The 562,286-nt window shown below is 37.2% G+C and overlaps 30 protein-coding genes and 9 long non-coding RNA genes across 63 annotated transcripts; 26 read left to right on the plus strand and 13 right to left on the minus strand.

The window, feature by feature from the left end:
* The first annotated feature begins 1,128 nt into the window (after positions 1-1,128).
* On the plus strand, positions 1,129-2,292 carry LOC131426595 (coiled-coil-helix-coiled-coil-helix domain-containing protein 2). Its single transcript, XM_058589453.1, has 2 exons — positions 1,129-1,344; positions 1,761-2,292. Exons 1-2 carry the CDS (start codon positions 1,298-1,300, stop codon positions 2,176-2,178), a joined length of 465 nt encoding a protein of 154 aa, XP_058445436.1. The 5' UTR covers positions 1,129-1,297; the 3' UTR covers positions 2,179-2,292.
* On the minus strand, positions 2,244-7,342 carry LOC131426594 (zinc finger protein 271-like). Of its 2 annotated transcripts, XM_058589452.1 has the most exons (3): positions 7,176-7,342; positions 6,873-7,103; positions 2,244-6,811 (listed from the first exon to the last, which is right to left on the minus strand). In XM_058589452.1, exons 2-3 carry the CDS (start codon positions 7,088-7,090, stop codon positions 5,185-5,187), a joined length of 1,845 nt encoding a protein of 614 aa, XP_058445435.1. In that variant the 5' UTR covers positions 7,091-7,103; positions 7,176-7,342; the 3' UTR covers positions 2,244-5,184. The 2 variants fall into 2 exon arrangements, with proteins under 2 accessions (XP_058445435.1, XP_058445434.1); XM_058589451.1 differs by having other exon boundaries at positions 6,873-7,339.
* A 1,179-nt stretch (positions 7,343-8,521) lies between these two features.
* LOC131426596 (gastrula zinc finger protein XlCGF57.1-like) lies at positions 8,522-11,217 on the plus strand. Of its 2 annotated transcripts, XM_058589455.1 has the most exons (3): positions 8,522-8,845; positions 8,918-9,092; positions 9,153-11,217. In XM_058589455.1, the coding sequence occupies exons 2-3, from the start codon at positions 8,922-8,924 to the stop codon at positions 10,698-10,700; spliced, it is 1,719 nt and encodes a 572-aa protein (XP_058445438.1). In that variant the 5' UTR covers positions 8,522-8,845; positions 8,918-8,921; the 3' UTR covers positions 10,701-11,217. The 2 variants fall into 2 exon arrangements, with proteins under 2 accessions (XP_058445438.1, XP_058445437.1); XM_058589454.1 differs by having other exon boundaries at positions 8,523-8,845; positions 8,918-11,215.
* A 487-nt stretch (positions 11,218-11,704) lies between these two features.
* On the minus strand, positions 11,705-14,387 carry LOC131426598 (uncharacterized protein K02A2.6-like). Its single transcript, XM_058589456.1, has 2 exons — positions 12,148-14,387; positions 11,705-12,093 (listed from the first exon to the last, which is right to left on the minus strand). Exon 1 carries the CDS (start codon positions 14,080-14,082, stop codon positions 12,562-12,564), a length of 1,521 nt encoding a protein of 506 aa, XP_058445439.1. The 5' UTR covers positions 14,083-14,387; the 3' UTR covers positions 11,705-12,093; positions 12,148-12,561.
* Positions 14,388-19,707: 5,320 nt separating this feature from the next.
* On the plus strand, positions 19,708-23,256 carry LOC131426599 (zinc finger protein 728-like). The gene is made up of 2 exons (XM_058589457.1): positions 19,708-19,795; positions 19,856-23,256. The coding sequence occupies exon 2, from the start codon at positions 19,860-19,862 to the stop codon at positions 21,885-21,887; it is 2,028 nt and encodes a 675-aa protein (XP_058445440.1). The 5' UTR covers positions 19,708-19,795; positions 19,856-19,859; the 3' UTR covers positions 21,888-23,256.
* Positions 23,257-28,962: 5,706 nt separating this feature from the next.
* LOC131426600 (zinc finger protein OZF-like) lies at positions 28,963-30,827 on the plus strand. 2 transcript variants are annotated; one of them, XM_058589460.1, is made up of 2 exons: positions 28,963-29,085; positions 29,164-30,827. In XM_058589460.1, exon 2 carries the CDS (start codon positions 29,168-29,170, stop codon positions 30,743-30,745), a length of 1,578 nt encoding a protein of 525 aa, XP_058445443.1. In that variant the 5' UTR covers positions 28,963-29,085; positions 29,164-29,167; the 3' UTR covers positions 30,746-30,827. The 2 variants fall into 2 exon arrangements, with proteins under 2 accessions (XP_058445443.1, XP_058445442.1); XM_058589459.1 differs by having other exon boundaries at positions 29,167-30,827.
* Positions 30,828-37,458: 6,631 nt separating this feature from the next.
* On the plus strand, positions 37,459-39,484 carry LOC131426601 (zinc finger protein 501-like). The gene is made up of 2 exons (XM_058589461.1): positions 37,459-37,565; positions 37,628-39,484. Exon 2 carries the CDS (start codon positions 37,632-37,634, stop codon positions 39,033-39,035), a length of 1,404 nt encoding a protein of 467 aa, XP_058445444.1. The 5' UTR covers positions 37,459-37,565; positions 37,628-37,631; the 3' UTR covers positions 39,036-39,484.
* A 1,846-nt stretch (positions 39,485-41,330) lies between these two features.
* On the plus strand, positions 41,331-125,590 carry LOC131426606 (zinc finger protein OZF-like). Of its 4 annotated transcripts, XM_058589472.1 has the most exons (4): positions 41,331-41,470; positions 41,537-42,877; positions 42,942-42,952; positions 48,284-48,495. In XM_058589472.1, exon 2 carries the CDS (start codon positions 41,541-41,543, stop codon positions 42,810-42,812), a length of 1,272 nt encoding a protein of 423 aa, XP_058445455.1. In that variant the 5' UTR covers positions 41,331-41,470; positions 41,537-41,540; the 3' UTR covers positions 42,813-42,877; positions 42,942-42,952; positions 48,284-48,495. The 4 variants fall into 4 exon arrangements, with proteins under 4 accessions (XP_058445455.1, XP_058445452.1, XP_058445454.1 ...); XM_058589469.1 differs by lacking the exons at positions 42,942-42,952; positions 48,284-48,495 and adding an exon at positions 120,735-125,590; XM_058589471.1 differs by lacking the exon at positions 48,284-48,495 and having other exon boundaries at positions 42,942-43,076.
* On the minus strand, positions 43,003-48,294 carry LOC131426610 (uncharacterized). Of its 4 annotated transcripts, none has more exons than XR_009229121.1 (4): positions 47,997-48,294; positions 47,631-47,791; positions 46,588-46,698; positions 43,003-43,645 (listed from the first exon to the last, which is right to left on the minus strand). XR_009229121.1 is itself a non-coding variant. In XM_058589478.1 (2 exons), exons 1-2 carry the CDS (start codon positions 47,564-47,566, stop codon positions 43,599-43,601), a joined length of 1,026 nt encoding a protein of 341 aa, XP_058445461.1. In that variant the 5' UTR covers positions 47,567-47,622; the 3' UTR covers positions 43,003-43,598. The 4 variants fall into 4 exon arrangements, 1 of the variants encoding a protein (XP_058445461.1); XR_009229120.1 differs by having other exon boundaries at positions 46,588-46,680; positions 47,997-48,292; XR_009229119.1 differs by lacking the exon at positions 46,588-46,698 and having other exon boundaries at positions 47,997-48,287.
* On the plus strand, positions 54,166-55,811 carry LOC131426614 (uncharacterized). The gene is made up of 3 exons (XR_009229123.1): positions 54,166-54,393; positions 54,770-55,177; positions 55,304-55,811. It is a non-coding gene; the product is annotated as an uncharacterized LOC131426614 (long non-coding RNA).
* On the plus strand, positions 55,918-57,990 carry LOC131426608 (zinc finger protein OZF-like). 2 transcript variants are annotated; one of them, XR_009229118.1, is made up of 3 exons: positions 55,918-56,272; positions 56,332-57,837; positions 57,898-57,990. XR_009229118.1 is itself a non-coding variant. In XM_058589475.1 (2 exons), exon 2 carries the CDS (start codon positions 56,336-56,338, stop codon positions 57,743-57,745), a length of 1,410 nt encoding a protein of 469 aa, XP_058445458.1. In that variant the 5' UTR covers positions 55,918-56,272; positions 56,332-56,335; the 3' UTR covers positions 57,746-57,900. The 2 variants fall into 2 exon arrangements, 1 of the variants encoding a protein (XP_058445458.1); XM_058589475.1 differs by having other exon boundaries at positions 56,332-57,900.
* LOC131426613 (uncharacterized) lies at positions 57,828-59,151 on the minus strand. The gene is made up of 2 exons (XR_009229122.1): positions 58,407-59,151; positions 57,828-58,346 (listed from the first exon to the last, which is right to left on the minus strand). It is a non-coding gene; the product is annotated as an uncharacterized LOC131426613 (long non-coding RNA).
* On the plus strand, positions 72,436-93,990 carry LOC131426603 (gastrula zinc finger protein XlCGF57.1-like). Of its 4 annotated transcripts, none has more exons than XM_058589464.1 (3): positions 72,436-73,288; positions 73,348-75,741; positions 75,802-75,885. In XM_058589464.1, the coding sequence occupies exon 2, from the start codon at positions 73,352-73,354 to the stop codon at positions 75,647-75,649; it is 2,298 nt and encodes a 765-aa protein (XP_058445447.1). In that variant the 5' UTR covers positions 72,436-73,288; positions 73,348-73,351; the 3' UTR covers positions 75,650-75,741; positions 75,802-75,885. The 4 variants fall into 4 exon arrangements, with proteins under 4 accessions (XP_058445447.1, XP_058445446.1, XP_058445449.1 ...); XM_058589466.1 differs by lacking the exons at positions 73,348-75,741; positions 75,802-75,885 and adding exons at positions 91,630-93,479; positions 93,544-93,990 and having other exon boundaries at positions 72,437-73,288; XM_058589465.1 differs by lacking the exons at positions 72,436-73,288; positions 73,348-75,741; positions 75,802-75,885 and adding exons at positions 90,567-91,562; positions 91,630-93,479; positions 93,544-93,990.
* Positions 75,732-76,648, minus strand: LOC131426615 (uncharacterized). The gene is made up of 2 exons (XR_009229124.1): positions 76,311-76,648; positions 75,732-76,250 (listed from the first exon to the last, which is right to left on the minus strand). It is a non-coding gene; the product is annotated as an uncharacterized LOC131426615 (long non-coding RNA).
* LOC131426616 (uncharacterized) lies at positions 77,892-87,046 on the minus strand. The gene is made up of 4 exons (XR_009229125.1): positions 86,412-87,046; positions 86,029-86,200; positions 78,260-81,554; positions 77,892-78,186 (listed from the first exon to the last, which is right to left on the minus strand). It is a non-coding gene; the product is annotated as an uncharacterized LOC131426616 (long non-coding RNA).
* LOC131426607 (zinc finger protein 728-like) lies at positions 87,976-90,425 on the plus strand. Of its 2 annotated transcripts, none has more exons than XM_058589474.1 (3): positions 87,976-88,196; positions 88,256-90,140; positions 90,205-90,425. In XM_058589474.1, the coding sequence occupies exon 2, from the start codon at positions 88,260-88,262 to the stop codon at positions 90,054-90,056; it is 1,797 nt and encodes a 598-aa protein (XP_058445457.1). In that variant the 5' UTR covers positions 87,976-88,196; positions 88,256-88,259; the 3' UTR covers positions 90,057-90,140; positions 90,205-90,425. The 2 variants fall into 2 exon arrangements, with proteins under 2 accessions (XP_058445457.1, XP_058445456.1); XM_058589473.1 differs by having other exon boundaries at positions 88,256-90,117.
* Positions 98,077-99,909, plus strand: LOC131426609 (gastrula zinc finger protein XlCGF8.2DB-like). 2 transcript variants are annotated; one of them, XM_058589477.1, is made up of 3 exons: positions 98,077-98,326; positions 98,411-98,562; positions 98,646-99,909. In XM_058589477.1, the coding sequence occupies exon 3, from the start codon at positions 98,910-98,912 to the stop codon at positions 99,768-99,770; it is 861 nt and encodes a 286-aa protein (XP_058445460.1). In that variant the 5' UTR covers positions 98,077-98,326; positions 98,411-98,562; positions 98,646-98,909; the 3' UTR covers positions 99,771-99,909. The 2 variants fall into 2 exon arrangements, with proteins under 2 accessions (XP_058445460.1, XP_058445459.1); XM_058589476.1 differs by having other exon boundaries at positions 98,411-99,909.
* LOC131426612 (uncharacterized) lies at positions 101,103-105,413 on the minus strand. The gene is made up of 2 exons (XM_058589479.1): positions 104,430-105,413; positions 101,103-101,487 (listed from the first exon to the last, which is right to left on the minus strand). Exons 1-2 carry the CDS (start codon positions 105,397-105,399, stop codon positions 101,441-101,443), a joined length of 1,017 nt encoding a protein of 338 aa, XP_058445462.1. The 5' UTR covers positions 105,400-105,413; the 3' UTR covers positions 101,103-101,440.
* LOC131426602 (zinc finger protein 345-like) lies at positions 109,230-125,590 on the plus strand. Of its 3 annotated transcripts, none has more exons than XR_009229117.1 (6): positions 109,230-109,374; positions 109,435-109,890; positions 109,957-111,006; positions 111,075-117,442; positions 117,502-117,656; positions 125,058-125,590. XR_009229117.1 is itself a non-coding variant. In XM_058589462.1 (5 exons), exons 1-5 carry the CDS (start codon positions 109,274-109,276, stop codon positions 125,120-125,122), a joined length of 2,304 nt encoding a protein of 767 aa, XP_058445445.1. In that variant the 5' UTR covers positions 109,230-109,273; the 3' UTR covers positions 125,123-125,590. The 3 variants fall into 3 exon arrangements, 1 of the variants encoding a protein (XP_058445445.1); XR_009229116.1 differs by lacking the exon at positions 125,058-125,590 and adding an exon at positions 117,740-118,596; XM_058589462.1 differs by lacking the exon at positions 117,502-117,656 and having other exon boundaries at positions 111,075-111,706.
* Positions 125,591-137,002: 11,412 nt separating this feature from the next.
* Positions 137,003-140,171, plus strand: LOC131426605 (zinc finger protein 91-like). The gene is made up of 2 exons (XM_058589467.1): positions 137,003-137,337; positions 137,421-140,171. The coding sequence occupies exon 2, from the start codon at positions 137,425-137,427 to the stop codon at positions 139,702-139,704; it is 2,280 nt and encodes a 759-aa protein (XP_058445450.1). The 5' UTR covers positions 137,003-137,337; positions 137,421-137,424; the 3' UTR covers positions 139,705-140,171.
* A 1,891-nt stretch (positions 140,172-142,062) lies between these two features.
* LOC131428673 (zinc finger protein 83-like) lies at positions 142,063-148,928 on the plus strand. Its single transcript, XM_058592719.1, has 5 exons — positions 142,063-142,193; positions 142,259-143,286; positions 143,353-143,583; positions 143,665-145,746; positions 148,493-148,928. The coding sequence occupies exons 3-5, from the start codon at positions 143,519-143,521 to the stop codon at positions 148,848-148,850; spliced, it is 2,505 nt and encodes an 834-aa protein (XP_058448702.1). The 5' UTR covers positions 142,063-142,193; positions 142,259-143,286; positions 143,353-143,518; the 3' UTR covers positions 148,851-148,928.
* Positions 148,929-149,694: 766 nt separating this feature from the next.
* On the plus strand, positions 149,695-155,153 carry LOC131426617 (uncharacterized). Of its 2 annotated transcripts, none has more exons than XR_009229127.1 (3): positions 149,695-150,118; positions 154,076-154,957; positions 155,019-155,153. It is a non-coding gene; the product is annotated as an uncharacterized LOC131426617 (long non-coding RNA). The 2 variants fall into 2 exon arrangements; XR_009229126.1 differs by lacking the exon at positions 149,695-150,118 and adding an exon at positions 150,230-151,199.
* Positions 155,154-157,860: 2,707 nt separating this feature from the next.
* Positions 157,861-160,785, plus strand: LOC131426619 (zinc finger protein 117-like). Of its 4 annotated transcripts, none has more exons than XR_009229130.1 (4): positions 157,861-158,124; positions 158,509-158,730; positions 158,812-159,941; positions 160,006-160,785. XR_009229130.1 is itself a non-coding variant. In XM_058589482.1 (3 exons), the coding sequence occupies exons 1-3, from the start codon at positions 158,672-158,674 to the stop codon at positions 159,400-159,402; spliced, it is 588 nt and encodes a 195-aa protein (XP_058445465.1). In that variant the 5' UTR covers positions 158,141-158,671; the 3' UTR covers positions 159,403-159,537. The 4 variants fall into 4 exon arrangements, 1 of the variants encoding a protein (XP_058445465.1); XR_009229129.1 differs by lacking the exon at positions 157,861-158,124 and adding an exon at positions 158,141-158,360; XR_009229128.1 differs by lacking the exon at positions 157,861-158,124 and having other exon boundaries at positions 158,141-158,730.
* Positions 160,786-162,206: 1,421 nt separating this feature from the next.
* Positions 162,207-164,253, minus strand: LOC131426618 (gastrula zinc finger protein XlCGF57.1-like). The gene is made up of 2 exons (XM_058589481.1): positions 164,040-164,253; positions 162,207-163,984 (listed from the first exon to the last, which is right to left on the minus strand). The coding sequence occupies exons 1-2, from the start codon at positions 164,144-164,146 to the stop codon at positions 162,352-162,354; spliced, it is 1,740 nt and encodes a 579-aa protein (XP_058445464.1). The 5' UTR covers positions 164,147-164,253; the 3' UTR covers positions 162,207-162,351.
* A 2,817-nt stretch (positions 164,254-167,070) lies between these two features.
* Positions 167,071-168,825, plus strand: LOC131428717 (gastrula zinc finger protein XlCGF57.1-like). Its single transcript, XM_058592766.1, has 4 exons — positions 167,071-167,187; positions 167,251-167,947; positions 168,020-168,592; positions 168,667-168,825. Exons 2-4 carry the CDS (start codon positions 167,268-167,270, stop codon positions 168,734-168,736), a joined length of 1,323 nt encoding a protein of 440 aa, XP_058448749.1. The 5' UTR covers positions 167,071-167,187; positions 167,251-167,267; the 3' UTR covers positions 168,737-168,825.
* Positions 168,826-172,822: 3,997 nt separating this feature from the next.
* LOC131426622 (frequenin-1) lies at positions 172,823-312,537 on the minus strand. The gene is made up of 8 exons (XM_058589484.1): positions 311,414-312,537; positions 277,471-277,805; positions 199,456-199,480; positions 199,232-199,280; positions 196,384-196,473; positions 189,918-189,996; positions 187,039-187,127; positions 172,823-181,497 (listed from the first exon to the last, which is right to left on the minus strand). Exons 2-8 carry the CDS (start codon positions 277,532-277,534, stop codon positions 181,330-181,332), a joined length of 564 nt encoding a protein of 187 aa, XP_058445467.1. The 5' UTR covers positions 277,535-277,805; positions 311,414-312,537; the 3' UTR covers positions 172,823-181,329.
* On the minus strand, positions 190,037-195,288 carry LOC131426620 (uncharacterized). Its single transcript, XM_058589483.1, has one exon. The coding sequence runs from the start codon at positions 193,183-193,185 to the stop codon at positions 192,487-192,489; it is 699 nt and encodes a 232-aa protein (XP_058445466.1). The 5' UTR covers positions 193,186-195,288; the 3' UTR covers positions 190,037-192,486.
* Positions 312,538-363,058: 50,521 nt separating the features above from the next.
* LOC131428726 (uncharacterized) lies at positions 363,059-363,936 on the plus strand. The gene is made up of 3 exons (XR_009229398.1): positions 363,059-363,311; positions 363,443-363,698; positions 363,760-363,936. It is a non-coding gene; the product is annotated as an uncharacterized LOC131428726 (long non-coding RNA).
* Positions 363,937-369,406: 5,470 nt separating this feature from the next.
* Positions 369,407-372,007, plus strand: LOC131426623 (activating signal cointegrator 1 complex subunit 2). The gene is made up of 5 exons (XM_058589485.1): positions 369,407-369,594; positions 369,650-369,727; positions 369,790-369,953; positions 370,010-370,394; positions 370,453-372,007. Exons 1-5 carry the CDS (start codon positions 369,574-369,576, stop codon positions 371,959-371,961), a joined length of 2,157 nt encoding a protein of 718 aa, XP_058445468.1. The 5' UTR covers positions 369,407-369,573; the 3' UTR covers positions 371,962-372,007.
* A 510-nt stretch (positions 372,008-372,517) lies between these two features.
* LOC131426624 (small nuclear ribonucleoprotein Sm D3-like) lies at positions 372,518-373,586 on the plus strand. Of its 2 annotated transcripts, XM_058589487.1 has the most exons (3): positions 372,518-372,591; positions 372,646-373,215; positions 373,301-373,586. In XM_058589487.1, exon 2 carries the CDS (start codon positions 372,689-372,691, stop codon positions 373,136-373,138), a length of 450 nt encoding a protein of 149 aa, XP_058445470.1. In that variant the 5' UTR covers positions 372,518-372,591; positions 372,646-372,688; the 3' UTR covers positions 373,139-373,215; positions 373,301-373,586. The 2 variants fall into 2 exon arrangements, with proteins under 2 accessions (XP_058445470.1, XP_058445469.1); XM_058589486.1 differs by having other exon boundaries at positions 372,522-373,215; positions 373,301-373,582.
* Positions 373,587-376,936: 3,350 nt separating this feature from the next.
* On the minus strand, positions 376,937-379,074 carry LOC131426625 (gastrula zinc finger protein XlCGF57.1-like). The gene is made up of 4 exons (XM_058589489.1): positions 378,914-379,074; positions 378,397-378,858; positions 377,693-378,334; positions 376,937-377,635 (listed from the first exon to the last, which is right to left on the minus strand). The coding sequence occupies exons 1-4, from the start codon at positions 379,033-379,035 to the stop codon at positions 377,059-377,061; spliced, it is 1,803 nt and encodes a 600-aa protein (XP_058445472.1). The 5' UTR covers positions 379,036-379,074; the 3' UTR covers positions 376,937-377,058.
* A 4,377-nt stretch (positions 379,075-383,451) lies between these two features.
* On the plus strand, positions 383,452-385,606 carry LOC131426626 (zinc finger protein OZF-like). Of its 3 annotated transcripts, none has more exons than XM_058589491.1 (3): positions 383,452-383,581; positions 383,640-383,809; positions 383,873-385,606. In XM_058589491.1, exons 2-3 carry the CDS (start codon positions 383,682-383,684, stop codon positions 385,401-385,403), a joined length of 1,659 nt encoding a protein of 552 aa, XP_058445474.1. In that variant the 5' UTR covers positions 383,452-383,581; positions 383,640-383,681; the 3' UTR covers positions 385,404-385,606. The 3 variants fall into 3 exon arrangements, with proteins under 3 accessions (XP_058445474.1, XP_058445475.1, XP_058445473.1); XM_058589492.1 differs by having other exon boundaries at positions 383,502-383,585; XM_058589490.1 differs by having other exon boundaries at positions 383,506-383,809.
* Positions 385,607-387,892: 2,286 nt separating this feature from the next.
* LOC131428733 (zip homologous protein 2-like) lies at positions 387,893-388,893 on the plus strand. The gene has a single exon (XM_058592780.1). The coding sequence runs from the start codon at positions 387,956-387,958 to the stop codon at positions 388,811-388,813; it is 858 nt and encodes a 285-aa protein (XP_058448763.1). The 5' UTR covers positions 387,893-387,955; the 3' UTR covers positions 388,814-388,893.
* A 4,064-nt stretch (positions 388,894-392,957) lies between these two features.
* On the minus strand, positions 392,958-395,058 carry LOC131426627 (zinc finger protein OZF-like). The gene is made up of 2 exons (XM_058589493.1): positions 394,922-395,058; positions 392,958-394,861 (listed from the first exon to the last, which is right to left on the minus strand). Exons 1-2 carry the CDS (start codon positions 394,970-394,972, stop codon positions 393,668-393,670), a joined length of 1,245 nt encoding a protein of 414 aa, XP_058445476.1. The 5' UTR covers positions 394,973-395,058; the 3' UTR covers positions 392,958-393,667.
* Positions 395,059-399,542: 4,484 nt separating this feature from the next.
* Positions 399,543-401,897, plus strand: LOC131426628 (zinc finger protein 260-like). Its single transcript, XM_058589494.1, has 2 exons — positions 399,543-399,837; positions 399,898-401,897. Exons 1-2 carry the CDS (start codon positions 399,704-399,706, stop codon positions 401,828-401,830), a joined length of 2,067 nt encoding a protein of 688 aa, XP_058445477.1. The 5' UTR covers positions 399,543-399,703; the 3' UTR covers positions 401,831-401,897.
* A 79,919-nt stretch (positions 401,898-481,816) lies between these two features.
* LOC131426629 (uncharacterized) lies at positions 481,817-484,193 on the minus strand. The gene is made up of 2 exons (XR_009229131.1): positions 483,728-484,193; positions 481,817-483,639 (listed from the first exon to the last, which is right to left on the minus strand). It is a non-coding gene; the product is annotated as an uncharacterized LOC131426629 (long non-coding RNA).
* A 3,230-nt stretch (positions 484,194-487,423) lies between these two features.
* LOC131428742 (uncharacterized) lies at positions 487,424-494,368 on the plus strand. The gene is made up of 3 exons (XR_009229399.1): positions 487,424-487,547; positions 492,066-492,506; positions 492,575-494,368. It is a non-coding gene; the product is annotated as an uncharacterized LOC131428742 (long non-coding RNA).
* A 4,405-nt stretch (positions 494,369-498,773) lies between these two features.
* Positions 498,774-499,463, plus strand: LOC131426630 (small nuclear ribonucleoprotein Sm D3-like). The gene has a single exon (XM_058589495.1). The coding sequence runs from the start codon at positions 498,901-498,903 to the stop codon at positions 499,342-499,344; it is 444 nt and encodes a 147-aa protein (XP_058445478.1). The 5' UTR covers positions 498,774-498,900; the 3' UTR covers positions 499,345-499,463.
* A 1,771-nt stretch (positions 499,464-501,234) lies between these two features.
* Positions 501,235-519,191, plus strand: LOC131426631 (uncharacterized). The gene is made up of 2 exons (XR_009229132.1): positions 501,235-501,917; positions 501,996-519,191. It is a non-coding gene; the product is annotated as an uncharacterized LOC131426631 (long non-coding RNA).
* The last annotated feature ends 43,095 nt before the right edge of the window (positions 519,192-562,286 follow it).

Consider the following 562,286-nt stretch of genomic DNA (forward strand, 5'->3'; position numbering starts at 1 on the left):
TTGTACGCAAGCAGTTATTTTTATAGCGTTTCTCTACCTTCTCCTTCTGCGATTTTAATTGAAGCGATAAACTTTATCTCATCATCAATCGAGTTCATCTTATATAAATTAGAAATTAATCTTATGCACTCAAAATTTACCCTGGGGTAGTTGTCATTTTTTCAGACGAAACGACATAACATGGAATTTCATCCGATCTTGCATGACACAAGATCAGAGCATACCAGTTAAAGCTTCAAATCGTTTTATGGCACTTTTTGTCTTGCTGTCTAGCAACAACCTACCTCTAGCATGCTACGCGTAGGACTGAAACGTTAGCTATAATTTTGCTTCTATTTATAGATTCGCGTGCTTCCAACAGCTTCGCTTTTGATTCGATTGACCAATCAGAGCAATGCTTTCCCTTTGATATATCGCTTACTCCTTCAAAACCGTCGACTATGGCAGGGAAATCCGGTATGCCGGCGATTTTTTGCAGACAAAATAGGACACTGCTAGATATTAATCAACATTTCAATGATACATAATTAAAAATCTGTTTTCGAATTTCTTCAAACAGGGTTGGAAATCCGAAGAAATGTCTGCGGGCCTTTAGGTCTCTATGCGGCCCTTACAAGATCATTAAAAGCGTCATTACTAAAAAGTAATATCATTTTTAATGAACGTGTAAGGGCAGTAATAATTCCCAACCCGCACATAGGATCAGAAAGATTTTTCTGGTCCGAAGAGGTGATGAATTCTTCCCGGACGCTATAGATAATCTACACAATCAAACATATTCTTGTTACATTTAATTCATACGGCCCACTATCTTCTCATGTACTAAAAAGAAATATTTATAACTGATAGAAATTTTCTCTTGCGATTTTTTGTATTCGATGAACAACTACTCTTGTGCTGAACACTGAATTCTATTAAAAAATATTGAAAAATTAAATTTATTTAATTGCAAATATTATCAAGTATGCAATATTACACTCAGGCACACAATTTTTTGGTGCCCAGCTTGACGGTTTCAAAAAGTGATACATAGGTGGCGCACTAACCGCTTAATTCCAAGCGAAAAAAAAATTGCCTGGGTTTTGGTGCCTGACTTGACGCCGGTACAAACCTGACGTTTCCGTTTGATTTTCAATCAGTCTTTGACAGAACATCGTGCAATTAAGAAGTTAACGTGAGTGCTACAGGAATTGTGGAATAAAATAGTTGAACTAAAAATATTGGTGCACAAATTGCGTCATTTCACTGCTAATTGATCAAATAACAAGCAGCGTAGTACATTGATTACTCAGTGATAATGCCACGACGAGGAAGGTCAGCATCCCCGCCGCCGGCACAGCGCAGGTAAGAAATTGTCGGATGCTTCATTCTGTTTCTAGAAAGGTCGATCTAAAACTTTCTGGATAGGATCACGTTTACGTTATATAACTTATTTTTCCCTTCGCTCAAAATCTATATGAATATGAATCGACTCTCCCAATAATCAGACGACATCGGCCAAAGGTCGGAAAACAATTTGTTTACAGAATAGTACCCTGAGCGTCATCAGAACTCTGTTAGGGCAATGTTGTACCTGTCTTTAAAAATAGAAAGGATGTTCTGAGCTTGATTCACGAAAAAAAAACAAAATTAGCGTTAGTTTCGATGCATTGTGAAATGCTTAAAATCTCTTTTTTGCTGAATCATGCTACAGTCATATGTTTTTGTTGATTTTATGAATACTGCGCTGTGATTGACCTTGAAATTGTACATCGTTTCAGGTCCGCACCGGTTGCAGCCGCTCCGCCCCGTCCGGCACCAAGTCAACCGATGGTACAGCATGCCCCTCCTGCGGCAGTCGGTGCACCGATGGCCGCTCCCAGTCAAGGTCCAGGATTGATGGCTCAGATGGCAGCAACGGCCGGTGGTGTAGCAATCGGTTCCGCCGTTGGTCATACCGTTGGACATGCGCTTACCGGAATGTTCAGCGGTTCCGATTCGAAGGAAGCCGCTCCAGTCGGACAGGCACCGCCGGCTCAGCAATACGCTCCGGCTCCCACCGGTGAGGCTAACAACTCCGGTCCGTGTGCTTGGGAGATTAAGCAGTTCCTTTCCTGTGCTCAAGGGCAAGCCGATTTGACCCTATGCGAAGGATTCAACGAGGCGCTGAGACAGTGCAAGATGCAGAATCATATGTAAAAAGTGCGGGAAACAGCGGGTGGCCAAACCGCACCGAGTGTCGAATTCAAAATTTAAGTAGTCTGAATCAATAGTGTTCGCTTGGAAGATGTTGAATAAAACAGAGTTGGTTTATTTGTTGGACAAGTAATTTTTTGTATGTACGGCATTAGAGTCTAAGCAGTGGTTTAACCAATAATTCACTGGGGTAAAAAAAAAAGAAAGGAACCGGTGTGAAAAAAATAGTTTATTTTTATTCATATGATATATTTTATGTTTTAGTTTGTGCAGCAATAAATTTTAGTTGATAATACAACTTGTGTTTTTCCCTAGTTCTAGTTTCGAATATGTTAACTGGTATGCTCAAAACTTTATCGTGTTAATTTTTGGTAAATTAGTGCAATTTTAACCGAAAACTGCTCAGTTTTCAAACCAATCCAAATAACTCAATTTTTTCTTTTCCAATTCTTCATAAGAACTGAAGCCCTCGTTTGCCATCGATCTAGTAAGAGCAATAGTCTGATGGAACAAAGTCCGGAGAGTACAGCGCGTTGTGTAGGATCTCCCATTTCAGTGTTTTTTCAAGTATTTTAGGTTTCTTTATCCACGAGTTACATTATCGTCTTTTTTCTTGTGTTGTGCGACGATTTTGACGCAAAACTGTCTTTTTTTTTATCTATGTAGGGATTCAATACGGAAAAATACTCAAGTCCGTTTTTTTTTCTTGAAGCACCGACTTCGCTCGACATGAGAGGATAGGATTTTTTATCAGAATTCTCGTCATCTTCGCCCAGTTGAATAAATACCAACTGCCTGTTCATCGCCACATTTAAATCTGCATTTTCAGAAGAAAAATCTGTAAATCTGTATCTGTGTAACCTGTATTGAAAATCTGTATATAGAAGTGATAAGAAATCGAAGCGCAACGGAATGAAAAAGTCTTTCGAACCCAAATTTAAAGAAACCAAAAGTTTTCTTATTCTGAATTTTATGATTTTGTAGTTGAAAAAACGCTGGAAGTTGTTTTTGCGTTGGAGTTTCTCGAAATAATGATTTGACGAAAAACTTTCAAAATCCAATTTGAACGTGAAACTTAATCTGATTGATCAATTGACAATCTTTCTTCTTTACTACCTTACGTTATGGCCGAGGCCATCATCTTTTCATCTTATCAGAAGCAATTTTTGAAAGCATAAGCAATTACGCTACACTAGTTGTAAATAAAAGTAAGCATAAACATATCTTTATTAGCAGAAAGAACATCTGTGTTTACTGTCTTTTACATTTAGTTTTATCGTCTTTTAAGAATTAACACACAATCAGGATAATGTTTTCACTTTGAAAAAATAACCAATACCATTATTTAATATATTTTAACTTGATCTTTATTCAATTGTTAATCCACGCTATCAAAAATCTGTATTTTTTGCCAAAAATCTGTAATCTGCATATACAGAATCTTGGTCACAAATTTATCTGAAAAATCTTTAAAATGTAGATTAATCTGTAAATGTGACAACCTTGTGTTCATGTATCGGCTACAGTGTTGCCATATTTACATATTATTTTAAAAGCTTTTTATGCTGAGGAAAAAATATTAATTTAATTAAACTTTTTAGGCTCGGTCTTTGAATTGAAATAAACGTGAAAAATGTTTTGATTATTCGAACCCGTTGTTGACGTATTAGCGGATCTTTTGGAAACCAGAAATAAGCAAGTTTAAATAGAAATGCTCAGTGTGACAACAACACTTCGTTCTCATCGTAAAAGTAAACAGATTTTTGAATTATGAACTATTCACACATATCCGATCCGGTTCAGTGCCGGCACGGCTACTGATGTCATTTCGTTTGTTTTCTATGCGCCCATTCACACCTCTCCGGCACCGTGCCGTTTCAATGCAACTCGACGTCAGTGTAGCGTCCATCCGAAAAACTCAAATTCGTCGTCACTGATATTTTTTATTTTCACTGTAGTCGGTATGTCATTGCATTTGCTGTGCCGGAACGGAAGGGTTCCGATAAAAAAAGAACACTGACGGCACACTAAAGGCACTTTCACGGAACCGTCACGGAAATTAAGCGTGTGAATAGTCCTTTAACACTAATGTCGTTTTCGCTTGAGAAAACTGAAACTGATTCAGCGTAGTTTCATCAAACAAACACTTTTCACGAAACTGTGTTGGCTTCGCACTTAGCAACGGTGGTTTGAGCAAACCTGATAAAAAAATCACGTTCAAAACTGACTCGATTTTCAGTTCAATGACGTTAAAACTGGATTCGAAACTAACTTCACACAAACGGTTTGACAGCAATTGGGTTCGAAACTGGGTTAGGTTTGCCATCAAACGAAAACGACATAATTCAACAGATCTTTTTTTGGTAACACTTCGATTCACTAAAAAGAAAAACGCTTGATGCTGGTTTTAATCACACACTCTGCCACTATAAATATCTATTATAGATGAGGTTGAAAAAACATTATACATCTTATTAAACTTGTTTTCTGATTTTCTCTATACTTGGCATAATTACTCGCGTACCCGGAATTTTTTTCTTTTTACAAGGGTGAAGATAGCAACATTAAAATCAGCCAATCAGATACTGATCCATTCTGACATAAAATTGGAACAAAAGCAGCCTCCCCATGTCAATCAAAAATGTAAATAATACATACATGGTGCGACCAAATTTCATATACAAAAGTAACAGAAGTGCTTTCTCTCATTCATTGGTCGCGAATACATGCAATTTCTACTTCTTTTTTCATAAAATCTACCTTCGTTTCGAAATATGCAGTTAATAATGCCAATTTTTCGAGCACTTTCCTATACAATTTATTCAATAATAATTTAGAATGATATTATTCTCGGGTAACGATATTTTAATTTCTATCGGACCCCGCTCGGGTTCGGGCTTAGAAAAAAAAGTATTCTCAGGTTCGAGGGAAGTTTTATGTATTTTCAATCGGGTAGTAAAATAGGTTTGGTGGTAGAAAAAAAAAATTCTTGGGTTCCGCCACCTACAATTAAGTGTGAGTTTTCCTCCAATGATCGACCATGTCACTTTTCATCGCGAACGTCTCGTCACAGAAATCACACTCGAACCGATATTTCGTCGGATCCGTTGGGTCTCGGTGGGTCAACTTTTTGTGCTTCGAAACACTGCCTCGCAGGATGTACCGTTTGCCGCATAATTCACAGCAATGTTTTTTCTCCGCCCCATGACGACGCACCATGTGCACCTGCAAGGACGTTTTCTTCGGGAACGTGGTCTCGCATTGGTCACAACTGAAATCCTTCTGATACGTTCCATCATGCTCGTGACGGTGGTGAACCCTCCGCTCGGCGTCGGTAAGGAAGTTTTGCGAACATATGTTGCACACCGCGTACGGGTAATCATCGTTCGAGTGATACATGCCAATGTGATCTTGCAGCTCAACCGCGTTGGACGTTTCGTCTGCACAGAGACGACAGTGATACCTACGCTTACGCCAGCATTGCGTCCGGTGAACTATATTTCGGTGCTGAGTGGCCTCATTTTTTAATTTGAACGAAAGTTGACACTTGTTACACTTGTAAGGTTTTTTACCTTCATGAACTCCCTGAATGTGCTTATTACGATCCCCGGCAGTGCGGAAATGCTGCTCGCAAATGTTACATTGATAAGGCAGCTCGCCAGTGTGAATCAAGACATGCTCCATAAGGTATTTTTGCCTCTCGAACGTTTTCTGGCATATGTGACACTTTGCTCCATATCCTCGTTCGTGTTTCGAAAGCTGATGGTATTTGGCTTCTTTGGCCGTATTGAATATTTTTCCGCACTGCTCGCACTGTTGCCTAAAGTTTACATTACGCCTATCTGGTTTCGGTTTCGGTGGCTTTACACCAACGCCGTGCGCATCGTATTCATGTTTCAGAACAGTATTTTTCGAGCAATACCGTAGAGTGCAGTGGCCACACTGGAAAGGACGCTCCGAAGCATCGTGCAAACCAAGATGCCGGTTGTACATTAGAACCCAAGGGAACTTACGGTCGCTGCATTGCTCACAGGAATATTCTACCTGTCCAGCGTGATCCTTCGCTAGATGAGAGATCAGCCCATCCGAGTCATCGAACCGTACCTTTATGGAACAAATGTAGCAAGTTCTGGCATTAATTGTCGATATTCGCTCTTGTTTAGGTTTTTTCTTTGCTTTGCTCCGTATGCTGTCATATTCCTTCTTGGGTAAAGGTGGCAATGGTTCTTCTTTTTCGCTTTCTGTTTCATCCACTTCCCACTTGATTTGCGGTTTTTCCTCAAACTCATCGATCTCGTTGTGAACTTTATATTCGTCGGCATCGCCAAGGATAAACTCTTCAACAATCTCTTCGGTTGTTTGGTTCATCTGTTTCTTTACCTGCTCTAGACATCGATAGTGGGATTCTTTCAGTAGAAACTGATTCCTTAGCGCTCGAACCATATCCAGTTTAACAAGACATGGCCGACAAATTAACTGTAGAAAATCATTCGGATCGATAGCGATTCCCAGTGTGTTAAGAATCACGGTATCGAAGCTCATTCCCGCAAACTGTCCCTTCAGAGAAAACATTTGCGATTCTAGCCCAAACCGATGACACAGCCGGCAGCTAGCAAGCAAAACTTTCTTGCCTCGGCTAAAAAAAGAGCTCTTTGTTAAAAAGTGAAAACAAAACATATTATGATCGTGCTATTTACCCATTGATAAATATTGACGGTTCCTGATATTCCGATTCATTTGCATCGACGAAATGTAACTCGCAAATTAGTTCTTTACCCGATGCCTGCCAATCGTTACCAAATCCATTAGCGATCCTCACAACTTCCTGCCAGCGTTTTCGGAATTTTACGTCTGTTGGAAACGCGAACAAATTTTCGTTGCCAGGACATGTTTTGATGCAACACGTAATACTCATAATTTTGCTAGTTCTTTAGAAGGCACATTACGTATAAATCATATACTTTCAATCAGTAAAATGAAAAGCGCCAAGAGTGATATACCTTATAGATGTCACAACAGATATTTTATAACAGAGATGCCATGTCAACTTTTCAAGTGGTTGCAGAATGCAAACTGCTCTACAGAAAGTGCTCCATTTTGAATATTCCAAGTCAGTATTGAAAGTATGCAGCTCTTGTTCTGTCTGGTAATAAAAACAAAAAAAATCATAAAAATATCCGTAAAAAGTACTTATAAAAAGTATTTATAAGAATTGCGTTCACATTTACATACAACTTTGCAAACCTGGCATCTCTGCTAATAATACACCGAAGTTTTCTTCTATGTGGTGGGAAACGTGTAACGTCACGATAAAAAAAGCGGAGTAACTTTGGAAATTAACATTGCAAAACCGCGTAACGTCGAGAACGCTCGTGATAAAACCGTATAATTTTGGAAAACCACGTAAAAAAAGAACTTAGTGTAGTCCTTTGGTATCGGAGAATCAGCTGATCGGGCAACTGCACTGAAATATGAGTCTCGGAAATATTGACACGATTGGCATATTGTCGCAAAAATGAAATGTAGAGGCGCTGCTTGTTTAGAGATGATACTTTCAGCAAGAGCAGTCAAATCGGTAGGAAAATTTCTAATTACTCCACCTTTTCAACGATTTCTTATGAAAACGGGTAAATTCATTTGAAAAATCATAGTAGAAGTTGAAGAAAAAGTTTTTACTCTGTGGTGGTAATGTTGATCTTAGTTCATTGTGCGAAATCTACCATTTATTCAAAATAGAGCATCAAACTTGGTTTGATACCATTTTTCAAATGCCTGGAAATAACAAATAAAGCATCCAAAATAAATAGTACTCGATCGCTATACATTCTAGTACTCAAGAAATCAACATTACACTGGTTTCTGTTTAAAAAAATATTGATCCGAAAAAAACTAACCTTACCCAATTTTACACATTTCGACGTGAACATTTCATAAGGGCACAGAGTGAGAGATTCTCTTTGTTTACTTTCTCTTCTGTTAATAACACCTAAATTTTCACGTTCACTTACCAAATTTGCATATAGAATGAAAGAAAATGTCTCCAGCATTGTAATAGTATCATACATGTAACGAACAATTGCGTAATAACGCAGATATAATCGAAAGAGAAAGTAAACAAAGAGAAGCTGTCAATTGTTTTAAGGCCATTTTGAAATGTTCACGTCGATTTCTGAAGATTTTCCATGTTTAATCGAAATTTACACTAAAAAAGTAGTAATCATTTTGAAATCGATTTTCTTCTACTTCGAGTGTACTTTAATTGCTGATATCGAACAAAGAGAAACTGTCACTTGCTCTTACGGCCTTCTGAAAAATCAACCGAGAATTTGAAATTCTCGGTTGATTTCTCAGAAGGCCGTAAGAGCAAGTGACAGTTTCTCTTTGTACACTTTCTCTTTTGAGTATTATTATGTGATTATAAAGATTTCGTGGGGATCAAAATTCTATTTAAAAGTCGAAAGTTTCGGGTATCATTTTATGCAAAGAGTTGAGTGATAAAAGTGGAAACCGCTTGGTAATTAATAGAAGAGAAAGTAAACAAAGAGAAACTGTCACTTGCTTATACGCCCTTTTGAAAAATTAACCGAGAATTATGAACTACATAAACACATCAAGCTGATTTAGTGCCAGAAGCGATCGTTTCTTGTGAATTGATTAAAATCACACGAAGGTGGGTCAATTATCATGTTGCTGATCTTGATCTTTGTAACTTACGTATCTTAAACATAAATTTTTATTCCAGTAAAATGGAATTTCGCCTTGCACGAGATGGGATACTAAAGGAGGAAGTACCAGAAAACAGTCCTGTAACTTTTTTCTCATCTTGCAATCTAACAAACGATTCCCAAATAAAACTTGTATATCAGATTAGTGAGGAGGAATTCACACAGAAAAGTGATCTTCATAAAGACGTCTTAGTACCTAAAGAGGGAGAGGTTTATAGTTGCGAAATTTGCAGAAAACAATTTTCATTGCAGGAAGCTCTGAAGAAGCATATGATGGTTCATACTGAAGACAAAAAATTCAAGTGTAATGTATGTGGCAAAGGATTCCAGTATATTCAGCAGTTAAAGGACCACACAAATATTCACACTGGTAAGCGTCCGTACAAATGCATTGTATGCAGAAAAGAATTTGCCATGAAGGGTTACCTAGCTAAACACATGTCTATTCACCAAAGTGAGGGCAAATATAAGTGCGAGGTGTGTGGCAAAGACTATCATGATGGTGCTAACCTCGCGAGACATAAACGCATTCATACAAACGAGAAGTTTAAATGTACCATATGCGAGAAAGGTTATACCACTAAGTACTATCTCAGCACACACATGAAAATGCATGTAGATGATTACAAATATAAGTGCGATGTGTGCGGCAAAGGATTCATCTGCAAATCACTACTGAAAGATCACGAAAATATTCACACAGGTGAACGGCCTTACAAATGCACTGTATGCGGAAAAGACTTTCAATATAAAATAAAACTTTCTTTACACATGCAACGCCACGAAAGCGAGCGACCGTACAAATGCACCGTGTGTGGAAAAGGTTTCGTCGTTATGGCTGACCTAACTAAACACATACGTATTCATACGAAAGATTATATGTATGAGTGTGATGTGTGTGGCAAAGGATTCCTAACCAGATTACTCTTGAAAGACCATGAACACAGCCATACAGGAGAGCGACCATACGAATGTACCGTGTGTGGAAAAGATTTTCAAGGTAAACTAAACCTTATTCAACATATGCGCCTTCACACAAGCGAGCGATCTTACAAATGCGCCATATGTGGAAAAGATTTTGTCTCTCAGTCTTTCCTACACAGGCATATGTCGGTTCATGAATATGGCTACAAATATAAATGCGATGTATGTGGCAAACAATACGTGACCAGAAAACTCCTGAAGGATCATGAACGCTGTCATACAGGAGAGCGACCGTACAAATGTACAGTATGTGGAAAAGTTTTCGCGACTGAGTATTATTTATATAGGCACAGTTACATTCACGAAAGTGATTATAGGTATAAGTGTGAAGTGTGTGGTAAAGGCATGGATCATAGTTCAAGCTTTTCGGAACACAAACGCCTTCATGCGGACGAGAAGTATAAATGCACCATATGCGGAAAAGATTTTACTACTAAAAATTACCTATCCAGACATATGTCTATTCATGAATATGACTACAAACATAAGTGTGATGTATGTGGCAAAGGTTTTGTGACCAGCAATCTCTTGAAAGACCATGAAAACAGCCATACAGGAGAGCGACCGTACAAATGCACTGTATGTGGAAAAGATTTCACAACTAAGTCTTACCTATCCAGACATAAGTTTATTCACGAAAGTGATTACAAATACAAGTGTGAAGTGTGTGGTAAAGGCATGAATCATAGTTCAGGCTTCTCGAAACATAAACGCCTTCATACGGACGAGAAATATAGCTGCACCATATGCAGGAAAGATTTTTCCACTAAGAAATACCTAAATGAGCACATGCTTAGCCACACTGTATCAGTGTGATGTATGAAGTGAAAGATTGAAAGCCAGTCTACTTTTGGAAGACTACGACCACAATGTATTCGGGCATTACAAATGTAAAGAGATACGGTTTGAACGCTAAGAGATAATGTCGTTTAAAAACACTACACTGCACCGGTGCAGTGACACACCATGGTATGAATAAACGAACAAATATAATGAACACATAAACAGTAACCCTTGACTACAGTAAACGATTCCATTGCACAGGGCTACACCCATACTCGTATATCAGTCCCACATCGATTTTCCCCAATTTTGAGTTAGCTTGAGGGATGAAATCTAACCTCAATATACTATCAGAAATTGAAATAAAAGTTGAGGATTGGTTCAGTAAAATGTGAAAAAAATATCAAATCCTGTCTGTTTCATGTGCAAAGTACCCGCATATCAGTCCCATTCTGTGCAAATTTCAATAATTTTATTTGTTGCAATAATGGAATAGCAAAGGTGTATTACCGATATTTCATGTAATGATAACTTGATTTAGCATTAGGTAGCACAATAAAACCAAAAACTTGAAAATAAAATTTTGATTTTTGAATAAAAATAAACAACTGCCTGCTTTGTTATGTTAGCACCTTAGCATACGAACAATCTTCAAGGCGAGCTGTCAAAAAAGCACCTATGTGATAAAAATTTCAGAAAGAAACATGGTCCTATTTCGTAGGGTCCTAAACTATAAGAACAGACGATGCATCGTGCCCGATAAATAATATACCTGGAAAATGATTACTTGAAGCTACATTTTGGCAGTCATACAACTTTCTCGGCCACTCGGAAATGTTGTGTGGCACTTACTCGAAGTCATACCAATTATCGCGGAACGATAGTAGTAATAAATTGATCTCGTGATTTTTTTTTTCCATTTAAATGAGATGTCTCTGTACTTATCAACATGATTGAGAAATAAATTGAACATAAAAGTTTTAAATATTTTAAGCTCATGTGATTTTTCAAATATGCCTATAACACATGGATCAATAAGTCCCGAGACTAACAATGGAAACAACTTTTTTTTTGCAAATTTTTTTTTATTCATCAACATAATCACCTATTAGGGTGATACAATGGTTCCAACGTTTTTCCATTTTTTAAAATTTTTTTTTCATCTACTCGTTGTTGTTTTTGTTCCATCGAAAGCAATCACGGCACCCACTTGGAAAAAACCATTTTCATGCTCAATTTTCTATGAAGGATAGTAAATACACTTCTATATGATATCTGTGTCATCTCAGCAATCTCACGGAGCTTCACTTTACGATCTTTCATTATAATTTTTGTCACTTCACTCACATTTTCCGGTGTTACGGCTTCCACAGGTCTACCCGAGTGTTCCGCGTCATTTGTGTCGGTACTTTTAAGTTTCACTTCTCTAGAAAAGCCTCAAAAGGCTCCACAATCTTTTTAACTTATAAGTCAAACTCACCTTTATTTTATACCAGTCAAATAAGTAAAAGCGGACTCCAAAGCGAACGACGACCTTAGAGACCCAAGGAGTAATTTCGGTTGAGATCCAGTAAAAAAAACACTTGTTGATAGTTTAGCTTCCAAATAGCAATGCAGTCTCGGACTGCTATATTTTTACTCAGCCCTTGCTGACAGCATATACGTGCGTTACGTAAATAACATGATGTTATATAAAAGGTATACACATCAGCACTTTCCCTTTTAGAGAAAACTAATCTAAAATATTGTACAATAATTATATGTATTATTTGCTTAAATATTTACTTCTGACAATTTTGAAATTCATTTCAAGCAAAAGTTTTCTGGCAATACAATTCATCAGTTTAACTCGACATTACATTAGTAAAAAAAATCTAAATCGAACGATCTTTGATCATTTATAAACAAAATCAGTATCGAAATTTGCTCTTCGCAAACGTTTCGATCTTCTTAATTCCGAATCCGACAAATCCGCCGGCCCGAAGTTAAATTTACGCTTTTCTCCTTTTCTCTCCTGTTCATGCTCAGGAAATCCCCTGAAGTCCTCCTCATTACTCAAACTTTTCCTTCCACTCCTTTTATCTTCACACGGCACCCAGGATATCATCGGGTTTCTTCCTTCGGAGGTATGGCTAATCCGCATCTGGATACGGTGTGCCATTACTGGCACGTTTCCAATTAAAATCTGGAAGGTATTTTTAGAAAAACGTTTTAAAAAATTTGCTTTTAACCATTTTCTGTGGTCGTGAGGGTTATGGTTTTTATACCACACCACATCACCTTCCATCAGATTGTCATAAGGATCAGCATTATTATCAATAGGGGGTTTAGATGACTTTTCATCACCGGGAGGGTGTGGTAATAATAACTGCTTTTTATAATGTCTTTTTGGATTTAGCAGATCAATAAGTTTCATCGGCGTATAATTGAAAATTCTTTCCGATGGGAAATCCCCCCCATTTGTCAAGCAACTATTTCTATAATTGAACAAAAATAAATTTAGTTGATCCTCCCAATTCAATTCCTTTGTTTCTGGTTCCATTAGAAATTTTTTTAATACATCTTTTACCGTTCTAACCAATCTCTCAGCTTGACCATTACTAGACGGATTGTACGGTGGGCTTTTAAAAACTTTTATACCTTGCTTTTCTAAGAAATTTACGAAACCATAAGAATTGAATGGGGGGCCCCCGTCCGAAACCAAAACATCCGGTAAACCGAACCTGGCAAAAATAGCCACCAATTTTCTTAGGACTTTTCCAGAATCCGTACCACTTTTCATGTACTCAACCTCAATCCATTTGGAGAAGCTATCGACTACCAACAAAAATGTTCGATGTTCAAAATAAAAGAAATCTATGTGTAATCTACTAAAGGGTCTTGTTGTTGGCGTCCATTTAGATTCGATTTTTTGTTTTGGTGCCACAGTCATACTACTACAAATATCACACTGCTTAGCGAAGTTTTCAATATCCTTATTTATTCCAAACCAATACACGGATCGCCTGGCCAATAACTTCATCTTTACAACCCCCGCATGGTTGGCATGTAACAGCTTGAGGATCCCGCTTTGCATAACTTGCGGAATCACAACCCTGTCTTGATATAATAGACAGTCATCTATTATTTCTAACTCATGTTGGTTAGAACATACGTCAACAAAACGTTTGTCAACTCTTTTGGGCCATCCAGTTTTTATGAATTTTATAATTTCCATTAGGAATTCGTCAGTTCTAGTTACCTCGGCTATCTTTTTTGAATCTATGGGAAACTCCCTTCCGAAATTAATGTTTCTAATGAGTTCTTCGTCTAGATATTTAGGAACTTCTTCCTTCAATGGGAAACGCGAGCAAAAATCCGCATTTCCCATTCTGGATGATGGTCTGTATTGGATATCGAAATTGTAGATTGACATTTCTAAAACATAACGCTGAAGTCTAGTAACAAAAATTGCATTTTTACCCTCCTTGCCAAAAATCCCCACCAAAGGTTTATGATCAGTATAAACCGTGAAATGTTGTCCATATAAAAACTTATGAAACTTTTTTATTGTAGAAATTAATGCCAGAGCCTCCAAATGTAGGATTGGATAATTTTTTTGCGCTGAGTTCAACGAAAAGGATGTGAAACAAATTGGTTTCTCGACACCCTTCACTATGTGAGCAATTACCCCACCAAGACCGTACCCTGATGCATCCGATACGACAACTATGGGTTTCTTTGGATCGTAAAATTCCAAAAAGTTAGTTTTTATCAATGTTTCTTTACTCTCTTTAAATGCTTTATTGCAGTTTGCATCCCAAATAAATTTTGTGTCCTTTTTTAAAAGATTATATAAATAATATAACTTGGATGATAAATGCGGTATAAATTTGTTGTAATAATTTATTAACCCCAAAAAGGATTTCAATTCCGTTACATTTTCAGGCACTTTCGCATCTTTTATTGTGGAAATTTTGTCCGGGCTTGGTAGTAAACCTTTTTCTCCGATAATGTGTCCCAAATATGGCAGCTCACTTACGAAAAATTTACATTTTTCCCAATTAACTTTTATATTTGCCTCCGATAGCCTTGTTAAAACATTTTCTAATTTGCCTTTGCAGTCCTGTAAGTCTGTACCCGCAATGAGAACATCATCTAAATAGCAATAAACTTTATCCAAACCCTGCAAAACTTGCTCCATTATTTGCTGAAAAATCGAAGCACTAGAGGAGGCACCTTGGGGCAATCTGTTATACGTATACAATCCTTTGATCGTGTTTATAACCATAAATTTTCTGGACTTTTCCGACAAGGAGAGTTGGGTGTATGCCCCCTCTAGATCCAGTGAACAAAAAACTTTACATCCAGCCAATCCGGCAAACAAATCCTGTGCCGTAGGCAGAGGATATGTGTTAGCAATCAAACATTTATTTATTGACACTTTACAGTCAATTACTAATCTTATATCATTGTTCTTTTTTACTACAATTACCACCGGGGATGCCCACTCACTGGTCTTTAAAGGCGTTATAACTTTTTCATTCTCTAATTTGTTTAAATATAGTAGAACTTTCTCTCTCAACCGATAAGGAACGTTATAGGCCCTCTTGAATATTGGTTTGTCCTCTTTTAAGATTAAATCGGCTTCATAACCCTGAATAGGCACAGAGAAGTCTTTGACAAATACACTAGAAAATTTTTGCTTTATTTCATGAACTATTTCAGTCATCCGTTTCTCATTATCGTTTTCAGATATAGAATTTGTGAAAAAGTGCCTCCAATTGGAAAAAAAAACGTCCAAACCATCCCGACCTAATAATGGAATAAAACTATTGTGGCAATTAATAACCACCAGTGTTAAATTGGTCTGTATACCTTTATACATTGTTGAAACATTTATTTCTCCCATTATTTCCAAGTTATCCCCGTTTAACTACCACTAATTTCTTCCCTGATTGATTCAGAGGCATCGAAAAATTAAAATCATATTGTTGTTTGCCCATAACTGTTACCGACGAACCACAATCAACCTCCATTTGGATAGGTTTTCCCTCCATAAAGACATTTATCAAACAAGGGTTATTAATTTTGTTAACAGAAGTTACCAACATACATTGAATATCACCTGCTCCAGGCTCGTCCTCACTGTCCTCCTGCGTTGACATCCGACTGAATATTTCGTTCAGCGATTTTCCTTGGCTCGTTCCTGGTTTTTCATAGGAGTCCACGAATTTTACTGCATCTCTTTTCAAATTTTTTAGCTTGAAACACTTTTTCTTTGTATGCCCCTAATTCCGCAAAAATCACACGTTATCTTTGAATAATCAATCTTTCTTCTCTCCCAGGGTCTTTCTGAAGGATTACTATTTAATTTAGAAGTTTCTCCTCGACCATACGGTTTAAAACCTAACCTAGATTTTACCGGTCCCTTTGAATAACTGGGAGTATCTAAATGACTACTCGATTGTGCCTTGCCCCAAGCGCTTAATAGCTTTTGCCACGCTTTGCCTCTAGGGGAATTCACAGGATTTATTGATGCTACCTCCTCAAATTTATTCCCTATACCAAGCGATTTCGCATTCGATCTAGCCATTTGCCATGTTATTATAATTTTTTCTGTAGCTTCTGCACTCAAATCCTCATCCTCATTTAGAATTTTTTCTTGTAAAGCGGTATCTTTTATACCTGATATAATTCTGTCCCTAATTGCTTGGTCTTTAAATGTTCCAAATGAACAAAACTCCGCCTGGAGCTTGATAGCGAGGACGTAATCCTCCAAAGATTCATCAGGGTGTTGCACCCTATTGGAGAATCTCAAGCGCTGTACCAAACCAGAAGGCTTTTTATCAAGTCGAGCCTTTAATTTTTTTATCATGTCTTCATATGACACATCGTCTAAATTCCCCATAGGGTACTGAAGTTTTAGTTCCGCATATACAAGCGGACCGCCTACAGTTATAAAATGAGCCTTCTTTAGTTTGTCTGCCACCGTATTTGCCATAAAACAATATTCTAAACGATCTATTCAGTCACTGAAAGGAGTGCCCTTTCTATAAGGTTCAATAAGTGAAGCCATGCTCATTTGAGCCATTTCTGTTGTAATTCAAACGCAAAATAAAACCAAAATTAAGCCACTCAGCAAGATAAAATAAATATTCAACGGTACAGTACACAATAAAAAAAAGGAATAACAACAGGTTGACTCACCCTATAGGCACTGAATTATTTACGTTAATCAATATCCTCGTTGTTATTTTAAATCCACGAGCGCCTTCGCCTCCTTTCACTTGCCAAATATATTCCCGTCAGGATTCGAGCGCCTTTGCCTCCTTTATATAAATTATTTGAGTTAACTCCTTGAAATCACCTGAACTCGTCCTTGATTTTGCTTTACCGGATCAAAAAAAAAAGAAAAAAATCAATTAGTCCGGCATATAATAAAAGTTTCGATCGAAATAATGAATGCCTACAATGCCTCAAATGATTAAATATATAATAGATCTTTTGTGAAACCAAAATTTCTTTGTTTTAAAAAAAAGGCATTGAATTATAAAATAGCACACATACGAACAAAAGAAATTTTCTGCAAAATCTTTTCAAATTATTGTTCACCATTTGCTGGTTCTCCCAATTTTGCTTACTCACGCTCCTAGTAATACCAAGAAGAAAAAACAAAATGGCACCACTGCACTTTTGCAACCAAGCCACGCCAAACTTATTGTTGGAGATGAATGCAATCGTCCCCGCGTTAATTGATCCGTATACACTATGAAATGGCATCCGTTTTACTGATTTAAAAAAAATCGCCACACAATTGCCTTTCGACTGAGACAACTAAAAAAAAATGCCGTCCAACGGCGTTGTTAATTCAGTTATTCGTTTATCCTCGTCGCCAGTTTTTAAGTTTCACTTCTCTAGAAAAGCCTCAAAAGGCTCCACAATCTTTTTAACTTATAAGTCAAACTCACCTTTATTTTATACCAGTCAAATAAGTAAAAGCGGACTCCAAAGCGAACGACGACCTTAGAGACCCAAGGAGTAATTTCGGTTGAGATCCAGTAAAAAAAACACTTGTTGATAGTTTTAGCTTCCAAATAGCAATGCAGTCTCGGACTGCTATATTTTTACTCAGCCCTTGCTGACAGCATATACGTGCGTTACGTAAATAACATGATGTTATATAAAAGGTATACACATCAGGTACGACCACGTTTAAACTTGGCGAACCACCGACAAATCGTTGCTTTTGATAGACAAGAGTTCGGATAACATTTTTCAATCCATTGTTTCGCTTGCACGGTGTTTTAAAAAACAATGTTTTATCAAAACACGAAACTCGGTTTTTCCCATTTTTTAAACAAACAACAAAACGACTTCACTCTAACCTCGATAACTCAGCTGTTTCTGGTCGGATCGACTTAAAATTTTGACTCGTTTCAAGCAAAGGTTAGTACTCTAGAAAGACGTGGTTACTGGTTTACTACGAGCGCCATCTCTGCTTTAGTCTCGGGACTTATTGATCCATGTGCTATTATGGGATTTCTTGTTTCAGTGATTTTATAGTCCATCCAACTCTGTTTATAGTCCATTTGAACAGAGTTACCTTACCTAACAGCTATAGGCCTGGGGTGTCCTTTGCTATATCAAGAATACGTTTCCACATAACTCGGTCCATGGCTGCTCGTCGCCAGCCACTCAAGGCACGGATGCTTCTGAAATCACCCTCCACTTGATCGATCCACCTTGCTGCTCGCTGCGCTTCTTCTTCTTGTACCAGTCGGATTAGATTCAAGAAACATTTTCACTGGGCTGTCGTCCGACATCCTTATGACATGCCCAGCCCATCGTAGACGTCCGATTTTAGCTGTCCGTACGATGGGTGGTTCTCCTAGCAGCTGTTGCAATTCGTGATTCATACGCCGTCTCCACGTTCCGTTTTCCATCTGCACTCCGCCATAGATGATCCTCTGCACCTTTCTTTCGAAAACACTGAGGGCGCATTGGTCCTCTGCCAACATACTCCAGGTCTCGTGCCCATAGAGAACAACCGGTCTAATGAGCGTTTTGTAGATGGTCAATTTCGTGCGGTGGCTTACTTTTCTCTATCGAAGGGTTTTTCTGAGTCCAAAGTACGCACGATTTCCTGCCAAAATACGTCTCTGTATTTCTCTGCTGGTGTCATTGTCGTATGTTACACTTCTTTTTATGTAAAAGTTTTTTCACTAGTTGGTTCCCCCTCGTTTGTCAACACCAATCAGCTGCTTGCAGGGATGCCTGATGTCATCATAATATTTGAAAATGAATCGTCATAATAAATTATTGGATTACATTGATAATATATTTAACTTTTTTAGTGATGTTGGAAGATAACCATTTATTTTTCTCAACGTTGTTCATCTAGACTATTTTTGATTGTGTTGGAAATTTTCACCCGAAATTAAGTGGCGGCAAACCAGAAGCAAGTAAATATTGTAACAAAACAGGTTCGATTTTGTATTGCGTTAAAGGATGAGAAGTAGACACAATTGTGTATATCGTTTTGGAAATATGTATTAAAACTGTATCCTGCATGAAATTTGCATGGACGTATACAAATCAATACATAACAGGTAACTCTGTATGAATGGCAACTCTGTTGGTAAATGAAAAAAATAAACACAGTCTAGATGACAGACAGGATATTTTTGATAGGGTAACGTGGCGCCATCGTGACATATGCGAGTACTGTCCCAACTAAAGGAATATTCGAAATGACCGTTAAAATGTTCAAAGAATCTAATTTGAGTGTCCTGTCTGTTAGTCTGTGATCAAACTGCATTTGTTCTATTCAGAAATAGGGCAAACGATAGCACCAATCTATGGTACCGAGAGTATGCATACGAGAAAGGTAAAGCCTTCTATCAGTTTCAGCAAACTGTGAATAAAGAGGCATGGTATTTCAATAAAAATCTCAGTAATCAAAGGCCTTGCACATACCGGGAAACCAAGGTGCAACTCTCGAATAAAAAGCTGCAGGGCTTTATAGTCACAGTCACTCTGCCCTTTAACATTTGTTGTCCAAATGACAGCAAAAGAAGATGAAGAAGAAGAAGAATGAGTTTTGAACTAAAAAAAAACATCGAGCCGATTTAGAGCGAACATTTCTTGTAAATTGACTTAAATCAATCAAAAAAGGTACATTCTTAAGCATATATTTTTTATTACAGTAAAATGGAATTCTGCCTTGAACGAGATGGGATATTGAAACAGGAAGAACCAGAAAACAGTTCTGCAACCTTTTCTCCATCGTCCGCTCCAACAATTGATTCCCAAATAAAACTCGAATATCAGATTTATGATGAGGAATTCACACAGAAAAGCGATCTTCATAAAGACGGCTTACTACCTGAAGAGGAACAGGTTTATAGTTGCGAAATTTGCGAGAAACAATTTTCATTGAAGAATGCCCTGAAGAAGCATATGATCGTTCATACTGAAGACAAACCATTTCAGTGTAATGTGTGTGGCAAAGGATTTCAGTATTATCAGCGATTAAAGGACCACACAAATATTCACATTGGAAAGCGTCCATACAATTGCACTGTATGTGAAAAAAAATTCTCGTCCAAAAGGATGCTTGTTCAACACATGCACATTCACACAAGCCAGCGTTCGTACAAATGCATTGTATGCGGAAAAGAATTTGCCATTAAGGGTTACTTGAATAAACATATGTCTATTCACGAAAAAGAGTACACATATACGTGCGAAGTGTGTGGCAAAGCCTTTAATGATGGTACTGACCTCGCGAGACACCAACGCATTCATACGAACGAGAAGTTTAAATGCACCATTTGCGAGAAAGAGTATTCGACAAAGTATTATCTCAGCAGACACATGAAAATACATGTAGATGATTACGAGCATAAGTGTGATGTGTGCGGCAAAGGATTCATTTGCAAATCAATTTTGAAAGACCACGAAAATATTCACACAGGTGAACGGCCTTACAATTGCACTGTCTGTGGAAAAGACTTTCATCGTAAAACAAAACTCGCAGTGCACATGCAACTTCACACAAGCGAGCAACCGCACAAATGCACCGTATGTGGGAAAGATTTTGCCATTATGGCGTACCTATCAAAACACATGCTTTTTCACATGGGTGATAATAAGCATGAGTGTGACGTGTGTGGCAAAGGATTTGTGACCAGAGCACTCTTGAAAGATCATAAACGCATTCATACAGGAGAGCGACCGTTCAAATGCACCGTATGTGAAAAAGAATTTGCCATTAAGGGTTACCTAACTAAACACATGTCTATTCACCAAAAGGAGTACAAATATAAGTGCGAAGTGTGTGGCAAAGGCTTTCATGATGGTACCAACCTCGTAAGACACAAACGCAATCATACGAACGAGAGGTTCAAATGCACCATATGCGAGAAAGATTATACCACTAAGTATGAACTCGGGAGACACATGAATATTCATGTAGATGATTACGAGCATAAGTGTGACGTATGCGGCAAAGGATTCATGACCAGATTACTCTTGCAAGACCATGAAAACAGCCATACAGGAGAGCGGCCGTACAAATGCACTGTATGTGGAAAAGATTTTGCGACTAAGTCTGCCATATCCAAACACAGGTTTATTCACGAAAGTGATTACAAGTACAAGTGTGAAGTATGTGGTAAAGGCATGAATGATAGTTCAAGCTTTGTGAGACACAAACGCCTTCATACGGATGAGATGTATAAATGCAACATATGCGGAAAAGATTTTCAAGGTAAAATAAATCTTACCGTACACATGCGTCATCACGCAAGCGAACGACCTTACAAATGCGACATATGTGGGAAAGATTTTGTCATTCAGTCTTTCCTATCCAGACATATGTCTATTCATAAATATGGTTACAAATATAAGTGTGATGTATGCGGCAAAGGATTCATGACCGGGGCACTCTTTAAAGACCATGAAAACAGCCATACAGGAGAGCGACCGCACAAATGCAATGTATGTGGAAAAGATTTCGCAACTAAGTCTTACCTAGTCAGACACAGCTTTATTCACGAAAGTGGTCACAGGTACAAGTGTGAAGTGTGTGGGAAAGGCATGAAAGATAGTTCCAGCTTCGCGAAACACAAACGCCTTCACACGGACAAGAAGTATAAATGCACCATATGCGGGAAAGATTTTTCCACGAAGAATTATCTAAATGAGCACATGCTTAGCCACACGGCATCAGTGTGATGTGTGTAGCATAGGATTCGAAACCAGCTTAGCTTTGTAAAACCACGACCATAGTAAAGCCGTTGAAGTGTCAATGAGTTTACCGTATCAAGGGAAATGAACATGGAAATTTCTAGTATTGACGTATGGACCGGTCGCGAAGCTGTCTGCCATTCGGACCGTGCTAGCAGTTGGAGTTCAACAACGCTGTATATACTACCAAATGGATGATAAGACGACATTTCTGCATGACTATGAACTGCGTGAGGAAATCTACACGGATGTTCCTGAGGACCAGAAAGCTCCTCCTGGAATGGTAGTTTCATGTACAATATGATCTCGACTCGACCCGATATCAGCTACCAGGTTGGGTACTTGGTGTTATGGTAGCGTTAGGTCAATCAGGGCTCATGAGAGTGATTGATATTCAAGAGATGAGAGAATAATCTGAAAGAATAAAGTCAGTTATGAATTTTTACCATAGTATATCCTGTGTACTATAATAGTTTCCTCTAATTTGTCTACTCCGTTTGGTTTGCCGCCGGAGTTCTAACACTTGAGACGATTTCAGCAGAAACGGACCACGGAGTTGGCGTTGAAATGTGTAAAAAGCAATAAAAAAAGCCCACTTGCCGGGTGCGTTCATTCCGACCGGTCATTTCACCAAATAGGTTTCTCAAAGATTTCTGTCTGTGTTTGTAATTATCATTAACAGTTCTACCTTTGAATGCTCAAACGAATTCACGTAGTTACTGGCGTTGGAGTTGGTGATATCATCAGATATGAATAATTAAAGGGTTACATACTTAGCCGTCTCCATCGGTGATCCAATGTGTTTTACAGCTAGAGGCGTGTGTTTTACATTATTTACAACATCATATGCTCATGCGGGAAATTAATTTATGTGTGAAAAATATAGTTTTATACCTTTGTTCTTTATCCAGCGCATAAGATTCTGTTTCAAACAACAAAAAATTTTCAATTCTGATTTCAACATGTGTGAAAATGTTATGTTGCTCATTATAAAATTATTTTATTCGTCACACACATTGGCTCTTATTATCGTTCTCATTTCCACTTTCACAATCACTTCACTTAAGCACAATCACAGTATCACGCACAAAATTCTGGTGATGTGATGTTCGTAATAACCACAAGCTCACCTACACACTTAGATTTTTTTTCCCGAATCTCGGCAAAAACTTTGCCGAGATTTGAACAGCCGAGTTGTCGGCAATCATCTCGGTAAACATTAAAACAACTGAAATTATTGGTATTTTGATTTGACATATAATTTGCTTTTACCGAGATTTTCGGTTTCGAGAAAACTATAGTTTACCGAGAACTTCGTCGTTTCTGGAAACAAATTATCAGTGTTCAAGTATGTGAGTTAATGACGCGATTTTAAGCAATTATTTAAAATGAAATTTTAAATATAAAATAAACATTCCAGTTAAAACTCGTTATCATTCATTTATTTATTTCAACATTATGTTGGCTGTTGAGCTAATAGGCTAGGAAATGTAAAATAAGAGAAAAAATGTCCCATGAAGAAAATATTGCCGTAGAATGGATGCACTTCCATGTTATTTACAGTAGAGAACACAATTCGATTTTTCACAGAAAATCAGATTCCGGCTGCAACGAAAGTAATGGCTCAATAAAACATTGAATATTTAAAGAAATAAGTCCAATCAAGCTCATGCAGTAGATAAGCGTTGCGAGGATTTTTATCCCGTAAGCATGCTCTGGGGGATTTCTTGTCACGAATAATCATCGAACATTATTATTGTAAAATCAACAGACACATTGTAGTCCTAATGATAGTTTCTAATACTAAGTAAAAAATTTGCTTGAATTGTTTTCCGTGAAAGGTTGAAGTCAAATCCAGATGATACACGATTGAACGATCTTTGCAAGCCTATAACGGCACCGTTTGTTCCATAGTTGGTGCGACGTAGAGGTAGTCGAAGAAAGGCGTTGTTACGGAGAGCACGGGGACGAACATTAATATTAACCTCACGGAGCAAAGCGGGGCAGTCAATCCTATCACTCAAAATATCAGCTATCATCAAAGCACGCGACAGCTCTCGTCGTACTTGTAGTGTGTCAAGACCAATCAGCAATCCGCGACTTTCATAGCTCGGCAGTTGATGTGGATTATTCCAAGGTAATCGTCGAAGAACAAAACGTACGAATCTACGTTGTATAGATTCTATTCTATGAGCTCCATTGAGGTAAAGAGGGTTCCAGACTACTGAGCAATATTCCAAAGTAGAACGAACGAGTGTACAGTATAGAGTCTTCAGGCAATAAATATCATTGAAGTGCTTAGCCATTCTAAATATGAATCCTAAACAGCGTGAAGCTTTCGCAACAATGTAGTTAATGTGCTGTTTGAATGATTAACTGCTCATCGAGAAAGACACCAAGATCTTTGACGCATGTCGATCTACTAATCATGAATCCTTCAAGATAATATTCGAATTTGAACGGTAACTTTTTCCTTGTGAACGTAATGATTGAGCACTTTTCGGGATTCACTATCATATGATTGGTTTTGCACCAATTCGCAAAGATTTCCAATTGCCGTTGAAGGAATGCCGCATCTTCTGAGCTGCGGATGGTGTTATGGATCTTGAGGTCATCAGCGAAAGAGACTCGTGGTCCATCCAGACAAAGATTTACATCATTGAAGTACAGTAAGAAAATCAAAGGTCCAAGATGACTCCCCTGTGGAATTCCAGACGTTGCAACAAATTCTTCGGAAAAACAATCATCAATTTTGATAGTAAGACGTCGATTGCTGAGATATGATTGTATCCATTGAATGACGTTTGCACCAAAGCCGAGTCGATTTAATTTTGCAATTGTGATGTCGTGATTGATTTTATCGAAAGCAGAAGAGAGATCTGTATAGATAACGTCCGTCTGCAACCCGTCTGACATAGCGTTTGTTATGTAAGATGTGAAAGATACGAGGTTAGTAGCTGTTGAACGCTTCGGCATAAACCCGTGTTGAGTATCATCAATGTACTGCTTGCAATGGTTAAAAATTTGAGTCAGAATGACTTTTTCGAATAATTTAGGAATTGCGCTAAGAGAAGTGATACCGCGGTAGTTGTTCATATCGCTCTTGTCGCCTTTCTTGTAAACCGGATACATGAACGAAGCTTTCCACAAATCCGGAAACACTGCTGTAGTTAATGAGGTTCTGAATAAACGATAAAGTGGTGATATTATTCCAGCTGAACATTTCTTCAAAATAACTGCCGGTATGCCATCTGGTCCTGCAGAACTCGAAGACTTCAATCCAGCGATAGTCATCTGTACCGAATTCACGTCTATGTCAATGGAGTGCAAAAAGCAATTAGATACCGGAACGTTGATGGCCGCTCGTTCGATTTGCTGTAGGGATAATGTTTCAGTAGAGAAAACACGAGCGAATTGTTCCGAAAAGAGCTGACAAATTTCTTGAGTACTCGAACCGGTACGCTCACCGAATCGCATTAACGATGGTAATCCAAATTCCTTTCTTTGCTCATTCACGTGCTTCCAGAAAGCTTTTGGGTTAGACTTTATCCTATGCTGTACCTTCTTTAAATAATTGGCATGGCAGCGCTTCACGGTTTTCTTGTATAACTTATTTATCTGAATATAATTATTGCGCAAAACGTAACCTCCATACTTGGAGTATCGTGTCAGAGCAGCTCTTTTGGATGTTTTCAGATGTTTCAATTCAGCGGTTAGCCACGGCGGATGTTTGGAATGTCGGACGGATCGTTTCGGAACAAAGTAATCAATCGCGTAGATTAGTACATTGGAGAAGGTCTGTACAGCTGCGTGGGTGCGATATCGGTTTTACTGGAGAAGCAAAGGTCGAGCATTCGGCCATTCTCATTAACGATGTGGTTGAATTGCCGCAGCAAGTTGAGATTATAACCATCGAGCAAGGTAGTTATGCCAGCGTGAAATGCTGAAAGTGCGGGATCAGCAAATAAAAATTCATCAGAAGTGGCACACCAATTCAAACTAGGGAAGTTAAAGTCTCCAACAACCAGGATTTCGTCGATGGGCAGCGCTTGATTAGATGCAATTTCATGCAATGACTCGATATGTGACGTAATCAGCGACACATCACGACATCGATCCGGAGGAATGTAAATCACGCAAATGAAAAGCGAGAAATCAGCCAGTTGAACACGAACCCACACCTGCTCGACACAACGTCCCGGTGTGCTCTCAACCAGTTGAGCTTTTAAACGACGGTGAACCGCGATGAGCACTCCGCCTCCTATGCTCTTCGAACTGTTATGGGAGCTGCGATCGGCACGGAAAATTTCATAATTTGACCCATATCCCAGGACGGATATCGTATTTTCGTTGAGCCACGTTTCCGAAAGAGCAATGATGTCGTAACAATCATCCGCGCATGCCAATCGGTAATCGTCAATGCATGTATTAACGCCACCTACATTTTGGTAGTAAACATACAAAGAACGACTGAAAACGGAAAGCGGGTCAGTGCTGGAAGCGTTCACACCAGGCTCATACTTGCCGTCAATAGTGGTTTGGAAGACCCCTTCCACGCTCTCACGCACAGGACCGGGACGACTGGTGAACGCAGGCTGCAGAGGCTCGACTGTGGAGGGCGTATCAGGGGCTTCCATGAAGCAGATTTCAGTGCGTCCCAGTGCAACATCTATTTGTGCGGTACGCTCAACACTAGAGCAAGACGGCAGCAGATTAGGTACCGGAGGATGACAACTGGAAATGCGAAGCAGGTCAACACTGGAAAGCGGCTCATCGTAAATATACTTGCCATGAAGTGATGTTCGGAAGATTCTCTCACCACACTCGCACACAGGACCGGGACGACTGGAGTACGCTGGCTGGAATAGCTCGACTGTGGCAAGGGGCTCGAGAACTTCCACAGTAGCAACTACATCGCGTCCCAGTAAACTCTCCTCATGGTACGATCACAAATCATTTGTTATTCTAGGTGGTGTTCGCAACAACGACATCGATGGCGAAGAACCGGGTACCATTTCTGCGTCTGTAGCATCGTCGGGAGATGGCGGTAGTACACTGATTGGCGGGCACCAGATATTCTGGTTGCGATTGTCCTCAAACTCGCGGAAAAGTACACCTTGGGGCCACGAATCTGGATCAAGTGCAGCGTCGCGAAATTTAGGAAGCAGCCCGACTTTGAATGAAACGAAATTCAGGCTATTGACGTCGATTCCTTTTTTTACCAACGGTACAACCTTAATGTCGTCTTTACAATTGAGACCGTCTCTAGTGATCTGTTCTACCATTTCTTTGGTAACGCTAGGATGAAACCGGGACAAATAAATCCACACTAACGGAGATGATGAAACCGTTTGAATGTTGCAGTTATCAACGTGTTTCCGCCCAGAAAATAAAGAGTTGGCGGGTTCGTATCCGTCTTCGCGACGACGCTTAGCAGTGGGATGAGATAAATCAGTGTTTGTAACACTCTTATCGTTTTTTCGTCCCGGCGTGGAAACAGATACTTTGCGGGTAAGACGAGATATTTGCTGGCTATTTTTCGAAATTTCGACCTTCAGTTCAGCACACACCGATTCCATTCTCTCGGAAATCGCCGAAATCGCACATCCAACAGAAGATATAGACTCCCGGAAACGAGCGAGTTTCATCAATTTGCAGCACTGATCACACATCCAAAACAAATTGGGGTTTTCAGAAAGTACCTTCAAGAACGGTCTGTTGAATCCGGCACACTTCATGTGGACCACATGATTACAAAAACCCGAGCACGAAATGAAATCCTCATCAGAAGTGACGGTTTTAGCACACCGATCACATGCATTGGTCATATCGCAATGATCTGAGACAGATGACATTGAAACACAGATGGCGCTGCAGTCACGTAAAAGCTCTGGGAACTGGATGTCTTACTGATGTGTTGACTATGATCAGTTATATTGTGCACTCAATGAATCACCAACGGCTGCAAAAAACTGATCGAAAAACACTCTCCAAGCACTGCACTCCAGAACCAGACAGAAGCCAACCAAATTAGCAACCGAGTAGCGCACCACAAACAGAATATAAACGTTCAATAACCAAAAAAAAAACAATAATTTACTAGAGCTCACAGCACAGCAACAATGGCGGTAAGTTGTTTACAAAACACTGAACATTGAACAAATTTGTTCTTAAAATCACGAAACATATGGCTATAGTCAGATTCAATTTTTTTGTTTGCAACTAATTCCACATATAAACACATGCACTTATTTACATCACTCAGTTTTGCACTGAAGAAAAATGGCTATTTTGATGAATCACCGAGTTTCGGTTGTCTAAAGTTTGTTTACCGAGATTTCGGTAAGTTGATATCAATAATTTGATGATTTCGGCAAAATGACCAATTGCTGCTAAACACGGTAATTTACAAAACCGAATGCCAGCGTAACATTTTGAATTGCCGAGAAATCGGAAATAATAAACCGAGAAATTAAAAAAAACTGTCTTAGCCGAAATTACAGTAAAATATCGCTTTGCCGTTCGTTTTCAGTATTTTTTTTTTCGCCGAAATCAAAATTAAGTTTTAAGTGTGTAAGTAACTACTATGTTCTTTGAAGCGACTTCCGTAATAAAGACCATGAAATGTCAGGACCGTATAGAGGCTCCAGCCATGCAATGTACACTCTGAATCGGCTGCGAAGTCTGTTGAAACAGAAGATCAAATTCCACTACAGGAATGTAATACCAAGGCACAAGTTTTATCAAATATGCGATATTAGGATGACAAATAAATTTTTATTGCCTTCATACTCCGGATCTCGATATTGTTATATGAAATCAAACATGATTATACGAAACAAAAAACAACTTTTCCTGCAATTTCAAACGAACAGTTTTTGTAACAGCTCTTAAAATTCTACACATTAATTAAAATTATATGATCGTCATCCTAAGAAAGGTTCATATAATGAAATTTAGATGGCGCATTATATAAAATTAGTTCTGCGTTAAAATACCAATTATCTGAAACATTGGCAACTCTGCTTGTAGGCCCATTTGAAATTCAGTTTGAAATGTAAACATCGTAAACATACACGTCGAGTTCTGCCTAATGAGTTATGAATTACAAAAAAAACATCAAGCTGATTTAGGACGAAAAGCGAACGTTTCCCGTAAATTGACCTATATCAATCATCACAAGAAGGTGCGTCAATTATGTTCTGTCGTAGATACTGATTTGACCTTTGTGGCTTACATATCTTAAGCATATATTTAATTTCAGTAGAATGGAATTTTGCCTTGTACGAGATGGGATACTAAAAAAGGAAGAAGCAGAAAACAGCCCTGAAGCTTTTTCCTCATCGTCCGCTCCAACAATCGATCCCATAATAAAACTCGATAATCAAATTTGTAATGAGGAATTGAAACAGCAAAGTGATCATAAAGACGGCATACTACCTAAAGGGGAGCAGGTTAATAGTTGCGAAATTTTCGGGGAACAATTTTCGTTGAAGAAAACCTTGAAGAAGCATATGATCGTTCATACTGAAGACCAATCATTTAAGTGTAATTTGTGTGGTAAAACATTCCGGAATTATCAGCAATTAAAGGACCACACAAATATTCACGTTGGAGAACGTGCATACAATTGTACTGCATGCGGAAAGGACTTTAGTAGTAAAAAAAATCTTTTAGAACATATGCGACTTCACACAAGCGAGCTACCGTTCAAATGCACGGTATGTGGAAAAGAATTTCCAATTAAACGTTACCTAACTAAACACATGTCTATTCATCAAAGTTTGTACAAATATAAATGCGAAGTGTGTGGCAAAGCCTTTAATGATGGTGTTTACTTTACGAGACACAAACGCATTCATATGAACGAGAAGTTTAAATGCACTATATGCGAGAAAGATTATTCCAATAAGTATTATCTCAGCAGACACATGAAAATTCATGTAGATGGTTACAAGCATAAGTGTGATGTGTGTGGCAAAGGATTCACCTGCAAATCAGTTTTGAAAGACCATGAAAATATTCACACAGGTGAACGGCCTTACAAATGCACTGTCTGTGGAAAGAACTTTCATCGTAAAACAAAACTTTCTATACACATGAAATATCACACCACAAGCGAGCAACCGTACAAATGCACCGTATGTGGGAAAGATTTCGCCTTTATGGCTTACCTATCCAGACACATGCTTTTTCACTCGGATGATTATAAGCATGAGTGTGATGTGTGTGGCAAAGGATTTGTAACTAAAGCACTCTTGGAAGATCACAAACGCGCTCATACAGGAGAACGACCGTTCAAATGCACCGTATGTGGAAAAGAATTCGCCATTAAGGGTTACCTAACTAAGCACATGTCTATTCACCAAAGTGTGTACAAATATAAGTGCGAAGTGTGTGGCAAAGGCTTTCACGATGGTACTAACTTTGCAAAACATAAACGTATTCATACGAACGGGAGGTTCACATGCACCATTTGCGAGAAAGATTATACCTCTAAGTATGAACTCAGCAGACACATGAATATTCATGTAGATGATTACAAGCATAAGTGTGATGTGTGTGGCAAACGATTCATGACCAGACCACTCTTAAAAGACCATCAAAACAGTCACACAGGGGAACGGCCTTACAAATGCACTGTATGTGGAAAAGATTTCGCGGCTAAGTCTTACCTATCCAAACACAGGTTTATTCATGAAAGTGATTACAAGTACAAGTGTGAAGTGTGTGGTAAAGGCATGAATGATAGTTCAAGCTTCGTGAGACACAAACGCCTTCATACGGACGAGAAGGCCAACGATTATAACCAGCTTAGTTTTAAAAGGAGTGTTACCAACGACTGAGTAGTTACCTTTATATCATCTGGTTACTGGTGACAACCGTTGAGACTGAACTAGTTGTTGAATAAAAATAAATAACTGCCTACTTTGTTATTTTAACACCATTATACTAGAGTGCCTATAACCAGAGTGACGACATCTCATCCGTAATGTTGGCAACAATTCAAAACATTCCATTAGCTTTACATTGAATTGACAGGTCGTTTGCTCGTTTGGAACTGGTAGCTGTCATTCCAAACGAACAGATGTCGCCACTCTGATTATAGTCACTCTACATTATACATGAACAATCTTGAAGGCGTGATGTGATAAAAATTTCAAAATGAATAATGGTCTGACTGGACACCGTCATACGGACGAACATAGATATAAGTGCGATGTGTTTGTGACTAACGCTTAGATTGCCGTCCCACTTTACAGAGTCCCAAATCCGCAGTAAAAAAAGATCTGAAAAATAATTACTCAAAGCTTCATGAATTTTCACAGTCATACAACTTTCTCGACCCCTCAAAAATGCTGTGTGGAACTTACTCAAAAAGTCATACCACTTATCGCGGAGAGAGAGTAGTAATAAATTGATCTTGTGAATATTTTTCATTTAAACGAGATGTTTCTGTACTTTTCAACATAATTGTAAAAAAAATGGACATTAAAATAGTAGTTTTGATATTTTAAATTATTTTGAAGCACGCGAATGCTTCAGAGCAACACAAAATATCACTAGATTTAGTCATTCTTAAATTAAATAACAAAATTGTTGAGTAGATTTGATTTTTGATGACTTCTGACTAGAAAATGATCGAATTAGAGAGTGCAAATTTTTACATTCGTTCGACCAAATCCGATTCGATCGAAATTCAGAATAGGGGCGACGACACGACCTGCCACTCGCCTACAAAAACTGTACCGCAAATTTAACTACCACTCAGTAACTGGTAATGTCAAAACGAAATTGCTGAAAATCTATTGAAACTGGCAACAAAGGCAGAAATCTGTTGATTTTGAATAACAGTTACCATAACCTTGGTTACGTATGTTGTCTATCTATACCTAAAATATAAATTGTCTATAAAGAAATCAAACGTGATTAGTGCGAACCAAGATAACGATGGTCGGTTGGTCTATACAAATGTCGAAAGGACCGTTGTTTCATGGACCAGAAGAGTCTTGAAATCACCCAGTAAACCCTGAAAATGCATAAAGAATGTACATCATGAAGGGAAAAAATGGCATTTGCGCTTTGAATCATAGTATTGTCTAGTCTCAACTTCTATCTTCCCTTCCATTAGGTTTTGCACGAACATGACATAACCTCACAAAAATGAACAGAATGAACTTTTTTTGACAGTCGACGTGTAATTGTTTACAGTTTAAATGTTCATCAGAAGTTCTTCGTTCAAATGTAAAAATGGCAAGTCGCCTCACACTCAACAGATTCATACATATATCGCTCCTTGATGCTGGAAACACATACAGGGCAATCTTTTTAGTTATTTTCACTGTGGAATACGTTTTTAACAGGCACTTTTTCGTCATTTTTTCAATTTTTAACTTGCAGTCGCAAAACAAAACAAGTACACGGCAACTGTCAAAGATGAACTTGATTCATCGGCAATTCATTTATGTCGTCATCGTGCAAAACCTAATTCTGTACGTCGATCGATTCGAAATATTCCGATCGAATATGCAATTTCCATTCTGCATTCCGTTCGAGTAGGGTATGAATTCGAATATCATTCGTTCGAGTTGTTAAATTTTCGAACATTACTCGATCGACTTGCGTACGTATTACTTCTGTTCGGTTTAGAACCGTTCTAATTTTTTTTTATACAAGTGTGACGGTTTCGTTTACTAAGATATGAATAATATAAATAATATAAAACGTGTAAGTAGTGTTGAAAGCTTTGATAGTTAGTGTTCGAAATTTCAAGTGTTCCCGAACGAATCATACAAGTCGAACGGAATAAAGAATGCAAAATTCGAACTCGAACGAAAATGTAGATTCGTTCGTATCACAAATCCGTCGGATTGCAGAATCGGGGTGGTAGACTCTTCGATATGAACCGATGATTAAGGGCGTAAAATCTATCCCGTATATAGTGATTTTCACTGTCGGCTAGAAAATATTGCGATGCGATAAGATCGTGACAAAATGCCGCAAAGATAGCGAAACTGTCATTCGCATCGATTCAACCCCTTCGGGACCACAAGCCAGAAAAAAATATTTTTAAATTGACCGTTACAATCGGCCCCCTGTCACGACGCCATCTTGATGAGATCAAAATCGGAGCTTCAAAATCAGCTGATTGCAACGTAAACAAACAAATACATTTGTTTTACGCTTTTACCTTGTTTAGTGCACGAAAATTAGTGAATTTTGTGTCGACTCTCTCACAATAACTTGTCGGTTTACCTAAACTACAGCAGAAAGTGTTTTGGGACATCAAGTGGAGATAATTTTCACAATTTGAGAGTCGCGATGAGTATCAAAACATCGCAGTGTTTGGGGCTCGAAACGCGAGGGGCTCAACGTAATCGGTATACTTTAAAATGGCTGGTGCTCACATATCGGTGTCAGATGGGTGGTTACAATAACTAAATTTTTATTTATTATTAAGAAAACTTTAGTCATAATGAATTCATATTGATAATGCGTATGTGGCAGATTACGGCTACAAATTGCACGGATTTTTTAGGCGTGTGTTATTTATTTGACATAATGTACGATTCAGACGATCCACTTCCTTCCGTCACCGTCACCGGAACGTCAGCTTCCTTTAAAATTAGTTTAATACTTTCTTTATCGGAACGTTCACACGCTCCGTCCGTCAAGACGTTCCGTGACGGTGACGTTACGTGTGAATGGCTTCATATGAATGCATGTAATTAATGTTGACGGAGATTGACTGTGACAAAAGAAGACGGATCGTCTGAATCGTACATAATGGTTATTTTGTGCTTAATATGTTCCCTTTTCATTTATATTTTGTATTCATCGACGCCTTGGTTTTCAAAACCTCGTGCTTTATTCGATTGTGCTATTTGTCTACTTTAAAAAGTTGGTCGTCTTTGACAGACATACATTTGTTGATGCTTTCGATGAATAATGAAATAACAATTGTCGCTAAGGAATTTTACCAGTTGAAAATGCAATTGGCCTCAATCCAACAGCTGATTAATTTTTCTATTGGCCTAATGCTAGTCAATTTCAATACAACAGACAGCGAAGGGGTTAAAACAACTGTTCAATTTTCTGGCAGCGATGCCAGGTGAAATTTTAGGCGTCTGCGTATTAGAAATGGTCCTGTGCGACCTCAATATTTAGAAGTATGACGAAAAAACCAAACGAAAACCCTACAGTAATAGCAAAAGTCATTAAAATGGACGATTGCTTATAAAAATTTCGAAAATCTGCAAAAAAAGTCGGCTTAATTGCAAAGTCTGCTAACAAACGAAATTGCAAATTTACATACCAATCTGCAAACCTGGCATCAGTGGCTTTGACGCTCATTATTTCGCTATCCTGCGACGATTCCGTCGCATTCTATGTCCAGCTGAAAACCACTATATTTCGGAAACAGTTTTAAGAAAGCATTTAGTTTTAGTTGTTTGTAATCGATTCTTCGGCAATATTTTATTTAAAGAAATATATTCCTGTCGTTAGATATTCATTCAACAGCGATGTTACGCTCAATGAACACAATTTATCACTAGCGTAAAACTAATAAAAAAACACTATTCTCTAAAGTCACCGCAAAACCATATTTTCACGATACTGAGAATCCCGTCGAGTGATACGATCAGATGAAGGGGAGCGTCTAGCGTTCTACCGAACGAGTTCAGGAGCACTACTTCATGTAGGAACGGGAATGCCTACGTTTGCCAGTTTCAATCTTATGTCGTTTTCGTTTTTAAATTGCACTACACTGGTGTAGCGAAAGCTGCACTGAAACCGTTCGTTTTTACCAATTGCACTACACCAGTGCTACACTTTTTCTGCACCGATACCACTGGTGTAGCACTCATCAAAAGTTTGGTGTAGCTCTGTGCAATGGAATCGTTTATTGTAGTCAATGGTTACTGTTTATGTTTTCGTCATTTTTGTTCGTTTATTCATGCCTCAGTGTAGCACTGCACCGGTGTAGTGCAAATTAAAAACGAAAACGCCATTAATTTCAGCGTTTTTATGGGCGCGATAGAATCACAGACTAACAGACAGGACACTCAAATTAGATTCTTCAATCATTTTAACGGTCATTTTGAATATTCCTTTATTTGGGACAGTACTCACATATGTCATGATGGCGCCACGTTACCCTATCAAAAACATCCTGTCTGTCATCTAGACTGTGTTTATTTTTTTCATTTACCAACAGAGTTGCCATTCATACAGAATTACCTGTAATGTATTGAGTTGTATACCTCCATGCGAATTTCATGCAGGGTACAGATTTAATACATATTGCCAAAACTATATACATAATTGTGCCTACTTCTCATCCTCCAACGCAATACAAAATCGAACCAATATTTACTTGCTTCTGGTCTGCCGCCACTTAATTTCGGGTGAAACTTCCAACACAATAAAAAATAGTCTAGATGAACAACGTTGAGTCAAATAAATGGTTACCTTCCAATATCGCGAAAAAGTTAAATATATTATCAACGTAATCCAAAAATTTATTGTGACGATTCATTTTCAAATATTTTGATGAAATCAGGCATCCCTGCAAGCAGCTGATCGGTGTTGACAAACGAGGGGAAACCAACTAGTAAAAAAACTTATACATATCACAAGGGGTGTACAGATAGTAAATAGTTCGCGCAGTACAATATAGGTGGAACTAGTGCATCACGAAAAATAATTTTTATTAGAATTTACACATACTGTCATGTCTGTTAGTCTGTGATAGAATGGTGCAGCCATCTGACACCGGTATGTGAGCACCAGCCATTTGAAAGTATACCGATTACGTTGAACCCCTCGCGTTTCGAGCCCCAAACACTGCGATATCTTGATACTCATCGCGGCTCTCAAATTGTGAAAACTATCTCCACTTAATGTCCCAAAACACTGTCTGCTGTATTATAGGTAAACCGGCAAGTTATTGTGAGAGAGTCGACACAAAATTCACGAATTTTCGTGCACTAAACAAGGTAAACGCGTTGAAAAATGCATTACTATTTGTTTGTGTACGTTGCAATCAGCTGATTTTGATCTCATCAAGATGGCGTCGTGACAGAGGGCCGGAATTGTCAGATAACATATTTTTTGCCTGGGTACATCTTACACAACGTGTACTGATGTTCTACTATGGTTGCGCCTGCACTATGTGTGACTTGTTGTATGACAGATGATCGAATTCTATGTAATGAAATATCTGTATAAATACCGAAAAATCGGTATACCTGTCAACGTTGTTACACACACACACACATACACACACACACACACACACACACACACACACACACACACATGACATTTGTCAGAATCAGGGATGCCAGGTCCAACACGCTGTGTACGTTTACCTTACCGCTTTGTACTTTTTGGTGCTAAACTGTGCTCGATTTAAAAAATCTGTGATCATTTTCAGAAATTTGTAGAAATCTGTGTCATTTTTAAAATCTGTTCAGAAAATTGAAAATCTGTGAAACACAGATTAATCTGTAAACCTGGCATCCCTGGTCCGAATGACGGTATCTGCTTTCTGTCAAAAGTTACAGTCGGGTACTGGCCAACGTTGCCAGGTATACCGATTTATCGGTATTTATCAGCCTCCTGCTAACTGTGGCCAGCATCATTAGCGGCCCTTACACGTGACAATATTATTGTCAATCCAAAGTATTGTCAATACCGTCAATCCAATTGACTTGGTAACTTGAGTCCGGATTTTTCGAACAAATCAAGCGTTTGAAGCTTCAAATATTGCAACTGAACATTGAAACATTGAGAGAAGAGTTCATTGCACATATTTGACAGTTTCTTCTCTGGAGAGAAAGTATTGTCGGATTGATGAGCAGTTTTGATTTTTTGACAATATTTTCGTCAATCCAATTAAGTTTCCATTACACGCTCAAAAGTATTGTCAATACTCCTTGTATTGACAATAATATTGTCACGTGTAAGGGCAGCTATTCAGCAAAAACCAAAACAAGGAAGAAGAAGGGCTAACAAAAAATTGGATATTAAAAATTACTTGTTTATTCAGTACCCTTTACCGAACTTCTCCGCAAATTATCGATCAGAATATCATCACTACGATAAGGAAATTAAAATTTTACTCGATTTGAAATGCTCGAATGTTTGTTTACCATACTCTGAGCGCTCTGATTGCCCACCAAATGCCCCAGTTGTTAGCTGCGATAGCACTTGCTGAAGCGCCCTATCCTTGCCGCCAGGCTGGTATTTATACAGATATTTTTCGGGTAATTTTTCAAAAGGGCGTATAAGCAAGTGACAGTTTCTCTTCAATCACTCTCTCTTTCGATTATTGTGATGTGATTGAAAAGTTTTTTTTTGTATCACTATTCTGTTTGAAAGTCGAAAGTTTCGGGTATCATTTCATGCAAAGAGTTGAGTGATAAACGTGGAAACCGGTTGGTAATTAATAGAAGAAAAAGTAAACAAAAAGAAACTGTCACTTGCTTATACGCCCTTTTAAAAAATTAACCAAGAAATGAGAAAAATCTGGCATTTGCCAGATAAATCTGGAAACCTGGCAGCGCTTGTCATGAATAATGAACTAAAAAAAATCAAACCGATTTAGAGCGAAGAACGAACGTTTCATGTAAATTGACTAAAATAAATCATCACACGAAGGTGAGTCAATTACTATTATCTTTGTAGCTTGCGTATCTGAAGCATATATTTTTTTATTTCAGCGAAATGGAATTTTGCCCCGCACGAAATGGAATACCAAAACAGGAAGAACCAGAAAACAGTTCTGCAGCCTCTTTCCCATCGTCCGCCCAAACAATCGATTCCCCAACCAAACTCGAATATGAGATTTGTGATGAGGAATTTACACAGGAAGGTGATCTTAAACTAGAATATCAGATTTTTGATGAGGAATTCACTCAGAAAAGTGATCATGAAGACGTCTTAGTACCGAAAGAGGAACAGATTTATAGTTGCGAAATTTGCGAGAAACAATTTTCATTGAAGAATGCCCTGAAGAAGCACATGATCGTTCATACTGAAGACCAACAATTTCAGTGTAATGTGTGTGGTAAAGGATTCCAATCTTATCAGAGATTGAAGGACCACACAAATGTTCACACTGGTGAGCGTCTGCACAAGTGCACTGTATGCGAAAAAAACTTCTCGTCTAATTCGATACTAATTCGACACATGCACATTCACACAAGCCAGCGTTCGTACAAATGCATTGTATGCGGAAAAGAATTTGCCATGAGGTATTACCTATCTAAACACATGTCTATTCACCAAAGTGATTACAAACATAAGTGCGAAGTGTGTGGCAAAGCCTTCTATAATGATGCTAACTTCGCGAGACATAAACGCATTCATATGAACGAGAAGTTTAAATGCACCATTTGCGAGAATAATTATTCCTCTAAGTATAATCTCATCGCACACATGAAAATTCATGTAGATGATTACAAGCATAGGTGTGATGTGTGCGGCAAAGGATTCACCTGCAAATCACTTTTGAAAGACCACAAAAATAGTCACACAGGTGAACGGCCTTACAAATGCACTGTCTGTGGAAAAGATTTTCATCGTAAAGCAAAACTTTCACAACACAAAAAACTTCACACAAGCGACCGACCGTACAAATGCACCGTATGTGGAAAAGGTTTCTCCATAAGGGTTTACCTAACTAATCACATGCGTATTCACGCGAATGATTGTAGGTATGAGTGTGATGTGTGTGGCAAAGGATTCACCTGCGAATCAGCTTTGAAAGACCACGAAAATAGTCACACAGATGAACGGCCTCACAAATGCACTGTATGCGGAAAAGATTTTTATTGTAAAACAAAACTTTCAGTGCACATGCAAATTCATTCAGGTGAGCGACCGCACAAATGCACCGTATGTGGGAAAGATTTCGCTTTTACGACTAGCCTATCCAAACACATGCTTCTTCACACGGATGAGTATAAGTGTGAAGTGTGTGGCAAAGGCTTTTATGATGGTACTAAACTCGTGAAACACAAACGCATTCATACAAACGAAAAGTTTAAATGCACCATATGCGGGAAAGATTTTACCACGAAGAATTACCTAAATGAGCACCTTCTTAGCCATACGGTATCAGTGTGATGTATGTGGCCAAGGATTCAAAATCAGCTTACTTTTGAAAAACCACGACCACAATGTAATCGGCATTACAAACGCATCGTACACGAAAACAATCCCTAACATATAAATAATCTTAAAAACGAACTATCACATAGAAACACCATACGGACGAACATGGATGACAAACGCCGTTCTATTTTAAAGGGTCTCAACCCTGTTCTTTAAGATGAGCGACCCTTCAAATGCATCGTGGACGATAAAAAAAAAATACCTGGCTTGAAGCCGCATGAATTTTCGCAGTCATATAACTTTCTCGGCCACTCGAAAATGCTGTGTGGAACTTACTGAGAAAGTCATGCCACTTATCGCGAAACGACAGTAGTAATAAATTGATCGTGTGAATATTTTTTATTTATATAAGATGTCTATGTACTTATCAACATGATTGAGGAATACATTATACATTGAAATAGTATAGTTTTAAATATTTTAAGTTAAATTTGCTGCATGCGTATATCATTAGATTTACGCATTCTTAAACTATTATGTCTGTGTTTGTTATTATCATTAACAGTTCTACCAAATACAAATAATAATACGCTAGGTCCCATAGAAACGAAACGTTAATATTTGTTTCACCACAGTGTACAAGTTTTTTTATCTTGGCAGATTGTAATGTAATGTAAAAAAAATAATCACCCCGATTCTGTATTTCGTTCAAATCGGATTGTTTCGATCGAATACGAAATTTGGCATTCTGTAGCTCGATCGAGTTCGAGTTTTCCATACAAAAGCATCACTCGATCGAATTAGAGAATGCAGATTTTTTCATTCAAAATACAGAATAGGGGTGAATGTCTGGCAACGTAGCATTGAAATTGCTACGAATAGAATTACCCTGATTGCAACAAAACAATGGAAATAAAGATCCGTTAGGGCATGTTTCGATTAATAATAGATCTCTATACCCTGGTAGGTTGGTAAAGTTTTTGCATGAAAAAAGTAGGCATGATTTGCAGCAAAGTTGTTACTTATGTATTTAACCTTGGCAACACTAAGCGTTGCCCGGTAAATTTGACGTTTCCATCATAAAGTTTGACAGTTTTAATTATTACCATCTTTAGAACATTCTGTCATTTGAAAGCTATTTATTTTGTTTACAGTGAGTTAAAAACTTTACCTCAGCAAAAAAAAATGGAATTGAATCGTGCACATTTTCGTACAATGCCGAGGTAACGCAGTCCGAATCGTCCAATCACTAATCGGAACACTAATCGGAAAACCTATAATCCAAGTGTTTCAGGCCGTTATGTATTTCAACCTTTTAAATTACTCCCAGAATAAAACGAATCAAAAGAAAATATACACAATTGAAATTATGTCAAATGAAAATTATGCCAAACAATAATTATGCCAAATGAAACAGTACATATTTTTTATTTTATGCCAAACGACATTATGCCAAATAGATTTATGCCAAACAAAAGTTATGCCAAACAAATTTATGCCAATAACGTACACCCTTAATTTCAACAACTTGTACTTGCTTGTCATTTTCAATCAATCGTGAGCTGCCACGCTTAGAAAAAGTTACTCAAAGTTTGAGTACTAGTTACTCATTTCAAATGATACATGGAAACGTCAAAAATTGAGTAGTTATCATCAATGATATTGAGTAACTCCTACTCTAAAGTTGAGTTTAACGCAAGAACTCGTTTTTTTGTTACTATTCGCAAGATCAGTCTAAAAGTTGTATTAATCATTTCTAGCAACAGGTTGTATTTTTTGTTAGTGAGATCGCGTTTTTCGAGGATGAGTCGCTCAACACAAACGGTGTTGTGTCTGCAAAAATCGGAATGATAACCTCCGTGCTGTACTTTAGACTGGAAACGAATATGCTCAAATGTCATTTATGAGGAATAAGTGTCTGATTTATGCCTGAGCATAACTAACATGTATGTTAATTTGCGATTGACACACTACTCCTAGCGACCACCACTTGATATAGTATTGAGTTCAATTTCTTAATATTTTAATACAATACAATCAGAAAAGGAGTTTTTTTTTGCAAATTTGGTATACGTGAAATAAAATTTCACTCAAAATTTGAGTGATAGTTACTCTATTTTTTGGCACATGTACAAATAAAGTATTACTCAGTAAATGAGTAGGATTTACCCAAACATCGTTTTCAGTGGAAGAACTCAAATTTGAGTAACTTCGGAGTTACTCTAAATTAGAGTTGTTCCACTTTTTCTGTAGATGAGTGAGATCTTACTCATTTTTGAGTAACTATTTTTAATCGTGTAGGCTCCTTCCATTATTGTCAAAACACAATGAGCAAAACGATAGAAATGTACCCGTCGATTTTTGCCCTGCCTAATTAATTATGAACTACGAAAAGCCGATTTAGAGCGAAAAGCGAACGTAAATGTACTAAAATCAAGCATACTAAGGTAAGTCAATTATCATGTTCTATCGTATCTTTGTGGCTTATGTATCTAAATTTATATTTATTTCAGTGAAATGGAAGTTTGCCTTGAAGTTGATGGGATACTAAAAACGGAGAAACCAGAAAACAGTCCTGTAGCCTTTTCCTCATCGTCTGCTCCAACAATCGATTCCCCAATAAAACTCGAATATGAGATTGGTGATGAGGAATTCACACAAAATAGTAATCTTCATCTCGAATATCAGATTTGTGATGAGGAATTCACACAGAAGAGTGACCATGAAGACGACTTAGTACCGAAAGAGGAACAGATTTACAGTTGCGAAATTTGCGGGAAACAATTTTCTTCGAAGAATGCCCTGAAGAAGCACATGATCGTTCATACTGAAGACAAACCATTTCAGTGTAATGTGTGTGGCAAAGGATTCCAGTATTATCATAAATTAAAGGACCACAGCAATATTCACACTGGTGAACGTCCCTACAGTTGCACTGTATGCGAAAAAAAATTTTCGTCTAAAAAGATACTTGGTCAACACATGCCTATTCACGCAAGCCAGCGTTTGTACAAATGTATTGTGTGCGGAAAAGAATTTTCTATTAAGCGTTACCTATCTAAACACATGTGTATTCACCAAACTGAGTACAAATATAAGTGCGAAGTGTGTGGCAAAGCCTTTAATGATGGTGCTTACCTCGCGGGCCACCAACGCATTCATACGAACGAAAAGTTAAAATGCACCATTTGCGAGAAAGATTTTTCCAATAAGTATTATCTCAGCAGACACATGAAAATTCACGTGGAAGGTTACAAGTATAAGTGTGATGTGTGCGGCAAACAATTCATCTCCAAACCACTTTTGAAAGACCACGAATATAGTCACACAGGTGAACGGCCTTACAAATGCACTGTATGTGAAAAAGATTTTCAGGGTAAACTAAATCTAGCTCATCACATGCGCCATCACTCAAGCGAGCGGCCTTACAAATGCGCCGTATGTGGAAAAGATTTCGTCATTATGGTTTACCTAACTAAACATATGCTTACTCACACCGATGATTACAAGCATAAGTGTGACGTTTGTGGCAAAGGTTTTATGACCAGGAAATTACTGGAAGATCATAAACGCTGTCATACAGGAGAGCGACCGTACAAATGCACTGTATGTGGGAAAGCTTTCGCGTCTAAAACTTACCTGTCCAGACACAGGTCTATTCACGAAAGTGATTACAAGTACAAGTGTGAAGTGTGTGGCAAAGGCATGAACGATAGTTCAGGCTTCGCGAAACACAAAAGCCTTCATACGAAGGAAAAGTCAATGCACCATATGCGGAAAAGATTTTAGCTCTAAGATTGGCCAAGGATTCACAAAAGCAAACATTTAGAGGTAGTTTGGAAACATTGATTGAGGTTTGTTTTTTGGATATCCGTTTGATTTGAGACTTCAAAATGATTAACGTTTGAATTGTTACAGGAACTTCACTCACTATTGTTATGTTCTTGATGATTTCGGATTAGAGATGTACGTCTATCACTTAGGAGTTCACATGCAAAAGTGCCCGCTTTTGCTTAGTCGTATATTTCTTATCTTACGTGTGTTACACATGCGTTATGTTATAGATTGACGTTTGCAGGGGTGTAACAGTTCTTCCCCCTTAACTTATTACTATATAACTGATAAAGTTTTAGTTCGAAAGCTGACAAAAATCAGACAATTTAAGTTCAAAAATCTACTCATACTCCTAAAGCAATTCAAATTCATTCGAAAACAATTTCATCGGTTATTGTTTAAATCAATTTAACAAATATATGACTTGAATTAAATAAAATTTAATTTGAAAACAATTTCATCCATCATTGTGTATAGTAGTTCTAAATCGACATTCATCAGATATAGATAAAGTTTTTTTCAACCCTTTCGGTTCGTATCCTTTTCGAACGCCTTACAATCTTTGGCGTACCAATTGCAACATCATGTTCATGTTTTCTTTTTCTGCACTTAGGAGAAGATTCTTCTGGAAATCCTCGAAATTCTTCATCTTCACTAGTTACTCGTTCCTCTTGTTCCAATCCGGAAGTTGTTGTTATCTTCATATTCGGTTTCGTCATACGGTCATCTAATCCAGAAGCTCTAATTTGATGACGGTGTGCCATGGTAAGCACGCTTCCAATTTGAATCTGAAAAACGTTATAAGAAAACTTTCTTATAAAAATTGCTTTAATCCACCTAACATAATTATATGGATTGTGATTCTTATACCATACTATATCCCCTTCTTTCAGGTTATCTAGCCAATCGTGCTTATTTTTGTCAATAGTTTTAAATGGTGCTAGATTCTTTTCATCATAAGTATGTAAGTTTTGTTTATTTGTTGACAGTTGTCTCTTGTAGTACTTTTTAGGGTTCAACAAATCTAATAATGTTTTAGGTGTATATGAAAAAATTCTTTCTGATGGAAACATACCATCAGACGTCAAACATGTATTACGATAATTTATTAAAAACAAATTTATCTGATCCTCTAAATCCAATTCTCCTAAGTCAGGATCCAACAAGAATTTTCTTAGGACCTCTTTTGCTGTACGAACACATCTTTCAGCCTGACCATTGCTTGAAGGATTGTATGGTGGACTTTTAAAAACCTGGATGCCCTGTTTTCTTAAAAAATCCGAAAACCCAAAGGAATTGAAAGGAGGACCACCGTCAGAAACTAAAACGTCAGGCAATCCGAATCGAGCAAAAATTGAGCCTAATTTTTTCAACACTTTTCCACAATCAGTACCATTCCTCATTCGTTCAATTTCTATCCATTTAGAGTAACTGTCCACAAATAACAGAAATGTGTTTTGGGAAAAATGAAAGAAATCTATATGAACTCTACTAAACGGTCTTATAGTAGGAGTCCAACTTGATTTTATCTTTACGTTTGGAGTAACCATCATACTACTGCAAATTTCACAACCTACTATAAATTTTTCTATGTCTTCATTAAGTCCAAACCAGTAGACAAACCTCCTGGCTAACTGCTTCATTTTAATCATACCAACATGATTGGTATGTAAAAGCTTTAAAATCTTCCCTTGCATAGACTGTGGTATAATTACTCGGTTTTGGTACAATAAACATCCTTCGATGAACTCCAAATCATGTTGATTAGCCATAACATTCTTGAACCGTTTGTCTATCTTGCTTGGCCAGCCATTCAGCATGAATGTGGTCACCTGTTGTAAAAATTCGTCCAATTTAGTCTCTTTAGCTATAACAGAAAAATCTAAAGGAAATTCTTTGCTAAAATTTATGCTTCTTACGTATTCTTTATCATATTCGATAGGTACCGGAGATATTAAGGGGAAACGAGAACAGAAATCCGCGTTCCCCATTTTTTCAGAAGGTCTATATTGAATTTCAAATTCATAGATTGATAGCTCCAAAATGTAACGTTGTAATCTTGTTACATATATTGAATGTTTACCTCCTTTTCCGAAAATAGCAACCAATGGCTTATGATCCGTAAAAACATAGAATTTTTTTCCATATAAATATTTATGAAATTTCTTTATCGTGCACACTAAGGCCAATGCCTCCAAATGTAAGATAGGATAGGCTCTTTGAGCATTGTTAAGCGAAAAGGATGTGAAACTGATAGGTTTTTCTTCTCCATCTAAAATGTGAGCTAAAACTCCACCCAACCCAGTGCCAGAAGCATCTGAAATTACTACGAGCGGCTTATTAGGGTCGTAAAACTCAAGCAACTTAGCCGTTAATAATGAATTTTTACTCTCTTCAAATGCCCTTTGGCAAACGTCACTCCACACAAATTTTTCGTTCTTTCTTAATAATTTATACAATGAAAACAGTTTAGAAGATAAATGCGGTATGAAACGATTATAATAATTTAATAAACCTAAAAACGATTTTAATTCTGTTACGTTCTTGGGCGCTTTGGCATTATATATTGTGGAGATTTTATCGGGACAGGGACGCAACCCCTCTTCACTAATGATATGCCCCAGATAAGGTAATTCTTTTACAAAAAATATACATTTTTCTAAATTTACCCTTATGTTAGCTTCTACCAACCGTTCCAAAACAATATAGAGCTTTTGTTTACAATCCTCTAAACTGCACCCAGCAATAAGAACATCATCTAGATATACGAAAACATTTTCGATATTTTCTAAAATTTTGTCCATGACTTGTTGAAAAATGGCAGCGCTTGAAGACGCCCCCTGCGGAAGTCTATTATATGTAAAAAGCCCTTTAATCGTGTTAATGACCACAAATTTTCGTGATTTGTCAGATAACGACAATTGCGTATACGCACCCTGTAAATCTAGCGCACAAAAATATTTACAGCCCGCCAGCCTAGCGAATAAATCACTTGCTATTGGCAAAGGGTAAGTATGAGGGATAATTGATTTGTTTATTGAAACTTTGCAATCTATAACTAAACGGATATCATTATTCTTTTTTATAACGACTACCACCGGTGATGCCCACTCGCTCGTTTTGATTGGAGTTATAACCTTCTCACGCTCCAACCTCTCCAAATATTTAATAACTCTATCTTTTAACCGATAAGGGACTTCATACGCTCTTTTGAATACAGGTACTTCATCTTTTAAGACCAAATCAGCCTCATAGCCCCGAATGGGAGATGAGAAATCTTGTATAAAAATAGAAGAAAATTTTCGCTTTATCTCATTTAGCACGTCACTAACATTTTGTTCAAGTAATCTATTTACATTCAAAGAATTTTGAAAGAACAGTCTCCAGCTGGGATAAAAAACATCCAACCAAGGACGACCCATCAAGGGAATAAAATTATTATCACCAGTTAGCACTAAAAGTTTTAAAATTGCTTCTTTGGAACCAATTTTGACCGTTACATCAACCTCTCCCTCAATTTGTAATTTAGAACCATTGATTACAATCAATCTTTTATTGCATTTGACTAATGATTTGGAAAAACTAGAAAAATATTGGCTTTTACTTATTACAGAGACAGATGCTCCACAATCTACTTCCATCTTAATTGGTTTGTTTTCAACAATAATATCAAGTAAACAGGGATTACTTATTTTGTTTATTGACGACACAAACATGCATTGTAAATCACCTTCCATTTCCTGATCATCCTCGCTATCCGAATCCTTCGTCTTCATACGATTTAACAGCTCCGACAAACCGCTGCTAGGTTGATCGCTCTCTCCTGGTGAAATAAATTTTACTGAATCCCTTTGATTATTTTTCAACTTGAAACACTTCCTTCTGAGATGACCTTTGACCCCACAATAACTGCATACACGATCCTCATAACTTGATCGCTGTCCATATTGATTTTTCCTCCATTTTGCTGAATGGGCATCCCCATAACTACCCCCATTTCTATCGTAATCCTGTCTGTAAGGCCTAAAACCTAAACGACTTTTTATCGGCATACGCCCGCTATTTTGTTTTCTTGCCAACTCTACCGTTGCTATAAGCTTATCCAAAGCATTTCCACCTTTCCCTTGAATCGAATTATTAGGAAACCCAAATTGAGTATCAAAATGTTCCACTTTGGAAGTGTTATTCAATGTTTTAGCATTACTACTAGCCATCTCCCATGTTGTTAAAATCTTTTCTGCTGCTTCTAATGATAAATTATCCTCATTTAAGAGTCGTTGTTGGAGGGCCTTTTCTCTAACACCACCAACAATACGATCTCTAATAGCTTCTATTTTAAAAGTGCCGAAAGAGCAGAACTCAGCCTGCAGTTTCACCGAAAGAACAAAATCCTCAAGGGATTCATCGGGTTGTTGAACCCTGTTATAGAATTTAAATCTCTGAATTAGATCAGATTCTGTTTTATCTAATCTTGACTTTAATCGACCAATCATATCGGCGTATGCTACTTCAGAAAGGTTTTCATTTGGATATAAAAGTTTCAACTCAGTGTACACCGCCGGGCCGCTAAGTGTAATAAAATGTGCTTTTTTTGCGGCGTCAGTTATATTATTAGCAACAAAAACATAACCCAATCTATCAACCCAATCGGCAAAGGAAGTGCCCCTTCGATAGGGTTCAATAGAAGTCATCAAACTAGACTGAGCCATTTATCACAATCTTTTATAGATAATTATAAGCAACAAAAATTGGAATAAAAATGAAAACGCTTACCGAATTAAACTGCTTTACCATTCAACGCTGACAGTGGCATCAAAGCACAACCGCTTTAAAAACTGTGGACAATATTTATTTTTACAGCATTCCGGAGGGAATTTGCCCAATCCGTTGTCACCAATCAGCGACCACTTTGCTTCGAAATAATAAAATGGTTCCTAATTGTAAAATAGAAATGAAACTCTCTTAGTAATGAATCTTACAATCGATAGAAAAAAATAGTATTGTCAATTGTCTGTACACTCTATTGTCTGTGAACTTTTGTTCTCCTTTCTCTTTGATTCAATGGTGGCCAACAATAAAAGAATATAAAAGAGAAAATAAAATGGCGAACAATAAATTACTTTGTTCTCTAAACTTTACCTTCAACCTCCACTTTTCACCTGGATAAAATCAATTTCACTCCGGGTTGAAGTCTTCCTCGTTGTACCGGATAGTTCCGTAACGATTGTTCAACAGGATATAAACCCAATATAATTCAATCCTCGTTCGTCACTGTTATGTTCTTGATGATTTCGGATTAGAGATGTACGTCTATCACTTAGGAGTTCACATGCAAAAGTGCCCGCTTTTGCTTAGTCGTATATTTCTTATCTTACGTGTGTTACACATGCGTTATGTTATAGATTGACGTTTGCAGGGGTGTAACAACTATGATGAATAACATTCAACGAGATCACATCGAACGGTGTTCGTATATAACGAACCAACGACATCATGTTTGAGGGCACTTGACACTTCTGAATATCCTCCATCATTTCAGTAAACCGTCTCACAAATTTGGGCAAACAGTACTGCGATCTATAATTTTATGACATGACTGATATGTATTAATAAGACAATTTTATTGTCAGATGAATAAATTTAATGAATAAGTAAACAAATTTAAATTCAAAAGTACGTCTTGAAGTATATCATTACGGTTGTATACACGGTAACAATCAAGTAATCTAAGAAAATAAACATTAGATGACACGTTAAACTTAAAATATTCGACGAATTCATTGAATCGCAGGCAAATGGATCTGAATGGTTCATTCTGACCATATAATGTGTTACAAGTTTCCAATAGCAGAAAAGACCGTTGTTAAAGAGGTCTCTCAGGAGTATACCAATTTAGTCGTTAGAGCAAAGCAGGGTAGTCTACAGGGTGCTTCATTTTTTTTTTAGAAATCGTTTGGTACATTTTTCAAGAGCACTTATTTTTAGACAAATTTTGCCGCTCTCTCACATAAGTATTCAACTCCTGGTTGCTACTCCGTTACTGATCCGGATTAGCTGAAATTGTACAGGGAGTTTTCAGATGATCCGACCTGGGACTGGTAAATCATCCTTCAATGTACATCTTCTGGTAACCCCAGAATTCATTGATCAGTACCGGCGCCGGCCAGGCCCGAACGTAGATAGTCTAAGGAATGGGAAGGGATGTTAGTCCAACACTTGTTGTTACTAGAAACCGTATATACTACTGCGCACTCCACAAGTGCCACGGGAGAAGGATATTTGTTAGTAAAAATTTCAGTATTGGTATTATTCGTGCGCGACTCAGTATGTTCCGGTTTCAAGATGCTCGGATGCACCACTAAACTCACTGACTTCCCGAGTGAACGTTTCAACAATATCCTATATTGAAGTCTCGGGAAGTCTTGATTCACAGCTCTTATTCGAGGAAACTGAAGAATAATTTGCAATACTATCGCGTAAAGAATAAAAACTTTTTTTATAAATGAAATTACGTGATACAAAATAAATGAGTGAATAGGATTTAGAAAAAATAGTTGATTCATTGCATTGACATATTCTAAACAGTTTTTATAAAATCATTTTTAATCACCAAATAAAGGTCAACAGATCTCACGCGCGTCTTGATTCTTTATTATTTCCGCTTTATTATTTTAACAATTTATTAAAATTATTAGTTGGTTATATTGGTTGATCTGGGCAGCTGGCTACCGAAAAAAATATTATTTTTTGTTTGAAATATTCATATCGTGTTTATTTTACTATGTTTTCAATATACCGATATATAAGCAAGTGACAGTTTCTCTTTAATCACTCTCTCTTTCGATTATTGTGATGTGATTAAAAAGATTTTCTTTGATATCACTATTCTGTTTGAAAGTCGAAAGTTTCGGGAATTATTTCATGCAAAGAGTTGAGTGATAAACGTGGAAACCGCTTGGTAATTAGAGCAAATTCAGCAGCTGCAAGATTCATATGGGTGGTCTATAATGTAAATGAAACTGAAACAAACGTATCTCCAGCAATCCGTTTTAGTTTTATTTATTTGACCAGTTCTACTGTCAAATTTAAAACTGGTATACATTGCCGTTCTATTTTTTCTATATTTGAAACACAGATAAAACGCTGCTGGGGCTGCCAGTTTATTTTGTTATAATTTCTAGATTTAAATTTTAAAACTGACATAAATTATGCATTTAGAACTAGAACACTCCTGAATATGCCCTTAATAGAAGAGAAAGTGAACAAAGAGAAACTGTCACTTGCTTATACGCCCATTTGAAAAATTAACCGAGAGTTGTCACCCACTTTAACGCGGCGGGCAGATTTCCTTCCGGACGGTTGGCTATGTCTGTCTGCCAAAAGTCTGGCAACAATGCAACAACAGAATTTCGCCTAGCTATTATAAACGGTTCTTTTCTGTCGGATTCTTACCATACAAGATTGGCAGAACCGTTTTGAATCGGTTCTACATTTTAAGCGTCTTGGTTTTATTTTTTCAATAAAAGATACATATAAAAGGCACCCAACTAACCAAAAGTTTGGATAAAAGGGACTGATTTGGCTTAAGCAGCTCTCAAAGTTAATCAATAGCATTCTAAGCAGCCCATTTTTTAAGTAAATATCCACACTTGAAAGTTCGCGCGACGCAGCGGAACGAACTTCTAAGCTGCTTCTAGAATACATTGTTCAGCTTCTATGCAGCGTAAAAGTTCACGCGGAACTTGTTCTGTACTTCGAACTGTCAAAAATTGCCACGTGTTTTCTTAAGCAGCTAGAAAGTTCACGCGGAACTTGATCTGTACTTTCAAGTTCTCAAAAGCTCCGCGTGTACTTTTAAGCAGCAAGAAAGTTGACTTTTTAAGTAATTGTGGAACTTCTGGTTGCTTGGGCAATAAGTTATTGCCCTTCATATATAGTAATCATGAAAAATGTTTTTGGCAATAACATTGCTTTCTCACTACCAAACATACCCATATTTCAATCTCATTTACCTCGTCTCAAGAATCGTTTTTTGTACGTACATGCGGGATTGATGAATATCAAATGAAATCGAATAAAAAAAATAAAAAAGAATAAGGAGGGAAATAAACAAAACACGTACGGCGAGATAATGACGCAATTTCGCCTGGACAATTTTGACAGCAACCGGAATGCTTTAATTGAGCTTCGATGACAAAACACGAGATATCTCATGTTGAACGCATAACCGAATCCATTGTTGACGTATTACCGGATCTTTTGGAAACCGGAAAAACTCAAGTTTGAATAGATATGTGTAGTAAATAGATCGGTCAAGGTGAAAATAAATCACACGATTAAATAAAAGAGTATTAGCAAATACAAATAATAATACCCCTAAGTCCCATATAAACGAATCGCCAATGTTTGGTTCACAGCATGAACAAGTAAGCCTAGCAAATATCTCCCTTTCGTTGCGATAGTGTGAAGATGTGAAAGGAGATCGTTTCTGGCAACGATTTATGCTAGTTGCTACTAGAGGCGTGCAAAACAGCTCATTTTGGTGAACCGCTCCGAACCGATCAGCTCACTAAAGTGAATCGATTCGATGTATCAGCTCATCAGCTCTTTTAGTTTGAACTTAAGGTTCATTTTGTGCGCCGTGCTTCTTATGCACTGGTTTTCTTTCAAATGCATAATCGAAATTTAATCATTGATTTGCAATGATGCAATGCGAATTAGTTTATCTTTAATTGATGCCGACTAAATTGAATCTCTTAAAGAGCCGAAGATCCGATCAGCTCGTAGCGTGTTCTCTTCGTCATAATGCAGTGAACTGGGTAGCAAATGAGTGAGCTGATGAGCTGCGGTTCTTTTGAAAAGAGCTGTGAGCTGTCAGCTCACTTCAATGATTCGATTCACTGGAACAGCTCATGAGCGAATTGCCCATCTCTAGTTGCTACGGTGCAAAACAAACTTGTTTGTTTATCGTTGCTGTATTAAACTGCAACAATCAGTCTAAATATCGCCGGCTAATAAACCGAGAAGCTTTCGAAATGGTGAGAAGTTGCTTAGTAGAGGGATGTGACACACGAACAGGGTCGTCCGAAATATCGCTCCATAGCTTTCCTAAGGATTAAAATATGTAAGTAATATGTTTACATATTTTTCACTATAATAAACAGTAACTATAGTGAACTTGTTCTTACCCCTCAGTGTTGCTAGTTTTATAGGAAATTCGTTAAAGTACATTGTCACTCTGCCAGTGTATCATGACAATGTACCGCACGATGCAAAATGTGTCCTTGAAAATTTGTCGGAGTACTCCGTATTATAATTTGTATTTGGTATTAGTTTCAACCACGACGTAAAATACACTGGTGGCGTGATAAGACAGTTTTGGTTGTGTTGGTAATTTTCTCACGAAATTAAGTATGGCGCGCCGGGATTCAAGCAGGTAAACATAAACAAACGACCATTTCAGATTGGGATTTCACTTCTAAGTTACTCCAGTTATCGCGCAGCGTGGCGAATCTTTTGCACTAATTGAAAATCTGGACATTTTTTCTTCAAGGGCTTGCAAGGTAACGTCGAAATATAGAAAATTTTACACACATCCGATTCTGTTCATTTCGTTAGAGGAAGGATTTGGCGGATCGCACTGTGATATCTATTACAGTTATTATGAATAATGGAGTGATTGTGCTGTGGGTGGCATTTTAAATGCAGATGATGAAAACGATTGAAACACCCCGGAACAAAACACCGCATTTCACTGTCGATATTTTCGCAAACAGAACCAACTCTAAATATTTTCATAAAAGCAACTCCCGGAACGTCATTTGTTTATGTTTTTTCTTCTTCACGTCTCTCTGTTATTCCAAAATAAAATGACAACCGCACTAACACATAGAAAAATGTGATCACCAGGGTATTTTACATCGTGAGTTTCAACTAGCAAACTGTAATCTCCGTGTTAAAAAGACTATGAGCAGGTCACGAAATATTTCTAATAAGTACGCAGCCTGTTAACACGGTAAATTCGAAGTACATAATTAAGTCGAATGAAAATAAACGCAAACGTATATGCGGCTGGTGATCGGAAGCGTTCGAACGGAAGGAAATTGAAAAAGAAAAAGAACGAGAAATTTCAACATAGGCGGTCATTCATTCAGTGTTCGATTTTCAACGAGATCGGTCGCATTTTCGGGATTCAAAAAAAAATTAAGAGAAGTTTTGTTCAGGTCTACGATCCCACGTGCTAATGTTGAGTTACAGCTCCAAACACGACAATATGCTTCATGCGACCACAGTGTTGAACACAACAGTTCATTCTTCTCGTAAAACTAAACACACTTTCGAGTTTACACTAATTTAACAAATCTTTTTTGGTTACACTTTAATTCACTAAAAAGAGAAACGGCTTGATGCTGATTTTAATTACACAGTGCTGCAATTATAATCATTTATTACAAATGAGATTGGAAAAAGTGAGACATTCTCTGAAAATTATCGTTTTCATTGGTGAGCTGAAATAATACTTTTTAATAAACTTGTTTTCTGATTTTCTTCATACTTGGCATCATTGCTCGCGTACCCTGCAAAAGTTTTTTCTTTTCACAATGTGCGGGTAGCAACATCAAAATCAGAAACTGGTCCATTTTGGAACAAAAGCAGCTCCCCCCAGTTGTCAGGTCTTGTCTTAGGGTTCAACTATATACAAGGAAATTCTGACCGAGCTTCATTTTCAGTGAGCAAAAAAAAAATTTAAAAAAAGGTCTCATCACCTATAGAGGCCAAAACCGTTATGATCGGGTGTAAATTTGTAAAATCAGGGGATAATTGTAAAATCTTGCAAAATACCATGCCAGATATTTTCATAGAAAATCTGTATTGCTTCGTATAAAATATCTGTATTTATCTGTATTCGCTAATATAACGAAATTTCTACAACACAATTATGTTGAAAGGAGTTATTACAATATATTATGGTTATAGAATTGTAGTTTCAATTTTACATCTTCATAAGTCATCGCGGTGCTCACAATAATATTCAACGACGAAATTTTATAGCTTTTGTGTTCTTATCAACAACAATTGAATTATGATTCCATATACTTATATAGTTTGAAAATGTTCACTTCATAACTTGAGATTGAACTCCAAAACCCTATATGCAACGTCAAGTCAGGTAATACAACTGTCAGTCTGGCAATAATGTTTCATGATGCCACGACTGTTGTGTATAGATGTTAGTTTTTGTACAATCTTTTAGTTCAGTGTATAATTTGAAATTAGTTCACTTTCAAGAACTGTCAAAAGAGCTAAAATAAAGTTAGAAGATTTCGGATGCTGGCATTCTCAGTTTGACCGTAAAACCGTATAGTTTAGTTTTTCCTTTAAAATGTTCATTCCGAAAGCCTGCTGGAATACTTACCTGGTTACCTGTTGCTGGACCTGTTGGGAGTTCTCGCTGGTATACTTACCTAACCCGCTCTTGGACCTTTGATGTTTCCTCCGGTTGAAAGCTGAATTTGAAAGATAAAGTTTTGTAAAGGTGAGTTGAAATCCTAAGAAAGTAAAATAGATATTTAACAATGGCGACGAGGAAAAGTGAGTTCATTTGATAAAACTTTTCTCTATTTTACGGCCTCAGTTGCAAAAAAAGAGTGTTGAAAAGTTACCGTTGTGGTATCGATTTTCTCACTATTAAGCAAATGCTTTGAATCCAGGTTATCTGCAAATCATACGGTAAAGAGTAAAAAAATATACGTAAGTAGAGTGATACATTTTACAAATTGTTTTCGGGATAATAAAATATTTCGCCATTTTGTTCAGTGGCGTTGGTTTGGCATTGTTCTTTCAATTCAATAATTTGCATGGCAATGGAACTATTGTAAAAGCGAACATATTAAGAGTGTTTTTTTTTGTAGGTTTTGGATTTCGACAGTTCACATATATTCAAGAACGCCAAAGGGTGAATCAAATAACGGATCGACGATTGTCGAAGATACAAGAAAAGAGGAAATTTATATACATAATACGACGGCTAATTGGCTGACGGCTGACAGCAGAAGGAAGTTTGGAAATGCAGCTGAAGTCACAAATGGCACATCATACCACTCTATTGGTTGCAAACAGAGATGAATTCGTGGGGCCGAACTTGGTTCTGACGATTAAACTCTCAACTGGGAGTAGTGATGCAGAAGGCGATGAACGATTGTATGGATTCACGAACAAAACCATGGTGCTAATTAGGAAAAACGGACTTCGTTCTAAGGAGTCGGCGATTGTCGAACCAAGACGATCAATACCTTAGAATACGGCAAGGGCTGTAATCGGTAAGCTGATTTTAAAATATTCTTGGCAAAGGCAAATTTCATTTTTATAAAAGTAATTGATTTTTTCCGTGATAACAACTCGTTCTGAATTTGAGTTGTTAGAATAATTTTTCTTCTATTCCTAAGACAAGACCTGACAACTGGCTTCTTATTCTTCCTTCCGAATCATCCTTCTCGTCATTTTCACCCTGTGGAATAAATACCAACGTATCGGCTACAGTGTAGCCATATTACAGATTTTTTAATAACTATGCTAGGAAAAAAATATTACATATAAATTTTTAGAATTTAGGTTTTTGATTTGAAATAAACATAAAACATGTTTTGGTGAAAGCATTTCTTTAAAATAAATTAATGCTTAAAAACAATTAATTGAGCTTTGATGACAAACCACGAAATATCTCTTGTTGAACGCAAAATCGAATCCTTCGTTGCCGTATTACCGGATCTTTTGGAAACCGGAAGAAGTCAGGTTTGGATAGAAATGCTTAATGCGATCACAGTGTGGAACACAACAGTTCATTCTTCTCGTGAAACTAAACACATTTTCGAGTTTACAGTAATTTAACAAATATTTTTTGGTTACCTTTAATTCACTAAAAAGAAAAACGGCTTGATGCCTATTTTAATTACACAGTCCTGCCACTATAAACATTTATTACCAATGAGATTGAAAAAAAATGTGAAACATTCTCCGAAAATTTTCATTTTCATAGGTGAGCTAAAATTATACATTTTAATAAATATGTTTTCTGATTTTCTTTATTTTTGGCATCATTGCTCGCGTACCCTGCAAAAGTTTTTTCTTTTCACAATGTGCAGGTTGTAACATCAAAATCAGCCAATCAGAAACTGGTCCATTTTGGAACAAAAGCAGCCCCCCCAGATGTCAGGTCTTGTCTTAGGGTATAACGAAGCGAGAAAAAGCAACCTGGCAACGTTGCTAGACTCCTTCCATTATTGTCAAAACAAAATGAGCAAAACGATAGAAATGTACCCGTCGAATTCTGCCTAATGGATTATGAACTACGAAAAGCCGATTTAGAGCGAAAAGCGAAAGTTTTCTGTAAATGTACTAAAATCAATCATACAAAGGTAAGTCAATTATCATGTTCTTTCGTATCCTTGTGGCTTATGTATGTAATTTTTTTTAGTGAAATGGAGGTTTGTTTTGCACGAGATGGGATACTAGAAACGCAAGAAACAGAAAACAGTTCTGTAGCCTTTTCCTCATCATCCGCTCCAACAATCGATTCGCCAATAAAACTCGAATATGAGATTGGTGATGAGGAATTCACACAAAATAGTGATCTTCATCTCGAATATCAGATTTGTGATGAGGAATTCACACAAAAGAGTGACCATAAAGACGTCTTAGTACCGAAAGAGGAACAGATTTACAGTTGCGAAATTTGCGAGAAACAATTTTCTTCGAAGAATGCCCTGAAGCAGCACATGATCGTTCATACTGAAGACAAACCATTTCAGTGTAATGTGTGTGGCAAAGGATTCCAGTATTATCATAAATTAAAGGACCACAGCAATATTCACACTGGTGAACGTCCCTACAGTTGCACTGTATGCGAAAAAAAATTTTCCATGAAGCGTTACCTAACTAAACACATGGCTAATCACCAAAGTGAGTACAAATATAAATGCGAAGTGTGTGGCAAAGGCTTTAATAATGGTGGTAATCTCGCGAGTCACCAACGCATTCATACGAACGAAAAGTTAAAATGCACCATTTGCGAGAAAGATTATTCCAATAAGTATTATCTCAGCAGACACATGAAAATTCACGTGGATGGCTTCGAGCGTAAGTGTGATGTGTGTGGCAAAGTATTTGTGACCAGATTACGCTTGGAAGATCATAAACGCCTTCATACAGGAGAGAGACCGTTCAAATGTACTGTATGTGGAAAAGATTTCTCGACTAAGGTTTACTTAACTAAACACATGTCTATTCACCAAAGTGAGTTCAAATATAAATGCGAAGTGTGTGGCAAAGCCTGGAATAATTGTGTTAACCTATCGAAACACAAACGCATTCATACAAACGAGAAGTTTGAATGCACTATATGCGAGAAAGATTTTTCCAATAAGTATAATCTCAGCGCACACATGAAAATCCACATGGATGATTACGAGCATAAGTGTGATGTGTGCGGCAAAGGATTCACCTGCAAATCACTTTTGAAAGACCACGAAAATATTCACACCGGTGAACGGCCTTACAAGTGCACCGTATGTGGGAAAGATTTCGTCGTTTTGGCTTACCTAAAAAAACACATGCTTACTCACACGGATGATTACAATAATAAGTGTGACGTTTGTGGCAAAGGTTTTGTGACCAGGAATCTTCTGAAAGATCATAAACGCTGTCATACAGGAGAGCGACCGTACAAATGCACTGTATGTGGGAAAGCTTTCGCGTCTAAAACTTACCTATCCAGACACAGGTCTATTCACGAAAGGGATTACAAGTACAGGTGTGAAGTGTGTGGTAAAGGCATGAACGATAGTTCTGGCTTCGCAAAACACAAAAGCCTTCATACGAACGAGAAGTAAATTTATCATATGCGGAAGAGATTTTAGCTCTAAGATTGGCCAAGGATTCACAAAAGCAAACATTTAGAGGTAGTTTTGAAACTTATATTGAGGTTTGTTTATTGTACATACGTTTGATTTGAATAAAATTGACACTCTTTCTTTTTTTAAAGAAATCGTTTTGTTCATTTTTCAAGAGCACTTATTTTTAGACAAATAAATTTTGCCGCTCTATCACCTAAGTTCGATGTTTGGATAATTTTTCTTCTGATGCACAATAAACTACCATGTCTTCTGATGGACAATAAACTACCGACAAAACGCCTTGTAGGACGAGGTCAGGTCCTTTGTAAACTGGAACTTGGTATCAACATGTTTTGCTCGTCGCTTTAACCTTTCTGCTTCCAGTTGACGGATAGTGCTTTGGTTGTCTTCGTACAATACGATGTTACTAATTGGTTCACACAAATCTGTCATAAGCTTCCGCATCCAAAGTAGTGCCTGACCAACTTCAGCAGCAGCAACAAATTCGGCCTCAGTTGATGATAAAGCGCCCGGGTTGGCGGTTCAATGCATAGGGCGCTGGTCTTACAAACCAGTTGTCGTATGTTCGAGCCCCGACCTGGAAGGATTCGTAGTGTCAGTAGAATCGTGTAGCACTAGCCATGTACTGGTTCTGTACACTCTGAATCGGCTGCGAAGTCTGTTGAAACAGAAGGTCAAATTCCACTACAGAAATGTAATCCCAAGGCTTTGATGATAAAGCGACACACGTTTGCTTCCTTGCCGCCCAACTGATCGTACCACCACCAAATGTGATTGGCACATTAGCGGCCCTTACACGATCATTAAAAGTGTCATTACTAAAAAGTAATGGCACTTTTAATGATCGTGTAAGGTCTACGAGTTCAGTAATGACACGAGTAATGATGGAATTCCGGATTTTCCATCATTACCAACATTATTTCTTCTTCTTATTTTTTTGTGTGGAAGTGCTGAATATCTTTAGAACTATACGGTTAGGTTTTCCTGATCAACATTTTTTTTTAACAGAAACCAGTGTAATGTTGATTTCTCGAGTACTAGAATGTATAGCGATCGAGTACTATTTATTTTGGATACTTTATTTGTTATTTACAGGCATTTGAAAAATGATATCAAACCAAGTTTAATGCTCTATTCTGAATAAACGGTAGATTTCGCACAATGAACTAAGATCAACATTACAACCTCAGAGTAAAAACTTTTTCTTCAACTTCTACTATGATTTTTCGAATGTATTTGCCCGTTTTCAAAAGAAATCGTTGAAAAGGTGGAGTAATTAGAAATTTTCCTACCGATTTGACAGCTCTTGCTGAAAGTATCATCTGTGAACAAGCAGCGCCTCTACATTTCAGTTTTGCGAAAATATTCCAATTAAGAAACCGCTTTTACACTCAAAATAATATTCATGTTATAGTTACGTGAAAAGTTATGTGAATACTTTCCACCCTACTTTTCACGTAGATTTTAATGGACTGACATTTAAAAGCTGTTTAAGGCATAATCCAGTAAAAGTAACGTATTTCATAGGTAAAATGTAATGTACTGCTCATATCACATTTACCTATCAGTTCATATCCAATTTAGATACCAGAGAATTATTATTTTATATATTGGTTAAATTCAAAAGGGAGATTTCAGATTCTTATATAAATCTAGGAAATGAAAAATGAAACATTTATTTCACAAAATTAACATAGAATTTTAATGGCTGAAAATAAAAAGCAACTAATAACGTGGGATCTCGAATCGGCAAGCCTTCAGAAATCGTGTTGTCACTGCCATCCAACCGAAGCCGAAGTCGAGATACGAGAACTCCCACAACACTACCAATGCAGGTTGAAGTCGCAATACATGGTTCCAGTGTCTCTAGCTTCATACCGATTTTGAACTCGTTTTTCGGTGGACCAACGACATGTTTGAAGCATTCGGAAGGAGCGGCAAACTTCCGAACTCACGTAGGCACTTGGTCCAGTTAAACACATGGAAACTTTCATACTGGAATGGTCCGGTCGATGTAGTAAAAAATTGTAATTAAATAACATTTCTCGCAAATATTTACACTACTTACAATTTGAGAGCCACTGTTCGCCATTTTCAAAATTGAGTTTTTCACACTGGAAATTCTCGTAGATTGTTTGACGTTTGGTCAATTCACGTAAACCTTATGTGATGACTCTATTCATTTTAGGGGATGTTCGTATAACATTCATTTTCGTCACGTAAAATATTCAATTTCACATTTGAAACCAATTTACGTGATTTTTCAAGTGAATCGAACGTGAATTTTTATTTGAGTGTAGATTTTCGATCTCGATGATTTCCTGCCCAATCCGCACCCACAAATGCTACAAGACCAACGTTTTTTGTTTCCCAAATTTAACTGAAAATGTTTGGTCGTAACAAGATATCCAATCAACTGCATCAGGATCAATCACTTTTCTTCCTAGTAGTGAAACGCTGATTGCTATGTAGAGCAAACCACCAATCAAACTAGAAAACGAATTATTGCTTGGTAGCTTGCTGGTCTCCTCCTCCTTTGCCCGTAGGTAGCCGGGGTCCATCGGGATGTGTGATGGTTTCGCTATGTCAAGGCCAAATCGCGAAGCCAACCGCTGGATGTAGCATTGTTGGTTTATCAAAAATCGACCGTCTTTTGACCGAACAACTTGTATACCCAGATACTGTTTGAAAATGCTTGCAATATATCGCTGTATTCTCGCTCTTTTTTACATACATTAAGCATATTGTCCACGTACAAAAGGATAAAGATTTGCTTGCTGTTTCGGTTACGTACGTATAAACACGCATCTGCACTTGACGGAAGAAAATCTTGCTTTTTTAAACAATTATCAATCATTTGGTTCCAAATTCGTCCTGACTGTTTCAAACTGTATAGGCTTTTCTTGAGATGGCAGACATCATCGGGTGATCCAGTTTCGTACTCTTTCGGTTGTTTCATGTATACTGGTTCTGTTAGGATTCCATACAGATAAGCCGTTTTGATATCAACATCAGTGTTGGTGATTGCCGAAAATTTGACAGAAGCTGCTATATTGCTATCTATATTGTATACAACATTTTCAATCCGGTAGAAGATGCTATAAAAACTCGAGTCATTCAATGCATGAACCGCGAGAGAATTTTTCTACATTTCTTCGCTCCACTTCATACTCTGAGTATTTCACGGCCCATAAAAAAATATACAGTCTGATAATGATCGTTGCTGTGTGGAATTTCCCAAGAGAGAATCGCAAGTTGACAATTATCGCAGAAAATCGAATCGATGGTTCATCTTGATGTTTCTCATACTAGGTTGCAATATTTCAAAACGCTTGTGTGGAGCATTCACATACATTTTCATAGACACAATTTATACAAAGGTTATATGCACATAGTTAGAATAAGCGGCAATAGTAAAATGATTCTATCGCAATTATCCACTGCCCATACAGAATCGGATCGCGAAACGAGAATAAGCGACCGTTTGTTGCTTCAGAGAAGATCCCCACAGCAGCGTGCTAACCTTTGATTCTCAGAAATGTCATCGAGAGAAATTCACTCTCGCACTGGGGTCTATTCTATGTTAAATAAGCCATGCCGGGTGTTTGTTGTTGCGATGTTTTCCATTCCTCTTTGATGGCACTGATTCAATCGTGTGAAGAGTGAAGATTGAACGTTCTATGATACGATAAAAGCCATCCTTGATCAACATGTTTCACGAGAAGTTGACGTCGAGTGGCAACAGTTAACAAAGTACGAAATGTTACCTGTTTGGCAAGTGGAGCGAATACTCGTAGTGGAGGTCGTAGTCAGTGCCAAACTTCTGACTAAAACCTTGCGCGACTAATCTCGCTTTATAAAGTGTGATCACAGACTAACAGACAGGACACTCAAATTAGATTCTTCAATCATTTTAACGGTCATTTCGAATATTCATTTAGTTGGGACAGTACTCGCATATGTCATGATGGCGCCACGTTACCCTATCAAAAACATACTGTCTGTCATCTAGACTGTGTTTATTTTTTTCATTTACCAACTGAGTTGCCATTCATACAGAATTACCTGTAATGTATTGATTTGTATATGTACATGCGAATTTCATGCAAGATACAGATTTAATACATATTGCCAAAACTATATACAAGATGTCTAGATGAACAACGTTGAGTCAAATAAATGGTTACCTTCCAACATCGAGAAAAAGTTTAATATATTATCAACGTAATCCAATAATTTATTGTTACGATTCATATTCAAATATTATGATGAAATCAGGCATCCCTGCATGCAGCTGATCGGTGTTGACAAACGAGGAAGAACCAACTAGTAAAAGAACTTTTACATAACACAAGGGATGTATCGATAGTAAATAGTTCGCGCAGTACAATATAGGTGGAACTAGTGCATCACGAAAAATTATTTTCATAACAATTTACTCATACTGTCATGTCTGTTAGTCTGTGGTATGATATTTCCATGTTCATCTAGTTTTTTTTGTACAACCATTGGTAACCTATAGTCTTTTGTCCTTCTGGGAGTACTCCAACGATCCAGGTTGAGTTCTGATGAAGAGATTGTATCTCCTCCTCCATGGCTGCCTTTCACGATATGCATTCGGATCCGTTTACAGCTTCTTCTTGTTTCGCGGTATCGAAACGGGGCAACTCCTTTGTTTAATCTTTCCGATCTTCGAAAAACGCTTTCTTCCAAAATTTCATAATAGGATTCATCGCAAGAACTGAACTCTGCATCGGTTGCACATGACATTCTACCATCTAGGTAGTTGATTATGTAGTGGTACCATCTGGATTATTAACGACGTTTTGATTCTAGTCTGGTTCTGCAATCCGTGATAGTGGTTTCAGAATGTCTTCATATGATTCCTATATCAGATTTTCAATGTCCTTACCGGGTTCAACAAACTCTTTCTCAAAGAAACGAACATCTCTGCTAATAATCACCTTGTTAGTAGCTATTTCGATAAACCGGTACGCTTTGTGATTATCAGAATAGCCAACGAACGTCATTTCTTTAGCTGTTACTTGCGTCTCGCGGTAACAAGAAAGACCGTAGATGATTTCCAAATTCGTAGCGACGTTTATTCGTTCGAAGTTTAGCCGCTTTAAATTCCTGCATAATTACAATAACATTAGTAATAAGGCATGTTTAGGTTAGGTTTTACAATTGGTTTCTTACGTTTTAGTGCATATACTTGTCTTTCGTTCACTTCAACTCAAATCAGTTTATGTGTCTTGCCTGCTCAATCCAGCTTCGTATGATCCAGCCGTACTACTACCACAGACTAACAGACATGACAGTATGAGTAAATTCTTATAAAAATAATTTTTCGTGATGCACTAGTTCCACCTATATTGTACTGCGCGAACTATTTACTATCGGTACACCCCTCGTGTGACGTTAAATTTTTTTTACTAGTTGGTTTCCCCTCGTTTGTCAACACCGATCAGCTGCTTGCAGGGATGCCTGATTTCATCAAAATTTTTGAAAATGAATCGTCACAATAAATTTTTGGATTACGTTGATAATATATTTAACTTTTTCGCGATGTTGGAAGGTAACCATTTATTTGACTCAACGTAGTTCATCTAGACTATTTTTTATTGTGTTGGTAGTTTTCACCCAAAATTAAGTGGCGGCAGACCAGAAGCAAGTAAATATTGTAAAAACGGGTTCGATTTTGTATTGCGTTGGAGGATGAGAAGTAGGCATAATTCTGTATATAGTTTTGGCAATATGTATTAAATTTGTATCCTGCATGAAATTCGCATGGACGTATACAAATCAATACATTACAGGTAATTCTGCATGAATGGCAACTCTGTTGGTAAATGAAAAAATAAACACAGTATAGATGACAGACAGGATGTTTTTGATAGGGTAACGTGGCGCCATCATGACACATGTGAGTACTGTCCCAAATAAAGGAATATTCAAAAAAATGATTGAAGAATCTAATTTGAGTGTCCTGTCTGTTAGTCTGTGCTACTACTCCGACGACACGACCAGGCACTCCGAACAAAAATTGGCAATGAAATTGTCTGTTAACGATTCACCGCCAGTTACCGCAAATATAGCGACCCCTTGATAATGATAAAAATAATCTCCTTAAGCAACACTGTTTAGGTTGCTACGAAATAGTTACCAAGGAGCTCCAAAGTAAATAAATAAACAATTTAAAAAAAACGCGAAAGATTCGCGAATGGTACACATTTTTACAGATTTTGTTCAATATTTCAGTAACTTCTACTGTGAAACCTAATCAGTCAACATGTTAATTTCTCGATCGAGCGTTTTTTAATGTTCTAACGGTAATGATGTAGAATACGAATACAAAATTAAAAAAAGATGTAGAATACGGATACAAAAATAAAAAATAAATTTGTTCCCGATCGTCTGGATTGAATTCTTGAATGTATCGAGGCCAGCACGCGCCCTGATTCAAACATAGGTGTCACAATTCTCGTTCGGTAGAATGGCGCTCAAATTTCGGGAAGGTCCCGGTACGACGGTTATTCAGGGTAGAACGTGTACGATTGCTACGGCTTCAAAAGAGATAGACGCATCGATCGGCGTGATTCATTTCGACTATTTAGTCGTAATTAAGGGTTTCCTTCAGGAGCAGGAATTCCGCTTGAGTTCCCGGTTTGAATACGTTAACGCACAAAATCTATTTCATTAGCTCGTGCGCCTCGATGATCAGCTGATGCGATTCGCGATCAGTCATGATAACCAGATGTTTCGAATAGGGATTTTTCGCATATTTCTTCGCTTTTCTCGGTGAGCGAAATAAGACCCACGGATTAATGTATACCGAAGTATTTGGTCTGCAATGGAGGGTAAAAAAGAGTGAATGTCCTTGGTAAATTGATGATTCATAGCTAGTACAAGCGAATATGCCCTGCTAGCAACTTTTTTCTAATTAATCCGCGCCCCGATTTTCTACCGCCAGTTCACCATGCGCTACGCACATCTAGTCAAATAGCTGCTATATGTCTGCCTTTTCGGGGTGTTTTGGACGAAAGTCAATACTAAGCTCGTCCTATTTTTTTTTTGGTTTACAGAAATCCGCATTTCTTCTGGTTCACAGAAACAATTTGTTTTTGTTTGGAGATTATTTATATAGTACGTTCCATTGAAAAAAAAAAAAAAAACATTCGTAGCCATGGTTCTGGTAACTGTTATCTAAAATCAACAGTTTTCGACTTTTGTTGCCAGTTTCAATAGATTTTCAAGCAACTTCGTTTTGACATTACCAGTTACTGAGGGGTAGTTAAATTTTCGATACAGTTTAGATAGACGAGTGGCAGGTCGTGTCGTCGACTACTCCGTACTATCATTCCATACTAATGGTCCGTACTACTAGGTTAAGCTCACATGCAATAGGATCTAATTCAAATATATGTACATATTCAGTTGTGAACCAGTTCAGTAATAACGTTATACCACAGACTAACAGACATGACAGTATGAATAAATTCTTATAAAAATCATTTTTCGTGATGCACTAGTTCCACCTATATTATACTGCGCGAACAACTTACTATCTGTACACCCCTTGTGTTATGTAAAAGTTTTTTTACTAGTTGGTTTCCCCTCGTTTGTCAACACCGATCAGCTGCTTGCAGGGATGCCTGATTTCATCAAAATATTTGAAAATGAATCGTCACAATAAATTATTGGAATACGTTGATAATATATTTAACTTTTTTAGCGATGTGGGAAGGTAACCATTTATTTCACTCAATGTTGTTCATATAGACTATTTTTTATTGTGTTGGTAGTTTTTACCCGAAATTAAGTGGCGGCAGACCAGAAGCAAGTAAATATTGTAACAAAACGGGTTTGATTTTGTATTGCGTTGGAGGATGAAAAGTAGGCACAATTATGTATATAGTTTTGACAATATGTATTAAATCTGCATCCTGCATGTAATTCGCATGGAGGTATACACATCAATACATTACAGGTAAATCTGTATGAATGGCAACTCTGTTGGTAAATGAAAAAATAAACACAGTCTAGATGACAGACAGGATATTTTCGATAGGATAACGTGGCGCCATCATGACACATGTGAGTACTGTCCCAAATAAAGGAATATTCGAAATGACCGTTAAAATGATTGAAGAATCTAATTCGAGTGTCCTGTCTGTTAGTCTGTGGTTATACTACCTCAGGAAACAATTCAATATAGTTCACGAAATATGAGATCATCAAAAGTTTTCCATGCAAATTAATCCGAAATAAACCTTACACCGACACGTTTTTCGCACTTACATTAATTTGTTTCTTCTTACTTCCTACCAATATTGTTATTCTGAATTTAGATCTGAAGTATGACATTTCAATTCATCAATCCGCAGTGTTCCCATCTATGTGTTTTTGTCGACAACGAGGGGTTTTGGTGACATTAGCCTTATCTTGAAATTAGCTTCGCTTTTTCTTTGGTACGTAAACGAATGCTTTGCAACCGAATACCTTCAGATGTGAAACGTTCGGTTTTCGTTCGCACCATAGCTCATATGGTGTTGTGTCCAGTGCAGTAGAAGGAAGATGATTCTGCAGGTACATTGCCGTATTAACTGCTTCAGCCCAAAATCTTGTTGACATTCTGGCACCTATTAGCATACATCGACACATTTCAATTATATAGCGATAACGGCGAACCGCCACTCCATTTTGCTGTGGTGAATCCGGGGTGAATTCCGTGATTACGATAGAAATCCATCAACGTTTGGCTCGAATACTCTCCTCCTCTATCGGATCGAATGCGCTTGGGATATTTACCAAATTGTGTGTAGACATACTTGCAGCATTCTTCTATACGATCGACTACCTCTGATTTCTTTCTCAACAGAAATATCGTACAATAGCGACTGTAATCGTCAACTAAAGTCACGAAATAACGAAATCCACTTACAGACGGTATCTCAAGCGGTCCATACACGTCTGAATGTATAAGGTCCAACGATGCGGTAGTCTCTCAGAAAAGAAGACTCAGGAAAAGGAGTTCGAGCTTGTTTTTCTTTTACACAGCATTCGCAGCCTTCACGTATTCCACAGTCGATCATTGTTAATTCACGAACTAGATTATTTTTCAACAACACATTCATTGCATCAGGATCACGATGTCCAAATCGCCGGTGCCACGTGTGTTGACAATCTTTTTATGAGACGTTCTTGCTTTCTATGCAGTTATTTTTTACAGGTGTATCAGACGATAAAGCCTTCTACATTTGGCTTCTACATACACCGATTACGTTGAGTCTCTCGCGTTTTGAGCCCCAAACACTGCGATGTTTTGATACTCATCGCGACTCTCAAATTGTGAAAATTACCTACACTTGATGTCCCAAAACACTGTCTGCTGTATGTTAGCTAAACCGACAAGTTATTGTGAGAGAGTCAACCCAAAATTCACTAATTTTCGTGCTCTAAACGAGGTAAACCGTAAAACAATTGCATGAAGGGGACGGGTATAACGTGATGGGTAAGTCTATGCCTTTCACGCAGCCCACCTGGGTTCAATTCCCAACCCCGCACATAGGGTCAGAAAATTTTTCTGGTCCGAAGAGGCGAATGACCTTAAGGTTAAAACCTCTATAATCGAAATAAAAAAAACAAAACAATTGCATTACTGATTGTTTGTTTTTGCAAACCCACATTATCGAAATAACTCAATTTTGAGTGAAATTTTATTTCACATATACCAAATTTGCAAAAAAATTGCTCCTTTTCTGAGTGTAGTGTATTAAAATATTAAGTAATTGAACTCAATACTAATCAAGTGGTGGTTGCTTGGAGTAGTGCACTCAAAATAATAATCATATTATAGTTACGTGAAAAGTTATGTGAATATTTTCCACCCTACTTTTCACGTAGGTTTTAATGGACTGGCATTTAAAAGCTGTTTAATGCATAATCCAGTAAAAGTTACGTGTTTCATAGGTAAAATGTAATGTACTGTTCATATCACATTTATCTATCAATTCATATCAAATTTAGATACCAGAAAATTACTATTTTATATATTGGTTGAAGTCGAAAGGGAGATTCCAGATTTTGATATAAATCTATGAAATGAAAAATGCCATGAAATATAAAACATTTATTTCAGAAAATTGTCATATAATTCCAATAGCTTAAAAAGCAACTAATAATGTCGTGGTATCTAAAATCGACAAGCCTCCAGAAATAGTTTATTTTGTCACTGACATCCAACCGAAGCCGAAGTCGAGATCCAAGAACTCCCACAACACTACACTCAGGCAAAAAATATATGGAATTTCATAATGATTTCGTATGGTTTTTAGCCACAAGAATTTCGTAAGCGAATCATAAGGCCGCCTTATGAAATCACGAAAATTGGAATTCCAATAAAACGCCTTATGAAATTCATACGAACTTTTTAGGAATATTGTGCGAAATTTCTATAACAAACATAACTTCTCTCATATATTGTGGAGTTCATATGTTGTTCGTATGAAAACTATTATAGTGATAGATGAGATGTATGTTGCAGAGGTATATTGTTCATATTAATCTTATGAAATTATGATTTTGGTGATTTTTGATGCATCATAAGATTTGCCTTATGATTTTTACTACTCAATTTGCTTGAGTGTACCGATTCAGGTTGAAGTCGCATTACCTGGTTCCAGTGTCTCTAGCTTCATACCGACGGCCTGTTTGAAGGAGCGGGTAAACTTCCGGACTCACGCAGGCACTCGGTCCAGTTGAACACATGGAAACTTTCATACTGGAATGGTCCGGTCGATGGAGTAAAAAATTGTAATTAAATAACTTTTCTCTCAAATATTTACACTACTTACACTTCGAGGGCCACTGCTCGCCATTTTCAAAATCGAGTTTTTCACACTGGAAATTCACGTAGATTGTTTGACGTTTGGTCAATTCACGTAAACCTTATGTGATGACTATATTCATTTTAGGGGATGTTCGTATAACATTCATTTTCGTCACGTAAAATATTCAATTTGACATTTGAAACCATTCTACGTGATTTTTCAAGTGAATCGAACGTGAATTTTTATTTGAGTGTGTGTCAATCGCAAATTAACCTACATGTCAGTTATGCTCAGGCACCAATCATACACTTATTCCTCAAAAACGACATTTGAGCATATTCGTTTCCATTCTAAAGCACAACACGGAGTTTATCATTCCGGTTTTTGAGCGACTCACCCTCGAAACACGCGATCTCACTAACAAAAAATACAACCTGTTGCTACAAATGGTTATTACAACTTTTAGACTGATCTTACGAATAGTATAGTGGTTTTCAGCTGGACATAGAATGCGACGGAATCGTCGCAGAATAGCGAAATAATGAGCGTCAGAACCATGGATGCCAGGTTTACAGATTGGTATGTAAATTTGCAATTTCGTTTGTTAGCAGAGTTTGCAATCAAGCAGACTTTTTGCAGATTTTCCAAGTTCTTATAAACATACGTCCAATTTAATGACTTTTGCTATTACTGTAGGGTATTTGTTTGGTTTTTCTCGTCATAATTTTGTCGTGAATACGACTTACTTTACTATGGGGCGCCTTTTCAAAATCAGCCATATGGAAGAATGGGCAGAACTTAATCGTGAATATCTCGACTTGTATTAATGGTAGCAAAATAATTCTTTCACCATTTCATCAAAAATATGATCAGGAATTCAGGATAATATTTTGAACAGTGTGCGATAACCACAAACAAGTCAAAAATTAAGTTTTCTTAAAATTTGAAAACAACGCGGAAAACTCTTTACTTTCGCTTGGGTTTTTCGCGCAAGGACGACGATTTTGAGGTAGTCAGGCACATATCTTCAACTGAATGCGTATAAAAGGGGAACCGTGGTCGAAAATCGATCAATTCTTTTCGTGCGTTCGATGGAAGCAGACGTCGTGGGAGTGGAATCATCAACCAGCAGCGACGGAGAATGCACCTTATGCGTGGTTAAAACCTCAAACGCTCCGGTCGCATCTCGCATTCGCTTGCTGGCCATCAAGGCGAGAACCAGCAGCGACTGAAACTGGATTCTGAGTCTGTTATTGGATCTAAATTTAGGTCTTGAACTCAGGGTCCAGTTCTCTATTCCAGACTTCTATTCGGTTCTTCTTAAAACCATAATAATACTCCTAAAGAATTATGCGGAATTTACTTTACTGTACCTCTATACAACCCATTTTTGTCGTGAATACGACTTACTTTACTATGGGGTGCCTTTTCAAAATTTACCCTCTGAGAGAGTGATAAGTTTTTGATCGTGAATATCTATTGTTGTATCTAATGAATCAACATAATTCTTGCGACATGCCGACATGGAAATATGATCACAATTTTATGATAAAATTTTCAGTTTTGTGACATAGTCTCAAATAATTCAAAATTAAACTTTTCTGAAATGTTTGGTATAAACGAGTATCAAAAAGGATAATTCATAAGGCGCGTTTGCCTTTCTCGTATTTTTAAAGCTCATAGCTCAGTGATCTGTGAAAGGATTTATATAATCTAACTACCAATAGAATCGAAATTTTTCAATTTAAACGTGTATAGCAAAAGCATTGAAGTATTTCAATAGTACACTATTGAAAAACCTGTCTCATTTGCTCCATGTCAACACCATGTCAGAACGCGTTCTAAGGAAGAGAACAAAATATCTGCTGCTGTACAACAAATCGTCCGGGAAAAATGTTCCGAAAAGTGGTGAATATCGCAGTGAGTTCCTCAATTTGGTCCTTGTGAATGCTAGAAACGAATCCCTACAGCATATTGATAGTTTCTTTCAATAAATTATGCAAATCCGAAATGAAATAATCGACAATAAAATTCTGTATGCGGCTATTTTTATAGCCGTTAGGACCGCCCATCACGAAATCACATAAAAGGAAATCTCTTAACAAAAATTCAATCAGTTTGGATTCAATCGCCACAGCGAGCAGATGTGTTTTGTGTCGTCTGCACGCTTTCGACAAGAGCAATTACGTCACAGCTGCCAGTCATTAGCATTGGGAAAAAAAACAATGGTGGAGAGCATTACACAATATCAGCCGTTCTAATGGCTCTAAAATTTTTCTAAAGAACTATTAGGATTTGTTGTTCGCAAATCGTAGGGAAATATCCTCAGATTACTGCAAATCAAGAACAGTTTGCTTAGATTTGTGCACTTTTCACTGTGTGAAATTCACAGTAATCGAGATCAAGTGAAGCTTTCTTTGTTTTTGCGAAAAATGTGAAAAAGGGGAATGCGTGCATAATTCATACAATTGATATTCGGAAGTGTTAAGGAACATGTCAGTTGTTTTCGTATTCACGACATCCAGTTATGTCTCTGACATTACCCACCCGCCTTTTAAATTTTGAGCTCGCATAGAAGCATTTCTAGTACGCGGACGCGCAAAATTTTACCTGACATCTCTGCCAGAATATTGGACAGTTGTTTTAACCTCTTCGCTGTCTGTTGTATTGAAATTAACTAGCATTAGAGCCACAAGAAAACATAATCGACTGGTGGATTGAGGTCAATTGCAGTTTCAACTGATAATAATCCTTAGCGACCAGCATTATTTCATTGTTCATTGAAAGCATCAACAAATATATATATCTGTCAAAGACGACCAACTTTTTGGAGTGGACGATAAGTAATCATTATGTCAAATAAATAACATACGCTTAAAAAATCCGTGCCAGTTCTAGCCGATGGCAGATCACATACGCATTATCAAAATGAATTCATTATGATTGAAGTTTACTTAATAATTATTCTGCTAATAGAAATTTGTTATTGTAACGGTCTATTTGAAATTTTTTTTTCTGGCTCGTGGTCTCGAAGATGTTGAATCGATGCGAATGACAGTTTCGCTATCTTTGCGGCATTTTGTCGCTATCTTATTGCATCGCAATCTTTTCTAACCGACAGTGAAAATTACAATAACAAAAAAAAAACGAGTTCTTGCGTTAAACCAAAGACATCATATTAACAAGATATCCAGCTCTCACATTTCCCGAACAAATCATTGGCAACATCCTTTTTGGCGAGCATGTCGCCCTCAGACGAGTCCGCATCGAATCTCATACATAGAAGTAGGGGAGAGAAATGTCAAATTCGTGCGCGCCAAAATAGCAGGGCTGCGTACCTATACAATTGACATGATATGTGGAATGTGATGCCGTGCGATGGCGTTGTTGAACTGAAGATTGATTTCGCTCCAAGCTGACAGGGTCTGGTTGAACATAAATTTAAAGTAGGAGTTACTCAATATCATTGATGATAACTACTCAATTTTTGACGTTTCCATGTATCATTTAAAAATGAGTAACTAGTACTCAAACTCTGAGTAACTTTTTCTAAGCGTGTATGTCATTTTCAATTAATCGTTTGTTGGCAGGGATGCCAGGTTCACAGATTTTCAATTTTCTGCAGAGCGTGTTGGTAGTTAGACCTTTTTTTTGATCACCAAATTGATTTCGATCTGCTTTTATTGAACCCAGATTTTTGAAAAAATGACCTGGCATCCCTGTTTGTTGGTCCGAAACTGGCTCGGAAAGTGGATTAACAGTTGTCAGGTCCTGCTCTAGGCTCCTTCCATTATTGTCAAAACACAATGAGCAAAACCGAGGACAGGATCAGACAACTGGCTTCTTTTTCCAGAAAAATATTTCTCTTCTTATTCCGGTTGCTCCCTGCTGTAAATAATAAATGCCTCGTGATCACTGTTGCCAGTAGAGATAATTATTCATTCTGAAAACTTTCTCCCCTTATAACATGCAATTATTTATCATTTGAAAACACTTAGACAAATGTTATATCGGTCAAAAATATAGCTCTGGATTCATTTTGATCAGATGTTTGTTTTGAAGAAAACGTTTAGTTGAAACAGCTTAATAAAATTTTTCTAAAACACTCAATTTTGGGTAATTAATTCTTGCAGCTTTATTAACTAAAGTATTCAACATATTCTATTTGAGAAAAATAATAACATACAGAAGTATCCAAAGATTCGGTGCTATTCTCAACCAACATAATCAATATTCTCGTCCATATCACAATTCGTGATTTCAGGCTTTCTCATTGTATCATCCAGTGATTGTTAAATGTACTCGTATACTTTCCACATTGACAAGACTTAAAAACAAATTGAACTTAAATCTTATTGAAATTAATAATTTTGAAAAGATGATCCGAAAAATAAAATATCCAATATCAAGCTACACTGTTACCGACGATACTGACAACACTTTTTCTACCACCCTGCAGTAATATTGATTTCAACAACTTGTACTTGCTTATGTCAATTTCAACCAATCACGAGCTAGTCCGAAATTGGTCCTAAAAGTGGATTAACAATTGTCAGGTCCTGTCCTAGAGCAAAACGATAGAAATGTATCCGTCGAATTCTGCCTAATGGATTATAAACTACGAAAAGCCGATTTAGAGCGAAAAGCGAAAGTTTTCTGTAAATGTACTAAAATCAATCATACAAAGGTAAGTCAATTATCATGTTCTTTCGTATCCTTGTGGCTTATGTATGTAATTTTTTTTAGTGAAATGGAGGTTTGCCTTGCACGAGATGGGATACTAGAAACGGAAGAAACAGAAAACAGTTCTGTAGCCTTTTCCTCATCATCCGCTCCAACAATCGATTCGCCAATAAAACTCGAATATGAGATTGGTGATGAGGAATTCACTCAGAAAAGTGATCATGAAGACGTCTTAGTACCGAAAGAGGAACAGATTTACAGTTGCGAAATTTGCGAGAAACAATTTTCTTTCAAGAATGCCCTGAAGAAGCATATGATCGTTCATACTGAAGACAAACCATTTCAGTGTAATGTGTGTGGCAAAGGATTCCAGTATTATCAGAAATTAAAGGACCACAGCAATATTCACACTGGTGAACGTCCCTACAGTTGCACTGTATGCGAAAAAAAATTTTCGTCTAAAAAGATGCTTGGTCAACACATGCATATTCACACAAGCCAGCTCTCGTACAAATGCATTGTATGCGGGAAAGAATTTGCCATTAAGGCTTACTTAACTAGACACATGTCTATTCACCAAAGTTTGTTCAAATATAAATGCGAAATGTGTGGCATAGGCTTTAATGATGCTGCTAACCTAACAAAACACAAACGCCTTCATACGAACGAAAAGTATAAATGCACCATTTGCGAGAAAGATTTTTCCAATAAGTATTATCTCAGCAGACACATGAAAATTCACGTGGATGGCTTCGAGCATAAGTGTGATGTGTGTGGCAAAGGATTCACCTCCAAATCAGTTTTGAAAGACCACGAAAACAGTCACACAGGTGAACGGCCTTACAAATGCACTGTCTGTGGAAAAGACTTTCATCGTAAAACAAAACTTTCTATACACATGAAATTTCACACAAGCGAGCAATCGTACAAATGCACCATATGTGGGAAGGATTTCGCCTTCATGGCTAATCTATCCCAACACATGCTTATTCACACGAATGATTATAAGCATGAGTGTGACGTGTGTGGCAAAGGATTTGTGACCAGAGCACTCTTGGAAGATCACAAACGCCTTCATACAGGAGAACGACCGTATAAATGCACCGTATGTGGAAAAGATTTCATCACTCGGTATTTCCTATCCAGACACATGCTTCTTCACACGAATGATTATAAGCATAAGTGTTACATTTGTGGCAAAGGATTTATGACCAAAAAACGCTTGCAAGATCATGAACGCCTTCATACAGGAGAGCGACCGTATAAATGCACTGTCTGTGGAAAAGACTTCGCGACTAACTATTACCTATCCAGACACAGGTTTATTCACGGAAGAGATCATAGGTACAAGTGTGAAGTGTGTGGCAAAGGCTTTCATGAGAGTACTAACCTCGCGAGACACATACACATTCATACTAACGACATTCATGTGAATAGTAACGAGAATAAGTATGAAGTGCGCGGCGAAGGATTCAACTCCAAATCACTTTTGGAAGACCACGAAAATAGTCACGCAGGTGAACGGCCTTATAAATGCACTGTATGCGGAAAAGATTTCGTCGTTATGGCTTACCTGACAAAACACATGCTTACTCACACGGATGATTACAATCATAAGTGTGACGTTTGCGGCAAAGGATTTGTGACCAGAAAACGCTTGACAGATCATGAACGCCTTCATACAGGAGAGAGACCGTTCAAATGTACTGTATGTGAAAAAGATTTCTCGACTAAGGTTTACCTAACTAGACACATGTCTATTCACCAAAGTGAGTTCAAATATAAATGCGAAGTGTGTGGCAAAGCCTGGAATAATTGTGCTAACCTAACGAAACACAAACGCATTCATACAAACGAGAAGTTTGAATGCACTATATGCGAGAAAGATTTTTCCAATAAGTATAATCTCAGCGCACACATGAAAATCCACATGGATGATTACGAGCATAAGTGTGATGTGTGCGGCAAAGGATTCACCTGTAAATCACTTTTAAAAGACCACGGACATAGCCACACAGGTGAACGGCCTTACAAATGCACCGTATGTGGGAAAGATTTCGCCGTAACGGCTTGCTTTACTAAACACATGCTTACTCACACGGATGATTATAAGCATAAGTGTGACTTTTGTGGCAAAGGTTTTGTGACCAGGAATCTTCTGAAAGATCATAAACGCTGTCATACAGGAGAGCGACCGTACAAATGCACTGTATGTGGGAAAGCTTTCGCGTCTAAAACTTACCTATCCAGACACAGGTCTATTCACGAAAGGGATTACAAGTACAGGTGTGAAGTGTGTGGTAAAGGCATGAACGATAGTTCTGGCTTCGCAAAACACAAAAGCCTTCATACGAACGAGAAGTAAATTTATCATATGCGGAAGAGATTTTAGCTCTAAGATTGGCCAAGGATTCACAAAAGCAAACATTTAGAGGTAGTTTTGAAACTTATATTGAGGTTTGTTTATTGTACATACGTTTGATTTGAATAAAATTGACACTCTTTCTTTTTTTAAAGAAATCGTTTTGTTCATTTTTCAAGAGCACTTATTTTTAGACAAATAAATTTTGCCGCTCTATCACCTAAGTTCGATGTTTGGATAATTTTTCTTCTGATGCACAATAAACTACCATGTCTTCTGATGGACAATAAACTACCGACAAAACGCCTTGTAGGACGAGGTCAGGTCCTTTGTAAACTGGAACTTGGTATCAACATGTTTTGCTCGTCGCTTTAACCTTTCTGCTTCCAGTTGACGGATAGTGCTTTGGTTGTCTTCGTACAATACGATGTTACTAATTGGTTCACACAAATCTGTCATAAGCTTCCGCATCCAAAGTAGTGCCTGACCAACTTCAGCAGCAGCAACAAATTCGGCCTCAGTTGATGATAAAGCGCCCGGGTTGGCGGTTCAATGCATAGGGCGCTGGTCTTACAAACCAGTTGTCGTATGTTCGAGCCCCGACCTGGAAGGATTCGTAGTGTCAGTAGAATCGTGTAGCACTAGCCATGTACTGGTTCTGTACACTCTGAATCGGCTGCGAAGTCTGTTGAAACAGAAGGTCAAATTCCACTACAGAAATGTAATCCCAAGGCTTTGATGATAAAGCGACACACGTTTGCTTCCTTGCCGCCCAACTGATCGTACCACCACCAAATGTGATTGGCACATTAGCGGCCCTTACACGATCATTAAAAGTGTCATTACTAAAAAGTAATGGCACTTTTAATGATCGTGTAAGGTCTACGAGTTCAGTAATGACACGAGTAATGATGGAATTCCGGATTTTCCATCATTACCAACATTATTTCTTCTTCTTATTTTTTTGTGTGGAAGTGCTGAATATCTTTAGAACTATACGCAAAAAAATGACAAAGTGTAGATTTAAATGGTTAATATTTCATTAACCTTAACGTTTCAATGGCAAATCAAATTTATTTTCAGCTAAACGAAAATAAAAATATTGCTATTGCTTGGAGTAGTTACAAATACTCATCATTAATAATGAACGTGTAATGCTAAAAAGTAATGATGTATAGTAATGCAGTAATGACGAGCGTTTGAGCAAAAGTGTCATTACTTAGTAATGACACTTTTAATGATCGTGTAAGGGACGCTATTGTCGCAAAGCTGATTTATCGGTAGCGACACCAGCCTATGAAAAATGGAACCAAGAAAAGAAGGATTCTTTCGGAAATTTTCATATCGGCAGTAGTGATTTGCAACATTTTTATCGTTTATTCAATAGTACAAATAGATATCAGCAATAAAAGTACACTCGAAGTAGAAGAAAATCGACTTCAAAGTGATTACCACTACTTTTTTTAGTGTAAACTACGATTAAACAAGGAAAATCTTCAGAAATGTGTGAAATTGGGTAAGGTTAGGTTTTCCTGATCAACATTTTTTTTTAACAGAAACCAGTGTAATGTTGATTTCTCGAGTACTAGAATGTATAGCGATCGAGTACTATTTATTTTGGATACTTTATTTGTTATTTACAGGCATTTGAAAAATGATATCAAACCAAGTTTAATGCTCTATTCTGAATAAACGGTAGATTTCGCACAATGAACTAAGATCAACATTACAACCTCAGAGTAAAAACTTTTTCTTCAACTTCTACTATGATTCAAATGTATTTGCCCGTTTTCAAAAGAAATCGTTGAAAAGGTGGAGTAATTAGAAATTTTCCTACAAATTTGACAGCTCTTGCTGAAAGTATCATCTGTGAACAAGCAGCGCCTCTACATTTCAGTTTTGCGAAAATATTCCAATTAAGAAACCGCTTTTACACTCAAAATAATATTCATGTTATAGTTACGTGAAAAGTTATGTGAATACTTTCCACCCTACTTTTCACGTAGATTTTAATGGACTGACATTTAAAAGCTGTTTAAGGCATAATCCAGTAAAAGTAACGTATTTCATAGGTAAAATGTAATGTACTGCTCATATCACATTTACCTATCAGTTCATATCCAATTTAGATACCAGAGAATTATTATTTTATATATTGGTTAAATTCAAAAGGGAGATTTCAGATTCTTATATAAATCTAGGAAATGAAAAATAAAACATTTATTTCACAAAATTAACATAGAATTTTAATGGCTGAAAATAAAAAGCAACTAATAACGTGGGATCTCGAATCGGCAAGCCTTCAGAAATCGTGTTGTCACTGCCATCCAACCGAAGCCGAAGTCGAGATACGAGAACTCCCACAACACTACCAATGCAGGTTGAAGTCGCAATACATGGTTCCAGTGTCTCTAGCTTCATACCGATTTTGAACTCGTTTTTCGGTGGACCAACGACATGTTTGAAGCATTCGGAAGGAGCGGCAAACTTCCGAACTCACGTAGGCACTTGGTCCAGTTAAACACATGGAAACTTTCATACTGGAATGGTCCGGTCGATGTAGTAAAAAATTGTAATTAAATAACATTTCTCGCAAATATTTACACTACTTACAATTTGAGAGCCACTGTTCGCCATTTTCAAAATTGAGTTTTTCACACTGGAAATTCTCGTAGATTGTTTGACGTTTGGTCAATTCACGTAAACCTTATGTGATGACTCTATTCATTTTAGGGGATGTTCGTATAACATTCATTTTCGTCACGTAAAATATTCAATTTCACATTTGAAACCAATTTACGTGATTTTTCAAGTGAATCGAACGTGAATTTTTATTTGAGTGTAGATTTTCGATCTCGATGATTTCCTGCCCAATCCGCACCCACAAATGCTACAAGACCAACGTTTTTTGTTTCCCAAATTTAACTGAAAATGTTTGGTCGTAACAAGATATCCAATCAACTGCATCAGGATCAATCACTTTTCTTCCTAGTAGTGAAACGCTGATTGCTATGTAGAGCAAACCACCAATCAAACTAGAAAACGAATTATTGCTTGGTAGCTTGCTGGTCTCCTCCTCCTTTGCCCGTAGGTAGCCGGGGTCCATCGGGATGTGTGATGGTTTCGCTATGTCAAGGCCAAATCGCGAAGCCAACCGCTGGATGTAGCATTGTTGGTTTATCAAAAATCGACCGTCTTTTGACCGAACAACTTGTATACCCAGATACTGTTTGAAAATGCTTGCAATATATCGCTGTATTCTCGCTCTTTTTTACATACATTAAGCATATTGTCCACGTACAAAAGGATAAAGATTTGCTTGCTGTTTCGGTTACGTACGTATAAACACGCATCTGCACTTGACGGAAGAAAATCTTGCTTTTTTAAACAATTATCAATCATTTGGTTCCAAATTCGTCCTGACTGTTTCAAACTGTATAGGCTTTTCTTGAGATGGCAGACATCATCGGGTGATCCAGTTTCGTACTCTTTCGGTTGTTTCATGTATACTGGTTCTGTTAGGATTCCATACAGATAAGCCGTTTTGATATCAACATCAGTGTTGGTGATTGCCGAAAATTTGACAGAAGCTGCTATATTGCTATCTATATTGTATACAACATTTTAAATCCGGTAGAAGATGCTATAAAAACTCGAGTCATTCAATGCATGAACCGCGAGAGAATTTTTCTACATTTCTTCGCTCCACTTCATACTCTGAGTATTTCACGGCCCATGAAAAAATATACAGTCTGATAATGATCGTTGCTGTGTGGAATTTCCCAAGAGAGAATCGCAAGTTGACAATTATCGCAGAAAATCGAATCGATGGTTCATCTTGATGTTTCTCATACTAGGTTGCAATATTTCAAAACGCTTGTGTGGAGCATTCACATACATTTTCATAGACACAATTTATACAAAGGTTATATGCACATAGTTAGAATAAGCGGCAATAGTAAAATGATTCTATCGCAATTATCCACTGCCCATACAGAATCGGATCGCGAAACGAGAATAAGCGACCGTTTGTTGCTTCAGAGAAGATCCCCACAGCAGCGTGCTAACCTTTGATTCTCAGAAATGTCATCGAGAGAAATTCACTCTCGCACTGGGGTCTATTCTATGTTAAATAAGCCATGCCGGGTGTTTGTTGTTGCGATGTTTTCCATTCCTCTTTGATGGCACTGATTCAATCGTGTGAAGAGTGAAGATTGAACGTTCTATGATACGATAAAAGCCATCCTTGATCAACATGTTTCACGAGAAGTTGACGTCGAGTGGCAACAGTTAACAAAGTACGAAATGTTACCTGTTTGGCAACTGGAGCGAATACTTTGGTCGTAGTCAGTGCCAAACATCTGACTAAAACCTTGCGCGACTAATCTCGCTTTATAACGTATCATATTTCCATGTTCATCTAGTTTTTTTTTGTACAACCATTGGCAACCTATAGTCTTTTGTCCTTCTGGGAGTACTCCAACGATCCAGGTTGAGTTCTGATGAAGATTGTATCTCCTCCTCCATGGCTGCTTTCCACGACATGCATTCGGATCCGTTTACAGCTTCTTCATAAGTTTTGGGCTCTGTCACTAGTACCATATTATTTGTTTCGCGTTATCGGAACGGGGCAACTCCTTTGTTTAATCTTTCCGATCTTTGTAAAACGCTTTCTTCCAAATTTTCATAATAGGATTCATCGCAAGAACTGAACTCTGCATCGGTTGCACATGACATTCCACCATCTATTTGATTAGTGGTACCATCTGGATTATTAACGACGTTTTCATTCTAGCAAAGACATCATATTAACAAGATATCCAGCTCTCACATTTCCCGAACAAATCATTGGCAACATACTTTTTAGCGAGCATGCCGCCCTCAGACGAGTCCGCATCGAATCTCATACATAGAAGTAGGGGAGAGAAATGTCAAATTCGTGCGCGCCAAAATAGCAGGGCTGCGCACCTATACAATTGACATGATATGTTGAATGTGATGCCGTGCGATGGCATTGTTGAACTGAAGATTGATTTCGCTCCAAGCTGACAGGGTCTGATTCTAGTCTAGTTCTGCAATCCGTGATAGTGGCTTCAGAATGTCTTCATATGATTCCTATTGTTGTATCCCTAGCCGGGGAATTAAACGTTGGGAAAAGGTGAGAGCCTTCGGAGAAAGTGAACACCAAGGTAGTTCAGTAGAATGTATCCTTATAGAGGATTTTAACTATTTAAAAAAATGGTATTTCGGGACGATTATAAAAAACACTTTCAACTATGCCAATACTCAGAACTAAACTGACCAACTCTCCTTCGCCAAGTTGCCAGTTATTTTATTTCCTTCACAAATATGTTGTACTCTTAATCTATAATGTGCAATATAAAGTATTCGATGGCACTGTACATAACAGTCCTTCCCACTTGAGAAGGAAATATACAAATTCAAAAAATTATCAATTGAAATAAAATCAACCGTATTTACTTAATTCGAAAGAAAATATTTCCTTTACATTTAATAACTATACAAAATCTTCGAAACGTTTTGCTTTTCTATTCCGTTTTGATCTACGTGGACACTCGAAAGCCGTATTATCGGCTTTTCTTTTCCTTAGCGTTCTCCTTTCCATGCTTTCTTCCGGGAAACCCCGAAAATCTTCTTGGTCACTCGATAAACAGTTATCTGCGGAATTGCCCAATACAGACACCTCAATTCTATTAGGGTTCATGCTCTCATCGTACGTTTGTGTTGTTCCTAGATCTCTCTCAGCTGGTGTCGAATTCATGTAAGTGTTTTTCTCCTGTTGATTGCTGACATTGATCAGCACATTCGGGCGAACCATTGAGTTCGAGTATTTATTGGTCCTCAGCTGAGTGCGATGTGCGAGGACGGGAACGCTTCCAATTTGAATCTGGAATGTATTTAAAGAAAATCTCTTTAGAAAAATTGCCTTAATCCATCTAGCATGAATATGGGTATTATGGTTTTTATACCATAACTCATCCCCTTTATTCAGGTTGTCCAAAACCGTTCCAGAATCTACCGGAAGTGGTTTTGGAAATACATCATGTAGAGGAGTTTGAGAGGTTAATTTAATATTTTGTTGTTTATTTCTAGGGTTAATCAAATCAATCAACAGTTTAGGTTTATATGAGAACACTTTTTCGGATGGAAATTTACCATCCGTAGTCATACAATTTCTATAATTAAATAAAAATAAATTAATTTGATCCTCCATATGCAAATTCACAATTTCTGGATCAAGTAAAAATTTTTTCAATACCTCCTTAGTCGTTTTAACGAGTCTCTCTGCCTGGCCATTACTGGCCGGATTGTATGGAGGACTTTTAAAAACTTTTATTCCTTCATTTAGGGGTTAGCCAAATTTTGTGCTAGGGCACATAACCGTTTTCATTATTTTTACGTTTCGTCTTTGACTCATCAGTGCAGAGCAGTTCAAATTGAACTGCTTAGTGCTAAACTCGGCAGTTCAATTTGAACCGCTAAGCAGACGTAAAGTTTCTGCTACTTACAGAACACTTTTTGTTTTGCAACGAAGTGCAATGTCTTTTCTGACGTGCCGAACGAAAACGTGTTTTCGACTATTTCTGGCCGATGCAGGTATGGTCATTTAGGGGTTAGCCAAATTTTGTGCTAGGGCACATAACCGTTTTCATTATTTTTACGTTTCGTTATTCCTTGTTTTTCCAAAAAATTAGTAAAAGAAAAGGAATTGAAAGGAGGACCACCGTCAGAAACTAAAACTTCAGGTAAACCAAATCTGGCAATGAAACTTACTAAACATCTTAGAACTTTGTTACAATCCGTACCATTTTTCATCCATTCTATTTCTACCCATTTAGAAAAGCTGTCCACCATAAGCAAAAAGGTGTGACGCTCAAGGTGAAAAAAGTCTATGTGAACTCTACTAAAGGGTCTAGTAGTTTCCATCCATTTAGAGGTAATTTTTTTGTTGGGTATAATCATCATACTATTACAAATACTACAGTTAGCAACAAATTTTTCTATGTCATTGTTTATCCCATACCAATAAACAAAACGTCTTGCAAATTGTTTCATTTTTACAACCCCGCCATGGTTGGCATGTAAAAGTTTGAGAATCCCACCATGTAAAGATTGCGGTATTATTACTCTGTCTTGGAATAGTAAGCACTCGTCTACAATTTCCAAATCGTGCTGGTTAGAAAAAACGTTGACAAAGTGTTTGTCAATTTTGTTTGGCCAACCTTTTCGTATAAATTTTTTAATTTGCTGTAAAAAATTGTCCTGTTTTGTTTCTTTAGCCAAAAGCTTGAAATCCATTGGGAAATCATTGCTAAAATTTAAACTATGTATTACATCGTACTCTTTGGCAACAGTATCACTTAATGGGAATCTGGAACAGAAATCCGCATTTCCCATTTTAGATGATTGTCTATAAACTATATTAAAATCATATATAGATAGTTCTAAAATGTATCTTTGAATTCTCGTAACGTAAATAGAATGTTTTCCAGATTTGCCAAATATAGCAACTAAAGGTTTATGGTCTGTGTAAACTAAAAATTTTTTTCCATACAAGTATTTGTGAAATTTTTTTATAGTGCAGACCAGCGCCAGAGCCTCCAGATGAAGAATAGGGTATTTCTTTTGGGCTTCATTTAAAGAGAAAGAAGTAAAACTGATTGGTTTCTCAGTTTCGTTTACTATATGAGAAATCACTCCTCCTAAACCATACCCCGAAGCGTCCGACGATACTATTAAAGGTTTCTTAGGATCAAAAAATTCAAGAAATTTACTTGAAACCAACGATTCTTTACTTTTCTGAAAAGCTTGTTCACAATCCTTGTCCCATATGTACTTCACATCTTTCTTTAATAATTTGTATAAATGAACCAATTTAGAGGAAAGATTAGGTATAAATTTATGATAATAATTTATCAAACCGAGAAATGATTTTAATTCTGTTACATTTGATGGTTTTTTTGCATCATGAATGGTTTGAATTTTGTTTTGACATGGTGCCAAACCCTTTTCGCTTATCAAATGACCTAAATATTCCAATTCGGTAACAAAAAATTTGCATTTTCCAAAATTAACTTTGATGTTTGCTTCCGAAAGCCTCTCCAGAACCACAAACAATCTTTTCCTGCACTCCTCTATATCTTTGCCCGCAATAAGAACATCATCGAGGTAACAACTAACAAACGGTAAATTCTTCAATACCTGATCCATCACCTGCTGAAAGATGGACGCACTTGATGATGCCCCTTGCGGCAACCTGTTGTAGGTATATAAACCTTTTATAGTATTAATAACCATAAATTTCCTTGAACGACTGGATAACGAGAGCTGAGTATATGCTCCCTCCAGATCTAGAGTGCAGAAGACTTTACAACCAGAAAGATTTGCAAAAAGGTCTTGCACCAAAGGTAAAGGGTAAGTGTTTTGTATCAGCAGTTTATTTATTGACACCTTACAGTCAATAACTAATCGTATATCCTTATTTTTCTTAATTACTGCCACCACTGGAGAAGCCCACTCACTAGTTTTAATGGGGGTAATAACTTTCTCCTTTTCTAACTTCTCCAAATAGTCTAAAACTTTTTCTCTTAATCTATATGGTACATCGTACGCTTTCCTAAAAATTGGTGTGTCCGTTTTAATAATAAGTTCAGCCTCGTATCCTTTTATTGGCATTGAGAAATCTTTTTTAAAAGTGTTTAGGAACTTTTGCTTAATTTCCTGAATAAAATCGTTTTTATGCACAATATTGTTTACTGAAACAGTTCCAGCAAAAAACTTTCTCCAGTTAGGAATTAAAACATCTAACCACGTTCTACCAAACAGCGGATAGAAATTGTTTTCGGAATTTATCACTAAAAGTTTTAAATTCACGATTTTTTGTTTGTATTCCACAATAACCTCTGTCTCCCCTAATATTTGCAGTTGTGATCCATTTACCACAATAAGTTTCGTCAAAGTTTTTGATAAAGGTTTAGAAAATTTTGAAAAATAATAGTTTTTATTCATTACTGTTACAGAAGCACCACAGTCGACTTCCATTTGCGTTTGTATTCCTTCAATTTTCACATTTATAAAACAAGGACTATTAACTTTATTCAAAAAGGAAACATGCATGCAAGACAATTCACCTGTATCCGAATCTCCATCTACATCGTCATCCGAGTCCCTGGTATTCATGCGCCCGAGCAGATCAGATATGCTCTCCTTACTGCTACCCGGAATGTCCATTCTATTCACTGAATATTTGTGCTGGTTCTTTTTCTTATAACATTTTCTCGCCACATGTCCTCTCAGTCCGCAAAAAACACATATACGTTGGTCCCACTTCGGCTGTTCACTTCTGTACCCCGCTGGTCTAAAATCCTCATATTTTCTAGCATCGTCAAATCGGACTCGTTTATTATAGTTCGAATCAAAATGTTTGTATCCTAGTCGGTTTTTTATTGGAATACGGTTTCGTTCTTCGAAACGACGTTGTTTAGATTCATGCAAATCTTTAAATCTTTGTAAAATTTGACCTCTTCCCATTCCCGGGAGAGATTTCAATGCAAAAATTTCATCCTCTTTTTCAAAAAATGGTTTAGAGTTAGTCGTGGCCATTTCCCACGTTTCAAGGATTTTTTCCGCCAAAGCGAGTGTCAATTTATCCTCGCTAAGTAATTTTTTCCTCAAATCATTATCTTGTACCCCTGCAACGATTCTGTCTAATATAGCTAAATCTTTGTGGTCCCCGAAACCACAAAATTCTGCCTGTAAACGTAAAGATAATGCATAATCCTTCAACGATTCGTTTGGTTGCTGGTTACGGGTATTAAATCGCAGACGTTGTATCATGTCTGATTCATTTTTGTCCAATTTAACACTTAATTTAGTAATTAGTTCCTCATACGGAACATTGTCAAAATTCCCGGTGGGATAAAGCAGTTTTAATTGCGAGAATATTACTGGGCCACCCATTGTTATGAAATGGGCTTTTTTATCCGTACCGTCTTCAATTTTGTTTATAATAAAAAAATATTTTAGCCTTGCAGCCCAGTCTGCGAAACTCGTACCGGTACGATACGGTTCGATTGTAGCAAAAACGTTTGCCATGATTTATAAATATGCGTAATATATATATATATATATATATATATATATATATATATATATATATATATATATATATATATATATATATATATATATATATATATATATATATATATATATATATATATATATATATATATATATATATATATATATATATATATATATATATATATATAGCAATATTATAAAAAAAATCACTAATTGTCCTGATTGTAAAATATATTATTAAAATTTTCCAAAGTAAAGAAAAAAAATTGACTCACCGCAGTAAATATTCCTACCAACTCGCCGAAACTTTGTCAGCGCTCAGGCCTTCCAAAATGCAGAAATTTTTGTTAATAATTATATCCGTTCGCCAAGTTCTGCGAAAAAAAAATCGTTTCTATCCTTCCGCGAAATTTAGTGAAAATCTGTCGTTCAGGTTGCACTGCCGTTCTACTCACAAAATAGAGAAAGAAAATTATATCAATAATAAGAAAACAAAATGGCTTTCCTACAAAATGGCAGCATTAGCGTGGGTTTTTTCTCAAAAAAGAAAGTAAAAGGAATATACACTATATAGAGTGATTGCATTCACAATAAGCACCATTAACTCCTGTTTTAGCTCTATTTGATAGCTTATTTGTAAAATAAAGTACTTTCTTACTTGTGGAGCCTTCGAAGCTAGCCTAGCAGCTGAAAAGGAATCCGACGAACTGTATCCCGTTAATTTCAATGACCGGTGCACGCTACCGGTTGTCCTCGTCGCCAAATTGTTGTATCCCTAGCCGGGGAATTAAACGTTGGGAAAAGGTGAGAGCCTTCGGAGAAAGTGAACACCAAGGTAGTTCAGTAGAATGTATCCTTATAGAGGATTTAAACTATTTAAAAAAATGGTATTTCGGGACGATTATAAAAAACACTTTCAACTATGCCAATACTCAGAACTAAACTGACCAACTCTCCTTCGCCAAGTTGCCAGTTATTTTATTTCCTTCACAAATATGTTGTACTCTTAATCTATAATGTGCAATATAAAGTATTCGATGGCACTGTACATAACACCTATATCAGATTTTCAATGTCCTTACCGGGTTCAACAAACTCTTCCTCGAAGAAACGAACATCTCTGCTAATAATCACCTTGTTAGTAGCTATTTCGATAAACCGGTACGCTTTGTGATTATCAGAATAGCCAACGAACGTCATTTCTTTAGCCTTATCTTGAAATTTGCTTCGCTTTTCCTGTGGTACGTAAACGAATGCTTTGCAACCGAATACCTTCAGATGTGAAACGTTCGGTTTTCGTTCGCACCATAGCTCATATGGTGTTGTGTCCAGTGCAGTAGAAGGAAGATGATTCTGCAGGTACACTGTCGTATTAACTGCTTCAGCCCAGAATCCTGCTGTGAATTCGGGGTGAATTCCGTGATTACGATAGAAATCCATCAACGTTTGGCTCGAATACTCTCCTCCTCTATCGGATCTAATGCGCTTGGGATATTTACCAAATTGTGTGTAGACATACTTATAGCATTCTTCTATACGTAAATAGTTCGCGCAGTACAATATAGGTGGAACTAGTGCATCACAAAAAATATGTTTATAAGAATTTACTCATACTGTCATGTCTGTTAGTCTGTGGTAGTCTGTCAGAAAAGAAGACTCAGGAAAAGGAGTTCGAGCTTGTTTTTCTTTTACACAGCATTCGCAGCCTTCACGTATTCCACAGTCGATTATTGTTAATCCACGAACTAGATTATTTTTCAACAACACATTCATTGCATCAGGATCACGATGTCCAAATCGCCGATGCCAATTACCTACACTTGATGTCCCAAAACACTGTCTGCTGTATGTTATCTAAACCGACAAGTTGTTGTGAGAGAGTCAACCCAAAATTCATTAATTTTCGTGCTCTAAACGAGGTAAACCGTAAAACAATTGCATTAAGGGGACGGGTATAGCGTGATGGGTAAGTCTATGCCTTTCACGCAGCCCACCTGGGTTCAATTCCCAACCCCGCACATAGGGTCAGAAAATTTTTCTGGTCCGAAGAGGCGAATGACCTTAAGGTTAAAACCTCTATAATCGAAATAAAAAAAAAACAAAACAATTGCATTACTGATTGTTTGTTTTTGCAAACCCACATTATCGAGATAACTCACTCAATGTTGAGTGAAATTTTATTTCACATATACCAAATTAAAAAAAAAATTTTTTGAAAAAATGACCTGGCATCCCTGTTTGTTGGTCCGAAACTGGCTCGGAAAGTGGATTAACAATTGTCAGGTCCTGCTCTAGGCTCCTTCCATTATTGTCAAAACACAATGAGCAAAACGATAGAAATGTACCCGACGAATTCTGCCTAATGGATTATGAACTACGAAAAGCCGATTTAGAGCGAAAAGCGAAAGTTTTCTGTAAATGGACTAAAATCAATCATACAAAGGTAAGTCAATTATCATGTTCTTTCGTATCCTTGTGGCTTATGTATGTAATTTTTTTTAGTGAAATGGAGGTTTGTTTTGCACGAGATGGGATACTAGAAACGGAAGAAACAGAAAACAGTTCTGTAGCCTTTTTCTCATCATCCGCTCCAACAATCGATTCGCCAATAAAACTCGAATATGAGATTGGTGATGAGGAATTCACACAGAAGAGTTACCATAAAGACGTCTTAGTTCCTGAGAAGAAACAGATTTACAGTTGCGAAATTTGCGGGAGACAATTTTCTTTCAAGAATGCCCTGAAGAAGCATATGATCGTTCATACTGAAGACAAACCATTTCAGTGTAATGTGTGTGGCAAAGGATTCCAGTATTATCAGAAATTAAAGGACCACAGCAACATTCACACTGGTGAACGTCCTTACAGTTGCACTGCATGCGAAAAAAAATTTTCGTCTAAAAAGATGCTTGGTCAACACATGACTATTCACGCAAGTCAACTCTCGTACAAATGCATTGTATGCGGGAAAGAATTTGCCATGAAGGCTTACTTAACTAGACACATGTCTATCCACCAAAGTTTGTACAAATATAAATGCGAAGTGTGTGGCATAGGCTTTAATAATGCTGCTAACCTTACGAACCACAAACGCCTTCATACGAACGAAAAGTTTAAATGCACCATTTGCCAGAAAGATTATTCCAATAAGTATTATCTCAGCAGACACATGAAAATTCACGTGGAAGGTTACAAGTATAAGTGTGATGTGTGTGGCAAAGGATACACCTCCAAATCAGTTTTGAAAGACCACGAAAATAGTCACACAGGTGAACGGCCTTACAAATGCACTGTCTGTGGAAAAGACTTTCATCGTAAAACAAAACTTTCTATACACATGAAATTTCACACAAGCGAGCAATCGTACAAATGCACCATATGTGGGAAGGATTTCGCCTTCATGGCTAATCTATCTCAACACATGCTTCTTCACACGAATGATTATAAGCATGAGTGTGACGTGTGTGGCAAAGGATTTGTGACCAGAGCACTCTTGGAAGATCACAAACGCCTTCATACAGGAGAACGACCGTTCAAATGCACCGTATGTGGAAAAGATGTCATTACTCGGTATTTGCTATCCAGACACATGCTTCTTCACACGAATGATTATAAGCATAAGTGTTACGTTTGTGGTAAAGGATTTATGACCAAAACACGCTTGCAAGATCATGAACACCTTCATACAGGAGAGCGACCGTACAAATGCACTGTATGTGGGAAAGCTTTCGCGTCTAAGACTTACCTATCCAGACACAGGTTTATTCACGGAAGAGATCATAGGTACAAGTGTGAAGTGTGTGGCAAAGGCTTTCATGAGAGTACTAACCTCGCGAGACACATACACATTCATACTAACGAGATTCATGTGAATAGTAACGAGAATAAGTATGAAGTGCGCGGCGAAGAATTAAACTCCAAATCACTTTTGGAAGACCACGAAAATAGTCACGCAGGAGAACGGCCTTACAAATGCACTGTATGCGGAAAAGATTTCGTCGTTTTGGCTTACCTAACAAAACACATGCTTACTCACACGGATGATTACAATCATAAGTGTGACGTTTGTGGTAAAGAATTTGTGACCAGAAAACGATTGACAGATCATGAACGCCTTCATACAGGAGAACGACCGTTCAAATGTACTGAATGTGGAAAAGATTTCGCGACTAAGACTTACCTATCCAGACACAGGTCTATTCACGAAAGGGATTACAAGTACAGGTGTGAAGTGTGTGGTAAAGGCATGAACGATAGTTCTGGCTTCGCAAAACACAAAAGCCTTCATACGGACGAGAAGTAAATTTATCATATGCGGAAAAGATTTTAGCTCTAAGATTGGCCAAGGATTCACAAAAGCAAAGGTAGTTTGGAAACGCTTATTGATGTTTGTTTTTTGAATATCAGTCTGATTTGAGACCACAAAATGATTAACGTTTGAATTGTTACAGGAACTCCATTCACTATAATGATTAACATCCAACGAGATCACATTGAACGGTGTTCGGATATTACGAACCAACTACATCATTTCATTTCAGTAAACCGTCCCACAAATTTGGCCAAACAGTACTGCGATCTATAATTTTATGACATTACTGATATGAATTAATAAGATGAATAAATTTAATAAATAGGTAAACAAATTTGCTTAAAAAATTTAAATTGAAAAGTGCATCTTGAAGTACATTATTACGAACGAAAACAATCATGGAATCTAAGAAAAAAAAACAGATTACACGTTAAACTTCAAATATTCGACGAATTCATTGAATCGCAGGCAAATGGATCTGAATGGTTCATTCTGACCATATAATGCGTTACGAGTTTCCAATAGCAGAAAAGACCGTTGTTAAAGAGGTTTTTCAATTTAAATTTTTTAATCTCTCAGGAGTATACAAATTTAGTCGTTAGAGCGAAGCAGGGTACTCTACTGTGTTCTTCATGTTTTATGTCGGTATCTAATAATTGAGAAAAAAGTACGGTTGTGTAATGTCAGAGACAACTGAATGTCGTGAATACGAATAAGATTGACACTCTTTCTTTTTTTTTTAAATCGTTTTGTTCATTTTTCAAGACCACTTATTTTTAGACAAATGAATTTGGCGCTCTATCACCTAAGTATTCAACAAATATTGTTAGGAGAGTGAATAATCAACAACTTATTACTATGGGTCGTAACGATAGACTGAATAAAATTTTATTAATTTATGACATAGGCCTACTATAATGAAAATTCCTATTGATAGCTTCCTATGGTTCAGTTTCGGTACCTCAACAAATATAATTCGAAAATATACTAACAATGAGGTATCTAAGGATCTGGTGGTATACTAAATTACAACTATATCGATATCCATAGCACACATCGTGATTTTAAGCTTTCTCTTTGTATCATTCAGTTATTGTTAAATGTACTCATACACTTCCACATTGACAGGGCACAAAAACAAATCCAATTGAAATTAATAATTTGAAAAAGATGATGCATCAGAAAAGTATTACCGACGATTCTGACAACACTTTTTATACCACCCTGCAGTAATATTAATTTCAACAACTTGTTGCTTGTGTCATTTTCAATCACTCGTTTGTTGGTCCAAAACTGGCTCGGAAAGTGGATTAACGGTTGTCAGGTCCTGCTCTAGGCTCCTTCCATTATTGTCAATGCACAATGAGCAAAACGATAGAAATGTACCCGTTGAATTCTGCCTAATGGATTATGAACTACGAAAAGCCGATTTAGAGCGAAAAGCGAAAGTTTTCTGTAAAATTTACTGTACTAAATGTACTAAAATCAATCACAAAGGTAAGTCAATTATCATGTTCTTTCGTATCTTTGTGGCTTATGTATCTAAAGCATATATTTATTTCAGTGAAATGGAAGTTTGCCTTGCACGAGATGGGATACTAAAAACGGAAGAACTAGAAAACAGTCCTGTAGCCTTTTCCTCATCGTCCGCTCCAACATTCGATTCCCCATTAAAACTCGAATATGAGATTGGTGATGAGGAATTCACACAGAAGAGTGACCATGAAGACGTCTTAGTACCGAAAGAGGAACAGATTTACAGTTGCGAAATTTGCGGGAAACAATTTTCTTCGAAGAATGCCCTGAAGCAGCACATGATCGTTCATACTGAAGACAAACCATTTCAGTGTAATGTGTGTGGCAAAGGATTCCAGTATTATCAGAAATTAAAGGACCACAGCAATATTCACACTGATGAACGTCCCTACAGTTGCACTGTATGCGAAAAAAAATTTTCCATGAAGGGTTACCTAACTAAACACATGTCTAATCACCAAAGTGAGTACAAATATAAATGCGAAGTGTGTGGCAAAGGCTTTAATGATGGTGGTAATCTCGCGAGTCACCAACGCATTCATACGAACGAAAAGTTCAAATGCACCATATGCGAGAAAGATTTTGCCAATAAGTATAATCTCAGCACACACATGAAAATTCACGTGGATGATTACGAGCATAAGTGTGATGTGTGCGGCAAAGGATTCACCTGCAAATCACTTTTAAAAGACCACGAAAATATTCACACCGGTGAACGGCCTTACAAGTGCACCGTATGTGGAAAAGATTTTATCAATCGGCATTTCCTATCCAGACACATGCTTCTTCACACGAATGATTATAAGCATAAGTGTTACATTTGTGGCAAAGGATTTATGACCAAAAAACGCTTGCAAGATCATGAGCGCCTTCATACAGGAGAGCGACCGTATAAATGCACGGTGTGTGGAAAAGATTTCGCGACTAACTATTACCTATCCAGACACAGGTTTATTCACGGAAGAGATTATAGATACAAGTGTGAAGTGTGTGGCAAAAGCTTTTATGATAGTAATAACCTCGCGAGACACAAACGCATTCATACAAACGAAAAGTTTAAATGCACCATTTGCGAAAAAGATTATTCCAATAAGTATTATCTCAGCAGACACATGAAAATTCATGCGGATGGTTACGATCATAAGTGTGATGTGTGCGGCAAAGGATTCATCTCCAACTCTCTTTTGAAAGACCACGAGTATAGTCACACAAGTGAATGGCCTTACAAATGCCCTGTATGCGGAAAAGATTTTCAAGTTAAAATAAAACTTTCTGTACACATGCGACGCCACACAATCGAGCGACCTTACAAATGCACCGTATGTGGAAAAGAATTCGCCATTAAGGGTTACCTAACTAATCATATGTCTATTCACCAAAGTGATTACAAATATAAGTGCGAAGTGTGTGACAAAGGCTTTCATGAGAGTAATAACCTTGCGAGACACATACGCATTCATACAACGTCATCATACGAAAAGTTTAAATGCGCCATTTGCGAGAAAGATTTTTCCAATAAGTATAATCTCAGCACACACATGAAAATTCACGTGGATAATTACGAGCATAAGTGTGATGTGTGCGGCAAAGGATTCACCTGTAAATCACTTTTAAAAGACCACGAACATAGCCACACAGGTGAACGGCCTTACAAATGCACCGTATGTGGGAAAGATTTCGCCGTAACGGCTTGCTTTACTAAACACATGCTCACTCACACGGATGATTATAAGCATAAGTGTGACTTTTGTGGCAAAGGTTTTGTGACCAGGAATCTACTGAAACATCATAAACGCTGTCATACAGGGTGCATGTGATTTAACTGTACAGTAAAGGAAAGCGCAAACATTTAAAGGTATTTTGGAAACATTTATTGAGGTTTGTTTTTAGAATATCCGTTTGATTTGAGACCACAAAATGATTAACGTTTGAATTGTTACAGGAACTTCACTCAATGTGATGATTAACATCCAACGAGATCACATCGAACGGTGTTCCGATATTACGAATCAACAACATAATTTGAAGGCACTTGGCACTGTTAAATATCCCCCTTTTTCATTTTAGAGCGTGAGACATGGTCCATGATCACAACCCGATGCAGAAAACCCGTTTCGTTTCTTGCCGCAATTTCAATTGCTGTCTATCATTCCGCTCATGAGGAACCCATTTTCCCATCTTCTGAATTTTTTCAATAACGTACCAGAAATGATTTGACGATACGTCATCTTCAAATTGATCGGCTTTACCTGTGCGTTATTTGTCTTTCACACTGAAAAAACTCTAAAAATCGTTTAAACCAACGTTCACCAGTCGCAACCGATAGAGTCTGCTCCTCGTAAGCTTCAACAAGAATTCGAGGAAATACAGCAATTCTTTTTCATATCAACACTACCTGTGCAAGTGCTGTTTTCTTGGCAAAAACGTCGACATGTTCGCTTCACTAAATATATTTACTACTCTAGGCCAAAATTAGTAAAACTTTTGAATTATTTTTCGCGCGGAAATCTTACTCGAGGAAATATTTTTTTTCAGGTTGGTATGGCTGTCAGTGACATCTGTGTCAAAAGTCACGTCAAAATATTACTATTATATTATTATTATTACAATGAGTGAAATTATTGAACAAAGAAGTTCCTTTGAATTTTGTGTGCGGAATCAAATTGATAAGATTGACTAGCTTGAGAATACCTGGGGTAGAAGTCATGAAGAATTTTTCCTTTATATCATAAGACAAAATGGTGAAATACGTTTATAATCCTTATGTCTGAAAGTTACAGTTCGTTCTAATGATTTTCGAAGACAATTTTGCCACACCATGAGTGTAGCAGAGATGATACAGATATTGTATACACTGAAAATAATTTGCACGCTAGCATCATGTGCAAAGCATTTGAACTATCACTACTCTTAGAACACATGAAATTCATGAAAATATACACTCAACTCATAAAATGAGTGTAAAAACTGTTGATATTTAGTGGAAATCATGCTACATTTATACGAAATGCACATCAAAACGATGAGATATATCGTTACATTTAGATTCTACATTAATTTCTTACGAATGTCACATTGTTTTCTGCATAGATTTAAATTAAAAGACAGTTTACAGAATCAAGTGCTTTGGACATACATTTGTGCTGTACTCATATCCACTATAAAATGAAATGTTTACCACAGGTAGTTCAATTCAATAGCAAAACACATCGCATCCAAAGGAAAAACACATCGAATGAATTTGCACATGAAATCTTAAAACAAATCGCGTTGGTTATGTATTGAAATGAAACAGCTGCTTTTCACATATAAATCGATCGTTCAAATTATTATCAGTGTATCGATACACTGCTAAAAATCGACACCTTTTTAAAATGTGTTTCTCTAAATTCATTTCAAGTTCTAGATTCACTAGGATATCAAGTATGCTTCAATTGTGCTTCAAAAGTTTAGCGCATAAGTGTTAAGTGTGTCATCAAATAGCTCAATCATATCTCAGCATATTTTAATCTTAAGTGTGAACATGTTGCTATCGAATGCTTCGAACATAGGACTAAAGTGTGCAGCTTTATGACATAGATCAATCTCATAACATGTCAGTTTGAAGTGTCGCTGTATTGATGTATATATGTTTTCTCAATTATCGTTATATTTCCTGAAATTGCAGCAATACTAAATGTCAAGCATATAATAAAAAAAATCGAATAAAAGGGCTGCAAGTATCTTTATGGGAGTGATTTAATCTGGTTTTCTATTACACAGTAAGTATATTCATTAAATTATCAGTGCTATTCGCAACACCGTACCAGCAAGTGACAGATACTTTGTGTTTATTTTCACCTATTTCACCATGCATGATACAAAGCATCAAAACATAAACTATCAGTTGATACTTAAACTTGAAGGAGAAAGTAAACAAAGAGAAAACGTTATTTGCGCCTTTCAAACATTTACCAGAAATTGTTCTTTATTTGCATGACTCATAAAATGTTTGTGTTTTCAGCTAACGGAATTATGGATTAACAAAATAAAACTGTGCAATTCAATGAGGGTGACATTTAAATCATAAAATTATTAAAAATATGTAATTAAATAAACTTGAATAAACAATAACAATAAACAAATGATTAAGCACCCAAATGATGACATTTCAATTTCAAATTCCTATGCACCACATATGAAAATGTTTTATACGTAAGAATTAGGTATAATTCTGTTAAAATCTAAGATTTTTCATTAATTCAAATAAACTTTTATGACAATTTGATTGTAAGTGTCAAGCGCATTGAATATTAAAAGTTGTACATTCAATTTATCTGCCGTTTGGTGTAAGGAATTCAAGTGTATTACCAATAGAATTTAATATGATTACATTTGAATAAGATTTGAAGAGACTTACACTTACAATTAAAGTGTCGAGACAAATGCGGCGTAATTAAGTGTAAAACACTTCGGTCCAAGGTGTCGATTTTTATCAGTGTACATTTTTGCACCGGATAAAGGACTATTCACACATTTCAGTTCCGTGACGGTTCAGTGAAAGTGCCTTCAGTGCGCCGTCAGTGTTCTTTTTTTATCGGAACCCTCCCATTCCGTTTCCGTGCTGTTTCCGTTCCGGCACAGCCAATGGAATGACATACCGACTTCAGAGAAAATAAAAAAATATCGGTGACGACGAATTTGAGTTTACCGGACGGACGCTACACTGACGGCGAGCTGCACTGAAACGGCACGGTGCCGGATAGGTGTGAATGCGTGAATAGAAAACGAATGAAATAATATCAGCATCCGTGCACGGTGTCGTGCCGGCACTGAACCGGACCGGATATGTGTGAATAGTCCTTGAAGGACGGAACTGAAATCTCGGTTGATTTTTCAGAAGGCCGTAAGAGCAAGTGACAGTTTCTCTTTGTTTACTTATTCTTCTATTAATTACCAACCGGTTTACACGTTTATCACTTAACTCTTTGCATAGAATGATGCCCGAAACTTTCGACTTTCAAACTGAACTGTGAAATCCAAGAAAATCTTTTTTAATCACATCACAATAATCGAAAGAGAGAGTGAGCAAAGAGAAACTGTCACTTGCTCTTACGGCCTTCTGAAAAATCAACCGAGAAATGTGTGAACAGTCCTTAAAGATTGGCCACTCTATATCAGAGACGCCAGTTTTTTCTTAAGAAATCTGTATTACTCTGTATAAAAAAATTGTACTTATCTGTATTCACTAATAAAATTAATTTCAACAATTAAATGATGTTAAAAGATGTTATTCCAACACATTATGGATGTAGAATGGTACATTCAATGAGCAATAATTCTTTCCATCTGTCTGTGCATTCAAATACTAATAGATTGCTCATACCAAAAAGCTGTTTTTTGCTTCTTGGGAAATCTGTATCAAATTTAGAAAATCTGTATTCTGTATGCGCGTGTAAAAATCTGTATAATACAGATAAATCTGTATAAATGGCATCTCTGCTCTATATAGGATAAAGCTAAGACAAGACCTGACATCTGGGGGGGCTGCTTTTGTTCCAAAATGGACCAGTTTCTGATTGGCTGATTTTGATGTTACCACCTGCACATTGTGAAAAGAAAAAACTTTTGCAGGGTACGCGAGCAATGATGCCAAGTATAAAGAAAATCAGAAAACATATTTATTAAAATGTATAATTTTAGCTCACCAATGAAAATGAAAATTTTCGGAGAATGTTTCACATTTTTTTCAATCTCATTGGTAATAAATGTTTATAGTGGCAGGACTGTGTAATTAAAATAGGCATCAAGCCGTTTTTCTTTTTAGTGAATTAAAGGTAACCAAAAAATATTTGTTAAATTACTGTAAACTCGAAAGTGTGTTTAGTTTCACGAGAAGAATGAACTGTTGTGTTCCACACTGTGATCGCATTAAGCATTTCTATCCAAACCTGACTTCTTCCGGTTTCCAAAAGATCCGGTAATACGTCAACAAAGGATTCGATTTTGCGTTCAACAAGAGATATTTCGTGTTTTGTCATCAAAGCTCAATTAATTGTTTTTAAGCATTAATATATAATAAAGAAATGCTTTCACCAAAACATGTTTTATGTTTATTTCAAATCAAAAACCTAAATTCTAAAAATTTATATGTAATATTTTTTTCCTAGCATAGTTATTAAAAAATCTGTAAATATGGCTACACTGTAGCCGATACGTTGGTATTTATTCCACAGGGTGAAAATGACGAGAAGGATGATTCGGAAGGAAGAATAAGACTCCAGTTGTCAGGTCTTGTCTTAGGGATAAAGATATTTAGAAAAATGACCTGGCAACGCTGACGTCGAGTTTTGTTATGAACCAACGTTGCCAGGTATACCGATTTATCGGTATACAGATATTTTACCTCTATACCGCAATACAGATATGTACTCCCAAAATACCGATAATTCACGGATCGTACAGATAAATACCGATTTTCGTTGATAGCATAGGATAGACAGGAGAAAAGGTTCATGCGAGACGTTTTTTTTGCTCACCAAAATGAGCTTTGATGACATTTCCGTGAACTTATGTTGACGAGACTCGGATACCGATATGGTACAGATAGAATTTTGCGCCGAATACAGATTTTTGGGAAAATGACCTGGCAACGCTGTTATGAACAACAAAATAAACATCAAGTCGATTTTGAGCGAAAAGCGAACGTTTCCTGTAAATTGACTAAAATCAAGCATCATACGAAGGTGAGTCAATTGTCATGTTCTATCGAAAATGCTGATCTTGATCTTTGTAGCTTACGTGCCTAAAGCATATATTTTATATTCCAGGAAAATGGAATTTTGCCTTGAACGAGATGGGATACTAAAAACGGAAGAACCAGAAAACAGTCCTGAAGCCTTTTTCCCATCGTCCGCTCCAACAATCGATTCCCCAATAAAACTAGAATATGAGATTGGTGATGAGGAATTCACGCAGATAGGTGATCATCATAAAGACGTCTCAGTACCTAAAGGGGAACAGATTTATAGTTGCGAAATTTGTAAGAAACAATTTTCATTTAAGAAAGCCTTGGAGGAGCGTGTGATCGTTCATACTGGAAACAAAACAATTAAGTGTAATGTGTGTGGCAAAGGATTCCGAAAATATCAGCTATTGAAGGACCACACAAATATTCACACCGGAGAGCGTCCGTACAATTGCACTGCATGCGAAAAAAGCTTCTCGTCTAAAGTGAAGCTTGCTCGACACATTCAAAGAAGTCAGCGTTCGTTCAAATGCATTGTATGCGGAAAAGAATTTCATATTAAACGTTACCTAACTGAACACATGTCTATTCACCATAGTTTGTACAAATATAAATGCGAAGTGTGTGGCAAAGCCTTTAATAATAGTGATAACTTAGCGAGACACCGACGCACTCATACAAACAAGAAGTTTAAATGCACCATATGCGATAAAGATTTTACCACTAAGCATAATCTAATCACACACATCAATATTCACGTGGATGGTTTCGAACATAAGTGCGATGTGTGCGGCAAAGGATTCAAAACTAGTTCATTGTTGAAGGACCACGAATACAGTCATACAGGTGAACGACCTTACAAATGCACTGTATGTGGAAAAGACTTTCATCAGAAAAGAAAACTTTCTATACACATGCAACTTCACACAAGCGAGCGACCGTACAAATGCACCGTATGTGGGAAAGGTTTCACCATTATGGCTTACCTATCCAGACACTTGCTTAGTCATACTGGTGATTACGAGCATATGTGTGACGTGTGTGGCAAAGGATTCTTCTGCAAATCACTTTTGAAAGACCACGAAAATATTCACACAGGTGAACGGCCTTATAAATGCACTGTATGCGGAAAAGACTTTCATCGAAAAGTAAAACTTTCTGTACACATGCAAATTCACACAAGCGAGCGAGCATACAAATGCCCCGTTTGTGGAAAAGACTTCGCCGTTATGGTTTACCTAACAAAACACATGCGTATTCACACGAATGATAATAGGCATGAATGTGATGTGTGTGGCAAAGGATTTGTGAGTAGACCACACTTGAGAGATCATAGACGCATTCATACAGGAGAGCGACCGTTCAAATGCAGTGTATGCGAAAAAGAATTTTCTGTTAAGCGTTACCTAACTACACACATGTCTCTTCACCAAAGTGTGTAGAAATATAAGTGCGAAATGTGTGTGGCAAAGTGTTTCATAATAGTAATAACTTCGCGAGGCACATATGCATTCATACGAACGAAAAGTTTAAATGCATTAGAAACGATGTCTGTACTTACCAACATAATTGTTAAATAAATTGGACATAATATGATAGTTTTAAATATTTTGAGTTAAATTTGTACTTGTAATTACTACTAACAATTCTACCTCTTTAATATTCAAACGAACTTGGTAATATCACTTGGTGGGATAGGTAATATCATCAGATACGAATTATGACTTATTTACCGATCTGGCAAGGGCCTTGTCTATAGAACCCATCTCCTTTATTCATCCAACAGCTGTTGCAACTCGTGGTTAATTTGCATGCACCACGTTCCGTCTTTAATCTGCAATCAAGTATGGACGCATTGGCGCCTTGGTTTTCCATGAGCATTGCAAGTTTCCTCTACCGAAAATTTCTTTCTTCCAAACGAAGGGATCTCTTTTCCGTGTCCAATCGTAAAAGAAAACGATTTGTTTCCAGACTGCTTTGTTTGTTCCATCTAACACCTACATGTACATTTCTCTTTTTATTCTATTACTTCGTTTCTTCGAATGAATTTGGTACAGACAGATAGATACATGCTTCTCAGTATAAGCTATGCAAAATTGTAGCCGTGAGCCTTGTAGTCGAGGGAAGGACACGACGATAATTCATTTTATTGCCTGTCTGTCAGGGTCCTAATTGCGGTGTCTAAACAACACTTTTAACTAAACTTACTAATGTAATTTTCGCTTGAGAAAACTTAAAACGCTGCAGGGTAGTTTTATCAAGCAAACACTTTTCACGAAACTGTGTTAGGTTCGCACTGAGCAACGGGGATTCAAGTAAACCTGATATAAAAACCAGGTTCGGAACTGACTCGATTTTCAGTTCAACAACGTTGAAACTAAGTTCGAAACTAGCTTCAAACAAATAATTTCACAGCAGTTAGGGTGGAAACTGGTTTAGGTTTGGCATCAAGCGAAAACGACATAAGTTTTCTAGCTCGACTTATTATTTTAGCATCTGACTGTTTTCCCATGTTTTACTGACGTCCCGTAGACATCTTCTAGTTTTTATTTTTTTTTTATTGTAAAATATTTCCTTTTATATCACTTTCCCTACTGGCTATTTCGGATCGTTCTCAATAGCGAAACACACTTGTTGAAAGTTTAACACTGAAAGAGGACCTGCCTCTGTTTATTGATGTTTTTATATTGTGTATTGATCGACTTTTCGATCAATACACAATAAACACAATACGTGCAATTAGATTGGATTTTTTTCGAACATGTAATGTACAAGGTGGACACATTTGGAGAAGTGTTACATAACAGCTCTTCCCCCTAAAGATCTCGAAGTATATTACAAACAGAGAAGAATTGACATTTATCAATTCTGTTTAATACAAATTTATCAGCTATATATAAAATCATTATCATATTTCTTTGTCTTCAATCTTTTCGAGCGCCTGATTGGCGAAATATTAACTTCAGTTTTCTTCCTTTTTCGAGTCTTCCTTAATTCTTCACTTGGAAAACCTCGGAAATCTTCTTCCGCTTCATCTCTTGCGTTTGCCGATCCTGCCATCGTCCCAGGACAAAATATGTTCGGCCGGACCATTGAGTCCGAATTAGTCACTCTAAGCTGACTTCTGTGTGCGTTGACCCTTACGTTTCCAATTTCCACCTGTGAAATAGTTTTAGAAACTTGTCTTAGAAATGTTGCCTTAATCCATCGGGCGTGGTTATGAGGATTGTGGTTTTTGTACCACACCTCATCTCCAGCCATCAGATTATCCAAAGGACTTGCTACATGAATAGCAGAATTTTCCTTTGACATAACCACATCATTTGGTTTTTCCTGTGGTACATGCGATGTTAGTGTTGTTAAAAAGTTTTTATATGTTTTTCTCGGATGGATTAGATCAATTAGAGTTTTAGGCGTGAAAGAGAAAATTTTCTCTGATGGGAATCGCCCATCACTAGTCATGCAGTTACGAAAGTTAAATAGAAATAAATTTATCTGGTCTTCCAGATCCAACTCACTTATATCTGGTTCAAGCAGAAACTTTTTCAAAACCTCTTTAACCGTCCTTACCAGTCTCTCCGCTTGGCCATTGCTTGCAGGATTATATGGAGGACTTTTAAATACTTTAATACCTTGCTTTTCAAGAAAATGTGTAAAGACTGCTGAGTTGAATGGAGGACCACCGTCTGAAACTAAAACATCAGGCAATCCATAGCGAGCAAAATATGCTACTATCTTTTTCAAAACCTGGCCTGTATCTGTGCCTCTCTTCATCCACTCAATTTCCACCCACTTTGAGAAACTATCCACCAAAAGTAGAAAGGTGTGATGTTGAAAATGAAAGAAATCTATGTGTATACGACTAAAAGGTCTAGTTGTAGGAATCCATTTGGATTGTATCTTTTGTTTTGGTATTATCGCCATGCCGTTGCATGCATCACAATTTGAGACAAACTTTTCAATGTCTCCATTTATACCAACCCAATAAATAAATCGTCTTGCAAGTTGCTTCATTTTAACTACACCCCCGTGGTTAGCATGTAATAGTTTTAAAAGCTCGCTTTGCAGCGATTGTGGCACCATTACCCTGTCTTGATAAAGTAAGCACTCGTCAAACAATTCTAAATCATGCTGATTTGAAAATATGTTTGCAAAGCGCTTGTCAATTCGTTTTGGCCAACCACGTTTCATATAATCAATAATTTGTTGCAGAAATTTATCGTTCTTTGTCTGAGAAGCAATCTTGCTATGATCAATTGGCAATTCTTGCCCAAAATTAATACTTTTGATAATTTCTTTATCATAATCACTTGGAACCAATTGCTCTAAAGGGAATCTGGAGCAAAAATCCGCGTTTCCCATTTGGGCAGAGGGTCTATATTTAATTTCAAAGTTATAAATGGAAAGTTCTAAAATGTATCTCTGTAATCTAGTAACATAAATTGAATGTTTACCTTCCTTCCTAAATATTCCTACTAAAGGCTTATGATCAGTATAAACATAAAAAAATTTCCCATAAAGGTATTTATGAAACTTTTTAATTGTGGACACCAAAGCTAAAGCTTCTAAATGTAAAATTGGATAGTTCTTTTGTGCTGAATTTAAAGAAAATGAAGTGAAACAAATCGGTTTCTCAACTTCGTCAATAATATGAGCAATTACTCCTCCTAAACCATACCCTGAAGCATCAGAAACTACTGCTATGGGCTTCAAAGGGTCATAAAACTCCAAAATATTAGCCTTTAACAAAGACTGTTTACTTTCCTCAAAAGCTTTGTCACAATTACTATCCCAAATATATTTAACATTATTCTTCAAAAGATTGTATAAATGGTACAGCTTTGAAGACAGATGTGGAAATAATTTATTATAATAATTTATAAGTCCTAAAAAGGACTTTAATTCTGTAACATTCTTTGGAATTTTAGCCTTCTGTATAGTAGTAATCTTTTCCGGACAAGGCATTAACCCGTCTTTACTTATTATATGGCCTAGATATTGAAGCTCTGTAACAAAAAATTTACACTTTTCAAAATTAACTTTAATATTAGCATCAGCAAGTCTTTTTAAAACAACGAAAAGTTTTTGTTTGCAATCTTCCACACTATCTCCTGCAATAAGCACATCGTCCAAATAACAAAAAACATATTCTAAACCCTTTAATACTTGGTCCATTACTTGCTGGAAGATGGACGCACTAGATGATGCCCCTTGTGGCAGTCTATTGTAAGAAAATAAACCCTTTATAGTATTTATTACCATGAATTTTCTTGATTTCTTAGAGAGTGATAACTGGGTATATGCGCCTTCTAAATCTAATGCGCAAAAAACCTTACAACCTGCTAAACCAGCAAATAAATCTTGAGCTGTAGGCAATGGGTAAGTATTTGGAATTATAACTTTATTAACAGATACCTTGCAATCTATTACAAGTCTGATTTCATTATTTTTCTTTGCTACCACTACCACTGGAGAAGCCCATTGACTGGTTTGGATAGGAGTAATTACTTTCTCTCTCTCCAGCTTATTTAAATACTCTAAAACTTTATCCCTTAAACGATAGGGAACGTTATATGCTTTTTTAAAAATTGGTATATCTGATTTCAGCTCCAAATCAGCTTCATAACCAAGAATTGGTAAAGAAAAATCTTTTTTAAATAAATTTCCAAACTTTTGTTTTATTTCAGAGACAATTGTGTCACTGCTAATTTCAGAAAGATTATTAATTTTTGAAAAATTTGAGAAAAATGTTCTCCAGTTTGGAATGAAGGCATCCAACCATGGTCTGCCAAAAAGAGGAATGAAACAATTTTTGCAATTTAGTACTTATAGTTTCAAATTCTCATGTTTTTCCCTAAAGTCAACTTTGACTTTAACCTCTCCAGCTATTATCAGCTTCGCGCCATTGACAACAATCAATTGTTTAGAGGATTTTTGTAGAGGTTTATGAAAAAGAGAAAAATACTGTGTTTTACTAATTACAGAAACGGAGGAACCACAGTCAACCTCCATTTCCAGTTGTTTATTCTCAACTTTCACCTTTACCAAACATGGTTCATTTATTTTGTTAATCGATGTCACATTCATGCATTCCAAATTACCTTCGTCTGAATCATCGTTGTCAGACTCCTCAGTCCTCATACGGTTCATCAATTCTGAAATATTCTGCGTGCTCGTACCTGACGTTCCGGGTTTCATTTGTTCCACCAGCTTAACGGCCTCTTTCTTCATATTTTTCAACCTAAAGCATCGTTTCTTCAAATGTCCTTTTACCCCACAAAAATCGCAAATTCTAGTTTCAAAGCTCTCTCGAAAGTCTGCCGGTTTAAAATTGCTATTTGGTTTCCAAGTATTTTTCTGTTGATATCTATTATATCCAAAATGCTTTTGATATCGAGGATTTCCATATGGCCTGAACCCTAGTCTATCTTTTACAGGTAATCTGCTATTTTGTTTCTGAGGAATTGGATTATTTGCAGCATTATATGCCGCTGCCAGTTTACCCATAGCTTTTCCCATTGTATTACCATTTGAAGCCATAGAAACGACATTGTGAATAGAAAATGGTTCAGAAGATAAAGTTTTAACATTGTTTTTTGCCGCTTCCCAGGTCTGTATAATTCTCTCAGCAGACTCAAGGGTTTGATCAGCTTCGCTTAGAATTCTCTGCTTAAGCATAACGTCTTTCAAACCAGCCAGCAAACGATCTCGTATTGCCGTGTCCTTAAACGCACCATAGGCACACAGCTCAGCCTGAAGTTTCAATGCTAATAAAAAATCTTCCGCCGACTCATCAGCGTTCTGAGTACGCTGGTTAAAAGAAATTCTTTGGCAAACACCAGAGGCAGTTTTGTCTAATCTCATTTTCAATTTTTCTATCATGGTAGCTAACGGTACAGCTGCCAAACTACCAGTCGGAAACAAAAGCTTGAGTTCCGAGTACACGTACGGTCCCACCAATGTAATAAAATGGGCCTTACGGTCATCTTCTGGAATCTTATTTGCAATGAATACAAATTCTAATCGTTCCACCCAATGAGTGAACGATGTACCTTTTCTAAAAGGTTCCATTGTGGAAGCAAAACCTTGAGACATCTTTTCAAAATTGAAGCGTAAAATCAAAAATTTATCACAGAAATATCCCCAAAAATTTAAAAAAAATTCAATAAAAAACAACCGCGAGAAAAAAATGTAAAAATCCACAAGAAAAAAAAATATTAGAACAATTTTTTTTAACCAAACAGTTCACTAACCTCGAAATAAACTTGAAAAAGCAATTACCACCACAACAATTTTTCTGTTCACGTATTAATAATTTGCACTTTAATAAAATTTATATATTTGCACTACTTTCGGATCGTTTGTTGTAAATATAATGGGCAAAAATTAAAAAAAAATATGTCAGCCCGAAATTGAAATATAGTTTATGTAATTTTTTTTTAAATAAAAAGAAAACAAAACGACTCACCGATTGATTGCAATCGAACCAGTAGAACTTTTCCCTAATAACTCCTTTGCCTTGATAATTCCTTTTCCTTGGTAATTCCTTTTCCTTGGTAATTCCTTTTCTTTGGTAATTCCTTTTCACTAGAAATGATGAATTTCCACAATTTTTTTTTTGCGCGTGCCAAGATATAATTGGATGGTCGAATTACTCCAACCGAAGAGAAAGAAACTCCAGCATGAAAAGAATCATAAAACAAAAGTATTAGAAAACAATTAAAACAAAAGTTTTTTTTTTTTTTTTTTTTTTTTTTTTTTTTTTTTTTTTAACAATTAAAACAAAAAACCTTTTGTGTTAGTGTATTAGAACAAAACGAATGATCGCTTTTGTAAAAAAAATTGGAAGCAATTTTGCTTTCAAAATGGCGTAAAAAATGTGCTTTTCGCTTACTGTACTCACAATTTTCAATTTCCCCGTAGCCGGTAGTATTGTTGAGAAAAAAAAAACGCCAGAAAATCTCTGCCGGAGACGTTTTACTGCTCCCGGAAATCCGTATTACACCGTGTCTTTAGCCACGCCGGTTCCAAATTATCCCTCGTCGCCACTTGTAAAATATTTCCTTTTATATCACTTTCCCTACTGGCTATTTCGGATCGTTCTCAATAGCGAAACACACTTGTTGAAAGTTTAACACTGAAAGAGGACCTGCCTCTGTTTATTGATGTTTTTATATTGTGTATTGATCGACTTTTCGATCAATACACACTAAACACAATACGTGCAATTAGATTGGATTTTTTTCGAACATGTAATGTACAAGGTGGACACATTTGGAGAAGTGTTACATAACATTTATTTGCTGTGTCACTAACGTGACAGGCTAAGGCCAGTGATGGCCCATTTTCCCAGTGTATTGTTAAATTATAGCAGACCCTGTCAGCTTGGAGCGATCTCAATTTTCAGTTCAGCAATGCCATCGCACGGCATCACATTCAACATATCATGTCAATTGTATGGGCGCGCAGTGCTGCTGTTTTGGCGCGCACGAATTTGACATTTCTCTCCTCTACTTCTATGTATGAGATTCGATGAGGACTCGCCTGAGGGCACCATGCTCGCAAAAAAGGATGTTGCCAATGATTTGTTCGGGAAATGTGAGAGCTGCATATCTTGTTAATATGATGTCTTTGATTATAGTTTAATTTTGTGTTTTAATTTCGATTGTTCATTTATTTTCGTATAGGTAATGTTTTGGTTGTATTGTTATTTTCGATTATTTTATATTTTTCGATTGTAAATTCTTTTACATTGACTCCCGATGATGTTTCGCGGCGTCGCCACACAGATTCACTCTAGGACAAGAAAAAAATTTTCTACCGCGAACAGAAATACACAAAATTTTATCGCACTACTGCGAAACGATATGCTTAAACTGTGAGAGCTTCTCCCGAAGCCCTAGTTTTTATTTGAAATGTTATATTGTCGCTGGTGTACTAGGGGCTGGGGTCCACTAGAAGATTGATAGTACCTATTATCTTTCTCCGGACAGCACCAGCCTAGATGCCGTGTGGAATCCGGCGGAAAAAATTAGCCAAGAATAGATCCACTGGGTTCCTGCTTCCATGTCGTAAAAGACGACAATTGCAGGAGTTCCTTTTTCCTTTCAGTTATTAGATATTTTCAACGTTTCACTTCTTATTACTTTATTTTACTAAATTATCTCTTCAATCAACTGATCAATTTGCGACGTTTTATTTGATATGCTTCCTTCCCCTTCTATGTTATTGCTTGTCTTTCAAGATTATAAATTGAATGGTAAAAATTCCTTAATATTACAAAGCTAATAACAGAGATAACATATATCGTTATATTGAATAAATAGTAAAAAATACTGGTTTGTTTGATAAATTAATGATTTTCTCCCGGTAGCCGGCTGCCCAGAACAACCAATATAACTAATTAATAATTTTAATAAATAATTGAAATAATAAAGCGGAAATAATAAGAAATCAAGTCGCGCGTGAGATCTGTTGACCTTTCTTTAGTGATTTAAAATGATTTTATACAAATTTTAAGAATAGGTGACTACAATGAATCAACTATTTTGTCTAAATCCTATTCACTCGTTTATTTTGTAGCAGGTGAGTCATTTTAAAAAAAGGGAAGTTTTTATTCGTTACGCGATGGTATTTCGAATTTTCTTACTGTTTCCACGAATAAGAACTGTGAATCAAGACTCCTCGGGACTTCAGTATCGGATATTGTTGAAACTTTCACTCACTAGTGAGTTTAGTGGTGCATCTGAGCATCTTGAAATCAGAACATACTAGGTCTCACGTGAATAATACCAATACTGAAATTTTTACTAACAAATATCCTTCTCCCGTGACACTTGTGGAGTGCGCAGTATTATATACGGCCTCTAGTAACAACAAGTGTTGGACTAACATCCCTTCCCATTCCTTAGACGATCTACGTTCGGGCCTGGCCGGCGCCGGTACTGATCAATGAATTCTGGGGTTACCAGGAGATGTACATTGAAAGCTGATTTACCAGTCCCAGCCCAACTAACCAAAAGTTCGGATAAAAGGGACTGATTTGGCTTAAGCAGCTCTAAAAATTAATCAATAGCATTCTAAGCAGCCCTTTTTTTAAGTAATTATCCACACTTGAAAGTTCGCGCGATGCAGCGGAACGAACTTCTAAGCTGCTTCTAGAATACATTGTTCAGCTTCTATACAGCGAAAAAGTTCACGCGGAACTTGTTCTGTACTTTCAAGTTGCTAAAAGTACCACGTGCACTCTTAAGCAGCGAGAAAGTTCACGCGGAACTTGTTCTGTACTTCGAACTGTCAAAAATTGCCACGTGTTTTCTTAAGCAGCTAGAAAGTTCACGCGGAACTTGATCTGTACTTTCAAGTTCTCAAAAGTTCCGCGTGTACTTTTAAGCAGCAAGAAAGTGGACTTTTTAAGTAATTGTGGAACTTCTGGTTGCTTGGGAGGTTCCCAGAAATTCCCCGTACAATTTCAGCTAATCCCGATCAGTAACGGAGTAGCAACCAGGGGTGGTCGCTCAAGCTCAAGCTCAAGCGTTATATTGTCACTGGTGTACAATGAACATTATACAAATCAATACATTACAGGTAATTCTGTATGAATGGCAACTCGGTTGGTAAATGAAAAAAATAAACACAGTCTAGATGACAGACACGATGTATTTGATAGGGTAACGTGGCGCCATCATAACATATGCGAGTACTGTCCCAACTAAAGGAATATTCGAAATGACCGTTAAAATGATTGAAGAATCTAATTTGAGTGTCCTGTCTGTTAGTCTGTGGTTCAAATGCTTTGCACATGATGCTGGCGTGTAAATTATTTTCAGTGTAGATTACTCATTTTTTGAGTACCTTTTTCCAAGCGTGTATAATTCTCTATTCGAATCCCGCCCCTGAAGTATGGAAGAATTCAAGCAAAACAACTGACCGGTTACTTTACTTGATGCTACAATATATCATTCAACATATGCAAAACTTTGCTGATATAGACCAGAGGAAGAGGAATAAACACGGTTTTGGTAGCTGCAGCTACATTTCTAGTAGGTATGACAAATACTGTCGTTCAAATTTGCGATATTTTCCGGAATCTTTATTTTTTCTCAGAAAAATGAAATCCGACCAGATACAGGATGTGATGCCAAATGAGGAGAAGCAATCCAGTAACTACATCATTTTAATGAACGATGCTCCGAATCAATACAAATGTGTGATTTGTGATGAAAAATTCCCCGAAAAGAGTACTCTCAACTCTCACGTCCTATTTCATGATGGCAAGCGACCACTAAATTGTGATATTTGCGGGAAAATTTCTACTTCGAAAAGTCACCTAATCAGTCATATGACCGTCAATACCAGGGACAAAACGTTCACGGGTAATGTATGTGGCAAAGAATTTCAAGACAAACGATCATTAAATTCCCACAATATTACAAATGAATCCACAAAACTCGATGACAGTGAAAGAACAAATGAACAAGTTAAAACTAAGGTCAATAGCGATTCATTCGATTCACAACCAAATTCATCCGATTCTGCTAGCTGCAATGAAGTGAATCGAAGGTAAATTATTTCTTATCTGTCGTTTTGATAATAGTTTCTGTAAGAAATTTGCTGGACATTTTTCAGTGAAATAATATCCTATCATACACAGGATGTTATATCAAACAAGGAGCAACCATCAACTAGCTCAGTAACATCTTCCACACCGGAAAACAATTTTTCAAATCAGTTGAAATGCCAGTTTTGTGATGAACAATTTTCTAACGAAGATTGTCTACAGAAGCACGTTTTATTGCATGGGGAAACGGCACGATTTAGTTGTGATATTTGCAGAAAAAGTTATCCTTTCATGAGAAATTTAAGGAGACATATGATCGCCCATGCCGCAAACAAACCGTTTGCGTGTGATGTATGCGGCAAAGGATTTAGTGACAAGCGAGCCTTGAAGCTCCACAACAAAATTCACACCGGAGAGCGGCCTTACAAATGCACGGTATGTGAAAAAAGTTATATCACTAATGTTCAACTAAGCAGACACATGGCTACACACACGGGTGATTATAAATACAAGTGTGATGTGTGTGGCAAAGGGTTCGGAAGCACAACACATTTAAAAGATCACAAAAACATGCATACAGGAGTGCGGCCGTACAAATGCACTGTGTGCGACAAAGATTTTCACTCTAAACCGAATCTTGCCCAACACATGAACCTTCATGAAGCGAAGCACAAGTGCACGGTATGTGGCAAAACTTTTATCAATAACGTTCTACTAAGCAGACACGTGTCTTCACACACTGGTTCTTATAAATATAATTGTGATGTGTGCGGTAAAGGTTTCGCGTTTAGATCGTATTTGAAAGACCACAGAAACGGTCATACAGGAGAGTGTCCGTATAAATGCGTTGTATGTGGAAAAGATTTCGCTACTAACCGTGCCCTAACCATTCACAAGTATATTCACACGTTTGGTCGACATCAATGTGATATTTGCGGCAAAGAGTACTCTAAAAAATTTGCCTTGAAACTGCACAAACGCATTCATACATCTTTTCCAATCAAACCAACAGACCAAGAACTCGTCATTCTGAACAAAGTGGAAAATATAACAAACGAATCCACAAAACAAAACTCGAATTCATACGATTCTGCTAGCTGCAATGAAGTGAATCGAAGGTAGGTTATTTCTTATCTGTCGTATTGAACATAGTTTCTGTAAAAAAAAACTTTCGCTCATTTTTCAGTGAAAAACCATCAACTAGCTCAGTAACATCTTCCAAACCGGAAAACAATTTTGCAAATCAGTTGAAATGCCAGTTTTGTGATGAACAATTTTCTAACGCGGATTGTCGACATAGGCACGTTTTATTGCATGAAAAAACGAAACGATTTAGTTGTGATATTTGCAGTAAAAGCTATTCTGCTAAGAAGAGTTTAGTCAGACATATGATCTCCCATACCACTGACAAACCATTTGCGTGTGATGTATGCGGCAAAGGATTTCTTGCCAAGCAAGCATTGGAGTTCCACTACAATATTCACACCGGAGAGCGGCCGTACAAATGCACTGTGTGCGACAAAGATTTTTTTTCCCAGTCGAGTCTTTCCAAACACATGCACCTTCATGGAGGAAAGTATAAATGCACGGTATGTGGCAAAACGTGTGTCTCTAACTCTGTACTAAGCAGGCACGTGTCTTCACACACTGGTTCTTATAAATATAGTTGTGATGTGTGCGGTAAAGGATTCCCGTATAGATTGCCTTTGATAGACCACAAAAACCGTCATACAGGAGAGCGTCCGTATAAATGCAGTATATGCAAAAAAGATTTTGCCACTAGACGGGCCATAGCCCGACACATATCAACTTGTTCGGGTAGGTTAGTTAGTTAGTTAGTTAGTCTCCTTATATTACATTTTGGTGAGGAAAGAGTTCCGATCACAGCTTTACAGCTTTCAATACGAGGAAATTATATTGTTACCCAACAGTGATTATTATTTATTTATGTTGATTTCCTTACCTTGAGCCTTGTGTTACCTTATCCCCAATGGTTGTATTCAATGAATTCCGTTCTTCTGTTGTCTGTTGTCATTCTACTTTATTTCCACTCTGTACATTTGTTTCTTTAAATGTATTCCATTTCGAGGAATTTTTTCTTCCATTTTCTGACTGTTTTGAACGATTATTATTATCGTTTTGATGTGGAACACATCTTTTTTTTATATACAGGTGTGCAAATCAGAAACTCAATGAAAAATACACGTAGAAATCTGGTCAGGTTTTAAACACTTACAGCTCAGTCTATTTGGTATCAATTATTAATATTATTTTATTATTTGATTGGAAATATTTCTAAATTTCGATGTGAATGTATCAAGCCACGTATTTTCAATTATAAATGATTGAAATTTTGAATAGTAGCGAACAGTGTTCTATTTTGTCTGCTAAAAACTCCGACATATCGGAATTCCCTACCATGGATGACAGTTTTGGAGGAGTAAGTGATATATCAAAGTGTAATGTATAATAAATGTTAGTTTTAAAATGCTGATTTCATTCAGTGTAGGACGAGATCTGTCAAATGAGATTCAATATATAAAGTATCGTTAGGAAGCTGGGGTTCCTACTTTGAACGTCCAACCATGCAGTTTGATCTTTTCGACTTCTCGGAAAACCCTATCCTATATGGTGAGTTATGTACCTCAGAATAAAGAAAAGGTAGGAACATAATACAAAGGAAAAGCATCGCTCTGATTGGTCAATTGATGCAAAAGCGAAGCTGTTGGGACCACACGAATCTTTGAATAGAAGTGAAATTATAGCTAACGTTTCAGTCCTACAAAAAGTGTCATAAAACGATTTGAAGCTTTAATTGGTATGCTCTGATCTTGTGTCATGCGAGTTCGGATGAAATTCCATGTTATGTCGTTTCGCCTGAGAAATTGCCAACTACCCAGGGTAAATTTTGAGTGCTTAAGATGAATTTCTAATTTATATAAGATGAACTCGATTGATAATGAGAAAAAGTTTATCGCTTCAACCTAAATCGCAGAATGGTAGAGAAACCTAACGTTATAAAAATAACTGCTTGCATACAAAGCTTGAACACAAGCTTGGCGAAGAGAAGCTTAAATATCAAAATCGTATCGCAAGCATGTACAAATATATAACTGGATACATTTAGGATATTGGTGTAATTTCGTCGGCTGTTCGGTTTTGGTTCCTAATCAAGATCAATTTAAGCAGACTCTCGTGCAATTGCGAATCCAAAAGTGTGACATTTGATTGAACTGTTTGATTGTAGATCATTAGAAATTTTGGTTGCGTTGTTCCACATCAATGGCTCGAACAACCCCATGGGGCTGATCCTTGTAGTTTTTATTATTTTTCCTTCCTTTCTTTTTCTCTCCTTTTGTGCTCTTGATTTTAAGAAGCGCTTCTGCTTCATTCCGATTGTTCCTCTCATCGACGATGTGTCATGGGAGCAAAAGTAATAGAAAGGTTAAGGGTTAGTGTACTGTATCTAAATTATGTGTGTTTTGCCACTCCGAAATGTGAACATGACACTAACGTTCAGTGATCTATTACGAAATTTATTCAGCCATAATATTAACAAGATATCCAGCACTCACATTTCCCGATCAAATCATTCCTTTTTTGAGAGCATGGCGCCCTCGTGAAGTTTGTCTTTGTGGAAAATAAATAACCCTGTTCCAGAGCTTGATTATTTTTGCCAGTTCTATAAATATTTTCCGACATTGTAAAACAATCTTGCAAAACATTTTTATGTTTAGATCCTGAGTAAAATTTCCTCTGTAATTTTTTACTCTCACAGTAAAAGAAAATACTCCAATATGAAGTTTAAATCTTTGTTTAAATACCTTGTCAAGCAAATTAAGTTCTTCTTGAAGTTCTTACCTTCCCAGATATTACTTGTTATCATATCATTTTTCAGTGCAAAATGAATCCAAATAACTTTCCATTCGTCAAGTTTTGAACTGGACCGTAGTTTTAGCTAAACATTCCCAACTAACCAAAAGTTCGGATAAAAGGGACTGAATTGGCTTAAGCAGCTCTCAAAGTTCATCAATAGCATTCTAAGCAGCCCATTTTGAAAGTAATCATCCACACATGAAAATAAGTTGTTGAGGGTTGGTTTCGTAGAGTCATTTAGTAAGCTCAATAACATTTGCTATATTCGCTCATGAACTAAACTTCTGCTAGGTACTAATATTAGATCTGAAAGTATCAGCTAGACTTCATACCTGTAATGAGCAACTATTTACCTTAAAATCACTGTGATAAATAGAAGGATCAAAAAAGGATTTCGTCTATGTAGTTCGTTTTAGGTTTTCCAACAGACGCCATATTGCGTTTGCATCCGAGTACAAAATGAACATATGGTTGACATAATGAATTCAGGTAACTACGTGGCACATGAAAAATGTGACAACAGTAATGATTCTGACATACAGTCCATTTCATATTCAATCATGATCCGATGGTTGTGAAGAAACTTTTCTTCGTTATTTGCATATACAAAGTTATTCTTCTTTTTTTTTTTTTGAATGCGCAAAATAGTAATTCAAAATCGTTTCTTTTTTAACGGTTTGGAGTCAAAATAGAATTATTTTGATATTGTTATGTTGGGCTTTTCACTAAGCATAACTGAAACCACAAAACATCGATGATTGACGTTGATTCATGTTTTCAAAACCGGATATAGAAACGGCAATGGAAAACGACGCTCTGAACTGCAAGAAGTATTTTTTTCACTCAAATGTTTAAAAACTCAACGCTTACTCTAATGTATGAATGAATGCTAGAGAACTCATGACAACGAGTTTACTTTACTCAAATCCATACTCAAATTTTGACATATTGTTCCAGTTTATGAATTTGAGTAATCGCAACTCAAACCATGAGTTATGTTCAAAGAGCGTGTACGTGATTTTTTACATAAGATCAGAGATGCCAGATATTTTCAAAGAAAATCTGTATTGCTTCGTATAAAAAATCTGTATTAATCTGTATTCACTAATAAAATGAAATTCTTACAACAAAATAATGCCAAAAGATGTTATTCTAATAGATTGTGGTTGTAGGATGGTAGATTCGATCAGTTATTGCTGCGCTCACAAGAATATTTAACGACAAAACTTCATAATTTTTTTTATATTTTTATCCACAACAATTGAATTGTAATTTCATATATTTATCTAGTTTGAAAATGTTGACTTCATAATTTGACATGGAAATTCAACGCACAATACGCAACGTCAAGTCGGGTCATACAACTCTCAGTTTGACAGTAAACTTTCATGATACCATTACTTCCTTGAATATCAGTTTGAATTGGTTTCAACATATAATATAAATGGATCTTACAACAGATTTACATATTAATTTGTGATTTGTCCGTTGATTGAAAGACTTTTATCTCATCACTGGAATCAAATACTAAAACATAGCTCAGACAGAAAAGTTTAATTTTTTCTTTCTTACTTTTTGTGAGATCTGTATAAATCTGTATTAAATTGAGGAAATCTGTATAAAATGTGTACTCTGTATTAAATCTGTATTAGCATGTAAAAATCTGTATAATACAGATAAATCTGTATAAATGGCATCTCTGCATAAGATCAACGTGTGGATTTTTTGAGTGTATGCAGAGGCTCTCACCCACATTCAGTACATCTCGGAACTATTGGCACATTCCCGCTTGTGAGGAATTCTGGCAACCGTCAGTAGGCTGGCTGCATTCCGGTAGCTGTCAACATTGTCCAGGCGAAATTACGTCATTACCTCTTTTTTCTGGTCTGTTGTCTTGTTTATTTCTCACTTCCTTATTTTTTTCTTTTTTTATTATTCGATTTCATTTGATATGCGTAAATCCCGAATGTCCATACAAAAAAACGAATCTTGAGACGAGGTAAATGAGATTGAAATATGGGTATGTTTGGTAGTGAGAGAACAATGTTATTGTCAATAATATTTTATATAATTAGTATATATGAAGTGCAATAACTGATTGTCTTTCATATGTACTTTTTATTGAAAAAATAAAACCAAGACGCTAAAAATGTAGAACCGATTCAAAACGGTTCTGCCAATCTTGTATGGTAAGAATCCGACAGAAACAGAACCGATAATAACCCCTAGGCGAAATTCTCTGCCGGAAACGGTTGTTTTATTGTTGCCAGACTTTTGCCGGAATTCGTGCAGAACTCCGGCAAAAACGGCTGGCAGACATAGCCAGCCGTCTGGGGAGAAATCTGCCCGCCGCGTACAAGTGGGTAGTAACAGACCGGCGAATACTTCTTTGGGAAGCCAAACGAACCGTCAAATTCCTATGCTACAGCATTGTCCAATCCACGTGCGAATGTGTTGGTGTGGCTATTCTCAGCAGTTGAAATGTTAATGCTAGTGTGAGTATGTTGAAATAACCCAGTGAATTTTTTCGAGCCGCATCGTGCCAATTATTGAAGACATATATGCAATAAAAAGCACTGCAATGCCAAGAGAACAGTTGAGAAAGACATAAAATCGTTCATGAAAAACTATATCACGTAATGGAACTGTCTTCTGTTCATTAGTTCATAGCTTACGAAATTCTATATGCATTTTTCGCAGTGTATGATTATGAGTCAAAAATGTTTTACCTCAGTGTAAAATTGAACCCACAACCAGAGATGCCAGTTATTTTCATAGAAAATCTGTATTACGTTGAATGAAAAATCTGTATATATCTGTATTCACCAAAAAACCGAATTTTGTACAATGAAAATAAGGTGCGGTATTGTTATTCCAACATTTCTTGGTTTTATAATGAGAAATTCAATAATATCCGACGAAATTAAATGTTGGTAAATTTTCATCAACAATCAGAATCAACAAAACGCAGTTTCGATTTCATATACTTTCATAATATTGTCTACGGACCAACGCCATCTGGAAGACTCATGCAACACTCAATTCATCGACCACTGCCGATCGCCATTACGATTTACGAGAACCCGAGATGACATAGTCTAATGATACCATTACAGTTTTAAGTTAGTCGTTAATTAAGATTAGAAAATACCCTTGGCATCTTAGAGTCTAAGCAATGTGCCTAAAATTATATTACATTATTGAATAAAAAAAAATAGTATTGTCTAGGTAAGTTGATGTGGGATCTAAGCGCTCAACTTCAAATACCAACACCTTTTTAAGATTTTCAGATCAGTTTGTGATTTGCCCATTGATTACGAATTTTTTTTCTCGTCTCGAGCTACTGAAGAGAACTCAGATGAAAAAAATATGTGTTCTTTCCATTTTTTTGTGAAATCTGTATAAATCTGTATTAAGTTTAGGAAATTTGTATAAAATCTGTAATCTGTATGAAATCTGTATGCGCATGTTAAAATCTGTATAATACAGATAAATCTGTATAATTGGCATCTCTGCCCACAACAAACTTTGACTTCGGCTCGCACACATTCTAATTTCGTATATGAATAGATCTGCGCACTCTGCATCGGTGTGAGTAACAGAGACGTCAAATTGCTCAATGGGAGTTTGACGGTTCGTTTGGCCCATCTTGCTCAATTCGAATTTTTAAGCAAAATTGTAGGATTTTGAAGTATTTATTGGTAGGAGAGAGAAACTCGATTTGTTTACTTTTGTAGGATTCGTCCTTCTTTGAAAAACAGCTGATCTCAAGTAAGGTGACGCCAGCCAGAAAAAGAAGAAAAAAAAATGTTTAAATAATTCGCGAGGTGGTCCATAGCTTTAGAGGGAATAGCGAATGTTTCTCTTGTATATTGAATAAAATCACACGAAGGTGAGTCAATTATGTTCATGTTCTGTCATAGTTGCTGAATAATTGATCGTAGTAGCTTAGGTATCAACCACTTCTATTTTCAGTAAAATGGAATTTTTCCTTCAACGAGATGGGATACTAAAAGAGGAAGAACCCGAAAACAGTCCTGCAACCTTTTCCCCATCGTCCGTTCCAACAATCGATTCCCCACTAAAGCTCGAATATGAGATTGGTGAGGAGGGATTCACGCAGAATAGTGATTTCCATCTCAAATATCAAATTTGTGATGAATTCACAAAGAAAAGTGAGCTTCCTCAAGACGTCTTAGTACCTGAAGTAGAACAGGTTTATAGTTGCGAAATTTGCGGGGAACAATTTTCAATGGAGAAAGTTCTGAACAAGCACATGATCGTTCATACTAATAACCAACAATTTATGTGTAATGTGTGCGGCAAAGAATTTCGGTATCATCAGCAACTAAAGGACCACACAAATATTCACACTGGAGAGCGTCCGTACAATTGCACTGCATGTGAAAAAAAATTTACGTCTAAAATGTTACTTGTTCAACATATGCACACTCACACAAGCCAGCGTTCGTACAAATGCAGTGTATGCGGAAAAGGATTTCCATTTAAGGGTTACCTAACTAGACACATGTCTATTCACCAAAGTAAGAACAAACATAAGTGCGAAGTGTGTGGCAAAGGCTTTAAAGAGAGTGTTACCCTCGCGAGACACAAACGCATTTATCATTCGAAAGATAAGTTTAAATGCACCATATGCGAAAAAGATATATGTAATAAGCGGTATTTTAGCATACACATGAAAATTCATGCGGATGGTTACGAGCATAAGTGTGATGTGTGCGGCAAAGGATTCATCTACAAATCGCGTTTGAAAGACCACAAAAATATTCACACCGGTGAACGGCCTTACAAATGCGCTATATGCGGAAAAGACTTCCATCGTAAAATTAAACTTTCTATGCACATGCGACTTCACACAAGCGAGCGACCGTTCAAATGCAGTGTATGCGAAAAAGAATTTTCCGTTAAGCGTTACCTAACTAAACACATGTCTATTCACCGAAATGAGGGCAAATATAAATGTGAAGTGTGTGGCAAAGCCTGGAATAATTGTGCTAACCTAACGAAACACAAACGCATTCATACGAAAGAGAAGTTTAAATGCGCCATATGTGAGAAAGATTATGCCAATAAGTGTCATCTCAGGAGACACATGAAAATTCATTTGGATGATTACGAGCATAAGTGTGATGTGTGCGGCAAAGGATTCAACTACAAATCACTCTTGAAAGACCACGAACATAGTCATACAGGTGAACGGCCTTACAAATGCACTGAATGCGGAACGGATTTTTTTCGAAAAAAAACACTATTAGTACACATGCGACTTCACACAAGCGAGGGACCGTACAAATGTACCGTATGTGGAAAAGATTTCGATATTATGGCTTACCTATCCAGACACATGCGACTTCACACAAGCGAACGACCGTACAAATGCAATGTATGTGGAAATGAATATGCCATTATGAATTACTTAACTAAACACATGCTTACTCACACGGGTGATTATAAATATAAGTGTGACGTTTGTGGCAAAGGTTTTTTAACCAGATCCCTCTTGGAAAATCATAAACGCCTTCATACAGGAGAGCGACCGTTCAAATGCACTGTATGTGGAAAAGAATATGCCATCAAGGATTCCTTAACTAAACACATGTCTATTCACCGAAATGATGGCAAATATAAATGTGAAGTGTGTGGCAAAGCCTGGAATAATTGTGCTAACCTAACGAAACACAAACGCATTCATACGAAAGAGAAGTTTAAATGCGCCATATGTGAGAAAGATTATGCCAATAAGTGTCATCTCAGGAGACACATGAAAATTCATTTGGATGGTTACGAGCATAAGTGTGATGTGTGCGGCAAAGGATTCAACTGCAAATCACTCTTGAAAGACCACGAACATAGTCATACAGGTGAACGGCCTTACAAATGCACTGAATGCGGAAAGGATTTTTTTCGAAAAAAAACACTATTAGTACACATGCGACTTCACATAAGCGAGCAACCGCACAAATGTACCGTATGTGGAAGAGATTTCGCCATTATGTCATACCTAATTAAACACATGCTTACTCACAAGGATGATTACAATCATAAGTGTGACGTTTGTGGCAAAGGATTTGTGACCAGATTACTCTTGGAAGATCATAAACGCCTTCATACAGGAGAGCGACCGTTCAAATGTACCGTATGTAGAAAAGATTTCGCGACTAAGGATTACTTAACTAAACACATGTCTAATCACCAAAGTGAGCACAAATATAAGTGCGAAGAATGTGGCAAAGCCTTTCATAATGGTGCTAACCACGCGAGACACCAACGCATTCATACGAACGAGAAGTTTAAATGCGCCATATGCGAAAAAGATTATATCACTAAGTATAATCTCAACAAACACATGAAAATTCACGTGGATGACTTCGAGCATAAGTGAGATGTATGCTGCAAAGGATTCTTCTCCGAATCACTTTTGAAAGACCACGAAAATATTCACACCGGTGAACGGCCTTACAAATGCGCCGAATGTGGGAAAGATTTCGCCGTAACGGCTTGCTTTACTAAACACATGCTCACTCACACGGATGATTATAAGCATAAGTGTGACTTTTGTGGCAAAGGTTTTGTGACCAGGAATCTTCTGAAAGATCCTAAACGCTGTCATACAGGAGAGCGACCGTACAAATGCACTGTATGTGGGAAACTTTCGCGTCTAAGATTTACCTATCCAGACACAGGTCTAACCACGAAAGGGATTACAAGTACAAGTGTGAAGTGTGTGTTAAAGGCATGAACGATAGTTCAGGCTTCACAAAACACAAAAGCCTTCATACGAACGAAAAATCAATGCACCATATGCGGAAAAAATTTTAGCTCTAAGATTGGCCAAGGATTCACAAAAGCAAGCATTTAGAGGTAGTTTGGAAACAGTTATTGAGGTTTGTTTTTTTGAATATTCGTTTGATTTGAGATCACAAAATGATTAAAGTTTGAATTGTTACAGGAACTTCACTCACTATGATGAATAACATTCAACGAGATCACATCGAACGGTGTTCGTATATTACGAACCAACTATTGTATATTGAATTCTTATTACTTACACTTTAGAGTGTATTCAGCAACACTTCGGCGCAACGCGCAACACTGCTGTCATTATGAGCAAACTTAATAAATGAGCCAGAGGCTCACTCACTTCTGTTTTTTGCAACCAACTGTGTTAGACGTGTTTTACACTTCCGGTGAAACTCTCAACGGGTGAGCACGTTGCATCGTGTTAGTCCGGAGAAAATTCGAGTATTTCGCAAGAAAGAAAGGATTTTCAGCCGTGCTTTGACGATTCGACGCAGCCACACAGCGAGATTTTCGCTTGTAGTCAAGTGAAAATAAAGTCCATTGGACTATAAACGAAAATTAACTGGCAATATAGCCTTAGTTGCTGTGCCATCAATTCGGCGTCATCTCAAGTGAGGTGACGCCAACCAGAAAAGAAGAAGAAGAAGAAGACGTGTTTTAAGAACTTAAAAGAAAACCATTATCATTACGAGCCTTCTGGAACATATTAGTGGCGACGAGGAAAAGGAAGCTGATTTCGGACACATTTCTAAGGCGCAAGGAAAATTTCGGCGTGAGGAAGCTGTTGGAGTAATTCCGGGCGCGGATAAATTTCGGAATAGCAGCGGAACGGCGGAATCGATTTCTGGACAATTTTCAGAAGCTGTGGATAAATTCGGTGTCGACGCTTAAGGTAAGCGTGACTTTTTCATTAAAACAAAAGAAACTATTGTGAGGTGGTTTTTGGTTCGCGAATCCGCTTTGTTCGCAAATTATAAGCGATTTTGTTAATTGTGATACGCCATTTTGAATTTTTTTTTCTCGCGGCGTCAGTTTTGTGGACAATTAAAATTTTTTCCTGTAAAGTTTTTGGTGGAAAGAAAAGTTTTTGCACTATATTAAGAGTGTTTTTTCTCTTTATTTTGAGAGTTAGGTACAATTTAGCACAGCAGGAGAAATCTGGCTGCGGAAACAATTTGATTGCTGCTTTGGTTCTTCGAAAAATTTCGTGACTTTGGCATTGCGTTTGTGTGAGTGACGGTTTATTCCGGTGAGTAACAGAAATATTTACAATTTATTGTTTTAAAATTTTGACTTTATATAACTTGTAATTTGTGGTAATTTGAAATTGATAGATTTTTGCCTTATATTTGATTTTGATCAGAATTTTGACAAAAATGTCCTACATGGTGGCCCCTAATATTGAACCTTACCGCAAGGGCCAATCTTTTGCCACTTGGATAAAGCGTTTGGCGGTTCATTTCTGGGTGAACAAAGTTAAAGATAATGAAAAAAAGGATCAGATGTTCATCTTGGGAGGAGATTTTTTGTTCAGTATGGCAGAAAAACTCTACCCCACAGAAGCAATGATGGAAGAAGTGTCGTATGAAATTTTAGTGCAAAAGCTTAAGGAGAGATTTGACAAAACTGATTCAGTCTTGCTCCGAAGATATAATTTCGGCACAAAGGTGCAACAACCGGGAGAATCGGCAAGCGATTTTATATTTTCGTTAAAACTCCAAGCGGAGCATTGCGAATTTGGGGAGCAAAAGAATCGTCTTATTCTTGATCGTATTTTGGTTGGGTTGTCTGATGGCTCTCTTAAGCATCGTCTTTTTACGGAGGATAGCTCCAAGTTGACGCTTGAACAGGCGGAGAATATTATCGCTACGTGGGAAATGGCGGCTACTCATTCAAAAGCTTTAACGAACAGCGATGTCGATTTGGTAGCTTCACTGGGCACTAGGTACCCTTTGACTCAAGGTAGAGGTGCAGTTATTCAACGGATGAGGGAAGCTCAGCAAAATTTTCACGGTTTGGTAAAAAGTCGGCTTGGTGTTCGACCTGAAATACGACCGGCGGAAGATAGTCAGAGAGTACAGTTTCACTCACAGCGTTTTGAACATCGTGATTCGTCGGCTAGTTCAGCTCGTGGTCAATACAAAATGGACGACCAACAATGGCCGATTGATCAGCGTATCTGCTATCATTGCGGACGTAGAGGACATGTGCGAAAGAAATGCTACAAGTGGAAGAACGAGAGCGGCAAGACGGTTAATCGTGTTGACGCACAGGAATCTATTACCAGTGCAAACCATTTAGCAGAACCATTAGATAGCTTGAGGATCCAAGATTCGGACTCAGATGGTAATATCTCAGGTGATTTACAGTGTATGAACGTTTCTTCCATAAACAAGATAAGCAATCCATGTTTATTGGATGTTAATATTGAAAATATTCCTGTACAGATGGAAGTTGACAGTGGTTCTTCTGTTTCAGTAATTGGAAAAGAATTGTTTGTTTCTAAATTCAGCCTTCCTTTATTTGAATGCTCTAAACAAATGATAGTGATAAATGGTTCCAGGTTGAAGATATCTGGGGAAGTTAAGGTTGAACATAAAGGAAGAAAAGCTAAATTGCGATTATTGGTTCTTGATTGTAGTTATCAGTTTATTCCATTATTGGGCCGACCATGGTTGGATGATTTCTTTCCCAACTGGAGAAATTATTTCCTGGACGATTGGATGCCAGTGAGCAATATTACAAAGATATACAATGAAACATTGATTACTGATTTAAAATTTCCATTTTCTGATATACGTGTCAAGAAACTATGTAAACCGGTAAACAATTTCGGAACTGATTCGATTGGAAAAGGTATCGTTCCAAAAATTGAATCAACATATGACGTTCGTTTTCTTTTGAAACAAAAAGTTTTGAAGTGTTTTGATAAGTTAATGGTGATTTTCGATAAAGAGGACATTTATTCAGTATTTGCAACTAGATTTCAAGCTGGGGTGATTATTTCACAAAATAGTCAAACCGATATAATAAAATTGGCAAATAAAAGTAACACTGGTGACGCAAAAATGAAAAGACGCATAGTTTTCTGGAATGGTTTAAGCACTACTATTAAAAGGTTTTTTGCTGCTTGTTATGTTTGTGCAAGTATGGCAATTGTTACAAAACAACAAATTATTTCAAAATTTATTTATTTATTTATTTACAATCAACAGACACAATTTGGTCCTAATGATAATTCCTAATAATATTCAGAAAATTTGTACGTATTCTGCTTCGTGACACATTAAAATCATACCCAGATGAAACGCGGTTGAACGATCTCTGTAAACCAATAATAGAACCGTTTGCGCCATAGTTGGTACGTCGTATAGGAAGTCGAAGAAAAGCACTGTTGCGGAGAGCTCTGGGTCGCACATTAATATTAATTTCGTTGAGCAAAACGGGACAGTCGATCCTACCGTTGAATATATCTGCTATTATCAAAGCGCGTGATAATTCTCGTCGTACTTGTAATGTGTCGAGACTCATTAATAACCCGCGACTTTCATAACTAGGTAGTTGATGAGGATCAGTCCACGGCAATCGACGAAGAGCGAAGCGAACGAATCTACGCTGTATTCCCTCAATTCTATGAGCACCGTTCAGGTAGCATGGGTTCCAAACTGCCGAGCAATATTCGAGAGTTGAACGAACAAGCGAGCAGTAAAGCGATTTTAGACAGTGTATGTCTGTGAAGTGCTTAGTTATTCTCATTAAGAATCCTAAGCTACGGGAAGCTTTAGCTACAATGTAACTGATGTGATGCTTGAATGTAAGTTGCTCATCGAGATGGACGCCATATTTCTCTAAATGGGTGGAGGAAGAGATAATAAGAAAAGGAACCAGTATTCCAGAAGTTTTGATGGAACTGATTGAACTCTTTGCTCGTTTTGGACTGCCAGACGTTTTAGTATCTGACAATGGTCCTCCGTTCAACTCGCATTCCTTTAAAAGTTTTCTGGAAAGACAGGGTATAAAAGTATTAAACAGTCCTCCATATAATCCTGCTAGTAATGGCCAGGCAGAGAGACTGGTAAGAACAGTAAAAGACGTTCTTAAAAAGTTCTTATTGGAACCGGGAATGCTAGAACTGAGGTTGGAAGATCAAATAAATCTATTCTTAATAAATTATAGAAATCATAACATGACGATGGAGGGCAGTTTTCCTTCTGAAAAAGTATTTTCTTATACTCCAAAAATGTTAATCGATTTGGTTAACCGTAAGAAACACTATGAAAAAATGTTAGCGACTTATACTCTAATTGGTGATGATACAAAACCGGATCATGACAATAAGGCGGATCTGCCTGATCTACTAGATACTCTGACACCAGGAGATAGTGTGTGGTATAAACACAATATGTCTCATATACGTGGAAAATGGATTAAGGCATCAGTTTTAAAACATTTATCTAAAAATTTATTGCAGATCATGGTTGGAAACGAGGCGACTACTACGGTTCATCGAAGCCAAATAAGGATCGTTACGAATAAACGAGGTTCACCATATCAGCCAAGACCATCGATGCGAATGGTCAAGACTGGTCGGCCAATCCTGACTGTCGAGGAATCTGTAGTGGCAACACAAGATGGAAGCGGTGTCCGGCAAATACCTGATCGAAATGCTATCCAACCGTCGAATGATCCTAATACACAAATTTTTAGATTTAGTAGGAAACGAAAATTTCCACCAGATCCGGTAGCGCTAACTGGCCTACCTAGGCGTTCGAAAAGAGCTAGAAAACCTAGAATCGAAAATGAATTCGAATATTTTTGAGTTTTGTTGTTACTTGAATTATTGTTCATTCTTTTTAAAGGAGGAAGAGCTATTGTATATTGAATTCTTATTACTTACACTTTAGAGTGTATTCAGCAACACTTCGGCGCAACGCGCAACACTGCTGTCATTATGAGCAAACTTAATAAATGAGCCAGAGGCTCACTCACTTCTGTTTTTTGCAACCAACTGTGTTAGACGTGTTTTAAGAACTTAAAAGAAAACCATTATCATTACGAGCCTTCTGGAACATATTACCAACGACATCATGTTTGAGGGCACTTGACACTTCTGAATATCCTCCATCATTTTAGTAAACCGTCTCACAAATTTGGGCAAACAGTACTGTGATCTATAATTTTATGACATGACTGATATGTTGCTTAAAAAAATTAAAATTGAAAAGTGCATCTTAAAGTACACCATTAGGGTAGACAACACGAAAAACATCAAGTAATTTAAGATAAAAAAAATACATTAGACGACACGTTAAACTTAAAATATTCCAATGAAAAATATGTGACAACAGCAATAATTCTGACATAAGGGTCGTTTCATATTCATATGATCCAATGGTTGTTAAGAACATCACGTGAACTCCGATGACAAAGCCATTTTTGGGATCTACGCGTGATTTAAGATTAATGTGTGAATATTTTTGAGTGTGGTTCTTCATGTGCAGAAATAAAAATAAAAATTCAGGTATATTAGATTGTTTTATTGCGTATGGGTTGATCTATTTTAGATCTACGACTAAACCATGTCAATCGCAACGCTGAGATCTAGTTTTATTTTTTGAGCACAAATTTGAAACAGATTTAAAACTGCTCGACGATTTTATTTCAAATTAATGTAAATTTGAAACACGAATAGATTACTGTTTTATATTTCTTGCGTGAGTGTGTGTAGTGAGGTCTGGCAGGCGAAATGTCAAAGCGTCGAATCACATACCGGAAATTGTCAATAAAAACAGGAAATGTTTTGCACTGAATAATACAGTATCATTTAAAATCGCTGTAGCTCACTATCATCCAGTAATTTTTTCTAGAAGTTTGTGTAAAAAATTCGTATTCTTTTCGAAAGCATTTATTTTGTTTGCTTGTTTCTGTTTGGAAACATCACAGTGAGTTGACATAACACTAATACATTAACAGACCAATATATAAATCAAGCTCGAGTTTTATTTTTGACAGTTTTCGAGCAAATTCAGCAGCTGCAAGATTCATATGGGGGGTCTATAATGTAAATGAAACTGAAACAAACGTAACCCCAGCAATCCGTTTTAGTTTATTCCTAAGACAAGACCTGACAACTGGCTTCTTATTCTTCCCTAAGACAAGACCTGACATCTGGGGGGGCTGCTTTTGTTCCAAAATGGACCAGTTTCTGATTGGCTGATTTTGATGTTGCCACCTGCACATTGTGAAAATAAAAAAATTTTGCAGGGTACGTGAGCAATGATGCCAAGTATAAAGAAAATCAGAAAACAAATTTATTAAAATGTATAATTTTAGATTTTAGATCAAAAAATTTTCGGAGAATGTTTCATTTTTTTTCAATCTCATTGGTAATAAATGTTTATAGTGGCAGGACTGTGTAACTAAAATAGGCATCAAGCCGTTTTTCTTTTTAGTGAAATAAAGTGTAACCAAAAAAGATTTGTTAAATTAGTGTAAAATCGAAAGTGTGTTTAGTTTTACGAGAAGAATGAACTGTTGTGTTCCACACTGTGGTCGCATTAAGCATTTCTATCCAAACCTGACTTTTTACGGTATCCAAAAGATCCGGTAATACGTCAACAATGGATTCGATTTTTCGTTCAACATGAGATAGTTCGTGTTTTGTCATCAAAGCTCAATTAATTGTTTTTAAGCATTAATATATAATAAAGAAATGCATTCACCAAAACATGTTTTATGTTTATTTCAAATCAAAAATCTAAAGTCTAAAAATTTAAATGTAATAATTTTTTCCTAGCATAGTTATTAAAAAAATCTGTAAATATGGCTACACTGTAGCCGATACGTTGGTATTTATTCCACAGGGCGAAAATGACGAGAAGGGTGATTCGGAAGTGAGAATAAGAAGCCAGTTGTCAGGTCTTGTCAGCCCCCTGCTATGATATCTGTAGGCTCCCGGCCGAGCGGTGGCGGGTGGCAGAATAACGAAGATGACGTTTCTTTTAGTTCTATACGGAGTAATACCACGAAATTCACCTTTTTTCTGAGTTTATAGTTTATCTTTTTATGCTTTTCACTTAACAGCTACTTATTCTCAATAGTGCAGGATTAGGCTGTTTTGGGAGTTCTTTCCCACAATCTAACAAAAGTCACTAACGATTGTTAATAAGGCTAACACTTCACGCAGTCTCACTAAGTTCGGCATATCATTAAGTTTACGCACATATGAACGTATGTCCTACTGCAGTACAATCTAGTGCATACTCCACTAGTTAGAAAATCTATTCACAACACTTCATGGTGATCTCAAACACTACACATGAATCTGTTAAATCTCTATTCATTACAGCAATTTTCACTTCTTTAGATGCCTTCCGAAAACATTATTTTTTGCTTGATTTTGAGGTCACTTGATACTTGACCCTCACAATGCACACTATGCATACTCCTACGGCTTACTGTATTACACTCCGAACTAGACTTAACTTTTCACTTAATTCTTCAGAAATTGAGTCTGGTCTGTGCTGAACCGAGCTAAACTCTAACTTTTCACTTAATTCTTCAGAAATTGAGTCTGGTCTGTGCTGAACCGAGCTGAACTCTAACTTTTCACTTAATTCTTCAGAAATTGAGTCTGGTCTGTGCTGAACCGAGCTGAACTCTACTGAACTGAACTCTAATTTTTTTCCGACTAGTGGTTTTTATGTTCCTAACATTTCACTAGCTGTTCGGCCTAAACCCGAGACCATCGTGAACGTTACCGCGGTTGTCCGTGAAATTTCTTTGTTTACGCAGAGCACCTCAGTGTCGCGTAAACAAAAAAAACCTCAGCAACCCCGAGCACATTCCAAGAGCGCGTAAACAAAAACTGCTGCGCCAATGCAAACCAGCAAATTTGCTAAGGACGCTGCATGCCCCCTTACTTACTGAGCTTGATGATACCTTAAGGGTTAGCATCAAGTCGATTGTGATGGTATCGGACTTAGGCGCGAGGATATGGGTACTAAAAAATTTTGTATAGTTTTCATAACTTAATGATAATCTTGGATTGTAAATTTTAGCTCGGCTTATTGACTTTGTGGACAGAAAAATATTCCGATTTTATCTAGTCAGCTGTTATCATCCTCAATTGAAGTATCCTGAAACGGATTGCTTAGGTGTTTTTGATTTCATGTGTTTTCGTTTTGCTCTGTATTTTATTATTTCTTTTGTTTAATAAGGCTAGTATACAATATGCGTTTTTAGTTTTGCTGGGAACAATAAAACGTACAAAGGTTATTTGAAAGTTTAGTATGCTATAATTATAATTTTGAGATACATACACGGCTTGGTTTTCTCCCCTAATAAGTAAAATTTCTTAACAGTCTGATCGGTACTCTAGAAGAAGAAGTTCTCTTTACTTTGTATTATGGGGGGGGGGGGGGGCGGGGACTATTTCGATGGTTGGACGTAGAAATAGGATACACGTACGCAAGAGCGGTTCGAAACACACGGCAGAGAAAACTTTCAAAATCGTAATATTTATTTAGAGACCTACCTACACACCACGTGCAAATTTACAAGCACACATTTTCGATGCGTTTTGTTATGTTTTGTGAGTGGAACAAAAAACAGTGAATTTATGCTTCGCTTCGTCGCTGCTGCTTTAGCTGCCATTCTTTAAATAACGGATATGTTGCGGGTACTTCTTTTTGGTGTTCGTATTGTTTCCGAGCTATTCCCTTTTTTGCTGCCAATTCCTATCTCTCTATTTCTTAATTCTATTATCGTGAACGGTTCCACATACTCATTTTCCGTTTCTGTTTCTCTGTTGGTGCTTTTTTGTCTCGGTTCTACAGAGATTGTCGGTATTGGTTCTTCTTGAGTCTCCGCTATCGGTCGTGCTCTTCCGTTCTTATTCATCAAAATAGGCCCTGATATCATGTCTTTAGTTATGGGTTTTCCTCCCTTACTATTTTCGTTTGTAATCGTTATATCGTACAATTCTATGTCTGAAGTTTTGATTTTCTTTCTTTCGACGTTTCCGTTGCTTTTTATAACTTTCGTTGTGCTACAGCATGAAATTTTTCCTTTATGACAATAGGCACAACCACTTATTATGCTCAGGCTTATTATGATAATCGTGCTTATGCTTATCCATGGGTATTCCAGTGGTGCGTAAGTCATGTTCTGTAATTCTATTTTTCTTTCCTTTAGTTTCTTCACATCTATTCCTATATCAAAGAGGCGTTTGTTGTTTATAAACGTATAGAGCGTGTTCTTTTTATCCAATACCGGTATATCTGTGTGCTTAGATATCTCCTTTTGTTCTATCGGCTCCTCCAGGATTTTCCTGAGGTATATTGGTTCCTCGGCTTCTTCTTTATCTTGGTGTCTGATGATTACCTCACTAGTTCTCAGCATCGTGCCGTGTTTCAATTCCATAGTCCCCACTCCTAATATTTCTTTTCTTTCAATTCTTTCGCCATTAGTTTGCGTTATATTAATTTCTGTTGATCTTGGCGCCACATACACCCATATATTTGGCCGCGCTGTTTCGAACCACATTGTATGATTTAACCTAAGTGCGCGGGCATCACAGGTCCTTGCCTTGTTTGTAGCGAATGCCTATTTCCAATCCTTGTAATTTTAATCGTAACCGTGTTAGCGTTGGCGAAGTTTCCTTCAAGTGCCATATTGAAATTAACGGTCTGTGGTCTGTGTAGACGATGAATTTTTGATTATAAATGAAGTGTTTGAACTTGTTTACCGCCCAGACAATGGCCAACAATTCCTTCTCAATCGTATGGTACCTTCTTTCAGCACCTACTAGGCCTCTACTGGCATATGCTATTGGTCTATCGATAGACTTTTCGTTAGATAGTACAGCTCCAATGGCGTACTCGCTAGCATCTGTTGTGATCACGAACGTATCTTTGTAGTTCGGTCTAACTAACAGTGTGTCGGATGTCAGAAAAAATTTTAATTCCTCGAATGCTTTCTGGCATTCGTCTGTCCAAACAAATTTTACATTTTTCCGCAAGAGGTCGTTCAACGGTTTACGTTTCTCTGCTAGTTGCGGTATGAATTTTCCATAGAAGTTTACCGTTCCTAGAAATGAGCGGACGCCTCTGACCGTTCTAGGTGCTGCCATTTCTTTGATAGCCATTATATTGTCCTCCATAGGACGTACTCCATTCTGATCTATCACATGCCCTAGGTATTTTATTTCATCTTTCAATATCTGGCATTTGCTCGGCTCAACTTTCAAATTATGTTGACGCAAAGCCTTCAGCACCTTACTTAAGTTGTTATTGTGTTCCTCCACGGTAGTGCCAAAAACAATTATATCATCTAAGTATACGATTGCTTTGACGTCTTTTATTTCGTATAGGACAGTATTCATTAATCTTTGGAAAGTAGATGGACTATTTCTTAACCCCATAGGCATCCGCGTAAACTCAAAATGCCCTTTTGGAGTGGAAAAGGCTGTCTTTGCAGCATCCTTTGGGTCGATCGGTACTTGATAAAATCCCGATTTTAAATCCAAAGTTGAAAAATATTTACTGTTCCCTAGGTTGTCTAAGATTTCATCGATCAAGGGGATCGGGTATACAAAGGGTTTTGTCATCAAGTTCAATGCTCTGAAGTCTACTACAATTCGATACTTCTTGTTGCCATATTCATCGTCCTTCTTTGGTACGCATAATACTGGAGCATTCCATGGGCTCTTGCTAGGCCTTATGATACCTTGCCTACGCATTTCTTCGATTTCTTCGTTAATATGCTTCTTTGTAGCTTCCGGAAATCTGTATTGCCGTTTGTTGATAGGCACGTTTGACGTGGTCTCAATTTCGTGCACTGCCGCATCAGTGATAGTTAGTTTATCCCCCTTCAGATAGAATACATCGCTATATGATGCCATAATCATCTCTATATCCCTAAAATTTTCTCTTTTTTGATGATTCATATTTAGTGATTCTAATACTTTTTCCGTTCGGTCTCGACCAGTTATTTGACCGTATCTTTTATTTTCCGTAAGAATTACGTCTTGATTTGTATCTAAATCAAGGAACCATTTGTCTTCCTCGTCATACTCTCTGTCAATAAACTCCTTCTCCTCTTCATTAGTAATAGTAGTTCCACAACCGGGGAGCATACTATCTGAACGATCGTCGTTTTTGTATAACTCATGATTGCTCTGATACGATGCATTATTGTTATCATTTTTATTCACGTGCTTTTTATTTATTTCATATTTATTACGCTTTGATAAACTACCCTCTAAGACTTCAGCATTTAGCACTTCGAGAACTTTTTCTATTCTACGTGATCCTTGTAGTGTCTTAAATTTGTTGTTTTCCACTAAGCTAAGGTCATAGTTGTCTTCTGTGAGAATAGGTTTTTGTTGCCCCGATTTGTTTTCGTTGAATTCGTCTACATCCTTGCATATTGTGGTAAACTTTTCCCTTTTAAAAACTGGTTCATTTATCATTTGTTTGTAATCAAAATCGGCTGTGTCATTTTCATTATTATTCTTGTTATGAACATTGTCATGTACACTATTATATATGTCATAGTTATTTGTTTTGATTTCCGTCTTACCTATTATGTCTACGTTTGCTATAATGAACTCGGTTTGGCAGCTTATGTTATTGGTTTTCGTTCTACTACGTATATTTTCTTCAGTTTGACACCCTTTCTCGGTTACCATTGGGTATTGATTTTCCTTATATATTAGGTTGTTTGTATTTGACTTGTATTCTATATTATCATGAAGCGAATTCTGTGCTCCTGTAATTTTCTGATTATGGCCTTCTGCTTGTCGCTCCGTATCTCCCATAGCATATTGTAGCCACTTTGGTATCGGCTTTGCTTCCATGCTAAATACAATTTGCTTTTCTTGTAAGATTATCTTGCCATTTTGGATATCTATATTAGTAACGTGCTTATTTATAAAGTTCATTCCAAGGATGCCTGCAAATCCTAATTCCTCGACGACGTCAAATTTTATTCTAAATTTTAGGTTATCTATTAAAAAGTCTGCTTCTGTAGTACCGAGACTAATTCGCGGAATATTCATTACTCCTGTGTAATGAATTTGTTCTTTAATATTTATTCTGTATGCACCTATCTCTTCCGCGCATCTTCTGCTTATTAGGTTCGAACTAGCGCCGGTATCAATTAGGAATTTTTTCTTAATGTTAGGTCTCGTTGTGGTTCTCATTTCAATTTCGAATGCGTTGAACCAATTTCTTGCCAATGAATGGCTTATAGTATTCGCTTCTCGAGTTTTACTCGAACTTCTTTCTCTGTTTGAAAGATCCGTCATTCTTTCCAATTGGTGGTCAATTTGTTCCACCTTGTTTTGTATTTTCTTAATTACATTCCATGTGTTATACTTTTCATGGGGTGTTCGGTTCTCTGTCAACTCATACGCCCCATAATTTAGTTTTTTCGATAGTTGGATTGTTGATTGTTATATCTTCTGCCGTTATTCTGCGTGCTATCTTGGTGTCTAATCTGTTGATCGTAGTTTCTGCCATCGTACCTTCTTGCGGGAGACTGGTCTCTATACATCATTTCTCGATTTCTGTCTTCTCGCCATGTTCTGCCCTCAGCTTGGTTATTCACGCCCTGGTTTCGTACTTGATATCTTTCGTCTTGACGATTATATTGACGTCTGTTATCATCTCGGTTTCCGTAGCTATTCTGATAATTTGGCATCATGCGTCCGGATTCTCTATACTGATTACCGCGGTTTTCAGGTTCTCGATAATACCTCCTATTATCGTTTGATCGACTTCCGCCAGGTCTTTCCTGGTTCCAAGAATTCCCCCAATTTGGTTGTCGTGGAGCTCTGCCGTGAGCCTGTTGATGCTGACCTGAGAATCTATTTCTAACATGGCCCAACTGATCTGCAGTTCTATGTTTGTTCTCTGACATCCGACAGGCTTGTAATCGTTGTACTATGTTTTCCAGATGATCACATTCCGCATGTTCATCCTGCAAAAATTGTATCAAATCTCTAAATGCAATACCCTTTTGACTTTTCGCTGCCTGTTTCAAGCTTGCGTTTCGTAATCCCCCAATGAAATGTATTTTCAAGCTCCTTTCTGCGAAGGAACTTTCGGTGTGTTGATCTCGTTGCATCTCTTCGATGCATTCATAAATTTGCAGTGCTCTATCAGCATAATTTGTAAATGTCTCCGACGGTCCTTGCTCTAATGTCTCTATTTTCTGTAAAATGCCTTCAACGGTTATTCTTATGCTGAATTGTCTTTTCAGATTTTGAAACATTTCTTCCCATGTGTTAGCTCGTATTCTGTTTATGAATGACGCTGCCTTCCCTTTCAATTTCATCAACACCACATTCAATAGTGGTTTTTGATCCTCCCCCAATGGTATTTCGTCTGCGAAATAGCTTATTTGTATTAAAAATGGTTCGAGTTCATCCACTGAACCATGAAACTCTGGAATACATTGTATCGCCGTTTGCATCGGAAACCGATATCTTTCGGCGTTTTCGTTCCTATTTTGGCTCATGTTTGCGGTGTTTGAGCTGTTACCGGCGCGCTTGTTTGTGTCTAAATCCACACTTAATTGTAATATGGGCGATTTTAGTTGCTCGGCCTCGATAATAGTGGATTCGTCTAATATTCTAATTGCCGCGTCGTATTTTGTTTTTACGTTTTCAAACTGGTCTGTTAATGTATTCCAACAATCTACACTGACGCGTGCTTCGTAACCACCAATTAGTCTCTCTAATTCCCTGAATGCGTCGAGAAGGGTCTCTCTTTTTGCAATTATCCCAGCTAATGATCGGGGTCTAGTTTTATTTTTATAGAGATTTTCGTACTCTTTCACAATATATTCGCCAATTTCATTAATTCTACCGAGCTGATCCATTTAAGATAATTTCAAAATTACTCGCTCCGGTATTTCCCATATGTGAAGATTAGTTGTAAATATAAACCAAAAATCACTACATAAAACCATCGAATCGGTTCTTTATAGAACCATCGAAAATCTATTCTAACGGGCTATCAGAAATTTTACTCCTCAACGTAAAAAAAAACAAACTGTGTGGTGTAAATAATTTCCCAGCCGTGTATGTAAATAACTCGTCTTTTAGTATCAATGCACGGTCCTGACATTTTACAATTATGCTATCATTAACTTAGGTTTCATTTTTTTTTTTTTTTTTTTCTTTTTGCGAATTTATAGTACTATATTTGACAACGGCCCGATCAGGCGTGGTTGCCCCAATTCACTGTTGAATGTAGATGTCGAACAAAGCGCACTGAATGTGCTTGGATTACTTACTCGATCAACATGATGAACATCCCCCTTCTGCCGATCATCTCCGAATTCTGGTAGTCACTTGGGTTTGCGTTCCGATGATGTCTTCCTTTGCCTCGCAAAGGACCGCCGCTGTCACCACTTGTAGGCTCCCGGCCGAGCGGTGGCGGGTGGCAGAATAACGAAGATGACGTTTCTTTTAGTTCTATACGGAGTAATACCACGAAATTCACCTTTTTTCTGAGTTTATAGTTTATCTTTTTATGCTTTTCACTTAACAGCTACTTATTCTCAATAGTGCAGGATTAGGCTGTTTTGGGAGTTCTTTCCCACAATCTAACAAAAGTCACTAACGATTGTTAATAAGGCTAACACTTCACGCAGTCTCACTAAGTTCGGCATATCATTAAGTTTACGCACATATGAACGTATGTCCTACTGCAGTACAATCTAGTGCATACTCCACTAGTTAGAAAATCTATTCACAACACTTCATGGTGATCTCAAACACTACACATGAATCTGTTAAATCTCTATTCATTACAGCAATTTTCACTTCTTTAGATGCCTTCCGAAAACATTATTTCTTGCTTGATTTTGAGGTCACTTGATACTTGACCCTCACAATGCACACTATGCATACTCCTACGGCTTACTGTATTACACTCCGAACTAGACTTAACTTTTCACTTAATTCTTCAGAAATTGAGTCTGGTCTGTGCTGAACCGAGCTAAACTCTAACTTTTCACTTAATTCTTCAGAAATTGAGTCTGGTCTGTGCTGAACCGAGCTGAACTCTAACTTTTCACTTAATTCTTCAGAAATTGAGTCTGGTCTGTGCTGAACCGAGCTGAACTCTACTGAACTGAACTCTAATTTTTTTCCGACTAGTGGTTTTTATGTTCCTAACATTTCACTAGCTGTTCGGCCTAAACCCGAGACCATCGTGAACGTTACCGCGGTTGTCCGTGAAATTTCTTTGTTTACGCAGAGCACCTCAGTGTCGCGTAAACAAAAAAAACCTCAGCAACCCCGAGCACATTCCAAGAGCGCGTAAACAAAAACTGCTGCGCCAATGCAAACCAGCAAATTTGCTAAGGACGCTGCACATCATGAAACTGTGGTCAGCATCATTCTGCAAAAACCAAAACAATGAAGAAAAATGGCTAACCAAAAACTGGATATTACAAACTATTTGTTTTTTCAGTGCCCTTTAAAGCACCTCCCCGCAAATTATCGATCAGAATATCATCACTACGATAAGGAAATTAAGATTTTACTCGAATTGAAATGCTCGAATGTTTGTTTACCGTACTCTGAGCGCTCTGATTGCCCACCAAATGCCCCAGATGTTGGCCACGCTAGCACTTGCTGGAGCGCCCTATCTTTGCCACCGGGCTGGGTCTTGTCTTAGATTCTTCCTTCCGAATCATCCTTCTCGTCATTTTCGCCCTGTGGAATAAATACCAACGTATCGGCTATAGTGTAACCATATTCACAGATTTTTTAACAACTCTGCTAGGAAGAAAATATTTATTTATAGACTCGGTTTTTGATTTGAAATAAACATGAAAATTGTTTTGGTGAATGCATTTCTCTATTATATATTAATGCTTAAAAACAATTAATTGAGCTTTGATGACAAAACACGAACTATCTCATGTTGAACGCAAAATCGAATCCACTGTTGACGTGTTACCGGATCTTTTGGAAACCGGAAAAAGTCAGGCTTGGATAGAAATGCTTAGTGCGACCACAGTGTGGAACACAACAGTTCAATCTTCTCGTAAAAGTAAACACACTTTCGAGTTTACACTAATTTAACAAATCTTTTTTGGTTACAATTTAATTCACTAAAAAGAAGAACGGCTTGATGCTTGTTTTAATTACACAGGGTTGCCACTATAAACATTTATTACCAATGAGATTGAAAAAAAGTGAAACATTCTCCGAAAATTTTCATTTTCATTGGTGAGCTAAAATTATACATTTTAATAAACTTGTTTTCTGATTATCTTTATACCTGGCATCATTGCTCGCGTACCCTGCAAAAGTTTTTTCTTTTCACAATGTGCAGGTAGCAACATCAAAATCAGCCAATCAGAAGCTGTTCGATTTTGGAACAAAAGCAGCTCCCCCAGATGTCAGGTCTTGCCTTAGATTTCAACAACTTGTACTTGCTTATGTCAATTTCAACCAATCACGAGCTGGTCCGAAATTGGTCCTAAAAGTGGATTACCAATTGTCAAGTCCTGTCCTAGATAAAAACAAATTAAAACAAAACTCGAATGGTGAAAGCGCATTTGGTTGTAAGTGAGCTGTCAGAAAAAGGTCAATTTGAAATTTAGTTTGAAATGTACACCTCGAATGCTGTCTATTGAGTTATAAACTACAAAAAAACATCAAGGCCAATTTAGAGCAAAAAGCGAACGTTCCCTGTAAATTGATTTAAATCAATCGTCACAAGAAGGTGAGTAAATTCTGTCATGTTATGTCGTAGTTGCTGATCTTAATCTTTGTGGCTCTTCTCAAGCATATAATTTTTTATTTCAGCAAAATGGAATTTGGCTTTGACCGAGAGGCAACACTAAAAAAGGAAGAACTAGAAAACAGCACCGCAGTCTTTTCCTCGTCGCCCGCTCCAACAATCGATTCCCCAATAAAACTCGAATATCAGATTTGTGATGAGGAATTCACACAGAAAAGCGATCTTCATAAAGACGACTTAATACCTAAAGGGGAGCAGGTCTATAGTTGCGAAATTTGTGGGGAACAATTTTCATTGAAGAAAGCCATGAAGAAACATATGATCGTTCATACTGAAGACAAACAGTTTAAGTGTAATGTCTGTGGCAAAGGATTCCGAGATTATCAGCGCTTAAAGGACCACACAAATATTCACACTGGAGAGCGTCCGTACAATTGCACTGCATGCGAAAAAAACTTCTGGTCTAAAGAGATGCTTGCTCGACACATGCTCATTCACACGAGCCAACGTTCGTTCAAATGTATTGTATGCGGAAAAGAGTTTGCCATTAAGGATTACCTAACTAAACATATGTCTATTCACCAAAATGAGTGCAAATATAAGTGCGAAGTGTGTGGCAAAACCTTTTATCGTAGTGCTAACTTGGAAAGACATAAACGCATTCATACGAACGAGAATATTAAATGCACAATATGCGGGAAAGATTATACCAATGAGTATTCTTTTAGCAGACACATGAAAATTCACGTGAATGATTACGAGCTTAAGTGTGATGTGTGCGGCAAAGGATTCACCTGCAAATCACTTTTGAAAGATCATGAACTTAGTCACACAGGTGAACGGCCTTACAAATGCACGGTATGTGGAAAAGACTTTCGTCGTAAAATGAAATTTTCTCTACACATGAAACTTCACACAAACGAGCGACCTTACAAATGTGCCGTATGTGGAAAAGATTTCGTCGTTATGGCTTACCTAACTAAACACATGTCTATTCACCAAAGTGTGTACAAACATAAGTGCGAAGTGTGTGGCAAAGCCTTTAATAATAGTGGTAACTTCGCGACACACCAACGCATTCATATGAACGAAAAGTTCAAATGCACCGTATGCGAAAAAGATTTCTCCAATAAGTATTCTTTTGGCAGACACATGAAAATTCACGTGGATGGTTACAAACATAAGTGTGATATGTGCGGCAAAGGATTCATCAGCAAATCAGTTTTGAAAGACCACGAAAATAGTCACACAGGTGAACGACCTTACAAATGTACTGTATGCGGAAAAGACTTTCATAGTAAAATTAATCTTTCTGTACACATGCAAAATCACACAAGCGAGCGACCGTACGAATGCACCGTATGTGGGAAAAATTTCGTTTTCATGTCTTACCTAACTAGACACATGCGTTTTCATACGAATGATTACAGGCATGAGTGTGATGTGTGTGGCAAAGGATTCATGACCAGATCACTCTTGAAAGACCACGAACACAGTCATACAGGCGAGCGACCATACAAATGTACCGTATGTGGAAAAGAATTTGCTCTTAAGGGTTGTTTAATTCAACACATGTATACTCACCAAAGTAAGCACAAATATAAGTGTGAAGAATGTGGCAAAGCCTTTCATAATGGTGCTAACCTGGTGAGACACAAAAGCATTCATACGAACGAGAAGTTTAAATGCACCATATGCGAGAAAGATTATACCACTAAGTATGATTTCAACAGACACATGAAAATTCACGTGGATGGTTACGAGCATAAGTGTGATGTTTGCGGCAAAGGATTTATCTCCAAATCACTTTTGAAAGACCACAAACATAGTCACACAGGTGAACGTCCCTACAAATGCACAATATGCGGAAAAGACTTTCATCAGAAAAGAAATCTTTCTTTACACATGCACCATCACACAAGCGAGCGACCGTGCAAATGCACTGTTTGTGGAAAAGATTTCGCCATTAGGTGTTATTTAACCAGACACATGCGTAAACATACAAATGATTATGAGCATAAGTGTGATGTGTGCGGCAAAGGATTCGTTTCCAAATCACTTTTGAAAGACCACGAAAATAGTCATACCGGTGAGCGGCCTTATAAATGCACCGTATGTGGAAAAGATCTCGCCACTATGGCTTACCTATACAAACACATGCGTATTCACACTGATGATAAGTATGAGTGTGATGTTTGTGGCAAAGGTTTCGCGACTACTACTAACCTATCCAGACACAGGCTTATTCACGAAAGTGAATGCAAGTACAAGTGTGAAGTGTGTGGCAAAGGCATGAATGATAGTTCAAGCTTCGCAAAACACAAACGCCTTCATACGGACGAGAAGTAAAGAATTACCACTAAGCATCAAGATGAATGATCACGAACACATTTATACAGGGCAGTGACGGTACTAATATACTTTCTCGGCTAATACTGTGTGGAACTCACTCGAAAAGTCAAACCACTTATCACTGATCGATTTCATTTAAATGAGATATTGCTATTTCTGTACTTACCAACATAATTGTAAAATACATTGAGTATTCAAATAACAGTGTTGAATATTTTTATTTTAAACTTGCTTGCACTTTAATACTGCAAAACATATTAACAGATTTACCCATTAGCAAACCCTTCTGTCCGGGTTTAAAGGGTAAGGTGGAGCAAGACTGCCAGACGAGCAAGTGTTCCTTCCCATCATTTTTACATAGAAAGAACATTTATTCACAATATAAATATGAGATCTTACAAAATAAGAGTTTTCAACATAGCAATTAAACATATCGACCAGCAGGAGGTTGTGTTGGTGAATCATATTTTGAAACAGTGCCGTAACGGTTTTAGTACTCAAGACCAGCGGAGTAGCGTTTTAATCAGCCGAAAAAAAACGGTATAGATCCTCCTTTTGATCGGAAAACTCGAATGGTTGTGGTTGAAACGCTTTCTCAACTCAAGTTTAAACTTTTACACGAACATGGCATATTCAAGGACGCCGAGAACGAAGGAAAGGGGTTATTCCCACAGACTAACAGACATGACAGTATGAGTAAATTCTAATAAAAATTATTTTTCGTGATGCACTAGTTCCACCTATATTGTACTGCGCGAACTATTTACTATCTGTACACCCCTTGTGTTATGTAAAAGTTTTTTTACTAGGTGGTTTCCCCTCGTTTGTCAACACCGATCAGCTGCTTGCAGGGATGCCTGATTTCATCAAAATATTTGAAAATGAATCGTCACAATGATTTATTGGATTACGTTGATAATATATTTAACTTTTTCTTGATGTTGGAGGGTAACCATTTATTCGACTCAAATTTGTTCATCTAGACTATTTTTTATTGTGTTGGTAGTTTTCACCCGAAATTAAGTGGCGGCAGACCAGAAGCAAGTAAATATTGTAACAAAACGGGTTCGATTTTTTATTGAGTTGGAGGATGAGAAGTAGGCGCAATTATGTATAGAGTTTAGGCAATATCAAAGATAAACTCAAGATAGAGTAGTCTGCGATTTCTTAGGTATCATTTGAATAGGACCCCTCGATGAGCTCGGTTCACTGTCAATTTGAGTATTTTGATGCAAAACAACAAGTGTCTGATCACTAGATGCGTCGTAACTATGACAATGATTGTTTATGTTTGGAAAAATATCAAGTTACAGTATGAACGATATTGAGAAATTTCGCTTTATATCAGTGATTCTTAGAATAAGAAAGTGAAAACTACTTAGAACCATTGTCTAGAATTTATTTAGTTTGTTATAGCCTCATCCCATGAAGCATCAGTTGTGGCAAGAAATCATTATATGCTGAATGTAAACATATGTGTGCTTCCTTTCTAACTTGTATTGTTTCCATGGCATTTTGTCGGAACTAGTCGACGCTTGTTAACGGAGGGTCAATAAAATTACATTATTACTGAACCAACTGGTTCACGATTACTGACCCAACATTTTTCAATGAAACGTATGGAACATTGTAATCTTCAGTTTATCTTTGGCAATATGTATTAAATCTGTATCCTGCATGAAATTCGCATGGACGTATACAAATCAATACATTACAGGTAATTCTGTATGAATGGCAACTCTGTTGGTAAATGAAAAAAATAAAGACAGTCTAGATGACAGACATCATGTTTTTGATAGGGTAACGTGGCGCCATCATGACACATGTGAGTACTGTCCCAAATAATGGAATATTTGAAATGACCGTTAAAATGATTGACGAATCAAATTTGAGTGTCCTGTCTGTTAGTCTGTGTTATTCCCTCCGAGCTTGGACTTTTTCAATGGGCCCGGAAACTCAAAAACTTAAGTGTTTCTTATGCTCCATAGAAAAAAAATCAATAATCAAAGTTTGTATAAAGTTTTTTTTACCGTCACTGCTAACCCACCCATCTGACACCGGTATGTGAGCACCAGCAGACCCTGTCAGCTCGGAGCGATCTCAATTTTCAGTTCAGCAACGCCATCGCACGGCATCACATTCAACATATCATGTCAATTGTATGAGTGCGCAGTGCTGCTGTTTTGGCGCGCATGAATTTGACATTTCGCTCCCCTACTTCTATGTACGAGATTCGATGCGGGCTCGCCTGAGGGCACCATACACGCAAAAAAGGATGTTGCCAATGATTTGTTCGAGAAATGTGAGAGCTGGATATCTTGTTAATATGATGTCTTTGGCACCAGCCATTTGAAAGTATACCGATTACGTTGAGCCACTCGCGTTTCGAGCCCCAAACACTGCGACGTTTTGATACTCATCGCGACTCTCAAATTGTGAAAATTATCTCCACTTGATGTCCCAAAACACTGTCTGCTGTATTTTAGGTAAACCGACAAGTTATTGTGAGAGAGTCGACCCAAAATTTACTAATTTTCGTGCACTAAACAAGGTAAACGCGTAAAACCAGCCCGGTGGCAACAATAAGGCGCTCCAGCTAGTGCTATCGTAACCAACATCTCAATCCTTCGGGGCCATCAAAGCTAGCAAGTCAGTGAGAGCAAGTAAACAAAATGAAGTAAAATACAACACTTCATTGATTGTGAAAGTCAGTATTACAATTTGGCAGCGCACGTTTCATAACGATATCACATTTATAATCAAACATAAAAAAATCAACTTTCACAGCTAAATATCACAGATATTTAGCAACAACGAACTTATATACTTCTTCGTTGTTTTCGTCTTTGCGGAAAAGATGATGGTCACGAAAACATGGCGGCCTAGCAGGAACTTGCGTAAAACAAATGTATTACTATTTGTTTGTTTACGTTGCAATCAGCTGATTTTGAAGTTCCGATTTGATCTCATCAAGATGGCGTCGTGACATAACATGGTGACATGGTTTCGCTATCTTTGCGGTTCAGAGATGCCATTTATACAGATTTATCTGTATTATACAGATTTTTATATGCTCATACAGATTTAATACAGAGTACAGATTTCCTCAATTTAATACAGATTTATATAGATCTCACAAAAAGTAAGAAATAAAATATTAAACTTTTCTGTCTGAGTTATGTTTTAGTATTTGATTCCAGTGATGAGATAAAAGTATTTCAATCAAGGGACAAGTTACAAATTAATATGGAAATCAGTTGTGAAATCCATTTATATTATAATTTGAACTGATATTCAAGGAAGTAATGGCATCATGAAATTTTACTGTCAAACTGAAAGTTGTATGACCCGACTTGACGTTGCATATTGGGCGTTGAAATTTCATGTCAAATTATGAAGCCAACAATTTCAAACTAGATAAATATATGGAAATACAATTAAATTGTTGTGGATAAATAAATAAAAAAAAGACAATGAAATTTTGTCGTTGAATATTCTTGTGAGCGCAGCAATGACTGATTGAATCTACCATCCTACAACCACAATCTATTGGAATAACATTTTTTGGCATCATTTTGTGTAAGAATTTCATTTTATTAGTGAATACCAATACAGATCAATACAGACTTTTTATTTTATACAAAGCAATACAGGTTTTCTATGAAAATATCTGGCATCTCTGGGTAGGAGAGAGAAACTCGATTTGTTTACTATATCCTATAGGATTCGTTATTCTTTGAAAAACAGCTTGAGATCAGTGAGGTGACGCCGGCCAGAAAAAGAAGGAAATGTTAAAATAATAATTCGCGAGATGGTCCATAGCCTTAGAGGGAATAGCGAACGTTTCTCTTGTATATTGAATAAAATCACCCGAAGGTGAGTCAATTATTTTCATGTTCTGTCCTAGTTGCTGATCTTGATCGCAGTAGCTTAGGTATCAACCACTTTTATTTTCAGTAAAATGGAATTTTTCCTTCAACGAGATGGGATACTAAAAGAGGATGAACCCGAAAACAGTCCTGCAACCTTTTCCCCATCGTCCGTTCCAACAATCGATTCCCCACTAAAGCTCGAATATGAGATTGGTGAAGAGGGATTCACGCAGAATAGTGATTTCCATCTCGAATATGAAATTTGTGATGAATTCACAAAGAAAAGTGAGCTTCCTAAAGACGTCTTAGTACCTGAAGGAGAACAGGTTTATAGTTGCAAAATTTGTGGGGAACAATTTTCAATGGAGAGTGTCCTGAACAAGCACATGATCGTTCATACTAATAACCAACAATTTATGTGTAATGTGTGTGGCAAAGAATTTCGGTATCATCAGCTACTAAAGGACCACACAAATATTCACACAGGTGAACGGCCTTACAAATGCGCTGTATGCGGAAAAGACTTTCATCGTAAAATGAAACTTTCTATACACATGCGACTTCACACAAGCGAGGGACAGTACAAATGTACCGTATGTGGAAAAGATTTCGCGACTAAGGATTACTTAACTAAACACATGTCTAATCACCAAAGTGAGCACAAATATAAGTGCGAAGAATGTGGCAAAACCTTTCATAATGGTGCTAACCTCGCTAGCCACCAAAGCATTCATCATTCGAACGAGAAGTTTAAATGCGACATATGCGAGAAGGATTTTTCCGTTAAGCGTTACCTAACTAAACACATGTCTATTCACCGAAGTGAGTTTAAATATAAATGTGAAGTGTGTGGCAAAGCCTGGAATAATTGTACTAGCCTCACGAAACACAAACGCATTCATACGAACGAGAAGTTTAAATGCACTATATGCGGGAAAGATTATGCCAATAAATATAATCTCAGGGGACACATGAAAATTCATTTGAATGATTACGAGCATAAGTGTGATGTGTGCGGCAAAGGATTCAACTGCAAATCACTTTTGAAAGACCACGGACATAGGCACACAGGTGAACGGCCTCACAAATGCACCGTATGTGGAAAAGATTTCATCAATCGGCGTTTCCTATCCAGACACATGCTTATTCACACGGATGATTATAAGCATAAGTGTTACGTTTGTGGTAGAGGATTTACGACCAAAAGACGCTTGCAAGGTCATGAACGCCTTCATACAGGAGAGCGACCGTATAAATGCACCGTATGTGGAAAAGATTTCGCGACTAACTATTACTTATCCAGACACAGGTTTATTCACGGAGGAGATGATAGGTACAAGTGTGAAGTGTGTGGCAAAGGCTTTTATGAACGTAATAACCTCGCGACACACATACGCATTCATACAAACGAAAAGTTTAAATGCACCATTTGCGAGAAAGATTTTTCCAATAAGTATTATCTCAGCATGCACAAACGCATTCATACAAACGAAAAGTTTAAATGCACCATTTGCGAGAAAGATTTTTCCAATAAGTATTATCTCAGCATGCACAATCGCATTCATACAAACGAAAAGTTTAAATGCACCATTTGCGAGAAAGATTTTTCCGATAAGTTTTATCTCAGCAGACACATGAAAATTCATGCGGATGGTTACGATCATAAGTGTGATGTGTGCGGCAAAGGATTCATCTCCAAATCGCGTTTGAAAGACCACAAAAATATTCACACCGGTGAACGGCCTTACGAATGCGCTATATGCGGAAAAGACTTTCATTGTAAAATGATACTTTCTGTACACATGCGACTTCACACAAGCGAACGACCGTTCAAATGCACGGTATGTGGAAAAGAATATGCCATTAAGGATTACTTAACTAAACACATGTCTATTCACCAAAGTGATTACAAATATAAGTGCGAAGTGTGTGGTAAAGGCTTTAATCATAGAACAAGCTCCGTGAGACACAAACGCATTCATACGAACGAGAAGTATAAATGCACCATTTGCGAGAAAGATTTTTCATATAAGTATTATCTCAGCATGCACAAACGCATTCATACAAACGAAAAGTTTAAATGCACTATTTGCGAGAAAGATTTTTCCAATAAGTATTATCTCAACAAACACATGTGTGTGGCAAAGGATTCTTCTCCGAATCACTTTTGAAAAACCACGAATATATTCACACCGGTGAACGGCCTTTTTTATCAGAACAAATTGGCTCAAATGGCACGTTCTCCTTGATATTTGGAGATTTGTGCCTTCATACGAACGAGAAGTAAGTGCACCATATGCGGAAAAGATTTTAGCTCTAAGATTGCCCAAGGATTCACAAAAGCAAACATTTAGAGGTAGTTTGGAAACATTTATTGAGGTTTGTTTTTTGAATATCCGTTTGATTTGAAATCACAAAATTATTAACGTTTGAATTGTTACAGGAACTCCACTCATTATAATGATTAACATCCAACGAGATCACATTGAACGGTGTTCGTATATTACGAACCAACACCATCATGTTTGAGGGCACTTGACACTTCTGAATATCCTCCATCATTTCAGTAAACCGTCTCACAAATTTGGGCAAACAGTACTGCGATCTATAATTTTATGACATGACTTATATGTATTAATAATACAACTTTATTGTCAGATGAATAAATTTAATGAATAAGCAAACAAATTTGCTTAAAAAAATTGAAATTGAAAAGTGCATCTTAAAGTACACCATTAGGGTAGACAACACGAAAAACATCAAGTAATTTAAGATAAAAAAATACATTAGACGACACGTTAAACTTAAAATATTCCAATGAAAAATATGTGACAACAGCAATAATTCTGACATAGGGGTCGTTTCATATTCATATGATCCAATGGTTGTTAAGAACATCACGTGAACTCCGATGACAAAGCCATTTTTGGGATCTACGCGTGATTTAAGATTAATGTGAGAATATTTTTGAGTGTGGTTCTTCATGTGCAGAAATAAAAATAAAAATTCAGGTATATTAGATTGTTTTATTGCGTATGGGTTGATCTATTTTAGATCTACGACTAAACCATGTCAATCGCACAAATTTGAAACAGATTTAAAACTGCTCGATAATTTTGTTTCAAATTAATGTAAATTTTAAACACGAATAGAACACTGTTTTAAATTTCTTGCGTGAGTGTGTGTAGTGAGGTATGACAGGCGAAATGTCAAAGCGTCGAATCACATACCAGAAATTGTCAATAAAAACTTTGCACTGAATAATACAGTATCATTTAAAATCGCTGTAGCTCACTCCCGCATACGCATGGCTGCCAGATGGCTGACTAAACGCTGCCAGCTGGAAAAATATGGCTGGCAGACATTCTGGTGTTCGGCTGCCTCACCGCTGCCAGGAATACAACTCAAACGATACAACCGTATCCACCAGGATTTTTCCACATTGAAATCTTTGACATTTTCAGCTAAGGTGAGAAGATGAAAACGCTCGGCTAACTTGGATACAGGCGACTTTGTTTTGTCAAATTGGATTTGACAACCGTAACTGAATCAATTTTGGTAGCCTTCTGGTGGCCATGGCTGCCCAGGTAGCCAAAACGCTATGCGGGCTATAATCATAAATCAATTAAACATAGATTTCTCACTGTAAGGTGACACTAACAGCACCTCTAGTGACAAACGGGTGTACTTTTTTCCATTAGCTACTGTGGTTGTGTTAAATGCGCAGGCAACTTTTTGCATGCATTTTAGGAGCATTTACGCACCCATTCTCCACCAGACGGTGCTTTTGGTGTCACGGGTTGCTCAACTACATTACTATTACACTGGGAAATCTATGTTTATTTGATTTATGCTATCATCCAGTAATTTTTTCTAGAAGTTTGTGTCAAAAATTCGTATTCTTTTCGAAAGCATTTATTTTGTTTGCTTGTTTCTGTTTGGAAACATCACAGTGAGTTGACATAACACTAATACATTAACAGACCAATATATAAATCAAGCTCAGTTTTATTTTTGACAGTTTTCGAGCAAATTCAGCAGCTGCAAGATTCATATGGGTGGTCTATAATATAACTGAAACTGAAACAAACTGTCAAATTTAGAACTGGTGTACGTTGCCGTTCTGTTTTTCCTATATTTGAAACACAGATTTATTTCGTTATAAATTCTAGATTTAATATTAAAACTGACATAACTCGGTTGATTTTTCATTAGGGCGTATAAGCAAGTGTCAGTTTCTCTTTGTTTACTTTCTCTTCTATTTATTACCGAGCGGTTTCCACGTTTATCACACAAATCTTTGCATGAAATGAAACCCGAAACTTTCGACTTTCAAACAGAATAGTGATATCAAAGAAAATCTTTTTAATCACATCACAATAATTGAAAGAGAGAGTGATCAAAGAGAAGCTGTCACTTGTTTATAAGCCCTTATGAAAAATCAACCGAGATAAATTATGCATTTTGAACTAGAACACTCCTGAACATGCCGTTAAATTATACGATAGCCTGCCATTTTAGAACAGATATATCCATCACAGCGTTGCGAATTGCCTTATGCAAAATCTGACAAACGATCTGGTTTATTTTATTTTTTTGTTTGTTTGTGTTGTCTTATCGACAGGCTAAGACCATAGTTGATCCATCTCGCCATCTGGTTTGTTAGTGACTGTTGGAATTGAAAAAGAAAATCACCTTAATTATTGTTTACAGCCGTATGCGATACATTCGAAGGTATATTGAATTCGTATTCCCGTTTACGTTCGAATCAATCAACTATAGACCTGTAACTTTTGGCAGAGCAACCAGAATATAATCCATCAGGTAATGAATCTGATCGAAGGTAGGTCGGTATTTCTTATCGTTTTTGCCAGTACGGATAGGTTCATAGTCTAATTTTCTATTACCTACAGCGAGGAAACGATTTGCATTGTAAAAGACGAGATGCTGGATATTGCACAAGACGAAATGGAAGACAATTTATCGACACACAAGAAGCTTCATATTGATGAACGACAAATTTACAAATGCGATACATGCGGCGTAGAATTCACCGAAAACTATCGTTTGGTAGAACATCAATGTGTTGGTCAATCTCTAAAATGTCCCGTTTGTGGTAAAGATTTTGCTCGTAAACAAAACCTAATCTCTCATCTGATTCTTCATGCAAGAGAAAATTCTCTGCACAAACGTGATGTGGGTGGCAAAGAGTTTGAACAGTCCGCACGGAATATAGCAGCTCATGACCGTGAACGGCAACAAAACAGGTGAAGTAACATCTGTTCACTTTAATGATCGATATCAGTTACAAACATCTAAGAAAATTTATAACTTTAGGACGCAAAACCCGTCCGTGTGTTGTGAAATCTGTGGCAAAACGTATATGTTCAAGAAAAGTGTCCTCCAACACATGCGTATTCATACGGGAAAATACGATCACGTTTGTGATGTTTGCGGGAAAGGATTTTATTCGTTTTTCTGTTTAGAAGATCATAAAATCACCCATACCAATGAGCGACCGCACGAATGTACCAAATGTGACAAGACTTTCAAACGTAAATGTTTACTCAAATTGCACATGACGCTGCACGAGGAAAACCATCCGCATCAGTGTGATCTATGTGACAAAAAATTTATCCAAAAGCAAAAACTGATCGATCACCTCCCAGCACATACCGGCTGTAATATACGCCCTTTTGCGTATATACGATCGAAAAAGGTTAGAAAGTTAGAAAACTAGGAACACTGTTTATCTGAAGTATAATTAAACAGACGGCTGGACCGCCACTTGTTTTTGAATCCTCAATCTGGTTAGTTGTTTCTTCCTGTGCTCCGAAAGTTCCATAGAATCAACGGTTCGTTTTCTTCATTTGAGTTGAGTCCTTGAACTTATCTCTTTTATACCTGGAAGTAAGTATTATTAAGGAAATACTAAAGTGGCGACGAGGATAAAAGGAAAATATTTGACGGATGTTGATCGTAAGTAAATTCTTGGTTGAGCATCGTTCCCAGTAAATTGCGGAACGTGTATCCATACCCGAAAGGTGATAAAATTGGAAAAATTGCGGTTTGAGGCTAACAAGTGTGGTGAAATACGCCATTTTGTGCGAGAGCGTCAGTTCTCTTTGAATTAAGATATAATAAAGAATTTTTTTTGGTATTGTCTGGGAACAAATAGTTCCATTGTTTTCTGATTTTTTTTCTTCATTTATGTAGTAACAAAAGTTTTAATTATAATTTGTATTTCACACATTCAGGTGATTTGCAGTAGTATCGTGAGACACTTCGTAAATAGGAATTGTGTCGGAAGCGGCTGAAATTTATCATCGAAGGTTTTAGAAGGCAAAGGCTTGAATAAGGCGATACAGAATTTCAAGGAAGCAATTTTAATTAGAAGGTGGAAACAGCGAGTTTGACGTCACCTATTGAAAAGAGAGCCAGTTGATGCAGAGGGCATTAAATAGCAAAGACGGTGCAGAATCTCCACGGCTGCTGTAGTAAATGCTATAAACTAAAAGCAGTAAGAATCTGATAGTCGGGTGAGTCGTTCAATTGATTTTTTTTATCTTATCAATTTATTATATTCAATTAAATAATTGGGTACTAATTATTGGGAATTGTTTTACCTTTCGTCACAAATATATTAGAAATATGGCACAATTATCTATGGCGTCTTCAATAGAGCCTTACCGAAAGGGTACTTCTTTTGGAGATTGGATTGACAGGCTTGAGTTTTGTTTCTTAGCGAACAATATAGATGTAAATTTAAAAAAAGCTCATTTTATAACCCTAGCGGGTCCACTCGTTTACGCAGAACTGAAGCTGCAATATCCGGTTGGAAATTTAAATGACGTATCGTATGATGATATGGTTAAGAAACTTAAGAGTAGATTTGACAAGAAACCATCTAGTTTGGTTCAACGATTAAAATTTTCTAATCGAGTCCAGCAACCGGACGAATCACTCGAAGATTATGTTCTGTCTGTTAAGTTACAGGCTGAATTTTGCTCTTTTGGTACATTTAAGGATCAAGCGATCCGAGATCGTATTATTTCGGGAATAAGGGATACCAGTCTTCAAGAGAAAATTCTCAATGAAGACGAAGAATTAAGTGCTGAGGCCACGGAGAAAATTATTATGACGTGGGAAATGGCCAAGTGTAACGCCAAATCCTTAGGGATTGAAAAAAAAAACTGAGAGTTTTGATCTAATTAACACAGTGAAACCTCATTATGGGGCAGCATTCAGGAAACTAGCAGATACTTTGGATGCAGCTAGGGCCAATCAAGCAGGTCCATCCAAGGGTTCTGTTAGGAGTAGACTTGGTTTCAAGCCTTATAGTCGATACAATCATAATTACATTGGAAATAAATATGAATCAAAGCCAGCCGAATGGCAAGGCCAACAGGATAAATTTAGAAAAGATTACTCTCAATTTATTTGTGATTTTTGCGGTAAGAAGGGCCAATATAAGAAAGAAGTGCTTTAGACTAAAGAATTTACACCGAGATACAGTAAAGTTCGTGGACTCGGACAAGCCTGGAACAAGCACGGATCGGAACTTAAGCGAGATGTTTAACAGGATGAAAGCAGATGACGTCGAAAGCGATGATGATAAAGGTGATATGTTTTGTATGTTGGTGTCGTCCATAAATAAAATTAATAACCCATGTCTATTAAATGTGATCCTAGAAGATAAGGCTATCCAAATGGAAGTTGATTGCGGCTCTTCAGTTACTGTAATGGGGAAACACCAATTTGAAACAAATTTCACTATTCCATTGAAAAAATCAGATAAACAATTATTAGTTGTGAATGGGGATAAACTTAAAATCTTAGGAGAGGTAAAGGTTACAGCCAAAATAAATGATAAAAAGGCAAACGTGTCCTTGATAATTTTGGACTGTAACAATAATTTTATTCCGCTACTTGGACGAGACAGTTTGGATATATTTTTTAATAATTGGAGAAATTATTTTACTATTTCTCAAGTCAATAATATAAACGGGTTTCATGATATGAATTTGATAAGGGATTTAAAGCAAAAATATTCTAAAGTGTTCATTAAAGATTTTTCGTCACCGATTGTAGGATATGAAGCGGATCTGGTGCTAAAGAGCAAACAACCGATTTTCAAGAAAGCTTATAGTGTCCCATACCGATTGAGGGATAAAGTAGTAGATTATTTAACAAAATTAGAGAAAGAAAAAGTCATTACACCGATCAAAACAAGTGAATGGGCATCTCCGATCGTTATTGTTATGAAAAAGAATAATGACATCAGATTAGTGATAGACTGTAAAGTATCTATCAATAAACTGTTGGTATCTAATGCTTACCCTTTACCGGTAGCTCAAGATCTGTTCGCTGGTTTGGCGGGGTGCAGAGTATTTTGCGCCTTAGACCTAGAGGGAGCCTATACTCAATTGTCCTTATCAGAAAAATCTAGAAAATTTATGGTCATAAATACAATCAAAGGATTATATACTTATAATAGGCTACCACAAGGGGCCTCATCCAGCGCATCCATTTTTCAGCAGGTTATGGATAGCATTTTACAGACCTGCAAGATTGCAAAAATAAACTAGAGCTGGTTTTGGACAGATTGTCGACAGCAAATATAAAAGTTAACTGGGAAAAATACAAATTCTTTGTTACAACGTTGCCATATTTGGGTCATATTTTAACTGAAAATGGGTTGTTGCCATGTCCAAGTAAAATTTCTACAATAACTGAAGCAAAGGTACCGAAAAACATCTCTGAATTGAAATCCTTTCTAGGACTTTTAAACTATTACAACAAATTTATCCCAAACTTATCTTCAAAGCTTTATTACCTATACAATCTACTGAAAAACGGAACTAAATTTGAATGGGACGCGAACTGCGATAAAGCATTTCAGGAAAGTAAAAATTCCTTAGTTGATACGAATTTCTTAGAATTTTATGATCCAAAAAAACCGATAGTCATTGTGTCCGATGCTTCAGGATATAGGCGGCGTCATTGCGCATATTATAGATGGAGTTGAAAAACCAATATGTTTTACTTCATTTTCTCTTAATTCAGCTCAAAAAAAATATCCAATTCTGCATTTAGAGGCTCTAGCCCTGGTCTCTACAATAAAAAAATTTCATAAATATTTATATGGGCAGAAGTTTCAAGTATACACTGATCATAAACCTTTAGTTGGCATTTTTGGAAAAGAGGGTAAAAACTCTCTTCTTGTTACTAGGCTACAACGATATATTTTAGAACTTTCTATATATAATTTCGATATACAATACAGACCATCTGCCAAAATGGGAAATGCAGATTTCTGCTCTAGATTTCCGTTGGAACAAGGAATTCCAGAGGGGTATGATATTGAGTGTGTAAGAAGCATTAATTTCACAAAGGAGTTACCTATTGATTACAACAAAATTAGTCAAATGACGAAAAATGATGAATTTCTACAGAAAATAATTACATATATGAGGACTGGCTGGCCAAAAAGAATAGATAAGCAGCTTATTAATGTTTATTCAAATCAACATGATTTAGAAATCGTTGATGACTGTTTATTATACCAGAACAGAGTCGTTATTCCACAAAAAATGCTCAGCGTAATTTTAAAACTTCTACATGCCAACCACGCCGGTATGGTAAAGATGAAACATTTGGCGAGGCGCTCTGTTTACTGGTATGGCATAAATGCAGATATAGAACGTTTCGTTAGAACTTGTCATGAATGTAATAGTATGGCAATAACACCAAACCCGAAAACGGAATCCAAATGGATTCCTACCACTAGACCATTTAGCAGGATTCATATTGATTTTTTTCATTTTGAGCATCGGACGTTTTTACTTATGGTAGATAGTTTTTCTAAATTACTGGAAATAGATTATATGAGGAACGGCACTGACACAGGAAAAGTTCTGAAAAAGCTGGTAGCCCTATTTGCCAGATTTGGGTTACCAGACGTGATAGTATCAGATGGGGGTCCTCTTTTTAGTTCTCACAATTTCATAAACTTTTTAGAGAGACAAGGTATTAAAGTGTTTAAAAGTCCGCCATACCATCCTTCGAGCAATGGACAGGCAGAAAGATTTGTTAGAACTGCGAAAGAGGTTTTAAAAAAGTTCCTAATGGAGCCAGAATTAAAAGAAGTGAGTCTAGAGGACCAAATTAATTTATTTTTGTTTACATATAGAAATAGTTGCTTGACGAATGATGAGAAATTTCCATCAGAAAAAGTTTTATCGTATAAACCTAAAACACTTATAGACTTACTTAATCCAAAATGCCATTTTAAAAGGGAATTGGCCACACCAAAAGCACCTACTGATGAAAAGTCATCTATTGATACTCCCCCTCTTAGGGGAAAGGAGACTACCGATCCTTTGGATAACCTGATCGAAGGTGATGAGGTGTGGTACAAAAACCATAATCCTCATTACCATATGCGTTGGTTGAAAGCAACTTTTCTAATACGTTTCTCTAAAAATACATTTCAGGTTACGATTGGAAGCGTGCCAACTATGGCACACCGCGCTCAGCTGAGGGCTATTGAAGTATTACATAGAAGGCCAAATGTATTATCTAAATACATGCTACCCAACGGGGAGGACCGTGTTGGACTAAATAAGAGCAACGATGAAGAAGAAGATTTCAAAGGTTTTGCAGAGCATGAGTTAAAAAGGAAAAGCAGAAAGAGAAAATTTCCTTCGATATTGGATCCGATGGAATTGTCGGAAATGGAACCTAGACGCTCAAGAAGAAAACGATCCGCAAAGGTGGACATGGATTTCATATACAAATAATTTGATTATCTTCGGTTCTGATATAAGAATATCGAATATGTTTTATTTAAGTTTAGTCAGGATAACCTGATTATCGAATTTGAATTGTATCAGAAGTAAATAATATAGGATTTGATAGGAAATCAAGTTTGATGATAAGGGGAAGAGCTGTAATATACGCCCTTTTGCGTATATACGATCGAAAAAGGTTAGAAAGTTAGAAAACTAGGAACACTGTTTATCTGAAGTATAATTAAACAGACGGCTGGACCGCCACTTGTTTTTGAATCCTCAATCTGGTTAGTTGTTTCTTCCTGTGCTCCGAAAGTTCCATAGAATCAACGGTTCGTTTTCTTCATTTGAGTTGAGTCCTTGAACTTATCTCTTTTATACCTGGAAGTGAGTATTATTAAGGAAATACTAAACCGGCGAGCGGCCCTTCAAATGTGAAATCTGCGGTAAAGATTTCCGCTATCGCTATCAAGTTAAGCCACATATGTCCGTCCATACGGGAGAATTCCGGTTCAGTTGCGATGTGTGCAAAAAAGGCTATAATATCAAATTACTATTTGACAGACACATGCTCAGACATAATCGGTAAGTTCAATTAATTTCAATCTATTTTTGCCACTTTTGTATCCCGTTTTTCTTTCTTCAGACTAGCGGAAATGATGCAGAATAACGCAGAGAACAACAGAGACTTGAAGAGTTCTGCGACAACTTCCCTCTCGAGCGCTGTTCCAAAAAAGCCATTCGAGTGTGAGATCTGTGGCAAACGATTTACACGTCAACAAAACTGCACCGCGCACATGAAGACACATCAACGGCCTATTAGTTGCGCTGTCTGCGGTAACAAGTTCAGTAGAAAGTCACATTTAAACATTCACATGGTTGGTCATACCGGTGACTACCGATATAAATGCGAAGTTTGTGGTAAAAAATTTGCGTCTAATTCTAACTTCAAGGTACACAAACGTAAACATACCGGTGAGCGGCCCTACAAATGTACTGTGTGTGGAAAAGCTTTTGCGGTGTCGAGTAGCTTAACTTCGCACATGGATACGCACTCCATTGAACGGCCGTTTAAATGTTCCATTGAGGTTTCTATGCCCGGTGAAAAATTAACGGTGGCCCTACTGAAAAATGGGTGGCCAACACGTTTCCTGATGAAAACAAAACAATATGTAAAAGCGATTCACACGCAGCATCACGCGGCTATCACCTGAATGGAACGATTACGGAACAATAACATTAAATGTAAGTAATTCATATGAAAGGACGCTACGTCAAGTTCACGGAACTTTTTAACGTCGGATACTTGAGCAATATTCGGCTAAATAAAATTAATAAACCAATCTGGACGTCGACCGAAGTTGATTGATCGTCTGAACTGTGTTTAATGCATTCGTTTCCTGATGAAAACAAACCAATCTCATTCGCATTTGTGGTTGTAAGTGAGCTGTCAGAGAGCCTAATTTGCGATAAAGATTTTACTCAGAAACAAGTCCTGGTAAAGCACATGTGCCTTCATACGGGTGATTTTCCATACAAGTGCGACGTTTGTGGTAAAGTGTACTATACCAAGAGCAGTTTACTGACACACAGACTCAAACATACCAACGAGACAGCTGTTTTATAGCAAACATGTTGAAAAATCAATTTTCATCGACGAACTCAAATGCAAACATTGCTCATTGTAGCTCGATATTACCATAGAAACAGATTGCTTGATTGGTATATTTTTGCAGAACTCAGCTACCGGTAGCGACATCTGCGTATGAAAAATAAATCAAAAAAAGGAATTGGGTTAAGTTAGTTTCTAAGATACGAACATTTTTCAATGTCGTTTTCACTCGATTCCGAACCACTCCCTACGGAATTCCGAACGAAGTGATAAGCTCATTTAACTCACATCGATTTCTCAGAACTTTGAACTCTTTTTATGTTGATTTATTCAGTGGATATAGATGGAAAGTGGTAAAATTTGCATGCCTTTTGAAGATAAACTAACAATTCATCTATTAATCATAAATTGATATGAGAATATATGATAATTTCTAAATGACTGATTGAATCTACCATCCTACAACCACAATCTATTGGAATAACATATCTTAGCATCATTTTGTTGTAGGAATTTCATTTTATTAGTGTATACAGATTAATACAGATTTTTTACACCCTCCTGTTATGGAAGCTGGTTCCTGAAACCGACGCATTTTGTTTTGGTGGCGTTGTTGTCAACAATATGTTCAGATACGTTCATAACATACAATCAAACCACACTGGTGTCAGAAGTTACTTTCTTCAAACCCAATATAAATATAGCTCTGGTCTAGTATTCTCTATAAAACAAGTAATTTGACCTCTTCTTGAATAAGAAAAAAATTGTGGTTTATTATAGTTTGATTATATTCTATCGAAATCGTTTCCTTATGTTGGTGCCACCGCATGAAGAAAAATGTGAACGTGTGAACACTGCCTAAACACAGCATTTGTGACTGTGACTTTGATAGTGAAATAGTGGAATTAAATGGTACATAAATAGTGCAACTATTGAATATATTCCGCTAACAGCTCCAGGCAAAAATAGGAATACAAATTTTCTATGAAAATATCTGGCATCTCTGGTATAGAGGTAAAAAATCTGTGAAAATTCCGAGAAATCGGTATACCCCACATTATCAGATCCGAATGGATTCCGAATCAATTCCGAATCGGCGAGAAATTTTCATTCGGAATTTCATGTGGAAATCATAATGAATTCCGAATCAATTCCAACTCCAGTGCAACAACCGATTCCGAATGAACCGGTTCGCCTACAACCGGTTGATTCGGAAATCATTCGGAATTGAGTGAGAAGATGCGGACTGAATAGTCCAATCCACGTGCGAATGTGTTGGTGTGGCTATTCTCAGCAGTTGAAAGGTTAATGCAAGTGTGAGTGTGTCGAAATAACCCAGTGAATTTTGTCGAGCCGCATCGTGCCAATTATTGAAGACATATATGCAATAAAAAACACTGCAATGCCAAGAGAACAGTTGAGAAAGACATAAAATCGTTCATGAAACTCTATATCACGTAATGGTACTGTCTTCTACTTGGTTCATTAGTCCATAGCTTACGAAATTCTATATGCATTTTTCGCAGTGTATGAATATGAGTCAAAAATGTTTTACCTCAGTGTAAAATTGAACCCACAACAAACTTTGACTTCGGCTCGCACACATTCTAATTTCGTATATGAATAGATCTGCGCACTCTGCATCGGTGTGAGTAAATGAGACGTCAAATTGCTCAATTGTCAATTCGTCTTCTTCTTCTTCTTTCCTGATTTTGCACGTTTTCGTGCTGATTTTCAGTTTATTTTTAAACGAAACCATTATATAACTGAATATACAAATTTAAAACTTCATGTTTTTCGGATATACAGAACTAGTAAATAACCAGTTCTTAGAATCCCAATATAAACTATTGAAATTCGCTGGAAATTAACAAAACGGCCTACCTTAGTCAGCATCATCCATTCCTCTAGCTGGAGTGTAGTGAAATGGCTTAAGTCGCTTAAATTTTACACTAACACATTCATAAAATGAGCGAATATTCAATGACATTTATAATGTCACTGTCAATCAGGTTGATCGAGCTGCCAACTCAGGCGAAAATTCTAGCACTGAACCGATCGAGCACTGAAAAATCATGCAGTCGAGTAAGAATTCATTACGCATTCCGTCATTTCGATAATGTGGGACCTGGCAACGTTGGTAAACAAATGGAATGACAGTTTCGCTCTTTATAGTTCTTTGTCTTACTAAGATTAATGTCGTTTTCGTTTTTAAATTGCACTACACTGGTGTAGCGAAAGCTGCACTGAAACCGTTCGTTTTTACCAATTGCACTACACCAGTGCTACACTTTTTCTGCACCGATACCACTGGTGTAGCACTCATCAAAAGTTTGGTGTAGCTCTGTGCAATGGAATCGTTTATTGTAGTCAATGGTTACTGTTTATGTTTTCGTCATTTTTGTTCGTTTATTCATGCCTCAGTGTAGCACTGCACCGGTGTAGTGCAAATTAAAAACGAAAACGCCATAAGATTTTTATAGAATTCGATTTTTTTTTCTTTGTTGTGTCACTAACGTGACAGGCTAAGGCCAGTGTTGGCCAATCTTTCCCAATTCGAATTTTTAAGCAAAATTGTAGGATTTTGAAGTATTTATTGGTAGGAGAGAAACTCCTTTAAAAAACAGCTGATATCAAGTAAGGTGACGCCAGCCAGAAAAGAAAAAAATGGTAAAATAATTCGCGAGATGGTCCATAGCGGGAATAGCGAACGTTTCTCTTGTATATTGAATAAAATCACACGAAGGTAAGTCAATTATTTTCATGTTCTGTCATAGTTGCTGATCTTGATCGCAGTAACTTAGGTATCAACCACTTTTATTTGCAGTAAAATGGAATTTTTCCTTCAACGAGATGGGATACTAAAAGAGGAACAACCCGAAAACAGTCCTGCAGCCTTTTCCCCATCGTCCGATCCAACAATCGATTCCCTACTAAAGCTCGAACATGAGATTGGTAATGAGGGATTCCTAACTAGACACATGTCTATTCACCGAAATGAGGGCAAATATAAATGTGAAGTGTGTGGCAAAGCCTGGAATAATTGTACTAGCCTCACGAAACACAAACGCATTCATACGAACGAGAAGTTTAAATGCACCATATGCGGGAAAGATTATACCACTAAGTATGATTTCAGCAAACACATGAAAATTCATTTGGATGATTACGAGCATAAGTGTGATGTGTGCGGCAAAGGATTCATCTCTAAATCGCGTTTGAAAGACCACAAAAATATTCACACCGGTGAACGGCCTTACGAATGCGCTATATGCGGAAAAGACTTTCATCGTAAAAAGAAACTTTCTGTACACATGCGACTTCACACAAGCGAGCGACCGTTCAAATGCACGGTATGTGGAAAAGAATATGCCATTAAGAATTACTTAACTAAACACATGTCTATTCACCAAAGTGATTACAAATATAAGTGCGAAGTGTGTGGTAAAGGCTTTAATGATAATGGTAACCACGCGAGACACCAACGCATTCATACGAACGAAAAGTTTAAATGTACCATATGCGAAAAAGATTATACCACAACGCATAATCTCAACAAACACATGAACATTCACGTGGATGACTTCGAGCATAAGTGCGATGTGTGCGGCAAAGGATTCTTCTACGAATCACTTTTGAAAGACCACAAAAATATTCACACCGGTGAACGGCCTTATAAATGCACTGTATGCGGGAAAGATTTTCAAGGTAAACAAAATCTTGCTAAGCACATGCAAGTTCACTTTTAAAAGACCACGAACATAGTCACACAGGTGAACGGCCTTTTTTATCAGAACAAATTGGCTCAAATGTCACGTTTCCCTCGATATTTGGAGATTTGTGCCTTCATACGAACGAGAAGTAAGTGCACCATATGCGGAAAAGATTTTAGCTCTAAGATTGCCCAAGGATTCACAAAAGCAAACATTTAGAGGTAGTTTGGAAACATTTATTGAGGTTTGTTTCTTGAATATCCGTTTGATTTGAGATCACAAAATTATTAACGTTTGAATTGTTACAGGAACTCCACTCATTATAATGATTAACATCCAACGAGATCACATTGAACGGTGTTCGTATATTACGAACCAACACCATCATGTTTGAGGGCACTTGACACTTCTGAATATCCTCCATCATTTTAGTAAACCGTCTCACAAATTTGGGCAAACAGTACTGCGATCTATAATTTTATGACAAGACTAATATGTATTAATAAGACAATTTTATTGTCAGATGAATAAATTTAATGAATAAGCAAATAAATTTGCTTAAAAAAAATTAAAATTGAAACTGCATCTTAAAGTACACCATTAAGGTAGACAACACGAAAAACATCAAGTAACTTAAGATTAAATTCACCCTACTTTTGTCTTCGAAAAATGTTTTTTGAAGATCGGAAATCTGTTTGTCTTTCTCATATAGGACCGTAATTAGGAGGGCCGAGTGTCATATAAACTATCATTTAAGGGGACGATGCAAGCTAAGTGAAAACTGTGGAACTGTGCTAGACTGTTCAAAAATATAGGTCTTTAAGGCTTTATTGATTTACTGTGCTATTTCGATAACGGCAATAGTACTTAAAATTTCTGAGATCAAACTTGTATAAATTGCGTACATTGCCAGTAGTTAGAAAGACATCATCATTAAAATGAACAACCGCAATCGGGTGAAGCCGGGTATAAATAATCGATATGGAAATTTTAAATGTATGAAAACTGCATGTGTAAATAGTATACTACTGTGGGCAAAAAGTGGGAAGACTTTTGATTTATATTATATGTCTCTTTGAATTATTAAAAGGACTATCGGCGATTTTTACAATGAGTGAAGTCATTCAACAAAGAAGTTCCATTAAATTTTGTGTGCGGAATCAAACGTGAATCGCTACGCGCATTGACGGGTATACCGTAAATTGACTTTAACAACCGTTTCGAGGATTATGAAAAAACGTTGGCCCAAGTGTATTGGAGCCGGCAGCATTACTTTCAGGGGGACGAAATAGATTTGGAAGAATAAATCAAGAGCTATGAAATCAAACAGTCTTGCTATTTTTTGCCCACAGTAGTATATTACACAATCGATGAAAGGGTTCCTTCTGGGTACCTGCCTGGGTGTGTGGTTGTGAAGCGATGACATAAAACTGTGTTGAGTATCGACGATGTATTTGCCCCGATTCTGAATTTCGATCAAATCGGAATATTCCGATCGAATGCCAATTTTTGCGTTATGTATCTCGAATGAGTTCGAAATATTCATACAAAAGCATCACCCGATCGAAATACTCATTCGACCGGAATAATCCGATTCAAACGGAATACATAACCGCATCAACCAGGTTTACACCACATCGGTTCGGAGGGAAATCTTGCTGACCAGAACCGCGTGTGAAAATATGCGTTAGATATTTTTGTTTTCATACAAGGAAATAATACATCGGATAGCAGAAAAAAAAGATCTATTATTCATCGAAACACTTTTATTGTTATATTGGCATCGACCAAATACTCCAGCTTTTATTCTATCAACCAACTCACCTATTTTCTTTAAAAAAAAATGCTGCGCTGCTGTCGCCACCATGTGCAACGAAAACAGTCAGTGAGAATGCGCGGGTTACTAGATGACGGTAGAATATTTTCTGTCATTTTGGTATTGACAGCCGTCATACCCGGTCGAGCTCTCAACGTTAGAACACGTTGGTTCGCGGACAGTGCGTTAAAAGTTCGATTATTTCACGAAAAGGAAATAAATAGACGCTCGACGGTGCGTTGCCGCTAGATACCATCGGTAGTTAAAAACAGTAAAGTCCATGTGACTATAAACGTAACCGATGGATGTTTATGTCGTTTTCGCTTGATACCAAACCTAACCCAGTTTCCACCCTAACTGCTGTCAAACCGTTTGTTTGAAGCTAGTTTCGAACCTAGTTTTAACGTTGTTGAACTGAAAATCGAGTCAGTTTCGAACCTGGTTGTTATATCAGGTTTGCTCAAACCGCCGTTGCTAAGCGCGAAAACAACATTAGTCATTCTAACCTTTTCAACCAAACAAAGATAGAATAATAAGAAGAAAAGTGCATAAGGTTTCCAAGGTAGCCAAAACGACGTGCGGGTGCACTTTGTCACTTTTCTTGTGAACATAGAAGGAGCATCCCGTAAGTTGTAGAACAAAAAGTGACATTCGCAATAGTCGACGAAAAGGGAGCAATCACTTTGATCGTTTACAGCACTTATTTTGGAACAGTGATTACAACTTCGATTCGTATTTGTATCATAGTCCTGCGTCTTCTGCCGTAAACTGTATTTAGTCTTCTCTTCCCTTTTGTTAAATTTGACTTGCTACACACATCAAAGCTACGCCACGAAAATCACTCTCGCTCGTCGCGATGAGTCTTCATGTGTGCGGCAAGGTAGCATTCGCGTGTGAAACCTTTGCTACACATGGTGCATTTATAAGGCCGCTCTCCGGTATGAGTGTATCCGTGTACTTCCAGGTGCGATCGGTTCATGAATCCTTTGCCACACACATCGCATTTGTGCAGGTATTCACCCTTATGAATTAGCATGTGGCTGTTTAGACGAGCGTTAGTGGGGTAATCTTTTCCGCATACGGTGCATCTGAAGGGTCGCTCGCCTGCATGAAGCCGCTTGTGAACTTCGAAATAATTTTTGCATCGAAAATCCTTCCCACAGATGTCGCACTTGTACGGTCGCTCGCCTCTATGGATGCGTTCGTGTCTTCTGATATTTGAATTACAATGAAAACCTCTACCACACACTCCGCACTTATACAGATACTCGGTGCCGTGAGCAGATATGTGTTCAGCAAGAGTACGTTTATTGGAAAGATTTTTTTCGCATATAGGACATTTGTACAACCGCTCTTCTGTGTGAGTCTGTAGGTGCCTCACAAGGAATTTCCGGCAACTGTAAGCTTTATCACATGTGGTGCATTTGAACGGCCGTTCGCTTTTATGAACGCGCTCATGGTTTCTAAAGTTTGAACTAAAATGAAATCCTTTACCACAGACATCACACTTGTATTGATACTCGGTTCCGTGAGTGGGCATGTGCACATTGAGAGCACGTTTACCGGAAAAATCTTTTCCGCATACAGTGCACTTGTACGGCCGTTCACCAGTGTGAGTACGTTCGTGTGTCTTTAGAAATGTGATAGTGGGGTATCCTTTGCCACATACGTCGCACTTGTACCGATAATCACCCGTGTGAACAGACATATGGCCAGTAAGAGCTTGATTGGTGAAAAATTGTTTTTCGCAAACGGTACATTTGAAAGGTCGTTCTCCAGTATGAGTAAGTTCGTGGGCATTCAATCGTGACTTGTTACTGAATCCTTTGTCGCACGCAGAACACGTATGCTTGTGAACACCATTATGCGTATACATGTGACTGGTGAGATGAGCGTTAGTGCAGAAATCTTTACCACAAATGGTACATTTGAATGGTCGCTCGCCAGTATGACGACGCATGTGTTCCTTTAGATTATGTTTGTAATTGAAACGTTGGTCACATATGACACAAACCAGTGGCCGAATGGTCCCATGAATGAGTTCGTGGTTCTTCAAGCCTGAACAGTAACGAAAACCTTTACCACACTGACCACAATTATATTGATATTTTTCCGTGTCAGTAGGAATGCGTTCGTGGTTCTTCAAGTCTTCGGAATCCGTCAAAAAGTCCTTGCCATGGGTAGTCATGTGCCCTTTTAGCTCTGTTTCACTGCTGAAACCTCCCCCGCATACAGTGCATTTGAACGGGTTGACACCAGTACCAGTAAGTTCGCTACTGAAAAGATTATCTTCTTCATCATGCTTCAATATGTGTTTGTCAAAAAAACTCTTCCGGGCGAAATGTTTGCCACAGATCTGACATTGATGATTCGTTGGAAAATTCATTTCCGGGGGAGTTACTGCTTCTGGGCTATTTGGTGGTTCTTCCTTAATAAGTGGCACGTCTTGTGCATGGTGAGATTCCATTTCACTAAAAGAACTTAGAAATTGGGCCTAAATTAATCAACATTTTCGACGTGTCTCACCTTTGGAAAATTTTGTTCAATGGAATGGAATTGTAAGCTTTTTGTTCCATCTCGGGTATTTCACTGCATTCACCAACATGGTTTTGTAAAGTTTCATTCACCTGCATGCTACTCGTTTATCTATTTGGAGTTTTGTTTTGAGATTGTTGATAGAGTTGTTGCACTGAAAATAAACTTCCTGAACGTAAACTCTTCCATTGGGCGCATGCAGTGATGCCAGGTAAAAAATTCAAATATTTTCAAGCAGGATTGAATAAGTTTGTAAACTTATAAAAAAAAAGTCTACGGACTCAAGTTCTCTATTAAAAATGGAGCACGAAATTGGTTTAGCCAGTAAAAAAAGATAGCGATGATTGAAAAAGTCTGTAGATTTTTTTGAATATCCGCAGCTTACATTAGAAATCTGGATATTTGCAGACAACTCTGCAGACTTGGCATCGCTGGATGGATGTAATTTTTTGACAGTCTTTTCCAAAGATGCAAGGTATGCTGATTTTACACCAATTCATAGACGTCAGAAAGCCTACATGCTTAGAAAAAGTTACTCAGAGTTTGAGTACTAGTTAGGAAACGTTAAAAATTGAGTAGTTACCATCAATGATAATGAGTTACTTGTACTCTAAATTTGAGTTTAACGTCAGAACTCGTTTTTATGTTACTATTCGCAAGATCAGTCTAAAAGGTGTTATAACCTTTTGTAGCAACAGGTTCTATTTTTTTGTTAGTGAGATCGCGTATTCCAAGGGTAAGTCGCTTAACACAAACGGTGTTGTGTCTGCAAAAACCGGAATGATAAACTGTGCTCTTGGTTATGCAATCAACGCAGATATTGTGATCAGGAATGCTCCGTATTGAGCTTCAGAATAGAAACGACTATGTTCAAATGTCATTTTTGAGGAATAAGTATCTGATTGGTGCTTGAGCATTACTAACATGTATGTTAATGTGCGATTGACACACTACTCCAAGCGACCGCCACTTGATATGATGTCTCGAAGTTAGAAATCAATTGTAAACGGAATCATACATAAACACAGTAGGGTTATTTTAAGTATTGCGTGTCAATTACTCAATATTTATATACAATACACTCAGAAAAGGAGTTATTTTTACGCAAATTTGTCATATATGAAATAAAATTTCACTTAAATTTGAGTATTTAATTTTCGGCTCATGTGCAAATAAAGTATTACTCTGTAAATGAGTAGATTTTTTTCACTGAATTATACAGTTTCATTTAAATGCACCTTAGCTCGTGTTGAGATCATCAAGCTTATATGACAGCCTGTCATTTTCGAACAGACATGCACCAGCGTTGCGAATAGCCTAAGGCCACTAACATTGTCTTAAATACGGATTGAGTAATGAATTTTTAATCACTTGTTCGTTTATAGGTGCTAGATCAACCCGATCGACAGTGACATTATGAACGTCATTGACATTTCGCTAATTTTATGAATGTGTTAGTGTAAAAGTTAATCGACTTACGCCTTTTCATTACACTCCAGTTAGAGGAATGGATTATGCTGACTAAGGTAGTTTTTTTTTTGTTAATTTGCAGCGAATTTCAACAGTTTATACTAAAAATTCCAAGAAGAACTGGTTGTTTACAAGTTCTGTATATTTGAAAAACTTGAAAATATATATTCATATATTCAGTTATATAAATATTTTATTTAGAATTAAACTGAAACACAGCACGAAAACGTGCCAAATCGGGAAATAATAAGAAGAAAACGAATTAATAGTTCGCATTTTCTCATTCGATACAGACAAATATCCGAACCAACCGGTTGTAGGCGAAATTCATTCGGAATCGTTTGTTGCACTGGATCCCGCATTGATTTGTATTTCATACTGAATTCCATATGGAATTCTGAATGAAAATTTTTCGTCCATTCAGATTTGATTCGGAATTCATTCCGAACTGATAATGTGGGACTCTTTTGACTCTGTATGCAGATATTTCCCTTTCTTTCTTGCTATCAGGAATGCCAAGTGCTAAAATATGAAAGCTGGGTCTTTCGAAAGAAAAAGTCTGATAACATTTAACGAACGATTTTAAACGATTTATTCAAATAGAACTGAAAAAAACTAGCATTTCATAGCCATAAAATTTGAAAATCATGTGAAATCTGCAAAATCTGGTAAAAGATCTGGGACGTTAGAGCGTCTGTCGAAATGAAACAAATCAGCATATGCCAGATAAATCTGGAATATTGGCAACTCTGCTAGCAATTAAACTATCGCCCTGTTTGCTGGTATGGAACACGGAGAGGAAACTTATGTAAACAAATGGAATGACAGTTTGGCTTTGTAGAGTTCTTTTTATTATTGAAATTGAGATTATTGTATAATCCGAATTTTAAGGCAAAATTGCAGGATTTTGAAGCACTTATTCGTAGGGACGGGAAAAACGATTTGTTTACTTTTGTAAGATTTGCTCTTCTTTGAAAAACAGCTGATTTGAAATTTTTACTTGGCATTACACTCAGACAAAAAATATATGGAATTTCATAATACCTTCATAAGATACCTTATGAAATCATGAAAATTGGAATTCCAATAAAAAGCCTTATAAAATTCATACGACATTTTTAGGAATATTGTGCGAAATTTTTATGACAAACATAACTTCTCTCATATACTGTGGAATTCATAAGTTGTTCGTATGTGAACTATAGTAGTGATAGATGAGATGTATATTGCAGAGGTATATTATTCATATTATTTATATGAAATGGTGATTTTGGTGATATCATAACATTTGCCTTATGATTTTCACTACTCGTTTTGCCTGAGTGTAGAAATGTCAGGTCTGTTTTGATTGAAGACGTTTTCGCAGACTTTTGAAAATCATGTTTTTGACTTTTGAAAACGCCGCAGTCTTATTTTTTGCTCACTAAATCAACTTCGTGCTCCGAACTTACAGCGAACTTAAGTATGCTGACTTTTGCTTTTTGAGTTTACAGACTTTTCAACCCTGCATGAAGATATTTGAATTTTTTACCTGGCAACTCTGCGTTGGCATCTCTGATTATGACAGAGAAATCCAAACAATAATAAAGGATTCTTTGATCACTGATCCTTTGATCCTGCTCGTTATTGTAAGGATCATAGCAAAATTGTTTCTTTAAAAGTGATACAAGTATGTTGTGCAAGAATTACGAGTAAAAAAGGGAACAATTTAAATATTTTCTTTGTTTTCTAGCTCAAAACATACCAACTATGCTTGGGGCAATCCAGAAACAAGAGCGTCCGCTTGGTAACCTCAAGTCGGAAACTTCCATACAAACCGCCGATTTCACAAGACCATACAAATGCCACATTTGTGATAAACGATACATTTATAAGAGGGGTCTTGCCAGGCATATCGTGCTCCATCGTAAAGAACGCCCCTTCGGTTGCGATATCTGCGGCAAAAGATTTCTCTTGAAGCAATACATTGATAAGCACATGCTTGTTCATACAAGAAATTATCAGCATGTTTGTGATGTGTGCGGCAAAGGATTCTGTTCAATTACCTACTTGACGGAGCACAAGGTCCGCCACACCGGCGAGCGACCGCATAAGTGTAACAAATGTGACAAAGATTTCTCACGTAAAAATGAGCTGAAATTGCACCTGTTGGATCATACGGAAAATTGTTTGTACAAGTGCGATTTGTGTGACAAAAAATTTCTCAACAAGGGACATTTTGTCAGTCACATACGGGTACATAGCGGCGAACGACCCTTCAGTTGTAATATCTGCGGCAGAGATTATCCTGAGCAAGTTCAGCTGACCGCTCATATGTCCGTTCATACTGGCAAATTTCAGCACACCTGTGATGTGTGTGGCAAAGGCTATAACACCACACATCTATTGCGAAAACACATGGTGAAACATGTCACCATGCCATCGGACAGGTACTTTCTGTAGACTTTTTACTAATGAAATCGTTAAGTTTGATGTCGCGTAAATGAATTCTCATTTTTTAGCAAACAATCGTTACCAGAGATCAAAGTGCGGAACGATGGGGAATCCAACAATCAACAATTAGTGCATCAATGTGAATTGTGTGGAAAACGATTTCAACGTAAAAGCTACCTTGCCCGACACTATCAGGCACACAGTGACAGCTTGTCAGTCAGTTGTGATATCTGTGACAAAAAATTCTCCAGCAAGAATAGCTTAACCATCCACATGTTCACCCACACGGGTAATCATCGGTTCAAATGTGATGTGTGCGGTAAAGGATTCACTGCCAATTGTAACTTGATGTCTCACAAACGTGTTCATACCGGTGAGCGGCCTTTCGAATGCACCGTTTGTGGAAAAACTTTTCAACTCAAGTCGAACTTGAATGCGCACAAGTTCATTCATTCGGACGAGCGGCAATTTAAATGTAACATCTGCGACAAAGATTTTACCCATAAACAGATTCTGAACAGGCACATGTTTATTCATACCGGTGAATTCCAGCACAAATGTAATGAATGTGGTAAAGGGTTTGTGGCTGCTGCAACCTTGAGGAAACACATGCTTAAACATGCGGACGGGTCCCTACGCAGGTGAGATGATTCTACCATTTTATTGTCTATTACAACAAATTTGTTGAACCAACTACATTTGTTTTTGTTTGCAGCAAGAAAGGAATTGATAGGGACGAAAAACTACCAGATCCAGGCACAACCAAACAGGAAGTCTTCGAGTAACTTATTAAATCAGAAGAACCAGAAAAAAAACTAAAAGAAATGCTTGCCCGATAAATTTATTGAATGATTAGATTCGTTGAAGAAGCTCACTGTTGTGTTCTTACTATCTCGTTAGAAATTTAACAGACTTTCAATATATACGTTACGGAAAGTGGACCAAGCCATGCTTGTTTTTGGTGGGGCACGTTCACAGAGATTCACACTGAATTTTAATTCGCAAACTAACGGAGCGTTTGACATGTAGAGGGCGTGCTAGCGCATATGACGAAGATGACATCAAAACAAAGGTTTATTTGCCATTTACAGAACTGATTGAGTACTGCCATAATTCCGTGCACGAAGGCTAAATTTTTTAACCTGGACCTTCTTTATTGTCATTGTGAATGCAATTCTTACTATTTTCTACATGATTTTAATAATGTTTTTAGAGGTTGCGTAATCGAAGATAAACTGAAGATTACAATGTCGCATCAAGCGAAAACGACATAATAATGTAATTTTATTGACCCTAACTCGACTAACTCTTGTAAAATGTTATGGAAACAATACAAGCTAGAAAGGAAGGAAGCAATGATTTGCTTATTTTATTGACTCAAATTCTTCTTGGAATGAGACAAATATAAAGAAGTATGGTCATAGACATGACGCATGTAGCGATCAGACGCTTGTTGTTTTGCTTCAAAACACTGAAACTGACAGTGAACTACTTGTCATGTTCTTAGCATTCAAATAAAAACTACCCATTATTTGACTTGACGGAAAATAAAAACTACCCATTATTTGACTCATTTATACTTAATTTTGAGTTCTTTTAAATATTTTTCTTTTCATTCGCTGCTTCCATTGTCAAAATACAAAGAGCAAAACCACCCAACAGCGTGAGTTGCGTTCAATAAGCTAAAACTAGGTAATTTCAATTTCAGTAATTTCAGGTTGAAAATCACGTTTTTCGCAGACATATGTCAAAATTCACGACTTTTGAAATCGACGCGGTCGTGTTTTTTCGCTCGCTAAACTACTTCCGTGCATTTATTATTTATAGCGAACTTAAAGTCCGCAAACTTTTTCAACTCTGCCCGAGCATATTTGTTATTTGCACCTACCATCTCTAGTTTCAACAGACATCGCAGCCCATTCATAGCGTACAGAACCATATGGTATGACTGTTGATACGATCCTACTTACACTATGAATCCTTCCAGGTCGGGCCTCGAACATACGACAGCTGACGGCTTGTAAGAGCCGGGTGGGTAATGTCAGAGACGTGAATATGAATAATTTTCTCTAATTTAATGATGTGACACATGGGCTGAAAAGTTCCGGGCCTAACACATAGATAGCGTTAGTATTATTGCCGTCACCTTTTTTCAGTTAATACAAACCTTTAGAAGACAGCTGTTAAAATTTCATGATAATATATTTATTAGTTTGTGAGTTATTGTTCTAAGAGTGACGCTTACTTACCTTACCTAACAGTTATAGGCCTGGGGTGTCCTTTGCTGTATCAAGCATACGTCTCCACATAACTCGGTCCATGGCTGCTCGTCGCCGGCCACTCAAGGCACGGATGCTTCTGAGATCACCCTCCACTTGATCGATCCACCTTGCTCGCGGCGCTCCTCTTCTTCTTGTACCAGTCGGATTAGATTCAAGAACCACTTTCACTGGGCTGTCGTCCGACATCCTGGATTATGTTGGCAGAGGACCAACGTGCCCTCAGTGTTTTAGAAAGAAAGGTACTGAGTACCAGCTATGGTGGAGTGCTGATGGAAGACGGAACGTGGAGACGGCGTATGAATCACGAATTGCAACAGCTACTAGGAGAACCACCTATCGTACGGACAGCTAAAATCGGACGTATACGGTGGGCTGGCCATGTCACATGTCACATGGCCAGCCCACCGTATACGTCCGATTTTAGCTGTCCGTACGATAGGTGGTTCTCCTAGTAGCTGTTGCAATTCGTGATTCATACGCCGTCTCCACGTTCCGTCTTCCATCAGCACTCCACCATAGCTGGTACTCAGTACCTTTCTTTCTAAAACACTGAGGGCACGTTGGTCCTCTGCCAACATAATCCAGGTCTCGTGGCCGTGAGCGTTTTGTGGATGGTCAATTTCGTGCGGTGGCGTACTGTTCTAGATCGAAATTTTTTTCTGATTCCAAAGTACGCACGATTCCCTGCCAAAATACGTCTATGAATTTCTCTGCTGGTGTCTTTATCGGCGGTCACCAGTGAGCCCAAATACACAAACTCGTCAACCACCTCGATATCGTCACCGTATATTAATATTCGTGGTGGGAGGCGTAGTGTTTCTTCTCTAGAGCCTCTTCCTCTCATGTATTTTTTTTTCGACACATTTATGGCCAGCCCGATACGCCTAGCTTCAGCTTCCACTCCGATGTAGGTTTCCGGCATCTTTTCAAGGTTACGTGTCACAATATCAATAACGTCAGCGAAGCCAAAAAGTTGTACGGACTTTCGGAAGATCGTGCCACTCGTGTCGATCCTCGCTCTTCGAATCACACCTTCCAGGGCAATATTGAACAGGATACAAGAAAGTCCATCACCTTGACGTAGCCCTCTCCGAGATTCGAAGGGACTCGAAAGCGTCTCAGAATTTCGTGTTTTAATTTTACACTGTTTCTTGATGGAAAAAAATATCGTTCAAGTGAAGCAATGGCTTGAAAAGTGTTATGGAGACTCCGCTCCATCAGAAACAACAGGAAAACGTTGGTTTGCTGACTTCAAACGTGGTCGTAGAGACACCGATGATGCAGAACGCAGTGTACGTCCAAATGAGGCAGTAACACCAGAAAACATTTAAAAAATCCACAAAATCGTTTTGAATGATCGAAAAGTGAAGCTGCGTGAGTCAGCTGACATCGTAAGGATATAAAAAGAACGTGTTGGCTTTATATTGCGTTGGACCAAAAGTGTGTTGATGATTCTGAGCAGTGTTTGGCCATGTTTAAACGTAACAAACCGAAATTTTTGCGTCGATATGTGACAATGGATGAAACATGGATTCATCTTTTCACTCCGGAATCAAAACGATCGTCATCTGAGTGAACAGCAACTGGTGAACGTAGTCCGAAAGCACCTCAATCGGCTGGAAATGTTATGGTCTCGGTATTTTGGCGTTATGTAATATTTATCAACTATCTTGAGAAAAAAAATACCATTAAAAGTGAATATTATATAGCGTTATTGGAGCGTTTGAAGGCAGAAATTGCAAAGAGACGACCGCATATGGCGAAGAAAGAAAATTTGTTTCATCAAGACAACGCACCGTGTCACAAATCAAAACAAAACAATGGCAAAACTACATAAATTGAACTTCGAATTGCTTCCACATCCACCGTATTCGCCTGAATCGGCTCCCAGAGACTACTGATCGTTCGCAGACTTGAAAAAAATGCTCACCAATAAGAAATTTTGCACGAATGAAGAGGTTATCGCTGAAACTGAGGCCTTTTTTAAGGCAAAAGATAAATCGTTCTACAAAAGTGGTTAGAGCGGCGCTGGAATGATTTTCAATGAAAAGGCGAAACCGAAAACTGTATATTGGTGCATTCAAAACGGCGACGTACTCAAAAAAAAAAGATTTTTGTCAGTAATATTTTCCTGCACATGGCGCAGTGTCAGAGTTGCCATCTATTCGAGAAGTACAAAACAGTGGAAGATATTTTGGGAAAATTCAGGATTGTCATCACTTTGTTATCTCTAAAGCGAAACAAAACAGCGTACCAAGAATGAATTCCATGTTTTGACAAAACAACAAGACTCAACTGTAGGCTAAAATTTAGACAGGACAAGGTAAAAAAAATACTAGATAAGCGAAGCTAATGAAAGATTGTCTTTGTTTTCAGTTTATTTTTCAACGTAGTTTTATCCATTCGCGTTTCGTTCACGCGTTAGGCCTCAGCAAAAGCGCACAGTTACTAGATGTTGCTATTCTACTGCTAGCTAATTTCTAATGGTAAAAGTCCTACTGTAAGAGTCAACGAGAAAGCAGATAAAATGAAGCAGCTTAGTTTCAGTATGCGAAGGACCGTCAAGAAGCATTGACTGACTGCAGGGGGTTGTAAGTTTTTGTAAGATTTTTTTATTTAATCATGTAACTTTTTTTTTTCCTTTGGTTTGTTTGGTTTTGCTTGAAATAATTTCACCTTTTTCTCTTTGTATCACTTTAAATAATCAATGTTTTTTTTTTCTTATGTTGTTATATTTTTCACTTGAGAAGGTATGCTCGTTTGTTAGCAGGTGAGAGTTTTAAGAGATTTTTATTTGTTTGACTTTCGTTACACACACATATAGGAATCTGAGAACAAGTTTTCTTCCGATTTTCTTCAGTTTTCTGTCAGTTAGTTTAATAGAAACGGATTGCCCATCATCAAGATCTTGTGTTTATGAGAGTAGTGTTGCAGTCTGTTGAACAAAGTTTCTTGATTTATTTTTTGCCTGTTTGTGGTTTATTAAGTTTTTTTTGTGTATTCATTCTATGCTAGGTTTGTCAGGTTGGCGTGAAGTGCGAGTGTTTACTAATCCACAGAAGTCCTGATAGTTACTTATCTTTAATGTTAGCTGTCATTTCGTGTGGAATGTGAAAATTAGGGGAACCACACCATAAATTCAATAGTAAGTGCATTTCCATACCAGAAAGTAGTTTTAGTGTTCCCCTACTTTCCAGTAGATGGCGCCTTTGGCGTGCCTGATATTTAGTTTCCAGAACATAACCCCCCTATTGTGACAAAAGTGATTAATATTGAATAATTATCAAGCATATTCATATTGCTTTTTTATGCATTTGATACAAAAAAACAATACCTCTGACTCATTCGTAAAATAACATTAAAAATATCACTCGCCAAACAGGCATTCCGTAGCGAGCAAATGAATATTTTATTAATGGAATCCACCTACACCACCCTGGGCTGTGCACACAACCTATTCAACAGACCGTCGTGGGTCTCGGGTGTAAATACAAACGAGATTGAAAGGTGGCGCCAAGTGCATCAGGCTATTAAATCCAGCGTCGGTCGGTCGGTCGGTCGGTCGTTCGAGTTCATTCTAGGCTAGCTAAAAAGGCATCGTGGAAATAAAAAGACGAAACGGAAACGTTTCCGAAATTGTACTCTTTCATTTCCGGTGTTGCGAACAAACATTCTCCCACTTCACGTAGTAGAATCCATAGTGTAGGAAGCCATTAGCCAGTTTCCAACCATCGTCGCGACGTCTGCGGAGGAAAATCTATGCGCAACTTTGACATTTATTTCCAACTCGCCTGCCATCTTTAAGGATTATATTACCCCAACAACAATATTTCATTCAGTTATCGATTCCGGTTTTGGATACTCTTTCGTATGTTTCTGCCAGTGGATTTTTTCAATCAATTTCTTCGGAAACGTCGCGACCGCCCATTCACTGCAATTATTTATCACCATTAACCACTGCATTCTCGCGGCCAACTGCGATGTTTCACACGGCGAGGGTCAACAGTCCTATTCTGCCTGACCGGGAGCTGGTTGCAATGAAGCTTTGTGTAGAAGCTCAACAAAGGTGGAAAGAATGCAATTTCAGAAAATTTTTCTCCATGAAACGGCCAAACGGCCGATTGTGGACGGCAGGTGGAACGACACAACTATGGCCGAAAGCCAAAGTGCCGATGTCGGTGTCTGCCGGGCAATAATAATAGCTTTTGTCTGTGTCGCCCCCTCTCATTCTGCTTAACGAGTGTCAAATTTTTACATCCATTCAAGGGTGCCAAAGTTGTGTGCATTTTGCATCTCGCTAGCTAACAATGATAAATTACAGATCGAGGAGCATTTTTTTTTTTAATTTTTATGTTCAATTGTTTCTTATTTTTCTATGGAATCTGGCTGTAATCACAATGTGCGGACTTTTTCAAGCTAGAAGGATGAACTGTTTCAAACCACAGATTCTTTTATTCAGTAACACACCGGAGATGAACTCAAACGCTGTGAACTGGACATGCAGTCAGAATGCTAAATTCGATGGACATAATAACTGAATGCCGATTCGTTAAAAGTCAGTTCACCATTTGACAAAAGGTCGATTCGACATTTTCAAAATTCAAGTCAATTGAACACTCAACTAGTTATCGTGGAATACACTGAAGTCATTTTTTATGTGAGTTTACGTACCGCATGAAAAAACCGCATAACTCTGAAACTTCGCATAAAAAAAAACCGCATAACTCTGAAACTTCGCATAAAAACTGCATAACTCTGAAAATTCGCATAAAAAAAGACCGCGTAAAAAAAGACCTTATGTATGTGTAAACAAACATTGCACAGATTTGTAAGAATGAAAATTTCAAAAAGGTGAGCTGACTCCAATGATTGCAAAGCGTTACATTATAATAACTCTTTGGTGTACCACAATCAACCGGACGACAAATATTTCCGTTCCGATGACTAGCAGCACTAGTCTACCGATGCAAAAAGGTGGGTGGGTAATGTCAGAGACATAACTGGATTGCGTGAATGCGAATAAAACTGACATGCTTTTTCCACACATTCGAATATCAATAATCGTTTGTATTCAGGAACTGGAACTGAATTAAAGAACTAAATTCGGAGCCTAGGACTGGCTTCGAATTTAGTTGCAAAATTCAGATCTAGATTTCAAATTTTGAATTTCGTTTCAGAATTCAGAAGTTGGATTCCTGAATCAGATCCCGGTTTCAAAAATCTAATTCCAGAATCTAGGATTGGGACTTAGTTTTAACGTTTGATACTTTAATCAGGAGCTAAATTTTGAAACTGAATTCTAAACCTTATTAGGTTCAAAATTCAGGTGGACTAGATTCAGAATTCAGCTTCAAAATCCAGTTGTATAATTCAGTTCAGAAGACCCGTCGTTGTTGCTGTTGCGGAAGGTCCTCACAATGACGTCCGGTCCCTTCAAAGCGCACAAGAAGCAATGATCGATCTTCGACCACGGTTGACCTTTTTCACTCGTTCAGTTGGTTGTCCTCATTTTTTTCCAAAATTTTGAGAAGATTAATTTTTTAGTTGTGTATGACCATCTCACACTATTGAAAATCTAATCATAAATTTCTGATCATATTCCTGATGGTATGAAGAAAACATTATTCTGTCGCGTTGAGTACAGTTCGAGATATTCATGATTAAGTTCTACTCATTCTTCAACAGGACGAATTTAGGAAAGGCGCTCCATAGTAAAATAAGACGTATTCACGTCAAAAGCAGGGATGCCAGGTTCACAGATTAATCTGTGTTTCTCAGATTTTCAACTTTCTGCACAGATTTGAAAAATGGCACAAATTTCAGAAAATGATCACAAACTTTCACAGATTCTGCAATCGATTACAGATTTTTTTAAATTGATCACAGTTTAGCACCAAAAAGTACAGAGCGCTCACCAAAATGATTCTGCTCAGCTATTATGACACGGGAGACGTGCACAGATTTTGCACAGACAGGTTTTTGGCTTGATCACAGACTTTTGAAAAAATGACCTGGCATCTCTGGTCAAAATAGCAATTTTACAATCATTTTTTTTACCGTGTAAGACATTTGTCAAATTTATCCTCGGCGAATTGACTCATCCGGCGAGATGTCATTTGACGAATTGACGTTCGGTGAAATGACTTCACAATGAAACGTCATTATGCATCGATTGTAATGGATGTGGAAACTTTCTCGGCTTCATGGTTCCACCCCAACATCGTTAACATTTTCATTGTCACTTCACCAGTGAATTACAGTACGTAAGGTTGTAAGGTAAGGTCCGATAACCTATAGTCTCTATCCTCGAATCATATTTTTTATTCTTTTTCAATTTTTACCTCAAATTGACTAGGAACAACGAGTATTTCTTTAGTAGTACAGTAGGGCCGAGTTTTGCTATGGGAATATTTGTACTCAATCTGGTTAGAATTTTGAAGTGAATTGGGTAGAATTTTATCGTAAATATCTCAAGTTATACTAAATTCAACAACATTATTTTTTCTCCATTTTATTAGAAATAAGATCAGCAATTTATGATTCAATTTTCAACAGTGTGCGATAACCATAAATAACTCAAACATTGTCTTTGGCAACAATGACAAAAACTCACCTCGTATTAGCTCACACTCTTATTTGCGTTGCGAATAGTCGTCTTCAAGCAGTAATAATTAAAACAGACCATCGATATGGTGTGAAACTGAATTCTAGAGCTGAATTTTGGGACTGAATTTAGAACCTGAATTCTGATCCATCTGAGTTCTGTACTTAATTTAAGGTAATGAATTCTGTTCCAGAACTTATTTTCAGAATACAGGATCAAAAGAATCTTGAATTCTAACTCTGGTTACTGAAACTGGTATCTTGACTAGATTTTGAAACTGAAGTTAGTGCTTTAAGTTCGAAATTCGTATCCAGATTTCTGATTCAGATATGAATTCTAGATAAGGATTCTGAAACAAAATTTTAGATTTGAACTCCCAAATAGAATTTTGGAACTGACTTCTAGATCAGAGTTTATTTGCTGAATCCAGTTTTAGAATTTCATCCAGTATTCAGTTTAGCATTTTATTCCTAAATTCAGTTTCAGAATTCACTACCAGAATTAAAAATCAGAATGCTGTAACTTAGGTTCTGGAACTAGATTTTGGAATTGAATTTAGAACTTGAATTCTGATCCATCTGAGTTCTGCACTTAATTTAAGGTAATGAATTCTGTTCCAGAATATATTTTCAGAATACAGGATCAAAAGTGAAAACTAAGAATCTGGTTTCTTGACTATATTTTGAAACTGAAGTTAGCGCTTTAAGTTCGAAATTCGTATCCAGATTTCTGATTCAGATATGAATTCTAGATAAGGATTCTGAAACAAAATTTTAGATTTGAACTCCAAAATAGAATTTTGGAACTGACTTCTGGACCAGAGTTTATTTCCTGAATCCAGTTTCAGAATTTACTTTCAGAATCCAGTTTCTGAATTTAATTCCTAAATTCAGTTTCAGAATTCACTACCAGAATTCATAATCAGAATGCTGGAATTGAATTCGGAATTTCTGTTCTGGAACTAGATTTTGGAACTGAATTCAGTTCCTCAATTTAGGTTCGGAATTTAAGTTCAGTTCCAGAATTCTAGAACTAAATTGGTCAACTTTTCACTTATTCTTGATCTGGAATCCAAACTTGAATTTTGCAGCTGAATTTGGAGTCAGTCTCACGTACTGAATTCATTTCTTTGATTCAGTTCCAATTCCTAAAAATATCCAGAAATTCAGGAACTCGTGTAGACAAATAAATTGTGGCAAAAAGTACAGAACAGTTGTAAACATCGTATAAATTTCACAAATCGAAGTTTCTCGGAACCATCCGCAGTTTTTCACGACTGCGTATATAAATCTACAAAAAAAAAACAATTATAATATTGTGTATTGTATTGTTTTACTCTTTATTTGTGTGATGCATCGTTATAGTTTTGAAAGCGAAGCAGTAAAGGTTGCAAAATTCTTGCAATCAATCAACTAATACGAACGATTATTGATATTCGGAAGAGCAAACAGAAGTCAGTTTCATTTGTATTCTCGTCGTCCAGTTATTTCTCTGACATTACCCATCCGCCTTTTTATTAAACGTTCACTCCTTAGTCTTTATAATTATTCTAGACTTAGTTTCGGCATCATTAGCAAAACTTTCTGTAGCTCTCGCTGCTTACTTTTCCTTTTTTCTCCTCTCCCGATTGTGCTTTTATTGGGAAATCGGTCCAAATTTTGATCAATCAACCTTGACGCTTCTTCGAATCAGCTCGTGCACTCGCTTTGGATAATCAGATGAAAGCGGCTCAAACGGCTCGGGGGAAACGAAACGCCCGAAAGTAGGTCGACACATGATAGATCAATAGACCAATGCGCATAAAAGCCTGTTCATAAGACACTCGATCAACCTGCCAACTTTTTGGCCTCCGAGCCCCGGTCTCCCCTATTTATTAATTTCAGTTCTGTAACGTGCCACTGGAACCAAATTGTTCCCAAACATGGCGGTTTTCTCCTGCTCTGCCATGGGAATTGTGATTGGCTGTTTCGAGTTTATTCAAGTTATCAGCTTCTTTATATCTCACCTTTAGTTTTCAGTTCGTTTTACATTCATAAAGTTACATAAATGAACTAATAATTCGAAACGTTAAACTTACTGATACTCTGTCACCCTCCAGGGCGGATGCGAAGATATTCACTCCATAAACATAAACATAAACATAAAATGTCTTATTCGATGGAAATTTTTCGAAAAGTTCGAAATGCACTCAATACTCAGTGACAGAGATGACACTACAGGGTAAACTAAAGGGGGCTGGACGTGTAGCGCCTATGCCGGACATTATGGTCGTGCAATGTTACTTTTGTGATGTCTATTTTTCCGATATTAATCCTCCTTTTTATTCTATTTCAGGTTCCAAAGTTCAGGAATGAGCTTTTGCCGTTTGGGCTGTTTTCGAAACCGTTCGAAAACTTTCCATTTTCATCACCATCAAATCCGTCTTTATCAAACATTTGCACCTCAGAAACCATTGCTGTTCCCAAGGCAACGCAAGCGATGCCAAATCTGCAACGGCACAAAAAAAAAGAATTGAAAACTTTGGATTCAATCAGCCATCAATCCAAATTGGTGGGATGTTTAGCACCTATCCGTATCTATCCGTATGTCACTCGCACCTTCAACGCCTACCCGTTCGTCGCGGTTATTTATGTTTCACTATCAACAATATGTGGGTGTGTGTGTGGGTGTATGACAGGCGAAATGGTTGCAATACATTTATATTCTGATTTTTTTTTTCTTCATCCTTCTCTGTGGAGTTGAAGTTTGTAACAACGCTTCTTCTTCGAATGCTGTATAAAAATAACATGTTTGTAGTTTTTGTTTGTTTTGCTGTCACCGTCGTCAGCGTTCTATTAACCGGGTTACTTTGATGGGTTGGATTTCACTTGTCTGGCTTTGACTGTCGGTGACGGTATTTTTTTGTTTTTGTTTATTTTGGTTTTCAATAATGATTTTACTAAACACTGACTTTTTTGTTTTCTAATTTTGGTTTTTGGTGTTAGCTAGCTGTTAATATTCTTCGCTGATGTTCCTTCTTCAGTTTCATTCGAATCAAGTTTCCTTCCAAGACTAATCGTTTGCCAAGTTTGATTAAGTTTTTTTTTTCTGTTGTTTTTCTTTTATTGCTTTTGCTTTAACGAATCCTGTCTGGCCGCAGCCTTCTCACTCAATCGACTCAGCGATGGAATGTTATTATGTTACCCGTTTTTCGGGAATGATTTGCCCCACCTATTGGTTAATTTTTAATAAGATTTTCTTTGAATAACAACAATAGAATTAGCGTTTAATATCAATATTGTTTATCATCGCCTCTTTTGCTGTGATTTTCTTTAAAATTTCGTAACAAATAATGCATTTTTTACATGCGGTGCTGCCTCTTGTTTACTTTGGATTCAATGAAATATAATCTAGGTTCCGTTACTGTTACTTTTTGGCATTGTTATTACTCAAATTTACACACTTATCTAAAACTGTTAGCACGACTGTTATCTACTTTCCTCGGTCTGTACTGTCGAGATTACGCGTGTCACTCACCAACGGGCCGAGTTGTAAATAGAATTTCTTCTTTTGCGAAAACTGTAAACATTAGAATGTGCACATTTTGTTCTGATTTTCTTCTTTGTAGTGTGGTATGAGTGTGTGTGTGAGAGAGAGTGCGTTCTGTTCAAGGTAATTTGACGGTTGCAGTTTCCAAGTATGATTGCGTAGTGCTAATTTCCTTCATTTGTTGTGTTGAAAAAACGTATCCAACAGTTCTGCGCTTAGTATGTTCGATGTCCTTATCTCTTACTCTAGTAGCTTCACTATCCAAAGCCAAGCAAACTTAACTTGTATTTTGTTATTAGATTGATTTGATTGCGCTGGACGCTTTTGCTTAAATCTGAGATTGCATAAAAGTTTTTGTTTTTCAAATACGCGAATGTTTATTTTATTAAGAAGAAGCATTTTTCTTAAATAGGATACTTGTAGGATGGTAAATGCTAGTCGATTGTATTTTTATTTTTTTTTTATCTTGAAATTGATTACCCCCTTCCCTTAAGGTTTGTTGTTTCATAAGTCACTTTAACCTTAACTAGACACAGTTAGAACAGTCAAAAATTTGAGAAGATGCTTTTAAGCAAAACAAAAATCAAGAGTAAGAGGAGAATATTGAGCTTCCTCTTACAACAAACAGCCAACGGAAAAGAAATAGAAAGCAAGTGTTTTTTTTTTGGTTTTCGTCCCGTTCCCTAATTTACTAGGGAACACAAAACGATCTCGCGCTCACAAAAGCCACCTAGCAGCAGGTAAGAAATGAGAAAAGAAAACACCACAGCTCTCAATCACGTGTACCCCAGAGTTCACATCGTTCATTTCGCATTGTTTGTTTTCTAAATTCTGTGCTGTTGTCTGTCCTCTAGTAGGCGCTGCTGTTGCCACCCGGCACCGGTCGGATCTCGATATTGTGCTGCTCGTCATACTGATAAGACCGCTGCGGAGGTGGCCCATGATCTCGCGAGTCGTCATTTGGTTAATCGCCCCCTAAACTAAGCGCCTGAACGATGCGGGGGTCCTCTTTGCTACCCTCGCGGAACTCCTCCAGCGTTAGCCGGTCGTCGTGATTTTTGTCCATCTGATCGAAAATTTTGTCCACTCGTTTCTGGGGCGTATTTTCGTCCTCGGTCTGGGGCTGCTGACCCTGTTATTCGGAAAGAGAGAGAAGAACGGTGAAACGAAACGAAACATAATTTGAGCATTGCGCAAATAACATAGTAGTCTGGGAGTTTCGGTTTTGCACCAAACGTCAGTTGGAGTGTTTTTTTTTCTCGCTATCTTGAACTCGTGGAAAAATCTCGTTTGTTTGGACATTTTTGAGAAAGAAAGGAAACGGTATATAATGAACCCAACATACATTTACGATAACAAATCATTTGCAGGAAGCCTTCTGTAAATCATTTATCATTATGAGATTTACCGAATACGGTAACCATGTGCAGACTGCATCGTTCCACCAAAATGATATTGCCATTGCCAGTCAGTGATGCCAGATCTATGGAAATCTTGGCGATTATATTGGTTTCAAAAATATTGCGAACCTATGATTATTTTGGAATTTTTCTTAGCCATAATTTTGTAATTCATGAACGTAAAAGAACATATAGATAACATAACTCGGCGTAGACTTATCTGGAATCAAAAATGTTCTTAAATTTACTTAAAGTGCGAGTTATTTCTTCCTCTTCTGTTGTCCATTTTTATTTTATTTTATTAACAGTTCGTGGGTTATTTGAGCAAAAACGCGATCTTACGTTAAATTTTCCGCAATTTTGAGGTGAAAAACTACCATAATATGACAATGCAAAAATTTCGAAAATGTAGGTGGGACGCATTTGATACCAAGAAAGTATGTTCCAAGTTTGAATCGGTTCAGTACATTTTTACAGGATTTCACGGACTTTAAAAAATTGGTTTTCAGAAAAACGCGTTTGAATTTTTTCTCTCGAAAAGTTAGCAAACAAATATTTTTGGTCACTTACACTAAGTCATCGATCGATATTTTTGGAATGTTGAACTACAAGAAAATGTAAAAAAAACGGTTTTCCGAAACTGTTTATCCTTACTCCCCCGTATTCCATTTCTCTCCATGCTCTCTCGCAAATGTGCAAAATGACTCTCAATGTTGCCGGGTGGCCAAAAAAGTTTTGATATTTTCGGTTACAAGTTTGACTACATTACATAAAATCCAAGAAAGCTGCCGCTTGTGTTGCAGCCTTTCTGAGCCGATTTTATTTCTCTCTCATGTTTCGTTACGTTACCAGGGAACTAAAATGGTGTCGCCATTTAAATTGAAACAGAAAGGCCAAATTCCACAAAAGAAATGTAATGCCAAGACTTTGCTTTTTAAGCTTTCCAACTTACTATGTAGACAAGATCGTCATGAAGGTATTTAACACTCACATAGTGTCACAATTATCAGCACTGGATCTGCAAGATTTCGATCGTATAGGTGCTTCTGAACAACTGAATTTCGATAAGTACTCTTTTCAGTAGTCTGTCTTTTCATCAGTTTTCCTTTAGATGTTTTAAAAGTCATTCTACGAGCTTTGAAGTTCTGTTCTCAGTAGTCTTCTGAAGTTCGTAGCAGATCTATAAAATTTCATTTTGTCTTCAAACATGTTTGGTTTACAAAAATGATTTTTTAAAAATTTATATCCAATCAGCTGCCACATGTAACGGAAATTTTTTTGAAAGATGCTCCAAAATCTCTATCAAAACTCGAGAATGTTTGACAGGAAACCATCGGAATCTCTTGCAAGTTCTTTGGAGGGTAGATTTTCAGAACTAAATTGATCTACTTTAAAGTCAACTGAAGTTTTTATGAGGTTTTCAAATCACCGAAATTTTATTTGAGTTCAAACTTTTTCTCAAATTTTTTGATAATCACCTAAAGCTAGAAGTTTTTTGTTATATCATGGAGTAAAAGAGTCAATGCCATCTAGCCGAAAGCCGTTTCGTTGAATGACATTTCACCTAAAGGGTCATTTCGCCGAATGGTTTTTTCGTTGAATCTTTCAACTGTCTTAATATCGCAATTGAAATTGATTTAAAATAAAGACAAATGAAAGATAATGTTCACTTCCGTTTCGTTGACGAACAATCTTCAGAAATAATCCAGAAAGACTGGAATTATTTTTTTCAGATTCATGATCCTCAGGACGAAAATCCCAAGAAAACTTGTTGACTTCATTTTTTACTAAGCATTAAAGGACTCAAATGTTTGAGGTATTCGTACTTAACTGAAGCAAAGAAACCTAGCTTTTAGAAATCTTGACTTCTGTTTAAATAGATATTTTTGATGAAAAGCTAGAATTTGCATTTTTTTTTATTACTAATGTGATATATTCGAAATTACGCTTTCGACGAAATTACCCTTTCGGCGAAACGACTTTCGGTGAAATGACCCATTAAGCGAAATGACCTTTTCGACTAAATTACTTTTTCGGCGAAACGACTCATTCGGCGGAACGATTTTAGACGAAAAGACTTTCGGTGAGATGGCTTTTGGAGAAATGGCCCGCTTCCGAGTCAAGCTCTGGTTCTGCAATTTTCAAAAAATGCCACGAACTTTTTTAATGCTTTCAAACATTCTATTATACTCACTAAAGTGTCTTTGATTCTAAAATGATTATCAATTCTTCTAAAGCTTTCTGTATTCGAACCTTCTGAATTTCGCTAAATTTAACAACATTTATTTTGAATACTTCTTCTGAAATGCAGGAATTTTGAGAGTAAAAATTTTAAAGACTGTCCCAGAAAGTATGGACGCTCTAAATAATTCACAAGTGTTAGATATTTAAATTTTATTCGATATACTGATAATATTAGACTACAACAACAGAATAATATTCTCAACATTTGCTACTTAGCCATTGTAGACTAGCTGGCGCACCTTCTTGCGATCGTTCCTCATTAAATTCCGTGCAGACGTCTTGGTGACAATTTTTAAACCTTTTTTCCAATCTTTTTCGAACTGTTGAATGGTTTCGGCTGCCGAGACATGTTTCCTAAGATCTGCTTTCGTTAATGCCCAAAATTCCTCAATTGGTCGAAGTTGTGGGCAATTTGGTGGATTCTTTTGGGACGAAAGTGACATTTTTGGTAGTATACCATTCTACCGTGGATTTCGAGTAGTGGCAAGAAGCAAGAGCTGGCCAGAAGACAACAGGATCCTTGTGGCTTCGAATCATGGGTAGAAGTCGTTTTTGTAAACATTCCTTGATGTATATTTCGTTGTTCATTGAAGCAGTGGTAATCAGTGCGGTGAAATTTCATTTTCAATCGAATAATATAGTATGAAAATGAAATTTATGGCCACTGACCGTCCGCATATCCCTACTAATTCATTTGACTTATGCTGCCAATTCCAAGTGAAGCTCCCAGCATTCATCGTCAGTTGAATAATCGTACCTAGTCATTCGAAGTTTTGCTTGCTCAGCTTCAAGTGCCAAGTAGTCTAGCTGCTTCATAGTCTTCGCTCTTGGTAGTAAGCAATTTCGATCGAATAGAATTATAAATGGAGTAAAGTGTTAAAAATGAAAACTTAAGGAGGAAACAATTAATTAATGTGTATTCTGGGATTGATATTTCAGCTGTCTGATTAGTCTTTCATCTATTATCTTGAACCAATTCGAATGTTTACATGAACCTCATTTGAAGGCCGCTCTCACACTATCGAAAGAGATATTTTGTTACTTCAAGAGATCAACTGACGGTGCACACTAAAAAAAAATCCCTGTGATTTTGCATCTTATTAGATGCACATAAATGGAGCGGCGCAGTTCACACAAATTTACGTCGAAGAACATTTAATATTGTGTCTAAAACTCCATGAAATGAAATTCATTGAAATAAAAAAAACTGATAGCAACGCCGCGACTTGAACCGAGAATCATTGGATCGCAAGAACGTCTATTAATCGACTGAGCCACAGAAGCATGCATCTGCTAGGCTGGTAAAAGGTGCATTTGAATTCATACAGTCGCACCTGCTAGCAGAATTCAAGTTACAGTCGAAACCAGTAAAATTCAAGCTCATCTAACATTAAGTCATTACAAATGAGATTTTCTGTCATTTGACAAATTAGGTCTTTATGAATTACATCGTATGAGGAATTAAGTCACCTGTAAAATTCAAATTTTTTTGGAGTGTGGTTAAACTAAGCCTCGATTGAAGAGAAACGAGTGATGATTGATTGCTGCCCGTTCGGGCCGTCAGCAAACATTGTGTGTGTCAGAGAGTGAAGTTTACTGCATTAGAGAGATCGTCAATGTGTTCCACATTCAGTTTCAATTGAATTGAATGAAGTTTTACAGCACTGGTGGTGATGAAGGGTTTCGAAATCTTACCGCAGCTACAAATTGCTTGCCAGACCATGGCTTTCTTACCAAATTTTTCAACTTCAATCGATGTCGCACTGTATAATATTGTGGTCCCGGCAAGGATTTGTAATCGAGTTTCACGTCGTCCATGATTATGCAGTTCAAATTTCCAGCAAGAATCGTATTGTACAGTTTTCGAACCCTTGGTCTGATCGATGCTTCTTGTTTCGGACTACGTTTTGGTTGTTTCTGCTTCTTATAGGTTCGAAGATTCAAACGTTCTTTAGTATGAAGAACATTTGACTTCGAAGTGCCCACGTTTTTGGCCACATCTCGAACTGAAACCGCCTTCTTTTGCTCGAACGCCTTCAGTATACGTTTATCCAACTGAGGGTTAGCAGGACCTTTTTTCGACCCGTTTTCGGTTTATCCTCAAAGGTGTTATCCTCACCGAACTTCCTGATTGCATTTCGCACGGCTTTTTCGCTTACTCCTTCCATTTTTGCTATCTTTCTCTGTGACAGTCCGCATTCTGTACACCATTTGTACACAATCTTTCGACGTTGTTCTGCTGAAAGTGCACGCAATACGAAACAAACTAATGAAAACGAATAAACAACTGCACAAGTGGTTAGAGAAGAGTGTAAACAACAGGACGCAGCCATAAAAATTGACAAATTCTGAACCATTGCGAAATGTCAGCGGTTTTTGGTTGCGTCCATACTTTTTGGAACAGTCTTCAAGCTTCCTTAAAAAAGTTGTGTGAAATTTTCGATGAGTTTATCGAAGCCCAAGATGTCATCTGGAATAAGAGAGTGTTGAATGTTTTCTTGTGAACTCCGAAATTGGATTGAAGTGATCAACTCGATACCTAAATTCCATGATTCCATTGTCGCAAGAGACTTTTCATTTTTTTCTAGTATGTGTTCGATTCTCAGTCTTATACTCTACTAAAATTCTTATCGGTTGGAAACTCTTTGAAACCATTTGTTGTTTATTGAAATTGACTGAAATTCTCTGACTTCAAGGAACTCATACTCAAATTACGAGGTTTATTTTCCCATCCTAAGCTGAAATTCTACTAAATGGATACATTGGAAAAAGTACATAAATTCCTCCCTACAGCGCTGGCATCACTGGCTACCAGCAGTGCCATTTCGCTTCCGGCACATCTACGGAAGACATCTTTATAAATTCCCACAGTGTAAACACCGGCAGAAGTAAATCATTTCAGAAATAGTAAACCATAAAGATAAGCCAAACAAACGAGATTCCGATCCGCTCTCTGTTCACCGTGCAAACCGGCGGTTGCAGAAGCGGCAACAATAGCTCCGATAGCGGCTACTTGCTAATTCACTTACCACCATCTGATAGATGGCATCGACGATGTTGTACATTTCATCCCTCGTTATGAAACCATCATTGTCAACGTCATACAACCGGAACGCCCCTATGCGGAAGAGAAGAAAGAAAGGTGGAAAAATATTAGATAGAGATAAACAGGTGTGAATCATATCTCGATGGACTCCGCTTCTCTTAGATCTATGTATCTTCTAAAACAGATACTCTTCAATCGGAACGATATTTATGGCATATTTATGTTTTCCTGCAGTGCTTCCACTCCTAAAATTCGATCAAGGTGTTTCCACTTGAAAGGAAATCTGGTTTCGATCCTTCGCAGCTGTCAAAATAGTTCCGGTAGAATTTTCACCATATTAATAGCACAATTTTCGGTTGGCAACGATTGTAGAAATTCTGCCAGCACTTCACCCCAAATTCAACCAATTTCTAACAGAGAATTTCAAACATCTCGGGTAAATCTCAAGACAGTGAAGAAATTTTGCATTGATAATTTACTGTGTTCAATCTGATTGCTTTCTGGACAAACAAACGACATAAAGCGTGGCCTTCTTAGTAATGGACCGTTTTTTTTCTGTCTTATGTCGTTTTCGCTTGAGAAAACTGAAACTGACCCAAGGTAGTTTCATCAAACAAACACTTTTCACGAAACAGTGCCGATTTTGCACTTAGCAACGGGGGTTTGAGTAAAACTGATTTAAAAACCAGGTTCGAAACTGACTCGATTTTCAGTTCAACAACGTTGAAACTAGGTTCGAAACTGACTTCAAACAAACGGTTTGCCAGCAGTTAGAGTGGAAACTGGGTTAGGTTTGGCATCAAGCGGAAACGACATTATGCAGGAAGGTTATGCAATCACTGTGAAAATCGACTTTTTAATCGAGACCCAGAGAGCCCAGAGTCATATACCATTCGAATCAGTTCGTGTAACATTTTTGTGCACTTATTTTTCTCGGAAATGGCTGAATCGAATTTTACCAACTTAGGGCACATTCAGGAGTGTTCTAGTTCTAGATGCATAATTTATGTCAGTTTTAAAATTTAAATCTAGAAATTATAACATAATAAACTGGCAGATGTTTGATTGTTGATTTGTTCTTTTAAATTTCATGTTTTTGATAGGAAATTTTAGGTTTTCGACTTTGATTTTTTTTATTTTAGATTAACGATTTTTGATTGAAAGATTTAGAGTTAATGATTTTTTTTGTTTTTGGTTGTTTCTTATTTCAATTTTTAGGCTTTCAATTATTAATTTTTTATATTTTTCATTGAAAGTTTTAGGCTTTCGATTTTTTCATATTTTCTAGTTTTGATTTCAGATTTTTGATTGTTGATTTGTTCTTTTAAATTTCATATTTTTGACAGGAAGTTTTAGGAAGATGTACGATTTTTGATTGGAAGATTTAGAGTTAATGATTTTTTTGTTGTTGGTTGTTTCTTATTTCAAATTTTTTATTGCATGTTTTAGGCTTTCAATTATTATTTTTTTGAATTTTTCATTGAACGTTTTAGGCTTTCGATTTTTTCATATTTTCTAGTTTTGATTTTAGATTGTTGATTTCATATTTTTAACAGGAAGTTGTCGTTACAGTATAGCACCGAATCTCGACGATTTTCTAATTTTGATTTTAGATTGTTGATTTGTTATTCTAAATTTCAGATTTTGACTAGAAGGCATGGGCGAGTTTTGATTTTAGGCAGTGGCATACCGAGGAAACTTGGCGCCCGGAGCAAAATAAGAGTTTTGCCGCTCCCATCGTTGGATTAGTGATAAAAAAACAAAAAAAAAAAGGTTCCAAAGATGACTTTGCCGCCCTGTGTCCCCCCCCCCCCTCCTCCTAGGTACGCTACTGATTCTAGGTTTTGAATTTTCTGTTTTTGATTCTTGATTTTGAATTTTATATTTTAATTTTGTATAGTTTTGATCAGAAGATCTAGGTTCTCAATTTTTGAATTTTTATTTTAAATTATTAACTTTTGATTGGTAGTTTAAAAATTAGAAATTTTTCATTATTTTTGTTTTTTTTTAAATTTTAGATTTTCGATTTTCTGTTGTTCCTAAACCTTAAGTTATCTCTGAGAAATCGATGTGATTTTCCTTTTGGAATTTTATACCGTTACTTCCGAAACCAGTATGACCAAAGTAAGTTTGTATGACAATCAACTAATATAACCTCGCTGAGGCATGTTTCAAACACAGCAGCCAACTTCGGTTAAGGTGAAACACCTGCAATCGAAATAGCAGATATCCGACATAAAGAAGATTGTCTGATTTTGCATAACCCCGCGAGCAGATCCTGGTCTGGTTTATGGAAAAGCCGTTTGCTTTTTATTTTCGTCGGTTCCCGTGCACATTCGACAATCGGCAAATAAAAACCCGTTATCTTAGAAAGGATTTCTGAAACCGGCTTGAAAACCAATCAGAAACCTGGGTAGCAACAATAAAAGCAGCCAATCAAACATCAAACGTAAACATTGCTTGCTTAGGAAGGAAGGGATAAAGTAAAGGAATTGATTTTTTTTTCTTCTAAGCTCACATCGAAACATCGGAAAGTTCCATACGACGTCGAGTATGGTAAACTGCGAACTGCGATGATAGGGAGTGAGAGCGCAGTTTGGTTCTAGTCCGAGTTCAGATTGAATATCAAAATTTGATTAAATTAGAAGAATGGTTTGATTAGTTTTTAACTTATAAATAACAACGCTAGTGCACTGCAATCTATTTATTTTACTGCTAGTTACTAAATGCGACGAAAGCATTTCTACGATATTGGCATTGTTCCATGTATTGATATGTTGTGACGTTTAAAATGTGACCACTTTCTTTAAATACTATACTAATTTTTATTCATAAGAAAACGAAAACATGACCAATACTCACAGTGCAGCTTCTCGTCCAGATTTCCTCTCGATGTAATCGACAGCGCCCGAATGAATTCTTCGAACTCAATCGATCCGTCCTGTGGTGCAAAGCAAGAAAAGAGAACAATAAGCAAAGGTTAATGGAAAACATTGTCCAAAACAAAGATTGTTTCTGGTTCCCCGAGATTCGATATAGCGTTGATACCGACACCGAAGATCGTTAATGACTAATTTCGTAAATAACAACCAACACATGTTGGGGGGGAGAACTGTACCGAGCTGGTATTTCCCGCGCAAAATTCGGATCACTAAACTTTTTATATTAATGGTAACAGTTGACCAGAATCGAAGCAAGCTTCGACACGATTAGCCTGGAGCGGCTGCAAAACAAAAAAGGCGACACAAAACTCTCAGCACGCTTAGATTGTTTATCTTCTTGCTAAATATACGCAATCGGAATAGGGAAAGACTTTTCCCAACGGGGACAAAATAGTACATCGCAGTTTGGGGCTCTGGAGCAATAAAACACTTTGTTTTGGATCATAATTACCGATGTGAATAGACAGTGCGACGCTAGCGCCTATACGTCGGAACAAACATTTGCCGACCGCACCCACGCACGGTGGCACGGGCAAGGTGAGAGCGGAAAACTTTTGCCTTCTTATCAACAGTCATTTTCATTTTATGGTCTTGATTTTCGGTGACGACACCAGCCATAAAATCTTATTTGCATAATGAGCACAAAATGGGAAGTCGTGTGTTAGCAATGGCGGTCTCGTCCCACGTTAGTTCCTTGGAACAAAATCGGGACTCTGGTTGCTACACAGAGGCAAGGACGGGCGTAGCTATCCAGCACCATAAATTTCCGGAAGTCACACGGTAATTTGGCTCCAGCTGAGGTCACGGTTGATAAGTAGGTCGACGGTAATTGCTGTATGCGATCGATTTCACCATTTCAAGAATTTGTATGCCAAGTGTTTTGCGAAATCCACAACGCCTACGATTTTCATTTAAAAATAAGATTCACGCAGAATGATAATCAATTCTAGGATACCCGCTGTTCCGGACAGGTCCATGCAGAGCTTCTAATCGCGTGTTGGAGCAACAAGCGATTCGAAGGAGCAAGCAACAAAAAAATGAATGACGAGCAAAACGCTATACACGTACATATTTATATTTCAATTGGAATGTGAACATGCCATGCTCGGAAATATGAGCTGTGGTTCTTGTGGAATGTCGGGATTGGAGGGAGGGTCCGGAACGTCCGCCCGAATACTTGAAGCAGGAGCACATGTCAGAATGAGTTTAGCTGCATTTTTTTTTACAGTGCTTACTACACTACAGTTTACTTTCCCACGGAAGTTACTAGTTTCGGGGCTTGAGCAAATGTCAAACTCGTAAACTGGCAATTTGGATCATGTTGCATGCGATGCGAAATTCATCGACAAGGCGGTGGGTGTTTAATTGGATAACTTTTCTGATTCGGAGAGGGGTAGTTGAGATTTTGCAGGAAAAGTTTCTCTCCGAAAGCCCTTCGAACTCTAGTTTTCTCGTGTCATTTTCGTTTCAGCGAAGAAAGTGATTAAAATTGTTCACTTTGTTAAGTTTTTTTTCAAAATTAAATCGAAAAGTGTAGGTATATTACCGTACGAAGTTAAAGTTGAACTGCTAAATAACACTAGCAGATAAATTAGAACTGCTATGCACCCACATTTTGGAAACGAAACACAACAAAAAAAAACTAGCGCTCTGTTACTCAGAGCCACTGAAAACTTTCTGTTATTCAAACAGTAAATTTCCTCCACTGATCAAAGCCAGTTGTATTATTCAGTAATTTGTAAGTTTCTCGGCAACTACAACTCCGGAACAAACAATACCAGCATACCGGTTTTTCGTTCTTCCTCCAGAATTATCCTCTGCTTCTGTTAACACCCACCCCCTCACTGACGGATTCAAACTTGTTTGAAATTGCAAAACAACTAAAAGTTGCACGCGGAAAAGGGGGAGCCCATAATTCTTGCATGTTGTCGATGATAATAAAATTAGATCGTTCAACATAACCTGGCACCCTGAGGGCGTCGTCGTAGTACACATGCAATAAAAAACAGCGAGTAAATGGCAAAAGTTAGTTCTCGTAGCTTTGGAAACAAACCCCCTCGGATATTTGAAGCGCAACAAGCTGTCAGCTTGGATCGCATGAGGCGCGCGATACATCACAGACAGACTGTTGCACACACAGAACGTCAGCACGAGACGGGAAGTGACACGAACACGAACTAATGTCGTTTTCGTTTTTAAATTGCACTACACCGGTGTAGCGAAAGCTGCACCTAAACCGTTCGTTTTTGCCAATTGCACTACACCAGTGCTACACTTTTTCTGCACCGATACCACTGGTGTAGCACTCATCAAAAGTTTGGTGTAGCTCTGTGCAATGGAATCGTTTATTGTAGTCAATGGTTACTGTTTATGTTTTCGTCAGTTTTGTTCGTTTATGCATGCCTCAGTGTAGCACTGCACCGGTGTAGTGCAAATTAAAAACGAAAACGCCATAAGAAAACAATATTCAATTACACTAATTGTACGATTTATTTGTCGCTGCTGTCAGTTCGCATTTCTTCATCTAGGCCCGTTTCTGCACTGCTGTTGTACAGTATCGACAACGATGTTGCCAATTTTGCGGCAAACCGTCGCTTTTCTCGCGTTTTGTGACGTCGTTCCCACTTGTACACGCATGATTCCACATCCGTTGTTGCCCTCGAACTGGAACTACACTCCAAAAACAGGCGTAGATTTTCCGGCAGTTGAATGGTGTCGTTCGATTCCGTAACCTTGTTTTCAATTCGTCTTGATTGGCGACTATTTTTGAATTCCCTAATACGATCTCGCCACAGGTTAACGAGAAATGGTCGCAGCATGCCACCACTAAATTCGAAAAGCAAACATCGTCCCGTCACCAGAGTTACGCGTAGCAGTTCTCGTTTTTCACTTGGGCAACGCAGTATCTTTAATTTGACAAATCGCAACGGTAAAATGCAGAGCATTTCAAGGCAGTCCAATTCTGGATCCGAATCTGCCTTCCGGCTCGGTTCAATACGTGTGTTTACGATGAAATCATCGGCTGCTACAAACAGACAATCTTCCGTGAGACCCAACTCAACCGCACGGATGCCGTAACCGCAACGATCAACCTGCACGAAGGGCCCTTCAATCAGCATCTGTTCCGCACCGCAACTTACCCAGCGGTATTCACCCAGCAGAAGCAATTTCTGAATGCGGTGAAACATTTTGTCGTCGACGATGCTGCTGCTGCTGCTACCGCTGTTTGGGTGCACTTTTTAAATGGAAAGTTTGTTTTTATGGTTTGCGAACTGTTTACAGAAACAAAACAAAAAATACGCGCTTGCTACGATTGACACAAGTTTTTCGATTGAAACTTTTTTGGAACGTTTTGGGTCACGGCTTGAAACACTGGACATCCTTGTTCGAATAATAGGAAAGAAGCGTGTTTTGAAGTGCTTGATCTGTTTCAAATTTTAAACACTCGATGGAACCGAGATTAACCAATTATGAGAGGTTTGAATTTGTATTTTTGCCTTTCTCATATAGTAAGATTATACAGTCACTGTGCCGACCGACTTTTGAACCGAGGCCTATAGATCGCTATTGAATTTTATCCCGATCCGACTTCCGGTTTTGGAATTACAAGGCAAATCTATGAGAAAATGCGCAAATTTATGAGAAAACGCGCACTCAATTTTCTCGGAAATTTCTCAACTAATTTGTACAAACTAAAATACAAATGAACGGTCCTAAAAATCTTTAAAAAATCTACAATCCGACTTCCGATTCTGGTATTACAGTGCGATTAATAAAAATTTCCAATTTTTCCACCAGCGATGGCGACACGAGGTGAACATTTTTATAAAATTTAATGGTAAATTCATCTGACTGACAGACCTTGTTAGTTGGTGGATATATAAATCTTCTTTGGGATTACTAGTGCCCGGTTTCCGCTTCCGAACGCACTGGTAATAGTCAAGGAAAGCTCCAAAAACGGACCTCACTTCGATTTCTCAGCCACGGGTAAACCGATTTCCACAAATCATAATTCAAATTAAAGGTTTCAGTGTCTTAAAAAATACTGTGCAATTTCACCCAGATCCGACCTCCGGTTCCGAAATTATAGGGCAATCAGCATAAAAACTTTCGAACTGTCATACAGACGCCCTTATTCTGAATAACGTCGTATCGATTTTACAATCGTATTTCATTTGTATTCCTAATAACGCTAGCAAAATCAAAGGTAGCTAGGATTCGATCGAATTACATTCGATCGAAAAATCAATACCTCATTATTCAGAATAAGGGTGAGAATGATGCAAAATCGGTACACATCGGACGTGCTGGTTTGGAAGAAGAAAACACCACCGCCTAGCACACAGCGTGCTTTGTTCAATTTTGTATAGCGTGCAGGGTTGCCACATTTAAATCTATATTAACTTGGCATAACTGTTTGCGAATTGAAAATGACGGTAGTTTATACCAAAGAAAGTTTTTGATTTTATTCAAGTTTGCTAAAAAATCTTGACAGAATCTTCTAGTGATGTAATATGAGAAAGGCATCATTACACCACTAGGTAGATTAAAAAAGGTTTTATTTCTCTTCATTCATTGTGACTTTAAACTAGAGTTTTAAACGTTGTTTTTTTCAGCGCTGTTGAATTTCTCCAATTTTGGTCTTCTAGTTCGAAGGCATCGACTTGTGAATCGTCTTGATGAACCAGTGGTTTTTTTCTTCTGTGAGGTCTTTTTTCTTCGAGGTTTGCATTCAAACAATTTAACAACGCTGTGTTATATTCACTTGTTGATTGTTTTTTCTTTCTCAAGATAATCGATGAAAATGTATCCCAAAATACTGAAGCCATAAGCTTCCTCGCTGACTGATGATTTGGATTCGGAAGTGGAATGATGGATCCATGTTTCATCCTTTGACACATATCGACTAAAAAGAAATTTGATTTACTACTTATAAACATGACCTAAGATTGCTCCAAATCATCAACAGATTGTTGTTTTTGATCAACTGAATCAACTGAAACTCCTGGTAGTGTTTGGAGAGAAGGAGAGAAATAAAATCGACTCAACAAGGTTCTTAACTACACAGACACAGCGGAAATTGAGGGAACTACAAGCACAAGTCAAATTGCTCACTTACTTCTGAGATATATTAATTCAATAATTAGAAATTATCTTCACCGACTGACAGAGAATTGAGATGAGAATAAGATGAGATTAAGATGAGATTGAGATGAGATTGAGATTGAGATTGAGATTGAGATGAGATTGAGATGAGATTGAGATGAGATTGAGATGAGATTGAGATGAGATTGAGATGAGATTGAGATGAGATTGAGATGAGATTGAGATGAGATTGAGATGAGATTGAGATGAGATTGAGATGAGATTGAGATGAGATTGAGATGAGATTGAGATGAGATTGAGATGAGATTGAGATGAGATTGAGATGAGATTGAGATGAGATTGAGATGAGATTGAGATGAGATTGAGATGAGATTGAGATGAGATTGAGATGAGATTGAGATGAGATTGAGATGAGATTGAGATGAGATTGAGATGAGATTGAGATGAGATTGAGATGAGATTGAGATGAGATTGAGATGAGATTGAGATGAGATTGAGATGAGATTGAGATGAGATTGAGATGAGATTGAGATGAGATTGAGATGAGATTGAGATGAGATTGAGATAAGATTGAGATGAGATTGAGATGAGATTGAGATGAGATTGAGATGAGATTGAGATGAGATTGAGATGAGATTGAGATGAGATTGAGATGAAATTGAGATGAGATTGAGATGAGATTGAGATGAGATTGAGATGAGATTGAGATGAGATTGAGATGAGATTGAGATGAGATTGAGATGAGATTGAGATGAGATTGAGATGAGATTGAGATGAGATTGAGATGAGATTGAGATGAGATTGAGATGAGATTGAGATGAGATTGAGATGAGATTGAGATGAGATTGAGATGAGATTGAGATGAGATTGAGATGAGATTGAGATGAGATTGAGATGAGATTGAGATGAGATTGAGATGAGATTGAGATGAGATTGAGATGAGATTGAGATGAGATTGAGATGAGATTGAGATGAGATTGAGATGAGATTGAGATGAGATTGAGATGAGATTGAGATGAGATTGAGATGAGATTGAGATGAGATTGAGATGAGATTGAGATGAGATTGAGATGAGATTGAGATGAGATTGAGATGAGATTGAGATGAGATTGAGATGAGATTGAGATGAGATTGAGATGAGATTGAGATGAGATTGAGATGAGATTGAAATGAGATTGAGATGAGATTGAGATGAGATTGAAATGAGATTGAGATGAAATTGAGATGAGATTGAGATGAGATTAAATTATAACTGAAATACTAATACTTGATTTACTTACATTGTTCTCGTCGAACACTCGGAACACCAGCGAGGCAAACTTGCTCGGATCACCTTGCGGGAAGAACTGTTTGTAGATTTTGATGAAACCCTGTTGGAAAAGTAAAACGATAAAAATGGTATGAACTAACTGTTCTGCATTTAATTTTTTTTATACTTATTCTCACTTTAATATTTAACAAAAAAAAGAACAGGAAAGATGATAAAAGTTTTAATTATAAAACCACCGTGAGACCGTGTTAGCAGGACTGTATGGAAAAAGACAGTTATGAATGATGCACGCATCAGTCATCAGCATAAATACACTTTCCATTATTGCTAATGAGCAAGCCATAATGCATTCATCTTCTCCCGTCCGCCATTTATAAGAAGTGGGTAACATTTCCTCTGTGGATTTTTAACTGTCTTTCGCTGAATCATGCCTTAGTGGAGGACCGTCGTTTTATTTCTTCTCGGACCCTTGGACGAAAGAAACTACAATTGTTTTAATTACAGAATGTCAGAATGCAGCTCGTGTTACAAAATTAAATAAAGAACGCTGGAACGTTGTTCTTCGTGTAATGTTTGTTAAACAGGCAGAGTTGTAATGATGAATGCCGTAATGAACACTATAATTTAACATCATTCAACGTTCGCACTTATTACCCTTGTTGACTACAGATGGTGACGGTCTCGAATGGAAAACCGTGCAACGCATGACTGGAAGCGGAGAAAAACTAAAAAGCATGAATTTTCACCAACCAGAAATGCGCAAATCAAAAAAATTATAACCACAAAAGAAGATGTTGTGGAAACGTTGGAAAACATTATCGAAGGCAGCTATGAAATAATTGAAAACCCAGTAGCGTAAAATAAGCTTGACAGCTCGCCTACTGAGACTGTTTCGAAATCGAGAGTCAACAAGAACTCGGTACATTGGCGCAATATACACAAATCCTTTATTCGAAAGAAATTCTGTGGGATTCGCGGATTTCTCCGACTAGGGTTGATAAACCATAGCGAGGCCATGGCATTAACAATTCCCCCGGCGGAACAGTAGAAGGAGAACCATAAATCTGCATTCCTTCTCGTGTACAAATAGAAACGAACGTGGATAAGGATAAATTCCCTCAAATTAACAATAGAAGAATGGTACACACGAAAGCTGGTGGTGAAATGTTGTCAAAGCGTTTGTTTCCGCGGTCGTTTGATAATCGCTCACAAATGAAACGAGCAATCCGCGGCTTGTACTGATGCATAAGCCGTACAAGTGACGTTGCTGCAACAAAGCAGTGAGCTCTTGTTTGACTTCTCCCATCCAAAGAACTGTTTACAATCGCGGAAGATAATTTTTCTGAGTTGGTAAGGGGAATGAAGAAAGGAAATCGGGTGATGGTGACTCTTATGCAATCCGGAGGACAGAACATAAATAAATTATTATTCCCCCATCATTCAGATGAAGGGTTATTGTTGGATTTTATGACCGATAGCTGTTACGAGGAAGGAAAAAAAGATGGGATTGCGGGGGCTCGTTGAAAGCCATTTATCACACGATTGTCGCCGCCGGGACTAGGGCTTATTGTATTCGGTACCTTTCTTATGGTCTAGAACGCATACCGTGGCTTAATTATTCATCAACTGGGTTTAATTGGATTGATGCTGAATTAAAACGATAAATAATAATGAACTCTTTGCATTGATTGGGAACAGTTGCAATAATCGTAAATCGATTAATTTTTCAATCACATTCAGAGCAGTAATTTCATTCGCATCATTTCCACATTCGAAATATATGACATTTTGATTGTTGATTTTTAGAGCAAACCAGAGAAGCGTTGAAGACTTGGACGAGGGTGCGAACAGTGAATCAATTACCCCCCGATTGTTGTCTGACTGTAACAAGATTTTATCGTATCACCAAGGAAACAGGTTTTTCATTGAATTTCATCTAGTTATTGGATTTCGTCTTTAACCTGCCGTCAATCTCAAGGTTTGATGTGGTCTCTGGTCCAGTCACACGGTTCATTTACTGTCCCGTCAGGTTGTCTGTTAGCCAAGTAGCATGAAATTGCACCACAGTGTGCGATTTTTATCGGAACTCAATTTCGATGATGGTGTTTGCGCCACCATCAGGTCATCATTCATCGTACCATCCATCTGTGATGTATATCGTGTTTATTACAGTGGATACAAACTTTCTCCCAAGGCCAGACGACATCGTCAGTGGAACAGGGCCGGGAAAGTCGAAAAGCGAAAGTTTTCTCCGCAGTAGAGAAATCGAGCAAGGTGAAAAATTCTATTCTTCTATTCTAAATTTCTCCGAAACAGTACAACTTTTGGAACTGAACAAAACCAGTCTGTGTCTGTATCCGCAAAGTTATTCAATGGTGGGTTCCATTTACTTGAAGGTAATTTCCAGTAAGTTTCTGGTGATTGCATATAAACAAGCTTAATTAATCAGATAATGGCTGTCAGTAGGTTTCCTCTACGACAATTCCGGACGACTACTCCTACCGATGGCAACTGCCGATAATCTGGTGGGCAAGATAAATGAACCTTCTGCCGGTAGCCGGTGATTGATACTAGGGCCAGTGAATAACAGTCCACGGTGGTCATTTAAAACCGATGACATCAGCACAGCTGTTTGTTCACGAGGGTAGGGAAAGTGAATTTTATCAACCTTCATTAATATTTTATCCTCGTGAAAGCTCCACCGGGTCATCACTTTCGGCGCTTAGTCCGTTTGTAAAGCGCCTTGGGTTGGATAAAGGAAGGGTAGGGGGGTTTGCTAGGAACCGACTCTGAAAATGGTGGGAGTGAGAAACAAAATCTCATGGAAATAAATCGATTTGGAAATTAATCCAGCTTACCTGCTCCGTCAGCAGTCCGTTGGGACAGTCTTTCAGGAATCCTTTGTGCCTGTGGGTGGTGATTTGTAGGTACGTTCGGTAAGAAAATCGGCAGACAGCGAAGAAAGGGAAGAGAAGAAAAAAACTTTAATCGAATTCGATGATTGAACGTATAGATAAAATGAGCAAAAAAAAGGCTTCAGGGCTGTGCGGTAAGAATACTTTCAGGTGTGACTACTACTCACCATTGTCGAATCTCTTTTTCTGTGACTGGAAAAAATAGAGAAAACGTTTGGCAGTTAGTTGGTGTCAGAACAGCGTCAGAAGAAAAAGCACGTTTAGGCAATGAATCGGTGTTCAAGAAAAATAATCGCAGTAGGCTTGCGCGTTGGACGCAAAAACTGTTACTCGCTGTTGTCAAAGTTTCAGAAAAGAGAAATTTGTTTACGTTTCTTTTTTGTAGTAAATTGGAGTGCATTTTCGACATTTGAAACAAACACTTTTCACGAAATTGTGTTTGGCTCGCAGTGAGCAAACCTGATATAAAAACCAGGTTCGAAACTGACTCGATTTTCAGTTCAATAACGTTGAAACCAGGTTCGAAACTGGCTTCAAACGAACATATTGACAGCAGTTAAAGTAGAAACTGGGTTAGGTTTGGCATCAAGCAAAAACGGCATTAGAATGGTTCTGTTGGACATTCTAATGACGTCACCTAGCCAGGATTTCAGCTAACTGCAGGTTCGATTGGGAAATTGTCAAACAATAAAAGAAGGAGACAGGTAAAATGTTTAGTTTTCGATAATTAAGATAATTTAGACCATATATATTAAAAACTACCATCCACTGTTCTCTCATGTTTCGTTTTGAATATTTACGTTGCGAAAATTGTAATAATGGACCTTAAATCAATCGCCTTTTCGTCGCCAAAGAAAAATCTATTTTCGGCTATAGTTTTTTTATTTAGCATTTTTCGAAAATAAATGTGTATGAGACACCAATCAGAAACATCGTTTTGCTGAAGATAGTATGTTGCTACGTTTTGGCGTTTTTCGAGTTTTTGTAAGACAATTTGAACACTAATTTACATGAGTTGAAAAAAATAACACCCTCACAGATTTCTCTTCAAACTTTCCTTATTTTATGACCTTTCAGAAACTGTATGAGTCTTTATCGATGTGGCATCTGTTGAATATTTACACTAGAAGATTGACTAGATTTTGACAGAAAAACAATCATAACTTTTGAATGGTAGCTCAAATTGAGAAGCTTTGTTGAGCAAAATTGTGCGCGAAAATTAGCTCGACAAAGCTTTGGAAGACGATTTTCTCGTAAAACTGTTCACAAAAAAGTTAGAACAAAAAAAGTGATTTTTTGAGAGCCACCCTACTTTACTCCGAAAAATTTATGTAACTCGATCAAATAAAGAGATAGGAAGGTAAATTCTTCAGCAAAGTTGCTCAAAATAATATGTCCTACAACTTTGTTGTGAAGTGCAATAATTTTTAAATTCAACTAAGAAAGTTCGAATTCAGATTTAAATCCAAACTTGGATACCCCCCGGGGGATTTATTACATCAAAAGATGCGCCAGTTGCAAACAAGCAACTTTTGTGAAGACACCAACTACAAAAAAAAATATTATATAGCGAAAATATTTTTGTCTCGCTAATTTCCTGTTTCGGACCACTGTGCAGTGTATCCGTTTTTCATGACACTTTGTCTAGTTACGATTTTAGCACGGTTCTTTTTTTGGCAACACAATCGTTCGAATATGACATATGTATTAGAAACATGGGATTTATATTGATTTAAACTTCTTACAGCAATAATTGCTGGATGAACATAACTTCTTCTTCAGAAAATGTGTGTGACAAATAATCTCACTCAATTTTCTCAGATATGGCCTACAAACACACCAATGAGTCCTATGTTCCCATACAAGGTTTCTAAATTTCACTTCGATATCCGACTTCTGGTTCCGGAGCTATACGATGATATACGTAACGAAATGAAAATAATGTTCCTCATTTTTTCCGTGCATGGCTGAACCGATTCACTTCATCTAAAATTCAAAGGAAAGGTGTTAAGATCTTATAAAAAATTCCCATTTTTTAATCAGATCTGACTTCCGATTCCTGAGATACTGAGTTATTAGTGTAAAAATGTCAATTTTACATCAGTTAAACGGGTATGCAAATTTTTTTGATTTTGATAGTCGATGATCAAATAATCTTTTTTCGGGTTTACTGGAATTCGGTTTTCGATTCCAGGAAGTACTCAAAATTTTCTGTTTGGAACGCACTTCGATCTTTCGATGATAGCTACAGTGAATTTTAAAAATTTCGAATCACATGCTATATGTTCTGTAAAAATGTTTATAATTTCCTAAAATAATATGAAAATATGAAAAAGTTGGATTTTTGTGTTTGATAGTTTCAATCGACCAAAAATAAAAGTAAGACTTGAAATTTTCGAAAAATTACCTTGTTTCATATAGTCAAAAGTCAAAAATCAAAAGTCAAAAAGTCCAAAAGTCTAAAAGTCAAAAAGTCAAAACGTCAAAAAGTCGGAAAGTCAAAAAATCAAAACGTCAATAAGTCGGAAAGTCAATAGGAAGTTAAGAAGTTAAGAGGTTAAGAAGTTAAGAAGTTAAGAAGTTAAGAAGTTAAGAAGTTAAGAAGTTAAGAAGTTAAGAAGTTAAGAAGTTAAGAAGTTAAGAAGTTAAGAAGTTAAGAAGTTAAGAAGTTAAGAAGTTAAGAAGTTAAGAAGTTAAGAAGTTAAGAAGTTAAGAAGTTAAGAATTTAAGAAGTTAAGAAGTTAAGAAGTTAAGAAGTTAAGAAGTTAAGAAGTTAAGAAGTTAAGAAGTTAAGAAGTTAAGAAGTTAAGAAGTTAAGGAGTTAAGAAGTTAAGAAGTTAGGAAGTTAGGAAGCTAAGAAGTTAAGAGGTTAAGAAGTTAAGAAGTTAAGAAGTTAAGAAGTTAAGAAGTTAAGAAGTTAAGAAGTTAAGAAGTTAAGAAGTTAAGAAGTTAAGAAGTTAAGAAGTTAAGAAGTTAAGAAGTTAAGAAGTTAAGAAGTTAAGAAGTTAAGAAGTTAAGAAGTTAAGAAGTTAAGAAGTTAAGAAGTTAAGAAGTTAAGAAGTTAAGAAGTTAAGAAGTTAAGAAGTTAAGAAGTTAAGACGTTAAGAAGTTAAGAAGTTAAGAAGTTAAGAATTTAAGAAGTTAAGAAGTTAAGAAGTTAAGAAGTTAAGAAGTTAAGAAGTTAAGAAGTTAAGAAGTTAAGAAGTTAAGAAGTTAAGAAGTTAAGAAGTTAAGAAGTTAAGAAGTTAAGGAGTTAAGAAGTTAAGAAGTTAAGAAGTTAAGAAGTTAAGAAGTTAAGGAGTTAAGAAGTTAAGAAGTTAGGAAGTTAGGAAGCTAAGAAGTTAAGAGGTTAAGAAGTTAAGAAGTTAAGAAGTTAAGAAGTTAAGAAGTTAAGAAGTTAAGAAGTTAAGAAGTTAAGAAGTTAAGAAGTTAAGAAGTTAAGAAGTTAAGAAGTTAAGAAGTTAAGAAGTTAAGAAGTTAAGAAGTTAAGAAGTTAAGAAGTTAAGAAGTTAAGAAGTTAAGAAGTTAAGAAGTTAAGAATTTAAGAAGTTAAGAAGTTAAGAAGTTAAGAAGTTAAGAAGTTAAGAAGTTAAGAAGTTAAGAAGTTAAGAAGTTAAGAAGTTAAGAAGTTAAGAAGTTAAGAAGTTAAGAAGTTAAGAAGTTAAGAAGTTAGGAAGTTAGGAAGCTAAGAAGTTAAGAGGTTAAGAAGTTAAGAAGTTAAGAAGTTAAGAAGTTAAGAAGTTAAGAAGTTAAGAAGTTAAGAAGTTAAGAAGTTAAGAAGTTAAGAAGTTAAGAAGTTAAGAAGTTAAGAAGTTAAGAAGTTAAGAAGTTAAGAAGTTAAGAAGTTAAGAAGTTAAGAAGTTAAGAAGTTAAGAAGTTAAGAAGTTAAGAAGTTAAGAAGTTAAGAAGTTAAGAAGTTAAGAAGTTAAGAAGTTAAGACGTTAAGAAGTTAAGAAGTTAAGAAGTTAAGAATTTAAGAAGTTAAGAAGTTAAGAAGTTAAGAAGTTAAGAAGTTAAGAAGTTAAGAAGTTAAGAAGTTAAGAAGTTAAGAAGTTAAGAAGTTAAGAAGTTAAGAAGTTAAGGAGTTAAGAAGTTAAGAAGTTAGGAAGTTAGGAAGCTAAGAAGTTAAGAGGTTAAGAAGTTAAGAAGTTAAGAAGTTAAGAAGTTAAGAAGTTAAGAAGTTAAGAAGTTAAGAAGTTAAGAAGTTAAGAAGTTAAGAAGTTAAGAAGTTAAGAAGTTAAGAAGTTAAGAAGTTAAGAAGTTAAGAAGTTAAGAAGTTAAGAAGTTAAGAAGTTAAGAAGTTAAGAAGTTAAGAAGTTAAGAAGTTAAGAAGTTAAGAAGTTAAGAAGTTAAGAAGTTAAGAAGTTAAGAAGTTATGAAGTTAAGAAGTTAAGAAGTTAAGAAGTTAAGAAGTTAAGAAGTTAAGAAGTTAAGAAGTTAAGAAGTTAAGAAGTTAAGAAGTTAAGAAGTTAAGAAGTTAAGAAGTTAAGAAGTTAAGAAGTTAAGAAGTTAAGAAGTTAAGAAGTTAAGAAGTTAAGAAGTTAAGAAGTTAAGAAGTTAAGAAGTTAAGAAGTTAAGAAGTTAAGAAGTTAAGAAGTTAAGAAGTTAAGAAGTTAAGAAGTTAAGAAGTTAAGAAGTTAAGAAGTTAAGAAGTTAAGAAGTTAAGAAGTTAAGAAGTTAAGAAGTTAAGAAGTTAAGAAGTTAAGAAGTTAAGAAGTTAAGAAGTTAAGAAGTTAAGAAGTTAAGAAGTTAAGAAGTTAAGAAGTTAAGAAGTTAAGAAGTTAAGAAGTTAAGAAGTTAAGAAGTTAAGAAGTTAAGGAGTTAAGAAGTTAAGAAGTTAAGAAGTTAGGAAGTTAAGAAGTTAGGAAGTTAGGAAGCTAAGAAGTTAAGAGGTTAAGAAGTTAAGAAGTTAAGAAGTTAAGAAGTTAAGAAGTTAAGAAGTTAAGAAGTTAAGAAGTTAAGAAGTTAAGAAGTTAAGAAGTTAAGAAGTTAAGAAGTTAAGAAGTTAAGAAGTTAAGAAGTTAAGAAGTTAAGAAGTTAAGAAGTTAAGAAGTTAAGAAGTTAAGAAGTTAAGAAGTTAAGAAGTTATGAAGTTAAGAAGTTAAGAAGTTAAGAAGTTAAGAAGTTAAGAAGTTAAGAAGTTAAGAAGTTAAGAAGTTAAGAAGTTAAGAAGTTAAGAAGTTAAGAAGTTAAGAAGTTAAGAAGTTAAGAAGTTAAGAAGTTAAGAAGTTAAGAAGTTAAGAAGTTAAGAAGTTAAGAAGTTATGAAGTTAAGAAGTTAAGAAGTTAAGAAGTTAAGAAGTTAAGAAGTTAAGAAGTTAAGAAGTTAAGAAGTTAAGAAGTTAAGAAGTTAAGAAGTTAAGAAGTTAAGAAGTTAAGAAGTTAAGAAGTTAAGAAGTTAAGAAGTTAAGAAGTTAAGAAGTTAAGAAGTTAAGAAGTTAAGAAGTTAAGAAGTTAAGAAGTTAAGAAGTTAAGAAGTTAAGAAGTTAAGAAGTTAAGAAGTTAAGAAGTTAAGAAGTTAAGAAGTTAAGAAGTTAAGAAGTTAAGAAGTTAAGAAGTTAAGAAGTTAAGAAGTTAAGAAGTTAAGAATTTAGGAAGTTAAGAAGTTAAGAAGTTATAATTTAAGTTTATAATTTCCTAAAATAATATGAAAATATGAAAAAGTTGGATTTTTGTGTTTGATAGTTTCAATCGACCAAAAATAAAAGTAAGACTTGAAATTTTCGAAAAATTACCTTGTTTCATATAGTCAAAAGTCAAAAATCAAAAGTCAAAAAGTCCAAAAGTCTAAAAGTCAAAAAGTCAAAACGTCAAAAAGTCGGAAAGTCAAAAAATCAAAACGTCAATAAGTCGGAAAGTCAATAAGAAGTTAAGAAGTTAAGAGGTTAAGAAGTTGAGAAGTTAAGAAGTTAAGAAGTTAAGAAGTTAAGAAGTTAAGAAGTTAAGAAGTTAAGAAGTTAAGAAGTTAAGAAGTTAAGAAGTTAAGAAGTTAAGAAGTTAAGAAGTTAAGAAGTTAAGAAGTTAAGAAGTTAAGAAGTTAAGAAGTTAAGAAGTTAAGAAGTTAAGAAGTTAAGAAGTTAAGAAGTTAAGAAGTTAAGAAGTTAAGAAGTTAAGAAGTTAAGAAGTTAAGAAGTTAAGAAGTTAAGAAGTTAAGAAGTTAAGAAGTTAAGAAGTTAAGAAGTTAAGAAGTTAAGAAGTTAAGAAGTTAAGAAGTTAAGAATTTAGGAAGTTAAGAAGTTAAGAAGTTATAATTTAAGTTTATAATTTCCTAAAATAATATGAAAATATGAAAAAGTTGGATTTTTGTGTTTGATAGTTTCAATCGACCAAAAATAAAAGTAAGACTTGAAATTTTCGAAAAATTACCTTGTTTCATATAGTCAAAAGTCAAAAATCAAAAGTCAAAAAGTCCAAAAGTCTAAAAGTCAAAAAGTCAAAACGTCAAAAAGTCGGAAAGTCAAAAAATCAAAACGTCAATAAGTCGGAAAGTCAATAAGAAGTTAAGAAGTTAAGAGGTTAAGAAGTTGAGAAGTTAAGAAGTTAAGAAGTTAAGAAGTTAAGAAGTTAAGAAGTTAAGAAGTTAAGAAGTTAAGAAGTTAAGAAGTTAAGAAGTTAAGAAGTTAAGAAGTTAAGAAGTTAAGAAGTTAAGAAGTTAAGAAGTTAAGAATTTAAGAAGTTAAGAAGTTAAGAAGTTAAGAAGTTAAGAAGTTAAGAAGTTAAGAAGTTAAGAAGTTAAGAAGTTAAGAAGTTAAGGAGTTAAGAAGTTAAGAAGTTAGGAAGTTAGGAAGCTAAGAAGTTAAGAGGTTAAGAAGTTAAGAAGTTAAGAAGTTAAGAAGTTAAGAAGTTAAGAAGTTAAGAAGTTAAGAAGTTAAGAAGTTAAGAAGTTAAGAAGTTAAGAAGTTAAGAAGTTAAGAAGTTAAGAAGTTAAGAAGTTAAGAAGTTAAGAAGTTAAGAAGTTAAGAAGTTAAGAAGTTAAGAAGTTAAGAAGTTAAGAAGTTAAGAAGTTAAGAAGTTAAGAAGTTAGGAAGTTAAGAAGTTAAGAAGTTAAGAAGTTAAGAAGTTAAGAAGTTAAGAAGTTAAGAAGTTAAGAAGTTAAGAATTTAAGAAGTTAAGAAGTTAAGAAGTTAAGAAGTTAAGAAGTTAAGAAGTTAAGAAGTTAAGAAGTTAAGAAGTTAAGAAGTTAAGAAGTTAAGAAGTTAAGGAGTTAAGAAGTTAAGAAGTTAGGAAGTTAGGAAGCTAAGAAGTTAAGAGGTTAAGAAGTTAAGAAGTTAAGAAGTTAAGAAGTTAAGAAGTTAAAAAGTTAAGAAGTTAAGAAGTTAAGAAGTTAAGAAGTTAAGAAGTTAAGAAGTTAAGAAGTTAAGAAGTTAAGAAGTTAAGAAGTTAAGAAGTTAAGAAGTTAAGAAGTTAAGAAGTTAAGAAGTTAAGAAGTTATGAAGTTAAGAAGTTAAGAAGTTAAGAAGTTAAGAAGTTAAGAAGTTAAGAAGTTAAGAAGTTAAGAAGTTAAGAAGTTAAGAAGTTAAGAAGTTAAGAAGTTAAGAAGTTAAGAAGTTAAGAAGTTAAGAAGTTAAGAAGTTAAGAAGTTAAGAAGTTAAGAAGTTAAGAAGTTAAGAAGTTAAGAAGTTAAGGAGTTAAGAAGTTAAGAAGTTAGGAAGTTAAGAAGTTAGGAAGTTAGGAAGCTAAGAAGTTAAGAGGTTAAGAAGTTAAGAAGTTAAGAAGTTAAGAAGTTAAGAAGTTAAGAAGTTAAGAAGTTAAGAAGTTAAGAAGTTAAGAAGTTAAGAAGTTAAGAAGTTAAGAAGTTAAGAAGTTAAGAAGTTAAGAAGTTAAGAAGTTAAGAAGTTAAGAAGTTATGAAGTTAAGAAGTTAAGAAGTTAAGAAGTTAAGAAGTTAAGAAGTTAAGAAGTTAAGAAGTTAAGAAGTTAAGAAGTTAAGAAGTTAAGAAGTTAAGAAGTTAAGAAGTTAAGAAGTTAAGAAGTTAAGAAGTTAAGAAGTTAAGAAGTTAAGAAGTTAAGAAGTTAAGAAGTTAAGAAGTTAAGAAGTTAAGAAGTTAAGAAGTTAAGAAGTTAAGAAGTTAAGAAGTTATGAAGTTAAGAAGTTAAGAAGTTAAGAAGTTAAGAAGTTAAGAAGTTAAGAAGTTAAGAAGTTAAGAAGTTAAGAAGTTAAGAAGTTAAGAAGTTAAGAAGTTAAGAAGTTAAGAAGTTAAGAAGTTAAGAAGTTAAGAAGTTAAGAAGTTAAGAAGTTGAGAAGTTAAGAAGTTAAGAAGTTAAGAAGTTAAGAAGTTAAGAAGTTAGGAAGTTAGGAAGCTAAGAAGTTAAGAAGTTAAGAAGTTAAGAAGTTAAGAAGTTAAGAAGTTAAGAAGTTAAGAAGTTAAGAAGTTAAGAAGTTAAGAAGTTAAGAAGTTAAGAAGTTAAGAAGTTAAGAAGTTAAGAAGTTAAGAAGTTAAGAAGTTAAGAAGTTAAGAAGTTAAGAAGTTAAGAAGTTAAGAAGTTAAGAAGTTAAGAAGTTAAGAAGTTAAGAAGTTAAGAAGTTAAGAAGTTAAGAAGTTAAGAAGTTAAGAAGTTAAGAAGTTAAGAAGTTAAGAAGTTAAGAAGTTAAGAAGTTAAGGAGTTAAGAAGTTAAGAAGTTAGGAAGTTAAGAAGTTAGGAAGTTAGGAAGCTAAGAAGTTAAGAGGTTAAGAAGTTAAGAAGTTAAGAAGTTAAGAAGTTAAGAAGTTAAGAAGTTAAGAAGTTAAGAAGTTAAGAAGTTAAGAAGTTAAGAAGTTAAGAAGTTAAGAAGTTAAGAAGTTATGAAGTTAAGAAGTTAAGAAGTTAAGAAGTTAAGAAGTTAAGAAGTTAAGAAGTTAAGAAGTTAAGAAGTTAAGAAGTTAAGAAGTTAAGAAGTTAAGAAGTTAAGAAGTTAAGAAGTTAAGAAGTTAAGAAGTTAAGAAGTTAAGAAGTTAAGAAGTTAAGAAGTTAAGAAGTTAAGAAGTTAAGAAGTTAAGAAGTTAAGAAGTTATGAAGTTAAGAAGTTAAGAAGTTAAGAAGTTAAGAAGTTAAGAAGTTAAGAAGTTAAGAAGTTAAGAAGTTAAGAAGTTAAGAAGTTAAGAAGTTAAGAAGTTAAGAAGTTAAGAAGTTAAGAAGTTAAGAAGTTAAGAAGTTAAGAAGTTAAGAAGTTAAGAAGTTAAGAAGTTGAGAAGTTAAGAAGTTAAGAAGTTAAGAAGTTAAGAAGTTAAGAAGTTAGGAAGTTAGGAAGCTAAGAAGTTAAGAGGTTAAGAGGTTAAGAAGTTAAGAAGTTAAGAAGTTAAGAAGTTAAGAAGTTAAGAAGTTAAGAAGTTAAGAAGTTAAGAAGTTAAGAAGTTAAGAAGTTAAGAAGTTAAGAAGTTAAGAAGTTAAGAAGTTAAGAAGTTAAGAAGTTAAGAAGTTAAGAAGTTAAGAAGTTAAGAAGTTAAGAAGTTAAGAAGTTAAGAAGTTAAGAAGTTAAGAAGTTAAGAAGTTAAGAAGTTAAGAAGTTAAGAAGTTAAGAATTTAAGAAGTTAAGAAGTTAAGAAGTTAAGAAGTTAAGAAGTTAAGAAGTTAAGAAGTTAAGAAGTTAAGAAGTTAAGAAGTTAAGAAGTTAAGAATTTAAGAAGTTAAGAAGTTAAGAAGTTAAGAAGTTAAGAAGTTAAGAAGTTAAGAAGTTAAGAAGTTATGAAGTTAAGAAGTTAAGAAGTTAAGAAGTTAAGAAGTTAAGAAGTTAAGAAGTTAAGAAGTTAAGAAGTTAAGAAGTTAAGAAGTTAAGAAGTTAAGAAGTTAAGAAGTTAAGAAGTTAAGAAGTTAAGAAGTTAAGAAGTTAAGAAGTTAAGAAGTTAAGAAGTTAAGAAGTTAAGAAGTTAAGAAGTTAAGAAGTTAAGAAGTTAAGAAGTTAAGAAGTTAAGAAGTTAAGAAGTTAAGAAGTTAAGAAGTTAAGAAGTTAAGAAGTTAAGAAGTTAAGAAGTTATGAAGTTAAGAAGTTAAGAAGTTAAGAAGTTAAGAAGTTAGGAAGTTAAGAAGTTAAGAAGTTAAGAAGTTAAGAAGTTAAGAAGTTAAGAAGTTAAGAAGTTAAGAAGTTAAGAAGTTAAGAAGTTAAGAAGTTAAGAAGTCAAGAAGTTAAGAAGTTATGAAGTTAAGAAGTTAAGAAGTTAAGAAGTTAAGAAGTTAAGAAGTTAAGAAGTTAAGAAGTTAAGAAGTTAAGAAGTTAAGAAGTTAAGAAGTTAAGAAGTTAAGAAGTTAAGAAGTTAAGAAGTTAAGAAGTTAAGAAGTTAAGAAGTTAAGAAGTTAAGAAGTTAAGAAGTTAAGAAGTTAAGAAGTTAAGAAGTTAAGAAGTTAAGAAGTTAAGAAGTTAGGAAGTTAGGAAGCTAAGAAGTTAAGAGGTTAAGAAGTTAAGAAGTTAAGAAGTTAAGAAGTTAAGAAGTTAAGAAGTTAAGAAGTTAAGAAGTTAAGAAGTTAAGAAGTTAAGAAGTTAAGAAGTTAAGAAGTTAAGAAGTTAAGAAGTTAAGAAGTTAAGAAGTTAAGAAGTTAAGAAGTTAAGAAGTTAAGAAGTTAAGAAGTTAAGAAGTTAAGAATTTAAGAAGTTAAGAAGTTAAGAAGTTAAGAAGTTAAGAAGTTAAGAAGTTAAGAAGTTAAGAAGTTAAGAAGTTAAGAAGTTAAGAAGTTAAGAAGTTAAGAAGTTAAGAAGTTAAGAAGTTAAGAAGTTAAGAAGTTAAGAAGTTAAGAAGTTAAGAATTTAAGAAGTTAAGAAGTTAAGAAGTTAAGAAGTTAAGAAGTTAAGAAGTTAAGAAGTTAAGAAGTTAAGAAGTTAAGAAGTTAAGAAGTTAAGAAGTTAAGGAGTTAAGAAGTTAAGAAGTTAGGAAGTTAGGAAGCTAAGAAGTTAAGAGGTTAAGAAGTTAAGAAGTTAAGAAGTTAAGAAGTTAAGAAGTTAAGAAGTTAAGAAGTTAAGAAGTTAAGAAGTTAAGAAGTTAAGGAGTTAAGAAGTTAAGAAGTTAGGAAGTTAGGAAGCTAAGAAGTTAAGAGGTTAAGAAGTTAAGAAGTTAAGAAGTTAAGAAGTTAAGAAGTTAAGAAGTTAAGAAATTAAGAAGTTAAGAAGTTAAGAAGTTAAGAAGTTAAGAAGTTAAGAAGTTAAGAAGTTAAGAAGTTAAGAAGTTAAGAAGTTAAGAAGTTAAGAAGTTAGGAAGTTAAGAAGTTAAGAAGTTAAGAAGTTAAGAAGTTAAGAAGTTAAGAAGTTAAGAAGTTAAGAAGTTAAGAAGTTAAGAAGTTAAGAAGTTAAGAAGTTAAGAAGTTAAGAAGTTAAGAAGTTAAGAAGTTAAGAAGTTAAGAAGTTAAGAAGTTAAGAAGTTAAGAAGTTAAGAAGTTAAGAAGTTAAGAAGTTAAGAAGTTAAGAAGTTAAGAAGTTAAGAAGTTAAGAAGTTAAGAAGTTAAGAAGTTAAGAAGTTAAGAAGTCAAAAGTCAAAAAGTCAAAAAATCAAAAAGTCAAAAAATCAAAAAGTCAAAAAGTCGAAAAGTCGCAAAGTCGAAAAATCGAAAAATCGAAGTCGAAAAGTCGAAGTCGAAAAGTCGAAGTCGAAAAGTCGAAAAGTCATAAAGTCAAAAAAGTCAAAAATTCAAAAAGTCAAAAAGTCATAAAGTCAAAAAGTCAAAAAGTCAAAAAGTCAAAAAGTCAAAAAGTCAAATAGTCAAAAAGTCGGAAAGTAAAAAAATCAAAAAGTAAAAAAATCAAAAAGTGAAAAAATCAAAAAGTCAATAAGTCAGAAAGTCAAAAAATCAAAAAGTTAAAAAGTCAAAAAAGTCAAAAAAGTCAAAAAAGTCAAAAAAGTCAAAAAAGTCAAAAAAGTCAAAAAAGTCAAAAAAGTCAAAAAAGTCAAAAAAGTCAAAAAAGTCAAAAAAGTCAAAAAAGTCAAAAAAGTCAAAAAAGTCAAAAAAGTCAAAAAAGTCAAAAAAGTCAAAAAAGTCAAAAAAGTCAAAAAAGTCAAAAAAGTCAAAAAAGTCAAAAAAGTCAAAAAAGTCAAAAAAGTCAAAAAAGTCAAAAAAGTCAAAAAGTCAAAAAGTCGCAAAGTCATAAAGTCAAAGTCAAAAAAGTCAAAAATTCAAAAAGTTATAAAGTCAAAAAATCAAAAAGTCAGAAAGTCAAAAACTCAAAACGTCAATAAATCAGAAAGTCAAAAAATCAAAAAGTTAAAAAGTCAAAAAAGTCAAAAAAGTCAAAAAAGTCAAAAAAGTCAAAAAAGTCAAAAAAGTCAAAAAAGTCAAAAAAGTCAAAAAAGTCAAAAAAGTCAAAAAAGTCAAAAAAGTCAAAAAAGTCAAAAAAGTCAAAAAAGTCAAAAAAGTCAAAAAAGTCAAAAATGTCAAAAAAGTCAAAAAAGTCAAAAAAGTCAAAAAAGTCAAAAAAGTCAAAAAGTCAAAAAGTCGCAAAGTCAAAAAGTCATAAAGTCAAAGTCAAAAAAGTCAAAAATTCAAAAAGTTATAAAGTCAAAAAATCAAAAAGTCAAAAAGTCAGAAAGTCAAAAACTCAAAACGTCAATAAATCAGAAAGTCAAAAAATCAAAAAGTTAAAAAGTCAAAAAGTCGGAAAGTCAAAAAATCAAAAAGTCAAAAAGTCAAAAAGTTAAAAAGTCAAAAAGTCAAAAAGTCGGAAAGTCAAAAAATCAAAAAGTCAAAAAGTCAAAAAGTTAAAAAGTCAAAAAGTTAAAGAGTCAAAAAATTAAAAAGTCAAACAGTTAAAAAGTCAAACAGTCAAACAGTTAAAAAGTTAAAAAGTTAAAAAGTTAAAAAGTTAAAAAGTTAAAAAGTTAAAAAGTTAAAAAGTTAAAAAGTTAAAAAGTTAAAAAGTTAAAAAGTTAAAAAGTTAAAAAGTTAAAAAGTTAAAAAGTTAAAAAGTTAAAAAGTTAAAAAGTTAAAAAGTTAAAAAGTTAAAAAGTTAAAAAGTTAAAAAGTTAAAAAGTTAAAAAGTTAAAAAGTTAAAAAGTTAAAAAGTTAAAAAGTTAAAAAGTTAAAAAGTTAAAAAGTTAAAAAGTTAAAAAGTTAAAAAGTTAAAAAGTTAAAAAGTTAAAAAGTTAAAAAGTTAAAAAGTTAAAAAGTTAAAAAGTTAAAAAGTTAAAAAGTTAAAAAGTTAAAAAGTTAAAAAGTTAAAAAGTTAAAAAGTTAAAAAGTTAAAAAGTTAAAAAGTTAAAAAGTTAAAAAGTTAAAAAGTTAAAAAGTTAAAAAGTTAAAAAGTTAAAAAGTTAAAAAGTTAAAAAGTTAAAAAGTTAAAAAGTTAAAAAGTTAAAAAGTTAAAAAGTTAAAAAGTTAAAAAGTTAAAAAGTTAAAAAGTTAAAAAGTTAAAAAGTTAAAAAGTTAAAAAGTTAAAAAGTCAAAAAAAAGTTTTTGAATAACTATTTTCGTAACCGGAATCGGAAGTCTGTCACAGTTGTAATTGTAGTCGTTAAATAGCCAGACCTACAAGTTCGAATAGTCTCACAATCTGTTTCGGAATTTTTTTCACTCTTTTGTGTTGTTAACTATAATGAAGGTTAGACATTTTTATTTTTCATTATTCTGTCTTTACCTCTCAGCACCGTATCCAACAAAAATCACACACCGGTAACAGACATTCTCGGTGCCAATGGACTCGCTTGTGTTTTCAAAAGCGAGCTTCGATGTTGGGTTCCGTTTCCTTCATCGGGTGTACGGAATCGAACACCACACACAGCGTGCTTCGTTCGTAGAGGCGGTGTTGTGTTTTATTTTTTCCATACCAACGCATGTACGTACCGGTGCTGTTTATAAGACGGTTTGAAATTTTAGGCACTCAACGGGGCATCAATCATAACACCATATGCCATCGCTGAGAAAAAAGTTTGATCTGTCACTTTCAGAGTTTGTGACCACTATTTTCGGTACTTTCGGAACCATCAACTGACAAAGTCTATGTGGCTCTATGTAACTGCTTAAAATGTTCAAATGTTTAACCTGTGATTCTAGAACCGGAAGGCGGATCCAGATCAAATTCAAAAAGTTTTGTATAGATCCATCATTTGAATCATAGCTTGTAAAAATCCGTTACGCCATCTCTGAGAATAGTGAGGAAGTAATTCGAAATTGAAATTTTTACACTAATCACCCTGTAATTCCGGAATCGGAGGTCGGATCAAGATGAAGTTCAGAAGTTTTTTTTTCATGGGATCATAAGACCTTTCATTTGAATCTAATTTGAATTATTCGCTTTGCAGAAAACATGAGGATTTCAATGTGCAATCCGCCAAGACCATCGTTTTTCGGTTTTGAAAAGGCTGATTTTGTGAGAATTTTTAAGAACATCGGTAGAGTGAGAATAGCTATCTTGGATGAAGTCAATCCGGTTTAAAAATTGCTAATTTCATAACAAATTTCATTTCCGGTTTTTGTTTCGTAGCTCTGAGTAGTTCCATTGTGTGATTTTTTTTTGCCAATAGATACATATTCTGTTATGAGTGGCAGATTTCACCAACCGATAAATCATATTAATTCTGTGATAAATTGAAAAGAACTGATTGTATACGGAACATATCATAATAATCGTATCAACTCCAAATCCAATAATATGATTCCACCAAACGACAGAATGTAGAATAGAATTCATGCACCGATAAATATTAACATAACAAACATTCGATGCATCTGTGACAGTTTAGGCATCAGTCCGTTTGCCCACAGCCATTATTGATAGCGTTAAAAATGCAGATATAATTTGTGAATGTTGACTTTGGCTGATAGCAAATCGAGCTCGATTATCGATAAAAATATCCAAGCATGGCCTTCTTGTCTGCAACACACAAAGCTAACAGAAGGAGGCAGCGTAAGCGCCACTCTCATTAAAAAGTTTGACGTCACGTTGTTTTACCTGACGGTTAGGCAATCAGCGGCGTTGATTTCGTTTTTTGTGTGGGGTTCAAATGACAAATCGATAATCGAATGATTATGGTTTTATGTTGATACTTTTTTTTGTATTTAATACTCAAAAAAATTTCCGTTTAAAGTTGACTCTTTTCTGTGTGGTATGGACCTCTCAGCACTGTCCGCTAACAAATAATGGTCTTTTCAGGGTTTTTCCCCCTACGACAACCCTAATTAAATCCCAAAAGTTTCGAAGACTGAACTGCAAAAATCGTTGATGGAAATTGTTTTTTTTTATTTAATTTCATAACGGCGATCAAAAAAAGTCACAAAGTTGAGTCTGCCGGCGCTGTCAAAATTCACAAGACAGAAGGAAATGAAACACCAAGAACAGCCGGAAATGGATCTCATTTTGCGAGGAAAACAGTTTGTTAACATTAAGCTGAATCTGCGGGATGTTTTCTGTCGGATTGAAGAAAACCGTCGCTCGGTAGAATGCAAAACCGCCAGTGGAGTGAGATGCAAAACGTTCCATTCGGGAATTATCAGATCTGTTGCGCAACAATGAAAACAAAGCTACTATGATGGAAGGCCATCTGAAAAATTTCCGTGGTAGCAGAAAAAAAGGCACAGCCTACTACTACCTCAATCACAATAAATTCCGTGACAAACAGTTGCCATGTTGTGGTGACACCAAATTCCACCACCAGCTGGAATCTATCGAAGGGACTTGCCGTTCGAGAGCAACGAGTGAATTGTAATTTTACATGTAAATAATCCACCCACAAACAACTGACACGTGTTTTGGTCTCAAAAAAAAAAACAACATTTCCTATTTCTAAATTCTATTCCGGGGAATGTCCCAGGCGGTTCGGGTCAATCTATCCAACACACATAGTTTTTACTTGTTTTAAATTCGCAACAAATTGTCCCAAGCAAACTCACGGCTCATCCGGAGGACGCTGGTTGAAATTCACACTGCATCAGCCTTTTTTTTTTGCTCGCTAAAGAAGAAAACTTTAATCGAGTCACGATCGGCTCGCAGTGAGCTGTGAATTTAGCTTGACAACATCAAACAAACTACCGTAGACCGGGTCGTTGTCCCGGTGGTTTATCATGGCATTCAGTTCTCGGTCGCTGGTCGGTCAGCCACGTCGGTTAGGATCTAACCGGTCAGGTCCGGTCGTCTGTCGTTTCGATGGCAAGCGACAACGAAAAAGAAAAATGGAATGAGTCAAAAAATACTCGCACGTGATTTTTTTTTCTGTTCATCGAAACGATCGGAGCTAAGCGATAATGAACTGACGGCTCATCAGTCGGATACGGTGGTATTATTTTCAGACAAATTGACGAGTACGTCAAACCTCGATTGTTAGATAAAATGTTGAAAGGGTGATAATGACTTGAGTGGCCCGGAAATTGGATATTTGATAAACTTCCGCTAGGAGTAGAAACGAAGAAGAATGTAGATTGTACAACATTTTGGCAACAACATTACGCTACAGCAGGTTTCGGCAGGTATCGTTTCGAGTCAAAAGAATCAAAAACGTTATTTGCAAAAATTCAAACTTTTTAAAGAGCCACCAAATATTTTTTTATCAACAATAAATAGTACTTGGAGATTTTTTTTATTTAATAAAAAAAAACTAACTCGAAATGTAATGAACAACGTAGATATTGTTACTATCAATGTTGACAGGATTTACTACAAACTTACTCAAGTTCACGAACGAACACAGTACGTACATTGGTTCAAGTTCCCGTGCCCGTACATCGTGTACGTATACCGGGCACATGATGGATTCGGTTGAACCAGTGAAGAAAGACAGAATAAAGCAAAAGTAAAACAGATTCGGTAGTAATCAGAAGGAGAGAAGGGTGAATGTTTCGGATTTAAGTAAATGTTAAATCTAAAATGACATTTTCCATGTTTTTACTTGAAAATTCATTTGTAGATATTGCTGATATACTTGCCTGTCGATAATTTCCGGCATGGAAATTGTGATAATCTGGAATCATTGTTCAGTAGTAGGCGAGAGAACATCGAGTCCGTACACGACGTACATGTGCACACGTTCGTGTACAATGAGTATGAGTTCGGTTTTGAACATGACTTGAGAACTCGGTATGAGAACAGAACTTCCGCGAAGACTGCTTTTCAGTTGTCAGTGTTTTCGTTTGGAGCAAAACCCAACCAAGTTCGGATTTTAACTGTTACTAAATGTTTCTAGTTGAAGAAGCGCAATTCCAGAAATATTCAGCAGAAAAAGTGACAAAAGCAGGATCATCTTGTACCGTGTTGAATGAAACTTTGCACACATCTTCACTATGACAAACGCTTTCGTTTGCGCCAATTTTACTCAATACTAATTTTTAAAAAGGGGAAAGTTTTTTTGTACGAAAATTTCTTCAAATCGGTAACTATTCTTCGATTGAGCATTCTAAAATGAATATACGCTGTAGAAGAAGTCGATAGTTTTTTCCGAGAGTGTTAAAAAATACCAAAATAATCTATTTTTTTCAACAAACGTTTCTTTAATAAATATTTAAATATTTCTTTGAAACCTGTTATTGTAAGCAACACGTTGACGTTAATGCAAATTTTTTTTTATTCAAAATAATCGATTGTTTGACAATTTGAAGTTTTTTCTCTTGCGTATCTCGATTTATAAATGGGAAATACTTTTATGCTTTCACAAATAGAAAGGCTATGCAATGTTTTCGATGTGCATTTCAAAGTGTCTCAAACCTGTTCTAATTTGTAGGTCATAATAATCGATGGCCTTATAAACTTAGTTTGACGATTCCCGGTTTTAGATTCCGTCCGGAAGTAGCGGCTCGAAACTACAAAATGAAACTCTTGGCTTGACGTTTGAGAACAGATAAGCTCAATGAACTCGTGATAGTTCTAGGAAACCAAATCGTGTGAATAAGGTGGATGGGGAAGCAATTGCAGTCCTGTACACGGTACCTGAATTTCATCCGGATCCGATTTCCAGTTCCGGAATTGCAGGTTGATCACACTTTTCTCTAAGTAATGTAAATCGGTTGGGCCATGGAATGAGTAATGAATTCTTTCAATTGGTTAATAAGTTTCTCTAGTTTGCAGGTCATGGAATCAGGGTCATTTCGCCGAATGCCACTTCGTAGACAGATTTATTTCGCCGAATGTCATTTCGCCGAAAAAGTCATTTCACCTAATTCTTTATTAGTCTTAATATCGTGATTGGAATTGATTAAAAAAAGACAAATAAAAATATAATTATTTTTACTTCTGTTTTGCTGACCTACAATCATACTTCTGAAAGGGAGCGGGTCATCTCGCCGAAAGCCATTTCACCGAAAGCGGAAGCGGCGGCCTCTTGCATACAAACCGGTCTACTCAAAGCTAGATTTCTTGGCTTTAGTTAGGTCCGAACGAGCGGTAGCGAGGTCGGCCAGCACACGACTCAAATCGATGTGGGGAAGCCGCATTAGATATTTTTTCACTTAGTAAACGGAAAATACCACATTTGCTTGGTACACCTATGCAATTGCGTTGATGGTTAGTGGCTAATAGTCAACAAGTTTCCTTGGGAACTCTGTTCTTAGGTTCATGAGTCAATCTTTATTCAAGAGTACAAGAATCAATCTTTTTTCAAGAAGTACAGTTGTAGGTCAACAAAACGGACGTTAATGTATTATCATTCATTTGTGCTTATTTTCATTTTCAAATCATTTCCAATTCTAATATCAAGACAATTGCAGAATCGGCGAAATGACCCTTTCGGCGAAATGGCTTTCGGTGAAATGACATTCGGCGAAGTGACTCATTCGGCGAAATGACTAGATATTTTTTATAACTAATCAGAATTTGCAGTTTTCTAATAAATTATTATATGTATTCAAAATTACGATTCGGCGAAATGGCCCTTTCGACCAAATGACCTTTTCGGCAAAACGACTTTCGGCCAAATGGTCTTTTCGGCAAAACGACTTTCGGCGAAATGACCCATTCGGCGAAACGACTTTCGGTGAAATGGCTTTCGGCGAAATGACTCGCTCCCCAGATCATGATAGTCTATGACGAAATAGACTTAGAGAAGATTTTCATAAAATCACACAAAATTTTCTGAATTTTTCCTAGTCCGACTTCCGCTTCTAGAATTACAAGATGATAAGTTTTTTCAAGTTCAAACCGTCATTGAAAAACGAAAAAATATTCTACATTGGGCTCAAAACTGTTTCGATGTGTAGTTCATATTAGCTTATGGTTGAATGAATCTAATTTCGCTATACCGTAGTGGTCGAAACCATTCGATTTTTACCCTAATTCAAATATAAGAAATTTTCAAGACTTCTTTAACTTGTTATAGGTGCATAAGTAAATATGTGCCATTTTCTAAACGTTAAAATGATCCGAAAGGTAGGCAATTCGGTGCCGTATGAATGGAATAATGTATTTGAGCTGAGCATTACGAGAAAACGATCACAATACTCCGATATACAGGACAAAGTAATTTTGCAACATAATAATGATGGCTCACATGTTGTACAGCCGGCGAAAACATACTTAGAAACGCTGAAATGGAAAGTCCAGCCCCACCCGTCGTATAACCCAAACATTGACCCTTCCGATTTTCGATCGATGATGAAGTCATAAAATAGATCGATTCATGGATTGCGGCGAAACTGGTCAAATTTGTCCAAAAAGGGACTTCCCAGCATTTCTAAGACATTCGGGATCAAACAAAAATTTTTCTTCCATTTAGCGGTTTTTTTCTACGCGGATTTCCGAAGTCCCGAAACCGATTTTTACGTTTCATGCATTTCTAAGATATTTGGCATAAAAAATGTTTTTCTTTAGTTTTGAGTTTTTTACGCGGATTTCCGAAGTGAGAAGGGCATCATTACACCATTGGATTAAAATAGGTTTTCGGTATCAGGTTTTGTCAACAGTTATCAACCGACACCAAAAGTCCGACCGAATCATCATCAGCATAGCTAAACATGCCTTCGAAGTGCGCTCGCGTTCGCCTTTTTAGTCTCAAGGCTTCCAGCCGGCAAAATATTTTTCTCAACTGCGGATTCTTTATCAAACTATGGTATGGAGCGAAGAATTTCATTTCAGATACGACTTTTTCACAATGCGGACATGCAGTCAATTGGTAAAACTCAAGCTTCATTTTCATTTCAACACTCTACAACTTGACACAAATCGTTCAAAATTACTCTTTGTAATTGAAGCAGATATGCTATAACTAGTAAACTTAAAACGTTCCCTACGATTGATGTGAAATAAGCAAAGAGGGACCTAATGAATGGTCCTAATTTTCGTAATTGACTTTAAAAATTCATCAAAACCATAAAAATCGCTACGATCCGCATTCGACGGGGGGCCGTTGATGGTAAGAATTTTATCATTCCGAACGGTTGAGGCGATAATCGTTAGCTAGAACTGCGCCAACCAAGCCAGCGGGCTGGCAATTTTCGAAACGATTTCAATTAAGACTTTATTCGACATCAGTTCAACTCATTTCCGTCTCTAGTGTCGGTAACACGAACGCTACTGCCATCGCAGCATGCCATTAAAGTGTCACATTTTCTTCCGAAAGCACCTGAGGGAACATCAAGAACCATTCCCGCCCATAGCTTCTGTCGGCTGGTCTCCGAATCCATCTTTCCTATCCGATTACCACCGTGCCAGTAGAACATCATTGCCTCCCGGGTATCATTTCCGTGACTGATGCTAAGTAGGCTCTGAACACTTTCTGTACCGCATATTTTGTTTGCCATAGCGATAGTGATGAAAAGAAGACTTTGCAATTACATAATTTTCACGCTCCATGAGGTGTTTTTAGCCCGAAACCAAATCCACTGGGATGGTAAACATCCAAGTATGCGAAGAAATCATTCTCCTTATTACTGCTGTAGTATGAATTTTACGACCCACTCGAATGAAACATCTAAAACCCTGTATTGATCACGTACCTTCGTAGCCTTCTTGGATCGAGCTTTCCTTTTTGCCGTCACCGAATTAACAGCAACAGTTACGAGTGGCTGCCTAATGACCAACTACTTAAGTGTTCTGTTTATCGTCATTATGTTTTTGGCTCGTAAATGACATCAGTGAAGCTACCGCATCGTGCTTTCGGACATGGCTTATCACTGGAATATCGACGCTAGTCATATATTTCTGAGGGTAGCCATTGCCAGAAAAAAAATCCACCTCAAAGGAATCCCTTTACTCAAGATATTCTACGATTTGAACAAAATTAAATAAATTATGCAGCTATAATTTCAAGGTTAGATTCAATAAATCCACCGTATCTTCTGCTTGGTTTCGAATGCGGACTTCCCTACGGCTGTCGCGAAAATATGAGCACTTCTTTGGGATTTATGGTCGGAGTGGAATCACTTTTTTTCCCGGGTGTCGGATGCCGGTAGAACCGCGGCGACTGGTGTAACCACATTGTCACTGTTTGCTTTCAAACTTGGTACTACCGGGCACGGAAGGGTGAACCAGCGAAATAACGAATGCCATAAATTCTTCTCCCTCTCACAAACACACCAACACATATTTTCACGCCTGGGTGCACCTCAGGAAACCACAGAAAAATGTCTGAATATGCGGGAGAAAACAAATTACATGTTAGTGCTGGTTTATGTTACCTTAAAGAGTGAATGCAGCAGCTCCCGGTGACGTGCAATTCAATCTTGAACTTGTATTTCTGAATTGTTGCATTTTTATACTTAACTCAATCAAAAGGTTTCATTTAAAAAAAAACAAATTCATTAACTAATTGACAAATTAAAAAATACCGTTCAGGCCCTTAAGCTCGAATGTTGTACGATGCGACACGAGTCGAAACAAGGGAGCCACATCGGACCATTCCTTTTCATACTGTTCGTAAATGACCTATGCAGTGAATTGTTGTCATTTAAAGTAAAATATATATGCAGATGGATGATCTCAAAATATATAGTTTTATCGCAAGTTTTGTGGATTTTGGTGCTCTACAAATGCACATTGAGAGGATCTTATACATGTGTGGCCGAAACGGTTCCGAAAGTTTGTGATTTTAGCATGGTTCGTTTTTGGCAACATGACATATGTATTAGTAATATGACAGTATTTTCAAAACATTCAAAACAATTTCATATTTAGATTGATTTATACTGCTTGCAACAAAAATTGCTACAAAAACAGAACTGCTTACACCCTTTAACCATCCGAAGAAGTGCGTCGAGATAAGCAAATTTGTGAGTGGAAAATAATTTCATTGATTTTTCTCGGGGATGGCTTAACTGATTTCTACCAACTTAGACTCATATGAACATGATTTCTGAATTTCATTCGGATCCGACTTCTGGTACCGGAGCTACATGATGATATATGTAACGACATTATAATAATGTCACTCATTTTGCTAGTAGATGGCTGAACCGATTTCGTCAATCTAACATTCAAATAAGAAGTCTTAAGGTTCGTAAGATTTGTTTTTTAATCAGATCCGACTCCCGTTTCAGGAGACATAGGGTGATTAGTGTAAAAATTCCCCATGAATATATCGCATTTATCGGGTTCACAGATTTTGACACCCAAATAAACTTTTTTCAGTTTTACCGATATTCGGTTTTCGATCCAGAAAGGTATGTGGTAAAATTTTATGTGGAATGCACTACGATTTGTCTAAGATGACCACACTGATTTTCAAAAATTTAGAATCTGTAGAAGTGGTTAACAATGCACAGTGGTCCGAAACGGGAAATTAGCGTGACAAAAATATTTTCACTATTAAATTTTTTTTTGTAGTTGGTGTCTTCACAAAAGTTGTTTGTAATCAAATGGCGCTCCTTTTGATGGAAAATTTTACTAGGGTGGTCCTCATTTAGATTGAAATCAAAAATCTAACTTTCTTAATTGAACTCAAAAATGATTTTGTTGTACAATGAAGCTGTAGGAAATTTTATTTTGAGCAACTTTGCTGAAAAGAGGTGCTTCTAGCTTTTCATTTGATCGAGTTACATCAATTTTCCCGAATAAAAGTAGGGTGGCTCCTGAAAAATCACTTTTTTGTTCTAACTTTTTTGTGAAACGTTCTACGGAAAAGTTGTCTTCAGAAGAGTTGTTGTACTAATCATTGCGCACAATTTTGCTCAACCAAGCTTTTTCATATGAGCTATCAGTAAAAAGTTATGATTATTTTTTCATCAAAAACTAAAGCTATTTTTCATCAAAAACTAGTCAAACTAGTGTGTGTCTCATTTCTCGAAAGGACAATGCATGAACCACTTGTAGAACTAATTTGATACTATTATTTTGCTGCAGGAAGTATGTTGATAGGTTAAGGCGTTTAAGAGTTATGCAATGTTTTTGAGTTATTTGAAGGTATTTTTAAAACTAATTTAAATAAGTTAAAAAAATAACACCCTCCCAATTTTCTCTTAAATTTTTACTTATATTATGACCTTTCAGGAACCGCATAGGATACATTTTTATCGATCTGGCATCTAATGAATATTGATATTTGAAGCTTGACTAGTTTTTGATGAAAAAATAATCATAACTTTTTACTGATAGCTCATATGAAAAAGCTTGGTTGAGCAAAACTGTGCGCAATGATTAGTACAACAACTCTTCTGAAGACAACTTTTCCGTAGAACGTTTCACAAAAAAGTTAGAACAAAAAAGTGATTTTTCAGGAGCCACCCTACTTTTATTCGGGAAAATTGATGTAACTCGATCAAATAAAAAGCTAGAGAGGTGCTTTTTTCAGCAAAGTTGCTCAAAATAAAATTTCCTACAGCTTCATTGTGCAACAAAATCATTAAGAAAGTTAGATTTAAGATTTCAATCTAAATGAGGACCACCCTAGTAACATTTTTCATCAAAAGGAGCGCCATTTGATTACAAACAACACCAACTACAAAAAACTAAAAATATTTTTGTCACGCTAATTTCCCGTTTCGGACCATAGTGCAATGGAAGCGGGTCATTTCGCCGAAAGTCGTTTCACCGAATGCCATTTCGCCGAATAGGTCATTTCGCCGAAAGGGTCATGTCTTCTGTATGTTATGTCTCTTGTATAACTGATGTGGCGCAGCGGGCTCTTGCATACAAACTTGTAACGGTAACGAGGTCGGACAGCACATGACCTAAAACGATGTGGCGTAGCCGCATTAGATATTTTTTTCATTTTCACTTAATAAATGGAAAATACCACCTGGTAGATAGACCTATGCAATTGCTTTGATGCTTAGTAGCAAATAGTTAACAAGTTTTCTTGGGAACTCCGTTCTGAGGGGCGTTAACGTTATCATCTTTCATTTGTCTATTTTTTTAAATCATTTCCAATTACGATTTTAGGACGATTTCCGGATTCGGCGAATTGTCCCTTTCGGCGAAATGGCTTTAAGCGAACTGACTTTGGCTACACCGATTCCCGAGTTCTGTTTCCGAAAGTATCGAGAATAGAGATACTAAAAGAAGGCTAAAACGAATTTGATAAACAAAAATTCAAATTAAAATAAACTCATGGTCCCATACCAAATTTGTGAATTTTATCCGATTCCGACTTCTAATTTTGAAAAAGGTCATGAAAGATGACGATACCAAAAAATCTCCAAAGTTGGACTCTATTCGTCATACTAATTAATGGACATACGAACTATTTTTGGTTATGCTGGTCTCTGAATCAGTCACGTACCCAGAGGGGAGGGAGGGGGCTGGCCCCTCCCGAAATCAAAAACAGATATGTAATTATTTAGAAGATCTCAGACATGTGTTACAGAAATAATAAGACAGTTAACGTAAAGAAATGTAATACAATAACAGTTCCAGTGTAAAAGTTGAGAGTGTCTGTTAAAAACAGCTGTAGCAGGCACACGAAAATTAGGTACATCTTTGGGCCCCTCCCGAAATGAAATCCTGGGTACGGAACTGCTCTGAATACCGGTTTCTGGAAGTACCATAAATAATGACAAAAACTTTAGAGAGGAACTCACTTCTACATCTCATGGAATGCTTCATCAATTGTCACACGTTTAGATTGAAAGGAATAATTTGAAGGTTTCGATTCGTCCTGCAGTTCCAAAATTTTAATTACAAGTCATTTAAAACGACGGCCACTAGAATAATTTATTAAACTAAACACAACGAAGAAAACGCTGATTGATAAAAAAATGTATCATCTCACTGCTAGGTGGATTAAGCACGGTTTTTTCTATAATTTTATCTAGTTGTTTATACTGAGAGAGTTCCGTGTTCACAAAAGCGCTCGATAGATCGCAACTTCGGTCAGTTAGGTGAATTTACCTCTTTCGGTATAACAACGTCTTTGGTGTAGTGGCAAGATGCCAAATCAAGCCAAAATTTGCTGCTGGTTCAATCCAAGATGCATTTTTATTCATTTAATTCACTGGTTACAGTAACCTAATTAGGCTGCATGAAAAAAACTACGAACTTTTCAGTTCATTCCAGTTATTTGCCAAAGAATTTCAAAATTTGCTTTTGCCCAAGATTTTCCAAATTTGTCTACAATTGTAACATCTTTGTATTGAGAGAGTTCTTTGTTCACGAGAGCCCAATACTCGTAACTCCGGGCAGTTAGGTAAATTTGCCTCTTTCGGTGTAACAACATCGTTGGCGTAGTGGCAAGATGCCAAAACATGCCAGAATAGCGAGGGATCCGAGATGACTGCGTATGAATGGTAACAATTGCTGGTAGCGATGAAGCTTTGGCTTTTTCGTCCACAGCTGCAAATTGCCTGCCAAACCAAATATTTTGTGGACACTTGATCTTATTTTTCCCCCGCGTAAAAAAGACCTCAGTCTATTGTTGTAGAGACTGTCCCAGAAAGTATGGACGCAACCAAAAACCGCTGTCATTTCGCAATGGTTCAGAATCTGTCAATTTTTATGGCTGCCTCCTGTTGTTTACACGCTTCTCTAACCACTTGTGCAGTTGTTTATTCGTTTTCATTAGTTTGTTTCGAAATGCTTGGACTTACAGCAGAACAACGTCGAAAAATTGTGTACAAATGGTGCACAGAACGCGGACTGTCACTGAGAAAGATAGCAAAAATGGAAGGAGTAAGTGAAAAAGCCGTGCGAAATGCAATCAGGAAGTTCGGTGAGGATAACACCTTTGAGGATAAACCGAGAACGGGTCGAAAAAAGGTCCTGCTAACCCTCAGTTGAATAAACGTATACTGAAGGCGTTCGAGCAAAGGAAGGAGGTTTCAGTTCGGGATGTGGCCAAAAAAGTGGGCACTTCGAAGTCAAATGTTTTTCGTGCTAAAGAACGTTTGAATCTTCGAATCTATTAGAAGCAGAAACAACCAAAACGTAGTCCGAAACGAAAAGCATCGATCAGGCCGAGGGTTCGAAAACTGTATAATACGATTCTTGCTGGAAATTTGAACTGTATAATCATGGACGACGCAACCTACGTGAAACTCGATTACAAATCCTTGCCGGGACCACAATATTATACGGTGCGAGAAGGGCAAGTGTTAAACCAGTCCGAGACATCGATTGAAGTCGAAAAATTTGGTAAGAAAGCTATGGTCTGGCAAGCAATGTGTAGCTGCGGTAAGATTTCGAATCCCTTCATCACCACTTCTTCAATGAACAGCGAAATATACATCAAGTAATGTTTACAAAAACGACTTCTACCCATGATTTGAAGCCACAAGGAAACTGTTGTGTTCTGGCTAGATCTTGCTTCTTGCCACTACTCGAAATCAACGGTAGAATGGTATACTACCAAAAATGTCACTTTCGTCCCAAAAGACATGAATCCACCAAATTGCCCGTAACTTCGACCAATTGAGGAATTTTGGGCATTAACGAAGGCACATCTTAGGAAATATGTCTCGGCAGCCGAAACCATTCAACAGTTCGAAAAAGATTGGAAAAAAGTGTCAAAACTGGTCGGCAAGAAGTCTGTACGGAATTTAATGAGGAACTTTCTGGGACAGTCTTTATACCTTTAGGTTCGTCTCCGTCTCGTCAGTACACAACAGTTTATGGAGAACTGTTATGTCACTTAGCAGTTCAACATAAGCCGTTATACAGACATAAATTTTCCGCTACTTTCAGAACACTTAAATCCTCAAATTTTGCCTTTTTATATTAGGACGAATCTGACTCGAATTTGGGCTCATTTTTGTATACAATTTCATTCAATTTGATTTGGATAGTTCACAAGAGCATGCTCTAGCGCATACGTCTTTTATGCGGCAGCATTCCTCAAACCAAATGTATCAGAACTTGATCACTGGTCAAATTGATTTGTCGGTTACGACACTTGTTCGATTATATCTCCGAAATTTGAACTGTCAATCATATGATCTTCGAACTCGAAAAGTATGAGTTTCGAAAAAGCCTAAAATTGTTGACATCGGTTCATCCATATCCGAGAAAATTGAGCGGTAATGAGTTTTGTCGTTTAGGTCACTTATACGATTATATCTCCGGAACCAGAACTGACAGCCATTTGATCTGCGAAATATAAATATAGGACTATTTATCTGTGCAAATTCTCATGCTCATTGGTATCAGACTTTGAATGCAATCATTTCACTTGCGAAACGAGTGATCTACTGATACTAGAAGCGCACCAATCAACTGAACACCTGTACGAACATAAAACATTTCAAAGTAGACCCCGAATTCTCCGCAAAAGCCCGTCATGACCCGTTAAGCAATTTTCCAGTTTTTCATCCAACTGATCCCAGTAGAAGTGGCACCTTACCTCCACACGCAGACTCAGTTCCGGTGCAACAAGTTATCTGAAAGTTTCGTTTCCCTTTGCTGTTGTTGTCGGAAACGAGAAGTCGAGAAAAGCACCGAAGCAAACAAACACGGAAGTGCCATTCGAATGCAATGGAGCTGCCTCAGCTCAATTTACAACTAAAGCCACTGAATGTGTGGTGCAAAGGTGCCAAGTGCCAAGCAGGACTGGTTATGAAGAAAACGGAACGACCCATTTGAGAGTTCGGTAGCTTCCGGATGCTGTTTTCGACTGGATGTTATCGGATCGAGGGTTCCGCTGAGTGTGAAGATGAAAATGGAATCGGAATTGCAACGGTATTTATTGTGTGGCGATAAAAGAACGAAAATTTAACGATATTTTAGACAAAAGAATCTGTTAGGGATCTCTTGTCACAGCCTACTAGACTTCATTCATGAACGAGTAAACTCCCATGCACCTTCACGACAGTCATGGCCACCCTCGATGCACTTGTGAAAATATATTATATTCTCAATCATGTAAACGATATAAAATAACCACAATTCACCGTGTTTGGCATGGCAACGAACCGGGCCAGTCTACAAGAGTTAACTCCCCCCCTATGTCGGCTTTGTCGGTCGGTAAATTGTGCATAATATTCTATCCGTCAGGCGGACAAGAACGTGGGAATATGTGGGCTTGCTTGTCAACAAATGCGACTATCGGTGGGTGCCTTCATTTGTCTAGAGCTGCACAGATTTCCCGACTCCCACCCCTCCCTCACTGTCGAGGATCACAGTCAAGCTGCGTTGCATACCGTAAATAGCTGAACGAACGCTAATGGAGAAGGAGTGGATGGGAAGAATTGTGGGGCGTGACGACATGCGGGCTGGGCAACAACGGGAAGAGAAGGAATTGAAATTTAAATTTTTCAAGCGTTGGACTTTTTTTTCGGTTCCTCATTGAAAAAAAATCCCTATCTCACTTTCCATTTTATTGTTCACCAGGATAGTGCAACCGGTTGAAGAACGCTGTGCTCCTGTTTCCGCCCCCCGCCGGAGTAGAAGAACAGTAGTGATGGCATTTCCAACATCCCTCAGGTCGTTTTGCACCTGGGCTGTCAGTATCTGCAGGTTAGTTTTCATTCATCGTGCGATGACGACGGACGAGAGGGAAAAGAGCTACCCTGTGGAGAAAAAAAAAACTAAGCAGGCGCTGGGGTTGCAAGTTGGCAGTTCGGATAACTACTCTTTCCGTTGCTGTTGGTTTTTATAGTTTCGTTTACCATTTTCGCTACAAGTCAGAGTTTTATTCAGGCTGTAGGGATGAGTTTTTATACTTCACAATAGTGTACATTCGTGAAGGCCACCAGTAGAAGTAGAAAATATGGAAGAATGCGGACGAGAGCTGATGGTTATCTGGTTGAAACTGGCATTTAACCTTTCTCCAGAATGGTTCACGGTATTCCACCGAACGGACTTTTCAGTCGATTTACGCAATTTGTTTACTATCTCAGCATGGCCGATGTGAACTCAGTTCCTACAGTATTCTAGAGAAAATGCAATTGTAATAATTCTTTTCGCGCCAACTCGAACAAATGTTGGCAGCACCCTCTCAGATTTTAATGAAACTTTGTCACAAAAAGGCACTTTCCAAACTTCGTTTTTTCAAAAAATTTCTAGACTGTCTTTTTAAAAGGACCAAACCTTTTTAACCCATTTTTTCCCAAATATTGTAAAATAGTTGTAAAAACCAAAAATCCTACTACACCCAAACCTCCATTTACGTAATAATCCGGGGTTCGTAAATCGAATTATGACGTAAAAATAGTTTACTTTGTTTAGAATTTTCAATGTAAAAAAAGTATATGTAGTAAATGCAAGATGGCGACCCATCAGAATATGGGAATTTTCGAAACGGGTTTGATGAGTAGATGTTTGAATTGTGGTTCTGAATTCCAAGATGGCGACTTCCGATATTCCTTAAAAACTCTTACAATATTGGTATTTTTGGAACGGGTTTGATGAGTGGATGTTAGAAAACGATGTTTGAGGTGGTTCGGAATTCCAAGATGGCGACTTCCGGTTTATTGATATTCTTTGAAAACTCTTAAAATATTGGTATTTTTGGAACGGGTTTGATGAGTAAGTGTTGGAAAACGATGTTTTAGGTTATTCTGAATTCCAAGATGGCGACTTCCGGTTTATTGATATTCCATAAAATTCCTTACAATATTGGTATTTTTGGAACGGGTTTGATGAGTAGATGTTTGAAAACGATTTTAAATGTGGTTTTGAATTCCAAGATGGCGACTTCTGGTTTATTGAGGTTCCTTGAAAATTCTTACAATATTGGTATTTTTGGAACGGGTTTGATGAGTAGATGTTGGAAATCGATATTTGAGGTGGTTCTGAATCCCAAGATGGCGACTTCCGGTTTATAGATATTCCTTGAAAACCCTTTTGATATGGTTATTTTCGGAACGGGTTTGATGAGTAGATGTCGGAAAACAATATTTGTGGTGGTTCTGAATTCCAAGATGGCGACTTACAGTTTTTTTTTATATTGTTTGAAAACTTTTTTAACCGGAAGTCGCCATCTTGGAATTCAGAACCACCTTAAACATCGTTTTCCAACACTTACTCATCAAACCCGATCGAAAAATACCCATATTGTAGTAATTTCCATGGAATATAAATGAGCCGGAAATGATTTTCATTGTATGTAACAACCTCTTTTTACAAAGTAAATTTGTAAAAAAATTATTTTCTCTTTGGTATTTGGTTCGTGAAAAAAGAATACGTTATTTGGGATTTTGCTCGCAAAAAAATTTATTGCGTAAAGTTTGGGTATAGTGATATGCACAAAACCAGTCAAATTTTCGAGTGAAAAACTGAGGATTTAGTCCTGCACTGAAAAAAATTGACTTTAAAAATTTAAAATCGATTTACAAAATAAACCCATTTTTGATTTTGATAAAAATTTGTCCCAAGATTTCATGTAATAATGCTCCCTACCAACCTTTCATACATGCAAGAAAAAAAAAGGTTTCCTCACAAAAACTATTGCTTGTCCTAACTACGTTTTTTATCCAGTGTCTTTTAATCGAAAACTAAACTAAACTGCCAAATATTAGCAGCAAGTATCAGGGAGCAGAAAATAACAGAAAAACTTTTTTCCTTCGAAAACATAATTATCTATTTTCGCGAAATTCGTCTATTCGAATCCTACACTGAAAAAAAAAACGGTTTTCAAAATTTAGAATCGATTTACAAAAAAAAACACCATTTTCTATTTCAATGAAATTTTATTCCAAGGTAGGTAATTATTTCCTTGTCAACCTTCTATATGTAACACATGGACTGAAAAGTCCCAGGCCTAACAAAGAGAACACGATTTTTTTTGGTTCAAAATTAACTTTATTCATCAACATAATCTCCATCAAGAGCAACGCAATCATTCTAGCGCCGCTCTAACATTTCAATACCATTTTTGTAGAACGATTTATCTTTTGTCTTGATGAAACAAATGTTCTTTCGTTGTCATATGCGGCCGTTTCTTTGCATTTTCAGCCTTCAAACACTCCACCCTAAATACCGAGGCCATAATTTTTCCAGCCGATTGTTGTGTTATCGGGAAGAGGTTCACCAGTTGCTGTCCACTCAGATGACGATCATTTTGATTCCGGAGTGAAGTTATGAATCCATGTTTCATCCATTGTCACATATCGACGAAAAAATTCCGGTTTGTTACGTTTAAATATGGCCAAACACTGCTCAAAATCATCAGCACGTTCTCGTTTTTGATCAACAGTGGAAAAACGCGGTACCCACTTTGAACAGAGCTTTTTCTTAGTCAAATGCTCATGCAATATAAAGCCAACACGTTCTTTTGATATCTTTACGATATCTGCTAACTCACGCAACTTCACTTCTGAATCATTCTTCACCTCATTTGGACGTCCTCTGCGTTCTGCATCATCGGTGTCTCTACGACCACGTTTGAAGTCTGCAAACCACCGTTTTATTGTTGTTTCTGATGAAACGGAGTCTCCATAATACATTTCAAGCCATTGCTTCGATTGAACAATATTCTTCCCATCAAGAAGCAGTGTAAAATTAATAACAAAAATGAACAAACAAACAAATGAAAATAACAAAAGTAGCGTAACTCTTAGCACAATAACTCACAAACTAATGAATAGAATATCATGAAATTTTAACAACTGTCTTCTAAAGGTTAATGAAAAACTTGACTGCAATAAAACTAACGCCATCTATGTGTTAGGCCCGGGACTTTTTAGCCCATGTATTATCAAGATTGCAAATACTTTCATATGTAGCAAGATTGACTTTTTTAGAAAAAAATAGTTTGGCCCCTTTCAAAAGACAATCTAGATCAATTTGGGAGAAACAAAATAAGCAAAGTTGCTTTTTGTGACAAAATCTCTACATGCCCAGAAAGTTTCGTTCAAATCTAAGGCAGTGTTGCCAACTGCGAATACGATTTGCTACGTAAAACTTTCGAGTGATTTATAGTTGAACAAGAATATTTGCACCACATAAATCATGCTAGATTCTTCGCCTCTCTGGTGACCAGTAGAGCAGCTACCTTTGCAACGAATTTGGCCAAATGTCGAATTGCGAGGAGGCAATATCTTTCCTAAAGGATTGACCAACAAAAAAAAACGGGAAGCTTGGTACAACAAAGAGTATGTAATTATTGTCCTTGGTTCTGTCCGTTTAGTGATGCATGTGGAAAATTAGAAAACTTTGTCGTACTCTCTTCCGGTTTTCCATGTGGGGCTAAAATGTTGATCCGTTTGAGCTTGATGGTAAAAGATTTTAACCCTGACGAAAAACAAGTTCTCTTCCCGTTCAATCTCGTGTTCGACGTTTCCGAAATCACAGAAAAAAAACATCTCAATTAAAACTAAATTGAAATCTTCGTTAAAAGTTTCCCCCATTTAGCTTATTGCAGTGGTGAGTTTCACCGACCGGGTTGAAAGTTTGTTTGTGCACAATTTTTCTGCAATCATCAAAGTAGTCCATGGATGCATTTTCTTGCGTAAACACAAGCCAATCGGAAACCCCTATTGGAATGGGATATCATTTGGTCTCGGGTAACGTCAGGCGGAGAAAACGTAATGGCATTGAAATTTGCACTCCGACCAATCCGGCAGGATAAACGGAACCGCACCGAGAACCACCGAAACTTTCAGATTAATTAGTCGTTAAATTTTATGAGGTGTCTGTCGGCCTGCAAGTGTCACGGTAGTAATGTAGCGCGAAACCCGGTGAGATTTAAAATTAAGTTTTACGGCTTGGTAGAATGAAAGCGAATTTTTTTTTACCATCTCGTTGAGTTGAGATGGGTTCGAAGCAGCGGACAATTTTTTATTGCAAATTCAATGATGATAGAATGAATTCGGTACGCTGTATCTTGGGGACACCAAATTGTCAACGAACGGTGGGAGTTTAGTGAAAAGTTTAAAAGTGTTCTCCTTGATTTTACTCTTACCATCGACCGTGAGAAGTCTGATTTTATCACCGATTTTATAGGATCACAGCCGGGCTTAGAACAGGAACACTGTTAGCTTTTATGCTATTACAAATAAAATATTTTAGCATAGATAGGTTTTTTTTGGACAAGTAGGCTGTGTCAAGTAGACAGTCAGCTACTCGCCAACGTTCGTATATTTGAAGCATTGCACTAGCCGCAGCAACAGCAGTAGGCCATGGACGAACACATTCGCTTCGGTTGAGTGACATCACAGCTTTGTTTATGACTTTGTTGGTCGCCAAAATTGGGTTCCCTCCTCGGAGACCCAGTTTAGCCTTGAGCCTAGCAACTACTTATCGACATTGATTTTTCAACCCAGTGCCTTTGGTGGACGGAGAGCTTTGGTTTCCTATTTGTGTCTATTTATAACTACCTACCGAGGATAATTCTGAAGACACATCGGTTTATTTGTACACATTCCCCGAGCAGAAAATCGCCGCCAGCTAGACAATTAAGTCTGCCTGTTTGTCTCGGCCCCGGACGGTTCGAATGGACCCTTCGGATTGATTTGTTGTGATTGGGCTGAATGACGTACGTGTGTTTTCGCTACGTGCTGTGCTGGTGGTAAAAATAGTGGGAACTTGGAACGAGTGAAAGATTGCTTTCTTCCAGATAGCAGAATTGAAGCTTAGTTTAATAGTGTATGTTTTTCACGGTATAATAAAACCATTACTGGAATGATTGTTTTAACGAGTACGGCAACCGAAGACTACTTGGACAGGAAACAAGAGAATTAAGACTTGGGATTAGAAATTATGGAGAAATTCCAAGTAGACAGAAAATTGGAGGGTGGCGAGTGGAGGTTCGAGTACAGAAAAAGAAATTTTCAGGATCGGCTCGGGTACGGATAAACGTTTTGCACTTTATTTCTTACCACTCAATTTTACTGGAGATTGCAAGAACGATTTCAATAAACCTAAGCTCGTTTGAAAACTATTTTGGACTCATTAATCAAATTTGAAAATCAAATGGCTATGATTTTTGACTCAGTAGATATAATGGTATAAGTGACGTAACCGACAAAACGCACATTTTTTCACTCCGCTCAATTTTCTAGGAGATGGCAGAGCCGATTTAGGTAACCTTAGACTCGTTTGAAAGATACTATTGAGTCAGTGATCAAGTTCGAAGATCAAATGGCTGCCACTTCCAATTCCGGGGATATAATGGTATAAGTGACGTAACCGCCAAATGCGTTGTTTTCTAGCCGCTTAATTTTTTCATAGACGACTGAGCCGATTTTTACACGCCTAGGTTCGTTTGAAAGCTACTATTGAGTCAAGTTAAAAGCTCAAACGGTTGGGATTTCTGGTTCCAGAGCTATAATATTATAAGTGACGTAACCAACAAAACGTATTTTTTTGTCTGGCTCAATTTCATCACAGAAGGTTTGACCGACTTCAACAAGCTAAGGTTCGTTTGAAAACTACTGTTGGGCCATTGATCAAGCTAGAAGATCAAATGGCTGTAATTTCCTGTTCCGGAAATATAATGGTATAAGTGACGTAAACGACAAAACACGTTGTTTTTCACCGTTCAGTTTTCTCAGTCGATTTTAACAAGCCTAGGCTTTTTGGAAAGCTTCTATTGAACTGTTTATGAAGTTCGAAAATCAATTGGTTGTCACTTCTGGTTCATAAGATATAATAGTATAAGTGACGTAACCGACTACCGACGCACATTGTTCATCGGCTGAATTTTCTCGCAAATGACTGAACGAATTTCGATGAACATATTTGAAAGATAACAATGCCAATCGAATTTGGAAGGGTTGTTGCGAGCATTTCCGGCTCGAGAGATGTAATGTTATATGTGACGTAAACGACAAATCCCAGTATTTTTCAGTGCAACGAAATCGATTCCGAAAAACTTAGACTCGTTTGAAAGCTACTATTAGGTTATTTGATAATTTCACAATGACCGAGAATAGAATTTTATAAATGTTTTAGTAATAATATTTATATATTTATAATTTTTTAATTTCAATCGGATCGTGTTTAAAAAATTGCTTACCCGACAATCTCCAAAGGCTAAAGACAGGAAACTGTGGTCTGAAACTAGGAAACTAAATATCGAAAATACGGTACTCAAGACTGGCGTTTGATTGCTAAAGACTAGGAAGTGAAGACTGAAGATTAAAGACTTGACAGTTGGACCGAAAACTAGGTTGAACAAAACAGGTTGAAGACACTAGCATCTAGACTAAAGACTGAAAACTGATAACTGGAGTTTGAAAACTAAAAGCTTGAGAACTAGATACTGAAAACTGAGAAAAGGAAACTAGAGACTAGGGACTAGAGGCTGGTGACTACTGGAGGCTAGAGATTGAAGAAAGGATAAAGACTGTTCCAGGAAGTATGGACGCAACAGTCACTGAGAAAGATCGCAAAAATGGAAGGAGTAAGTTGAAAAGCCGTGCGAAATGCAATCAGGAAGTTCGGTGAGGATAACACCTTTGAGGATAAACCGAAAACGGATCGAAAAAAGGTCCTGCTAACCCTCAGTTGGATAAACGTATACTGAAGGCGTTCGAGCAAAAGAAGGAGGTTTCAGTTCGGGATGTGGCCAAAAAAGTGGGGACTTCGAAGTCAAATGTTCTTCTTACTAAAGAACGTTTGAATCTTCGAACCTATAAGAAGCAAGAAGGACAAGTGTCAAACCAGTCCGAGACATCGATTGAAGTCGAAAAATTTGGTAAGAAAGCTATGGTCAGGTAAGCAATTTGTAGCTGCGGTAAGATTTCGAAACCCTTCATCACTACTGCTTCAATGAACAGCGAAATATACATCAAGGAATGTTTACGAAAACGACTTGTACCCATGATTCGAAGTCACAAGGATCCTGTTGTCTTCTGACCAGATCTTGCTTCTTGCCACTATTCGAAATCAACGGCAGAATGGTATACTACCAAAACTGTCACTTTCGTCCCAAAAGACATGAATCCACCAAATTGCCAACAACTTCGACCAATTGAGGAATTTTGGGCATTAACGAAGGCACATCATTCAACAGTTCGAAAAAGATTGTAAAAAAGTGTCAAAACTTGTCGCCAAGAAGTCTGTACGGAATTTAATGAGGAACGTTCGCAAGAAGGTGCGCCAGCTAGTCTACAATGGCTAAGTAGTAAATGTTGAGAATAATATTATGTTGCTGTAGTCTAATATTATCAGTATATCGAATAAAATTTGAATATCTAACAGTTGTGAATTATTTACAGCGAAATCAAAGTGCGTCCATACTTTCTGGGACAGTCTTTACTGGAGCCAGCGCCAGTCATTATAACAAAATTATTTTTCAAAAAAATACATGAATCAACCCTTTCAAATAAATGTACAATCATTGAGATCTATCAAACCGTTTTTTTTACTTTTGAATTTTTAAATTCGAAATTTTTCGTGGGACACTCTGTATATCTGTGGAAATATTTCATCAACGCGTGAAATATTTCGCAGACTACTTCTTTATGTAAAATCAATTTTTGGTGATACTACAAGCTTTTAGATCGAAAATGGCGTCCAAAGAAGAGCACATTCGAAAATCCAGATCAGTTAGTAAAAAAACATTTTCCTACAAGCTCTGTCCATAACCTTCCTAAATCCTTAGATACATGTTTGACAACAGCCCGGAAGACTGAAAGCGAAACAAAAACGGATCTTAGGAACCATAATACCAAATATTGCAGAAGAGACCTGCTCTTTTGATACGTACTGTGGCTAGGAAAATAGAAATGTCTTCAACTTTTGTGCATACACCCAATCACCGCCAGTGTATGAAGTCGTTCAAGATGAAAACTGCACCAAACCGTAATAGTAAACAGAATGTGATAGCTAGAACCCGAGCCCGCGAGTTGTATTGTGAATATTAGTGGAAGCTTTCCTGCGTGAATGTGCTGGAAGATTTTAAGCTACTTTCCGGAATGTCTTTTCATATTGTCATGCAACGGAACAGCCTGGAGGAGCATTTCAGGCCAAGTTTCTCAAAAAATATTTGGTTTGGCAGGCAATATGCAGCGGTGGTCGAGTAAACTGAAGTTTTATTACTATTGAAAAGGTAAACAAAGAAATATACCGTGAATAATGCCAGCAGAAGCGATTGTCATTATTCCTATTCGCTATTCTGGCTTGAATTGGCATCCTGTCACTACAACGAAGATGCCAGATCCTATAGATCGTAGTTTCTTCATGCAGCCTAGTTAAGTAACTGCAATTAGCTTTAAATAAACTAATAACAAAAAACTGAAGACAAAGAAAAACAAATCGGTTAGGCTAAGTGATAGAAACTGGAAATAAGAAACAGGAAAATGAAGACTGGAGAAAGGAAATTGGAAACTTTAGACCGATAGTTAGGGTCTAGAAACCGGTAACTGAAAACTGGAAAGAGAAGACTGGAGACAAGAGACTAGATACTGAAGGCTATCCAGTTTTCCTATTTCTTGTTACCAACACGAAACGAAGTCGGGTGAAAGCGACTTTCGGTAATTTTCTGAAGGTTTAAATTTAACCGGTAATCTTTTTTGAAAACCATCAAGAACCATCGAGTAAGCTGAGGAGGTATGAATCTTACATTTGAGACGATACAACGCACAGAAATTTCACCATACCTCGAATGATTGAATCCAAGCTGTAACGCTAACTAGCGAAAGGAACTTCCGTTCCGTTCCAGTGCGAATAACCCTTGGCAACCGCCGTTGTAGGGGAAGCAGTTCTTGGGTTTGTTTCCCGTCGTAAAAACTTGTGTCGTTAAAGTTTAGTCAGATTCAGGAGGTAACAGAATTTTCCGTATGAGTGTAATTTTTTTTATTAACGTTTTCTTCTTCTTCATTTTACGAGTGTTGAACGTTGAACCACGCTTTTCAAGTTCGGTAAAGTTGCAAGTTTGTTCGTCAAGTTTTTCTTTCCTTACTGGGTTCATGAATAATTTATTTTTTTTGTGGCACATATTAAAAAAACACACACTTATGATCACTCTCACCATCTATGTAGTTTAATTTCAACGAATCACTTCTATTTGGAGAAGTATATGCAAACAATCTTAGAATGCCATGACGAAACGAAATACTATTTGCGTGTTTGTGAAGTTCGAATCAAGATGGCGTGAGCCATATTTGAAAACGTTGCCATGTCTAATATCAGTTAAGAGCAAGTTGGAATGAATTGTCCAGTACGTGTTTCAAATCTTGATTACAGTTTTAGTGTCGTTCGAATTTGCTTTGCGTGGCGGCGCTTACCGAAAAAGCAAAAATCGCTATTCACAACACCGTGTCGTGTCGGTTAAGGAGGAACAGGATCGACGTTACGCTACAGAGCCGCATGTGACACTTTCTTTTTGCTTCGTTTAGTGCAAAACGAAAGTGCATAAAAAATCACTTTTCGCGTCGGTACGTGCTAACGGCCGATTGACTATGGGAATTTTCAATTAGTACCACATTCGGTATCGATTACGGAGCTGTTACCACTATTAGCGTGAAATTTGCGGTGGCATTGTGAAATTTGAAACTGTTACTACAGCAAAACACCAAAGTAAACACTGCTCAAAATAAGTTTTCCCACATATATTCACACCCCAAAATACAACGGAACCCACCAGTGAAGTAGTTGGTAAATAAAGCGGGTGACATGTTGCGGAAAAATTCTTCACGACACCGTCGTTCGTTCGTCCCATCGTCCGGTTCCGCCGTCGACGACCGAATTTGTTATTTGTTTGCGCTTGCGAGCTTAAACGGAATCTGAAATAAGTGGTATAAGTTGGTCTACAAACTACGTGTATGGCTCATGGAAGTTTGCTGCTCAGGAAGGATTGTGTATTATGGTAGTGCATCGGTGGAACTTCATCAAACTTCGGTACCTAACGCCCACCATGATTAAACGTTTCCAAGGAAATGTGCAGGAATGCGATGTGTCACATTTTAATATCGAAGCTTTGAGCAGTTTGGGATTGAGTTAGCTTGAACAGTACAAGTTAATGAAACACTAACAGGTTGCTTGTCGTATTTACTTCTCTTTAATACATCATCAAGGGAAAGGAAACTGGAGAGGAGAACTTTACACAAAGAAACAAAGTCAACTATGCACTTTTCCTAGAATCGATGATGAAAAACGCTCGTTTCAGACGTCACTCTGGGTTACATATCTAAACAAACAACTCCAATTCAATCACAGCAGGCCAAATCCATTTGCGAGATTGATTTGTTCGATTGTGCCATTCCGAAATGCACCGATTGCTTCGATCGTAAAAGTTACGAGAGGGTCGAATTAATTTTGTTCGAATCTTAGCGGGTTCTCTGGTTGCGATTTACTACCCATCGTAATATTTAGACAAATTGGTATTTTATTTTTCGAGCTGCTGAGGGTCGTTTGACCGACAGACGTGGATAATTCGAGAGCTATCAGTTGACCTTTGCTAAAGCAATTCTTTTGACACATTCACTTTGGGAATACATGTAACGATTTGTAACGGTAATGAGACAAAATGTATAGTAACCCTTGTCAATCCCATTCAAAAGTAACACAATTCTAGAGTATGAAGCGCTGATCCCGAAACTCATTTGTTGAGTCTTGAGCTGGAAGGAATCCTCATACCAAATGTCATGTAGGACTTTTTCTTACAAGTTGTGCACCAAATACAAGTTCCCATTTTAAATTCGGCTCAATAATTATTTTCAGCTTCTATATAAAAAATTGTTACCCATTATTATGTAAATCATAACGTTCAAACATATGTTGCGGCTTCGGTGAAAAATCATTAGTCTTATCTGTCAAGGTCGTCAAAAGGTGAGATAACTAAGTGCTCACAAGTTCCTATGTCATGCCTCCCCGTGAGAACATGACGAAGAGGCATATTTTTATGACTTTCGTATTTAATATATTTCTTCACCTAAGCCCAATTTCGCTCGATAGGTCGCAATTCTGGGCAGTTAGGCGGATTCACCTCTATTTCGGTATAACACGGATTCACTTTACACCAATCGAAAACAATTTTGGCGTAGTGACAAGATGCTAAATCAGGCAAGAATAGCCCAGGAGTGCCATAGCTGCGTAGAAATGGTAACAATTGCGTTTTTAGGTATTCTTAACGATACATTGCCTTGTATACCGTTCCGATAATGATGAAGCTTTGACTTGCTCGACTACAGCTGCATATTGCCTGCCAAACCAAATATTTTTTGGGAAACTTGGCCTTTTTCTTCATCCTGAAATGTTTCGCTACGCCGTTCCGTTGCATGACAGTACAAAAAGACATTCCGAGAAGCTGCTTAAAGTCTTTCAGCACATAAGTTCAATCGTCCATAATCACGCAAGGAAATTTCGTCAAATATTTGCGATACAACTTGCGAGACCGGGTTTTAACCGTCACGTTCTGTTTATCATTACAGTTTTCATCTTTTTGAGGTCAAACAGTTTATTTGCGACTCTTAAGAGACGACTTTTCACAGGGGAAAATTAACGACAGAAATAAGTTTTGGTGATAAAGATGTACATGACTGTGTTTTCTTACATTTGTTATTATTTGGATCTATGATTGTTAGAAAAACTCCCAAGTCCTCTCACCCAGTAATAACTAAGCGATATCTAGATCTGGGATCTCGTCCTGAGCACTGCTCTAATTCATCGTACAAGGTTTCCGGATCAGGATACTGAATCTGAACCTGAATTCTTGAAAAAAATCTTCATCCGAATATGGATTCTTAACTTGAAGAAGAATTCAGTACTTATATTCGGAACATGGATCTGGATTCTAGACCAGGAATTAGATTGTGAATCTGAACTCCTGATACAGACCTTAACCTAAATTCTGAACCTGGATACGGCGCCAGAGTTCTGTTTTCTGAACTTTTGACAGAGTTTCCGAAACTAAACTTTGAATTTATTTTGCACTTGAACTGTGAGCCTGAATTGGATTCTCAATTCTAAACTTGAAACTAAATTATTGACAGATATTCTAAACCTAGATCAGGATTCTGAACTAGGACCCTGGAGCTGGATATCCGACAAGGTTTCTGGATCTGAATACTGAATCTGGACATGGTTTTACCTTTATATATATATATATATATATATATATATATATATATATATATATATATATATATATATATATATATATATATATATATATATATATATATATATATATATATATATATATATATATATAAATATATATATATATATATACAGGGTGATTTTTTAAGAGCTTGAGAACTTTTTTAAACAATAAAACGCATAAAATTTGCAAAATCTCATCGGTTCTTTATTTTAAACGTTAGATTGGTACATGACATTTACTTTTTGAAGATAATTTCATTTAAATGTTGACCGCGGCTGCGTCTTAGGTGGTCCGTTCGGAAAGTCCAATTTTGGGCAACTTTTTCGAGCATTTCGGCCGGAATAGCCCGAATTTCTTCGGAAATGTTGTCTTCCAAAGCTGGAATAGTTACTGGCTTATTTCTGTAGACTTTAGACTTGACGTAGCCCCACAAAAAATAGTCTAAAGGCGTCAAATCGCATGATCTTGGTGGCCAACTTACCGGTCCATTTCTTGAGATGAATTGTTCTCCGAAGTTTTCCCTCAAAATGGCCATAGAATCGCGAGCTGTGTGGCATGTAGCGCCATCTTGTTGAAACCACATGTCAACCAAGTTCAGTTCTTCCATTTTTGGCAACAAAAAGTTTGTTAGCATCGAACGATAGCGATCGCCATTCACTGTAACGTTACGTCCAACAGCATCTTTGAAAAAATACGGTCCAATGATTCCCCCAGCGTACAAACCACACCAAACAGTGCATTTTTCGGGATGCATGGGCAGTTCTTGAACGGCTTCTGGTTGCTCTTCACTCCAAATGCGGCAATTTTGCTTATTTACGTAGCCATTTCAACCAGAAATGAGCCTCATCGCTGAACAAAATTTGTCGATAAAAAAGCGGACTTTCCGAATGGACCACCTAAGACGCAGCCGCGGTCAACATTTAAATGAAATTATCTTCAAAAAGTAAATGTCATGTACCAATCTAACGTTTAAAATAAAGAACCGATGAGATTTTGCAAAATTTATGCGTTTTATTGTTTAAAAAAAGTTCTCAAGCTCTTAAAAAAATCACCCTGTATATATATATATATATATATATATATATATATATATATATATATATATATATATATATATATATATATATATATATATATATATATATATATATAAAATAGGTATAGAATTCGCTCAAACTTTCGAAAAATTTTCCGAGGCCGAATGTCATATACCAATCGATTCAGCTCGACGAACTGAGCAAATGTCTCTCTCTCTCTCATCTCTCTCTCTCTCTCTCTCCTCTCTCTCTCTCTCTCTCTCACTCTCTCTTCTCTCTCTCTTCCTCTCTCCTCTCTCTCCTCTCCTCTCTCTCTCTCTCTCTCTCTCTCTCTCTCTCTTCTCTCTCTCTCTCTCTCTCTCTCTATCTCTCTCTCCTCTCTCTCTCTCTCTCTCTCTCTCTCTCTCTCTCTCTCTTCCTCTCTCCTCTCTCTTCTCTCTCTCTCCTCTCTCTCTCTCTCTCTCTCTCTCTCTCTCTCCTCTCTCTCTCTCCTCTCTCTCTCTGTGTGTGTGTGTGTGTGTGTGTGTGTGTGTGTGTGTGTGTGTGTGTGTGTGTGTGTGTGTGGTGTGTGTGTGTGTGTGTGTGTGTGTGTGTGTTTGTGTGTGTGTGTGTGTGTGTTTGTGTGTGTGTGTGTGTGTGTGTGTGTGTGTGTGTGTGTGTGTGTGTGTGTGTGTGTGTGTGTGTGTGTGTGTGTGTTGTCAACTAAGACGTCGAGATCTCAGAGATGGCTGGACCGATTTTGATCAAACTAGTCGCAAATGAAAGGTCTCCCCGTCACCCAGAACGCTATTGAATGGTTTTGAAATCGGATGTTTACTTTTTGAGTTATACGAAGTTTTATGTCAAAATTTTCAGTTTTTTGACAGTATCTGTCACAATTGACCTTGAAAACAGAATATGTTTTCAGACTTAGATTCCGCACGGTAATAGCTATCCAACAAGCCATAGATTGTTAAAATCCGTCCATTTTTAACGGAGATATCGAATTTTTTGTGTAAGCGACTTTTCCCTCATATTCCAGCAGTAGAAGTTCTGAGCGCTGTATGGCAAAGAAAGGCTTGGAAGCAACGTAAAACACGATTTTTTATACTGTTACATACAATAGTTTCTAAGTTCCAAAAAGACTGTGAACAGCATTATTTTTCATGACATTTTGTCTCGGACCAATTTTAGCACGGTTCGTTTTTGGCAACATAATCGTTCGAATATGACATATTGGAAAGATGGCAGTACTTCCGAATTCTGAACAATTTCATAATTATATTGATTTAAACTGCTTACAGCAATAAATGCTGGAAGAACAAAATACCCATATACCATTTGAATCAGTTCGTCGAGATCAGCAAATGCGTATGTGACAAATAATTTCACTCAATTTTTTACCTTATTTTCGAAGATGACTCAACCGTTTTCTACAAACTCAGATTCATATGAAAATTCATATGCTCCTAAACAAGGTTCCTGAATTATGTTTGGATCCGACTTCTGGTTCCGGAACTACAGGATGATATGTGAAACGAAATTAAAATTGTGTAACTTATTTTCCTCGTAGATGGCTGAACCGATCTAAGATTCAAATGATATCTAAGAATCATCTAAGATTTGCTGATTTGAATAGTCGACAACCAAATAAACTTATTTCAGTTTTAGTGGTATTCCGGCTCCAGTATCGAATCGTTTCTCAAAGCTCAATCGTTTTCTCAAATAAAGCCAAATCGAATTTCAGAAAAAAATTCAAATTAAAATAAACTTATAGTCCCACACAAATTATTTATTTTATAATTTTATTCAATGCTGACTTCCGATTCTGGAATTACAGGAGGATCAATTTTTAAAATTCAAACCGATATAGAAGATGATAATCCCGAAAAGCTTGAAAGTTGGACTCAAAACTATTGCAATTTATTCGTCATATGGCCATACGAATCGGTTTGGTTTATGCTGGTTCCTGAATACCGGCTCTGGAAGTACCTTAAATTACCGTAAATTATAAAGTGGAACTCACTTCGACATATCATGAAAAGTTTAATCGATTGTAACCTTTTTAGATAGAGTAATGAGTGATTAAAATGTCAAATTGCAGCTTAAAACGACGGTCATTAAAATAATGTCATGGAAACCGAAGAATATTCATGAAAAAAACACATGCGGATTGATAAAAAAAGGTATCATCTCACTGATAGGTGGATTAAGCACGTTTTTGAACCAGAATTCACTGACAGAGATTCTGAGCCTGAGGCAGAAATCTACACTTGGATACTGAGCATGGATTTGAATTCTAGACCTGAACCTGATTGCTTGGCTTGAACTCTCGATGAAGGTTCCGAGTCTAAATCTGGAGCAGGATTCTGGAAGTGGATTCAGGATTCCAAACAGATCCTGAAACTGGATGCAGAAACATAACTCTGGACTTGGATTCCGGGTCAAAATTTTGAAGCATGGTTTCTGGATCTGAGTTCTGCACCTGCATTCTGAGCATGGATCCTGATTCTGTACTCTGAAACTGATACAGAATTCTTTATTTGGATTCTGATTTTGGACCTGGATTATGTACATGGATTTTAAGCCAAGATCTGAAATCCAGAGTACTTTAAAGACTGTCCCAGAAAGTATGGACGCACTTTGATTCCGATGTAAATAATTCACAAGTGTTAGATATTCAAATTTTATTCGATATACTGATAATATTAGACTACAACAACAGAATACTATTCTCAACATTTACTACTTAGCCATTGTAGACTAGCTGGCGCACCTTCTTGTGAACGTTCCTCATTAAATTCCGCACAGACTTCTTGGAGACAAGTTTTGACACTTTTTTCCCATCTTTTTCGAACTGTTGAATGGTTTCGGCTGCCGAGATATGTTTCCTAAGATGTGCCTTCATTAATATTCAAAATTTCTCAAGTGGTCGAAGTTGTGGGCAATTTGGTGGATTCATGTCTTTTAAGACGAAAGTGACATTTTTGGTAGTATACCATTCTACCGTGGATTTCGAGTAGTGGCAAGAAGCAAGATCTAGCCAGAAGACAACAGGATCCTCGTGGCTTCGAATCATGGGTAGAGGTCGTTTTTGTAAACATTCCTTGATGTATACTTCGCTGTTCATTTAAGAAGTGGTGATGAAGGGTTTCGAAGTCTTACCGCAGCTACAAATTGCTTGCCAGACCATAGCTTTCTTACCAAATTTTTCGATTTCAATCGATGTCTCGGATTGGTTTAACACTTGCCCTTCTCGTACCGTATAATATTGTGGCCCCGGCAAGGATTTGTAATCGAGTTTCACGTAGGTTTCGTCGTCCATGATTATGCAGTTCAAATTTCCAGCAAGAATCGTATTGTACAGCTTTCGAACCCTCGGCCTGATCGATGCTTCTTGTTTCGGACTACGTTTTGGTTGTTTCTGCTTCTTGTAGGTTCGAAGATTCAAACGTTCTTTAGCACGAAGAACATTTGATTTCGAAGTGCCCACTTTTTTGGCCACAGCCCGAACCGAAACCTCCTTCTTTTGCTCGAACGCCTCCAGTTTACGTTTATCCAACTTATTTTCGGTTTATCCTCAAAGGTGTTATCCTCACCGAACTTCCTGATTGCATTTCGCACGGCTTTTTCACTTACTCCTTCCATTTTTGCTATCTTTCTCAGTGACAGTCCGCGTTCTGTGCACCATTTGTACACAATTTTTCGACGTCGTTCTGCTGTAAGTCCAAGCATTTCGAAACAAACGAATGAAAATGAATAAACAACTGCACAAGTGGTTAAAGAAGAGTGTAAACAACCGGACGTAACCATAAAAATTGACAGATTCTGAACCATTGCGAAATGGCAGCGGTTTTTGGTTCCGTCCGTACTCTCTGGGACAGTCTTTAATTGGAACTAAAAACCTGGACCAGAATTGAGTAACTTGACCTAACTTCTAAACGCGAATTTGTGATCTGAGTGGAGAATCTGAATTTTGAACCTAAAATCGGCACTTCGATTCTGGACCGGAATTCTTAGTCTGGATCTTAATTCTGAAATTGGACTCAGATTCTGGACCAAAATTATTGACAGAGCCCAAAAGTTTGACGTAAACCACCAGCAACTTACATCTAGACCTAATATGTCAAATGTTATAGTGCACAATGAACTAGCATTGTTGCTGGATGGAACGAGATTTTGTTAAATTACACAAACGAGAGACACTTCACTGACTCAAGTTAACTAAGTGATGAATAATAAGGATCAGGGTTAGGAATATAAATCGGTCGTCCTTCCACTGATTGTCAGATGACCTTCTACGAAACTTATTTTAAACATATTTGATCGTGCTAATCTGTAACCACTGAAATGTAACGGCTGAAGAAGACAATAAAAAAAAAGTGAGACAGAAAACCATGTTCCCTCACCGAATGCTGCATCATCATCAAATTTCGAATGAGTGACGCACGGTGCACAGATTTCTTATCTCTCTCTCTCTCTCTCTCTTTCTCCCTTCCATAGCATTTTACAAACATTTGCTCGGGAAAACTTTGAAAGTTCCTAGACTCAAGTTCCAGGCTAGCTGCCAACGACGATGTCCATGCCATGGTTATTACAGACTTACCGAGGAGATTACCGTCCGTGCAAAGTTGTAACGATGCAAACACTGCTTGGTTGGCATTTCCCTTGGTTTGATGGTTCAAAACGCGTAGGTCACCGAAACGTGGATAGCTTCAATGAGAAGGCAATGAAAATTCTAGCAGCATTTGCTAGAATGAGTTTCATTTTGATTGGGATTTTTAGGGGATTATATTCGATGGTTCACTGGTAAGTTATATGCTAACAAGAAGAGAAGCACCGGATCAATCGTAAAGGTATGGTCTGAAAAACATAATTCTTGTTTTTTCTAGCTGAGACTAAAGGTGATTAAAACGAGTGAGTTATGAATTTGATTGCTTTTTGGATTGCACCTGAAGGGTGTGGAATTAATGTGAATGTCACGTTTCTCGAGATTTGACAATCTTCGCAAGACTCTCACCGTTGCGACAAACTTCAACAAAGCTAGAAGAAAATTCATTTTCTAGCGCACAGATTCGACACGAGCTCAACACCGTACGACGGCATCGGAATGGGACTTTTCGCTTGAATAGAAAAGTCCTTGTAGCTAGGAATCTATTTTCACAAAACACAAACTTCACCATTGTCAGTTGAAAGAAACTATGGCAGCGTTGTTTGGCTGTGAATAAACCGGGTTGCTTTGTTTCTTGAATGTGCTCTTTGTTTGCAAATTTAGAATTCAACGAAAATCATTACCCCGTTTCTGCAGTTCCAAAGTCAATCTGCTGTTTCGAAATTGTGCTCCAAAAACACAATGATGTAACAAATACTTGCAGCACAAACATTGGCCAGGTTTTTCCTCCACCCAGCATGAGAAAAAAACGAAAAAAAAAGCAAACGTAAAATGCAATCCTTTGGAATAAATCATTGTTAAGGATGCTTGAACGAGTTACCACACTGGGAGGTCACCCCCCCACCCGTTTCGTGAACCACCGGAAAAACACTGCACCGTGGCATAAATGCAGAGCGAACGTTTTGAAAGTTTCTGCCGTACCAAGACTTCCGGAAAGTGCCTTATTACTCTTTTATTATTATTTTTTCCCCGTTTCTTTATCTCTTTTCCACAGTGGCAATGGCAGCAATCCCAGTTTCAACTCGTTACATTTCATTTCCTTACAACTTGCCGCCTACTTACCGCCGCGTTATCCGCGGGTTCCGCGAATCGGTCTGTTGAGTGTGTTGGTAACGAAGTGCTGTAAATATGTTTATCGGGAGCAAGATTGATTGCGGTAATTGTTACCCACCCATCTTGCTCCCTTGGCGGCAGTTGGTTCCACATGATTTCACGCAGATTAACGAACCGACAGACAGACAGACAGCACATGAAGTGGTCAATTTGTCAAAGGTGGAAATCGAATCTACTTTTACTGAGAAAATCCTTCCTTCCAATCGTGGCAGAATGTCTGATTCAATTTCGAAACCTTTTATCAAGATGTCAAAGCGATTTTTTTTTGTTGCGCTCGGCCAACTATGATTAATGGGTGGAACGCATGGAAGAATGTACTTATGGGCTTTTTTTCTCTCTTTCTATCTCTCTCTCTCTCTCTCTCTCTCTCTCTGGTTGTTTTCGGGAATTCGCGACGTTCCAATATAGGCATGTACTTTGTTATTGTTGTTGCTGTTTTTGTCTGTGGCTTGGAATATCTAGGTCAACTATTCGGGCTGTTTTTATTGTTCAATCGTAGACATTTATGCTCTGGTTCAAGCGATTTATTTATAGGTCGGTAAATCATTCGAATGCTGAAGATTTTCATCTTTTGTGATGGAAATTTTGAATACTGTGGAAAAAACGGCTGTGATGGGAGCGCACTGTACTTTTCGGGTAATGAAATACCACGTGTCACTCGTAGAATATTCTTCTTTCTTTATTTTTCGGTGGTAAGCGAATAAAACAGGGTGAATAACGAACGAAGTAGTTTTGTTTGGAGCCAATGAAAAAACAACAATTTATTATATCAGCAATAATTCATTTGAACATGATCATTGGTAACTTTCTGAAGTAATTGAGCAGATCGAATTAGTGGCTAAATCGAAAAATTATTCATTTGTCGGTCACGTCACTTATCCGTTTATATCTCCGAAACTTGAAGTGTCAGCCATATGATCTTCGAGCTCGATCTACAACCCAATATAAGCCTCGAATGAGTCTGAGAATATTGAGCAGTAATCAGGTTTGTCGTTTACGTCACTTATACCATTGTATCGTTGATTCCGTGACAGCCATTTGAACTTCAAACATGTTCAATAAATCATTAGTTGTTTCCAAACGAGCCTAAGCTTGTTGAAATTGGTTGACTAATCTACGAGCGGAGAGAAAAAAATGGGGTTTGCCGTGTACGTCACTTTTACCATTGTGATTGTCATTTGATCTTCGAACTTCATCTAAAAACTAATAATAGCTTTTAAACGAGTTCAAGTTTGTTGAAATCAGTTCAGCCATCTCTGAGAAAATTGAGCGGTAGTAAAAAAGGGTTTCGTCGTTTACGTCACTTATGCCAAGATCAGCTTACCAATGAGCATAAGCTTGTTGAGATTGGTTCAGCTACTTTCGAGAAAATTGAGCGGTAAAAATGCGGATTTTCTCGTTTACGTCACTCATACCGTTATACCTTCGGAGCCAGAAATGAAATTGGTTCAGTAATCTACGAGAAATTGAACGGTAAGAAAAAAAAAAGATTTTGTCGTTTACGTCACTTATACCATTATATCTTTGGAACTGAAAACGATAGCTATTTGATCTTCAAACTTGAACAATGGCGCAAGATTAGTTTTCAAACGAGTCTAAGCTTGCTAAAATAAGGTCAGCCATCTACAAGAGAAGTTAGCGATGAACACAAATCTTTGAGAAGTGCACACACATACATAGATACACAGACATTTTCTGATCTCATCTAGCTAAGTCGAATGGTATATAACACTAGAGGTCTCCGGATCAAAAATCGGCTTTACCAGCAATTCTATTACTTTTCTATAGAAAACGGGCAAAATGCGTTCGGTCGTTTACGTCACTTATATTATTATTTTTCCAAAACCAGAAGTGATAGTCATTTGATCTTCGAAGTTAATGACCCACTAGTAGCTTTAGAGCAAGCCTAGGCTCGATTCAATCGGTTAAGCCATCTGCGAGAAAATTGAGCGCCAAGAAAAAAATGTGTTGTCGTTTACGTCATTTATACCCTTATATTTGACCTTCAAACTCGATCAATGATCCATTAGTAGCTTTAAAGCGAGCCTAGACTCGATGAAATCGGTTAAGTTGTCTCCGAGAAAATTGAGCAGTAAGAAAAAAAAGTGCAGTTGTTTACGTCACTTATACCGTTAAAATTTAATCTTCAAAGTTGATCAATGATCCAATAGTAGCTTTTTAACGAGTCTAAGTCTGTTGAAATTGGAATTATACCGTTGGAACCAAAAATGATAGCCATTTGATCTTCGAACTTAATCAAAGGCGCAAGAATAGTTTTGAAACGAGTCTCGGCTTGTTAAAATCGGTTTAGTCATCTACAAAAAAAAGTTAGCGATGAAAATAATTCTTTGAACGGTGCGCACACACAGACATTTTCAGATCTCATCGAGCTGAGTCGAATAGTTTATAACACTAGAGGTCTCTGGATAAAAAACCAGCAATTCTATTACTTTTCTATGGAAAACGGGAAAAATGCGTTTGGTCGTTTACGTCACTTATATTATTAAATTTCTAAAACCAGAAGTGATAGTCATTTGATCTTCGAATTTGATCCATGACCCTCTAGTAACTTCAAAGCGAGCCTTAGCTCGATGGAATAGGTTAAACCGTCTCCGAGAAAAGAAGCGGCAATAAAAAAATTTGTTGTCGCTTACGTCACTTATACCGTTATATATCCGGAACCAGAAGTGATAACAATTTGACCTTCAAACTTGATCAATGACCCATTAGTAGCATTAGTAGCAGAACTCGATGTTTCATGAGTTTCTAAGACACTTGGAATCAAAAAAAAATTTCGATTACAGAAATCTCAAATTTTTTCTAAGTCGATTTTTTGAAAAAAAAATTTTTTTATATTGCACCAGATCTCGACTTTTATTGGCATTTCTAAGACATTTGGCATCAAAAAAATTTCTTCGCGGATTTTCGAAATTACGCAGTCTCAAAAGCATTCAGCCCCAATGTTGTTTAAAAAAAAATTTAGATTACAACAGATCTGGACGTTTCATGAATTTCTGAGTTACGCGTTTTCTTACGCGGGCTTCCCCCGCGTAAAATGAGCCCTCAGTCTATATTCAATTTCTTGTTCCAAACTTGTGCATGAAAATAGATGTAAACTTACAAAATATTTCTATCGCTGTAGTTCGTTTATCAGATAGCTTTCATATTACTGCTGTTGCATGCGAGCATAATGGATTGAATGGACCCGTAAGCAGAGTTACTTACGCGCGTTCCACACAAACTAAGGAATCTCTTACCAGCCGATCTCACATACGATCGATCACGAAGTAATGAGTTTAATTGGACACATGCATATAAAGCTTGCTTCAGATAGAATTGGAACAAAGACAATTGCCTGTAATTAAGTTATTTATTATTGAATTCAAGATTTTTTTTATACAAATGTAGCGTTTTCTTCATACTTCTAAGAAAAAATACGGATAAAATTATTCGTCACGGTTTCAAAGAAGTTCTCGAATTTTTTCTGTAACACGGCTCATTAGGCGGCGCACACCTTTTTCGTCCATCGTTTTAGCTATCTTATTCCACCAGGTCGTCATCTGATTGATGTCTTTGACAACCTTTCCCTTTGCCTTGAGTCTCTTCTTCATGATTGCCAAGTATTTCTCAAAAGGGCGGAACTGGGAGCAGTTGGATGGGTTAAGGTTTTTCGGAACAAACTGGACCCCTTTCTCTGCATACCATTCTTGAACGACTTTGCTGTAATGACAGCTTGCCAAATCTGACCAAAACATTACGGGATAGTCGTGGGATCGAATGAACGGCAAAATTCGTTTTTGGAGACATTCTTTTTGGTATAGTTCCGATGTCATTGTCTTATTTGTAACGAAAACTTTCGTTTTTTGCCACAGCTGCAAATGCCCTGCCAAATCATAATTTTTTTTGCAAATTTGTCGGCAAAAACAATTTAAATTTGGCTGGAACATGTTTACTAGCTCGATACGACTTGATTCCTTCCCGGAGTCGAGTTCTTCTCACGGTACTATGGGTAGCTCCGAATTTTCTGGCCCAATCACGGTCCGACAGATTAGGATTCCTCTTAATCGTTTTCAAAATCTTACCACGCAGTTTCCGGTCGACAGTTCCACTCCGACGATTGGCTTGAGGCTTCCGAATCGTCGTCAGTGTTTCCTTATAGCGTTTGATAACGTGCCATACGGTATTTCTGGACAATTTCAGCTGTTTAGCTAGCCTAGATGCAGACCACAATGGATTTTCCAAAAAACTGTGCACAATTTTTTCCCTTCTTTCGGCTTCCATGTTGATTGTTTACAAAGTACAGTCGATTTGCGAAATGTCAAAAATCATACGTGAAGCTGACAAAATTCCCGACACGTGGGCGTCCAAATCCGTCCACCAGAAGCGCCACAATATGAGCAAAAGTTTGTTCCAATTCTAAATGAAGCAAGCTTTAAAAGCATGTTAACAGGAATGACTACTGTTTTTTTGTTGCAGAGACACACTTGTCCCATGCGGGTTTGGATAAATCTTTCTATCACGACGGAAATCGAGATTTTGATCAATTTCAAAGCAAAAAGAGCAATCTCAAAGCAAGAATTCAAGAATATTTTTTTCTGATTGAAGGTAGCTGATCGCAAAAAACCGACATTATGATCTTTCCGTCCAATTGAAACGCCCTTCGAAGACACTCGTTTCGCTTCGAAACCCTCTATTGTTGGGTAAGCATTCTGTTCTCTGGTGTATAATAATGAATTCAGCCAAACAGGTACTCGAAGTGCGCTTGCGTTCGACTTTCTAGCCCTAAATATGTATGTGCGGGATCCAGCGGCAGGATCTCGTTTTCATCTGCAGAATCTTGCTTAACTAAGGCATGCTCGTGCACATTCTCTTTCCGGTCGTCCGGTCCAGTCCTCTCGCCCACCCCCCACTGTCGGTAACATTTAAAGTGTTGAATCATGTGAAATAACACAATTAATGCTCTTGAATAATATTTACGCTCATTTTCCTTCAAAATTAGATACAAGTTTTCGTTTCGATAAGATATGTCATCGTACTATTTTTGATCAGTGTAGGATTATTTCTAATCATTTCATAATTTTGACATTTCCACTAGATTGTGCAAAGACGTGACTTTTCAATGCGTAGGAATGGGGATGTCAAAACTTTTGTAAGGTTTTTTAACAACTCACAAAAAATATCACATAAAACTTACAAAAAAGTAACAGATGTCACGCCTTGTAACGCTTGTACTCTTTTAAACATTTATAACATGTAACGTTTTGTAACACCTAAAACTTACAAAAAAGTAACGCATGTAACGATTTGTAACACCTAAAACTTACAAAAATGTAATAAAGTTCTAAAATTAAGTCAGTGAAATTCAATTCTGAAACTGAAACCGAATTTTAGAACTTGATTCCCTGAGCCTGGATGTTGGAACCCCTGGGTTTTCTCGACCTTGACACTGGAATTTCGAAATGAATTCAGGAACTGAAATTAAGACTCATACCCGAATTCAGTTCCAATATTTCTATTCGAAATTCAGATTTGGAAATCAGATGCAGAATTCTGAAACTTAGTTCTGAGCCTGAAGTTCTGGAACTTCAGATCGAAATCTAGGGTAAAAATTCAATTGTATTTCCAGAATTCAGTTCCAAAATGCATTCCAAAATATAGGTTCAGAATTCCGTTCCAGAATGCAGGTCTACAATTTGGATCCTAAATCAAGTTTCACAATTCTAGAAGTATAACTGAATTCAGAAACTAGAATCTAAAGATATTTTTTAAACAAAGTTCCGGATCTGGTTTCCTAAATTGAATTTTGGAGCTCACCTCTGGATCCGAATTTGAAAACTGAATCCTGAAACTGAATCCAAATTCATTTGCAAAACACAGGTTCAGAAATCCGTTTAACAATCCATTTTATTCGTATTTACATCATCTGGTTATGTCTCTGACATTACCCACACACCGTATTTTTTACCGTCAACCGTCTGCAATCCTGCCATCAGACAAATTTGGTTCGGTTTTACCCGTTAGTAGCCTATGGGGGTAGAAGTGCGGATCGAATATTCTCAGTGTCGGTTTCACCAGTGGACCGATATTTGACAAAAGAGTCGTGTTTCAAAACAAATAATAATAATCACATCACCAATGAAGTAACTCGATGACCACAAACCGGAGAAAGAGAATCCATAAACGATTAAAACGTCGTTCTACGGAAAAGATTACAACGTTATCTCAGATCCAACCACCTGATCCGATTATCAAATAATCGAATCATGACCGAATTAACCCAAATGCAGCTACTCCTTCAACTCAGCAGAACGGTCCATAATTGAATTACCGTAAATTTAGTTAATCACCACCTTTTCAGTCTCATGGGCGAAATCCCATAACCGTTGATTTGATTTTATCGTAACGGTCGATCACAGCAAGCTGTGTTCGGGACAATATAATATGTGACAGTTTTCCCATGAAAATGAAGTTTCAAAGTGCCTTCTACTAAAGCGATGTAAGCAAGGGTGGGTGGGCGTTCGATGGTGACGATTTTTCTGTTATTCTGATGCAACACGTTCCCTCTCATCAGCGAGTGGTAAAGGGTTTGGCTAGAAAAGGGCCAAACAGCGTCGTCAGCGGTGTCCAGTACGGAAATTTATGTCATACCAACTGTCAAACTGAGTGGGTTATAGCTGGTTCGTTGAAATGCGGTAAAAAAAGAGTAGCAATAATGTATGATTCGTACAGTTCTAGAAAAAAAAACGAAACACAACCGTCAAATTTATGGGAGAAAACCTGACAACATACCCGAGAAATGATTTGTTGCTTCAAACACAGGTAAAAATATTTTGTATATTTACATGTTTGGATTTGGAAATTGAATTTTAAATCCAAATCGAAAAATCAAGGCATTCCAATTTAGTTTTACATCGATGACCTGCACGCTTCGTAGCGCAATAATATCAGAATAGAAAAATCAAAACTACTATTCATATGTCTTCTAGTGCTGTTTATTATCGCGTAATATTTCTCCATAATACATTTAACAGAACTAATTTTTGAAACTTAAGAAAACGACATTTTTTAAAAAATTTATTAGACTTCAGCTAAAACATATGCAGAAAAAAATCAAAAATTTTTTTTTCTGAGATATTTGAATTTAAGGCGTTTCTCATATGAAAAGGCCATACAGTCACCGTGAAAACCGACTTTTGAACCGAGGTCCGGATTGCCGAATTTTCATATACCATTCGACTCAGCTCGACGAACTGAGCTAATCTCTGTGTGTGTATGTGTGTATGTGACAAATAATGTCACTCGAACAGAATTCCACAAACTTAGATCCAAACGAAAGATCTTATGGTTCCATAGATCGCTATTGAAATTTTATCTTTATCTGACTTCCGGTTCCGGAATTACAAGCCAATATGTGCAAATCGATGAGAAAATGCGCATTCAATTTTCTCGGAAATTTCTCAATTTATTTTTTCAAACTAAGATCAAAAGAAAGGTTTTGAAATTCTTCGAAAACTCCTCGAAAAGTTGATCCAAATCCGACTCACGATTCCGGAATTACAGTGCGATCAGTAAACCTTTTCTATTTCATGAGTATTTTTTCACAAGCGATGGCGAAACGAGGTGCACATTTTTATAAAATTTACTGGTAAAAATTCATCTAGTTAGCAGACCTTGTTAGTTTGTGGTATATAAATCTATTTTGGGACTACTAGTGCCCGGTTTCCACTTCCGAACGCACCGGTAATATTAATGAAAAGCTCCGAAAACGGTTCTCACTTCGATTTCTCGTTAACGATAAAACCGATTTTCACAAAAAATAATTAAAGTTGAAGCTCTCGGTGTCTTCAAAGATACTGTGCAATTTCATTCGGATCCTACTTCCGAAATTATAGGGCAATGAGAATCAAAACTTTCAAACTGTCATACAAAATGATACAATATCGGTACGTGCTGGTACGGAAGAAGAAAAAGCCACCACCTAGCACACAGCGTGCTTTGCTCAGTTTTGTATAGTGTGCAGGGTTGCCAGATATAGATCTTGAAAAGATTAAAATTAGTTTATAACAAAGAAAGATATTGATTTTATTCAAGTTTGAAAAAAATCTTGACAGAATCTAGTGGGTTTGTTTTCAATTATTAAAAAACAGTTAATATGAGAAATTACACCACTAGGTGGATTGAAAATAGATTTAATACAGTCCTTATAAATACCTAAAACAATGCAAAAGATACCAAATCGGTATAAATAACGCTTATGTAAAATTTGAGCCAAATCAAAATATACAAAAATTTCAAAAAAAAATCTGTCATTTGCGGTAGGATTTCTTTACTGCAATAGGATGAAAATTCTCTTACACTCTTACTCTCTCTCTTTCTCTTACTTACTCTCTTACTGTCTGCAGAATGCCGTTGAAGTACTCAGCATTGATAATTTTGTCATATTTGGATTCAAAATCTCAAATTCATCGAAAAAATGGCATAAAAAACCGCATAACTTCGGAAATTGTCGAAAAAAAACCCCACAGTTACGGAGTTCTTCACAATTGAAAAGTGCTGAGTTTAAACGTGCTCGTACTGATACTAAAGATGCCGTCCAAATGATGTAATTACATCGTAAACCGTGAGAAAATTGTGGATTTTTGAAAATCATAAATCAAAATCGCGAGAGATAACTGATTTCTTAAAGATATTTTAATATTTGATATTTGGCACTATTTTGAATGAACATTTGTCTATAAGGAAACTATTGTCAAAATCAGCATCGTTCGTATCGTTGATTCCCAGCGCTGTTTGGAGCTGTTCAACCAAAATAAACCGGATTTGTTGTGTCGATATGTGACAATGGACGAAATCTGGATTCATCAGTATTATGAGAGACGCTGGATTGATTGTGTTGCTCTTGAAAGATACTATGTTGATGGTTGAAGTTTAGTTTCACCAACAAACAAAAAAAAAATCTTTTTTTTTAGTTATTGATACACGTGTTACTGAGATAGGGCAGAAAAAATGTTCTCACAAAAATATCGTTATCTCCGTTAATAAAGGACGGATTCTAACAATTGATAGCTTGTTCGATTAATAGCAATCTAAGTATTAAACTACACGCATTTTAAACGTACACGCATTTGAAGACATTTGGTAACAAAAAAATCGGTTCCGGAAATCTCAATTTTTTTTAAAGTCCCAAAGTCGATATTTTCAAGAAATTTTTTTTTGAATATGCCAGATCTGGACATTTCATGCGCTTCTAAGACATTTTGCATCAAAAAAGACGTTTAAAAAAAAATGACCGTGACTCAAAATTTCGCTCAACATTTTTCATTTTCCCAATTGTCTATCATTCAGATTATGAGGGTCCCATTTTCCCACCTTTTGAATCTTTTTCTAATCTTTCCGTTCAGCGATCCTTGCAATTCGTACTCCTCAATTTTGTTTTTCATTCTACTGTAATGGGCTCTGTACTCCGTTTCCTGTGCTGACGCGTAACCGCTGCAAACATTCGATGGACATTCTGACATTCTCTTTCTAACGTACACACGATTTCTCAAGCGATATGTATTTTTTTCAAGCAAATTTCTAGTTATCCGGTTTTCTTGTTTTGTCTTAGAATTGTATGAAACGTCGTGAACTGGTGTTATCCTGAATTATCTTTCACTTAGAAAATTTTCGATATTTAAATTAAAATCCTTGATTACACCAGATCTCGACGTTTCATGCATTTTGAAGACATTTGGTAACAAAAAAATCGGTTTCGGAAATCTCAAAATTTATTTTAAGTCCCAAAGTCGATTTTTTTTTGAGATTATGCCAGATCTGGACATTTCATACAGTTCCAAGACATTTTGCAAAAAAATCCCAAAGACGTGTTTATTTTCAAAAAAAAAAAAATTTTTTTTAGATTACAAGACCAGATTCTTCATCTTAAAAATTTCTTCGATTTTGCGTTTTTTTTCAACACGGATTTCCAAAGTTACGCGGTTTTATTTTAAGCGGATTTCCGAAGTACGATTGTCAATCAACAAAATGAGCGTGACCACTATCATCTTTCATTTGTCGTTATTAGGACAATCCAAATATTCGCCGAAATAACCCTTTCGGCGAAATGGCATTCGACGAATTGACCCTGACCCAAAATTTCGCTCACCATTTTTCGCTTTTCCAATTGTCTATCATTCAGATTATGCAGATTATGAGGAACCCATTTTTCCACCTTCTGAATCTTTTTCATGAGTAGAAGATCAGTAATGACTTAATGATTAACGTTTAACCTTTCCGTTCAGCGATCCTTGCAATTCGTACTCCTCAATTTTTTTGGCTTGACCTGGAAATTTTTTGTTTTTCCCTCTACTGTAATGGGCTCTGTAGTCCGTTTCCTGTGCTGACGCGTAACCGCTGCAAACATTCGATGGACATTCTGACTGTTGCTTTCAGATGCTGATTAACGCTTCTCATCGAATCAGTTGCTGTCAACACTTTTGTGGTTTTTGTGCTGACTGTCGAGTTCATTTGCTTTCACTCTGTTGCAGGTTATATATAGAGGCCTTTTTTATGCGAATTTTCAGAGTGACGCGGTATTTTTATGCGAAGTTTCAGAGTTATGCGGTTTCCCTTCTGCGGTTTTTTTATGCGAAGTTTCAGAGTTACGCATGACAAAAAAACCGCATAACTCTGAAAATTCGCATATTTTCAGAGTTATGCGTTTTTTTTTGTCATGCGGTTTTTTTCATGCGTTACGTAAACTCTCATAAAAAAGACTTCAGTGTAGCGTGTTTTTACTCCACACTATCAATTCCATATTTCCATATGGAGTGAATCGAAAATTAGCTATCCACAAATTTTTCTTTCAATTTATGATAAAAACGATATTTTATTCAAACTAAAAATGGATCCATTATTGAACGAGGTTAAACTTGAGCATAATGAAAACCAGATGAAATTTAAGTTATTCCTTCACGAATTTTCGAACTTTTGATCGAACGCTCTTCATCAAGTTCCGGACAAGTGTTGCATCGCATTTTTTGGACGCCTGAGCCCAATTTGTTTTGGACTCCTGCATGTTCCCAGTTGCCTTACTAGTCTTCTTGAAGACCCTCTTCACGATTGCCCAGTAACGTTCGATGGGTCGAAGCTGAGGGCAATTTGGTGGATTGATATTTTTCTCAACAAAATTTATACTCTTTTCCGCAAACCAATTGAGAGTGGTTTTGGCATAGTGAGCCGACGCTAAATCCGGCCAAAACAGTGGAGGTGTACTATGCTTCTTATATAAAGGCAGCAATCTTTTCTGGAGATACTCAGATCGATGGATTTCTGCATTTATAGTTCCGGTAGAGTAAAAATGGTTGACTTCAAACCACAGGATCATATTGTTTGCCATACCAGTACTTTTCGACCGAATTTATCCACTTGAATCGACCTGTCCGCATCGCTCACATCCTCCCCAACGACGACAGTAAAGTATTGTGGACCTGGAAAGGTTTTTGAGACCTCCTTACATAAGTCTTATCGTCCATCAAAACGCATGCATCCGGACACTGCAAAAGACGCGAATAAAATTTCCGGGCCTTTGTTGCTGTTCGCTTCTTCTGTTCTACACTTTGTTCCGATATTTCCGGCTTCTTGTAGGTCTTCAGGTGATTTCGTCTCTTGTTACTCGTTCCTGCTTTTTTGGCCGAATCACGTATTGACATTGATTTGTTCTTCATGATTAGAGATACCAGTTTCTGGTACAGTTTCGTGTTGGAAGAACCGGGTTTTCGGCCTCTTCCTGGTAGCTCATCCAAAGAATAGTGTTCCCCAAATTTATTAATGATGGTTTTAACACTGGCATGATGAATTCCAAACCGCTTCACCAATTTTCACATAGTAATACCATTCTCACTTAGCCATGTGTCCAGAACGTTAATTTTCACTTGCTTTTCAATACGCGAGACATTTTGAAAACGCAGAATTTCAACCGCACAAACAAGTAAACAAACGAAAGCTGACAGCCAAACGCACAGCATGCTGTGATCTGAGCATAAAAAACCATCACAATTGCTTGTGTACGACACAAATGTATGTGGATAGCTTATTTTCGATATACTCCTTATTCTAGGATATAAACAAACATATTTTGTTCAACTTTTCTTTGTATCGCCTCTTGACCAGTGATCCAGTAGTCAACCCTTGAAAAATTAAAGCAGTCGATAAGGATTGGGTTTTGTTACGCATCAGCAAATGAATCTACCACTGGAAACTAATTGACACGCAGGGAACATCGTTCCCATGTCGATTGGCCGTCGAGAAATCATTCCTCAGTCAACTTCAAGACTCTTGTTCCAAGTTAAACCCAGTAGTGATTGGGCTTCACTTCCAATCAATATCACTTTTATCTTCTTTCCCACTTTCCGGACTATGCTTTGCAGGATGTTGAACAGAAATTCTTTCTAGCGTGACCATGGTTGCTATTTCCAACACCAGCCGTTGGTTTTTGCCAACCAACCAAGCGAGCTGACAGCTGACACGCCGGTCAGGGTATGAAATCCAAGTAGGTGGTGCCGTTTACTTGGATTGAAAAATGGAAAAGAAAAAAAAATGTTGCTTTTGCTTTCGACAACAACAAACAAAGGATCTATGTTGGGTGGCACTGGCGGAACTGTTTACTCTGAACCTTTAACCCTCCCGTGTTGGTATGGTGGTTCGGTTTGAATTAAAAATTCGATTCGAGACCATTTTTTTTATCCTAGCATGAATATTCAATGAATACTGTTGCACTTTAAAAACCACGGGCCAGATCTAAAACTGACACTTTTCCAAACTTTTGACAGGTCAGTAAATGGAAAATGATTGATGGACGTCTTTACCTCGTGTTGATCGGTAGAAGAAAAAAGAAGAGTGGATCAGATCCACTCGCCTACGCAAAGTTTGTTCATCAGCTTTAGCGTTGGTATCTCAAACAATCATTAGAAAGGATACGTGACTTCGTTAAAACTTTGCTCGTTTGGTTTGTTCGCTGTCAGTCGAAAAAAAAGGGATTAACCACCATCGGAAGTCACCCTTCACATATATTGATGACCATATTCGGAGCTTTTTGAAATGTAAACGTTCAACTGAATTTGCAAAACTAATCAACACATTCAAATTTGTGAACCAACGCACGAATATTTCCGAATCAAAACCACCGAATGGAAGGCTGCCAATAAAATGCAAATGAGAAGCAAATATTGATCTGGCCTCCCCCAAAGGAAATGGAACCATTTGGTACTGTAAATAGCATCAATTCGGCTCACTTTTCATCCTTCAGCTGATTGCAGAGACAAAAAAAAACTGTAACGATGTTTTACTGTTTGACGTACCTTTTCGTCTACCTATTTACTTCTCGACCACGTTGTTCTCAAGAGAAATGTCAGCGAGATTCGGTTTTTAAGTAACATCTCAATTCGAAAGTTAACAAAGTAGGTCAAATTTTCACCCTCGCACGAGCTGAATAATCGAAAAATTCCTGCTGGAATGAAAAAAAAAAAAAAACAAAAGCTGAAATAGGTGTTTACCACTATATCTCCCGGAAACAACGTACTTCGCGTGTCAAGCACTACCCTTGTGATTAATGGCACTTCTTGGCTGGGGCGCCGTTGATAAGATCTCCTCGAAAAGCTATTACCGATAGATCCGCACTTTTTGTCTGACCTGCGATGGCAACCTGGTTGCCAGTGTGAGCATAGCAGCGGCCTACTTCGATGGGCAGATGAATGAATAAAGTCGTTTCACATCTCGCTGCCGTCGAGGGAAAACCCCGTTCTGAAGTTTGTGCGTCAATGAAGGGGAATGATTGACGACGAAACTAAAATTCCGGAGGCCGGGTATGTTTTCAAGGAATGAAATTTTCATGTTTCCTTCCTGTCTGTCGTTTGCTACCCAATCAAGATAACGATTAGCAGGTTTCACGTCGTCATCTCGGAACATGCAAACGTATTGTTTGCAGACTATCGAGGGACATACCGTTAAACTACCTGTTTCGTTTTTTTTGTCAGTTTCGTTTCAGATTCACGCTCTCCTTAGGCGACAATCATTGCCATCCGGTCAATCACCGTAGCACCGGAGTCCGGTTCACGGTCCGATGATGCTTTCCAGACACGTACTCAATAGAAGAGGGAAATTAATTTTCGTTTTCCGTCAGAATGTAGCTGCTGATAGGCATAGACACCAACAGGTATAAATTCACCCAATCACGGGACTCATTTTCCGAGATCCTGGGGGTCTAGTTTTGTATACATATCGCTTGAGAAAATGTGAAAGAGATTCTTGGATTATTTTGATTATACCTTTCATCTAATCCGAACGCTACTGGTTAGTTTAACAATTGGTTGTTTAATAATTTAGTCTCATTTGAATGTCAAAATGCTAAATTTTCGACAAAACCTCTCTCCCAGGAAATAGAACATAGTTCAATACTTAGCTTGCTATTAATAACACGTGGATCAATAACTAAGAAAAACACTTTATTTTTGTTTGTTGGTAAAACTCAATTTCAACCACCAACATATTTTTTTTTCAAGAGCAACATAATCAATCCAGCGCTTCTTGTAACATTTCAATAGTTTTCTCGTAGAAGGATTAATTTGTGGCCTCAAAATAAGCGTTTTCTTAGTCCTGCAAACAGATAGTAGCCGCTGAGGGTCATATCCGATAAACATGGTGAGTGCGGCAGTAATTCGTAAACCATATCCCAACTGCAATCCTCTTAGTTGACTTCCGCTTTTACTCTGAAGTGCAGTGATGGATCCAGATTTCGTCCATTGTCACATATCGACGCCACAAATCTGGTTTATTTCGGTGAAAAAGCTCAAAACAGCGCTGGAAATCAACAACAAGTTGCTGTTTTTGACAATAGTTTCCTTATAGACAAAAAAGGGGAATAGTTTCGTAACAGACAAATGTTCATGCAAAAAAGTGCCCACACTACCGTGATATCTGAATTTCGGTTTTCCAACGCGATTTGGTGGATCTTTTCTACGATTTCTGATGTCATAAACTCGTTTGGTCGACCGAGAGCTTTCAGCATCTTCAGTGTCAATACGAGCACGTTTATACCCAGCATTTTCAATTGTAAAAAAAACTCTGCAGTTATGCGGATTATATTCGAACTTCCGCGGCGAATATGCGAAAGTTATGCGGCTTTTATTGTATTGTTTTTTCGGTTATTTCAAGGTTTGGTATCAAGATGTGCGAGTAGTTTTTTTCTAAATAAAAAATGTACAGGATTCGCTAAAACTATAGAAAAGAGTTTCGAGGTCAGGAGGGCCGAGTCTCATAACAGATCGACTGAAAAGTTCGTATCGTTTCTATGAGAGGGCGCCACTAGAATTAAATACATACCACATTCAATTAGTACCAACCTTCAAAAGATACGTGTATAAATTTGACAGCTGTCTGATTATTAGTTTGTGAGATATTGCATTTTAAGTGAAGCTTTGTTATTGTGAAGCTTTGTTATTGTGAAAAAAATGAAAAAAAAGGAATTTCGTGTGTTGAAACACTACTTTTTGATGAAAAAAAGTGCCGCCGATACCAAAAAATGGCGTGTTATCCAGACTCTGCATCGGGCGAAGCAACAATTCGTAAGTGTTTTGCAAAATTTCGTACTGGTCATATGAGCACCGAAGACGATGAACGCAGTGGACGTCTAAAAGATGCTGTTACCGATGAAAACGTGAAAAAAATCCACAAAATGATTTTCAATGACCGTAAAGTGAAGTTGATCGAGATAGCTGACACCCTAAAGATATCAAAGGAACGTGTTGGACATATTATTCACGAATATTTGGATATGAGAAAGCTTTGTGCAAAATGGGTGCCGCGTGAGCTCACAATCGATCAAAAACAACAACGAATTGATGATTCTGAGCAGTGTTTGGAGCTGTTATATCGAAATAAAACCGATTTTTTTCGTCGATATATAACAATGGACGAAACATGGTTCCATCACTTCACTCCGGAGTCCAATCGACAATCAGCTGAGTGGACTGCACGCGATGAACCGAACCCAAAGCGTGGAAAGACTCAACAATCGGCCGGTAAGGTTATGGCGTCTGTATTTTGGGATTCGCATGGTATAATTTTCATCGACTACCTTGAAAAGGGAAAAACCATCAACAGTGACTATTATATAGCGTTATTAGAGCGTTTGAAGGACGAAATTTAAAAAAAACGGCCTCATATGAAGAAGAAAAAAGTTTCGTTTCATCAAGACAATGCACCGTGTCACAAGTCGATGGAAACCATGCTGAAATTGAACAAATTGGGCTTCGAATTGCTCCCTCATTCACCGTATTCTCCAGATTTGGCCCCCAGTGATTTTTTCCTGTTCTCAGACCTCAAGAGAATGCTCGCTGGTAAAAAATTTAGAAGCAATGAAGAGGTAATCGCTGAAACTGAGGCCTATTTTGAGGCAAAGGACAAATCGTACTACAAAAATGGTATCGAAAAGTTGGAAGATCGCTATAATCGCTGTATCGCCTCTGATGGCAATTATGTTGAATAATAAAAATGAATTTTGGCAAAAAATGTGTGTTTCTATTAAACGATACGAACTTTTCAGCCGAACTGTTATAGCAATTGATTCAGCTCGACGAATTGAGCAAATGTACGTGTGAATGTATGTGTGTTGTTAATAGAGGTCGAGATCTCAGATATGGCCGGACCGATTTCGATCAAACTAATTACACATGGAAGCTATTCTCGTCAGTCTGAATGTTTTTGAAATCGAATGTTTACTCTTTGAGTTTTGCAAAGTTTTATGTGAAAATTTTATGTGATTGATTCAAAGCCGTCCATTTTAACGGAGATATTTTTGTGTAAGACTTTTTCCCCTAATCCGGTACAACTATTCCACCGCAAATGAGATTTTGTTTTGAGTTTTTTAATCTATTTTGGCTCAAACTTTGCATAATCGTTATTTAGTTTGTCATTTTAACACTAGTCTTACTTTTGAGAAAGGACTAAACAAAAATCACTTGAATATTTTCACTAATATATATATATATATATATATATATATATATATATATATATATATATATATATATATATATATATATATATATATATATATATATATATATATATATATATATATATATATATATATATATATATATATATATATCCCAGAAACAGTTGGTATCTTCTGAAATGTTTTAGGTAGTTAAAAGGACTATGTAAAAAAGGATCAGGGTCGTTTCACCGAAAGCCGTTTCATCGAAAGCCTTTTCGCCGAAAGCCGATTGTGGATTAACTGTAGTGCCTTAGTCATGGCTGAGAAAATAAAGAAAATATTTATTACGACGATATATATGGCAACGGAAGCAATAAAGATTCCTGAATGAGAATGGTGTGCATTCTACTATTCGACCGAGGGCAGCCAATGGATTATCCAGGAGCCATTAATCAAATTATCATTTTCAATGAATAGCCATGGATTAATAGTTTTCTAATTAATAATGTGATGTATATAAAATGTGCCTTTCGGCGAAATGTCCCTTTCGGCAAAACGACCTATTCGGTGAATCGATTTTCGACGAAATGGCATACGGCGAAACAACTTTCAGCGATATGACCCGCTCAACGAAATTTAGCTTTCTCGGCATGAAACCGAAGGATTTTCTGCACTACCAGACCGTGACGGAGCATGAGAAATGGACTACTTTTTGAAATCCCAAGCGCAAAAAATCATGGGCATGGTCATTGGGCTAACCATAAACATCAACTGCAAAATCTAATCACTTGGAAATAAAACGATGCTATGCATTCGGTGTGATCAAAACAGGTGTCTTGTTCTACGCGCTTCCCGGGGAGAACTGTAAATACCAATCGCTTTCGATAGCAAATGATGAAATTGAATCAAAAACGACCAGCATGCTTTACAAGATATGAGAGGATGATTTAGCAACATGGTAAACATCATTTCTGACCTCAGATGGGAGCTTTTATTCCACGCGCCATACTCCCTTGACTTGGCCCCTACCGACTGTTATTTGTTTTCACCAATGCTCACGCACTTGCTAATCAGCACTTCACTAGTTATGAAGATAGGGCAACATGGCTTCACTACTTCGCTCGCTTCAAAAGATGAACGGGTCTTTTGACGTGGTATTCGTAAGTTGGTGGAAAGATGAAAAAAATGCATAACTTTTCATCGGAACTATGAAAAAGACGAGTGGGTAATGTCAGAGACATTAGTGGATACTGTGAATACGAAAAATAAACTGAAAAATGAGTTCTGATCCTAGAACTGCACTGAATCTGGAACAAGACTGATTAAAATGACGTGCTTATAGTGCAATAGACTAAACGTCATGCTCAGTCAACAGCGCAGGCCAGAAAGAACGAACCGAATCAAATTTCTACCCAAGCCTCAGAACTCAGTTGCAAAATTCAGCTCCGGAAACCAGAACAACAATGCAGTTCATGAATTTAGTTCTAGGAATTTGGAACCGAAATCATTTTCAGATTCCAAGGTCCGAATTAAGTTCTAGAACTAAACTCCAAACTTGAATTCCAAGTTTAGGTACTAAATTCTGAAAATAATCTTAGCAATTAAATTCTGAAACTGTATTCAGAAATTAAGTTCTGGAACTGAATTGAGAAATTAGATTCTGGATCAGAAGTCAGTTCCAAAATTTTGCTCCGGAATCCAGAGCAATTTGATTCTAGGTATCTGGAACCGAAATTATTTTCAGATTCCAGGATCCGAATAAGGTTCTAGAACTAAACTTCGAACTTGTATTCCGAATATGAATTAACCAAGCCAAACCACAATCTAAAATCAAAAGCCTGGAACCAAATTTAGGTTTTAAATTCTGGAAATAAATTTAGGACTTAAAGTGAATGACATTATTTTCATATTTTGGGTGCATATCACCATATAGTTCCGGAACCGGAAGTCGGATCCAAACGAAATTCAGGAACTTTGTATAGGGCCATGAGACCTTTCATTTAAATCTAAGTTTGTGAAAATCGGCTCAACCACCTCCGAGAAAAGTGAGTGACATTTTTAAGGAATTATTTCCACATTATTGGGGCATATCACATTTTAATTCCGGAACCGGAAGTGGGATCCAAATGAAATTGTGAAACTTTGTATGCAATCAAGAGACCTTTAAATTGAATTTAAGTTTATGAAAATCGGTTCTGCCATCTCCGAGAAAAGTGAGTGACATTTTTTTCACAATTTTGGCGCATATCACCATGTAGTTCCGGAACCGGGAGTCGGATCCAAACGAAATCCATGAAGTTTGTATGGGACCATTAGATCTTTCATTTGAATATAAGTTTGTGAAAATCGGTTCAGGGATTTTTGAGAAAAGTGAATGACATTATTTTCACATTTTGGGTGCATGTCACCCTGTAACCGAATTAAATTCTGAAACCGAATTCAGAAATTAAATTCTGAAATTAAATTGAGGAATTGGATTCTGGTTCAGAAGTCAGTTCCAAAATTCAGATTCGAAGATCAGATCTAAAACTTAATTCCATAATTCAATCCAAAATTCAGTTCCCGGATCCAGATCCAGTGTTCAGAAGCTGAATGCGACTACTGTAACTGCTGTTGTTGCTGATTGAGAAGGGTACTGCTCGGCACGACGTCCGAATAGCGAATAAGAGCCACCACGCAAAACGTCTGTTCTTGCTGATGCTGGTGAAAGGCCCTTACCACGACGTCCAGTTCCGTTAAGGCATAAGTAATGATCGATGTTCTACCACGCTTTTCCTTTAAAACTCGTCCAGTTGAAAATCGGGACTGAAATGTAAGACGTATTCACGTCTATGGAGGAATGATACCTTTTCGAACAAATTGAGCGCTCATTTGAGCTTTACACACAATCATGTCGCGATGTCAAAGAGCTGAATAGAATGGTATGCGTCACTCGGCCCTCCGGGCATTGGTTTAGGTTTGAAAGTCGGTTTTCACAGCACATGCATAGGCTTTCTATATGAGGAAGACAAACAGCGAAAAAGCAATCCATCAAAGAAAAATATGGAGAAGCTTGCTGAGGTGAAAAGCTCCATCGCTGAAAGCCTACTCTTTCATCTTTTGTCAGGCATCACGCTTCATCGAATGACATAAATCACCAAAGAATCGCACCTTTCTGGCGGACGCGTAACATCATTAATTGTAATTTCAAATTATAACCCCCCCCCCACCCCCCCACAAAAAAAAACAATCAAAACAAGTGGCTCACACAACGACTGCTACTGGGCTATAAAAAATGTTCCTAAATCCCATTTACAGCGCAGGCACAAACCTCCCATCTCGGAACAATATTCGCACTCAGGCGTTCACGCGTGAATACGAAATGGGTTCAATTCGGAAAAGAACAGCCAACTGAGCCGTCTCATAAATCAGTTTCCCCACCAATGTAGCGATATGCAATAAAATCAACTGGGTTCCTCTTCTCTGGGTGGTTCGTTAAAATATCATCGCAGTAGGCGCCCAATGCGTGCTTGTACGTCTGGAACCAGTGTCGAACCGGGTGTAGATGTTTTGGAGCGTGTTCCACGTGTGAGAAAAAAAAAACAGTCACAGGCAAAGTCAAACAAAAATGAAAAATTTGCACCCATACCAAGAGGAACGAGATGATTGTGTAAGTGGCCGAGGTTCAAGAAGTTGATAATGGAACACCGAGTACTCTTTGGAGCGCTCATGTCTGGAAAATGAACGAACCTCGCGTACAATGTGCTGCGAGGTCCAGGAAACTGAAATGATCCAGAGTTGTAAATTCAGTCATTAGGCTGAAATAGAAAAAAAATAAGGTGATTTCATTTCAGCTGAGTCACTTGCCGGATGCAAGTCGGTGCGCTATTAAGTTCAAGTTTACGATTTTCACAAAAGTGTTTGCAGACTGGTCTGACCATTTCGAGAGTTTCCCTTCGTTTCGTTTCGTTTTTTTTATGAAGTCGTGCGATGAATGAATGTGTCTTATTCCATCACCGATTCATGCCGCAATTTTGTTCCCCCTTTGTTTCCCGGAACCGAAGCCAAGCCAAGCTTCGTTTGTAGGTCATGCCTGCTGAAAAGTTAGAGGAAAGGTCATGACCTAAATTTTGCTTTTCATCCCCGCTATAGAGAATCTCAACCAGAATGATCTACTCAAAAATGGCAGCCCGGAAGTAAAAGGATTCCATTTGACGAATGGATTCCGTTTATGGTTAATTGCAGAGCTCGTCAACATCTGTACATCGTCAAACCCGGAATGGAAACATCACTTTTTTTATGCCACGTGTTGTTCTCCGTGTTGCGGTGGCCTACTTTGATGGAGTGTTATTAGTGATCTCCCGCTTCTACTACCAAAAACAAAGTTGCTGGTTTTTTTTTCTTTTCTAAACCATCGAAATCAGACAAGAACCGTTACCATATCGCGGTGAACGTTGAATGAAGTTAAAAATGAGGACAATTAAAACGAACCTCGATTAAAAATTAATTGAAAATTGACAAACAGCTCTGCAAACACCGACCGGTTTATGGCGCGGTTGCGGCTATATGATGACAGCGGTTTGCGGGCTTTCGAAACTACGAAAAATGGGTTCGAGTAAAGATTGATTCATTGAAATTGATATTTATAGACGAATACTTAAATAGAAACTTTTTTCCATCGGTTTTTTTTGGTCACAAAGGCAGGTTATCCATTTTGTTTGCCCGACAGTTAGTTGTCTTCGATTGATTGAACTTGGTGCCGAGAACGCGTCCCCTGGGAAATTGCTTGCTCCGTAAACCAATATCATGGCCAACTGCCATTTACGATCGACGTATTTTTTTTCCTTACACGAATTCCAGCTGGTGCTGACATCCGTTGCAAGGAAAACGGACGGGCATGATTCCGTTCCGATGTTATACTCCATTATTCAGAGACAATTGCCACCCCCGAGTTTCACTTCCTGATGTCAACGCCCCATTGCCCATCCGACGGGGAAATGAATGCTGAAGTAGTCTTCGAACCACCAATGTTCCGTCCATCGTTAGTGGCACTGTTCCAGAGTGAACTGGTTAGCACAAATGGCATACTCTTTGCTTGCTTCGCATTGCCCTTTGCGTTTCTATCATTATGGTACACGACAATCTATAGTACGACGATAATGAAGGCAAAAGTCGGAAGCCAGATAATAAAAGTCACCCAAATCAAAAGGTCAACAAAGGCTTTCATTTCACTCAAACGAAAAAAGATGTCTTTTTTTCGAACTGCATACATACGTTCATACGAGCAAGAGATTTGATTCGATGCGAGTCATGAATGAAATATGTTCCTTCAATTCCGGTGAAACGCATTTATCATGCTAAAATGCCTGTACATCGAAATTCGATAGGACCCCCGGGCCCAGTTTAACGCGATGGCGGGGTTGGTCAATAAATTATGTATTCCTCTACCGAAATCGGCTTTACCTTGGCAACCGCATCGGTTTACTTCGATTAAGACGGTACACTGATCCGTATTCCGATGAAGATATGTAGTGAAGGCTAAGAAATTTTTTTTCCTAAATTTATGAATACTCCCAACTGTGGAAAGACAAGGGTATTCTCATTGAAAGGAAGACCCCCCCGCAACTATTAAAGTTTGAGTTGAGAAATCGATTCTGGATCCCAACAACGATTAGGAGTAAGGTGCAGCTGTTTAGGTTAAAATGTAGTCGTTTATGACCGCTCTCGACGAGTCTGTTTTACGATGACAATTCGTTAGATATGCTGCGTTAGCAGATGAATTTCTGGCTACTATATTTCGAGTACCATAGAAATGCGAACCAAAGGCAATTCATTGAGATGGTTTATTGCACTAATGCTTCAAGGATCCAACATGCCTTTTACGATTATTTAACCTTTTTCGTGGATACCCGAATGCCAAATCTTCGAAGCCGCTGTGCAAAATGATAAACGATGTAGAGAAAACAAGTCTACAGTTACTTTGGGAGTTGGTCGGCTGAAACCGTCCTCATAAAGCTTGTCTACGTTAAATTTTGAACACTTTTCTTTCAGTACAGGGTTTGAATTTTATTGCGGAAAATCCCAATCGTTCAATGCGAAATGTGATTCGCAATGTTGTAAAATTTACCGTTGACGAGCATTTTCTGATAGAGTGCCCAAATTCCCTAAGAAGAATTCAGTTCGGCAAGCCATATGTAGTTGTGGTCGAAAATTTTAGTTTCATTTCTAAAGGCACAGAAAGTAAGGATGTGTACGAGAAAGAATGTTGCTATCGAAAGCGGTTGCTATCATTTATCAGAAGACACGATTCTCCGGCTCTGTTCTGGCATGATTTGGCTTCTTGTCACTATGCGAAATCCGTCCTTTAATGGTATCATGTACGAGAAATCTATGGTTTTCTGAAAAAAAGTGGAAAGCCTTTATAGGACTACATTCCGATGCAACCAAGTGACGACCTGCCGGCAGGTCGACTGTCACAAAGCATAACCATTATTTCAAAGACGTCTTCGACTTCATGCCGTAAAAAAAAATCGTTATGTGGTGCTTACTGTGATCATATCGTATGGACAAATTGCAAGCACCCGCTACCAAAGCACGGACCCAGATTTACGACTTGTTGAATATTCATTAACCGGGACGTGAGGGAAAACTAGCACCCCGTATAAACTGATGCACTTTCGTGTAGTAACCTAGAGACAAGGACTTCTGTAGTTCAGAAACAAACAAAAAATCGAGCCTTTATATAAGGTAGTAGAAGAATCGGACATGGCCCATTCACTGCCGCACATGGGATTCGGAATGGGGGTCAGTCTAGCAATGCTGTGATTGCCCGGGATGTTTGTTTTTACCGCGCACGAACGGGTCGGAGCTTTACGGTGGTTTAGATAGAGACAGAGATAAAGAGCAGAATAAAACCAAGGTAGTAACAATATTTATTGCTGGTCATTTATTGCACTGGATGTGAAACGCTAAGCCCAAGCAAAGTTTCGTTAAAACAAAACAAGGCCACAAACAAACGGCAAGCTATTACCGGTGCGGGACGCGAAAGTGACCATCCCGTTGCTTTAGATCAGTGGATACTTCCGCTGGCGGTTGGGAATTCCATCCATAAATTAGGACTTTTGCTATTCCGGGAATTTTCACCGGAATATTTTGCTTACTATGGCGATGATTATGATACTAAACTATTCGGCTAACAAGTCATCTTAGTAAATTGACCACCAAAATGAGCGATTTCGGTTCTCCAGGTACTGAGCTCAATTTCAGAACTGTGCATAATGCATATACTCAACTCTCTGGAAACCTTCTAAATTGGATTTCCTCAACTTGTTTGGCCACAACTTTGTTCGTTTCGCGCATCGGGAATTGTCTTGTCCATACCTTCCAGCGTAAAGGAAAAGTTTCATTTCCCTCTGCGTTAACACCTTTCCATCGACAACGGTACACCTGAGCCGTCTATTATAGGAGTAATATTTCATATTTCAGCTTCTTGGAAATTGGCAACTGTCTTTTATCAGCACCGACAATGAACGAACATCCATTCGTTGAAGCATTTTTCCATTACTAAAACTATCAAACACATTTTGGGTAAAGAAAGTAGCGGCAGCCACGTAGAACATTTTTACAGTTCTACAAATTCAACCTATTAAATTTCATCCACCCGCGGAACCATGATTGCGTGAAAATTCCATCCCCCCTTCCCGGTGCCTGTCAACCGCGGATACGGGAGGAACGACGAGCGCACAAAGTTGGAAACAGTGTTCCGCTCCGTGTCGGGAAATGATCCCGACTGTGGTGTCACTGGTTTTGTCTGCCTTTTTGTCAACCGGTTTCGCTCCCTGTTGACAGACTGCGAGTCGCTCTTATATAGTTATATTACCTCTAATGTAGTCAAATGACCTGACAAAATTGATGGCACTGCTGTATCGCTGGCCTACTTTGACAGCGGAACGGGTTCCACTTTCGTACACATGGGGCACATCATTATTCATTTAGTCCCTTCGGAAAGTGAGGTTATTTACGGAACTGTTTTGGAAGTGTTTACGGCAGGGAAAAGTATCAATTCGTCGAGAGGAGTGTCTATTTGATCAGATGAAAAAGTTGTATTATTATTGTTAGGATTCGACAGTGAAAAACAAAGGTTTCTATATCGAAATCCAATCTTACTACGTTTTATTCATACGGCCCTATAACTAGATTCTTGTAAAATTTATTACGTGCGAAGTATCTGAAATAACGTGACTCTTTTGTCAATTCAATCCCACTTTGTTGTTCCATGTCACCAAAGGAAAACCATTTAGATTCCCGGTTGCTTTTATTTGGACACACCTTTGCTCCAGTGTTCCCAGTCATGAACGAATCTCACCATTAACTATGCACGCCTGCAATCCATTAAGCATTTCTTTTTAAGTTTTATATCTATTGTTTTTAAGCTGCATAGCTGGAAACTTGCAATAATCCTTTACGTTCATTCAGTTCTTCGCATTCTTTCTCCGGAATAGTATTCAACAAGATGTAGATTTTCAAACCATTGTCATACAGTAGCCATCCGTCTGTCATTTAGCGCATCCGATTTTCGAAGACCCTTGAACATTTTCGCTCCGTATCTCAAGGCTAGGCTGGAAAGGGGAAAATCATATCAGTAGGTACAGAACCTGTGAATGAATAAAACCTGTTTCAATCCATTTAATAATACTGTTCTCATAAACGTTTACGTGAGAAGTCGATATTACTTTTTGATCTCTACTTCCGGTTTTTCTTTTTTGATCCGAAACGGAGACTGGGTAAAGCCGAGAAAGCTGGTATGGACATCAACTAACAAGACATATAGAATGACAGTGTTATGAGAATCGTTTTGTAAATTTCGTACCATTTTGCCGCGTCTATTTTACGACTGTAAGAATTTTTAACACTCATCGCTCTACGAATACAAAATCGGGAGTCGGATTCATCAATTCGAGTACCTGTTAATGAAATTAGAATTATTTTTAATTGAATAGAAGAATTTGCTCCTTTGTACATTTTCATATATAAAAACACACGCGTGAAAATGAAATAATAATGAATGGCAACACTATGATTTTGGAACCAGATGATATTCCATATCTTTTTATGAGTGTTATCGTGAATACGACTTACTTAACTATGGGGCGCCTTTTCAAAATGTGCCCTCTGAGAGAGTGATAAGTTTTTGATCGTGAATAACTCTTATTGTATTTAACGTATCAACATAATTTTTGCTATATGCCATCGGAAATGTGAACATCAATTTATGATAACATTTTTAGTTGTATGACATAATCACAAATAATTCAAAAACAAAGGTTTCTGAAATGTTTGGTATCAACGAGTATCATATTTATTTATTTATTTATTTATTATTCCTTCATCTGACCAGATACAGTCTACATGAAGCATTGGAAGGGGAAAAGCCTAATTGAAGATCCAAACAGAAACTATCTTCAATTTGGCATAAAAACCCCTTCTTCTTTTCTAATTTCTATGGTTGGCTGTACTGACAATATAATCACATCACAAACAGTTTCATGTTACATAAATTGACATATTGGTTTTTACATAAATTCTTATACACTAAGTAAATTTCTTAAATCACACAAATTATCACATGAAATGGAAAAGTCGAAAAAATCATACATTGTTAAAAATACAACACATCCCCCTTATGGGTTCGTTCTGTCCATAATCAGTACGTTGATGGTCAAGTCTTAAAAAAGTCCTCGATCTTAAAGTTCTAGGTGGTACGTTAATATTAACTCGAGAAAGTATATATGGAGCGTCAATTTCACCGATTAATAATTTTCCAATAAAAGCGGCCCTAAAGATATTCCTCCTTTTGGCAAGCGTGTCCATACCAAGCAATCTGCAGTGATCTGTATAGGGTGGTAATTCAGTAGGGTTACGCCATGGCAGAGATCTTAGAGCAATGAATGAATGAACCTAGCTTGAACTGATTCAATTCGGTTAATCCAGACATCTATGTAAGGACTCCAAACTACAGATGAAGTTTCAAGGACTGATCACACAAGGGTGAAGTACAGTGATCGAAGACAACATGGATCTTTGAACTCTTTTGCTATTTTGAATATGAATTCAAGATTTCGGTTGGCTTGAGCAATAATATGACATTAAGGGTCTCTGAAGGATAGCTGTGTATCCAGTAGTACACCAAGATCTCTGACAACTGATACTCTCTCGAGACATTCTCCGGAAACAGTGTAGCTCCAAACAACAGGCTTTTTCTTGCGTGTGAAGGTAACTACAGAACATTTGGATACACTTAGCGTCAATCGGTTACGCGTACACCAATCACAGAGCTGGTTTTGCAAAACAATGCAGTCCTCTTCGGATCGAATGATGAGGAAGAGTTTTAGATCATCTGCATAAATAAGCTTACATCCTGGTGGCAGGATAAAGCAAATATCATTAAAAAATAAAGAAAACAGCAAAGGTCCTAGGTTGCTACCCTGAGGTACGCCTGACAAGTTGGAGAAATTATCTGACTCGTTATTTCCAAGTTTGACAGAGAGAGTTCTACCGACGAGATACGATCTAATCCATTCAGTGAACGTTTTGGAAGCACCCAGTTTTCGAATTTTCGCAAGTAAAATAGCGTGATCCACGCGATCGAATGCTGCTTTGAGATCAGTATAAATCGTGTCCACCTGTGCCCATCTTCCATACTTCGAATGCAATGCGATGTAAACTGAGCAAGGTTTGTAGCTGTATCGAAGAAGAAAACTCATGACGCCTTTCTCGTACCTAGGTAGGTAGGTATAAAAGTTTAACACTCGATATATTTCGTTCATTCTAGCTTGCGCAGTTGACTAAACACGAAGTGAAGCAAATTCCGCTTGGTTCAGGTCCAGTACTAAATCAATTGTGGGACGTTCGCAGAGCCAGACTCTCTTCAAAAAAGATCGATTGCGTCATCCTGCTGCTGGTCGTCTGCATTGGAGCAAAATTCAACGAAAAGTGGACTACGATGGGGAACATTATTATGCAAAATCAGCCCACCTAATGACTCCGAATGTTATTTTAAGAACTATTAAGATTATTTGTTAATCTGAGATAAATTTAGTACAAATCAAGAATAATTAGATCAACTGTGTGCACTTTTCGCACCAAACGAGTGCGAATAAAGTCACCATTTGACTGTTTCGCGTTCGGAAAAAATGCTTCGAAGTGCTTAATATCATAGAGAATTACACTGTTTGACCCTTCTGAATGCCCGTACAGAATTTTGATGGTTTCTTTAACTGAAATATGCAAATCCAAAATGGTATCGCCACAATTCTGGAAGCGATGCAGTAAAAGTTGCGAAATTCACACAATCAACTAGTAGCTAGTCGTATTCACCAACTCCAGTTATGTCTGTGACATTACTCACCCGCCTTTTTTTATTCAACGATCTATTTAATAAGGCACACCGTTTCAGGACGAATTTCGAAAATCAGGCCAAAACAGAGCTGGAGAATCGTGAATACTGATAAATGGTAGCAACCGCCGTCGCAGACATTATTTCTCGTACACATGCTTACGGATACTTCTTTGAGAATTTCACTTTATTTGTTCGAAAATGCTCGACAACGGCATTTCTTTGAATTGCGGTATAAAAAGCCAGACCCGGAAGCTGTTTAAAGACTTGGATCACGTATGTTTCGTCATCGTTGGTGTTAAGTACGGCTTTTTGCAGCGAAACTTTGCTTGTCATCACGGTTGCAAGCCACATTTCGCACAAAAAGATTGGGATTTTTTCTCATTAATGGCGTCTTGTCGCCTATTTGCCGGGAGCATATTTTTCGATTTGTTCCACTTTCAACCTTACGACCCACAGTGAATTGATGGTTAAAAGATTTTCAAACACAAAACACAATATTTTTTGGTAGTTTTCGTTTTTTGGAATCAGTGAACCGATAAGTTCGAATTTTAATGCAGCTCGAACAAAATGCGTTTTCGCACTTGACTCGGCGTCATTTTATTGAATGTAACACGAATGTAAACATGCTGTATCATGAAATAAAGTGGAGAGTTTCAGCTGTCATATAAATGAAATGTTTCAGCAATTCGAGATATAATTAAAAATGAACACTGTATGAAAAGTGTCAGGAACAAAACTCTGGAAGCCGTTAGTCAAAAAATTACAGCTTATAGTAAAAATCATAAGCGAAAAATTCAGTGATCTCTATGATACTTTGTTCATAATTTCAAAATTCTTTATTTATCCTTCCAAACCATTTTCGTCCCCCTCACAGTAATCCCCCTCGGCTCCCGGTTTTTTTCCAATCCTCGAAACAGTTGTTAAAGTCAATTTCCGGAATAGCCTTCAATGCGCGTAGTGATTCACGTTTGATGTTTTCAATTGACTCAAAACGGTTTCCCCGGAGCGGTCGTTTGAGCTTGCTAAATAGCCAGAAGTCACACGGAGCTAAATCAGGCGAATACGGTGGTTCCGGAATGATACTGGTTGAATGGCGACGGTGCATTATCGTGGTGCAAAAACAAGGAGTGTCAGCCCACAATTCCGGCCTCTGTTTACGAATAGCTTCGCGCAAACAACGCATAAAACTTAAATAGTATTCAAACATTCGTTTCGGCACTAGAATTTTGATTCCGCACACAAAATTTAATTCAAATAACGATTCCCAGTTTCAAGCACTCCAAATATACGAATTGTAATGTTTTAGAAAATTTCACTTATCCTTCACCTTACTGATATTTGCTTGTTTTGACATTTCACTTTATCGAGGGCTCAGGTTGCTTTGATTGTGCTTTTTCATTCATTCGGAAAGATTGTCGATTCTATGGAGATTCGGTACACATAATGTTACAAATTCAAGTTAAAGGAAAACTATCGAAATTTGTATTCGAATTGTTACATTTAAATAATATTTAAAGTCACAGCAGGATAGTTGAACACCCAGTGTAACTGTAACCGATGAATGACAGCGGTGGAAGCAACTCTTCGTAATTCCATCTAATTTTCCAGCGATGACTTTCCGCAAATTAGCTACCACCCACCGGGTAATTTATGGGTTACTATTTGCCGAAGATTATCATCATCATCATCATCTCGACCGCAGCACGAAACCACGCATAAACCAGGGTTTAATTACCTCGAAATAATAGCCTTTAACCTTAAAACTAACCCACCAGGGGGGGGATCGGCAGTTTTCCTACTACGAGTTGAACAATTTCCTCTGCTGAATGACAGAATAAAAAGCTAAATTTAAAGGATTCTACTCACAGTAGGTTGCCGTCGTGAGCCGATCGATGGTATCCTGCTTTAGCTTGGAGTTCTTTTTGCCCATTGCTTCGGCTGTTGTGGGGCGGTGGTTGGGGCCCTGCTACAGTCTCTCTGCCGAAGAGCTTTGGTTGGTTGACTGAAATTCCGTGACGAACTGGAACTCTATTCACACACTTTTTTTTTGTCGCTGTTCGACTCACTAAATTGGTCCTAACTACGGGGTGGGAATTGGGGAAATTGGTTCCTACCGACGGTCGATGGTTGCTGCGATGCTTCCTCGCGGTCTCACACTCAAAAGGTTAAGGACGTTTACATTCACCGAATCGATTTCATTGCTGGGAAATGAAAAAAAAGAAAAGATTTCGTTAGAAAATAATAGATTTTCGGTACATTTAACAGGGTGGATAGAATAAAATCCGATCCGGGTCGATTACTTCGATTATTGATTGAACCGTGCGTTAATGGTAGGACGGGTGTGAACTCGAATGTGCTTTTCGGTCGATTAATGGAAGTGTGTCTGTATGCTGATTTCGAGTGAAACCAATTAAGCCGAATGGTTTCTGTTTGCACTGCTAGATTAATATTGCATCGGCAGCCATCGGAAAATTGTTTAATTAGTGATGATAATAAATGATTAATGGCGGTATCTGTAAACGTCACAGAACACATTAGACTTTTCAATGCAGTACAGAAACAGTATTTTGCACATAACTAATGCCACAATCAGTTTTCAATCTTAATCAACGAGAAATGTTATGCCGGATCGATGTGCATTCTATTAACAAAATAGATGGCATTTGAAAGGAACGTCTCTTTTGTCTGCAATGGGAAATATTTCATCATGGACTACTTTGGTCCAGTCCAAATCTAATCGGACAGATTTATGTTTAGTTTTCAAACCGCCATTCAGTACACTACGCAGAACAAAGCAAACCATGTCAATAAGATTATAACATGCCGGTCTAGTTGAATGTGGAATTAGCTCCGGTTCCGGGACAGAACGAGTTTGTCACGGTATACATGTTCCGGTAGGATTTGTGCATCGCTTTTGATATAGCTATTGCTTTCAAAGTGCAATCAAATTAGAATGAACGTTTCTCTAAAAAGTAGTGAGCTTTATCTGATAAAATGCTGAATGAATGCCCACATCACATAGTGGTATACTCAGTACATGATAATGGTTAACATCCCAGTAATGCTAGTGATTATGTATATTCACATTTTATCACCCAAAAAGAACAACGCTACATTCATGGCCTCCGGTGGCATTGTTTTACGTAACACTGCATAGTTGAACAATAAAAGCCATTTTACAAACCGAAACAGACCATCGTAAATTTTAAACTGTCCCATTCCCTCCCTGTTATTGTTGATGGCAAACCCGGGTTGCGTTGATACAGCCCATTTCGTTCGTTACATCGCCTGCTGCGACTACAACGGGAACGTCCAAACGGAGATTGCAGCGGGCACCGTCAGATGTCGCGTTTGCGAGCGAAATTCATTCGAACGTCCGCGTGCAGTGCATTTTCGCCCCAATTGTCCGACCGCTCCGGATCCCCGTGGTGTCGAATTAGCGTCGTAATGATCGAATTTGAATGGTTTGCTTCTGTAGCGAAGGGGGAATACGGGATTCCGATGAAATAATTACAATGGACCGGGAACCGGATAATGTCCCGCAGCCAAATTCAACAGGCAATGGGTCCCGATTAATTAAATAGTTGTCGTAGAGTTTTATGTTTTTCGGACTGCGAAATAGTTGATTGTTTTCGTTTATTTTTTTATACAATTGTATTTTTTTATACAATTGAACAATGGAAATATTACAAAACTTTCAGTACAAACGTACAGCTAGTCTTGCACTACGAAGAAAAATTCATTTCGGTGATTTGCTTATTCTACGATACTTTTGTTTGATCAGTTTTTACCACCACCGGGTTTGTACATCAAAAAAATTAGGAAAACTTGTCGGAAAAGTGGGAAAAATCCATAAAGTTGTTTTGTATGGACAATGGACTTTTCCGTTGAAAAAGTCGTCAATGATTGCTAGATCTACGATTGATGTTTGGCGCGCAACGAGTTGCATAAGTGTTTGGTCGTCGAAGAAAAGAATACTAGATCGTACAAAAAATCGTTTGGTGCACAACTAATAGTTTTGTGTGGAGATTCCACATGCATACTTGATTCATGTTTTTTGTCATTTCGAGTCACGTGTCTAATTCGATATCACAATTATTGCTTGCCAAGTGACTCAATAACGGAATGCATGACTGTTCTAGAAAACCACTGTAGGCAGGAGAAAAAGTTCTGATATCGTTTACCAGTTGATGGATTGTGTGTAATGGAGTTAGATGATATTGGTCATCGTGAACGCAAGTTTAACAAATCAGAAAATTTTTGATTGAATCAATGAAAAGATTGTTCTGTAAAAGCGCTAATGTCAAACTAATAATGATTTAGCGCACACAATAAGTGGCCATTAGATATCAATGTTCAATATGATTATCATAATGGATTTATACTGCCATTTTATATTTCATATTCTGAGGAGAATGTTCAAATTTAAAAGATCAATATCGAATTAAAATTTAAGCGACGTCTGTATAAGCAACCAAAAGTTCCACAGTACCTGACAGGCCCGTATGGGGTTTCAAGAGAGGGTTCAAGGGAGGGTTCAGAAGTAGAGGGCAGGTGTTCAAGAGGGGGGGAGGTTCAAGGAGGGTGGAGATTCAAGGGTGGGGAAGGCGCACAAATTTGAAGGAAAAGTCAAGTTATTTGCACTTTTATATTATAGGTACTCTATTGTTCATGGAACCTAATGTTGAAAAATCTTCCATTGGGTGGAGAGGGGAGGGGGGTTTGTAGTTGTTAAAACCCCCCTGGTACCTGAACAATATGCACTGTATTAAAGCCCTAAAGCACGCGTGGCACTTTTTGACAACTTGAATATACAGAACAAGTTCTAAGAAAACTTTCTCGCTGCTGAAAAAACTGTGCAAGGAACTGCTTCAAAGTTTATTCTGTTGCGTCGGGTGAACATTCAATTATGAGTATTTCCCTAAAACGAACTGTTCAGAATGGTTTGTATGCTTTGTATGTATGCGTTAAGTTTATCAATATAAAATTCTGATTAGTGAGCTTTTTTATCCATTACCTAAAGCAAGAGTCACATATGGAAGAGTAAGCGTGGCGCCTTATATCCATTATATCGAAGCCATTAGAGAGATTCTTTGTTGACTCAAAGGATTTTTTAAATACGTTCTTTACGTTACTGTTGGGGAGCCGTTAGTGAATTTGAATTCCTGGAAAAGACTATTAAGTTATGGATTTTTCCAGGAAGTAGGGCGTCATTCCAAGTCATTTGTAAGTTTGAGCCTTGGTCTAGAAGAAATCATTACATGAATTTAATCGTTACATAAGTCGTACAATCGCTCATTTATTTCAAAATTTCATACATCTCAATATTTGAGTGAAAGTAACTATCAAAATGCTGTGCGGGACTTATTTCCGTCTTTCAGAAAGGTCAAAATGTGGAGTGCTCTACGATATTAAACGCTGTTCGGAACATTTTTTTTTTAATGCGATGCATCCAAATGTTAGTTTTAAATGCGCTCGTTAGGTGCGAATTGTACAAAGCTACTCAAATTATTCGAGATTTGCACTAAACCGATGATTTTACCTTTGTAGTAATCTTAATAGGCCTATAGATAACATTTAGAGCCATTAGAACGATTGATTTTGTATAATGTTCCCCATCGTTGTCCACTGACCAGCAGCTGGTTGACGCAATCGCTCGAACTGCTCATAAAGCCGATTGATTGAATATTAAACTAATTTTTGTTTAAGAACATTCACCATTCCGGATTTGCCTAATTCTGCACGGGATACATTTTGGCATTTAGAAGGTCCAAATTGTGAAATTCTCGAACGAAGCCAAACTCACACTGCGAATGTCCAACAGCAGATATGCGCACAGAACTAATTGTTGTTTTTCTGCGTTTAGACTTGAGAAACGGAACCTCAATTTTACCATGAACTGCACATTGGTCCACCTGAATTTTCAATTTCTGATATAGGACATCGTTTCAAAATTTTGCTTCAGAATACAGGTTCAGAAATTAAAATTGAATTCTAATTCGGGAACGGGTTTCTTGACTAGATTTTGGAACTGAATTTATGCTCGGAATTTGAGTACATAATTTTGATTCAGAATTTTCACTTCAGAATTTTGGAACAAAATTCAGGATATGAATTTTAGATCTGAATTCTGGAACTATATATAAGATCTGAGCTCCGAACCTAAATTTTGGAACCAATGCTTTTTTCCTGAATTATTTTCATAATTTAACTATTGAATTCAGTTTCAGAATTCAGAACCTGCACGCTGAAACAAAATTCGGAACTTAAATTTTGGAACTAGATTTTGAAATTTAATTCAGCTTCTTTAGTTGAAATGCACCATTAGAATGATGGAAGCGAAGCAGAAAAAGGCGGGTGGGTAATGTCAGAGACATAACTGGATGTCGTGAATACGAAAACGACTGACATGTTCCTTAACACTTCCAAATATCAATTTGTTGATCAATTGTATGAATTGATGCACCTTTCAATAGAATTTGAAACGATGCACCTAAACTAAAGCACAGATTAGTTACATTTAACATTCTGAAACACAAATATTATGAAATAACCAGTATAGCTATTTATAATAAAATAATGGTGGCTCTGAAAAGAACGTTTACAACCGATTATAATCTTCCAATAAAGAAAACATTAATTCGCTGGGTTGGTCAATGATACAATAGGCCTAATTTATTGAACGAAACTATCAATATGCTATAGGGATTCGTTTCTAGCATTCAGAAGGGTCAAATTGCGTAATTCTCTACGACATTAAACTCTGGAACATTTTTCGCAAAAACAAAGAAGGCTTCACTTGATCTCGATTACTGTGAATTTCACACAGCGAAAAGTGCACAAATCTAAGCAAACTGTTCTTGATTTGAACTAAACTGAGGATAATTACCTTCGATTTGCGAACAACAAATCCTAATAGTTCATCAGAAAACTTTTGAGCCATTAGAACGGCTGATTTTGTGCAATGCTCTCCACCGTTGCTTTTTCATCAATGAAAATGACTGGCAGCTGTGACGTGATCGCTCTTGTCGGAAGCGAAACTAGCTTTGCAAACAAAATACATCTGCTCACAGTGGCGATAGAATCCAAACTGATCCAATTTTGGTTAGGAGCTTTCTTTTTACGTGATTTCGTTCGTAGCTTTTTCACTAATGGGTGGTCCTAACGGCTATAAAAATAGCCGCATACAGATTTTTAATGTCGATTATTTCATTTCGGATTTGCATAATTTATTGAAAGAAACTATCAATATGATGTAGGGAAATCAGAATCAATCAGAAGGACCAAAATGAGGAACTCACTACGATATTCACCACTTTTCGGAACATTTTTCTCGAACGATTTGTTGTACAGCAGCTGATATTTTGTTCTCTTCCTCAGAACGCGTTCTGATTGGCTGGTGTTGACATGGGTCAAATGAGACATGTTTTTCAATAGTGTACTATTGAAATACTTCAATGTTGTTGCTATACACGTTTAAGTTGAAAAATTTCGATTCTATTGGTAGTTAGATTATATAAATCCTTTCACATATCACTGAGCTATGAGCTTTAAAAATACGAGCAAGGCAAACGCGCCTTATGAATTATCCCCTTTGATACTCGTTTATACCAAACATTTCAGAAAAGTTTAATTTTGAATTATTTGAGATTATGTCACACAACTGATAATTTTATCATAAAATTGTGATCATATTTCCGATGGCATGTAGCAAAAATCATGTTGATTCGTTAGATACAACAAATGATATTCACGATCAAAAACTTATCACTCTCTCAGAGGGTAAATTTTGAAAAGGCACCCCATAGTAAAGTAAGTCGTATTTACGACAAAATTTGCACGAGCTATCACCTATATTCAGAAGTGTGAAAGAAGCATAGCAGTTTTACTAGTATTTACAAAATCGACCTTCTAATTCTAATTGTTAAAAGCTCAAAGAGAACAGCTTCACGTACAATCTGCTGTTAAAACGCCATCAGAACCGACCGACCACTGGGGGCGCTATAAAAACAGCAGTGTTAGAAGATATTAAGTGATTCGAGTTCCGCTATCGAGCTCACTCGATCCGAGAATTAGACCAACAGATTTACCGGTATCTTTCGAACCGAGAAACGGAGCCAAGAATCTTGTGTCCTTCTTTTTATTCAAATGATATGCAGTGTAAACATCATAGTCCAAAGGCAATCGCAAGTTTCGAACACGATTCGTCTGATGGGCAGTAGGATGACTGCGATCTCTGTGAAAATCTTCGCCACAATAACATGGTAAATTTGTTTTTACAGGCTTCTTTATTCACGATTGAAAAAAAATGGTGCAGTGTGCAGATAGAAAATTTTTTATCAGGATCTGGAGCATTAGCCAGATTTTGTTGGTTTTATGCAAATTTTGCACAGTTGCTCTTCTCCATACGAGCGTTTTTGTTTGTTGATAAAAACCTGAACGAGAAGAGGAATTCGTTTTGAGCGATGGAAACTTATGTTGAATGAAACTGGTTTTCTAAGTTTGTATCAATTTTTCTATTTTCATCAGGAAAATAAACTTCAACAAAGAAATAAAATAAGCCAGAACCACCTTCGTTATCGTTAAACTCGAATAATTCATTGTTATTTACCTAGTTGCATTTCGGTTTCTATTCGTTGGAGTCTGAATCGGACGGGGCATGTAGACACAAACTACAAAAAATGCCATTTCTAGGAGAAAAGCATTCTCTAGCATTCCGGAGGAACAATTGTTCCGCGTTATCTTACTGCCTATCCTTCGTTTCGGAATAATTTTCGATAAAGGCAAGAGTATCCGAGGCAACTTTTGGTGGCCGAAAGAGGGCAAATTGAAAAAAAAAAACGCACTGCTATGGAAAAAGTTGTGGGACTGACTATCGGGATGCCTGTGCTGTGGTGTTGGCTCGGAACTTTTCAACCATGATGGTTTTTATTTACCAGGTTCTGGGGCCGATGTTTATCGACAGGCTCGAGGCTTGCACCGAAGTAAGTTCGACCGACCGAGAAAGTAGACAATTGATGTTTTGTGTGGTTTCGATCCAATGTTGTGGGTTGAAGGAATTGGCTTACCCTTGCCAACTACATTTTTTCCATTGAACTTTTGCTCACGGATATAAACGCACGGTACGGTTGATTATTCTGCAAGAAAAATATAGTATTTATATTTTTTTCATGAAATGGCCACAGCTTACTACAACCACTCAAATTCAAAAAAATTGACAAAACGTTACTATTTTGGGATATGTTTTAAAAATTCGTTTTTACAAATTTAGCAAATTGTACCTACCTTTTTTTAAATGTTTGGACATTTTGTTGAGCATTGAGCGCACTGCCCTCTCCGATTTATATATTGTGAAAAACGCTCCGGCACCGCATAAATCCGCCTACTTAGATTTATTGTAAACCTGTGCTCTTGTCTGGACGATTCCGATGTATGTTTTATATTTGATAGTGAAGTTTTCCACTCTCTTGAAATCTTTTAGGGGTCCAGTATTGAGTGATGAACTTGAAAAGTTTTCTTTCTTTATCGACACTCTGCCTTCGACTCGTCAAGGTATACAAGTTCAAATTAAAATACTTTTGCAACTTTGTATTGCATTATATTTTTTTTTGTTGGAGCAATTTGGTGTATTTTGATATTGACTTTTACGGAAATTTATAGTAATTTTGACAGTATGTAATGCCTTATTTTGACATAAACTTATTAGTGAAACTCAAAATGTATTCTATCTGTACGATTTCCGTGCACAATTGTATTCAGTTTGCCAATGTCATGTCAAACTCCGAATTGGTAATTTCCTAAAAAGAAGTATAATATGAATTAAATTCAACAGCAAGTCGGTAGCAAAATTTCCGCTTAATTTCCATACAGGAGGTGCATTACTTAGTAGTCTTGCAGTCGATCACGTGCACGGACATGTTCGAAAGCACCGTCATCGACGACAGCGTACACGAAAAAAAATTCGCGCACGTATCGGGTAGCTTTCCGGCTTGGAATGGGAGAAGACGGAAACGAGCCAACGAAGATTTTCGCCATGTGTCAGACGAGACTAGGAGAAGGGGGGTGGTGGGAGTTGCTCATCAGTATTTCATCGGCATCCGGTTCTCCTTTGTGATTGGTTCAGCCGATGAGGAAGGATGGCAGAGGACCCTTGGCACCATTCATTGTTGTAATTTAAGAGGAAATCCTTCGACCGTGCGAAATGGCCTGCCTTTTCAGCAGCGATGAGAATACTGCCAATGCCCGGTTAATGTCTGCCACTGCCTGTCGACATCAACTTCATCATCATTATCTCGTGATCGGGCTTTGTGCGTCCGTTTCCTGCCTGCTATCGGAATCATTTTTCTACGCTATTTTTGCTCCTTGGAAGCGAGCAAGAGGGAGCAAATATAATTCTTCACGGCAAAATGATTCGAATTATGAAAGCTTCCGCTCGGAAGGCACTGTTTTCTGAGCAATCTGGGTCGATGGATTATCACTTCCGAGTAGTTCGTTTTCCCGTATTTGCCAAGGGGTTCGCAAGAATCGGTTTTTATTATAATTAGCATACCGAATGAGCACCGGATAGAGCGAATTTGCTATTCATCAGGTGAAACAGCGAGAGCCTGTTGTAAATAATTGCTCTAATTGTTGGAAACCAATTTGTTCAATTGTTCCATCCAATCATCCGCGGGTGTTCCGGTGTTGGTCAGTCGGAGTATGAAATTCTACCTAATGGAGTAGTGGTAGGAGGGTTTGTCGATTGGTAGTCGATTAACTTGTTGTTTTATCCGAAACAATTGATTGATGCAAATGGAGCGAAAATGGCAAATAATTTCGCACCGCGACGATCGGATCGATATCGAGTTTAATTGGTTAGATAAAGTTAGGCGAAATTGCTGATAAATTTTACATTGGTCTAATGGCTGAACTAGTGAAATCCGAACATCCTGAAGTAAAGACTGACTAAAAATAAACACACAATAAGATCTGTATCTATTTTGTCCGCATTTTCTGGATGTCCTTGGCTGTCCTATCACTTCGTCGAAGTAGCTGGTTTGAGTTTGCTCAGTATTTTTCGATTGATCCGAGTTCCACGCAATTCGGAGGATTCTCTAGGAACGATCTTGCTGGCGGAACCACCTTGGAGTAGTGGCAACTAGCTAAATCGATACAAAATATGAACTCACTCCTATACTTGTGGATGAGCGGCAATACATGCCAATGGCAATACAACTTTCTTCGATGTAAGCTTGGAATGCTTCCGTCGTTTACTGTTGTTTTCAGTATCTTCAGCACTTTAGCCAACTTGGAAATGTATCATACGATGATCTCCGTTTCAATATTCCATAAAAAGCAATACATCATCAAAATGTGTCTTTAATGTGTCTATTAGAAAAAAACCGATAGTTCGATTCGCTTTGAACAAATGAATAAAAAAAAGGCGGGTGGGTAATGTTAAATACATAACTGGATGTCGTAAATACGAAAACAACTGGCATGTTCCTTAACACTTTCGAATATCAATTAGTTGATCAATTGTATGAATTATGCAAGCATTCCCCTTTTTCACTACTAGAATTTGAAACGATGCACCTGAACTAAAGTTCAGATTAGTTGCATTAAACATTCTGAAACACAGTTAAATATGAAATAACGAGTAGATTTTTAAAATAAAAATACAGATTAATCTGTATATGTGGCAACCCAGTTTCACACGGCATATTTGCAAACGACACCCATTCTAGTACAAAAATTTTTTCTATACCAACACTTTCATTTTTACATTGCGTGATTCGTAATTGAATTTGTTAGTGACGGTGCAAACTTTGTCTACTTCTATTTGGATAGATCTGATGCTTTTGGTACGAAAGAGTAAATTCAATTAATTCTCTTTAATGATCTGTAGCACTGAAAAGTGCTTTGAATTGTCACGACAGCGCAAAGTGCACAAATCTATTCAAACTGTTCTAGATTTGCACCAAATTGAGGATTTTTAGCTTCAATTTGCGAAGAGGAAATCCTAATTATTGATTAGAAAACTTTTAGAGCCATTAAAACGGCTGATTTTGTGTGATGCTCTCCACCGTTGTCCCCTTTTCGTTGTTTTTTACCAATGCAAACGACTAGCAGCTGTGACGTAATCGCTCTTGTAGGAAGCGAAACTAGTTTTGCAAACGATACAAAATACATCTGCTCGCAGTGTCGATAGAATCAAAACTGATCCAATTTTTGTTAAGAGGTTTCTTTTTACGTGATTTCGTTTGTAGCTTTTTCACTAATGGGCGGTCGTTACGGCTATAAAAATAGCCGCATACAGAATTTTAATGTCGATTATTTCATTTCGGATTTGCATTTCACTGAAACTATCAAAATGCTGTAGGGGATTCATTCCTGCCTTTCAGAAAGACCAAATTGTGGAACTCACTACGATATTAAGCACTGTTCGGAACATTTTTCTCGAACGATTTGTTGTACAGCAGCAGATATTTTGTTCTCTTCCTCAGAACGCGTTCTGATTGGCTGGTGTTGACATGGGTCAAATTAGACAGATTTTTCAATAGTGTACTATTGAAATACTTCAATGCTGTTGCTATACACGTTTAAGTTGAAAAATTTCGATTCTATTGGTAGTTAGATTATATAAATCCTTTCACAGATCACTAAGCTATGAGCTTTAAAAATACGAAAAAGGCAAACGCGCCTTATGAATTATCCTCTTTGATACTCTTTTATACCAAACATTTCAGAAAAGTTTAATTTTGAATTATTTGAGATTATGTCACACAACTGAAAATTTTATCATAAAATTGTGATCATATTTTCGATGAGATGTAGCAAAAGTTATGTTGATTCGTTAGATACAACAAGAGATATTCACGATCAAAAACTTATCACTCACTCAGAGGGTTAATTTTGAAAAGGCGCCCCATAGTAAAGTAAGTCGTATACACGACAAAAATGAAAACAGCAGATCTCCAACTTTAACCAATAGTTTCAAAATAATAAACGAAGGGTGAAACCGAGATGATCAAGAGTACCGTTCCCCTATTATGGATAGACTCACTTTCAAGGTATATTTATTCATTCTAACCGCTCAGGTTTAATCGGATCGAAGTAGGCTAGCCTTCAATTCAGAGTGACCTGAAATAGAACAGCAGCTATTTTGTCAACCAAACAGCTTGAAAATCCTTGTGCAGTCTACTCGGGCAGACGATAGACGGTCGCCTGCAACGAAAACAACAAAAAACAGTTTCGATTTCCTTCTATTGCACCGCAAGCTTCGTGGCGTCGGATCCGATTAATCGTTTCCGATAAATAATCGCTTTATGAATTATTAATGACGTTCCGTTTCGTGCCACGGAACTATCAGGGCATTTGGCTCTATTTGTCTTCGCTATGGCCGAACTGCTGTAAGGAATCGAATTTATGTGATACTGAAATAACACCTTTGAATGTATTTTAGTAATATTTTTAGTTACTTATTGAATGTTTCAGTATTTTTGTCTGCGGAAAATATAACTTAGAATGTAAAAAAAAGGTTCCACCGCATAGAACTTAACAGAATGAAGTGCCTCAGAAAAATTTTGAATATATTATTTCCCGACCGACTCGGTCTTTGCATTCCGTATAATGTGCCGAATAAGTGCAATTCTATGTTCTTCCTTATTTTACTTCCCGAAAACCACACCGACACAAAAAGAGCAAAATTTTCCTATGCCAACCGCACCCAAACAATGGGCATATCCAAGCAAGCGGTGCCACCTTTGCTCGAAACAGAACGAAACCGACTCGGAATCGTCAAAAGTTATTAGCTCTCCATTCAACATGTTCATTTTTTTTTTCTGATGTCGGAGCACTAGCCAACTATGCCTTTTCTGAAAATGTTATACAATTCCGCCAGCACCCGTACAGGGAAGATTAGAAAGAAGTGATTACAATCGCAAGCGGGAAGGTCGCCATCGCCTAGCTCCGCCCGTGTCCCGTTTTTCTCTGCGTTGCTCATTTTCGAGAGTTCTCGCTTCATTCGAGTGGGGCCGTGGGAATAACAATGGCGGGTCGGACGACCATAATGGAAAAATGCACTCATTTTACAGCTATTACGGTCCCATTCAGCTCGGGCGGCGCAGGGTGAGGTCTGTTATCTTCGCCCCCAGGGCGTTTTTCCTAGTTGAAGAGCTGAACTCTGTGGCCGACACGCTCATATCCAGACTTTTGCCCTGAATGTAGGCAACGCAGCACACATAAACACAGATGTGCGGTCTCATTGGTTTTTGTTTGTTTGTTTATGCTGTGCCTTAAGAAGAATGTAGTCTTACAGAAAATTATGCTGTACACAGTAATGCTTCGAATGGGTTGATGATTCAATGTTTATCATTTGTTACAATTTTTTTTTGACCGGAATACATCTTACTTTGCTATGGGGACCCTTTCAAAATTTATCATATCGATGAGTGATCAGATTTCGATCGTGAATATCTCTTGTTTCATTTAACGTGTCAACGCGATTTTTTTTCCTCGTCATCGAAGATATGATCAGCAACTTGTGATAGAATTTTCAGTAGTATGAGATAACCACAAATGACTCGAAATTAATGTTTTCTAAAATGTTTGATAAGGAAAGAAAGCGAAAATTCTTTTCCAGAGTTCAGTTCAGAAATTTAGTGTCAGAATCCTAAATCATATTTTCATTTTCATTTCCAGAATACGGATCAAAAACTCAGTTTCCCATTCAGAATCCAAGGTCAGAATCGAGTTTTAAAATTCAGGAACTGGAACCGAAATAAAACTTATTTCTAATCCTGGATTTTTAAACTGGATCTTAATTCTAGACCTGGATTCTGGAACCAACTTTTGGACTTGGATCTGATTTTTGAATCGGAATTTTGGAACTGAAATTGAGGTTTAAAGATTGTCCCAGAAAGTATGGACGCAACCAAAAACCGCTGCCATTTCGCAATGGTTCAGAATCTGTCAATTTTTATGGCTGCGTTTACACTCTTCTCTAACCACTTGTGCAGTTGTTTATTCGTTTTCATTAGTTTGTTTCGAAATGCGTGGACTTTCAGCAGAACAGCGTCGAAAAATTGTGTACAAATGGTGCACAGAACGCGGACTGTCATTGAGAAAGATAGAAAAAATGGAAGGAGTAAGTGAACGGGTCGAAAAAAAGGTCCTGCTAACCCTCAATTGGATACACTTATACTGAAGGCGTTCGAGCAAAAGAAGGAGGTTTCAGTTCGGGATGTGGCCAAAAAGTGGGCACTTCGAAGTCAAATGTTCTTCGTGCTAAAGAACGTGTGAATCTTCGAACCTATAAGAAGCAGAAACAACCAAAACGTAGTCCGAAACAAAAAGCATCGATCAGGCCGAGGGTTCGAAAGCTGTACAATACGATTCTATCTGGAAATTTGAACTGCATAATCATGGACGACGAAACCTACGTAAAAATCGATTACAAATCCTTGCCGGGACCACAATATTATACGGTGCGAGAAGGGCAAGTGTTAAACCAGTCCGAGACATCGATTGAAGTCAAAAAATTTGGTAAGAAAGCTATGGTCTGGCAAGCAATTTGTAGCTGCGGTAAGATTTCGAAACCCTTCATCACCACTGCTTCAATGAACGGGCGAAATATACATCAAGGAATGTTTACAAAAACGACTTCTACCCATGATTCGAAGCCACAAGGATCCTGTTATCTTCTGGCCAGATCTTGCTTCTTGCCACTACTCGAAATAAATGGTAGAATGGTATACTACCAAAAATGTCACCTTCGTCCCAAAAGACACGAATCCACCAAATTGCCCACAACTTCGAAGGCAAATCTTAGGAAACACGTCTCGGCCGAAACCAGTTCGAAAAAGATTGGATAAAACCAAGTTCAGATCCATAATTCAGTTATATTTCTAGAATTCAGTTCTAAAATGCATTCCAAAATTCAGGTTTCAGAACTCCGATCCAGAATGCAGGTCTAGAATTAGGTTCCAAAATTCAGTTCCACAAGTGTATCTGAATTCAGGAACTAGGAACTAAACTCCGGATCAGAATTCTAGAACTAAGTTTCGAAGGTAAGAAGGTGAAATTTCTGAATTTTAAAACTGAATCCTGGACCGTAATTCTTTAGCTAAATTCCAAATGCCAACCAGAATCCAGAGTCAGTGTTGGGATTCAGATTTTGGATTCAGTGCCGAGCTAGAAACCGAAGAATTCCCTTCCAGAACACAGATTTAATAATCAGTTTAACATTCCAGATTTAGTTGCCGAGTTCAGGTTCAGAGTTTAGTTCCAGAATCTAGCATCAATAAGTTGTGTTTCAGAATTCAGGTCCAAAATTCGACTCAGGTCCTAAATTAGAGGTCCAGAATTTAGAATTTCTTAACATAAAAGCAACCGAACCATCTATTCTACTCGTATTCACGTCATCCGGTTTTGTCTGTGTTATTACCCATCCGCTTTTTTTTTGTCGAAGGAATTGAATGGGAAGTTTTCAGTCAAATAACCGAAAAAGATTTGACGAATTTTAGTACCTGATTCAACAAAAGGATTTGCATCACAGTTTGTCACACGAAAAAGGGCCAGTAACGATTATCAACCAAAATAGCTAAATCGTTTTGTGATACTCAGTTTGGATCCATTTTTTTCGAACAAAATTCTTCTCGTCACTTTGCTTAGGTAAAACGTAGACGGTAAACCGAACTGAAAATCTGTTCCGGTTTTTTTTCATCGCACTTTACCTTCTTAGTTTTTATATGTTATCACCCGGAAAGCTAATCCTTTCAAACCCAAAATGCTGTGGGATATAATAATTCGGTTGAGAAGGTAAACTGTTTTCGGTTCTGGTGTTTCTTCTTCAGAAACCACCAACAGTTTTTTGGATTCACGTAGAAAAGTTTAACTTTGTTGAAACTTAGAAGGAGTTCTCAGAGCACGACTCGCAAAAAGAATATGATTCACCCCCTTAATAAGCTGTACATTCGATTTGGATTGCTTCACGAAGCAAGCAATTTTCCATGAAGAAGTACCAAATCTCAAGCTGCTACGTGAGGTATTTTGGCAATAAATATTATTTGTGTTTTGTTATTACCTCTGTTATTGAACAAACTTGGAAGGTGGATTGTGTTTCAAACAGTGCTATTATTACACACAGCTAAATCCCATGCATAGCGACGGTCAAAGTCAGTGTTTAATTTGTTCCATTCGGATCAAACATTGCTAACTAATTCGTTCTGATTTCTGAGATGTTCGAATACTAATATAAAAAAAACTATTCGGCAACAATTCGAAATCAAGAGCGGCTGTCGTTCTCAAAAATGGAATCATGGTTTGAAAATTAGCACCGTTGTTTTCACGAGACGATAACACTTTAAATACCTGTGTCACTTCACGTTTACAATCAGTAAGGCTGGGCTAACGAGAACAAAGAAAAATATCCTGACACTGAAATCACATATTTCAATGGAAGAAAATTTTGAAAACAGTTTCTTGGGATCGATTTTTGGTTCTTAAAAGAGCAAAGCCGCTCCCGATAGCAACCAACTATGGGTTTTTATTTTCTACTCATTCAATTGATCAGTTGAGCTGAGATATTTCTGACATCAGAACCGTTATGTGATTGCTAGAAGGATGGTTCTACACCTATGTAACCTGACTGACTAATAAGAATTGCTTACGGAATAGTATTGGGAATTGACACCATTCCAACTCAAACTGATCATCTTAACAGCATGATTGCCACCAATGTCGGCCGCCGTCATATTCATCGGGAGGGATAAAGGATGAGAAGGAGAGTAAATGTTGATGCTTTGCCTACTTTACGAAAGGACGCCGACTCATCATTCTCTTCCATAGACTTCGCGGAGATAGAGATCTGAGTAGATACCTATGTTCAGGATTCGCTCTAAGGTAACTATGCGACCATGAGCTAAGATGGAGTCAAGAATAAAATGTTTCGTTTTGCCTTTCTCTATAGAAAGGTATTAGAATTGCTGGAAAACCGATTTTCGAACGGAGCCTCGGAGACCCATAGTGTTATATACCATTCGACTCAGTTCGACGAGATCGGAAAATGTCTGCACTTTTCGAAGATATTCTTACCGCTCAATTTTCTCACTGCTACTGTCGGGCCATTGATCGAGCTCGAAGATCAAATGGCTGTGATTTTTGGTTCCGGAGATATAATGGTATAAGTGACGTAAACGACAAAACACGTTGTTTTTTATCGCTCTAATGTATATAAGAGTGCCAATATTTTCTGATCACCTCTAATTTCGTTAAACGCTATTGTTCAAAAGTTTAAACACCTCGAAAAAAAGTCCCCATGAAAAATTTGAGCCAAATCGGACATAGATAACAGTTCGGCTGAAAAGTTCGTATCGTTTAATAGAAACACACATTTTTTTGCCAAAATTCGGTTTTATTATTCAACATAATCGCCATCAGAGGCGATACAGCGATTATAGTGATCTTCCAACTTTTCGATACCATTTTTGTAGTACGATTTGTCCTTTGCCTCAAAATAGGCCTCAGTTTCAGCGATTGCCTCTTCATTGCTTCTAAATTTTCTACCAGCGAGCATTCTCTTGAGGTCTGAGAACAGGAAAAAGTCACTGGGGGCCAAATCTGGAGAATACGGTGGATGAGGGAGCAATTCGAAGCCCAATTCGTTCAATTTCAGCATGGTTTTCATCGACTTGTGACACGGTGCATTGTCTTGATGAAACAAAACTTCAAACGCTCTAATAACGCTATATAATGGTCACTGTTGATGGTTTTTCACTTTTCAAGGTAGTCGATGAAAATTATACCATGCGAATCCCAAAATACAGACGCCATAACCTTACCGGCCGATTGTTGAGTCTTTCCACGCTTTGGGTTCGGTTCATCGCGTGCAGTCCACTCAGCTGACTGTCGATTGGACTCCGGAGTGAAGTGATGGAGCCATGTTTCGTCCATTGTTAGATATCGACGAAAAAAATCGGTTTTATTTCGATATAACAGCTCCAAACACTGCTCAGAATCATCAATTCGTTGTTGTTTTTGATCGATTGTGAGCTCACGCGGCACCCATTTTGCACAAAGCTTTCTCATATCCAAATATTCGTGAATAATATGTCCAACACGTTCCTTTGATATCTTTAGGGTGTCAGCTATCTCGATCAACTTCACTTTACGGTCATTGAAAATCATTTTGTGGATTTTTTTCACGTTTTCATCGGTAACAGCATCTTTTAGACGTCCACTGCGTTCATCGTCTTCGGTGCTCATATGATCAGTACGAAATTTTGCAAACCACTTACGAATTGTTGCTTCGCCCGGTGCAGAGTCTGGATAACACTCATCAAGCCATTTTTTGGTATCGGCGGCACTTTTTCCATTTTTTTCACAATAACAAAAGTAGCTTCACTCAAAATGCAATATCTCACAAACTAATAATCAGACAGCTGTCAAATTTATACAAGTATCTTTTGAAGGTTGGTACTAACTGAAAATGGTATGGATTTAATTCTAGTGGCGCCCTCTCATAGAAACGATACGAACTATTCAGCCGATCTGTTAAGGGGTGCTATTAGGTTTGAAAATTTTCGATCTTGAAAAATTAGTACATGAGATTTCCGAAATTGAGTTTTGTCATTGTTTTGATTGACTTGTGACACGGTGCGTTCTCTTGCTGAATACGCCATATGCGTATATTTCTTTGCAATTTCAACATTCAAACGCTCCAATAACGCTATATAATATTCACTGGTTGTTGTTGGCCGATTGTTGTGCTTTCAGGTGCTTTGGACGAGATTCGCCAGTTGCTGTTCACTCAGATGACGATCGTTTTGAATCCGAAGTGAAATGATGAATCCATGTTTCGTCCATTGTCACATATCGACGCAAAAATTCCGGTTTGTTACGTTTAAACATGACCAAAAACTGCTTAGAATCACCAACATGTTCTCGTTTTTGCTCACCAGTGAGCAAACGTGGCCCCCACTTTGAACAGAGCTTTCTCATAGTCAATCGATTTTGTTGATTTTTTTAAATGTTTTCTGGTGTTACCGCCTCATTTGGACGCCGAACGCAGAGTCTCTACGACCACGTTTGAAGTCAGCAAAACAACGTTTTATTGTTTTCTAAAGGAACGGAGTCTCCATAACACCTTTCAAGCAGTGTGAAATTAAAACACGAAATTGTTTTTGAACCATTGTTCTGAAAATAACAAAATAAGCGTCACTCTTAGCACAATAACTCACAAACTAATGAATGGAAGATCATAAAATTTTAACAGCTGTCTTTTAAAGCTTAGTATTAATTAAAAAAAAGGGGTGATTGTAATTGAACTAGCGCCATCTATGTGTTAGGCCCGGAACTTTTCAGCTCATGTCTCATGCAAAAGAATGTCTAGTGACAAAGTTTACACATCTAGAGAACGAAAAATGTCAAAATTGTAAAAATCACGGGTACGAGACAATGCATCGCACATTTAAAAACAGTGTGTTGGTTTAAACTTCAAATTGATTAATGTTAAGTGAGTCTCGGAAAACTTCCAGTGCTTTTATCCGATTTATCGAAATGTTTTCAATCTTCGTCTTTTGTTCGGGAACATTTCGTTGTCGAATTTGATCGAATTTCGTTCCGAATTGCCGAAACTTTAGGTCAGACCTAAATTTTATCGTTGTGTACGAGACCATCGCACCACTAAACCTTCTTAGTCGTGTACCTTCACATCGAAACTGTTGAAGTTTTTTTTTATATTATCCTGTTTGCACGCAATCTTGTTGCTCAACCATCCTCGAACGAAATTATTAAAGCCAACAAGCGGGTGATTTATGTTTAGCGATATTTCGCTGGACGGAAAAATCGATTCTTCTCTCGCGGGGCAGAATAAAGTTATTAGCATTAATGGCTCATTTCATCAAATTGTAACGTGTTCTGGCTTGGTTTGGAGTTGAACAGCCCGGTATGTTCCCATTATATAACATTTTGAGAAAATTTCAGTACTTATAGTGATCATTAGTCGATTTTAATTTGTTCTAACATCACTTGAATAAGCTTTCTCACTGCTCGAGGGAAACAGAAACCAATCCCCAAGCCGACAATTCCGACTGCCGAAAGAGCAAAGCTACCCCTCTCTCTAATGTCGTTATCGTTCGTTAGTGCAATTATGCCGACTACTATCAGACCACTCGGAGACATTGATATTTTCCAAACAGTTCGAATCATGCCAGTCTAACGAAAGCCCGGTTATATGTCTGGGTGATTCAAAATGTCTGTCTGTGTCTAGGCAAGCCTAGAGTTTTAGCTTTTACCGCACTGTCAATGAAATTGCCTTCTATCGAACGATATTCCCGATATCATCAGTAGGCGGCGGGTAATGCATCAGTTGCTTGGGGAACAATTTTGACGTAAATTGAACGCACCTTCTGTCTGCACTGGCTAACAAGCACGGTACTCTGATGTCAATTTGACGCCTTGTTTTGCTTCCTAATGAAGCAAAGTGAACACTCGAAACAGCAATTTATCGATTTGGCTCCAAATTAGTGTATCAACAGTTTGCTGGCTGAAAGCAATCGGAACGAAAATTTTGCACATTTTGATTGTGAAATTGAGGACGCTTGTTGATGCCAATCCATTATTAAGGTTTGGATGAACTAAACTGCTGATCAATCTGCCTGTCAGTTCTATGCAGAAAAGCATAAAGCGTGCAAAAAGTCCCAAACCGGAATGAAAAGCAAAACGTCACTGTGAAACCGCCCCCCGCACAACTGCCGAAAACGTTGACACGAAGTTGCTCATCAAATCATGTTGCACTCAGTCAACTTCTTGGAATAATTTGTTGCCAGAATGTACGAAACAATACATTTTCGAAAATTGCAAAAAAAAATTCCTGATCGGGCAGGTGATTTGCGAATGTGGTGAAGTTAGTGCATCATTTCCGTAACAATTACCGACAAAATGCTTTAGGAATGGTCCCGTGTCATTTGTTGCGAAGCCCAAAGAATCTGAATTTTAGTTTGTGAAAATTTAGAGCCATTTCGACGAACTGAGTCGAATGGCATATGACACTTGGGTCTCGGTTGGAAAGTAGAAGAAAAATTGAAACAGAGCACTTGAATTGAAAATTGGAATTAGACCACAGCAGTAAAATTTAGCATTAAACGATCATCCAAGAAATAGTCCGTATTGAACTTCCCATATTTTACCCTTTTCAGGGCATCCAAAATTCTCAAAAATGATATTTTCAAGCGCATATTTCGCATGGATGAAATATAAAGTACATGTGTTTTCATTTTACGTGTCTTTGAGAGCACAAAAAAATCCGTTCTTGACAGACAACTGTCCGGAAAAAAATGCAAGAAAAACAGCGGAGCAGATCCTCGGCATCTTTAAAAAGGCGAGTGGGTAATGTCAGAGACATAACCGGATGACGCGAATACGAATATGGTTGAATGGTTCAGTTTCTTTGATTCTGAATTCTGAATTCTGGACCTATATTCTGAAACTCAATTTAAAATCTAGGTTCTGGAGCTAAATTCTGAACCTGAACTTGGGAACTGAATTCTGCGCTTTAGTTCTAGTTTTCAAATTCGGATCCAGAATTCAGTACAATTTTAGAACAGAATTCTGGAAACACGTCTGAGTTTCGGATCTGAATTCTGATCCTAAAATTCGATCTGCAGTAGGTTCATACCTCAATTTTCGAATTCTGAACCTGAATTTTAAGTCTGGAATGTGGACAAGTATTTTGGAAATGTATTTTGGTCCGAACCTCAATTTTAGTTCCAGAATTCTGCTTCAAAATTCAGATCCATGTTCAGAATTTTTTTCCGAATATAAGTTCCTGATTTCAGTTCCAAAATCCTGGCTTATAATCAAGTTATCGAATTCGAGATCAAATTCCAGATATCTGGCCCTGGAAGAAATGTGGGAACTGGAGCTGAAATTTAGATCTAGATTCTGGAAATGACCTTGGATTGTGAAACCGAATTTCAGAATTGAACTCTAGAGTTTGGTTCTGGGCCTGGATTCCGGTCAGAACTGAAAGAGGCAACTACGCAGGCTAGAATGAATGAAGCATCCAATTTTTACCTTCTTTAAATATCAAATATTTAAAAAAAACTTTACGTTATTTGTGGCTATCTCATATTACTGAAAATTGATGATTATACCTCCGATGACGTGGAGGAAAATTTTTGTTGATACGTCAAATAAAACAAGAGATATTTCCTATTAAAAACTTATCACTCTCCCAGAGGGTAAATTTTGAAAAGGCGCCCCATAGTAAAGTAAAATGCAGTTGGATTTAGAAAATGATTACGACAGGCACACAAAAAAACCCTTCTAAAATATTCGAAACAAAAAATAACATATTGATTTTGAACATAGTCCTACGTCAACAGTCCGAACAACCCCGAGGGATGGTCCTTGTAAAATTTAACTCGAAAAAATTTCAGTGTGAAACGGTTATGATCAAATTATTAAACTCAGTTGACTAGAAATACGCGATGAATACCACCCTCAGCCGAGATGGCTGGTAACAGCAAACAAGTATATGATAAGGTAATGATAATGTAACGCAAAAACTAGGACGAAATAGACGTTAAGGATTAAAGTAACAAAAAGAAATAAGACAATGAACATGAAAGGCAAAACATAACACCTTTTATCGGCCACAAAAAGTAAGAAACATAGATTATAGAAGATAAAAAGAAAGAAATAAGAATAAAACATTCGAAATAGGAAGTAGAAAATAAATACACTCAAGTCTATCTTATGCAAGGGATGCGTGCCGCATAAAAAACCGCTCAGCTTTTAAAATTCACCTTAAAAAACCGCATATCTTTGAAAATTCACAGGAAAAACTAAGGAGAACAATTTTTTTTTATCAAAGGTTCACGAAATGTTTGACGAAAAAAAATCGAAAGTTTCAAAGAGACGATAAAAAAACACTAGATCTCGACATTTTGTGCATTTTGAAGACAAAACAAGAAAACCGCATAGTTTTGGAAAATCACCTTGAATAAATTCTCAAAACTGAAAATTCTTATGAAAAAATTACATAACAATGAAAATTCGCATAAAAAACGTAGAAAAGAGACTTGTAAAAGATAATATAAAATATATCATCAGAGAAATGAAAATAAAATTTGTTAAAATGGATGGCGGCATAAAAAATAGGACAAAAATGGGTGGAGATTATATTATATTCAAATGAAGACCTGAAACTGCGATATAAAAACTAGAATAAAAGAAATAGGAAATAAAAAAACAGAGATAAGAAAAAACAAAGCAATTGGAAATACGACATTGTACATTGAAAACTAAAAAAATCAAAGATTAGGAATTGATAGAATATTGGACATAGAAAACAAAAATAGCATGTGAAACATGGTGATTAGAATATAGTAAAGAGAATTGGTAAAGTAGGAAATAAGACATAGATAAGGAAAGGAAATATATAAATAAGACATGTGGTAAGGAAAGAAGGATATTAGAAATTAAAGAAAACTGTGAACTAGATAATAGACAATCGAAATTTGAACATAGGATTTAAAATAAGAAAATATGAGAGAATATGGGAACATAACAATGAACAATGAAGCTTCGGATATTTAAAAAAATGAAAAAAGGCATAGGAAATAAGGCTTAAAATGAAGAATAGAAAATGAGAAATAGAAATCAGGGTATTAAATTTAAATTAAAAGACATTGAAATACGAGATAAAAAAATAGCAAATTAGAAAATAGATAGGGTTTTCTCGCGACAAAATCTTGACACCCACAAAATACTTATATCTCCGGAAATACTTCATCAATGCATGCAAATATTTCGCAGATTGATCATTGTGTAGAATCAATTTTTGGTGATACTACAAACTTTTAAATCGAAGATGACGTGATCCACGGCCACGCTTCCCGAAAACTATTTGGTTTGGCAGGCAATATGCAGCTGTGGTCGAACCAGCCAAAGCTTTATCACAACCGGAACGGTAAACAAAGAAATAAACCGTGGAGAATGCCTAAAGAAGCGACTGTTACCATTCCAACGCAGCTTCCAGCATGATGCTCCTATGCTGGCCTGATTTAGCATCTTGTCACTATGACAAAGATGTTTTGGAATGATATGAAGTAAATGAAGACTATGTTGTATCAAAAGAGACGGAGCCACCTAACTGCCAGGTTGAAGATGCGATTTCATTAAAACGTATCTGGTGATCAGTTCTAACCGCGATTAGTTGAATTTCGTTGTTTGCTGATTCCCATACTCAACGACTTTTGACCTTCGAACATATAGTTTTTCATGCGACTATCTAGTCCTATTGAATCAGACTGTCCTGGTGGCAGTGAAGCTGTTTGTCGAATACTTCCAAAAACCCCAAAAAGACAGAAGCGAGAAAATCCTGGCTTACCGGCTCCACTTTAACTCCTTTCGGGCGTGTTTGAGTTGATTTCGCCACGCTAGGTCCTGGGTATTTTTGTGAAATGAATTGAATTTGCTAATTATCTCATTCCATCTGTTTCCATTTACAACTAATTTTAATCTTATTAGCTGCAGATGGTAATGAGCGCGTCCCGACGGTTTGGGACTGAACGAATACCAAGCGTAGTGCTGGTAGTGGTCCTTTTATTTTTTTTCAATTATACATTTTCTCACTCCAGGATCGAACGATTTGTCGCACATTAGCATAAGAGCGGAATAAGGTTAACTGTTGTTTTTTCTGTAATTGCAGATGACTGCTAATTAAGATATCCTTCTCGTTTGATCGGCAAAATATGCTCTTTCCATTACCAATTGAAATTACAAACGATATTTTGTTGAATGTTTTGCTTATGTTCAAAATAACTGCGAATTAAACCATACAGCGGCCGTGTGAAGTTTGAACACGTATAGAAGATCTGTTCAATTAGGTTGCTTGCTGATTTGTTTCTCACATTTAGAGTAAATTTTTTCTCCCGGATGAAGTATGCTGCGAAGTCATCTCTGCGGTATTTTTATCACGAAATTTTGATTCCTATTTAGTTCCACCGTCTTTTTCCAGTCTTTTTTTGTCATTGGACAATGATCAATTTTGAACCAAAAATACAACTTCGAGTATAATAGTATTTTTCAACTGTTGGAAGTGCAGACTAAAACAAAGGACCGAAAAATAGTCACAAAACACCTATTTGATGATATGAGGATTTCCGGACGCAGCAGTTTTTGCATGCTTGCTGGCGGCGACAGCAGAAACCCCACATAATTATTCATTTGGGGTTTTCGCATGCTCCGTACGAACATTCATTTTCATTTGCATGTATTCCTCAAGGACGACGGCCGTTTTTGCTTTATAACAGAAATAATGAAAGTTTATAAACTTGTTTTTAATGGATTAATAGTGTTTTTCTAGTACATGTTATTCGACAAAAGTGTGTTGATTTATTAGAATTTAAAATTGAAATTTTATTTAAAATAATTTGGATGATATTTTACTTATAAGACTGTGAAAACAGCTTTCCACTACATTCGAAGCGAACAGCTAGGGTGGTGCGATTTGGAAACGAGTATGGGAATATAACGGTTTGAGAATGTAGGCAGAGATTGTTGTTAAACCGCGAGCTCCCCAAGGAAAATCAATCATCTTTTCCCATTCATCTGACATACACTCTCCGTGGGAATTGCTAATTTACGGTCAAATCACGAATGGCAGCCGGAAATTACCGGCTGGCCTGGTGGGGGTCATCCTAGATTGAATGAAACGAAAGAACTGCTGACACAAGTTTCGGTATTCAGTGCAATCAATCATCTCCCACCAAAAAACGAAACTGTATCGAAGCAGGCCCTGGAGGCATATATTTTCCCCTTAAACTACCACCCCTGCTAGCAGCCGAAGAATTATGACATGCTATTCTGCACATTGACTTTTCGGTTGCAACACCCATAAAGTTTGGAACGATAATCACAACCACAGTAGGCCGAATCGCTTTCGGGAGAAGGCAAAACTTTCGTCAGGCCTTCTGCTTTTCACTGCCTGCTGTGATCCGTTCCAATGTGAAGCCAAATGCCGCCTTCGAGCGGGATCGGAACGAAACAGAAGTTCATTAGCTTGCTGATGCTTAACCGCCACGTCACTGCTGCCATTGGACACGGCCCGTAATCGGATTTGGCAAACGTGTAGATGGAAACACTTTGGTCGCATACGAGAGATGACTTCAGGGACGAATTATGTTTTTTATCAGACGAAAAGATTTACTAGCTTGCAGTCTCCTAAACGACGTGGAAGAAGCTTAACTTTTCAGCTTGTCTTGAAAATCATAAAGATTTTACATGCATCTTGATAGGTTAACTCGATGCTCATGAATGGAAACGATGTTGAATAGACGATGGAGGTTGAGTAAAACGATGGATTTTCATAGAACGAAGTATGAATTTTTTTAGTGTGGTTAGACTATTCATGGACACGTTTAATTTTATTTTACCACAGATTAAAGTATTTTTACTAGCTCAGAATAAAGATCTAATTATCGTGAAAGTTGAAACTATTTTCAAAAAAGTTACTGTCCCCAGTTACTATAGTTTAAAACTGGTTACAAGTGTATGAAAATTTCCGAAAGCAGCAAAAAAATTTCTTCAAATTTCTCAACTTTTGAATCGTTGGGTAAAATTGATTGAATTTTTGTGCAGACATAATTTAATGTGTATTGGTTACACTCTGTGAGTTTTTTTTTTATAGCGTTTATTAGGCTGTGAATCGCGAGTTCTGCGGTGTCTGGTATCCTAAAACGTTACGAAGAATGTCTGACCGGAAGTGAAGATCCGAAAAAAGCCATGGTTTGACTAAAATGTTTCGTGTGATCAAGATTTTCGTGTTTAATATCACAACTCGAGTTGAACGACGTACGTTTGAGGCTCAGAACTCGTAACGAGGTTTTCACAGTAGTGAAAAGCCATGTCCAGAAGTGAACGAAACCACACTGCCTTGTGAAAGCGAACCTCCGGACACAACAGATTTCGAATTTCATAAAAAAAGTTTCTGATTTGGCAAGCGATTTTTACTGGCGGAAAGCGGAGTACACCTTTCGTTATCGCAAGAACCATGAATAAACAGGCTACACTGGGATCTTTTAAAACACGGTTTAAGCGGTTTCTTTTTACGCGCCTTTTTCCGCAGATTTCCGAAGATACGCGGAATTAAGAAGTTATGCGGTTTTCTTTTGTCTTAGAAATGCATGAAACTTCGAGATCTGGTGTTATCCCGAAACTTTTTTTAAGTCAACTATTTGACACTTCGAACAAAAATATGTTCAGATTACACCAGATCTCGATGTTTGATTACATTTTTTTTTCGAGTCTCAAAGACGATTTTCACAATAAAAAAACGATTTTTTTAGATTACACCAGATCTGAACGTTTCATGCATTTCTAAGATATTTGGTATCCAAAAAAAATTATCTTTAGTTTTGAATTTTTTTGTGCGGATTTCCGAAGTTACGCGGTACGTATCCTCTGCGTAGAAAAAGACCGCAGTGTATTTGGTAGTCTCTCCGAAAGCGGCTTATCTCTGTACTGAAGATTCACGACGGTTCGACTATGCCCTGGGCGGTTTTGGCATTGTGCCACTACACGACTGACGTGCTAGAGTGGTATAAGGCGAATGATGTCGATTTCGTGTCGTAAAATCTGAATCCACTAAACACTCCTGAAGAAACACTTTCTAAAACAACCTAAAGTAGTTAGGAATGTAGAAGAAATCAAGAAAGAATGGAGAAGAAAACGAGAAAGCAACCCGATTGGGTTTGGATTCTCAAACCCGCACGTAGGGTCAGAAAGTTTTTCTAGCCCGAAGGGGGCGAATGAACTTAAGATTCAAACCTTTATAATCGGAACAAAAATAAACTTAGCGAAGTACCTATCTCCAAAAATAACGTAAATAAATGAATAATTTGTACTATTTTAGTACTTCTAAAAAAAACTTGAAAACAAGTCAAAATTCAGTTACTTTTTCCCTAATTAGTTGCTTATTAAATGCGAAGATCTTGAATGTGTTGGTTTCTAATTAGTAACGGCGGTTTGCAATTTGTTGCTCCATTTTTTTATATTTTTACGCTAAATTCGTTTGAAGTTAACGAAGTACCCCTCCTAAAAAAAAGCTACAGAACAAGTCAAAGTCCAGTTATTTTTTTAAAATCATTTGTTGCTAATTAGTTGCACAGGTCTTGAACATGTTGCTCAATTTTGCGCCTTGTCCTTCCTAAATAATCTAGGGAATAAATTGAAAAGTTGTTTATTTTTACACTATGTTCATAATAATTAACGAAGTATTCCGCCTTAATAAGCTTGAAAACAAATCGATACCCAGTGGATAATTTGCTGCTCATTAGTAACGGTGATTTTTAATCTGTTGCTAAGTTTTTCACGAGTGCTTCGTTAAATTCATATGAAGTGAACGAAGAATCGCTCCTGAAACAAGCTTGAAACGAATCGGAACATAGGAAATAATTTGTTACTAATAAGTTGCACATTAGTAACGTCGTTGAATTCGTGTTTTTTTTTACGCTAAGTTCATATGAAGTTAACGAAGCATCCCTCTTGAAACAAACTTCAAATGAGTAGAAACGCAGGGAATAAATTGTTACTAATTAGCAACACCGGTTTGGAATCAGTTGTTCATTTTTTTTAAATATTTTTACACTAAGTTCGTTTGAAGTTGACGAAGTACCCACCTAGAAAAGTATGAAATCAAAGTTATTTGTTTTATAATTAGTTGCTAATTAGAGGCAAAGGTCTTGAATATGTTGCTCAACGAAGCACCCTCCCTAAATAATCTAGGAAACTAATTGGAACCCAGTGAACAGTTTGTTTCTTATTCGTAGCGAAGGTTTTTAATTTGAGACCCACTTGAGACAGCCTCGTTCTCATACCTGATAACCAGAAATTAATTAGCAACAAACTGTGTCTTCCGATTTGTTTGGAACAAGTTCCAGGAGGGAAGCTTCATGTTCTTCATTTGAACTCGCAAAAAAAATGAGCAACAAATTTAAAACTTTCGCAACTAATTAGAAACAAATTATTTATTGAGTTTCGATTTGTTTTTTTTTTGTTTGTTTGGAAGGGGTGATGCGTGCACTTTATGTGAATTTAGCAAAGCGCTTGTGCAAAAATAAACAAAATATTGAGAAACAGATTCAAGACCTACGCTACTAATTTGCAACTAATTGGAAACAAATTATTCGCCGGTTTTCGTTTTTTTTTTTCAAATTTATTTTAATCGAGATGCCTCATTAACTTCATATGAACTTGAAGCGAAGTATTCTAAGATTGAACAAAAAATTCAAAACCACCGTATCTAATTAACAACAAATTATTCAGCGATCTGCGTTATTATAGGAGATACACTGACATCTTTTTTTTACGCGGAGGATACATACCGCACAAAAAAACGAGCGAAAAACTGCATAACTTTGGAAACCCACTTAAAAAAATGCGTAACTTCGGAAATTCGCATAAAATAGCTGCATAGACCTTAGTGTAGGTGCTTCGCTAAGTTCATGTTCATCAAAATATGAGACAAGGTATGAACCCGTAATTTTTCAACACGTTGTTTTATCTTTCGAAAATTGACCAGGAATGGATTCATTACATTTCAACAACAAACAAAAGAACCATACAGTAAATCGAGAGCGCAGGATTTAAAAACATCAGACTGGTTCCGTTCTGTTCTTCTAGTTGGAGGCTAAAATCTAGGTCGGAACCACAAGAAGAAGCTTCATCTAGTTTCCTTAAGATTTCACAACGATACAAAATCACAAGAACTTGAGACGGGAGAAAAACACGAATGAGTTCATTATTTACTAATTAGTGGAAGTGCACTAATGCTGCAAAGTTGCGCAACTCTGCAATAAAGCATTTCATAACGGTAGTAATTGCGTTAAGTTTTTTGCAGCTCCACTGGAAAAGTTTACGTTAGGAGGAGCCGGGTTGGCTGGCCAATCCTGCAAAAAGAAAAGCATGCTGCCATTAAAATTTGATTATCGCATACCAGACCGTTATCCCGTCAGATGCGGTACAGCAGTACTTATTTACTGATGTGGAATATTTTCTAATTTTCACATTATCTACTTTTGTTGTGATAAACGTACCTACAAACTCGAATATTCATAGTCGACCAAAACTCGATTTAGTGTAATTGAGAATCGAAAAAAATGGAAGTGATTAAAATTAACATTTCAACGGCCGTTAAATTAAATTTCTCATCACAGTTGGTTTAGGAGTTTCAATGGTTGGTCTCGGCAATGAGCAGTAATTAGCCTACTGCGCCCAGAACGATATGATTATTGACTTCAATTTTGAATTTTATGATACTAGAAAAAAAAACGTCGTAATTTGTCGTTTCATAAGCGACATAAAATTTATTCAGAAATTAGAAACATCCAAGTCCGAAGTCATTTCGTTTTCTAACGGAAAAAAAAACAAAATAGAACAACACTGACCAATGAGATAGCAGAAATGAAAAATTGCGAACATATTACGGCAGAGACAGGACTCGGAAACCGGTGACTTTCCCTACCCAATTTTTTTGTCTTTTTCAATGCCTTCGGAGAAGAGTTCGAGTCCTTTTTTCGCAAATTTTCATCTGTGCTTTTCCGTTCGTCAGTCTTTCTCAACTTTTGAGCCAAATCGTTTGCAGGTCGATGAGAACACTGAATGATTTGAATCTGATATCTAGGATTCAAACACGTTGCAGCTTAATTTTGTTTTGTTGAAATTGTTTTTGACGTGAATAGGACTTGCCTTTTCAAAATTCGAATGCGTAGAACTTCATCGTCAATATCTCGAGTAGCAACAACCTAGTTCTTTCTCCATGCTATCAGATGATGAGCAATTTATGATTAAATTTTGAGCAGTATACCAATAAAGAACTGCAAAATTTAGTTTTCTTACACTTTTGGAAAGCATGAAGAAAACTCATTACACTTGTTTACCGTTTTTATACTGGGACGACGATTTTGAGTTGGTCTCAGTCCCGATGTTCAATTGGACGAGTATAAACCATGGTAGAAAGCTATACTTTTTGCTTGGACGTTTAATAGGATTGGTGCGATCCCTTCATCTACAGACGTGATGTAAAGCCTCATTTGGATTGGATTCTGAAACCGAATTCTAAAACTGAATTTTGGAGCTATATTCTGAACCAGGATTCGGAGCTCAATTTATGATTACGGATATAGTTTCAGAATTTAACTCCAGGATACATTTTCAAAAGTTCGAAATAAGACTCTGAATCTGAATTCTCATTCTAGATTCTGGAAATGGTATTCTGACTAGATTTTGGCACAGAATTAAATTAGTCTAAATTTATGTTCGGAATTAAATATTCAGGAATTTAATTTCCAAATTCTGGAACAAAATTCAAGTGATGAATTCTAGATCTGGATTCTAAAACAACATTTTGAATCTGAACTCTGAAATAGAATTTTAGAACTAAATTCTGAGCCATAATTTGTCCTGAAAATATTTTTAGAATTTAGAATTCATTTTCAAATTTCAGATTCAAAATTAAGACGAATCGAATTCGGAACTTGGGCTCTGAAACTATGTTTTGGAAATGAATTTCAGATTCTGAAAATGAGATCAGTACCAGAATTCCTGACCAGAATTTTGAATTTTGCAATTGAATTCGGAGCCAGTCCCCGGTTCTGAATTTAGTTATCTTTAGTTTAAGTTTGGAATTCGTCTGATTCAGGAATCCAACTTTAGAAATCTGAAACAAAACTCAAAATATGAATCCTAGATCTGAATCTGGATTCTGAAACAACATTTTAAATCTGAACTCTGAACTAGAATTTTGAAACCAACTTTTGAGTCATAATTTTATTCCTAAAATCAGTTTTCGAATTTGCTTCCTTAATTCAGTTTCAGAATTGAATTACTTAATTTGAGGTTCAGAATTGAAAGTTTTTATGTGGAAATCAAACTTGGAACTTGGGTTCTGGAACTATATTTTTGACCTGAACTCTTTTTCTGAAACTGAATTTTGCAACTGAACTCAGAGCCAGTCCCAGATTTCAAATTTAGTTCTTGAATACAGTTTCAGAATTAAGTTTTGATGCAGAATTTTGGTTCAGGTGTATTGGTAGAACAAATTAATTTAGTCCGTTTTTTTTTGGTTTAAAAAAAAGACATTTAATTTAATTCAAAATTTTACTACTTTTTCCATGTCTCGTCATTTGAGGTGATCCAAGTTCGAAGTCAATTGTCGATTTGTGCGAAAGAAGTAAATCGATGACCCGTCAGGTCGTGCTGCATCCGTCGGAACAATCAGTAATCGGAAGGAGCAATGTCAGGAGAATAAGGCGGGTGCGGCAAAATGTTCCACTTGAGCGTTTCCAAATATTTTTTCACGACTTTTGCGTAATGAGACCGAGCGTTGTCATGTAGGAGAATAACTTTATCATGCCTTTGCTTGTATTCTGATCGTTCTTCTCGTATTGCACGGCTCAAACGCATCAATTGCAGCCTATACCGATCGCCCGTTGTAGTATCGCCTGGTTGTAGTAGCTCTTTGTACACAAAAATATGTGTTCTAACTTTTCTCATAGATGGCGCAACCGATTTTCACAAACTTAGGTTCAAATGAAAGGTCCTGTGGTCCCATACGTAATTCCTGAATCTTATTTGGATCCGACTTCCGGTTCCGGAATTATGGGGTAAAATGTGCAAAAAATTATGAAAATAAGTGCACAAACTTTTCTCAGAGATGGCTGAACCGATTTTCACAAACTTAGATTCAAATGAAAGGTCTTGTGGTCCCATACAAAATTCCTGAATATTATTTGGATCCGACTTCCGGTTCCGGAATTATGAGATAAAATGTGCAAAAATTGTGAAAATAAGTGCACTAACTTTTCTCAGAGACGGCTGAACCGATTTTCACAAACTTTGGTTCAAACGAAAGGTCTTGAGGTCCGATACAAAATTTCTGAATATTATTTAGATCCGACTTCCGGTTCGGGAGTTATGGGGTAAAATTTGCAATAAAAAGAAAATATGTGTTCTAACTTTTTTCATAGATGGCGCGACCGATTTTCACATACATAGATTCAAATGAAAGGTTCTGTGGTCCCATGCGTAATTCCTGAATTTCATACGGATCCGACCTCCGGATCCGGATATATAGGGTAAAGTGGGTTAAAAATTGTATACCATCACTGAAAATGGGGAAAAACCTTAAAAAAATTTCTAAATCGACCTCAAATCTTTCCCAATTGATAGTTTTTATCAGTAGACGGTCAAACAAACCGATTTCGAAAAAAATTATTTTGAAGAATACGACAGTATTATATATGATAGTATGATTGATATGAGAAAGGCATCATTACACCACTAGGTGGATTAAAACAGGTTTTTTTCTTCTTGGGGTTATCATAGAATATCCATTTTTCATCCCCAGTAGCAATTCGATGTAAGAAACTTTTTCGTTGTTGCCTTCGAATCAGTTTCTCACCACCTAGCTTTGAATGATTCCAATGGATTTTAATCGTACAGAAACTGCTTGTTGAGTCGCTTCCAATGATTCTGCAAGCTCCTCTTTCGATTGACTCGAATTTTTTATCGAGTAACGCCTTTAACTGTTTGTCTTTGATTTGTTTTTTGGTTGTCCAGAGCGGAGCCTGGCTTCAACGCTGAAATCTCCATTTCCCTACAAGATTTATCAGTAGTAGAATTATCACCATAAATATCCACAAGCATTTAATGCGCTTCAGCTTCGCTTTTCTTCCAGTTAAAACAGGAAACCAAAACTTCCCGCAAATGCTGCTTAGTTAACACAAAATTACTCATAAAGACTGTCCCAGAAAGTATGGACGCACTTTGATTTCGTTGTAAATAATTCACAAGTGTCCACGCGTTTCGAAACAAACTAATGAAAACGAATAAACAACTGCACAAGTGGTTAGAGAAGAGTGTAAACAACAGGACGCAGCCATAAAAATTGACAGATTACATTGACATTGCGAAATGGCAGCGGTTTTTTGGTTGCGGCCATACTTTCTGGGATAGTATTTAATAACCACAGTGAAAAAAACGGTTTTAAAAAACTCGAAGCAATATGAACTTAACATAAATGACAGATGTTTGACCTCTTCAAACTATCGACATCAGCTGTTACTGTTCAATATTCAATATACATACAGCCAGAGCCATCTTTTGGGAACGGATCGAAATAATTTGTACTTCCAACAGTACTCAACGGATACATTCCACAAATTGGTTAATTGGAACTATGCAAAGTCCTTTCCTTCACTGAGTATGTTACCCAAAGGGTTATGTCTCTGACATTAGCCACCCGCCTTTTTTTCCTAAGCGGTTTTGTTTCTAAATTCCCACCAACAACGGAGTAGACCCGCAATTACCCTCTGTCAATCGATTTGCACTGCAGAAATTCAGCAGATGCACACTCATCTGGACAAAAGATCGAAAAACCGTTTTCATAACAACGATGTGTTCAAGAGACGAATTAACAGTATAATGAAAAGGAAACACTAGCACTCGACTCGAGCGTGAAGAATACTCCCATCCGTAAGTGTTTCTTGAGTTGCTCGCTAGCACATTTGAATGGCGGCGGCAAGTGTTTCGCGGTTTTGCATGCACTGTTTTCTTCTTTCGTTTTTTTCGTTTCGTCAGCTAGCCTACTGCGATGCATCTTAGGCATTTGTTCGTGCATTCTACACCTGTTGTGGCTTCACCTCATGAAAAACAATGACAGAAGCAATGACATTTAAAACCATTCCTTTTGTTTAATAAATATGAGGAGCTGATCTGATTGGACGATCGATAAAAAGGACCGTCGAAATATGCTCTAACTAACCTTGCAGCAGCGCTCCTACTTTATTAGTACTTAATTTCCCATGTCAGTCCTTCGAACCACTCTCTTTACAACCAGTCGACTTCCGGTACGGTTGGAAATTCTGCGTCATGCATGCTTCCTCCCTGCGCGACAGCCCGGCACACACCTGATCTGAACTTTCCCCACACTTGTTGTTTCGCGTTTTCCGCCCTACTTCCGCTGCTAGAGCGTCAGTTATATAACACGGTATCAGACTTTTCACCACTCTTTTTTTTTTTTGCTGCCGTTGTTTTTCAATTTTGCCACTGTAGTTTCACTCGGTTGACGGTTAGCTTCAGGTTACAAGCCTGTTCGTTATCACGCGCCCGGAACGGCTCGAATGGATGGAATCGATTACGGCAAACGACGGTACACTTTTCCGCACTCCGCAAAGTCGGGAGCTTCTGTGGGAAATGCAAAAAAAAAACTTTTTACTTCTCCAGCCACGCGATGTTACAACACACACACTGGATAAATTATTAGCAGTACATGCAACTATTGGCCACGAATGAGAGTGATAAGCACTTTTTTTTTCAAGGAATGTTGTCCCCACGATGGCACCGCCCCGAGCCTCACTTCAAGCTGATTGACAGATTATCTCACGCCTTACAATCCCCTTTTTCCAGTTGCTTCTGCGGTTTCTGCTTGATGTCGCTGTCTGGTTCTGGAGGGGGTAGACGAACCACCCAGACGGGTACTTGTTGTTATGTTCGTCCGCCTTCTCACCCACGCACCGGAGCCGAACACCAATCTCGCTTCCGGTTTGATAATTCACACAAAATAATCGTACTAACCGCTGACTTTTTCAAACGAATCAACGTAGGCTTTGTGTCACAGTATCTTCCGATAAACCTCACAACCTTACACAACACATGTCCTTTACCCCTTTGCTGGCTTTAGATCTCAGTGAGCGTTGACTCGCGGTGGTTCGAAATGCGCGCGCGAACGAATGTGCACTCACACCAGTAGAAGGGCGGCACAGAGATTGACACTACTGCTTGGTTGGCCTCGCCGGAAAACCGTTGTGTAACCGTTTCGACAGCCTATAACGAACTGAACCACAATCCGGACGGGATGCCGAACCAGAGGGCCATTTGGAGCCATGCAACAAACCGCCCACCTACCACGGTCGGTCGTGAGAAACAAGCGAAGCCAAAACTGAGCTACAGCGCGCCGTTTGCCGACCTCCGAAAGCTTCGCTACGAGTCACGTGGAACATGCGAAAAGTAGGAGCTTGCGCGCAAGGCACTCCTGGGAGGGGGTGAACTCAACGGAATGACACTCCCGTTGGTAACAATGGAAGCTTTTGCACGTGCATCTGCTAAGCTTACGCAATTTGAGTGGCCGGTGGGTGAACAGTGTTGCCAGCAGCTTCGGAAAGAGTTTGAACGGCGCATTTTGTCGGTTCGTTTTGAACTTGTAGCTGGGAGTAGTTTCGGGTTTTCAATGAAAAAAAAAATATCTGGCTTCTGTATGACGTCATCGTGTGCCCCCCACAAGGGAATCTGAACTGGAGGTCCATTTTTCTGATGTGCTCTTTTCATTAATAAACTTATCGACCTTCCCCAACAAGCCAACGGAAGGATCCACCAGCACATATTTAGAATCGATGCGAGAATGTTTGGGATATAAATAACCACGTGCCACAAGCCAGAATAACCTTCATTCGCTAGATACCTTTTATGTTGATTAAATTCAGTTACTCGCTTTAGCGTACCTTTGCTGCAGTGAACACACACTGCCACAGATAAACAGATTAGAATCCAGCGCTTTGCAAAAAAAAAATCTCTCAGAAGAATCATTAGATTGGAGCTCATATGCGGGGAAAGGCGCATTGTTGCGTCAGAGCTGGTTGATTTTAGGCATGTTATCAACAAATGATGGCAATTCCATTATCAATATACTCCTGGATTCCTATGTGATGTCATGTTTCAAGGAGAAGAATATTCTGATCATCAGATGCTGACTGGCTACGATTCGTACGTGCACTGAGGTCTTTTTTCATGCGGATTTTCGAAGTTACGTCTTGTTTTGTCTTAGAAATGCATTGAACTGGTGTTATCCCGAAATTTTTTTCAAGTCAACTCTCCAACACTTGGAAAGTTTTAAATATTTTAAAATCTGTACGTTTATGAGACATTTGACATACAAAACATACTTCAGCTTTGCGCTTTTTTTACGCGGATTTCCGAAGTTACGCGGCTCGTATTCCACGCGTAAAAAAGACCTCAGTGTATTTATTCGTAAACCAAATTTTGGGCGATTAATGAGGAACAGTGCCATTTCGCCTTGCCGTGGTTTCTCGTCATTTTCCTGATGGAAAGGGAAGGATAAAAGGAACATGGAAAGGAATTGAGAAGTGGGTGAGGTGGAAAACCTGCACAAAACAAAAAGAACGAAATTGTTCTGCATCCCCGAAACGATCTACAGGTGCTAAAATGCACTTTTAATAAAAACATCCAACCCCTGAGAGTATTTAGAAATTTTACAAAACCGACACCAGTCCACTGCGTTCCAGGAAGAATGCAGAGGATTCGACACTCCATAAGGGATGGCAAACATTCTTCTAAAGCATTTTAAGGTAGAAAGAGAAAAGATTCTGGAAGAACGATAAACACCTCTGATTAAAGCCTTTTACCACATTGGGTGAGAAACGATAAAATAACCTTCAATTTTAGCTCTCCATACACAGATTAAACCTTGTATGGAGAACCAAAAACCCGGATACGTAGTTGCAGTACAGTAGCCATGTGATAGTTGCGTTTGCAAAGTCCAGTCAGAGTTCCGACCAGAATACTTGAAAAAAATGCAGTAGACTTTTGGACAAGTTCAGATTTAAATCTGGTGACAAAAAAGTTTTGTCTGAACGCAAGTTTGCAAACTGCATGTTTCGATGCAGTCCAAGAACGAATCTTGTACTTAATCCAACTGAAAAAACTAAACAGTTCAATTTGAACCGCTAAGCAGACGTAAAGTTTCTACTATTTACAGAACATTTTTTGTTTTACTACGGAGTGCAATGTCTTTTCTGACGTGCCGAACGAAAACGTGTTTTCGACTATTTTTGGCCGATACAGGTTCGGTCATCTAGGGGTTAGCCAAATTTTGTGCTAGGGCACATAACCGTTTTCATTATTTTTACGTTTCGTCTTTGACTAATCAGTGCAGAGCAGTTCAAATTGAACTGCTTAGTGCTAAATCGGAAGCCTTTAAAGCTGTCTATGAAGCTGTCTGAACTTAGCGAGGCATCTCTCACCGATGATAACGGAAATAGGTGAATAATTGCTAATTGGTTGCTAATTAGTTACGGTAATTTTGAATTTGTTGCTCATTTTTTTTTTAGTACCCCTCCGAAATAAGCTTGAAAATGAATCGAAAACCAGTAAAATATTTGTTGCTCATTTTTTTTTGAGTACTTCGTTAAGTTTATACGAAATTAACAAAGTACCTCTCCTAAATAACTAGAAAAAAAAAATCGAAGCCCAGTAAATAATTTGTTGTTTATTAGTTGCTGCATAGTAATTTCGAGTTTGTTGCACTTTTTTTTCAATATTTTTTAGTATTTCGCTAAGTTCATATGAAGTTAACGAAGCACCTTCCCAAATAAGCTTGAAAACTATCTGAAATCCAGCGGATAATTGGTTGCAAATTAGATAATTGGTTGCAAATTAGTTACGGTGGTCGAATTTGTTGCTCATTTTTTTTTTGCGAATACTTCGTTAACTCCATATAATAAGCGAAGTACTCGAAAAAAATTTAGAAAATTTGAACAGCAAATTAAAAAATACCGTAACTAATTAGAAACAAACTACCGTAACTAATTAGCAAATTAATAAGCAACAAATTATTTACTGGGTTTCGATTTATTTTAAAGTTTATTCAGTAGAGGTACTTGGTTAACTTCATATGAATTTAATGAAGTACTCAAACATAAAAAATAAATTGAGCAACAAATTCAAAATTACCGTAACTAATTAGCCTATTTGCGTTACCATCGGCGAGAGGTGTCTCGCTAAGTTCATGTTCGTAAAGTGCCAGTGACGTACCTAGAAAATTTGGCGCCCGGGGCAAAATAAGATTTGCCGCCCCCATCGTTGGTTTAGTGAGCAAAATATTGCTGAACTCCATCTCCGGAAAGATGAATTGGATGAGCAAAAAAAAAGTTCCCAAGGATTGGTTTGCCGCCCCCTAAAAACGTTGCACCCGTTGCGAATGTCCCCTTCAACCCCTCCCCCCCCTCCCCCTCCCACCAAACCTTTAAATTCGATTACCCCAGAATCTTTGCTGAAGTGCCGATTGTATTCCACACAGAATCGCGAAGATTTCTGCTTGGAACACAGTACAGTATCTACCAAGTGAATGATACTGATTTAGTCTCATTTCACGACAGTAGACACCAGCATTCAACAGAGAACCGTGCATATAACAAACTATGTGTTTAACTATCGCAACTTCTTTCTGTCACAAATTTATGGTTTAAAATGTAGTTTCAGAATTCAAAGTTTAGTTCCAGGATTTTGTTTCAAAAGTTAAAACTAAGACTCTGAGTCTGAATCCTTATTCTAGATTCTGGAACTGGTATTTTGACTAGAAACTGAATTTAGTTATCTTTAGTTTAAGTTCGGAATTCGTCTGATTAAGGAATCCAACTTTAGAGATCTGAAGCAGTGTTGGTGATTGCCGAAAATTTGACAGAAGCTGCTCGATATTTATCAATATTGTATACAACATTTTCAATCCAGTAGAAGATGCTACAAGAATTCGAGTCTCTCGATGCATAAACTACATTTCTTCGCTCCACTTCATACTCTGAGTATTTCACGGCCCTTAAAAAAATTGCATTCTGATAATGATTGATGCTGTGTGGAATTTACCAAGAGAGAATCGCAAGTTGACAATTATCGCAGAAAATCGAATCTATAATTCGACTTGATGATTCTCATACCAGATTGCAATATTTCAAAACCCTTGTGTAGAGCATTCACAGACATTTTCATAGACACAACTTGTACAAAGTTTATATGCACATAGTTAGAATAAGCGGCAATAGTAAAATGATTCTATCGCAATTATCCACTGCCCATACAGAATCGGATAGCGAAACAAGAATAAGCGACCGTTTGTTGCTTCGGAGAGAATCTCCACAGCAGTGTGTCTATTCTGTGTTAAATGAACCATACCGGTTTTTTGTTGCTGCGATGATATCCGTCTCTCTTTGATGGCACTAATTGAATCGTGTGAAAAGTTGCTAGTGAGCGTTCTTTGATACGATAAAATCCATCTGGATCTGGATTCAGAAACAACATTTTAAATCTTAACTCTGAATTAGAATTTTATGGTTCAGAAGTCGACCATAATTTAATTCTTGAAATCAGTTTTGGAATTTGTTTTCTTAATTCGATTTTAGAGTTCAATTCCTAAATTTAGTTTTAGAATTCAAATCGGAACTTGGGTTCTGAAACTATATTTTGGAAATGAATTCAGTTCCAGAATCAAATTCAGAACCTGGATTCTGAAAATGAGATCAATTCAGAATCAGAATTTAGAATGCTTCCATAATTCGGTTTCAGAATTTAATTCCTAAATTTAGTTTCAGATTTCATTTCTCGATTTCAGGTTCAGAATGGAGACGAATCGAAGTCGGAACTTCTAAAACTATATTTTGGAAATGAATTCAATTCCAGAATAAAATTAAGAGCCTGGATTCTGAAAATGAGTTCAGTTCTAGAATTCTAGACCAGAATTCTTGATCTGGATTCCGAACCTGAATTTTACAATTGAATTCGGAGCCAGTCCCAGGTTCTCAATTTAGTTATTGAATTAAGTTATAGTTTCCTAAAGTTCAGAATTCAGGTTCTGGTGTAGATTAATAAATTTGGTGGCAAAACTAATATGAAAAATTATCGATATTCGGAGGTTTGAAGGAAACATGTAAGTTTTAATCGTATTCACGTCTTCTAGTAATGTTTCTGACATTACCCACCCGCTTTTTATTTCTGTTCAATTTTCATTTGAAAGTCATTGAGATTCAGGTGATATAATCGTATAAGTGACGTACTCGACAAATCGTTCATTCTTTCATCCGCACAATTTTATCCGGAGATGCGTAAACTGATTCAAAAAATCACAAAACTCGTTGGAAAGCTATGGCAAACATTTCCGGTGCCGGATATCGTATAATCGTAGAAATGGCGTAACGACAAACAAGGAATGATGTCAAGCCCAAACATTCAAATATTTCCATTCTGATACATGCATAGTTAGCAGTGAATATTTGAATTGTATAACGTGGAGTGGAAACCTATATTGAGAAAGCCAAGATAGATACGCTCAGAGGCAGGGCTCGAACCTGTGTTTTTGAGCAATCTGTGCATACGCGTTCTTCCATTCCCGCCACGCCAGTAGAGAAGGCAACAAGCGATTGTGATTATACTCTCCTACTGGCCAGTGCTTGAGCGGAAAATAGATATAGACCTAGAACACTGTCTGATGGAAAGATATGTTTGGATATATGGTACCGGTCGTGAGGCGGCTAGGATTTATATCATTGTTCGATGTACGGTTATCAACTCGGTGCTGTTGTAGAACTCTGTCTACCACAGCTCAGCGTAGCGGAAATGGTAAAACACGTATGCACGGATTGCATAATTCGAGTTCGTATTATTGAAATAGTCGGAGTATTAAAAAAATTGCGATGACGCAATCCCGGGATACCAGTTCCTTGAAATACTCAGCGAGTCTTTGCTTTGCTTTGGTATATAAAGAATTGGAATAAGAATGAAATGTTTTACTTATTGAGCTGATCAAAGTGAAAAAAATCACATCGGTAATCTCGATTCAAATTGAAAAACAAAATTCGAAACGATCGGTGAAAGAAATTACTTGTTAGCAAAGAAATCTTCATTTCGTAATGCCCTAATGTTAACCTCAAAGCTAGACGCATCGGACTATCTTTTTGCGGTGCAGAGTAATTTGAAATGTATGGGCTGAAAGGAAAGGTAAGTTCCGGTGACTCTTAAGCCGTTGTCAGTTAGAACGAACTTCCAAACACAACACCATCGCAGAGTGCTGCATCCGTATTCTGTTTCCCTGACAGATGGGTATCGCCACCATACAACGCAATATTTGAACACACAGCCTACTGCGAGTGTGGAATTTCTTCCTAGCAGGCGAAGGCAGTTTTGATGGTTGCGTGCATTCAACGGATTATTTGAGCGGGGCTCCACAAGTTCCCGTTCCACCGTCGAGTTCGGTTCATCCATAGTTCAAACTGTGGTTTGTGAAGTATTGAAAGGCTGGATGCAAAACCCCAACAAAGGACGCACTTTGCTTTCTGGGAAAAAGCGTAAATATTGAATGAAACATTCGCTGGAAAAACGTAGCCAGATGATGCGAGGAATGGCTTGGAAACGGGAAGCCGGTAAATGGGGAAAACGGCGAAAATTTATGCCAGAGTTAAGCTGAGGGGTTGTTTTGATGGGATGTGATGGATTAGGAAGGTACCTATCCGTGGTGAATCCGTTATAGCTACTTTGGATCAAATTTACGTGTGTAATTTCCATTTATAAATGTTAGGATCCGATAAACATAGCGAGTTGGAAGCACTAATCTATTTAAAGCAAGAGATCGGTTTAATCGACAGGGAAAAATCTACTTCCCTGCTCAATGCTTTGATTATGTACCACCCGGCACCGTAAGTGAATACCATACCAGGGTACTGAAATTGGTAGAAGTGTTCTATCGCGTAACGATATCATCACATTAATATTTCATAACCACAGACAAACAGACCAAGTGCACGTACGTTCGTATTTCGACAGCAAATTTCGAATTGACAATTCGGCGAATGCCTGGTTCGGTTTGATAATCCTACACACTTAGAAAAAAGTCGTATAATTATTCGAGCAATAGAAACAACAGATTTTCTGTTGATTTAATACAAAGTTCATGCATTTTGTAAAATTCAGTAATTTTGCGAGTGAATTTCATGATTTTTTAGTGTGCATCGGATTCACGCACGCACGTTTCCCAGGGCCCAATCATGAACTTCCCGGGTGCGGGTTTCCTATCTAATCGCACCTCATTCACACGCATTCTGTCCACCGTATGGGATCGGTTGTGAATAATCAAAGCAACCCATGGAACAGCCCGATGAGCTAGTCGACACACACGCACGCACGCCGTATACAAACAGCCTACTACTATCTAGTTGACACTTGATAAGCAAGCGAATAGAGGCATTGTTGGTTTGGTTTGGTATGGGCGGTTATACCACTTTGTTTTCACCACCGGTGGCTATGCAGTGGATATACGTGGGATGTCTTTTCCGTGTTTCGCACGACAATCGATGCCTTCGGTTAATGACAGCACAGTTGCCTAATGTAGGAAACCGGATGTGGGCGACGGGAACTGCAAATTCCGTTCGACAAGGAATTAGAGCTCGAAAGACTGCATCGTATGGAAATTCTGGCAGCAGCCGGTTCGTAATCGTAAATTCCGCACACCGGAAGAATCTACTGGGACTTGGATCTCGTACATACATATCAATATTCACGCAGCACTTTCGAGGAGACCGCCGCTTTTCCGAAGCTCCGGTTCGGTTCGGAGGCTCATTTAAATTGCATTAATTTTATAGCTTTACCAAATCATTCTCCATACACAGCGAAAAATTATTAAATTCCCAGCCGATGCATGTGACACAATTTATTAGAACATAAATCATAAAATGATTGAATTTTACAAGAATGATTTTAATGAGTGTCAAACAACCATAAAAATGAGTTCGAACATGTCACGATTTAACACGATTTTTTTTCTAGGTGTGGCTTGCGTAGGTTTCCATCAAAACGCACGATGTCAAAGTAATCGTCCTACCAAACTGTAAAATTTGCAGCTTAAGTAGACAGAGCGCGGAGATTCGCCAGTCAGTTATCTGCATCATTCTTCAAATGTAACCTTGCTTTGCAACTCAGACGGCACGTTCGAACTGGTTTGTTTCACGTCCGATCGAAAGATTGAGGCAAAATCACAACAAGGCCTACCGAAAACATATGCAGAGAAAACGGAATCAGAAAAATTTGCCTGCTTGGGTTCAATGGAATATTTATGGGATTCAACAAGTCAAGAAACTAAGCTTCTCGGTCGATTAACCATAGTATCCATTCCACAAATCCATTTAACTTAAGCTTATGTGGTAACGTTGTTTAAGTATTTTCAATTGCATATCATTGACGAATTGGTTCGAATTGACCTATGTTTCCACGAGCCAATCACAGTCACAGTGCGTTAATGATGTCATCCTCTCGTCCGATTTGCGAAGTATGAACTATCGCACAAAAGAAAAATTATAAATATATGCCCGAAAATATGATATTCAATTTTTTTTCGATATACTGATAATATTAGACTACAACAACAGAATATTATTCTCAACATTTTTTTTTTTTTTTTTTTTTTTTTTTTTTAATAACTATTTATTGGAATATGAGTTAAAATTAAATTATTAAGATTTAAATTGGGTGTTCAGCCACAAGTGGTGACTTTTCAGCCCTATTATATATATGATTTGGTTATTACCATGAAGACATCATTTGCTTCCGCAATTCTGAGATTTTTGTGTAGGGAAAATTCTAAACCTACTTGTATTGTGTAATGGGGAAAGGAACTTATATACTAACTTACTAACTAATACAGAGAGCGAATCGATTCAATTGAAGATTGCATCGATTTTTGTCGGAATTTGCTTATAATATTATGTGACATTACATCTAATGGTTCTATATTTGTGAGTCTGTGTAACTCATTTGTACTAAACCAGGGAGGACGCTTCAGAATCATTTTCAGAATTTTATTCTGAATCCTTTGAAGCGTTTTCTTCCTGGTGGAACAACAGCTTGACCAAATTGGTACCGCATAAAGCATGGCTGGTCTGAAAATTTGTTTATAAATTAACAATTTGTTTTTTAGACAGAGCTTAGAATTTCTGTTTATAAGAGGATATAAACATTTAATATATTTATTACACTTTGCCTGGATTCCTTCAATGTGATCCTTGAAAGTGAGTTTTTTGTCATACGTTAAACCTAAGTATTTAGCTTGATCAGACCATGTCAATTCCAAGTCATTCAATTTGAGAATGTGATTATTGTTTGGTTTAAGAAAAGAAGCTCTTGGCTTGTGAGGAAAGATAATTAATTGCGTTTTTGCTGCATTTGGTTTAATTTTCCATTTTGACAGATAATCACTGAAAATATTTAAACTTCTTTGTAGGCGACTGCAGATCACTCTTAGATTTCTACCTGTGGCTAATAGACTTGTGTCGTCACAGAATAGCGATTTCTGACAACCAACGGGTAGATTTGGAAGATCAGAAGTGAAGATATTATACAAGATTGGAGCTACACTCGAACCCTGCGGAACACCGGCTCGTACGGGTAGCAATTCAGATTTACAATTCTGATAGCTAACCTGAAGAGTACGATCAGTTAAATAATTTTGAATCATTTTTATCAAATAAATAGGAAACTGGAAATCAGACATTTTTGCTATTAAACCTTTGTGCCAAACACTGTCGAATGCTTTTTTTATGTCTAGAAGAGCAACTCCAGTGGATAACCCAGAAGATTTATTTGATTTATTCTCAACATTTGCTTCTTAGCCATTGTAGACTAGCTGGCGCACCTTCTTGCGAACGTTCCTCATTAAATTCCGTACAGACTTCTTGGCGACAAGTTTTGACACTTTTTTCCTATCTTTTTCGAACTGTTGAATGGTTTCGGCTGCCGAAATATGTTTCCTAACATGTGCCTTCGTTAATGCCCAAAATTCTTCAATTGGTCGAAGTTGTGGGCAATTTGGTGGATTCGTGTCTTTTGGGACGAAAGTGACATTTTTGGTAGTATACCATTCTACCGTGGATTTCGAGTAGTGGCAAGAAGCAAGATCTGGCCAGAAGATAGCAGGATCCTTGTGACTTCGAATCATGGGTAGAAGACGTTTTTGTAAACATTCCTTGATGTATATTTCGCTGTTCATTGAAGCAGTGGTGATGAAGGGTTTCGAAATCTTACCGCAGCTAATTGCTTGCCAGACCATGGCTTCCTTACCAAATTTTTCGACTTCAATCGATGTCTCGGACTGGTTTAACACTTGCCCTTCTCGCACCGTATAATATTATGGTCCCGGCAAGGATTTGTAATCGAGTTTTACGTAGGTTTCGTCGTCCATGATTATGCAGTTCAAATTTCCAGCAAGAATCGAATTGTACAGCTTTCAAACCCTCGGCCTGATCGATGCTTCTTGTTTCGGACTACGTTTTGGTTGTTTCTGCTTCTTATAGGTTCGAAAATTCAAACGTTCCTTAGCACGAAGAACATTTGACTTCGAACTGCCCACTTTTTTGGCCCCATCCCGAACTGAAACCTTCTTCTTTTGTTCGAACGGCTTCAGTACACGTTTATCCAACTGAGGGTTAGCAGGACCTTTTTTTCGACCCGTTTTCGGTTTATCCTCAAAGGTGCTATCCTCACCGAACTTCCTGATTGCATTTCGCACGGCTTTTTCACTTACTCCTTCCATTTTTGCTATCTTTCTCAGTGACAGTCCGCGACGTTTTTCGACGTTGCTCTGCTGAAATTCCACGCATTTCGAAACAAACTAATGAAAATGAATAAACAACTGCACAAGTGATTAGAGAAGAGTGTAAACAACAGGACGCAACCATAAAATTGGCAGATTCTGAACCATTGCGAAATGGCAGCGGTTTTTGGTTGCGTCCATACTTTCTGGGACAGTCTTTATAGTAGTGTTTTGTTTTGATTCTCCGGTAACTAGTTAGCCAATTTAGAGTTATCGGCGATAGATTATTCTCATTTTTTTTCTTGAAAAAAATTAACCGGTTTAGCCGCAATCAACGAATCGATCCATTTTTTAACTTCATCATAATTGGAGAAATGCGGGTCAGCCAGGTCATGCTGCATCGCCCGGAGCAAATAGTAATCGGAAGGAGCAGTGTCTGGGCTATACGGCGGATGGGATATAACTTCCCGTTGGAGCGTTTCTAAGTATGTTTTTTCCCAGCTGACCTCACCACATACAGGGCATACCTTGCAGGTCATGAATATTCTAAATGCATGGCCGAGGTATCCATATGTTGTGCGATGTTTTGGATTATCGTTTTTCATCGCCAGTAACAATTCGATGCAAAAAAAAACCCTTCTTAATCCACCTAGTGGTGTGACAATGCCTTTCTCTTTCTTCAAAACAGTATCATGATTTTTTTTATCGTTTTATTAAATAATTTCTGACACTAATTTGGGCTCATTTTTAGACACCAATTAATTCAGATTGATTCGAGTAGTTCACAAAAGCATGCATCAGTTTTTATGTCACATAGTCGGCATCAGTTCTCAAACCAAGCGCTTGACATTCGCGTTGCCCATTTGTATGAGAAGAGTAATGCTAATCTTAAAAACCCAACTTAATCAAATTAGTGGAATATTTGTAGATAGGGGAAGTATATGAATATTCCGAAATCGAACATTTTTTTTAATGCCAAAAGTCTAAGAATTGCATGAAACGTCGAAATGTAGTGTCATCTTGAAAAAAAAAAAATTTTTAAAATCGACTTTCTGGAAAAAAATATCAAAGTCCCAGAAAATCTATTTAAAAAAATGTTTTTCTGAAATGACACTATATCTCGACATTTCATGCAATTCTAAGACGTTTGGCATCAAAAAAATATTTTTGATTTCGGAAATCGCATGTACCTTATAGTGATTTTTCAAATTTCTGAAATTGAAAAAAAAAATGGTGCCAAAAAACTTAGAATTGCATAAAACGTCGATATTTAGTGTCTCCTAGGAAAAAATTTTTTTTTTTGAAAATATCGACTTTCTGGAATCCAGTCCCAGAAAGTTGATATTTCAACTTTTTTTTTTGAAATGATACTAAATCTCGACGTTTTATGCAATTCTAAGACCTCGTGCATAAAAAAATTCGATTTCGGAAATCATATGGTTTGCCGGTTACGTCACTTATCCTATCATACCTCCAGAATCAAAAGTCACAGTCATTTGATCTTCGAACTTGATCAATGGCCCGACAATAGCTTTTAAACGGATAAACCATCTCTGAGAAACTTGCGCGGTAAAAATATCTTCGAAAAGTGCACACACACAGACATTTCCCGATCTCGTCGAACTGAGTCGAATGATATATAACATGCCATGGGTCTCCGAGGCTCCGTTCGATAGCCGGTTTTTCCAACAATTCTAATACATACCTTTCTTTGGAGAAAGGTAAAAACGTTTTCATTTGGGCCGTAAGAAACGGCGTTTGACGTCCCTTCGCTTCAATTCATACGGCACCCAATTACCCAACTTTCTGGCATTCCGGCAAATCGAGCAATTCCTTCAATTCTTCATCTTCACACTTTGGCGGCAATACGGTTCGTTCTTCGTCTTGCAATTCAAAATTGCCACTTGTTTTCTTGAATAGTTTGTTTGTTCGAGTATACACTAACAAAACCTTTCCAGTCAATAAACAGTTTTGAGCTATTTTCACTCTACATGACTGTATAAATATTAAAAACTCTTCACCCTGTTGTTCCGATACCGGAAGTCGCATCCGAACAAGAGTCAATAGTAGTCTATATGACCATAAAATCTTTCATTTGAGTCTAAATTTGTGAAAATCTATTCAGCCGTCTATGAGTCAATAATTCCGTTTTTGAGTTTTTAACCACTATTTCCGGGAATTTATGGAAATCGGATCGTTTGACCAGCAACTAACACAATCTACAATTTGAAATATTTTTAGCCAAATTTTGAAGAATTTTTCTTCCATTATCGCTCTAAATAACGCGTTCCATGTCTACATAACCCTATAATTCCGGAACCAAAAGTCGGTTCAGGACAAAATTCTACATTTCCGGGGGGCGAAACATAAAAGCATGCAAAACACTGTTTTTACTTATCCGCCTGTAATTATAGAACCGAAAGTCGTATCTGGATGAAATTCGAAATTTGAACCTAAGCGTGTGAAAATTGGATGAGTGATCTTTGAGAAAATCGAGTGATTTTTTTTGACAGTTACTCTCGAACCGGAAGTTCTACCCGGGAAAAATTCAATAGCAGATTATGCCACCGAGAGACCTTTTTTTTAAACCTACGTTCGTGAAAATCGGTCCTGCCATCTATCTCCGAGAAATACGAGTGCAATTTTTTTACACACGCACACACACACACACATTTTGCGTACTCGACGAACTGAGTCGAATGGTATATGACACTCGGTTCTCCGGGTCTCGGTTCAAAATTCAGTTTTCTCAGTTATTTTATATTTATGTTTTTTGTATTATTCCATATGAGAAAGGCAAAAAGATTTTAAATAATAGTTTTTACTCTCTCTCTAGGCAGCCGACTGTCGAGAGAGAGAGAGAGATTTCTAGACTGTCGATCTGGAGAAGATTGATATCTATAATTTTTCTCCAAACATCCTAGAGATTTCCTGCTTCCATTGGGTTCCTGCTTTGACGTCCTGAAAGGCCAGAACTGCAGCAGTTTCACTTTTCATAGTTCCAGGTACCAGATTTTTTGATGTTTAAAATTCCGAGACTCCTGTTTACTACACCATCATTTTGTTAAACAAAAAAATTTTGTTTTGTTAAGTAATCACTGTGAAAACCGACTATTTATCCGTGTCATATACCATTCGAATCAGTTCGTTGAGATCTGCAAATGTGCACCCACTTTTCTAGGTACCTCAAAGAAAGTCCATATGCAAAATTCGAGCTAAATCGGCTAAGCTTTTCGATCTTGAAATTTTCAAAATAGAAAAAAATTGATGCCAAATGTCCTAGAACTGCATAAAACGTCGAGATCTAGTGTTATTCCGACGTCTTAGACAATGTTAGATTTTTGTTTCGAGATGACACAAGTTTAAAAATCTTCGGAACAATGCTAAAAACTATCCCAATTCTTAGGCCTAATTGACTATGTAAAATCGAATCGACCTCGACGATTCCGGTCACCCATTTCCGTTTCCGAAGTACCGGACTTGGTGGTCTAAACGACTATCGGCGAAATGACCTATTCGGCGAAACAATTTTCGGCGAAATGGCATTCGGCTAAACGACTTTCGGCGAAATGATCCGCTTCCCTCAGAGACGGCACAAACATTTTAGAAGTCATACAAAAGTTCTAAATTTTACACGGATTCGACTTCCTGTTCCGGAATCACAAAGGGATGAGGACTTCAACTTTGACTCTGTCGTTTAGAGTGACAATGAAAAAATAACAATACAAAAAATGTTCGAAATTGGGTTTAAAACTAGTATTAGATTACAACTACCTTCGGCAATCAGTTCCGGAACCGATCTTCCCAACGCTTAACTTAAATGAAAGATTTTAAGGTCCCATAAATTGTTATTAAATTTCATCCGGATCTGACCTCCGATGCAAAGAACGAAAAGTTTTATGCCATTTCGATTCCCAGATCCGGGTTCCAAAATCGCCGGAAATATTGAACAAAAACTTTAAAACGGAACTCACTTGCTTTCCTCAGAGACAGCTAAACCGATTTTTTCGGACTTAGACTACAATAGAAGGCTGGCATTGAATTTTGTCGGATCGAACAGCCTGTTGCGGAGCTACTGGGCGAAGTTGTGTTAAAAATGTCTAGCCATGCTTTGTGCTGCAAAAACATGGGAAAATTCATCTAAATTTGGCGCAAAACTGTTCACAAATTGAAAAGGTTATGCTAGTTTATATCCAAATATATATTTTTTATTCAAGATTCAACGAAAAAAGGGGCATTAAAACAGTTTTTTTTTGTCGTTCGTATTTTTTTTTTGATTTTGGTAGTCTGACGTACACAAATCGTTATCACGTTTACTCGTGTGTTTAATTAGCTTTTTTCATTCTGATGCCTGATAGATTTCCAAAAAAAAACTTTTACCTAACCGATTTATATATCTTAAAATTTTACTTCTTTTCGTCAAATACGTGGAATGAATGCATATCGGAGCTGCCAAGGATACTGTCTCAGCAGAATGAAGTTAGCTCACCAAAAACTTTGCCTGTTCTAACCGTATTATGCACTCAAGCAATTCTGTTTTTGAGTCCCGTTCGCTCAACTGACGACACAGGGCTAGACAACGACAGAAAAAAAATCGCAATCAGTCAAGCAGGCGGTGCTACTAGCAATGAAAATTGGCCCGCTTGAATTCATAAATTTATGAGGCAACGTTCGGTTGGTCGTTCTTTTTTTTCTCCACTTCTCTACTGCAGTTCTCGAGATCAAAGTTGGCTTTGGTTATTGCTATATTGGCGAGAAAAATGAGAGGAAATACGTCAACAGACGAGTTTTTGGTTGTTCTTATTGGTGGATGAGACAATCGAATTTCGTGGCAAATTTTTTCTTTTCGACGTGACACTAGTGTAAATATTAGTTCTCCGGAAAAGGGAGAACACCGGTTAGAAAACGATACTGCGCTGATTTGTGAACCAGCAGCCGAAAATCGATTCGGGGAAAAGTTCTTAGAAGAAACGAAGCTTTTTGGATGGAACGATGTTTCGCCACGAAATGGCAAAATAATGTACGCAGGGTCATAAATAAAAATATCCAAACAGATGGTGCGCCTCTAGATAACGCTGATCCATCGTCTGAATGCTGCTGAAAAAACGAGCACCGGACTTTCTCGTTGCTTACGTAAGTAATCTCTTTATGTAAATCGTTTGGCGGGGCAGCAATCAGTGCTATCAGCTGGTTAGTGATCATATTTCTATTAGAATAATAACGGATTATTGATTAATTGAAGGGGATTGCATCGGTAATTTGCATAAGCTAGCGCAACGAGAAAAATACGATACAGTAAGTGGTTCGTTTTGGTCGGTTCTGGTTCAAAACTTTCACCATTTCACCTCTCTATTTCGAAGAAACGCAGCTGCAGTCGATTTTTCACCATCCTTCCATTAGGATGCCAATTCCGATTCAACCCATCCTACAGGTTCCGATGTAATACCATAATGATAAGGTCGTAACAAGCCAATTGCAAAGATGAACAAACACGAACTCACACATACACACACATACACCGTTTCTGACTAGAATTGACCGTTGCAGAGAAAAATACAATCGGAATATGCTACCGGAGCCAGGACACAGGTGACCAGCCAGCGAACATGGTCGGAGGAGAAGAGAAAGAAAAATGATCACCATCAAGAGAAATCAAAATCCCATTTGTAAATAGTGATTTCTGTACGTGCTCAATTGGATTCGGACTTGGTTTGGATTGCGAACTGCGAACTGGGAAGATTATTTTATCGACCAGTACGAACTGTGGCCAGTAGTAGCGGTAGTTGCGGAGCTTTTTCGACTGGGAAGAAACATGAGTGTAATTGAGAGTTTAGAATGGAGTTTTTTTTTTGGTCATGCGACTACGATTACAAATACTTAAAAAATGAGCTCAGATTTTCAAAACTTGAGCTCGTTTAAAAGCTACTGTCGGGCCATTGATCAAGTTCAAAGATCAAATGGCTGTGACTTTTGGTTCCGGAGATATGATTGTATAAGTGACGTAACCGACAAAACACGTTGATTTTTACCACTCTTATATATAAGGGTGCCAATATTTTGTGATCACCTCTAATTCCGTAAAGCGCTAGTGCTTAAAAGTTTAAGCACCTTGAAAAAAATCCTCATGCAAAATTTGTCATGACATGGGTAAGGGGTGCTGCCCGGCGGTTAAGGTTTGAACAGTTTCGATCTTGAAAAATCATCATAGTACATGAAATTTGCGAAATCGAAATTTTTTGTTGACGCCGAAAGTCTTAGAATTGCATGAAACATCGGGATTTAGTGCCATTTCAAAAAAAAAAAATTTTTTGAGAAAATCGATTTTCTGAGTCTTTTGAGATATTTTCTGAGTTTCAAAGAGTCTAACTTTTCAAGATGACACTAAATCTTGACGTTTCATGAAATTCTAAGACTTTTTCAATAATTTTTTTTCGATTTCGGAAATTTCATGGTTATTTTTCAAGATATATGAAAATTCCACTGAGTGAACTAAGAAGGCTTTTTGCCTTTCTCTATAGAAAGGTATTAGAATTGCTGGAAAAACCGACTTTCGAACGGAGCCTCGGAGACCCATAGTGTTATATACCATTCGACTCAGTTCGTCGAGATCGGAAAATGTCTGTGTGTGTGTGTGTATGTATGTGCACTTTTCGAAGATATTTGAACGCGCTCAATTTTCTCAGAGATGGCTGAACCGATTTGAACAAACTTGGGCTCGTTTGAAAGCTACTGTCGGGCCATTGATCAAGTTCGAAGATCAAATGGCTGTGACTTTTGGTTCCGGAGATATGATTGTATAAGTGACGTAACCGACAAAAAGCGTTGTATTTGAACGCGCTCAATTTTCTCAGAGATGGCTGAACCGATTTGAACAAACTTGAGCTCGTTTGAAAGCTACTATCGGACCATTGATCAAGTTCGAAGATCAAATGGCTGTGACTTTTGGTTCCGGAGATATGATTGTATAAGTGACGTAACCGACAAAAAGCGTTGTATTTGAACGCGCTCAATTTTCTCAGAGATGGCTGAACCGATTTTAACAAACTTGGGCTCGTTTGAAAGCTACTGGCGGGCCATTGATCAAGTTCGAAGATCAAATGGTTGTGACTTTTGGTTCCAGATATATGATGGTATAAGTGACGTAACCGACAAAATACGTTGATTTTTACCGCTCTTATATATATAAGGGTGCCAAAATTTTGGGATCACCTCTATTTTCGTTAAGTTCTAGTGCTCAAAAGTTTAAGCACCTCGAAAAAAGCCTTCATGCAAAATTTGACCTAAATCGGACATGCTTAAGGGGTGCTGCCCGGTGTTAAAGGTTTGACAATTTTCGATCTTGAAAAAGCACCATAGGGGGGAGTACACGAAATTTCCAAAATCGAAAATTTTTTTTTGATGCCAAAACTCTTAAAACTGCATAAAACATCGAAATTTAGTGTCATCTCAAAAAAAAATTTTTTTGAAAAAATCAACTTTCTGGGACTTTGAAAAATTTTCGTATTTTTTCTAAGTCCCAAAAAGTCGATTTTTTTAAAAAAAAATTTTTTCGAGATGACACTAAATCTCCACGTTTCATGCAATTCTAAGCCTTTTGGCATCAAAATTTTTTTTTCGATTTCGAAAATTTCATGTACTCCCCCCTATGGTGATTTTTCAAGATATATGAAAATTTCACTAAGTGGACTAAGAAGGCTTTTTTTTTAGATTAGCATCACTGTTCTCATACAAATATGCAACGCAAATGTCAAGCACTAGTTTGGAAAAATGATGCTGACTGTGTGACATAAACACTGAAGCATGCTTTTGTGAACTACTCGAATCAATCTGAATCAATTGGTGTCGAAATCAGTATCCGAACATATTTAATAAAAGTAATAAAATATAGTAATAGTAATAATAAAAGTAATATAAATATTAATAAAAATTAATAAAAGAAATATATTTTCATGAGACTTTTATGAAAGAAGAGAAAGGCATTATCACACCACTAGGTGGATTAGGAAGGGGTTTTATGGTTATAGATACTTTTTGCACAACTTATATATGATTATAATATAAGTTGTGCAAAAAGTATATATGATTATAACGTCCAGGGTTGGCGGTTCAATGCATAGGACGCTGGTCTTAGAAGGCAGTTGTCTAATGTTCGAGCCCCGACCTGGAAGGATTCATAGTGTCAGTAGGATTCATAGTACTAGCCATGCAATGATTCTGTATACTAAAAATCGGCTGCGAAGTCTGTTGAAACAGAAAGGCCAAATTCCACAAAAGGAATGTAATGCCAGGACTTTGCTATATATGATTATAAGGGTATTCGTGGGGGGGTAGTAAGTGCCTCTAAAAAAAGGGGGGGGGAGCATTTGAGCCATTGCAAACCAAAGCTTTTCAGAAAGTCAATAGGAATAAAATGCTCCGGAACCTCAAATGGCTCAAGAAATTCTCCTCTATAATGCATATATCTGAAAACCAAATATTTTTGTATGCATGTGCAATCTGTCGTTTCTCATGTACTGAACAAAATCAGCTTTCATCGTATCGATTTTATATAATTTGTCACAAAATCGAAAATAAACAAAGTTAAACTGCGAAAAACAACCGAGACAACAGCATGGATTTTCCGTTCGTTGCCAATCGAGTTGATACGGAGTTGCTCGATTGCAAACTTTGAAGGATTTCCGCAAAAACAGGTTATCATATCCAGTGATCCAAAAATTGGCAACCTCGGCGTTAGTCTTGTATCTGTGAATATTATCATAGTTTCATATCAAAAATGGATGAAGCTTACGAGACTACTGAGAAAATTCACAACGGATGCCTTTTGTAAGAGAAATCGGATCAGAAATTTAATATTCTTCTAATAGAAACTTGTTGAATTTTGAGGCAAAATCAATAATCCCCAGTTGGCAAAACAACATTTTCAATCACTCGGAATAGCCTTCATGAAAGTGTTTCAGTTCATGGCCTACTGCAACGTCACCGATCAACGCCGGTACCAGTGTTGGAAACTTGCATCAATTATCCCCATCAATCAGGAGGCTGTCACTAGCTTCGAATTGAGTAACGACTGACTCTATCTGTTACGGGATGGGATTAAAATGTAATCGATTTTCCATAACTATTTCCCCTGTTGGGTAACGTTTTGCATGGCATATCGTACTACATGAACCCTGCAAAGTAGCTTCTTAATCTAGTTTTCCGGAGTCTGTTTCGCCGAGGCAAAGCCCAGTGCTGTGTGATTCCATGAGGACAGCCCTCCTTTAACCGGATTCAACGATAACGATAGCATGACACATGTGTGTACAATAAATGGTGCACATAGAGGAAGCGTATGTGTGAGTGTTCTGCCGGTAGTATCCGGAATCGAATCGGAAAGCCGAATGATTACATCATGTTTCTGTGGCTTTGGTCATACCAATTTGAGCTAATTTTTCAAGGCTGTCTGTGATTAGGAATAACTTTGCCCCCCCTGATAGGAATTATTTGTTCGCTGAATGGTAAAATGTGTGTATTTTTTTTTTGCTAGACTGTCTGTTTCCAAGCGCTGTCACACGGTGTCGGACGATAAGTCGGAAAAGTACCCCGATAGATAGATAGAGCAAATGCACCGTCGTATCGAACGCCAGAAGGATGCTGTAATAGATTTACCCATCCCGGTTGCGCGTTCTTTCCCCGTCTGTGTTTCGGTTTTTCCTTCCCATCGGAAGCGCAGCATCGAGCGAAAAAAGTTGTTTTATTTAAGAAAATAGCTACATTTTGCGTTTGCTGGTTTTCCGCAAGACGAGACACATTGACTGGGGCCGTGTACTAGGTGATCTCTATCTACTTCTTATTGTCGTTGTTGTTGTTGTTGTTTGCTAGTGCAGATATAGACCGCTTTAGCAGATCAGTTGCTCTTGCTCTTCGTTTGTGTCAAGGCTGAAATGTCAAGGTGCTGGCTGGCTGGGTTGGGTGTGGTGCTCCGACGGTGGTGTTTGATGGGAGAAGTTGTTCACCGGGTAATCCGGGTATTATGTTTGACGAACATTGTGGAATGTGTGACTAATAGATGTTAGGAAATGTTCTGACGAGGGGGCAGTTAGAGCAGCAGTGCAGCAGAGCGCTCCAATCGATGTCTTCGTCTTTGTGTGTTTATTTGCTAGATAGAATTACTATATTTGATGAGAATCTCGAATAACAAAGAAACGGGTACTATTGTGATGACATTGAACATAAGAGTTTTTTGAGAAGGGGAAAAGTTTAGAACGATGATCAATCGAAAGAGTGACCCTCCACATGTACAATGTTAAACAACAAAAACGTACATAAATATCCATTCACTTCCAGCCTTACAGGAATGGACTCATTCGCTACCTCGGCTGGATGCCAAAAAGGTAACGTGATTCGCTCTTCAGTAATGCTGATTTACGACGTTCAAGTTGCCTGCCAGTCTACAGACAGTATGGCAAGGTAAACAAACGGAAAACCACCAGTGCAACAGTTGGGAGTTGAGAGGAGGTTTGTTGGTTTATAATTATAAATTTTGTTTGTTCCAGTCCGAAACACTGTCCGAGCTGCAGTGGGTCGTTGAAAATTTGCTAGTGAATTACGGACTCGCAGTCACTAATTTAATTACTTATGTAGATTAATGAACCGGATTTCTTCATATCATCAGTTGCCATTCCAATTATTCGGAAAGCGAGAACTTCGCCGGTACCGCCATTCATCGTTCATTAGACGGGTCTTGTTCGCGCAATGTCCAAAACTTGGTGTAAGCGTTGGCCAATCAGTTCGTTAGCTTTTGGCATCGTAGCTTTGGGGACAGCACATCATTTATGTCATCGTAGTGACCTTGATTTTTTGTTTTGACAAATCAGTGAAAAAAAAGCAGTAGAGCAGTAGGCCTTGCCAAAGACGGATGTCAAAAATTTTCGTGCCAAGTCTTATTTGAATGAAAACTAGTTTTTCTATTAATTGAAAAACATCCTAAACGGTTTACCTATTCCAATGCGTGTCTCTCAATTTGTTTAGCTAGTGTGGTGAAGAATACGTTATTTTCTTTCGGGAGATTTTACTACAAGCAAGACTCTCGGAGCTCGAACGGACTTGACTATGAACATAAAAGCTAAGTATTCAAATCGATTTAGTATTATTCTTTTTCAATGTTACCCTCTACATAATTTGTGCGATGGCTTCTCTAATAAATACTTCACTACCTGCTGACAGATTCCGAACCGTTTTGATGACTGTTAATAGTAATGTTGAACTCAACTGGATTCTCTCAAGTCATATTTATGTGCATATATTTGGAAATTCGCATTAAATGAAGTCGCATAATTCAGAAAATTAGGAAATTTTTTTTGTTGACTGCCAGATTCGATTTTTTTTAAATCGACTCTCTGAGACTTGGAAAGCTTTGAGATTTCCGAAGTCGAGTGTTTCTTTTCATGTAGGCTTTTTTGGAGGTGCCTCAGGCGTCGGAATCCGTCGTTGTCGCGATTCTGGAACTTGAAAATTCAATTTTTTTTAAGCAGACTAGGATTAATCTTTCTGTATAAAACCTGTTTTAATCCCCCTAGTGGAGTAATGATGCATTTCTCATATCAATTATACTATCATATATAATACTGTGGTATTCTTCAAAATAATTTTCCTCGATTCTCAAAAGAATAACCGAAATCAGTCTGATAAAAACTATCAATTGGAGAAGATTTGAGGTCGATTTAGAAAACTTTTTACGGGGTTTCGCCCTTTTCAGTGATGGTATACAATTTTTAACACACTTTACCCTATATTTCCGGATCCGGAAGTCGAATCCGGATGAAATTCAAGAATTTCGTATGAGACCACAGGACCTTTCATTTGAACCTAAGTTTGTGAAAATCGGTCGCGCCATCTATGAGAAAAGTTAGAACACATATTTTGATTTTTTTTTTGCACATTTTATCCCATAACTTCGGAACCGGAAATCGGATCCAAATAATATTAAGGAATTTTGCATGGGACCAAAAGACCTTTCATTTGAATCTAAGTTTGTGAAAATCGGTTCAGCCATCTCTGAGAAAAGTTAGTTCAAAATAACGTTACATGCACACATACGCACATACACACACAGACATTTTGCGTACTCGACGAACTGAGTCGAATGGTATATGACACTCGGCCTCGGTTCAAAAATCGATTTTCACAGTGATTGCATAACGTTTCTATATGAGAAAGGCAAAAATGGATGTAAGTTTAAATGTTTGTAACGCTATAACTTCGGAACTACTGAACAGATTGCCACCAAACTTGGCACATCTACTTCTTGCATTTCAGAGGTGGTTTAAAGAGTACTTTTAAAGGAGAGAGAGCGTAGCAACTGTCATAAACAAGGGGGAGTCATGGAAAAATTCATATAACTTGACAAGAATCGATACTTTTTGAAGATCATAGAAACATTTTGCATACCTTAGATATGACTATACGGGGGGTGGATGTATCAAGTACCTTTAAAAAGGGGGGTGTAATGTTTAAAACGGCATAACTCCGAAACTACTGAACGGATTGCCACCAAACTTGGCACATCTACTTCTTGCTCTTCTGAGAATATCATAAAGGGGGGGGGGGGGAGGGTTTATAAAATAAATCATATAACTTGACGAGAATCGATACGTTTTAAATACCATAGAAACATTTTGCATATCTTACATATGACTATACGGGGGTGGATTCAGCAAGTACCATTAAAAAAGAGGGGTGTAATGTTTAAAACGGCATAATTCCGAAACTACTGAACGAATTGCTATCAAACTTGGCACATGTACTTCTTGCTCTTCAGAGATGGTTATAAGAAAATTTTTATGGGGGGAGGGAGCGTAGCATGTATCATCAACAGGGGGGTTATAAAAATTCATGTAACTTGACGAGAATCGATGTTTTAAAGACCATAGAAACATTTTGCATACATTAGACATTACTATACGGGAGGTGGATGTAGCAAGTGCCATAAATAGGGGGGTTTAATGTTTGTAACGGCATAACTTCGAAAGTACTTAACGGATTACTATCAAACTTGGTATAGATGCTTTTTGATCTTCAGAAGTAATTGTAAGGGTATTTTATGGGGGAGGGAGTATAGCAAGTATCCTTAAAGGGGTCATAAATTTTTTTTAATTTAACGAGAATAGATATTTTTTGAAGACCATAGATACTTTTTGCTCAACTTAGTTACGATTATAAGGGTATTTTGAGCAATTACGTGGAAATAATGATGCCATAAAAAATTTTATAAATAGGAGAGTAGTAGCAAGTGTTTGTAGCCATGGAAGCCAAAGGTATTGTAGATCGAATGTGACAAGGAAGTACGGAAATACGTTAAAAGCACATACACATCTGAAACTTGGAGGTTACTAAGAAGGTATTTATAGAGAGAATGGTATTTTAAATGTTTCGAACAAAAGAGTTCAAATATAAAACTGATCCAATTTGTCGAGAATACCATGAAAATGATGATTATTGTGAAATCCGAGATGGGACACTGATCATCCGCAATCTGAACGTGAACGGAGTATTGTTCAATCGGGTTGCCGTTAGAGTTATGTTTCACTACAATCGGAATATTTCACTAAGCAGGACAAATTCGAGAATTTTCACGGCCTTTAGTAACAACAAGTGTTGGACTAACATCCCTTCTCATTCCTTAGACGATCTACGTTCGAGCCTGTACTGATCAATGAATTCTGGAGTTACCAGGAGATGTACATTGAAAGATGATTTGCCAGTTCCAGGTCGGATCATCTAGAAATTCCCTGTGCAATTCAGTGAAAACAAATACGCTGGATAATCTATGTTGTTGTTTATTTTACCTGTACTGGTTTACTGAACATCACGAAAAAATGAATACCTTCTTCGCAAATTCTTGTCCATTATTTTAGTTGAAAATTCATTTTCAAAAATTCACTCTAAAGTCGAGGATGTTCGCTTGTTTCCACCCTAGCTGCTGTCAAATCGTTTGTTTGAAGCCAGTTTCGAACCTAGTTTCAACGTTGTTGAACTGGAAATCAAGTCAGTTTTGAACCTGATTTTTATTCCAGGTTTGCACGAAAAGTGTTTGTTTGATGAAACTACCCTGGGTCAGATTGAGTTTTCTCAAGCGAAACGACAACTAGTTCTTTTGTGAGCAGATGTTGGACATTCGCAGTGTGAGTTTCGCTTCAAACAAGAGCAATTGCGTCATCCCGCTGCTGGTCGTTCCCATTGGAGAAAAAGACAACGAAAAGTGGACAACGATGGGGAACATTCTGCAAAATCAGCCGTTCTAATGGTTCTAAATGCTATCTCAAGAACTATTAAGATTGCTTCTTTGTAAATCGAAAGTAAAAGTCAACAGTTTAGTGTAAATCTAGAAATATTGTATCAGCTTTGTGCACTTTTCGCACCAAACGAGCGCAAATATACCTAGCGTTAGGCTGCATCTCGTTCGAGAAAAATGTTTCGAACCGTGTTTAACATCGCAGAGAGTTGGCCCTTCTGAATGCCAGAAATGATTCTCGTACAGCGTTTTGATAGTTTCTACCACTAAAATATGCAAATCTGGAATGAAATAATCGACATTAAAATTGTGTACGTTGCTATTTTTGTGGCCGTTGGTACCGGCCATATGTGAATAAGCTACGAACGAAATCACGTAAAAAGAAAGTTCCTAACCAGAATTAATTCAGTTTGGAATCAACTGGCGCTGTGAGCAGCTCGTGCGATTACGCCATTCTGCTGATGGTCGTTTGAATTGGAGAAAAAGAAAACGAAAAGTGGACAACGATGGGAAACATTACACCAAATTAGCCTTCTATTTATTCTAATTGTAATCTAAAGAACTATTAAGATTACTTCTTTGCAAATCATAGGTAAAAATAGTCAGTTTAGTGCAATCGGAATCGGAAACCGTTTTTTTGGTCGTCTACTGATAATTACTATTGAATGCTGTAGTTTTGAGGCCAGTTTAGAAATTTTTTCCAAGTGTCGCCCATTTCATAACTCCGGAACCGGAAGTCCTATCTAAAGAAATTTAAGAATTTTGTACGAGGTCCTAAGACCTTTCATTTTAGTTCTAAGATGCCTTTCTCATATTACTTATGTTTCCAAAAATATCACTAGAAGATTCTGTCGAATTTTTCAAGTGGTTGCATACACTTTCTATATGAGAAAGGCAATGAGTGTACTTTTATAGAAAAGCATAGTAATCATGATTTTGTAATAACACTAACAAGTAGGTATAAATTGAATAAAAGATTTACAAAATTACATATTTTTCACCTGAAAAATATAGATTTAAATGTGGTAACCCTGCACGCTATACGAAATTGAACAAAGCACACTTCGAACGGAGCAAAGCCGCACGTGCCGACACGCGCCAGTTTTGCACCGTCATTTTGAATGACGATTTAACCCCTTAAAGCTCAAGGGAAATATGTTTCCCTTATATAAAAATCATTATAGATTCTTCAATTACTATAAAATCGATATGTTTTTTTACTGAATGTTAAAGAAAACTTATTTCCAAGGCAACAAATGTGTTTCTGAACGTAAATAAGAAAAAAGAACTATCAATCTTTATTGCACTAAAAAAGTTTGTGCAAAATGACGTATAGAAAATAGAACACAAAATAAATATGTGTTATGTGCAACGTCCACAAGCACAGGAAATCGTTTCGTAGAATGCCATAACAACTATTTATTTTACTATTCTGATAATTAAAGCAATAAATGAAATTCCGATATAACAAACCCAACTCTTCTTTCATTTATTTCTAAGAATCATAGGGAAAAATATTTCCCATGAAATTATCGGAAATTTATGCACCCTGCTGTTTTTCTGGTGATATTCTCTTAATTTACACCCCAATAGCTAAACTATTGTCTTGCACTGAGATACTTCGTCCTGCCCATCTTATGGTCGTGAAAGGGTGAAATGTTTTGACACTCATTGCCCTATAATTTCGGAATCGGAAGTCGGATCTGAATGAAATTGCATAGTATTTTTCAAGACAATCTGAACTTTAATTTGAAACATGATTCCGGAAAATCGGTTGACCCGTTGGTGAGAAATCGAAATGAGTTTCGTTTTTGGAGCTTTTTTTCACTATTATCGGTGCCTTCGGAAGCGGAAACCGAGCACTTGTGGTCCCAAAGTAGTTTTATACACTGAAGTCTTTTTTTATGCCAGTTTACGAACCGCATAACTCTGAAACTTCGCTTAAAAAAACCGCATAAAAAAAGACCTCAGTTTATATTCTCTAACGAACAAGATTTGTCAATTAGATGAATTCAGCAGTAAGTTTTATATAAATTTGCATCTCGTTTCGCCATGGCTTGTGCAAAATGCTCATGAAATCGAAAATTTTCACTAATCGCACTGTAATACCGGAACCGGAAGTCGGATCTGGATCAGTTTTTTGAGGACTTGTTAAAGAATTTCAAGACCTTTTATTTGTTTCTTAGTTTGAAAAAATCGGTTAAGAAATTTCCGAGAAAATTGAGTCACATTGTTTCATAAATTTGCACCTATTGGCTTGTAGTTCTGGGACCGGAAGTTGGATCTAAATGAAACTCAGAAAAATTTTGTAAGCTCATAAGTCCTTTCATTTCAATCGAAGTTTGAGAAAATTGGTTCAGTCAGTCATCTCTGAGAAAATTGAGTGACATTGTTTGTGATCTCGACGAACTAAGTCGAATGGTATATGACTGTGGGGCTCGTTCTTTCTTTACGATTTAAGAGTTTTACTTTTGTACTGCTACTACCATTTATTATTAACAATTTTTGCTTATATACTACGAGTTAGAAAAGACTTACGTCTAATGTTAATTCTTAATTTATTCCGCGCTTGCGCATAAGCCTGAATTTCGTGTTTCTTACCTTCCTAGGCTTGTGCGCATGCGTGGTTATGCTATAAGGAAGAGAGAGAACACAGGCATTCAACGACCCCTTATTTCCTTCTTTTCCTTACGTTACCCAGCTTGCGATCCCAACTATGACAAGTTAAATCCAGCTGTTTCTCCTCCCTTCAAGGAGGTCATTCACTTGTCTCGAGGTATGTGTTTTATGCTATTCCTTCCTTCTTCGAGGAGGTCATAGCCCTGCCCGAGATAAGTGCTTACATTATTTTATTTTAGCCCTTTAAACGACGACATCGGTCGTTGCTCTTATTTCTAACGGATTTTATGATTCGATGTCGTAACCCGGGAGCTCGACGATGCGGGAGATTTCATTTCTCGCTAGCTTAAATTTAGAATCCTAGTATGGGACTTAAATCTAGGCACGCTGGTGAAACTGTCAGCCACAATGACACTCAGTTGTAAAGTCGGTTTTCACAGCGATAGCATAGCCTTTCTATATGAAAGCGATGCGACTCGGTCTATGCGACAAATTTCAGTCGATTTATAACCAAAAACGCACGAGAATTTTTCTCGATGAGAAAAGCAAAACCATTCCGGGATGCACAAGCGTATGAACATGCACAAAACCCATTACTGCATCTATCCCGAATAACACAGCTGTTTTATTCTCAGGTCCCGATTACATAACCAAATATATTTTTTCAACAGTCCGTGCCAGTGTTTCATTGGTTACATGCGAAATATTAAGCTCCATTGTAGCAGAAAATTGTTGTGGTTGTTTTTTGATATCCCAAGCTGATTAATATTTCGACGAATCGTGTTCCATCCGAATTCACTGAATTCATGTTCGTTGAGTTGATTTCTTGTATTTTGCATCCGATTTCTTCTTTCATATTCTATTTCATTTTCCAAACAGGGAGGTCCGAAGGAAATTTCCTTTCGCTCGACGAACCAAGAATGCAAAAGTCAATTAAATCCCGTAAATTATATACAATATTCAGCCCGAAAAAACACGTTCGTTCCGCTTCGATGAGCATCCCGCGGTGGTTGCCTGCGAACTAATTATTTTCAGGGTGGCAAACATCAACCGAAGGCACAATCTTGGCATCGGTTCCGGGTGAACTCCGACGGCTGTTGTCCAAAAAAAAACTCTGCGCCCCAAAATCGATATCTCATAAATTGCGACCGTTCGGGAAAAGTTCACTGATTACACCGTCGGACTGGTGTGATACGATATTTTTTTCTTTGGCCGCTATTGAACCGGTCTTTGTTCGGGAGCGCGAACAACGCGTCCACATCACGGTCCGACATTCAATGGAGGCGCGAGGTATTTTTCGATCAGTCTATAAATTTCTATCCACTATTCCCCAGCTACTGCAACTGCAGCTTCAATAGTTCCCGTGAACGGTTCCGTACAGAGTAGACTAAAATTTGGTGCGCTCAGTTTCCCGTAACCACACCATCCCCACGACCAAGGTAACGATGAACAACAAAGCACGAAACTTTTCGTTTTCGTCTGAATACATTTTCATTCGATTGAAAAGCACCAGCCGTCCTTGAACCCCAAACAGACTACACGGCAGATGGTTGGCGGCCGTCGCTGAAGGTTACAAAAAATTGGAACAAGAACGACGAAAAAGAAGTGAGAAAAAAACACTTTCTAGCGTTTGCTAACTGCATACGATTGTCGCCATGGCTGCCCCACATTGCAGGAAACACTGTGAAACTTAGTTTAGTAGGCTATTCGTAATGTCTGAAAAAAAAGTTGGCTTTGTTCAGATACAGTTTCTCCCAAAAAAGTATTGCTTAGTAGGCTTTTCCATTATTTTGAATTCAAAGCTTGTGGTTTTTCATTCAAAAATCATTTTGATCTAGTATGCGAGGTTGGCAATTGAACCTGAGCAGGCTGCGCAAAAGTGATCTCACACATTATGCTACGTCCGTTTTTTCAATCTTTTGTACGTACGAAAGGCTTTGGCTTTTGTCAGTGAGTACGTTTTTCGAACCGTTCCTTTACTGCTGTTCTATGCATAATTGGGCCCATAACCTATGGGATTTCCTATGCATATGGGCCAATTATGCTTGGACGGCAGCTTAGCGCATAAAACATTCTGGATACCAGAGTAAAAATTATTCGCAGCCAAAAAGTCCAGCAAGGCCCATTCAAAGTACTTTTCAGTGCTGAAGATCATCATGAAGAACTAGTTGAATTTTGTCGCTTTCCTACCATTTTCTGAGAAACTGTTGCCGAAACAACACACACACGAGAACCATCTCAGATCTTGTTGATTGTGACAATTCAAGGAACTTTTAAGTGACACAGATAATCATTAAGAGTTAATTAAAATTTCAATATTCCCTACCAAAAGATTAATCAAGATGGAAGTTAAAATAATTTGCACCGTCACTAACACATTCAATTACGAACGGCAATGCGAAAGTGGAAGTGATGATGTTGAACACATCTTTATAGTAGTTTGGGTCGTGTGAAAATATACCATGCGAAACCGGGTTGCCATATATACAGATTAATCTGTATTATTATTATTAGTATTAATATTATTATTTTTATAATTATTATTATTATCTTTATATTATTATTATTATTATTATTATTATTATCATTATTATTATTAAAATTACTCTTGCATACCGAAGATCGTCGATACATTTCAGACCAGGCCATTGCAATTGTCTCGTACTGAAATTCAGAAAGAATCAGATATCTTTGAACTTCATAACTTCAATAAAAATAAACTACAAAATTGTCGTACCTAGCCTCCTATATTAGCAAATTAATAAGAAATTGTTTCAAGTTTGGAATATATAGTTGTAGAATAGTAGCTGTTTAATGTAACTAATCTGTACTTTAATGTAAGTACATCGCTTCAAACTCTATTATTGAAAAAGGGGAAAGCTTGCACAATTCATACAATCAATAAACTATCTGACCTTTGGAAAAGTGATGAGAGCGTGCCAGTTTTTTCGTATTCACGACATCCAGTTATGTCTCTGACATTACCCACCCGCCTTTTTACACTGATTGATACCAAACATTTCAGAAAACTTTTATTTTGAATTATTTGTGATTGTCATAGAACAGAAAATTTTACCATAAATTGATGAACATATTTTCGATGGTATGTGGCAAAAATTATGTTGATACGTTCGACACAATAAGAGATGTTCACGATCAAAAACTTTTCTTTCATTTTCTTTGTATTGTAAAGCTGAAAGTAGGAAGCGAAATAGGTTCTGCCGGAAGTAGAAGCTAAAGATTTTTCTACTGTAATTTTATTACCTTTTCCTATAAAAAGGTAATATAATTACTGGAAAATCCGACTTTTGATCGGAGCTCCGGAGAAAATGTCTGTTTGAGTGTGTGCCTCTTTCAATGATTTTTCTCTCCGCTCTATTATCTATAAGATGACTAAACCTCATGAATAGTTTAGGCTCATTTGAACGCTTGGGCTGTGAGTTAAGTTTGAAGATCGAAAGGCTGCGACTACTGGAAATATAAGTATATATGTGACGTAACCGACAAAACACATTTTTTTCTCCCCTTAATTTTAATTAATTTCTAATAGATTGGGTTCATTTGAAAGCTAGTCTTAGGCTGTGAATCTTGAAATAAAACCCAATATTTTCTCGGTTCGATTTTCTCATATATGACTGATGACTTTCGACAATCATCTATTATAAGGTCATTGATCAAGTACAGCTGAGCTCCGGAGATATAATCGGGAAAATGACGCAACCGACAATTTTCTCAGAGATGGCTGAACCGACTTGGGCAACCCTGGGTTCACGGTAAAGCTACAGTGTTTTTACCGATCAAGTTCCGATTGACTATAACGAGCATTGCAGGCTCTTAGGTTAGGATCGCATAAGTGACCTAACCGACAAAACACACTTTTTATCGCTCCACTCAATTTTCTCTGAGATAGGTGAACTAATTTCCACAAGCTAAGGACCGGTTAAAGGAAACTGTTGAGTTATTGCTCAAGTTCGGCTTCCGATTCCTGAGATATAATGGTATACGTGACCGTGAAAACGAAATTTTTCTCCCCGCTCAATTTTCTCGGAGAGGGCTAGCTAAACCGATTTCTACAAGCTTAGATTAGTTTTGATGTTGTGAATCAAATTCAATGTCGAATTTGCTGTCGTTTCTGGTGATAAAATCGTATAAGTGACGTAACCGACAAGTCGCATTTTTTCAGAAAGTTACCCATGATCAAGTTCAAATACTTTTGGTCCCGAAAATATTGTCGGATATGCGACGGATATGAATTTTTGTTAGTGATTATCAGCCCTTATTTGTGTTACAAATTTTCTTACTAAAAAAGTATGTTATAATGAGACTGTTTCAATGACAAGAGAAAGGCATCATCACACCACTAGGAGTATTAGGAAGCGATTTTTTTCTGAGCAAATCGATTGTACCGTGTTTTATAGAACATGAACATGATTAGGTTCCACTTGACGATGGCTTCCATTTTGAATGATTCATCCACATGTTAATATGATGGAAATTGTTCTCAAATCGTATCGTAAAGCTACCAAAATCCGGGAACGATAAAAATAATCTATCGTCCTGATCTTACTTCTAAGCTATTTGTGATTTTTATTTCGTTTGTTGGTGTGGAATATGTGGAAAATTTTATGATCGCAACGTTACGAATACTAGAACACATATCTACTAAAATCACCTAATCCGCGACACGTTTCGAAGAGTCGTGGTCCTTCCGTAAAGTAGGTGAAGTATATGAACATGAACTTAGCGAGGCACCTCTGGCCGATGGTAACGCAAATCGGTGAATAATTGGTTGCTAATTTGTTGCTAATAAGTTACGATAATTTCGAATTTGTTTCTCAATTATTTTTTTATTTTTTTCAGTACTTCGCTAACTTCATATGAACTTGGTGAAGTACTAAAAAAATGAAATAAATTGAGCAACAAATTCGAAATTATCGTAACTAATTAGCAACAAATTATTCACTGGGCTTCGATCTGTTTTGAATCATATTTGAAAGAGGGACTTCGCTAACTTCATATGAACTTAGTGAAGTATTCGAAAAAATTAAAAAATAATTGAGCAACAAATTCAGAAATATCGAAACTAATTAGCAACCAATTAGCAACAAACTATTCACTGGGCGACGATTTGTTTTGAAGCATATATGAAAGGGGGCTAACTTCATATGAACGTGAAGTATTAATGTTTTTGCCTTTCTAATATAGAAAGGTTATGCAATCGCTGTTAAAACCGACTTTACAACCGAGGCCTGAATGTTATATACCATTCGACTTAGCTCAAATGTGTATCTGTATGTGTGTGGAACAAAAATGTGCACTCGATTTTCTCGGAGATGGCTGGATCGATTTTCACAAATTTAGATTCAAATGAAAGATCTCTTAGTCTCATATGTTGCTATTCAATTTTACCCGGATCGGACTTCAGCTTCGGGAGTAACGGGGTAAAATGTGCTAAAAATGAACTAAAAACTTGCAATCGATTTTCTCAAAGACCGCCCATCCAATTTTTACATGCGTAGGTTCAAATGAAAGGTTCCGGTTCCAGAATTACAGACTAATAGGTATGAAAATTTCATTTTCAGCGACGTGTTTTTACGCATGACACGGAAAACTCAATCAAATACATAAAAGATAGCCGAAGAATTCAACGGATCTACGTTTTTGATTCCGGAAGTTCCGGTTCATGGAGTTATGGGGTAAAATGTACACGAAAAAAATGAAAATAGGTGTACCATTTTTTCTCAAAGATGGCGTGACCGATTTTTACAAACTAAAGGTATTATGAATATAAACAAAACTTCCGAATTTTATCTGGATCCGACTCCCGGTTTCGGTATTATAAGGTAAAGTGTGTTAAAAATTTTAAACCAGCGCTTAAACGAGCGAAAAACACACTTGAATAATTTTCTAAACTGGCCTCAAAACTACTCAATTCGATAGTCATTATCAGTAGACGGCCAAAAAAGCTGATGATTCCGGCTATCATGGTTCCCGGTTTCCGATTCCGGAGGCACCGGAAATAGTGATCATATTTTTCCAAATTGATCTCACTCACTGTTCTCGGCGATGTTTTGACCGATTTTCAAAACTTTTTCTAAAAAAAAACTTTGTTCATAAATCGACCTGGGAGTGACTCGACTAGTGATTTCTAGAATCGAATTTTTCTTCAGGCCAAATATCTTAGAATTTGATGAAACGTCGAGATCTGGTGTTATCTTGAAAAAAAAAGTACACACAAATATTACGAAATAACCAGTAGTTCCTTATGATGGTGGTTCTGAAAATGACCGTTTATGAAGGCGTTCGTGATGGAGAGTGACGAGTTTAGTTCAAATTCCGATGGATACCGCTGACTACCGTCTTCTATTTCCAGGATAACCTGTTGTCCGTGAATGCGAAACTGATATGTGTTCTGTTGGAGTATCCTGCTTCTTCCGCTTGCGGTAACAAGCTTTGTATTTCGCTTGGAGATTCCTCGATCGCATCATAATCAACACGATGACAACGACAGCCAAATTCGACTGATTAGATATAAACGATTTTAAACACTGTTGCGAATTTAGAACTGTGAAAATTGCAAAAAACTGATCAAATTATCTTAGATTTGCACTACACTGATAATTTTAATTTTCGAATTACAAAGAAGCAATCTTTATAGTTTTTTAAGTAACATTTAGAGCCATTAGAAGTGCTGATTTTGCAGAATGTTCCACATTGTAGTCCATTTCCGTTGTATTTTGCTCCAATGCAAACGACCACCAACAGGATGATGTAATCGATCTTCTTCGAAGGGAAACTGGCTCTGCGACCTGAACGTTTGAGGTATGATACCACGCAAATGGTCTGCTCTTATTATTGACGACTGCTTCACCTGACGACCGAAGTCCAAATGAGAGCATGACCATGGTTATCTCACACTGTTCAAAATTTTATCCTAAATTCCTGATCATATTTTTGATGAAATAGTGAAAGAATTATGTTGCTGCCAATAATATAAGTCGAGATATTCACGATTAAGTTCTACCCATTCTTCCATATGGTTAATTTTGAAAAGGCACCCCATAGTAAAGTAAGTCGTATTCACGACAAAATGAGAAAAACCAACTCTCCGGGACACCAGACACCAGAAGTTTCGCGCAACTCAAAAAAATTTAGCATCAAAAAATTTTTCGATTTCAGAAATTTCAAAATTTTTCGAAATCCCAGTTCTTACCTCCTATTTCTTCAAAAGAGCATTTTCTTGATTTCGAGCATTCTACTGATTCTAAATGAGATTGAAATCTGAAACGCAGTTCGAGTGTGTTGTCAAATCGAACACTTTTTTGTTTTCAGCTCGATTGATTCTGTAACACAAGTGGACACAACAATAAGCGATGACGGTGACAGTCATTGATTCATTAACGTCACGTACAGTGTCCGGTAACTTTTATCGCAAAAATATACGGAATACCCTCCAGCACAGCAATCGTTTCCGAAAAGAAATCCATCATAATCAAAAGCGTCTTTACAACCGGATGCCGCTGAAACGCACGACACCGCACAAGTCGTCAACCACAACCCCTCAAATAAGGCCGAGCATCATTAATATTTTTTGACCTCCGACCGACCGACTACCGTAAACCCATCGCTTCACTGGAAACGCACTCAACGCGGTACGTGTCAATTTATCGAAGGTCACAAAAAAGAGAAATTACCATGATTATGTAGTTATTATCAGGATCTTGTTTATTTTCTTTTTTTTTTGACATCAGAGTAGGCTATGAAGCGAAAAAAAACAAAACCATCATAAAACGATCTGTCATCGTTTAGCGCGTCACGCTTTTTCATTAATTTGCAACCGGATAACACTTTAATTTTTGGTGAAGACAATTGTGACCATTGCTTAAAAATTTTAATATTATTCTAGGCGACCTAGGCGATAATTCAATCTGAGTATGAAACAACACTAGTAAAAAGTAACCAGAAACAATTGTTGACGACCAGACAAGGAGGAGGTCTTCTTGCTGGTTGGCAATATTGCTTGATATTGTAATTACACCCGTGGCTGTGGGTAGCAACAAAAAAAACAGAACGCAACCTCCAGAAGTGAGCTGTGCCGTTAAGGAAGAAACGAGCAGAATCTAGAAGATAGAAGCCAATGCTGGAAAATATGTTATTGGAAAAACGAAGAACACAACCAAACAGACGTTGGCTGCTGCTGCTGCGGCCGCTCCGGGGTACTTGAAGCCAAAAGCACACGGATTGAATTTATGGCTTTAATTTCTTGATGCGATAGCCATATTGAATTTTTAACTTCTGTTATGGAAGTCGGTTTGGTTTGGTCCCTTGCGAAGCGCGCTGGCAACGATCATCGGCAATACGTTGTCCCCGAGAAAGTGAGGCTGGCGGCCTTGGGTCAGACCAGTTGTAACAGCTTTGTGGAATCGAAAAAGCCATCTCTGGGTTCGGATGCTAAAATTTTGGCTCATTGCTTTTAGGAGAGCACAACAATTGAATTTAGCGAAGTAAATTTGATTTGGTGATTGGATTCATTATGTATTTTTTAAATATTCTTGGTTCGTTTCTTGAAATTTTGTCCGCCCTTCTTACACAACTACACTAGGCTATATAAAGACTGTCCCAGAAAGTATGGGCGCACTTTGATTTCGCTGTAAATAATTCACAATTAATTAAATTCCGTACAGACTTCTTGGCGACAAGTTTTGACACTTTTTTCCAATCTTTTTCGAACTGTTGAATGGTTTCGGCTGCCGAGAAATGTTTCCTAAGATGTGCCTTCGTTGATGCTCAAAATTTCTCAATTGGGTCGAAATTGTGGGCAATTTGGTGGATTCTTTTGGGACGAAAGTGACATTTTTGGTAGTATACCATTCTACAGTGAATTTCGAGTAGTGGCAAGAAGCATGATCTAGCCAGAAGACAACAGGATCCTTGTGGCTTCGAATCATGGGTAGAAGTCGTTTTTGTTAACATTCCTTGATGTATATTTCGCTGTTCATTGAAGCAGTGGTGATGAAGGGTTTCGAAATCTTACCGCAGCTACAAACTGCTTGCCAGACCATAGCTTTCTTATCAAATTTTTCGACTTCAGTCGATGTCTCGGACTGGTTTAACACTTGCCCTTCTCGCACCGTATAATATTGTGGTCCCGGCAAGGATTTGTAATCGAGTTGGACGCAAATACTTAGCGAAGCTTACTGTTAAGAGTATCAACTTTTACGAACGAAGTTTATTGCGAATTAAATCAACCCATACCAACGCGTCTTCGAAGCGGATATGTATGAATTATTTGATACATCAGTGCTATAGCGACGGATGAACGTACTAAAGACTGTCCCAGAAAGTATGGACACAACCAAAAACCGCTGCCATTTCGCAATGGTTCAGAATCTGTCAATTTTTATGGCTGCGTCCTGTTGTTTACACTCTTCTCTAACCACTTGTGCAGTTGTTTATTCGTTTTCATTAGTTTGTTCCGAAATGCGTGGACTTTCAGCAGAACAACGTCGAAAAATTGTGTACAAATGGTGCACAGAACGCGGACTGTCATTGAGAAAGATAGCAAAACTGGAAGGAGTAAGTGAAAAAGTCGTGCGAAATGCAATCAGGAAGTTCGGTGAGGATAACACCTTTGAGGATAAACCGAGAACGGGTCGAAAAAAAGGTCCTGCTAACCCTCAGTTGGATAAACGTATACTGAAGGCGTTCGAGCAAAGGAAGGAGGTTTCAGTTCGGGATGTGGCCAAAAAAAGTGGGCACTTCGAAGTCAAATGTTTTTCGTGCTACAGAACGTTTGAATCTTCGAACCTATAAACCAAAACGTAGTCCGAAACAAGAAGCATCGATAAGGCCGAGGGTTCGAAATCTGTACAATACGATTCTTGCTGGAAATTTGAACTGTATAATCATGGACGACGAAACCTACGTGAAACTCGATTACAAATCCTTGCCGGGACCACAATATTATACGGTGCGAGAAGGGCAAGTGTTAATCCAGTCCGAGACATCGATTGAAGTCGAAAAATTTGGTAAGAAAGCTATGGTCTGGCAAGCAATTTGTAGCTGCGGTAAGATTTCGAAACCCTTCATCACCACTGCTTCAATGAACAGCGAAATATACATCAAGGAATATTTACAAAAACGTCTTCTACCCATGATTCGAAGCCACAAGGATCCTGTTGTATTCTGGATAGATCTTGCTTCTTGCCACTACTCGAAATTCACGGTAGAATGGTATACTACCAAAAATGTCACTTTCGTCCCAAAAGAATCCACCAAATTGCCCACAATTTCGACCCAATTGAGAAATTTTGAGCATCAACGAAGGCACATCTTAGGAAACATTTCTCGGCAGCCGAAACCATTCAACAGTTCGAAAAAGATTGGAAAAAAGTGTCTTGTCACCAAGAAGTCTGTACGAAATTTAATGAGGAACGTTTGCAAGATTAAAGCGCTTAGCTCGGGTGACTCACGTTCAAAACTTGTAATCGATTGCCGTACTCAGATCGAAGAACTCAGCATTTTCAATGCTGTAAATCTAGTCTGGGTACCTGGTCATTCCAACATAATTGGAAATGAATGGGCGGATGAACTGGCCAGAGTGGGAGCAGGAAACGACCTTGTAGGTCCTGAACCAGCACTACCAATTTCCAAATGCTGGATAAAACAAAAAAACTCTGTCTTGGGCTTCGTCTGAGCATGCAAACTACTGGCGAAGTTCTGAGACTTGTCGTCAAACAAAAGTATTCTTGGAAAATCCATGCCCTGGAGTTTCGAAGAATCTTTTACATTTCTCGAAGCGCCATTGTGGTGTTCTGGTGAGGGCTCTGACTGGCCACTGTAAACTTAATTATCACATGGCTACCATACATCTTGCTGAATCATTTTCATGTGATCTCTGTGAATCCGATTACGGAACTTCATATCACCTAATATGTAACTGCCCTGCAGTATCTCAACTACGGTATCGGGTTTTTGGTTGCTTTTACATTGAAGAACCTATGTTCAAGCAACTGAAACTCAGAGATATTCTTGGGTTTTTAACCCAATGTGGAAAAGAGCTCTAATTACTCTCGCAAGCGGTTTCTACGTCTCGTAAGTTGCGACTGGTTTCTGTACACATTTATGTTGTGTGCGTGTTTCATTTCGTATTCCTCCCGTTCCTTTATTTTCCATCCTCTTCTATTTCCCACCATCATTCAGGTAAATGATGAAAAGTCACGGCAAGGCACAAATCCCCGAAAATATGGGGAACGTGCCGTTATGAGCCAATTTATTCTGATGCAAGAAGGTGCGTCAGCTAGTCTACAATGGCTAAGTAGCAAATGTTGAGAATAATATTCTGTTGTTGTAGTCTATTATTATTAGTATATCGAATAAAATTTTAATATCCAACACTTGTGAATTATTTACAGCGAAATCAAAGTGCGTCCATACTATCTGGGACATTCTTTAGAAAACAAAACAAATCCCAATTTTTTTAAGCAAACGATAGAACTCGGCATGGTCTGATTGTGTCCAACTTCGTTACCTTGTAAGAAGTGTAAATTGTTTCTCACCCCCATCCGCCAAGCGGAGGTACACGTCCTGTAGCTCATCAGCCAAAGCGAAGGGAAAACGAATTTCATAAACAAAAATTCAAATTAAAATACTTATGATCCAATACAAAATTAAAGATAATTAAATTTCAGATATACACGTATCTAGGGATGTCCTGAACCTTCCGAATTCGGATTCAACATTACTAAAATTTTGCAATTCACTCCAAAACGCTGTAATATGAAGAGTAGTACTGCGCGTCTCCATCGTTCACGGATTATGGGACCAAAGTCACCCCGATTCCAGCACGCACCGTTCTCATGCAAGCAAACAACGACATTGGCTTGGTGTTGTCGTCTCTGTGAGCACCCTTATCGGCATAATCATATTCATTGCCATCATCATTATGCATGACAGCTCAAGGGGAGGCGATTTACGAGCATCGTGATTCATCCAAGTAATCGTCGACCGTTTTAGGCGAAAATTTTTCACCGAATAATAAAGGCAATATTGACTCGCTGCTTTGTCATTCTTTGAATTAGGCAAAAACAAGCACACAGCCAGCCTACTGCCAGCGAAAATTATATTTTTAAACTCACTCGCCCAGTAAAGCCCTAATGAACGATTTTAAATTCAAAACACATTATTTCCTCCTGAAGCACTGAAGGCTGCCACATGGGAATAGAAATCACTCGGCGGCTCACCGGCGGTGCCGTCGACGGACGGAAATCACTGTTCGGTCTCATCCGGCGGGTAAATCGTTGCGACGCGTTTTGTTACCTTAGGTGCTATTCGCAAACATTCTGGGTGTGCTGATAGATGACCGGTAGTGCAATGTTAGCGCCGCCTACCCAGTGCCGGAAGTGTGATTGTGTGTGTGTGTGTGTGTGTGTGTGTGTGTGTGTGTGTGTGTGTGTGTGTGTGTGTGTGTGTGTGTGTGTGTGTGTGTGTGTGTGTGTGTGTGTGTGTGTGTGTCAACGAACGATCGCACGAATAAGCATGATTAACGGGTTCATTTTGTCCGTGACTGGTCTTCTGAGGCAAAAGGATATCGGAGATATCGGAGAGTGAGTGATTTTGGTCTGTTCTCGCTGGTAAGCATTGATTGAAGACTATATTGGCGAATTAGTTTCTGTAGTGTAGCAATTATTCTGACCGGTTTCATCAAGTTTGATACAATGTTTTAATTACTGCTGTTGGACATGCCGGTAAATCATTTTCTCTTTTATTTTGGTGCTGAACAGTCATATGGTAGTCAGGATCATAATTTTTAATACTTTATAATCCGGGATTAAATCGTTTATTCACTTTTGTTTGTTTCACCGTGGGATTTCAGCAACATCAATTATCTGCTTTGGAACGAACAAAAAAACAAAGTGTTTCGTATAATTGTCTGCGCACTGGCAATCGGGGTAAACATCGAATGTCATCATCCCGGTATTTATTCATTCATACTCTGGTGTTTGTGAAGTTTCGAAACGCTCATCCGTCCATATTTTTTTCATAATTCGTCAGCTATTGTTCTTCATCAGTGCGAACATTAGCTTGGAGATTGGTAAAGCCATAAGTGTTAAATTTACGACCGAAAGTTTTTCAATCATTATATTATTTTTACAATAAATCATCCAAACCGGGGAGCTGGTGCACCGTACGATGTCAGAACAGTTTGCTCGTGGACACGAAAAATTTTTCCCAACCGAGAAAAAAGTAGGTGTTACGACGCAACGAAAGTTTTTTCTCTAGGCCGAACCGGAAATACCGGGCTATCCGAACGAACGAAAACAACACAAATTAACTGTAAGCAAAATAAAACATTCAGTGTGAACCTAGAACCTGTCGGTTCAATTTATTGTTTCTCAAAAAATCCATCGAAGCAGGCCATCCTTGTTTTCGTATTCACACTCAATCACCGTTGCCACCCAACTTGCACGGCCTCCCTAGATGCAAGTGTTCGAAGGAGTGAAAATCTATATAATTTAGAAATCAGTAAACATCCGTTGCCACGGTGCATTCGTGGCATAAAAATTACGAGATTAAAAGTATTGCATCAGCAGCAGAACGGCGAGTGGTTGGAGAACTGAACGTGGGTGAAAAAGTTTTCACGACTTCCCTGTCATATTGTTTGAGTGCACGTAAGATACGAGTTTAGCTTAGCTCAGGGAACTGCGTACGTGACAGTGATCCCGAACAGCGTTTAGTGAGATCCTATTTACTGATGGGATAACAAACACGCACACATACAGTGACACGAATACGACCGAGCAACGTGATAGTGATGCACGTAAGTTACAATGCTTTTTGTCTCTCTCTCGTGAGGTAGCATAGGTGAAGTTCAGGTTTGGAACGTGGTGTTTGGTGTTGGAAGCCTTAAACAGAAGGAAGAAAGAAGCAAGAAATGGGAATTGACTTGTAGTTTTACGAGGTTGTTGGGAAATGAGTTTGAGCTTAACGGAATCTGAATTTGTTTTTTCTTAAATTCGCCAATTTTGTGTAAGAATTGCTTATGAGGGGTTGAAAAATAAAAATTTCTTAAAATCAATGCTAGATAAATTACGCAAAATTCTAATACGCTTTTTATCGGTACAATGAGATCACTAAATATGAAGTCAGATGGCTTGAACATTCTTCCTGGAGTTTTTATCAAATGTACATTTTAGCACCTGCAAATCATTCAGCATTCCATGATAAGAAACTTGAGAAAATTTGTTCTCAAGTGTAATATAGTAAATGAAATTGTAAAGAAAGTGAGAGAAATCTGGTTAAACAAATGCCACAATCTTCATACATTTTAGGCATCAGAACGACACAAAAAAATATCGCTGGAGGCTTCGAACATGGGATTCATCAAGCTTGATAAGCAAAAAGTTGGTGCCACCAGCGGACGTGGAGCTATCATGTGACCACTTCAAACAATCGATATAACTATATTAGTTAAAATGGCGTCAGAGGTTCAAACATTCCGGAAGTGATGGATTCGACACCGAACACAAAAAGCGCTCCCGGTGCCCGAAACACCGACGAAATGGAGGTATTGCTGCATTGAGACACTTGCCAGACACAAGAAGAGCTCGTTGCCTCAATGGATGTGACCTTTGTTGTTCACCCGAAAGGTTGGAAATTGGGTGCCATATGAATTGAAGATGCGTGATTTTAAACAGCGACTTTTTTAGTGTATGTATCGTATTATCAGTGCTAACAAAAAGGTGGATGATGTTAATTCCAATTGCAAAAACACATGCCAAGCCGGGCGAGATGGCTAAAACGACAGCAGTTAAATGTTTTCACAAAAAAAATATGGAGTAGGTAATGTCAGTCATAAACGCGAGATTGACTGTATTCGAGATGTATAAAGATATTAACTGATTTGATAGCGTTTGACCGTTTAAGATTTTGTAGTCCTGATTTCGGAAGATTGCGTTTGTATTCTAAAGACTGTCCCAGAAAGTATGGATGCAACCAAAAACCGCTGCCATTTCGCAGTGATTCAGAATCTGTCAATTTTTATGGCTGCGTCCTGTTGTTTACACTCTTCTCTAACCACTTGTGCAGTTGTTTATTCGTTTTCATTAGTTTGTTTCGAAATGCGTGGACTTTCAGCAGAACAACGTCGAAAAATTGTGTACAGAACGCGAACAATCACTGAGAAAGATAGCAAAAATGGAAGGAGTAAGTGAAAAAGCCGTGCGAAATGCAATCAGGAAGTTCGGTGATGATAACACCTTTGAGGATAAACACAAAATGGATCGAAAAAAATGTCCTGCTAACCCTCAGTTGGAAAAATGTATAGTGAAGTCGTCGAGTAAAAGAAGGAGGTTTCAGTTTTGGATGTGTCCAAAAAAGTGGGCATTTCGAAGTCAAATGTTCTTTGTGCTAAAGAACGTTTGAATCTTCGAACCTATAAGAAGCAGAAACAACCAAAACGTAGTCCGAAACAAGAAGCATCGATCAGGCCGAGGGTTCGGAAGCTGTACAATACGATTCTTGCTGGAAATTTGAACTGCATAATCATGGACGACGAAACCTACGTGAAACTCGATTACAAATCCTTGCCGGGACCACAATATTATACGGTGCGAGAAGGGCAAGTGTTAAACCAGTCCGAGACATCGATTGAAGTCGAAAAATTTGGTAAGAAAGCTATAGTCTGGCAAGCAATTTGTAGCTGCGGTAATATTTCGAAACCCTTCATCACCACTTCAATGATCAGCGAAATATACATCAAGGAATGCTTACAAAAACGACTTCTACCCATGATTCGAAGCCACAAGGATCCTGTTGTCTTCTGGCTAGATCTTGCTTCTTGCCACTACTCGAAATCAACGGTAGAATGGTATACTACCAAAAATGTCACTTTCGTCCCAAAAGACATGAATCCACCAAATTGCCTACAACTTTGACCAATTGAGGAATTTTAGGCATTAACGAAGGCACATCTTAGGAAACATGTCTCGGCAGCCGAAACCATTCAACAGTTCGAAAAGGATTGGAAAAAAGTGTCAAAACTTGTCGCCAAGAAGTCTGTACCGAATTTAATGAGGAACGTTCGCAAAAAGGTTCGCCAGCTAGTCTACAATGGCTAAGTAGCAAATGTTGAGAATAATATACTGTTGTTGTAGTCTAATATTATCAGTATATCGAATAAAATTTGAATGTCTAACACTTGTGAATTATTTACAGCGAAATCAAAGTGCGTCCATACTTTCTAGGATAGTCTTTAGAAGTTCGTGCGGCAGTTTAAGATAGTTTTCTAAATAAGTTCTATTCGTTACTTTTAGAGTCCTGAAAAGGACTATTTGGTTACGGATGACCACGTTTGTATTCCAGGAAGTAGGGCGCCAGTCCAAGTCATTCGTAAGTTAGAGCCTTGACCTAGAAGAAATCATTATATAAATATAATCGTAACACAAGTTGTACAATCGCTCATATGCTTCAATGTCATACATCTCACTATTCGAGTGAATGTACGGAATTCGATTCTGGCATTTAGAAGGGTCACACGACGTTAACTACTTTATTTGCGCTCGTTTGGTGCATATTTCGCACAGCGAAAAGCTAACCGAAGTATTCTAAATTTTCACTAAACTGATGAATTTTACCTTCGATTTGCAAAGAAGTAATCTCAAGATAACATTTGAAGCCATTAGAACGGCTAATTTTGTATAATTCGTATCTTTTTCCTTTTCTTCAATGCAAACGACCAGCAGCTGAATTACGCAATAGCTCTTGTTTGAAGCGAAACTCACGCTGGAAATATCCAACAACAAATATGCTCATAAAAGAACCAGTTGTTTTTTTCTGTATTTAGGCTTGAGAAACGAATCCTCATATTCGCCATTGACTGAAACCGATACCGGATGTAGTTCCATTGTCTTGACGCAGATGGAGGCCTGCGCACTGGATGTGTCTCCGTCAGTGGCATCCGTCCTTATGTGCACCTCGTGCACTGCACAACCGGTCTAATTGAAAGAATTAACTGCATCCCCATCCGCATTCTATTACTTTTTAGATTCTCTAATTATTTGATCAAATTGCGTGTATTTATACACATCTCATATGCATGCAACTTAAAATTTCAAGTATCTCTTGTCGCAGTGTAAATTTTCCGTGCACATAAGTTACTGCACAGATTCAAGAAGGGAGAGTATTATTCAGTTCAGCTCTGAACTTTGATGTTCTCTCTGTCACGTTTGGCTCTGTGAAAACTTGTATGCACATCTTCAGGGGAGGGGGGGGGGGATCTTCAGTGGCTGATGCCAGGTTCACAGATTAATCTGAGTTTCACAGATTCTTAATATGCTGCACAGATTTTTGAAATCAATCATAGACTAACAACAAGGTCCTAAAAGTCTTCAAATTGCTTGGAAAAACAATGTCCTACAGAGCGTTTAAAAGTGATGGGAGCTGTTTTTTGCTCAGACTGATTTTTGATTCGAACAGATTTGTGTCGACATCGAAGTGCTTTTATTGATGACATCATTGACAGATTTGTTCGAAGTGCAGCGTGCGGACTTTTTCCATTGTATCGATGATACGATATAAGCATAATAAAAATCCCACCCATCCAAAAGTATATCGATATTTCATTCAAAACCCAAGCGAATATCAACTTCTAAATTTTTAGTTTTCACAACGAACTGATACATCTGATATAATCAGTGCACAACCCGTAAGTTTTGTCACGAGACGCCACTGGTCTCCGTTCATAGATTTTATCATAGATTGGAGCTAGCAAACGTGCAACAGAGTATATTCATAGATTTGGTTAATTTTGATGTTTCGTGTTTGGAACTACAACGTTTAAGCAATAATCATGGTATTAACAAAAATCTTACACCTTCTTCCATTCGTTTCGTGAAAGAATTAGAAAGAAACTACTCAAACAGGGAAAAAATTATTGAGAAATCAAATCTGGAGTAATTACGTTACACTTTCATGATGAGAAATTTTGATAATGCACCCAGTAATATGGCGGTAACTTAGCGAGGCACCACTCGTCGATAACAGGAATAGATGAATAATTTTTTTGCTAATTAGTTGCGGTTGTTTCGAAATTGTTGTTCATTTATTTTACGAGAATACGTCTTACTCCACTATAGGGCGTCTTTTCAAAATTCGCCCTGTGGAAGAATGGATAGAACTTAATCGTGAGTATCTCGAGCGGTACTTGGCGAAACAAAATAATCATTTCTCTATGCCATCAGAAATGTGATCAGCAAATTATGATTGAATTTTCTACAGTGTGCGATAATTATAAATAACTCAAATGTTAAGATTTCTCAAAGTTTTGTAAATAAGAAAAATTCATCGTTTCTTGCTCGGATTCTTCTTGGATTCTGGAACTATATTTTCGGTCTTGAATAGATTTTGATTCGGATTTCGAATTCAGAATTCTGTAACAAAACTCAAGATATATTGATTACTTTATCAGAGCTCTGAAAAAAATTTTGGAATCCAAGAAAAAAATATTTTATTTGGCTCACTGTGAGGGGGTGTAGTGATGTCAATAAAAAACTTCAAATGATATTTACATACATTCTGTAACAAAAAATGATTAAAAATCCAATCATAAAACATGTTTCGTGCAGCTGACTCAAAACTAACGCCATGTGTGGCTAGAATTTCATATACAAAAGTAACAGAAGTGCAGGATTTCGCTTGCGTCGTTTGTTTTCGAAATAGAACATGAGAACTTCCAAATAATGTTTCAATATTTTCCCCCGTTCCAGCGGTGTTTCAAAAACAAATACTAACAATATCAATTTTCTTCGAAGGAACGTCCATTGTTCAAAACTCTCTACTTGGCTGTTTATGATATACTTTCGGACCAATTCAAAGCATAGACAGCTCGGTGAGTGGATCGCAATGCTAGCGAAGAGAAGAATCTTAGACACCATACCCGTCACCAAAGAAGTGAAAAGTGTGCAGTGAGTCGTTGTATTTTCGTAAAGTAGGTAAAACTTTAAATTCGTCTCTCCCAGTGAATGTCGAAGAAGAGCACCATAGACAATGGTGATTGAAATAGTCAGTCTGAGCTGGAATGATATTTTTTATAACAAACTAGACAGTTAAATGTCAACAAATAAAAACAAGATGGTACCAGTGTGCAACGTGTATACGTGAATTAAAGCAAGCCATTGTCATTGAGCAACTGGAAAACCCCAATTTCACTAAATTCAATCAAATAAGTTGTTTTGCCTTCAGCATCCTTGTCACGTTTTATTTCCCTTGACTGTGCACGGCATCCTGCCGATGGGCATCCTTAGCCTATCCTACCAATCGGGCTGGGTGTTCGTTCTTTTCGTACTCTATCCTAAGCAAAGCACAGCGCTTGAAAGAAAACTCATTGCGTAACTCTCGAGCGCAGTGACAGAAAAACATGCACGTGATGGTCACAAAACCCCGTGAATTTACGAAACCCCAGTAGGCTTCGGTAAGGTAAGTAAGCCGGCAGCGAGAGGCTTTTGCTCTGCCGCTGGTTCACAGCCAACTGACGTAGCAAAGGCAGCACTGTTCACATGACTCACGTGATCCGTCGGCTTCTACCGGCCGTTTCGCACCCAGTCACAAATTGAGCACGTAGACTGACTGAGCGCAGGTGAGTATCCGGCAAAACTCGGCTCCGCCAATCACTCGGTAGCATATCCATGTCTGTCGCAGCGATGCCGGCCAAGAAGACGGGTAGTAGAAATCGGTCTGGAAGCTTTTCATTCAACGTTACATAACCACGACCGAGCTTCTGTTGCTTTATATTGTCTGCACTGTTCCGTGATGAAGGACTGCCAATTTATGGAGCGTGTGAAAACTCTCTTCTCGCTTGCCAGCGGTGCTGTGAAGGTGGGCCGAGAGGTGATCTGCTGAAATAAAGAATGAGTAACCGATGCATGAAACGAGTATTCTAGCAATTATTCAGGGATTTCCTCACGACTTAGGATTTTCTGTTTTCGTGCATCGTCCATATGAAAAGTCTCAGTAGTTGAAAGCAAGACGATGAATGCTGCCAAAAATGCGGTGCTTGTTGACGCTGCGTCGTTGGTCTTGCAGGAGAACGATAATGAACTTGAAAGCGAGACGGAATTGATTTTTTTGGGTCCTGATTATTCATCCTTTTTTTTTGGTAGCAGACATGATTCCGGATGGATTTCAAGAAAAAGGTTCGAAATGATAATTATTTTTTATCCGTTGTTTGTTTTCTAGCTGACAAGCTGCCGAGCCCCAAGTACTCGATTTTTTATCAGCAAATATATTTTAGATAACCTAAACAATCTCGTTGTTTAAATGCTACTTCAACATTTTTCCAAGTTTCATTTTTACTTCAGCTGTGTCTTCTTGTTTTCGTTGAAAGCGATTATTACTGTTTTTCTCATATATAAAGACTAGACAACCACTGTAAAAACCAACCTCAAAACGAATAAATAAATTAATCATCAAAACACAAATTCGCGACGACACCTAGTTGATTCGTCAATTTGACAAACGCGTAGTTCGAATTTTTGCGATATTCGAGCAAAACTTTGAAGCATTGCTCCCCTTGCTTCGATGCCATTTTCATAACTAAAACCCAAATATAAAAATAAAACAATTTTTATGTGCACATTGAAAAATAAGAGCGTAAAATTGAAATCGAACAATTTTTAATCGTAACACCGTTTAGTACACCAGTTACTGAAAACGTTTAATCCTTCTAACATTGCTAATCGCTTGCAAGAATTAAATCAATCTCAATTCGCATCAACCCCTCTTATGTCAGACACAGTAAACGAAAGGGTGATCTTCGGTGAGATTAAAATGAATAAATTAAGTTGGATTTCTGGCATTGAAACAGCAATCCGCAACGTCTCGGTCGTAGCCGGTGCTGCTGTTTGCATTAACTGTGGTGTAATCTGCTTACTTTGGCACAGCTATCGGGTATTTGCGGGGGTCGTCGTGAGATCTGCCCCGCGATTGTTTTCGCTTTGATTCAAATGTGCTTCGCTTAGCCCCTGCAAGATAGGCTTGAAGCGAAACAGTGTTCGAAATAATAATTTTAATTAAATTTTACTGGTCGGCAGCCAGGAGCAGTGAAGCGTAATTACCTGCGGTTTGTTTGGTTGTTTTTAGTTGTTTTGCATGCGCAGACAGAATTCTGCCAGCACACTCTCCATGGTCGGATACAGGAAGAGAAGCAATGGTAATCAACAGGTGTGATGTACCATGAGCTTCTAAAATCTGACGAAACTGTTAATACTAATCGCTACAGACAACAAAATGATCAATTCGAACCATGAATTGATCGAAAAACGAACAGAATAGGCCAGACGACACGGCAGTCATTTCGTTACACGACAATGCACCTGCATACAAAGCAAACCCGATTCACGATACAATCAAAGCACTTGGCCGTATTCACCAGACTGGGCTCCTTCCGACTACCATTTGTTTTCATCGATGGGTCACGCATTGGCTGAGTTGTACTTCAATTTCTACAACGTCGAATATTCGATGTGGCTCGTTTCAAAACAAGAGCATTTCTATTGACGTGGAATCCATAAATTATCAAAAAGGTATGTGTAAGAAGGAATTGTAAAAACTGAATATTTTCCCATTCAAATTTAGTGTTTTATTTTAGCAAAAAAAACGATCACTTCATATTGGTAAACCTAGTATTCCTTATCGCACTCACGAAACAATATTCGTAGGAGTTGGAGTAGATCTTTATCATGAACAGTGATCGAATGCGTCGCAATTATTTAGACTACACAACATCGAGTAACAGTGAAAAAAAAGCCCTAAAGGGATATGAAAAACACTTACCTTACCTTGAACGGTTGATATTTTAATCAGTTTTCTATCCCTTGATGCTTGTTTCATTAACCTTACACGATATTTTTTATTTTTCAAACATTCATCATTGATTTTATCAGAACGAGCTATTTGATATTCACATATTTTCTTTCTTCCGTGCTCTTTTATTAGCATGACTGCTCACTAACACATACCTAAAAGCTTCACTTTAAATAATGAATGATTCCACCATCAATCACTGCTTCCTGAACCATTAAAGGACTATTCACACATTTCAGTTCCGTGACGGTTCAGTGAAAGTGCCTTCAGTGCGCGGTCAGTGTTCTTTTTTTATCGGAACCCTTCCGTTCCGGCACAGCAAATGCAGTGACATACCGACTTCAGTGAAAATAAAAAATATCGGTGACGACGAATTTGAGTTTGCCGGACGGATGCTACACTGACGGCGAGCTGCACTGAAACGGCACGGTGCCGGATAGGTGTGAATGCGTGAATAGGAAACGAATGAAATAATATCAGTATCCGTGCACGGTGTCGTGCCGGCACTGAACCGGACCGGATATGTGTGAATAGTCCTTAACGCACTTTTATCGGACACTTGAATAGAAATGAGCTTCTATAAGATATATTGCGTAACACAAATCACTTAAAAGTGATAAAAAAAAAACACAATGGCCCATCGCCGCAAACGAAACCCGCAAATCTGTCGAAGGCATCGCAAATCACAGCAGACGCTAAACATCAGACATGCACAGCCTGAAGTAACAGCGGATGATTGAATTTTACTTCGTTCAATCTTTTCACATCACTTACACCTTAGCACTTGACAAAAAAAAACACATTTTAAACTAGAGATGGGCAATTCGCTCCTGAGCTGTTCCAGTGAATCGAATCATTGAAGTGAGCTGACAGCTCACAGCTCTTTTCAAAAGAACCGCAGCTCACCAGCTCACTCATTTGCTACCCAGTTCACTGCATTATGATGCAGGGAACACGCTACGAGCTGATCGGATCTTCGGCTCTTTAAGAGATTCAATTTAGTCGACATCAATTAAAGATAAATTATTTCGCATGGCATTCATTGCATCATTGCAAATCAATGATTCAATTTCGATCATGCATTTGAAAAAAAACCGGTGCATAAGAAAAACGGCGCACAAAATGAACCTTAAGTTCAAAATAAAAGAGCTGATGAGCTGATACATCGAATCGATTCACTTTGGTGAGCTGATCGGTTCGGAGCTGTTCACCAAAATGAGCTGTTTTGCACGCCTCTATTTTAAACGCAAGCAAAAAATGATATCATCAAGCCGGAAGTGAAATTCTATTCGCGTCGTAGAAGGAGTGGTGCTGCCATCTATCTAAGTTTAATCTGTGTGTGAAGAGAATGTAAACAAAATATGTTATTTTTTCGCTTAAGTTAAATCCATTGGTTCTCGTTGTTTTAAAGTGATATAGTGCGCATCGAAAAAATGAGCACATATAACGGCTTTCATTTAGGCTTTTTAACTGTTTTGGTTGAATATCGGAGTTGGTTTTGTGCCCGTAAGAAAGAAAATAAAATTTCTCTTCCGGTACTAATAATCCGCATAGGTAAGAGTACACAGGATTTTTTTTGATAAATTTATTAATTTGTGTTGTGCTTATGTGACAAACCAGTGCGTAACATTACGAAAAATGTTAATCGTGGTTTATATGAAAATATTTTTCTCTAAATGTCGTAGATCGTGGAGTTGAAAAGCTGTTCGGATGGGTACGCAAAAACAATCCCTGGACATTTTTTGTGCTAATGAGAACATTAACGAAAGGAATTCGTTAGGCCGTGTGATGCGATATGTTCCAGATTGCAAAAAAAGAATAACGTTTAATTCTTTCTCTGAAATGTCGAATTAAAACCGGTGGGTTCAACGCCTCAAACTTAAATTTGGGAAAATGAAAATTCATTTCTTTGCACCTTCAATATATTATATTGTCTACCAAGTGAGTATTAAAATAATTTCAAATCAAATTCAGACAGGTATAACTCGTTGTCTGTTCACAGGTATGAATCGTACGTCTCGACGATTAAGGATCTTCAGCAAAAAGAAAGTTTTCGTTTTTCCAAACCGACTCAGGATTCCTGTTTGTTTCAGATGAGCTCATGATTATCGCTTGCGAAATCAATATATTCAATCCGAAATTGTATAATAAAAGATTTTAGTACACTTTGCTTCAAGAATTCGTTAATATTTTTCAGTGGTGATTCATTCCCAGATATTGTCAGTTCATTAGCATTTTTTTGGTCTACCGTGTACTTGATATAGCTGAACAATATAAAATCAAATCAAAAAAAATAAATAGTAGTTACGAATTTGCGATTACCTTCCACAAAATGGTTCAAAGTTTTAAAATTTTCTTTCTCGTCAGTTTCAATAATTTGAAAACTGCGGGTCAAACTTTTTTTATTGTTCAGGAGTCTCTTCGAATATAAAATTATTCAGGTCACTATTAATGAGTTCTGTATCGCCTTATCATTGTGTACCGAAACAGATATTTCAAGCAGTTTATGCAACGATCTCCATTGTGTTATGCTCGGCACTTGCAGAGCAATGAAAATGCTGATGCTCGCCACTTGACTCTAGACAAGTTCAAAATTCACCAAGTCCGCCATTGTATACATAATCTACTGCAACTATCAGAAGTTGTCCAGCCTGGAGTACTCTTACGCGTTTGACCATCAAACGGCAACCTCCGGTAACGTAACTAAAACATCCGAGTTCACCAACACACTGCATGTACAACTTTCTGACAGCTCCTAATGGTGATTCGAAAAATACATTATTTTCTCATTTAAAGTAAACACTTCGATTAAAAACTTACACCACGAATAGAAAAAATGCAGTTCTAAAGCACATCTCAGGAATTTTTAACATTGAAGTTGGTTTTAATTCATAATTGTTGTTTTGAAACATTGTTTACTTTTTTGCTGATACTGACCACTGTTTTATTTTTCGGTAAAAAAGCATCACTCACACAAATTATTTTATATCTATCAACTAAATTAGTATCGCCAAAGATTTTTAAAAACACTTTTACTAACCAATTCAAACAACAAACTGAAAATAGAAGAAAACGGTACGTTTGAAAATTCATTACTTTTTGCCTTTTCTTGTTTACCTTCACTTCACACATATAAGCTGTCAAACTCAACTTCGTAGTCGCGAATTCAGATTTCAATTTTTTTCCACCATGAAACACGCACGCAAAAAACGATCGAGGTAGGCCGGCGGCGAACGGATCTTGTTGACTGTAGAGTGACTATAATCAGAGTGGCGACAGCTGTTCGTTTGGAATGACAGCTCCCAGTTCCAAACGAGCAAACGACCTGTCAATTCAATGTAAAGCTAATGGAATGTTTTGAATTGTTGCCAAAATTTCGGATGAGATGTCGTCACTCTGGTTATAGGCACTCTAGTTGACTGGTTTGTATAGCAGTGATGCCACTTTAGCCGAGGGTGATTCCGTACACACAGAAAATAAATTATTTAAGTGGCGACTTTTGAAAAATCAATTATTTTGTCTTGAAAATTTTACAAAACATTCTCGAAATGTTTTATTATAACGAAATATACTGAAAAAATATGATTTTTCCTAAGTGTTAGGCTCTATGCGCCCCCTAGAAAAATAAATTGTTTCCTTCGATTTTATAGATGATAAACGTTTTGGGTTCGTGTTTTGTTGTTTTGGGGAGAGTTTACAGCTGCAGAATAACGAATATTTTCGCTGAAAATCACAGTTTTGACTTAAAACGACCACCAAAAATTCAAATAAAAACGTAGGGAACATCTTGAAAACATCTACTACAACTATGTCAATTGGATTTTTTGACTTCTGATAATTCTGCACTGAGATACTGTGGACACCGTGGAATCATGTTTTCTAAAACGCGTCCTTAGAAAATACTTCTTCACAAATTTATTTCTTAATTTTTTTTTACAAAAAAACGGAATGTTGTTCGAATGATTCTTTGCATTATGTGAAGCATTTGAGTTTTTTGAGTCATATCGCAAAAATGGTGTTTTATGAGTTCACAATTAAGTCGTATGAAAATTTTCAAACTCGGGTCACAAAGATCGAAGGAGAAAGCAAGCAAAGCGAAACTTTTAATCTGTTGTTCCGAATAAAATTGAGTACATAGTCAATCTCTGGAAAAATACAACACTAGGGAAAGTCGATTATCAAACCAGAAAAGAACCAGGGGTTAGTATCTCGAATGCTTTTTTATGATTCGTGGGATGCTTACTATCCCCAGTTCGGTTGCTCCGGAATGATTTATGTTTGCCGTGCTGCATGCACATGCTAGCATGTGTACAAAATTGATTGGTCTGTGTTTGGGCAGCACGTGTTGCATACCCTCTGACCCTGTCATGATCGAGCTCGCATCTCATGCGGGAGTGTATTCGTCGACAAGGGTATACGCTGCGAGCAGAATGGTATATTTTTTTTGCTACGTAAATTGTAATGTTGCTCCCTGTACGTGTGCGGGTCTCTTTTATGGTTCATCCCAAGCACTTTCATGCACATCCCTCTGAGTATGAAATTTGTTATTTTTTTTCACCTGGTTTCGAGTGTAGCTCGGAGATGTTTCTCCTGACTGTTAACCAGTTTGCATGTGGTATTGAGATTCAGTACACAACATTACGAAAGTATAGTTCACAACTGACGTATCGGAATAGAAGTAATGTTGAATATACAATCACATACCGTTTAAGCATTAGGCTAGTTTATTGCCGCTGGTGGATTTATTTTTTGAGGTTACAGATAATTTGCTAGGAACAAATGCGATAATCATCCATCAAACGTCTCATCTTATTTTTCAAACAATGCTTATCAACGAATAATTCATTATTTGCTCTCAAACGGCGCCAATAATCGTCTAAGACATAAATGTATCTACTGATGCGAAATTTCAAACAAGTTCAAACTCTAGCGCAGAGTTGCCATTTTAAAATCTGTGTTTCAACGTGAAAAATCTGTGTACCATATGTGTTGCATATTTTTTTATCATAATCCGTGCAAATCTGTGAAAAACATTTAAAAATCTGCCATTTTTATGAAATATTCATAAAAATCTGCAGGAATCTGAGAATTTTGATAGAATCTATATTCTGTGACAATGGATCTGTGTTGTAAAATAGGCAAAAAATTTGTGATTTACAGAAAAATCTGCTCTAGCGTTTTATTTTATACAGTTTAACCGACGACACGACCTGCCACTCGTCTTTCGAAACTGTATCGCAAATTTAACTACCCCTCAGTAACTGATAATGTCAAAACGAAATCGCCTGAAAAACTATTGAAACTGGCAACACAAGTTAATTGATTATTTATTTTTAATAACAGTTACCATAACCTTGGTTACTGCATATTGAAGACTTGGAATATGTAAACAAAACAAACTGCTTCGAGTGGAATTATCATTTAGTTTAATCGGATAGAGGTCTTCGTTAAGGCTTGCTGGAGCTCGAACATATTAAAAATGACTTCCAGACAATTCAATATTCATGGATGTTTGTTAAAAGGTTTAACGTAACCATACTTAGATCTATAATGACTATTTGCTATGTAAATGAGTTTTTAAATGTTGTTAAGTTTTGCAATCATTCTATCCGACATTGCGAAACTTTTTATCAGTCCGATCAACAGAATTTAGTATCGAAATCATATTTGTTCTTTTATAATGTCTTTCTAAAGTAAAACCATTTCAATTCGCCACTTGTTCCAAATCGTTCAGCCCTCGTTGCTAATCAGCATACATGTTGTGACAAAACGCGCTGTCATATTTTGGAAACGTCTCTACTTCTACTCTCAGTGATTTGAGGTCTTCGCAAAGTGCGTGTATACTTTGATATGAATATGAAAGACACTTGAACAGCACGAGAATCAAATTTCTCAGGATATTAGATCTGATCGAAATTATAGGCTTTGAAATGCACATCGAAAGCCTTCAGTGAAAACGGGTCTTTTCAAATAATTTTATTGTTTGTGTCTCAGAAAACAGACTGTAACCAAACACAAATATTTGTGTTTGCCGTAACTACGGTCTACCGTAAGGCGGCTGGAACTTGTTGAAGTAGTCGAATGTGAAGAGTGTAGGATACAATTTAACAATGAAGTCTCATTTTCGTTTCGTGAAGACTGGTACTAATTCCGGATTGGTTGACAGTATATTAAGCAAAAATGATGTGTTTCGGAAACTCGACTGGATATTTCTAAAAAGAAAGACCGTCATCATGGATGAGTTAGATGAATACAGTGCAGATAGAGCTAATGCGTAGCTGTGGATGATATAGGACGACGCCTTTCTGTAGCAACACTACTTCTAGTACCAGATTTGGTTATTGTACTATTGTGGTCGGCGCAAATCTAAAAAGAACGTTGTCACAAAATTTAAATTTATAGAAAAGTTTCATAATTTTCTCAAATGATATGTTTATTTATTATAGCGCTCCTAGGTAACTAGTTCATAGCAACTCAAACAGTGTTGCTCAAGAAGATTATTTTCATGATTATCGAGGGGTCGCTATATTTATGGTAACTGGCGGTAAATCACTCACGAACACTTTTTGTTCAGATTTTTCTTCGGAGTGCCTGGTCGTGTCGTCGGTTTAACTTCTCACTTAACTTCTTTCGGTATTTTTTTCTTTTGACGAACAATTCGATGGTACCGTGGTTTGAACAGCTGACATCGATTATCAAATTTAAGTGTGTCAAATAGATTAGAACTATGCCAATGATTCGATAATGATGTACGATGATCCAAATATGCCATTGTAATCTGAACAACAATAGGCTTGATGTGTGTGGTGCTAAAAGTGCTAGTAAAATCCACAAAAAATGCCATTTAAATACTACAAAAGAGGATCATGGTTTGTACAGTAATTTTCTACTTCAAATTCAAGAACTCAAGAGAATTCCTGCAAATACTCTCAATACGATTATCAATTTCCCTTGAGGATTACTCAAACATTTCCCGGTTCGATAGTAGCGCTTTGAGCATCGATAACCAGACAAATTGCATCAATCGCGTTGGGCTGATATCGACCTAATATTTTGCTATCACAGTTTTAATGAAAAAAACCCAAGCTCTTAAATTGAGAGTTTATACACTCTGCATAAAAAAATTAACGAAGATTTCTAAATTTTCCAATCATTTTCTCTTCTATTAATTACCAAGCGGTTCCCACGTTTATCACTCAACTCTTTGCATGAAATGATACCCGAAACTTTCGACTTTCAAACAGAATAGTGATATCAAAGAAAATCTTTTTAATCACATCACAATAATCGAAAGAGAGAGTGATTAAAAAGAAACTGTCACTTGCTTATACGCCCTAATGAAAAATCAACCGAGAAATGAAAAGATTGGGCTAGTGTATGCTCAAACAAACTTTTTTGTTCTTATTCAATTATCAAAGAAAAAGGCTTTATTTTTAAGAATCCACTTTTCCTAACACAAGGTATAATGATCCGCGAAATGGTTCGCAGTCGGGTCGATAGTATTATGTTGGATAAATTCTTGAATGTTTCATTGAAAACAGTATAGTTCTTGTGTCACAAACGCTGTTGTAGTGTTCTCTTACGAAAGACAAACGGTCCAATCTATAATTTCAGACATACATTCTAAGCGTGTACTAGAAGACGTTTTTGACGTTTCCATTTCACTCAGCTGTTTTATGAATCTGTGGCAGAGGTGGCAGAGCAATCCTGTGATGAAAATAAATCGAATTATTTAGGAACATTTCCAAGGTTTTTTTTCAAACATTGCACTAAAACAAAGTCTTTGAGTAAAACAACCGGTTCGTGAACATTGAAAATGGTTTTTGCGGCTTGTGAGGTAGGTTTAAAAAAACTCTGTACCGTATTCTATGCCAATACTTTATTCCCTGCAGAATGACAAAAATCTTCCCTTGAATGAGCTGATGATTTTGCTCGATGAGGACGGTGTGAAACGATCAATTCCAGCTTTGGTTTGTCCAGTATCCGGCCATTTGGACGATCAAACCAACTGAATTTGCATTTTTTCTTCCAGAACGAACAGTGGAAAGATTCGCGCATCTTCACCCGTTACTCTTCGTTTCCAATTCGCAGCATTGACGGTCTGGTGGATGAATGTGCCTCCCTGGATCAATGGATAAGTGAGATTGGTTGGTTCATCAAGGATATGGAGGGCTTGCTGGGGCTGGAACATTTTCGGTAAGTGAAAACGAAATTTTGCGAAACCCAACTCTTGCGAAACAACGCTTCTTCAGATTCTGGTCTACGCTGGTGTACAATCGAGGTGCCATTGAAAGTGTCATATCGTTTACCCAAGCTGCTGTTCCGTACTACCTGGCCGGCGTGATTCGCAGTTCACCGTCGGTTTTTCCTCTTTATTCGGCAGCCCATCGAGCCACTCTTCAGGTGATCTGCCGGATGATAACACAAAAGGAATCCGATCGCTGCTGGATTTCCAGAGAGTTCATGGGAGATTTGCTGTACAAACACTATCTGATATCGATTCCGTTGTTGTTCGACCTGTTGTCGGTGTACGGTCGGGATAACAAACAGGTGCTAACACTAATGTTCCAAACCATCTTCAAACTGCAGCCGAAATACGGTCAAGATTTGAAAGTAGGACTAAAGTTTCTGCAGACTGTGAGTAGCAAGGCTTGAAAAGTGTTTGATAATTAATAAATTTTTGTTTTGCTTCTAGACCTTCAAGACTATTCAGCAGCAAATCGAAACGGATCGTATCGAAGGAAATGTGGTCAGTTCAGCCAGACTGAACGACCTGGCCATCTACGCGATGGACTGTTGCACTATTCTTGCACTGCTGATGGAATGTCATCCAGAGTGTCGATGGATTTGCAGTGAGCTGGAACTAGAACAATCCATTACGAGTTTCTACGACAACACCATCGTGCTTCTTTACAAAAACATCCACGCGATGGACAATGAATCGCCTTATCTGACATATTTGAACTCGGCCAGAATGGAATTGCTATCCGCATTCCGAGGAATTGTTAATTTCCAGCTGGAGACAATTTTAGACAAACCGGAAAGAAGTCTGGTTCCGGCGGACAAGTCTCTTTGCATCCTCACCGAATGTCTATCGGATCCAGTTTTTGTGAAAGATTACCAACGCCATTATCCGGTAGAACGTGATCTGGACGTGATAAAGCAAGCTTGTCGAAACGTTGACACATTTAAGTTGGATTTCGTCCAGCAGGCGTACTGCGGAGAAGACGAAGAAAATGGTTTTCTCAATGGTCACAAAGAAGCAGCCATTCCTGAAGATGACGACAGTTTCGGTGAAGCTTGCGGTGGTGTTTTAGAAGAAGAAGTAGTAGAAGAAGCTGGTCCGACTGCGGCAGTTGAAGAAACACTTTCATCGGACCAGCTAATCGAAAGAAACGTTCAGAAAGTATTGGATGTTCTGCCACATTTGGGTGACGGTTACGTTCGTAAAATAATTTGTCGCTATGAAAATGTGGAACAGGCAATTGCTGCCGTTTTGGAAGGTAATTTGCCACCCGATTTAATTGAAGCAGACCCAACGGAACCATACATTCCGCCTGACAAGCTAGACACAAATTACCTCGAGACCGGAATCGATCGCTTGAACATCTACGACGGAGATGAGTTTGATGTGATGGTTCATGATGAGATAAAGGGGGTAATGAAGAAGGGCAAGGGAATGCCTGGGCAACCGAAGAACTTGAAAGAGATGTTGGATGATAAAAGTCATGTGCAGGAGATGAAAAGTCGCTACCAGGACTATACGAATGTGTGTGACGAGTATGATGATGAGTACGACGATAGTTTCGATGCGATGGCGGAAAGTGAATCAAAATCGGTGCGGTTGACGGCAGCGATGAGAAATGCTTTGGTCGACGAACTGGACGATGACGAAGATGACGACGAACCCGAGGATGATTCCGGTCAACCAGTCGGGAAAAAACCGCTTGATTTTTGCGAGAATCCGGAATTGGTTCGTCAGCGTTATGAGGAAAAACGAAGAAGCAAGTTCCAAGCGAAGCATGGTGGAGGTGTTGCAACCGGTCCAGACAAGGACGTGGTGGGCAAAGCCAAAGGACAAGGGCAGGATAAATCCGTTTTGCTTAACCGGAAGCATAAGGCTGAGAACAAATCCAGCCGGGCGAATCACAATCGTAAACAGGGTGCTACTTTTAAACGAAATAAAGGTATGATTCCATCGTAAGGTTTCGAGCAATGAAACTTACTGATTCCAGTGGTGGATTATATAACAGTTTTGAAAATTAATACAGTGAACTGAAAAGAAACGCCATGCGATGCAGTGACGAGTGAAAAAATATTGTGTGTTGGCTATTTCTTGTTAGTTTCATTCAATTTCAATACCACATCCAAATTCAAGAACCTTCTTCTTAACCACTATGCATAAGGTCTTGTACAACGTTTGGATTTCGGATTCACAGATTATTTTTGCAACCCTGTCTGAAGATATTTGAAATTTTTCCGTGGCATCCCTGAGGAACAGAGATGCCAGTTCTGCTGATTTCGAAACCTAAGCTGCAGACACGTTTTAGTTAAAGACTTTTGAAAATCACGGTTTTCGCATACATTTGTCAAATTTACATGCTGTTGAATTCATTGCGGTCTTTTTTTTGCTCGCCAAACCTATTCTGTGCATCATTCTTCAAAGAGATCTTGTAGTCCGCACTTTTTTTTTGTTGCACATACTTTTGCAACCCTGTCGGAAGGTATTGAAACATTTCATCTGGCATCTCTGCTGAAGAAAGCATCTTACCAAAGTAAACAAATCGAGATTCTCTTTTCTACGAATTAATGCCTTCAAAATCCTAAAATTTTGGTTAGAAATTTTATTTTTTCAAAAATCTCAATAGTAATACAAAGAACCATAAAGTTCGTGTTTTAGTGAGCATATTGTGTTACTGGGATAACTCACAATGTCCATTGGCGTTCCTATCAAAGTTCTGCACGAAGCAGAGGGCCATATTGTTACTTGCGAGACAATTACCGGCGAAGTATATAGGGGCAAACTGATCGAAGCGGAAGATAATATGAATTGTCAAATGACACAGCTAGCCGTGACCTATCGTGATGGCAGAACGGCTAATTTAGAAAACGTATATATTCGTGGATCTAAAATTCGTTTTCTAATACTCCCTGATATGCTGAAAAATGCTCCAATGTTCAAGAAACAAGGAGCAAAGTCTGGTACGGCTGGACGAGGAAAATCTGGAATATTGCGAGCTCAAGCGGCGCGTGGTCGTGGTCGGGGCAGTGGTGGAGGTGGAGGTGGAGGTGGAGGTGGCAATGTAGGAAATCGTCCCCCAGGAAAAGGAAATTGGCAAGGACAAGGCCCATCTGGTGGCAGAGGAAGAGGCGGATTATAGACAAGCCAACACAAATCTGAATTATGATATAAGACAATTTCATTTCATTTCGATTCATATGTAATAAACACTGATATGTAGGTTTACTCATTCCATTTGTTATCATTTTGCTAGAAAGAAAGGGCGAAACTATTTCTTTTTTTTTTTTTTTTGTCGTTTTAGATGGTTTCCGAAGTTTTCACTACTGGAAATAATAAATGAGACGATAAAATTGCACGGCAAAATAATTGCCGAGACTTACACCGCCGAGTATTCGGTAATTTGGCAAACGTCAGTTATTACAGAAATTGTCAGTAAAAAGTTTACTGAATGTTCGGCAAAAGCAACGAAGTGAAATTTATGAATTGCTGAGCCTGAGAATTCGTTTTTTGCCTTTTTCTTTTTTGTATATGACATAAGTATGTGACATTTGTTGCATTTACTTTTCTCAGGGATGGCTGAACCGAATTTCATGAACTTAGATTCAAATAAAAGGCTGCTCCATACAAAACTCTTGAATTTCATTTCGATCCGACTCCCAGTTCCGGAATTACAGGGTGATTAGTGAAAAATGTCCTATTTCAAATTACTTCCTAATTTTTTCTCAGAGATGGCGTGGCCGATTTGGTTCAAATGAAAGGTCTAATAGTCCCAAACCAAACTCCCAAATTTTATCAGGATCTAGGTTCCGGTTCTGGAATTATAGGGTAAAATGTGTTAAAAACTTTATACCGTCACTTAAAGCGGCGAAACAAAAAAACGTAAATCTATTTCTAATCTAGCCACGAAACTACTCCAATTGGTAGCTATTATCAGAAGACAACCAAATAAATCGATTTCGGCTATCCTAGTTCCAGTTTTCCGATTTCGGACCTGGTTTGGCTTCTTCGCCATTGATTTCAATGTCGAAGTTTGAAGTTCCATACTGCTCATCTGTACACACTTATTTTCGGATTTTCAGTTCGGTAATGTTTTTGCGGAAAAAAATCATCATTTTGACTTAAATAAAAGAATTGTCCGCTATTCTTATAAAAATTGACCTATTCCGCCTAATTTTTTCCCGAAATTCGGTTATCTAAAATACATGTACAGAAAACTTGGTTAAAATTGCCGAATCCGATTGTTACACGCAAACACCCAGCACGCCATTTTGTATTTTAGTTGAATTTTAGCAAAGTGAGTAAAGGAGTCAAGCAAAGTGAGTAAAGGAGTCAAATTTTAGCAAAGTGAGTAAAGGAGTTCAAGTTCAATGTCTGGATGCTTCGTCATTCGAACTATGCAGTAAGTAATATAATTTTTTCTACATCATTTCATCTTAATAATAGATGGATGCAATCACTTGTGTTTTATTGTCGGAAGTTTTAATTTTATTTTATAGAAAAATATTTATATATTAAATAAATAACAAAATGCATTTGAATTTCAATTGTTTTGGTGTGTATTTTCCGAAATTTCAAACAATAAAGTAAATATTCAATATTGATTTCATACCATACTGAACTGTACGAATAACTGGACTAATTGGTTGTTTTTGAGAATACCTTTGGTTATCTTCCCGTGCTGACTAATATTACCGAGCCCTCATCACAAACTACTGATCAGTATAGTGAAAAATGGCAGCTCGAACAAACTTCAGTTTTACAGAACGTTCGTCAATAAATAAATTCCTGAACTGATTGCGGTACATTCAGCTGAGAAAAAGTCGGTAAAAATATTACTGAGTTCGGTGAAACAAAATTAAGTGTGTAGGTGAGAAAACGTTCACTGTTACCGCAAAAGTGGACATTTCAGTCGGATGTTTTTCATTTATATATATATATATATATATATATATATATATATATATATATATATATATATATATATATATATATATATATATATATATATATATATATATATATATATATATATATATATATATATATATATATATATATATATATATATATATATATATATATATATATATATATATATATATATATGTAACTTTAAGGAATAAAAATTAGCATAGCGCGCATTGCATTTCCAAAAAGTGCGTTAGACGCTGAGAAGCAGTGATGTCCAAGCTCAGCACACGAGCTGCTCTACACACTAAGATTCGATTCCGTTGTTCGATAATTTTTTTGACGAAAACTTTCGGTAATCAACAGAAATTACCGATATTTCGGTACATGAACTTCATTTTACAACAATTATGCAAATTTTTACCGGACGATCAGTTTTACGCAAGTTTTCATTACAGAATTCTGTAAATAGATATACAATTCATACGGCAAATCTGAATAGTCGCCGAGTACGGTAAAAACCATACCGTCCGTATGGTAAAACTATCTTCCAATAACCGAACTTCTGTGAAAACTGGTTGTCGTGAAACTAACTGTCAAACAGTTATTAAAATTTTCAGTGTCTTTTTATTAACCAAACGAAAAAAATCTTGAAGAGTTCATCGAATGGATTAAAAAACAGGTGCTAAAAATTTTAAAACATTTGAACCACTAAAAGCTTTTTGTATACATATAGGCGGAAAAAAATGTTGTATCACTTGTCCACTTGCTGCTTACACAAATCGTTCGATGGTGAATTCTGGTGGACTCGACGGATTGTGCAGTGTTTTGGAAGGCGCTCATAATTCCGGTCAGCCGGAACATTTAACCCTTTTTTTCGTGGAATTAAACCAAAGCCACAACAGGCTGGAACTTTCTTCATTCTTTTTTTGTGAATTTGTGTTGTTTTTTAAAATCCGGAAATCCAGAATTTTAACCGAAGGAAAACAAAGAAACAAAAAATTACCGAAAAATCAGTTACATTCATTTGGTTTACAATTTACGGTAGTTGTTTGATAGTTCAGCAATTACCGAACGATCGGTAATCAATTTAATTACCGAACGTTCAGCTGTTGAAAAATCGGTAACAAATTACCGAATTCTGCGAAATTTTCGAAATGGCCACAGTTTCTCTTTGGTTACTCTTTCTTTCTCGGTTTACCGGATTGATTTTATAGTTTTTTTTTTTTTTTTGTTTAGATTATAGAGGTTTCAACCTTGAGGTCATTCGCCTCTTCGGGCCAGAAAAGTTTCCTGACCCTATGTGCGGGGTTGGGAATCGAACCCAGGTGGGTTGCGTGAAAGGCATCGACTTATCCATCACGCTATACCCGTCCCCTACACGATTTTATAGTTGACGTCTTACTTTTCGCAAAACTTTGAAACTAAAACCACAAGTTTTCGGTTTATATTGGAAACTTTCAAAAAATTACAGTAATGGCTCCGTAATAATCAAAAGAGAAAGTAATCAAAGAGAGGCTCTCATTTGCAGTAAGGCTCTTCTGTCGTGAGACTATCAAATCATGTTGCCAAAAAGGAACGGGCTAAAAACAAATCGAGCCAAAATACTATACTGAAAAATATTGTTATTAAACCGTTTATTATTACCCGGCCTTAACCTGCCTATGGTCGTTCACCGGACTGAAGAGTGCTGTATTCAATCTTTCAATCACACAGAAATGATTTGTGTTGAAAATTGAGTCTAATTTTGATTCCAAGCATCATTTCATCGTGCTTCGTTAAAAACCCCAACTATATCACCGTGAATAGTTGACGGATTTTTACAATCTACGATTCGTTAGATTGGTATTACGATAAGGTATCTAAATTTAAAATATTTTTTTAGTTTTCAAGGTCGAATGTGACCGATATTGTCAAACAACTTTGAATCTGAGAAACAGAGTTCGTCGAGCTGAATCGAATGCTATACCTATTTTTTATATTTATAAAAAGGTAATAAATTTGAAAATGAAAGTTCACATGGAAAATATTTTGTTAACATATTTATTGCGATTAAACTATCAATATCTGTGATCAAAATGTTTCGCTGGATCTTGCCGATTGGTTTAATGCACTCAAAAGCGGCCAATCAGGAGTTGGTTTGCTGAAAACTCACACAAGTGGCGTCCCGTCGTTATGTCTCAGCTTGTGTTTCATCAACTCAGTCCCAGTAAAAAATGCTTTATCACAAACGTCACACCTGTGCTGGAAACCACCGGTGTGAAGCAACATATGCCTCTTATGGACCCACTGTTGGGTGAAGTCTTTGTCGCACACAGTACATTTGAAAGGCCGTTCACCGGAATGAATGACGGTGTGCATTGCTAAGTTACCCTTCGTTTGGAAACGTTTTTCGCACACCGTACATTCGTATGGTCGCTCGCCGGTATGAATCCGTGTGTGCAATATAAGGCTTGAATTAGTAGTGAATCCTTTACCGCACACACTGCATTTGAACCGGTAAGCACCGGTATGGGCTAGCATGTGTGTGTTAAAACTAAACTTTTTGTGAAATGTTTCATCGCAGATATCACAACGGAAGCTTTGCTCGCTGTGATTTGTCTTGATGTGGGCGGTGCGATGGCGTTTGTGAAGATACCGTCTGCCACAGAGTTCACATTCGTATGGCCTTTCCTGATCGGCGAGCGAACTGCTGGATGTCTCGTTGTTCTCTATCAGTTTTTTCCTACTACAAAAAAAAACGAGATTCATTAGCAAATTAGCATGGCTAACAACATTCTCTTACATGCACAGCGGTTCTTGATGTTTGGGCATGTGTTTTCGCAATTGATATTTAGTATTATAACCTTTTTTACACACCTCACAGCTATACAGAAACTCTCTCGTATGGATGGACATGTGAAATTTGAGATGGCTATTCAAGCGAAAATCTTTACCACAGATGTCGCAACTGAAAGGCCGCTCTCCGGTATGTGCTCGAAGATGACCGAGTAGTGTGCTTTTTTGGGCAAATTTTTTGTCACATAGATCACACTGGTACGGCGAATCTGTATGAAGTAGCATGTGTGTTTTCAGACAATATTTATCCATGAAAACTTTATCGCATTCAGTGCATTTGTGCGATCGCTCGCCGCTATGGGAGACTTTGTGCCTTTTCAAGTAGCACGGCGAATAGAATCCTTTTCCACAAACATCACAAACATGATCGTAATTTTTCGTATGTATAAGCATATGCTTGGTAATGTCTTGATTGTACATGAATTTTTTGCCACAGATTTCGCAACTGAAGGGACGTTCGATGAGATGCTTCCAGGAGTGCCTGGTAAGATGTTTTTTCTGGGTGTAACGTTTTCCACAAATGCTACACTTGTATGGCCGTACTGAAGCGATTGCTTGCTCGGAAGACACATCCGCAACTATTTCCTCTCTGAAAATAAGCAAAATGACCGATCGATTGATTGAAGAAAGCAAACAGCAATCCTAATTTACCTGTTCTGCTTGATTTTAGTGTGACAGTTCATATGTGCTATCAAGTGGTTCTTCTGAAAAAACGTTTTCGCACAGATATCGCATGTTAGTAATTTTGAATGATCGTTCAAGCAACGATCGGTATCAAATTCTCTGCCACACACATCACATTTGCGTAAAGGAATATCTCTCGGGTGGCGGACCACGTGGGACATTAGGCTCTGTTTACGCACGAAACCTTTACCACACACATCACACTTGAAAGGACGATCTCCGGTGTGTAAGTACTTGTGTTCCTTCAGTCCAAGCTTTTCCTTAAATCCTTTGCCACAAACGTTGCATTTATAGCCGAGCTTATCAACATGAAGCTTATTGTGTATGTTTAAGTTCTTTTTGCTTAAAAACAATTCGTCACACACGTTACATTTGTGAAGCTTTCTATTACTTTTTACCTCGTCTTGTACAGTGGAAACCTTTTCCTCCCTGAAAATGTTATAGAACTCGATCATGCAACTTACTAAGATGAACATCGACTTACATTCGATCATTTCCATTAACCTCCGGATCATAGTCTGCTAGCTCTGATTTAATGTATTCGTCGAATTCGTTGGTATCATTTTGTACACTAGGAATCGAAATTGCAGCATCGAAATTATGCATTTTGGTTTGTTTGTTATTAATTCCTTATCGCTCGTTTGACACAACATACCAAAAATCTAGTATACACGCTTACTTGTGGCTACCTAAAATCAAGCAAAAAGATTCATCCAACCCCTAAAGTGAGTAAAAACATATTACTCAATTCAGGCAGTGATCCATTTCGCGAATTATTTTTGCTTTAGCGGCCCTTACACGAACATTAAAAATGTCATTTTAAATGATGTCATTTAAATAGCGACCCTTACACGAGTCATTAAAAATGTCATTACTGTATTATTAATGAACGTGTAATGGTGCAGTAATGACGAGATTTCTAACAAATTTGAAATACATCATTACTTAGTTACATTAAAAATGACATTTTTAATGCTCGTGTAAGGGCCGCTAATGATGTAATTCAAATTTGTTAGAAATTTCGTCATTAGTGCACCACTACACTTTCATTAAAATGATATTTTTTTTTACTAATGACATTTTTAATGACTCGTGTAAGGGCCGCTTTTTAGTTTTGACAAATTCGACGCAGCTGTTATGTCGTTGTTAAAAATAACCCTGCTCGCCTTCATCTTCAGATCCTGAAGCATTCCAAATCAATTCCGAATCGGCAAGATATTTTCATTCAAAATTTCATGCGGAATTCAAGAATTCATAATAAATTCTAACTCCAGTGCGACAACGGATTCAAAATGAATTTCGCCTCCAACCGGTTGGTTCGGAAATCTATCGGAATTGATTGAGAAGATGCGAAATAAATTGTCAATTCGTTTTCTGTTTATTCTTTTTCGATTTTTTTTTTGTTTTCACGCTGATTCTCAGTACATTTCAAAATCTTCAAGTTTTTCGGATATTCAGAACTAGTAAATATCCAGTTCTCTTCCAATTCCAGTGCTGCTCGATCAACATTATAAATGTCATTCAGTTTTCGCTCATTTTATGAATGTGTTAATGTAAAATTAGGCGATTTACGCTATTTCATTACACTCCAGCTAGAGGAATGGATGATGCTGACTGAGATATGACTTTTTGTTTGTTTCCAGCGAATTTTTATGCTGGAATTCTAAGGGAACTGGCTCTGAATATCCGAAAATCATGAGGATTCAAATTTAAATATATCAGTTATATAAATATTTTATTTAGAAATAAACTGAAACTCAGTGCGAAAATAGAAAAGCGGGTTATAATAAAAAGAAAACGAATAGATAATTCATTCCGCATCTTCTCAATCAATTACAATAGATTTCTGAACCAACTCACATTATCGAAATGAAGGAATGAGCAATGAATTCTTACTCGACTGTATGATTTTTCAGTGCTCGATCGGTTCAGTGCTAGAATTTTCGCCTGAGTTGGTTGATCGATCAACCCGATTGACAGTGACATTATAAATGTCATTGAAAATTCGCTCATTTTATGAATGTGTTAGTGTAAAATTTAGGCACCTTAAGCCATTTCACTACACTCCAGCTAGAGGAATGGATGATGCTGACTAAGGTACACTGAAATGAAAATCTTATTTATATTCATTAGATTTCTCATATGCATCATATGCAGAATATAATTCATAGAAATTATATGGAAACTTATAATCTTTATTTAATGTGTACGTCAAATCTAAATGGACGTTATCATAATGAAAGTTATAAAAATATCCCATATAATTTATATGGAAATCCGATGGAAGTCGTGAACCGTACTGCTTGAAGCTGAAGAAATAGTTGTGTCTCCGATATTCTTCAACTGCTCCAGACCATTTTTTTCAGGAAGTTCCGCATCTCAATGTAATTTTAAATCGCTGACAAGACAGCTCATACAACTTCGTTCAAGGATATGCGTTAACGGACCATGAAATATATATCCGGTACATTTCATTACTCTACCTGTCTAGTAAGATTCATTTTTATTTTCAGTCTCGGGATCTCACTTCTTTTTCGCAAATGCTCCCTTACCGAACGGAATACTAGTAAAGCTTGAATTCTTAAAAGAAAAGTAGTAGTTGGCGATTATCTGCTAGTCGTATGAGCTCTATTTATATATATATATATATATATATATATATATATATATAAAATTTTTTTTAAAACTAGTCATATGGTATATATGAACCTATCTAAATAAAATCGAAGTGAATATTATATGCGCTTCATAAATTGTTCCAATGTATGTTGTGCGGATTTCTAGTAATGGTTATAAGACGCGCCAATCAATTTGACTCAGACTGGAAATTTCATTCGTTATATGGAAATCCTGTAAAAATAACGTCAAGAAGAGTTTTATGTTTCATAAGATTATCTCATATATTTGACATGATGTTGAACACATCTTGTACCTATTATTGGAAATGCTAATAGTGCAAAATCATTAGAATATCATATAATTTGAAAAAAAAATTTAGCTCAGTGTAGATCTATGTACTCATATATGCAGTGCAACCAGTTTATCAAAGTTGTTTGAACGGTTGAGTTTCAAACTAGAGTGCCTATAACCAGAGTGACGACATCTCATCCGTAATTTTGGCAACAATCCGAAACATTCCATTAGCTTTACATTGAATTGACAGGTCGTTTGCTCGTTTGGAACTGGGAGCTGTCATTCCAAACGAACAGCTGTCGCCACTCTGATTATAGTCACTCTATTTCAAACAATCTTTTTCAGGAATAGTTTTAAAGTTTGGTCTGAGTTTTTGGATGGAATATTAGTTTTGATCAATTTTTCACCATCGTTTGATGGAAAATTACTTACATTTCATGAATGTATAGATTATATTCTCTAACCAAAAAGTTAGCAACACTGCTTCAATGCATTTGTATTAGATTGCGCTACACAAAATAATCAAAACTAAATATTTTCTTTTACAAAAGCAGTTTTCCGGAAAAATAAATAGTTTTACGACAACATGCCATATCCATTGCCTTTCGCGTGTTAAATTAAAGGGTTTACTTATAGAAGGTACAGAAATTATTATATCGCATGTTTTAGACTAAGATTTTCGCTTTTCTTGAATTGCAATTTTAGGCAGAATGAACTGATTGGTTTATTTTTCAACCAAGTGGAAGATTTATTGATTAGAATCAGAACAAGAAGCGCGGGAATTTGTTTTTACGCACACATTGTGGACATTACTCATAAGCCTGCAAAGTGTCTTGCTCCTTAATCGATGTTAAGTAACCCATGTTGCATCAATTTAAAGCTAATCACATTACCTTATCACGATCATTAAAAGTGTAATTACTTTTTAGTAATGACACTTTTAATGATCGTGTAAGCAAATACAAATAATAATACCCCTAAGTCCCATACAGACGAACCGCCAATGTTTGGTTCACAGCCTGAACAAGTAAGCCTAGCAAATTAATCCCTTTGTGGAAGGAGATCGTTTCTGGCAACACTTTATGCTAGTTGCTACGGTGCAAAACAAACTTGTTTGTTTATGTTTATCGTTGCTGTATTAAACTGCAACAATCAGTCTAAATATCACCGGCACTAGCACAAAAGATGAAAAATGAACACAAACACCCACGAATCTACAAATATCAATTTAGCTAGTAGTATATTCATGGTGGCTTAATCATTCTAGATTATTGTTTAACTTACATTTCGCTTGTGATCTTGATTATCTGATAAAAACTGTTTGTTTATTTATTTTTCACTATAATAAACAGTAACAATGGTGAACTTGTTCTTGCCCTTCAGTGTTGCTAGTTTTATAGAAAACTCGTTAAAGTACATTGTCACTCTGACAGTGTATCATGACAGTGTACCGCACGATGCAAAATGTGTCCTTGAAAATTTGTCGAAGTATTCCGTATTATAATTTGTATTTGGTGTAAGGGCCGCTATTCTTGTCTCAGTGGACCATGATAAACGGATCACAATAGGGTATTAGCAACTCAAAACTAGAGCTATGTTCAGGGAGCGTGTAGCGTATAAACAAACAAAAAGTTTCTACCAGTTCGTGAATCGGGACGTTTCACTAGGGATGTCGGAAATTTTGAATTACGGAATTACTCGATTATTCAATAATCGAGTACAATTTTGAAACTAATCGATTGAAATCTATTCGATTATCAGCACTCAGGCAAAAAAATATATGGAATTTCATAATGATTTCTTATGGTTTTTAGCCACAAGAATATTGTATGCGAATCATAAGATTGCCTTATGAAGTCACGAAAATTGGAATTCCAATAAAACGCCTTATGAAATTTTTAGGAACATTGTGCGAAATTTCTATGACAAACATAACTTCTCTCATATACTGTGGAATTCATAAGTTGTTCGTATGGAAACTATGATAGTGATAGATGAGATGTATACTGCAGAGGTATATTTTTCATATTAATCTTCTGAAATGGTGATTTTTGATGCATCATAAGATTTGCCGTATGATTTTCACTACTTAATTTGCCTGAGTGTGAGTTATTAATCGATTACTCGATTAATCGGTCGATATTACGACATCCCTACGTTTCACTATTTCTGTGATTTTCTGGTGAATGCGGCAGTGGATAAGCGTAGTGGAATTACCAGGTTTTCGTCGGTTACCGCAGTAAGTGTATAGGATTGTGACGGAGAACTAACTAACAATATACCTTAAAACATTGTAGTTACCGCTGCCATCGTAAGTAAGTTGACGCAACGTAGAAAAAATGATTAACGAATCAACGAATGACAGTGCACCTAACAAGAAATGTTTACCAGCAAATATCAAAACAGAATGTGAAGAACTACAGCAAATCCGGTATGATTCCGGTAGCTACAATGAAATTACTAAAGGGTGAGTTGACTTGTTCCGTTGACCGTATTTAGCACAGATGGCTTTAGCTTTCAGTACTTCCAGTGAGACGAATGTTTACCATGCACAGGAGGTTGCCCTCAAACAGGAAGAAAGCGCAAATATAGTATCTTCCACTTCAACTATTGATGTTCGAACTAAACACCTGTGTCAGATTTGTGGAAAACAATTCGTCCAGAAACGAAACCTAATCCAGCACCTGACCATTCATAGCTCTGACAAACCGTACACCTGCGATGTATGCGGAAAGGATTTTGCCACTCACGAGTACCGCACTCGGCACATGTCTGTTCACACGGGTAACTACAAACATAAGTGTGCAATATGTGGGCAAGGATTCATAATCAAATCACGCTTGGAAGAGCACCAGAGCAACCATACAGGGGAGCGTCCTTACGAATGCACTGTATGCGGAAAAGATTTTGCCAGTAAATTTAGTCTAACTCAACATATGAGTGTTCATACGGGAAAATACAAATATAAGTGTGATGTGTGTGACAAAGGCTTTCATACAAAATCACACTTTGGGGAGCACAAACTCATTCATAGTGGCGAGCGACCCTTCAAATGCAGTGTTTGTGGGAAAGATTTTGCCACTAACGATTATCTCACACGGCACATGACAATTCATACGGGCGATTACAAGCATAAGTGTGCCGTGTGCGGTCAAGGATTCATGATGCGAGCACGCTTGAAGGAACACGAGTACAGCCATACAGGGGAGCGACCCTTCAAATGCACTGTATGCGGAAGAGCTTTTACCACCGAACGTGGTATGACGGAACACGTGGGCAACCACATGGGTCAGTACAAATTTACGTGCGAAGTTTGTGGGAAAGGTTTTCAACAAAAAACCCACTTTAGGGAGCACGCACACGTGCATACAGGAGAGCGACCGTATCAATGCAGTGTATGCGGAAAAGATTTTGTCAGTAAGCAGAGCCAAATTCAACACATGTCTACTCATACGGGCGAGTACAGGTTTAAGTGTGGTGTGTGTGACAAAGGTTTTTATTTAATTTCACACCTTAGGTATCACGAACTCATTCATAGCGGTGAGCGGCCCTTCAAATGCACCGAATGTGACAAAGCTTATCGAACCAAACCACACCTCATGGAACACATGTACCTGCACACTCAAGAACGACCTTACAAATGCACCGTTTGCGGTGAAGATTTTGTCGGTAAACTTATGCTTGCTGGACACATGAATATACATTCAAGCAAAAGTAAATATAGATGCGAAGAGTGCGGTAAAACTTTTTCCGATAGTTCAAATTTGAAGAAGCACAAACGCGTCCATACCGGAGAGCGACCTTTCAAATGCACTGAATGTGGGAAACAATTTTCCACTAACTCTACCCTAATGAACCACATGTCTCTTCACACCGGTAATTACCCACATAAGTGTGATGTTTGTGGCAAAGGATTCAGAGACAAATACCGATTGGCAGGGCACGCCTTCAGTCATACCGGCAAGAGTCCTTACAAGTGCACGATCTGTGAAAAAGTGTTCAATGTACCGTCAGGATTGAAGAAACATGAACGTATTCATTCAAAACCCTCCAAGTGGTGACAGACACGAGTGTATTGACTGACAAAAGACTTATCGTTAATGTAGGTTTAGAAACTCACAAGCGATTCCATACATAAGGAGAACATTTTTGAAAGTATACATTATCTGACAAGACAGTTAATGCAGTCAATGTACTGAATGTAATGTTGGTTAAATTAAAATCTATGAATTGAAGGCAAAATAAAAAATATCTCTGCGGAAAATTTGATTAACAGTCCTTCGAAACGTTCCGAAATATCACGGTTATTTCAGGCGTTTTTTTTTTTCTAACGGCCAATAAGCCGAAAGGAATTGCAGGCGAACTATGAAAAAAAATAGAGTATTAAATTTAACACCAGACGAAAGAGAAAACTTCTCTCTGCCGTTTACTTTTATGACTTACTCTCAGCGAGTGCCGAATCATTCGAAATTGCTCTTCTTCTTCTTCTTCTCCTTTGATGTGACAGCTGTCACATCTGTTTATGGCACAGCTATTTGCTATAACGCCGGTCAGTTGAAATTGCTCTTCAAAGTGAATGTTGATGGATGGCCTATTGACCGTTATATATATAAAAAACGCGTGATTTATCCCATATATAAAATAAACGTATGTGATTTTTATCCATATAACTGTTAAATTACTCACTTGAGAGAAACATTGAATGAGCGTATACGATAATTTCTAAATAGGATTTGAAACCAAAGTTGAAGCATTCATCGACGTTTTTCTTCATTTGCTGTCAATGTTAGAAAAACAGCTGACTTTAAATCTGTATAAATTGTTCAAAACGACAAATGTAACAATGAGAGATTCTCTTTACTTTCTCTTTCGTTTATTGCGAAATATTCCTGCTGTTTTCGGTAATTTCTTCAGTGCAGGTTAAAAAATGATAGCTTTAGTTATTATTATCGGTAAATAATAGGAGAGAACGAGCCGTAATAGTCGAAAGAGAAAGTAAACAAAGAGAATCTCTCATTGTTACATTCGTCGTTTTGAACATTTTATACAGAAATCATGTATAATGAACGTCACACGAATATTTTTGTGTATTTTGTATATATATATATATATATATATATATATATATATATATATATATATATATATATATATATATATATATATATATATATATATATATATATTTTTTTTTTTCAGTGTAACAAGTTTAACCAAGTTCCTGCTGGGCTGCCATGCCACGGGCTGGGTTTAACCATTTTAACCAGCCCGGTGGCAAGGATAGGGCGCTGCAGCAAGTGCTAGCGTGGCCAACATCTGGGGCATTTGGTGGGCAATCAGAGCACTCAAAGTACGGTAAACAAACATTCGAGCATTTCAATTCGAGTAAAATTTCAATTTCCTTATCGTAGTGATGATATTCTGATCGATAATTTGCGGGAAGTGCTTTAAAGGGTACTGAATAAACAAGTAGTTTGTAATATCCAGATTTTTGTTAGCCATTCTTCTTCATTGTTTTGGTTTTTGCAGAATGATGCTGGCCACAGTTTCATGACGTCATAGCAGGGAGCTGATTTTAACCAGCCCCCTGCTATGACGTCATGAAACTGTGGCCAGCATCATTCTGCAAAAACCAAAACAATGAAGAAGAATGGCTATCAAAAATCTGGATATTACAAACTACTTGTTTATTCAGAACCTTTTAAAGCACTTTCCCGCAAATTATCGATCAGAATATCATCACTACGATAAGGAAATTAAGATTTTACTCGAATTTAAATGCTCGAATGTTTGTTTATCGTACTTTGAGCGCTCTGATTGCCCACCAAATGCCCCAGATGTTCACTCAGGCAAAAAATATATGGAATTTCATAATGATTTCGTATGGTTTTTAGCCACAAGAATATCGTAAGCGAATCATAAGGCCGCCTTATGAAATCACGAAAATTGGAATTCCAATAGAACGCCTTATGAAATTCATACGAACTTTTTAGGAATATTGTGCGAAATTTCTATAACAAACATAACTTCTCTCATATATTGTGGAGTTCATATGTTGTTCGTATGAAAACTATTATAGTGATAGATGAGATGTATGTTGCAGAGGTATATTGTTCATATTAATCTTATGAAATTATGATTTTGGTGATTTTTGATGCATCATAAGATTTGCCTTATGATTTTTACTACTCAATTTGCTTGAGTGTTGGCCACGCTAGCACATGCTGGAGCGCCCTATCCTTGCCACCGGGCTGATTTTAACCGTGTACAGAGTTGCCATGTTATGATTTCAAAAATCTGTCTCTGACAAAAATTTATCCAGATTTGTCTGGATCCAACTATATACAAGGAAATTATGACCGGGCTTCATTTTCAGTGAGCAGAAAAAAAAGGTCTCACCACCTATCGTATAGAGACCAAAACAGTAAAGATCTGATGAGATCTCTCGAAATCTGGGAAAATTGTAAAATCTGGCAAAAGATTTGGTTTGATAAAGTGTCTGGTGAAGCGAGAAAAATCTGGCAACCTGGCAACGCTGCTGTTCGCTACGTCGAAACTCGAATTATACTTTTTCTCCTGTTTGTATTTCGAAGTGGCCGGCCATTCGTATAAAATGATTTTGTTTTGTGAAATATGTTTCCGCCGACCGGAGTGTGTGGGATATCTTTTTGTTTCATCCTGTCGACATATGTTCTGCCGTCGATGTGCTAATAGCGTAACCAACTGCACTGTTTGTAAGATCCCTTGCCGAATAATAGAATTGCGCAAGGATGCGCTACCCGAAGCGATCAAAGACTACTTTATTCCGGAACAGGATTTGCTATCCAAAGTTGTTAAAGTAACAAAATTTCAACTAGAAAAGCAAGACGCCTTTATTGCCAATAAGATCAGTGTTCTCGATAAATATGCAGCAAAGAAAGAAAAGATTCGACAACTGAAGGAACATTATGAATCTCTTAAGAAAGCCATTAACGAAGAAATGACCATTATTAGTAAAATGCGCCAGCCCGGTATGCTAAACAACGCACCAACAGAGCCAGTATCCATGTCATCTCAGTCGGTATCCCTTAGGATCTCGACTTTGAAGAAAATGACTCCCACTACAGCGGCTCAGCAAGCATCGAAACGTACAAGGATATCACGATCGAGCAGTGGCAGCAGCGGAATTGGAACTGTCAATGGAACTCCCTGTCATGCTAGCAGTTCACAAGTTCCATCATCCTCCAAGCGCATTTCTCCTTCACCGAGACCTAGAACAGGATTTACATCCAACGAACGCAAAAGCAAGCCAATAATCTCCCCGATTGAAAGCTTTAAGAAACCGGCCGATCTGGTGTCTTCAGCCCGGCCAGGAATCTACCGGGAAGCGATGCGAAATATCAGCAAAGCCATGGAACGACCCAATCAACCCGTTCTGAAGTTTAGCAACCGTGGAAACGATATCGAACGGGCCCGTAATGTTATTTTCTAGCGCGATCGTCTAACAGCTGGACTGGTTTTGAAGCATAGGAATTATGGTGGTGGGAAGAATTTAAATTGTACCTACAAAATATTAACCGATTAAATTCAGTTTTCGTAATATATGTAGTTTAGTAAATATGTTTTTTTTTTTATTTTCATCTACAACGTAACCTACCAAGTAAGGTTTAAAGAACCCTGAAAATGTTATTTAGTCTAAATTTCTCTGCTTTGCTCTTTGTCAATAGTCTGAATTTTTCATTATTTTTGGCGTACCACAAGGAAGCCACCTAAGACATTTTCTTCTCCAGATTTACATCGATGAGGTCAGCTTCTCTTGCTCAAAGTTCTCGTACGCAGTAGTACTAGGAAGGAAATATGTTAGGTTAGATGTCGCTTATTTTAACCCGGTTTCAACTATTTAGTCGTTCACCGGAGAGAAGGAAAATATGTCTATTGTTCGACATATTTACCGCCAAATCAACCTTCGCCGTGACCACTTCAAAAAGGTCGCATCGTACTACTGCAAAAGTGGTTTACTACTTATGGAGGTTTCTATTCCCGGTGAAATATAAACGGCCAATATATTTCCTGTTGAACAAAAAACAATATCTAAACGCGATTCACACGTTCATCAGGCGACTATCACCGACATGGAACGGTTACGGAACAACAACCTTAATTGTAAGCAATTCATATCAAGGGACCCAACGTCAAGTTCACGGAACATTTTGACGACGGGTACGTGAGTAGTACTCGGCTAAAAAAAATTAATTAATAAATCTTGACCTCGACCGAAGTTGATTGATCGTCTGAGTCATGTTTAATGCAGGCGTTTTCTGATGAAAATAAACCAATCTCATTTGCAGCTGTGATTGTAAGTGAGCTGTCAGAAAGCCATATCATTTAGGCAGCTCAGATATTAATTTGAGAGACTCTGAACTGATGCAATTTGCAACCTACACATGGTCGATGTAGGTAATCGTCCAACTTTTGTGAAATCTAGTAGACGTAACTCACTGCCCCGACAGAATTTTGCTCGTCCCCGATTGTCGTACTGGTGCTAGTGTCTACTGTCGTGAAATGCGCCTAGATCACTCTCATTCACTTGGTAGATACTGTACTGCTTTCCAAGCAGAAATCTACTCGAATGAATACTCATTGAACCTGTTATTCTATAACCATAATCTATTGGAATCTATTGCAAAAATTCCATTTCATTTGTGAGTACAGATAAATACAGATTTTTTATGAAAATATCTCAGCTGTTTTTCAAAGAAGTACGAATCTTACAAAAGTTTCTCTCTCCTACCAATAAATGCATCAAAATCCTACAATTTTGCCTAAAAATTCGGATTCTATAAAAATCTCAATCTCAGTAATACAAAGAACTATAAAGGGCGAAACTAGGAAAATGTTGTAAATGTAATCTGGGTTTCACGTAACGATTTATTTTGTTGAAATAGTGACAAAAGACAAATTGGTTTAAAATAGCAAATATTGTTGCTTGAAACAACAAAACTAGGTATTTAATTTTGCTCAGTGGATTTGTTTGTTTCTATAAATATTTTGTTAATACCAACAAACATTTTACTTGTGCGTTCCTGTCAATTTCTTGACAAACAATTTCATAGTAAATTCAACCTGCAAAATCAGCTTAAAATGAATTATTTTGGATAAAGGTAATATTTATAGTGTTTTAAATTTATAAACTTGGCAGTTGAAATAAATGATAAGATATCAACTTGAAATAATTAGTATTTCAACTTACGCTTTTGTTTGTAAAAATTATTCCTTTTGTTTTGTTTTTACGAGCAAAATAATTTCTTTCGAAATAATTTGAAGGCTTGTTTTTGGTAAATTTTTCTTCAATTTATATATTTGTAGGGAATTGCAATTACATTTATATTCCATACATTTATAATATTTATCTACATACCCCAATCAATCCAATATTACTTTTTATAGTATCCAATGATTCGGTACCTTTTCCCGGTGCCCTTCCGGTGAAGATAGAGAAAACCTGCATCAAATATATGTTGTTAAGGAAACGTGTTAATGCAGTTTCTAATATAATTAACTATTAATATCCCAAGTAACAATTCGAATGCCTTATGGTTTTGATTATAATTTATAGGAGTTTTGTAATTGCTTGTTCAATCACTACTTGTTTTATAACAACTATAATAAGTGTCGCTTTTGACAAGTAATATCATAGTTTTGAAAGCTTTTGTAAAACCTTTTACCTAGGCTAAAAGCTGGACTAAAAATAAATCAATTTGTACTAGAATAAAACCATGCAAACGTTCTTGATATTGCTTTAAAATTTTTTCTTTAAAACATTATTGTCAGTTAAATTCTTTCATAAATCTAGTTTTGTGTGTGTGCGTGTACTTTTAATGACAGTTCCACTCAGAGCAAATTTGATGGTTCTAAAGTACATTTATGACACTCTTGTTGTGGGCTATTTGATTCATTGCTTCTTAGATTAAGTGTAATTTGCATTAAAGAGAATTTCATTGCCGCCATTATGATGTTATTTGCCGTAGCCTTTATTGACATCAAATAAACTTCGAAATGCAAAAACGAGGAAGTATGATGGACTTTTATAATTCATGTTCAGAACGTATGAACAAGTTTTACAGCCACGAAATAGTTTTATACTTGGTTTTATACAAAAAAGACGATGAATCACAGAAAATAATTTTCATAAATCATGGAGACTTTTGCAAAAACCGTATTTATTTCAAGGCGATTAGTTATAATTCTTATTTTTATCCATACATTCACGATAAAAATAAAAGCGCATGAAGTTTTTACGTTCGGTTAAAGCCTCAAACTTGTAAATAAAATCCAATGAATTCTTACTGATTGCATTCAACGCAGACATGACTCATATAGTCAAGTAAAATATTATCAAAACGACAGTTTATTCATAGCGGAATTCATTCCATCAAAATAAATTTAATGTTGATCGTAAAGCTGGTTTCAAAATTTTCTTGAATTTGAAGTTTTAACGCAGCTTTATGCTGATTCTTCACTTTGCTTTATAAACCTTATGAAGAATGGTCCACTTGACAGAAACATGCCCTTATAGAGGTTTTCAGTAAGCTTTCGTGGAGTTTAAAGTTTTAATGCAAGATTTATTTTGTAGCATTGAAGATAGCTACAAGTATTTATTAATATTAAAAATGTTACTTGGGATACTTACGCTCGGATTGATGAAAAATATATAAGCAGATGAAATTTTACTTTTGAAACGCTTAAAAAACTTTTCTGTTGATTCACGATTGAAAAAACAGCTCTGGTTTATAAGAAATAGGACTGATACGGTTCTTTTGAACAATAAACTTTGTTGTATCATTACACAAATAAGACAACACATAAAATGAATAAATTTTGTTCTTAACATAAAGATAAAGCAGAATTTAATCAACATAGATATTGCGAATAAAATCAGCTCTGCTTTTGTTGATACGCAATAAATTGATGAATTATTTCAACAATAAAATCAGCTGGAACAATTATTTTTTTCGTTTGGCAAAAACCAAAATATTATTAATTCACATTGAACAGAGATCTTTGTTGATGTTGAAGGGAGAAAATGGTTCAAAACGATCATATTCTAGCTGGAAATTAACATGGTAAAATTTGCATGCCTTTTGAAGATAAACTAACAATTTATCGATTATTCATAAATTGATCTGAGCATATACGATAATTTCTAAATACGATTTGAAACCAAAGTCGAAACATTCATCGATTTTTTTCTCCATTTGCTGTCAATGTTAGATTCGCTTTTCTTTGAAAAACAACTGATCTGGCATATCTGTTGGCACCACATTCTCATATTCATTTTTGATTAGTCGATGAACTGTTGATTTATCTTTGAAAGAGATGCAAATTTTATCTCTTTCCTTCTATTTAAATATATCAACATAAAAAGAGTTTCGCCCTTTTCTGATTTGTTTACTTTTATGCTTCCTGTGTGAATTATGAAGTTACGCCCTTGCGCATTTTTCGTGAAATTGATTCTAAAATAAAGAAAATAAATAGTTTCGCCCTTCCTTACTACCACTGGAAGTGTTGCCCCATTTGTTGGCATGGAACATGGATGGCGAAACATACGTACAAACAAATGGAATGACAGTTCCGTTCTTTATAGTTCTTCGTATTACTAAGATTGAGACTTTTAAGAATCCGAGTTTTCAGGTTATACTCGATTTTCAAAAGTCTGCAGCACTATGTACGAAATCTGCAGATTTACAGACAAATCTGCAGATCTGGCATTTCTGCGTGATATATTTATAACCTTGCTTATAACAGAATTAAATGCTAATAAAAGAATTCTCCCTGGTGATGTCATTCATAGTTTTCGACAATAAAATCACAATCAAATCGATTATAATAAGCGGCCCTTACACGAGAATTATTTTTATCATTTTTAAGTAAAGACATTTCAAATTTGTACGGAGAATTCTTGGTTGATTTTTCATTAGGGCGTATAAGCAAGTGACAGTTTCTCTTTAATCTCTCTCTTTCGATTATTGTGATATGATTAAGAAGATTTACTTTGATATTACTATTCTGTTTGAAAGTCGAATGTTTCGGGTATCATTTCATGCAAAGAGTTGAGTGATAAACGTGGAAACCGCTCGGTAATTAATAGAACAGAAACTAAACAAAGAGAAACTGTCACTTACTTATACGCCCTTTTGAAAAATTAACCGTGAATTCATCATTACTGCCCTTACACGTTATATAAAAATGACATTACTTTTCAGTAAAGACACTTTTAATTATCGTATAAAGGCCGCTATAGTATTTGATTTTATTCAATTCAAAAAATACATTTTTTTCCTCTAGTTCATGTGCATGTTTCGGTTATCGTTTTTGTCACTTCATCACTCTTGTGAACAGACATGTGCTTCTTGAGGCTGGGCTTCATGGTATAACCTTTTCCACACACGGTACATTTGAAGGGTCGTTCACCAGTATGAGTTCGTTCATGCTCCCTCAAGCTGGAACGTTCAACAAAACCTTTGCCACACACATCACACTTATATGCAAAACTGCCTAAATGCCTTTTCATGTGATTTAAAAAAGTACGTTTGAAAAGAAAATCTTTTCCACATAGAGTACATTTGTAGGGTCGCTCGCCTGTATGACTGTTTCGGTGGTCTTGCAAGTATGGTCGGTCCCGAAATTCTTTGCCGCAAACATCGCATTTATGCTTGGAGTCTGTATGGATAGATGTGTGGCTGTACAGGTTTGGGTAACTGGCAAAATCTTTTCCACATACAGTGCATTTGAAGGGTCGCTCACCAGTATGAAGGCGTTTATGCTGCTTTAAGTTATAAAGGACTGTAAAATTTTTGCCACACACATCACACTTGTAGTTGTACTTGTTCGAATGTCTATTCATGTGTGTATCGAGATAACTTCTACTGGCAAAATATTTTCCACATTCACTGCATTGACACTGTTGCTTGCCTGTGTGCACGTTTGCATGTACCTTAAGACTTGATTTTCGTTGAAAGCCTTTCCCACATACTTCACATTTATGTTTATACTCGCCCAAATGATTGCTAGTGTGTTCACCCAAACCTTGTTTAGTGACAAAAACTTTTCCGCATACATTGCATTGATAAGGGCTCTCGCCAGTGTGACTATATTCGTGGTTTTTCAGAAGTTCCTTGACCTTGAATCCTTTGCCGCATACACCACACTTATGTCTGTAATCACCTGTGTGGGTGGACATGTGACTGTTTAGGTTTTGCTTAGTGGTGTAGTCTTTTCCGCATACAGTGCATTTATGCAATCTTTCACCGGAACAGTTCGGTTCGCTAGAACTATGGGTGATTCTATGTTTGAACAGGTTGCTTCTGAATGAAAACTCCCGCCCACAAATGTCGCAACTGAATGATCGCTTGTTTTCATGTAACAAGATGTGTTGAGCGAGATGTACTTTCTGTGCGAATTGTTTACCACAAATTTGGCAATCGTGTTGAGGTAGAGATGTCATATTTGGACTATCAGATGAGTCTTCCTGTGCATTCATCTGAAATACGAAAATCTTCAAGTCAGGTTTTGTAACTAAGAATCAAAACAATGGACTCACCTTCGAATTATTTAACTGTTTCAGTTCTTCGTAATGTCTATTGATTATCATCTATTCATCTAGTAAACAATAATTTCTCGATGAACATTTGAAATGGTTATAAGTGCACACAACAGTACAGTTTTTTTTACTACACGCTCACTTGCAGCTAGCTAAAATTGAGTCAAACATTATCCAGTTTCGCAAAACGTCCGCTGTAATTAAAAACAATCGGTTCGAATTATATAAAAATCTTTTGTGTTGTATCAATCGCATATGTAATGATATGATGTTGTTTCAACGATAAACGCGTTTTTTTCCTCAACTACAGAGTATTGATCACAAAATGATACGATGTGTTGGTTTATTGAAGTATATCCGCATACACACTTAAAACAGATTCAATTAAAAGCTTGGTATGTAAGAATTTTAAATCGATTATAAATCGAAATAATTAGTCTAAAAAATAACCTTGCAAATAAGTTTGGAAGAAATTATGTTATTGGCACATTGTCGCACAGCTGATTTACCGGTAGCGACACCTGCCAATGAAAAATGGAACCAAGAAAAGAAGGATTCTTTCGGAAATTTTCATATTATCGGCAGTAGTGATTTTATCGTTTATTCAAGAGTACAAATAGATATTAGCGATAAAAGTTCACTGGGAGTAGAAGAAAATCGTTTTCAAAGTGATTACTACTACTTTTTTTAGAGTAAACTACGATTAAACATGGAAAATCTCAAGGGGCAAATCACTCTAAACTCTAGACAATCTCATACTAATAAACTCATGTAATTCCAAAATAATCTTCTCTAATCTCATTTAATCCCAACTAGTCTAGATAAGTTTGGGTAATTTAAAAATAATCCAACCTAGTTTTGGCTAATCTTGTTTGAAGTGTATCTGTCATTCGAGCTCCCACGCAGAGATGCCATTTATACAGATCTATCAGTATTATTCAGATTTTTACAGGCGCATACAGATTTAATACAGAGTACAGATTTTATACAGATTTCTCAAATTTAATACAGATTTATACAGATACCACAAAAAGTAAGAAAGAAATAATGAAACTTTTCCATCTGAGCGTGTTTGATTGCCCATAATAAAATGAAATTTTTCTCGTGCCGCTGTTTAATGATGAACGCTAAAATACATTTATATCATAATTTGAAACCAATTTGAACTGATGTTCAAGGAAGTCATGGCGTCATGAAACTTTATTGTCAGACTGAAAAGTTGTATGACCTGACTTGACGTTGGGTATTGGGCGTTTGAATTCCATGTTTGAATTCCAAGTCATCATATTCAAACGAAAAAAGTATATGGATTTACAATTCAATTGTGGTTGATAACAAAAACAATTAAATTTCGTCGTTGAATGTTCTTGTCAGTGCGGAAAGGACTTACGATATAAAGGAATGCTCCTTGCATCTGCCATTCTATAACAATAATCTAATGGAATAACATCTTTAAACATAATTTTATTTCCGAAATTTCCATTCATTAGTGAATACAGATAAATACAGATTTTTATACAAAGCAATACAGATTTTCTATGAGAATATCTGGCATCTCTGCTCCCAAGTTTACAGCTTCTTATGTCAAAATAATGCTTTTCCAGATCTCGGCTAAACTTCTCTAATCCCATTCTAATCCAGCGAGATCCCTGCTAAACTTTTTTACTCCTGGTAAAACTTGTTTGAGTTCAGACAAAGTTTAGAGTGATTTGCCCCTTGTTGAATGTTAATCGTTCTATTGAGTCGAGTTTCTGTAACAAATCAAAATAATAATTTTGTGATCTCGAACACGGATTAAAAAAACAACAACAAACCAATAAATGATTCAAAACAGCTATCACGTTTGCATTTTCCTTCATTGTTTTTGCAAGTACATGGAAACAACAAAGCAGAGCGACACTTGGAGGATGACTGTAGACAAGTCGACAATAAGCCAAATCCATCATTGTAGCTCTCATCTACTACAACCAAATACAAATAATAATACCCGTAAGCCCCATACAAACGAACCGCCAATGTTTGGTTCACAGCCTGAACAAGTAAGCCTAGCAAATTACTCCCTTTCATTGCGATAGTTTCAAAATGTGGAAGGAGATAGTTTCTGACAACGCTTTATGCTAGTTGCTACGGTGCAAAACAAACTTGTTTGTTTATGTTTATCGTTGCTGTATTAAACTGCAACAATCAGTCTAAATATTACCGGCACTAGCACAAAAGATGAAAAATGGACACAAACACCCACGAATCTACAAATATCAATACAGCTAGTAGTATATTCATGGTGGCTTAACCATTCTAGATTATTGTTTAACCTACATTTCACTTGTGATCTTGATTATCAGATAACAACTGTTTGTTTATTTATTTTTCACTATAATAAACAGTAACTATGGTGAACTTGTTCTTACCCTTCAGTGTTGCTAGTTTTTCTAGAAAACTCATTAAAGTACATTGTCACTCTGACAGTGTACCGCACGATGCAAAATGTGTCCTTGAAAATTTGTCGAAGTATTCCGTATTATAATTTGTATTTGCTACAACTATCCGAACGGTTTCTTCCGGCAGCGTAGCTGAAAATCAACATCAACACAGTGCACGTAACACTTTTTGAAGGCTTCTAAAGATGAATCGAAAAATGCATTATTTTCACATTTAAAGTGAACACTTCGACGAAAAAGTTACAACGCATGTAGAAAACAATGTAGTTTCAGTGCAATTTAAAGAATTTTCAAAAATAGCAGTAGATTTTCATTCATGAATATTGTTCTGAAATTATGTTAACTTCTTTTCGCATACCGACTTCTTGTTTTTACATGAGAAAATATACATCACTCAAAGCGATTTTTTATATTCATAAACTGAATTAGTATCTTAAAAAAATTTAAGAAACAGTGGTATTTACTATTTCGAACAGCAAAACTAAAATCGAAGAAAACGGTAGGTTTGACAATTTATCTTTTTTTGCTGTTGCTTGTTTACTTCCACTTCACACACATAAGCCGACGACACGGCCTGCCACTCGCTTTTAAAACTGTATTTAACTACCCCTCTAATTTAACTACCTCTCAGTAACTCGTAATGTCAAAATGAGATCTTGGTAAATATGTTTGGAACTGGCAACCCAGGTTGATAAACTGTTAATTCTAAAATATCAATATCCTTGGTTACGTTTGTTGTTCAATTGAAAAAATTGAATAGAACAAAACAAATCAATAAGTATTTCACCACGGTTCTATTGTATGTCGCAAAGGAAGAATACGAAATTGCAATTATAAATGTATTATGGGTTTAATTTAAATGGTTAGCTTGTATGGTTACCAATTCAACAAAATATCAATAAAAACTCATACAGGGAAAATATGACGAAAAATTAAAACGATTAAGACGACTTAGATTAACTTCACCAAGATTCTTAGTGAAGAAGTATTTTTGATATGACAGAATTAATAGTTTTGCGAGTCATACTTAAGATAATTCATCCGTATTCAAACACTCGGTACTTGTACAAACAGAACATCCATGTACGAGATGTAAAGTAAAATACCTTTGCAACAACTATTTTTAGTTTTTTATTGAAAAATAAATGAATAGGCATTTTACTGCGGTCGGTCGTGTCGTAGTAGAATCGATATTTATTGTATGGACAGATAACAATTTGAGTGAGTAACCGGCCATATTCTTGGGCTGTTTTATACATGCTCTCTTCATTTCTTATCAGGAAACAATTAAATGGTAACTTCGTCAAATTTTCGAATATATTGATAGTGAAGTTCGCAGTCGAAGTTTATGAAGAGCTCCACAGCGAAATCTGGTATATACACAGCTAAATTTCGTATATTTTCTGGACATTCATATTTGAAAGCTTACTGAATTAAAAAGCTTATAGGCTCTTCCAAAACACCACCATCTGGTCAAACTGAAATTATAAATCTGTTATGAGAAATATTTTAAACAATCTTCCAAACTTCACAGAAGCAATCTTGCGATATTCGAATTCAGACGAACTTTCTCAATTTATTTGTTTATTTTTATTTCTAGGGTACCTTGCTAACTATGTTGTAGCAACCAGAACAGTGTTGCTTAAGAATTTCATTCATATCATTAACAAGGGGTCGCTATATTTGCGCTAACTGGCGGTAAATCGCTCACGAACACATTTTATTTCGATTTTCCTTCGGAGTGCCTGGTCGTGTCGTCGCATAAGCTGTCAAACTCAACTTCGGAGTCGCGAATAAATAAGAATTTATTTTAGTAAAAATTTCGACGTGAACATTTCATAAGGGCCCATAAACCAATGAGAGATTCTCTTTGTTTACTTTCTCTTCTATTAATAACACCTAAATTTTCACGTTCACTTACCAAATTTGCATACAGAATGAAAGAAAATATCTCCAGCTTTGTAATGGTATCATACATGTAACGAACAATTGCGTAATAATGCAGATATAATCGAAAGAGAAAGTAAACAAAGAGAATCTGTCAATTGTTTTAAGGTCCTTTTGAAATGTTCACGTCGATTTTCCAAAAAATGACAACCGCATTCACACATAGAAAAATCTCGCCACCTGTTCATTTACAATCGTGCGTAAAGCGATCTTAGCTGTCAAAAAGGCAGCAGCAACCAAAAAAAGAGAATATTGTTGCGCTGCGAGCTGCTTGCGGTATTTATTGGCACATCTAGATTATCACCGGTTTTCACGGCAAGTAAAGTGTATTGCAAACTATAAACGATATTGTGTACAACAGTTTTAAAACCGATGTCATCTCAAATAAAGTGAAGCAATGATGGAAGTGAACAAATCATTGGATGAAAAGACGCAAGCTCATGAAAGTTTACGAGGAATTATCAAAATAGAAAGCGAAGACCTCGAACATCTCTTGCTTGAGTCCGATATCTGTGAAGAAATTAGTCAAGAGTGAGTCATTAGTTTAACCGTATTGACAAATTATCAGTTCCTAAGCTTCGGTATTTCCAGTAAGATAAACAGCAACGAACAAGATGCTATACAGGAAAAGAAGGAATCATCTTCAACAATCGTTTTGCCAAAACAACAGCATGAATGTCAGATGTGTGGTAAACAATTCATCAACGAACGTTACCTTTCGAAGCACCTCTTGATGCACGAAGACAAACCGTCATTCAGTTGCGACATCTGCGAGCGACAGTTTCCTCTGAAGAGCAACCTAATCAAGCACATGATCGTCCACAACTCTGTCGAATCGTACAAATCCGATGTATGCGGTAAAGGATTTCAATTTAAGAAAGTTTCGAGACGCGCTAAAACTACTGCACTTTCGGATAATAGCAGATATAAATGTGGTTTGTGTGGTAAAAAATTTAGTAACAATTCCAAGCTGAGAAGTCACGAACTCATTCATACAGACGTGCGACCGTTTAGATGTACCATATGTGGAAAAGATTTTGCCCGTAATTATATCCTGAACAAGCACAAAATTATCCACGAAGATGATAGCAAATATAAATGTAGTGTGTGTCATAAAAATCTTGGTGCCATGTCAAAGTTGATAAATCATGAACGCATTCATACGGGCGAGCGACCGTTCAAATGTACTGTGTGTGGAAAATGTTTCAACCGTAATTCTACCCTAACCAAACACAAGTTTATCCACACTGGTTATTACGGTCATAAGTGCGATGTGTGCGGTCAAGGATTTCGAACCAACAAAGGTTTGAAAAACCACGTGAACAAACATACAAGTGAGCAAACGTTCACATGCACTGTATGTGGAAACAATTTTGCCACCCAGTGCACCCTAAACATACACATGCAAATCCACACGAGCTATTACAGTCATACGTGTGATGTGTGTGGGAAAGGATTCCGAGACCAAACACGCCTGACAAACCACAAACACCAACATACAGGGGAGCGTCCTCACGTATGCACCGTATGCGGAAAAGGTTTTACCACTTCATTCTACCTTAAGGCGCACATGTCTATCCATATGAATACCTACAGGTTTAGGTGTGTTGTGTGCGACAAAGGATTCATGCATAGGCCAGACTTGAAAGATCACGAAACTATGCATACAGATGAAAACCCCTTCCAATGCACTGTATGTGGAAAGAATTACCTGAGAAAGCGTTCTCTTGTTAAACACATGAGTGTACATATGAGCAATAGTAATTTTACGTGCGTTACGTGCGGCAAAAATTTTACAGAACGTTCACAGTTAGTCCAGCACGAACGCATTCACACAGGCGAGCGACCAGTCAAATGCAGTATATGTGGGAGAGGTTTTACCAATAGCTCCGCCCTAACCAAGCACATGGTTACTCACACGGGCGATTACCGTTACAAGTGTGATGTGTGCGGTCAAGGATTCAAACTCAGGTCACACCTGAAAGATCACGAGTACAGCCATAGAGGCGAGCGCCCTTACAAATGCGCTGTATGTGGAAAAGATTTTGCTTCGGAACGTACTATTGCAGCACACATGAGCAACCATTTGGGCGATTTCAAATGGAAGTGTGAAGTGTGTGGGAGAGGGTTTCAACTGAAATCACACTTCAAGCAGCACGAACGTGTGCATACAGGCGAACGGCCCTATCCATGCAGTGTATGCGGAAAAGCTTTTTCCACTAAGACAAGTCTGACTAAACACATGTGTACACACACGGGCGAGTACAAATGGAAATGTGAAGTGTGCGGGAAAGGTTTTCAGCTGAAATCACAATTCAAGCAGCACGAACGTGTGCATACAGGCGAACGGCCGTATCAGTGCACTGTATGCGGAAAAGCACTTGCTAGTAGGACAAGTCTGGATAAACATATGTGTATACACACGGGCGAGTACAAATGGAATTGTGAAGTGTGTGGAAAGGGCTTTCCACTCAAGTCAAGACTTCAGAATCACGAACTAACTCATAGATATGAGCATCCTTGAAAATGTCCTGTACAAAAATAAATATGTTTGAACTCAAAGAAATAGAATTGAAAATATACATACCGTCTCCGCTAAACTTATTTTTCCTGAATATTTCGCATTTCGCGAATTATTTTTTCTTTTATTTAATTTTCACAGTCGAGCAGTTTTTTTCGTCGTCAAAAATAATCCCGCTCGAGTCGAGAGCATGGTTATATTTTTGACAGTTCGTTAATTATTTTCCAACACTGAAAAAAATCTGCAAAAACCTAATCTGAGCTTTATGTACACTCAGAAAAATAAGATTGTAACAGCTACCATATGGGAGGTTAGATTAACCATACGAGTATAGTGGTTTTCAGCACACAATAAAATCAGATGATGTTAACAATATGCAAGCTCACTTTTACTACGAATGGCTTTGGCTCTAGTATAGTAATGCTGAACTGTATAACGTATGAATAACTACTACAATTGAAATGTTTAGCATAACCATGATAGCACTTATTTTTACATTGTACTTATTGTTTCAACTAGTGCCATGGTATTTTTAACATTTCACTTCTGGTTCTTCCGAAACACGGAATTATGGTTAATTTGACAATAGTGAAGATCATTCGAACATGCGAAAACGTTTAAAAGTTATATTAATTAAAATTTCGATGCAAGAATAACAAGAATACATTAAAACCTGCTTTATTTTCCTTAACATTCATACATTAATTTAACATTATATATAAACATTATCATTAACATTTAAAAAAATTATTCATAGTGTTTCTTCAGCCTGATGAAAAACCTGATTTTGAGATATTTTTTTCCGCACTGAAACAAGCGACTTCTAGTAATTGATTTTGATTTCGAATATTCGTTACTTTCAACTTCACTTGTTAGCGCAAGAGTTTATTTTTTGATCGCTCGTAGACATTCAAAACCAACTCGTTGCTCCCTTTAACGTTTTAATGTTTCCTTCTTGGTTCTGTTATGAAATCGATCATATAATAAACCAGAAGGGTTTTTTACCAGCGAATTTCTCGGGGAATAATATAGTTCCTATAAAAGTGTAGAGAAATTGTTATATCAAAATTACTAATAGAAGTAAAATACACAGAAACTTAACGGAAAACACATTAAAAAATTTTTTGGATATTATTTCCAAAAAAGCTTCCATATCCGCTAGAGATATTCGTTATTGGCGAATACGACATGTGCCAAATGTTTAACATGCTCCGAATCGAGTTTTCCATGTTTTGTAACAATCTTTCCTTAATCATTATTTCTTATGAAATTTATTCACCTGCAATACCAATGCTGAAGTACAACTGGGCACTATTACAAAATAAAACACTTATACAAGATATCGCAATTTCGTCGTTGGAATATGAAATCTGCCGCTGTAATGAAACTTTATGTGACACTAAAAAAAAAGCAGACGTGTTGATTGACAATTTGTATAGTCGCACTAAGAAAATACATAGTCGGTTGAAAAACACCATACGACAATATTCTTTCTACATAAATTATGTTGATATGAACAATATGTATAGTGCTTTCAAACTTGACAATCTCTATCCAACTATATGTTTATTCATGGTAACATTTTTATATTCTGAAGAAGAACTTACTCACATGGTAGTCATAACTATATCACTTCTCAACTTTATAATGACCGAAAGTTCAAGTTCACCTTACTTGTAGTTGTCATTGGCACTTTTTCGTTCTTATTTTGATGATTGTCAAAATTACCACACCAGAAAAGTCATAAAGACAAATAGTATAGTCAAGTAGAAGATTTTTTGTTCTAGTGCTTATTACAATACAGATGGTAAGTAATCTGATGGTCGTTACTATTATTTGAGTGCATAGTTGAAATGACCATGAGGAACAGGTTGCGGTTACTATAATATTTTTCTGAGTGTAGCGTTTACACGACGACACGACCTGCCACTCGTCTATCAAAACTGTATCGTAAATTTAACTACCCCTCAGTAACTGGAAGTGTCAAATCGAAAACGCTAGTGAATTTTTTTAAACTGACAGCACAAGTTGATATATTTATTGATTTCGAATAACAGTCACCATAACCTTGGTTACTGCATATCGAAGGCAAGATGAATGTAAACAAAATAAATTTCAGATCGGTTATTATATTACGGAACATTTTAATGGATTTACCTGACTCGAGCGGAATGTAAAAAATGAGGAGTATGAGTTATGTCTTTTATAAAGCCAAGTTCAAAATTCAGGTCTTGACTTCAAACCGTTGTGTGAGAAGGAAGACATGGAAATGACCGACAACGAGCTGAGCGAGGCTAGTGCTCTGCGGTACCTGTATAACGTACGGTAAAATTATTTCTTTGTGGAATTCCACTAGTAATCCTCGAATAGTGGCCAACAAGGTGAAATACTGTTTCCACTTCTGCGCAATCAACCGACACAAAACAATTTTGACACCGGTATATTACACCGAATCCTACTGCCCAGAAAAGCTAGCAGTTGAAGTGTACGGATGAATCGCTGGAAGCAGATCATTGTCCTCGTTCGTTGGTTTCATCCTTAGTTTCGATTAAATTCCGATCGAGTTCATTTAAATGCATTTCTGATTAATTTGAACAAAGTTTAACACAAATAGAAAAATTCCACCGCTTTCAAAACATGTTTATTTGTTTTGGGGTTCCTTGGTAACTATTCCATAGCAACTTAAACAGTGTTGCTCGAGAAGATTATTTTTATCATTTACAAGGGGTCGCTAGATTTGTGGTAACTGGCGGTGAATCGTTAGCGAACAGTTTTAATGCTGATTTTTCTTCGAAGTGCCTGGTCGTGTCGTCGGTTTACACTTCTGCTGGCTGCCAGCTAGGACAGGACCTGACAATTGTTAATCCACTTTTAGGACCAATTTCGGACCAGCTCGTGATTGGTTGAAATTGACATTAGCAAGTACAAGTTGTTGAAATCAATATTACTGCAGGGTGGTAGAAAAAGTGAACATTTAGGGGTTTTGTTGGTTTGTGCAAAAAGCACATATTTTGTTTCTATTTCTTTGCGTTTCGCCTTCGGCTCGTCAGTGCTTATAGCAGTTCAATTTGAACTAACCCAGTAAGCCGTTCTAGTTTTATTTAGTCGACCAGTTCTTCTGTCAAACTTAAAACTGGTCTACGATGCCGTTCTATTTTTTTGTATATTTGAAACACGAATAAAACACTGCTGGGGCTGCCAGTTTTTCTTGTTATTAAATTCAGATTTAAATTTTGTAACTGGCATAAATTATGCATCTAGAACTAGAACACTACTGAATATGCCCTAAAGTGGGCCAAAATACCTCTGTTACCCTTCTTTTTGCGTCCTTGAATCGTATGAAAAAATACAAGCAATCTCGTTCTTAACGCTTCACGCTTCACACTGTTATACATTTGATGGAATTGGGAACAAGAGAATTCAAGCTGTTACTAACCTCAGATTCCGTGTCGTTGAAAAATTCAAAACGGTTTCGAGCAAGGAAAGGCTAAGAACTTTGAACTTCAAAAATCGATAGATATTTTAGCAAGTCTTACTAGTTTTTGATCAATTGATTTCGTCACTTAAAAGTCGAATCGAAAATGATTTTGCGCGATTTTTTTCAAACTATTGGAAAAATGGCTTTTTTACGTTCCACGAAATTGCTAAATCCAATTAGTTCAGTATTCCAGCTTCTTCGTTGTACCACAAACTAACAGACAGGACACTCAAATTGGATTCTTTAATCGTTTTAACGGTCATTTCGAATATTCCTTTAGTTGGGACAGTACTCGCATATGTCATGATGGCGCCACGTGACCCTATCAAAACCATCCTGTCTGTTATCTAGACTGTGTTTATTCTTTTCATTTACCAACAGAGTTGCCATTCATACAGAATTACCTGTAATGTATTGATTTGCATACGTCCATGCGAATTTCATGCAGGATACAGATGGAATACATATTGCCAAAACTTTATACAGAATTGTGCCTACTTCTCATTCTCCAACGCAATACAAAATCAAACCCGTTGTTGTTACAATTCTAGTCTGCCGTTACTTAATTTCGGGTGAAAATTACCAACACAATCAAAAATAGTCTAGATGAACAACGTTGAGAAAAATAAATGGTTACCTTCTAACATATTATGACCAGGCATCACTGCAAGCAGCTGACCGGTGTTGACAAACGAGGGGGAGCCAACTAGTAAAAATACTTTTACATAACACAAGGGGTGTACCGATAGTAAATAGTTCGCGCAGTTCAATATAGGTGGAAGTAGTGCATCACTAAAAATTATTATTATAAGAATTTACTCATACTGTAATGCCTGTTAGTCTGTGGTTTTAGTACCTTTTGAGTACGAAATTATCCCCTTGGCCGCTTTCAAGTGCAGATTAGCACTGAATTGACTCACCACATCTACCGCATACGCAATGTCCGGACGAGTAACTTGAGCTGCAAAAGACAGACACCCAACAGCTTCCATGAACGGTATCGGATTCGAATCCGCCATACTAAAACGTCGTATGGTACTCTCAATATAGGCTTGTTGATCGAGCCAAAGCTTTGCTTCCGCTCGTTTTCTCGTTACTTGAATACCAAAGTTGAAACATTCATCGATGTTTTTCTCAATTGGCTGTCAATGTTAGATTCGCCTTTCTTTGAAAAAAAGCTGATATGATGCATTTTCGGATTGACGAGTGTGATATTCTCCTTTCCGCGGATATCCACATATATTCCAGACACTCCCCACTTAGAAAAAAACGTTCAACGGTGGTCCTTCATTGGTCCAATACGTTGGATCATTGGTCCAATGAAAGTCCAATCAATCGTTCAACGGGAGGCCAACACGGGTTCTTCGTTTGCCGATTTTGAAACAGACCGTTGAACCGAATGCCATTTTTTTCGTTCAACAAACCCGGCAGACAGAGGTCCATTGTTGAACCATTTTTAACATGAGGAGTTGGAGCCCCGTTGGACTAGTTTTACTGCAGAATTTCTGAAGTTTTCTCCACTTATTTGTTTAAACTAACAATACATACCTGCACAATACTTCTACTTCACGTAGAATAACAACAAATTTTCTTTCTATGTAAAGGTAACACTTAATTTTCACACTATTTTTGCATGAGAAAAAACAACAACAAACCGTTCCAGCAAATTGAACGAATATTTCGTGCAATATGTCGTTCAACAAGCGCTCAAAAATCAACAAAATTGAACGGCCTGCTGAGAGGGTCGTTCGCGGCCTCTGACTCAACGCAAGCCACCGTTATTCCGCACTGTCATACACTGCTACACGCTAAACCAATCCTACTCAATGTGGATATCACATAATTCAGGATACCACAACGAGAAACAGCAAAATAAATGAAAGTAATTTGAAAATTTTATTGAATTATTTTCGTATATAATGCCCTTAATTATATTGGATGTGCATGAAGATCAGAGTTGCATGTTATTTTTTCAAAAATCTGTTTATGGCTCAAAAATTTATCTGGATTTGTCTGTGCCTAACATAAATAAAAAAAATCCAGATTCCCCAGTGTAATAGTAATGTAGTTGAGTAACCGGTGACACCAAAAGCGCCGTCTGGTGTAAAATGGGTGCGTAAATGCTCCTAAAATGCATGTACAAAGTTGCCTGCGCATTTATCACAACCACAGTAGCTAACGAAAAAAGTACAACCATTTCTCACTGGAAGCGCTGTTAGTGTCTCCGTACAATGGGAAATCTATGTTTAATTGATTTATGGTACTAGAGAATTTTGACTGGAACTCATTTTCAGTGAGCAAAAAAAAGGGTTAAGTGCTAAGGACAAGGGAAATCAAAGCCGTGTTGTATGAAAATACTTACTTTCAATTCGTCAGAAGATGCTTGCGTTCCAAGGTAAAATATGCATTGTATTTAATATCTTGCAATTTCATTGTAACTACTATTACTATACAGTTGAAGTATCCTCTTATAGAAAAAATTCACTTTTACATTGAAAAAAAAAATTCGGTCATCTATTCTATTTTGATTCAGCACACTTTCATACTGTGCAGTTCGATTTGGTTTGATACGTAGCCGGATTCTGTGATATTCAGGTAAAAAAAATAACTTTAAAATCAACTAATATTTATTTCCCAAAGTTAATATACCTAAGTTTATTTATCGATGTCAAATACGTTTTCTCATGTGGGCGTTTACTTAAATCTAGCAATCTTAGCATAAAAATAATTTCTAAGGCTAACAACGTTGTATTTGTTTACATTATATTATGCAAAAGAGAATGTTTGTAATACAAACCATATTAACAATATTTTTCTATAGATAATATTAAATAATTTCATTTTTTTTAACAATCGTTAGAACTGATCTGCTCTATCTTACTTTTAAGTACAAACCAGCAATTAGTGCTTACCATACTATCTTTGATCAAGTTGAGAATAAAATAATTCAAATATTCTGAAACGATTTAGTTCTGAAGATGAATTCTCTGATTGTTTTTTTTTATCAAACCACAAAATATCTCTGTCGCCTGTTGTCGTTGGAATCGTAATTATTCGTGAGATTTGTTACTCAGATTGACAAGCGGGAACCGCTTAGTTCGACTCGGAATTTGATAAACTGAACGACTCTGTATGGAAGCGCTTTTACGGCTGCAAAAAGTAGCTTAAAATTCTTCGAGTGTTAGAATAGAAACGAGTACGGCTTGTATGCTCAATTCATAAGGAAAATTAATGGACTGTCAGAATGCGTAACAATGGAGAAATTTATGGAGGTCGTAGACACCAAGAAAGAAAACGTCGGCGAGGGTTCTACCTATATATTCTGAACCGGAGCAATGAATATGAAAATTGCTTGTAGAGCAGGTTCTTTGTTAGAAATAGAGATCGCACTATTGGAAACCCTAAGTAGAGATGTTGAATCTTCAATCAACTTCAGTACGACACTCAGGTCCTTCAAGACGTAATCAAAGAGTTATACATAGATTAGGTATACCTGATAGATTTACGGGAGTCGGAATGTAACGGTCACTAGCTTACACAAAATTCCACCGCTTTCAAAACATGTTTATTTGTTTTGGGGTTCCTTGGTAACTATTCCATAGCAACTTAAACAGTGTTGCTCGAGAAGATTATTTTTATCATTTACAAGGGGTCGCTAGATTTGTGGTAACTGGCGGTGAATCGTTAGCGAACAGTTTTAATGCTGATTTTTCTTCGAAGTGCCTGGTCGTGTCGTCGGTTTACACTTCTGCTGGCTGCCAGCTAGGACAGGACCTGACAATTGTTAATCCACTTTTAGGACCAATTTCGGACCAGCTCGTGATTGGTTGAAATTGACATTAGCAAGTACAAGTTGTTGAAATCAATATTACTGCAGGGTGGTAGAAAAAGTGAACATTTAGGGGTTTTGTTGGTTTGTGCAAAAAGCACATATTTTGTTTCTATTTCTTTGCGTTTCGCCTTCGGCTCGTCAGTGCTTATAGCAGTTCAATTTGAACTAACCCAGTAAGCCGTTCTAGTTTTATTTAGTCGACCAGTTCTTCTGTCAAACTTAAAACTGGTCTACGATGCCGTTCTATTTTTTTGTATATTTGAAACACGAATAAAACACTGCTGGGGCTGCCAGTTTTTCTTGTTATTAAATTCAGATTTAAATTTTGTAACTGGCATAAATTATGCATCTAGAACTAGAACACTACTGAATATGCCCTAAAGTGGGCCAAAATACCTCTGTTACCCTTCTTTTTGCGTCCTTGAATCGTATGAAAAAATACAAGCAATCTCGTTCTTAACGCTTCACGCTTCACACTGTTATACATTTGATGGAATTGGGAACAAGAGAATTCAAGCTGTTACTAACCTCAGATTCCGTGTCGTTGAAAAATTCAAAACGGTTTCGAGCAAGGAAAGGCTAAGAACTTTGAACTTCAAAAATCGATAGATATTTTAGCAAGTCTTACTAGTTTTTGATCAATTGATTTCGTCACTTAAAAGTCGAATCGAAAATGATTTTGCGCGATTTTTTTCAAACTATTGGAAAAATGGCTTTTTTACGTTCCACGAAATTGCTAAATCCAATTAGTTCAGTATTCCAGCTTCTTCGTTGTACCACAAACTAACAGACAGGACACTCAAATTGGATTCTTTAATCGTTTTAACGGTCATTTCGAATATTCCTTTAGTTGGGACAGTACTCGCATATGTCATGATGGCGCCACGTGACCCTATCAAAACCATCCTGTCTGTTATCTAGACTGTGTTTATTCTTTTCATTTACCAACAGAGTTGCCATTCATACAGAATTACCTGTAATGTATTGATTTGCATACGTCCATGCGAATTTCATGCAGGATACAGATGGAATACATATTGCCAAAACTTTATACAGAATTGTGCCTACTTCTCATTCTCCAACGCAATACAAAATCAAACCCGTTGTTGTTACAATTCTAGTCTGCCGTTACTTAATTTCGGGTGAAAATTACCAACACAATCAAAAATAGTCTAGATGAACAACGTTGAGAAAAATAAATGGTTACCTTCTAACATATTATGACCAGGCATCACTGCAAGCAGCTGACCGGTGTTGACAAACGAGGGGGAGCCAACTAGTAAAAATACTTTTACATAACACAAGGGGTGTACCGATAGTAAATAGTTCGCGCAGTTCAATATAGGTGGAAGTAGTGCATCACTAAAAATTATTATTATAAGAATTTACTCATACTGTAATGCCTGTTAGTCTGTGGTTTTAGTACCTTTTGAGTACGAAATTATCCCCTTGGCCGCTTTCAAGTGCAGATTAGCACTGAATTGACTCACCACATCTACCGCATACGCAATGTCCGGACGAGTAACTTGAGCTGCAAAAGACAGACACCCAACAGCTTCCATGAACGGTATCGGATTCGAATCCGCCATACTAAAACGTCGTATGGTACTCTCAATATAGGCTTGTTGATCGAGCCAAAGCTTTGCTTCCGCTCGTTTTCTCGTTACTTGAATACCAAAGTTGAAACATTCATCGATGTTTTTCTCAATTGGCTGTCAATGTTAGATTCGCCTTTCTTTGAAAAAAAGCTGATATGATGCATTTTCGGATTGACGAGTGTGATATTCTCCTTTCCGCGGATATCCACATATATTCCAGACACTCCCCACTTAGAAAAAAACGTTCAACGGTGGTCCTTCATTGGTCCAATACGTTGGATCATTGGTCCAATGAAAGTCCAATCAATCGTTCAACGGGAGGCCAACACGGGTTCTTCGTTTGCCGATTTTGAAACAGACCGTTGAACCGAATGCCATTTTTTTCGTTCAACAAACCCGGCAGACAGAGGTCCATTGTTGAACCATTTTTAACATGAGGAGTTGGAGCCCCGTTGGACTAGTTTTACTGCAGAATTTCTGAAGTTTTCTCCACTTATTTGTTTAAACTAACAATACATACCTGCACAATACTTCTACTTCACGTAGAATAACAACAAATTTTCTTTCTATGTAAAGGTAACACTTAATTTTCACACTATTTTTGCATGAGAAAAAACAACAACAAACCGTTCCAGCAAATTGAACGAATATTTCGTGCAATATGTCGTTCAACAAGCGCTCAAAAATCAACAAAATTGAACGGCCTGCTGAGAGGGTCGTTCGCGGCCTCTGACTCAACGCAAGCCACCGTTATTCCGCACTGTCATACACTGCTACACGCTAAACCAATCCTACTCAATGTGGATATCACATAATTCAGGATACCACAACGAGAAACAGCAAAATAAATGAAAGTAATTTGAAAATTTTATTGAATTATTTTCGTATATAATGCCCTTAATTATATTGGATGTGCATGAAGATCAGAGTTGCATGTTATTTTTTCAAAAATCTGTTTATGGCTCAAAAATTTATCTGGATTTGTCTGTGCCTAACATAAATAAAAAAAATCCAGATTCCCCAGTGTAATAGTAATGTAGTTGAGTAACCGGTGACACCAAAAGCGCCGTCTGGTGTAAAATGGGTGCGTAAATGCTCCTAAAATGCATGTACAAAGTTGCCTGCGCATTTATCACAACCACAGTAGCTAACGAAAAAAGTACAACCATTTCTCACTGGAAGCGCTGTTAGTGTCTCCGTACAATGGGAAATCTATGTTTAATTGATTTATGGTACTAGAGAATTTTGACTGGAACTCATTTTCAGTGAGCAAAAAAAAGGGTTAAGTGCTAAGGACAAGGGAAATCAAAGCCGTGTTGTATGAAAATACTTACTTTCAATTCGTCAGAAGATGCTTGCGTTCCAAGGTAAAATATGCATTGTATTTAATATCTTGCAATTTCATTGTAACTACTATTACTATACAGTTGAAGTATCCTCTTATAGAAAAAATTCACTTTTACATTGAAAAAAAAAATTCGGTCATCTATTCTATTTTGATTCAGCACACTTTCATACTGTGCAGTTCGATTTGGTTTGATACGTAGCCGGATTCTGTGATATTCAGGTAAAAAAAATAACTTTAAAATCAACTAATATTTATTTCCCAAAGTTAATATACCTAAGTTTATTTATCGATGTCAAATACGTTTTCTCATGTGGGCGTTTACTTAAATCTAGCAATCTTAGCATAAAAATAATTTCTAAGGCTAACAACGTTGTATTTGTTTACATTATATTATGCAAAAGAGAATGTTTGTAATACAAACCATATTAACAATATTTTTCTATAGATAATATTAAATAATTTCATTTTTTTTAACAATCGTTAGAACTGATCTGCTCTATCTTACTTTTAAGTACAAACCAGCAATTAGTGCTTACCATACTATCTTTGATCAAGTTGAGAATAAAATAATTCAAATATTCTGAAACGATTTAGTTCTGAAGATGAATTCTCTGATTGTTTTTTTTTATCAAACCACAAAATATCTCTGTCGCCTGTTGTCGTTGGAATCGTAATTATTCGTGAGATTTGTTACTCAGATTGACAAGCGGGAACCGCTTAGTTCGACTCGGAATTTGATAAACTGAACGACTCTGTATGGAAGCGCTTTTACGGCTGCAAAAAGTAGCTTAAAATTCTTCGAGTGTTAGAATAGAAACGAGTACGGCTTGTATGCTCAATTCATAAGGAAAATTAATGGACTGTCAGAATGCGTAACAATGGAGAAATTTATGGAGGTCGTAGACACCAAGAAAGAAAACGTCGGCGAGGGTTCTACCTATATATTCTGAACCGGAGCAATGAATATGAAAATTGCTTGTAGAGCAGGTTCTTTGTTAGAAATAGAGATCGCACTATTGGAAACCCTAAGTAGAGATGTTGAATCTTCAATCAACTTCAGTACGACACTCAGGTCCTTCAAGACGTAATCAAAGAGTTATACATAGATTAGGTATACCTGATAGATTTACGGGAGTCGGAATGTAACGGTCACTAGCTTACACAAATACCCCACATAGAAGCATAAAGAACAACAGTTTCAAGGATGAAAACTCGTCTAGCTGGCTCAAACTTAAGAAAATTTTTGAACAAACTCCAAGAGAAAAGAAAAATCACATGCACCAAGACGCTTCTAAAATGTACACTGAACCGAAACGTCAAACCCAAAGAAATTGTGTAGGCTACACATGAGATCGTAATTTAGAGAATTGTGAAAGATTCGAAAATTCGTCATCTGAAAAACGAAATGAGATTGTTAAACAAGCCAAGCTGTGCTTTCGCTGTTTACGCTCGAATTACATAGTTAAATTTTGCAAATCAAATAGATACTGCAACTAGGATGGATATAAGCTTAAACATCATCCATTATTACATGTTGATGCAAAGAATAAGGTTGAAAATGAAATTAATTGCCATCAAGAATCGAAAGGCAATAGTTTTTACCAAATTTTTCCAGTTACACTTGGGAAAAAACAATCTTATTTGGTCTAAATCATAGCCATTCATTGGTTTCGAAAAAACCGTTAACAGAAAAGCAAATGAAGCCATAAAAACAAAGTGTTCGGCAACTCATATAGCCAGAACGTCATGATAATTCAGATTTAGATAGGACGGCTAAGCAAGATTAGAACTTGCAACTTGAGCCTTCTAGGAAGGCACTTGCAGACGTTAGGGAATAGCGAAGGATAGCACTAAATGCAAGTGCAAACATTGGATCCTTAATTCCATGTAGTAGCGTATTTGTATCTCACCAGAGAGGCACGATGTAAAATACACTGGTGATCACGTTTTTCTATGTGTTAGCAAATACAAACTATATTACGGAATGCTTCGACAAATTTTCAAGGACACATTTTGCATCGTGCGGTACACTGTCATGATACACTGAAGGGTAAGAACAAGTTCATCATAGTTACTGTTTTTTATAGTGAAAAATAAATAAACAAACAGTTTTCATCTGATAATCAAGATTACAAGCAAAATGTAAGTTAAACAATAATCTAGAATGGTTAAGCCACCATGAATATATTACTAGCGGATTGTATATTCGATTGTATTGATATGATTGCGAAAATCTTGACAGTAAAATGCGGTGTTTTGTTCTGGGATGTTTCAATCGTTGAATTCGAGGAAATGATCTGTCTATTTCATATCATCGAGCACCGAAGAACCCGGTTATTAAAAAAAAAAACTGGTTTATTTTTTGCGGACTGGAGTACAATAGTGTAAAGAACTGGCGCGTATGTTCTGCACATTTCCGGACCAAAGAGTATTGCATTCAATTTGCAAATTGTAAGTCGTATGTCTTTCATTTCTCTTGTGCATGCTCGATGGCACATCTCAAATAAAAATTGCCTTGGAGAGGCAAAAAACGAATTTCTAAAACATATCCGAAATTAAAGTGGTTGTCGGTTTTTTATACGCACTCATGCGACCTTTGGTCATATGATGACGACTTGCAGAGAGACTTCTCCGATGTGCATTAAAAATAATACTCCGTAGTGATAATATCACGGTTCCATACGATTTGACTCAAACTAGGATAAACTATAGAATTTCTTCGAAACTCCAGTGGTTGGTTCGAGCAAAAAACGAATTTCTAAAACATATCCGAAATTATAGTGATTGGTTTCCGACAATACACCAAATATTCTTGTCGCCTTGCGTAGCAATCGGTAGAAAATATTTGCATTAGATTTTACAGCTTAAGATTAGGATGCACGAAATAGGCGATGTTTTCATGAAAGTTAATTTAACAAACGAACCCGCGCAAACAAAGAGAAGTAACGAAAAGAATCTTAAATTGTTTATATCGATAAGCGGCCTAGACGGCAGGCAAATATTAACTATGTTCGATGCTTGCTTATGAAATAGGCGGAAGCTAAAAATAAAACTAAATTGCACCGAAACACGAGTAGAAAAAAACAAAGAGAAGGGCCGACCGGACTATCCGAGTCTGACTACCGAATATAGAAGACAGAAGAACCTGATTTACTCGAATTGCAAATGTAAACAATTATTAGGACCCGAACGGGCCACCCTTACAAGTGCCAGTTAGGGTGGAAGATAGGGTTAGTAGGGAAGTTAGTCTTAACCTAGTATTCAATGTGAAAAGTTTCTTTGCGAAAAACCTGAAGTTCGGAGAAGTCCAGAGCCATTCGACTGCATTAGAGGTCCAGATAAGTCGAACTATAAAGCTGTGAAAGGTAAGCAGTGGTGCTAGCCAACTCAGCCACAAAACCTGGGAAAATGTTCAAAAACGCGCAGATGCATTTAAGGAGTTATTGGAAAAGCGCTATCTAACGAGTCTAAGAAAACGAAGACTTTATAATGCAGAAAAGAAATAGAACGTTTTACCCAAGAATAGATGGGGGCAGTAAGAGTACGTTAACATACTTCAAACCGCGATCAGAGATGAGTTGGATTCTTAACTTCACGATGCATAATCAAACAAAACCAGTCAACGACATGGAAGAAGTTAACGATCTTAACGTTGGTAATTGTCGGCTCAAATATACTGGGAATATTATCATATCACTATGGATATCTACGAGTTTGGTGATGTTTAATAAGACGACGAAGTGATCCGGAAGACGTCGAAATACCTGTACGCGTGATTCGACAACCATCCACCCACAGACGTCATCATCATCGAGAAGGATAATCGTGATGCGACAGCGCACCGAGATAATCCACCTTAAGCAAAATACGGGTCAGGTATGAAGGCACATTGTTTATGCTTCCCTGCGCTTTCGTTAGGACCCGACTAGACTCGGTTAAATAAATTTGCATTTACGTTACGGTCCCTTTAGAGGATTAAATCGTTAGGGATTAACAATGTAAGGTCCAGTACCTGCAATCGTCACTTGTGCTCGAAATGGTTTGAAATGAAAATATTTGTAATGAAAGGAAATGCATTTAGTTTGTAACAATGCAAGTAATTGTCTGGTGCCTGATAATGCTTGAGTTAGGTACCAAAATGGAAACAACGGCCGACCGGATTAGCCGGTCGGGGCATGTACCGGGTAAGAAAACCCAGGATTAGAAAGCGTTGCAATGAATTGCAATTTAACTATGTATTGAAGGGTAGAAGATTTACGGTTTACCCGATATATCATTTGTATACCTACTATGTAAGAAAATTCTGTATAAATAGGTTAGATTTTCTGTAAATAAATCAGTCTTAGATCAGAACCCAAAAGGGTAGTTTGTTGTCACTCAAGAGTATCACGTCCTGCAGTAGTTTGTTCCTCAAAAATATCAAGTCCTGTGAAAAGTGGCTAGAGAAGTATATTTACCAAGGGTATCACGTCCTGCAGTAGTTTGTTCCTCAAAATATCAAGTCCTGTGAAAAACCACTAGAGAAGTATATTTTCAGAAACTTTCCGAAATTTCATATCCGAACGAGCAGTGCACTATTGTGCCATCTGTGTAGAACTAACGCGTATCCCCCACTATAGGAGGTGTCGCCTAGATCACACGATACACAAAGTTGCCAGCCTCCTTAAGAGAACCCCCTTCGAGGGAGATTTTGGTAGCTCCACCAGGAGCTGGTTGTAAACCAAGAAATTCTAATTTCTTACCAAAACACCTTGTATAAATAGGTTAGAAAATTGTAAATGAAGTCAGTCTAAAATCGAAAACGAATCCTTTCACTTGTGCATCACAGCCCGGTAGGACGACCATCATGATGACGACTTTTTCAGTATCGTTATTTTATTCATTCAATTTGCAAATTGTAAGTCGTATGTCTTTCATTTCTCTTGTGCATGTTTGATGGCACATTCCAAATAGAAATTGCCTTGAAGAGGCAAAAAAACGAATTTCTAAAACATATCCGAAATTATAGTGGTTTTTGGTTTTCTGTACGCACTCATGCGACCTTTGGTCATATGATGACGACTTGCAGAGGAACTTCTCCGATATACAGTTACAGACAAACCTAACACACGGATCAGATAGATCAGAAACTATTATCCATAAGGCTTTCACATGTTCCACACATCAAACCATATATTACATGCCTTCAACGAACACCGACTAGCAACAGGTATGCTGACGTAGCGGCGCGCATCCGGTCACCGAGAGTCATCGCCCCAGCCAGGTTGTACCACGCTGTAACGACGACTTCAACACGAATCAACAGGATAACCGCTAAGACAGCAGTTTAAGGCTCGGTCGTTAGGGCTCAGGTACAGATAGGGAATAAAGTTAGTTCAGTTCGATTTAAGAAATGAACCAGTTCGGTGATACTCTTAACAAGTGAATCAATGTGTAACATTTTTTAAAAACTTACTAATGAAATAAAGTACATAAGTATACATTAAAAATAATATTCCGTAGTGATAATATCACGGTTCCATACTGTTACGGCGAGAATCGTAACGTTTCAGACCAATTAAAATCATTTGTAATTACGCGCATTTCGGAATCAGTATTTGATTTGAACCAACGAAGGATCACTTGTATATCATGATTATAAACAAAAAACAGTCAGGTCAAAAGGCAACATGATATTTCATAACCGAAGATAAGGCTGCCAAGTGCATTTGTAATTAGAGAACAAGCAAATGAGCTAGAACTCAAAGGTAACGTCAAACCACTAACTTTAAAGTGGACACAAAACGTTACGAGAGACGAACCCTCAAGCAAACGAGTACGCTTATGGGTTAGTGGTGCAACTAAAAAAGCTTACGCACTAAAAGGTGTGCGCACCATAAAGAACTTACAGCTTCCAAAGCAATCAGTGAACGCTGACAAATTGAAATCGGAATATAAATATCTGAAAGATTTACCGATAGGCACGTACACCAACGAACAGCCTAAGTTATTGATTGGGTTAAACCACAGCCATCTACTAGCACCGGTAGAGAGACGTCTTGGTGGAGAAGGTGAACCAACAGCGATAAAAACAAAGCTAGGTTGGCTGATATAGGGACCGTGCACGAGGGCGTGGTTTAGTGGCCGGCGACGACAGCGCACGAGGCGGCGAGTGGATAAAATAATGCGACCATAGCAAAACTTGTAAACTGAGTTTGAAAATACTTTCTAGCGTATTTTCTCTGCGAATTTTTTTCCGAACCCTATGGAATTATTCGCGTGTGGTGCGAACGATTGTTCAACATCGACTGACTATTAAATTTTGAATCGAATTATTCATTCTGTATCTAAATACGGCCACGTCATTTTCTGTCATTGCAGTTGGATTTGTGTCTAATATTTGTCATATTCACTCAAATTCAAACACTCGAACGATATTCTCTGCACATTAAATGATTTTTCAATCGACTTGACCGGAAACACTGAAAAATATCTTGCTAAAACATTCTAATTTCAGACCATTAGTAAAAATTGCTTCTGTGTAATTTCTTTTTATACTTTCACTCAAAGAAAATACCCCAATAAAAAGTTTAAATATTTTTTAAATGAAGTACGTTTATCTCGAAGTTGTTCTTACTTTCGCTGAATTGCAATCATTACACCACTTGCTATTACTTTATTTTCAGAGCAAAATAGACCCAAATAATTTTCCATTCGTCAAACTTTGAAATGGGCCACAGTTTTAGATAAATTTAGCTACTCGATAAAAAATAACTGCCCGACCGTCAAATTTTAACTAAAAGTTCAAATAATTCACAGGATGGTCCATAACAAGAAAATAAATTGTATTCGTAAAAATGCTAGCAATCTCACGAGTAGCCAGTTTGACGTATACTGAAAATACGAGTCACGAAGCTAACAACAAATAATCATTTTATTGAAACGCTGAACTGTTTTGCCTTTCTTATATAGAAAGTTTATACAAACACTTGAAAATCGACTAGTAAAAATTGGCCAAGTGTCATATGCCATTTCACTCAGTTCGTCGAGCTGAGCAATCTATCTTTGTGTGTGTGTAAAAATGACTTAATCGATGTTGACCAACTTAGATTCAAATGAAAGGTCTATGAATGGTTCTACACGGAATTCTTAAATTTCATCCGGATCCGACTTTCGGTTTCGGAATGATAGGGCAAAGTATGTTAAAAATTGTGTACGTCACTTGAAGAGTCGAAACGAAAAAAGTAAAAAGTTTTCTAAATAGGTCTCGAAAGTATTCCCGGTTTTCGAAAAACGACGGCAGATAATAGTCATATACTCAAAAAAGGATCTCACTTACTTTTACACTTAGTCCGGTATTCCTAATCTTAGGTTCAAATGAGTGATCTTATGCTCCTACCGAAAATTAAGCATATTTTTCGGTTGCAATTAAAATCATGTTAGTTGATGGCCATACGAAACTTCGATTATATGCTCTCGGGTTCTAGTGCCCGAAATACCTACAATAGTGGAACTCCCTTCGTTTTCTCATCGATGTCAGAGAACTGTTTCATTCTGTAGGTTATACTAGTTAATGCACAAACAATCTCTTTGGTTTATTTTAAGAATCGGAGAGAAATATTTTTAATAGTATACCACAGTATTATATATGAGAATATGATTGATGTGAGAAAAGGATCATTACACCACTATGTTGTATTAAAACAGGTTTTTGACTATTTTATTCAGCGTGAACATATGGTAACAGTGTAAAGCTATGGTAGAGGTTTTTCGCCTATTCGCCACTAATGGCGCTACTTGTTATCGTGCACGGTCCCTATACGGAAATATATCTAAAACAGTAGAGTGCGGAATAATTATGCTTCACGAAGAAGAAAAAAAATTGAATGAGCAACTACAGGGTGATTTTTTAAGAGCTTGAGAACTTTTTTAAACAATAAAACGCATAAAATTTGCAAAATCTCATCGGTTCTTTATTTTAAACGTTAGATTGGTACATGACATTTACTTTTTGAAGATAATTTCATTTAAATGTTGACCGCGGCTGCGTCTTAGGTGGTCCATTCGAAAAATCCGCTTTTTTATCGACAAATTTTGTTCAGCGATGAGGCTCATTTCTGGTTGAATGGCTACGTAAATAAGCAAAATTGCCGCATTTGGAGTGAAGAGCAACCAGAAGCCGTTCAAGAACTGCCCATGCATCCCGAAAAATGCACTGTTTGGTGTGGTTTGTACGCTGGTGGAATCATTGGACCGTATTTTTTCAAAGATGCTGTTAGACGCAACGTTACAGTGAATGGCGATCGCTATCGTTCGATGCTAACAAACTTTTTGTTGCCAAAAATGGAAGAACTGAACTTGGTTGACATGTGGTTTCAACAAGATGGCGCTACATGCCACACAGCTCGCGATTCTATGGCCATTTTGAGGGAAAACTTCGGAGAACAATTCATCTCAAGAAATGGACCGGTAAGTTGGCCACCAAGATCATGCGATTTGACGCCTTTAGACTATTTTTTGTGGGGCTACGTCAAGTCTAAAGTCTACAGAAATAAGCCAGTAACTATTCCAGCTTTGGAAGACAACATTTCCGAAGAAATTCGGGCTATTCCGGCCGAAATGCTCGAAAAAGTTGCCCAAAATTGGACTTTCCGAATGGACCACCTAAGACGCAGCCGCGGTCAACATTTAAATGAAATTATCTTCAAAAAGTAAATGTCATGTACCAATCTAACGTTTAAAATAAAGAACCGATGAGATTTTGCAAATTTTATGCGTTTTATTGTTTAAAAAAGTTCTCAAGCTCTTAAAAAATCACCCTTTACAAAGCTACTTTTCAATAGAAGATTTCGGGGTGAAAATCCCAACGTGAAAATCCCAACGTCTGACCAAAATGGAAAGAGGGTTAAGAGATTTGCCTGAATTAAAAGAATGGACGATTAAGACGTTGAAAGAATACGAGGAGAAAAATTACATACGTAAACTTACTCCAAAAGAATTGGAGGAAACAAGCAATCGTGTATTTTATTTACCACATTTTGTTACGATAAATAAGAATAAAATACCACCAAAACCAAGACTCGTATTTGACGCAAAGGCGAAAATTCAAGGAACCTCATTCAACTCGGCATTAATGGCTGGACCCGATCAAACAACTTCACTGTATGGATTGCTAATACGTTTCCGGGAAGGAGCTGTTGCAATATGTGGCGATATCAAAGAAATGTTCCATCAAGTACGTATACGGAAACAAGACCAACACGCGCAAAGATTCCTTTGGAGGGATTGTGAAAAACGGGATCCAGACATCTATGTAAGGGAGGTTATGACATTTGGGTCCACGTGCTCTCCAGCTTGTGCTCAAGCCGTGAAAAATAACAACGCCTAAAGATATAGTCAACAATATCCAGAAGCAGTAGAGGCCATAATTAAACAACATTACGTGGACGACTATATCGACAGTTTCGGAACATCAGATGAAGCAAAGCAACGAGTAAAACAAGTGATTGAAATCCAAGACAATGCTGGTTTTCACATCAGGAATTTCATCTCTAATGACATTGAAACGATCTCAAACATTCCAAGTGAACGGAGACAGCATTCGAACATCAGGGAGATTGATGAGAAGGTCACGGATAACGATAAAGTTCTAGGCATATTCTGGAATATTGACGAGGATTCAATACGACTCAACGTAAACCTAGATAAGATCCCGAAGGAGATACGAACAAACAAAAGGCTACCAACAATGGCCGAAGTACTATCATTTTTAATGAGTATCTACGATCCATTAGGGGAAACAGGCCATTCCAGGAAACTTATATGTACAATGGAATCACTGGGTTGAAGAAATAAAAGCATCAACTCAAATATCTGTACCAAGATGTATGTCTCTTCATCTGTAAGACTTCATACATTCGTCGACGCTTCGGAACGTGCTTACGCAGCTTGCGTATATATTCAAACAGACACAAATATAACGCTAGCTACAGCAAAATCAAAAGTAGCACCGTTAAAAATGTTGTCAATACCAAGGTTAGAGTTACAAGCAGCCGTACTTGGCACAAGATTGATTACTACAGTCATGAAAGAGACAAGGCTCAACGTTCTAAGCAGTACCATGTGGTCAGATTCGCAAACCGTCTTGGCATGGATCAACAGCGAACAACGCAAATACAAACAATTTATATCCCATCGAATTGGAGAGATACTAGAAACAACAACTATGCAGCAGTGGAGATGGGTACCATCAAACTTAAACCCTGGCGACGAGGCAACGAAACAGGTGACGCATTGAATTACAAGCAAGGAAATTTTGGTCATTTAGACACTAACACCATACCAACGATGAGAGAAGTTTTAGCCTTCGTGATGAGTATTTTTTACCCTTTATGTTTGATTTCACATTATACTATTCAAGGCAAACTCATCATGCAGGAGCTACATCAATATAGTTTAGGTTGGGACGATTTAATCCCACCCACAGTGCAGCCGAAATGGCAATCGTTTTTTAGATTAATAAAGGAAATCGAACAAGTTAAAATACCGAGAGCTATAACATTGGATTCCGATCCACAAACGGAACTACACACATTTGTGGATGCGTCAGACAATGCTTACGCAGCCTGTGTGTACGCAAAGAGCAATTTATTCGGAAAAGCGGTTATAAGGCTAATAGCCGCTAAAGCAAAAGTAGCCCCGATTAAGCGGGTTTTAATTCATAGACTCGAGCTTCAAGCCGCGGTGCTCGGAGCGAACTTAACAGACCAAATTACCAAGGAAATGAGGATTATACCCATAAAGAAATATTACTGGTCTGACTCTCAGACAGTACTAAATTGGATACGCTCAGAGCATAGAAAATATACACTATATGTATCATTGAGAGTTAGTGAAATTCTGAGTCTCAGTAAAATAGATGAATGGAGATGGGATCCCACGGGGTTGAATCCCGCAGATGAGGGAACAAGAGAAATTAAAAACTCCAAATGGTTTAGAGGACCTAGTTTCTTAAAGGAACAACCAGACCAGTACCCAGTTGAGAAAGGGTTTATATGCGAAAACACAAAAGAAAAGAATGTTGAAATTGTCCCGTTCAACATTCATTGTGCCAACACTTCAAACACATTAAGAATAGTAGAATCTCGAAAAGGACCCGAGTTCGCAGGAGAAGAGACGCTTGATCTTCTCCGCGAGAACAGTATATCGACGTGGGATAGACTGATAAAAATTAATTATTATATATTTCCTTGCTAATGTATAAGGTACATTTGAATAAAAAAATATATCACAATTTAGTTAAGCCGTTTGACTACGTCAACGATTAGAAGGATCGAATAACCGCGGAATATTTCGCGATAAGAAAGGCGCAGCAGGACGTCGATAGCCGACAAATTAAAGAATTATCGAACGGTACATCGACGTCCGATAATCAGTTGAATAAATGTAATCCATTTTTGGATGATAAAGGCCTGTTGAGGGCGCGAGGTCGGCTCGCTAACTCAAATTGCGTTCCATTTAATACCAGAACCCCCATCATTTTGCCGAAACATCGGATTACGTTCTTGATCGTTAAGCATTACCATGAGAAGAATTTCCATCGTAATGATAACGTTGTTTTCTCTACTCTATGGGATAAATACTGGATTCCTCACGGAAGAGCAACTTTGCGTGAAGTTAAACTAGACTGCAAGAAATGTAATAATGACGCCGCCAAACCAGTACCACCTCAAATGGTAGAGACCGGAGTCGATTATTTCGGTCCAATTGAAGTGGCGGTCGGAAGGCAAGTGCATAAGCGTTGGGGCGTCATATTCACTTGCATGAAATCAAGAGCGGTTCACATAGAGCTCGCAGAAGGTTTAGATACCAATTCATGTTTATGTTGTTTAAGCAATTTCATGGCATTGAAACATGCCAGACCCAGACAGCTATGGAGCGATAATGGTACCAATTTCGTTGGTGCCAATAAAGAATTAAAAACGGCATTAAAAGAATTGAACAATGAAATGAAATCTAGGGGAGTATTATTGGAGTTTACATGGAAATTTAATCCACCTCTTAGGCCTCATTTTGGAGGAGCGTGGGAAAGATTAATAAGGATCATTAAGCTATCCCTAAAGGAAATGTTAAAAGCTTTCGGAGTCAAAAGACCTAAAGTTGAGACTCTGAGATCATGTTTGTATAAGGCCGCAGATATGATGAATGATAGACCTTTGACCGAGATATCCTTAGACAATGCGGATCAATTATTGACTGGGAGGATTATCGAGCCGGAAGAAGCTTACATTGCAGATGTTGTAGATCTGTTCCAGACTAATGTTAAAGCTATCGTTAACAGTCAACTTCATTTATGGAGACGTTGGCGAAATGAATACTTACCGACCTTAATTGAAAGGCGGAAATGGCAGGGTAGAATTAGACCCATTCTAATTGGCGACGTTGTTGTCGTTACAGAAGACAATCCTCTTACCGGCAGAGGAACTTGGCTGAAAGGTATTATAGAAAACGTTCAAACAGCTAAGGACGGACAAGTAAGGTCCGCTACAATAAAAACCGCGAAGGGTGTAATTTATCGACCCGCGGTAAAAATCGCAGTACTTGATGTACGAGAAAAATGCGATACAATAAAAAAGAACGAAAAGAAACATTCCTTGTTTTTATATGCCACTTCTTGGCAAGCCATTAGAAAGGCAGCACTATTAGTATAGTTTATTAGTATTAGTGTCCTCACTCTTTAAAAGTCTATAACTACAGTTTGTGAAAGCACCATCGTGTTTGAAGTCAACAGATCAAGTCGTCACCACCGAGAAGTCGAACCATAAAGCTGTGGAAGGTAAGCAGTGGTGCTAGCTAAAACGATCCGAACGAGCCGCCCACTATTGTGCTATTTGTGTAGAACTAACGCGTATTCCCCACTATAGGAGGTGTCGCCTAGATCACACGGTACACAAAGCTGCCAGCCTCCTTAAGAGAACCTTTCGAGGAAACATTTTGGTAGCTCCACCAGGAGCTGGTTGAAAACCAAGAAAATCTAATAAAAAGATTTTCTTACCATAACAGAATGACTACTCCTTGTAATTTTGAAAAAATTTACGGAATGGATAAAGAACAAAAACAAAGCGAACTTGATAATAGATTGCGCGACAAGAGAATTTGTCGAAAACCTGCTGTATCGAAAGGCGCAATGGGAAGCGTACCCTAAGGAAATGCAGAACTTGGTATATAATCAACAACCAACCTTCCAAGCATCTTTGCAACTATTATAAAAGGTAGGAAGTAACGGGCGATGTCAACCAGGTGAAACAAGCGCTTGAAATAGAGATGAAAATAAGTTAGATATAAGTGCTATGGCAAGCAGTTATTCTGATGCTTAAAACCATTTGTTAGTAGTACACAGATAAACTAATTAAAATGCATTTACGCGAGTTAGCAACGGAACTACCCGAACGAGGGCAGCGAGAATCGCTGACGACACGTTAGCATCGGCGCCGACCCGACGGGACAGACAGGAGCGCCGACGGAGCATTTTGTACCTGAGGGCATCGATCCGTGGGAGCGGAGGAGCGTCACGTTGACTAGAAAGTGCAATTCGGCAGTATGAACTGTAGACATAATCGAATGAAAGAATAAAGTTTAGTTTAATTCTAGGCAGGGAACCAAGTGGTTGTTCTTTTTTAAAAAGAGGTTTAGGTAAGGAATTATTTAACTGGAGGCTCCGGCGAGATACTCCGAAGCGGGAACAGGATAAAGTGATAGTGCAGTGCAAAAATCTTCATATCAGTGTAACAAAAATCTTAAGAAAATCACTTGGAAAATAAGTGTTCATTGCTGGTTCAAAGAGCCAAGTTGCATATGCTGGTTAAAAGAGCCAGGTCTGGCTATCACGAAAGCGAGCTACGAGACACCGAGGATACCTACCGGACCCGATCGGCACCGCTGGCCCGAAGTAACGAATAGTAAAACGGATCCACCAAACGTGCCTGCTCGTAGATTCCCCCGTTTGCGGAGGACAGCCACAACAAAAGTCCAACCGATGTTGGCCGCAACTAAGACACGGTCTTTTATGTAAGTAATTAGTTATACAATATATATTAGTAATTTTTGTTCAGAAACGAACGAAGGAAATTTAGAGATATTGCTCAAAACCAACGGAAATAAATAGTGTTTTTGTTCGCATTGCCACCATTAAATTAATTGTGGAAAAAAAGCCAAGAAAATCCAGAATACTGGTAAAACAAGTGGAAAAAGTGTTCATCAGTCTCGGTTAAATTCTTATTTCACAAAATAATGGCAAATCCAGTACCGAATCCGGTTGCTGCACCACTGACGATGCAACAATTCATTGATCTGGGAAAATTACCAGATTTCATTCGAGATTTACAAAATTATGATGGCAAGCCAACAGAACTATTAGCATGGCTAACGGATGTTGAGGGCATTTTCTGTATGTACAGAGATGCACGAGCCACGGAAGCGCAACTTGAATTAATCGAGCGCTCCGTGAGACGAAAAATCAGAGGCGAAGCAGCCGATATCCTTAATTCAAATAACATTGTGCATAATTGGCAACAAATAAAATCTACGCTGCTTCTGTATTACAGGGACAAACGTGATATAAAAACGTTGGACTTCGAATTAACCACAATAAAAAAGAACTCAAACGAAACTTTAGGCAGTTACTACTCCCGGGTGAACGAACTACTTTCATCCATAGTAGCTCAAATCCAAACAGAAGAAAAATTGGCCCCACACGTTAATTCACATATCGATTACTTTAGAGAAAAGGCAGTAGATGCATTCATTCGAGGCTTAGAAAAACCTTTGTGTCAGCTACTAAAAACATTTAATCCAAAAACGTTAAATCAGGCATATCAGTTTTGCCTAGACTACTACAATATGGATACTAGATCGGCACCTTTCCGAAATGAACATTTCACCCCAGCTCCCAAACCAAGAGATTTGGAAATTAATAGACTTCCTCCCAGACCACCTCCACGGAGATATCCACCTCCACCAATTCCAGCCCCTAGAAACTTAGGCTTTCCACAGATGCCACTATTTGGCAGGCAATATTTCCAAGCCAATCCCTTCACCCAGACCAGGCCTCAGTACCAACCCAATCCGTTTCAAGCACCCCCACGACCATGGGCTGCAAAACCATTACCAAAACCCGAGCCAATGGATATCGATCAAAGTATGAGAACACACAATGTAAATTATGGCAACAGGCCATCAATGGATCTTAAAAGACCGCCGCCAATGTCGGGGCAAACATATCCGTACCCCTTCAAAAGGCAAGCTCACCCGGTTGATACAAATTTTGATGATCAAACAGATGATCCCTATAATTACGAATATGATTATTACAATGATCTATATCCATATTATGATATTCAACCATCAGTAGAACCGGAACCAAAATTAGACACGCAAACCGAACAAGAACCGCAGCAAGATGAGGCTACAGCCTCTAATTTTTTAGAATGGAACCCAAGTTGGTGAAACCTATTTTGCTCTACATCAACTTGAAGACTACGAGTGGAGAGTTTCCCTTCTTAATAGATACAGGAGCGAACATAAACTTAATTAACCCATAACTTGCCTGGGCCTACAAGGATAGCAGGCCGTACGACTTTAATGCCAAAGGCATAACTAGTGCTAACGGTAAATTTAACGCAACCTCTGCGATAGATATAAACTTTTTCTATCCGAAAATTAATTACATTACAAAATTCGTCTTACATAAATTCCACTCATTTTTCCACGGGATCATAGGGACAGAAATACTGAATGACTTAAATGCAAACATTGATTTTTCTAATAAGATTTTGACCTTGTACTCTGATAATCAGAAACTTGTCATTCCTCTTTGCGTATATTCTCAGACAAACTGTGCTTCTAATAGTGTTTTTCGAACTGCTCATCTTACTGAAGAGGAGCATACTAAACTAAAAGTCGTCCTCGACAACTCCAAAGAAGTTTTTCATGAAACCAATGCAAAATTAACATGCTCAACAAATGTTGAATGCACAATCAATACCACTGATGATACTCCAGTTCATCAGAAGGTATATCCTTACCCCGCTGCCTATGCAGACGAGGTAAAGAAACAAATTAACAAACTCCTGGAAGATGGTATTGTTCGACCATCTCGTTCAGCGTGGACGGCACCAGTATGGGTTGTACCGAAGAAACCCGACGCTTCAGGAGAAAAAAAGTTCCGAATGGTGATCGACTATCGGAAGGTGAACGAAAAGACAATTCCCGATAAATATCCAATGCCAGAGATAGGGTATGTTTTAGATCAGCTCAAGGGTCAAAAATATTTTACCACTCTTGATTTAGCGTCTGGGTTCCACCAGATTAAAATGAAGGAGAAAGATATTGAGAAAACTGCTTTCGCCATTAACAACGGGAAGTACGAATTTACTAGAATGCCATTTGGCTTGAAGAACGCTCCTGCGATCTTCCAACGGGCAATTGACGACGTACTTAGAGATCACATAGGGAAAATATGCTATGTGTATATCGATGACGTTGTCGTGTTTGGAAAGACCCTAGATGAACATTTGGAAAATCTTAAAATTGTTCTAGAAACACTAAGTAATGCAAATCTCAAGATTCAGTTAGACAAATGTGAGTTTTTGCATTCTGAGATTGAATTTTTAGGGTTTGTTATTGGAGCGGAAGGAATCAAACCTAATATTAAAAAAATCGATGTTATCAATAGGTATCCAGAGCCTACGAATCTCAAAGAGCTCCGTTCTTTCCTCGGAATGATGAGTTATTATCGAAGATTTGTAAAAGACTTTGCGAAAATCGCAAAACCTCTTACAAACCTTCTTCGGGGGGAAAGGAATCCCTCATCAAATAGGAAAATTTCGCTTTCATGTGATGAAAAACGATGCTTCGACAAGTTGAAAAACGTATTGAAATCGTCTGACGTCCTCATTTACCCGGATTATGGGCAACCTTTCATTCTCACAACAGACGCATCTGATTTTGCTATAGGTGCTGTCTTATCCCAAGGTGACATCGGAAAAGACAAACCGATTCACTTTGCTTCCAGAACTTTGTCTTCGGCGGAAGAAAAATACTCAGTACCAGAGAAGGAAATGCTAGCAATTTTCTGGTCACTGCAAGTATTTAGGAATTATTTATACGGGGCAAAATTCAAAATTTTAACCGACCACCAACCGTTAACGTTTGCTTTATCCCCAAAAAACACAAATGCCAAACTCAAAAGATGGAAGGCATATCTAGAGGAGCACGATTATGAAATCGTGTATAAGCCGGGAAAAGCAAATGTGGTGGCAGACGCCTTAAGTAGAATTGTATGCTCCTTAACAGCAACCCAACATTCAGCCGAAAATAGCGACGACTTTTATATACCCTCAACGGAATCGCCAATCAACGTATTTCGTCATCAAGTAATAATAAAGAAAGGACCCGATAAAACAATAACAGAAATTCCATTTTCAGGATACACAAGAATTACGGTTTACATAAATGAAATTAACGACAATTTATTATTACAGGTACTAAAAAACCACTTTAACTATTCTAAGGTAAATGGTTTGTTAACAGATGAGAACATAATGGGAAAAATCCAAGAAGTCTATAAAAGACATTTCGGACAACAAAATCTGTTAACGATTCGTTTCACTCAGAATATGCTCGAGGACATAACAGAAGAAGATGACCAATGGAATATTATTCGCACTGAGCATCACAGAGCGCATAGAGGTGCACAGGAAAATAAGCAGCAAATATTTCGGAAATACTTCTTCCCAAAATTAGCTCAAAAAGTAGGAGATTTTATCACTAACTGTCAGATTTGCCATGAGTGCAAATATGATAGGAACCCGATAAAGTTTCCTATACAAGAAACACCAATTCCAAAGGCTCCATTCGAAATAGCGCACATCGACATTATGTTTTTGGAAAGTCTTCACTTTCTAACATATGTCGACAAATTTTCAAAATTCGCTCAAGTCACACAAATTGAATCAAGAGCAGCCATCGACCTCATACCAGTAATAAAGGATATTCTTTTAAAGTACAAAGCACCAAGCACACTTGTGATGGATGGCGAGAAATCCTTTATGACGGGAGAGCTCGTTAATTTCTACAACATACATAAAATCAACCCATACGTAACCGCCACCGGACGGAGTGAGATGAACGGAATCGTTGAACGTTTCCATTCAACGCTCCTCGAAATTTATCGAATCACAAAAACTGAAAACCCGAATCTAGCAACGCCAGACCTGATCCAACTATCTGTACAGAAATATAATTCTTCTATTCACTCCTCCACAAATTTCACTCCTTTGGAAATAATTCTCCCCTCTTCTCGTACCCCAGAAATTATTGAAAAAACCTACAGAAATCTACTGCAAACTCAGAAAAACGCGTTGGAACACCATAATAAAAAAAAGAAACCTATACCAATCGAGGAAAATCAAGACGCATACGAGACGACACGACAAAGACTTAAACACAAGAAAAGGTACAAGAAAATAAAAATTTCGAAAATAAACAAGAGCACAATTACAACCGACGATAATCGACGAATTCATAAAGATGACCTAAAAATAAGGAAAATATAAAACACGACTTCTACTTCTACGTTTCAGATTGCTACTGCTATTATTCATTCAACCAGACCAACTACTATCAAGACACGATGTGACAGCCGACTTACGGGACGTAGGACGCCAGCCAGTCCTGATCTTCGATCAAGGCGAGGCACGGATCAAACTTGACCACACGTATTACATTCACTACTTCAATTTAACGACCATTAGAATGCAAGTAAAAAGCCTTAGGGATCAGTTCGAAAACTTTAGCCAAAATCAATTTTCTGACCTAGTAGAAGAAAAATTCAACGAAATAGATTTCGCATTAAAAAGCATAGACCCAATCAGACGGCATAAACGTTGGGATAGTGTAGGTACAGTTTGGAAATTTATAGCCGGCAGTCCAGATGCCAATGATTTGAGAATCATCAATTCTACCATAAATAATTTAGTTACGAACAATAATGAGCAGATCAGAATTAACCGTGAGATAAACCTACAATTGAAAGAAGCAATGTTCGAAACCAAAAAGGCGATTAATTTGTTCAACACAAGATCAATCGAAATGTATTCTACTAAGATATTGTTTCATCTGAATTACTTATCCAAGAAATTGAACCAAATAACTGATGCAATCATGTTGGCTAAACTAGGAATAGTAAACGAAAAAATTCTAAGCCAGCGTGAAATAGATATCTTAATTAATGATTTAGCTAGGGAAAATATAACAGTTCATACTGCTTTGGAGGCAACGAATTATGCGACGACATCAGTGGCAACTAACAATCTGGAAATTGCTCTCATGATAAAAATGCCAAAACTCGACCCCAGAATATTCAACAAAGTACGACTATACCCGATCATTCACAAAAATAAGCAAATTCATATAGATCATCGATTTTATCTAACTCACAAAGATGAGGTTTACTCCATAAACTCAATCGAACCTACTATATTCAATGCAAACGAAATCAACTTGGACAATTCAACATGCATACCGAAGCTATTGAAAGGAGAACAGGCAACTTGTAATTTCACCGTCAACCCAGTCGAAGAAGAAGTTATCTTTCTAGACAACCAACACTTGTTCATAAACACAATAAAAAATTTCACCCTATCATCAAATTGTGGCATAACAAACAGAAACCTGACCGGACCATTCGTAGTTTTCTTCAGAAATTGCCAGTTATACATCAATAACGCTTCATATAACTCAAGAATGAAAACCTTACCGGGAAACCCAATACAACTACCCTTAGACGGAATCGCGGTAAAAATGCACCAAGAGATCCTAAACATCAGCCTGGACCATCTACATAAACTCCATCTGGAAACGAGGAAGGAGTTAGACGTTATCCGACTATCAACCAATAGTATAAAGTGGCCAACACTGTCTCTTTTTGGGGGAATTATGTCCCTACCTAGCTTAATCGGTATAGCATTTCTCCTTAGATTTCTCATCCATAGATCATCTACAATAAACATACAACAGGCAGCCCCGACCACAACAGTCGAAGATCCAGTACCAGACATCCAACCCAACATTAGACATTTGACAATCAGAGAAGTGATTCGTACGGAACCTCATCTCTTAGGAAGGACGAGTTAGCAACGGAACTACCCGAACGAGGGCAGCGAGAATCGCTGACGACACGTTAGCATCGGCGCCGACCCGACGGGACAGACAGGAGCGCCGACGGAGCATTTTGTACCTGAGGGCATCGATCCGTGGGAGCGGAGGAGCGTCACGTTGACTAGAAAGTGCAATTCGGCAGTATGAACTGTAGACATAATCGAATGAAAGAATAAAGTTTAGTTTAATTCTAGGCAGGGAACCAAGTGGTTGTTCTTTTTTAAAAAGAGGTTTAGGTAAGGAATTATTTAACTCGCGTACTTTAGTGAGTTTTAAATTAGCTGGGTGATGAATAACTATGAAACATTAAAAAGTCCTTTATACCTACTGCAAAAAGGCAGTAAACACACCCGTATCTAAAGAATTATTAGAGTCACAAAGAAAGAAGTGCGCTGAGGCGTTTACAGGGTTTGAGCTGTTTTTAATAGAAAAGGAAGACGAAATACTGAACGAAGAATTTCATATAATTTGTAAAAAAAATCCCGGTCGTGGAATTATGAAGTAATTAAAACAATTAACCAAAAATTAAGTAGTCTAGGTATAGAGTTCGGTCGAAGGCTAGGTACCATCGAAGGCTAGAAAAGGAACACGATAATGCATTTGATCACGATGTTCGGTAGAGCCGAAATATGAATGTATATGTAAAAAAAACCTCTATCTGATTCAAGTTTCTGTCTCATTATAGAAGTACTAGATTAAGTTCATTTGTATATAAATTCTATTTTCGTTTTAATAAAATTCAGTCTCAGTCTAAGTATTGACAGTCAGTGTTTATCCGAAACTAACCTCTGCACTATACGAAAGCGCATTTAGAAGTGCAACTTGGCAATTGTGACTAGGGTACTGAATGTAGTACTCCTTGATCAAACTACAAGTCCACAAAATCTAAAAAGGCGCAATTCTAACAGTTAGCGTGGTGTTTCTTCTTTCCTTCGCGGAAGAACCCACAAGTGCAGCTAATAATACTTGTAGTGTAAATTGTAAACTGACTGTTTGCTGAGTAAAAACCAACTGTAGAAGCAGCAAGAAATGTCTCTTTGAAAAAAAATTGCAATAGAATTTGAAAGAAACCACAGTAAGCTGGTATCATGTTCATATGATAAATCACATACGAATAGGAAATAGAAAATATTGAGAAATTTCAGAGCTTGGTTGTAGTAAATCTTTCAAAAATAATAGAAATAGAACTTCAATGTCATATAGTTACAATGATCCCGTTCATAATAACTGCTGACCCAACAGAACTTCATTAGTAACAACACCAGAAACACACGGGTGCCTACAGCAAGAAACGCTGACTAGACAGATCGACCATAGCAACGACGAGCGACGATCCCTGGAAGAAGAACGGAAGTCCACCGCCACATCAGCAGGATATCGATGAGACGCGTGCATCAGCAGAACAGGTTAGCGCAGGTAAAGCCATGATCGGGCTTAGGAGAGTCAGTTAATTGATTTCAGTTGAGCGGTACAGTTCGTGTACGCGTAGAAGTAAGACGTTTGTAATTGGTTAAGAGTTAATGTGAATAAAAATATATTTTTTTTGAAACCCACGAGCCACGACTCGTTAATATATGTCTTTCATTTCTCTTGTGCAAATTTGATGGCAATTTTCAAACAGAAGTTGTCTTAAATTAACAAAAAACGAATTTCTAAAACATATCCGAAATTAAAGTGATTGTTGGTTTTTCATACGCACTCATGCGACCTTTGGTCATATGATGACGACTTGTAGAGAAACTACCCTGATATACATTAAAAATAATATTAAAATTAGATACGTACAAGTGAACTTGCGATTTAAAGTGCTACCCGAATCGCGTACAGATTCGTATAAGGAGTGTATCGCTAAGTAGTTAGCAACATTTAAACAGTTATTACTCTGAAATGGCTTAATTTTTTGCAGCGTGTTTTGCGGTGACATGTTTGTTTACATGTCAATAACAGCTGCGCAATCGATTGGTTTCGGTACGGTTTATCGTTTCAATGATTGATCCGGAAACGCGAAATAAAATTCTGCACACTTGGTGCTCAGAAAGTGGTGTCACGTACAACGAAATTGCAAAACGGGTGAAAGTGCACCACAATAGTGTCAAAAATATTATCGAAAAGTTCGGTAAGACCCTTTCCATGAAGGATTTGCCTCGATCCGGTAGAAAAGTAAGTATGGTGCGACCTAAGTTAGGCGCAACAAAAATCGAACATTTATGAAACCGTCAGCGTGAATCAGCATGGAAGCGAGTTGCAGAGCAAAAATAATATTCCGTAGTGATAATATCACGTATCAAAAACATCGCTTCAGCCGTTCGAGAAAAAAAATTGAAATAGAATTTGCAAGAAACCCCAGTAGGTCTTGCCAAATTAACTGAATTGATTTTATTCAAATTTCTTGTTTTTATTTCTCAAGTTGAATTTTTTGTTAAAATTAAAGTCGAATAAAGAAAACAAAAAAATCAAAGAAACCGAACTGGTTCAGCGCCGGTGGCGCCAGTGTAGTTAGAATGATATCTCGATTAATAAATGTGAAGTGTTTACAACGTGGTGTTTCTCCATCCGAAAAAATGAATTTCTAAAACTTAACCTAAATCAAAGTGGTTGCTAATCCTCTGCTGCTATACGGGAGACGATTTCGAGTTTGACTCGTATGCTCGCTTCCCAAAGAGAATCCATGGACGCTTTAGAACTGCAACTTGGCAAATGTGACTAGGGTACCGAATGTAGTACTCCTTGATCAAACTACAAAATCTCCACAAAATCTAAAAAGGCGCAATTCTAACAGTTAGCGTGGTGTTTCTTCTTTCCTTCGCGGAAGAACCCACAAGTGCAGCTAACATTTGGTGGCTCCAGAGAGGAGTTAGATACTCTTGGACGCCCTTTTTTCTTTGGTTGAAAGTGTGGTGTGCACGGCGCCTTAAGATCGTGCAGCGGAAATTTTAATTCGGAAAACTATCGGTATCGCAAATAGCAGTAGCCATCAGCGTAGTCTCGCAGTCAATAACTGGACAGTAAATTAGAAGCCCAGCACCAGCAACGGCGAGTAGAGTAACCCAGAACCAGCAGCGCGTTTTTATTGGAAGAAAGAAAAAATTACAAAGAAAATGGCTACCGGCATTCAATTCATCACCAATCTCAATGGAGATTGTAGATTGTGCACGGAGAAGAACTCCAAGGATAATATGATACAATGTGATGATTGTATGTGCGAACGTCACAGTCATTCCGGCAGCTAATGAAAGATGGGCCTTCATTAAATGTAGATTAATCGAGAAGAACCTCATGGAGCTCGACCAACTTCGGCTGGACTCAAGGGTACCGAAACAAGAATCTGGTTCAAGTAACCAGTTTCGGTCAGATGATAATTGGATCATCTATTTAAAAAGGCAGTCACTAATGACATTGACCGAAATTCAAACAAATATATGATAGCATCACAGAAGCTGGATCTTTCACGAATTTGGAGAATTTAACTCGCCTTCAGAATGTATTGGAAGGATACGTAGCAAGATGCGTACTACAATTGGTGCTCAATTCCGAGAATGTACCAAAGATTATAGAACGTCTAGAAGACAACTTTGGTAGGCCGGAATTTGTTTACAAAACAGCTACTTTCGGATATATTCCGAGTAAAGAAGGAAAGCAGAACAGCTATCATAGAGCTGGCGGATGCTCTTGAAACTTTGGTAGCGATACAAGAAGAGGCGTACCTACAAGATCATAGATTGATCGCCGATATTATTATTAAACTGCCATATGCAGTACAGAAAAAGCATTTGCTGCTGCAGTCTATCTGGTTATAGGAAATTGCCAGAATATAACGATGCTCCCATTAAATCACTTTCAATTCCAAGATTAGAGTTACAAGCTGCAGTTCTTGGAACAACAGTAGAGAATGAACTAGAATAAGAAAAGTGTACATCTAGATGTAAGATGAAAACAATAAAACAGTCTGTTTTTAGTCAGGCAACAACACGCGTGTCTTATTTTTACAATAAAAAAGAAATCCCACAATAAAAAAGAAATCCCACTAAGGGACTCTAGGAAAAAGAGTCTCCTGCCATTAACAAAGCCCATAGGGGAGGACGGTTTAGTATTTGATCACATTGGAACATGCATCACAAGGCAAGTAATATGCTAATAATATGGTAAATAAAGCTACCAAGCGAAGTTTGAGTTTCAAACAATCGTTTTTTTTTAGCAATAATTTATTCTCAAACGATCGTTAAGCCAGACTTTTTGGGTGAAATATCCGTTTTGCTGGAAAATTGCTTACATTTTATGAATGTAGATTTCAATTCCCTAATAAAAAAGTTAGCAACACTGCTTCAATGGATTTGCATTCGGATTTGCGCTACACAAAATAAACAAAACTAAATATTTTCTGTTACAAAAGCAGTTTTTTTCCGGAAAAATAAATAGTTTTACGACAACATTCCATATCCATTGCCTTTCCGGTGTTAAAGTAAAGGTTCATATTGTGCGGGTTTACTTATAGAAGGTACGTGAATCTTTATATCGCAATAATTGCTGCAAGAGGAAATCCATATAGGAATTAAATGTGTTCTAAGGAAAGCGGAAGAGTTTTAGACTAAGATCGTCACTTTTCTTGAATTGCAGTGTGAAGCAGAATGAACTGATTGGTTTTTGCGCACATATTGTTGACATTACTCATACGTTTGCGTCTATACAAAGAAGTTGAAAAATTTTCGTGTGGCGATTTTTATAATGGATGAAAATTTAGAACAACGTGCGTGCATCAAATTTTGTGTTGCAAATGGATTTAAGTGTTCCGAAACGTTGAAAATGTTAGAAAAGGCCTTTGATGAATCGTGTCTAAGAAAAACACAGGCATACGAGTGGTATAAACGCTTCAAAGGTGGCCATACAAGCTTGGATCATTATGAGATCCCTGGCCGCCCAACATCTGTTACTGAAGATCGTACGATATGCGTCAAAATTTGACAGAATGTGCATAAAAGTGTTACCAACGTTGAGAGAATAAAAGTTTACCGATTGGACAAACGCGGGAATTTTAGAATGAAAATTCCGGTTCTTTTTTAATCATAAGGTATATTCAATGCACTATCCAAAATCAATGAAAAAAGAGTCCATGCAATTTGACGATCAGATATACTTGTTAAAAAATTCCATTACGAGACTCAGTCAAGGGAATGAAGATCGAGAGCATACACATCTTTATCAAATGATTACGGAAACGATATTATTAGAAATGGTCGACGATATCACATAGGCAGATCGATGGTTAGAAAATATATTCGGTAAAGCCAAAATATGAATGTAGATGCACGATCGTCTACCATATTTAGTTTTCTGTCTTCCTTTAGACAGAAAGTTTTGCACTAAGCAGTTCAATTTGAACTGCTCTGCACTGATGAGTCAAAGACGAAACGTAAAAATAATGAAAACGGTTATGTGCCCTAGCACAAAATTTGGCTAACCCCTAAATGAGAAAAAAATAGGAATACTAGATTAAGTGAACCTGTTGTAGGAACTTTAACATGTCCAGATGTTTCCGAAAATAGGGTCTAGAGACACATTCAAATAATATTGTCTAGACTCTAGGCTCGGCACCGGATAACCGATCAGGTCCCGAGCATAGCAAAAAGAAAACAGGGCAGGAAAGAATAGGTTCGGTATTTGATAACTACTCAGGTACCGAATAAAAGAGAGAAGAAAATGGTCCGGTACCTGATAGTTGATTGGGGACCGGTTATTGTTCAGCTAGTTTTAAGTTTTAAATAAAGTTAGTCGTGAGAAGTTTACTTAAAAATATCACAAGACCTGCTTCCACATTGATGGCAGCGGTGGGATAATTTTCGGATTGTTGTTGCAATCGTCGTGAAACAAGAACTGCATTAACTCATTGGCTAAAGTGGGCGCATTAGAAGGTGATATTTATGAAAGACCAATCTGCTTCAATGAATTTTTCAGTATTTCTCGTCGAAGAGCACTTGAAAGTTGGCAAACTTCATGGAGTAATGACGAACTGGGACGATGGCTACATTCCATTATCCCTAGGGTATCGACGAAACCTTGGTTCAGGAGGATGAACGTGAGTCGCGATTTCATTCGTGTTATGTCTCGGCTCATGTCTAATCACTACACATTCAACGCACATCTTCGGCGTATTGGGGTCATGGAGAGCGGTCTCTGCACCTGTGGCAACGGTTATCAGGACATCGAGCATGTCGTATGGTCATGTGTGGGGTATTGTGACGCCAGGTCTGTTTTAAAGGACTCCCTCAGGGCCCGAGGTAGACCACCTGATGTTCCGGTTCGAGATGTGTTGGCGAGTCGGGATATATCATATATGTTACTCATATATAAATTCCTTAAACACATTAATATACAAGTGTAATCTGCGTTAGTTACCCCTGTTCCTCGACTGATGCTAAGAAGAAACTCCACCCACAGGTTCGACACTAACATCCGCCCGAATCTCCCCATCCCTCGTCTGTCCACCATCTTCATTGGAACTAACAAGATCTTTCTGCTGTCACTAAATTTTCTGCTTCCCCCTCCCACGTTTTTTCACCATCTCGATGTCAACTAATTAGATCTTTGTCGTTCTTAGTCATTTTGTTCCCATATCCCCTTTTTACTCTGTTCTCCGTAATATTTACTTCTCTGTATATTTTTTTTTTTTTTCATTTTCCTCCGTAACATCATCATCATTGCCCACGGACGGCCGCTGTAGTCTATGAGATGAATATGGGCCACCCGCCTGGTATTCGTAGCCTGGGGGTGTTCCCCGCGAACCCACACGGACAGAAAAAAGCGGCTAATACCAAGATACTTACCAACGTGTTACATTCAGTACGCCGGCCGGTGCCGATTGCCAGCTGAAGGCGGGATCTGCCAAAGTCATTACATTATCTTAATATACTATCCTAGTTTTAAGTTATTTGTTAATTAAAATTAGAAAAAGCCCTTGGCATCTTAGAGCTTAAGCAGTGTGCCTTAATAAATTATATAATTGAAAAAAAAAAAAAAGAACTGCATAAGTGAACTATGGTTTTGACAGCACTGAAGGTACAAACAACGCACAGTGATGCCAAGGTGGCAGAAATCCTAAAAATAAATTTATTTTTTTCCTGCACTATATTAATTTTTTTGAATTCTCAGATTAGCGAAGGATTACAGTTTTAAGTATAAAGGTTTTTGAATAAGAAATAATCTCTCTATATCCTCTCAAAGATAGGGTAGTACAAACTTTCTTTTCATCCTTCCATACAAAATATATGGCGCAATGATGATGTTTTGCGATTAGAGTTCTATATAGGTAGGAAAGGGCTGCCATTGTTCAATAGTATTTTATTTTGTAGCATTTTTTCTCTACTTTTCAAAAATTACTATGCGATCCTGCACATCTCTGCACTTTAAAGGTTATTTTCGATTGTTGGCGGGGTCGACAATAAAAATCACAAAGACAAGGGCTATACTTTTGTAAATGAAGGCGGTGCGAGTAAAATTTAAATAAACGGCTATATGATAAATAAAATCAGGACATTTATAATATACATAACATAAAAAACCTGTATAAATGTCGTTATATAAATCTATTTATAATATCAGGCGTTGGAATAAATTAGTAGCGTTTTTTTCTGCTAAGTTTCATGATTTTTAGTTAGAGTATCATTGCAGTACCGTTTTTCAAAGTATTGTCCATCGTTATATACCACTTTCTGTCATCTTTCTGGTAAGACTCGGATACAACGTTTGAAAAATTCCTTTTTCTCAGATTCGACAATTGAATCGATCCAATTTTTGGTGGTGTCGTAGTTTTTGAAACTGACCTGACAAGTTATGCGCCATGGCTTGGAGCAAATGGTAACCGTATGGAACAATATCTGATAAAAAATAGCGGCTGGGACAGAACTTTTCATTGCAGCGATTACAAAATAAAAGCTTTTACAACTTTCGAAACACGGAGTCTTGCATTGTCATGAAGCAAAAATATTATGCCATGAAGATCTTCATATTGAGTCCGTTTTTCATGCAATTCTCTGTCCAAACGCTATGTATGTGTATGGAACCAGTGATGGTGTCACCAAATTTGAGTAGCTTATAATAAATAGCGAACAGTTGATCCCACCACATGCACTTTTTCTGTTGTCCGGAACTTTCTTGAAGTCCATATAAAAAATTCTCAAATTTGAACCACGAAAACCACTTTATGCATGGTTGCTTAGCGTCTCAAATTGGAACCACGAAAACCACTTTATGCATCATTTAGGGGTTAGCCAAATTTTGTGCTAGGGCACATAACCGTTTTCATTATTTTTACGTTTCGTCTTTGACTCATCAGCGGTTCAAATTGAACTGCCGAGTTTAGCACTAAGCAGTTCAATTTGAACTGCTCTGCACTGATGAGTCAAAGACGAAACGTAAAAATAATGAAAACGGTTATGTGTCCTAGCACAAAATTTGGCTAACCCATAAATGACCATACCTGCATCGGCCAGAAATAGTCGAAAACACGTTTTCGTTCGGCACGTCAGAAAAGACATTGCACTTCGTTGCAAAACAAAAAGTGTTCTGTAAGTAGCAGAAACTTTACGTCTGCTTAGCGGTTCAAATTGAACTGCCGAGTTTAGCACTAAGTAGTTCAATTTGAACTGCTCTGCACTGATGAGTCAAAGACGAAACGTGAAAATAATGAAAACACTTTATGCATGTTTGCTTAGCGTCAAGCATTTTTCAAAAAAAATTATTTTTGTGAAAAACAAAAAAAAATTGATTTTTGCTCTCCCATCTTTAATCATAGTGCAATAAACTACATCAGTTGCATCAAAAAATAAAAAATATAAAGATGAGCCCTTCTGAAGAAAATTGATGTTTTCAAGATGTAAGGAAAAAGTTTTTTTTCTCAGTGTATAAATTTTCCACACAGGTTTAATCGTTATTTGAAGAATAGGAGAAAAATTCCTAATCAATCACGAGATAAATAAAAATACAGAAGTTAATTTATTTAAAAAAAATCGTCATTTTCCGGTTCATAGCGAACGGTGCATCATGTCACTTTTAGGTGGATCGATTATTTTTTCATACATTGTCAAGATGGAAATATATTTAGAGACCTCAAATTATCAGAAAAAATCATCCAACTGACGTTTATCGACGTATTTATGGTTTTTGCCAACATTTGTATGGAGTGGCATCACTGTGCAACGGGGCGATTCTTGAGCTAATGCGAATACACGAGAGGACATTCCTCGTGACATCGTTTCAGTATAAGAGTTTAAGAGATGACGCAATGTCAGACACCTCTGAAAACGCATCCAAACGCAAGCATTAGTTGCTTTGCCTAAGTTTAGCGGAAATGCCAGAGACCACAAAAAAAGGTCAATTCAATAATTTAGAAAATTTATCTCGGTGTGACGACCGTGATCGCAATATTGTATTTGGTCACGATGTTCGGTAGAGTCAAAATATGAATGTCGATGTACGATCGTCTACCAGATTTAGTTTTCTATCTCACTTTAGATAGGAAAAATAGGAGTACTAGATTAGGTGAAACTTGTCTCAAGGCCCTGGGCATGATTCAGAAAGCAGGAAACTGGGTGCCGTACGAGTTGAAACCAAGGGACATCGAGCGCCGTTTTTTTTTGTATGTGAGCAACTGCTTCAAAAACAAAATCGTAAGGGGTTTTTACATCGAATCGTAACCGGTGTTGAAAAGTGGGTTCGATACGAGAATCCTATTAGATTGAGAAAGAGTAATTCTCTATAATAAAATGGAGTTTGTATCTAACCCCAACGATCATTGTCGCCTTTGCACGGAGAAAGATCGCGCAATGGTCGATGTGGCGGACGCTCGAATTAATTTTAATATTTATGGAAGATTTTTTCTGACGAGACGGCCGTAAGTAAAATCGTAAAATCAGGCCGATCCTAAAATAATAGGCTGAGTTAGAAAATTTGTATAATGTTTTGTTAGGATGTAGCGTCTAGACAAAAGCGGCGCACAGTATAGACAGGAAATAAATATATTTTTTCTTTTGCATCTCCTCTGAATGGGAAAACCCATATCAATTGGTCTCTATTGAGACGCGCAAAGATAAAGGTAAAGCAGCAGGTAAAATTAGCATATTTGTCTGTCTTTTTGGAGGTTTGAAGTGTAGTAATAGAATAAGAAAAGTGTACATATAGATGTAAGATGAAAATAATAAAGTAGTCTGTTTTTAGTTAGCAAACAACTCGTGAGTCATTTTTACGATAAAAAAGAAATCCCTTCGTTTGGAAGGAGGTCGTTTTCCACAAGGGAACACGAGAGTTAAAAAAAATCCCTACTCCGTGTAGGAAGAAATTTTCATTTGGAAAATTTAAAGTCGACATGTTGAAATGTGTTGACTGCGACAGGTGGTTTCATGCATCTTGTGTTGGACTCGATAAACGGCCACCAAGACCAGAAGTCTGGTATTGCGCAAAGTGTCAAAAGCGGAATGATGAATACGCCGCAATGACGAAAGACTTGGAGATGAAAAATATGGCACTCCAAGCAGAAGGTTCAAACAACGGGGCGATCCTTGAGCTGATGCGAATACACGAGAGGACAATGTCATCCCTCGTGACATCGTTTCAGAATAAGAGCTTAGGAGATGACGCAAAGTCAGAAACTTCTGAGAACACAAACAGCTGGACGGTCTATTTAAAAAGGCAAGCATTAGTAGCCTTGCCTAAATTTAGCGGAAACGCTAGAGAATGGCCTAAATTTAAGAAAATTTTCGAAGAGACCACAAAAGAAGGTCAATTCAATAATTTAGAAAATCTATCTAGGCTCCAAACAGTTTTGGAAAATAAGGCCGCAAGATGCGTTCAGCAACTTATGCTGGACCCAGAAAATGTTAATGAAATAATTAACAGACTTGGAGAAGTATTTGGTTCTCCAAAAATAGTTTTTGATGAATTAGTTCAAGAACTAAATAAGGCAAAACGAGACGTCGTGGAAATATCAGACGCTCTAGAAAACTTAGTCAATAATATGACTATGTTAGACGCAAAAGGTTATCTATATGATAACCGGTTGATAGATGATACGGTTAAAAAACTACCGTTCAATCTTCAAATAAAGTGGGTCGAGACGTTACAGTCTAATGCTGAAAGGAATCGTATTCCTACAGTAGTTGACTTGTGTAATTGGTTAAGACCAACGGCAAAAGTATATAGGGCAACGTCACAGGTGAAATCAAAAACAGCCGGTGACGAAAGGAGAATTCACTTGCACCAAGATTCTCCAAAGAAGTACACTGAGCCGAAACGTCAATCCCAAAGGAAATGTGTAACCTGCACATTAAATCACAATTTAGAGAATTGTGAAAGGTTTAAACAGTCGTCACCTGAGAGGCGACATATGAACCCATAGCCATAAAAACAAAGCTGGGATGGTTAGTGTTTGGCAGTTCAAATAGCCAGCACGTCATGATAGTCCAACAAGAAGATGAATTAAGAAAAATGATGAAAAATTTCTTTTCCACTGAGGACTTTGGGGTCAGAGCAGTTGCAAGTTTGCCTGAATCCAAGGAGCAAAAACGCTCGGAAGAAATTATTGAAGATACTCTCCGCAAGAAGGAGAATAATTATGAAATTGGACTACTTTGGAAAAATGATGATGTCCAATTTCCAAGGAGCTATGACGTAGCGTTAAATAGACTCCGAATAATGGAGAGAAATCTCAATAAGGATGCATATAAGAAAGAAGGGGCTATTACCACCTTTAAAGACTATGAGTCGAAGGGATACATTAGAAAATTATCCCAGGAGGAAATTGAATACCCATTTAAGCGAGTGTATTATTTACCTCACTTTATAGTTAGTAATTCGAATAAAATTCCACCGAAACTGAGGTTAGTGTTCGATGCGGCTTCGAAAGTTCAAGGCGTATCACTTAATTCAAATTTGCTGTCAGGGCCAGATGCTACGGTGTCTCTTTACGGAATATTATTGAGATTCCGTGAAGGGAAGGTGGCGGTAAGTGGAGACATTCAAGAAATGTTCCACCAAGTACACATAAAATCGGATGACCAGCATGCTCAACGATTTTTGTGGCGTAGTTGCCAAACTGATAAGAAACCTGACGTATACGTGATGCAAGTAATGACATTTGGGTCGACTTGCTCACCATCATGTGCTCAGGCAGTAATGCAAAAAAATATGCATTAACAAATCCTGGCTTAGTGTTTGCGATTGAGAAACAACACTACGTTGATGATTACCTGGATAGTTTTCACGAAATTACCTCGGCATCAGAAATGGTTGCGAATGTGATTAAGGTACAACAAGAAGCTGGTTTCCACATTCGTAACTTTATTACGAATGATAAGGTATTGGCCAACACAATTCCTTTTCGAAAGGAGAATGGATAAAGGCCAGAAATTGTTTGAGGATAAAGACTTTGTTGTGGAGAAGGTTTTGGAAGTTTACTGGGATGTTAAACATGATTCTTTCGGGTATATGGTTAACGTGAACAGATTAGGTAGTGAAGTGGTAATGGGAATGAAGATTCCAACCCATCGCGAAGTAATGGCATTTGTATTGAGCGTATATGATCCTTTATACTATGTTCACACTATGAGTTAAAACATGTTATAACTCCGATTTCATGTTTTAAGCGAAATAACATGTTTTACTTTTGCGTTATTTCATATTCATAAACGTCACATTAAAACATGTTTTCCCGAAATAACATGATATAATTGTCAGTAAAGCACAACCCTGCTAGCATTTTCCTTTACTTTTCGACTATGTCAATTGACAAGCTGTTCAACAACAGCAGTTTTCCATCAAAGTAGCCATGTAATCATAATAAAACAAAACTGAAAACTGGTACCAACGTTGCCAGGTATACCGATTTCTCGGTATTTATACAGATTTTTGACCTCTATATCACAATACAGATATGTTCTCCCAAAATACCGATAATTCACGGATCACACAGATAAGTACCGATTTTGGTTTTTAGCTTGAATAGACATGAGAAAAGGTTATCGTGGAACATTTTTTCCCGCTCACCTTTTCTACTATTTATGTAGAAGAGATATTGATACCGATATGATACAGACGGATTTTTGCGCCGACTGCATATTTTTTTTGGAAAACTGACCTGGCAACGCAGATGGTATAACCATTTTTCTTAGTGTGAACAGTGCGGTTTTAACTTTATATTACTACCGGTAAAACATGTTATTTTCGGCCAGTGTGAACATAGTATTAGGATTAATAGCGCATATGACTATTCATGGGAAAATCTTGTTGCAAGAATTGCACCGCTCATGCATCGGATGGGACGAGCAGCTACCAGAGCATTTGTGTAAAAAATGGCTTGAGTGGTTGAATAAAATCAAAGAAGCCGAAAATGTACGGATTCCTAGAGTAAAGTAGCTCCAATAAAACCTTTAACTATTCCGCGGCTAGAGCTCCAAGCGGCAGTACTCGGGGCAAGGTTGGGTCAAACGATAATTACAGAATCCCGTTTGAATTTTGATAAAATTACGTATTGGTCCGATTCAAAAGTGGTTCTTGGATGGATAAAATCGGATCTGCGAAAATATAAATCGTTCATCGCTAATCGTATTGGGGAAATTTTAGAAACTACAGACCCAAGCCAATGGAGATGGGTACCTTCAAAGGAAAATCCAGCCGATATTGGGACAAAAACTTCTAAGAACAATGCAATGTGGTTCGTTGGACCGGAATTTTTAAGAAAAGAGGAAATAACTTGGCCTGAACCAATTATTGCACCCACGGAAGAGGAAATGCGCAATTTTGTAAACGTACACTCTTCAGATATCGAATTTATAGATGTCAGGGCATTTTCTGATTGGAGAAAATTGGTTCGAAGAGTTACAATTTGGAAGAAATTTATCGACTTCGTTATTTCCAAACGAAGTTTTGATCCAGCTATAACTCTGAACGATAAAAAAGAAGCTGAAAATCTTTTATTTAGAAACGCTCAATTAGAAGTGTTTTCAAAGGAAATGAAAAATATGCCGAGATATGATATTCAAAACGAAGAGGAGAGAAAACAAACAAGGGACTATGTGCCCAAGGAAGACTGCTTGAGGAAAGTATATCCCTTCATAGACGACAAAAATGGAGTCATGAGGGCACGCAGTAGATTGGAGTATAGTGCTCATGTAAATTATGAGCAAAAATACCCCATAATACTACCTCAAAAAAGCCATATAACTAATCTGCTTGTGAGGCATTATCATGAGGAATGCTACCATCAAGCAGATGAAATTGTTATAAGCAATCTGGCGCTACGTTTTTATATTATAAACGCGAGAGCTGTATTAAAAAATGTAAAAAGTTGTTGTCAGAAATGCATTCTGAATACAGCTCATGCAGCAGTACCTAGAATGGCGCCTCTCCCGCAGGTACGAACTAATTTAAATTCGTTTCCATTCCAGTTTAGTGGAGTGGATTATTTCGGACCGTTTTACGTTCAAAAGGGTAGAAATGGTAAAGAAAAAAAATGGGGTGTTATTTTCACTTGCTTAATTACACGTGGAATACATATAAAAATGGCAGAGAACATGAGTACCGATGCCTTCCTCGTATGTTTCAAAAATTTTCAATGTCGAAGAGGTAGAGTGACTCAGCTTTACAGCGACAACGGAACTAATTTTGTAGGAGCCGAAAGAGAGTTGAAACGTCTCCTACAAGACCTCGATACAAAAATGAGACAAGGAGAAGCTGCAGAGTTAGAAATTTCGTGGGTATTCAACCCTCCAGCGGCTCCACATTTTGGAGGTGTATGGGAAAGGTTAATTGGTATCATAAAAAAGGCGCTCAATGTCATGATAGACGATATGTCTAAAAGGACACCTACAAGTGAAGTGCTGCGATCAGCCTTCATTCAAGCAGAGTGGTTCGTCAACTCGCGACCGCTAATACATAGAACATTGAAGGATGTGGATGATGAGATTTTAACCCCCTTCCATGCAATTTTAGGAAGACCGGGGAAATATGCACCACCCTTCGAAATGGATCCAAAACCTTACGATAAGAATCCAACAAATGCTTGAAGATATTCTGGGATAAATGGAAGAAAGAATATCTTCCAACATTAATCGCCAGAGAAAAATGGACTGGCGACGTAAAACCGATCAAAATAGATGATTTAGTCCTAATGGTGGATAACGAAGAACCTCCAGGACGATGGTTAAAAGGACGTGTTTCGAAATTAATTGTTTCAGATGACGGTGTAGCTAGACAAGCTGATGTCATAACCAGAAAGGGAACATTTAGACGCGCAGTTGCAAAACTCGCGATCTTAGACGTCGAAGGAAAGGATCTAACTCCTGAACCGACGGTAAAAAAGAAATCAGGGCATGCTATAATGCATATATCTGAACCCGAATCCTGTGAATCTACATTTGAAAGTCACCGTATCGAGACCAAACGAAAATTAAATAAAACTTCTCAGCCAGAGAAGAAAAAGAAATGTACCAACAAAAAGGCAAAACCAGTCATTCGACTTTCTCCATATTCTGTACTTGCAGGTTTATTAACCACTGCGGCGGTGCTAAGTACGGCAAATGCGATATTGGTTACGCCGGTCGAACAGAATGGCGTATTTCTCGATCACATAGGGACAAGCCTTATGAAAAGAGGGATATGGCGTACAAATATCGAAACAATGGTATCACCAGATCAGGATCGAGCTCTGGTTGAAGACATACGGGGTAACATATCAGCAACAAGGAAACACATGATTAAAAATTTAAAAACTGATAATATGGAAAAAATTTTGGAAATTTTCAACAAATTGTGCTCGGATGCAATTTTCGAAATTGATTACGAGAGAACGAGATTCCGCCGTTCCAAAGGAATATTTGGATTTTTATGGAGTTTCCTCTTCGGTGAAAATGATGTCGAAACCGAACTAAAATCAATGAGGATGCACGACAATGAAAAGATACATCAACTATCTGAGTCACTTGTGCAATTAAATGGAAAGACGGCTGAGATGGGAAGCACGTTGAATGATCGATTCTACGAACTAATGAAGGAAACGAATAATTTGAAACAAAAATATGTCCTAGGTGACACGGAATACCTAGAAAGCCGATTAATCGAAATTATTATGCTGTCAAGGGAAACCATTGACGCTATACTTCACAAGTACAGAAGGATGAGATCATATCCACTTTCGACGGAAGAACTAACCGCGACTTTCGACAACATCTCGTCAACATAGCCAGCAGGACTAACAGTTCTTCGACAATCCTCATTGGTGAAATATGAAACGCAGCAGATCAATGGGACTATCGTAATCGCAATGTACACTGTAGTTGTCAGCAAGACAGTGTACGAAATGTTTCGAATTATTCCTGTACCTCATATGGAAAATCATGCCATCATTGATATAGGAAAACCACGCATACCCAACTACGGAACCAGTACGAATGAACCAAACTCATTTTATAGTGGAACCTAGTCTGGTTCATAAGGAGCTCGACTGCGTATCAGGACTAGTGGCGCACAAAGTTTCGAAGAGCCGCTGCAATACTACACACTTAACGCCACCATACGTCGAGATGATTTCACTCACGGATGAGAACCAGGTACTCTACCACGCCAGCGACACGACGAGCATCGTAATCCACTGCCAGCATACAATAATATCGCCACCCTATAAAGTGGCCGTAGTTAGGTTAGATTTTGATTGTAAAATTCAAAGTAATAAAAGTGTTATATATGGATTTGTGAATAGGGAAGAAAGAAAAACAAACTTATTTTTTAAAGAAAGAATTCAAATAGAATTCAATTTAGAGCAGAATAAAACTGAATTACCGAAATTAAATAAGCCTGCAAATCCATTTAATAACAAAATTTTTACAATATTAACAAATGATGATAAGAAACAAGATGTAGGCGAACCCATATTTGAATATGTATTAATGGGTGTAGGATTGATAGGTATTATGTACGTGGTAATAGTTATCTATTTACATATTAAAAATGTAATACAACACGAAATTCCAGAAGACCGGCGGAGTGTTTGTTTCCACTTCCGCGAAATACAGCTGAAAGTTCGTTATAAAAATAAGGTCTTTGCAATTATTTATAGGAATAATAAACTTAACAGAGAGGACGAACGCAGATCTATCAACATAATTCTATGACAGTCGCTCGATTATCGATTAAGGTAAACCTTCAGGAAGATTTACGGGGCTAGAAATGTCGAGCGTAGTGTTCGCAACAATTGCATTCTTAAGAGCTGGTATCAATGTTTATCAACCGATGAAGTGTTATAGGAACACTATGTTGAGAGTAGGCAATTTACTACCGATAATCATGTCAAGCGCAGTCGTGATAGCTGTTATTTCACCCATCGTTTCTCGTTGTCCCATGCTGCGTTAAAATAACGCAGTTTCATATTATGGCTTAAGCCTCCGGTCGGGCCGAGACACCAGATAAGCTGGTGTAGATGGTGTATGTAAATAAACTAGCAAGGACCATGACGTAATGCGAAAGGACAAATGTAAACAATCGTCCAAAACGGAACGATAACAAATATCGGTCAGAACCAGCTCTCAGTAGGTTGTACCAATAAGTTATTGAATATGCAATTCTAGCGAAGGTTGCCATAAAAGAAGGTAATGACGATCTAGAGGCGGTCATAGAATTATTGGACAAGTTTGAAAACGATTAGCATGCTCTTCAAGCGCATAGATAAGGTGCCGCATATTGTTTGGATAGGACGGCTAAACTAGATTTGAATAGCAAGGCCCTTGCAGCCGTTAGGGATTGGCGAAGGGTAGCACAAAACGCAAGTGCAAGCATTAGACCCTAAATTCCAATGTGGTCGTCGTTGCGTCTCAGCGGAGAGGTAGATAGGAATTTGTTTATCCGTACTGACGAATAGGAAAGTCAGTACGCTTAAGGAAGGAAAGAGACGACCGGATATGTATGTCGCGCAACATTTTCATTACTGACAGAAGATTCATGTATATATAAGTTAACAGCCAGCGTTTCCCAAGAACGTCACCAATAGCAGACGATCGAGATTCCCACAGAATGAAGACCGCAGCATCAACAACAATCGTCGCCCCAGCATCAGTCACGTACACGGTAAACAAATCTTGTATCGCGTTACCGGCGCTAGGGAATAGTAAATCGACAGGGTTCTCACGATCGGCAGCTAGCTAGGTTAGGCTTAGAGTAAAGTTAGAACAAAAATAAAGTTTAGTTTCAGTTTAACCTCAGAAGTGAAAAGTGTTCTCTCTTTTTAAAAACCCCTTTGCGAGGGTAGATATTTTAAATGGCGCAGTCGGTAGGATTGTAGTGCGGTTTTTTTTTTCAAGTGATTTCTTTCGGCACGAAGAGCCATCCCCGAATGTACATCGGTGATTAGTGAAGAGATCCAGAAGAAGCTGCACCGGACCCATCATCTAGTTAACAGCGAGAGAATATCGCAACCTAACCGTAAATAATTTTAATCTTTTAATTAACTATTATCACATAAGTTTAACGCATTTAACATTTCTTAGCTATTGCCTAAAAGTGAGCTATTGACATTGTAGTGAAGTGAAATTAATTTTAGTTAAACAAATCAGTGAAAATGGAACAGCACATCGCTGCTCTCAATCAACAGATCGCCTCACAGGAGGACGAAATTCAACAATTAAGAATGGAGCTTCTAGGTGCGTCAGAAGCTGCCCAAGCGGCTCAAGTAGCAGCTGCCGAGGCTAGAACAAATATGCTACCTCGAGCTGCAGGAGATCCCGAGAGTATTTTAAAATCTCTCCAGACTCCCCAGATCATTCGAGACCTTCCCAGTTTCGATGGAAACCCAATAAAATTGCATTCTTTTATTAGAGCCATTGATAGTTTAATGCCAACTATCAATAGAGCTGTTGGAACAGATTGCCACCAAGTTTGGATTCAAGCAATTCGAACCAAAATAGTGGGAGAAGCAGACAATATTCTAGAATTGTACGGTACAAATTTGAATTGGACCGACATAAAGCAAAATTTAATCACACATTATAGCGACCGACGGGATGAGGTGTCTTTGACACGCGACCTCTTCGCTATTCACCAAGTGAACACTGTAGAAGAATTCTACAGCAAAATCTCGCATGTGGTGTCTCTGTTAGTGAATTTGCTAAACATCAGTGAAGAGCACACAGCTGTGAAAGCAGCGAAGAACAATTTTTATCAGCAGCTAGGACTAAAAGTATTTTTGGGAGGATTAAAGGATCCGTTAGGACCAATAATCCGGGCTCAGGCCCCAACAAATTTAAAGGATGCTCTTCGATTATGCATCGAAGAAGGCAATTACTCTCACACACGAAATAAACCATTTGGCACACCTCCACCAATTCCACAAAAGCCAAATTCATCTCCACAATGGCCCATTAAACCGTTTAACAATAGATTACAATTTCCACCATTTTCACAAAAACCCATTCAATTTCCACCACAACGACCAATTCAATTCACACAACAAAGACCTTTTCCCTTCCAACAACCACGATTCCAATTCCCGCAACAACGACCATTTTCCTTCTCACCGCAAGGACAATTTCAAAATCCCCAACAACGACCATTTCCGTTTCCTCAAAGAGTGACTCAAAACCCACAACCAAAGCCAACTCCAATGGAAGTGGATAGCTCCATTAGAAGTAGGCAGATAAATTATATGAACCGTCCACATTTTCAAATAGAGGAATTTCCAACAAATTGTGATGATTCCTATTTCTATGATCCCAATGAATATTATTATTACGATAATTATAACCAACAATATCAAACTGCGTATGAAAACACTAACGAACCTCCACCAGTCGAAACAAACCCCCAACATTTAGAATCCAATCAAGAAACCGATAGCAAGGAAGCCGAAATTGATGATCTAAATTTTCATCAAGTGGCGGCAGACTTTCATCCGACGTAAATAATTTCATCCCTTACATCGAAATAAACACTTCCAAAGGCTTACTAAAATTTCTCATAGACACAGGTGCAAACAAGAATTACATTAGTACCAAGCACGTAAACCTTCAAAAATGCAGATTTACCGAGCCAACCTCTGTTCAAAATATCAATGGTTGTCATAAAATAAATCAATTTGTTGAATTTAACCCCTTTATTCAGATTCCTGGCACACAAAAATTGAAATTTTATATCTTTGATTTTCATCCTTATTTCGATGGATTAATTGGATACGAGGCGTTACAATTGCTGAAAGCCAATATTCTTACTGCTAGTAACGAACTTCAATTTGCTTCTGGAAAAATTCAAATGCAACGAAAATATCCTCATTCTCAACGAATACAATTAAACTCTAACGAGACGAAATTCGTAAGCTTTCCTGTTAATATCAATAACGGCGATTTCCTAGTATCAGAAGATACTTTTATTTGCAACAATATACTCCTGCACTCAGGCTTGTATAGCGCAGTGAATAGTCGAGCTTGTTTAGCCATAACTAATAGTTCGAACGAGTTATCGCGAATCGATATTAGTCAACCCATGGAATTTGAATTAAATAATTTTGAAACCCAACCTTCACCAAAATTTGCCAAGCCGATAAACCAGCGTTTATTCGATCAATTGCGATTGAATCACCTTAACTCGGACGAAAAATCGAAATTGTTGAACGTCATCAGTAGAAATCAGGGTGTATTTTTGTTAGAAGGAGAACACCTTACCTTTACTAACGCAATAAAACATAGCATCAAAACAAAAGATGATTTGCCTATTTACTCCAAATCGTATCGGTACCCCTTTTGTCATAAGGAGGAAGTACAAAAACAAATTCTCAAAATGCTTGAACAGGGTATTATAAGACACTCTGTCAGCCCTTGGACTTCTCCGGTTTGGATCGTCCCGAAAAAGATGGACGCTTCCGGTCAAAAGAAATGGCGATTGGTAATCGACTATCGGAAGTTAAATGAAAAGACTATCGATGATCGATACCCAATCCCGAACATAACCGACATCCTCGATAAACTCGGGAGATGCAATTATTTTTCTACGCTAGACTTAGCATCCGGTTTCCACCAGATCGAAGTTGAAGCATCAGACATTCCCAAAACGGCTTTTAATGTCGAGAATGGACACTATGAGTTTTTGAGAATGCCCTTTGGACTAAAGAATGCCCCCTCTACGTTTCAGAGAGTAATGGACAACGTTCTAAGAGAACACATTGGCCTAAGATGTTTCATCTATATGGATGATATCATCGTTTTTTCAAGTAGTCTTCAAGAACATCTGGATAATTTGGGAAAAATTTTCGATACACTATCTAGATGCAATATGAAAGTACAATTAGATAAGTGCGAGTTTCTATGTAAAGAAGTTGCATTTTTAGGACACATCGTTACTACTGAAGGAGTTAAGCCAAACCCAGACAAAATTAATATTATCAAAAATTGGCCATTGCCAAAGAGCGAAAAAGAACTTAGAAGCTTTCTTGGAATTTTGGGTTACTATCGAAAATTTATAAAAGATTTTGCGAAAATAGCGAAACCTTTAACAAATTCACTTAGGAAAGGCGAAACCATCATTCATTCTGAAGAGTTCATTAAATCATTTCAAAAATGTAAAGCAATCCTCACTAGTAATGACATACTCCAATACCCAGATTTTGATAAACCCTTCATTTTAACTACAGACGCCTCTAATCATGCAATTGGCGCTGTTCTTTCACAAGGACCTTTGGGTAAAGACAAACCCATCGCGTTTGCTTCACGCACATTGAATAAATCTGAAGAGAATTATTCAACGATCGAAAAAGAACTCTTGGCGATCGTTTGGAGTTGTAAACATTTTCGACCGTACCTCTATGGAAGAAAATTTACGCTCTACACCGATCATAAACCGTTAACTTACAGTTTGAATTTAAAAGAACCGAATCAAAGATTGATCCACTGGCGTTTAAGCTTAGCAGAATTCGATTACGATGTTCAATACAAACCTGGAAAACAAAACGTCGTAGCAGACGGATTGTCTAGAGTTGTTCAAGAAATTAACGTTAACGAAAATGAACTATCATCAGATAACGCAACAGTACATTCCGCAGACACGGATGATTCCGAATACATTCCGTGTACAGAAAAACCTTTAAATTATTTCAGTAATCAAATAATCCTTCAAGTTGGCCCCGAAGAAGATAATATTCACGAAGAGGTTTTTCCGAGAGTTCATAGAAGAACCATTACAAAATTAATATTTGGTATCCCCCAATTGATAACAATATTTAAAGATTTTATGGACTTGAAACGCAATAATTGCATATTGTGTCCCGAAAGTTTGATAAATACGATTCAAATAGTATACAAAAATTACTTTAGTCGATGTAAGACTTTCAAAATTTTCATCACGCAGAAACTTTTGGTTGACTTGAAAACCCTCGAGGAACAAAGTGCCACCATTGAACAAACTCATGAATCAGCCCACCGAGGAGTTTGGGAAAACGAAAAACAAATATCCAATCGGTTCTACTTTCCAAAAATGAAGCATAAAATTCAACAGTTCATCAAAATTTGCGAAATATGTAATCGAAACAAATATGACCGACACCCATACAAAATTAAACTTGGCTCAACACCGAACACGAAAAAACCATTAGAAATAATTCATATTGACATATTTTTAACTCAACCGTACATCTTTTTATCTGCAGTAGATAAGTTCTCTAGATTCGGAGTATTGATCCCAATAAAATCCAGGAATATAGTCGATGTTAGAAGAGGCCTGCTGAAACTTTTCTCAACCTATGGTACACCGGAGCTTATCGTAAGTGATAACGAACCTGCATTTCGATCAGCCGACATAAGAGGTATGGTAAATAATTTGAATGTACAGATGCATTTCGTGCCTGCTAATCACAGTGAAAGTAATGGTTTGGTCGAAAGATTTCATTCAACAGTTGCAGAAATCTTTCGATGTATAAAGCCCCAGTACAATGACCTTACGCACAAAGAAATTTTCTTAATTGCTTGTACTTTGTACAACAACACGATTCATTCAGCCACCGGTTTCAAACCGAGAGAGATTTTCTTTGGGCTAAAGGACGAACACGAACGGCCTCTTGACATTCAGAAAATGATAGAAAAAAGAGACAACTTCTATGATGAGGTAATTTTGGCAAACGATAAGACACGATCAAAAAATTTATCCTTCCACAATAAAGGAAGAGAAGAAGCACCTCACATAGCAGACGAAGAAATAGTTTTCAAAAGGATTCAAGGAATCAAAAAGAAAACTAAAGAAAGATTTTCACCGACTGAAGCTATGGAGGACAAACAAAGAACGATCCTCGATAGGTCCGGCCGGGAAATTCACAAAGAAAACATAAAAAGACTTTGAAATTAATATTTGTCTTTCTTTCAGGATGGACTTTCGGATCATCGCACTCATTTCTCTCATTCCCTTTTCCTATCCTCAATTCATTCAAATACATGACATTTCGAATAATCCGGGTGCGTTAATTATGAAAGTTGGAGAAGGAAGAATTAGTTTAGGCTATGATAAGGTTTTGCACATTATAGAATTAAACCAGTTCCAGAATTCAATTACTACAATTAAAAATGTGTTGAATCGAATCAACAATAAAACAGGAGATTTTTCAAATTTAATCGAATTAAAGCTTTCAATGATAAATGATACATTCATGAGCCTTCTCCCAAGAAACAGAAAGGTAAAAAGATCAATAGAAGTGTTAGGAAGCACTATCAAACTAATCACCGGAAATTTAGATGCCCAGGATTTGAGAAATATTAATGCAGATCTATATGCACTGAAAAACAATGAAAATAGCTTATTAAATGAAAATAACAAACAAATATCTATCAATGCAAATTTTCAAGAACGAATTAATATTGTAAACAATCAGATCAAGGATCATGAGAACAGTTTAGCTAAAATTTTACTTAAAGAAGATTATATCATAACTGAATCCACTAAAATTTCAATCTTATTTCAATTAGATATGCTCTTAAACTCATTACATTCTATAGAAAATAGCTTATCACTCGTCAAGGTCAACATAATAAACAAACAAATTTTATCAAATAGTGAACTAGAGGTCATAGCAGCAAAGCTAACCAAGCAAGGATTCAAGATTGATAGTTTAGACGAAGTTTGCGTGTACCTGACAACTACAGCGTTTTATCAAGGAGATAACATCATTATCAGCATCAATATCCCTAACGTACAGCCTATTGTGTTTGACAAAATGCTTTTATTACCGCTACCTGTGAACAACAAAACAGTGAACATTGACCACAAAGTAATCTTCAAACATGTAAACGAGACGTTAGCCGTTTCTACAGGATGCCAAGAAACGCCCAAAATTACTATCTGTAAACGAGAACTATTGACAAACATCAGTGCAGATGATTGCATCGCACCATTGATTAGAGGTTTGAACGGAAAATGTCCCTTCTCAGAATTGCCACAAACCATCGAATATGAATTACCCGCACCTGGTACCATAATAGTCAAAGCGCTCACCAACAAAATTACATTGAGCAGCACGTGTGGAATTAATCAAAAAGAATTGAAAGGCATTTTTCTCGTCTCATTCCACAATTGTACCATCATTATTGGAAACAAATTATTCGAAAACTATGAAATTCAATTCCGTCACCCTATTATCGCACCTCTAAGGTCAAACCAAATCGCAGAAACACATTTGGAAAAATACGTCAACATAACCCAGTTACATGACCTACATATCGAAAACAGGAAGAACCTTCAATCTTTGGAATTGAAACAACATTTATCAATTGGTTCCTTCATATGCGCAGTTATCCTGATTACAACAATTCTAGGCATCGTTTATCATAAAACCAAAATATCTTCAACAGCATTAGTCGAACGCACGGGTCGTGCTTCTTTAAGGGATGGAGGAGTTAACAGCCAGCGTTTCCCAAGAACGTCACCAATAGCAGACGATCGAGATTCCCACAGAATGAAGACCGCAGCATCAACAACAATCGTCGCCCCAGCATCAGTCACGTACACGGTAAACAAATCTTGTATCGCGTTACCGGCGCTAGGGAATAGTAAATCGACAGGGTTCTCACGATCGGCAGCTAGCTAGGTTAGGCTTAGAGTAAAGTTAGAACAAAAATAAAGTTTAGTTTCAGTTTAACCTCAGAAGTGAAAAGTGTTCTCTCTTTTTAAAAACCCCTTTGCGAGGGTAGATATTTTAAATTATATATAGTTTAAGGAAATTGAAAATAGAGCAAGTCTATTAGTTACACCAGTCAGTGCTAGTTTATACTTAGAAAGAAAGCGCCATAGAAGGTCGTCGCCAGTCGAATTCTCATCCCACAGGACAAAGTCATCGCCAGAGAAGGAAGTTGTTGGAGCTTGGTGAAGTATCCTCGATTAGATAACATTTCCTTTTTTTTACCTTCCCTAGGTACAGTCCGCTGGAGAACCGTAGCCAGCATAAAAGCGTACTTCCGCTCTTATGCCCTACTTGTTTCTTCCCGGATATCCGAAAGATTTAAACAAAAAAAAAAGGAAACAATAGTTTTCAAACCCAAAGATTCTTAAGCCAGTTTAGGAACTTGTGTTGGGTAAAGTCATCGAACGAGAAATCGCTCTCGTTCAGCCGGTGACAGTGGTTATGTATAAAATGCATGAGCATCGAGAGAGAAGATGTTCAATTTGGAAGTAAGCATAAAAAATGCTGAAACCAAAGCGGAACCGAAACCCTTCCCCTCAGGGGTAATAAATGATAATAACCAAGATTGGGTCATTTATCTGAAACGGCAGGCACTGATGCAATTGCCCCGTTTCAACGGATCCGCGAATACGTGGCCAAAGTTTAAGCACGTATTCGAAATTACAACAGAGGTAGGTCGATTCTCCAATTTAGAGAATCTGAACCGATTAGAACAAGTCCTGGAAGGTCAGGCTTACAAGCGAGTACAGCAGCTTATGATGAATGCTGACAACGTACCGCGAATAATCGCGAGACTAGAAGAAGTATTCGGGAGACCCGAATTAATTTATAACGAGCTTCTACAAGCAATAGCACGGATACGGAAAGAGAGTAGATCCGTGACCTGTGAAATGGCAGATGCACTCGACAACCTGGTGTGCCACATAAATCAAATGGAAATTGGCGAAACAAACGATAATCATATACAAATTCACGCAATGGATAACGGATAAAAAGAAATTCCGTAGAAGCATCAACATGGAAGATCGAGAAAGAGTAGAAAACTTTCTTTATCGAAAGGCACAATGGGAATCATACCCAAACGAAATGAGGGATTTATTAGAGAACGATCATTTGACGAAACAAAGCCAAACGCAGCAGATCAATGGGACTATCGTAATCGCAATGTACACTGTAGTTGTCAGCAAGACAGTGTACGAAATGTTTCAAATTATTCCTGTACCTCATATGGAAAATCATGCCATCATTGATATAGGAAAACCACGCATACCCAACTACGGAACCAGTACGAATGAACCAAACTCATTTTATAGTGGAACCTAGTCTGGTTCATAAGGAGCTCGACTGCGTATCTGGACTAGTGGCACATAAAGTTTCGAAAAGCCGCTGCAATATTACTCACCTATCGCCACCATACGCCGAGATGATTTCACTCACGGATGAGAACTAGGTGCTTTACTTCGCCAGTGACACAACTAGTATTATAATTCACTGCAAGAATTCTATTATAGCGCCACCATACGAGGTGGCTGTAGTTAAATTAGATTTCGATTGTAAAATCCAAAATAATAAGAGTGTTATATATGGATTCGTGAATAGGGAAGAAAGGCGGACAAACTTATTCTTTAACGAAAGAATTCAGATTAATTTCAATTTAGAGAAGAATGAAACTGCATTAGCAGAATTAAATAAGCCTGCGAATCCATTTGACAACAAAATTTTCACTATAACAACGGATGATTATAAGGAACAAGATATAGGTGAACCCATTATTGAATATGTATTAGTGGGTGTAGGATTGTTAGGTATTATGTATGTGGTAGTATATATTTATCTACGAATTAAAAAATGTAATACGACACGAGATTCAAGCAGGCCACCGCAATATTTGTTTCCGCTTCCGCAAAACACAGCTGAGAGTTCATTATAATTTTGTGATTATTTGTTGAAACAAAAGATAACAGAGAGGACGAACGCAGTTTACACCACTTGTTACGATGAGTATCGAAACTTTATCGATTTCAAATTAAAACATCAGGCACATTCAACTTCACTTAGCATCAAATTCAAACCTCGAGAACGATCGTACAACATGACTGTACGAGATAGGGCAGGTTAAAAGAAAACCAGAAAAAAGGTCAGCAGGCTCGTGATGCGGCAGCGCACCGAGATAATCCACCTTAAGCAAAGTACGGGTCAGGTATAAAGGCACATTGTTTATGTTTCCCTGCGCTTTCGTTAGGACCCGACTAGACTCGGTTAAATAAATTTGCATTTACGTTACGGTCCCTTTAGAGGATTAAATCGTTAGGGATTAACAATGTAAGGTCCAGTACCTGCAATCGTCACTTGTGTTCGAAATGGTTTGAAATGAAAATATTTGTAATGAAAGGAAATGCATTTAGTTTGTACAAATGCAAGTAATTGTCTGGTGCCTGATAATGCTTGAGTCAGGTACCAAAATGGAAACAACGGCCGACCGGATTAGCCGGTCGGGCATGTATCGGGTAAGAAAACCCAGGATTAGAAAGCGTTGCAATGAATTGCAATTTAACTATGTATTGAAGGGTAGAAGATTTACGGTTTACCCGATATATCATTTGTATACCTACTATGTAAGAAAATTCTGTATAAATAGGTTAGATTTTCTGTAAATAAATCAGTCTTAGATCAGAACCCAAAAGGGTAGTTTGTTGTCGCTCAAGAGTATCACGTCCTGCAGTAGTTTGTTCCTCAAAAAATTTCAAGTTCTGTGAAAGTGGCTAGAGAAGTATATTTTCAGAAACTTTCCGAAAATTCATATCCGAACGAGCAGTGCACTATTGTGCCATCTGTGTAGAACTAACGCGTATCCCCCACTATAGGAGGTGTCGCCTAGATCACACGATACACAAAGCTGCCAGCCTCCTTAAGAGAACCCCCTTCGAGGGAGATTTGGTAGCTCCACCAGGAGCTGGTTGTAAACCAAGAAAATCTAATTTTCTTACCAAAACACCACTATTCCATGACAGTCGCTCGAATGTCAATAAAGGTAATTCTTCAGGAAGATTTACGGGGCCAGAAAAAATTAGAAGCCCAGCACCAGCAACGGCGAGTAGAGTAATCCAGAACCAGCAGCGCGTTTTTATTGGAAGAAAGAGAAAATTACAAAGAAAATGGCTACCGGCATTCAATTCATCACCAATCTCAATGGAGATTGTAGATTGTGCACGGAGAAGAACTCCAAGGATAATATGATACAATGTGATGATTGTATGTGCGAACGTCACAGTCATTCCGGCAGCTAATGAAAGATGGGCCTGCATTAAATGTAGATTAATCGAGAAGAACCTCATGGAGCTCGACCAACTTCGGCTGGACTCAAGGGTACCGAAACAAGAATCTGGTTCAAGTAACCAGTTTCGGTCAGATGATAATTGGATCATCTATTTAAAAAGGCAGTCACTAATGACATTGACCGAAATTCAAACAAATATATGATAGCATCACAGAAGCTGGATCTTTCACGAATTTGGAGAATTTAACTCGCCTTCAGAATGTATTGGAAGGATACGTAGCAAGATGCGTACTACAATTGGTGCTCAATTCCGAGAATGTACCAAAGATTATAGAACGTCTAGAAGACAACTTTGGTAGGCCGGAATTTGTTTACAAAACAGCTACTTTCGGATATATTCCGAGTAAAGAAGGAAAGCAGAACAGCTATCATAGAGCTGGCGGATGCTCTTGAAACTTTGGTAGCGATACAAGAAGAGGCGTACCTACAAGATCATAGATTGATCGCCGATATTATTATTAAACTGCCATATGCAGTACAGAAAAAGCATTTGCTGCTGCAGTCTATCTGGTTATAGGAAATTGCCAGAATATAACGATGCTCCCATTAAATCACTTTCAATTCCAAGATTAGAGTTACAAGCTGCAGTTCTTGGAACAACAGTAGAGGATGAACTAGAATAAGAAAAGTGTACATCTAGATGTAAGATGAAAACAATAAAACAGTCTGTTTTTAGTCAGGCAACAACACGCGTGTCTTATTTTTACAATAAAAAAGAAATCCTACTAAAAAAGAAATCCCACTAAGGGACTCTAGGAAAAGGAGTCTCCTGCCATTAACAAAGCCTTTTTCAACTTCTTTGTATAGACGCCAAACAAAAAGTAATCGTACGATATGCGCCAAAATTTGACAGAATGTGTATAAAAGTGTTGCCAACGTTGAAAGAATAAAAGTTTACCGATTGGACAAGCGCGTGAATTTTAAAATGAAAATTCCGGTTCTTTTTTTATCATAAGGTATGTATTCATTCACAACAAGCAAGATTTTTCTACCGTTCAAGAAGCCAAATTTTCCGATTGGTGGAAATTAGTACGAAGTTTGGCTATTCTAAGAAAATTTGCGCAGTGGTATACTAGTAAAAATAGAAAGGAAATTCAACCGGGAATACCCTACGGATTAAGGAAGGAAATTGAAAATGTCCTGTACAGAAAAGCTCAGTGGGAAATGTACCCACAGGAAATGAGCGAATTGGTAAAATATAATCACTTGGTTAAGTTGAGTCCACACTAACTAAGCTAACGCCTTTCTTGGATGATCATGGAGTAATGAGATTCAACAACAGGTTGAATAACGAGACAAGTATACCCGGTAATATGAAAATACCTATAGTTTTACCACCGAAACATCATATTACACGATTAATTGTAAAAGATGTCCACAAAAAATTCTTTCATGCTAACATCGGGGTAACTATTGCGGCATTAGAACAACACTACCACATAAATAACATAAGTGGAGTTTTAAAATCAGTGAAAGCGGCCTGTTCGAGATGCAAAATCCTCGAAGTTGAACAAAAAAATCCACTATTGGCACCATTTGAAGTAGTAGTAAGAAGATCAATTGAGAAGCGATGGGGAGTAATTTTCACATGTATGAAAACGAGAGGATGCCAAACAGAAGTGGCAGACCGATTGGATACTGACTCATTTATTAAATGCCTGAGAGATTTTCAGGCACAAGTTGGTCAAATCACCGATCTCTACAGCGATAATGGTACTAACTTCGTAGGAGCTGACAACGAAATGAAAAAAATAGTGACCGACATCAACAAAAGGTTGGGTTCTAGTATGGCAGCAAAAATGAACATTTCATCCACATTGGTGATTGATTCACATTCCTTGGAAATTAAAATAATAATTAGAAAATCAGCTAAAAACACTTCTGATATGTTCACTACTGTGCTCCTAATTTCATCTCAAAGATTGGTCCTTTATTCATCCCATAAATTAGCAATGGTGACAGCAATCAAAACCAAAATATTGCACTGTTACACTCTCAGGTTCAAAATGTCGGAATTTTCGTTAAAAAGGGCCTAATGCCAACTATGACACAACATCATTTCGACGTTTAAAATTTTTTGGATCGTTTTTATTACCTTTCGTTTCAAATTTAAAATTTTACTTTGCAGTTAATTTGGAGAACTTAAAAAACAAAAAAAGAAATGTTACTACTTAGGCATTAGCCCTGCAGAATCAGAGATGCCATTCATACAGATTTATCTGTTTTGTATAGATTTTTGCGTTCGCGTTCGCTAAATCAGATTACAGATTTTCTAAATTTAATACAGATTTGTAAAGGTTCATAAAAAGTGAGAAGTAAAACGTTAGACTTTTTTCTCTGAGTATCTATTAGTATTTGATTGCAGTACTTCTTTAAAAGTTTATTAATCAAAGGAAAAATCGCATGTTAAAATGGAAATCTTTTGTGCAAATGTTTGATGATGAACACTGATAACCACTTATATTAAAATTTGGAACCAATTTGAATTTGAATTTGATTCATTTTATTAGTGAAAACAGATAGAGCAGATACATATTTTCTATGAAAATATCTGGCATCTCGGTGCACAGCCGATGAAACACACACATTTAACAGTGTTATGGTGACGTATAGCGGAAAGAAACCAGTGCTACTAGATTTGCCACAATGGTTATTTGATTAATATTTAGCACGCTCAATTTGGTAACATTAGAATCCGAAACAGTTTTATTTATATATAAATATCAATGATATAATTAAACCAATGTCACGGATACCAAAAAATACTTGTTGATGATAATTTAATGATTTTTTTTATTATTTAACATTATGAGAAAACTTGGCAACCTTGCGATACGAAATGAGATGAAAACAAAGCGCAGTCAAGTGAATTAAGTGCAAATTTTCATCTCATATTTTTCATTGCTTTTATTGCTTATCAGGTAATTTCAGAAGTCTTTAACCGTTGAATAAACAAGTGGAAAGTGAACATTACTAACTATAAAGTCATCCAACATTGAATAGTTGTGTAATTATGTGAAATAGTGATCATGTTTTGAGACGAATCGATTAGTAAATATACAGAAACATGATGAATTGTAAAACTTCAGACGAAAGTGGTTCCTAACTCAAAAAGTGAGTTTTTTTTTTTAAATGACAACAGCGATCGTTGAAGGTTTTTAACTGATTTTTTTTTCAATTGGAAAGTGTGGCAAAACCTAGAATAAATGTTTTCAAACGTTCCACAGTTTGTGCAAAGTTATGAGGTGAAGGAATGAGATGGAAATTGGAGCTGAGATGAAATAGGGAGCCCTTACCCTAATTTAACGGACGTTGTTTTAACACCAAACCATTTTCTGATCGAAGAGTAGAGCGAATAACTACATTCCACCATATGACTCGAATGCTAAGATAGTTGATTCACAGATCTGGAAAAAGATTCAACACAGATCAGAAATGTTTTGCAATAGCTGAGGACAATAGAATACATTCAAATTGGATAAAGGGGCGAATAATTCAGGTTCATACTGCCAAAGCTGGTCAAGTAAGATCAGCCGAAGTTAGAACTTCGGATGCTAACGGAAAACATATACGCGACCAGCGGTTAAAATGCTGTCATCGATATTGAAGATACACCTGAAATTTATACGAACAAGGAAACAGATAAAATAGATCACGTGATGGTTATCGAAGAACTACCGCCAGACACGCAGAAATCAACTTCGTCATCGAAAATAAATAGGCGCGTCGATCTCAGTTTACCTAACTGGGGAAAACATGAAAAATTCAATATAGAAGAAATAAAACGACGAAGAATCGAACCAACTGCAGTCGTAAACAAGAAAAGGAAAATTTATTCCCGGTAATTGGTGGAAACCAAACATACTGGCTAGTACGATACTGGCAACCACAACTATACTATCGATGGTCGATAGTTTAAAAATACGTCTTGTTGACCAAGAAGGACTTATATTCGACCATCTTGGTACAACGCTAATAAGAAGAGGAGAGTGGACGACGAATATATATACAAGTATATCAGTACCTGAGGACATCAAGACAATCAACTTGGTACACGCTTCAGTACGAAAATCATCATTTGAAGCAGCTTGAAAAACATCTAAAGACGAGACAATATCGGCAGCTTATGTCTTCTTTGGATTACTATTGCAGTGAAGCAATAATGAAGATACAACGAGGAAATCGATCAAAACGCAGTAAGGGAATTTTAGGCTTTCTCAAGGATTTAGTATTCGGAGGCAACGATATAGAGGACGAAATTCATGCAATGCAAGTGCACGAAGATCAGAAAATCCATCGTATATCGGAGTCGGTCGAGAATACTAGGGAAAAAACCATGGCGATTGCAGCTCAGCTACAGGCGAAGCTATCGAATCTGAATTTCACTGTTGCAAAGATGGAAGCAAGAGGAGACACAATGGATTGACTTCAGTTCCAACTAGAATTAGTAGAATCAGTTATATTAGCCAGGGAAATGATTGACGATATTGTACTGAAACACAGGAAATTTAAAACAAGTCCTTTGTCAAAGAAGGAAGTTAGCGATATACAGTTAAATATTAGTAAGTCCTTACAAAATGACCTAGTTGTTCTAAATCATAAGGATGCAATAACCTTTCAGGTGAAAATAATTAACGATCACATTGTCGTAACTATGAAAAGCTTGATTATTAATCGAGAGAAGTTTGAAACATTTAAAATTGAGAGAGTGATGATCTATGATAAAATGGAGTTTGCATCGAACCCAAACGGTCATTGTCGCCTTTGCACGAAGAAAGATCGCGCATTGGTCAAAATGTTGAAATGTGTTGACTGCGACAGGTGGTTTCATGCATCTTGTGTTGGACTCGATAAACGGCCACCAAGACGAGAAGACTGGTATTGGCGCAAAGTGTCAAAAGCGGAATGATGAATACGCTGCAATGACGAAAGACTTGGAGGTGATAAATATGGCACTCAAAGCAAATTTAGATCTACCTGCTCAGTCAATGAACGTACCTGAGTTAAAGGTAAAATATCCATATTTAAGTCAGGTACCTTTAACTGAATACAAGTGTGAGAAACCAAAACTCTTAATTGGCCTAAATCATAGCCATTTATTTAAAAAAAAAGCGTTACCAGAAAAGCAAATGAACCCATAGCCATAAAAACAAAATTGGGATGGTTAGTGTTTGGCAGGTCAAATAGCCAGCACGTCATGATAATTCAGCAAGAAGATGAATTGAGGAAAATAATGAAAATTTCCTTTTCCACTGAGGACTTTGGGGTCATTATGATGTCCAATTTCCAAAGAGCTATGACGTACCGTTGAATAGACTCTGAATAATGGAGAGAAATTTGAATAAGGATACCTATAAGAAGGAATGGACCATTACCACCTTTAAAGACTATGAGTCGAAGGGATACATCAGAAAACTAACTCAAGAAGAAATTGAATACCAGTTTAAGCGGGTGTATTCTTTACCTCACTTTATAGTTAGTAATACGAATTAGATTCCGCCAAAACTAAGTGTTGCCTTGCGTAGCAATCCTTGAAAGTGCTTACATTAGATTTCACATCTTAAGATTAGGATGCAAGAAATAGGCGATAAAAGTATTTGATTGAAACCAACGAAGGATCACTTGTATTTCATGATTACAAGCAATAAACAGTCAGGTCAAAAGGCAACATGATATTTCATAACCGAAGATGAGACTGCCAAGTGCATTTGAAATTAGAGAACAAGCACAGAGGGTCTTATCCCTAAGTGGCTAGTAAATATTATCACATCCTGAAAGTGAAAGTGGCTAGTGAAGTGTCGTTTCCGAAACACTCCGAAAATACATATCCGAACGAGCCGTGCACTATTGTGCTATTTGTGTAGAACTAATGCGTATCCCCCACTATAGGAGGTGTCGCCTAGATCACACGGTACACAAAGCTGCCAGCCTCCTTAAGAGAACCTTTCGAGGAAATATTTTGGTGGCTCTAAAAAATTAAAGTGTGGTACCTTTTTAAAAGATTAAAGTGTGCCCCGGCTTTAACCATAATGGTTGTTTGCCGAGAAGTGTAGTACTAAGAAAATATCGATTATTTGACAGATACAGTGATTAACTGTAGTTTAGAACGCCTCAATACAATAGAAACAAATTTAAAAAAAGCCCCAAATAAGAGGTGTAGAAAATGGTTTTTAACCGCAAAATTTAAAAGTGAAAAAAATCGATGATTCAAAACCATCCCATGACCTAATGTGTATCCAAAGTTTAAACAAAAAATACGATAGTCGAAAAGAAACAAGAATAACTAATCTCGTGGTAAATGTTTCTAGAACGATCAGAGAATATTTTATGTGGTTGAAAAATATTGCAAGTAATCGTACGTCCAATGAGTCGATAATTCTGATAATCGAAAAAAATGTTGCAAATCTTATGTAATTCTAAATCTAAAACTTAACCATATTTAGCTCCTATACACGATAGCAGCTTGGAGCGAAATCAATCTTCAGTTCAGTAACGCCATCTATCGCATTCACATCAAACATACCATATCAATTATATGGGTCACCGTGCTGCTTTTTTTACACACACGAATTTTATATTTCTCTCACCTACTTGTATTCGGACTCGCCTGACGGCACCACGTTGAAATGTGAGAGCTGGATATCTTGTTGATAACATGTCTTCGATAAAAGGTGACATTAAGTATCACTGTCTAAAACTGAATGATGCCGAGGACGCATCGTAGCAGGCTTTTTATGAGGCCTGTCGTGCACAGTCACCGGTAGAATAGACGTTGACACTAATACTGTTTTGCAGTTCATGCAGCTAACACAGGTAAACAAACGTATTAATACACTGCGTTAGAGCCATGTCAAAATGTTGATTGTGTGTGTTGGAGCAGTTTCCGTTTAGGGTGGTGGAAAAACATCAAAACAGGTAGCCTATCGCAATGTCTACCCAGAAATTGTTCTGCTATTGGTCTTGCAGAAAGTTCTTTGATTTTCATCTATGATTGATCCTATTTGACAACGTATTTGACAACGCTGACAAAGTGGTGTGGTTACCAAAGCAAACAGCACTTCGTGAATTTCCTCTCTTCATCTCACCAAAAACAACTCCTGAAACACATAAGACAAAACGCATAAGTTCGAGCAGAAAAAATTTCATTTAAAAACAACTTACTTAAGTTTTTTGTGTTGAAATATACCAAATCTTTTGCACCAATCAGCAATGCACTACAATCCGGTTATCTGCAAATTACATTTTAATGTTTTCTTTGCAAAGAATAACTTTATGTTCACCTTTAGCCGAATACTAATCGGAACTCACACCATGATCGTATAAACTCAAGTAATGCAGCTTGCTAGTAGCTTTATCGTGGGCTTTCGGCCGAAGGATCCCGTCATATCTGAAGCAATTTTACAACAATCACGTCATTTATTGTACTGACCGAAGCACACTACATTTTTTTCAATTCAAGATCAAGATTTCACTCGACAAAAAAAATACAACCCCAAGCGAAATGCACAGTACATTTTCAGACCAAGTTTCAAACTTCCGATTACAACATTTTGAAACATACACAAACTGGACGTCACTTGATGTTCACTGTCTAAAACTGAATGATGCCGAGGACGCATCGTAGCAGGCTTTTTATGAGGCCTGTCGTGCACAGTCACCGGTAGAATAGACGTTGACACTAATACTGTTTTGCAGTTCATGCAGCTGACACAGGTAAACAAACGTATTAATACACTGCGTTAGAGCCATGTCAAAATGTTGATTGTGTGTGTTGGAGCAGTTTCCGTTTAGGGTGGTGGAAAAACATCAAAACAGGTAGCCTATCGCAATGTCTACCCAGAAATTGTTCTGCTATTGGTCTTGCAGAAAGTTCTTTGATTTTCATCTATGATTGATCCTCTATGATTGATGATTTATGGTCTTAAAAATCCAATCTAGAAATGGTAATGAAAAGTGATGTATTCTGGCGCTCATAAATTTGATGAGAATATTTCGAGAATGTATTATTAAATGTGAGAGAACTCATGGTAAATTTTACTCAACTTTTGACATAGTGTTCCAGTGTATGAATTTGAGTAATCGCAACTCAAACCATAAGTCTAGTGTTTCAATGACCGTTTTTCTTCAAACTCTAAAAGTTTTGCAAATGTCTATTATTGCTGAAAAGGCACTTATCGAATTAATGTTGAGTTGGTTTCGCTGCTTGGTTGAAAATAACATTACAAAAAAAAATATTTTATTGGGGTATTTATTTGATTTACTTAAACATTTATTTGTACGCATCAATTTGAAGACAAACGGAAAAATTCCTTGGTATTACTTTTCTTTTAGTGTAATTTGAGCTTCTGTTTCAACAGACTTCACCTCCGATTCATAACGTACAGAAACATTTCATGGCTGGTGCTCCGATCCTACTGACATCTAGAATCCTTTCAGGTCGGGACACGAACATACGATAACTGCCTTGCAAGATCATCCAAGTAATATTTTTAATATTAGTAAATATTTGTAGCTGTCTTCAATGCTACATCATGAACCTTGCATTAAAACTCCACGAAAGCCTTCTGAAACTCAGTATAAGAGCATATTCCTGCCAAGTGGACCATTCTTCATAAGGCTTATAGAACAAGGTGAAGAATCAGCATAAACCTGCGTTAAATCCCCAAATTTTGAAACCAGCTGTACAATCAACATTAAATTTATTCGGATGAATTGAATTCCGCCATGAATAAACTGTAATTTTGAATGCAATCAGTAAGAAAATATTAGATTTTAATAACGAGTTTAAGGCTTTTCCGAGCGTGAAAACATCATACGCTTTTATTTTAATTGAGTGAGAAGATGCGCACTGAATTGTCAATTCGTTTTTTTATTCTTTTTCGAATTCGCACGGTTTCTTGCTGATTTTCAGTTTATTTTTATATAAAAATAAAAAATGAATTTAAATCTTCAAGCTTTTCGGATATACAGAACTAGTAAATAACTAGTTCTTCTTAGAATTCCAGCACAGACTATTGAAATTCGCTGGAAATTAACAAAAAGGCCTAGGTAGTGTTCTAGTTCTAGATGCATAATTTATGTCAGTTACAAAATTTAAATCTGGATTTTATAACAAGAAAAACTGGCAGCCCCAGCAGTGTTTTACTCGTGTTTCAAATATACAAAAAACGGCATCGCAGAGCAGTTTTAAATTTGACAGAACTGGTCGAATAAATAAAACTAGAACCGCTTGCTGGGGATACGTTTGTTCTAGTTTCTGTTCTATTATAGACCTTCCATATAGAACTTCTAGCTGCTGAATTTGCTCTTACTCACATTATCAGATCCGAATCGGCGAAAAATTTTCATACGGAATTCCGTGTGGAAATCATGTGAAATTCCGAATCAATTAAAACTCCAGTGCAACAACCGATTCCGAATGAATTTCGCCTACAACTGGTTGATCCGGAAATCTGTCGGAATTGAGTAAGAAGATGCGGTCTGAATTGTCAATTCGTCTTCTTCTTTTCCGATTTTGCACGTTTTCGGGCTGATTTTCAGTTTATTTTTAAATAAAAAGGCGGGTGGGTAATGTCAGAGACATAACTGGATGTCGTGAATACGAAAACAACTGACATGTTCCTTAACACTTCCGAATATCAATTGTATGAATTATGCACGCATTCCCCTTTTTCACATTTTTCGCAAAAACAAAGAAAGCTTCACTTGATCTCGATTATTGTGAATTTCACACAGCGAAAAGTGCACAAATCTAAGCAAACTGTTCTTGATTTGTAGTAAACTGAGGATATTTCCCTACGATTTGCGAACAACAAATCCTAATAGTTCTTTAGAAAACTTTTAGAACCATTAGAACGGCTGATATTGTGCAATGCTCTCCATCGTTGTTTTTTTCCCAATGCTAATGACTGGCAGCTGTGACGTAATCGCTCTTGTCGAAAGCGTGCAGACGACACAAAACACATCTGCTCGCAGTGGCGATACAATCCAAACTGATTCAAGTTTTGTTGAGAGGCTTGTTTCTACCTGATTTCGTTTGTAGCTTTTTCACTAATGGGCGGTCCTAACGGCTATAAAAATAGCCGCATACAGAATTTTAATGTCGATTATTTCATTTCGGATTTGCATATTTTATTGAAAGAAACTATCAATATGCTGAAGGGACTCGTTTCTAGCATTCACAAGGACCAAATTGAGGAACTCACTGCGATATTCACCACTTTTCGGAACATTTTTCCCGGACGATTTGTTGTACAGCAGCAGATATTTTGTTCTCTTCCTTAGAACGCGTTCTGATTCTTATCACTCTCTCAGAGGGTAAATTTTGAAAAGGCACCCCATAGTAAAGTAAGTCGTATTCACGACAAAAATGGGTTGTATAGAGGTACAGTAAAGTAAATTCCGCATAATTCTTTAGGAGTAATTTTATGGTTTTAAGAACAACCGAATAGAAGTCTGGAATAGAGAACTGGACCCTGAGTTCAAGACCTAAATTTAGATCCAATAACACTCAGAATCCAGTTACATTCGCTGCTGGTTCTCGCCTTGGTGGCCAGCAAACGAATGAGAGATGCGACCTGAGCGTTTGAGGTTGTAACCACGCAGAAGGTGCATTCTCTCTCGCTGCTGGTGGAAAGTTTAACTCCCGCTGCTGCTGCTGGCTGGTCCTCGCGCCTCGATGGCCAGCAAGCGAATGAGAGATGCGACCTGAGCGTTTGAGGTTTTTATTAACCACGCAGAAGGTGCATTCTCTCTCGCTGCTGGTGGAAAGTTTAACTCCCGCTGCTGCTGCTGGCTGGTCCTCGCGCCTCGATGGCCAGCAAGCGAATGAGAGATGCGACCTGAGCGTTTGAGGTTTTTATTAACCACGCAGAAGGTGCATTCTCTCTCGCTGCTGGTTGATGATTCCACTCCCACGACGTCTGCTTCCATCGAACGCACAAGAAGAAATGATCGATTTTCGACCACGGTTCCCCTTTTATACGCATTCAGTTGAAGATATGTGCCTGACTATCTCAAAATCGTCGTCCTTGCGCGAAAAACCCAAGCGAAAGTAAAAAGTTTTCCGCGTTGTTTTCAAATTTTAAGAAAACTTAATTTTTGAGTTGTTTGTGGTTATCGCACACTGTTCAAAATATTATCTTGAATTCCTGATCATATTTTTGATGAAATGGTGAAAGAATTATGTTGCTACCATTAATACAAGTCGAGATATTCGCGATTAAGTTCTGCCCATTCTTCCATATGGCTAATTTTGAAAAGGCGCCCCATAGTAAAGTAAGTCGTATTCACGACAAAACATTACATAACTGAATATACAAATTTAAATCGTCATGTTTTTCGGATATACAGAACTAGTGAATAACCAGTTCTTCTTAGATTTCCAACATGAACTGTTGAAATTCGCTGGAAATTACCAAAACGGCCTACCTTAGTCAGCATCATCCATTTCTCTAGCTGGAGTGTAGTGAAATGGCTTAAGGGGCCTAAATTTTACACTAATATATTCATAAAATGAGCGAATATTCAATGACATTTATAATGTCACTGTCAATCGGGTTGATCGAGCAGCCAATTCAGGCGAAAATTCTAGCATTGAACCGATCGAGCACTGCCAAATCATGCAGTCGAGTAAGAATTCATTGCGCATTCCGTTATTCCGATACCCTTTTAGAAAAAAACATTCAATAGTGGTCCTTCATTGGTCCAATACGTAGGATCATTGGTCCAATGAAAGTCCAATCAATCGTTCAACGGGAGGCCTATGCTAGATGGATAGTGTGACCTTCGTTTGCCGATTTTGAAACAGACCGTTGAACCGAATGCAATTTCTTTCGTTCAACAAACCCGGCCGACAGAGGTCCATCGTTGAGCCATTTTTAATATGAGGAGTTGGAGCCCGGTTGGACTAGTTTTACTGGAGAATTTCTGAAGTGTTTTCCACTTATTTTTTTAAACTAACACTACAAACCTGCACAATACTTCTACTTCACGTAGAATAACAACAAATTTTCTTTCTATTTGAAGGTAACATCTAATTTTCACACTATTTTTGCAAGGGTAAATACAACAACAAACCGACCCAGCAAACTGAACGAATATTTCGTGCAATATGTTGTTCAAGAAACGTTCAGCGACCAACAGAGATGCCATTTATACAGATTCATCTGTATTATACAGATTCATCTGTATTATACAGATTTTTATATGCGCATACAGATTTAATACAGAGTACAGATTTCTTACATATTTTTTAAATTTAATACAGATTTATACAGATTTCACCAAAAGTATTAAGGAAAAAATTAAACTATCTATTAGTATTTGAGCTATCTATTATTATTTGATTGGAATGACGAGATAAAGGTATGAGAATCAACGTACAAATCACTTTTTAATATATATATTTTTTGTGCAGATATTTAATGAAGAACACTGAAGGTCGTCAAATGGTGAGATAACTAAGTCCTCACAAGTCCCTATCTCATGCCTCCCCGAGCGTCTATGATGACATTTGGTCAATAGAACGGCGTCGACTAGGTGCTATCGCCTTCTGCGTTAGTAGCAGAATGAGATGGTGCGAAATGGCTTGTAGGTTGAAGCCCATCCTAAAGCGCAGTGTTTATTTATGTTGTATGGTATTATACTGCGTTGCATTATATCATATTATATTGTATTATATTATATTATATTATATTATATTTCATTATATTATGTTATATTATATTTCTATTATATTATGTTATATTGTATCGCATTATGTTGTATTATATTATATTATATTGTAGGGTTTATTATGAGTAGTACTTCGTACCTCTGCGCAAAATATAAATTTGTTTTCCTTATAAGTTATCATTTTTAAAGTAACTTTCAACTAAATATCAAGGTCGTCACAAGGTGAACTTGGTCCTCACTGGTTCCTGTTTCATGCCTACACGTGTGTCTGTGGTGACAAATGGTCGATGGAATGCGTTGATGGCAGAATGAGAGGATTAGAAATGACATATAAATTTAAGTAATATAATATCATAGCATATCGCAACATATCATTATATTTATTGTTATTATTATTAATTTGTCATCAATAATAATAACATATATTATTTTTATAGATGTTGATTATTATTATTGTTATTGTTATTAGAAGAGAAATATTCTACTTCCTGCAGTATTGCGAAGATAGAAGAGCATAACTGACACTCTACATTACCTGTTATTTTATATCATGTTTTATAATATATTATATTATATTGTATTATATTATTTTGTAATCCATTATATCATTTTATGTTATATTAATTTCATTACACTATGTTTCATTGTATTTATCAATATGAAACATTTTGCACGGGGGCGTAAAGGGGAGGGAGCATCAGGGCATCGGACGAATTGATGACTGGACGAGGGATTGTGGATAGCCAGCCCAAGTCACTTGAAGGAAACTTGTTTCCTTCTGAAGGTTTGAAATGAGTCTGACGCGCCCTTCTCAAACAAACCATCAGGCGGGTTCAAGCATGTATAGCGATATGCTTCATCCATGCACTGGATATTATGGTTGGAAGAGCATCTTTTATTCCCGCGGAATACGAGTAAGTGACTCTACTTACGTATCCGCCCAACCCTTTTTGTTCGCTTTTCGGTAACAGCTATAGTAAAAAGGTGAATGGATGAGTCATATCGGGGCTACTGTAAGTCTACCCACATCCACTGGCAAGTCCTTGAACTGGTGGTGGCTTCACTTCACATCACATCACATCACATATTTAATGAAGAACACTGAAATCCATTTATATTAAAACTTGAACTTAAAAGTTAGACAAGTCTTGGCATCATGAAACATTATTGCCAGACTGACAGTTGTATTACCTGACTCATATTGGGTTTTGGAAATCCATCTCAACTTATGAAGTGAACATTTTCAAATTAGACAAGTATATGGCAGCATAATTCAATTGTTGTTGATAGGAAAAACTATAAAATTTCGTCGATGTATATAATATAAGATATGAAATTTAATCTACCCCTCTATAACCATAATCTATTGGAATAACACCTTTTAACATAATTGTATTGTAGAAATTTCATTTTATTAGCGTATACAGATAAATACAGATATTTTATGCGAATCAATACAGATTTTCTATAAAAATATCTGGCATCTCTGGCGACCAACCAAATAGAACGGCCTGCTGAGAAGATAATGTGGGTAGAAGAGCTCGACAATGAGTGAATTCTTCTAAAAAATAGGTAGAAATGATTTTCAGTGTGGGCTCCACAAGAAAACCTGATGGAAAATTTTTCGACCACTCGTATATGACTCGGAATTTATTCCCAATAGGTAATGTGTGAAAGCTCACAAAAAATACTGACAATGTAAACGAAACATTTACAAAATATGAATGTTTTAAATTTTAACAAATAAAATTCTAGTTCTTATTACGGTGCACTTTATTTTACTTTTCACAAGTCAACCTATTATTTCAAAAGTTTTTTCTGTTCACATGAAAAGCAAAAAGCTCTTTAAAGAAAACGAGCTGATATTCATTCTAGCAAGGTGATAAAAAGAATATTGCGTTTTTCTACAAAGAATGACAATAAAAGGTGTTTAACTCTTGAAATGATAGCTTATGGTGTACATCCACAAAAGCTAACCGTACAACATATTCTTCAGACCAGTCTCCTGCTCACGATCATACTTACCCGAATTCAGTTATTCGAAATTTGGTTTCTGTGTAGTCAGTCAGAGAAGGTGGTAAGTTTTCGCATAGCAAAATGCACACCATTTTTTACTGTGTTAGAATTATACCAAATATATCGCGTTATGTTTTAGCGAGCAGCTTGTCACCATCCAAACTGAAGAGCAATTCAGAAGTATTTGGCACTTAGTGAGAGTTGATCATAATAGTGAATGAAGTTCACATTTACGTTTACGATGTTAAAATTAGCGCCACATGATTTGTAGTTTCTTTTAAAAGTGGATGTTGACAGCTGGCATATTAGTCGTTTTTCGAAAATAAAACATGTCATCAAATGCATTGAAGGGCGATTGTGATACCATTTTTTTACGGTAATGAAGTAGAAGATAAAGCACGATTGATTATGTGTAGAAACTTTTATTGATATTTTATGATAACATTCAACTTACATAACTACAATTAAAATACCTTGAGCCTAAATATTAGATAACTATAAAACTATGGGATTTAGCTTAAATTTGTTTTTATTTTGTATTGTTTATGGAATGTAGAATCAGAAAGAAAAATAAACAAATGCTGTCAGTTTCTAACCACAATTCATAAAATTCAATCAAATGTAACCTTTTCCATATGCAGTCTATATCTAAGGACTTACGATTTTGTAACATAGTGCAGTAGCTTAATCTTTTTTTTTATTTGAGAAAATGTGAAATCTGTGCCGTGCCGAATACATTGATGCGTTTGGTTCAAACCAAAATTTCAGAACAATGCATAAAGCATCATAGTAGGCTAGCAAGGATCGTGATTGCCTGTAATAATCTCAGCTAATTCAAGACAATCGAGCCTCTTTGAAAAAAATTGAAATAGAATTTGAAAGAAATCACAGCAAGCTGGTATCATGTTCATATGATAAATCACATACGAATAGGAAATAGAAAATATTGAGAAATTTCAGTGCTTGGTTATAGTAAATCTTTCAAAAATAATAGAAATAGAACTTAAAAAGAACTTACAGTGATGATATTTGCACTCATGCGACCTTTGGTCATATGATGACAACTTTTTAAGTATCTTTACTTCATTCATTCAATTTGCAAATTGTAAGTCGTATGTCTTTCATTTCTCTTGTGCACGTTTGATGGCACATCTCAAATAGAAATTGCCTTGAAGAGGCAAAAAACGAATTTCTAAAACATATCCGAAATTAAAGTGGTTGTTGGTTTTCTATACGCACTCATGCGACCTTTGGTCATATGATGACGACTTGCAGAGAAACTTCTCCGATATACATTAAAAATAATATTCCGTAGTGATAATATCACGGTTCCATACAATTTGGCTCAAACTAGGATAAACTATAGAATTTCTTCGAAACTCTAGTGGTTGGTTTGAGCAAAAAACGAATTTCTAAAACATATCCGAAATTATAGTGATTGGTTTTCGACAATATATCAAATATTCTAAAACGACCTAGTTTTGAAGAGACTGACAAATTCATTAATCGTTACTATACAAATTGTAAATAGAAATATATAGAGAAACTTCAGTGATTGTATGGTGGTTGCGATAAGACTCAAGCACTCATGCGACCTTTGGTCATATGATGACGACTTTTGTAGACTTCAATTCCATAAATTTGTAATGCATATTGTAATATTGTGAAGCTGCAGTGGTTTGGTCTTTAAACACAAAAATAATATTCCGTAGTGATAATATCACGTATCAAAAACATAGCTTCTTCTTTTCGAAAAAAATTGAAATAGAATTTGAAAGAAATCACAGCAAGCTGGTATCATGTTCATATGGAAAATCACATACGAATAGGAAATAGAAAATATTGAGAAATTTCAGAGCTTGGTTGTAGTTAATCTTTCAAAAATAATAGAAATAGAACTTAAAAAGAACTTACAGTGATGATATTTGCACTCATGCGACCTTTGGTCATATGATGACGACTTTTTAAGTATCTTTACTTCATTCATTCAATTTGCAAATTGTAAGTCGTATGTCTTTCATTTCTCTTGTACATGTTTGATGGCACATCTTGAATAGAAATTGCCTTGAAGAGGCAAAAAACGAATTTCTAAAACATATCCGAAATTAAAGTGGTTGTTGGTTTTCTATACGCACTCATGCGACCTTTGGTCATATGATGACGACTTGCAGAGAAACTTCTCCGATATACATTAAAAATAATATTCCGTAGTGATAATATCACGGTTCCATACAATGTGGCTCAAACTAGGATAAACTATAGAATTTCTTCGAAACTCTAGTGGTTGGTTTGAGCAAAAAACGAATTTCTAAAACATATCCGAAATTATAGTGATTGGTTTTCGACAATATATCAAATATTCTAAAACGACCTAGTTTTGAAGAGACTGACAAATTCATTAATCGTTACTATACGAATTGTAAATAGAAATATATAGAGAAACTTCAGTGATTGTATGGTGGTTGCGATAAGACTCAAGCACTCATGCGACCTTTGGTCATATGATGACGACTTTTGTAGACTTTAATTTTATAAATTTGTAATGCATATTGTAATATTGTGAAGCTGCAGTGGTTTGGTCTTTAAACACAAAAATAATATTCCGTAGTGATAATATCACGTATCAAAAACATAGCTTCTTCTTTTCGAAAAAAAAATTGAAATAGAATTTGAAAGAAATCACAGCAAGCTGGTATCATGTTCATATGGTAAATCACATACGAATAGGAAATAGAAAATATTGAGAAATTTCAGAGCTTGGTTGTAGTTAATCTTTCAAAAATAATAGAAATAGAACTTAAAAAGAACTTACAGTGATGATATTTGCACTCATGCGACCTTTGGTCATATGATGACGACTTTTTAAGTATCTTTACTTCATTCATTCAATTTGCAAATTGTAAGTCGTATGTCTTTCATTTCTCTTGTACATGTTTGATGGCACATCTTGAATAGAAATTGCCTTGAAGAGGCAAAAAACGAATTTCTAAAACATATCCGAAATTAAAGTGGTTGTTGGTTTTCTACACGCACTCATGCGACCTTTGGTCATATGATGACGACTTGCAGAGAAACTTCTCCGATATACATTAAAAATAATATTCCGTAGTGATAATATCACGGTTCCATACAATTTGGCTCAAACTAGGATAAACTATAGAATTTCTTCGAAACTCTAGTGGTTGGTTTGAGCAAAAAACGAATTTCTAAAACATATCCGAAATTAAAGTGGTTGTTGGTTTTCTATACGCACTCATGCGACCTTTGGTCATATGATGACGACTTGCAGAGAAACTTCTCCGATATACATTAAAAATAATATTCCGTAGTGATAATATCACGGTTCCATACAATTTGGCTCAAACTAGGATAAACTATAGAATTTCTTCGAAACTCTAGTGGTTGGTTTGAGCAAAAAACGAATTTCTAAAACATATCCGAAATTATAGTGATTGGTTTTCGACAATATATCAAATATTCTAAAACGACCTAGTTTTGAAGAGATTGACAAATTCATTAATCATTACTATACGAATTGTAAATAGAAATATATAGAGAAACTTCAGTGATTGTATGGTGGTTGCGATAAGACTCAAGCACTCATGCGACCTTTGGTCATATGATGACGACTTTTGTAGACTTTAATTTTATAAATTTGTAATGCATATTGTAATATTGTGAAGCTGCAGTGGTTTGGTCTTTAAACACAAAAATAATATTCCGTAGTGATAATATCACGTATCAAAAACATAGCTTCTTCTTTTCGAAAAAAAAATTGAAATAGAATTTGAAAGAAATCACAGCAAGCTGGTATCATGTTCATATGGTAAATCACATACGAATAGGAAATAGAAAATATTGAGAAATTTCAGAGCTTGGTTGTAGTTAATCTTTCAAAAATAATAGAAATAGAACTTAAAAAGAACTTACAGTGATGATATTTGCACTCATGCGACCTTTGGTCATATGATGACGACTTTTTAAGTATCTTTACTTCATTCATTCAATTTGCAAATTGTAAGTCGTATGTCTTTCATTTCTCTTGTACATGTTTGATGGCACATCTTGAATAGAAATTGCCTTGAAGAGGCAAAAAACGAATTTCTAAAACATATCCGAAATTAAAGTGGTTGTTGGTTTTCTACACGCACTCATGCGACCTTTGGTCATATGATGACGACTTGCAGAGAAACTTCTCCGATATACATTAAAAATAATATTCCGTAGTGATAATATCACGGTTCCATACAATTTGGCTCAAACTAGGATAAACTATAGAATTTCTTCGAAACTCTAGTGGTTGGTTTGAGCAAAAAACGAATTTCTAAAACATATCCGAAATTAAAGTGGTTGTTGGTTTTCTATACGCACTCATGCGACCTTTGGTCATATGATGACGACTTGCAGAGAAACTTCTCCGATATACATTAAAAATAATATTCCGTAGTGATAATATCACGGTTCCATACAATTTGGCTCAAACTAGGATAAACTATAGAATTTCTTCGAAACTCTAGTGGTTGGTTTGAGCAAAAAACGAATTTCTAAAACATATCCGAAATTATAGTGATTGGTTTTCGACAATATATCAAATATTCTAAAACGACCTAGTTTTGAAGAGACTGACAAATTCATTAATCGTTACTATACGAATTGTAAATAGAAATATATAGAGAAACTTCAGTGATTGTATGGTGGTTGCGATAAGACTCAAGCACTCATGCGACCTTTGGTCATATGATGACGACTTTTGTAGACTTCAATTTCATAAATTTGTAATGCATATTGTAATATTGTGGAGCTGCAGTGGTTTGGTCTTTAAACACAAAAATAATATTCCGTAGTGATAATATCACGTATCAAAAACATAGCTTCTTCTTTTCGAAAAAAAAATTGAAATAGAATTTGAAAGAAATCACAGCAAGCTGGTATCATGTTCATATGGTAAATCACATACGAATAGGAAATAGAAAATATTGAGAAATTTCAGAGCTTGGTTGTAGTTAATCTTTCAAAAATAATAGAAATAGAACTTAAAAAGAACTTACAGTGATGATATTTGCACTCATGCGACCTTTGGTCATATGATGACGACTTTTTAAGTATCTTTACTTCATTCATTCAATTTGCAAATTGTAAGTCGTATGTCTTTCATTTCTCTTGTGCATGTTTGATGGCACATCTCAAATAGAAATTGCCTTGAAGAGACAAAAAACGAATTTCTAAAACATATCCGAAATTAAAGTGGTTGTTGGTTTTCTACACGCACTCATGCGACCTTTGGTCATATGATGACGACTTGCAGAGAAACTTCTCCGATATACATTAAAAATAATATTCCGTAGTGATAATATCACGGTTCAATACAATTTGGCTCAAACTAGGATAAACTATAGAATTTCTTCGAAACTCTAGTGGTTGGTTTGAGCAAAAAACGAATTTCTAAAACATATCCGAAATTATAGTGATTGGTTTTCGACAATATATCAAATATTCTAAAACGACCTAGTTTTGAAGAGATTGACAAATTCATTAATCATTACTATACGAATTGTAAATAGAAATATATAGAGAAACTTCAGTGATTGTATGGTGGTTGCGATAAGACTCAAGCACTCATGCGACCTTTGGTCATATGATGACGACTTTTGTAGACTTTAATTTTATAAATTTGTAATGCATATTGTAATATTGTGAAGCTGCAGTGGTTTGGTCTTTAAACACAAAAATAATATTCCGTAGTGATAATATCACGTATCAAAAACATAGCTTCTTCTTTTCGAAAAAAAAATTGAAATAGAATTTGAAAGAAATCACAGCAAGTTGGTATCATGTTTCTATGGTTATTCACATGCCGACAGGAAACAGAAAATATTGAATGCTTCCTTGGAAACAATGATCATTTGTAGCCCAGAAACAAATAGTCTTACGTAGTGTCAAATTGATTCAGTTTAATTGAATGGTAGGAAAAATGAACAAAAAATATTTCGGCCATATTTTGTATTCAGTATTTATCCGTATTTAACATTTTAATAAAACCGATACTGTTGATTAGCAAGAAGGAGGAGAAGAAGCAAAAGTCTTCGTAAGGTCCAAGGTCACGACAATGGCGCAGTAAATATTCTAAAACGACCTAGTTTTGAAGAGATGTACAAACTCTTGTTCAGAAAGCAGACAGGCATTGACAATTGCCTTCTGCATGGGCACAGCGATACCTCCGCTGCAAGGCCGTCGCAGATTAACTCATTTTGGTGACTTGAGTTTGGATCAACGTTGATAAGTAAAATAGAAGTGATTGTTAATAATATATCAGTTCTCTTTTGAAAAGTTCGATGATACGCAAAACACGTAACTTGATGACCGTGACAGGATATCATAAGGACCAAGGTCACGACAATGGCGCAGTAAATATTCTAAAACGACCTAGTTTTGAAGAGATTTACAAACTCGACCAATTACGCTGTATCTTACGAGGTGCAATTTGATAGCATTGATTACAAACCAGAATGATGAGTATTCGGTCTAATCCATCTTGTAAAGGACTTAAAGAGAAACGTGAGATGTGATAGATGTCAAAATTAGTGATTAAAATATGCAAATGGTTATGTGATTCAAACTATGTAAATCTTAATTACGTTATGTAGAAGAGTTAAGTGTAGGAAAATAAAGACATAAGAAAACAAAACATAGGAGCATGGTCTACGGTACTTATCTTTACGACAAGGTATATTAAGAATAGTGTTACGGTGAGAATCGTAACGTTTCGAATCAATAAAAGTCATTTGTAATCGCGCACATTTCTTAGATTTCAACTGAAAAATATCGAGTCTTACACGAGAATTCAGTGTGAAAATTGTAAGTTTTATCAAAATACATTACGCGGTACACGAAGCTGTAACCTCCTTAATAAAAGACGTCGGGAAAATCCCACGTCAGAACAAATGGACTATCGAAAAAATATTCCTGAAAGACCAAAGTCACGACAATGGCGCAGTAAATATTCTAAAACGACCTAGTTTTGAAGAGATGTACAAACTCGTCCAAGTATACGGTTGCAGCGCCCTTACCATATTTTCCGTTGAATATGCCAGCATTGTAGAAAAGAGAGAAGTCGTGTAGAAAACTCGCCACTCTTCAAGTAAACCCTCACATCAGCGTAACCGCAACGTTCTTTTAGAAACAGACATCTTTATAGACACTAGTCACTGTCATTTGCAGAAACAGTGGTATCAGCTATCTGACAAAAGTTGGATAAGCTTTCGCCTTAAAATCGCGAGCTCAGTTTGTACTAAAAACTTCGAGCTTCACCCGAAAATTAGAATTAAAGTTAGAAAATGAGATGGTTGGGCGTTTCGGACGTCAACCCGTGCGGGATGGAAGATGAAACGCAACATTTGATGCCATGACCAGGATATACGAATAGGAAATAGAAAATATTGAGAAACTTCAGTGGTTGGTCTGCTTTCACGTAGAGTCTGGTTTGGCAAAATAGATGCCAAAATGAGTTCGGTTTGACATGCCCACAGAAATCCGTCACTATCTTCTCAAAATTAACATCAAAAACTTCTTAATCCATATGGATGTTAGTATAATGCCACAAACGTGCAAAATTGTAATAGGAAAATGTTCACTGATTAGAGTTTGTCTTTACATAGTCTGCATTGGAAATATTAAAGTTAATTACTAATCGACCTGATTTCTCGAACTTTTCAAAACCATTGAAAACTAAATTAATTTTTAGGTTTGCACTGTACTCTCCTGATCTTACCAGAAATATTTAGCATTCACTGACGTGCTCCACAGAAAGCACCTGTTCAAGTTAACGAAGCTGTTTCTAACCTCAAACTTTCCAAAGTCGTTGGAAGTAAAATTAATTTTGAGGTTTGCACTGTGCTCTCCTGATCTTACCAGAAAAATCGGCAAGCTGTCACTGACGTGTTCCGCAGAAAGCCAAACTCAAGCAACGGAGATGATTCGTGAAAATTCTAGATCATTCCATGTGATTACGACGACATTCTGGTGTATGTGCAAATGTCAATTGTTGGCAGATAATCGGTCCTGTCTAAGAACTCTGCTCGTCGATCCGGTATCCTGATGCTTAGTAGAAACGGATATTGTTAATCTGCATACATGGTATCCGGGAAACTGTGCTGATCTGTGAAAGAGTGAAACATAAATATAAAAATTGAATTGAACAACGAAAACTACTGGAATAAATTCATGTAAAAATCGGAAATTCTCACCTGACATCAAATCACTAAACAATATACGACATTGCAAATGTGAACGTATTTCGCCATCTTTTTTTTGTTAGCCATTTTCGATTTGCCACATGTCGAGCTCAGACATCGATCATGGAAAATGTTCCGTTTTTTGTACTGCATTCAGTAGCTCTTCAGTTCCGATTAATCGACAACTCCTAGCTGACATCAAATCACTGAGCAATACACCGCATTGCAGTAATTTCGCCATTTTTTTTTGGTTAGCCATTTTCGATTTGCCACATGTCGAGCTAAGAGATCGTTCATAAAAAAATGTTTCGTTTTTGTACATTTACTGCGTTCAGTGGCTTGAACTAACTTCCGATTAACGTTTGATGGACAAATAATTTCACACGATTTTAGATTTTCACCAAAAAAAAAAACTTAGAACTGTCTAAAATCCTGTATCACATTCTGTTCGAACTGTATCACATTCTATTTGCACTGTCGGATTGGGAATGACTCTGAATACGAACTGCAGTAGGCTTTTGTAGTTAGATAAATTCATGAGCGGCATTCGCACACCACCACATAGAAACGGTTTTCTTTATACCTGTCGTTAGTCGAGCGAACGGTAGGTAATTTTTATCACTAGCTGCAGAGGTAGCTGTTTTTTGTTCATCAGGTAATTGAAGCTTTCCAAATATTCCATAAATTAGTAAAAGTTATTATTATTTATTTTACATTTGAATCATGTATAATTCTTTTGCAGAATCGGTTAGTTGTGTTCGTGAGCTTCAATGAATTCAGCAGCCTCAACAATGATTTATTAAATGTATTCTACATCATCTTAATTCAATACACGTGCGAGTGTGTTGGTGTGGTAGATAATATTAGCGGGAAAATGTTCAAAATACTAAACAATGAAAACATAACTCAGAATGTTTTGCGACTTTTGTTTCGCAACCTTTTACATAAGTTTCGAGATTCCTCCAAATCCAGAATCCGTGAAATGTGTGAAATTTTGAAAAAAAAAATTCAGATTACGGTTAGAACTCCAACAAACTTACTTGCAGTTCTCACACATTTCCATTCCGTATAGAAATGTACCCGTACATAATCAAAACGTGTTTGTAACAGAAACGTCAAACTACTATCCAACGTGTATGTGTGTGTCGCGAAAATAGGTGTATGCAAAAGTTCTTGCCGGTTTCCAGTGATTGTACTTCTACTGAATTTGTACCTATAAAAACTTTTTTTAAAATGCCCTGTATCGGGAAGTATAACATTGTTTCCAAGCTTAAATTGGTGTTACTCGTTGCTGTGTGTCATTCCGTCATTGTTATAAAAGGTGATTTTTTTTGAGGTTAGGATTTTCATGCATTAGTATTTGCTCAGATTTTTTGAGGTTATGATTTTCATGCATTATTATTTGCTCAGTATGCTTTGACATTTCATCATGAATAGACTTACTAACGAGCAACGCTTGCAAATCATTGAATTTTATTACCAAAATCAGTGTTCGGTTCGAAATGTGTTTCGCGCTTTACGCCCGATTTATGGTCTACATAATCGACCAAGTGAGCAAACAATTAATGCGATTGTGACCAAGTTTCGCACTCAGTTTACTTTATTGGACATTAAACCAACCACACGAATGCGTACAGTGCGTACAGAAGAGAATATTGCGTCTGTTTCTGAGAGTGTTGCTGAAGACCGTGAAATGTCTATTCTTGGTGTAAAACCGTATAAAATACAGCTCCTGCAAGAACTGAAGCCGAACGATCTGCCACAACGTTGAATTTTCAGTGAATGGGCCCTAGAAAAGTTGGCAGAAAATCCGCTTTTTTATCGACAAATTTTGTTCAGCGATGAGGCTCATTTCTGGTTGAATGGCTACGTAAATAAGCAAAATTGCCGCATTTGGAGTGAAGAGCAACCAGAAGCCGTTCAAGAACTGCCCATGCATCCCGAAAAATGCACTGTTTGGTGTGGTTTGTACGCTGGTGGAATCATTGGACCGTATTTTTTCAAAGATGCTGTTGGACGCAACGTTACAGTGAATGGCGATCGCTATCGTTCGATGCTAACAAACTTTTTGTTGCCAAAAATGGAAGAACTGAATTTGGTTGACATGTGGTTTCAACAAGATGGCGCTACATGCCACACAGCTCGCGATTCTATGGCCATTTTGAGGGAAAACTTCGGAGAACAATTCATCTCAAGAAATGGACCGGTAAGTTGGCCACCAAGATCATGCGATTTGACGCCTTTAGACTATTTTTTGTGGGGCTACGTCAAGTCTAAAGTCTACAGAAATAAGCCAGTAACTATTCCAGCTTTGGAAGACAACATTTCCGAAGAAATTCGGGCTATTCCGGCCGAAATGCTCGAAAAAGTTGCCCAAAATTGGACTTTCCGAATGGACCACCTAAGACGCAGCCGCGGTCAACATTTAAATGAAATTATCTTCAAAAAGTAAATGTCATGTACCAATCTAACGTTTAAAATAAAGAACCGATGAGATTTTGCAAATTTTATGCGTTTTATTGTTTAAAAAAGTTCTCAAGCTCTTAAAAAATCACCCTGTATTTCGTTCATAAAAAAATCGTCTTACACATCCACCAACAGACTCGAGAGAGTCAAATAATTTGCTTAGTTCTTCGCACAATTCACCAACACAAAAAAAAACGTTTTTGAGTGCATTCTGCCAAGCTAGCCGGAATGTTATATTCCGGAATGTTAGCAGGTTTTTCTAGAAATGCAAATAATTGTGTTGGTAAGATATTTTTTGCAGCGTTTTGCGTTCAATGAATAACCCAAAGTTACTTCTTGTACATTTTGCTATCGTCTTTTTATATTAGTAATTTACACTCCAAGTTTCAGTAAATTCCCTTCCATAGACTTTGAATGCGAACAAAAGGTTTATCCGGAAATGCAAAACTATACAAGGAGTGTCACGAATTTCATAATTTTGCTATAATTATTTAATTATTCATGAATATCTATGTTGTACCCTTCAAAAGTATCCCCGTCAGACTTTATACACTTGTGGTAACGTTTTTTCCCAATCCTTGAAGCATTTTGAAAAAGAAACACGTTTTTTGTGATCTTCCTTCAGTGCCGTTATTCTTTCTTCAACCTTTGGCTACTTTATTTTTGTGAACAAGAAAGGGTTCCAGCAGACCCTGTCAGCTTGGAGCGATCTCAATCTTCAGTTCAGCAACGCCATCGCACGGCGTCTCATTCAACATGTCATGTCAATTGTATGGGTGCGCAGCCCTGCTATTTTGGCGCGAACGAATTTGACATTTCTCTCCCCTACTTCTATGTATGAGATTCGATGCGGACTCACCTGAGGGCGACATGCTCGCAAAAAAGGATGTTGCCAATTATTTGTTCGGGAAATGTGAGAGCTGGATATCTTGTTAATATGATGTCTTTGGTTCCAGGTAGCCGAAAATAATCGAATGGCGCGCATACGAGATGTACAAAACTAAGATTTCCAATTTGAACTGCTCTGAGTCAAAGACTTAACGTAAAAATAATAAAAAAATAAAAATAATAAGATTTTCTTCTGACATGGTCTACCTATAATATCGCCTACCTGCATACCGGTTGAATGACAGTGTACCGGCTGCAGTGAACACCACTTGTATTGGTGTGAACAGGCTGCTGAATACCAACACCAACCAAGTGATACAAAAGCTTACTTCGATTCGTTAGCATTAGAGTTCGTACAGTGACGCAGCGAATAGTGTTTTGTTATTATAAAGCGAACTCCACAACTGCATTTTATTTCGATACGGCTTTGCAAAGTTGAATGAAGACTGCTGCTAGGTGATATGTAAAGAAATTGAAGGTAAGTAAAATCAAAATACAATCACAACACCTCGCGAGCAACGCCTTGTTGGAAGGAAAAAGGTGGCCGTTGATAAAAGGTGATTTTCTTGTTGGTATCTTTTTGACAACACTGTTTTTGACAGGTCCGTAATTTATTCATAAATCGACTTACGAACAAACAAAGCTTGCAAACTATTGAATTTTACTATTAAAGTTGCTTGGTTAAGAGAGTGCATCGCGCACTACTTCCAACATATGATCAGTTTGGTCGGCCTATTGAGGCAGCTATTCGAAAGCTTGTGACTAAAAGTAAACCCGGTTTACTTTATTGGACATTAAACCAAAAGAACTCTGTTACAAGACGGTACCATTTCCCACACGGAACGCGAAACAATGACCAAATTAAGAGCGGTCTTCGGTGAACAGTTTATCTCCACCTATACGCAGAGAAATGGAGCATGTTTAAAATAACAAAACAGTTGATAGATTTTTAAATTTGATTTATGTGTATTTCAAGCTAGAATATGATTGTTTTGACCCAATTCTCCCTTCAACATCAACAACGATCTCTGTTTGATTTGAATCAAAATTTTGGCCTAACCAAACGAAAAAAATATTTGTTTATGCTTTTGTATTTTGTAGCAATAAACTAACTATTTATTATGTATCAACCAAAGTTGATTTGATATTATCGAAATGTCCACGTTGATTCAATTCTGATATATTTTTATGTCAAGAAAAAATAGATTTAATTTATCAAAGACCATATTTGTTAGCTGATACAACTAAGTTTACTGTTTAAATGAACCGTAACAGTTTTATTTCTTATAAATTAGAGCGATTTCTTTTCGCGTGAATAAATCACAGCATTTTTCGTGCGGCGGAAAAGTTTGTACGCGTTTTCTAAGTAAAATTTCATCTGCTTGTTTCAACCATAAAAAACCTGTTTTAATCCACCTAGTGGTGTAATGATGCCTTTCTCATAACAATCAAACTATCATATAGTATAATACTGTGGTATTCTTCAAAATTATTTTTCTTCGATTCTTAAAAGAATAATCGAAATAGATTTGTTAGACCGTCTACTGATAAAAACTATCAATTGGAAAAGATTTGAGGTCGATTTAGAAAACTTTTTACGGTTTCTCGCTCTTTTCAGTGATGGTATAAAATTTTTAACACACTTTACCCTATATTTCCGGATCCGGATGAAATTCAGGAATTACGTATGGGACCACAGGACCTTTCATTTGAACTTAAGTTTGTGAAAATCGGTCGCGCCATCTATGAGAAAATTTAGAACACATATTTTCATTTTTTTGCACATTTTACCCCATAAAGTTAGTGCAAAAAACGTTACATACACAAATACGCACATACACACACACGCAAACACACACACAGACATTTTGCGTACTCGACGAACTGAGTCGAATGGTATATGACACTCGGCCCTCCGGGCCTCGGTTCAAACGTTCAAACGGTTTTCACAGTGATTGCATAACCTTTCTATATGAGAAAGGCGAAAAAAAAAATTTTCTTCGATTCTTAAAAGAATAACCGAAATCGGTTTGTTTGACCGTCTACTGATAAAAACCATTAAATTGGAAAAGATTTGAGGTCGATTTAGAAAATTTTGTAAGGTTTTTCCCCATTTTCAGTGATGGTGTACATTTTTTAACACACTTTACCCTATATTTCCGTATCCGGAAGTCGGATCCGCATGAAATTCAGGAATAACGCATGGGACCACAGGACCTTTTATTTGAATCTAAGTTTGTGAAAATCGGTCGCGCCATCTATGAGAAAAGTTAAAACACATATTTTCTTTTTTTTGCACATTTTACCCCATAACTCTCGAACCGGAAGTCGGATCTAAATAATATTCAGGAATTTTGTATGGGACCTCAAGACGTTTCATTTGAATCTAAGTTTGTGAAAATCGGATCAGCCATCTCTGAGAAAAGTTAGTGCAAAAAAACGTTACATACACACATACGCACATACACACACACACACACACACACACACACACACACACACACACACACACACACACACACACACATACACACACACACAGACATTTTGCGTACTCGACGAACTGAGTCGAATGGTATATGACACTCGGCCCTCCGGGCCTCGGTTCAAAAGTCGGTTTTCACAGTGATTGCATAACCTTTCTATATGAGAAAGGCAAAAATAATAAAATAAAATAAAATATGAAGAAAAAACTTGGTTCAATTGATCTATGATCTTATTTGTGTAATGATACAACTAAATTTACTATTTAAATGGATCATATTAGTTTTATTTTTCAAATAAACCAGAGCAATTTTTTTCTCGCGCGCATAAACCAAAGCATTCTTTCGTTTCCTAGGAGGTTTTCAACAGTTCAAGTGTACGTATTGATAATTAAGAATGTTTTAGAAATTTGTGTATCATTACATAACACATTTTCTTTACATAAATTATTTGATGCAGGATCTTTATTATGGCCGGACTGATGGAGCATCGAACCGAATTGTGGTATGTGAATCGATCATCTATTAACGGCAATGACGAAACGTCAAAATTGTAAATAATTGTTTTTTTTCAGGAATTTTAAAACGAATACAAATATAAATACAAGTAGTATTAAAAACTACCTTGTAAATTATTAGTTTGAAAGAAATCATTTTATTCTTAAAACAAACAAAAATGTATGATTTCAATAAACAAAAGCGTTAGTTGAAATAGCTAAATTTAAGGTAATTTATTTCAACTAAAATGTTTGTGAATTTAAAGCGCAACAATTCTTAACTTTAACTAAAGCTCGTTCATTCATAACATATTTTTCAAATTGAATTCACTGTGAAATTGTTTATCAAGAAATTGACAGGAACGCACAAGAAAAATATTTGTTATTTTTATCAAAATGTCGCTCGAAACAAACTAACCCACTGAGTAAAATTGATTATCATGTTTAGTAGTTTCAAGCAACAACGTTTTCTAAATCAAACCAGATTTTCTTTTGGTCACTATTTTACACAAAAAAAAATAGTTGCGGGAAACCCAAATTCGGTTATATTTACAATTTTAGAGATGCAGGATCTCTATCTTGACCGGACTGATGGAGCACCGAATCGTTGGATGCTACAAAAAATAAACAAATAAACTGGATTTGATTGTGGCATAGGAATAAATCGATCATCTAGCGACATAACGGTTAAATGTAGCAAAAATTCAATTCAAAAAATGATTTTCAGAAATTTGAAAATTTTTAAATTAAAATAAAAATGGTATCAAAATCTATCTTGTGTTTGAAAGAAATCATTTTGTTCTTAGAAACAAACAAATAACTAGGCACAAGGAAACTTATTTCAACTAAAAGGTTTGCGAATTTTAAGCGGAACAATTATCAACTTCATCTAAAGTTCGTTGAAGCAAAACAAATTTTTCAAATTGAATTTCCTGTGAAATTGTTTGTCAAGAAATTGACAGGAACGCTCAAGTAACATATTTGTTACTTTTATCAAAATGTCGTTTGAAACAAACTAACCCGCTGAGAAAAATTAATTGTCTTATTTTGTAGTTTCTAGAATCAATATTTGCTATATCAAACCAGATTTTCTATTGTCACTATTTCAATAAAAAAATTCGTTGTGTGAAACCCGAAATAAGCTATTTTTACAATTTTTTTTTCCTGCGTGTAGATCGTGTGATTTATCGCCTTTTGGCTATTTCTTGTGGGGCCATTTTAAGGTTTACGTCTACAAGGTTAAACCAGCAACGATTGACGCACTGGAAGCCAATATTGAAGCATTTATTCGTGAAATACCGGCCAATATTTTTGAGAGAGTGTGCCAAAATTGGACCTTACGCATGGGCCATCTAAAGCGGAGCCGCGGCCAACATTTGCATGAAGGCATTTTCAAACGTTAAATTTTATTGATCGTTCTTTCGATTCCAATGAAGATTTCATCAATTTTCTCAGATTTTTTTGTGTTTACCCTTTATAAAGTGAGCCCCAAAACTGCTAAAAACTTTGCAATTCGCTGACATTTTATTACGAAAAAGGAAACCGCAGATAGTTTGTTTCAATAGCAAAACGTGTCGCACCGAATTGTTCAAGTAATAAGGGTTTTTTTTAGGAGGTTTGTTTTTGCAATAGGGATTACTCTATTGTCTGAAAGTTGTTATGACAGTTTAAAGTGACGCCTCTATTCAGTTTTGTTTGGCAAATCCTCATGAACAGGTTGTCCTCAGAACAACGCTTCAAAATTTATTTTCAAAATCAGTGTTCGATTAAAACTAACCAATATTCAACGTGTCATTACTGAAATACGCCGTCAAATTCAGGTGGTCGAAAATTGAACCTCCAGAATTACTTTTGTGAGAGACAGTCATGGCAGACATATTTCCGAAATCATATTTAAACATTAAATACCAAGAAATTATCTACTAGATAAAAAAATTGGCTATTTAATAATTTAGCATGTGTTTAATTTAAATTTCAAATCAGCAAGCTCCTAAAAGAACACTCTTTATAATGCAGTTGCTGATGGAAGCGGAGAAAAGGAAACTAATTTTGAGCACCCACACAGACAATCCAACGTGGACTGGCTCGAAAATTGCAAAATCGCTGAAGTTAGCTAAATCTACCGTGTGCGGTGTTCTCAAACGCTTCCGTGAGCAGAAAACTGTTGTTCGGAAGGATCACAGCAAGCGTCGCAGTGGAACATACGATCGACACCTGCATCGTAAGGTACTGAAGACAATAAGGGCAAACCCAGGACTCTCGGATGGTGACATTGCCAAAAAATACAATTCAAACAAAAGCACCGTCCGAAGGATCCGTCTACGTGAAGGTTTTTGTTCCGATCGCGGCCAGTTCAAGATCAAGTTACCAAAACTAGAAAAACGGAAACGAGTGGCCAAATTTCAAGAGTGTGAGAACGAGGAGGAAGTTAAGCATAAACAACATCAAAACGAACGGGTGAGAAACTGCAAACAATTTCAAATTTCATCATATTGGATTTAACGCTTTCCTATCTCAAATTATAGTATACTCCACCGACGACGACGAAATAGATTTCTAATGTCGTTTTCGCTTGATGCCAAACCTAACCCAGTTTTCACCCTAACTGCTGTCAAACCGTTTGTTTGAAGCTAGTTTCGAACCTAGTTTTAACGTTGTTGAACTGAAAATCGAGTCAGTTTCGAACCTGGTTGTTATATCAGGTTTGCTCAAACCCCCGTTGCTAAGTGCGAAATCAACACAGTTTCGTGAGAAGTGTTTGTTTGATGAAACTACCCTGGGTCAGTTTCAGTTTTCTCAAGCGAAAACGACATAATATAGGTCGCGTGCGGGAACATGATGCCAGCTTGCTGTGATTTCTTTCCAATTCTATTTCATTTTTTTCGAAGAGAAAATGCCATGTTTTGGATATGTAATATTATCACTACGGAATATTACTGTAACTATAACCTATAATTAGAGTGACGACTTCTCATCCGTAATGTTGGCAACAATTCATAACATTCCATTAGCTTTGCATTGAATTGACAGGTCGTTTGCTCGTTTGGCACTGGTAGCTGTCATTCCAAACAAACAGCTGTCGTCACTCGGATTATAGTCACTCTAATTTTTGTGTTTAAAGATGGAACATTTCCAGCTTTCGATATATTACAATATACATTATAAGAGCAAATTCAGCAGCTGCAAGATTCACATGGGTGGTCTATAATGTAAATGAAACTGAAACAAACGTATCCCCAGCAATCCGTTTTAGTTTTATTTATTCGACCAGTTCTACTGTCAAATTTAAAACTGGTATACATTGCCGTTCTATTTTTTGTATATTTGAAACACGAATAAAACACTGCTGGGGCTGCCAGTTTTTCTTGTTATATAATCCAGATTTAAATTTTAAAACTGACATAAATTATGCATCTAGAACTAGAACACTCCTGAATATGCCCTAAATTTATGAAATTAAAGTATACAAAAGTCGTCATAATATGACCAAAGGTCGCATTAGTGCCTGTGTCGTGTAGGTTTTTCTAAAGTTCTGGTTGATTTGTTTTCAACACAGCACTCCCAATCTAATCACTGAAGTTTCTCTATATATTTCTATTTGCAATTAGTATACCAGTAAAAATTAATTTGTTGATATTTTCAAAACTAGGTCGTTTTAGAATATTTGAGTAATTTGTATATAACCAATTACTGTGATATGGAAAAATTCTTGAAGTTTGTTTTTTGCCAAACTAACCATTAGAGTTTCGAAGAAATTCTATAGTATATCCTTGTATGAGTCAAATTATATTGAACCGTGATATTATCACTACGGAATATTATTTTTTATGTATACCGGAGAAAATTCTCTGCTAGTCGTCATCATATGACCAAAGGTCGTATGAGTGTGTATAAAAAACCAATAACTGTTTTTGCCTCTTTAAAGCAATTTCTATTTAAACATGCACAAGAGAAATGAAAGACATACGACTTACAATTTGCAAATTGAATGAATAAGAATACATAAAAAGTCGTCATCATATGACCAAAGGTCGCATGAGTGTAAATATTATCACTGTAAGTTCTTCTTAAGTCCTATTTCTATTATTTTTAAGACCAACAAACCAAGGACTTAAATAACCTCCTTTTGAGCAGTAAGTATTTCATAAGAAGAGTTCACCAACTCTAAGATTTTCCATTTATTAAACAACTGAGAACATTTTGGACAACTCCAATAGTCTTGTTCTCCCGGTTAATGCTCGAGTTGCACGCATGGTTGGTGAAACCAACGAACGCACTCCTCGGAACACGCCATTGAATCTATATTATCTGGTTCGTCACAAAGTCGACAGTGACCCTTCATATGTTTTATATACTATAGAGGTTTTCATTCTACTTGCTGATTTTGTCCTAAGGATCCAACCGTCCGTTGGAGAATTCGTTACCGACCGTCGGTCGCACTTCTGAGCTTCGTTTCCTCTTGGTGTACTGGCTCGTTAAAGCTTGTAGACGTCGCAGGAGTTGACGTCTAATGCAGTATTCAATTATTATCTATGTTGCATCATAGAATGATGATGTTGATTGACCTTTCTCATTGATTATGCGTAGACTAAATTCTTGAAAATTAAATGATTTGATTAGAATTATTCTAGCTACTGCTTTCACTTACAATCGATTCCATAATTACCTTACTTCTTCAAGCTTCAATAAATCTGGTCTCAAACACAGTTCGGAGTGATTTTTTGGCTTTCCTCATTCAAATTATTCTTTCAATGAATCGAAAAGTTCATCTGAATGAGTCTGAGAGATTGTTTTACGCAATCGAAAACAAAAATACACAATGACTTACAATTTGCAAATTAAAATCCAACTACAGGAACATTCGATGGCAATGAGTTCTTTATCTTTCAATTCACTAACATTTTATGTTAAGCAAGACACGTCTGGATCGTATCAGCTGTACAAATTAGAAGAACTTATTTTTTTGGTTCCATTGAATTCTCCCAGCAGTGTTGCGCGCAGCGCTCAAGAGTTGCTGAATGCACTCTAACGTGTAACTATCGATAATTTACTTAATTTCGATACACAATAGATCGGTTGAAATCAAGCTACTTAGAATAAATCAAATTTAAATTCAGAGTAAGGCAATACATGATGATTCACGTATATTTAATAATGACCACAACTATTGATAGCTTCTCGAGGGTAGCTTTCTGTTCTATCTATGAGTAATTGGTACTGTTCCTTCCGATTTCTGGTTTGTACTGAAAAATGTAAAAGCTCTTATTTGCAGATGCGACCTTCTAGTAAATCCTTCCATGATATCAGGTTTTACCACACACGTTTGTATCCTTACAAGTAAGATAATTTAAAGGAAAGAAATCTAAGAAAAATAAGTGTGGATAATAAAGTGAAGAATGACAAAAGTGCTACGATTGTATTATAGTTTTGGAATATCACAAAATGGTCCCTTCTTTTCAGGGTGTTGTATTTTATTCGAATACGAGTTTCAGTTCAAAAAAAAAATTAGAAAACTAAACTCTTCGAGTAATAAAAACTGTGTCATATTCATTAACAATCGAACCGCATAGCCTTAAAAACAGTCGGAATCAAGATACTTGTTGAGTGTAAATCTTGTAAAACTACTGTATTCCGTTTTGAACGCTGCGCAAATACGATTGCTGTCGCGCATCTTTCAACGCACAACCTTTTTAACTTAGCCAATTATAAAAACACACCACTGAAATGGTTTCTATTTCGATTTCCAACCATTCTATAACTTTTGTAATGAAAATAAAAAAAATGGTAATATGACGATGAACCGAAATGTTTACACCCATCCTGCACGCTCTTTGAACATAACTCATGGTTTAAGTTGCGATTACTCAAATCCATAAACGGCAACATTATGTCACAATTTGAGTAAAATTAATTCAGGTATTAAGATCTCTTGCAGTTATTCATACATATATGAGTGAGCGTTGAGTTTTCAAACTTTTGAGTGTAAGAAAAATACTTCTTGCAATTCAGTGCGTTTTCATTCTCGCAGTATTCTGATCGAATTTAAGAATGCAAGAATATATCGTTTTTCATTGCCGTGTCTAGATCCGTTTTTTATTAAATTATGAATCGTCAATCATAGATGTTTTAAATAGAAATTTGGTGGGTTCAATTATGCTAAGTGAGAAGTCCAACATAAGGGTATCGAAATGGTTCAGTTTTGACTCCAAACCGGTAAAAAAGAAGCGGTATTGAATCACTGTTTTTCGCTTCCCATTAAAAAACGAATGACTTTAGCTAGGGATTCCAAGTATATAAAAATAAATGAATAAGATTTCTTTATTTTGAAAGCAAGGAACTAAAATTATGAAGAAAACTTTTTTTAAATTTTGAATAGAAAATATTAAACGAAAATAGAAGTAATAGAATGAATAGATAGGTGGTAACCTCAATTTAGACGACGTGCCCTTTTTATAAGTTTGATTAGTGTGAGGGTGCAGTAAGCCAGTCAAATCAATGAATAGCATCATTTGAGTTGCTATTTTATTTAGGAAATTTCGGTCACAATAGCAGTAGCAAAATAAAGCAATGGAAACCATTAGAATGATTTTCTAAACTGATTACAACCCCACTTCCACGAATCACTATGTTATCGGTTGTAGGGGTTTTTTTTCAGTATTAAACTTCTATGCTAATGTTTTGAAATGAATGTTTTTCTTTTTCTTTTTCACCATTGATTTTACAGCATAAACAATTGATTCACAATTAGATATATGGGTTACAATAAATTTTATTGTATCTTGACAAGATTTTTTTCATTTCCAACGATTCAATATATTGTTCCTACGATTCTACAATTGAATTTATTGTACACGTGGTGTTTCAAACAATATGTAAACTGTACATTTTATTGTTTTGCCAAGAAAACATGTATGAGAAAACTTTATGATTTGAATTGTTACGATACTATACATTCTATTGTAGAAATCAATTTCACAATTGATTGAATAGTGTATAACAATACATTAAAATATTTTTCAATGGTCAAAGCAAAATTGTGGCACGTTTTGTAACAGCAAATCGTATTGTTTTTCAACAGTATTTTTTATTCGGGTATGCATTAAACAACTTCTAAATGCCATTCCATTAAGGAGCAAGACTCTTTGCAAGCGTATGAGTAATGTCAACAATGTGTGCGTAAAACAAATTCCGGTGCTTCTTTTCCTGATTTTAATCAATAAATCTTCTATATGGTTGCAAAAAAAACCAATCAGTTCATTATGCTTAAATTCAAGAAAAGTTAAAATCTTAGCTCAAAACTCTTCCGTTTTCTTTAAAACTGTTCGAGAAAAATTATTTCAGTTTCAGCTTACTTCCACTAACACATTTGATTAGCAGCAAACACATTCCTATATGGATTTCCTTTTGCAGAAATTATTGCGATATAAAGATTCTCGTACCTTCTATAAGTAAACCCGTAAAATAGGAACCTTTAATTAAACACGCGAAAGGCAATGGGTATGGAATATTGTCGCAAAATTATTTATTTTTCCTGAAAACTGCTTTTTTAACAGGAAATATTTAGTTTTGTTTATTTTGTGTAGCGCAATTTAATACAAATGTATTGAAGCTCCTATTTTTATTAGGAATTAAAATCTACATTCATAAAATGTAAGCAATTTCCCATCAAACGTAGATGAAGAATTGATCAAAACTGATATTCCATCCAAAAAGTCAGGCCTAACATTCATTTAAGAATATATTATTGTTAAAAAACAATTGTTTGAAACCCAATCGTGCAAGCCACTTTGATAAACTGGTTGCACTGCATATATGAATACATAGATCTATGACATACGTACCAAATAAAATGTACGTGATACACAAATTACCAAAGCAAGTTAACTTGGTTTACTCTTGATCCTTAAAACCTACGTCAATGGTAGGGTGGAAAATATTCATATAAGTTACCCGGTGAACTTATAAATAAATGATTAAAAAAAATCATATAACTATGATGCGCTTGTTTTTTTGAGTGTATGGCACCTGTATTAATTTTATTGCGTTTTCGTTTGTTGTAAAATTCAACCCAGTTTTGACCCCAACCCAGTGCTGTCAACTGTTTTTTCCAAAACTCTGTATTTGGCGAAAAAATCTATCTGTACAATATCTTTCTCGAAAAATCAAACATCGATTTAGTGCGGAAACTGATTTTGCGACCAAAAAAAGGTGGCTCGACCTGGTTTAACCCTATGGAATCCAACACAAAAACTGAAAATCGGTATTTATCTGTATGAAAATTGAAATATCGGTATTTTGAGAGAGCATATCTGTATTCCTGTATCGAGTCCAAAAATCGGTATAAATACCGAGAAATCGGTATAGTTGGCAGCGCTGCCCCAACCATACATTTGACAGCAGTAAGGGTTGGAACTAGGTTAGTTTTAGCTTCAAGCGAAAACGTCTTTGTTGGCTCTCAAAGATGCCAGGTCTTCATATTTCTTAAGGAGTGATATATTTTATTGCATATATTTAACAAACTTTTCAAAATTCGAATTCTTCGCAGAGATGCGTTATAATTAACAGATTTTTCAGTTGGACGATTTTTGTTTTTTTTTCTGCTGCCCAAGCCGGTTTGGGTGTCATATGGTGAAATGAAAGCCCGTAGATATTTTTTCGGATTCACAGACTTTTGCAACCCAACCCTGCATGAAGATATTGGAAATTTTTAGGCATCTCCGGTGGTTCCTGTCAAAATTTTTAGCGCTAGAGTAGAGTCTAGATATTCATAACATTGCCATTATTACAAAGAACTATAAAGTTCGTGTTTTAGTGAATATATTGTACTACTGAGATATTTGATACTGAGATAATGTCTATTGGCGTTCCTATCAAAGTTCTGCATGAAGCTGAGGGTCATATTGTTACTTGTGAGACAATTACCGGCGAAGTATATAGGGGTAAACTGATCGAGGCGGAAGATAATATGAATTGTCAAATGACGCAGCTAACCGTAACCTATCGTGATGGCAGAACGGCTAATTTAGAAAACGTATATATTCGTGGATCTAAAATTCGTTTTCTAATACTCCCTGATATGCTGAAAAATGCTCCAATGTTCAAGAAACAAGGAGCAAAGTCTGGTACGGCTGGACGAGGAAAATCTGGAATATTGCGAGCTCAAGCGGCGCGTGGTCGTGGTCGGGGCAGTGGTGGAGGTGGAGGTGGAGGTGGCAATGTAGGAAATCGTCCCCCAGGAAAAGGAAATTGGCAAGGACAAGGCCCATCTGGTGGCAGAGGAAGAGGCGGATTATAGACAAGCCTACACAAACCTGAGTTATGATATAAGACAATTTCATTTCATTTCGATTCATATGTAATAAACACTGATATGTAAGTTTACGTAAAAAAAAGTACTATAAAAAGTGAAACTCATACCATTTGTTTTCATTGTGCTAGTAAGAAAGCGCGAAACTGTATTCTCTTCGTCATTTTTTACTACTGGAAAAAATAAATGGAACGATAAAATTACCCGCAGTTTTGTATTAATCGCGAATTCTATGCACTAGGGCGTAACTTCGTTATTCACACATGAGGCAACATATCGAAGAAGGGCGAAACTCTTCTTGAGTTGATTTCACTCGTTTTTTTTAGAACGGCCAATAAGCCACCTGTCAACTTCCACTTTCGAAAGAAATTGCAAGCGAGCTATGAAAGACAGAGTGTTAAATTTAACACCAGATGAAAGAGAAAACTTTTCTCTGCCGTTTACTATTATAACTTACTCTCAGCGAGTGCCGAGTCATTCGAAATTACTCTTCAAAGTGAATGTTGATGGGTGGTTTATTGGCCGTTCTCAAAAAAGGCGTGATTTATTCAGTTGACATTGTAGGAAAGCCGAATACTTCACATACCTTTTAACGATAAACCAACAATTCTTAGGCTTATTAAAATAAGATGTTAGTTGCGCCCTCCTTTAAAAAAACAGCTGAGTAATCGTTCTTCTCATACAGTGCAGTGCACGAAGGACTACCATCTCATTCTAGGTCGTGCCCGGAGATTTTATTCCGGTGCTGGTAGAAAGTGGTTTGGTTATTGTGGGAAGTGAAATGAAGACAAACAAAGCGAAACTGTCATTTGCACTAAAAGGACCTTTTCTAATGTTTATCGAAAAATATTGATCTCTTTGGTAAACTTTTGCACTCATGATAACATAAAAATAAAGCTACAATTTCCTATATTCTGTTTTCTGGATTTTGCTGATCGGGATGTGACAAAAATTTCTGGTACGTCATATAAAGAACTCAGTTTTATGAACAGTTAGTATTCGCCCTGAGAACCGGAAAGTGTTCCCTACACTCAAGCAAATTGAGTAGTGAAAATCATAAGGCAAATCTTATGATGCATCAAAAATCATCAAAATCATAATTTCATAAGATAAATATGAAAAATATACCTCTTCAATATACATCTCATCTATCACTATTATAGTTTTCATACGAACAACTTATGAACTTCACAATTAATGAGAGAAGTTATGTTTGTCATATAAATTTCGCACAATGTTCCTAAAAATTTCGTTTGAATTTCATAAGGCGTTTTATTGGAATTCCTATTTTCGGGATTTCATAAGGCGGTCTTATGATTCGCTTACGATATTCTTGTGGCTAAAAATCATACGAAATCATTATGAAATTCCATATATTTTTTGCCTGAGTGTAGGGTAGGAGAGGTGGTCTGGTAACCCTAAGTGCACATATGAATGTGTTTGTGTAGCTTCCGGGCACGATGTAGAATTAACACTGGTGGCGAGATAGGGCGGTTTTGGCTGTTTTGAGATTTTCTCAGGAAATTGAGCTAATATGTCTAATTTTCGGGTACGTAGTTTAATTTCTCCAAGTTGCCAAGTATTCCCGTCTTGGTAAATATGAAATAAAACTTTGCTCTCGGTTATAGCGGGCGTGATTCCAAGGATGATTCTGAAACGATGTTAGTATGTTTCGTGATTCTTACTAATCAGGGATATGAAATAATTTGAAAAATGTTTAGTTTCGAATTCGAATTCCCAACAAGCTTGACTGCGGTGCATACACATTTTGAAACCGTATACAGATATATCCCCTCACACTGTATCTGTGTGCGTGGAATATCCGTCAATATGCTGAATACCGCATGGCTACCTTATGGTCAAATGATCGGCTGTCAGCAAAGAGCACCATTGGTGGTATTGGTGCGGGCGTGTCTACCTGCTACCTGAACACGAACACCGGACAATTGACATAAAAGCCTACTTCGGTTTGTCAGTTACATCATTGATTTTTCAACAGTGAGGCAATTAACACTTCTGAAAGTTGCTGATGGTTTTGTGCTATTGTAACAATTTATTAGATATTCAAAAGAAAAAGAATTGTTGCGTTAAAGAATGTAACGCAATACGGATGACGTGTCGTGGAAACGTCTTTAATGTGCCAATATCCGATTTCTTGGTGTGCTACCTTTGGGTAATGGGTCTCAACTCGAACCCATATTATGTGAAATGAAAAGAATTGTGCTTTCGTTATTTGAATTATATCACCAATTCACTACCTACTGAAAATCGCGAATGCGGGAGAAAAAGTCATTTTCCACAAGAAATGAAATGCTCGCTAAACAAAATGGAGTCCGATTCCATTGAGAGAAATAAGATAACGCGATTCAATGAGTATCGATTTAATAGTACAGTAATACCGGCAATACATTACAATAATAAAATGTGCCCGGAATAGGTTCTGAATCTCATTCAGAAACCTATAAATTATTGACAACAGAAGGAAGCAATATGTAAATCATAGGATAAAAAAATTGCGATATGGAATGTAACAGAAGGAACGCAAGCAGGAATCACACGAGGTAAGTTGTTGTGCTGAAACGCTATTTTTAATTTTGCTGCATCGCTATTTCTTTACTAATTCTGCTTCGGTTTTCTAGATGTTTACACGTTCGTCGAAAGTTGTGTGTCCAGAATTGTATTGCTGTCGGATGGAACAATGTAAGTTGCAAAGCTGATACATGATTGGGAGAATACTGAGCATCGGATCTAGCATCGGAAACCAACGGAAAGGCGCTAGAAAGTATAACTAATCTTAAATTTTTGTGAACAATGTAGATCGTATAAAGTGGAGCGTCGGATGTCGAAGTGAAATGGCAAAATCAAAGAAAAAAATTCCAGCTTACAAAAGGAATCACATGTGCCAATGCGAATTATTATCAAATGTCTTGTATTGCGTAGGATACAGCTGACATGATCCTAACTATATATTTCTATAAATAGTTCGTACTCTAATTAGGGAAATTGTCGATCTCTCCAAAACTAAGTCGTTCAAGAGTATTAGGTACAGAGTGGAGTTTGTTTCGAGGCCAATCCTAATTTTGAAAACTGCATATAAGCTTGCGAATAGGGCATTAGAGACTTACAATTTGCAAATTAAATAGATTAATGAAACTAAAAGGTATCTGACCCAAGACCGCATGAGTGCAAACAAATGCAAATTATTTTTGGGTCAATTTATCCAATCAAGATCAAGAGTTTCTCAATATTTTCTATTTCATTGATTCTTTTAGAACCAGAATCGAGAGAAACTTCGGGTGCAAAATCGAAAGTTCACCCCAAGCTTCTTCGTTGACCTCTTGCGCACCGACTACGTCATTAGTCGGATATGTGCATTACAAATTTGAGATATTGAAGTCCGCTGAAGTAACATATAAATACGTACCACTTCAATTTCGGATATGTTTTAGAAATTCGTTTTTTCGTCATATTAGATGGTTTCCGGACGTTTCACGATTTGTAATAATTGCATAAACCAGCCAATTTGACGAAAAGTAAACAATTTCGGATATGTTTTAGAAATTCGTTTTTTTTATGTTTTCGGAGGCAATTTCTGTTTAACAAGAACAATTTGCTAACGGAAAGAATTACAAAACTGTACCTAAAATGTCGTTATCATATGACCAAAGGTCGCATGAGTGCGTATACTGAACCAACAACCAATTTATTTTCGTATATAATTAGAAATACGTCTTTTCCCCAAACTAACAACTGGAGTTTCGAAGAAATTCTATAGTTTATTCTTGTTTCAGTGAATATTGTATGGAACCGTGATATTATCACTACGGAATATTATTTTTAAGAGGCATGCGAATGCTTGTTTCAGGTTATAATGAATCTTTTCTACACCTTTTTTTCTAAACTTTCCCGCAACTAGCTTCTATGCCGTGTTGCTTTTAATGGTGTCTTACATCCTTGCCTCCATAGCTTCAGAAGTCGTCCTTCCGTTCAATTATCGGAATTGCTTCTAAACTGGTCGGTTGTGTAACGTCCATGCCGCAGCTTCTCTCCCCCACTATCTGAGCTGGTTCTTTCGGTGCGTGTTCCTGTTTTTCCTTTCTAAAAATAAACTCAAATCTGGGTTATAATATTTTTCCAATAATAATGGGAACCTGTAAAGTAATTTAGATTCTAATTCTGTGCTGAATGTGTTATCTTAAAAACATTTTCTCATTTTATTACGATATTCCTTGTGCTTTTATTGTGCCCTTCTTTTATTCCGTTGGACTTCTGCATCTCCATTTCTGGAGGCATTTTCACCTCTATCCTTGGCTCCATGTAAATATGATCTGTATTCGTATTATGTTCTGCATTCCCTAATCCTAAATTTACTATTATCTCTGGTTTCGGTTTTTGTCCCTGCGATAGAAGGTTGTCGCTCATATTCCCTGTCATTGGGCTCGATATCATTTCCTTTGTTATGTTTTTGTTTTGTTTGGCGACCTTAACTTCGCATAGCTCTATTGGTACCTCGTATATGCCTATCTTTGCTCTTTAGGTTGTTACTGGTCACGTTGGTTCTACTGCAGCATGAAATTTTTCCTTGATTGAACCGGGCAAAGAATACAATTTGCCCGGTCCAAGAACATCAATCAGAAGACCCAGCTCGTCCGGAGTGGCGGGCCCAGGTGTCCGGGAATAGGTCCATCGACGGCGAACCCAAGCCAGAACCTCCAGTAGCAACTCCTTGCTGGACACTGCGCGATACTCGCCGAGAGCGATCCTCCCGGCCAGTATCCTTCAATAGCTGATGGTGTATATGAGCGATGGTGTCACCCATCGATACAACAGGAGCGCCATACTAATACAACTTCGCCCAACATCCTCAATTCCGAAATCCTCGCCCGTAGTCCTGGCGTGTCCTTGCTGAGCGTACCGCGCCTTCCTTCTTCACCTGCGGCCAGTACCGCTGTCACCACTTGCAAGCTCCCGGCCGAGCGGTGGCGCGAGAAGAATAACAAAAGGGAGGATGGTTCTTTTATTCAATTATTTGGAAGTGATGAATCTGCTCGTGTTTAGAAACGTTTATTTATCACTATTTCTTCTCAATCAAGACGGTTCTATTTCCAGGCTTTTACACTATGGCAACAATCTCTTTTGAATATTCGAATAATCTTCTTGGCCGGACTTCAACTAAACTCACTTAAAACTGACTGTCCGAATACTCGAAACAAAAAAAAACTACTTAATACCGACCGCTTTTGTTACCTCTCTAACGTTTTGAACTGGACACAAACTTGCCCACGGGCCGACGACCGAATTAATAACAACTACTTAATATGTCTACGGGTCGACTCCCGAGACTAACGCCTAGTTACCGCACTCTGTAAAACTGGACTAACTGCTTATTTGTCTACGGGTCGACGCCCGAGACTAACGGCGCACTCGTTAAAACTGAACTGAACTCCTAACTCTTCCCAACTATGGGTTTTTTAATGCTCCTAACATTTACTTTCGGGTGAAGCCCGAAGATTTTAGTACAAGCCGAGCTTGTGATTCTAGGTAGAAAAGTTCATCCGACTTTCTGCCGAAGTTCTACCGAAAGCCGAGACTACTGTCACTATGCCAGAGGCAGTGTCTTTGTTTTTACAACATTGCTGCGCTGACTAATGCCCGGAACTGTCTATGGTTTCATGACAAAGTTTCTTAAACATTGTTGCGATGACTAATGCTCGCAAATGTGCACGCTTCAATAACAAATTTTATACTTGAAGGTTGCAGCTACGCTGATATGAGAGTTTCCTTCACAATTTCCTACTTTTTCTACAATACTAGCAAATTCGAAGGAAAATTTTCTAAGGGCGCTGCACTATCTTGTCCTGCCCGTACGTTCGTTAGACCTGACTACCTAGCCCTAAACTATTGTATCAGCGGTTAACCTGTCCGAACATGTCGAATCGTCGATGCGGCGTGGTGGTTTCGGTTGATGCAATTCCTAATGGTTCTTGGCTGATGTAACCACGGTGGCCGGATGTCTGCTGCGATGTCAGCGGTTCAATCATTGGTAACAGGGTGGTTGACATCTCCACGCGTTGGATACACTGGCGTCTTACTGCTGGCGTGTACTTTGCTGAGGTCTGTGCGTACGGGCCTTATGCTTCCGGAAACCGTTTACAATGCCAATATTTCTCTAACGAACTCTTGTTACTTCCAACGGTGAAGAAAACAAAAAAGTCGCAGTTCGGGAGATTTTTCAGATATATATCCAGATACAGAGAAACAAGATACCAGCTTGCTATGATTTCTTTCAAATTCTATTTCAATTTTTTGTATGACCATTTTGTGCTGCTAAGTGCAAGCGCCCATATGTGGGCTTAAGGTTGGGTTATCCGTGTTATGATCTCGTTTTGTGAACGATGACATAGCACGGCATGTGACCGACGATGTCTTTCGGAATGTAAATAATTGAACTGAACTACACTCGGTTGTCAGCAATAGACTGTCTTTATTATCCTCTTGTATATTCTTTACAACATTCCTTACTTGAAGACACTTGAAGCACCGGTATGTTATGTTATGTGTCACTGTAAGTTGTATCGATGTTCTTTTTTCAAATTATTTATTGAAGTATCTCAATGTTTTCGTTTTCCTCTTCGTATGTGATTTATTATATGAACAAGATACCAACTTACTATGATTTCTTTCAAATTCTATTTCAATTTTTTGTATGACCATTCTGTGCTGCTAAATGCGCCTGTTAACGAATCGCGTATCTGGGTTTCTATTTTAAAAAAGTGACAATTCACAGTTAAAGGTCGGATTATCGGATCTAGGTTTTTAAAAAACGACTGGACTGTACTGAACTACTTTCTCAAGAATAGGAGTATATCTGTCGAGATCGATTACGTGAAATAATTTGTGTTCGCCTATTTTTAGGAAGCTGTAGCCATTTTGAATAGTTACTAGTCCTGGGTTGAGATGTAGGTTGGAAATTTGAATAGAACGGAAGGCATGGCTTGGATTGTGAGAGAGATAGAAGGTGATTGTCGCATCGCAACGAGGTCTCTGATAAGAGAGACTTCGTCCCTACGATCGCTATAATGTGTAATTGGGTTCGATTTGATATCATTTCAATTCAGTGAATCGATCAAAGCCGTTAAATTGTCGATTGGTCGGATGAAAGAGTGTAGTTTAATTTTATCGCCGGTAAATGGCGGCAGATCTTGTATGATTTGCGGCGTTTGCAGCGCCGTTTCCGCCGTTCCGACACCGGCACGCTGTGCGGCCTGCACGGCCTCGGCGGCACCTTGCGCTTCTACTCTAAGCTGATGGATGATTTCATCCCTATTTTCAATTTCGGCTCGCATGTGCGCGAGTTGCTGTTCGTATTGATCCATTTTAATTTTCACTTCACTTAATTTTCACTTCACTAAGGTTAGATAATGTATTTATTGGAAAAGATTTTTTATGTTAGATGAAACCACCGGTTGCACTCGTCGCACGCAACCGCAATGAACTCCGTGCGCAAATCAATTGATTATCTTCAGTTGATTAAAAATCTTTAAAACTGAAGAGCTATCGTCAGATTGCCAAGAAGTGATTTTCGGAGTAGTGACTACGAGAACACTCTTCTAAGGAATTTTTAATCTTTTTAAATTTTTCAGGGGGTTTTTATACAAATTTTCGTTTTTCATATCTAATAACATATCCTTTATCTAACATAAGATGAAATGAAAACAGAACATTCTTTGCTCCTCATGATGCTGAAAAAGTCTACCGGCAAACAGCACTGCTCCGGGCTGGCTGGTCTATTTAATCTGTTTCTTTCCTAAGGTTTATTTAGGATATCATGCTTTAGCTGGCGGTAAGAAAATTCTTCCGATTCGCTAGTGGAACCGTGATATTATCACTACGGAATATAATTTTTTAAGTCGACATCATGTGTGTACGACTAACGCCGTAAAGAAGCTTCTGGAGACCGTTTATAATATTAATATTTCTCTAAAAAACTCTTGTTATTTTCAACGATGGAAAACAAGTTCAAAAATCGTCTATCAACGTATTAAGAAAACAGAAAATTCACAGTTCGGGACTGGGTCCTATAGATAAACAAAATACCAGCTTGCTATGATTTCTTTCAAATTCTATTTCAATTTTTTGTATGACCATTTTGTGCTGCTAAGTGCAAGCGCCCATACGTGGGCTTAAGTCAGAATGAAAACTAGTTACTGTAATCTACCGTCTGTAAAATTAGTGCGATTCAGCTTAATTCTGTCACCGTGTAATAATACTTTTCCGCTGTTATTTTAACCGTCTGCTCACCGCGTGCGTAGTTCGCCAATAAATCCTAACTTTTTCACTCTAAGTATGAAAAATGTAAACTCACCTGAATACGATTTCCTTCGTTTTCAATACACTCGCGGTAAAACACAAAAACACAATACCTCCTCTCAAATAGCGTTCTGTATTTAAAAAATGTTCCTTTTCCGCTGTCATCAAATGCGACATCTAACCTGAGCGGCGAGAAGGGTTGAAAAAGGGGAAAGGTTTTTTTTATGAAATAAAACAACTGGACTATCCGTCCAATTTGGTGTCTAAAATACAACTGCTTTATTTACAAATTTTTGATTAGTGTTTCTGGCGAGACCGGCTTATCTTGGCTCTTCTCTGGAACCACCAATATTACTGGTGAGACATTTTTCTAGAGTCACCAATGTTATTGACTGCAGAGATTTCTTTCTGCAGCCAACAATATTGAGGGGTTCTGTATTGAAGCCTAGTGTAAAATAGTAATCAATATATAACAGATATGAGCATTTACTCTCACACTTCATCACGAAGTCGGGAGCGTAGATCGCTAAGCGATACACCCGGGACCCGTAGGTCCCGAGTCCAAGCTTTCCCTCATCGGGGTTGCCGGGCCCAGGCGTCCGCGAATAGGCCCAACGACGACGAACCCAGGCCATGAGCTCGAGAAGAAGTTCTCTGGCGGATACACGCCGGAATTCGCGGAGGGCGATCCTTCCGGCCAATATCCGCCAGAAGTTGATAGTGGGGATGATCGATAGCGTCACCCATCGATAGATCAGAAATTCCTCTAAGAAGAGAAAAAAAAAAACAAGAACAAATCATTAATCATTTTTTTAAATAAAGTATACTTAGTATACTTGAAAAAAAAAGTACACATTCTATCGACCGAAGTCGGCACGGAATACCACACATTTGTCATTTCGGCTGCTCACTTCACTCTCTCGGAACTTAAAGGAAAAAAAGAACTGACGATAACCCATGCGAAACGGCAGGCACCGAGCGCGCGGCGGTCAATTTTCGCAAAATCGACAGAAGCGCGAACCAAACCAGCATTTTATTTTTTTCCAGTGCCCTTGGAAAGATATTTTTGTTGTTACTCGTCGCGTTTACGCTGACGTGAAAGCTTACCTGAAAGGTGACGAGTTTTTCCTTCATGGCTTCCTACTTTTTTTTACATCACTAGCAAATTCAAAGGAAAATTTGCTAAGGGCGCTGCACCTCTTTGTATGTGATTTATCGTATGATCAAGATACCAGCTTACTATGATTTCTTTCAAATTCTATTTCAATTTTTTTTCGACAAGAAAAAGAAGCGCGTCTGTCTTTATGACCATTTTGAGCTGCTAAATGCAGCTGGTCGCGAGAACCAATCGTATCACCATATATATTTCTGATATTACGTCTTTTAAGATTTTATCTGATCAACAATTCTTCTCCATGTAACTCGATCCATGGCTGCTTGCCTCCAACCATATCGCGATTGGATAACCAAAAGTTTTCGCCATATTTATTTATTTATTTCGTCAAGCAAATGTAGACTACATATAAATGGTTTACAATGTTTACTTAGATACTACGCATTATTTCTACGACTAAGCTGTAATTTCATTTCATTTTTGGACATACCAAGGTCAAGATGTTCGCAATATTGATTGTAATGGCGCATTATACGATGGATTGGGCTATATTTTGCATAATTTGTTCTAGTGTTTCTTTCTAAAAATAATTTCCTGGTTCGTAATTGACGGCTAGGTAAAGAAGGTGATTGAATGCGTTGACAAATAATGTCGCTGATAAAATAAAGCATTGCATTGGTAAAGGAAATGCTGTCCAGTTTAATTTACGAAGTGCATATAAATGAAATTGTTTTTGAATAGATTCGATGCGTTCTTCGTGAATAATGTTATATGGATTCCATACTAGGCAGCAATATTCCAAAATAGGTCTCACATATGTAGTGTATAATAATTTAATTGTGTATGGATCCTGAAAGTTATGACTGAAGCGTTTAATAAAGCCCAGCATGCTATTTGCTTCATTGATTATGGTATTGTAGTGTTCCACAAAAGTGAGCTTGGAGTCTAAGATTACGCCTAAATCTCTTACAATTTTACATTTTTCTACAAGTTGATTTCCTAGATGTATGTTTGTGGATATAGTTTCATTTTCCCTACTGAAAGTTATTGAGTTACATTTTTTTACATTGAGTTGAAGTAGACTTTTGCAGCACCAAATGTGGAATAGATGGATTTCGTTCTGGAATATTACAGCGTCGCTGATATTTTTAATTTCCATGAAGAGTTTCATGTCGTCTGCATATATAAGCACTTTCAGATTTTTGAGTATGAAGGAAATGTCTACGTCCTCTTCCTCCTCTTCCTCTATACGAGGATGCTTGCTGTGTTCTCTGCATTTTATTTAAAATGTGGTGATTTTGGAAAAATTTTCGCACTCAGTGCTAAACCTATTTCCTGGCAGTGAAAATTTTTGGTTATGTTGTCGCTACCGCATGACTTGCTGACCGGAAACTCGCTTCACGAGGATGTCCAAAATTCAAGATTGCTAGCCGGTATCAGGGAAATATTGGTCGAACTTCGAAGAAATGAGGAAGATGACTGCCGAGACCCTTTCGGCGAAATGACTTTTGGGTAAATGGCTTTCGGCGAAATGACCCTGATCCCTTCCCAACTATGGGTTTTTAAACTCCTAACATTTACTTACGGGTGAAGCCCGAAGATTTTAGTACAAGCTGAGCTTGCGATTTTAAGTAGAAAGTTCATCCGACTTTCTCCCGAAGAGCCGGGACCACTGTCACTATGCCAGTGGCAGTGATTAGTATCCGTGAAACAAGTAACTTTGTTTCTACATCATTGCTGCGCTGACTAATGCCCGGAAATGTCCATGTTTCTATAACAAAGTTTATACATCAAGGTTGCGGTTACGCTGATAAGAGAGTTCGCTCGACGAGTTTTCATCTCAACTTTCTACTTTTTCTACAATACTGGTAAATTCAAAAAAAAAATTGCTGAGGGCGCTGCACATCGTGTGGTACCTTATTTCTACTCTACTAGACCTCTACTGACATATGATAGCATCGGTCTATCAATAGACTTTTCATCAGACAGTACAGCTCCAATAGCGTGTTAGCTTAGAGTTCGGTATACCCAACCGAATGTTCACCGATTTCTAAATTCTTCGAATGCCTTGTGGCATTCATCTGTTTAAACGAATTAATGGTTTTACACGAATCGGGTATCAGTTCTGAGTGGTTGTGTGTGCCCCAGTCACGGTCGCCATATAGTAAACTGTCTCTGTTTCTATCTCAATCAGAACAAGGTAGCCGATTTATTTTGCATACCATTTTTCGGTAATTCTAAAGTGAGTAGGTGGAACACTAGCTCTTGATTCGGTGAGAAAAAAAGACATACGACATAAAATTCCCAAGCCTGATTGGACCGGAAGTATACCACCTATGGCCCTAGATATTGTGAACGGCAACAACTGTTTAAATAATTGAACTATTCTTTTTTGTTGTCTTTATTTCGTAAAACTGCTGTTCGTTGAGGCGCTCATTATCATATCTTTGTGCATCGTACATTTTTTTTCGTTATCATATTTGTTCTTTCTATTAGTTGAATCTATGTTTTTTTTCAAATGCATTTAAGTGTATCTGCGATAGATTTATTCGTCTGCGATATACTTAACTTGTCTGTGGAAAGAAAATTGTTATTAAAGTTGCGGCATGCGAATGCTTGTTGCATGTTATAATGAATATTTTCTAAACCGTTTTTCTAAACTATCCCGCAACTAGCATCTATGCCGTGTTCATTTTAATGGTGTCTTACCATCCTTGCCTCCATAGCTTCAGAAGTCGTCTTTCCGTTCAATTATTGGAATCTCTTCTAACCTGGTTGGTTGTGTAATGTCCATGCCGCAGCTTCTCTCGGTGTTCGAATTGAGTCGTGATCCTTCTATCCGGCAGGTATATCTTAGCGTGCTGCTTTTGCACGCCAAGCTCTACCTGTTGGCAGATCAGCTCAGTTCTGTATTTCTACCGACAGTTTGAGACTGACAGAAGTGGCCCCTTCGAATCAGCTAGAGCAAAATCTTGACTCTTGCTACCAGCCTCTCCACTAATGCCAGCTTGTGACAAGAGATTCTAAGAGGGGGCGCGTCGGAGCCGATTGTAGGCCGTATAAATCTGGTCTTCCACGGTTTCTCGGCCAGAGTCCAGCTTGTGGAAAATGGCTTGTAACTAAGCTCAGCCTATTTCAGTGAGCAGAGAGTGAGAAAGGCGCTTCCGAACAGATCCATCCGACACTAAAACCAGCAAGTCATGATTCTCTCAACTGGAGACGAAGACAACCGCTGTTCAGCATCAAACTGAAGAATGAAAGGTGATATTCACTACACGCGAGATACGACCGGGGCGGACAAGACTTAGACGTATACTCGTTTATTAACAATTTCTTAAAGCTATTTATAATAAGAAAAGTGTTGCATTGAATTGGAACGTTGCGCAACATATGACGCAACGTATTGTTGTTTTCTCTTTCCATTCCACATCGGGAGTGCTGGCGGTTCGTCCGCGTCCCTAGCTATGCATACGCGCGCATCTGGTTTACATAAATTTCTGCCTGGTTCTCTTAGCCGGCATTTGTTTACCTCCTACATTGAATAGTCTATAAGGCCCTAGCGCGCAGCTCTGTAAAATTGATCCTGCCTGTGCGCATATGCTGATCCCTTTCTTAAGTGGAACGGAAAGGTTTTATTACTATGGAAAATTTTTTATGCTATATTGAAATGTTCGATCGCGTTTTGAAATCCTGGATTTGAATTTGATGAAATGAATGAAATCTGCCGGGTAACTTTTCTAATTTTAAGCCGTGCTGGAACATCTATTTTCATTTTTATTATCTATTTTTATTTTTTATTATCTATTTTTATTTTTATTATCTATTTCCATTTTTATTTTTATTATCTATCCAAAGAAAAATTTGCTGAAGGCGCTGCACATAGTGTGGTACTTTCTTTCTACTCTACTAGACCACTACTGACATATGATAGCATCGGTCTATCAATAGACTTTTCATCAGACAGTACAGCTCCAATAGTGTGCTAGCTTAGAGTTCGGTCTATCCAACCGAATGTTCACCGATTTCTAAATTCTTCGAATGCCTTGTGGCATTCATCTGTTTAAACGAATCAATGGTTTCACACGAATCGGGTATCAGTTCTGGGTGGTTGTGCGTGTGCCCCAGTCACGGTCGCCATATAGTAAACTGTCTCTGTTTCTATCTCAATCAGAACAAGGTAGCCGATTTATTTTGTATACCATTTTTCGGTAATTCTAAAGTGAGTAAGTGGAACACTAGCTCTTGATTCGGTTAGAAAAAAGACATACGATATAAAATTCCCAAGCCTGATTGGTCCGGAAGTATACCACTTATGGCCACGAGTAATGGTGTCCAAGTTTGATTACAGTGTTACCCGGTCACCCATGGAGCATTACTCTTAACAGTTGAATTAAGAAGCCTCGATAAAATCAAAAACCGCCCCTCTTATACTCAAAATATAAGTACCTAACCAAAAGCTATACATATATTCCAGTTTTACACATATCTGGAATTCACTGCTAACTCTTAACTGCGAAATGTTCTTTTCCGGCGTATTTATGTAAGGCTGCCCTACATAATCCATACTGGACATTCTTGGGTTGACTAACTACCACCTATAATCAATACACATATTTTCATTGCTATGGATATACGTGAATGCAATGCGATTGCGTCGCTTGTGTACATAATCAATTAACTCGCTCGGTGGTACAGTGTTTTGTTTTTTTTCCCATCATTCTGCCGAAACCATTCTGAGGGATATTCAACCGGTCTCTCCGAAGCTATAGTAAAATTGTCTACTTTGGTTCGGCGTGCTTCGTCATCAGATATTCTTCTCATGATTATAAGGTTAAAAAGGAAAAGTTGGATAATCTATTGGTTATCTATTTTGTGATTTGTGTGTGTGCCCCAGTAACGGTCGCCATATAGTAAACTATCTCTGATTTTTTCTCGAACAAAAGAGGCAGTCGATTTATTTTTGTTTTCCATTTTTCGGGAATCCAGGTGGTGAGTTGATGAAGTATCATTTCCTGATTTGGCGAGAAAAAAGACATACGACATAAAATCTGCAAATCTAATTGGTCCGGAAGTATACCACGTATGGCCCTTATTTCGGTAAATGTCTACAATAGCAGTGGAGTTTTTTTTTGATGGGCAAATCGAGCAATTGCTAATCATCAAAATTGCATTCTTTTCCAAGAGATGTGCCTACCGAAAACTCCGTCTGTCCGTCTGTTACAATTTTCTTGTTTACTTGCGTTCAACTATTCTGCATGTTATTTGAAACAGTGTTCGAACAGTTTGACATTTGCATTGTGAATTGTTTACACACTTAATGCGCTTTATTTCCAACGATATGACACGTATCACCTAGGCGCGTAGAAATCTACAAGAAGCTTCCAAAGACAAATTAGTGTTTTTACATGAAACTTCTGGCATCAGCTCTGGGTTGTTGTGTACCACAGTCACGGTCGCCATGTAGTAAACTATTTCTATCTCGATAAAAAACAGGTAGCCGATTTATTCTGCATTTCGTTAATTCTATGGTGAGTTAGAGGAACACTATTGCTTGATTCGGCGAGAAAAAAAGACATACGACAAGAAAATTCCCAAACATAATTGGTCCGGAAGTAAACCACCTATGGCCCTTATTACGATTTCGGCAATCATCATTTTTGTACTTCATCATCACTGAGTTCAGCTCGGAAATATAAAAACTGTTTGTTTATTTATTTTTCACTATAATAAACAGTAACTATGGTGAACTTGTTCTCACCCTTCAGTGTGCGAACACTCGAGCGGCGAGAGGGGTATTTCTTTCAATGAACAGATTTTACTTTTTTTTCTGTTAAATCGATAGACCGCACTTTATTTTTTTTTCTTTTATTCTTTTAACAGCCTTTATACTTCAACGCACTAACTACCCTACAGCACATAATTTTGTGCCTGACCTAACTTTCATTAGCCTGGACCCATTAATGTCATTGGGGAACAATGCTGCCGCTATAACAGTTTGCATAGATTTTGGGAAGTCAGTACCAAAATCAGCGCTTGAAAGGGTTGTTGCCCTGGGTATCTGCACTTCTTGCAAGTTCAGCATTCTGATGGTGACTATTGGAAATATAGCCGCAACTCTCGATAAGGTCAGCACATCATTTCCACCTTTACCAACGTTGTTCTTCAGTTGATAGATCTGCCTCAAATGATTTAATCTTGTTTTCCCAACCTCATTTGTCCTCTGCATCATTTTCTCTAGGTTGTTTCCGCTTGTCAAAAATAGTATAATCATAGACAGAACATCTTAACGAATTTCATCCGTAGTTTTTGCTGCAAGGCCTCCTCTGCTGTACAAAATGTTCATCAGACTAGTGACGTTCAGTCCTTGGTACTCAAAATCAGCTAGAGCTCTTTTAATGTCATCAATAAATCCTTGCTCATTTATCAGATCCCTGATTGCATTGATCTCATCCCTGATGGCTTCCATTGACTCAAACTTCCTGGTTGACATGCTTGCGGCTTTTCTTATTTCTTCTCTGTACAATGGAGCTTTTGAAAAGTCTATTGCCCTATAAACTGGTGTTGACATAAAATTGTGCCTAACTCTAGATAAAATGTTCTTTACTACTGATAAATTTAACTTTAACAGCCAACTAAAATCAGGTATACTTATATTTTGTAACTTAAACTACACGTCTAACTTTACCTACAAAATTCAAATTACAATTAAAAACCTGGTTGCTACCTAATCTTTCCACAAAGGAAGCCTAGCAAGTCTGTAAACTAAAACTGGATTCTGATAAAAACTGAAATTGAAATCTCAACTGAAGTTTAAACTTGCTAATATTTGAGGCTGACTTTGTGTGCCGGAAAGGAATGTTATACTAAACTTTGCCTTTTTCCTTGATTACTGCTTTTGGCACGAGTAATGGTGTCCAAGTTTGATTACGGTGTTAACCGGTCGCCCAAGGAGTATTACTCTTAACAGTAGAATTAAGAAGCCCCTCTAAAATCAAAAACCGTCCTTTTTATACTCAAAATATAAGCACCTAACCAAAAGCTATATTTACATATATATTCCAGCTTTACATATATCTGGTTGACTAACTACCACCTATAATCAATACACATATTTTCATTGCTATGGATATACGTGAATTCAATGCGATCGCGTCGTTTGTGTACATAATCAATTAACTCGCTCGGTGGTACAGTTTTTTTTTCTGGCTAATGCAATATGTTAAAATAGCCAGCCGTGAGCATTGCAATAACTTTACTGATCTACTATCTGTACTAGCTAAGATATAGATTTCGGCCTGATCTATGATACAATTAGGGCTGTTGCAAGTGTTGCTAGTTTTATAGAAAACTCGTTAAAGTAAATTGTCACTCTGACAGTGTTCGGCTTTGGCCTCTAAATATCCATTCAGAGTTGATCGCATTTATAAACGGTGTCTTCTTATTTCCAGTTTAACACAAAACTGCCACAGGCGGTCACTGTCTATTACTTTGTCACTGTCGCCATGTTCTTCTTGTGGGCTTTTTTTTTCTAAATCTTTGATATAGTTGGTTTGGTAGTTCAACTAATAATGCTTTATTGAAAAGTTTTCAGACTTAAAGTAACCTACTACCTGTTCTATAATGTACATGAAGGTGGGAGGAGCCAGTTGCAATTCTTTCGTTAAATAAATTGTTAGCGGGAGAGAGGAGAAAGAGAGAGAGAGAGTATCGATTGGTGCATCAATGCAAAGAAGGCGATTGAACCTATAGCGCATTACGTAAGGGAAAGAAATGTCGCCTAGACAGATAGTGTGGGAAGCTTGCTTAACTTGCTGTGTGCAGCATATGTTGCAAAACGAGGAGTCCTGTGATTCCAGCATCACTTTCAAATTGCTCAACATTTGACATATCAACGTGCGCAATTTCCCATTCGATGGTTTTACGCATCAGGTTAGCCATTTGAACAAAGTTTCTGCTAAACCTTCCTTAATAATGACTGTTCCAAACTCAATAAGATCCACAGATTTACCAGCAGCAAGTGGTGCAAAAGCTTTGAATAAAATACTCATTTTGACCACCGAACTACACAACTCGACAAACCACGTCGTACTGATAACTTGTCCATAAAGGCCTATGGCCTTTATAACAGTCAGCAGCTCTTGGGAAATGTAACAATTGTTTGGGATTTTAGTGCATGTTCGGTTTTAGTTTATGATCTGTGATTAGAGAAGGATTGGTTAACGATCGTGTGAATGTTGGAATGTGGGAAAGTATTTCGTTTGGGTTAGTCGGATCAATATTATCATGCTACATGTGCGACTCTTCTTGGATGGAAAAGCAAACGTGATTACACTGTTCTCTGTTTTCACACTTTCTGTACACCAGTTCTTTAGATGTTATATAACTCTAACCCACCGCTGTCACCACCTGTAGCTGCCCAGTCCAAGCGGCGGCGGAAGCAGAATCGGTACGAGGTATTCCTTTTGTTCTATCGTCGACAACTGTTGGGAGGGTTGTGGTCTTTGGGTACCACAACCACGTTGTTCACATCGAACCACTCGATTGCCTTTTTCCCATAGTGGCAGCTCGCCAAGTCCGACCAGAACAGCAACGTCCACTTGGCGTGCGTCAACGTCGGAATCTCTTTCTGCGCGAACAAAATTTTGACACGCTGCTCCGCTTGCTTGAACGTCAATTTAAACACTGGAGAACAAATGGTGAAAACATATCATAGTAACCATTGTATATACACCCAACTTCGAAATGCAGCATTTCAGGGTGTTTTCATTTCATTTTTACCCGGAAAACATCGATTTGTAGTTGAGCAATTTTTGCGCGTTCCAGCCTGCTCTTACGCTTTTCAGCACATGAAGAATTAAGAATCCGACATTTTAGAACCGTACTTACCCTAACCTCTCTTTTTTGCGAACGTCCCCCTTTGAAATATTTGAAAATATTTAGAGGCACTGCTTAGCCTTTTGGATTGAGAATTAAAGTAAACTACATACTTCGAGTTCTAACTTACTGACTTGGATATATTTCCTATTTAATTACAGAGTTTTGATATGAGTTCCCATTTGTTTGTGCCGTGTTTTTCCTACTAAATGCTAATTGCACATTTTCTGCTGACGTTGACTTTAAAAACGCATGTTATTGTGAATTGTTTCGTTGTGAATGAACGACTGACCTAGTAGAGAAGGCAACAAGCGACTAGAAATATACGCTCCTACCGGTGGTTATTCTTGATGTTAGGGGAAAATGAGACATACGAATATTCCTTGGATTATCTCCTTGATCGATCCATCTTACTCATTGTGCTCTTTTCGCTTTTAGTGGGATAGCACACTTGACACTTATTACATGAAATACCAATTTTTCATCGTTTACCCTACGGGCTTTCCTCTGAAAAATCAAAGATTGTTTGAAAAATCAAGAATTGTTCATTATTAACTTGAGCCACTGCGTGGCAAGAATTTCTTTCTTTTGAGTTAAAGTAGCCACGTTCTCGGTTGGTAGTCGTTCTCGAACTATATATTTCATTCCAATCTTTCTTAACGCTAGGTCCTACTCGGGTGGTGGCTACGTGACCCTTTTTAGCGCGTCAGCATAAAACGGTCACCGCTCTGTCGGTGGCAATGATCGCGCTTTATGCTGCGTCGGAGTTTCGATATCATTTATTTATTTTAATGACTAAAGCGGGCCTGTATCCACCACACCTCCTTTTCATTTTGGTCTTGAATCTTCGATGATAATCTTTTATTTCAACATTCTCATTTCATTGAAAATCGTTTTTTTTCAATCACAGTTCATTATTAAAAAACTTTTTACGTTTCTTTCGGTTGTTCAATTTGAGGTGAGCGTGAGTTTTCTTTCATTTTCAGTGTTAGTAAAGACTTACGTCTACACTTATTGGAATTGTCCTGGAGATTTCTTAACGAAAGGTACCTTTCTGGCCTTCCGAAAAAACTCTACCTCTATTTACAAATCGACCGGTGGTTATTCTTGATGTAAGGGGAAACGAGACATACGAATATTCTTTGAGTTATCTCAACACTTATTACATGAAATACCAATTTTTCATCGTTTACCCTACGGGCTTTCTTCCTTTTCATTTTGGTCTTGAATCTTCGATAATAATCTTTTATTTCAACATTCTCATTTCATTGAAAATCGTTTTTTTTTCAGTTACAATTCATAATTAAAAATTTTTTTATTTTTCTTCTGGTTGTTCAATTTGAGGTGAGCGTGAGTTTGTTTCTATTTTAAGTGTTAGTAAAAACTTACGTCTACACTCTTTGGAATTGTCCTGGAGATTTCTTAACGAAAGGTACCTTTCTGGCCTTCTGAAAAAACTCAACCTTTATTTACAAATCTTGAAACTACGCACACTAGTGTCATGTTATTTTTAAATCAATTTATCTTACTTTTACTTTTACTTACAATATTTCCGGGAATTTCCGGTCAGGCGGACGGTCTTCTCATTCTTCTGCAAGTATGATTAAACACTACAAATGATTGAATCACGAAACATAAGAAAGATTAGAAACTCCTCCCACTTCCAAGCCAACAGTATTGAATACTGTTTATTTTTACAGCTTATCAGTACAGTGATGCCAAACTCAGTACTCACTTTTTACAACTCGGAATGAGAGTTTGGTATTACGAAATCAAAATTGAGAACCATCAATACCATCACAGTTTGGTGTCAGTGCTTGTAATAGATCAGCGATGAGAATCATTTAGCTGATAGGGGTCTCTAAAAGGAAACATTACTCTGAAAAGTATGTGTTCAGGCGTTTTATTCTAGAAACGGTTCATAAGAACGATGTTTGCTCATTCCTTCCAAATATTCGTCTAAACTAGCATTAATTTTGATTTTGTCACATAGTTTACGCAATCAGCTCTGACTTATTGCTGATTTCATCGGATATTTACTGTCACCAGACGCTATACTAGTCATCAGTTCCGTAAGGGAGCACCTCCTGATATTTACGGAGGAGACGTGGGATCCAGAAACTATAAATGAAAAATTTAAATCCTCATACTAGACGGACAGAGTAATGAAACGTACTGGATATTTATTTCAAGGGCATATCCTTGAACGAAATTGAATGAGCTGTCTTGTCAGCTATTTCAAATAACAGAGCTTCCTATAAAACTGTCTGAAGCAGTCGATGAATATCTAGGACACAACCCCACATTATCAGATCCGAATGGATTCCGAATGGATTCCGAATCAATTCCGAATCGGCGAGAAATTTTCATTCGGAATTTCATGTGGAAATCATAATGAATTCCGAATCAATTCCAACTCCAGTGCAACAACCGATTCCGAATGAATTTCGCCTACAACCGGTTGATTCGGAAATCAGTCGGAATTGAGTGAGAAGAAGCGGACTGAATTGTCAATTTGTCTTCTTCTTCTTCTTTCCCGATTTTGCACGTTTTCGTGCTGACGTTCAGTTTATGTTTAAATGAAAACATTACATAACTGATTATACACATTGAAATCTTCATGTTTTTCGGATATACAGAACTAGTAAATAACCAGTTCTTCTTAGAATTCCAACATAAACTGTTGAAATTCGCTGGAAATTAATAAAACGGCCTACCTTAGTCAGCATCATCCATTCCTCTAGCAGGAGTGTAGTTAAATGGCTTAAGTCGCTTAAATTTCACACTAACACATTCATAAAATGAGCGAATATTCAATGACATTTATAATGTCACTGTCAATCAGGTTGATCGAGCAGCCAACTCAGGCGAAAATTCTAGCACTGAACCGATCGAGCACTGAAAAATCATGCAGTCGAGTAAGAATTCATTACGCATTCCGTCATTTCGATAATGTGGGACTCTTTCTTCAGCTTCAAGTAGTACGATTCACAACTATTTTTTTGTAAAAACGAACTCCATTATATATTTTCTTCAGCTGTCTCGTTTTCTTCCTTGGTGCAGATTTGATGTACACTTCCAATGAAAATTATAAGTTTTCACATGACTTTTTAAACATAATCAGGATGCGATTAATAGAAAAATGTAATGAATATTAAAATTATATTGGCTTAAGTTTTATCGACTTTTCGCATAACTTGTACATGGTATGTTTATCAATATCAGAAAGATTATAGATATAAAATTTATTGAACGTCATTTCGATTATAAGTAGAGTTCCACTGAAGGTCATAAGTTGTCATATGTCTTTTGTGAAATACCATCTGCGTACGATTCATAAGACACATCCGATTAATATAAATTATGCAACGAGTTAGGTTTCATCGGATTTCAATATACATTATATGGAGTATTCTAATAACTTTCATTGTGGTAACGTCTATTTAGATTTAACGTACACTTTAAATAAAGATTATATGTTTTCACATAACCTCTATAAATTATATTCTGCATACGATTCATATGACAAATCTAATGATTATGAACAAGATTTTCATTTCAGTGTAGAATAAAACACGACGCTATTCGTACCTAGTACTTTTTTTTTTTTTTTTTTTAATGGAGCTAAAACCATTAACCACTAGCCATTGCTGGATACGTGGATGGTGACTGGTAATCAGTTGGAGAGGCGAGGGCCTTAAGGATGACCCTCTGATGAAGGTAAATTAAATCGTCCTCCTTTGGGACGAAGTTGTAATAATATTCGGGGGTTAAGACTCGTTGGCCTGCGAGAAGGACGGCTTCTTCGCCGGCCGCATTAACGGCCACGCAGTAGCCCGCTCGAACGACGTAGTTCGTCGGGACGAATTGAAGGTCGAAAAGGATGCGATCCCGATCGAGGCTCTGGCGGACAGCTTTCGCGACAACCACCTGCCTATTGATCGAGTCCACCAGAAAGGCCCGATCCATCGATCTCGCGGCGAGGCCGCGGAGGGCGGAGCGTATTGGATTGAGCATCTGGTATTCTCTCTTTCTTCTTTCTGGGCTTGAAGGCGAAAGAGGCAGGCACGAGTGGTTTGAATCGCGGGGCAACGGCCTTCTCTGGGGCTGAGGATGGGCGAGTCGGACTGTTAGCAACGATTGGGATGGAGGTGACTGGAAGAACGGACACAGAAGCGGGTTCAGTGGCTGGCTCGGCGCTTCGAGTCGGTTGGGTGAGTCGCTCTCGGATTCTCGGGGCTGACGTTGCTGGCAGTTGAGATTCTGAAAGCGATTTTAAAAGTCATTTGAGTTTTGAGCAGTTGAGAACAGGGGGAAAGTGGACGCGAATGGTCCCGCGAATGAGCAGCGTGAGGAGAATCTTGCTGTATGCCTTACTGGAGGTGTCGTTGGCGTCCGTGTTCAGCCAAAAGTTAACCGTAAGGCGCGGGGTGTCTGAAAACGAGGCGGAAGCCTTCAGGACAGGGTTGACGCGCGCGAAATCGCAGGGTATGATAGCGGGGCCGAGCCCAACGGTGCCCGCGAAGGTGACTCGGGTGGCTCCGGTGTGTTCCAGGATGTCCTCTGCGGTTGGAGTGATGTCGTTCGGGGTCCAGACGGCTTCAGCGGTCGCGGCTACCTTTGAAATATGTTGGCCGGGGTAGAGCACGGCCTCGAGGGTGAGGAGCTCGCAGTAACGGCCGAAGGACATCAGGCCGAGGAACACTGGCAGGGTGTTGACCCCAGCCGAGTAAAGCTTGTGCTCGCCCTTGTGGTGGTGTACGAGGGTTTGGAATGGGAAGTCTAAATGACGTCCATCATGGGATGGGCTGAGGATCGGGCCCTGCGGCACGTGCGCCAAAGCAGGTAAATGCTGAGGAATGTGTGAATCGTTATGAACGGTGTCCATAATTTGAGCAAGGCTGATTTGATGTGTCTGTTCATACTTCTATTGGAGTGTGATTTTTCCCGTCTGTACGCGCTGCTGGTTAGCAATGCAATGTCGGTCTGGTTTTTTCCGATCATGTTACACTTGTTTCCAAGCTCTCGCTCTCTCTCACACACACACTCTCTCTCTACCGGAACTAGAATCTCTGAATAGTGTAATAGCGTTACGTTGGTAGATTCAGTGCGGCCAGATCTATCTGTTTTGCTTTGTTATTTAAAGTTCAGGAAAAATCCTACTACAATTTAGACACAGAGTAGAAGTTCTCAACGAATTTTTCGACTCACTGCAAATTGTTTTAAAAATAAGTTCTACGATTCGGTAAAAGAATAGCACCACGTTTTAATGGTGTTCGTTTCAAAAACCATTTTATCTACCTAGTTCTTATCTCGCCTTAGTAATTTTTGTTTCGGTTCATTTTCGAGCGATTCGCAGATAGGCGACAAATGCTTCGAACATTCTCATGTCTACTTTCCCAACAGAAAAAAATACAGTCGTCGGACTTATGTTTACTCTTTAATTGATTCAGCCTTTCGGCTGATGAATATAAGTGTTTACTAAAACAACTTTAACATCGAGGTTGGTTGCTCAAATGCCTTAAGTTTCTTACGATGAATTGTTTATACAAAGCATGTACAAAGTATCATGCTCGTGTTTTGCACTACTCAATCAGGTTGCCTTCTGGAACGTGTTTCCATATGTATCAAAGTAGCTCAGTTGGCAGAGCAGCTCATCGACAAGGAGGAGGTTCTTGGCTCGAGTTCTGCTTCTAGCGACTTTTCGTCATTCATGTATCTTTACTCTAAGGGTCCAAATAAGTTTTTTTTCGAAAAAAAAAATAAAGAAACGCTGTATTCGTAATGCAGTAATGTACCAACTGCGTGTCTAACACAAGTGAAGTGTTAACCGGTCAGAAAATTGCTATGAATAATTAAAGGACTTTTATCTACTTCATTGTACTAATCATAGTTGAAAATTCAAGTTGATGTGAAAATTTTACATCAAAAGCATATAGAAATTTCCTTACTTAAGTGAAGATTTTGCAAAACATTAAGTTATTCGGCCAAAAATTTCAAACAATTTTTTGAAATCTTTTTTTTTTACACAAATTCAAATTCAAATCGTACGAGTTTTTGAACATAATCCATTTGATCCATAGTATCCAAGCGATCGGGATACAATAATAGTTTCATAAAAGTATAAAATTCTAGTTAAAAAAAAGAAGGAATAAAGGAACACACTTTTGCTAACAATCTAATGCTAATTAGTTATTACTTTCGTAGTAAGATAACAGCAAATCTGCTTATTTCCCTGGGTTTCCGCAATGTCATGGGAAATTCCAGAAAAAATGTACTCAAAAAATCAGGTTCCATTTGGTCAGGAAAAAAGTTTTTTTTTTGCTATTATAGAAAAAAAAGTATTTTAGTACTAAAGAGTTAGCAATTAAGTTTACATTTGTTAAATAAGAGTAACAGTTTCTCCTTGAACAGTGTAATATATACTTATAAGTAAATTTTAATGAAACGAATGTAAGTAAATAAATACGAATGAAAATGACGACCACATGATTTTCACCATATTCTAAGAATATCACAAAATCCTTTTGTAGAAAATATTGTTATTTTCACTGGTAAGATTGCGATGCGACAAGATAGCGACAAAATACCACAAACCAGAAAAATACTTCTTTTTAAATTGACCGTTAAATGACAATTTTTTCATAACCAGAATAATTATACAATGATACTTTTGTCAATCGACGTCTGTGCCTTAAAAACCTCGTGCTTCATTCGAAACATTATCAATATTAATTATAAAAATAAACTACTATAAACAAACTGTTAATGGTCTACTCTAAAAATTCAATCGTCTTCATCAGATACATACTTGTTGATGCTTGTATTGAACAAACAAATAGTACTTGTCGCTAGAGAAATTACCTTATAGCAATTTCTGGTTTGTTTGTATCAGTTCATCACTTTTATTTAATATAAGATAGCTGGCTATTGGTTGAACTCATGGAAGAGAAAACAGTCCAACATAAAATGAAATTTAAATTGGAACTCCAATGGACTTAATGAAATAATAAAGAAGTTTAATGTATGTAAGGTCATGACAAGGAAGAATGTCGCGAACTGGGACATTGGATAGTCTACCTTGGGTGCGCAAGGAATTTATTAGGTGAGATCTGACATCATGATACTCCACGCATGTCCAAACAACAAGGTCAATATCGCGGTAACCTTCGCTACAAGCACAATGATTAGTCTCGGAAAGTCCAATTCGAAGGAGATGTGCATCTAACGTGTAGTGATTGGACATGAGTCTGGACATCACACGAATGAAATCCCTACTCACATCCAGTTTCCTGAGCCATGCCTTTGTCGATATTTTAGTAATGATTGAGTGCATCCACCGACCCAGATCATCTTTATCCCAAGAAGCTTGCCAGCTGGCAAGTGATCTTTGGGGAGACGCGCTATAGAATTCGTTAAAAGCAATCGGTCTCTCATATATTTCACCCTCAATAGCACCACGTTTGGCTAAAATGTCGGCTTTTTCATTGCCTGGAATGGAGCAATGAGCCGGGACCTAAACTATTGTGATTTGATAATTATTATTCAATATGACGTTCAGGCACTGTTTTATTTTGCCTAAGAAAAAAGGTTCATTTTTGCCAGCAGCGTTTGAGCGAATGGCTTCAATTGCACTCAGACTATCTGTGAAATTCGTTCTATTGCTTGAAATAAAAATACTGCGAACATCAGTACAACAGAAAGCGAAGCGATTAAAACAACTGTCAAACTCCTGCACACTAAGATTTAATTCCTTTGCTCGGTAATATTATTTACGAGAAATTTCGGTAATCTATAGAAATGACCGATATTTCGGTACATGAATTTTATTTTACAATGATTATGCAATTTTTTACCGGACAATCAGATTTACGTAAATTTTCATTACAGAATTTTGTAAATAGATATACAATTCATACGGTAAATCTGTATAGTCGCCGAGTACGGTAAAAACCATACCGTCCGTATGGTAAAATGATCTTCCAATAATCGAACTTATGTGAAAACTGATTGTCGTGATCTAACAGTTAGTAAAATTTTCAGTAAGTGTCTTTTTATCAATCAAACAAAACACAAAGGAAAACAAACAAAAAATTACCGAACAATCTGTTAGATCCATTTAGTTTACAGTTTACGGTAATTGTTTGACGGTTCAGCAATTACCGAACGATCGGTAATCAATTTACTTACCGAACGTTCAGCTGTTGAAAATTCGATAAAAAATTACCGAATTCTGAGAAATTTTCTTAGTGTGTGGCCATAAATGGTAGGTAAAATTTTCACGTCTGCATACTGGAAATTCTCCAATGCAAGTGTTAACTTTTCTAAGTATGACTATTGTATATAAAAGTTTCAAAATCTTGTGAAAAGTATGTAAAATTGCAGAGTTTGCTTACAAAAGAAATCGACAAATTTACATGCAAATGTGCAACCTGGCACCTGTGATTCTGACGCTCATTATTTCGCTATTCTGCGGCGATTTCGCCACATTCTATGTCCCGTTGAAAACACAACATTGTGTCGTTTTCGTCGGATGCTAAACCTAACCCAGCTTCCACCCTAACTGCTGTCAACCCGTTTGTTTGAAGCTAGTTTCGAACCTAGTTTTAACGTTGTTTATCTGCAAATCGAGTCAGTTTCGAATCTGGTTTTTATATCAGGTTTGCTAAAACCCCCGTTGCTAATGGCGAAACCAATACAGTTTCGGGAAAAGTGTTTGTTTGATAAACAACCCTGGGTCAGTTTCGGTTTTCTCAGGCGAAAACGACATTAGAAACCACAAACGCAGTAGGCGTGCGCGTAGGGTGTAAAATTATTCGCTCCTGTCAAAGTATTGAAATAAAAAAAATATTGCATAATTTTTAGTAACTTGTAGTGAACTTCCCACATATGGAAGTTCACAATTGATTTTGGAATTATACAAAAATTACTGTCCAGAATTAACTTTTCTTACTCACTTTTTAGAGAATTAATGGTGACGTATCTGTAGCGCACACGAGAATGTTTGTAGACGAAATAAAATGTGTTCTGCCAGTTTATCAGGTGAAGATTTTTAACTTCGAAATTTTAAAATTCGATGTATTTCAAGAATCAACACGAATTATGCAATGCCCGAACAAACTGCAAGACAAACAGCGTTACGGTTACTGATTTGATATTTATTTATAATTTTTTGACTTCTCCATAACGAGAGACTATCTGCTACCTTACAAAAAATAACGCATGTTACGCCTCATAACGCTTATTACAAACAAAAAAGTAAAGCATGTAGCTCGTAATACCTTTAACATGCAAAATATTAACCCATGTAACGCTTCATAGCACCTATGACAAACGAAGAAGTAACGCATGTAACGCTGCGGAACACGTGTGACTGTGAGAAATAAAATAAGTAGCTCATGTAACGCTTATAATCCACAAAAAAAAACTGGAGTAGGTAATGCCAGAGACATAACCACGAGATTGACGTAGGACTGCATTCGAGATATGTAGCGATATGTGAAAGAACTGATTATATTCTAGGAAGTAGGACGGCAGTTTCAATATTTCATTCATCTTAATATTTGAGTGAAAAAAACAATCAAAATGCTGTACGGAATTTATTTCTGGTATTCAGAAGGACCAAATTGTGCAATCTCTACGATATTACACACTGTTCGGAATGTTTTTGCCTTTCTCATATAGAAAGGTTATGCAATCACTTGAAAAACCGACTAGTGAAAATTGTCATATACCATTCGACTCAGTTCATCGAGCTGAGCAATGTCTGTGTGTGTGTGTGTGTGTGTGTGTGTGTGTGTGTGTGTGTGTGTGTGTGTGTGTGTGTGTGTGTGTGTGTGTGTGTGTGTGTGTGTGTGTGTGTGTGTGTGTGTGTGTGTGTGTGTATGTATGTGTGTGTGTATGTGTCAAATAATCTCACTAGGTTTTCTCGGAGATGGCTGAACCGATTTTGACAAACTAGGATTCAAATGAAAGGTCTCGTGGTCCCATACGGAATTCCTGAATTTTATCCGGATCCGACTTCCGGTTCCGGAATTATAGGGTAAAGTGTGTTCAATATTGTACACCGTCACTTAAACCGGCGAAACAAAAAACGTGAAAATTTTTCTAAACTGGTCTCAAAACTACACAAATCGATAGTCATTATCAGTAGGCAACTAAACAAACCGATTCCGGCTATCCTGGTTCCCGGTATCCGGTTCCGGAAGTACCAGAAATAGTGGTCATATATACCAAAATGGATCTCACTCACTTTTCTCAGCGCTGGTTTGACCGATTTCCACAAACTTAGATTCAAATGAAAGGTCTTTTGGTCCCATACGGAATTCCTGAATTTCATCCGGATCCGACTTCCGGTTCCGGAATTATAGGGTAAAGTGTGTTCAATATTGTACACCGTCACTTAAACCGGCGAAGCAAAAAACGTGAAAATTTTTCTAAACTGGTCTTAAAACTACACAAATCGATAGTCATTATCAGTAGGCAACTAAACAAACCGATTCCGGCTATCCTGGTTCCCGGTATCCAGTTCCGGAAGTACCAGAAACAGTGGTCATATATACCAAAATGGATCTCACTCACTTTTCTCAGCGCTGGTTTGACCGATTTCCACAAACTTAGATTCAAATGAAAGGTCTTTTGGTCCCATACGGAATTCCTGAATTTCATCCGGATCCGACTTCCGGTTCCGGAATTATAGGGTGCGTTCTAGAAGAGTTTGTGTGTCATGTTCGTTCTCTTAAGGATGGCTTACGCAATCAAAGCACTGTTTTATTCTGTATGTTATGCATAAACAATCACTTGGTTTCTTTCAAAAATCGAAGAGAAAATTTTTGAATAGAATACCACAATATTATATGTACATGAGAAAGGCATCATTACACAACTAGGTGGATTAAAACAGGTTTTTTTTTAACGCAGCGCTACGAAATGCTAGCTTTATTTCCACTCGTCCGGTGCAAAAAATGCACAAAGCTAATCAATTTATTCTAGATTTGCACTAAACTGATGCATCTGTACTAAAGATTTATTGACAACCAACATTTTCTGCCTTACAATTAAATAATACGGAACAAATGAGAGAACAAAATTACAACAAACAATGTTTTAATAGTTTTCTGTGAATTTACACAGTAGAGGAAAACTTTGCATAATTCTTTGGGAATGTTTAAAGGTTTCTATGAAGAACAGATTTGCGGAATTTATCTCATGTTCACAACTGGTGAGTATTTTTTGCCATCATTTGTTTATCTACGACAGAACTGAAATTCTAGACTAAGATTCAGGATTTGAAACTGAATAAACGAACCAAATTCTACTTCAAGAATAGGCTCAGAATTCACTTCCAAAATTCTGGGTCGGAATCCAGGTCAAGAATTCATTCATTTCATTCATTCATGGATTTATATCTAGAATAATGGAACAGAACCTGAATAAAGGAATTGAATTTTGTTCCAGGATCCAAGTTCCAAATTTCCCGGCTCTGAATACAGAAAATGAGTTTTGAAACTGCATTCAGGAATAAAATTCTGGTTCAGAAGACAATTCAAAAATTCAGTTTTGGAGTACAGTTCTAACATTCTGTTTCAGATCTAAAATTAATTTCCGAAATCTGATCAAGAGACCAGTTCCAATAAGGTAGGATGCCGTTCCAGGCTCATTTTTACAAAAAAAAATGGAGAAAACTTAATTTTTGAGATATTCCTGGTTATCTCAAGCTGCCGAGAAATTTTATATTTCTGTTGGCATGGAAAAAAATGTTGTTGCATTCAATACAACTCTAAATACACAAAAATTGTGCATTACTGCTGTTAGTTTTTTTTTTATAACGGCCATTAAGCCATCTGTCAACTTCCACTTTCGAAAGAAATTGCAGGCGAGCTATGAAAAATAGAGTATTAAATTTAACACCAGACGAAAGAGAAAACTTTTCTCTGCCGTGTACTATTATGACTTACTCTCAGCCAAGTTCCGAGTCATTCGAAATTATTCTTCAAAGTGAATGTTGATGGATGGCGCTTATTGGCCGTTATAAAAACACGCGGGATATTTTCATTTTATTCGTAATGTAAATCCATCGAACAGAGACAGCAGATCTCACTACTAGAGTTGAGATGAATGGGGGTTTGAAATGCACAGGGCTTTACTTCGTACGAGGATTACGGACAGATATCGGTGCTCATAAAATTGAAGTTGTCTATGTATAAATTGAACGTACATAGAATGTTTGCTTTTTCCTCTTTTCTTGCAAAACAGTTCTGTAAGAAAATTTTATCTTCGCTCATGTTTCGATCGTGTCTATTTTTATTAGTGTACCTACCTACTGCTTGTCAACCTATGTAAGCGCACGATGTACAGGGTGATTTTTTAAGAGCTTGAGAACTTTTTTAAACAATAAAACGCATAAAATTTGCAAAATCTCATCGGTTCTTTATTTTAAACGTTAGATTGGTACATGACATTTACTTTTTGAAGATAATTTCATTTAAATGTTGACCGCGGCTGCGTCTTAGGTGGTCCATTCGGAAAGTCCAATTTTGGGCAACTTTTTCGAGCATTTCGGCCGGAATAGCCCGAATTTCTTCGGAAATGTTGTCTTCCAAAGCTGGAATAGTTGCTGGCTTATTTCTGTAGACTTTAGACTTGACGTAGCCCCACAAAAAATAGTCTAAAGGCGTCAAATCGCATGATCTTGGTGGCCAACTTACCGGTCCATTTCTTGAGATGAATTGTTCTCCGAAGTTTTCCCTCAAAATGGCCATAGAATCGCGAGCTGTGTGGCATGTAGCGCCATCTTGTTGAAACCACATGTCAACCAAGTTCAGTTCTTCCATTTTTGGCAACAAAAAGTTTGTTAGCATCGAACGATAGCGATCGCCATTCACTGTAACGTTGCGTCCAACAGCATCTTTGAAAAAATACGGTCCAATGATTCCACCAGCGTACAAACCACACCAAACATTGCATTTTTCGGGATGCATGGGCAGTTCTTGAACGGCTTCTGGTTGCTCTTCACTCCAAATGCGGCAATTTTGCTTATTTACGTAGCCATTCAACCAGAAATGAGCCTCACCGCTGAACAAAATTTGTCGATAAAAAAGCGGATTTTCTGTCAACTTTTCTAGGGCCCATTCACTGAAAATTCGACGTTGTGGCAGATCGTTCGGCTTCAGTTCTTGCAGGAGCTGTATTTTATACGGTTTTACACCAAGGTCTTCAGCAACACTCTCAGAAACAGACGCAATATTCTCTTCTGTACGCACTGTACGCATTCGTGTGGTTGGTTTAATGTCCAATAAAGTAAACTGAGTGCGAAACTTGGTCACAATCGCATTAATTGTTTGCTCACTTGGTCGATTATGTAGACCATAAATCGGGCGTAAAGCGCGAAACACATTTCGAACCGAACACTGATTTTGGTAATAAAATTCAATGATTTGCAAGCGTTGCTCGTTAGTAAGTCTATTCATGATGAAATGTCAGAGCATACTGAGCAAATAATAATGCATGAAAATCATAACCTCAAAAAATCTGAGCAAATACTAATGCATGAAAATCCTAACCTCAAAAAAATCACCTTTTATAAGTTTGCCTGTTGGCGAGATAAGCCGTTTTAGGTTGTGTTGGTAATTTACCACGACATTAAATTTGTCCACCCGGTTTCCATGCATGTTAACACCGGAAAAAAATATGGCTTGTAATACGTGGTATTTTAGAGTATGTGATATAAATTAACAAAGCTCTTAAATATTTCCATCATGATGAATATAAAATAAAACTTTATGCTCGGTAATTGCAGCTGAACGTGACGATGGACATTAACTTTTTCCTTTCTCATATCTTCCCGTGACAACCACACTCACATACAATGTCAATGACAACCGCACATACACATAGGAAAATTTTCGCTACCTGTACATTCACCATCATGACCGTACCGGCAGTTAGCGCATTAGAGGTGTTAGTATTGGTGTGATCGGTGCTACCTAACGGGTAGATTGCTGAATACGAACCCCTACGATGTGCTATAAAAGTCTACTTCGGTTCGTTAGCTGCATCATTCGCTTTTCAACTAATGTGCAGAATTAAACAGTGCCACTGAAAGTCCGCTGGAGCGGAAACCATTTTGAAATTGATTGTCAGATAATTTATTGAAACGTGTTTTATTCATAGAATTGAATTAAGTGAAAATTGTGGTTTGTGTGTGAAATCTACGTTAACGCTAAACTTAACAATATTTTTAACAATGGCTTTGACTGTTGTGTGGAACTCGTCGTGCTGCTGGAAATTTCCAGAGTACAAAAATGGCCGACTTACGGGTCTGAGGCGGTTGTTTAAAACGTAATTAACCGACAAGAATTGTATAATAAAACGAAAACCAATAGCTCACGAGTGGATTTCTCTGTAAAATGCGAATCATTTATTACATTTGATCCGCGTAGCAATGAGCATCGTTACTGTATGTCGTCTGAAAATCGCCATTTTGAAAATGCAAGCTGCTATGAAAAAGAATACAGCGACAACGAAAATGGCCTATGCTTCTAGAATTTCCGAGAGTAACGAAAGAGGTTAATGTAAAGGATGTCATTCTACAGCTTTGCGCCGTCGGAAGATAATGTTGAAGAATAATAATACTGATGCCTTTGCTGAAACGTTGGCACTTTGATATTACCAACAGTGATAGTGTCTTCCGAAAAGCTTTGCTGAGAGAGAAGATTCGAACTGCTAGGTCGATGTTGCTGACTGCGACCGCGATGACAGTAATTTCAAAGCATATTCAGAATAAAAATGTAAGAGTGCAAAAGGTAAAATTTAATGTAGGTTGATTTCAAATGTTTGTGATTTTCTCGTTTCAGAATGCTACGGCATGAAAGTGCATAACTGCTACCCAGTTGGACAGCTGTTGACAGAACTGTTTTCATCAGGATGACATCAGTTTCGACTTGACCAACGGTAACTTGCGAGATGGAAATGGATAGAACTTAATTATAGGCATTTTTTTTAACTTGTGTTTTCAATTGAAACTTAGTTACCGCATATTTCCGAATAGGTTTCCATCGGTACTTTGTGTGCAAAGGCATCGTTTTAGAAATGTTCAAAAAGCAGTTGGAATTATCTAAGGTTCTAAGTTTGAATGTATACTCAAAGATCGTTGTCATTGGAAAAGTTATCGAAGGACTGTTCGACTAAAGTTACCAACTTATTCTCAAGTTTCTACAAACTTTTAGATTGTCATGTTAAGTTTACCCATTTTTTTAAATCATGCATTATAAACGTCATTGTTGCTTCATCATAATACTACAATTTACGGTAGTAGAATTAAGCCGTTGCACGCTTATTCCATTTTCACGAAAAGCTTGCTACAATTGCTACATTTACTTCAATGTCGTCACCATATGACTAAAACCCCAATTTAAAAAAAAAATCGAATGAAATATGTCATGAGTACGGTGATTACTATATAATTCCTTTTAATTTTTTTTCTTGAACTTATTTGCATTCAACTGAATGAACAATTCAGGGTTGGACGTAGGAAACGAAAACGGGACTGTGAACCTAAAAATTTGTTGAGTGGAAAAATGGCGTCTAAGTAGCCCACAGGCGTTGTTCTATGATTTGGATTCAAATCCAAACGTTAGAAGACAACCAACCATTTTAATTTCGGATATGTTTTAGAAATTCGTTTTTTGTCTCTTCAAGGCAATTCTAGTTTGCGAATTCACACGACCATACGATACTCAAAAAGTCGTCATCATATGACCAAAGGTCGCATGAGTGCGAACAAGAACAATTATCATCACTGTAAGTTCTTTTTAAGTTCTATTTCTATTATTTTTGAGTGATTTTATACAATCAGGCACTGAAGTTTCTCAATATTTTCTATTTCCTATTCGTATATGATATATCAAATGAACATGATACCAGCTTGCTGTGATGTCTTTCAAATTCTATTTCAATTTATTTCGAAGAGAAGAAGCAATGTTTTTTATACGTGATATTATCACTACGGAATATTCACAATTCACAATTAAGGCTTTCACATAATGGTGGCAAACTTCACAATGGCAGAAAAAAATCCGAATTCTTCCCAACTAAGGGTTTTTCAACTTCTAACATTTACTTTCGGATGAAGTCCGAAGACTAGTACAAGCTGAGCTTGCGATTTTAAGTCGGAGGTTCGTTCGACTTTCTTCCGAAGTTCAACCGGAAAGCCGAACCACTGTCACTATGCCAGTGGCAGTTACTAGGGTCAGTGAAAAAAATAACTTTATTTCTACAACATTGCGGCCCTCACGAATGCCCGGAACTGTCCATGTTCTTATAGCAATGTTTTCTACAACATCGTGAAGGTTGCGGTTATGCAGAAATAAAAGTTCGCTTAATGAGTTTCCTTCACAACTTCCTAATTTTTCTACAATACTAGCAAATTCAAAGGAAAACTTGCTAAGGGCGTTGCACATGATACCAGCGTGCTGTGATTTCTTTCAAATTCTATTTCAATTTTTTCGAAGAGAAGAAGCGATGCTTTTGGTACGTGATATTATCACTACGGAATATTATTTTTGTGTTTCTTGTTCAAACCACTGCAGCTTCACAATATTACAATATGCATTACAAATTTATTAAATTGAAGTCCGCGAAAGTCGTTATAACACGAAAAAAATCGGTTTTATTTCGATATAACAGCTCCAAACACTGCTCAGAATCATCAATTCGTTGTTGTTTTTGATCGATTGTGAGAAGATCTTTATGATATGATTTCGGCCTGATCTTGATCTATGATAAAATTAGGGCTGTTGCACGCATGAGTGCGTATAGGAAACCGCCAACCACTTCAATTTCGGATATGTTTTAGAAATTCGTTTTTTGCCACTTTTAGACAATGTCTGTTGGAGGTGTGCCACAAACATGTGCAAGGGAAATGAAGGACATACGACTTACAATTTGCAAATTGAATGAATGGAGTAACGATACTCAAAAAGTCGTCATCATATGACCAAAGGTCGCATGAGTGCGTGTAGAAAATCACTTGACAATTATATGGATCGAAGAAGTTTTGGAAATAATTATTTGGAGAAGGGTAATGTTAATGAACCTAACAAAAGGGAAAGATAGATTAAAAACGAACCTAATTCCAACGTTAGGGGTTGGAATGACATGTGCAGTACACATGACACAGTAGGTTAAGATTTCTAGAGGTTTCTTGAAAAGTCGTCATCATATGACCAAAGGTCGCATGAGTGCGAACTTGAAATTATAGCACCTTCAGCGGTTAAGCTTCACTTTCTTACCTTTTTCTCTTCTAGCGACTGTAGAAATACTTGTTTAAAATTATGCCAGACATGATAGAAAAATTAGCTAAGTTAAACTAAGTGCTACTCGAAGCTATTGAAGTAACATTGATTAGTATACCGTGGGTTAGTTTCCCATAGGTTAATAACTGTTATTTCAAATATTCCGTGTTAAATGTGTTGTCTTCATAATTCTATATTGTCGTTTAACTTGAGCGTTTAATTTCATACATCCTAAAAATGAAGCAACATCGGCTCGTGAATCATTTCGATGGTCCACCTGACTGTGCACTTACATTTATGCAGTGCACTAGATCACATATGTTTTTGAAGTTACAGTATTACATACTTCCTCATTGTTTTAGGTGATTCGATCCTTGGGTTACGAATCGCCATTAATTCTTCTATTAATCCTGAATAAATATTCTCGGGTCTTCCAAAACGATCTTCTAGCTTTTTCCTAGATAGCGCTCACATTACGCTCATCAATTAGAAGTGCTCTTACGGTTTTTAAGCCTTCATCGTTCAGGTATTTCTGAGCCCTGTTAAGGTTCTCTAGGTAGGCTAAATTTCCCGCCTTTGATGTCATAAAAAAATGTCTACGGCGTCAATCAATCTTTCCATGAGACGCTTTTCAGCGTCCATGGGTTCTCTTTGGGAAGCAAGCATACGAGTCAAATTCGAAAACGTCTCCCGTAGAAGATAAGCAACCACTTTGATTTAGGTTAAGTTTTAGAAATTCATTTTTTCGGATGGAGAAACACCACGTTGAAAACACTTCACATTTATTAATCGAGATATTATTCTAACTACACTGGCGCCACCGGCGCTGAACCAGTTCGGTTTCTTTGATTTTTTTGTTTTCTTTATTTGACTTTTATTTTAACAAAAAAAAATCAACTTGAGAAATAAAAACAAGAAATTTGAATAAAATCAATTCAGGTAATTTGGCAAGATCTACTGGGGTTACTTGCAAATTCTATTTCAATTTTTTTTCTCGAACGGCTGAAGCGATGTTTTTGACACGTGATATTATCACTACGGAATATTATTTTTGCTCTGCAACTCGCTTCCATGCGGATTTACGCTGACGGTTTCATAAATGTTCGATTTTTGTTGCGCCTAACTTAGGTCGCACCATACTTACTTTTCTACCAGGTCGGGGTAAATCCTTCATGGAAAGGGTCTTACCGAACTTTTTGATAATATTTTTGACACTGGTGTGGTGCACTTTCACCCGTTTTTGCAATTTCGTTGTACGTGACATCACTTTCTGAGCACCAAGTGTGCAGAATTTTATTTCGCGTTTCCGGATCAATCATTGAAACGTTAAACCGACGACACGACCTGCCACTCGTCTATCAAAACTGTATCGTAAATTTAACTACCCCTCAGTAACTGGAAATGTCAAATCGAAAACGCTAGTGAATTTTTTTAAACTGGCAGCACAAGTTGATATATTTATTGATTTTGAATAACAGTCACCATAACCTTGGTAACTGCATATCGAAGGCAAGATGAATGTAAACAAAATAAATTTCAGATCGGTTATTATATTACGGAACATTTTAATGGATTTACCTGACTCGAGCGGAATGTAAAAATTGAGGAGTATGAGTTATGTCTTTTATAAAGCCGAGTTCAAAATTCAGGTCTTGACTTGAAACCGTTGTGTGAGAAGGAAGACATGGAAATGACCGACAACGAGCTGAGCGAAGCTAGTGCTCTGCGGTACCTGCATAACGTACGGTAAAATGATTTCTTTGTGGAATTCCACTAGTAATCCTCGAATAGTGGCCAACAAGGTGAAATACTGTTTCCACTGCTGCGCAATCAATCGACACAAAACCACACAAATCGACACTGCCCAGAAAAGCTAGCAGTTGAAGTGTACGGATGAATCGCTGGAAGCAGATCATTGTCATCGTTCGTTGGTTTCACCAATAGTTTCGATTAAATTCCGATAATCGAGTTCATTTAAATGAATTTCTGCTTAATTTGGACAAAGTTTAACACTAATAGAACTATTCCACCGCTTTCAAAACATGTTTATTTGTTTTGGGGTTCCTTGGTAACTAGTCCATAGCAACTTAAACAGTGTTGCCCGAGAAGATTATTTTTATCATTTACAAGGGGTCGCTAGATTTGTGGTAATTGGCGGTGAATCGTTAGCGAACAGTTTTAATGCTGATTTTTCTTCGGAGTGCCTGGTCGTGTCGTCGGTTAAACCGTACCGGAACCAATCGATTGCGCAGCTGTTATTGACATGTAAACAAACATGTCACCGCAAAACACGCTGCAAAAAATTAAGCCATTTCAGAGTAATAACTGTTTAAATGTTGCTAACTACTTAGCGATACACTCCTTATACGAATCTGTACGCGATTCGGGTAGCACTTTAAATCGCAAGTTCACTTGTACGTATCTAATTTTAATATTATTTTTAATGTATATCAGGGTAGTTTCTCTACAAGTCGTCATCATATGACCAAAGGTCGCATGTGTGCGTATGAAAAACCAACAACCACTTTAATTTCGGATATGTTTTAGAAATTCGTTTTTTGTTAATTTAAGACAACTTCTGTTTGAAAATTGCCATCAAACTTGCACAAGAGAAATGAAAGACATACGACTTACAATTTGCAAATTGAATGAATAAAATAAAGATACTTAAAAAGTCGTCATCATATGACCAAAGGTCGCATGAGTGCAATGATCATCACTGTAAGTTCTTTTTAAGTTCTATTTCTATTATTTTTGAAAGATTTACTACAACCAAGCTCTGAAATTTCTCAATATTTTCTATTTCCTATTCGTATGCGATTGATCATATGAACATGATACCAGCTTACTGTGGTTTCTTTCAAATTCTATTTCAATTTTTTTCAAAGAGACATTTCTTGCTGCTTCTACAGTTGGTTGTTACTCAGCAAACAGTCAGTTTCAAGTTGACACTACAAGTATGGTACACTAACCTGCGTATTCACTCAAAACGAATGTTCGATTTTTAGTGCGCCTGACTTAGGCCGCACTACACTTATACGCTAACGTGCGTATTCACCTGAATCGAATAGGTAGCACTCCACTAGGCTGGTTCACTTGTTGGTTGCTCCTCTCTGGAGGTCATAAAAATGTTTGCTGCGTGATTTCTCTCTATTTGTCACAACAAGTTTAAATTTTGTACTACACTTTATTAATGGCGATTATTTTCTTATATACTATAAGTTAGAAAAGACTCACGTCTAATGTTAGATTTTATTCCCGCGTTTGCGCATAAGCCTGAATTTCGTGTTTCTTACCTTCCTTGGCTTGTGCGCATGCGCGGTTGTATTATAAGGAAGAGAGAGAGAACACGGGCGTTACAAAACGGTCCCCTATTTTCTTCTTTCCCTTACATTTTCCAGCTTGCGATCCCAACTACGACCAGTTAAATCACGCTGTTTCTCCTCTCTTCAAGGAGGTCATTAACTTGTTTAGAGGCATGTGGTTTATGCTATTCCTTCCTTTTCCGAGGAGGTTATAACCCTGCCCGAGATAAGTGCTTACATCATTTTTTTAGCCCTTTGAATAACGACATCGGTCGTTGCTCCTATTTTCTAACGGATTTTATGATTCGATGCCGTAACCCGGGAGCTCGAAAATTATTTTGAATGTATATCAGAGAAATTTCTCTACAAGTCGTCATCATATGACCAAAGGTCGCATGAGTGCGTATAAAAAACCAACCAACCACTTTAATTTCGGATATGTTTTAGAAATTCGTTTTTTGCCTCTTCAAGGCAATTTCTCTTTGAGATATACTTGCAAAAGAGAAATGAAAGACATACGACTTACAATTTGCAAATTGAATGATTTTTTCATGATACTTAAAAAGTCGTCATCATATGACCAAAGGTCGCATGAGTGCAATGATCATCACTGTAAGTTCTTTTTAAGTTCTATTTCTATTATTTTTGAGACAGATTATCCAACCAAACACTGGAATTTCTCAATATTTTCTATTTCCTATTCGTATGTGATTTATCATATGAACATGATACCAGCTTACTGTGATTTCTTTCAAATTCTATTTCAATTTTTTTCAAAGAGACATTTCTTGCTGCTTCTACAGTTGGTTTTTACTCAGCAAACAGTCAGTTTACAATTGACACTGGTGTGGTGCTGTCACCGGCTGAACGAGAGCGATTTCTCGTTCGATGACTTTACCCAACACAAGTTCCTAAACTGGCTTAAGAATCTTTGGGTTTGAAAACTATTGTTTGCTTTTTTTTAAATCTTTCGGATATCCGGGAAGAAACAAGTAGGGCATAAGAGCGGAAGTACGCTTTTATGCTGGCTACGGTTCTCCAGCGGACTGTACCTAGGGAAGGTAAAAAAAAGGAAATGTTATCTAATCGAGGATACTTCACCAAGCTCCAACAACTTCCTTCTCTGGCGATGACTTTGTCCTGTGAGATGAGAATTCGACTGGCGACGACCTTCTATGGCGCTTTCTTTCTAAGTATAAACTAGCACTGACTGGTGTAACTAATAGACTTGCTCTATTTTCAATTTCCTTAAACTATATATACATGAATCTTCTGTCAGTAATGAAAATGTTGCGCGACATACATATCCGGTCGTCTCTTTCCTTCCTTAAGCGTACTGACTTTCCTATTCGTCAGTACGGGTAAACAAATTCCTATCTACCTCTCCGCTGAGACGCAACGACGACCACATTGGAATTTAGGGTCTAATGCTTGCACTTGCGTTTTGCGCTACCCTTCGCCAATCCCTAACGGCTGCAAGGGCCTTGCTATTCAAATCTAGTTTAGCCGTCCTATCCAAACAATATGCGGCACCTTATCTATGCGCTTGAAGAGCATGCTAATCGTTTTCAAACTTGTCCAATAATTCTATGACCGCCTCTAGATCGTCATTACCTTCTTTTATGGCAACCTTCGCTAGAATTGCATATTTAATAACTTATTGGTACAACCTACTGAGAGCTGGTTCTGACCGATATTTGTTATTGTTCCGTTTTGGACGATTGTTTACATTTGTCCTTTCGCATTACGTCATGGTCCTTGCTAGTTTATTTACATACACCATCTACACCAGCTTATCTGGTGTCTCGGCCCGACCGGAGGCTTAAGCCATAATATGAAACTGCGTTATTTTAACGCAGCATGGGACAACGAGAAACGATGGGTGAAATAACAGCTATCACGACTGCGCTTGACATGATTATCGGTAGTAAATTGCCTACTCTCAACATAGTGTTCCTATAACACTTCATCGGTTGATAAACATTAATACCAGCTCTTAAGAATGCAATTGTTGCGAACACTACGCTCGACAGGTGCACTTTCACCCGTTTTGCAATTTCGTTGCACGTGACACCACTTTCAGAGCACCAAGTGTGCAGAATTTTCTTTCGCGTTTCAATTCGGATCAATTCGACTCATCATTGAAACGATAAACCGTACCGAAACCAATCGATTGCGCAGCTGCTATTGACATGTACACAAACATGTCACCGCAAAACACGCAGCAAAAATTAAGCCATTTCAGAGTAATAACTGTTTGAATGTTGCTTATCGATACACTCCTTATACGAATCTGTACGCGATTCGGGTAGCACTTTTAATCGCAAGTTCACTTGTGCGTATCTAACTTAAATATTGTTTTTAATGTATATCAGGGAAGTTTTCCTACAAGTCGTCATCATATGACCAAAGGTCGCATGAGTGCGTATAAAAAAACCAACAACCACTTAAATTTCGGATATGTTTTAGAAATTCGTTTTTTGTTAATTTTAGACAACTTCTGTTTGAAAATTGCCATTAAACATGCAGAAGAGAAATGAAAGACATACGACTTACAATTTGCAAATTGAATGTGTCAGGCTGACTAGTAATAATTCTAGTCAGTGACGTTATCTTCAGCGCAAATTCCTTTTAATTTCGCTTACGCTGTGAATTATTTTTGAATTAGAACTTTTCGGATATCCGGGAAGAAACAAGTAGGGCATAAGAGTTGAAGTACGCTTTTATGCTGGCTACGGTTCTCCAGCGGACTGTACCTAGGGAAGGAGAACAAAGTTTATTTAATTGATTAAGGATACTTAGCCAATTCTCTTGCTCGAGAATTCCTTTTGTCCTTGGCGAGATGACTTCCTGGTGGCGACGTCCTGCTGGGGTTTCTTTCAAAACTAAAAACTGAAACACACTGGCTCTTCTAAAACTCATCTAAGACTACTTTATTTCAAATTTCTTAAACTATATATACATACATTTTGAAATGAAAATGTTGCGCGACACGCATTGCAACATTTATTGTTATCTCTTTTCTCCTTCCGTGCTGACGTTACTATTCGTCAGCACGGGTAAACAAATTCCTGGTGCCTCACTACTACATAAAATTTGATTAGATGGTTGCACTTGCATTTCGTGCTATCCCACGCTATTCCCTAACGGCTGCAAGGGCCCTCCTAGAAGGTTCAAGTTCAAGTTCAAATCTTGCTTAGCCGTCCTATCTAAACATATGCGGCACCTTATCTGTATGATTGAAGAGCATGGTAATTATAATCCCAAATGTTTCCATGACGGTTGCTAGATCCTCGATTTATTGCATCCTTCTTCAGAATTGCATTTATGACTTTATTACCACAACCCTCCGAGAGCAAGTTCTGACCGATATTTCTCATCGCTCCCGTTTTGACGTTTGTTTATGTTTTGTTCCTTCGCGTTTCGTCATGGTCCTTGCTAGTTAATTTACATTGCCATCAGCACCAGCTTATCTGGTGTCTCGACCCGAACTTAGGCTTCCGCCGCTATAGGAATCAGTGCAATATTAATGCATACGGGATGCGAGATTCGATGGGGAAAATAACAGCTCTCATGACTGCGCTGGGAACGAACGAAGACGTTTACAATGTAACTGCATTGTGTCGAAATGAAATGTAATATTGAAACTGTTCTGAGGGTTTAACGTGGAAAACGTGGTGGTTTTGTAATTCCGCCACAGTTCTTTTTTAGTTCTATTTCTATTATTTTTGAGCCTACTAGAACCAAGCTCTGAAATTTCTCAATATTTTCTATTTCCTATTCGTATGTGATTTATCATATGAACATGATACCAGCTTGCTGTGATTTCTTTCAAATTCTATTTCAATTTTTTTCAAAAAGACATTTCTTGCTGCTTCTACAGTTGGTTGTTACTCAGCAAACAGTCAGTTTACAATTTACACCACAAGTATGATGACTGTGAGTGTTTCGTCGTGGAGTTTCCCCGACTCAAGGAGGCTGGCAGCTTCGTGTACCGCATGAACTAGGCGACACCTCCTATAGTGGGGGATACGCGTTAGTTCTAATCGGTGGCACGGTAGTGCACTGCTCGTTCGGATATGAACTCTGAAAATATACTTAACTTCCGGGTCAGATGGTCCTACCGGGCTGGTGCGAAGCTGATCGAAGCTGACGGTCGTCCTACCGGGCTGTGATGTTAAGTTAAAGGATTCTTTTTCGATTTCGAGTTTAGACTGACTTTATTTACAAAAACTATAGCTATTTATACATATTGCTCCTTACAATACTATAGACCAACATTTCAGTTGCCGTCTCTTTCGCCCTTCCTCTTGTCGTATACCGAACGTATAACAATTCTTTGTTTGCCCTATCTTCCACCCACACTGGCACTTGTAAGGGTGGCTCGTTCGGGTCCTGATAATTGTTTATATTTGCCATTCGGGTAAATCAGGTTTTTCTACCTTCTATTCGGTATACGCCAGAAACGGCTAGCCCGGCCGGCCCTATCTTTGTCCTTTCTATTAATGTTTCGGTGCAATTTAGTTTTATTTTCAGATTCCGCCTATTCCAATAAACAGGCACCGAACATAGTTTATATTTGCTTGCCGTCTAGGCCGCTTATTGATATAAACAATTTAAGACCCTTTTCGTTACTTCTCTTTGTGCGCGGGTTCGTTTATTTTTAGTTTCAAGAACCGGACGGTGTAATTACTTTGTATCTAAACGAGAATCATCTTGCGCTGACGCATTATGAGCCTATGTTGGCCCGTTTCTTGTTTCGCTTTACCCTAGCTGCTGCTTATCATTGTACAGTCATGCGTAGTTACTTCAACCGGGCACTGAAATTTCTCAATATTTTCTATTTCCTATTCGTATGCGATTATTAATGTTAAAAAGAGATACCACCCTGCTGTGGTTTCTTTCAAATTCTATTTCAATTTTTTTCAAACGACTGAAGCGATATTTTTGACACGTGATATTATCACTACGGAATATTATTTTTGCTAGACTTTTGCTACCAGACAAGAGAGAAAAGGCTTCATAGTTTGGACTTTCCTTCCGTAAGTATTGACACGTCGATTACGTGTGACCGAATGTGTGTCGAAGGGTTGCTTTGTTCTGGGATTTATGTCCCACGTTCCGTTGGTCATCGGGGAGTTCACACGAGTTGGAGGATTAGTTGTTAATCATCAATATTCAAATTTTATGGTTTGTCGTTGCAGTAAACAGCTGTTGCCTTCGATGCGTGATATTACCACTGCGAAATGTTTAGTGTACGACGCGTACTCGCCTACTTTGTTCCACACTTATCCGGTTCGAAGGACCATAATGTTGGCTTCCGGTGTATTCGAACTTATCGAGTGTGCTATGGAATTTCATCGAGTTTGGTAGTTCATTGGGGATTTATTCCTGTCTCCGTAGTACCTAAACAGTAACTATGGTGAATTGATTTTCTGCACTGGAACTTGATTTTAAGTATGAGCAACGGACGAGCTTTTACATGTTCTTGTTCAAATTTTCTTCTCGGGCAACTTTTAGTAAGTCCCTTCTTGGTTTTTATTTCGTTTCGTTTCAGGAATGAAACAATAATGTACTTGCAAAACTTTAGTTGTTAGTAAAAATTACATTTTTTTTAACACCAAACATCTGGCTATCTTTCGTCTGAACAATGGCCAGCAACAGCCCAGTCATACATAACAATGCGCATCTTTCATAATCTATGATCTGATATATTATTCCCACGGGTAAGGGAAAATGAGACATACGGATATTCCCTGGATTACCCCCTTGATCGATCCATCTTGCTTACTGTGCTCTTACATTTTTAGTGTGTTCAGCACATGAAGGTTGTTCTTTTCAGTTAAGAGCATATTTTTGCTAGAATGATATTGTGCTCATAATAATAACAATAATAATCAAATTTCAAAATAAACAAGATTTTTTGACTTTTTCAAATTTATTCTCCTGAAGTTCCGCACTTCGGAATGGGACTCGGGCTTTCGGATAGAGAGCGTGTAACTCACTAGACTTCCGGATTACAACTGTGCTTTATTCTTCGCCAGAAGACATCTGAAAACAAAACACTAATAGCAAGGCGCTTGAATTGAGTTTGATGAGAAAACAGAGAAATAATCATTATTAAACTACAAGAAATCACAAAGCACTCACCAGAGAGCAATCATCCCACCAGTAATTTTTCGAGAAACGGTATCACCATGGTGCACCACGTGGAAATTATCAAATTTGTTGTGAATATACTGGAAGTGATCGAAAAAATATTTTAAATATGATTTTTTGATGTCTCTTAAAAGAAAAGTTGAACGTTTTTATTGGTACAATAATATGAAGAATAATATTAATTCTTGTCTTGAAGACCGTGGTGGAAATAGCTCATCGGCTGTTTCAGCCTGTTTTTTGGAGGTCGCGTTTATTTATTTCAGTATGAGTTTAGAAGTAAACATCCCAATACAATGCAAGAGTCTAATGCATGAAATCTAATTGATCTAGCCATGTTTTTGAAGGTTGAGTTTATCTCTTCCAGTACGAAACCTTAGTGTTTTTTTTTTCTAGAAATATTTCTTTACAGTTTTATATTACTCTCACTATAGCGGTCATCAACCAGAACGACTTCACACTCACGATTCGTAACTCGTAATGATCATTTAGTTTTACTCAAACTATCTCTAAATCTCACATTCTAGTTAACGTAATTACATTCCAAAGCAATGCAAGAATGTTATAAAAAAATCTGATTATCTGTGAACACCGAAATCTGAAAATCTAACATCGTTTTTAATCTAGCGATGTTTTTGGAGGGCCTGGACAAGCGGTTCCGTGAGTTGCGATATCTGTTGTTAGTTTGCGATGAGAAGAACGACCAAGAAACTCATCAAAAATTGTTAAAAATAAAAGGGTCATTCGTACCGTTAAGCGGTATTGTGATTACACGTAATGTAAATATTATAAAGTAAAAATACAATGGGATACAAAAGGCGCCGGAGCGCAACCAACTAATTCTAGTGGGTAGGTAGAGATTGATTGGACAATATTGTGGGTGCCATTGAAGCGGCATTGATGAGGATAGCGTGGTACTTTGCATTTGTTGATAGCTAGAGACCATTCATTATATGTGTAGCCAGATTTACTTTCGTGTTTGACGTATTCTCGGTATTGACCGCACCCTATGATGGGGCTAAGTGTAACAGGCAGTGGTGGTAAATTGCGAACCGAACGCCGATGCTTCTGCAAATTTACTCAAAAATGTTCACCGAGCGTAAGCATGCGATAGGTTCGAAACCTATTCCCTCGGTTAATGCGAAGGTGTTCTGTGCTCGGTGTTTGGCGAAGCAATCTGATTCGAACCGTTCGGTTGGCGGACCATCGGCGAGGGCCGAGTAAACTGCGTTCGATACGATGGTTTGTTGATTTCAATTCTCGCATCCTGGTTTTGAAATTATCAATGCACACGTGATCAGCACAAAAAAAATTGTTTTGTTCGATTGATAAATCGATCATTAGCAATCCAAATAGTATTATTTTGGACATTATCAGTGTGCGTAGGGTGGCTCGATATGGAAAATAGTAAGTTTTGGGTCTTTTGCTAATTTTATGGTTTTGGTTATAGAATCTATAACAATAAGAATTGAATATTTTGGAAAATTTCAGCAATCGTAGAGTGGCTCAGTATGAAAAGGGATTTTTTTTACTTTTGCAAATTCGATGTTTAATAAACTGGTGAGTCAATAGCAAAGAAAATTAAGTAATTTCAGGTATTTTCAACGAGCGCATTTAAATTTGATGTTCTATATTGTTGAATCAATAGAAGTTCAACATGGATAATTTTAGACATTTTCAGAGAGCGAGACGTTTACAGAGTGGCGAAATTTGAAAATTCGGATTTTTTTTACTAATTCGATTATTTATTAAATAGTAAAAAATCTTTGGAAATTATCTGCCACCGTAGGGTTTTTCTATTTGAAAAATTGTAAAATTTTTGACTAATACCAATTCGATCGTTTGTGGATTGTTGGATCAATATCAGTTCGAATTGAATAATTTTGGGCATATTCGGTGAGTGTAGGATGGCGCAATATGAAAACTTGTAAGTATTTTGACTATTGCTGATAAAATGTTTCATTTAATAGTGAATTAATATCAATTACAAATTGCTCATTTTTGAGATTTTCAGGGACCATAGGATGGTTCTATCTGTATAATGGTAAAGTTTTAGACTAATGTCAATTCGAAGCTCTATTGATTGATGAATTAATAGCAGTTCAGATAAGTTGATTTTCTTGATGATGATAAGAACATTTTCAGCGATCGTAGGGGGGTTTAATATAGAAATTTGAAAATATATTGATTTTTGGTATTTTAATGTTCAATAGATGAGCGAATCAGTAGCAGGTAGAATTGGATGATTTTGGACGTTTCTAGCGAGCGAGCGACGTTTGTTAATTTTGGATATTCTCAGTGAGCGCTGGATGGCTTAATATAGAAATTGTAATTTTTAAACTATTTACAATTTCATGCCAATGGTAAAGCGGGAACCGAGCACCAATGCTTTATACATATTTGTTTAGAAATGTTTTCCTAGCAAAAATATGCAAAAGCTGTTCATTCGGTTTATGGTAAAGTTCGCTTGCTGTTCGGCGGAGCAATATGTACCAAACCATTCAGTTGGCAGACCATCGGCGAAGGTCAATTGAGCTCTATTCGATGCGTAGTTTCATTATTTACGGTTCGATGAAATGCCTACCTACAGCATCAAAACTAAATTCTATTTCAGTTGATGAGCAAAGCAATAACGCGTTAAAAATTACAATCAAAATCACAGGCACTTCGACGATTTACATGTTTAAATCCGATGGTTCACCACCACTACTATTTATATATTAAACAATACAGCATCCGATTTGGAAAAATAGCTCACAATTTCTCATACAAAGCTGCCTTACCACCGAATAAAATGCTTAAAATTCTAATATTCCAATTGCTATCTATTAAACATTGAATTAGCAAAAGGTAAAGTATTCCCAATTTTTTATATTAAGCCATTCCACGCCCACAAGATATGTATAAAATTATTCTATTCGAATTTAATTCATTCATCAATCAATAAAGCATCGGATCTGCAAATTCAAATACTAACTTTTTTCAAATAGAACCACACTACGCTCGCTGTAAATTGGAAATCCTATTGGAACTGCTATTGATTCACCAATTAATAGGACATTGAGTCGACATTAGTCAAAAATTTTAAAATTTTCCAAATAGCACCACCCTACGCTCGTCGAAAATGTCCAAAATTATCAAATTTACATTGCTCTTGATTCACTATTAAATGGAACATGAAATCAGCAAAAGTCTAAATATATACAAATTTTCATATTGCACCATTCTATGCAATGTAAAAAATTATTTCCAGAATCAACATTAAACATCGAATTAGTCTAAGATACATTTTTTGTCGATTTTTCAAATAGAACCACCCTACGGTCACTGAAAATGTCCAAAATTGTTAAATTTTTATTGTTTTTGAATCAATATTTAATAAAACATCAAATTAGTAAAAGTCAAAAAATTTACAAATTTTCATATTGCGCCACCCCCACTCGCTGAAAATGTAAAAAATTATCCAATTTGAACTGCTATTTATTCACTAATCAATAGAACATTGAAATGAGATTAGTCAAAATTTTTTCTATTTTCCATATACAGGCACCCTACGCTCGTTGTAAATGCCCAAAATTACTTAATTTTAATTGCTATTAACTCACCAATTTATTCAATATCGAATTTGCAAATGTTAAAACATTTTCAATTTATCATATTGAGCCACCCTACGCTCGCTGGAAATGTACAAAATTACCATACTCTGCTAAGCTACCCAAAAACTGAAACGTCCAGCCGCAGCTGACAAAGTTCGGTTCATCCGAAGCAACAGCCTATAGTACTCGAATCGGATGTTCATGAACATACTAGTAACGATAGGCTCACAAACTAAAGCATCGGTTCTGTCACCATCAGCATCGCTTCTTGGTTCGGCGATGCTTGCTCGAACGATGGTATCGGCAAATTCATACTCGCGATGGTGGTTCGCTTTTTGGTTCGGAACGAACACGTTTTGCGTGTTCGGAATCGATGCTTTACCACCACTGGTAACAGGTCGTCAGTAACATGACCGTGAATCAAACGCGAGCGTAATTCTTTAACCGTAGGAAAGGGTCCGATGTCAACTATGGTTTCAATAGTGTCGTGATAATTAAGAGTTTTTAATTGGGATGCGTAGCAGAAGCCGGGGATAATGGAGATAGTAGATTTAAATAAATACAGCATTTTGTTGTCTTTATCAGAACGAAAATCCAAGCCGAAAGTTTGAACAAAAACATCTGATAAAAACAATGGTGCTGGAAAAAAGCTTTTTATAGCCTGACGAGCTGGATAACCAGCGAAAGAACTATATAGTCCGAATTGGTGCATGTTAGTGCGAGATGCGGTTTAGTGCGATACACGTTAGTGTGACTAATGTGACAGCCTGCGAGGAGTAAAAGTATCTGAGATTGGTGTGGTCCAAGTAATGCAAGAATCTAATCGAAAAAAAATCTAATTTTCTGGGAAACTCGTGGAAAATTGAGTCGGTAGTAATCGCTATAATCGTAGATCTCTGCTGATGTCGGTCGGTTCCTCCGGTGGCTTCCGTCCCGGTAATCGCCAATCTGGTGCACCACTATTGTTTGATGATTTTAAAGTAACTTTTAGCGTGTCTCACTTAGGCTGCGCTTCACTTTTGCTTTTAACTGGCATTTGCGTATACTCGTCATCGGAAGAGAACTTACCACCGTTGTTACTCAAAACACTCACTCGGAGGTGCTCTCCAAACGTTCGTCATCAGCTGTTATCATTCTGATAATACTATTATTATTACTATAACATTGATTTGTTCTTCATGATTAGAGATACCACGTTCTGGTTCAGTTTCAGGTTGGAAGAACTGGGTAATGGGTAATAATCTCGACGTAGGGGAAAATGAGACATACTTTGATAATAACACCGTGTCTTTAAGTTTTAAACGAATCATTGGCTTTATTTAAAAATCACTTATTTATATTGTGGCAGGTTTCTTTCATTAACGAAGAAGTCCAGTTCCCGCATTGGTTACTGAATGAATGTTCAATTTTATTTCTGCATTTTGGTTTTTATAAAATGTACAAATTTTCTCTGTGTACGTGTAAGTTTGACGAGAAGTCTTGAGACTTGACAATTACATATATCGAAAAAGTTTTGGTAATGATTATATGGAGAAGGCTAGTGTTTAATAAACAATTGAAGTTATTTATTTTCCTTCGCGCGAGGCGGAAAATCCACGCCAGCGGCGCAATGGTTTAAAGTGTTTATATTCATTGCGTTACTTTGCTTGTGCGCTGTAAGCAGTTCAAGTGTTTAAGATAGGAGGACCGTTTTTGGTACCGAGCATAATTTCGGTTGTATCGGTCCAACTCATAAAATATTTAAAGTTTATGATTTGTAAAGTGCCGATGCATCAAATCATAAAGCTGTATGTGCTACGATGTATGGCTGATTTCCGTACAAAGTATTCCCAAGAAGACGTTTACAATGTAACTACATTGTGTCGAAATGAAATGAAATGAAATGTACTATTGCAATTGTTCTGAGTGTTTAACGTGGAAAACGTGGTGGTTTTGTAATTCCGCCACAATATCCTATCCTCTCCTAACTTAGCTAATTGGATTTTACTTCGGTTTATTGCTAGCCACTTGCTCTTCTTTTTCAATTTGAACTTGGTAGCTTCGGTACGATTACTTTCACCACCAGTTTATCAGTTATTATTAAATGGCGACCGAGTGTTTTTTCCGACCAGCGATTCCGTGGTGTGCAGGTGATAGAATTTCTTCACGATTCTCGGGAACTGAACTTGTGAAACAATTCGGTTTCAGTTAAAGTACTATTGACTGTTTTATACGTGCAAGTGATAGGGCAAAAAAAAATCCGAAGATTGCAGGTTCGAGTCCTGTCACGGTCGCCATTTAATAATAACACCGTGTCGTTAAGTTTTAAACGAATCATTGGCTTTATTTAAAAATCACTTATTTATATCCTATCCTCTCCTAACTTAGCTAATTGGATTTTACAGTACGGATTGCTAAAAATCCGGGGAGAGGAGTTAGAACGCGCAGCGTAAATCTGATTTAATCAATGACATGTCTCGGTCATTGTAATGTATTTGAGTAGGAGAGAGTGAGTAATGTTTCTAGGCAAGTGTGTGAGTGTGATACGGAAAGGGGAGGTTGAGAGTAGTCAGGTTTAACTCTCGTGAGTGTCGGTTCGAGTCAGTGTGTTTTCCTGGGTTACTGTTATTCTAGGTCATGCCATATGGCACTGTTTGAGAGAGGTGTGAAACGTGGAGAAGCGGGAAATGACATAACTGTTTTGTTTTTGGGTGATATTTGATGCTTATGTTTCCTTGTTTATTTGTTGTGGTGTTTTCGTTGAGTCGAAGTAAGTGCTGACAATTTAATCGCCTTATGTAGGTGTGGGGCTCGTTCTTTCTTTAAAAAATACAGTTTAACCTTTGAGTTGCTACTACTATTTTAATTAACAAATTTTGCTTATATACTACAAGTTAGAACAGACTTACGTCTAATGTTAATTCTTAATTAATTCCGCGCTTGCGCATAAGCCTGAATTTCGTGTTTCTTACCTCCCTAGGCTTGTGCGCATGCGTGGTTATGCTATAAGGAAGAGAGAGAACACAGGCATTCAACGACCCCTTATTTCCTTCTTTTCCTTACATTGCCCAGCTTGCGATCCCAACTATGACAAGTTAAATCCAGCTGTTTCTCCTCCCTTCAAGGAGGTCATTCACTTGTCTCGAGGCATGTGTTTTATGCTATTCCTTCCTTCTTCGAGGAGGTCATAGCCCTGCTCGAGATAAGTGCTTACATTATTTTATTTTAGCCCTTTAAACGACGACATCGGTCGTTGCTCTTATTTCTAACGGATTTTATGATTCGATGTCGTAACCCGGGAGCTCGACGATGCGGGAGATTTCATTTCTCGCTAGCTTAAATTTAGAATCCTAGTATGGGATTTAAATCTAGGCACGCTGGTGAAACTGTCAGCCACATTTCCAACCCCCGTAAATCCACCACATCGATTTACAAAATACCGTGGCTGATATTAATCGTTTCTCGTTAATGTAGGATATAATGGTGCAGTTCTTCTTTCCTCTATTTGAACGCTTTCACATTCGCCTGAGTTATAAATTTCGTTCCTATCTGCCTCTTGTTGAGACCTTCGCAACGAGTTTCTATGAGACAAGAAAGTAGTCAGTGAATCCCAAAATGAAGCAATTAACTGCCACCCTAATCCATAAATATCGTACAATATACGCCCATGCATTATTGTGTCTACCACAAACTTCAATATTCTCCCTATCATGTAAATTCCTAAGAATGTAGAAGTTAAATTTCCCAGCCATGTCGTCCAAGATATTAATTTTTCCCAATATCTATTCAGAGCGTTCTCTATCACTCTTTCCGATACTAAGGCGTCAAAATTATATCCTTGTAGGTTTGGTTGTTGACTCGCTAAAATTTTATGAAGTACATTTGAAGCGATTCTTTTTTCTCCTTGATCATAAATCATATTACGCATCTTTTCAATGCTATCGGCATCATAAACTCCGCTTTGCATTAGGCTTGGTAGCGGCGTATACGTCCACGTCGTGACTATGTCAGTAGTTAATTTATTTGGCGACGTCGTTTCTCTCAAACGACCATCTGTAGTATACCATCTTCCGCCAAACATATACTTCGCAGGAAGGATTGGTGTACAATCTATTTCGGTTCCCCTCATTTGAAGGATTCTTGAAACTGGAGCTAAATACATTTCAGTCCCGTTATACTTTACTGGGATTTCCTGATAACATCGCTCCGCTGTTCTATGCGTGACATAGACAGGTTTGCATTCCAGAATGTGTAAAACCTCTCCTGCTACAACAGCTGTGTATCCAGATCGCTTCACTATCCCTGAAACGAACTCCGTTGGATTGAGCCGAGCTAGAGTCAGTTTTGTCTCCATTATTGTCTTGTCAACCTTGCACATTTCTGTCATAATTGTATTATAGATTTCCTCAAACTTTTGCCCAATGTAGCTCTCTACTAGCGTGATTTTTGAGTTAAAGTAAGTAAACAAGTCATAATTTTTTCCATTCGGACGTCTTTTGAATGGCGATTTGAATTCTGTTTCTTCTAGGATCAATATTCTCGGATGATCGGTTTTGTAACCATTGTATCCACATATACGAGTTGGATCTCTGGTTCTGACGGAAAATACATGTGAGTCTGAAATAGCGCTATACACGGCTTGCGTATTTCTTTTCTTACCAGCATCCACAGTTTTATTTACCATTCCTTGATAAATTACTTCGAATTCATCGTCTTCGCAACGTTTATCGCCGTTTATATCCCATGTCATATATCCTTGTTCCCCGTCTAAACATTTCCCTTGGGAGTATGTACAAACTATTCCGTTGCGTAGTGTTATCTGATCATTTTCATAATCCACAGAACTTGTATAGTCGTACAATGAAATTGCATACTCATAGTAAACCAATGCGTCTACCCAGGTGTAAAATGGTGTTCGGTAAATTCCACCCTTACACGAGCTTCCTTGTACATGACCGATTATTAGTACTTCTCCATGAGTCGTTCCGTTTCTCTTGACCTCGTTAATTCTAGTCTCTTGAGTCAAACGTACTGAATTCAGTAAGTGAGTTATTCTGCACTCTTCATTCGTGAATTCCTTAACCGAATGAGAATAGCCATATTGATAGTCCGACGTGTGAGAATGCATCCCACAATGTCGTATAGATCTTTTCAAGATGACTTTACATTGATACGCATGAGCAGATCCTTTTGCATTTTTTTGTAAAACTTGTATTGGAACTTCTATTGTCGTTAAATTATTTGTCGGTGGAAAACATGGTGCTACGTCCAGCAACGAATATGTAGTTATATTTATCTCCGGATTCGCACAATCGTATGCAATCAATCCAGGAGCAATGGTTCCAAATGCTTGACATATTATCATCATCAAAGCTAAGGCTGCCAAACAAATATTTTTCAATTTTGTATTCTGTCTTCGGGTTGGTCTTTTGTTACTAGACTCGATGGCAATTTTCTGTTGGTTGTTTCCTTCCATTTGTGAGACCTCCACTTCATCTTGAGTGTCGGTACTTATTTTTGGTTCACTAGACTTTACGTCTAGCACCGATAATTTAACTGTAGGTTTTACTACTGTTCCTTTTTGTGTTTTTATGACGGCGGACCTAATTATACCGTCTTTAGCGCGTCGTACTTCAACCACGAGACCCTTTATCCATTTTCCTTTTCTCTCTTCATCCGGAAAAATTACTATGTCTCCTAGCTTTAGAGAGGTCGATGACTCTTGCCATTTTGGTCTCCTAGCGAGGTTTGGTAAATATTCTCTTACCCATCGGCACCAATATTCTTTCGTAATTTGCTGCACTCTTTTCCATTGCTGTCGAGTAGCTTCTGCCTTTGAGACGTCGTTTAAATTTGGTTCGGCCTCCCCTGAGCATCCCAATAAAAAATGATTTGGCGTCAACGCTTCATCATCTTCTGATTCGATAGGAATATGCGTTAACGGTCGGCTGTTGATGATAAACTCAATTTCTATTAACACACTTCGTAATATATCTTCAGGCATAGTTGTTTGAAGTGAAGGCATTATACTTTTAACTTCTTTTATCATTCTTTCCCATACTCCACCAAAATGCGGAGCGGATGGCGGGTTGAAAAACCATTCTATTCCATCACCTGCCAGCCTTTCTTGAATCTTTTTTAATTCGTTATTTGCACCTATGAAATTGGTACCATTGTCGCTGTAAAGTTGTGAAATTTTTCCTCTTCTGTGTATTACATTTTTCAGACACACAAAAAAGGCGTCAGTGCTTAAGTTATTCGCTACTTCAATATGAACAGCACGTGTTGATAAACAAGTAAACAACGCACCCCATCTTTTTTCCGTTCTTCTTCCAATCGAAACTGTCATTGGACCGAAGTAATCAACTCCGGTGAAGGTAAACGGTTTTACGTTCGCATTCAGCCGACATATTGGTAATGATGCCATTCTGGGTAGATTAGGTCGAGCTCTTTCGTTCCTGCACCTTTGACATGCACCTTTTGTCCTTTTCATCGAGGCTCGAATGTCAACTACCCAGTACCTTTGTCTAACTGCAGCAATTGCTGCGTCCATTTTTTTGTGAAAAAATTTCTCGTGATAAAATTGTAATATCAAATAAGTTGCATGATGCTTCTTCGGTAATATAATAGGATATCTAGTACCGTACGGAAGCATAGTTGCATTTTCGATCCTGCTTTTCGACTTCATTAATCCATCTGTATCTAAGAATGGCGTTAAGTTTATTATTTTACTTGATTTATCTATCGGAAAGTCCGAGTGTAATTTTCTCATTTCATCCGGATACGCTTCCCACTGTGCCTTTCGTAGTATAATATTTTCTGCTCGATCTAAAACTTCTTTTGTAACGATCCGTTCGTAAGATTCATTTTTAATTTTTGATCTCAATATGTCGACATAAATCAGGATTCTTCCTACGGCTCGTTTAGCACGTTTCCAGTTCGAACACCAATCGATGTTTATAAATTCAAATTTCGTGAAATTAGTTTCTTTGACTAAGTTCACTACTTTTATATCTTCCTTGGTATTCAACTTGATCGGTCTAAGAGGCCACAATTTTTCATCTTCTTTCAAAAATGTTGGACCATTCTTCCATATGGATTCTCTTTCTGTTGATTTTGTAGCTTCATCGGCTGGATTATTCTTCGAGTTCACCCATCTCCATTGCGTCATCGATGTGCATTCTAGAATCTCGCTAATTCTTAGGCCGACAAACTGCTTGTATTCTCTGGGATCAGATTGAATCCAGGACAAGACTACCGTCGAGTCTGTCCAATATATTACCTTTTCTACCTTAAGTCGCAGACTCTTTAAAACGGTTTCAGTTAACCTAGTTCCTAAGACCGCGGCCTGTAGTTCCAGTCTGGGAATTGATAAGAGTTTAGTTGGCGCGACTCTGGCCTTCGCAGCTATTATGGTTACGTCGACTCGGTCATCAAATATTGTTCGCATATAAACAACCGCTGCAAATGCTCTATCCGAAGCGTCAACAAACGTATGTATCTCTCTTTTTACTCCTTCTGAGAGATAAGAATAACATCTTGGAAATTTGATTCCTTTTAGACTGTCAATTCGCTTTTCCTATTTGCTCCATTCCATATACATTGGTTCGGGGATTTTATCGTCCCAGCCGATCCCTAATTTCCATAAGTCTTGGATCAATATTCGGCTTTTAATTGTTACATTAGATATCAAACCTAATGGGTCATAAACGCTCATGCTGGCGGATAGTAATTGTCTCTTAGTAGGCCATTCAGGTAAGTCTGACATCTTTACTCGATATCTTATGGTGTCATCGACGACGTTCCAATAGACACCTAAAACCTTTTCATAAGATTGCTCGTCATCGCCTAGCACGATTTCTTCCTTATGCATAATTTTGTCTTCAGACAATGAGTTTTTCAAATCTTTGGAATTTGTTACAAAATTCCTTATATTAAAATGTCCGTGTGCGTGAATCTTTATTACATTTCCCACAGTTTCCTTAGCCTCATCTATTGAATCGAAACTGTCGAGATAATCATCCACATAGTGGTTTTCAATTATCGCAGTTACCGCCTTTGGATAATCGATTTGGAATTTAATGGCATTTTGGTTTTTAACGTATTGTGCACACGACGGTGAGCACGTTGCACCAAAAGTCATTACTTGCATGACGTACACACACATATCCTCTTCTTCTGCAAATCTATACAGAAAACGTTGAGAGTTTTGATCGTCCTTTTTAATTTTAACTTGGTGAAACATTTCCTGAATATCACCAGTGACCGCAAGTTTCCCTTCCCTGAATCTAATTAAAATACTTAATAAAGACGTAGTTGCGTCAGGCCCTGAAAGTAGTTTGGAATTCAAGGATTGTCCTTTTATAATTGCGGCTGCGTCAAACACTAGCCTCGGTTTTCGAGGAATTTTATTTGGATTTGTAACTGAAAAATGCGGTATGTAGAATGTTCGTCTTGAATCTTGCATTAACTCTTCTCGGTTTAATTTTCTTACGTATGCCTTTGATTCATACTCCAATATTTTATCATTATACCACCTTCGCAACTCAGGATTTTCACGCATCCTTTTCTCTTGTCCCTTTAGTCTGCTTAAGGCAACTTGATAACTATCTGGGAGCGACACGTTATCTTCTTTCCATAATAGTCCTATTTCATATTGACCATTTGTATAATTAATCGTGTCTTTCATAATTTGTAAAGCTCTTTCGTCTTGCTTAGACATGAGAGGCTTACTCGGTACCATAACGCCAAATTCTTCAGTCGAGAAATAACTACGCATCATTTCCTTCATGGATTTTCTTCGGAAGTCTCGTCATTATTAATCATCATTAAAAAGTTATTTTGTTTTCGATCGTCCATTTGTGTCCCGTATATTACCCATCCAATTTTAGTTTTCTGAGCTATCGGCTCATTAAATCTTCCTGAACGAGTATCGATAGCACGCATGATATTAGAATGCGGTAATCCTATCAGAAGTTTTGGTTTCTCGTTTCCGTAATCACTAAATTCAACATCTGAGAGGTAAGGATAACTTTTTACCAGTTGCTTCTTCCGAATGGATTGCGTAGGCAGAGACATTTCCTTTAATGTTCGTACCTTTTCTAACAGATACGTCTTCCCCTTGTAGCCCTTAATTCGAACTGATATTTCCTCGCTACCTTTGTCTACTTGCTCTTCGCCATTTGTCCAAGACAACGTTAACGGTTTCTGTTTTCCGCTTATTCCAAGCTGTCTGGCAACTTCCTCTAAAATTAATGTTGTTGACGAACCTGGGTCTAAAAACGCTAGTACGTCAACCTGTTTATCATTATTTTTCAATGTTACTGGTATAATCTGATACAAAACCTTTCCCTTCTCCTCATGATAATGAACTTTTTCGGCCTCCTTCTCTTTTTTCTCAGAGACCAGGATTGAGTTCTCTGAATTTTGATGTATCAGTGTATGATGTTTACCTGTACATCCTTTTACCTCACACCTTTTCTTGAAAAGGCACGTTTTCAATCGATGATTGGCATAGTTGCAGCAATTGAAGCATGCTTTATGCTTTATGAGTATGGCTTTTCTTTCTTCTACATTTGACTTCAAGAACGTAGGGCATTCTGTTGTTTTGTGTTGTTTATTACAGGCAAAACAAGATACCTTTCTTTTGTTAGTATCGAAACTTTGATGCGTATAAACCTTATCTTTAGGTTTCATTTGTTTATCAGTTCTCAATTTCGACTCTGTTAGTTCCTGTGCAATTCTTTGTTGAGGCCTCAACCATTGGAGAAGATCCTCTAGTGTTGGAATTTCATAAGGATGTGCTTCTGATGCAGTATCCTTACGATCAATTTCCTTTCGAGCCCAGTCTTGTCTTAGATTAAATGGCAATTTGTCTAAGATTTCATCTATCAGGGCTTGATCTTGCATATATCCTAAAGAGTTCGTTATCTTTATGTTTGTAACGAGATTATCAATCGTCGTTACAAACTCTATGACACTTTTTGGAACTTCCATTCTAGGATTCTTCAGTTCCTTTACTTCGTTTCTGAAAAGTTTATATATTTTCTGTTGGTTACCAAAGTTTTCCTTTAAGGTAGCCATTATCTTTGGAACATTTTTGCTATCTAGCAATAGAGGTTCCACAATTTTTAATGCATCACCCTTAAGATGCTTCTGGAGACGAGTCAAATTTTCTAAGTTAGAAAACTCGCCTTCTTTTGTTGTCTCCTTAAACGTGTTCTCGAATTTGGACCAAACTTTAAATGATCCATCGAAATAGGGCAACTCCATCAGAGATTGCCTTGCAAACATCCTTACCATTTTTGCGGTCGCGTCTTCGGAACCGCCCTTGGACACACCTGGCTTGGATGATGATGCACCTTTCATGTTATTTGCTAGATCGGCAAAAAACTCTCTTTGGCATCGAAACATCTCTTCTGACTGTCTCAGGAGACCCTTGCTCGATTCTTCTGATGATCGTCTTAAATTGGCGACCTCACCTTCAAGCGCTTTTATTTGCGCCTTTATTATCGTACATTTTGGGCAAGCCCAAAACTCAGCCTTAGTTGGAATATGATCCAACCGCACACAGACGATATGAAACCATCTGTCGCAGTCGTCACCACAGACCATATTGTCTGCTGAGTCGGGTTTATCGCACAGCTGGCAATGTCCCTTTTTATTCTGTTTGTATTTAATCCCTCCCGACGCCATGTTCTCTCTCTTACCTTGTTTTCTTTTAACAATTAAGATGATCTAGTAGTGCGATGGCTTCCGTTTTCCGGCTGCTCGGCGACTGCTTCTGAATCCGGGTGTGCGATTTTAGTGCGCCTGTCTTAGGCCGCACTACACTTTATACGCTAACTTGCGTATTGACTTGGAACAAATGTTCGATTTTTGTGCGCCTGACTTAGGCCGCACTACACTTTATACGCTAACTTGCGTATTGACTTGGAACAAATGTTCGCCTTTTAGTGCGCCTGACTTAGGCCGCACTACACTTTATACGCTAACTTGCGTATTGACTTGGAACAAATGTTCGATTTTTGTGCGCCTGACTTAGGCCGCACTACACTTTATACGCTAACTTGCGTATTGACTTGGAACAAATGTTCGCCTTTTAGTGCGCCTGACTTAGGCCGCACTACACTTTATACGCTAACTTGCGTATTCACTTGGAACAAATGTTCGCTTTTTAGTGCGCCTGACTTAGGCCGCACTACACTTTATACGCTAACTTGCGTATTGACTTGGAACAAATGTTCGCTTTTTAGTGCGCCTGACTTAGGCCGCACTACACTTTATACGCTAACTTGCGTATCACTTAGAACAAATGTTCGCTTTTTAGTGCGCCTGACTTAGGCCGCACTACACTTTATACGCTAACTTGCGTATCACTTAGAACGAATGTTCGATTTTTAGTGCGCCTGACTTAGGCCGCACTACACTTTATACGCTAACTTGCGTTTCACTTAGAATTGAATGTTCGTTCACTTTTCAGGTCTTAGAAGACCTGGGTAGCACTTTTACTGGTAAACTCTTTTTTGGCTTGTCCTCTCTGGATGAAGCCACCAAACAATGTGGGGCTCGTTCTTTCTTTAAAAAATACAGTTTAACCTTTGAGTTGCTACTACTATTTTAATTAACAAATTTTGCTTATATACTACAAGTTAGAACAGACTTACGTCTAATGTTAATTCTTAATTTATTCCGCGCTTGCGCATAAGCCTGAATTTCGTGTTTCTTACCTCCCTAGGCTTGTGCGCATGCGTGGTTATGCTATAAGGAAGAGAGAGAACACAGGCATTCAACGACCCCTTATTTCCTTCTTTTCCCTACATTGCCCAGCTTGCGATCCCAACTATGACAAGTTAAATCCAGCTGTTTCTCCTCCCTTCAAGGAGGTCATTCACTTGTCTCGAGGCATGTGTTTTATGCTATTCCTTCCTTCTTCGAGGAGGTCATAGCCCTGCTCGAGATAAGTGCTTACATTATTTTATTTTAGCCCTTTAAACGACGACATCGGTCGTTGCTCTTATTTCTAACGGATTTTATGATTCGATGTCGTAACCCGGGAGCTCGACGATGCGGGAGATTTCATTTCTCGCTAGCTTAAATTTAGAATCCTAGTATGGGATTTAAATCTAGGCACGCTGGTGAAACTGTCAGCCACAGTAGGTGAAGTTTATATTTCAAGTGGGTTTCTGGGTTTCATGACTTGGTGTCGAGTGGAAATTTGTCGAGTACGTGTTTTATGGAAATTTGTCAAGTGCGTGTGGTCTGAAGTGTGGGAAAGGTTTAATCTTGAATATTTTACATGGTCTGAAATGTGTGAGGAGATTTAGTGTTACATGCTCATATTACATCATCTGGAAATTTGTCAAGTGCGTGTGGTCTGGAGTGTGAGAAAGATTTAATCTTAAATGCTCATATTACATCACACAGTAATCTTAAATGCTCATATTACAATACGAATTTCCTTTTTTTCTTTTATTCTTTTAACAACTTTTACACTTTAATGCCCTAACTATCCTACAGCACATAATTTTGTGCCTGACCTGACTCTTATGAACACTTTGAACTATTCTTTTCTTAACTACTGCTTTTGGCCCGAGTAATGGTGTCCAAGTTTGATTACGGTGTTACCCGGTCGCCCAAGGAGCATTACTCTTACAGTAGAATTAAGGAAAAAAGCCTTGTTCAAACCAAAAACCGACCCTTTTATACTCCAATCTATGTAACTAACAAAAAGCTATATTTATATATATGTCTGGTTGACTAACTACCACCTATAACTACCAGCTATGGGTATACGTAAATTCACTGCGATCGCGTCGCTTATGTACATAATCAATTAATTCGATCGGTGATACCGTTTTTTGTGGCTGATGCAATATGTTGAAATAGCCAGCCGTGAGCATTGCAATAACTTTACTGGTCTACTGTCTGTACTAGCTAAGATATAGATTTCTATGGAAAAATTAGGGCTGCTGCATGCCCCCTTACTTACTGAGCATCAAGTTGATCGCGCGGGTAGTAACTTAACAGGTTATGTTATCGGAATGTAAAACTTTTAGCCTTAAGATTGCCGTTACAAAAGATTAATAATTTTTGATTTCCTTTTTTTTTCTGTTTACATATTCATTTGTTACATATTACTTTGTTCCATTTAAATATTTAATGAAGTTAGCTTCCCTAACCTTACAATACCGTAGCGTGTGCTTCCATTCCAGTCCCGTTTTTTTTCGGTCACAATTCATAATTAAAAATTTTTTTATTTTACTTCTGGTTGTTCAATTTGAGGTGAGTTTTCTTCTATTTTAAGTATTAGTAAAAACTTACGTCTACACTCTTTGGCTTTGTCTTGGAGATTTCTTAACGAAAGGTACCTTTCTAGCCTTCTGAAAAAATTCAACCTTTATTTACAAATCTACCGGTGGTTATTCCTGATGTAAGGGGAAACGAGACATACGAATATTCCTTGAGTTATCTCAACACTTATTACATGAAATACCAATTTTTCATCGTTTACCCTAGGGGCTTTCGTCCTTTTTATTTTGGTCTTGAATCTTCGATAATAATCTTTTTGTGGGGCTCGTGCTTTCTTTTTTTTTTAATACACAAGTTTTACTTTTGTACTACTACTGTGGGGTCTTTCTTTCTTTTAATTAATAGAGTTTCACTTTTGTACTGCTACTACCATTTATTATTAACAATTTTTGCTTATATACTACGAGTTAGAAAAGACTTACGTTTAATGTTAGTTCTTAATTTATTCCGCGCTTGCGCATAGCCTGAATTTCGTGTTTCTTACCTTCCTAGGCTTGTGCGCATGCGTGGTTATACTATAAGGAAGAGAGAGAACACAGGCGTTACAAACGATCCCTTCTTTTCCTTACGTTGCCCAGCTTGCGATCCCAACTATGACAAGTTAAATCCAGCTGTTTCTCCTCCCTTCAAGGAGGTCATTCACTTGTCTCGAGGCATGTGTTTTATGCTATTCCTTCCTTCTTCGAGGAGGTCATAGCCCTGCCCGAGATAAGTGCTTACATTATTTTATTTTAGCCCTTTAAACGACGACATCGGTCGTTGCTCTTATTTCTAACGGATTTTATGATTCGATGTCGTAACCCGGGAGCTCGACGATGCGGGAGATTTCATTTCTCGCTAGCTTAAATTTAGAATCCTAGTATGGGACTTAAATCTAGGCACGCTGGTGAAACTGTCAGCCACATATTTCGTTTTTTTTTTGGTCACAATTCATAATCAAAAATCTTTTTATTTTTCTTTTGGTTGTTCAATTTGAGGTGAGCGTGAGTTT

The sequence above is a fragment of the Malaya genurostris genome, chromosome 1 (genome assembly GCF_030247185.1).
Source record: "Malaya genurostris strain Urasoe2022 chromosome 1, Malgen_1.1, whole genome shotgun sequence".
Lineage (NCBI taxonomy): Eukaryota > Metazoa > Arthropoda > Insecta > Diptera > Culicidae > Malaya > Malaya genurostris.

What these genes read in the sequence shown, in the direction of transcription:
- LOC131426595 (XM_058589453.1), top strand. Translation starts at nt 1,298, where the DNA reads ATGCCACGACGAGGAAGGTCAGCATCCCCGCCGCCGGCACAGCGCAG. An exon ending in CCGCCGCCGGCACAGCGCAG is followed by an intron (nt 1,345 to 1,760) that starts GTAAGAAATTGT and finishes ACATCGTTTCAG; the next exon opens with GTCCGCACCGGTTGCAGCCG.
- LOC131426594 (XM_058589452.1), bottom strand. Translation starts at nt 7,090, where the DNA reads ATGAGTATTACGTGTTGCATCAAAACATGTCCTGGCAACGAAAATTTG. An exon ending in CCGTCAATATTTATCAATGG is followed by an intron (nt 6,812 to 6,872) that starts GTAAATAGCACG and finishes CTCTTTTTTTAG; the next exon opens with CCGAGGCAAGAAAGTTTTGC.
- LOC131426596 (XM_058589454.1), top strand. Translation starts at nt 8,922, where the DNA reads ATGGAATTTCGCCTTGCACGAGATGGGATACTAAAGGAGGAAGTACCA.
- LOC131426598 (XM_058589456.1), bottom strand. Translation starts at nt 14,082, where the DNA reads ATGTCAATCTACAATTTCGATATCCAATACAGACCATCATCCAGAATG.
- LOC131426599 (XM_058589457.1), top strand. Translation starts at nt 19,860, where the DNA reads ATGGAATTCTGCCTTGAACGAGATGGGATATTGAAACAGGAAGAACCA.
- LOC131426600 (XM_058589460.1), top strand. Translation starts at nt 29,168, where the DNA reads ATGGAATTTTGCCTTGTACGAGATGGGATACTAAAAAAGGAAGAAGCA.
- LOC131426601 (XM_058589461.1), top strand. Translation starts at nt 37,632, where the DNA reads ATGGAATTTTGCCCCGCACGAAATGGAATACCAAAACAGGAAGAACCA.
- LOC131426610 (XM_058589478.1), bottom strand. Translation starts at nt 47,566, where the DNA reads ATGGCTCAGTCTAGTTTGATGACTTCTATTGAACCCTATCGAAGGGGC. An exon ending in GGATGATCAGGAAATGGAAG is followed by an intron (nt 43,646 to 46,587) that starts GTGATTTACAAT and finishes AACGTTTTTCAG; the next exon opens with ATTCAAATTGGAAGCGTGCT.
- LOC131426608 (XM_058589475.1), top strand. Translation starts at nt 56,336, where the DNA reads ATGGAGGTTTGTTTTGCACGAGATGGGATACTAGAAACGCAAGAAACA.
- LOC131426603 (XM_058589464.1), top strand. Translation starts at nt 73,352, where the DNA reads ATGGAGGTTTGCCTTGCACGAGATGGGATACTAGAAACGGAAGAAACA.
- LOC131426607 (XM_058589474.1), top strand. Translation starts at nt 88,260, where the DNA reads ATGGAGGTTTGTTTTGCACGAGATGGGATACTAGAAACGGAAGAAACA.
- LOC131426609 (XM_058589476.1), top strand. Translation starts at nt 98,415, where the DNA reads ATGGAATTTTGCCTTGAACGAGATGGGATACTAAAAACGGAAGAACCA.
- LOC131426612 (XM_058589479.1), bottom strand. Translation starts at nt 105,399, where the DNA reads ATGGAACCTTTTAGAAAAGGTACATCGTTCACTCATTGGGTGGAACGA. An exon ending in CAACGATGATTCAGACGAAG is followed by an intron (nt 101,488 to 104,429) that starts GTAATTTGGAAT and finishes ACTATTTCACAG; the next exon opens with GTGGAAATTGGAAACGTAAG.
- LOC131426602 (XM_058589462.1), top strand. Translation starts at nt 109,274, where the DNA reads ATGCTACAATATATCATTCAACATATGCAAAACTTTGCTGATATAGAC. An exon ending in TGCAGCTACATTTCTAGTAG is followed by an intron (nt 109,375 to 109,434) that starts GTATGACAAATA and finishes ATTTTTTCTCAG; the next exon opens with AAAAATGAAATCCGACCAGA. An exon ending in TGCAATGAAGTGAATCGAAG is followed by an intron (nt 109,891 to 109,956) that starts GTAAATTATTTC and finishes GACATTTTTCAG; the next exon opens with TGAAATAATATCCTATCATA.
- LOC131426606 (XM_058589468.1), top strand. Translation starts at nt 121,963, where the DNA reads ATGTCCTACATGGTGGCCCCTAATATTGAACCTTACCGCAAGGGCCAA.
- LOC131426605 (XM_058589467.1), top strand. Translation starts at nt 137,425, where the DNA reads ATGGAATTTGGCTTTGACCGAGAGGCAACACTAAAAAAGGAAGAACTA.
- LOC131428673 (XM_058592719.1), top strand. Translation starts at nt 143,519, where the DNA reads ATGGTCCATAGCCTTAGAGGGAATAGCGAACGTTTCTCTTGTATATTG. An exon ending in TTGAATAAAATCACCCGAAG is followed by an intron (nt 143,584 to 143,664) that starts GTGAGTCAATTA and finishes TTTTATTTTCAG; the next exon opens with TAAAATGGAATTTTTCCTTC. An exon ending in GATTCTTCTCCGAATCACTT is followed by an intron (nt 145,747 to 148,492) that starts TTGAAAAACCAC and finishes TATTACCTACAG; the next exon opens with CGAGGAAACGATTTGCATTG.
- LOC131426619 (XM_058589482.1), top strand. Translation starts at nt 158,672, where the DNA reads ATGGTCCATAGCGGGAATAGCGAACGTTTCTCTTGTATATTGAATAAA. An exon ending in TTGAATAAAATCACACGAAG is followed by an intron (nt 158,731 to 158,811) that starts GTAAGTCAATTA and finishes TTTTATTTGCAG; the next exon opens with TAAAATGGAATTTTTCCTTC.
- LOC131426618 (XM_058589481.1), bottom strand. Translation starts at nt 164,146, where the DNA reads ATGCAGGTGAATGAAACTTTACAAAACCATGTTGGTGAATGCAGTGAA. An exon ending in TTGAACAAAATTTTCCAAAG is followed by an intron (nt 163,985 to 164,039) that starts GTGAGACACGTC and finishes AAGTTCTTTTAG; the next exon opens with TGAAATGGAATCTCACCATG.
- LOC131428717 (XM_058592766.1), top strand. Translation starts at nt 167,268, where the DNA reads ATGCTTGGGGCAATCCAGAAACAAGAGCGTCCGCTTGGTAACCTCAAG. An exon ending in GTCACCATGCCATCGGACAG is followed by an intron (nt 167,948 to 168,019) that starts GTACTTTCTGTA and finishes CTCATTTTTTAG; the next exon opens with CAAACAATCGTTACCAGAGA. An exon ending in GCGGACGGGTCCCTACGCAG is followed by an intron (nt 168,593 to 168,666) that starts GTGAGATGATTC and finishes TTTTGTTTGCAG; the next exon opens with CAAGAAAGGAATTGATAGGG.
- LOC131426620 (XM_058589483.1), bottom strand. Translation starts at nt 193,185, where the DNA reads ATGTTTCACCGCATTCAGAAATTGCTTCTGCTGGGTGAATACCGCTGG.
- LOC131426622 (XM_058589484.1), bottom strand. Translation starts at nt 277,534, where the DNA reads ATGGGCAAAAAGAACTCCAAGCTAAAGCAGGATACCATCGATCGGCTC. An exon ending in GAAAAAGAGATTCGACAATG is followed by an intron (nt 199,281 to 199,455) that starts GTGAGTAGTAGT and finishes CACCACCCACAG; the next exon opens with GCACAAAGGATTCCTGAAAG. An exon ending in TCTGGACGAGAAGCTGCACT is followed by an intron (nt 187,128 to 189,917) that starts GTGAGTATTGGT and finishes TCTTCCGCATAG; the next exon opens with GGGCGTTCCGGTTGTATGAC.
- LOC131426623 (XM_058589485.1), top strand. Translation starts at nt 369,574, where the DNA reads ATGGTTTTTGCGGCTTGTGAG. An exon ending in TGGTTTTTGCGGCTTGTGAG is followed by an intron (nt 369,595 to 369,649) that starts GTAGGTTTAAAA and finishes TATTCCCTGCAG; the next exon opens with AATGACAAAAATCTTCCCTT. An exon ending in AACGATCAATTCCAGCTTTG is followed by an intron (nt 369,728 to 369,789) that starts GTTTGTCCAGTA and finishes TTTTTCTTCCAG; the next exon opens with AACGAACAGTGGAAAGATTC.
- LOC131426624 (XM_058589487.1), top strand. Translation starts at nt 372,689, where the DNA reads ATGTCCATTGGCGTTCCTATCAAAGTTCTGCACGAAGCAGAGGGCCAT.
- LOC131426625 (XM_058589489.1), bottom strand. Translation starts at nt 379,035, where the DNA reads ATGCATAATTTCGATGCTGCAATTTCGATTCCTAGTGTACAAAATGAT. An exon ending in GTTAATGGAAATGATCGAAT is followed by an intron (nt 378,859 to 378,913) that starts GTAAGTCGATGT and finishes TAACATTTTCAG; the next exon opens with GGAGGAAAAGGTTTCCACTG. An exon ending in ACTAAAATCAAGCAGAACAG is followed by an intron (nt 378,335 to 378,396) that starts GTAAATTAGGAT and finishes GCTTATTTTCAG; the next exon opens with AGAGGAAATAGTTGCGGATG.
- LOC131426626 (XM_058589491.1), top strand. Translation starts at nt 383,682, where the DNA reads ATGATTAACGAATCAACGAATGACAGTGCACCTAACAAGAAATGTTTA. An exon ending in TACAATGAAATTACTAAAGG is followed by an intron (nt 383,810 to 383,872) that starts GTGAGTTGACTT and finishes CAGTACTTCCAG; the next exon opens with TGAGACGAATGTTTACCATG.
- LOC131428733 (XM_058592780.1), top strand. Translation starts at nt 387,956, where the DNA reads ATGATTTTGTTTTGTGAAATATGTTTCCGCCGACCGGAGTGTGTGGGA.
- LOC131426627 (XM_058589493.1), bottom strand. Translation starts at nt 394,972, where the DNA reads ATGATAATCAATAGACATTACGAAGAACTGAAACAGTTAAATAATTCG. An exon ending in AACAGTTAAATAATTCGAAG is followed by an intron (nt 394,862 to 394,921) that starts GTGAGTCCATTG and finishes TTCGTATTTCAG; the next exon opens with ATGAATGCACAGGAAGACTC.
- LOC131426628 (XM_058589494.1), top strand. Translation starts at nt 399,704, where the DNA reads ATGATGGAAGTGAACAAATCATTGGATGAAAAGACGCAAGCTCATGAA. An exon ending in TGTGAAGAAATTAGTCAAGA is followed by an intron (nt 399,838 to 399,897) that starts GTGAGTCATTAG and finishes CGGTATTTCCAG; the next exon opens with TAAGATAAACAGCAACGAAC.
- LOC131426630 (XM_058589495.1), top strand. Translation starts at nt 498,901, where the DNA reads ATGTCTATTGGCGTTCCTATCAAAGTTCTGCATGAAGCTGAGGGTCAT.